General features: G+C 42.6%; 8 protein-coding genes and 4 long non-coding RNA genes across 30 annotated transcripts; 5 read left to right on the forward strand and 7 right to left on the reverse strand.

The window, feature by feature from the left end:
- Nucleotides 1-25134: 25134 nt before the first annotated feature.
- Nucleotides 25135-39876, reverse strand: LOC135299600 (uncharacterized). 2 transcript variants are annotated; one of them, XR_010361565.1, is made up of 5 exons: nucleotides 39745-39876; nucleotides 39519-39660; nucleotides 30096-38136; nucleotides 29545-29569; nucleotides 25135-29295 (listed from the first exon to the last, which is right to left on the reverse strand). It is a non-coding gene; the product is annotated as an uncharacterized LOC135299600 (long non-coding RNA). The 2 variants fall into 2 exon arrangements; XR_010361564.1 differs by having other exon boundaries at nucleotides 29545-38136.
- An 8650-nt stretch (nucleotides 39877-48526) lies between these two features.
- Nucleotides 48527-87556, forward strand: MXD4 (MAX dimerization protein 4). Of its 3 annotated transcripts, none has more exons than XM_064418891.1 (6): nucleotides 48527-48688; nucleotides 49210-49378; nucleotides 58513-58542; nucleotides 80566-80680; nucleotides 83689-83848; nucleotides 84733-87556. In XM_064418891.1, exons 1-6 carry the CDS (start codon nucleotides 48625-48627, stop codon nucleotides 84879-84881), a joined length of 687 nt encoding a protein of 228 aa, XP_064274961.1. In that variant the 5' UTR covers nucleotides 48527-48624; the 3' UTR covers nucleotides 84882-87556. The 3 variants fall into 3 exon arrangements, with proteins under 3 accessions (XP_064274961.1, XP_064274964.1, XP_064274963.1); XM_064418894.1 differs by having other exon boundaries at nucleotides 48529-48688; nucleotides 49282-49378; XM_064418893.1 differs by having other exon boundaries at nucleotides 48530-48688; nucleotides 49279-49378.
- A 2967-nt stretch (nucleotides 87557-90523) lies between these two features.
- LOC135299601 (uncharacterized) lies at nucleotides 90524-92633 on the reverse strand. The gene is made up of 2 exons (XR_010361566.1): nucleotides 92495-92633; nucleotides 90524-90740 (listed from the first exon to the last, which is right to left on the reverse strand). It is a non-coding gene; the product is annotated as an uncharacterized LOC135299601 (long non-coding RNA).
- Nucleotides 91971-92668, forward strand: LOC135299602 (uncharacterized). Its single transcript, XR_010361567.1, has 2 exons — nucleotides 91971-92206; nucleotides 92515-92668. It is a non-coding gene; the product is annotated as an uncharacterized LOC135299602 (long non-coding RNA).
- Nucleotides 92669-95238: 2570 nt separating this feature from the next.
- POLN (DNA polymerase nu) lies at nucleotides 95239-194264 on the forward strand. 10 transcript variants are annotated; one of them, XR_010361563.1, is made up of 28 exons: nucleotides 95239-95495; nucleotides 96406-96453; nucleotides 96584-96634; nucleotides 105597-105731; nucleotides 108663-108724; nucleotides 111886-112374; nucleotides 112676-112869; nucleotides 114662-114774; nucleotides 116644-116801; nucleotides 119345-119413; nucleotides 120740-120800; nucleotides 121011-121075; nucleotides 121847-121930; nucleotides 122327-122416; nucleotides 124439-124495; nucleotides 125344-125397; nucleotides 125617-125682; nucleotides 140559-140616; nucleotides 142018-142095; nucleotides 142520-142634; nucleotides 159798-159880; nucleotides 164039-164170; nucleotides 166976-167086; nucleotides 170753-170831; nucleotides 181548-181615; nucleotides 185840-185898; nucleotides 190135-190196; nucleotides 193103-193119. XR_010361563.1 is itself a non-coding variant. In XM_064418880.1 (27 exons), the coding sequence occupies exons 4-27, from the start codon at nucleotides 105611-105613 to the stop codon at nucleotides 193169-193171; spliced, it is 2538 nt and encodes an 845-aa protein (XP_064274950.1). In that variant the 5' UTR covers nucleotides 95240-95495; nucleotides 96406-96453; nucleotides 96584-96634; nucleotides 105597-105610; the 3' UTR covers nucleotides 193172-194264. The 10 variants fall into 10 exon arrangements, 9 of the variants coding, with proteins under 9 accessions (XP_064274955.1, XP_064274950.1, XP_064274956.1 ...); XM_064418880.1 differs by lacking the exon at nucleotides 185840-185898 and having other exon boundaries at nucleotides 95240-95495; nucleotides 193103-194264; XM_064418885.1 differs by lacking the exons at nucleotides 124439-124495; nucleotides 185840-185898 and having other exon boundaries at nucleotides 193103-194264.
- Nucleotides 96662-104071, forward strand: HAUS3 (HAUS augmin like complex subunit 3). Its single transcript, XM_064418890.1, has 4 exons — nucleotides 96662-98091; nucleotides 99122-99558; nucleotides 101150-101378; nucleotides 102706-104071. The coding sequence occupies exons 1-4, from the start codon at nucleotides 97177-97179 to the stop codon at nucleotides 102970-102972; spliced, it is 1848 nt and encodes a 615-aa protein (XP_064274960.1). The 5' UTR covers nucleotides 96662-97176; the 3' UTR covers nucleotides 102973-104071.
- Nucleotides 194265-210979: 16715 nt separating the features above from the next.
- On the reverse strand, nucleotides 210980-243690 carry NAT8L (N-acetyltransferase 8 like). Its single transcript, XM_064418896.1, has 3 exons — nucleotides 242969-243690; nucleotides 241632-241796; nucleotides 210980-218056 (listed from the first exon to the last, which is right to left on the reverse strand). Exons 1-3 carry the CDS (start codon nucleotides 243300-243302, stop codon nucleotides 217689-217691), a joined length of 867 nt encoding a protein of 288 aa, XP_064274966.1. The 5' UTR covers nucleotides 243303-243690; the 3' UTR covers nucleotides 210980-217688.
- LOC135299793 (collagen alpha-1(III) chain-like) lies at nucleotides 241688-242902 on the reverse strand. The gene is made up of 3 exons (XM_064419215.1): nucleotides 242769-242902; nucleotides 241931-242711; nucleotides 241688-241828 (listed from the first exon to the last, which is right to left on the reverse strand). Exons 1-2 carry the CDS (start codon nucleotides 242900-242902, stop codon nucleotides 241958-241960), a joined length of 888 nt encoding a protein of 295 aa, XP_064275285.1. The 3' UTR covers nucleotides 241688-241828; nucleotides 241931-241957.
- A 9271-nt stretch (nucleotides 243691-252961) lies between the features above and the next one.
- LOC135299604 (uncharacterized) lies at nucleotides 252962-312829 on the reverse strand. Of its 5 annotated transcripts, none has more exons than XR_010361571.1 (5): nucleotides 312080-312829; nucleotides 311548-311673; nucleotides 264263-264355; nucleotides 254671-254786; nucleotides 252962-253199 (listed from the first exon to the last, which is right to left on the reverse strand). It is a non-coding gene; the product is annotated as an uncharacterized LOC135299604 (long non-coding RNA). The 5 variants fall into 5 exon arrangements; XR_010361572.1 differs by having other exon boundaries at nucleotides 254671-254824; XR_010361570.1 differs by having other exon boundaries at nucleotides 254671-259333.
- Nucleotides 312830-336120: 23291 nt separating this feature from the next.
- On the reverse strand, nucleotides 336121-349530 carry LOC135299605 (NELL2-interacting cell ontogeny regulator 1-like). 2 transcript variants are annotated; one of them, XM_064418899.1, is made up of 4 exons: nucleotides 349376-349530; nucleotides 349042-349199; nucleotides 342157-342245; nucleotides 336121-338431 (listed from the first exon to the last, which is right to left on the reverse strand). In XM_064418899.1, exons 2-4 carry the CDS (start codon nucleotides 349172-349174, stop codon nucleotides 338417-338419), a joined length of 237 nt encoding a protein of 78 aa, XP_064274969.1. In that variant the 5' UTR covers nucleotides 349175-349199; nucleotides 349376-349530; the 3' UTR covers nucleotides 336121-338416. The 2 variants fall into 2 exon arrangements, with proteins under 2 accessions (XP_064274969.1, XP_064274968.1); XM_064418898.1 differs by having other exon boundaries at nucleotides 336121-338435.
- A 10237-nt stretch (nucleotides 349531-359767) lies between these two features.
- LOC135299606 (NELL2-interacting cell ontogeny regulator 1-like) lies at nucleotides 359768-368125 on the reverse strand. 2 transcript variants are annotated; one of them, XM_064418901.1, is made up of 4 exons: nucleotides 367998-368125; nucleotides 365565-365707; nucleotides 363783-363871; nucleotides 359768-360473 (listed from the first exon to the last, which is right to left on the reverse strand). In XM_064418901.1, exons 2-4 carry the CDS (start codon nucleotides 365686-365688, stop codon nucleotides 360402-360404), a joined length of 285 nt encoding a protein of 94 aa, XP_064274971.1. In that variant the 5' UTR covers nucleotides 365689-365707; nucleotides 367998-368125; the 3' UTR covers nucleotides 359768-360401. The 2 variants fall into 2 exon arrangements, with proteins under 2 accessions (XP_064274971.1, XP_064274970.1); XM_064418900.1 differs by lacking the exon at nucleotides 367998-368125 and adding an exon at nucleotides 367735-367896.
- Nucleotides 368126-392051: 23926 nt separating this feature from the next.
- NELFA (negative elongation factor complex member A) lies at nucleotides 392052-418771 on the forward strand. The gene is made up of 11 exons (XM_064418902.1): nucleotides 392052-392640; nucleotides 399640-399811; nucleotides 400887-401048; nucleotides 401940-402029; nucleotides 403884-404014; nucleotides 404188-404257; nucleotides 405076-405164; nucleotides 406233-406344; nucleotides 408515-408771; nucleotides 409766-409865; nucleotides 411338-418771. The coding sequence occupies exons 1-11, from the start codon at nucleotides 392389-392391 to the stop codon at nucleotides 411520-411522; spliced, it is 1620 nt and encodes a 539-aa protein (XP_064274972.1). The 5' UTR covers nucleotides 392052-392388; the 3' UTR covers nucleotides 411523-418771.
- Nucleotides 418772-425259: the final 6488 nt, after the last annotated feature.

Below are 425259 nucleotides of genomic sequence, written 5' to 3' on the forward strand. Positions count from 1 at the left end.
CCACTGTGCTCTCTGATTAAATCCTTAACCCCAGCGTGGCCTCTAGCATAGAGTCTCTGCTTAACTGTGGTGCAAAATTGACGTCTCCCAGCTGCAAAACGTGGCTGCATAAATGTCCTGCGGGAGCGGTCAGACATCTCTGGAGCTGCAGTCACCTCTCACAGGCGGCTTCCCTCTCTCCACCATGTAGGAAAACTGGGGTGCCTCCAGGTGGCAGCCCTGTCCACTCTAAACAGGGGTTTGTTTTTCCCTTGAGATTGTAAGGGAACATCGGTTGTGGAATTAACTTGAGATTCAGTCCACTTTAGCAGCACGGTGGCAGGACAATGCTGGATCTGCTAGTGACGATGCTCTTACTTTTGTACAATGATCCAGCACCTGCAGAAGTCATCCCAAACAAGAAGATGTGGGCTCTGAGCTCTGCCAGCCTATGGACAGAGTGAAGGATTGCAGGATTGATGCTGCAGCCTCCACAGCAGCCTTGGTCCTGCCCAGGACCAGGCTGGCAGGAAATACAGGGGCAGAAGGATGAGCACATGTCTTAGTGATTGCAGCACTCAATTGTCTGATTACAGGTCAGAGCCTGGAAATAGAACACAAAAAGGTAATTAGATAAACAACCCCTCCCACCAAGAAGTGTAGGGTTGATCCTGCAATGAAGTGACTGCTACTGGCAACAAAAAGCAGCCTTCTGGCACTGCTTTGGTAAGGTCCCCATAAACTTGTTTTTGTGCTTAAGAGCACCCAACAGCTGCTGGGAAGAGAGAGGTGGAAAGCTCAGGCTGCAGAAAGCTCTGCTCCATCAGCATTTACGTGGTCAGGCATCTACAGGCACCTTTTCAGTAACAAGTCAGAAATCTGTGGGTAGTGACTGAGAGGCTCCTTGCAAAATTTGAGCTTGATCCCTTTGTGGATCAAATCAACAACACCTTGAAGAGCTTCTTAAAGGGGTTTTAAATTGCATTAAGACATTTACAAGTTGACAGCAGTAGTGAAACTTGGGTGTTCCCAAAATCTGCAGTTGAGTTTCTATTCCCAAAAGAAGGATCAAAATCTAAATGTTTTGAGGATTTAGCTAGCTTATTGCTCACAGGTGCTTTATGGTATTCAGGAAAATGCCTTGCTTCCTGACCAGAAGTTAGACTTGTAGGCTGAGCATACAGAATTTGAATTTTCCTTTAATGCAGTGAAAAAGCAGCACAAAGCTGCTGTCTGAATTTGAGTTAGTCTAAGGATAGAAATTCCTTTTATTTATACTTTTAATTAAGGATGAGTTTTTGTTTCTGTCACAATGCACAGAATTATTTCTAAATCATATTTGAGACTTCCAGCAGAAGAGGTTAACTAATACTGTGAACTCATCCACCCAGGGGAGCTCTGCATTAATGTGGTATTTAAGTGGGGAGATCAAAGCTTTGATACCAAATGAAATGCTATTAACAGTTTCACACAAGCAAAAACCTTCAAGAAATTTCAGTGCAAGGTGTTGGCACTGAGGAATGACTGTGGATGGGAAGAAAAAGTGGCTCCATCCCAGTGCTGCATTTATTTGGTGGTCAAAGCAAGGGCTGACAGTAGCAAATTGCTCACAGATAGTTGTGGATGTTTTGGCCCTGGTCAAGGCTGTAATGACCACTCTGAGAAGCTGCAGGGCAGAGGCAGAGGCAGCTCTCTGCTAACCTGCACTATCTACTCCCAGCTTCACTGATGAAGACAAATGCTGAGGTGTCTTGCTGTGGTCTGATGTTTCAGCTTTCCAGCTTGCACAGTGAGCCTCCTGATTCTTTGCTCACGTTGTATCCCACTAAGTAGTTCAGGAAGTTACCCAGTGGCTTTTCCCCCCTCTTTTTAACCAGAAAGCAGCCCAATTCCTAATGCTCCTATCCAGACATGATTTCTTTTGTTGGTAGGGGAAGTAAAATTCTTTGACTAAATCAGGATTTGGTTGTCTTCCTTTCATCTCTTGTTGTTTTGCTAAAGAAACAAAACACACACTCCCCAAAAAACCACCTCACACCAACAGAAAAAAATAATTTAAAAACCTAAAAAAAACCCAACTGAAAAAAGACCTAAAAAAAAGTATTGAAGAGAGAGACTATAATTTTTCCAACTCTACATATCTATCTTGCAGTAATATTTTCCTAATTCCACAACTGCGAGCAAGTCAACAACTTATATGAGTGGGGTTAGACCACTAATTAAGCAAGAACTGTAGAAAATATTTAAGTGGGATCTACAGCATTGACCTGTCCTTTTTCAAATGCCAAGTTTATATACGTGACTGTGCATTTCAAATGGGTCAAGAGAGCTTGGTTGTAAGTACCCAACACATTGCTGTGAATTAATATTTAATCAAATGTACAACATAGGGCTGAATGTTAAAGCTTACCTTTGATTTTGACTTCTATGATTTTCTTGGGTTTCTAAACCCCTCTGAAAATACTTCAGTATTTCATAATAGTATTACTCATACGATATGTTTCTTAGCTGTGATTAAAGTTAAAGGATGTAAATCTACAAAGGGAAATCTAAGCAAGACCTCATCAGCATAAAGTATGTGGGAGACTAATTTAGTTACATCCCTATTAGTAATGACAAATCAAATTGTTCCTCTTTTTAAATCACTAATATAGCAAGGTTTTGCAACTCGGCACACAGCACGCACAATAAATCAGTTCAATCTGTACACAAACATTGAAGGCTGCCTTAAATCTAGGTTGATTTCTTATTCCAAACTCCTTCAGTGCAGTTCAGGTGAACCACCCTGGTTCCCTTAATACCTGAAAAGACAAAAAAAAAAAAAAAAAAAAAAGAGTTAATCTCTACCCCCATGTGCTGTATATCAAGCACTCAACATTTATAACCCTGCAGCTGATTGCTTAGCAACTGTCTTTGGGAGGAAGGACTCACCTGATGTGCCATCGGGAGCTCTTGTGTTGCAGGGAAGAGGCTGGATGAAATGAGGTCAGGCAGTGTAAGCTTACCCTGTGCTGAGTGGCGCTCGCTCCACTCTGTAATGAAATTAATCAAGGTCATTAATTTGATCCTTTTTTATTGTTATAATTTGAAACTGTAATTTGAGGTGGCTCAAAGAGGCGCAAGCATATCTGTAATTATACCTTTATAATTACACTTGTATTTTAAGGTAAACATTTTCATGTATTGCTGTGTATGCTAGAGAATATCGTTGTCACAACAGCGAACATGGACTGTAAATGGGATGGGGGGGATATTGAAACCCACCAGTTGTGTGCTGTTTAATTTGAGTTTAGGTGTTTCATGTATCTTAACATCTTAAGGTTAAGACTGAGCTTAAACCCCTATACAGGCCCAAAACCAACGGCTAATTGAAAGAGATACAGAAGAATTGCTGTTTAGTCACACTGTCCTTTAAAAATTGCAGAGCCAAGGCATGAAGATTGTCCTCATCTGACAAAGCTCGAGGAGTTCATGGTGGCTGAGGAAGCACATACCAGAGTCACCTCCAGCCTGATGGCAGTGACCAGCGAGGGACCCACTGCCAATCCTGCAGGTGATGGTCAGGAAAAATTGCATTGCTTGTTCTGTGTTTAACATCTCACTGGGTGAGACCACGGTGGGGTATGAGAGCACCTTTTGTCTGCACAGCCAATTTGGCTGCCTCTGTTCCCCCCAGGCTCTGCTCACCGGCTGTCTCCGTGGCATGCATATGAGCTCCCTCCTGTCTCTGCTCCGGAGCAAACCAACTGGTTTCTCCCAAGGAGAAACCTCGACACGACTGACAGAGCTTTTTTTCAGGGTTGAACAGAGAAGCCTGGCATAAGCTGGACCAGACTCTACCCTGGAGGTCTTCCAGCCATCCCAGGAGACCTCATGCCCATTTATCCTCCATGCTGTGCTCTAGAACCCAAAATGCCTTCAGATCCTGCTGAAAACCATCATGCTGGCAGGCTGCCACCCAGTCCTTTCACCACTTAGAGGATTTCAAATGAAAAAAAAAGTGCCCAATGCAATAATTATTGACCTGGGGTTTGTGGGGCTCTGCAGGCAGCTCAGAGGAAAGCCAGGCCAAGTGCTGCACAGCATGAAGGTAACCACTGCCCTTCAGAGAGCGCTGGTCCTTAGTGGTGTGGACACAAGCCAGCCCGTAGCAAAGAGCAATGGTTAATGGTGCCTCCCAGGCATTTTCCACAACGGCAGCAGACACGCAGCCTTTGCCAAGTAGCCAACACTCAGCATTTCCTTTCTTCTCCCTAAGACTATTTCTGGACCTTACAAACCTCTTCTTCCCCATGGCTCGATGCTCTGGCAGCAGAGTGGTGAGGAGTCCCTGGTGTGGCAAAAGTGGGTGACACACAAATGTGTGATGTACCAGGTCTGTGAGATCTCCAGAAACAGGATGAGCACACCAAGCATGGGGAGCCCAGAATGAGGGAATCACTGAGCCTGTGAAGGAACAAGAAAAATAGAGATATTTTTGGGAGAAAGCCCAGAAATTAATACCAACTCTATTCCACTCCTGAAGCATACAAGAAATCTGGCAATTTACATTAAATAGTCGAAAAGAAAAAGCTGTGATTTTTTTAGTGTAGTAAAAACTGAATTCACAGATTCAGTGAGAAAGGGGGAGTGAAAGGGTCCTTAGTTGTTTACTCAATGATAACCTTGGTGCAGCTACCACCAATACCTTGCATATCTGTCCTCCTCAGCAAACCAGTGGCAAAACTGGGAGCTTAACTCTTAAGGGCATTGCCCCAGGTTGTCTGCCTCATCTCTCAGCAAATAAACATTTTCCATTTCTTGTGTATATTTACTTCATAGTACATATATAATGTTTGTAACCAGACATCTGTCTATACTTGGCTTGTTCCCTTCTCCATTTAAACACACACCTGAGAAGAATCATGAAGCCAATCACCCATCTCAGCAGCAAAGGCATTTATAGAAAAACATTCCAGTACACCTCTGCAGAATGAATATGTGAACATAGATTTGTAAAAGATGAATGACAAAGGACCTGGCAGGCACTGCATGAATAAGCCATACAGAACCTCAAGACCCAGCTGTCAGGAGAGTGTGCTTTATTTTATCTTGCCACAATTTTTAGAAATTATGTGGTATTTTTGCAACCTTCGTTTGCCAGTTTTTCTGGAATTTTTGAGGTGGTTTTATACAAGACCACTACTGTAACAATGCTTTCTGATCTCCAGATAAAAAAAAAAACAACCCAAAACATTAGCTTCCTAAGGTTTTTCAATTTCAGTACCAAAACCCAATGGTCCTTCCTGAAATTTTTGGGTGTGAAAACTGTTTCAGGGCTGGGAGAGAGGGCCCATAAAACACTGTGCTCTTCATGCAAGTAGTTATTCCAGCAGGAGACCAATTAGGAGCTGGTTTCTCAAGTAGGGCATCAGATTTTTTAAAGCAATCCAGGAATACTCTGTTAAATTCAGCAAGTGTGACTCAGATGGGTACAAGTTCACTTTGACCACCTTGGTCTTTTTCACTTGCTGTGTTGTCTCAGAATCTTTTAGAGAAGGCAGTCCCTCTCCAAAGAATTTTGTAAATTTATAGAGCCAAGTGACAGGGAGCTGACTCAACTAAGTGAAGCTGGAAAGGCTGGACAAGCTTTTTATGTCTTGTTTCATAAGAATTTTGGGTTGACTGGGGTGATATCAGTGCCTTTGCTGGCATGATCTCCAAAATGAAACCCTGCAGTTTCCTGGTCACTCTTATACTTCTTCAGCATCCGTAGCAGAAACTCATCAGCTGCAGCCTTGGCTGTTTGAACAGAAGTCTCCCCTGTGCAGTCTGTTATTAAATTCTCTTATGTCTTTATTAGATATTAGATATTAGATGTGATGAAAGAAGGTGATATCTCCAGGGAAATCTTGCTTGAGGTGTGGGGATGGGATGTTAATGGACTGGGGAAGACAGAAAGTCTACAAGTGTAATGATCCTGTAATGTCCCCACATGAGTATGAACATCCAGATATCTTTTTTTCTTTTTTATTCCACAAACAAAAAGCACTTGAGATGTATATAAACAAGGTACTTAGCTCTTCCCTACTCAATATGTCTTGCTTCTGTTTTAAAGATGGCCTTGATGTCTTTTTGTTTTTATTATTATTTTTTCCATTCTGCAATCTGCATCCTTTTTATCTCACACATTGGTACAACAGATGAGTTCTCCTTTCCATGTGACAGTTTAATTTCAGAGAAAAATGGAAAAATCCTGCAGAATCAGAATTTTACCAACTTGTTGATCAAGTAGGAAAGGGAAGGATGGATGCAGATTGCAGGACTAAACCCTGAGAAACCAGTGTGTGGGTGCCAGGAACACATTGGAGGCCTGCCTGAGGTAGGATTGAAAAGAACATGGTTTGAATTATTTAAAAGCAGGTGCTTAAAAGTCCCCATGCCTCCTGGTGTGCCCTGCATGTGTGCACATGTCCTGCTCCTTCCTCCTTGCCAACGGGCATCTTGTGAGGGTCTGCAGACATATTTATGATACCAGCAGTATTCACAAAGGTCAGTTTTGTTACCAAAACCTTTCCTTGTTTCACTGTGGTTGCAGGCTCCCTCCATGCCAATGGAGATCCTGTAAGGCTCCCACCAGGTAGCTCCTCCCCTCCCAGCCCTCTGCTCTGGATCCCAAGAACACCATGGCCATGCTGCTTGGGCAAAGCAGCTGTACAACAGAGGGGCTGTTGATGTAGCCTTCTCCTCAGTGGATCCTTGCAGTTTGCAGTATGGCCTGGAAGGTGCCATTGGGATGGATATTAGACAACAACCCTTATTCTTAAAAGTCTGGGATGTATTTGAGAATTAAAATTAATTAAAACACCCTAGAAGTTTAACACTGTTTTTTCTTTTGTTAAATTTCAAGGGGACCAGAGGAGGTTAAAAAAAGAAATATTAAAGACCTGTTTAAAGTAATTTTTAGCTGTTAATTAATTGGAAGATTGTGGCTATACTAATCAGGAATGCATTCTGCCATGCAAATGCTGCAGCCTGCTGCAGGACATGCTCTGTCTTCTGACAGGAAAAAGGATCTTCCCTGCCGGTGAAAACCAAAGTTGTACTGGATGAGGACAACTGGTTCTGCAAGAGAAGCTCACGTGCTCCTGGATCCCAGCTTGCACCATCTTGTCACAGTTTCAGGTCTGGCTCAGTTTGCTCTTTGTAACAGGTTTCTCTTGTATCTCTCTGTCTCTATCTGTCTGGGTGGACGCAGTTGGACACCAGGCACCTCCCCCTTTTTTGGGAAAGCAAACTGAAGAGCAGTGTGCTCCCAGGATGTATCTGCATTGCAGCTGCATTATTAGCTGGCACTCAGGCTCCTCTGAGCTCAGGGGTCAGATGCAGCTGCACAAAAACCTGCATCTTTACGAGGAAGGTGTGTTGTTGTTGGCCAGCTGGGCTGTGTTTCTTGGATTGACTCAAAAATAGTTTTCTGCTTTAACAGACCTGAGTGGCTGATGATCTTAACATTTGCTCTAATTGCTGTCTAACTTCAGAGCTATTTTAATGTGTGTAGCAATGGTAGTCAGAAAGAAAATACCAGAATCTAAATAATTAAAAAGAAAAGAAAAAACAAAACAAAGCCTTTATGTTTACAAGGAGAGATTTCAGTATGTGCAGAGATTTTTAGGCTCTGGCTTTAAAACGGTGTAATCATAGAAACAACAACACTGGCCATCAGAGTAAGAGAGGTGGTGTCCTGCAAACCAGAATCACAGAGTGGTTTGGGTTGGAGGGAACCTTAAAGATCATCATGGGAAGGGATGCCACCTGCTAGCCTGGGCTGATCAAAGCCCCATCCAACCTGGCCTTGAACACTTCCAGCATCCAGAGCTTCTCTAGGATAGAAAGCAAGCAGACTGCAAAGTACTTTCTAATGGACTCCTTCATATGTTGAAGGAGACCTGTTTGTTAATCTCAGATAAATCTTAATTCAATTTTTATATTGTTATGGTTAATTATGATGACGATAAGGAACTGATGTAGGACTTCTGGAAACAGATACTGCTAGACCCTATAATATTTTATCTGTTTTGTCCCAAAAAGGAGAGTGAGCAGCTCTGATGAGGTGGCCACTGTTATAACCTAGCAGAGAACCATAAGAAGACATATTTTCATGGGCTGTCCAGGTTGCAGGTAAGATGATGACCAAAATCTAGGTAATATGTAACTAGAAATTTAAGATTTTTTGCCTTAAGGAAACCTGTATGCCCAGAAGATTTTCTGGGGAACCAAAGAAACCCAACTACAAAAAAATCATAGATGCTCCACAGTGACATAATTGTGTGACTTAGCAACAGGGTTCCCAGGCAATAAGGAATGCATCCAAGTGAACCCATGGTTTATTGTTGCAAACCCTGGCGTGGACAGAGAGAGACCCGTGCTTCTGCAAACAACTCTTTAGCACAGGCAGCTCAGCAAATCTTCTTGTCTTCTAGGAAATCACTTGTGTTACATCAAAACCCCTTCCTTTTTCTGCACACACAAGTCAAGGAGACCAGAGGGTGAGCAGGGCATTGCTGTCCATCAGAGCAGAGTGTGTGCCTGCTGGGGCTGAGCTGATGCTGCCCTTTGGGGAAGCAGAGGAGGTTGGGTTGATCTCAGCCTGGCTTACATGCTTATGCAATACAACATATGTGTATTCAAATCCCCTGTCCTCACACTCACAGTAAGGAATTTCTTCCTGATATCTGATTTAAACCTGCCCTCTGTCAGTCTGAAGCTACACCCCTTGTCTTGTCACTATATGCTCTAGTCAGAAGTCCCTTTCCAGCATTTCTGTAGGACCCCTTTGACAGACTTTTTAATGTCTTGGGATGTTTGTCATTATTTGCAAATTATTTTCACTGAGAAATGACTGAGGACCTCTGGATACAGTTACTCTCTAAAATCAATGACACTTTTGAGCCATCACCACCTCCATGCCAACTGTAACTCAGCTGTCCTGCAATGGATAAATAGAAACAGGAATTAAAATACCAGGATTGGGGGTTTCTTTTGCGTATTTTGGCTTATTTTTAGTTGTTTGGTTTTTTTTTTAATTCCCACTGTGAAGCTTTATGACTTTCTGTCTTTGAGTTTAAACTAATGCTAAGGGATTCATTTGGTGAATGGTGCTAAATATTTGTTCAGGATGGGAACCTCTGGCCTTACTTCAGCTGAAAGATTTTCTTCTGTGCACTCCTGACTGGCAGAGTTTTTCTCTCCCTTTGCAAAAAGCAGATTTTCATGCTGTTGTTTCAATGAGGCTTGAAGATTTTACACCCCTGGGGCCATTGTGTAGCTGCTGGAGCTTTGCTCCTCTGGCCAGCTTTCTTTGCTTAGAGGTTATTAATACTTTCTTCATTAGTAATTTAACATTGCAAAGTGAAAACTGCTTATACCAGCCATGGACTAACTGGAGGTAAGTTAGTGAATGCAAAACATAATCATGTCATGATGATGAGCAGGTAGCAAATGCCTGCTCTCTGCTCTCCCACAAGAAATTGCAGGCTGTACAGCTTTTTATCAGCCTGATTTATAAAGTATAAGGCCCCAAAGTCCTTCATCATTGCATTTTAAATCCTTTTTCAGGTGTTTCTTCCCTTTTTCTTTGTCATCCAACAGCTTCCCCTGATCTGGGTCTGTGAAAGTGTTAATAAGGTGGCATGTATAAAGGTGCCCAAGACTTTAGAGAGAACTCTTTTCATGCCCTTTAGATGCCAGCCTCATCCTGGGGGAAAACTCTTTTTTTCTGCTTCCTCTGGTCTTTGTTTACCCTTCATGGGTTCACCAAAACCCATGAGCTGGAGCCAGTGGGGATGGGCTCATACCCACAGCCCATCATCTGGCAGAGCCTCTCCCAAATCTGGGGGTGCAACAGGCCAGTGTGAGCAAGGGTTTGCAGCCCACCCCCTGTGCATCTGTTCTGGTAGATCTCCTTCAGTGCAATGTCTGCAACACCAGAGCAAGCACCCACAGCTTTCAGCAAAAGTGCCTCATTAAGCCTAAGAACACTAATTGCTCAGGCTGAGCCGAGAGGATAAAGCACCCTTTTGCTTGGGAATCATAGAAATGTTGCACTCTAGGGCTGTGCAAGCTGAGAACTGTGTAAACAGAACAGATAAATTATCCCCCAAGTTACAAACGGGCTCAGAAGTAAAGTTACAGCCAACCTTTGCATTAGTTGGGAACAGCTGCATGCAGCATAGCCTCCAAATTTCCATAGAAACTTGGATCAGCCATAGATTATCTTCGTTTTGTAAATGTTTTAATTATTATACATTACACTGTTGTGTGGGGATTGCAATAAGGCTACAGGGAAGCCACATTTTAAAAGCAGTTTCCCTAGACCATATTTTAAGAAAAGCAAAGCTAGGTTAGGATTAAGACTTATGATTTCTGATAGATTCGATTTTTTTTTTCTATGCTACTGCATGCACTCTTTTAAATAAATAAACTCCCACCGAGCTTGCTACTCCAGTGGGACTGGATTGAACTTCCCAGGCATGCATGAATTATAAAGTCAGATACGTGTTCCTGTGGAGAGAAGAATGACTTGCAGAAGGCACCTCGCGATGCACGTACTCTGCAGCGCTCAGTGGCAGTGAGCCCCGAGTGCGTGCGGCTGGATGGAGCCGGCCCCGCATGGCCCGCACGGACGTGTCGCTCCCTGCGTGTCGCAACCTCCGCGCTGTGGCCGAGGAGGAGCTGGCCCTGCAGATTGCACAAGGGGGTGACAGGATGTGGCTTCTGCGTGCCGATGTTTACAAGAGCAGGTGCCCAAGTGGCAGCGGAGTGCGGCGGCGGCGCTGGGCGCTGTGGTCGGATCAAAGGCTCTCCCACGGCCCGGCCCCCGGTGCGGCGGCAGCGCGGAGCTGTCCCGTGTCGGTGCCATCCCTCCCGTGCAGAGCTCCCTTGGCTCAGCTTGCCCGAGTGAGGATCCGTGCTGCGGGAGCGGCTGGTGCTGCATGCCACAGGTGTAGATTGGCTGTCCCAGAGTGTGGTCAAAGGGGTGACGCTGCCCTGCTCAGAGCCTGCCTGCAGCCCGCGGAGCGGAGCCCAGCACCGTGGGACCAGCAGTGCTCTGCGCTGCCAATGCTCTGCCCCTGCCAGGCTCCCCTCCCTGCCCTTTCCCTGCCTGTCTCCCTGAGATGCAACGCCTTAAGAACCAAACCTGCCCGTGTGCTCAGTGAAATGTCCCTTAAATAACAAATCTCTTAGGACAGAGTTTCTCAAGTCGCTCAGATGGGGTGAAGCTTTTTTTCCTATGGCAGGGAAAGGTTTGCTTGCCTTTCCATGTGCAGCAGGTGGGCAGAAGAGGAGCTGAGCACCAAACCTGTTGCTTCTTAGAGGTTTTGGGCCAGCCGTGTGGTTTTTTTCTGTGCTGTGTTTTGCTGTCCTGCACCAAAAGGAACAGAGATGCCAGTGGGTGGGGGAAGGTGCAGCCCAGTGCTCGCACGACATTCTTGCAAGGTTTAAGTCAATGGAAGGTATTTGCCCAAGCCCAGCAAACTGTGAATCAGAAAACAGCTCCTAACAAAACAGAAATCCTCTTTGCTCATGCTTTACTAGTCATCGATCGAGGCGCAGTGATGAAATACTCAGCCCTTCTCACCCTGATAAGTGCTTTATTTTTAGACTACCTTTAGCATTGCCTTAGCAGCTGGTCCTGCAGGCTGGGCTGTCGCCTCTGGCTCCTGATGCAGACCCTGCTGTTGGTGTGTGCTGGACTGTCACCAAGCCCTTCCAGCTCTTAATTTACACTCCAGGACAAATGTCACTGCAAAACATTTGCTTTGTTGTGCCTTCATCTCCTTCTCACCTTCTGCTGCCGTGCTACATCATGCCCTGACTGTTTGCAGGAAGAGTTTTCTGGTCAGCTCAGCAAAACACATCCTACGTCTTCACATTTCTCCAATTCCTTCCAGCAAACTGAATATTTTAGGGCACTTCAGGGTAATTTGTTGAGACAAGAAAATGCCTGTCAGGGTGCTGTTGTGTGCAGAGGCAGCCGCGTGTGCGGTGCCCTCCGGCTCTGCCTGTGGTGACAGAAACCAGCTGGCCACGTGTGCCTGGCTGACAAGGCTCTGGGGGAATGCCTGGGTGTCTGCTCTGGGTATCCCAGGAGATCCCAGCATGTCCAGGGCTCACATCAGCACAGGGGAACTGTTCCCCAAAGCTGCTGCCAGCATGAGCCGCCTTCTCCAGCTTCAAAAGTTTTAGGGGTTTTTGAGCAGAGGTGCAAGAACAACACCAGGGATGAGAAACAGGACCAGTGTTTTTTTCTGCTTGGAAATGCTGATGTGTTGGGGAAAGAATTCTCTTGAAGAACAGCTTTGAATTGGACAAAATTTAAATAAACTCAAATTGCTCCAGATTTTTCTATATTTTGGAATGTTTTGGTTCAATGTCTTTCAGTTTTATAGAAAAAGATAATTTACTGTTTTTAAAGGCCTACATCAGATTTCATAGACACCAAACACTTTGATCTACCTCATGTGAAGCAATTTTGGAATTGCAGTCTGTGACAAATTTATTACCTGCTTCGAAGTAGAACACAAATGCCAAAATTGCAGATTTTTTCCCATAAAACAAAAACCCCCACCCATATCCCTCACCAGCTCACCCACTCACTCATTCTGAGTGAAATATGTAGCTCAGTTCCCTGCAGAAACACAGAGCAGTATTTATGACCCAAGTGGTCCCTTTCGCCCTGTCTCAGCCTGCTGGGTTTTCAGGTGGGATTTCCTAGAGGTGTCAGGTTGACTGACCATGTGCTGGGCAGATGGTTTGCACCAGGGCAATAAATCAGAGGGGTTTGGGACTCAGCAGATTTCCTGTGCCTGCTCTTGGTGCAGCCCGTATCCACCTCCTGGCATTCCCTGATGGCATGGCAATCCCTGTTCATTTGCTGCTTCTTGATTTCTGCTGATGTTTAAGGGTGTTTTGTGGTCTGTGCCAGCCTGTGGAATTCCCTAAGCAGCAGAAAACAACCTCAAATCCACCCAGACAAACTTTCCCAATAGAAACAAAGGGATTTCTCTGGAGTGATACCTTAAAAGTGTTTAGTCACAGCATCTTCATTAAGCACAGGTGAGCAGAGCAACTCCACCTTGTAAAGCACTTTGGTTTTCTCCCAGGAGCTTTTCCCCCTTCCTCTGCTATAGCTGGCCTTCCTCCACCCTCTCTGCTGGTAATTAGATGTCAGACTACAAAGCTGCTGGCAGTCGGGCTCTCAGCTGCTTTGCTGCACACCCTGCACACTGGGAATTGTGCTCGTTGTTGTTGTTATTATTATTATTATTATTATTATTATTATTATTATTATTATTGCATCTAGAGGGCTCAGACATTGTGGCAGGCGTTTTGCAGACATGTAGGAAAATGTAAATCTTTTCCCCGCAGATGTGCAATCAGAACCAAGTTTCAACAAGCGAGAGGGATGGGCAGCCAAGCTGATCACCATTGGTCACCCTTTGAAGCATGGGATAAGGCTGATAAGTGCAAACATCTCCATAAAAAAAGTAGTTAAGTATTTGAAAATCCCAGGCCAGTTACAACTTTTATTTATTCCTTTCAGCTGTACTATTTTGAAAGGCTTTGAAGTCCTTGTTTGCTGAAGTCACTTGGGTAACCAAAGTCCCAGTGACTTTCATGGAGATGAGAACTCCTGGATTCCCCTTCATCTAAAGATTCCTGAATACAGCATCTAGGATCAACTGTTTTTGAGGTAAGATATTCAAGGGAGGAAGAGAGTGAGGGTGATGCATCTAAAAACACCCTCAAAACTTTCATCTCAAAATGTCCACTTATATGGCATTGTGACTTTTTTCAAGGATGATGCTGCTAAGTACTTTTTAACAGTAAAATGTGAGTTTATGTGACTCATTTAATGATTTTGATGCTTCAGATGTGTTAACATTTCAGCCTGGACAGGCCTATTCTCAGTTTCTGTGTTTTAAGGTATTTGGGGGGAAGACAGCCAGGTTTAGCTGTTCGTGCATGTCTGAGGACAATGTTCATTAACACAGCATCTTCAGTCAGCCACCATGTTGTGTCTCTGTGATTCTGCAACGCCACTGTGCCAGAAATACCTGTCAGTGTCCTGGGAGGATGACCACCCCACACAAGGTTGCAACTGAACAAGAACCAAGGTACTTCCTAAGCATGAGCTGTACTCTCTTACAGACATCAAAGTTAATGTGTGGACAGGCAAAAAACCCAAAAAACCCCAAAAACCCCAAAGAACAAAAAACCAAACAAAACCAAAAATATCTTTGGAAAAATCATCATTCAGGGTCTGCTTTGGATTTTCATTGTTCTTTTTTGATGGGGGGAATTCTTTGTGCATGTCCTCTTCAAGCAGTGGTGCCTGAGACCTGACAGTCAAAGATGCAATGCTGTAAAACCACAGAAAATGTAAAGAAATTAATCTCAGGACTGGGTATTTTTCAGGTGAACAAAAGTATGGCATGAGTGCTTTGTAGAACTGTAATTCTGAAAAAGCTAAACAGCTTTCATTCAGAGGCAGTAAATAAGAAGTTTTAACTTACTTTTTTTCATCAGTAAAGGGCTGGTGTGCCCCAAGGACAGCGAGACAAGGGGCCAGGAGCAGAGGGAGGAGCACTTGAAAATTTGGCTTCAGTAAACTGTTCCTTAAATTCAATGAGTCATGATTTTTTTTTCACTGCATGTGGCTCTCTGTGTATAAACTCCAGGCCAGCCAGAAAAATATCCCTCGGCCATTCGTGAGAGCTAGTAATGGTTTCCTAAGGATGAATTCCTCCTGAAAGATACCGTCTGCATTCCTTTGGAAGATGCCCTCCCACAGGCCCTCTTACAGTGCTGCACTAAAAATAGTGCTCAGAGCTTCGTTGCGACAGCTCCGTGTTGCAATTTTTATGGTTAGGTAGGTGAAGTCTCTTTAATTCAGCCAGCTCAATTCACTTAAATTTGCATGATAATGTGGTTAATTATCCATGTATTTCAAATGAATAATGATTTCACAAAAAGATAAGAACAGGGTCCTGGTTTTTCTTTCCCTGTGTTTTAAAAATGCGCATAGAGTTTGCATAATTAAAATGTATTTTCTCTGGAGTAGAAATTCATATCTATTGTAGGTTGAAGTGCAAGCTGCTCTGCATGCTGGGATGGCATCCTCCAGTGGGATCCATGTGCTGATGACACCTTCCAGCCAATCCACGTGCTAGGATGGAGTCAGTCAGCCACTCACTCAGCAGACCTGACTCACCATGGCTTGCTGCTACGTCAGTGCTGACCAAAGGAAGCTGCTGGGAATGTGACTCCAGCCTGGTTAATAATCACTGTAAAAGGCAGTGCAGAACCAGCTGCCACCCAGCTCCTCAATGGCTTTGCTGTGGGGTGGCAGCAGTGCTCGGGAAGCAGTCTGACCAGAGAGCAGCCCCTTCCTATTTATCTCTTAGATAAAGTGACTGGTGGCAAAGGGCATTTCCTCTTGGGCTGCTGCCGTCAGGAAACTTGGTTGGTCTTGCTGGCACTTTTAGTCCTTGACCGTTCCCTGTGATTTGTGCAGCTGCACATGTCAGGGAAGGCTGGAGTTCCTGGATGGAAGGGAGTGCCTGTGATGGGGATGGGGTGGGCAGCACCAGGTTACTGTGGATGTTCAGCTCTTGCATAACCACACACCCCTGGAACCCCTAGAGAGCCCCAAAATCCTTCCTGGCCCAAAGAACAATAATCACTGGGGATATTTTCCCACCCACTTTACCCTACATCTCTTTTTTCATGAATTAACTCAGTTTTTCAGAAAGTGTGAGGCATTCTGTCTCTTCTGGGTGAGAAAAGAAGCATATTTTTTCCATTTTAAGAAAGACCTCATATAAATGGGGTTCTTCCCCTGCTTTTCTGTTGTCTGGCTTGGTGTGAAGCCCTCTCCTTGTCCTTTCTCCAAAATACAGACAAGGTGGCCAAGGGCTGGGAAGCATTCCCTGTGCCTGTGTGGGAGGAGAGGGGTGCTTAGTTCAGATGCCAGGTAGTTGGTTAATTAGATTAATGACATTGGGGAACTGAAACTACAGCCTTTGAAAGGGAAAGGATCATCTCTGCTGCTCCCTTTACACTGTTGACTTCGTTTGCTCTTACAATAATGGTTACTCAGCTGGCATGTGGTCAGGGAAAAATATTTATTGGCCCTTCGAGAGGAGGAATCTCAACATGGTGGTAGAATGAGATTGTGAGGGGGGTCAAGATGCATCCCTTCCCCTGGCAGAGGGAAAGGATGCTCCCGCTGGGGCCTGAGCAGTGCACAGCACCCCCAATGCATCTGAGACATGTGACTCTCCAAGTCTGCTAGTGTTTGAACCACTGTTAATTAAAGCATTTTAATGAGGATGTTTTGAGAACTGTGCGTTAGTCTGTGCATGCCCTTCGTGAAATATTAAACATCTCTGCCCTTTCAGCAGCGTCCTCCTCCCCAGAAAGGTCTTCCTGCAAATGGATTTTGACACTCCTGATAATTTTGGAGCTAAGACACTCAGAGAAGTAGCCTTCTACAAAAATCTTAATATGATCTTTGATGTTGCAGTCAAAGGAGCACATGGCAGAAAATGTTTTGCTTGTTTCAGTTCGTCCCCTGGTTGTTTGTTGTTATTTTACCAGTTCATCCTCTGCTTGTTTGTTATTTATATTTCAGGCGCGACAACAAGCAGCTGATTAACTCATTAGGCACGAGCATCAAAGCACAGGGTGAGAGCACAGAATCTGCTCCTGTATCCTCCAGCCACTCCCCACAGCTTGGAGGGTTCTGCAGGGCCTGACTGAGGTACAAAAGCCATCTCAGCTACTCGTGGACAGCAGTGTGCCCTGTCTTTCTCAAGCTCCCCACACTGAGGGACTGTGGCTGTGCCAGAGCATTTCAGGCTCTATCCAAAGGGACAGCCCAAGCTCCAGATCATGTGTTCATCATCCAGCAGATAGAGGTAGCCTGACAGTGGGGAAAGTCCCCTGTGAACCACAGTCACGGGACAGTGAGGGAAAGTGCTGCCTGGTGCTGCTCCAGGCTGAAAGGCCACTTGGTGGACAGGTGAGACAGAGAGCACACACACAGATTTTGAATGCTGCTCCTAACTATCAAACTCACCAGAGTTGCAGGAGCAGAAACTGATAATGCTGACTTTCTCTTGCAGGTTCAGCTCAGGTGGAATTATGCCCGAGGCAGTAGTTTGCACCTGGGTGCTGCTGCCTTGGGTTGAAGGCTTACTAAAGCTTTTTCTCCCATAAGTGATGCTCTCTGCAACAGTGTGGCTGTCACACAGCCTTGAAAAGACCAGCAGTGTCCCAGATTTCACTGGTGGAAGGTAAGGTGATCTGTCTATTATCTGTGTACACCTGCAGCCCAACACAAGCAGAGGATTAGCAAATAGGTTGTTACAGTCTTACTTAAATGTTGCAGACCCAACTACCTGTCTGTGCAAGCCCTACAGATATGGCACAGGAGCACAGCAAGGCCATGGCCTCCCAGGAGCTCCCAGGAGCCTTCCTGTACAGGAGACATCCAAGAGATCATCAGTAGCTCCCTATCAGGTACCCAGTGTGTCTTTTTTTTCACATCTCCTTTCACTTGTACCCTGAGATCATGGCCTCCTGCCCACCCTCCACCTCCAACACACATCTCTGTTTTCACCCCACCAGTTTCTGCCTCCTCCTGGTTTCTACCCCTTGACTAAGTGCCTTGACCCCAGGTGTGTGAAGTAAATGGATCAAGCTGGCTCTGCCTGGGGGCTTCACCAATTCTTATTCTGGCTTTAAAGCCTCCTAAAACTTTTATCACCCTTTAGTGTTCAGCACCCCACCCACAACAATTGTGGTTCACCTGACCACCTTGACCTCCTCCTCTAAGGGAATCACCACAGTGCCATGAGGCTTGGCTGCAGTCTGACACCACCTTGCAGCTACACACACAGCAGGAGAACAGTCAGTATTTATTGGCAATACTGAGTTCAGGTCTGTTATGCATGGCACTGCCCCAAAGGGAAAAAATCAGATTTTGCACCTGCAGAGCTAAGAAAAGGGCTCATAGATTAGGTTCTTGTCCTCCTAGAGCACAATCTGTGCAATGGGGCTGCTCACACTGGCAACACTGTAGAATCAAAGCTGAACCTGGAAAATTATTCAGAAAATTGATGGGTCTGTAACATAACCAATGGCAAAATGAAGGAGAGGAGCCTGAAAGGATTAAAGTATTTTTACATGGCTCAATCTCCAGAATCCCAGCTCTGGCAGTGGTGCCACTGCTGTTCTCCCCTCTCTCCTGCAGCCCAACCAGACTGTGATTCATTTTGCACTGAGCAAAAACATCAAAAGCTGAGGCCCTTTGTTTTGCACATTTGCCACACAAACAATTTGCAAAGACCAGTGTGCACTTGCACACCCACCATGGGCTCTGTTAGCACCTGAAACTGTCTCCTGACAGGATGCTCCAGGAGTAAGGAGGCATAATCCCCAAATGAAGTCATGCAAGGAAATGGTTATGTTTTTTTCCTTTTACATAAGGAGCTGCCACAGAGCTGCTGAGAAATAGATATCCAACAGCCAGCCACAGGCAGTGTGAGATGACAGATACATGTTTAAATAATGTCTTTATTCCAGTTCAGCTGAAAAAATAATTATTGAATTTGGGTCTTAAGCCAAGAAGTACCTTTGTATCTGAGAGCTCATTGATTAAAACAACTTGTGCTTTCAGCTGGGTTCTAAGAGAGACATTACATTTCTCCTCACACAGAGTATGAAAATAATATCGGTATTTGGGAGGACAGAAGAATTTTGATAGTGACCTCAGTGTTTCTTTAGATTTGAAGAATTTCACCCAGCCTAGAGAAGCTTCTACTTTTAAACTCAGGGATTTCTGCTAAAACAGGAAGTCTCTCTTGCATTGTTACCCAGCAAAACGAGCTCTGGATTATATTTAGCTCCATTCATTCAGCACAATGAAAAGTCAAGACTCCAGCCAATTTCCTTAAGCAAGTTTATTAATAAGCACTAGTTGTTTGGTGGCTGGTCATTTCTAGGTGGCTGGGGGACATGACATGCAGCAAAACCTGCAAACCCTCCCTCCCTGCTCTGAGCAAGGTTCCTAGTGGAGTAGACAACTTGAAGCACTTTATAACCTGTGGTACCTGTGCAAGCCTGGCAGCCTGAACATTGTCCTAGGTACACTAGGTACACCTTCCAGTCCTGCCCTGGTCACTCTGGCTTGGCTCATGCTTCACTGCTCCTTCATCAAGGACAGTTGAGCAGCTTTGAAGCTTGAGCTAAATAACCTTTCAGGGGCTCCTGACTGCAGGCTTGAGGCAGCTGTGGGTGAGACCACCAACCACCATGGCTGCAGCTGCTGAGCTGGAGGAAACCAGGCTCACTGCAGGTACAGCAATCACAGCAAAGCTCCCAGACAGGGGAGCACGTGCTGCAGCCACACACAAGTCAGGAGCTTGGGCCAGCCCATAAATCCAGGCTTCATCCACTGCTTTCTCTGTATCTAAACACATATTGCTAGGGGTGTGTCCCTGCTGAGGGCTAGAAAACAAATTGAGGTGTTTTTAAACTTGACGAACTTCATGACCCTAAATTTTTAATCTGTGTTGTTTGCTCTCACTTGGTCTCAAAGTATCTGTCCTGTGTTTGGGGTGGGCTGAGCTCAAATAATCTCCTGCCTGTGCTCAGTTTAAATGATGTGACTTGAAGTTCAGGCTTGCCCTAGAGGAGTGAGGTCCTTACCATCACCTCCATTTGCAGTCATCAAGGGAGAGGTTTGGAGCTGAGGGTCCCTGTAACACTTCCAATTGTGGGATATACTTCCCTTGAGGTCTCAAGCAAAATTCAGGCTATATGGTGCCTTGGCTTTGCTTGGTCAGGAAAAACTAGTTGATTTCTTCCTGCTGTGGGTGCTGGTGGATGAATGGATGCAGGTGATCTCTGTGCTTCTGCAAAAGCAAAATACAGCAATCTGTGCCCATCTTCTCTAGGTCTAGAGCCATGGTAGGGTGCAGGGGATGAGAGGACCCAGGAAGCAGCATGTGTTAACCACAAACCATTGCTGTTGGGGGTCAAATATAGAGGTAGGAGCATTGCTGGTCTAACTTTTCCCTACAGACTGCAGATATCCATGTACAAGAAAACAATTTTCTGCTACTCTGGAGCTCAAATACCAGTCCTGGGAGGGTGGTGGCCAGCATGGTCATGGGTCCCTTTACTGAAACAGCTGAGCCAGTTGTTCCCTCAGTGCTCACCTTGCCTCTTTCAGTGCCCATCATGTCAGCAGTCATGGCACTGAGAATTCCCAAAGCTCAGCAGTTTGCACTTTTCTGCCTGCAAACTCTGGCATCACTGCAAAGCATGTGTTTCAAGCCAATCTGGAAGATTTCAGCCAAAAGGACTTAATTTTTCCTAAGGACAGTTGAGACTTTGTGCCATCAAAGCATGGCATCTTCAAAACAGGTACAAAGGAGGTAGGTAAGGCCACCTAAGCCAACTAAACCTATATTAGCAAGTTATAAAAGTAATAAAATGTTAAACCACAGAATTTCTTCAAATTCTAGCCATTTTTATGTGTATGGTTGGCAGTGCTCTGCTATTCCTGCCAAGCACTCAATTAGCACTTGAGTTAATAAGATGTTTTAATGGCTGTTAAATTAATCTCTGACATTAAACAGAAATCTCTGAAATTAAACTCTGACACTGCTTTCCAGTGTTTTCCAAAGGAAAGATATTCTTTCAAACCAGTTCCTATGTTATCGTTGCCACTAATTATTTGTGTTTATTCTCTTTACTGCGCTTATTTGATTTCATTTGAAATTAGATGCAGTGATAGGGGATGTGATTTGGTATTTTTCTCCAATGGGCTGAATAGATGAGGATTAGAGCTCCAGAGCTCTGAGAAAATGAGTCTTCATAAGCATTTGTTCAAATAGAAATCACAGGGCCTTTTTTAGGACAGGCACAGCCCCTTTGAATTGCTGTTCATCAGTGCTCTTGCAAGTTTGTTCACAGAAAGCTTTGCCAAAAAATTCAATTATTGCTAAGAGAGATGAAAACATGTACTAGCCCAGGAACACCTATAAAAATGTTTGGGTTGACCTGTGCCATGACTGCGTTTTTTTGGTGGTCTGACAGTCATTCAGGCACAAAAACACCCAATATTTTGGGGGTTAGCTTATCAGCCACTTAAAACAGCTAATGTACTATAAATAAAAGGGCAACATCAAGTAAAAGCAATAGGCAATATATCCCAAAAACCCAGAGGCTTAGAATTGTTTCATCCTGAAAAATTAAAAGAACAAAAGAAAACAATCTGTAGGCAGTTGACAGCTCTGCCCTGGCTGGAGCACTGAGAATGATGTTCTTCCAACCCAGCTGGGAGTGGGATTGGTGCTTGGTTGGGTTTTGTGGGTCTCAGTTTGTGATATCTCCCTGGCTTCATTCAAACTGATGCTTCTGCTGTGAGTGGAATAGCCTAGGGCTGGAGCTGTGCTGAGAGAAATGAAAAGCTTTCATAAAATTATGTCATGTGCTGAATGTGCCAGCCTGTCGTGTAATAATAGCTAAAACTTTGTGTAATTAAAACAAGTAGCTAGTTATGGTGTCTGACTGTGATCAAAGCTCTTTTGTCTGCTTTGGCAGTTGGCACATGTGAAAGATTTTGGCTTACATGGAAAATACTGTTGTGGTTTTTCTCTCAGTTTTAAATGGCAAGACGCAAACATCTTGGATTATCCCTGCACTGAAAGAAAACAGTAACGGGAAACACCAGAATGTGCATGACGTAAAATGTCTACGATTTCTGGCAGAAGCAGCTCCTGCACCCAGCCACGGTGCCTTCAGAATGCTTGACCCATTGCTGTGATGCAAATGGTCAAAAAATGTAATTTTATGTTTCTGCAGAGATGGGAGCAGAACTCTTGAGAACATTCCCAAATATCCTGCACTGCCTTTTAAAATAGGAGTTACTTTTGCATAACAAATATTTGTCTGAATTGTGACAAACCAGTTGCATCCCTTTCAAGGATTTTTTTTTCATTATTTGATTGTAGTTGTTCTGAGATATTTTATGGATAAAGGTATCTTTCAGTTCATGAGAGAAACCATCATTATTTTTTCCATATTCATGTCTGCTATATGCATTATAAAAAAAATTATCTTGATGAGTAAATCAAGTAAACTGGTTTTGCTCTCAAATTCCTCTTCATCTTGGAAAAAAACCCCAACCAAACAACCAAAGTAATCCAGAATTCCTTTTGCATTTCTGAAAATATCTACTACTGCTTAGGAAGTCTCTGGGAGGATAAATATAAAGTAGTTTTACAAAATCCAGATGTGAACTGATTGGTTGAAGAACATCAGCCAATAATAGACTGTTTAGACATTATATTAAGGAACAAAACATCATCTGAGGGATGTGTCCAGCAGAGTATTTCTGAGCATCTGGATTTTTTCATCTCTTCTGAGGTGCTGAGGTAGGTTTGGTGAAGATTTCTTTCTCCCACATCATGTGTGTGATTGTGTCTTTTTTGTGTTTCCTGTAGTTTCAAATTGTGTCCTGTGAACGCAGTGGGCCAAAGATTAATATTTCCTTAAATTCAGCTGTGTTTGATTGACAATTTGTGGATTGTCTTCTTATCTTGGTCATGGCTAAAAGAGTTGGTTCTACCTTCAGGTGTCACTCTGCAAGCAAGTGTGCCTAAACCCTGCTGCTTCTGACCTGAGATTTTTCCACTTTTGGATAAATTAATGCTTTTCAGATGTGACAAGAAATCGTCATTACTTCTTATTTGGGTATTTGGCCAATAAACTGATTTGCAGTAATCTTGTGCCACCTCTGCTTCAGCAGGCAGGACTTCACTGTGAAGGCTCAGAGTCCACCTCTTGAGGCTGTGTGGTCCTTGGAGCAGCTCACACTCCATGGCTGGTACTTTTGGACCAGACTGCAGAGCATGCAGGACCCACTACTGCCAAATCCTGCTGGCCTCTGTGAGGATCTCCAGCAGTTTGTATCTGCTGGAGGTGATGTCCTGTGTCAGACTGCACCTTCTCTGCTTGTAATCTTGGTTCCGTGCAGTACTGTCTACAGAATGACCCATTTTCATCTCCTCTTGGGTGTGTGACAATTGTTCTTCTGGTATATGAGGAGGAGATGCTTCACAAGCACAGAGAGCCACCCAGGATGCTCATGGGGGCATTTCAGCAGCACAAGAGCTGTGGTCAGTACAGAAACAAACCTTCAGCTCAAACATGCTGAACCACAGCACCATGCAGGCTGCAGGCAAAGGTGTCATTAACATATCCGGGGATGTTGCCTCCAGGTGACTGCAGACAGTATTACCATCATGTGCAATCACAGGCAATGTGCTGTGACATTCCCTCATCCCTGACTGGAAACTGTTGACCTATGGAGCTTTCCTATTAGATTAATTTATCCACAGCTCACCTTCAGTGAATGCTTTTAATTGACAACCTGACTGATATACCTCTCACGGAAGATGAACACTGACATCTTGCAGACTGGTTTTGTTTTTCAACTGCAGACATTTAGAAAGAAAAACATTTACTGCAGATGTCAGTGCAGAAGATTGGAGCCTGCTGTCCTCAAAAAGTTCATGTCAAAGGCTATGGCTGGACCTGTTTCTGCTCCTGTCCTTGGTCTGATTGCCTGAATGTGGCCACCTTGGTCCTATTACCAGGATTTCTGTGCCTGTTTCTAAGAGCTCTGTGGAATGCCACCTCCCTTTGCTGCCTTTCCTGTGCAGAGCTCTGGATCCAGGCTTGTCCCCAGCTCTCATGCCAGCCAGCTCTCACTGTTAGGACATGCTTATTCCTTTCTGCAAAGGAACTTTTCACCAGGAGCAGGGTTCAACAAAAAAACATCTACCTGGCCCTATGCACTTGACTTCTAGTTGGTGATCTCACATGCTAAGGGTAAAAGACTTTGGTCTCTGCTGTAGCTCAAGGTCCATGTGCAGCCTCAAATGGATGGAGCATTGGTATTTTTACATTCCTCCACCTGAGATCTCATAAATGGTGATGGATATTATCCCTCTGTCTCTATTACAGGCAAGAAGGAAGGCTCCCTCACAAAAATTCCCATCATACTGGATTGTTTGTCTACTCGTTGTGTGAATGTGCATGTTGAATATTCACATATCTCTAACCTTGTTTACCATAACCAGCCTCTTTTTGCATACATCAGGCTTCTGTGGAGTTCTCTTGAGTCCTCAGGGATTCATTCCACTTAATGATAAAACAAAAGATCTGCATTGCTGCTATTGTAGCTTCAAGTGTTTCTCAATACTGTATTGTCTCACACCAGGACATGGTTAAGTAGGATGGGAACTGTATTTCAAAATGGGCATGAGAAAACTAGATGTAATTTGCATGGCTGCACAAAGTACAGGAATCCGCTGTGTAGTCTGTCACTTTCTCAAGCTGAGAAACTCTAGAAGAGAAAAGTTCCCAGAAAACCAAAAGCTAAAACTATGCTGCTATTTTACACAATTTAAATTCTTATATAGAGTCAGGGTTATTCAGTTCTAGTGGGCAGGACTAGGGAGATGTCTCTTTTGTGATGGTAACTGGATTTTTTCAGATACTACTCTCTATATTCTTACTTTTCTTACTGGAGTGCAGCATGTACACTTTTTTCTGTTGGAGTTTGCCTGTGTATAAATGTAGAAATACATGACTACATACATATGTGTTTGTATGTACGTACACACACAAGGTCTGGGGGACCTGTCTGTGTCTGCACAAATTCTATTTGAATTCCAATGACTTCTTATATTAACTTTAACTTTCAGGGCTGATTAATGACTGTTTCACAGCAGAGGAATTATATCAGCTTTAACTCAAGGCATCAAGGACCATCAACACTGTCCTTAGAGCTCTTGGGGTTTCACATAACATTTCTACTTCAAAAGAAAATAACAGAAAGCTCCAAAACTGAAAGACATAAAGAGACAAGATCCTACTGCAGAAGACACAGACAGCACTCCAAAATTGAAAAAAAACCTCTTTCCAGAGCCAGAAGATTGTCTGGAGATGGGTGGGCCAGAGCTATGTGCTGTTTCTTGAAGGACACTGACCCAAACATCAAAGGACTCAAGAAGCACTAAGGGCTCTCAGAAAGGGTAAGACATTCAGGTATTTATTGTCTTTCAGAGGTGTTTTTATTATTTTCTGGACTTTCAGAGTATAAAACAAAGGTGGCTTTAGGACACTGCTCTGCAAAACCTTTGTGTATATTGATCCACCCCATGAGTTCCCAGGAGGGTGAAACTGGAGGAATCCTGATCTTGGAAAGGACATTGGCTCAGCTAGAGCTGCTGGTAACATCCACAGCCTGAGTTTAGATGGACCAGCAGTAAAGGACCCAGAAAGCAAAGGATTGCTGAAACAAGTTTAAACAAAACCAGATGTACAACATTAGAGGAATATATATTTAAATAAAAGCTTAATCTTTAAGCCTCTAGAGCATACTCCTCTGGCAGTCAGTGAACTGAATGCAATATAAAACCCCCAGGTAATACAAGAAACATGAACAATTCCTGCAGGGAGGGATCCTGAGGTGTTTTGCAAGTAAATGGATACAGAGAAGACTAATAATTATCAGTTTGCTGTGAACTGGGGTCTCATCCTCTGGAAATCCCTGTAGAGAAGAATGGAGTAGGATTCCCAGATGAACATGAAGTACTGCTGGTTTGATATTCCCTTCCTTCTGGGCATTAATAGTTTGGGAGTCTTCTACCAGCTTTTTCAGTAAATCCTTCCTCCACTACTCATGTAATTCAATCTCTCCTGCTCCTTAGCTGAGCATGGTCCTGCTTGCCTGCAAAATCACTGAGTCCTCAGGTTGGCTCAGCAGGCATTAGTTATACTTCAGGGATTTCTCTTTTGAAAGTTTGGATCAAAAGACATGTACTTTGCCCAGGTAATGGACAAATGATGGGTCAGTGGCACAAGTAGCTGTAATGAACGTGGCAGGTGCTGTGGTCTGTGCTAGCTCCTTTCAGAAAAAGCAGAGTAAGGAGGACTGGCCGTGTCCTTCCACCTCTGCCTTGCACAGCAGCTGCACTGTGGCATCTCTCCAGCTTCTGGCAAAACAACTCCCACCCGGACAATTGTGAATGTTTCATGTGGTTGGGGAGCACTGGAGAGACGGGCCAGAATTTCAGCCTGTTAAGCTAAACCCAACAAATAGGAAATTATCTGCATATAAATATAGTTTATGCTTTTCCACTTGAAAGGAAATCCCCTTATCAGCTCAGTCTCAGTTGAAAACAACTATGGATACTGTGGGCTGAGCCAAGAGCCCTTGCTGAGGGCCTTGGGTGGCCTGCCCTGGCAACTGAATCCATGGCTTTACAGCCCTTTGGGGAAGGAGTTTTCCCATACTTTGTAAAATAAGTTGCCAGAGAGAGCTGTTGAAGGGCAAAGTGGAGCATGGAAATAGCACATGGCTGTTCTGCTCAGCCTGATACTGGGAACTGATGCAAAAGGAGGGAAGGAGATGTGAAGTTCGAACAGATTTTTTTGGTTAAATGCCATTTTTTTTTCCCTTTTAAGTAGACTCCTATCCTGCTGCCACTGAAATCAATTAAAATGTTGCTATTAAATTTCAAGAAAGTAAGAATCATTACAAACTTCCTTGTTGTCTGAATCTTCAAATCTTAGTCCTTCCTCTGTTCTTCCTTTCAATGTATTTTTTTTGTTAAAATGCTCTTCAAGCTTATGAAATCCTGTACATTTGAATATATGTACAGGTGGGATAAAGCATTTTATTTATTTAAAAAACCCAAACTGAACAAATCCAAACTGAAGTTCTCTGCTGCAATAGTACAAAGCTGTCTTAAAAATCAAAACAAGCTAGCAACAAAACCTCTGAAACCATCCCAAGAAGTACAGGATGGCACGAAGCCCTGGTTCAGTGCTCAGAAATTCAGCAGAGCCACATACAGAAGTAATTCTCCATGTATTCATCAGGAACACAGCAACCCCTGAAAATTATCCTAAGTTACTGCCAGGGAATAAACATTTCTCCATGTTATCTGGTGGCCAGAAAAGTGGGTTTTTTACCCCAGAAGCGCAATGATGCGGCTGATAACAGATAATTTGGCAACACACACTAGTGGTCTCCATGTGTGTCTCATACATGGTGTGAAATGTAAATTTTCTCTGCAGCCAGCCTGATCCAAGGCATGGGAACAGCAAGTGGCACCTTTCACTGCTGGAGCTGTTCTGCCCTGCTGAACCACCTCCTCCCTGCAGGCTGCCCAGCAAAGGGCAGGACTCGCTCACAGAGTGCCCTGCAGCCCTGTCAGGGTGGTTTTTGTGAGCAGCTGTGGTGAGTCCCTCTCTTTTTCTGGCATGACTCGCACTCTTCATAGTGATCCCAAAGACCCCGCACTGGAGCAGTGCAGAGAAGGAGCAGTGACCAAATGGGACTGGAAGGAAAAATGAGCTGACAGCACGTTCAGAATTCCTTTCAGCCTCTGGAGGAGTTGTGAGCAGCAGCAATGGAGCCTTTCACAGAACAGGAGCTGGTTCCCAGCTTCCCAGGGGACTGCTTTGGGAGCCACGGCCCAGCAGCACCACCCACCTCAGGGAAGGATCTACCTCCTGGTAAGAACAAGATTTGCACGGCATTCTCAGCATCCCTGGTCCGTTTCAAATCCTCTGGTCCGGGAAAAGCGTTGCTCTCCCATCCTTATCCTGCCCCAACAATCAGAATTTGTTTTTCCCAGATGAAGCGGGGAGCATCCCACCGCATGAGCCCAAAGAAACAATTTTTATATATCTGTTTTCCACTGAAACAGCATCATCTTCCTGATGGCGTGGGGTCAGTTAAAGTTCTCAAGCTGTGCTGTGGAGGCTTTCTCCACAAAAGCGGGGGTGTTAACCATGGTGGCATGGCACAGCTCCAGCTCCGCTCTCCCGCTGCTCTGGCAGCCGGGGCAGCGCACCCCGCGCTGTTTAAACAGCTGCCTCGTTTCATCTGGGACGTGGCTGCCCTTCAGTCCTGGGAGAAGAGCTCATCTTCTGGATAGTTTGCATAACAATTAACATTTGTCAGCTGAGATCTGCCTGGTGAAAGATCACTATTTACAAGTGGGCGGGTGAGTCTTCGGAGGCTGCAATACTTCTTGAACCACAAAAAACGAAGCTGAGAGTGGGGAGCCTGAAGGTGGGCTGATTTCACACGGCAGGTTTAAGGAAGAGTTCCTTTTGCATTCAGCTCAGAGGTAGAAAAGCAGAGGCTGCCATGAAAGAGGGGATTCTTCAGCTCTTACAGATTTCATTCAGTTGTTCCAATGAAATAAATACATCCGCCTTAAACAATTGAAAGAGGTATTTACTGCCTGTGGTTTAACAACTGTACTAAGTCAAAGGGACCAGTCAACTAGAGCCTTATAATTCTTTTCTAAAGAGAGGATGAGAGAAAAGAATGAGACGACAATGCAGTATTTATAATAAAGATGAAATGAGTGGAACTCAATGGCGCCAGCAACCCTGGAGCTCCTGCTGCTTGGGCTAATGCATTTTGCATTAGCACGTCTGGATATCTGGCACTGGAAGGTCCTGCACATGCTTTTACAAAATAGCAGCATTCTTACAGCAGCAGCATTTCTTCCAAGCACCACCACTGACGGGTGCAGCTGGGATGGGCAGCCCCTGCAGCTGGGTGAATCAGCAGGAAGTTTTCAGGTGACTGAGACCTGTTTTCCACTTGCCTTCCTGCAGCCAGGTTGCTTTTTTACCTGCTCACTTTGCACGTTGCCAAGTGATTGCACCGTGACTCCCTGATGGAGCACACACTTGAGTGGATGTAAGGGCAGCTGTCCCTGCCCGGGAGCTGGGGGCTCACAAAGGCAGAATTCCTGACTTCTCAGGTTATACTGGGGGCTACTGGGCACACAGACATCATGTTGAACATACAAAATTACATCTGTAAGTAGGTTTGCTCTGCATAGGCTAAATAAATAACATCTGTGTTACAAGAACCCCCATGTGATCTCTATCCCATACTACTCCATTACTCCATCAGCTAATCTTGTATTTGCCTTGGAAGCAATACAAAATCCTCAAAGGAATTAATAGCCAGCAACTGCAGATCACCAGAGCAATTTATTTTTTGTTCTTTCCCCCAACAGACTGGAGAGATACGTGTCTCTGTTCTTACTGAAACCTGGATTTGAAAAGCTCTGTGTTGCCTCATCTTCTCATAACCTTGCAGAACAACAGCATTAGCAGTAATGAGCAAAGCACAGCAGCACCTCAGGACAAACTCTGGGACAAATAGAAAGACCACCTGGGTGTAATGTTGTAAGAAGCAGATAGCAAATGGTACCTTCTTATAACTAATACATTAGAAAGGATAAATTCAACACTTCAGGGTTTTCTTTAGGTTTTTGGCATATACAAATAATTTCTTGTTCTAAGAAATAAGTGTTACCAGAATGTATTCAATAATACTTAAAATATGGACCTTGGCTGCTTGTTTTTCTTTCTGTCTAAGCCTCTCTTACATGAACTTACCTTTGCACAGAAGCAGCACAGAAATCTGTGGGGAAAAGAAAAATAGTGCTAGAGGCTGCCAAAAAGTGTGGGAACAAGTCAGTGATGAGTGAGAAAGGCAGAAGGAAATACATTTATGAAGCTGTTGTCCTGATTTCTCTATGCTTGAATCCATCTAAGAACAGGACTTCTTCCAAAAATACAGCTACTCTCAGCCTTTGACCCCCAAGTACTGGAGCAGCAGGTCTGGGGTAGCAGCTATGAGCCCTGGAACCTTGATCCCAGCATGTGGTCATGGACAAATTACTTCTGCCTTAAATTTCCAGCAACACCTTTTGTTTCCAGTAGCAATTATTGGTGTTAAACACTACAAAATCTGCTCTTACTATCTTGACCTCCTATATGGAAAATACACTTCTGAGAGCCATGGGATGTTGTTCAGTTGCCACATCACAATGCCCAGAACTTTTCTGGCAGTGGTAAGTCCAAGCCAGGCTGCTTTTCACTGCCAACCTGCTCACACACCATGGTGACTTACCCAAACTGGAGGGTGAGAAGAAACCAACACTTACCTTTGTTTTAAGACAGCCCTGGTTAGAGTGTCTTGCAATGAGTTACTTAAACCAAGGCAGGCAGAGACTTTTGGAGAGGAGGATGGAAGCCCAACAGAAGCTGGAGGTGTGGAAGGTAATTAGGAAAAAGGCCTTTAAATACCACAGGTGGGCAATAGCTCAGCACCAGGAATAGAGATCCTGCTCTTGGTCTCCAGGGCAGGCAGAGGTCCCAGGCTGTGACTCCTCACAATTAGGCTGGTCAGGATATGGCTTGGATCTGGAGGTGAGGTCTGGACTGAGGTTTTGACTTGTTGCTATTCAGACGAGTTCCAGGAGGCAAATGTCTTATGCTGAGTAACCTCCTCAGGTTTGGAGTCTGAATTGGTGTCCATGAGGAATGTGAAGTATTTAGCAGCTCAGTCATTAGCTGCTTCCAGGAGGATGTGCTGCTGGCCTCGCTCCACAAGGTCCCTGGGGATGGGCTGAGCTTTAACTTTGCAAAGTGTTTTAGAGAAACACTGGACACTCTGGGGCTGCAGAAAGTGCAGTTGGGGCAGAGTCCTGCACTTCCTCATACAGAAAAGCCAAAATGGAAATTGAAGCTAAAGGAAGAAGCTCCTGGAGCCACTTGTGGGTTCTCAGGAAGCAGGAAAGCCCCTCATGTTCCTGCCCTCACACATCCTCAGCACTACTTTCTAAAGGGATGCATTTCAACATTTTTGTCAGGCATCAGTGCTTTTTTTACCGTCTCCTGCATTGCTACATCTTTTCCTTCTTTCCAGTGTAACCACTGTCTCAGAGAGTTTGAGCTGCTGCTCAGCCAGGACTGGAGAAATGGCCACAGAGACATACAGTTTGTGACAGGTAATTCTGATTTATGCCACTTGGTGCTATCACACAGGGCTTTGAAAACAACGTGTCCCAGTGCAGCCACATGTATTTTCCTGTCTGCTGCTCTGTGAAGCCTGGAACAGCTTAAGGCTTTGTATGTATCCTACTCTGCCTGCAGCAGAGTATCCTGCTAATGCTAAAAGGCATTTTGACAACCTGTATTCAGTATTCTCCTTCCTGCAGGGAATCTCAGCAGCAAAATTGTCAGAGTCACTCACAGGCTGAGTTGATATGTCTACAGACTGTGCTGAGGGAGTTGCATTTTCCCACCTCTGGTTTACTGGGGGAGCTGGGGCAGCTGGTTTTCCTTTCAGGTGGTGCCTGGAGCAGAGGCAACTGAGCTGGGAGTGAAATGCCTAAGATGTCACTTGCTGTTCCCTCAGCTTGAAGAACAGTAACTTATTGCTTTAGTAAAGAACCAGTCCAAAATAATGCCCTGGCCTTGTGATGGGAGAACTGGAATCCCAGTGGTATGATGGATCTGCACTGTCCCCAGAAATGGCCCATGTGGATCCCACCAGGGAATGGACATTGTGCAGGAAGAGACGTCTCAGAAATGCAGCTCCCTGGGAGATTACAGAATCACCCAAGACAGCATTTTGAAGATAGCCTGGAAGAGCAAGAATGGTGGGAACTCCTCATGGCCAAGATCCTGGGAATGGGGCAAAAAGAGGGGAAAGGATGGGTGCATGATGACTCCTGCAAGGAGACCCAGAGCGAGGCTTCTGCATCCCCCTGCTTGCTGCACAACATGGCTGTGAGCAGGTGTACCCCAGGGGCAGGGGAGGGCCACGCTGACTGCAGGCACTGCTGTGCTCTTGGGGCGTTGCCCACTCCATGAAGTGGCTTTGGCAAGGCAGCAGATGCCATGTCCTCAGTCCTGAGTGCAGAGGCAGGGACTCTGCCCTCCCGAGCACGCTGCACATGATGGCATCCAACCAGCAGGGCACACATCCAGCTGTGGATGGGTGCCAGCTGTGAGGGCAGCCCCAGGAGGGGGACTCCCTGCTTTGGGGTAGGTCACCATGTTACCTGATTTGTCTCTTTCTGTGGTTTTGATAGTTTTGCACATATTTCCATTGTGCTGTGCTTTGCTTTTGCAGTCACATGTCAAGAACAGTCAGGATACATAAAAACAGGAAAGATATTTAATCTTAGGGTCATGAGAATGACACTTGACTTAGCAGAGCTACTCATCCAGTTGCTTTTCTTCTAATATACTTGTTTTCTTTTTTGCAGTACTGACAGTGTTTCAAGCATCTGGATTTCAGCCACAGCTCCTGATATGAAGTTTTGGACAAGTGATGGGTCAAGGTACATCTTGAAGGGACTACGGTAAACTAACAAATTGTACCATCTCAGAAAAACTCAGGACTTGCTCTTGATATCTTTCCATCAATTTCTTCTTTTGTCTAGAAATACATCCTAGAGTCTCTTAGGCAAACTGGTGTGTTTTTGTTCATTGCACAATTTTCTTCAGCTGGTGAATAATAATTCCCCTATTGGATCAAATAATTAGAATAATGCAAATAGACCAAAATAACAGTTGCAAATTAAATTATGCCTAAGTACTTTACAATAAACAGATCAAGAAAAATACATTAATTTTAACACCTGAATTCTTTGTATAAGCAGAATCAAGAGGCAGAAGACCAGGAGGAATGTTAAAAGTTGCAATAACCCTAAATCCTGGGTCATGCAATTTGAGCTTTGCCATTGGAAAACTGTTGCATGTCGCACACACTGTGCTTTAAAAATGGAAGTCCCCAAACCTGGGCTGAACTTTGGTGCCTCTCCTTTAGAAATGCTTTCACTATCATTTACAGGGGGGAATCACCCTTGCACAGCTCTCCCCACTTTGGCAGCAGACCAAGCCAGCTTGCATCTGTCATGAACAGTGAGTGGCCCTGTCCCACCAAAATCCAAAAATGCCACTTGGCACCACATGGAGTTTTCCCAAAGTGGCATTGCAGGCAAGGAGCAGAACCCCCTTGTTTCAAACTCCTGAATTATCAGAAAACTTCTAGAGTTTCTCAGGCATTCACCACACCCCCACAATGTGTCCGGCTGAGTGAGAGCGCCTTGCGGCAGGATCGGGTTTTATCCGGCACCAGGTACGCTGATAACCCTCCCTAATCAGTCGCTGATCTCTGCGCGGTGAAAGCTCTGCCCCTGGTATTTCTGCTGAAGCTATTTTTAAATGACAGTGTGATGTTTTGTTTTCTTTCTCTCATTTGTCAATGAAGAACTGGCTGTGCTGTGTGTCTGGTCTGACAAGAAACTTCCAGTTATTTTTCAGCCCGTTCCAGCTGGGATGGAGGCAGGGCTGGAGAAAGTGCTGTCTGCAGGCAGGGTGAGCCCTCCAGGGAGCAGTGACCCTGCAGCCCTCTGCCTGTCAGGGTCCTCTGGGTCCAGCTGTGGGAAAAAAGCCTTCTAGGTTTCTTCTGACTCTGGTCCTGATGCTGCTTTAGGCTGGCTTTCACAATTAGGGCTATTTTATGTTTAGCTGAGTTGCTACTTCCATTAATGTTGGGGTTTTGTTTGATTTGGTTTTGTTTTTTTCTGTCATGTTAATTGGACTAGGTTTTCAAAGAATTAAGTTTTAACTTTAGGTTCTGAATGGCCTTAGAGCATGAGCACCTAAAAATTGAAAATTAAAACCAGTCATGTCCAAATGGTGTCAGTGCATGGACAATTCACATTTCATCTCATCAAATGGCCTTCCCAAATGGAGATGTAACAAGTTCCACCTCTTCATCCAAATACCTGGACATCACTGCACGTTTCACAAAGGGCTGCATGTTTCACACATAATTTCTCTCAAAAATGTATTATAGATTGGCAATATATAATACTTTCCATCCCTGTTGGTTTCTTCTGGATGAAGGAAATATAAAATACCTGCTGGAATTTTGCTGATTCCCAAGCATCCTTCAGCACTGCTGGATGGCAGTTGTTCCACAGCTGTATACCAAGGTTTTCTAACCCATAAAATTCAGACACAAATAGCTCACAGAAGATGAAACCCTACTAAGAAATACTGGTTGTCTATGAGTGTGTGACTATCAGATAAAAACATGCCTAATTAAGTCCTAGAAAATTACATTCACTGGTTTTGAGTCCTCTGTTTATACCTGGGCCCAAGATTTCTGTTTAATCCCAGGGATTCATAAGGATTCATTCTATCATCTTCCCTTACTTATGTTCAATATTGGTTCCCTACAGAGCTAATCCCACAGACTTCATCAAGATTACTGCTCAGGTAATTCATTCCAATCTAAGAAAAAGTGTTTTGACCCAGTTGAGACCAAGTTTTCGGAGGAGAGCCCGTCCCTGGGATCAGTCCTTGGGGCAGAACTACATCTTTACTAAAGGTTGCTGCCCTGATCCAGCAGATTCAGCAGTTGGGGCATGAGGGAGAATTCCATCCCTTCTTAATCTGAGCTATGCCAATTCCCACCAGTTACCAAAACTGGTTTTTACACTGCAGAGTCCAGTAGAACTGGACTGAAACCAGTATGCCTTTTTTTTTTTTTCCCACTGAGAATCTAACTGATACTCTGAAATCCTGAATTTTCTAGTTTGTAATACAAAAGCCATTGGGAAGACCAGATACAGCCTGACTGGTTAGATTTTAAAGATATGTTGGAACCTAATAATTTCTGCTGCTTTTAGTTAAGATCCCTGAGGCAATAATAACGGAAGCTGTAAAAATATGTCCCTTATTCATCGTGGCTTTACGTCAGAGGTTTACTGCTCTAATCATTAACTAGCCTGCTGCATTATCCATGAAAATTGCTTGGTAATATTTATGAAATGTGACCTTTGTTAATTCAATGTTACAAAGTGTTGGATTCATTCTGTTTGCAAGTGGAACAGATTTCCAAATCACTCTGCAATTAGTACAGTTTGATCTAACCAGCCTATCTCTGCATGGGGTAGGCTTCTACTGAAACAGCAGGATCACTGTCAGAAATGAAATGTGCTTTCCGTACGGCTGTGACACCTGCTTGCACTACATCATCTTTGGCAAAGGTAAGTGCTGAATGAATATTCACAATAAGGGAAAACAGTAACCAGACTTAGAAAGATTTTTGTTGTGAGAAATACCTCAGTTAACAAAAATAAAAATGTTCATGGCCAAAAATGATTGCTATGTGTAATAGTGTAAGGGGAAATAAAAAGAAAATGGGACAATGTTAGGCTGAAATGGGCATGATTACCCATTCCATGATAGATACAGATAAAGGAATTGCAAGAAACAACAGGAAGATTCAGGACCCTCATGGAGTCAAGATGCTTTGCTGCATGATTCTCTAATCCACTCCCAAGGCCACCATTAGGTGTGGACAATAACTCCTTCTCTACCTAAAAAGTCCACATTTCTGATCCTCCAATGCTACCATGAATTTCTGATTCTCACAGTCATACAGGACACCCTGCAATGCCTCAGCCTATGGGGTGTTTTGAAGGAACCAAATTTCACTGGAGCAACAAATGTGCCGGACAAGCACCACGCAGTGAAGCCATGTGGCACCACTCAGCAGCAGATCACCAGGAATGTGTAATATCTGCAGCATTAATGTCATATTCTTCCATTTCCCGAGCTCCACATGCTCAGTGTCCATTTTCAATACTTTCAATGCTTACTCCAGCTGGGACTGTCTCATGTGACAACCACACTGGGAACAAACTGAGCATGTCCCTGTCTGCATTAGTCCCCCGAGCTTGTCCACTAGTGATGTGCAAAATTAGGGCTTGGTTTGATAAGCCAAGTTAAGCTCTGATGAAATCTCTGTGCAGATGTGTAAAATATACCAGTCTGGCAGTGTGTTTTATTTTCCTCTAGCATGACAGCTGACTGTGCTTTCCTTTGCAGGAAATAAACATCCTTTTAGTTAAAGCAGGAGCTGGAGAGCCACAGAGACACCACCCTCATGTTCTCCTCTCAGTGTTGTGGAAACAGAAAGAGAGGTTGGGACAGGTTTGGGACAGGACAGGCAGCAGCTCCTCATCCAGGACAAGGTAGTACAGCTGCCCTGCAGACAGGCCAAAGCTTCTTAGGAGGAAGGTGCTCAGGTCCTCACAACAGTCCTGCCCTTCAAACTGGTGTTTTAACACATCTTTTCCTATATAGGAACGGTAACCATATTAACCTACAGGACCTGAGTAATTTGATGTCAAAGCAGCAGCACAGGCTGCAGAAAACGCCGCCCATGCTCTGCTGCAGTCAGTCCTCCAAGCCTGCACGCTGCCTGCAAGCCTGGCCAGCAGTGCTTGATGAACCTGCCCTCTTCCTTTGCCCTTGACAATGTGCCAGACAACAGAAGAGCTGCTAAGGAAACAAATGTTGCCTGTGAATGACATGGGTTTCTTGGCATCTGGCTGACAATTGTGGCACTCATGGCCAGAACTCACCAGAATCAGGGATTCCTGCTTCCTGTCACTCTGCTGTTTCCCAAGGAAAAAGAATACAGACATTGGAACAAGGAAATAGCAAGCGAGAAGCTAGAGACCTGTACAGGCTGTAATGATGTGGGAACTGGGGGAAAAGGGCTCTGTAAGTACTGGTACCATGGGCTGCAGCATTCCCTGCTAGCAGCAGTGGGCTCCAACAGGCTGCTCTCACCACCAGCCCACCTACCCTGCAGGTTCAGTTCTTTGGATGCCCTTCCCATTGCCCAAAATTGTTCCTGAATGTGGGAAAATTTGCAAAGGGTTAAATCATGTGGTCTGAAGCAACTGGCAAGAAGGAGAAGATTTGAGAGTGAACATGTGAAACCAGGGAGAAGGGGAACAAGCAGCTGCACTGATGGGATGAACTGAGCCTCTCCAGGTGTCCCAGGAACACAAACATGTGACAGCCAATGGACAGGCAGTGACTGTGGCACTCAGAAATCAGGGAGCAACAGCACAGGCATAGCTGCTCTCTGGCTTCTTGCTGGGGCTCCATTGCATGCACTTAGTGCATTTGCATGTCCCCATGTTGGTGCAGAATGGATGAAGTCCTGGTTATCCCACAGCTCTGAGGCAGGCACAGATCCAAGGAAAGAGGGAGGCTGGGAGAGAAGAAGTGGTCTGGCCAAAAACACATCTAGAAATCCCCAGGGTCCTGCTGGAGAGCAGTGCTAGAGCCAGGTTCCTCCCCACTGAGCTGAGCAAGTTCCTCTCTGCAACAATCAACGCAATGTTTTCTCTTCTCAGAATCATGGATTGCTCCATCAGACAAAAGATTTTCCTCCTGCTGGGTCCTTCCTCAAAGATGGGGCTCTCTTTACCATCCACCGCTGTTCTGTTTCAGCAAAAACATGTGAGTGTTCTGTGAGCACACCCCTCATCTTCGTAATGTTTATGACATCCCAGTGTGAAATCCCCATTTGGTTTCAGGTCTCCACTTTGCCTGTTTTTTTCCAACCATGTCAGCATTTTTTGAGCTTCTGAAAGTTTAGGAGTTTCTACGTTTTTGCATAATTAGGAAATTGAAAGATGTGGTTTATCTACTTGTTTCCTGTGAAACACAAAAGGCCGAGAGATTGGGGGAGTGTGTGGGTTGGGGTGGGGTGTGTAGATAAGACTCCTAGAGAGCACAAAAGTGAGTGTGCACTATGAGGAGAGATTTTCTGCTGAGCCCACTGGCATAAAGTGAGGACTGCAACCACATTTGTCTGTGGAAATTGACTTGTCTGTGCAAATGACTTCTGGGAAGTACCCCTCACTTCCAAGGTGGTGTGCTGCAGTTTGTTGTCACTGCAGCTCTCAGGCTGCAGAGCAGTAGCCATGGCAGTCCTCCTTTCTTGCCAAGGGGCGCTGCAGTGCTGGCCAAGCACCCTCTCCTCCAACATGTCACCAACATCAGTGACATTTTCTGCCACGCAAATTCTTTCCCACTTTGCAGTGTTTGCCCCAGAGGGGTTTGTTGACTAGGAGGTGCTTTGAGCAGCTTGCCAAGGAAGGGGCACGGCGTGTGAGGGATGGTCTGTCCATGAAGGCGTGGGCAGCACTGATGCAGAGTTTGGTGCTCCCCATCCAAGCTGCTCTTTCCCATCCTGTGTCAGCCCTGATGTGGGCTGGGACTGCTGGGCAGGGAGAGCAGGAGGAAGGCATGTTGTGATTCAGCAGTGCTTATTTTTACAACCAGCTTTCCATCTTCCAGAACAAGGCAAATTTCCTGTATGAAAATGTTTTCAGTTGAATATATCACAAAAAAGTAATAATAGATATTTCAAGATGTAAACAGTAGCTCTTCTCCTCTAGAAAAAAAAAAAAAAGGCAATTACAGCCTTTGCATGTTGTGTAGCTGTTTACTAACATGTAACATAACTCTAGGGATCAAAAGTGGGGGAAATAAACTGGATTAAAGGCTTTTTTTTAACTGAAAGTATTCTCCATAAAACTCATATGCTGAGAGGATGACTAATGTAACCAGTGTGTGTTTTGAAGCGTGTCATTAACACTTTTTATGCTTTCTGAACACACAAAGAGAAACCCCAGGAGAGAATTAATTTACAAATCTGATTAAGCATAGTGCCTAAGTGGCAAAAAGCATCATACAATAAATAGTAGACTCCACAGGTAAGCAAAGCTTTAAAAAATGAAACAAACATACTCTACAAAGAGCCCAGATGTGTGCATTTTGGATAGTTTAATGTGTGTTTGATTAGATGTCAAAGGTACAGACAATGAAAACAGAGGTCACACTGAGGTAATAGCACTGACCTCTTTTTCCTTCAGCCATCATACTGCCTGCCTAGTGGAAAACATGTGTCTGAATTTGGGAGGCAAAGGCAAGGATGCAAACAGAAGAATGAGACCAAAGATTGTCTACCTGATGTCTAAAAAACATTTATGGATACCTTTTGTGTGGTTGTGTCAGCCTTTGCTCATGCACAGCTATAGTGTGGTTTGTGTCAGTGTTGCAGAACTGAGCAGTACTATTGCTCAGCAATCAGAGGTTACCTCTCTTCAGGGACTTTCTGAGTTCACAGGATTGGGATGCTAATTCAAATACCTTGTAGCTGTAGATCATGGGTGTCTGCAAACTCCAGACAGATGGTTATTAGAAGTTAAAGCTTTAAGTCTCATCAGAGCACCTCTGATTATTGCACCTATCTTTTTAAATAGAAGAAAATACTACTAGTGATCTTCTCATCCCCTGGGTGACTGCCAATATATTTAGCACTGTTAAACAACCCTCAACCTTTCATTCAAAAACAGAGAGGTGACAGAGTGACTTGGTGTAAGTTAGACTTTCCCACATGAGGGAGTGAGTGGTGAAATGCACTGTCCCAATACTGCTGTATTGTTGGGTACAGGTCCCACCTTCCACCATCCTTAGCACACCTGAAAGAGTGAAAAAAGTAAAAATCCATCCCTGTGTACCCTGGTCTCAGTGGACAGGAGGACTATTTTGTGGTGAAAGCCCTGAACTGGATGTGAGATATACAAGTTATTACAGGTATCTCATTCCTCTAGTAATGAGATCCAGGGATTTTTTTGTGTTTCTACTTCCCTCTGCATAGGGAATGTTTATTCATAACAACTTTCTCATACCTTTATGTGTTTTCTCTGTGTTGACTGTAGGGTCTCCACATGAAGCAAAGCTCTCTTGGTGTGTGTAGATCATCTAGAGCAGTCTCCTGCAGATACCAAGAGACCAGCAACAATGAAGAAGAGGTGAAGAGCTGCCAGTGTCCTGAGAAGGCAGAAAAAGGAGAATCCATTAAGTAATACACTGAAACTTCTTTTCTGTGGGCTGATAAAACACATATTCACTTACACAATGCAGACGCTGTCAGAGAAGCAGGAAGTCATGTCCCTGGTGTTGAGACTGTGCTGTAACTGCAGGGAGTCCAACACCTTGGATGGGGCTCAGGCAGAGAATCTGTGTCACACCAAAGGAGAGGAATGGAAACAGCGTGAAACCATCAGCAACAAAGGAAAGTGAACAAAAACAGGACAGAAGGGATCAGAGACATAGAGCCAAGAACAAGGTAAAAAAAATAGACCTGTGGAAAGCTGGAAGGAAAATAAATAAACCAAACAAGTTAAATTCTCCATCCTGCCCCCCATTTTCTTCCATCTCACTAGCACCTTGTTACTGAAATTTTCTCTCAATGCTAGAATCAACACAAAGAACATGGCACTCTACATGACACTTGAAGGATAAACATCTGCCTGAGATTAAATCATAGAATCACAGAATATCCTGAGTTGAGAGGGGCCCACAAGGATCATCAAAGTCCAACTCCTGGGCCTGCACAGAACACTCCAAGAATCACACCATGGGCCTGAGAGAGTTGTCCAAATGCTTGTTGAGCTCTGTCAGGCTTGGTGCTGTGACCACTTTCTTAGGGAGCCTGTTCCAGTGCCCAACCACCCTCTGGATAAAGAACTTTTCCCTAATATCCAACCTAAACTTCCCTTGACAAAACTTCAGGCCGTTCTCTCAGGTCCTGTCACTATCACCACCAAAAAGAGATCAGTGTCTGCCCCTCCTCTGCCCCTCATAAGGAATTTGTATCTGCACTGAGGTCTCCCCTCAGTTCCCTCCAGGCTGGACAGACCAAGTGCCCTCAGCCTCTCCTCATACAGTTTCCCCTTGAGGCCCTTCACCATCTTTGTTGCCCTCCTTTGGATGCTCTGTAGTAGCTTTATATCCTGCTTATGTTGTGGCACCCAAAACTGCCCCCAGCCCTCGAGGTGAGGCTGCCCTAGAGCAGAGCAGAGCAGGACAATCCCCTCCCTGTCCCCAGTGGCAATGCTGGACCTGATTCCCCCAGGACACAGCTGGCCCTCCTGGCTGCCAGGGCACTGCTGGCTCATATCAATGTTTGCATTTTGCATATATCACATTTTACATTCACAGTGCTGTATGGGTCCTGTAAGGCTGGGCATAACCACTCCATGCTACAGCACCTTAGATTCTGCTCCACAAACACACAGTGCAGTTTAAGTGGTGCTTTTTTTGGCATGCAATGTTGCTTTCAGCAAGTTGTGCCTTTTGTGCAGGCCATTTCTTTTCCCCTCCATGATGTCAAAGAAGTTTTTTGGGATTGTTGAACAAAGATCTTCCCTTTGCTGAGATTCAGTGCCCCACGCAATGCCTCAAATCCAACACTCAGCTTGAAGGTTTAGCTGGGAAATATTACAGGGAAGCTGCACATAGGATCAGTAGCTCAGACCTATGCAGCCTTCCACCTGATTGCTAAAGAAAGTGATCACTAGATCAGTCCTATCCACAAAGCTGTAATTGAAGTCTGACAACATTTAGATATTTATTAGCATGACTGATTTCCCATTATCTAATTAATTGCAGATTTCACATTTTCACATTTCCTGCTTTGTCGTGTGTCAAATAGAGCAAATGGCAAAGTGATGGCACTGAATTTGTCTTTGTCCTGCACCTGGCATTTTCCCCCAAATTGTGGCAGAACTCCAACCAGACACTGTCAACAGTGGCCCAGGAAGTCTCTGGGTGCTCCATCCCCTGCCTTGGGGCTGGAGCCAAGCTGGAGGTGCCAAAGGCTCCCCAAGTATCCCAGCCCCATGCTCACTGTCCTCACCAACAGAACATTTTGCTGATACCCAACCTCCTTGTTGCAATTTAAATGCATTGCTTCTTCCTCTCTTGGTGCTGAAAGTCAATGATTTCCTGCTTGCAGTAGCTTTTTTTTTTGTTGCATAAGGAAGGGAGCTTGTTACAGTCATTCCACTTAAATCTTCACTCATATTCATACCAAGAAAAGAGTGGGAAATTGTCCTTGTTTTAGGTGGAGTAAGAGACTTCAAGACAGTGTGAAATCAAGCCCATAATTTTTCATTCTAAGCCATACGGTATAGATACCGCTCCTACAGAGTGCTCATCTAACATTGTTTCATTTCTCCATAGGAGTAATTAGCTGGCAATGAGAAAAATCATTTGATTAGGCCCACAAATGATTAGAGGCCAGTGCATAGCCTATTGAAATAAAGGAGAAGATACAAATTGATTTCAACATGTTTTGGGTCATCCCCAATCTTCCAAAGCAAATAGAGAGATAAGACAGCATCTGCTGAGTATTCACCTGCCAAGTCTTTGTGCTGATCTCTAATTTTAGGTCCTGCAGGCAAGTGTCCAGGTTATTTACCACCTGGGTTGTTTTGATCTTCTCTCAAATGTGTGTATTGATGGACGAGCTCTCTTATCTCCACCACGACAATACTGGCCCAACTATACCAGCAGCATGAGGCCCAGGATCAATACTGATTCCTCCCTCAATCAGCTGAACAGCATTTTATTTGCCTAATTATTAATATCTATTAAATGCCTGAACTGGAAAATCTTGACTAAGCAGTCTAAAATGATTGAGTTGGACATGCTGTAGAAATGCAGGGTATTACCATTACTGTGCAATATGGGATGTGCCTGCAATCTTCCCATCACAGATTCACTTGGTTCTATCACAGCTGATACAAATGATAGGATCCTATGGCAGCAGATTTGCATCAGCCACATTAGGTATGATTTTTTCCCTACTGGGAACAGAACTCAACAATTTCCATATATAATTGCTGCAGCCCTATTAATATGTTACAGATATCTGTCCTCTGATAAAACCTGTTCTCCCATATAGGTATGCACGCACTTGGTTCCTGGAGAATGGGTTTATGGAAAGACATCTCAGAGCTCTAATTGCCTTCTCATTTCATTAACTGATTCACCCAGATTAAAACTCAGTAGATTTTGCATGTCCAAGCACCCAGGTGAGAAATCTCCATGCTTAAATTTGTAAATATAACTTTTTCTTTCTTGGTTCCTCCTCTGTAATGAATATACTATAAATTAATGACTGCTCACTATTTTTTTGGTCTCCATAGGATGCATGAACTCATTCTTCCATATCCGGATGGATTTTCACACCAAAAACCAATACAAATTCCTTGGGGCTTCTTCCTGTAACTCAGAAGTCACGACTGACAGATACACAGGATGCAGGTACCTTGGGTAAGAAAATGTTATTTTTTTACATTCAGAGGATAGATGTAATTGAGACTGTGTTACCACTGCCTGATTTTATTTATAAAGCTCGCAGCTTCCTCCCTCCTTTAGTGAACATTCTGTTTGCTAAAGGCAGGCTGGTTTCAGCTCCATTTGGTAGCACAAATGCACACCCCTGCTCTGTTTCTCTGTCTGTCCTGGACTGCAGCAGGGTGCTAAGCATCAAGGCAGCTTAGAAGATGATCACAGTGAGGTAGAACATTCTTTTACTTCTATATGATGTGCTTGTGTCAAAGTCACCCAACAAGAAAGCCTGATTTTATCAGCTAAAGGAGAAATGTTTAATTTGCCAGCCCATTCAAGCAGTGACCTCAGGCAGATGCCCATATCCCCCAACAGCACTCGAACAAAGTGGGTCTGAGCCATGTTTTCTTCAAAGCTTTTCTGTACTGCACTAGTCTCTATATTTTGTGGAAGCTTAATGCAATACAAGTGTACACAAGGCCCCTTGTGGAAGATTAATGCAATGCAAAGCCTTTTTCCTACACCAAGGGAATGTAATAAGGCCATGACATCTCTGAGATTCAGATCTGAAATAACATAACAAATCCTTACTCTGCAGTATATCAATGCCATACAAGCCAGACTGGGCACTGGGACACCCAGCCACCCTCCCAACCCTTGTCCTGCCTTTGCTGAGTGGTACTGGCCAGGTTTTTTTCCCCATCTCATTTCTTTTTCGTCTTTTAAAATGAAAGCAGCAATAGCACTGCCTCCTGTAAAGCACTTCCAGCGTGGCAGTGTCAGAGGGAATTTTTGGGATGACGCTATTTAAAATTGCCAGGCACGGTTTAGACAGAGCAGGACGATGGAGTAAAGCAGTGTCTCTCAAGCTTTTCAACCTATGCTTCACTTCAATCAGTTCAGAATAATTTCATGCCTGCTGGCAGGAATGGCTGCAGGGCCTGGTGTCAGGGCACTGCTCGGGGAGCGCTGGCGGAGAGGGGCATGCGAGCTCCCTGCAGCCAAACTCTCAAGGACACCAACATACAAATGTTGTCTTTCATAATAACAGCAATTAACATGAAAAGAATGTTACAAGGGACTGGCATTCAGTTTGAAGTACTTTTTCTTTTTAGATTTGGCTTTCAAGCATGTGGGTACCACAGCAGTACATAAGCCTGTGCTAAATCCCAAGCAAAATCAGGAAAAATTCAATTGCTTTGGGAAAGCTGGTGGTTCAAACACTGCAGCAAACAACTGGTCAAGGCCAGGCAGCAAGGTGGATGAGAGAGCTTCACATAGAGAGCCCATCAAATGCATGGAAGCCACTCAGGTGCCCAGGAATCCACAGTATCCATACTATTTGTTGTTGTGATCCTTGGACCAAGCTCTTCTCCAAGCCAACGCCTGGGTGCAGCTGAAGGGGTATGACAGTAGAGGACCAACCCAGAAAGCTCATGGGGTGAGGTTGCACAGACATGACTCCTCACAGGACACAGTCCCTCAACACTGCAGCAGCAACTCATTAACCCTGACAGCCCACATATCTTCTTGTCATGTAACCTCAGCTTCAAGGTGTGAAAGGAGCTCTCTGATGGGCTGCTCCCATCTTCAGGCACTTTGAACTTAGAGAAACCACCCCAAACTTAAAGTAAACCACACATAAAATAAGGTGATGAGTAAAAGCCACATGTTGCTACACACCAGTAGCAGTCTAGATACAGGGCCAAGCAGATGCTGTGGCACCTGCCATTTGAGATCTGCTTTACTTGGCAGAGTAAACAGAATCAGTGTCTCAAACTGGGCTGGGGCACTGACAAAGTTGTTACTTTTGAAACTTCCTCCAAAAGTTCCACCTTCAACTTTCAGGTGTTTTGGTTTCTGTGTCCAGGAAACAGTTCATTATCTGAATCACAGGTAAGATGAGGAATAAATGGAATTTGAGATACTGAGTCAGGGAGATGAAACTTGTCAGTGCCAGCCCTGAGGGCAGATCCCCTCCTATGTGGGCAGATGAGTTAGTCTTTGCTAATTACTTAAACCTTGCAACACCCAAGAAAACAGAGGGATGGAGTCCAAGGCACAGTGAAGGGCTTATCTCTGGACAGCGGGATATAATGTAGTATGGAATTTTAAAAGATTAAAGAAAGAAACATGCAGGAGAGACAATGAGCCAAATCTGAAAAGCAGGGTAGGTCTAATTATGTCTTTAAGGCCATATGTGGGAAATAGTGAATGAAGTTTCTTGAGTCATTGATCATCAGCTTCAGATCTCTGCCCTCACCACAGCTAGGGGCAGTCAACAGCTCTGATGTCACTGATCTTACATGCCAAGTCATGCCACAAGACAGATTTTGGAAAAGAAAGACATTGTGACACTTAAAATAGTAAATATTACCATTCCAATCACCAAGTGCAGGTGGCAAAGAAACTGCGAAACAGCTCAGCTTTTAGGGTGTGGCTGCTGATAGCTCTCCCTTCTGCTTCTAAATACAAACTTTTTCAAACTTCACCATGAAGTGACAGCTACCCCTTATCACTGAAGGCCAGCTGTTCCTTTCGCACTCAGCTGTTCCTGCTGCTTGCTCATAGAAATGGAAGAAAGCTATTTAGAGACCCAAATCTGCAAAGCCTCCCAGCACACGTCTATCTTAGAGCCTGTCCTTCAGTTCTTAAAGCAATTTGGTTGATCTTCTTTCACACCCATTTTACACCTCTGAACCCACGATGACACCACCAAAACTAGTCCTTGTTCCCTGCCACAAATAAAATCAGATCCAGAATGATTCCTTCTAGGTATTTTAAAAGCTTTTGTGGTGCCTCCTGAGAAGGGCTCAGTTGAGTTCACCCCCAGGAGAAATATTTTTGATAAAACTTCTCAGCACTAACATGTTGTTGCTTTGTTGCTTCTTCAATGCAGCTCTGGGTAAATGTGTGTCAGTGGTTGTCAGGCATGAGCCAGCCCTGTCCTTCCCAAATGTGTGTGCATTTACCCTGGATTTCATCAGCAGGGGCTCTGAGAGTGTGTGGGGTTACATACACACTTACAGCTCCAGCAGACTAATGCAGGTCATGACTCCTGAGGCTGAGAGCCACCGTGATCAGAGACCAAGTGCCTTTTGTGATGGCACTGGCCCCTTTTTGCACAACACTTCCTCCTGCACCTAGTCCAGCTGGCTTCCTCACTTACCACAGCAGCCCTTCCATGCCTCCATGCTGGAGGCACAAGGCCCTGGAGAGTGCCAATATCAATGTGAAATTGTGCTCCATCTCCTTAAAACAACTGTCTTCCATACTTGTGTCCACATTTGAAAGCAGAGAGAGCAGTGGTTTTCACCTCAGGCGTGGTCAGGGGTGCTGAGCTGGGTATGGGGAGTGCAGGGTGAGGGTGGATTCAGCTCAGCAGTCGGATCAGCCCGGGCTCCAAGGAGTGTCTGGTGAGGGCAGGGTGCTCAGCTCGGGCTGTGTACCCTCCTGAAGCACAGTCTTGTGCAGTGGTTGTTATACCCCTGTGTTTCCAGAGCTTTTCTCCAGGTAAAATGGTGTGCTCACAGTGTGGAGGGGCAGAGCTTTTGGCATTCAGAGCCTCAGTAAATCCATACCTGAATCCTGGGCTTTCACACAAACACCTCATACCTGGCACATTCCTCTGCCTTTCTGATGTATGACTGATTGCACAGCATGTGTACAAAGCAGTTTAAGATAATTTACACTAACATACAAATATAGGTGTTCTGAAGGCCTGAGGTACTGCTGTGGATGCAGTGCAGGGCAATGATGCCTTAGCTGTGCATCTTTGCATCTTCCTCACTGAGTGCCCTACGCACGTGTCAGGCCAAGGGAGCTTTCTTTCCTGTGTGGACAAAGCAGACCTGTGCATGTGTGGTTTCATGCTGTTTCGTAACAGAAGGCAATGTCAAATTGTGTCTAAACCTACTTCCAGTTAACAGCAAAACTGCCACGAGGTTCAATGGCTTTACAGTAAAAACTGTACTGTCTCACCCACATGCAGCAGGATTTCAACAGTTCAAGCAGCAAGTGGAAAATGTTACAGCAATTTTTTTTTACCTGTGCAATCTATGCACTAAATTCCCTTTTGCCTTGTAATTTACAGTCCCTCAGACTTTTCCTAAACATATACAAAATTCTCTTAAACTACAATCACAATGCTGCTTTCTTCACTGCCTTGTATTTTCTCTTATCCCTGGTGCCTGGACCAAATGGCAGTAAAATGTGATCTGTGTTTCAGCAATGTTCAAGAGCCACGTTACACTTGTGCATCTGGGCCAACAAGACACACAATAATACAAGCTCAGGTGTAATGTATATGTGGCTTTACCACAATGCTGTAGAAACAGTAAACCATAATCCTTGTTTTAATCTGAACTGCTATTATCCTCTTAAAAGGAAACTCTGGATGACACCTTTTGCCAAGGAATGAGCACACAGGGACAACACTGCATCCATCCTATATGCTGGGCAGCTCTTACCTAAACAGTTCAATTAAAACCAATGGGTATTTGTGTGCCCAAGTGCCGTCCCGCAGGATGACTGATTACAGCCTGAATTCAGCACTTTTGGCCTGAAGATGCACCAACGTGTGATCACAGCACAGCTTAAAACATGCCTATTTTAAAACTACACTCGCTCGCGCTAAAACCAACCGGTTTTCGGCACCAGCTGTGCAGCAGCCACCCGAGATGAGGAGGCAGAGCCGGCAGAGCCGGCGGCGCGGCGGGGAAGGCGCGGAGCCCCGCACGGCTCCCGCGGCCAGCGGCGGCCCAGCGCCCGGCCAGGGCGGCAGCAGCTCCGGCCGCGCTCCTGACAGCTCCCCACCGTTTCTCTTTCTCAGCAGCTTAGGCCATTGTGCAGGGTTCAGTGATTCTCCCATTTTTACAGCGCCGCCGTCTCCCTCGCTCGCCTCAGCACCGCAAGGGGCCACGGATGCGCGTGCCGGGCACATTCGCACAGCCCCGCCGGCGTCCCGTTAGTATCGTCCTTTTCGTGGCCGTCCGTTTCCTGCCACACTGTCGCTGGCGGGCTCCGCCGCCCCGCTGTCCCTGTTCCCCGTTCCCTTTTCCCGTTTTCCCTCACGCTTGCCCCGCGCGCGCCCGCCCGGCGCGTCCCACCCGCGCGTGCGAGGGGGCGGAGCCTCCTGCGGGCCCGCCCTCCGCCTACCGCTTCCTCACGGCAACGCCACGCCCCCTCCCGCCCATTGGCTGCCCGCGCCTCTCTCCCCGCCTCCCGCCGCGCGGCACGCGCCTCCCGCCCCATTGGCCCCCTTCTCCGCCCTCATTTGCATGATGCCCCGCGCACCAATGGGAGGCTTCGGCCTTCTTAACATGCAAGGAAGCAGCCAATGAGCGGGCGAGGGGGCCGGGCCACCACGTGCTGTTGCTAAGCTTCGGCTTCTAAATTGTTACTACAGGGGCAGCCAATGAGCGCGGGCGGCGGGGATCTGTCAACATCCCCTGCCCGGACGGGGGGGGGCTCTGGCCGCCGATTGGCCCGGCCGCCTCCTTACGTCCCGCCCCCTGGCCGTGCGCCGCTCGCCATTGGCTGCGCGGGCTGCCCGTCCGCTGTGTGTCAAATGTAGGTTGAGCGAGGTGCCTTAAAACCGGGGGCTCGGGAGTCCCCGCGCGTGAACTCGGCGCGGGGGGCTCGGGACGGGCAGCCATGGAATTGAACTCCCTGTTAATCCTCCTGGAAGCGGCCGAGTACTTGGAGCGAAGAGACCGAGGTACAGGGCGCAGGCGGGCAGTCGGTCAGGCACCCGCAGGCGCTCCCAGCCGCTCTCGGCCTTTGTTGTGCGGCGGCCGGGCCGGGGCAGCGGCCCCGAGCCCGCACCTGCCCGGGGGGGACCCGGGCTGCGCCAGCGGCACCGCGCTGGGGGAGCATCGCTGCTCGGATCTTGGCCTTTTTTTAAATATCTACCCCCCCAAGCAAAGCAGAAGGGGGTTGTTTGTGCCGCCCAGGATGGGGACGGTGCGTGTGGCAGGATCCCTCTCGCCGCTCCGTGTGTGGCAGTCGGTGATTGTATGGCAGCTCCCCTCCCCCAGCGCAGCGTGACAAGGGTTTGCATGATCCGCCTCGTTTTTAATGTGCACTCCAATAATCCTCCTAATTTCGACACTTCGGGGTTGTTTCCCCCCCCCCCTTTGGTTTACCGAGTTATGGTTTTTTTTTTGTCTCTCTTCTTTAAGAGATGCCAGAATAAAATCCCAACAAATCAACCGGAAAAAATTCTGTTCTTTACCCTAGCGTTCCTGCAAAGGAGGAAAAAATTGCATGGAAAAAATATATTGCCACTAATGCTGACTTTGTCCCTAGAAGCAGAACATGGCTATGCATCAGTGTTACCCTTCGATAGTGACTATTCCAGAAAGAAAACAAAGGCAGGCACCATGGCCAGAAAATCCCAGAATAACAGGTAATAGACGCACCGCTTTTTCAGAATGAATCGTCAGCTTTTCCAATGTGTCTAGCTTATGTGCAGTGCATACATTTATGAAAAATAATAACTAATCCAGTGTCTCAGTTTTCCCCATCCCGGTAGTCGCCATTTTTCCCCTGGATGGGCTTGGCTCTGTTTTGATCTCTCATATAAACACTGCCACGCGTACACCATCTCCTTAGTACTCACTGCACTTCAGACCCATCCGCCCTCATCGCTCCTTCTGCTCCGCGCTCGCCGACAGCGCCTTTCGCTGCAGACCTAAACACCATAATCGCCACCCAGATTTCTCTTTGCATGGCACCTAATTTCCCCCCCGGCGTTCATTTATAACCCGCGGGCGGCGAGCCGGCCGCCTCCCCCGTGGCAGCCCGAGCCGATGCCGGCTCCGCTGGCGGCGGCGCGGGGCTCCGGGCCGGGAGCGTGTGCGGGGCGGCGGGGGGGACACTCCGCCCGCGCTCGGCCTCTCGGCGGGGTCAGAAGGTGCCGGGGCGAGCTCGCCCTGCCCGCGGGCTGTGCTGCAGCGCCGGCCCGCCAGCCCTTCCGCCCGCGGCCGCTCGGGCCGGCCGGGGAGCTGCGGGCTCGGGGTTGTTTGTCCCGCCTGTCGCCCGTCGGCCGCCGCGGGTCCGTGGCTGCCCCGCAGCCGCTACCTGCGCTGCGATGGCACGGGCCGAGCGCGGCTGTGCGCAGGCTCCGCAGCTTTGTTTGCCGCTCGGGCAGCGGCTGTGTACGTGCGGGAGGCTGCCTGTCTTACGGGGACGCTGCCGGCCCCGGCCCTGGGCTCTGCCTGCTCTGCTCCGCTCTTCCAGGGCTGCTCCGGACAGCACCGAGCACCGTGTCCTGCTGGGCCTGCAGCGATGCTCTGCACGGTCACGCTGGATGGTGGCTCCTGTAGAATAGCCTAAAATGAACTTGCTTTGCACGTGACTTGTTTTCCGAAGGAGCGGGGAGTCTCGGCGGGCCCGCTCCCGCTGCTCCAGCGGGCATCCTGCGGCCGGCTCGGCTGGTGCTGGGGAGGTGCCCGGCGGGCGGCCGGGAGCTGCTCGTGGGGCACCGGAGGTGCAAACCGAAATCAAAAGCTGACGAACTCCCTCCTTGAGCAAAGCCACGGGCTGCTGAGCGCCCTGGTGGTGCCTGCTGCGGCCGAGCAGTGTCTCCAAGATTATGGAGGGGGAGCAAATTGTGTCCCCATGCCCCTGCTCCGAGCACGGCAACCATTTTGGGGGCTGTTAATTGCAGTACTCCTACTTTGGTTTTAGTTTTAGTTGAATTCTTTGTCTCATCGTGGAGCATGAGAAGACAGTCAGCTCATTTTAAAAGAGAAAGTTATAAGGAGTGGGAGGAGTGTCTTGTGTCCTGAGACACTTTGCTCCTTGAGATTTTTAATTATTTTCATATAAAGTATGCTCACTGCCTTTAAAAAAATTCAAAACACATTTCATAAGTTTTCCAGCTGTAAATTGCCCCTTGAGTTGTACAGATTTCTTGTGTGTCTCCTGCATTCAAGAAATCTGTGTTACTTACAGAGCTATTATTCCATCGTTTCCGTTCTTAGGGCTCTTGTCATCCGCTGCAAAATAGTTATTTGTCTGAATTGTAAGCTGCTTTCAGGAGTTTTTAGGAGAGGATTTGTAATCTATCAAATACAGCAGAATTAAAAGATTTCTGGTTATAGATTTGCTAGTGTTATTGAAGTTGAGGCACACACATCCGCTTGCAGTTACCTTCCTGCAGGTTTGTATTTATTTACCTGTTTAGCGCGTTGTTCTGATTCTCACTCCGTAGCAGTGGCAACCTTGAATAATGCCACCCTGCAATGTGTACATTTACCCACACTTTCTTTTCTTCTGGCTGCAGTGATGAGATGAGGGATGGGTCGTCTGTGTGACAGGACAGGACAGTGCTTGTCAGGGAGTGGTTTCCAGCGCGGACACTGCGGGACAGTGGCTGGTTTGGTTCAGCACAGGTACCAGGCTTGCTGGCCTGTGTGGGAAGCAGAGGGACAGTGCTTTAATGCATCTCCCTGTTCCTTCAGGGACAGAGGGGCAGCAGCAGGGCCCTGTGGGTACCTCTGCATTGTCCTTACGGGCTTTATACCCATACCCAGCAATTGCTGCTCGTGTTTGCCTGCACGCTTAGGTTTGCGGGGGAGAAATTACCCCCACATTTAAATATGCAGGGCAGAATATATGATGTACACCAGCATCACTGTTTTATTATTATTTGGAGCTTAGAGGCTATAGGGGCCGAGCCCCAGACTAGAGTGGATTTTTGGAAACACAGTTAATTCTTCCTAAGCGACTCAAAGATTAACAGAGGGAGACGACTGGCCAAAGTTCAGAGGATCTGGAGTGGTCGTGGGTGATGTGAACCACCGAGCAAAGTGTTTGTCCATATTGTTCCACTTTAACCATTTTCCAGACTCGGTGGGTTTGGAGCAATAGATGCAGGGAGGCATCTGATTGCGTACAGGGGATTGCATACATGTCTGAAATTCATGCCTTATTATTTCATTGTTTTTCTGGATTAAAAATACATACTTAAGGTTGGAGGAGTAGGAAAGGAGCAGCTAACTGCACATTTCAGATCTGCAGGGGCATTGTTGTTTCCATTATCTATTTTTGTATCCTGCTGCTTGCAGCATCTGATCAGATTAAAAAGTGAGACACGTATATATGTACATACATTGTGCTTTTTTCATGCCTTATGAGGTATACATATAGAAAACCATGAAAAAAACATCTCCTTATTCTTGGAAAATCAGAAAAGAGGGGAGGAGGAGAAAAACTGTCAGATGTGAGGAAGCCTGGCATGCTGTACTCCTCTTTGTTCTGTGTTTCCCCCCCGTGTGCCTGCCTGTGGGGGGAAGAGCATACCCAGTGTGGCACAGGTGTGCTGGCCCAGGGCAGGGATGGGTTCCAGCTGCCCTGGGCTTCACCAAGGGCACTGATGGACCCTCCTTGCTCTGCTGAGGTGCTGCTGGTGTTCATGTAAGAAATGTAGGATGAGACCTCCGTCCCTTGTGGATGGCTGGCGAGGCCCAGACCCGCAGGAGCAGGGGCAGGAGGCTGCCAGCCCTTCGGACAGGATGCTCGGGTCTGGGCTGAAAGCTTGCTGGCCTCTCACTGCAATTGAGTGAGAAGTAATTTCGGCAGGTTTCGATTCGTGCAGGGAAAAATACCAGCAGAATTGCATTTAATTAACCAAAATCTGTAAGCTTTCTGTCCACTGTAGGAATTTAGCAGTTTTGCTTTGTCCACTGCTAGCTTTGAATCAAAATTGAAAGTGGTTGTTAGCAGTTTGTTGATAAACAATATTCTCGGTGTTATTGGTAGGAATCAGGCACAGATTTTAGCCATTTCTGTTTCACTTGCACATTAAAATGTCTTGATCTTACATGTTTTCTTCTCAGTTTCCTGTGATGTGCCCTTTCCCATGTCACACAAACCAGACTGCTTTGTTTTCTTTCTGGTTTTCTGTTCGTACCATGTCCTCAGCTGAGATTCAGACTTGTTTCCCCCCGGTAATTTTGACCAAAATCCTCTGGCAAGTGAAACTGGATTCTTGTTTTGCAAAGAGGACAGGAGATTAGAGAAAGCCACAATATTATCTTTTGGAGGGAGGTAAACCTAGGTCACATCTTGTTACAATAATACTTATCAGGTACTTGACTATAGTATAATAAATGTCTCCGCAGAGCAGTGGCTGTATGTAATTCCTAAAGCAGTGCCATGCAGTCTAATAATTCTTGTTAAGGTGTACTTAGAATTAAAAAAGGCATAAAACAAAGAGCTGGATTTATTGCTGTTGTACCTTGGAAATGTTAATAGCAAATATTCAAAAGTCAGGCTTGGTTTTTGCTCCAAAGAAACAGATAGGTGACACGTGTGCGATGTGCCGAGGAGGAATGCGACACAAATCTGAAATTTGGTGACGTTTGCTCACAAGGCAAAGCACTCTTACAGAGGAACATTCAATCCTGCAGATAACTGGGCTTTCTTCTGCCCTGGCTGCAGTGACACTCACCAGGTGTTGGGTACCCTGAGCTGTCTGTGGGTTTGAGGTGTGTGTCTGTCCGTGCACCAGGGAGCTCGGGCAGCTGCTTCGCCGTGAAAGGGTCAGAAATAAGGTAAAATGAAAAGCCAAATCTTAGTGTTAGATGCCAGTCTACTGAGGTCACAGTTAAATTTACTTTCAGAGAAAGGAATTGAATGTCGGTGATGCAGTGTGTTTGGCCTGTTAATTTAGGAGCTGGTTTATTGAAGGAGAGGGAGCAAAATAAATGCCGGGTTATAAATATATCTTCTGTGTTTATTAATTAATTAATATTTTTGCTCATATGTTATATAAATAGTCATGTACTTCGTGCTGTGTTCTGGCAAAGGGTTATATGCAGAAAAAGATGAAAGCTGCATTTGGATTTTCAAATAAAAACAGAGCCTAATGTCCAAATTCCTCTGTTGATGTTGGCTCATGGTGAGGGTGAACCTGTGGCCCGCAGAGCGAGCCCCTTGCTCTCTGCAGATGTTTTTCTGTGCCCACACTAAGCAGCTTAGGGATCGGGGCCTGATTTTTGTTTTATTTTTCCTTTTTTTTTTTTTTTTGTGAGAGGCCAAGAATAAAACACTGCAAAGCACACTGTGCAGACACAGCTCCTCTGAATTTTCACCTGGATTTCTGAATTTGATAGCTCTTTCTCAGTTTGCCTTCCTGAAGCTAGGACAGCAATTGATATTGCCACATTTGCTTTCAAAATAATGCATTTTAGTCCCAATATAACAGACTTCACCAATGGACCTGTCCCCCTGAGGAACTGCAGTAGGTCTGCAATGTTTGGGAGCTGCACTGCTTGTGCAGTTGAGGAAAACAAATTGCCACCGTATTAGAAGCACGTTCAGACCTGGCCACTGCAAACATGTGGCAGCACCAACTTGAATGTGATCCCAGAGCCAGAACTCTGCATCAAGGCTGTGCCAGCGTGCCTGGTTCCCAGATCCCAGCTGAATCTGCAAAACTGGTTAAATTTTGCTATGAGGAGAATGCAAAATTAATTTTTAGTGGATTAATTTGGTACAGGCTGTTTCTTTGACAGGCTGTAAGCAATGTGTCCAGTTTGAAACAAATGGGAAAAAACCCACAACCAGAAGCAATGAATAATAGGCAGAATGTGTGCTTATGTTCAGGTTTATATGTGTTTCGTGGAGTGAACTGTAATATTTTCAAGTGCATTCCACAGCAGGTTGGGGAATTTCCTGGAAGTGAATTTGGATCCTTTCAATGAAAAGCTGCACAGCAGTCGTATTCACACAAGACTGCAGGTGTAAGCTTTGTGCTTTTACACACCTGCACTTCTGGGAGTGGGAACAGGGTGCAGACTCTTGAGGTGTAGTACCTTGTAAAGCTTCCTGTTCTGTTTGTTCTTACTTTTTTGGCCTGGACAAAAGGTGAAGTGCTTGCAGTGTAGTTCCCATGGCTGCATGACCTGAGGTGGAGTTGCATGTTGCACATGGGCTGTATCACAGCCTGGCAGTCCTGCCTGCACCAGAAAGCCCTGGCACTGGTAAGGTGCTGCCACTGTTTCAAGCACTCTGTAAACTGCCCTGCTTTGCTCCCTGTAGTGCTCTAAAGTGCATTGGCAACTGGAAGTGTACTGGTGAGTCACGGTCTAGACCTGCTCCCATTAGCACAGGGCAGCATTGCCATACATCCCTGCTTTTGCCAGGAGCTGCTGGCTTCCTGCTGAGCAGATGCCCCTCTGGTGGGATGGATGGATGGATGGATGGATGGATGGATGGATGGATGGATGGATGGATGGATGAGTAGGGAAGCTGTCTGAATACTGAAACAGGCCGTGCATCCCGCACACAGTGAAGTCTCAATCTAGCCTGCGTGTGCCCAGATCCTGCTGGCTCACCCATAAACTGGCAGCAGTGGCAGTGGAGGAGCCCTTGCCTTTCTGTGTTAGTCTTGCCATCTCCGTTAGCACCTGTCCAAATTTCTTAGGTGTGTCTGCTGAATGTTGAACCAACCAAAAGCTGAAATCCAATACCTAGAATTCTTGTTTGAGGAAAGGAAGGTGATGGATGGGGATGGCTCTGGGGGTGTGCTGTGAGAAGTAGCACAGCATCTTGCAGACCAGTGGCTGCATTTGCTTGGTTCCTCCTTGTTCTTTCAAATCTTCTTTTGACAATTTCTTCACATGTAAAATTTATAGTCAGTGAACTGCTTGGCATTTGCTAAAGGGATATTAGAGCTGTCTCAGATCAACAGTGTAGTCTAAGCACCAGCGTCATTATTCCTTTCTTGTGAATCTCTGATTTTGCTGATTTTTTTGTTGTTAGCTTTTTCCCTTCATTTTTATCTGAACCTTTTTATCTTTTTTCCCCCCTCACTGCTACCCCCGACTTCCCCAAGCTTTTTCTGTAGATACAAACTCAGTGGAGTGAACCTTAGTTAAACACCAGAAGTCTTCCTTCTCTTGAAGCCATTTTTGAAAGGCTCCACAGACCATTTGCCTGCAAACCACAGTCATATATCTGTCTCTCTCTTATGAATACATATATACATATATCTTATTAGTTGTGACCTACATCTTATCTTTACTAAAGTAGTAAAAGACTCCATTTTGAAACAGGGTACTGGGTTGTGTAGAGTCCAGTTCTTAGGGTTTTTTCCCTCACTTTAGGTTGCATAAACAGCAGGAGATGGATATTCTTGCAATATACTGTGCTGTAGACATTGAAGGAAATAAAAACCAGTGTTTCAAGAGAGGTTCATCTCTTCTGAAAACAAGCCCAACCAAAGAAATCCCTGTCATGCTTTGTAATAGGGTATTTAACCTGCTCTGTAGATGCAGCAGTTCTCAGGTAAATGGACTCTTGGGTTTGGTTCCTGCCTAGAGTCTGATAGCTGGGGCATTAGTTGGCCCCTGACAGCTCCAGAAATGTGTGGCTGATGCCCACGTTTGCACACTGCAGGCATTGCTGAGGCTTTTGTGTCCCCAAGAGCTCTGCCAAGAGGCACATGGTCGCTGCTGCTGGCTTTGGCAGCTGGCACACCCACGGCTGTGTGCTCCAGAGCTGCCCTGGCAGGACATACCCCAGGAGGATGCCAGGGTCACATTCCATGTGCCACGGGTGCCCTGTAGCTGTGCTGTGTGCAGGAACCCCAGCTGCTCACAGCATCCTCTCAGCCCAGCAGAATACTCTGAATTTCTTGGCCAATGGTTCCCATTCTGTCCCTGTGTGTGCTCACCAGAGCTGCTGGGAGCTGGCAGCTCAGAATGGGCCAGTTGGAGTGATTGTGTTCACCTTTGTGTCTAATTGCCAGAACTGTCAAGGAGTTCTTGTCATAGAGGTGAATCCAGGCTGGCCTGTATTTCCTCTCTGGTTCCAAAGTTCCCTTTGACAGGCCTGTTGAGGGTGTTCGGGGACAATGGTTCCCCACTGAACTTCTTTTTTCCATGTGTTTTCATAAACATGGGTGGATTTAGCATGGTCGTTGTCAATTTTTGTGAACATTGGCTGTGGAGAAAGTCTGATCTTTGTGTAGAGAGTAGGAGTAGAATACAAAAACAAAATAATCTTAAGATAGCCAAATGACCAAACCCACCTTGCCCTATCAATGTAGCACAGAAAATGTGTTTAACTCCTGCAGTGTTGCTGCCTTGGTCAGGAGCACTTAAATGGCATTGTAGAAATATACACATTACTTGATCGTGGCTCACTTGATGCAACAAAAATACATAAAGAATTAATTGGCTTTTGAGAAAAAGATGCCAGGTAATGGTTGACATAGTTGATGTCTTGGTACCAACACTGAGATGCTTTCTGGTGAGAGTGGGTTAGCATCAGTGCTGAACCTTGTATGCATTTCAGTTTTACCTGCAGAGGGGCAGTTCACTTGGTTCCTTGCAGGATCAGGAGCTGGCCTGAGATCAGTTGGGTTTGTTCACTGGATGTTTCTTGTGTGAGCTTTGCTTTCTTTTTCCCTCCCTATGGCCGGAGTGATGTTCTGCCGTCGGTCCCACCCAGGAGCAGCTTCCAGCAGCTCGGTGTGTGCAGGGCAAGCAGGACAGCTCAGCACCAGGCAGCATTCCTGCAGGAGGGCTCCCTAACCCCCTGGGATGGCTCTGCTCCCTGGAGGGACTTGCCCTGCACCAAGACACCTCGCTCTGCACCCCGTGCCCAGCTGCAGGCTGGGGTTGCAGCAGGCTCCAGCAGAGCTGCTCTGACATAATCTGCCAGCCCTAAAAGCTGCCACCGCCTCTGCGTCTTTTGATCCTGACGTGCTGGGCATGTTTTCAGTGGGACAAAACTGAAAGTACGGAAAATTGCTGGTTCTGAAGAGGCAACAGTAACTTCATTTTAGGAATGTTTTTAATCTGAGCTGTGTAAATAAATAAAGTGAATATTTTTAGCTGAATCTCAGTTTAAAAAAAAATCCTCCAAGAATTCAGGGCTGCCTTCTAATGGCAAAGAATCCGAGGCATCAGTTGGAGAAGAAAAAAATCTTAAATCCAAGTAGATTTGAAAAGGATAAAATGCTGCTGTGGTCAGTACAGGGGCTATGATTTTTTTGGGTTTTATTTTCTCTTTGTAGACTGAGCAGAATTAAGAGGATTCCTCTTTTGTTGCGATTAAGATGTCAACAACAACAGCAGTGATTAGCTGCTGATTTTTCTTTCTGCTTTTCCATGGGCTTTGAAAACTGGCTTTTTGGGTGCTTTTGGCTCTTACCTGTTACAATTTAGATCTTCAAACACTTTCTGCCCCCTCATAATTTTTCTTCACCGATAAAAATCTTGTGGGCTGTTTTTATTACTAACCTGCTCAGTTTTTAATGTTCATTTCTGTCTCCAAATGTATAGAACACTAATAAATGCAAATATATTATAATTCCCCCCAAACCTACAGTTTACTCATGGAAATTAAGTTGATACCCTGAAGAATCTAAAAGTGAACCAATTTAAAAGAAAAGCTGTTTCATAATCCATGTTAAATACATATTTTAGAGAACTCTTTTGCAATTTATGCAGGTATTGGCTTTTAAATATTATGAATCTTGGTTTATTTATCCTTTTTCTAATATTTCTTTTCTCTTTTTAATAGGTCATCACACAACGAACTAGAAAAACATAGGTAAGTCTTGGAAAAAAGCTAATTAAAAGATGTATGGCTGACCTTTGAATTACTGTGTTTATTGAAGAACATTTTGTTGAAATTGTTTTGATTCTCACTGAATAATTTATTAAGATGGTTTTGGGTTTTTTTATCAACTAAAATCTAATAGTTATAGTATTATGTGGCTTTTTTTCCTCTGTTGTTTGGTATGCTCTTTTGGAAACATCCCTAATAGTTAGCTTTGGACTGATTGATGCTTTAACTGGTTAACCGAATTGTTACTAACAAAGAATCTGTTTACAGCTAGAGGTGTTAAATGCTGTAAGTACAAAGTATTTTTGTGATTAAGGTGAATGATTTTCGGGAACAATGTGTCACACAGGGTTATTTTACCTTTCTTTTAAAGTATGCCTAAAGTGCAGTGAATTTTCATTTTGCATGTACGTACCTAGAGATCCGTTTTTCCCCTCCGTCTCTTTCCTTGCGGGCGCGTGTCCTGTCCGGGGAGCCGAGCGTGAGCTGGGAACGGGAGCGGGCAGCTCCTGAGCCCAGCCTGCCGCCGGTGCATCGCCGGGAAAAGCCGGGCTTGGCCAGGACAAGCTTAGAACCTGCAGCTGCGCCTGGTGCGGAGCTGTGCTGTGCCCGTGCTCGGGCAGTGTTCGGTGTCTGTGTATGTGCCCCGTTCTGAGGGCAGTGTTCAGTGTATGTGTGTATGTGCCCCGTTCTGGGGGCAGTGTTCAGTGTGTGTGTATGTGCCCCGTTCTGAGGGCAGTGTTCGGTGTGTGTGTATGTGCCCCGTTCTGAGGGCAGTGTTCGGTGTGTGTGTGTGTGTGCCCCGTTCTGAGGGCAGTGTTCGGTGTGTGTGTGTGTGTGCCCCGTTCTGAGGGCAGTGTTCGGTGTGTGTGTGTGTGTGCCCCGTTCTGAGGGCAGTGTTCGGTGTGTGTGTATGTGCCCCGTTCTGAGGGCAGTGTTCAGTGTGTGTGTGTGTGTATGTGCCCTGTTCTGAGGGCAGTGTTCAGTGTGTGTGTGTGTGTATGTGCCCTGTTCTGAGGGCAGTGCTCACTTATGTGTGTGTATGTGCCCCGTTCTGAGGGCAGTGCTCACTTATGTGTGTGTATGTGCCCCGTTCTGAGGGCAGTGTTCGGTGTGTGTGTGTATGTGCCCCGTTCTGAGGGCAGTGTTCGGTGTGTGTGTGTATGTGCCCCGTTCTGAGGGCAGTGTTCAGCAGGTGTGTGTGTATGTGCCCCGTTCTGAGGGCAGTGTTCAGCAGGTGTGTGTGTATGTGCCCCGTTCTGAGGGCAGTGTTCAGTGTGTGTGTGTATGTGCCCCGTTCTGAGGGCAGTGTTCGGTGTGTGTGTATGTGCCCCGTTCTGAGGGCAGTGCTCACTTATGTGTGTGTATGTGCCCCGTTCTGAGGGCAGTGTTCGGTGTGTGTGTGTATGTGCCCCGTTCTGAGGGCAGTGTTCAGCAGGTGTGTGTGTATGTGCCCCGTTCTGAGGGCAGTGTTCAGTGTGTGTGTGTATGTGCCCCGTTCTGGGGGCAGTGCTCACTGTGTATGTGCCCCGTTCTGAGGGCAGTGTTCAGCAGGTGTGTGTGTATGTGCCCCGTTCTGAGGGCAGTGTTCGGTGTGTGTGTGTGTGCCCCGTTCTGAGGGCAGTGTTCGGTGTGTGTGTGTATGTGCCCCGTTCTGAGGGCAGTGTTCAGCGGGTGTGTATTTATTTTCCCCGTTCTGGGGGCAGTGTTTAGCGGGTGTGTATTTATTTTCCCCGTTCTGGGGGCAGTGTTCAGGGGGTGCAGTACCGTGTCGCGGTGTGCGGCGGTCCCCGGTCTGCAGGAGGGCTCCGGAGCTGCCCTGAGGGAGCACAGGCCGTGCGGGCTCTGCCTCTCGCTGCTGCTGTGGCACCCTCGCTGCGGGGCCGCTGCCTCTCACTCACCCTGCAGGCAGCAGGATAAACGCCCGCTCCGGTGGTTTTTGTTCTTTTTTTTGTGTAGCTTGCGGTCTTTCTGTTTTCCCGCATCCAGAGAAAGTGAAGGGGAGTGCGTGTGGATCTGATGTAAAGCTGTTTGCGTGCTCCTGAATTACGTGAAAGGTGGTTGATGGCACAGCAGGATACTCGTGGGGGGTTTTTGTGTGTTGTTCTGTGGCTGCAGTTATGTAGCAGCTAGACCATCACTTCCCTTGCATGCTTACATGCTTTCCTGTAGTTTAATTGTAATATGAGTAAACTACAGCTCTGCCTAATAGCCACGTGGTCATCCTAGAGATGAGAGGAGCTGGGGAAGGCTCAAGCTCACAAACACAGGCCTGGCCAGTGGAATGCAGTGCACTGGCTAAGGCAGGGACATTGGCAGGGCAGAAGTTCTGCTGACAGAGTCTTCAGGAAAATAACTGCATCTAAAATTCTGTCCTTCGGTCACACTTTCTTAAAAGAAAAGAAAAAAAAAATTGGTCCCAACTATGATTCTTTCTCATTCTCTTAAATTTCTTCCTCTCCTCCTGCTTCATCATTAAGAATTTTCTTTCATCTGCATATTCCTTTTCTTTTTCCTTCAGTTATTTTCCTCTTTTTCCTTTTGCTCTGCCTTAACATGTTTAAGCAGCACAGTAAATGAGGCACAGCAGCATTTGCAGCAGATGCAGGGCCAGAAGGAGAATCTATTAATTGTTCAATCACTGATCTCACTTTCAGTTCTGTGTTGTATCTTTGTAGTAGATGGACCATATAGTACTTGCCTTGCTACCTTTTCTTCTTTGCCATCTCAAGGTCAAAATAGGTAAACTGCACAGTATGTCTTGTGATTATACAACTAATGTTTCTAACTGCTGCTGCTTGCTGTGCCTCCTGCAGTTAAACTACACTTCAAGCCAGATTTTTATTATTCCTGGTGAGAACCTGCAAATTAGTGCAAGATCCTTGTATGTGCAAATGGGTGTTCACAAAAGCAGATGAGGTGTGTACAGTTCTAGCTGCCTGATGTATTGGTGTGAAGGACTCCTGCAATTTCTATTTTCTTCTTTTTAACAACCCCCTCCTCCAGCACTGTGGGTGTATGAGCAGATAATACCAATCATAGTGTTTCTCCCTGTGTTTAACTGAAATTACATTAAGATCTATGAAGTGTCTTGCACGGTTTAATGGAAGATTCACACAGTGCTGTGTCCCTGCAGCAGAGCCTGCCTTCCCCCTCCGGTGCAGCCCTGCCCTGCCAGCTGGGAAGCACTGGGTGTTGATTTTGGAGGTGTCCCCTTTCCAGGGCCAGCGCTTTGACTCAGCACTGCCATGATGCTGCTCTGGCAGGGCTCACCCGCTTATCTCACAGGAGCCTGGCGAGGAGGAGGAGGAGAGGAACGGCCGCGTGTCCTGCTCCGTGCCCAGTCCCTCACGTGGTGTCTGAGGGCAGGGAAATGGCTTCCTCATTTACACAGCCCCGAGTCCTGCGTCAGGGTGGCCAGAGATGCTGGTAACTGGAAAGCCACGGGAGCCATTCATGCGCAGGGTGCTGTTTTGGGTTCTGCACATCAGAGGTTTTATCTCCAGTTTTGGTGTCAGTGGGAACAGCAGTGGTTGACCTCTGTGTGTGCTGGCTTGGCCATTTGGCACTACCACTTCATTTTGTGTTTTGTACTGCTGGGTCTCTTTTCTGTGTGCTCTTGAGGGGGTGCTCAGAGGAAGGCAAAAGCAGAAATGTAATTCCAAGAAAAAAAAATTCATTATATGATAGAATTCAGATTACATTTATGGTAAAGTGTTTCTCAGCGATTCATACATGAAATTCCTTCTCTGCTTTAAGTCTCCCTAGAATATCCTGCTCAGAACTTTAGTGTGGGTTTGTTACAGGGAAACTGTAAGGACTCATCCCTCTAATGGCAGTCTTGTTTTGGTCCTGTGCATTTAAGGTGTGCATCTTGGAGCCATGAAACAGGAAATCCCTAAATAAAAAGCAGGAAGGCAAGAAATCTTCTATCCTAGGGACAGCTGAGGTCCCAGAAGATATTTTAATAATTACAGACAGGTTAGTCAGAGTGGCACTTGCATGTAACTAGTTCCTAGTGACAAATGTGTATATTCATGTAGGTATTTTTTGTTGTTTTCAGCCAGACCATTAGGCTGTAGGCTTTCACAGAGCAATATAAATAGTAAGTAAATTAGTAATCATTACTTTTTGCAAGGAAATTTTTAAATCGACCTGACAGCTGTGTAGAGGAATTCAGCTTTCATAGTCTAAAAAAACACCCAAGAATTCATGAGAGACATAAGCTTCTTTCGAAGACACAGCATAATCTCATTTATTTGCATCAGTTTATACTAGTTCTACATTAGAAGGTAAAAGCCAAGGTGTATCCTCCTGAAGATTGTGCTGAGATCTCCACACTGCTCTGTGAAGGCAGAAGAACCTGCCCTGGGCTGTCACCTGTGGTCTTCTCCCCAGCTTGTGCAAGGAAGAGACACCTCCTGTGAAAGCACATGGAGCCCTGACAGAGGATACTGGGATCAACCCATCAGACCTTCTTTGGTGCCATTCAGTCCTGCCTGGCCATGAGGAGCTCTGCTGCAGGAGGGGTTCAAGGTCTTGCCCTTTCCCTGGGAAAGTCTTTGGAAACAGCTCGTGGAACCTGATGATTTTAAAGAACAGCTTTTAAGAATTAGTGAGGAAATGAATAGGTGTACCTCAAAATCAGCAAGCCACGTGCTGCTGTCCCCAGACTGGCACCATATGAGCTGAAGAAGTGCTGTGTGACCCTGGTGTGGCTTGATCTAGGTCCCAGGTCCACAAAAGCTGATGAGCTGAGCCAGGTGGAGGTAAAAACCAGGCATTGCTGTTCAAGCTGAGACTGCTGCAGAGTTGGCCTGGATCAACTGAGTGAGACAGCCCTGGACTTTGAGAAGTACAAGAAGAGAGAATGGGGAATACATGAGACACAGTGATTTACAAAACCTTAAAGATGGAAAAAACCCCAAACCTTTCTTTCTTCCCAAAGGAGCTTAATGTATGTGTTGTGTAGAGTGCTGACTGGGGGAGGCTGAAAGTGTTCCCTTGTGCACAGAAGTTAACACTCATGCAAGTTTTGTGCAGTCCTTAAAGCTAAAATCTTGCCAGAACAAAGTTTCTGTATTGCATCATCATGTGCATGAATGGGTATCTCTACAGAAATACAGTCTTTGATATATTATTAGATTATATTTGATGTATATATATATATTGCTTTGAGCAATATATATTTTGATGGGAGCATTATTATGTACAACGTTAGCTGATACAGAAAACAGAGCAGGTGCCTGTGAAGTTAAGTCCTGATAGGTGGTTTTCTCATAGAGGAATTGCACGTTCAAGAGCACACTTACATTCATTGGTACAGCAGTTTCACCCACCAGAGCTGCTTGGTGTTTGAAGTTTATATAAGCTGAGAGAATGCGTAGATGGATGTCCTGAAATCTTCTCTGTGGCCCTTCATGTTAGTAAACTGTAGGGTTAATGAAAAGCATGTAATTGCCAGTTTGTGATACACTTGGAAGTTTTGAAACAGAACTGAAAGGTCATTGAAATAATAGCACACCAAAACAATGCTTAATGTTTGTTTTTATTATGGGCTGCCTTTTCAGAATCACAAATTGCCATTGTGGTTAGCAGTGCTGTGCAGCATAAAGCTGTAACTGCATTGATCCATCATGCCAGTGGTGCCACCACTAACTGAGGAAACCCCTGAACTGGTGCTGGAGGTAAAGCCCTTCCAGGGAAGGGTCACCCAGTGTCTCACTGCTCTGCTTCCATCAGGAATTTAACCCAGCCCTGGTTGCACATGGGTGCTCCTGGGTCCTGCTTCCTGCCAGCACAGCAGGAGGGGAGAAGCTTCCTCCTTTGGCCAGGTCACCTTCCTGAGCCAGCTCACTGTCACAGGCACACCCTGATGTGTCACAGGGAGAGGGTGGGATGGCTTCTCTGAGTGACAGTGTGAATTTACAGTGTTAATTTACAGTACAGAGCAGTTAGAGTTCACTTCTCTGTCAGTTTAATGTTTTTCATAAGCATCCAGTTTTGGCTGCTGTTTCCTGGAAAGTGCTGTGCTGGATGGGTCTTGCTGACCTGGGAAAGATCTCATTGTTATAATGGGTCTATAAAAATTGCTGCCATTTCTAGGATCTGTCCAGACTGTACATAAACCATTCAGATAATGTGGCTGCTGTGTTAGTGGTGGGAACCGCGTTGTCTTGCTAGTGGAATCTAACTTCTGTACTAGGTCTTTCTTCTGGTTTTCTTGTCAAGAAAATAACTTTCTTTTCACCATCTGGTTGGTTTGAAATGGTTTATTACAATCCCAGTGAATTGCAATAAACATACATTTTCACTCCTTAAGCAAGGTGATGTCTTAGGAGTGTCAATTTGACTTGTGAGCTGAAAGCCCCCCTGGTTTGGGATCTGCTCCCCCTCTCCAGCTTCTCTGAGGGTTCCAGCTGTAGTGAGCAGGTGACTGGTGTTGCCTCAGCCAGTGCAAGGCTGAAACTCAGCTTACAGTCCCCCCCAGGCATTGCCTCTTCCAGGCATAAAAAATCTCTGTAATAATTTTTTTTGCAGAGCGTGTTTAGCAAAGTCTGTAAAGAACTGGATTTGCAGAACTGAGATTTAATCCTGTGCTTTTGCTGAAGTGATCCATGCTTTGGAGTCTGACAGATCTGTGGAATTAAAGAAATTGGGAGGTTTAAAACTTTGTACTTAAATGCTGTTCTTTCCTCACTGTTGCCCTATCTCTGGGCAGTCAGCAACTGTCTGGAACTTTGGCTTGTCCTGCAGTACCTGCTGCCATTGCTGCAGTGGATACTTATACACTGAACTGCTGTCTTTTCAGTGCACAGAGCAGCTCACCTGATGATGCACTCCCAACAAATGTGTCTTCCTACCTACACTGCTGATTTGGAAAGGAGGAGTGTATTGAGTAGACAAAGCTTGAAAATTAATCTGCTCAGGAACTTATATTACAGGTATCAGAGATGTCCATATACTCATGCTTTGGACAAAGCTGCTATTTTGCAAAGAAAGATGGGACTAAAATACAGTTTGGACTCAATTATTATGTCCTTTTTCCTGCTGAAGTCAGCTTTGGACTGTGGAGCATGAGTGGAGTTCTGGGTCTGGGCTCCAGAAAGCTCTGTGCTTCCTGGCCAGCCAAGCAGCCAACAGGGAGCAGATGGGTGAGAAACCAAGTGCATGCATTTTTTTCCACTTGAATTTGTTCATCCCTCTCTTCAAACATAAGTCCATTGTGTGTCAGCCTCTAATGGGCTTTGTAGAAGGTGGTTTATGTTTTCAGCATCTGCTAATTGACCTGGCTAGTTCTGATCCAGCATGGCAGAGAGAGTGGGCAGGACTTGTATAAAGTAGAGATGGATGGGCCAGATTTTCTGGTACTTTCAGGACAGGTAGGTGCTCACTCCCTGCATACAGGGGAAGAGAGGCCTGATGGTGATTGCTTCCCGATTGGAGGACAAAAAAAATTAAGTTGAATTAGGTATTTTGAAAAAGAGGGTTTTTAAGCTTGCTTAGCTACATCTGGGCAAGTGAGCTGGAATTTGATTTTTGTTTTTTTAAAGGTATTTAGGCAGCTAATGGACTTCAAGAAGCTGGCCTCTGAAATGGTTCTTACATAATGCAATGGGAATCCTTGGCTGACTCCCAGCCAGTCAGGTCTGTGGAAGCCCACAGACCAATGTACAGAAGTGGTACCTGCTGTGGTTTGAAGAAGCAGCAGTGTGCCTGAAAGTCAGCAGTGCAGCTCCAGCTCTTTAAGGCAAGGTTGGCTCTGCACTCAGGCTTCACACCAGATCTGCAGGAGGCTGGCTTATTTTCTCCCAAGTATGTCACGAGCACTCCCGTCCCTGTGTCCCTGCTTGGAGCAGACAAAAAGGAATCAACCTCAGCTGGAGGAGGTGGGTGTGTTCTGTGAGTTGCTCCCTGCCTCCGTGCTGTATTGGCATCTGTAGCTCTATTTTTAGCACTCCTTTCCCTGGAGTGACTACCCCACTTGGGTGTTGGATGTACCATGGCCTGGTCCCAAATTGAAAATGTCTCTTTCTGAATGGAACGGTGTGTACTTCCCTGGTGTAGCTCGTGCTCCTTTTCCCTCGTGGTCTCTGTCAGCAGACACTTGTGCTTAGATTTACTGCACAGAATTCCTTTGCAGGTCAAGTAATTTTTAATCTGTGTTTTTTCCCCTTGGTACACTGGCAGACTGTGGGCCCAGCTCTGCCTCATGCCCAGGGAATTTCAGTAGGAGCTGTGTCTGCCTGCAGGCTAAAACCTGCATCACATCTGGGCAGCTGCAGAGGATGCAGAACAGGTTCCAGAAACTGTGCTGAGCATGAGCATTTAGACAGCAGATCATAAATGTGAAAAAGCATAATGCTGTTCCTTCACAGAAGTTAAACTTGGGCCTTTTTGGGAAAAACTAAACCAAAAACAACTTCCCCCCATCCCCTTCCTTGTGCATGGGATCCAGTTGAAAACAGACTCCTCTTGTCCTAAAGAACTGTGCATTCCACAAGAATGGAAAGATAGTCCTTCTACCCAGCCTTCCCTGGGTTTGGAAGGAGAGAATTGTTTTGGGACTTTGATAGAGTGTTGTCTTTTGAGATGGAAATATGTATTCTGAGCTATGTACACATCCTTCTAGGTCAGAGCAGAGTGACAGGACTTGTCAAAGGATGTCAATTGGCTAATATTATTGTTTAATGGTAGTTTATGTTGCACAAGCCTTTTTCTACACAAATTAGTGTGACTAATTTAGTAGCGCGTGGAGATTGGCACAGGCAACACAGCAGAGGTGTGGGCTTGGATGTATGTACATGAGGTCATGTTGCAATCTGACTTGAAAAACTAATAACTCTGGTTGCAGGCTACATGCCCTACATGAAGAAAGCCTTTATTCGGTTCTACCTTATTGCAACAAAGCAGATTTGTGTAACAGTCAAAGACTACATCTGAAGGTGGTAAAACGCCTGTAAAAGGCTGGAGTAGTGGTGGTGAGTCCTCTCCTCCCAGCTGCCTCCCTGGGATTGATGCCTAACAGATTTATCTGCTTTTCTTTCCTTGATGGTTCAATTTGGGTAACTAAATGAAGATACAAGGTGCTAAATAAGGGGCCTGCCTGGCATGTAATTGCTGCCAGGACTCAGCAGCTCCTATTGAAGTTAGGAATACCATCAGTGTTTGCAAATACCAGCTGCACAGACACTCTGTGTCTTACATAGCACATTAGCTGGTATTTACAAAACATAAAGGTAGCAAACCCTGTAATTCCCCAAGAAAGCTGACTTAATCCCGATTGGTAAGTGCTGTTGTGTTGACTGCTGCAATGAACAACATGGGTGGAGCAAATAATTTCTGCTAGGGAAATTTGGGAGCTTGTTGTGTATGTTTGCTAGAAGCAGTTATTGGGTGTAGGTGCTAAGAGGTGTTTTAAATAGACTGTTGGGTGTCTTGGTTCCCACTGCCTGACTTTACATACTCACATGGCAAGTGAGTCCAAACTTCTGGCGCTTCCTTCCATTGCCATGTAACCTCAGGACATTGCACTTAAGAAATCTGAGCTGAGTTTTGCAGGGAAGAAAGAAGGAGGGATGGGGGGCACAGTTTTGAAAGATGTTCCGTACCTTATCATCTCCAGATAGATAATTTTCAGGTTCTGCTCAACTGCACCTTAGCTGGCTCAGACACAACTAGTTTTGTACTGTTCAGTGGAAAGGGAAGTAGGTGGGAAATTAAATTATAAACAAGGCACTACTGGTGGTATGGCAAGCTATATCTGAACTTGGAGGCAGGACTGTCAGATATCTGCAAGTCTCCACTGTCCCTTGATGCCAGATTTTTTCTTTTTTTTGTTTTTTGGACAGAGGGGGTGGCAGCAGAAATAGGTGTTATTCAGCTTTTAATTCACCTGAAAGTAAAAGTACCCATTGCAGCCTTGGAAGTGACCATCTTTAATTACAGTCAGTGCATTTAATCCTGCCCCTAAATTTGTTTATACATACACCTCACTGTCTTCCATTCACCTCTAATTACAAGGTTTAAATGAGGGAGTTGGAGACATACAGCAAGACATTTGGGGACATGTATTCTTAATTACTTCAGTGTGATTTCTTCTCTTCCTTTGTTGTTCTCACTTGGGGTCTGAACCAGCCTTCAGCTGGCTGGAACAGGCACCCTGCTGTTGTCCCAGGGCACCTCAGCTGTCTCACTGGAACACCCCTCAAGTATCTGCACTTGTTGGTAAAAGCAACACCCACCACTTCCTTCCCCAATAAAGTCAATTCATTTGTGCATGCTCAAGCTGCCATCATTAGCTGCTCCCTCTAAGATGGCCATGAGGCTTTGGTAGGTGCATGTGCCGAGGAAGTAATAGCAGAAGCAAAAATGAAAGTAACACATAACACTAAATATCTCTTTCTGATAGTTTCCTGATCAGAGCTTAAAACTTCCTACCACTGTGAAGGAGCAAGTAATTGTTTAGGTGCTGAAGTGGAGACAGAGTTGCCTTAACTCTGATGGGTTTTAAAACTGTGGTGTAAATTGCTGTCTTTCTTCCAATGCCTTGTGCACTGGAAGCTGGAGTCCCTACAGCATTTGTCAGGCTGCTTAAACTGAATACTTGGTATTTGGATATCAAGGTACAATAGACAATAAAGCCTCAGTCACAGGTATCAGGTATTGCAAATATTAATGCTTCACACTCATTTAAGTTGATGCAGGAAAAGGCTGCTTAATCCTGGCTGTCTGCTATCCCTAGGCCTTGTGCTCAGTGTGTGACAGCAATGCATGTTTTTAATTTAGCTAAAATAATTCAACTTGACTTGCCTCTCCTTTAATTTGGCATCACACGGTGGTATTAAAAAAAAATAAATCTTGAACACATTTCTCCCCTCATTTGACATATGTACAAAATAACTAGGTCTATAGGGAGGTTTAAAATTAGGCAGAAAAAGCTCACTAGGCCCAGTAGTGTGCTCTCTTGGCTTAGTGCTGTGCTGCAGCTCAACTTCTCTAGGCTTATTTAAGCATTGTAGTCTCCCCCACACTTTTTTTTAAGATCCTTCCTGTTGGCAGCTGTCCTGAGACACGATGTTCTTGCTTAGCATTTTGATGTGGGGAAACAGTCTGATAATTAAAGCCGGTTTCAAGCCATGAGCTGATTTGTAAGCAGTGACTTGCTCTGGGGTGTCAGTCGATAAACGTGTAGCTCATGTGCACAGAGCTGAGCTGCACCTTGCTCCTGAAGCCCCACGTGAGAGGGACATGGAGCTCCCAGGAGCCACTTCTGGGGGGACAGACTGCATCCTCTCCAGCCACCTGGTGGTGGATGGTTAAGTTGTGAAAAATTATCACTGTCATCCTGTTCCCCTCTGTGTGTAAACCCAGTGCAAACCTGTTGTTGTTACACAGCTTTTCCTTGTTTAAATCAATGTCATTTTCTTTAACCCACTCTGCAGTCCTTGACAAACTCCTTACAAGAGTACTGTGACAGGTGGTGAAAGCCAACACACCTGCAGGTCTGCAGACTCACATCATGGCTTTGGATGTGCTGTGCAAATTTGCTTTGTGGTGCTCCACTGCCAGCAAAAGCCAAAGTTTTACTGCTGCACATCTTAACCCACTGCTGGTTCCATGGGCAGTGTGTGAATACGTGTGAGCCTCCATGTCACGTCAAGTGGGAATTACAACTGCTTGATCCTGTAATGGCATGATCTCGTGGCAGCACTTTCCTTATCTAATTGGGTCTGACACTCTTCTGAGGTAGCAGACAAACTTGAGTCTCCCTGCAGTGTAATCTAAGAAACTTGAGTGCCAGTAAGACAGATGGGTTTGAGAGGTCTAATTTAGGAGGACTACTAAATTGCAGTGTGCACATTTTAATGTGCAAAACAAATGGGTGGCTGGCTGAACAAAGTATTAAATAAGTTTATTAAAAGCATGGCTGACTAGATTTTTTGACTCTGTTTTCAGTATGTACAATGGTATTTCCATCATTCATGTATTTCTCTACCAGGCACTGGATTAGGTAGGTACTGTGTGATGCTGAGCTCGTGGTACCAGGTGACACCTCCCTCACTATTGCTTAAAAGTGTTAGAGAGGTAAATGCTAAAGACAATCAGTAGATAACAGGGCTAAAAATAGAAGACACCTGAAAAAGAAATTCCTTTTCTATAGCTCTAAGAATTGCTCCTATTTGTCTGACATTGACTTTGAAGGTTTAAAATATAGAAAACTGTTCTTTATAGATGAGCACAACCTAAAGGCTGAAATGCTAAAATATAGGTTGGAATCTCCTTTTTTTCCCCTTTTTGAAGAAGAAAAGAAGTCCATACAAGGGCAAAAACATACTGCAATGAGTTTCAGCTGTTTGCATAATGTTTGATTTCTGTTGCCTCAGATTCTTGCAAGGTCAGAGATTTATTGCCTATGGTCAAAGGATGTAGAATCTCATACATGTAAATTTATGATGGATACCATCCAGGAAAGACAAATGATATCCAGCTGCCATTACTTTTGCTTGTGATGCTTTTGAGAATCCCTGTATAGCTTGTAAATTCCTGTTGACATTTCCCATGAAGTACATCTCAGATTTCTGGGTGTTGCTGTTAGTTATTGCCGAGATCCAAGAACAATGAAGGGCTTTTAAACCTTTCATGGCTGCTCTTCAAATAAGAGCAGCTTAAGACAGTGGGATGGCTGAAGCTGTGAGGAGAAGCCTGCCTGCAGGGAGGAGTCTAGAAAAAACCAAGGAGAGGAGATGAGAGTGGTCAGATGATGGTCCTGCAGCTCTTAGTGCTGCAGAGGCTCAGGCTCTGGTTCCCCGGTGGGTCAGACAGGTACCAGTCAGAGCTGCTGGTGCTCCCTCTGCCCTGGAGTCCTTGCTGAGGTGGCCCTGCCTTGCCAAGTGCTGCTCTGAGCCCCTCCTGCGCCGCTCTGTGGGGACGTGGGCGCGCGTGCCCCGTCGTGTGACACGTCTCTGTCACACCTCGCGCGCTCCTGACAGCTCGTGCTCACTTCGCAGGCAGCAGAGCTCCGGTGGGAGAAGGCTGGGCAGCAGTACAGCAGCAGGCTCTGTGCCACAGGGCTTTTGTTTCTTCTGGTGGCCCATGTCAGGTGTGACTCTGGGACGCTCATCAGTCTGTGCTGCTGCTGGGTGGGTTCCTGAAGGGACAGCACTGGGCAGTCTGGAGGCACCAGCTGCTGAGGCTCTGCTCAGGGCTCTGGTGCTGCTGTTGTCCACGTTGCTTTGCAGGGTCATTCCAGCCCAAAGCAAGCCTTGGAAGCTGCTGTCGTAGCTGATGTCCCCGGCTTGTGGCAGCACATGGGTAACCACAGCTCACCTTCTGGTGGGAACCAGAGCATAAAGTGCATCAAAGTCTCCTTGTGGAAATTTGGAGAGATGAGGAGATGTTGATGTAGCCCCATGCTTGTAACTTAGGACAGGCAACTGTCACTGCATTCAGCAAGGAGCTACTGAGGGATGGGTAATGGTGGGAGAGAAAAAGGAGGTGACATGGGCAGCAAAGTCTGCCAGGTATTCCCTCTTGTAGGAGTCAGCAGGTTCCCTCTCACAGACCAGCTACTGCCTGTTCCCAGTTTGCATCCCAGCTAGCTTTCTGTGCACTGCTGCCAAGAGGCTTAACTGGCCAAAAATGCATGCATTTGTGGCACTGCAGATGCTTCCATTAACTAATGTGTACTGAAAGACGCAGGAGTAAGTTCTGGTTCCATGTATGTGTTCTAAAACAAGTGGCATCTTTTGGAAGGTGAAAAGGTAAAGGTCAAGTGGAGCCTGGACTCAGCTAGTGGGCTGAAGTGGCACTAAGGGAAAGTAAATAAAATGCACTGTAACTGCTGTAGTGTGCATTTAGATATAGTGTAAAAGAACCAAAATATTTTTCAGAGTGATAAAATGTGCAAAACATGGAAATCATAGGCTGTGTTAACAGGCAGCAGAGGTTTTCTTCTATTGCCTTAGCATTAGGAACTGACATTGCTGAGCAGTATTCGTGTGAAAACTTGCAGATAAGTCCAGAGCAGCACTGACTCTCTGAAAGCTTGTGATGGTAAGGGGCACTTGCAGCAGTTGTTATCCCATGTTTGGACACTTCCAAGGTGGCTGCTTTCAATTCAACAGAGCAGATGCACACAAGTATTCAGCATGCTGGAAATGCATATTGAGGATGAAACTCCAGTTAATATCACAGTAAATAAAGAGGGTGGTTGCAGGGCTGTTGCATTTAATTCACTAACAATCACTGCAATTAGGCACTTGCTGCTCTTTCTCCCTTTCAGTTTCCATGTGGACTTTACTGCTGAATTTAGTTGCAGAGGCCCTGTGAGGTGTTAGACACAGACAAAAAATGCCATGGATGAATCTCCACCAGTGGGCAAACTTCAGCATCTGTTTTTACCGTGAAAAAGACCCTCAGCTTCCTGGTGTTTGGTTTATCTTTCCTTGGATAATAAAAAGCCAAGAGGTTTGCTGTAAGAGCAAGACTGCATTTTCTGGGTTTGACTCCAAGGCACTCAGCTGTGAGCAAGCTTTTCACACATCTCGGAGCAATCTGCACACTGGGTGCCTTGCTATGGTACAGTGCTTTAATACTAAGAGGTTTTCTTTCCTTTTCACTAAAGCATATTTGTTGTGTAGTCAAAATAGATTGTGCAGCTCAAGTGTGAGTTAGAGCATCCTGTAGAAAAATAGAAGTATTTGAGATATCCTTTGAAGAGGAGAAAGTATTAAAAGTGTTTCTGAGTGAAATAAATCTGAAAGAAACAGGATTTTTTATTGCAGTGGAGGGTCGTTGTCTTCCATTATGTTTAATATTTTGCTGGAGATATGCTAAATACTGTCTGAATCATTAATAAATAGGTTTCTTTAGAACCATTTATCTGATTGAATTTCTGTGATTTCGTAAGCTGGAAGCTTATAAATAATCTCTTTAAATGCCTTTGTAAACAAATGTGTTTTAATTAGTACAGTCATCTTTGGTAGGTTACAAAAAGTCTTGTAGAGATGTAAATATGTAATTCCTGACACTTTAATAAAAGTGTTAGCTTAAAGAGGAGCAAGGCAAGTCTGCTTGAGTACCAGCTTCTAGTAAGCAGAGTTGGGTATATAATTACATGATTACCAACATTGCATATGTGGCCATGATATCCAGGACTACACAAAATAATATGAATATATTAAATTTTCATTAAAACAATTTGCAGCAAAATTCTGTTACCACTTTAGGGTGTGACTGTGCACAGAATAAAAAGAGCTGCAGCCCTTCAAAGATGTTGCCTTGTTGTGTCAAGCTCCAGTAAGAAGGGATTGAAGCTGGTATCAGGAGGCAGGCAGAGTTTCTCACCCTCGTTTTACCTTGGTGGCAGGTGAGCCCTGAAGTCACACTGGGGAAGTTTTTACTGCAACATTTCTGCATTTTTAAAAAACTTTGAAATAATGGTGTTTATGAGTAATGATGCTGTCAGTGTTCATCCTGACCCAGTGCATGTCATAAAGTATCCTGAGCTTCTCTTTGCTGATTCTGTCTAAAACTCGAGTGTTCCCTGTACGCAGGTATTTGCATTTCATAAATAAATCTGTGAAGAGTCTTCCTGTAAAAACACGACTGTCTTACAATTGCAGTTAGCTCACTTCTGTATTTTATGCTGAATTTCATGTATGGCAGGGAGATAAAATCACCTTGCTTTAAGGAGGGAGCACAACCGTTAGTTCACTGCTGGAGTCTGTGACCCAGAGTTGTGGTCTTGGGCCAGACTGTTTTAGTTCATAGTGTGTCTGGATAACATTTGACTCCAGAAGTTAATTTTTGGTGCAGAGATTCTTCTCTGACGTTACCCTATGCACATTATTAAGCCAGATTACACAGTCCTTATGCAACAATGAAAAATTTAGTAACTGCTCTATATTTAAACCTTTGTGTATTAACTTCATTGCACAGGATAGGTTTGAATGTGGAAAAAGAAGTGAAACATTAGAGAAGGAATCTGAAATGCTTAGGTAACTCTGTCCAGTTTGTAATAATGTGTCTTCTAGTTTAATTTCGAATATCTTTCTATTCTTTGAAGTGGAGGTTTAGTTTTGTTATGTTTGTACTGAATTTGTCTTGTGATAGGGTCTAATGCTGTCTGATTTTTGGACCAAAATGATTACAGTACAGAAGTGACACATTTTTAATTTTTATATCTATTTCAAATCTATTGGTTATTCTCACTGGTGTGGCTTGTATGAGTTTGATCTATAGTGTCCTTGTCTTTTCAGAAGAGCACCAAACAAATATATCTAGCAGTTGATTCGAGGGTATGCCAACCTCCTGTACAGAGAGCTGGTTTAGTGGAGTAAATTGGAACATCTGAAACACAGACACAGGTTCAGTCACACAAGTGTTTTTAGCACTAAGGTGCCCTACAGGAAGCACAGTTAGGGCCTGCTTGTGAGGCCAGCATTGTTTCATGCCTGCTTCAGTGGTGTGTGAGAGGTATAATGGACTGTGCATGTGGAAGCAGCATCGTGTATAACCCTGCCAACTGCTGCAGCCAGCATGAAGGGAAAATCATGGCATGCAGCATGGGAATACAGACATTTAGTGGCTTTTTGGCCATTTCCTAACCTTCCAGATCCTTCCTCCATCAGCTGGACATGCTGTGTATCTAAGATGCCAGTATGGCCAGGACAGGTCTATTGCCAGACTGCTAGGAGCAGGGAGCAGGTGTGGAGCAGACAGAACTGTTCTGGGATTCCCACAGGATGACAGGCTGCTGATAGAGTTGCTCCTTCCTTTCCACAGCCAGCTGTGGGTGAGCAGAGAATGGGTACATGTGAGAGTCATTCTTGTGCCCTGTGGGGGCAGTGAGACCTGGAGGATGTGCAAGGTGAGCACTTGTCATCAATTTGACTTCTCTGTAGTGAGCTTTATGCTCTTGCTCACAATTGTTCAGAAATAGATGAGCATGGCCCTTCTGACACTTTCAGCAAGTGACCTCTGGCAGTCAGGAACACGATGCCAGCAGTGGGAACTGTTTATCTTTGGATGCAGCTTCCAGGAAATGCCCACCCCGTGCTACCTACCATGAGCACGTGGAGGGCTGTTGGAAGCTTGTGTGCAGGGAGTGCCCAGCTGGGGTGGCAGGATGGACAGGCACACATCTCACAGGAACTCAGTAATGTCACCCTGCATCATGAGTGTCTGTGGCCATTTAATGTCACCAGGGCCTGGCTGAGGCATGCCACGCTGAGGACTGAGCAGCTCCTTTGGGATATGCACCTTGCCTTTGCAGCTGGCTTTGTGCAGCTCAGTGGCCTCTAAATAAAGCCTGTAGATTTATACTCGAATGGTTTAGGAAACACACCTTTGCTGCTGTCAGAAAACTGTGCTACTGCTGCTTGAGCAGCTCTCTGCTGTCTGGCTGGCTGCAGGCCATTTCTCTCTGCTGTGCTGGACCTGACAAAGCCCTGGAGAGCCCCTGTGGAAAGGCTGCAGTGGATCAGGCCACTCCACAACCTACCAGCAGTCTGCCAACCAGAGTGGCACAGGTTTAAGCCACACAGCTGGGCATGTGTTGCTGGTACATGAATGGGAGCAATCTCGTGAGTCAAATGCTGAGGGGTTACAGGCAATCTTGGGTTTACATGTTCATGGACATGGATGTGTGTCTGTGAATGTTTATGGCTCTGTCTGGGTTAATCTTTAAGAACCTCCAAGGATTGCCTTTCCGGGCAACCTATTCTGGTTGTTCACCACTGCCCCAATAAAAAATTTGTTTCCCAATGCCCACCCTCAACCTCTGAATCCCCTGCCATTGCCTTTAGTTGTATTATTTAGCCCTACAGAGAAGTATTTTGTTCCCATTGCAACCGCCTGTCAAGTAGTTGTAGGAATTTCTTGGAGTTGTTGCAGTTTCCTTGGAATGAAGATTATCCAGGGTGAACAATGGACTTTCTTGTTTCTTTCTTTTTTTTCTCTGCATCTTAGTATTCCATTTCTTGGTGTGCTGCTTGGATTTCCATCTGGGATTTCGTATATGCAGCAAAGCTTATTGACTATTATTTAATAGACTCATTTAACACAATTATGAAATTGATTAGGGTCAAAGATCTTAATATACCTTTGTATGGCAACCCTTTCTTTGAGAAGTGGTGAACCTGCCTTTTCACAGCCAAACACTTGAGCAAACTGAAGTGTCCAAGGACTAGAGTCAGTGAGTGGTCTTCCTGTGATGGTCTTCTGGTGGATGTCCTTGTTCTATAGGAAAAGCATTAATATCACCTTTTTGCTGCTTTTCCCTCCATGCTGTGGGCTCCAGTTCATTGTGCCATGGGCTCTGGAAGCCCTGCCTCTACTGCCCATCATGGCTTACGTGGATTCAAAACCAGTTTAAGGCAGTTCCTGCTGGTAGCCTTTGGGTCAGATGGCAGCAGGTGGCTTTGTCCTCTGCGTGAATGTGAGGAACCACCAGACAGCTGCTAGACATGGCCCCTGCCCTGGAATGCTGACCAGCCTGGGCTTATCAAGCATTAGAAAGCTGTAAAGCAGACTGAGAGGACCCTGCTGTGAACCTGCTTAGGGAGAAACACTGGGGTCTTGAACATCTGAAAGCCCTTTATCATCTGGCACAAAGGACAGGGTGATAAATCAGACACCCATGCACCTCTCCATATGTGGGGCTGCACCCAAAACAGAGAGCTGCAGGCTTGATTTGGATTTTGGGTGGCATTTTTTAGATCCCTGCCTTCCCAGATGAAATCAGTATCAGTGATGAGGGGGATATTTCTGTGCATCCCCCTGAGATGAGGAAATTGCCCTTTTCTGTCAGCTCTGGTGTCCAGGCCTGATACCACACTGGGGTTGGAAGCTGGAGCAGAGCATAATTACCCAACTTCAACCGTGTTTCATGCACAGAGACTGTTACCCTGTTGCTCTGACAGGCTGCTTTTTTTTTATTCCCTTTTTGTTATTTTTTTAGGTGGAATTTAAGGCGTGAGCTGCAAAACACAAAGCAGCTCTGGCTGTGATTACGTCTGTGAGTGCCTTTCCCTCCTCCTGTGGTCACAGGCAGCCGAGGAAAAGCAAAAGCTGTCAGGTCCCTGCAGAAAAAGAGAGAAATTAGTGCTGGCAGAGTCTGTACAAGACAACTTATCTGCTGTGAAGTTTGAGTCCCTTGTTCCTGCTGGTGTGATCTGTTAACGTAACATGCCTGAAATGTTTTCTTACATTCTTACAGTTTTTTCTAAGACATGCAGGATGAAAAACGTGGGGATATTTACTCCAGTACTAGAGCGGTTGTGGTGGGCTGGTTTTCTTTTTGTGCATTCACAATCTATGCTATTGATTATAATATACAAATTAGTCACATAAACATGTCTGCATTTATGTAAAGATCTATGTAAAGCTTATGCTTTAAAATCTGTAATGGATTCATAGGGGTTGAGTAATTAGATGAAACAAAAACTCCTTTTAAGAAAAAAAAAAGTGAAGTTAGAGGAGGTCTTTCAGCAAGTTTATTGCATTTACTGCTATCAGTATCAGCTGGTAGTACTGAAAAAGCCTTAAAGCAGTTTTGTTCATATTCAGCCCTTTTAATTCTTCTCACTGGTCACTTAAAAATACTCTTCTTAGATGCAGTCCCATGTTCTTTATGGCACTTCTGTAAAGTCCTGCCCTACTGGGCTGGCAGGTAACATAAAAGAGTTTGTGCTTTAAAAAGGCACACAGCCATGCCCCTGAACCTTGGGGATATTTCTGTGAACTCCCCAGTTGATGGCAAGGAAGTGCACTAAAGCCTTGCTTTCTTCTCCCTGTGGTAAGCAGACTTTCCTTAAATAGCAAGAGGTGGATAAGTTTAGTATGTAGTCTGGTTTCATTAGTGTTTTCCAGAATTAATACTAAATAAATCTCAATCAACAGTTCTGTATATTCCTTATCAGACTTCTAATGGCTCCAAGTATATTGCTCATTGCATTTCTAGGTGTTTACCTCTCTATTTACTGTTTAATACCATCTTTCTCCTCTCCCTTCCTGTATGCTCCTTCATCTTCACTCTCCACTTTCTTGTCATCAGTCCAAGCACAGTTGCATCCAGGTTGGGCTGAGTGAAACAGACTCATGTAGGTATGTTCAGAGGCCATTTAAAAAACAAGAAAATTATTTGAATTTAGTCCCTGACACAAGGTTTTGTATTTAAAATGCAACTCCCCCAGGTAGTTGTTAGAGATTACAGATGCAGAAATAAAAATTTGCTTTGTTAAGATTTTCTGTATAAATATCAGTAGTCCCTAATTTGGGTATTTCACTATTTTAAAGATTAATATCCCAGTTTAAGGTAGCAGCCTGGTGATCTGATTGGGCTATTTTTGTGAATACTTTGGTCAGCTTTGTTGGTGCTGTTTAAATAAAAGCATTTAGATGCTTAAGTTTAGAACCTTGTACTTAAAATCAAACCCCAGACCTAAACAAAAAATCTGTCATCAATCACATTTTTTACCAAAAATCCTTTTTCCCTAAGTGTCTTGAAGAAAAAAATTAAAATTTTATGGAAATGCTTTGTGGTTTCTTAGCTAGTACACTGCTGATTTATAGGCAGACAGAACTAAATGTGTGAGTATGTAGTCATTACTGTTCTGTATTAGTTCTGTTTTGCTTTGGGTTTTTTCACCATTAATTCTCAGGTTGTTTCCACATTGCACTAGTCATTCCAATTACAAATGCTTAATTTGTCATTTGGTGCATATTAAATCCTGCTGAAGAGTGTTTGTGCCCCAGAGTGTTTGTCCATTTCACACACTGATGCTGGACTGTGGTTCTGAGCTCATTGTTCAAAAGAAGGTTCGTTCCTGACCAGAAGTGTTGAATTCCCTGCAGTGTTTGTTTCCTTCATGTAGCATCGAGCAAATTTGAAAAAGATGATTATTCACCTCACACTTGGGATCTGCTTCAGTTCCTCTCATGGCTGTGAGGGCAGTGTGAGCTCCAGGTCATGGCTTTGCTCAGCCTGTCACAGGCTGGCAGAAAGGAGGATAGCAGTTACTCATGGAAGCACTTCCACATCCATTTCTCATTGCAGAACCGTGTGGATTCCTCTTCAAGGGCTGTGAATTAAAACCAGGAGAGATTTTCTTCAGGATGTAACTGCAGGAACACACTCCCATGCAGTTCTTTGGTTGGCCACTGCCTTGTTTTGGATAGGTCAAGCAACTCTTTCATGGACTGTTGTATTGCCAGCTGCTTTCTAGTTTGGAAAACATTTGCAGAAATAGTTCTTTCTTCATCCTCATTTTACTGATAGATACGGCAGTAGTACAGGAGAGGTTGTTGAGAGCAGCAATAGTGATACTTGCAAAGGAATAACAGAGAAAGCAGGAGCCTCTTGTTGAGGAATATCGCTGGAAATGTTTCTTCTTGTGTTTATAATAAACACAGTGCAGTGTGAGGAAGAATGTCTCCTTCTGGGAGGACTGTGGGTCAGTAGAAGGGAGGAGAAGGGCATCAGGACCTCCCTGTGGAGGAAACCGTGGCTGGAAACAGCTCTGAGCTGTGAAGAGCTGCCTGGATGCCCTTGGCTTGCATAGCTGGAGTGTCTCCTATTGCAGCAGGCAGGGATAGGAATGGGGAGAGGGGGATCAGGGTCTGCAGCTGCCCACAGCTCTGTCTGTGCCTGCAGAAATCACTGCTTTGGAGCAAAATCCCAGGTTGTTGGCCTTACCCAGCCACAGGTTGAGTGTGCAGCCTTGCCTGGATGTCTCAGATGTCTGAGCTTTTGGCTAAGATGGGACTGAGCAGGCTGAGCAAACTGCTCTGACATACAGGTATGAGCCTCCTGTCTGCGTGTGCCAAGCAGCGTTACTGCATTTCAAGTGACCTTTCGGTCTGTAACTTTGCCAAAGGGAGGGGAAAGGAAGCCACGGCTGACTCGAGTTCTGCACAGAGATCCTGCAAACAGATGGTGTTTGCATATAGGAGATTCTGTTCGGGTGCAACTCCACTACAACTCTTGGTTTTTAATGATTGCAGGCGGGCTAAACTCCGGCTATATTTGGAACAGCTAAAACAGCTTGTGCCTCTCGGGCCGGACAGCACCAGACACACCACTCTAAGTCTGTTGAAAAGAGCTAAGATGCATATCAAGGTAAAAATACTCATCCATGTTTTTATTTCTTTCAAGGGAGAATCTTCCAGAATGTGTATCCATAGAGAGAAAACAAATTTTTGCATAAAATCCATATCCATATGTCCAATCTTCTGGATTTGTTGGCCTTTATTACTTGCAGGGATTTCAGTCACAGTGTCAAAGTTTAGTGTTTTGCAGTTTAGCATCTCAGATATATAAAACAGTGGTTTTGTGATTTCTTAGTTGCTAACTAGTGTATTTAATGATTTACACTATAATTTTAAAATATCTGTAAAAGCTGTTCTTTGATTAATATATTTCTTTTTAAGAAACTAGCAAAGTAGCATTGTACTGCATTTGCTAAAATGTAAGAAGCCAGATCCATTAATGATGAAAAAAAGGAATAAAAAATATCATATCAGCCTTACCCCATCAACATTTTGTTGACCAGGTTTTCGTTTAAATGAAACAAAAAATTAATTTCAATCTCCTGTTAGTTGCTGCTCCCCTTGTTACAAGTTTAAAATGAAAAACAGCCTTAAATCTTACCTATGATCCAGCAGCAGTGCAGGTTCTACATTTGCACAGGTAATTCAAAGGAAATTATTCCTCAGGCCTTCTCTCTCCAAAGACACCTTCACTCCCATTTTCACTGTCATTGTTTTCAGGGAACAGGGTTATATGCAGAAATAAGACAAAGAGGTATTCAAATGTAGAAGTTAAAGAACAGGTTTCTGCTGCTGTGTCCAGGACTGTAATTACTCATCTGGCATTTTTTCAGTGTTACAGAGAAACAGGTCAAGAAAAGTGTCAGGCAAAATTGAACACTGCCAGTAATCTTGGAATATTTTGGAGAACATCTTGCTGATGCACAGCTCTAAGATTCACTGCTGTTACAGAAGTGGGTGTGATTTATATGAAGAAATAAAGATTAATTTAAGCAAAACCATTCTTATTAACAAGTTTACAGAGCTACTTTTTCAGCACTTCTAAGCACATTTACTCCAGCTGGGCAACCCCTGTTTTTACCATTGGAGATTTTGGCCTCTTGTTTATAATTCAGGCTAACATGCATGAAAGGCACTGCATGTGGTTTTTGTCTTGGGCTGCCCCCCTATGATGGGCTTATGCATACAAATTGAAAAAGTGTTTTTACAAGTGGCGAGTGTGAGAGATTAGCCCTGTAGTTACCATTTCAGCTGCTGATAAAAAAAGCTGGGAACAGATTCTTTCCAGATCTGCCTTGCACAGCACCAAGTACTCATCTTCTGAAAACCGAAGTTTAACTTTCTTTTTAAGGTTTTAACTGAACCTGCCCAAACTGGGTTAGCATTTAATTGCTGCCCTTTGCCAGGTCAGCTCCCTCCCCTGCCCTGCCAGAGCTTGCCCGTGCCTGGCTGGCATTTGGAACACAACCATTAGTTCTCAACTTTTCTCACACACACCCCCCCCCCCCCCCCCATATATTGAGATCTGCTCTGAAAGACTGGATGGTTTTGAGTCTCCTGGATATGAATCACTGAGTTCTTTCCTAAAATAGTTGTTAGAGTTCGGGATTGCAGCCAGGAAAATCCAGGAAAAGGAAGTCTGATCAATTGGGCACATTTGGTTTGTTGTGTACATGGATGTACCAGCCCCTTTTCCTATTCTAACATTGTGTATCCACCTATGATGATTATCTGCAGAGTGTATTGCCTGGGAGGGGGCTTAAAATGTGGCGGAAGAAGGTGGATTTCATTGAGTCAGGAAACTGCCCCATTCAAGGGTGTCAATTATTTTTTCAAACACTTTTATTTCAGGCTTGCATGGGAACAGCAAGATCTCTGAAAGGTTTTTGCTTGTTTTGCTGTGCACTGTCCCAGCCTGCTCTCCTCAGAAAACCAAGCCTAGGTTCATTCAGACGGCAGGGAGGAGACTTCAGCAGCTGCATTCACTCCCTGCACATCTCCTAAATCTCAGTGATCGTGTAAACACAGCTCACAGAGAAATCTGCTCACTCTTACGAGTGCTTTTACTGCTACAACCTGTAATTTACTGCATCAGATAGATAATTTTTTATAATAAAAGGTGTTTAGATTTGTGTATCCTTTATGCTTTTAATCCCATCATACTCTTACAAATTTTTCCCTAACTATGCAGTCAGTTTTTTTAAATGGCTAGCAGTGATTTGGAGAAGGGCTCAGTTCAAATACAAAAAGGCACTTTATTCCTGTTGCTGTATTTGGACCAACAGTGCAGCACATTTCACTGGGTGTGAAGCATTCTTTTTATTTGCAAAATTAATACCTGCTTTTATTCTGTCAGAGGGGAGATCTTAGGTAGATATGTGAAGGATCCTTTCACAGACTCTTTGCTGAGAAATTCTGAATTAATACCATTGACTTTGTAGATGATATCACAGAATTATTATACTTGCTCTGGAGAAGTTCAAGGAAAAAAAAAGAGAATAAAGAGGGTTGTTAGTAAATTGCTCCTTCTATATATAATTAATGCTGCTTATTGTTAATGAAGCTTTTTAAATGCTAAAATTTTCCATGGCCTGCAGTAGGAGGGATAACATTCAGAGGCTGATGATGGTTCCTTTATGGTGATAGGTGAAGTAAGAGGCTCATCTAAAGATGCATTATGTTCTCACTGAAACCTGAGCTGTGCTCGAGTTATCAAAGATGATGCTGATAAAATGATTTAAATATTCCCCACAACCAAGGCAACAATAATTTGGTCTTAGCCAATGAACGTCTGCCAGTGGCAAGAGATTCTCTTTTTTAAGAGAGGGTTTTTTTAAATTATAATTTTTTTCCCCTGTAACCATATATCTTACATTGAAACAAATTCAACCTGCTAAAATTGTACTGACCTCTACAGAATGCTAACTAAAAAAATTGAAATTTTAAATTTAATTTGAACTTTATATTAATTAATTAAAATTCTTAAATTGCTTTCAAATTACTGTTTACAACAAAACCTTAAGTTACTTATGCTTTATGGTACAAACTGTCAGCTCTCCGTGTTTCTCTCCCTTTAAGAAATTGGAAGAACAGGACCGAAAAGCTCTAAATATTAAAGAACAATTACAGCGGGAGCACCGCTACCTCAAGCGCAGATTGGAGCAGCTATCCGTGCAGGGCATGGAGAGAATCCGCACTGACAGCATGGGATCAACAATATCCACTGACTCTGAACAAGGTAACCGAGCCACAGGGGAGTGGGGAAACCAGCAAGTGCCATTTGGAACTGAAACCAAGCTTTCAACAAAACCCAGACAAAATTACAACATAATGCCATTTGAATAGTAAAAAATTAAGGCATCTTTTTCACATTCTTTGAAAAATGTTTTTTTTTCCTAATCAGTTTTGAAGCTGTTGATATTGTGTGTATTTTTAAAGCTGTTCATCCTGCATGTGTTTTTGCCAGTTTTTTTAACAATTACCATTTGATGTTTTGAATTTTTAGTTAAATTATTGGTAAGGCTGGCATAACGTTTTCTCGTGGAAAAGCAAATCTTATTTGGCTTAATTCATTTGCATGAGTAAATTATTTCCACATTATTTATTGTGAAATTTTAAAACATTTTCTGTGCAACGATCACCAAGGGTTCTCTGCATTTGATTCTCACTTAAGACAGTTTGTCAAGCTGGCTGTTGCCATTTCTTATTTTCCCATTTGGAGGATTTTCTGGGCAGAAGAGTCGGGGCCCTGGGGGGTTGAGTGGTCGGTCTTGGGGCACTTACCTGGGGACAGGTGGTCCCACCATGGGCAGCCAACACCTGCATGGTTGGAATTGCCATGGACAGTGCTGCAGTACAGCAGCCTCTGAGGGGCAGCTTGTTTCTAAATCAGTGTCTCTGTGCAGGTTGGAGCAATTCTGAGAAAGCATTTGTTATTATTGTCATGCAGTATATTTATGTGGCTGAGGAATGAAGGGATTTTAATTCTCAGGTGGACAAGACAATCCTTTCCTCAGGAATTACTGTGCCAGTTCTTATTTTTTTTTAATTATTGCAACTGAAGTGTGACACTGGCCCAGTTGCTAGAACTTTCTGAAAATGTGCCTTTTGTGTTTTCTTTAGAAGTAGACATTGAAGGAATGGAGTTTACTCCAGGTGAAATGGACAGTGTTGGAAGTGCCAGCGATGCTGAAGACCACTACAGTTTGCAGAGCGGTTCCAGTGACGGAGGGTACACACATTCCCGCAGACTGAATGCCAGGCTCTCATAGTGCCTGAGCGACCCGCTCGACTCAGGACCATCTGACTGAAGCACTTATATATGAATATTCCAGAGGTGTCAACTGCCACTCTTCCGGGAAACCCCAGCCACAATGCTCTGACATGGAGGTTTCTTACCCACGGTTCCCTGCACTCTAACCACAATATTAGATATTGTAAATCATGGGTTTGCTGCAGAGAACTGTGGTTAGGTACAGTTGTGACTTAAAGCTAGCTTGATGTAGCCATCCTGCAAATTAAAGGAAATAAATTATGTCGTTCCATTCAAGAAGTATTAAATTCAAACTGTTGGAAGCATGGTGTAAGGGAGTTTGACAGTTTATTTTGATTTTGCAGAAACCATTTTCAAACATGGAAGAATAAATGAAATCTACAATGTGTTAGTGATTCAGAGATACGAAAACCTAAAACTACTTTTTGTGGTATTTTTTCCTGAAAAAAACCCCAAACCCAAAACATTTTGAATGCTGTATAGTGGGCTCCATAGAGTAAATTCTTTCAGCAGTTGTTTTTTGGGTGAAGCAGGCAGATAAATCTTCAAATCTCAAATGGTCTTTAGAAAAGGTCATATTTACAAGTCACTACTGTACTTCAAAATGGGGGAAAAGCCAGCTCTAATAATGACTTCATGTGGGATGATTTCAACTTTCTTTTGCTTTTTGTATTCAGTATCCAACCAGCAGCAAATCATTCTATCCATGTTAACGGGAGCAGTAGAAAGCATCATGGCAGTTTAACCTGTTACCGTGGAATGGATGACATTTGAAGCATTTCAGTGGTTTTATGGGTTGTTGTTTCCATTTCTTTCTCTGAAGAATACAGAACTCAAGTGATCCAGTTTGTGATAGTTAATCTTTCCTTGCAAGGAAATGAAATCTCTGTTTGCTTGTATTTTTTTTTCTTCTCTTCTATTTACACATGTCAATACATTTTTATGGAAGGCATGGCTTAAAATTACAGTATTCAGCTAGAAGATAATTAATTTTTTTTCTTTTGCACACTATAATTGCATTTTCTATTCTTAAAAAAGTGCAAAAAAATTAAAATGTATGCTGTAAAACAGCAAAGTTTATTTAGTACTCATCAAGCTGTTCAGAACATATTTACCCAAATTGTAGCAATACTATGAAGATGTATTTTAATACAACTTCTGCTTAGTGAAGTCATTAGAGCTTGGCTTGCCGGGTAAGAAAAAAATGGACCAGTCTTTGCATTATCTGTTTAAAGAAGGTCTTTTAAAAAAATAAAAAAAAGAAGAAAAAAAAAGAAAAAAAATTGAAAAAAAAAAAAAAAAAGAAAAAAGCTATAAACACTTTTAGGGAAGTGATTTTAGCAAGTGTAGTCTATATTTCCTGTAAGAGATTTTGTATTATATTTTCCTAAATGTTCTCATTTACTTGTATAAGGAGGGGAATGGTACAGACCCAGACCAGAGTCTCAGGGACTCTTCACCTTTGTCATATTGTGCCTTGGTGACCATTTATGTATGCCTCTCCTTCTCATTGTTTAAAGGACAACTAAGCTTTGTTTCAAGACCCTCTGTTCAAATGGTCAGTTGTCCACCTTCTTACGGATGAAGCAGAGAGGTGTATTTATATCTTCACCCTCTCACAACTGATTCAGTGTGGCTTTAAGTAAAATCATGAAATTAGGTTTCGGTGCGAGGGTTAATTGTCTTTGTATGAGCCCTCCCTTGGATTCTTCAGCACCCAAATCTATTTTTTGTTAGCTTATAAAGTCAGGGTCTCTGTGAGACCAGCGCTCAGTGGCTTGGGAAACACAAACGTACTGTGTAAGGCTATGGGATGTCCAAGTGTGGTGCCATTTTTAGCATTCAGATACAAGACCTCATGACAGACTGACCATAATGATCAAAAGCAAAGGTTCAGTTGTTCTTTCAACATCTGACATACGTGTCCTCCCTTTGGCTCTTACAACACGGAGTAGAAATATGAATACATTTTGTGGCAGCTTACAGATCCTTGTTTGCACTCTCGCTTACTGCTTGGAACTTGCCAACAAGGAAACGTATACATTTAATTTACATAACCTAATGGATGGCCACCCCTACTTTGGCTCTGGGGAGGGGCCTAAGGTTATCAACTCTGGCAGCTGAATAAGAAAACAATTAACCTTTTCTGTGATGCAGGTTTTGGTATTACATTCTGTACACCTTGCATATTACTAAAATCCTCATTGTTGGGGAAAGCACACAGCAATATACTCATTGTGTGTAGCTGACAAGCAGCAGAAATTACTAGCTCCTTTGGTGCATATGTAACTAATTTCCAAATCATGGAAAAAAAAATAAGAGTTTACTTTAACACACGACTGTTAACAGGAAAAAAAAAAAACAAAAAAAAGAGGCTAGTATATTGTTGCTGTTCATTTATTATATAATGAACACATTCATGGATTGTAAAGTGTTTCCTTTCATGACAAGCAGCTCTTGCACAGAACCTCCTAATGAAAAGAGATTTGAAACTTACAGAAGGAAAAACAAGACTTTAAATTGAACATTATTGTACCTTAGGTCAACCTGAAATTTTCCTTTTAAAGATGAATGTGCTAACTTAATGAGTTCTTCCACGCTGGGTATCCATGGCTTTGTAGATCTTATATTTTCAATAAAAATTACTCGAATAATCTTGAGTGGAAATAAAAAGGGTTTATTTGTTTTTACTTTTTCAGTTGTTACAGCTGGGAGCTATTAACGCTGGTAAAGGAAAATGACACCATACTGCCTGTGTCATTCTCCCTGGAGCACAGCCCAATTTAAGGTGGAATTTTCAGGCACAGCCCCCGGACAGCAGCAGCCCCGTTAGAGGCGATGGCACAGCAGTTCCTAGGGTCAGGTTTGGGTGCTGGCCTGTCCCCCAGCAGAGCTGCAGTCACTGGGGACAGTCGGGGCTCTGATGTTTTTTCAGGTTCTGCTGCTGAGCAGCCAGCGCAGCACTGCCTGTGGCCACAGCATCTTGGGATGCAAACACTGTTATTTTTATTCTTTTTTCTCACCTGGACACTTGTGTGCGTGCCCTGTGTGTGTGCACGAGTGTACCTGTGCCCACATGGGACTGCAAAAAGCAAACTGTTTGCTGCAAGATTAAATCCTGCCACCACCTTGGCAGCTCTGCCGTGTTGTGACCACACTTACAGCAGGCGAGGAGGTGCTGCTGCTCAGTTCATCCATTTCCTCTGCAGTTAGCACACTGCAAAAGCAGTAGGGACAAGATTACAGGGCTGCTAGGTCTTTTTCTCTGTGGAAGGGGCTCTGGAGAGATGAAGTCATTGCAGAGTTCTTTTTCTGGAGACGCAGAGGTTTGGCCTGTTTCCTGGGGGAGAAGAAAGGAAGGGCTTTCCCTTGCAGCACGCAGGTGTCGGAGGATGCACGCCTCTGCATTGCTCCTGGATTGGTGCTTCCTCCAGCTCCTGCCTGCACTCTGGCATCACCAGAGGGAGGCACAAAACGCAAAAAACCCAGCCTAAAATTGTTTGTTCTTTCTGCGTGTTCTCCGCTGCAATTCAGAGGATGAATCCTTCACATCCTTCCTCTCTCTGCCCAGCTTGTGCCCTGCCAGGCCCATTGCAGCTGATTTATTTATCTGCTGCAAAGAGCAGGTTTGGCAGTAGAAGCTCTGCAACACATTATTAACCAGAGACTGGATCCTGTATTGTCTTCTGCAAAGAACAGACTTGGTTCAGAGTGAGTTTTAGCAGGTTAAAACAGAAATAAAAAAGCCTCCCAGAAATCCATGAGAAGGACAGTTTTCCATGTGCTGTTTATAGATGAGTTTCAATCCTAATTTATTAGTATAAGATTTAGAGTTGAAAAAAACAACGTAAAATCTAACACATCTAACTTGATCTAATTTACAGACTTCAATGGTGTTATATTTTTGACATGGATGAGTATGGGTTCGACTGTACCACGTGCATATAGTTATAGAAGTAGAAAAAAAGTTACCTGTTGATCTACAAATAAGTTACAGTGACAAATACCAGTGTTCTGGGCATCTGACTACACTTTGCATGACCCATTTCGGTGGGTGAACTTAAAATGCCAAAAGAGGAGAACTGGGCAACAGAAAGAGGTGAAGTTACAAGTGTGGGCTCTGCCTGCAAACCTGCTCTGGGTGGGTACTTCTGCTTTTCCTGGAGGTACTTAGAGCAGTCTCTCCTCCTGGACAAGTGATTATTTCACCATTTTGCTAACTTTTTGGCAGACAGGTAATTAGTGGTGAAATTTTTCATCCTTGCAGAGCAGCCATGTGGAAAGAAACACATTTTTGAAAAGAACCACATCATCACAGCTCTTAATTAAGTAATATTAATTTTATATATTTAATTTTATGATGCTGCTGATACAGGAATGTCTTCAAATTACTCTTTCATAAATCTGTTACATTTGTTTTTAAATGGTAGAGGGCATCAGTTGTGTGTGGTATGAGCCAGTAACAGTGCTGATATTTAATCCATTAACTTACACTTTCTAAAATTGATGGAAGAATAATTGAGACCCTTTAGGAACCTGTTAAGGAAGAGTTCTACTCCCTACAAATACTAATGGGGCAAACACATCAGAAATTAATTTTGCCAGCAATGAAATGAGCCAATTTGCTTAAGTGACTGTCTAAATGCACTGTTGTTAATTGGTAGCTGTAAAGAAAACATCCAGGTGCGTTCCGTAGCTACCCAGAATTAAAATGCAGGGGGGATATGAAACAGAAAAGACCATTTGGTCACCTTGGCTGTTCTCTCTGCGTGAAGTATTGTAAATAAGCCCAGGAAAGGATTCCTGGGGAGCATGGCCAGCCAGAGGCTTGCCTCTTGGGAAAGCAGAGTGAAGGTGCCAAGTTCAGAATTCCTTTCTTTCATTTTGCACGAGAGGCATAAACGGTGGTTACACAGGATTTGTGGCATTGGAAGGGTCTGTGCAGGATGGGTGTTTCAGATGAAATTTTGGTGCAGGTGAAGCACTGACTGAGAGCCTTCTGCTGCTTACTGGTGAAATTGTTACCTAAAGGTGTTAGTGAGTGGGTTCTGTGCCAGAGCCTCTGGGTCCCAGAGCCAAAGGAATGGTTCATAGTCTGTGAGATGCATTTTACTGTATTATACAGATCCATTTGTACACATGTACATGGCGCTTGCTACGTTCTGTAGCATTGTGTTGTATCATTATCTCGTCATAATATAAATACAAATTTTTATACCTTTTTGTTGTGTTACTCAGGTTTTTCTTAAACTTTCATCGCTTGTTTTTTGTGCATAGTGTTTCTTCTCTTCACAGTTCTTTACATATTGCAAATCTTTACATGTCAGCTTATTTCATGTCAGCTATTTCATAAGGACCTCACTGTGTTTTAGCAATTCAAATTAATAGCATGGTATGAAGGTTGGGGTGCTGCTTAGAGTTCTTTTACACACACTGGCCCATTGAAACCCCAACAGTCATTAATCTTATTTGTCTCTAACCATGGGTGCTGTATAAATTTCCACTATTACATTTCTGAAGACAAACTAACCTGTTTGCAAAGTGCAAATTGAAATGCATTAGTGTCTGTTCTAAGTAATTATACTTGAAATAATTTCAGCTCAGTACAAGACAGGGAAAAAAAAGCATTAAAAGACAGCCTACAAGTTCTGCATGTTTATTTTGTCAAATATGAAAGTCACATCACAAGTGATGTGCAGCCAGACAAAAACAATCATTTTAGCTGATGAGAGATGAGAGGAAGGAGGGAGCTTAAATCCTTCTGTAAATTACATTCTTTTCTCTCAGCTGCAGCGTGTGACATCCCCTAGTTTGTGTTTCAGTTTGTCATGCATGTTGGTTCTAAATACAGTGGTACCTTAAAAACACAGAAATAGTAGTTTCACATTGAAATCATGACCAGTAGCTAGTTGACACACTCATATTTTACTTGAATAAGCTGAGCTGCTGAATCAGTAAGATATTCATGTGCATAGCATAGTAAACTAATTTTTCTATCACAGTTTTCCTTGAAATTAACTTTATCACAAAATAAACATAAAATACAATATAGCACTTAATCACTTTTTTAAATTAATCTCCAACAGAAAAAAAAATAACTATAATAAGATTTTAGCAGTGCTGTACTTCATGACAGCACCAGTTTTCTCAGCACAAGAATTGCACTGGGTAAAAAAATTGTTATAGATGTGGTAGCACCATTTTTGTAAATCCTGTACAGTTTATGATCTGTACAGCTCTGTTTATGACATTTGTCATATCATACCATTTGTTTAAAAGAAAAATAAATTTCCTCATTTTGCTAATGATGGATGTTTCAAATTCAATACTAAACATCCAGAAGCCTGCCTTGCCTATCAGGATGAAAATTGGGGTTTTCAATCAAAACAGGGTCAGGAGAGCAGATGAACAATTTTCTAGGAAAAAGAACATATCCCTTTGTGCATTATATGTTTAAAGACATTAGGAGTAGCCCGAATGTGTAGGAGCTTCTTGTATATTTACAGTACTGAATCCAACAAAGCTGAAGGAAACTAATCACTCTGACCTGCTTTTCTGGGAATACAAGGTCTCAGAATGAAATCTGCCATTCCTCTGGAGAGAAGATCCATGCACTTGGCAAAGAAAGCAAGCTGGTGCCAAATTCTTGTCTTCTGACTTTGTTATAATAAAAGTTCACATGGCACTTTAAAAGTTGTGCTTAATCCAGAATACAATTTTGCTTAAAGCAATTAATTACATTTTAGGACAGGGTGTTTCCAAAGAATAATTGTTGTTCCAACAATCTGCAGCAGGGACCTTTGCAATCCTGCTGCTGAGAGCAGATGTGCAGCATGATTCAAAAGCAAAAAGCTGTACAGTTCACCAGCTAAAAGCCTATTTCCTTGCCTCCTCTGCGCTGATTTTTTTTTTCCCCAAAACCAAACCATAACCTAAACAAAACCCTAAAGCAATAACAAGCAAAGGGCGTTGAGTTTTTCATCTGACAGATGTATCCCAGTGGGAGGATTCAGAGGGGGCAGCTGAGTGCCTGTGTGGTGGCACTGCACTCCCTGGCTGTTTGTCACAGCCTCAGACAACAGCTAACCCAGAGCTCCTCTCTGAGGTGTCAGGCACAATGATGTCATATTTTGCAGTGGAACAAACAGAACACGGTATGGATGGAATACTGCAGAGCTTGCAGACATCCTTCCAGAAATGTTTATGCCTTAATCTGCTGGAATTCACCATAAAATGGCTTGTAAAGGCAATATGCTATCTAAGCAGCCTCTCCAGTTCTAGGAAACAGATGCAAAACAACTGCTCCTAGAATGGAAAAAAAGGGTAAGGTAAGCCTTAATTATGTTTTGACTGAACACAACAAAAAAAAAAAAAAAGAATCAGAGGAAAACAATCTTGACCCCAAAGGAGCTGCAAAAGCAAATACTGAAGCACATGGGTCTGAGGTTGGGTGGGGAAAGGGGCTGTTAGAAATTTTGATGATATGTTTGTAGAAGGCTGTTGTTTAATCTCTGCCCTAAGAGCTGATCAATGGTCTAACAGATGAAAATTTGTTTTTCTTCAGAGGCTTGTTCTTTGAAAATGAAAATTTTAAGTTCACAGTGTTCTGACCTAAAATATTTCAATTCTAGCCTGAATTCCTGTGCCAGCGGGGATTATGAGATCATGCTGTCTGTCAACTCCTCTTTCGTCCATCTGTTCCTCTCCTCCTTTTCTTGATAACTTCTGAACTTTCTGGCTAATTTTCACCAAATTTGACAAAGCAGAGATAGAATGGAGCCTGCAATTAATAATTCATGATGAAAACTTCCACAGAAATTCCATGTCTGGGTAGAATAAAAATAAATTATTTCCTGCACTGAGCATGGCCAAATTGAGCTCTTCCCAGTTTTCAAGAGGTGGCCACTGGCCAGCACGGACGTAGCTCCAAACCTGCTACAGAATGAGGTGAACAGATGGGACATGGGCTTTGGGAAAGGCCACAAAGGAGCTGGGACATCATAGCTGTGTGAATCTGGAAAGAGGGAGAGGAAGCAGTCACACAGGAAGGCACGAGTCACAGCAACCCAGGCAGACAATTTGATAGACAAAAGACAGGCAAACTTTTATCACATGTATTTTTGGACTTCATTGGCAGAGCTGCCTTTGGACAGCAGAATTTTAGGAATTTTTCTAGGTGTTTAAAATTTGCTTTTATGCAGGCATTTTTTTACATGGGTTACACAGATATTTATTAAAAAAAAAACCCAAACCCCCAAACCACAGCACTGTGAAGCACAAGTCTGCACAATACCGCTGTAGGAGAAGTTCATTTTGGTGCAAGTAGCTGAACTGAAACAGCAGGGCATTATGAAATAAGCTGGTGAATGCTTTTGTTCCTTCCCTGTTGGACAGACACAATGCACTCTATCTGCAAGATGATTTGAAAACTTCAGCCAGCCCAAATTGCAGCTGCAGATCAGACTGTAATCTGATGGGGAGGAATTCAACACTTCAGTTCTTTTTACCCATGAGAACTCACTGCCAGGTCAGGGTTTAGCCTAAAAATGTCTTGCACAGGCCACATTACACCAGAAACCAATATTCTGCACTTTGCAAGTGATACAGGTGCTGATTTTGATAAAAAAAAAGCCTAATGTGAGCTTGCCTTAGCTGTGCTAAGCTGCAAGGTTGCTCATTTCCCTGTGTTGGTTCACTTCAACAATTGCATTAAGTGAGATTAGAGAAGCTGCACATTTAGGACAAGTAGTGGGAGGGCTCAACCACCCACATACGGACTGGGTCAGTGCTTCATCAGGGTGAAATGTAGAGATAACATTTCTGGATACAATAAATTATTTATTTTTAGAATAACTGGCCCTATGAACCACAACAAAAAGAAATACCATTCTGAATTTAGTCTTCAGCAGAGCAGAGGATCTAATTCAAGATCCTCTATTAGTGGGTGAGCTGCTCAATAGTAGCAACCACAGTATAATTAAACTTAACACTAAGATGAATGCAAGACAAATAAAGCAAACAGATACTCAGTTTTAAGAAAATGACTTATGCAAAAATGGGGGAAAATGCCCAAAAAAACCCCTAAATGAGCAGTTCCAAATCAAGAAGCCTGCAAACATCCATAAGGCTTAAAAATACAATTCTAGAAGCCAAGGTAAAATGTCTGACATAAATAGAAAAACATGGCAGAAACCTCCCGCCACCTTGTATGACTCACTGGGAAATTTAAGGAGGCTATTGCAAGGCACATGGGGAAGCCCAGGAAAACATGGCATGCGAAATGTAAGGAGGAAGTGGAGATGGCTAAACTCGAGGAGGGGCTGACAAAGGATGCTCAGAGTGTCAGTGACAAGTTTGCATGGTGCTCGTTTGAGAACCAGCCTTTGCAATGCAGAGGTGCCGCAGTCTGTGGCGAGAGCTTTCTGGTACCTTCAGGGGCAGCAGCAAGAAAACAGGGAGCATTTCAAGGGAAGGCACTGGAAATGAGGATTCCATGGAAAACCTTGGCACACCCATGTCCTGAGGGCTCTGTGCAGTCTGGTCTCTGCAGCCTGAGCAAGGCACAGCGATGCTGTGAAAGGCACAGAGGAAGATGTTGGGAGCAATGAGGGAATGGAGCACTGGAACAATGCATGGAATGGAGCACTGGCTCTACAGAGGCCAAATTTTGGGACTCCAAAATTCTCCAAACTGGAGAGGACAAAGCTGAAGGAAAATGCTCTGGGGGGTTTGTAAATTGCCATGAATACCACGGGTAAGGTACATGCAGAGGTGGCAGTGACCAAATCCTGGAACGCTAGTACCAGGAATCATTTGAGGGGTTTTAGAGAGAACTACAAAACAATTAGGAAAGTGACTTTTCAAGCAGCACTTAATAAATGTTCTGGGATGTTGCCTTGTGAAGTTATGTGTCAGCATGCTCAAAAAGGCACCAAGCAGATCCAGGGCCATAAAGCCCATGAATTACCGAAAGGACTAAGCGGGGTGAAAACCAGCGACACTGGGCACGGATGCTGAAGTGCCGGCCGCCAGCCATGTCTGGGCTTCAAGGAAGCTGAAGGGCACAGCGGTCAAAGCTGGACGGCATCAATTGCGCTCAGGTCTGCCCCATCCTCCCCTTCTGGTGTGCGGGGCAGAGGAAAGGGCGAGCAAGGGCGGCAGGGAGCTGAAAGGACAGAGCGGAGCGGGGCTGAGGCACCGGACCAAGCGATCCCGCCCGGCCGGGAGCCCTGAGGGGAAGCGCGGCCCGGCCGCGGGAGCCCCGCCCACGTGACGTCACTGGCCGCGCGCGAGGAGGAACGCTGCGCGCGTGCGCGGAAGGCCCCCGAGGGCGGAGCGGGCGCGCGCGCAAGCGCGGTGGGGGGAGCGGGGCGGGAAAGGCGCGCGCGCGGCGGGCGGTTCGAGCTGCGCGCGCTCCCCTCAGCCTCCCCTCCGCCCTCCCGCTCCTTCCCCTCAGCCCTCCCTGGGGCTCCCTTCAGCCTTCCCTGGGGCTCCCTTCAGCCTCCCCGCTCCTTCCCCTCAGCCCTCCCTGGGGCTCCCTTCAGCCTTCCCGCCATTTCCCGCCTCGCTCCCCTCCCCTCGAGCCGCCGCTGCGGCGGAGCAGAGCTCTGGGGTGAGTATGGGGCGGTGCTGCGGGCTCGGGGCTCGCTCCCGGCGGGACGGGATCAGCCACCGCGCCCCCGCTCCCCTCAGACCTCTCGTCCCGGCCGGGTCCCTCTGTGGCTGGCGGCCGCGGCTGCCCCGGGGCGGGACGTGGCCCCTGAGGGTCCCGCTTGTGCGGCGGGGCCGGGCATGGCGGGGGCTCCCTCAGGGCTCCAGAGCTGCTCTTGGTGGTGTTTGATGGCAGTGGCAGTGCCGTGGTGGCCCGGCGTGTGTACATACACAGGGCTGTGTATGGGCCCATTATATCAGCAAGGTTCGAAGGGTCCTTTAGAGAGCATCCAGTCCAGCCCTGCTGCAGGGTCACATGGAGCAGGGTACCCGGGAATGCGTCCACGTTGTTTTGGAAGGTCTCCAGAGATGGAGATTTCACGACTTCTCCGGGCAGCCTGTTCCAGTGCCCTGCCACCCTCAGCGTAAAGGTGGAACTCATGTTAAAGTCAAACTTCTTGTGCTATACTTTATGGCCATTACTCCTTGTCAGTGTGCACCACTGAAAAGAGTGTGGCCCCATCCTCTTGGCGCTTATATTTATGTATTTTGAGGACAGCCCTTTTAAGCACGGAGGGCAGAGGAAGCTCGGAGCGGTGACACGAAGCTCGTGCAATATTCTGTGTCACCTGCAGTCTCTGAGCTAAGTCAGGACACACGGGGAGCTTTAGGGAAATGGCTTTACTTGGTTCAGTGCTCCAGGCAGGCAGAGTGGGGTTCTCAGGCGAAATGTATGTTTTCGAAACAAAATATTAAGTAATATTAAATAAAAAAAAAAAAGTCCTTTAGTGTTACCAGAGTATTGCAGACAAGGCTTCCTGACTGTTGATAACTTATCCTATATCCTTTGCTGTCTGTTACGCACACTTCAGGATCCCAGGGCTGCTAGGAAACAGAAAAGCAGCAAACTCCCTTTTCATGTAAGTTGTGACCGTTTTCACTAGAGTATTTTTACACTGGTTTTAATTTTAATTGTTTATAATCGATCAAAAATCTGCAGTTTTATGCTGAGGTATTTATATGTTAAAGTATTTCTCGTTCCATTTTCAGAGGAAACTTTAAAACAAAACTTTAGAAGACAAGATTCTGCTTGCTGTTGAGGTAAAAAAACCCTTATGGCCAAGATCTTGAAATGCAGCGTAACATCGCTGTAGTTTTGTTAACTGAAAACCCTGATCATTTTGGAAGTTTTAAAATAATTGTGGGTGGTTTTTTAATGAATATGCAGAAAATCATGTAAGTAAAATTACTTTTGCAGGCCAATGAATTGCACAATATTAACACCTGTTGCTTTTAAATTAATGGTACTATCCTGTTTCCATAATAAGTTTATATGACTTAAGGAAAAACATAGGTGCTTACAATGATCTGGGACGTAATTGATACAAAAATATGTCCTGATTTGATCAACAAAATATACTGAGATATCTGAAATTGTTTGAAGTCTTTGAATAGCCACTTTAATCCAAAACAGGGTTTTGGTTGTTTTTGTTTTGTGATCTGACACTTCCTTTTTCCTGCACAGACTCTTTTTATTAAAATACTGGATATTAATTTTAAATGGCCAAAAAATTAAAGCTGGAATAATACCCCAGACTTTTTCATGTGTTTGGATCTTTTCTGCTTACAAAAATATTTTCATCATGAGCTGTGGAAAGGATTTTGTGGAAACTCTTAAAAGAATTGGATATCCAGAGGCTGATGAGCTTAATGGAGAAGATTTTGACTGGATGTTTGAGTCTTCAGCAGACAAATCATTTTTGGAATGGTTTTGTGCAAACATAAATGGGCAGCGCATGGTATCTGAAGAAGAACTGCAAGATTTTGATAATCTTCCCCACCGTGGTAAGGCTGTTTTGGAAGGAAATGCACTGGATGAAGTTCTTAAAATCTTGGAGCCTGTGGCTTCAACAAACAGCAGCCAAGAGGAGGACAGGGAAGAGGTGAAGAAATTAGAGGATGAACTTCAAACTCTTCAGAACTTCAAAAACCTTCAAATTCATCGGCATAACAAACTTCAGCTCTTGGTAACTACAAACAGCCACTTGCTACAGACATTCCAAAGCAGAGAGGAAGAAGCACGGAAGGATTGGAAAGAAGGACTGGAAGTGTTTACTGCAGCAAATAATAAGCTTGACAATGAACTGCAGTCTCTTATAGCTGCAGTGAAGGAATTTGCCTCTTTTTTCACTGATTCAGATTCAGAGCAAGGGTCAGATGCACATTCATTGTTTTTTTCCCGAATTTCTTTGGACAGATATTTGTCTGTGGAAGAACACAACACTGCAGCACTTACATCACACTTAAAAAAGCTTTTGTATGGAGGTATTTCTAAATGTGCTGAAAATTCACGTGAAGGCAGCTTTCAACTTGAAGATTTAATCAAGCAAGTCCCTTTTGATGAGGCTAAGGAAGTCTGTGAAGAGAAGCAAGAGATAGCCAGGCTCCAGGCAGCGTACATTTGTGGTCAGAACCAGCTAATTCAGCTGCAGGCTGAAGAGGAGGGCATAAATTCAGCTATCAAGTGTGCAGAGAGCCTGCTGCAGGCCTTGGACAAGGTAAGGTAAAAGGGTGATGCAAGGTACTGGAGTTTTAGACAGACAAGTTCCACTGGATCTAGTGAAAGGAATTGCTGAGTTACTGTTTTTTCAGTTGTTTTTATGTAGTGAAGTTTCACTTTTATGAAGTTTTAGTCTTGCTTGCAAAACTGCTCTTGTGAAATATTTTCAGTTTCCATAGTTAGAAGTTCTTCAGCGTGGTAGAGTACCTTTAATTCTACTTTCCAGCATTACTGCCTTTAAAATCTTAGATTTTATAGCACCTTTCTAGTTCAGTTTAACTTTGAATTTTCAAATTAGAACTGGCTCTTTGTACAGTAAACGGAATCTTAGCTTTGGTTGCAATTCTGTGGTATCAGAGAGCCAATATGATAAAAGTATTCCAGTTTATATTGTATAGCATAAGCTTAAAAAGTTTTAGTTCACTCACTCTGGCAAGTCAAGTATTTGTACCAAATAAATGAATCTGGTGGTTGAAGCCCCAGAAGTCTTTCAACAAGTGAGTGACAGGTAGATGTGGTTAGTGGAATTTGTGAGGGAATCATGATGAAAGGAAAGGTATTTGCTTATGCCAGACGTGGAATAACTTGAGGCATCATGTCAGTCTGTGTGTTTTCATTTATGGATGACTAGTATATAGGACTTGATTGATTAGGGTAATTTGAAAAAGATTGATTCTGCCAGCAGTGTTGATATCTGACTAAATATAAAAAATTGTTTTCTTGTGAGGTTTCAGTTAGGCATGCTTGAAATTGGTGCTAGGTAAGATGCAGCTCTTTTATTTTTAACCCAATAAACTGTTTTGTGATCCTGTGATACAAATAAATTACCTTTTACTGGAATGTATTTATTATCTACTTTGTTCACCTGTATTTGCATTATTTTGTAAAATTCTGTAAAACTACTTGCGGAGTTTTCATTTAATTTTGTAGCTAAATGTCTAACATGAATCTTATATGAACTGAAGAAATGTTTGGGATGTGGCTTGGAGGAACTATGAAAAAATTCACAAATATTTTGTTTTATGCAGGGTATTGGACAACAGGAAAACATTGATGATCAAATATCTAGTTTAAGTGCTGAAATTTCAGCAATTAAACAAGACATAGCTCAGATAAATAATGAAGAGCTGCTTCCCCTTCTTAAGAAGAAAGCACAACTTCTGACTGCACCAGTGGTGAAAGAATACTTAGGTCACCAAATTGCTCGGCAGCACTGTTATGCTGCAATTCAAGATAAAATAGGCAGGCATTTGATAAGACAGAAAACATCATTTGAATTTATTCAGCTGGGCTGTGAAATGGAGATGAAGAAACACCAGGAGTTCGGCTGCCAGCTTGAGAATTTGGTGGAGTCTCTGAAACAAAGCACTGATGAGCTGCAGCAGAGACTACAGGTGATAGCTGAACAAACTGAGCAGGCAAAGCCAAGGAGCACTATTGGTCCAGAGGATGGTTTAGCTTGCAGGTAAGTATTGTAGTCACTGTTGGACTTTCTTTGAAGTAATACTGGGGAGATGAAGGCTCAGGCAAGGGAAGCCTTGCCTGCTGCCAAGTTCTTACTTGCTGTAGTTAATTAGAATTTTGAATTTTCAAGAGCTGAAGCTTTCAGGATGTGAAACTTGTTTCTTCCGTGTCCTTTGAAATTCTTTTCAGGTTTGCCTGAGGAAAAACTGTTCAATTATCAGTCTTTTTAATATTGCTGAAGCATTCCTAATTAATATCCATAACCTGAAGAATATTTAAACCCAAGCCTGTCTTATCTAGCACCTCCTGATACTCTAGAGGTATAGATGTTGGCAGCAGCGATTTCCCAGGCTGTGTGCACGGCCTCAGCTGAGCCCCCCAAACCCCCCGTGTGGTAGGAGAGAGGAATGACTCCTTCGGACTCTCTCATGGGTTCAGCTCATTTTTACTGCTTGATTTGCCGTCTGGTTTGAGTGTCCTGGCACCCATGTAGGAGGCTGGCTTTTCACCATCGAAATAATTAGGTCTCCTTAAAGTTCAGGTGATACAGTTAAGGATGTGTGCTGTGCTGCTCTTCAAAACTCAACCTTCTGATGAGATAAATTGTATAATTTCTAGGTGTGTTACTGTCAGACTTTTCCTGCTTCTTTAGAATGGTGCTTTAAATGAGTTTGATTTTTTAATAATTGGTAAGTGATAGCTGAGTATGGTTAGGCACGGTGAATAACTGGAAGAATTAGGAAGCATTAATTTTACTCCTATTGTGTGTTTGTGTCAGCTTGTCACATTTTTGTTCAGGTTTATTATAAAGTCTCCAAATCACTGAATGTTTCTGGCTACTTTTTTTTTTTAGGCAATTTGAAAGAATTAAAACCTTGTAGGGTTTGTAAACAGAAGACACTTGAAAGACATTCAGTTACTTCTGAAATGTAGCTCCTTCTCCTAATAAAGCCAGTCTGGTTTTATATTAGGGATCAGCTCCTGGAGATTTTGTTATGCAGAGGAGGTAGAACACTTGGACTATGTAATGTTGTCTATATCTTACTGGGCCATTCCTGGTGCAGTGTAAGGGCACAGTTTGCTGTAGTGTGTGTTGCTGTCTTTTGCATGACTTGTAAGTAATTGGAGAATTTCTTAGTGGTCTCTTCGTAGAGAGATAGAAAACAGGAAATACTTGAGTAAGCTTGAAAATGTTACAAAGATTGTTCTTATTTCTCATTGGCTGTTGAAGTCTGCTTTCATTCAGCACTTTAAAAAAATCCATTTTATTTTGCAGCTCTTGAAGTGTCAGGGAATAGTTGGCAAAAGCACACTGTCAACTTCTATTTGCATTCATTGTGTACTTACTGTTACTTTATTATTTCATTGCTGCTAATTTGATATTGAAATATTTTGGATTCCTATTAATCACTACTATATATAGATGGAATCCTGAAATCAGTGGGACATATAGCAGTGTTGTAAAAGTGCCCTCAGCAGAACTTACCTTACTCATCTTCTGACTTCTCAACACAGACATGTTCTCTTAACTAATGATGATAGAGTGCTTAGGGAAGTTAAAACATCTGTGTGTCTAACTTTGCTTGTCACAGGCTGTATCAGCTCCTGGAAGGAGGAAGTAAAAAACAACAATTGTTTAAAACATACAAAAACCTGGAGCAGATGGCTCAGAAGTTGAAGCAGGACTGTGCTGCAATGGAAGATCAGCTGGCAGCATCTGCCCAGGAGCAGTCTCTCCTGGTGTCCAGGCTGGAAGGGGATGTGGACGCCCTTCGTGCTGCTCTCTATTGTGGAACAAATCGGATCCAGCTCCGCAGTCCAGTGAGCCCTTCATGATTTTTTTTTAATTACTGCATTGTGTGCCATGTTCTTTTGCTGATAAAAGTATAGTGTGAAGGCTCTAGACATGCAAACTGTCCCCACTAATTAGCAACACATTTATTAACGTGATGATGACGGATGCTGAACATTTACATTGTTCTTGGCTAATGCTGGATTTTGTAAATTCTGGCAGGTGATAATTTTTTTGGTTTTGAGCAAACTGTTAAATCTAACTGAATTTCTTTCAAAGGCATGTGCAGACCTGTATTCCTGTAAGCTTGTGGTGTGGGAGATCCTTTGTCTGGGCAGGGTGTCACTGGAAAACTCATTTAAGTTGCTCTTCTTTAAATATGGGCTTTCTCCCCTGTTACCTCTAAGACCCCAGTAGTACAGTTTGGCCCCTTAAAAGCCTGGCCATGGGTGGGTCATTTGGACAAAATAAAAATACCCAAATTTTGAAGGACAGTTGTAGTAGGACAATCCTGCTACATAGCTCTCAGGTATTATGTTTAGAGCGTCTTTTAAATGGGAACAGGGTTTCTTAAATGCATCTTGTTATAGTTTTTAAATCATTGTAGATACCTCAAAAATGCATCAAGGGAAATTTTGTGTTATGTAATACTTCCTTGGTTAATTACATAAAAATATATTTAACATTCATCTGTCAGATGAATTTACAGCATATAGAACAGTTTTTATTTAAAAATGAGACTGTAATTGGAACAGTATGTATTTAGGGATTACATTTTTTAAATCAAGTACCTTCCTATTGTTTTAAGTTACTTCTTAAAATATGACATCTTTTCTACTGCTACTGTTTCTCAAGAAAAGTAATTCCTTTAATAAGGGAATAATGTGCAAGTAGATGATTAGTCTGTTTATACTGAACTATCACAAGAATGCCAGCTGGGAAAACTGTAGCTGGTATTTAATGATTTAATTGTAAAATTGATTTGGCTTTTTGTCGTGCTTTTTTTCTGCTTGTTTGTTCCCTTTTAAGGTTTGACTAGCAATGAAGACTTGTAATTGATGGAAAATGTAATTCATTCATATCTCTAGGTCAGGTTCAGATTCTTATGGTCTTAACTCATCTGGTCAATGAGTAAATGAAATTACATTGGCATCATACAGGATGAGTTCTGTTACATGGAGCTCAAAAATTACATACATTGAATGGAATCCCTTATTATCTTTGTTTGGTTTTTTGTGATTACTTTTTGATTACAAACAAATGGCTTCCCAAAGCAAAAAACCTTTCATATTTCTAGTTCAGCTAATATATTAACAATAGAAAAATAATAATTTTTTGTCTTTTATTTTTTGTTAGGAACTTACTGAGCAGTTTCACCAGCTGGAAGTGGATTTAGGTGTACTAAATAATCTCCTTAAGGATCTGGTTGCTGATCTGAAGTCGAAGAGAAGCTTTTTAGAGTCCAATAGGCTGCTTCAGATGGAAAGACAGTTGTATGTGTATTTTTTCAAAGATGAAGAGCAGTTGAAAGACATGGTGGAGAAGCTTGAAGAGCAGTCTCAGGCTAAAGCCAGTGGTCTGGAAGACAAGAATTGCACAACCAGTGGAGTTCTTAATGTCTAAACAGCAATGCACTCTTAAGAAAAGAAAATGTTAATGTAAACTGTCTATGAGTTTATGGAATAATAAGCATTAGCTTGTCAAGGCTGACACTTAGCTGTCACTGCAGTGAATCTTATCTGCCACTGTTACCAGCTGAGATTGTGTGCTGCTTTATGGCTGCTTCTGCCTGCTGAATTCAATCTCAGTTTTGTCAGAACTCTTGGATGTGAAGTAATTGTTGGTTATTTGAGAGATGATGTTCAGGCTGCTCTTCTGCTGGCCCGTGTGTTCATTTCTGCTGCACACAGCATGGCTTCAATAGGAACGTGTCACACCTTCAGTTAAGTCTTTTTGCATGCTAAGAACTTTTTGAACTGCAAAATAAATGTGGAGAAGGTATTCCAGATTTTGGAACAAGGATGTAATATACTCATAGTGAAGAGGAGAGATCTCAAAGGCAGCAGATACTCCATGATTGTTTCCCTTAAAGTTCTTCCAAGAAGACTTGATTTTGTTAGAAATGTGTTGGAATATGTACCAGAATCTGTTTTAACTACCAAGACCATCTGTTTTAAGACCATTCCTCTGTCTCTTAATTTAACTTAGGGCCTATCTTCTCCATTGAAACCAGTCTATACTTACTGTGGCTTGTCAATGAACGAGAATTTTAAATGGCTTTTGTACTTCTGAATTTGCCTTATAATTTGTAATGATAGGCATTTCAATTCAGAGTGCTGATGCTTTCATACTTGTGCTTTCATGTGCATTGTTAGCCCATTTATCAAATTTTTATATAGCTTCCTAATAATACACCAATGGAACCAAATGGGCTTTTATAGTATGATAACTTCCAGTCTTTTCCATTTTGATGGAATCAGCTGTGCTTGCTTTCAAGCACTGTACATATTGATGAAGGTTAGTATATTCTTTTAAATTCAGTAACAGTAGTCTTAAAACTATTTTGATGGCACACTTTTAACTTCTATGTGATTTTTATAACTTATTTTGAAATGTGTAATTTTTTTTAGCATACTTGGTTGGGTGTCTTTATGTCTGGATTTCATGCTGCTTAACTCTGTATTTTGTGTATTTTATTAAATGCCAAACTCTTATCAATCCAGTTCAGTGTGGTTAATATTTATGGTGAATCTGTGTGGGTTTTTCCAGGCCTGTTCTCAGGCATGGTGTCTTCTTTGTATTTAGTCTGATGGGTTCTCATTTTGATCTGCCCCTGGGGCTGTGGCTGCTGCTTCCCAGCCTGAGAAGTCAGGGAGCACTTTTTTACCCTGAGAAGGAAAGAAGTGTTGCTCTTAGGCATAGAAGTTAGGAGTTGAGTGCAGGGAAGGATTGTGCTTCTGACTGCTGGAATGTCAGGGAAAAGAAAGCCATTCCACCTCTCACCCTTTCCTTCACATGCTTGCTAATTGGAGCTAGATGGATATAGCCAGTGCTAATGCAGAGTGATGGGTGTTCCTCTGAATTAGATGCAAATATTTGCACTTTTAAGTATTAAAAGTTGCAATGTGCCTGTGGTCTTGAGCCAAGAAAAATATTTCTGTGTAGGCAGAGGAACTTTTTTTTGCTGATGGTTAAATTTGACAGTCTGCTCATGCACTGGATCTGGTGGGAGAAGACCAGAGTAACAGCACTCCAGCTACCCACTTGTATGGGAATAATTGAGTCAACAGCAGGTTTTGGTAGAGTGATTGGTTTGCACAGCTTGGATCCTTGAAGTATTTTTTAAAATGTTGGCTATTTCTCTTGTGTTTGTGTCAAGTTTTACATGTTCTGGTCTAACTGTTAAACAACAACAAGTTATCAGTGTGGACCCTGTTCCTTGTGATTCTCCAGAGTGTGTGATACCTAGGGATTCTCCCAAGCATTTTGTAGGTATTAGAGAATATGGACAGGTCAGCTGGAAAACCAGCTCCTTTTCAGAGAAAGAACATTTACAACAACAGTAGCTGGGGTCAAAGCTTGTAGAGATTATAAATATTGCTGCCCAGTTTCTAAAATTGACAAGCTATAGTAGCCATTTTAAAGTTACCAATATATAGGTATATATATTTGATATATATTTAATATATGTTTGCATCAATTATATAAAATTTAAGAAAATAGAGATCTTTTATGATAATTATTTTCTGAAACATCATCTAACTAATGGCTGTATATTGTGATAGTATTGCTTCTTTCTTTAATCCTGTGTTGCCTTAATTTTGGCAATTACTTGAAAGTTAATTATCTCTTCCCTGATAAAATCCAAGCCCTATAACAGTATGTGTATGTACATGTTAGATGCAGACTAGTTTAAAGATGCTGGGAGGGGGAAAATATCTGAGACATACATACTTCTTGTTTTATTTGTCAGATTTTGATTTCTTTTAGTACAAGTTATCTGCACTTAGGACTGCTGGTTTTTTAATTGGTGTATGAAAACTCTATTTCAAAGAAGTTTGTTTTTATAAATTATTACATCTTTATTTCCAATACAGTACTGATAGGCATGTCTGGGAGCAAATGTAATTTTCCATTGAGAGTGAATGGCTAAACATGTTCACTATATTTTGTCTTTAATTTCAACAGAATATAAGTGAGGATTACTCATGGCCCTGATTAATTCATAATTTGTGTTCTGTGTTTAGGTTTAACCTTAGAAATGGAGTGGTACATAGGAAGTGAGATTTCTAAAGTGCCTTTATCTAATATTGCTCAGAAGATTATGACAGCTTTGCAGTCTATTCCTGTAGAAGCTCAGACTAACAGAGAAAATAACCAGAGTGAGTAAAACGTAGCCTGTTTGTGTTTTTCTCTTGAAAAATTGAAACACAGTATCAAACCTCTAGTCTTTGTTTTTAAGTAGAGGAAAAAGAAAAGGTGAGACTTCAGGTTTACAGGTTTAGAAAAGGAATTAAACTGTTACTGTGACATTTGCTGGGACTTTTCCAATTCAATCATGTTGTGTGAGTGCAAGGAATGGTACCAACAATTTAATTTTTTCTCTTTCTGCTGTGTGGTACAGAATTATATGGGAATTTCAAACTGTTCCTTAAGTACTACAATGTTGTAAATTAGATGCACACATTAACTTGACTCTGGACCAGATATTTAAAGATCGCTGGAGGTACTAGCAACTTAACAGGAAACCTGTGAGCTCTCCAGACTCATGTCTGTCCTTAAAACACATACTCATTAGCAGTGTGCTCCTTGTGAAATTCTAGAGGGAAGAGTGAACAGAAGTCCCAGTGAAAGACCAAATTAGGTGATGTTACAAGTGCCTCAGCAGATCTAGAACATTGTGGACATGGGGAGGTGCAGGTTTTATTCTCAGTTCTGTGCAAGTCACAGTCAGTCAAACTGTGGCTCTGGAAAGAAGGAGGAAGTGAAGAGTTTTGCTTAATTTCAGTTGTCTGTTTTCTCCTGAAAACTAGATCCTGGAATATTATCTGATCAATGGGCTTTAAATCTAACAATTATTCCTGTGTACAGCGTGGTTTTTGCAGCCACTGTTGTATATCAATTATGGTTCAGGCTCCTCTTTCAGTGGAGTATTCAGTAGGATCAGTGGAGCCTGGTGGTGTAGCAGTGACAAAGGTTCATCTGTATCAGTATCACTGTGTAAATCAGTGATACACGTTTAAAGAAATGTGGGATAGTTAATTTTAAAATGTTACATTGTATATGGTACATCTGGGACCAAAACCCAGATGATTTTAAAGAAAATTCTATTTCTTTTTAGCCTCACTTTGATATTTTACTTCTCTTCCTACTTTGTCATTGCCTATACATGTATATACACATATAGCTTTAGTGTGTGTCTGTGAAAAGAAGTTTACCTCTCTTAAAACACCAAAAACAACTGCAAACCTCTGATGTTAGTTGGTCTGTTTCAGACTGCATTGAACTGTATTTTATAGATAGATTTTTAAATTTTTAATTCTACTTAATGGAAAAATGTTTGTCTTTAGAAGGTAAATATTGGGCTCAAATAGAACAAATATCTGCAATGTTGACCTAGTTGGTGAAATTCTATGGTTATCCTGGCAGTGGAGCTCCAATCTTTCCATCAAGTCTTGAGGAGCTGGAAGGCAGGGATGGGTTTCTGCTGCCATCTGGTGATACTTTGTCATAATTCAGAAACTGGAAGTTTCAGATCTCTTCAATTCCTATCATACTGATTGTTGTGTGCTGGAGGAGAGAATAATTCTCATCACCTTCTCTTGGGATTGGATTTGTCAAGGAAAAGTGTCCAGCTGTAAAACAATTAAAACCACTGAATGTAAACTCAGATACTCTCATTATTAATTTATTTTCTCATTGTTGCAGAAAGTGTTGAGAAAACAAAGTAAAATGTTTAACACTACAAACTGGCTGTTCTAACGGCTTAGGTTAGAAGTTTGAGCTGGATCAGTGTCTGATTCTACACTTAGACTAGCATGCATAAATAAGCTTATCTTATGTAGACAAAGGTCTTGATTTGCCTAGACAAGTGTTTTTAAGAGCAGTTCTAGTAAATTGAAATAGGTTACCTTATGCTTTGTTTGATGTTGGTCAACACCATTATTGTTTCAGAAAGTATCTTGCTGCTGGTAATGCAAATTCATAGCTGACAGCAGCAGTTCAGTGTTGTACTCAGTATGGGGGGACAAAACACAGACTCTGCCTGTGAGGTGCCTTTTGGCTGGGCAATAAGATAATTGAGACATAAAGGAATCCTAATTGCAGGCTCTGGAGAGACCTGCACTTGAGGGGAGTTCTCTTTTTCCCTGTTCCTCTTTCTGTGCCCACTGAGATAATTACTGCTAGCCTGTTAGCTCTGGCTCCTTCATTCCAGCCTTCACTTGCTTCTCTTCTTGGGACTTGTGGATAGTGTTAAGGCAGAAAAGAAACGTGTCCTGATGGTTTCACTTGCCATGGTGTGAATCTGAGGTGAATTTGCAAAGCCTTGGAGCTGCAGCATCTGTGCTTTCAGAGCCTGGGCTAAAGGTCTCTGCAGTTCAGTGGGGGCCCAGCTCCCAGCTGTGCTGTGCTCTGTCAGACCCAGCACTGGTGGCTGGGCTGCTTCTCGTGGGACTGTCACCTTATCTTCCTGTCTGTCCTGTCTGAAATCTCCTTGCTCTCTCTTACCTGGTTCCTACCTGCCTATTCTGTTGCAAGATGAACAATATAAAAAAATTATCCCCTGCAGGTGAAACACGGTCATGCTAAACTCAAATACAAATAATGCTTTATAGAACAAAGGTTTTATGGAATAGTGCTGCCAAATCCAAGAAAACAGTTAAGCTATGTAAAGTTTCTAGAGTTTGTATTTTTCTTTTTTTTTCCTTCGTGCTCATAACCCCAGCTTTACTATGAACAAAATTAGTTGTGTTTCCTTGAAAGAGGGAAATTCACATAATTAGAGAATTATAGTAATGCTTCCTCTGAATACCATGGAAAAGGTTTTTCTGCTTTGTAGTGAATTTTAAGTAATTTTTTGATTAGTGGTGACAGAACAGTCTTTTGCACATGCATATTTTGGAATGAGCAGGGTCCTTTTAAGCATGAATACTAACTTGGTACTAACTTGATAAATGGTTTTCGAGGGAAATTTTTTTACAATTCTTTCAGGTTTGATAAAAGTCTCAGTGATATAACCCTGTATGAAACCTAAGTTATATGGGCTGCTTGCAGATTAATTTGTATTGTAAATGGTTTCTTCTTTTTGAAAGGTACGGAGAAGACAAAGGAAAATAAACTACATGATAAGGATGCACATCTGAGAAATGAAAAGGCAAGCATTTTGTAAGATTGAAAACCACTAAAAGCAGTCTTTTTGTAGCAGGTTTGAAGTTATAGATTGGTTCTTTCATGGCAAGCTTTATTATGATACACTTTATACAGTCATAGTTCAGGTAACTTCCTCTGCCTTATTTTACACTTGGCCTATATTTATTTACCTGTGAGAGTCTGAGCCCAACTTCAGTTCCCTTTTCACAGGAGGTTGGTCTTTTATGACAGATGGATCAGAAATGAGGTTGCCTCATTCAGTCAGTCACCAGAGTTTAGAAGTGTTCTCAGGCTCCTGTTACTGAACAATCATAAAGTGAACTGATTTGTATGAAAAATTACTTTGTACTAGGGAGCCTAATTTTGGGTTTAATAATTTCTCTGAATTTGGTGTGGTGTGCATGTGAGTGAGAGCCAGTGCAAAGGTGGGAACAGGTAATTGTGGCAGCCCCAGCTCAGGCTTTGCTTGTAAAATCCATTCAGTTGATTGGTGAGTTGCAGATCCTGCAACTAATCCCAGCTGTAAATTTCACAGCCTTCCTTACTCTGACTCTGGTGCATGTTGCACACTTCAATTCCACTCAGGTTGCTCAGGGTGCAGAGAACTGATGCCTTGTGTGGCATGAGAGAGTTCCCTACAAATTACCCTGGCTCACAGGCACTCATGTAGCTGTGGGTGCACATGGATAGGAGTGGAACCCCTTTTTGTAGTCATGACACTCTAATTTTGACTCACTGCATCTAATGAGATCTTCCTACATTGACATAAATTCTGAAATTACATCCTGGGAGTCATTTTTTCTACTTGCAGCCATGTCATTATTTCTAATAGAAGGTCAGTTTTTCACGGAAGCTGCTGCTTCTGTGGTTAATTGTAATTCCAACTGTATTATTCTAATTTAATAATTAAATTCCTTTGTTCGTATTTTTTGAACCTTTAAAGGTTCAAAAGAATTGCTTATTCCTGGTTCTATAATTACTCGAGTGTACTATTTTAAATTCTGCTGTGTTAAATGATAAAACTATTTGCATTTTGTCTGGAGAATGCACTTGAGTGAATTAGTTGTCTTTCTATGGCTCTTAAACATTTGGCCCTTCTGTGTTAGGATTTTTCCCTTCTGGTAACTTTATAGTGCCCACCTTTGATTAGCATTGCCAAAGACCAATTAATTTGTCTTCATGTAGAACAGCCACTATTCATTTTGGTAGTAGCAGAAGCTGAATTAGCTTCCTTTGCCTGTTTACTTAGAACCTTGTAATTGTGCTTTTGTGTAGAGTTGATCCTGTGAAGTAAGATCTAAAACTGTCTTAAGCCATTTTCATCACCTGACTCTATAGTTCTGAGGTTTGGGAATATGGGAACTGGTTTGAGGAATATTGTAAAACCATAAAAAAGCCCCAAACTTACTGGCTTTGTCATTGTGGTTTGCTCAGTCAATACAGATGGGATGGAGGTGGACAGTAGCCTTTGATCAGTGAAAAAAGGAGGGAACCCTGCAGGACCTGGTGGTTCTGTTGAAGGGAGGAGGTCTCAGTTTTTGCAGTGGTAATGACAGCAGATGATCTGAATGAGACTGGGCTAGAAGAGACCAAAATACAGTAATTGTGAGAGACTTCAGCCACTTTCCAGTGGAGTTGATGAATATTAAGCTTATGCATGATGCTCCAGCTGAAAATTAGGACACAGCTGCTTTGTGGAACAGTTAGAGAACTCATGAGAAAAATTTTATTTGATTCTGTGTGAGATCAGGTCCAAAACCTTCCCTGCTGACAGGTGCTCTTACAGAGACTATAATCTTTTGGAAGCATTGAAAAATAGGTAAGACAGTAATGCTTAATTTTCAAAAAGAAAACTATATAAAATTTAAGAAGCTTTTAAAAGAAGTTATATGGAATTGCTCTCCAAGCCCAGAAAATTTGTAGGTAGTATAGGGATTCATTCAAAGCAGAATATTGATGATTTGAAATGAATACTAAATTGTGTCTGGGAAAAGTAGTATGGCTAAGAGACAGTATAAAGGAGACTACTAAAAAATGTCATCATGCAAAAATGTGAACTTAGCAGAATTTGTATTATTCTATACTTACCTCATTTGACTGAGTTAAATGAACTATACAATGGTGTAGTTTAAAATAACTTCGAGGAAAAGCTTGCAAATGCATCACTAATAGATATTTGTTTCAAATGCCTCAGGAGCAGAAAGCTTGCCAGCTTCTCTAAGGCCTAATGGTGACTGAGGCACAAAAAGTATTGAGGGAAGATGCAAATCTGCCTATCTGTAAATAGTTAAACACACATTTACCTTGGGGAATCTTGGAAGGGTCACTGCTTGCTTATAGTCATTGTTCATGAAATCAAGGCAGAGAATCTATTTCAGCTGAGCAGTTTGTAGAAGAAACTAGTAAAATAAATAGTAAGAAAGCACTAGGGCCAGTAGCATAGCAAGGAAATTTCTGAAGAAAGTGAGGGTGGAGGAATTCAAGCACTCCCATGCAGCATCTTGCTTAATGCTGTTTAGTAGCATGCTGCTGTAGAGGGACCCAGGGACTGGCTGGAGTAGGAAAAACTGTTCTGGGTGTAGTGGATTAAACAGAATAGAATGTAACATTTATTCATACAGCTCATAATACTTCCATGCAACTTTTTAATATATTTTTTATGTCTTGCAATCCTGTAAGTTGCTTGAAGGGATCCAGTTGATTCACATACTCGAGATTCCAAAGCAGTCATTAAAGTCTCTTGCCAAAAGTTCTGTAACAAATGAAGCTGTCATGAAAAGAGCTCTGAATGTTGAAGCTAAAGATGAAGGGTCTCTTCCCTCAGACAATATTATTCAGACAATAACACCCTTGCCACTGTGGAAGAGAGGTTACTGGACTAGATGCCTCTTACAGTTGTTAATTTGCCATTTTGGACTAATATTAGGTTAAAAAAGAAGTGGTTGTGGATGCAAATGCTATATGTCAACAAAATCTCTACTGATACATATTTGAATTTTGGTTTATGTAATGTGGTTTCCCTAAACTGGCTCTGTTTTGTTAATATCAACAGTTTTTAATAGAATTTTGCTTTCTTGAAAGCTTATCTAAACTAACTTAGTGCAATTTTTAGTTTCTCCTTATAAGTCAAATAGTTGGTTTGCTAAAAATTTTTGATTTTCTCAGGAGGATTGTGATTTCAGAATTGCCACATTAAAAACAACTGTCAGCCCTGAAAAAAGAACTGCTGGTCAGATAGTCAGGACAGTGCATATGGATAAAATACTTGGCTGTCAAGATACCAAAATACTGAGCTGTTACCAGGATTCAGGCTTCCCAGAATGGCAATATCAAGAAAGGAGTCTTTCAGTAGAAGAAAAAGCCCTGAAGGATGGGGAAAACAAAATAGTTATTCCTCTTAAAAGAAGGCAAAATGTGTCTACATCTTGTTCAGAGAAAACAAGAAGATTGCATTTAAATACCTGCATGTTCCTACCTGAAAGAAGACACAGCTGTACTCCTGGACAAATAAAGCCTTCTGGAAAGTATCCTTGTGATATCAGCAGTTTGGGATGTGAAGAAAAAAGGAAACTCCTTGCAACTATAGAAGAGGCAGCAGCTTTTATCACTACTATGATATTTCAAGATGGTTCTTCACAGCTGAACTCGGAGCAGGTTAGTGAAGGATGGGTTTTGTTTAGAGTCACAAACCCATGTTCATTGGCAACACTTTTGTGTATGACATACCAAAATGTACAGTTAGATTACATTTCATTTTCAAAACCAAGTAAAACTTAGAGAAAATGAAACCACTAGGATTTTTGTTTCAAGGCTGAAACACTTGCTCCTCTACTGTGTCAATGCAGTAACTGTAGTGTGCATAATAGGTTTCATATTGTAAAATACTTGGGAATTTTTCTTTATAGGATTGCAAAAAATCTGTCAGAGGAAATATTATTGTAATTATGCTTAACAGGACTCTACCTCCTCAGTAAAAGGAGTTGTTGTGCTGGTGAAGAATCAGACTGATCAGCCTTGTCCTCCAGGTCACACTTCAACTGGCTCTACTTGGAATGCTGCAAATGAAAATGATAAATTAATTTATTTAAAAACTGAACAGTCATCTCTCTGGGAACAGGAACAAGAACAAGCTCACAAGAAATTTTCTTGGTGAGAGCATGTAGGAAAAACCACTCTTTTGCTTTACATATGCTTTCAGCAGTAATGATGTTGGTTACTTAGCACTAATCTCCTTACATGTCAGGCTCGTTGAATTTCATTTTGGCTGTGTTAGTTCTGTATCAAGTCTGGGCTAATAAAAATCAAATAAGAACAGACTTTTCCTTTGGGCTCAGCATATCACTGGCTGCAGCCCTTTCAGAATTAGCTTGGGATTCTGGTAGGAGCTGTTTAATTCACCTGCAAATCCTTTATGAGCTGTTAAAGCTGGACAGAACCAAAGAATATGTTTTGTCCAGGTTTATATTTCTTGTATTTATCTTCCATTTCCTGAACTGCATTTCTTAACGAGTACATTTTGCATGGACATTACTGTATGGGCATTGCTATATGCACATTATTATAAACACCCTTTCTGAGCTTTGTTAATACTTTAAATCTTTTTAGCACAGGTTTTTTTAAATGGCTTTGGACATTCCAGATGAAGTTTTACTAATATTCAGTAATGATACAATATAATTTTGGAAGTAAAGGCTTTATGTATCTGCTTAATACTTAGTCCAATTTTTATTAAAATTTAGTATATGTTTTAAACTTCCAGTTATTATAACCAAAGTCCATTTTTATTCCTATTAACTTGAAAACCATATCCCAAAAAGGGAGAAATGAGAACTGAATCTGATTCCTAGATGTAATACTATAGCATGTTAAAACTCCATCAGAATATTTTATGACTTTCAGTAATTGCTGTCTTATTGTAAACTGCTGAATTTGGATTATTAAATTACAAAACATTAATTTCAAGATGTGGGACTTGGTTCTTAGTTTCATCTCTTCCACTGTTTGAAATTGTGGCTTGAAACAAGGCTTTGCTTGTCCAGCTGTAATATTGGGGTTACATGACAAGTACTTTAATAACATGTTGTTAGCTTGAATGTAGGTTGTTGTGCACTGAGAATAACATATCAGTAAAGCATATACATATGAACAGTAAAAATTTGGTAAGTTGATTAAGAGCATTAGCATTTAGATGAAACATATGGATAATTACTTATTGTAAGAATAGTGCAATTGTTTAAGAATGGATCTATAATGCATACAGCAATACCTGGTGACCTATGTGATTTCTAATGTGTCCAAATCCTTGGAGTTGTGGTCTCATACCATTAAAAATGCTTTATAAAAACGATTACTTTTCTATATTGCCCAAAATATAACTTACTAAAAAAAATGACACATAGTTGGTAAATCTATATACTAATATGTATGTTATTGTTCATATCTATTTAAAATATCCTGAATGAGGGAATTATAGACATTTTCAGGGGGTATGGAAATAAATGAAATGACAAAGATGAAGCATTTTGAATTTAAACAGCATAGGGCAGTTATGGCAATTTAGATTGTCTAGTGACTTTAAAATCAGTGTTTTGCTACATCAGTTTAGCCTCTATGATCTTATTTGGGTATATTGGAGTATTACAGGAGTTCCAGTTACTGTTTTGGATTAAGGTTGCACTTCAAGAGTTAAACAAGGATTTGTTTTCTTTATGTATATGTGATAAACCATATCTGCTAGGATGTTTTAATTTCTTCTAGAACATAGCTTTGAGGATTACTGAATTGAGAATTTAATATTCAAATGCAGTATTCTGTTCTTGTAGGAATAAGGAAATGTCTTGGGTTAACTGTTTAGTATTAGGTGCTAATTAAAAGAACAAAGTAAATAGATTGACTAAATCTCAGAGCAGTATATGTGTGTTAATGAGCTGCTTCTGTGCAGGCAAGTGTTGTTTCAAATGCTGCAGTGCAAAGTTCCAATAATTTGCTTCAATGCAAAAGATTTCCTGAGGACTCTACTTCAAATTTATGGTAATGAAATCAGCTGGAAACAAGGCAAGTATTGAACCTATGATCTCATCCTGTAATCTCTGTGCTATTGGTGTTTCTGTCAAAATCACTGAGTGCAGAAATAACTAAAGTAGTGGCTAAGTAATATAGTGAAAAACAGAGTTTAGAATCATACAAAAGAACACCTTTCTTGGAGGAGGTTGTGACCAGAGTCTTGGCATGTCAAGATAATGTATTCTTCTCAGAGTAGGAATTAAATCATTGACTTAAGGATAGCTTCCAGTGGAAACAAAAGCTCTCAACGCAATCCTGACTGTAGCTGAAAAGGTCAAACTATTTCATGTTTCACATTTTCTATGAAAAAAATTCCTCTGCTAAAAGGAAGGGCTAAAATAAATCCCAGAGATGCTCATAGTTGTCAGAATTAGGAATCACTTGAATGGGCCCATGTTGTTTTGATAGAAACAAGTAAGATTCTTCTCTCTGGATTTAAAAGCAATTGCTAGCAACAAGCATAAGATGTAAATATAATGTCTTTTTTGTTTTGGGTTTTTGGTTTTTTTTTTTTTTTTTTTTTTTAATTTGGTTCCATATATCAAATTGTTGAGGTATTAGGGCATGGGTTGGACTAGATGATTTTTAAGGTCTCTTTCAACCTAGTCATTCTGTGAAATGGCTGCTGAGTGAGTTACAAAAGTACACGTGACCTTTCAGGAAGGGCTGTCTCTATGGAGAATCATCAGCTTGTGTTCAGCATCTGAAAAGATTCAGTAAATCACAGTGAGGATCTGTACAAACACCAGCACTGGGAATGGGAAAGGTGGGAAAAGAAATGCCATAATGGGACTGGCAATAGTGACAGTTTAGAACTTGTACACACAGGAAGTACTTGATAGTACCTGATCCATGGGATTTGAATCTGAAGCTTCTAGTAACCAAAACATTTCTTGTTTATGCTTTTAAACTTGGAAATTTGATGCTTCCTCACACATTATTTCTGCTAGGAAAAACCAAACAAACAAAGCTCCAACAGAGCAAACAAAATCCCTAAAATTCTCTTTATAGTAGTCCTGTAGCTGTAACTTGCATTCTGGACATTAAAATTTGCTTCCAGGTAACTGAGTCTGCAAGGTCTGAGTGTGGTATGGAGCTCATGTAGGTCATGGTTTGAATTTACTTAGGGGTTACTGAAGAGGATACTTGGGTTTATCTTTGAATATATCACAAAGCAGTCTAGTTATTAGTTCCTCCTGTTCTTTGTAGAACTGCAGGACACAGGTTGAGATTGTAGTTCAAAGGAAAGTGAAACAGCACTGGGCTTGGCCCATCCTATCCATCTATGTGAACATGAGGCTGCAGTGTAAGCACATATGATGCTAAAGGACATAAGGTTCTGAGTTTTGGCCACAATACATTGTGCACCCATATGTGAATTCATATATACTTTCACAATCTTGGTCTGATTGCTAGGAAGTAAATCTCTCCCTGGTCCCCAATAGCAATATTGTGGCTATCAGTCAAGTTAACAACAAAATAAGGAAGCTGTACTAGAAGGAGACTCTCATAAAAAAAAACCTTGACATTTTTCAGTTCTAAGAAAGGAAGGTTTTTGCAATAAATCTAAGAAGCCAAATGTTTACTTATATTTGAAAACTTGAAAAAAATCAACCAACCAAAAAATTCCACCCCAACCTCACAAAACAACACTCTTCAAAAATGTGCAATACTACACTTCCTCCTGTATAGTCATGGTACTGACCATGTGTTACAGCTGTGAATTCAATGTTTAATATTTTTGTAGAGTAAATACTTGCCCTTTTATGTTGTCCATGTGCAGGAAAGATGGGCAAAACTTTAGAGCTGTTTTTCAGTATAGGAGGTAATTTAAGTGTTTTGAATAACTTGTTTTTGTAGTTGCCAATAGTGTCGTGTTAGATCCAAGGATTGCAGCATGGCTGATAAACCCCAGTGACACAGTTCCTTCCTTTGAGTGTTTAATACAGAAGTATTTTGAAAAGCCTTTTTCAAAGGGAGCAGAAAATACAGATACAGGCACTTTGAGAAACATATCTGTAAGTAGTTTGTTTTCAATTGTTTGGGTTAAAAAGGGAAGGAAATGATAATAGAATTGCTTGTGCTTAGAAAATATTGCAAAAGAAGATAGTGGATAGATTTTATGATGGAAAAAATTATTCTCTTAATGTGACATGTTGGAAATGGAAAGCAAGGGGAGAAGGGGAGGTTTTACTGCATCTACCAGGATGAGAGCTCATTCTCGAGAAACAGCTGTAAAATTTTCCTTTAAAACTGTAAAGTTCAGTAACAACAGGAATTAATATAGTCTTATATTTTTTCTCTTCACCTTCCTGCAAAATTATTTCCAACTCTCCCTTCCAAAATATCTAATGCTGTGTTTGTTCTCCAGTTCCTGTGCACTTGTAGCCTGTATTTAGTTGATTGTTATTAACAATTTTGCTAAATTTCACAGCTGGTACACACCACATCATAGGCTGAGAAACAGTAGGGAGTCAAATGTGAACCTCAAACATTTGTATGAAAAACCTGTGAATTTTAATTCTCAGTGTGAGAGAATGCATGATGAACTTTTTTTCCCTGTGCTATGGAAAGTTTCTTCCTGTATTGTGTCAAATGCCCTCTGTATTTCTATTGAAATGTATTTCCTGACTGTTATAAAATATTTGCATCTGTTTTGGGCTGTGGGGATCTACTGTGGACACATTAGCTTTCAGAGATTTTTTGAAGGATAAGATGATGTAGAACAACCTAAATAACGTGGTTTTTTCTGCCATTCACTTTTCAGAGGCCTTGCTCATTCAGACCAAATATTGTACCATGATTGTAGGACTTGTAGGATCCAAATCCACAGATATCAAGTGGGCTTGGAGCATACACAGGGGTTGGTTGTACTGGCACTTACCCATCAATGTAGACATTTCTGGCCAAACCAGAGGCAGTTTACTTGAAAGCATTGGCTGTAAACTGCAGTTGTTCAGAAGCTACTTCATTAATTATTAGTGTAGGAATAGACAAGCAAACAGACAGAAGTTATGTATGGTTCTTTTATGTGTGATGGCCTTGCTGTGAGTCAGCATCCTTAATCTTGTCTCTTCCCTTAGCCTGACTCAGTCTTTTGTTCCTCAGATATCACATCTGTTGTTAGTTATTTTTCAATTTTGTTATCCTGATTCCCAGCTCTGAGTTAAATATTGACATTTTATTTCCTTCCTGTCCTGCTTCAGGTCTAGTTTGTTTCCTTGCCACAGCCATCTCCAGTATCTTTATGCCTAATTGAGTGACTTGTTCACTCAATTCCTGGTTAATGTCTCCTTCTAACATCCTGTGACTATTCTCCCCCATTCCTTATTCCTGAATTTGTCACCTGCCCTCTCACACTTCCTTTTTGGCTTTTCTCTTTGCTTAGTGAGTCCCAGTTCTTCCTGTGTCTCCTGGTTCTTTGCCAGCTTTATCTCTTCAATCTTCTTGCTGTTTTTACTGGTAGATTCCTAACAGTTGTCTATACTGCCAGAGGGATCTGTGGTAAGTGATAAATCATCTTGTGCCTCACTACTTCGGTGAAGCTCCCTGTCTTGTGCTAGTCTTGTCCACCCACCACAGTACTTGGAATGACTGCTGGTTTGTTCTGTAGCCCACAGCTCACCCACACACCTCTAGCACAAGGATGTGCTGCTTGTCTGTATGTTTGGTGCTGTGCCAGAGTGGTCATGGTCCACACTCCCTGGAACATTTGCTGGAACAGGTGCTGAACATTATGCTGGTCTTGTCATCACTGCATTTACTGATGAGGAATTTTGGTGTCAGTTGAAGCCTGTCACTGGGCTCTCTCCCACCTCCAGGAAGGGATCAAGCAAGCTGTCTGTATTTCACAGACAGCTCGTTTGTTCCAGAACAGGCTGGTATGGACAAGGTTTCTTGGAGACAGGTTGGTGACTTTTCATTGCAGAATGGACTAGACTGTTTTAGAACAAGGATCATCACCAGTGGATCTGCATATTTCAGCTTTGAAGAGAGCCCTCTGCATCTTACCTTCCAGGCCTGCTGTTTCTCAGCCTTTATTAGTTTATTTTTAATGGTCCTGTTACTGGAGCTAACAATCTTTCTCAGAATTTGCATACATTTCAAATGGTATTCCAGCCAATTGAAGGAGGTGACCTGGTGTTGTGTGGAACACCTCTGGAACAGAAAGGAAAGAAATGAACAGTTCTGTCACAAAAGTGGCAGTACTTATATGAGAAAAAGAATGCAAGGAATTTTTCCTCATTTTACAAGTAGTAAGGGAACTCTGACTTCAGTGTCAAAGGCAGTTTATTGATACTATATTTCTCTGTACTTGATACAAAATGTAAATACAGGAACAGGCAAAATCTGGAATGTTCTTAATTAGTGCAATGTTCATGGTCTAGTGCTATGATTGTGGTTTGACAGAGATCTAACAGTGTTTCTAAAATGTTAACAGAAGGTATACAGAAAAGCACATTTTTACAATTTATACCTTTTAAAAAGATTTATTGCTAAAAAGATTTAGAGTATCGTTAGCAATAATGTTATTGATTTATTTTTGATTTATTTTTATCAGTATCAAAACTTAGGTGTGAACTTGGAGAAGCTTTATAACGTAATGATGGACCTTGCTAATGGCTTAAAGGTAAGACAAAAAGAATTTGCTCAGGAATAACTATGTAAGTATTGAATTAAATAAAGTTAATGATGTATTTCTCATTCAAATTAGAATAATAGAATGCTTCAGTCCTCAGTGGTTTACATTGGCAGTCAATATTTAAAACAAATTGCCCATCAAATTTGCCATTTTTTCTATAAGGAGATGGTGTCAAGGTTAATCTTTAGGAGAAACTTTTCCTCTGCTACATTTAACTAAATGAAGATTCTGAGAACAGGAAAAGTTCAGAATATTGACTTTTCTTTTAGTATTTTAAATCTATATATTACTGTTTAAAAAGTGTTAAAATAGGTAGAACATATAGCTATTTTTTTTCTATGCATTCCTTGCTTATGAAAACTCTCAGCATATCTTTTTTTCTAGTGTTAACCAAGCACTGGCCACATGCTGGGACAGGCAGCCCAGAGAGGTGGTGGCTGGCCCAGGCTTGTCAGTGTTTGACACAATTGGACTGTGCCCTTATCATATACTTCAAATTTTAGTCAGCCCTGAATTGACCAGGCAATGTGACTAGATAGTCATTGCAGGTCCCTTCCAAGTGAACTATTTTATTCTATTTTACCCCTTATTGCAGTTCAGAATGCATCTCAAGAAATCTGTTGGGGTGTTTGTGTTTTCTGCCTGTGATCCTATACCTGGGAAAGGGCCAGAATTTAGGGATACACCCAGGTTCTGGTAGAGGTTTCCCAGGGATTATCTTTGAAGTTGCTGGTAGCAGGTTAGGGCTTAGACCATGAGGTGATGGAGCCCTGCTAATGTGGATATCAGCAGTGTGGTGAACAAGCTGTGAAGGGAGGAAGCAGGGAAACACCAAAATCACGGAAAGATTGTGATTGAACCCACAAGAATTTTTAGATAAGTCAGGTTGCTTCAGTGGTTAGAAATACACAAGACTTTCTGTTCTCTGTAAGTAATTTGGGGACATGACCCTTTCAATTCTTATTTTCTCCCTAATGAAAAAAAGTTATGAATTATGAATGGTTGCTTAATTGTTCAAGTGAACAAAGGTAAAAGGATAACTGTGTCCTATTATAATGAAGCTTGCTTTAAAAACAAACTGTTTAGAAAAAAGATGTATGCATATTTCTCTATTAGCATTCTTGTACAAAATAGTTACTATTGCAAAATTCCTATTCCCCACAAAGAGAAGTGACAGCATTTAGAAACTATAATTTACACTAAGTAGTATTTCATGCCACAAACATGTGTTGTCTTGTAAAAAGGGAATATAAAGAAAGTGAAATACTGCTCACTGGGAAATACTGAAGAATGTATTTATAACTTACTTTACAGGCTCAAGGTTTGTGGAACTTATTTTGCACATTAGAGCTTCCACTTATCAAAATTCTGGCAGGTATGAAAAGTTCAGTTCAAAATAGGAATCGTCACTATTTTCACACAGCTGCTGACTGTGCTCGAGTGGAATGTAGTTCCTCTGAATGTGAAATGTTATCTTAGCCTCATAACAGCTGTGTGAGTTTGAGTTTCCATTTTACACTCTAAGAAAAATGTAAGATTGAAATAGTGAATTATAAATGTTCTTAACCTGAAATTGTATTTACAGTGATGGAAACACACAAAATATATGTGAACAAACAAGAACTGAAAAAAACATCAGAGATTCTAGGGGTAAATTTTGTATTTTTTTTCCTTAAAAATTATATAGCATAATCTTTGCTTTTACTGAGGATAACTGATTAAAAAGAGAAGGAACTTTTGTCACATTTTATGTAATAGTGTGGTGTTTTTATTATATTGTTATAAATAATTATATTTACATTTTAGGATACTTCCCTATTTATTTACACAAGTGAAAGACACATTTGAGTCATCAGCCTTGCCCCAGAACTGAAATTGCATTGCAAAAGGCACAAGTCCTTTTGGGTGATGTGTTGTAGAGTAAAAATGGTAATGACTCTTTCTGAACCTTCAGTTTTCAGTACCCATCTTCCTGAGGAGTGACAGACTTCTCACCCTCTTTTTGTGAACAATACACTCTTTAAATGAGTGTTCTTTGATAAAAATAGCTACAAGAGAATCCCATTTTGTAACAAAATTTGACTAGATAATCATACTGGTCTGACAGATTACTAATTTATCAGAATAATTTGCATAGCTGTGTTTCTCACAGATCTCTATAGGCTTCAGTAACCTAAATTCTTTAACCACAAATGTTGGTACCTCTTCCTACAATAAATCCCCTTCCCAGCTCATAAAACAATATAAATTAAGGAGTATATAAGCAATCAACTGAACCAAATGTTGATAGCTAGACATGATTACACAATATCAAGTACTCAATTTTAAATAAAGGTCCAATATTCTCATTAACCTTGTAAGCAGCAGATATTGAAGAAAATAATAGTGCAAGTAGGATAATTTTAATGTTGTAATTTATAGCTGCGGCTCAAAGAGCTTGAACAGGAGGCTCATGAGGCTGCTGGAGAACGATTCCTTTTGACCAGCAGTTGTCAGCTCCGAGAGGTATCACTTGTTCTACTATTTCTGCTCAGGGTGTATGTTCTATAGATTTATGGATACAGGAGAACTGTAAAGCACACATATCCTTATCACTTCTCACTTATTCTTTATTAATTATTTTCTGGTTTTAATGAAGGACATCTCAATTTTTAAAAAATATGATGTTGAATAATCTGTATTTATGTGTATGTACATAAATTATGCTCTTTTTTTTAGTAATTATGTCACTGCTTCAATAGCTCAAAAATAAAGATTTTCTGTGTTAGTTCTCTTTGCTACAGCATGCTCTATTTACCCTGTAACCTGTTTAAGCACCCAATAATGTTCCTTTCTATTCCAACACTTGAAACACTGAAATATTTATTGTATTTATATAAAATTGTATTTTTCTTGCTTTAGGTACTATTTGATAAGTTAAAGCTCCATACGCTGTGTGAGAAACTTCACAGGACTGAAATACAACAGCTCGTATCCACCTCAGAAGTTGTGGTGAGACAGGGAAAAGTTTTAAAAATAGAAGTTTTGCTAAATCATGCAGCTAAGTTATATTCCAGTGAAATCATGATTTTTCTAGATTTTTTTCTAATGTTTATGCTTTATTTTTGTATTGTACTATTTGTGCTACAGGTGCTTGTGCCAGAAAAGAAACTTGCACTCCATGGTGGGGAAAAACAAACCAGCTACTGAAGGTTTCCCCTGAGCCTCCTTTTCTCCAGGCTAAAAACCCCCAGCTCCTTCAGTTGTTCCTTATCAGACTTGTGCTCCAGACCCTTCTCCAGCTCTGTTGTGCTTCTCTGGACTTGCTCCAACACCTCAGTGTCCTTTTTGTAATGAAGGGTCCAAAACAGAACACATTACTCACTGCTGAGTACAGGGTGGCAGTCACTGCCCTGTCCTGCTGGCCACACCACTGCTGACCCAGGCCAGGTGCCATTGGCCTTCTTGGCCACCTGGGCACAGCTGGCTCCTGTTCAGCCACTCTCAACCAGCATCCCCAGGTCCTTTTCCACAGGGCCTTTGCAGCCACTGTGCCCCAGCCTGTGGCACTGCAGGGGTTGCTGTAACCCAGGGGCAGGAGCCAGCCTTGGCCTTGTTGAACCTCAGAGCCTTGGGCCCACTGATCCAGCCTGTCCAGATCCCTCTGTGGAGCCTTCCTGCCCTCCAGCAGATCAACTCTTCCATCCAGTTTAGTGTCACCTGCAAACTGGCTGAGGGTGCTCTTGATCCCCTTGTCAGATCATTAAAAAATCATTTTGTGAAGATAATAATAGCACTGGAGATTCTTTTTAGAAGAGAAGAAGCCTCTGTGCAGCTGCACCTGTTTCTGATTTGGTGCCACGATTGAATTGCTCTAGTTTATATAGGAGTTAAAGTGTACAACTAATTGCTGAACATGAACATCTTTGGGGAAGGTAGGAAGGTAATATTTATTTCTTAAGAAGGAAATTCCACTTTTCAGTTGGGTGTTTGAACTACCAAATATGATCTCCAGTAACCTCAACAGTATAACCATAAAACCCACTCGGTACTCAGGGAGAAGGAGGTTTTATAGATCAGACATGTAACCTTGGAGAGTGACAGAGAGCCTTGGGAAATGGGAGGCATCAGTGAAATAGAATTCATGTCACCTTTTTGTGGGAACATAGGATTTGTAGCTATAATCAAAGCAATGCTTTTATATAGTCCAGTATTCTCTTTCCAACAACTGCTGAGACTGGGTTATTTGGAGAAAAGGAGGATGAAACCTTCCAGGAGATAAATAAACAATTAATCTGAAGATGTTAGTTTCTCCCTGGTAGCAAGAAAAAACCCTTGTACATTAAGTACAAATTTTAGTACAGTTCCATCTGTTTTTCATCCTGGACTATTGTAGTTTCAGGTATTTTTTGTTGTACTTTTAAATATCCAGTCTCTATTTTAATAATTTAATTCTTTTTCTCAACAAAATTTTTGGCAGCTTCTAATCAGAGTAATCAGAAATATGCTTTATTTTATTGATTTTTAATTGGACAATCTGAATTTCTCTTGAAGTGTTCCTGGAACTTTTATTAAGGCATGAACAGGAGACATTCTCCTCTTGGATTGTGTGTATATAAACATGTATATGTACATATATGTATTATTTTATCTACTTCATCATGTTCTCTCTTGCATTGATGCTGTATAGCACAAAAAGCAAACAAAGGGCCACAAATAACACACACACATCATACCCCAGTGTTTTCAAAGCTGATGTGGAAAAGTTCTTATCCCTGTCAAAAAAAGACAAAAACTCTTTTTGTCCCTGTCTGGGACAGGGATGAAATGGGAAGGAGCAATCTCCAGCATTCCTAATGAAAGCTTCCTTGGGCCTGGGCTGGGATCACTTGAAGGACATCATCCTTCACCCAGTATTTTGTCCATTCAGCTTGTCAAGAAAATTTCTTCCTCCAAAATGTATTCTGTTAAAGTGTGTTTAATAGTAAAACTTCAAGAAAAGTATGTCAGTAATTCACATTCTTGATTTTCCAGCTAAATAAATTGCAAGACCTTCATCCTTTGCCTAAGATAATTTTAGAGTACCGCCAGGTGAGCTGGTATTTTTTCATGGAATGTAGTTGCATTGAAGAAAAATTTAGCAAGATAGAAAAATATTTATAGTTAAATAACTAAGATTGCTCTAGTGAAAGTTCATTCTAATACCAATTTGAAGTCAGTATTCTTAAGACATTTTAAATGTTAATGCTTCTAGTTGTTTTGCTCCATGTTAGATTTTAGCTAACAAGCAACTTGTGCAACGTTGCAAAGACAATTGGAAAACTTCACTGTTAAATGTGTGTAGTGCTATAAAGCATACCTAGGGCAAAATGTCTATTTTTTGAGTTCTGAAAAAATGCTTTGCATAAAGTGAAGGAGATAATTGTTTATGGGCAATTTTGGGATGACAAGCTTCCTGAAAATCCTAAATGATCTAGTTAGTCTGCTCCCACATTTAATCATTAGGTTTTCAGTGAATGAGCTTCCAAGAATTTTAAAAAATAAAAAAAAAAGTTTAAAAATGTGGGTTTATGTTTGGTTTTGATGTTGTTGTTGTTTTGTTTTGGTTTTTTTTTTAAATTTTTTTGTGGATTTTTTGTGTATGTGTGTGATTTTCATGTGATTTATTGACCTGGGGACATAAGATGTAAAATAATAAATTCCAATAATTCATGTAATAGTATCTGCAAAGCTCTGTCTTTAGGTTATAACCAAGCACTTACTTAACTTACAGGAGTGGGTTAAGCTGTCAGTGAGTATAAATCCATTATTTACTTGGATAAAACTGTCTTTAAAAAAGAAAAGTCTACAAAGATGGTCCATTTGGAAATTAGCATCTTTAATTTGAAAATCCCTTATTTTTATAAGTAAACATTTATCTTAAATTTTATGTGTTTTAGGTTCATAAGATGAAATCCACTTATGTGGATGGACTACGAACGTGCATGAAAAAGGTACAAATATATAAATCACTTGTAAAATCCTAAAAAGATGTGAAATGATTGCAGTGTTTACAGTTTAAAAACTTTTATACATGGAAAATTAAAAGTGTTTCTTTTATATTTTCTTGTATTTATTGCAGTGAATTTTTATTACTGATACTTATATTAAATAAGACATAGCTGTGCGTCTTCATTCTTTTTTTCTCTCTTTTTTACTTTACTTGATTACAGGGATTCATTTCCTCCACTTGGAATCAGACAGGAACTGTGACTGGCAGACTTTCAGCCAAACATCCTGTAAGTGAGCTTATTGGAGGATTTGCATTTTAATTGAAATGAAAAATGAATATTAGTTGTACAAAATATGTAATATTTTTAAGCCAGGAAATGTTTGTTTTCATGCAAGTCTAGCAGTTGCTGTATTGTATCTAAATGGTGGACAGAAAAAGCTTATTAAATGAGTATTTTACTGTAGGACATCTGTTCTTAGACATGTTTTGTGTTATCTGTGATCAGAATTAACGTAGTTACCCGAAGCAGAGGAGTACAAGTGTGAGCTATGCAGGTACCTTGGATACTTGCTTGTTATGAATTCTGGTGATCATGAAGCAGTCCTTGTAAAGCATCAGGAAAGTGGGTATTACAGAAAAAAAAAGAAGCACTCTTCTTCTGGAATTTAGCTTCAGGCCTCATGGCAGTAAAGGGCTCAGCTGGCAGTGCTGGTGCTATGGAAGTATTGCTTATATGGCTGTGACACTTGGGCTCTTTGTGCTTCCTCTCTTGTCTATAATGATCACCATGTACATGCCTGAAATGTGTTTTATTTGACTTTCTGGACTGCTACAGGTTTGGGTTACCTTCTTTTTTTCCTTTCCACAAAGTGGTCTTTCAAGGGTTTACTTGAATATATTCTATGATCCCATTTCCCTTGGTGCTTATGACACCCACAAACCTTTGGCTGTAGGTCAAAGGCCTTTGTGTTCCCCTCTCGTCCCAGCCCATGGCTCCATGAATGAGATTTGGTGTGGGACAAGATGGGGCTGCAGAGCTCCGGGGGCTCGAGGCATAGGTGAGAGAACAGCAGAAGAAAAGTGATGACTGTCTGTCTGGGGAAAGTTTCTGTTTGGTTGAACCATGGCCTTTTCTACCAAAGACCTGGCCTCTGGCCCTGTGGGTAACTGGGGACAGATGCAGAGCTGGGACTTGTCTCATAAAGGCTAGAGGAAATCTGTGAGGCTGTTGTCCTTTGTCCTGTGCCCCAAAGTGTTGTCAGTTCCTATCCATGCAGATTTGGGTACTGCTTATCTCTGTGCAGGACCCAACCTTAACCTTCACGAGCACAAATGGCATTAGGAGCTTTCTGCAGTCTTGGAGAAAGGCCATGGTCTTCCACAGCTCTTTGTGGGAGCAGAGATTTACCCTTAACAGTTGTGAGCACTTTGCATGGATGGGCTCATGTGGTTCCTGACAAATCCTGCCTGGAATGGTGACTTTAGAGTTCTGGCAGAAACCTGCCCTGGGGGGTTCTCACCCTCAACACACTTGGTTACTTCCTTAGCTTTTCTTTCACCTGTCTTCACAGTTCATGTTTTATTTGCATCTTCCTACCCTCATGGTACATATTTCCATACAATTTGTCATCAAACAATTTATAGGAAGTGCTTATGCTTTTTGCTGAGTAAAAATCAGTGTTTAGGATTCTGAATTAACAACAGAATGGGGAAGTGTTACTGCTGCTCTCATTTCTCATGCACCCAGATGGGAAAAAGTGAGAGGAAAAGATGATCATGAAGGTCACAGTTTGCTGAATCCTCTGATGGGAGAAACAGGCATTTCCAAGTCAGAGCTGAACAGACAGCTGTCTTGAAAAAATCGCATAAAACACAGAGTGACATTTGGCCCATCATAGTAAAAAGGACATGAAATCTATTTTTCTTAAAAGTTGTTTTTCTTCAAAATAATGCTGCTAAAGTAAGCATCTAGGGTTGCCTAAGGCTGGCTTTTCCTTCTAAGGAAAAACATTGGCATGGCTTTTTTTTTGTTTTAAATGTTTATAGAACTTATACCATCTGTTCCTGAATCATTTATTGATATAGAAGATATATTGCAGTGCCCAGTCACGTTGCTAAGTGTTAAAGGATTGGGAAGATTCTTGCTAGAAATCATAAATATTGGAGATATTTTTGTGGTTACTATGATATTATGTCAAATTTTAGCTGAATTTTTTGCTGAGGCAGTTTATTTTTAACTGTTTTAAAATGCTTTAGCAAGTCATTAAAGCAAAAGATAAGTGTGAATCAGATTCTGTGAGAATTCAAATGGAAAAACATGCCATATTCTGCAGTGCTTCTGAGACATGGGATTCCAAAGAAAGATTTCTTTGTGTTTTGTTTTGTAAAGGTAATGGATCTATCTGTCCTCTTTCCTTTAAGGCATTTAATGGAGTCCAGCAGGGATTTACTTCTAGGTTTGAGGGGAAATGACTAGACATTGGATACAGAGCAGAATTTCTTTTTCAGATAAACTCTGTCATTTTCTTTCAGACAGTTCCACATTTGATATATGGATGATGTATATTTTTGGCTTCATGTGGGTTTTTGTCAATAGATAAATTTATTCACATGAGTTTTTATGACTTTTGTGTTGTAACAACTTAGAGGGGGTTTCTTAGCAGCACTTTACTTCAGTGCCTCTCCATGTGTTCATCTATTTTAGTTTAACTGTACACTTCATTTCTTCTCATTTGGTTTCTTCCTCTACAAAATGTGTGCTGTATAAATAATGTGTTTTTCACAAATAACTGTTAATGTATTACTGCTAAACAGGGACACATTTGATCTTGCAGTCTCCTGTTATTGCATCATAGATGTCTATTTGCTACTTTTGGAAAACTTGGGTATCTGAAACCTAAGAGTAAATGTAAACCCTACAAATTATTTGATAATGTATCCATGTGCTAGCTTATTTTTTTATTGCTCTATGATGGATTGCTTGTGACTATTAGGGGAATTTAATTAGGTTTATTATTTGAATGTGTTATTTTCAAATAGTTTTTGTATAAATGTATTAGTCTTGTCTACATTAGGATGCGTTTTGATTATATTACTCATAGATAACTTTTCTCTTATATATATTTATAATGTTCATAAAAGCTTGTTTATGTTCTCCAAACCCACCTGGAAATATCTCCTTTCAGTCTCTCATGTTTTAAAGCAGAAATAAGTCAAGACAAAAGTGGAACAGCATAAATCCAATTAAGATTAAACCCCTTTCTGAATGAAAAGAGAAATCCTAACTTGAGCTATAAAGATTGCATAAAATTAGATGTTATAATTTGGTTTAAGATGTAAATTTCAGTGCTAGAATCAGATATTCTGTATTAAGGTTTCTTTCCTCCAGGCTTCTGCAGCAGAGAGAACTGAAATGCTGCTAATGAGTTTATGCTTCTCTACTTCAGAAGATGTTTTTATCATTAAATTGAAAAGCATAAAATGGTGGGCTTCAGGGAGCATTTCCTTCCTTTTAGTAACAAAAAGTTATGCTGAAGATAAATAAAAAAAAATTCACCTGCTTGGAGCAAGTGGGAAAAAACAAGAATTCCTGTTTCTCCTCAGGAAAAATGCTTTGACGGCTTGTCCAGAAAGGCAAAGAAATAAAATAATATAACCTATCAGTCAAAGAAACATGTTAGCCTGTAATTTGGAAATCAGGAATGTAATTTGAAAGAGAAACTAATTAGGACACATGAATGTTAACCTGCTTAAGGAAGGATCATAAATAACCTGAAATATTGCATATATCTCAATCTCTTCAACAGATATAAGATTTTCTGGTGATGAATGCACAATAGAGAATTGCATGCTTGTTTATTAGAAAATGAGTGTTGCAAGTAGTGTTTGGAATATGAATAATGAATTTACCCATCTGGTTTTCATTCTAAGAGGAGAGACAATCCCTTGAAGTAGAGGCCCCTCTGAGCAATTGCCATCCGAAATTAGTCTGTTCTCTCAATTAACTTAGCAAACCAATATTTCTGATTAGCCATAATGTATCCATGTTATTTCCCTTCTGGGCTGGTTTTTTAGAGTGAAAAATTTTCTAATTTTCTCTGAGATAAAATGGAAATGTCGTTTTGGTGTGGTTTTGGGATTCTGAACAGTATGGATGGGATGCTGCTTGTTTGTCTCCCTTTTGTAGCAGAATCCCAATAGGTTTTCCATTTTGGCATCCCCACATGTGCACTCCTAGCAGGGTGGTCTGACAGAATCGTGCTACCAAAGCTGTTGTGACAGCTCCAGGTTTCAGGCATTTTGTCCAAGGCCTTATTAAAGCTGCAGGCTGATGTGTGCTACTATAAATATTCTTTCTGGAAGTTTGATGTCTGTGGTCACAATTGGATTCTAGCAGAAACAGGGTGTTCTGCAAGGTGTTCCAATAGGGATGAGATTCTACACTGTCTTGTTTTATCCCTGCCCCTTTCTTTCACAGCCTTTAGAAGGTTTGGCAAAGGCTGGTGCATTGTGAGGAATCAGACGCCAAGTCTGGGAGCAGAGATATGCTTGCTTTTTTTTTTTTTTAACCCCCTCCCCAGAAATGAGCCAAGGCCTTGGCTGCTTTTGAAACTGCACTGCTAGGAATAAGATTTTTGTGAACTTGTTTCCATACACTGTCCAACGGAGATGATTATTCACTTAAAATGAACAAATGGTAGGGCCTTGCCTTTTCATTAATCTTGGAGTATGTTTTCTATTTTTTTTTAAAGTATGTTTATTGGAAAGCACTGGGGACAGAGACATGTCAGACACATTACAGGTTCATATAAAACATCTTGTCTAAAGCTTCTATAATGTCATCTAGGCTAACAAAATCAGTTTTTGGTAAGTATTCCCTAATGTGCGTTTTGCTTGTAACAAGGGTGGGTTGTCTTAACAGATATGAGAATGTGTCTGTGCTTTCTTGGGCCTTTGAATTAAAGCAATTTAAAGTTGTGTTTTCTAGTCAGTACAAACTCCTGTCACTCAGATGAGCTGTTATGCTGTTAGAGAAAGCCAGAGTGTGCCTGCTGATTGTTGTGGTTGATTGGTGTTCTCTGAGCATCTTTTGCATTCAGAACATATTTTCGTGCCATATTTCTTTTCAGTATGTTTATTCCAATACTCTTGAGTCATATGGTGGTTATTACTGCACTAATAGCACTAAAACATTATCTCATTTTGTGAGTAGAGTTATGATGTTTCTATAGTGTCTTTATAGTGTCTTATTGCTTAGGTTTGTTTTTTTAAAATAGATCTTAATGAAGGCTTCAAGAAACTATATTTACAGTATTGGAGACAGAAATTCTCCATTTCCTCTTACTCTTCACAGCTGAAGTTCTATGACAGGAAAATTGTACTTAGAAATGAGTGAATGGGCATGTTAACTTTGGTCCAATTACATTTTCAGGATGAAATTTTACACTACCTTAACATTGCAGTAGAAAGTTGTTAGGTATTTGTGTGACAAGTGTGGGTCACGTTGTAACACTCATAGCTGATGCTCCAGAGCATCATCAGGTTGGTTTATTACCCAAATGCAGAAACAAGGTTTGTTGTTTACTCTCTCAGCATCTGCACTACAGTGTCCTTTTCTATGAGATATGCACATCTTTGGCATTCTCTGTTGTAATGCTCCTGATTTGTGTAGATTCCTTTATCTCATGGTGAGTGGGTGTATCCAACACATGGACAACATTTTAGAGCATAATTTGGCTCAGTAAAGCTTGTAGGATCATCTGGGCTGTAATTCTTTAAAACAAGCACTTCAGTCCTGTCCTCATCTCTTCTGTTTGGGATTATCTTTGCATGTATAATTGTTCTGTGTGTTATTTAAAGAAAGGTAATGTGCAACTGGTATAAATCTGCTTCTTTGCAGTAACAGCATAAAAGATACTTGCATTTTGTTTATGCAGGATAAGGTAGTCTGTCATTATTTCTTCTACAAGCTAAACATGAGCACAGAAATAAGCAGAGCAATTAAAACTGGCTGCTCAAAAAGGAAAGATTCTATACAACTTGGGAAAATAGCAGCCAGAGTATTTTTAGCACATTATGAAATATTGACTATGGAGGCTGAAATTTCCTTCACTGTCTTTTAGTTTCTGGCAAAAGAAATTCTCAGAGAAGCTTAGATTTGTAGAAATGGGGAAAAGAATGTTCCTCTAAAATCTTCCTGTGCTTGAGAGTTGACAGTACTGCATCCTTCCACTTGTTTCTTTAAAATCAGAAGATAATATATTTCAATCCAGTATGTATGAATTAAATTGTCAGCACTTGAGCATTTACTGCTTTTGAGTGGGCATTGTTAAGGTTGTTGATTATATGCTGATTCATTTTATCCTTTAAATGGCCTTTGCCAGTGATCTTTTGGGAATGCTCCAGGTAAAAGCCAAAGCTATGATCATATTTTAGAAATTCATCTTGGAATACATCTACTGCTACTGCCAGATTATTTTTTCTCTGTAATATGATTGCAGCACAGAGCTAACAAGAATCAAAATTAGAATCATCCTTTCTAAAAACCATGTTTTGATTAATGTAGCTTTCCCTACCTTACAAATTCAAAGGTGTTTTAATGTAAAGTAATTATAGTAATGTCTATTACTGGAAATATTCTGTTACATGAGTTAATCTGTGCACTTTGGGGTGTTTCTTGGAATCTTATTAAGTCTGATTCCATGTAATCTGAGAATAGTTAAGAGCAATATTAGCATGGAGTTCAGCTTGTAAGAAACAATTAGTGTCATTCACTGATAGTCTGTCATAGTCATTGTTCTGCTGCTATTTATCTGTTCACATTTCAGCTCCTGTCTGGGCACTTCTCTTATGCCTGAGGTTGGCATGTGCAGCATCCCCTGATGTCCCCACTGGTCACAGTCACTGGACCTCTGTAAGCTCTCAAGAGTTTCATGGAGCCCATGTCCTGCTGAGGCAATTTTTACTGTCCTCATCCATAAGACATAAGGCTGGTGAATCTTGAGCGATGTGCACAAATACATATGTGATCCTTATATTAAATACCTCTGTGTCTATTTGTTTTTAAGTTTTCTGTTAAAACCTCTTGTCAATTGATTAAGATTTTAGAAATTCTGCCGGATTTTTTTTTTTTTTTTGTTTTCATATGAAGCACTCCATTAGAGTGAGTTTTAGATATACACTTTAAGGACTACTCAGATCTTGGAGACTTATGTTCTGACAGGACATTTAAAATAAAAATCTCAGACACACATATTATGTCTTGTCTTACAAGCTCTCAAAAGGGGGAAGTGTTACTATATTTCTCTGATGGCTGAATTCCCATTTGCAAGGACAAAATACAGTCTTAACTCAATCTCAGCACAGATTTCATTATGTTTTAACATAGCAAAAGTATTTAAATAGTTTATTTTGCTACGTACTGTTCTCCTACTGTACAATTTTCTTCCAATTTTTATCTAAGAAAAAATTAAAATATCTGAGAGGGCTGATAAGAGCAGAAATGAAGAATGATAAAAATGGTTTATAGGGAAAGATCAAAAATGAAGTAGATTGAAAGAGACTTGTCCTGGGTTGGACCAGTTTTCACACAGTAGTGACTTCCCAAAGCTTTGTCATTGACATTCCAAGGAAATTCAGGAAAATTATCTCAATAGCTCTACATTCCTATTATATTCATCTTTCTCTGCAGACAATTATTTTTATTTCTGTGTCAAAAAGAGGAAAATTTTCCAATTCTTTATTTCCTCAGCAACCTTTCATAAAGCCTTGGGAAACTTTGTGCAGAGTTTTGGATATGGATGTGCTCTCCCAGGTTGGGAACAACAATGGGAAAAAACCAGTGGTTTGTATAAGGGTTGCTGAAGAGGGACAGAATAGGACAGGGTCACCTTGCTGTCACCCCCGTGGCCTTGCTGTCCATAATTCTCCTGTCCCAGCATGATCATCCACTGGCTCTGGCTCCTGGGAACTTACAGTTAAGGACCACTTCTGCAAAGTCAGGAACAGTCCTTTCCCTGCTGGCAGCAAAGAGACATTACTTAGGTTTTCTTTAACTCCTTCAACCAGCCTCCTGTTCACAGCCTTTTGAGAGGAATTCCCTGCTAACATATGCTCAGTAACTTCCTCAGTATGTGGAACAATCTTGTTTGAGATGCTAAATTTTATCCTTTTCATAAAACAACTGTTGAATCTTTTCTTTGAACAGTAAATTCTCCAGCCTGGAAATCTTGTAAATTTTTGTGCAGTTAAGGTCTGGCATTTGTACCTTTGGACAATATTCCCTTGACACTGTTTCCTTTAAAGCTATAATATGCAGCTAATCTAAAACTGTACAATATTTACTATCTCCAGCTGCCACTCAAGGAGTTATCTCTATGCCTTAGCATTGGTTTTTTTCACTAAAACCAAGTTGTATCCCCTTGGGGTTCATTCCAGAGTTTGAGCTTTCCATATTAATGAATATTAGTGTAATAGAGCTGGTATTCTCTGTATAATTTTCTTTCAGGAAAATGAAATTAAATGAGTAATAAAATGTAGTCAGTTTGTATATGGGAAACAAGAGCAGTCTTTTTCTCTTGAAAGATACAAAGAGCTGTGTATATACAAACTTCCTTGCTTGCTGTGCAAAGGTGAAAATTTTTTACAGAAAACAGATTTTAATCAAATCAATGAGTGAATATTTTTTTCATTTTAAAAATAACTCATCAAAACCTATTTCATGTGCTGCTAAATCTTTATTTCCTGAGATCATTGCCAGGTCTAAATTTCAAGGAATATGGCAGAAAGATAATTAGTTGTAGGAAATCAAACACACTGTTCTTAGAACCTACTCTCTGAAGTAAGAAGTCATGATTTTTGGTTGCCCTTTTTTCCTTCCTTGTGTTCACATCTTTCAAAGCTTGTGGAATTGGATGAATAACTTCTACGTTTCCCACTTATCTGATGTCTAAAAAACCTTGATAATTCTTTGCTGCTGGTAAGGCAAGAGGGGAGTGCTTTACCTTGGATTGATTGTTCTCTGCTGAAAAGTGCAAACTAGTACCAAAAATTAAGGAATCCTTTTCCAGAAATCTGTATGGTTCTGTGGCTTTTGACAAGGAAAATAGATGTCCTTAATTTTCCACAAGCCACTAGATGGCGATTGCAGACAAGTCAAGATTTGCTAAGGAATGCATCTGCCCATCCATACCAGGCTGGCACTGCTATGGTGACTTTGTTAATTTTCCCGTTTTCTGTGTTTATTGAGATGCATGCCATATTTTACAATTAGATCTTCAGACTGTCTTGAAATTGTGTTTCATACAGAAGTCACACAAAATAGCTGTTTATTATTTATTCCTTTAGAGCTATAAATAAATGCTGCTGTGGGCAATAATTAAAAGTGGCAATTTTCCAAAAGTTTTTTTCAAATTATTTTTGCTGTGTAATTTCTCATGAGTGAGTTGCCTGCAATTTTGGACGTGCCAGATAAATTGAGTGAGTTTGATGTGAGTGGCCTCAGGACTCAGCCTTTTCATTCTGTATTGCAAAGATGCTCTTCTAGGCAGGATGCAGTTTTCCTTGCTAGTTCTCCAGTAGCTTTGGCCTTTAACAACAGAGCAAGTGAAGTATTGATGGTTAAGGAAGCAGTTCACTGAACCTGTGTTTAAATTTCTTCTCAAACTGATTAAATGAGATGTGAGAGCACAATTTATAACCAGCTGTGGTCCCATGTAGAACAACAAAAGACAAAGAAGAAAAAGGAGTGAGAAAATTTTCAAGAAGCAAATAAAGTGGAGGGAACAGTAAAGAATAAAAATATTTTTTTTTAAAAATAGCAATTAGAAATTATAAAAAGAAAGCAGTTAGTAATTTGGAGTGTAAAGCTCAAAGGAGTTGTTATCCACCTATCTATTAGCATTGTAAAGAAGTCTGGTCTTACAGACCAAAGTCTTACTTCTGCTTTAAAAGTATTACAGTGCTAGTCATCAAACAGATGCTGTGGATTTAAAAGCTTACTTTGTGTTTCATTGTGTAGAGCTGGGTTGGTGTTCAAAGAGAATAGTTGTGGCCTAATTATTCTAATAAACTTTCTGGAGAAGAAATTGCTAAGAGAAACCGCAGGAACTTTTGACTTGTAATGCTTCAGTTTTTGCTGGAGTGCTATATTTCATGACAGAAACTAGAATTTTGCTGCTCTGAACTTTTTTTCAAATGGAAAAGAAAATCTGTGTATTTCTCAAGTATGAGGAAATAATTGGTTTCCTGCAGCAACATCTATTAGAGCTGTTAAATCTTACAAGATCACAGTCCCAGTAAATTTTATTGTTTACAAGAAACACAATTGGCTTTTGCTATTTGTTGGCACTGGTAGCCACTATAAAACAATAATTAATTCCTTTATTTTGCTCTGGTGTTTGGCATTGTGCCTCACTAACAGCAGGTGGATTGGTGACCACATCAAAGGTTATGTTCCTGATAACTTTACCTGGTCCAACTCCTTCCTTCTAGCTGTTTGGTCTAACTCCTTGGCTATTTTTTAACTTCCCTTGTGACACATCCATCCTGTATTCATTTATGAATGAATATTCTTATCTTAGCAGTAAGTTTTGTCTCTGTTCTTATTTTTAAGTAAGGTCTTAGAACAGTGAGGGAATTAGTCAGAATCAAATGCCCACAGAATAGTCAGCAGCCACCTCTGTGCATTTGCATTTGTTTCAGTAACTACCTGTTACATTTCTTTGTTCCCCTCCCTGCAGTTTGTAGGGCTTCAGAATGACATATTCCATAAAGCTTTAGAAATGCAGATCTGGGTAATTATAGAATAATAAGCCATTTTCCAGCTTAAAAAAATAACTCTAACTTACAACTATTGAAGCCTTTGTGTACAGGCATGGATGTGTATTCTGAGAGTCACTGGGGTTGACTGAGGTTACTTGTTCAAAATAACAATTTATGCCAGTAATCATGTAAATGGGGAGGAAGAGAGATGTAGGGGTTAGCTGAATCCATATAAAAAACTGAAAGGGGAATCAGAATATAGGAAATATGAACAACAACCCTACTTGATGTAGAGTAAGAGATAATTAAAATGCACCACCAGCCTCTGTGATTATCCAATATATGTCTGTATACTGTAGTCCTTGGAAAGAACTGAAATAGTATACTGGTTTTAATCTAGGAAGGAATGAAAAGATCAGCAGCAAATGAAGATGTAGAATTTTGGATACAAAAAATAGAAAGCTCAGTGGAGTTTAACTGACTGAGAAGAACTCATAGAGCTGAGAAACTGTTTGTTTGATTTTGATTAGGTATTGTTTCATTGATAATTCTACTCTCCTTACATATAGTGATTTTCCTTATAGATTAGATCATCATTTTTTGAGGCTTGAAGCTGTGTTTGTGAGGCTTTAAGAGAGACCCCAAAATCCATCAGTTCTGAGCCTCCTTGCCAAGACTGCTGGAGATTGTCTATTGAGGATTTGAGTATCCCCAAGGGTAGAGCTTTCAGAACTTCTCTGGGCAGCCTGTTCCAGTGTTTGACCACTGACACAGCAGAAAAGTTCTTCTCCATTCAAGTGGAATTTTCTGTAATGGTTTCAGACTGTCACCTCTTGTCCTGTCATTGGACATCACTGAGAAGAACCTGGCTTCATCTTTACATGCTCCCATCAGGCATCCTGAGTAGAGGACAAGGATCAGTCTCCTGTCCTGCTGGTGATGCTCTTCCTGATGCAGCCCAGGATGCTGTTGGCCTTCCTGAGCACAAGGGCTCATTGCTGGCTCATGTTTAGCTTGTTCTTCACCATGACCCACAGGTCATGTTCTGCAGAGCAGCTTTTCAGACTGTGAACCCTATGGGACCCTCACTGCCCATTTCTCCACGTGCCTGAGGTCGCTCTGAATCACTTATCTGCCATGTCAAGCACTGCTCAGGGTTTTGGATTGCCTGTCAAGCACTGCTCAGGGTTTTGGATCACCTGCCATCTTGCTGAGGTTGCATCAGTCCTGTTATCCAGGTCATAGATGGGGGTTTTGGGCCTTATTTGCTCCAGCAGTGACTGACCTCGAGCTGGTCTTTGTGCCACTCACCAAAGCCCTTTGGACCTGCAGTTCAGCTGGGTTTCAGTCCACCTCACTGTCCACTTATCTACCTTGTACTTCAGCAGCTTCTCTGAGGCTTTTATGAGTGAGTGTTTTGAAAGCCTTGCTGGAGTCAAGGTAAACAACATCTGCTGCTGTCCCTGCATCCACAGAGCTGGTTACTGCATTGCACAAGGCTGCCCTTGGTTAAACATGATTTCCCCATTCTAAATCCATGGTGACTACCCCACATCATCTACTTGACTTTAATATGTTTGCAGATGTTTTCTAGGTTTATTTGTGCCATCATCTTCCTGGGAACTGAGGAGAAGCTCATTGGCCTGTAGTTTTCTGCATGTTTCTTCTTGTCCTTGTGGAAGATAAGAGTGACAGCTGCTTTCTTCAGAAATCTCCCCTGATCATCACAGCCTTTCAGACATACTGAATCTGGGATTTTGGCTTCATCTATCCTTCTATCAGCTGGAAGCTAATTTTGGATTACAGTGTTGTTTTTATATGTTTTTAATTTTTTAAAAAATAATGCTAGGATTTTCTTGTTAAATATCTACTAGAATAGCTTAATCTTTTTTTTTACCCTCACTCAGAAACAATGAAGAGAAGTATTATAATAGTTAACTTCCAGAACCAGCTTTTCCACCACACCTTTTCAAGCATTCCTTGTTGTCTGTTGGAACATGTTTTTTAAGAGAGGGCAATTTTGTTTTTCTGTAACTTCTAACAAGATGTGGATACCCTTTTCTAACAATAAGGGTAACATTCACATCTCAGATTGGATCTCTGAAGGTGTTTTCAGAAAGACTTGAAATGCACACCTAAGAGCAAAACTACAGGCTGTATTATGTAGTAGCCCAAAGTTGTGGTGATCATGTGCCCAAGCCACATTAATTTTCCACTTTTGATACAGTAAAACAGTCACCTGACTCAAGCAGAGAAAAACTTGATATTTGGAAGACTGTTGATGAGATTGTGTCCTTATTTCTCTATTCCTTTAAATATTTGGAGTAAATTAATCTCATAAAATTTGATCTAAATCTCAGGATACACTGGATAATCCACTGTAGATTCCTGTCTTTACTGGCTGTAGAGATTTTACACAGCTTGCTTAAACAAGCAAGTTGCCTAAAATTAATTAATCTAAATTTAGATGAGAGGGATGTGCTAAACTATTTCAATACCTTAAAGATGAACATTAAAACTCTCATGTTTCTTGAGTTACCTCTTTTCTGAAGATCTAGTCAAATGATGAGGTGTTAACTGATTTACAAGTGAAAAGACATTTTGCACTTGCAATTACTTACTGGTGCTTTCCAGAATTATTAATAACACTTTTAAAACTGAGTTGAAAGTAGACTTTGTTCATATGCTCTCAATGTAAACAAGATAGCAACGTAGTGATTGATATTTACATTGTTGATAGATTTTAAAATATTTTTTAAAATTCACTTTGTTCAGTATTTTGAAGTTAATGAAACAAGGAAAAATGTCAGTGAGAGTAACTATAAACGATTTTAACCTGTGCTGGAAATTACCTAAGTGCATGCCACAATGCCAGTGTAGAGCCAAATAAAAAAACCCCTCTCCATCCTTTGTTAGAATGTTTCTATAAGTCAGAATTAAAATGTATTTTTAATGTTTAAAATTAAGTTCCTGCATTCATTCATGTCCAGGTACATAATAAAGGAGTAAATGTTCTGAATTTCTGAGCATCTACTAGGTTCCATGGCCACTTGGACTGCATACTATCCATATGAATGAGCACTAGTTCTCCCCAGCTTGTTGTTAGTGGAAATCAGTAGTTGCCAATGGATGTGCTAATTTTGTGTACAGATTAAACAACCACTTGCTTCAAAAATAATTTTAAAATATGCATTACCATCAGCATTGCCACAACTGTGTTTTTAACTGTTTCAAAAGCTAAAGAATAAGATACTGCAGTTGGCAAGTGTTTCTTCTGGGTATTGATGGACCAAGAGCAGTGTTGCTAGTTTTTACCCGTTCTGTGAAAATATTCTGTATTTTGTGTGGTAGTTTCCTATCTCTCTCTGTAGGGTGCTGGGGCAGGTGTTCAACTTGAAGACATTTAATTGTAGATCTTTAAGGGTGGTACTAATACTAGGAATGGTACTGTTGTGGTTTGGGGGTTTTGTTCTTTTGCTTCTGCTTTAGATTTCAATAGCTTTTGCTGTCTGATTACATCCCTCTTAAGTTTAAAATAACAATTTTGAGTTGAAAATTGCATAGAACGTGATCATTCTGATTTGGAAATTATATAGCACTATTCCCACTCTCTGAACTTTCAGTATTGCATAATATTAGTATGTTCATCTAATTCCTGATCCATTTGCAAATTAATTACATGGAATGACAAAATCAGAGCTTGATACACATTCTCTTGTCATATGTTGCTTTTCTAGACAAAGAGGCATAATGACTCAAAATAACAAAAAGGAGTTCTCATGTGCATCTTTGATGCTTTACTGGAGGTGTATGAACCCAGATCTTGAAAAAAAAAAAAAAAAATCTGCTGCTGATCCTAGACCTGTGTGTTGGTTAATAAAATTATCTCTAGTTTTTAATCTGGACTGATGTGCTGTAGACGATGAACGGTTCCTTATTTATTTTATCATGCATTTCAAAAAAGTGGGAATAGATACTAGAAAAAAAATCCAAGAGGCTGAAGAACATTCAGTTCCTTTAGCCTGCAGGCAAGATTCACATGTGTTATTTTCTCAGAAGTAATGCAATATAACTAAAAGATACAGGTTAAAGCAAGAAGAAAATTATTTTTTATTGGATTACTAATTACCTTCTATGGTGCATCCAGAGATTAGGCTTTAAAATGGCCACAAGTGAGTAATTGTTCTTAGAATCTTCCAATTTTCATGGAAGAGTAAATATTCAAAAGTGTATACAGATGCAGAGTGTGAAGCTTCCTTTGGAAGGCAAAGTGATTAATCTCTCTTATTATATGGGGAAAACTTGTTGGCACTAGTATCACTAATGCTGGTAATAAACTGTTCCTGAACATATTTTCATAAATTTGCACTTACTAAGCATTTTTATTCTTCCTGTTTATAGAACATTCAAGGTATCTCTAAACATCCAGTTACAATTACAAAGAAACAGTACATAAAAGGTAAACTGTGTTTTTATTAAGATGAAAAGGCAGTTTTATCTAATTATTTTACTGTGTGGTATTATATCTTGAAGCAAGCTGATAGGTCCAGCTTTAAATATCAGATGATCAATGCTTTGTTATACATAGCATTTAAACCAATTACTTTTTCTGGTTGTTCCTGAAAAAAATATTTGGTGTTTCAGCACTGATTTAAATAGTTATAAGCTTTTAGATTTTTTTTGTTTCCCTCACTTTTTCCAAATGAAATTATGCATCTTAAATACCTTAAATATCCTAGGGATGATTTTGTGTGTGTTCAGCTCATAAGTCTTTGCCTGAGTCAATGTTTAAGCTGGGCCATTTTAATCATACTCACAACTAAACACCAATAGTTAGATGTGTTGTTTTTCATAACAGATGTGTTAAGGCAGATAGTTCAGAGAGAATCAAAGTGAAGTCTAGAAAAGCATGAACCAAAGCTGGGCAGTGCTGCTCAATGTTTCTCTGCTAAGGGCAAGCTTTGCCTTTTCACAGCTTTTCACTCCCTGTGTTGGAAATAATACAGGTCATTAAGCAGGAGGCTAGGGAAGATAATGTAAAATTTTGACAGCAGTTTTATTTTATCTACATGAGTCATTTTTATAAGTATTTTTTAAAAGTTGTTATTAAGAACTGTGTCAGCAGGGGCAGCATAAACCTGAGGTGCTGGGCATAACTGTAGCACATGAAACTTTCTGGAGATTTTGTTAATCATCTTATATGCTTCTCAAAAATGTATTTCTTAAATTTCTCCCATATCAAGACACATTTTTTTCCTATTTTCTTCACTTTTATGCTGACCAGATTCTGTTGCATTTCAAACCACCATCCCTCCCTACACTATGTCAAGTGATATTCCCTGGATGCATTCAGTTTCCAGTACCTTGTCTCAGTGTTTCATCATATTATTGGGGATTTCTGTCATTACAATTTGGATGCCTATGACTGCTGTATATTCTCAATATTATATTCCCCTACCATCTGTAACTCAGAATTTGGTTATTAACACATTGCTGCAGCATGTTAAAGATACAAAAATACACATTTTTACTTATCTTTGTAGACATTTCGTTATGAATGTATCCTTTATTAAGTGAGCTGTGACTAATGTTAGTTATTATATATATTTGGTAGCTTGTGTTTAGGAAAGGGTTTGGATTTGAGAAAGGAAGTGAGCAGTACTGCAAGGATGGTGGAGATAAAGTCGTACATGGCTGATATAGTGAAATAATTGTGATGCTGGCAGTTGGTGCTCTGCTAGTTTGCTTACACTGCCATTTCTCTGGTGTTAGCTGTGTATTTGGTATAAAACCTTCTATGGTTTGCAGCACAGTATTTTTGAATTGGTGTTTGGGATTTAAATGTGTATCTCCTCTCTAGGAAAAGAAGAGGACATAATAACTATTTCCCCAAGAACACTGTTTGTTTCAAAAAAAGGATGTACATTTTTAGCAGCAGGTAAGAGAGAGAGTGAATTACTCTTCTCATACATATTAATATTCACAGTTCTGTCATGTCTTTTTCCCCTCTCCTCTGGATGACATATTTTACAAGGCTGTCAAATCCCTTAGTAACAATTAATATTGTTATATGATGTGTGTTCCTTATTATGCTTTGGAAGTGGATGATGTTTTAGCCTTGTGAGTAGAAACAGTTAATAAGATTCATTGACACACGAAGATAATGAGGGATTGAGACACTTTGTGATCCATAGCTAGAATATAGCATCATCAGGATGAGTTTCTTATAGGCATCTGCCTTTTTTGAGAATGAAGAAATGATTGAATACTCCAGGCTTACATTTTAATTTGTGATAGTCTGGTTAAAATGCAGGTATGCCTTTATTTTAGAGCAATAGATGCATTTTAACACTGTTTTCTAGACTTTTCTCATATTGAGTTAAGGATCCTTGCTGACTTATCATCTGAGCCAGAACTTCTGAAACTGTTCCAAGAACCTGAAATCACTGATATCTTTTCTACACTGGCTTCTCAGTGGTAAGATTAAATGTTGAATATTTCAATAGTAATTAGACAAAATAGTAAGAATAACCTAAGCTATTGTATTACTGCATAATGATAACAAAATACAGTATTTTGTTACAATATCCATTGTTCATGCTATTTTAACACTATGAATTCCCTTCTGTCTTTCTGAGCCTTCTCTTCTCCACATATCAAAATGCTGCAATCCAACTGGCCAGTATAAGCCTTGTGGCTAAAGCTGATGCAATGATATGTTGTGAACAGTGGCTGCTAATAACGTCCTCTTTCTATTATTTTTACCAATTCTTTTAAAAAATCCAGAGCAGCACTTAGAGAGGTTGTCCATCTGAAAAAACAGAACAGCTTTTCTCAGTAAAAGTAAAAGCATTTTTGAAATTTACTTAGATATCCAATAGAAGTATTGGAATCAAATTACATCTATTTAAGAAACAGAGACTAGAGCTTATGGGATTTCTTTTCAACTAATAGGGTTTAGTGCTTCCATATTCTGGAATGATTTGGAAAAAGTGCTACCCCAATAATTTTTTAAAAAGCAGATTTTTAAATCTCCATATCTATATAATTATTTACTGATCTCTTCAGTATGCCAATTAAAATATGAACTATCAAAAAAAGAATATTAGTCATTTAGCTGTTGAAGGTATTTTATATTGTTGTGTATAGCATGGTGATGCCTAAAAACCTCATTAGAGACTGGGACTCTGTTGTACTCAAGAGTACAGTTACTGTTCATGTAAATATTATGTAATTTGCTTATTTTCTCTTTTTCTCCCCCTCTCTTTTATCTTTTCATCTCCATTTTAGTTGGAATATTGTTAGCTGAAAATGACACCAAAAATACCTATGATTGATTGAGCTCAATTCTCATCCTACAGTTTCTAAATTTTTGCAGGCATAGTCTTCCAAACATGGTATTTCCTACACACTTCCGTAGTTCACAGAGTCTTAGAATCCTGGAATGGTTTGGGTTGGAAGGGACCTTAAAGATCATCAGGTTCCAGTTCCCCTTCCATGGGCAGGGACACCTTCCTCTATCCCAGGTTGCTCCAAGCCTCATCCAGCGTGGCCTTGAACACATCCAGGGTTGGGATATGTTTGTTAATATGCTCTGAATTTGTACAAAGAAACAAAATGGAACTCACATTATATTTATTCTGCTACCAACAACTGAATCAGTGCTTGAGACATGTGCATTCTGGGAGAACAAAACTCCAGACCACAAACATTCCACTGAATATATCTATGGAAAGATCACCTTTCTTTTAGAGTTTCTTAGAAGCTTCTCTTGATACTGTAATCAATTCTTAGCTCTAACACGATATGGCTGGAACCTCATGATGGAGTTAAATCCTTATTTTAGTTTGATGATTTATTGGAAATGTATGCATGAAGATGAGTCAAATTTTGTCTCAGCTCTGGGCACTGCTCCAGAAATACCGTTCTATTCAGCAATCTCATGGCTCTTGGCAGCCGTCAAGCTCTTGCAGTTGCTTCACGGTAACTTTAAATTTAATGAAATATTACAGGCAAATATTTTTATCAAACAGAATTGTCATGGTGTGTCTCTACTCTCAAGCTTCAGTAAAGCTAATGTTTGGAAGAAACTTTCTATTGAATCTATTAGATGACTTATGAATCACAGAAACACAAAGGGCGTGTTTAATCTCATCTAACCTTGGACATCTGTCACATACTTGGAGAGATTCATTTGGCTGACTGCTGATATGCCCTGTGTAATAAGATCAGTTGCACAATAAAAGTGTTGAGTTCTCACCATTGAGAACAAAGTATGTCTGGGGTGGGCAGCTTAAATGTAGACATCTGCATTTGTTCTGACAAATTGAATTCCTCCTGTTGGGTCAGTTCCTACTGAACTCATCTTGGATTTTTGAATGCTGTCCTTTATTTCTTTGGCACTAAAGAGAAGATATAAAATTATAGGCTTCACAAATGCTTTCTCATTCTGGATATTTATTCATCTTTCATAGTCTGCTATTGATAAATAAAATCTTTAGAGCCAAAAATTAGTCAATTGACTTTATTGTAGTTGATTCTACTCACATTAGAATCAGTTATGAGAAGAGCAAAATAAACAACAAATCTTTTATCTCTTCTTGGTCGTCTGGTTTTCTCTGGGTCTTAATCCTTTAAAATCTGTGCAACTGATACACCAATGGGCATAGCAAATGTTTTGTTCTGTTTGAAGGAATTGTATGTTGTTACTATTTGTAAATCTTTCCTAACGTATTTTCTACAATTGGAAGAACCTTTACAAAAAAAACGCTTTTTCTCTACAAGATCTATAAAGAATGGATTAGTTTCTGAAGCTCCCTCTCCAAGGACAAAAAATTAGGTGAGTGTTAGTATCTAGTAGCATATCAGCTTCTGAATGCATGTCAGGTGGTATCTTTTAGCAGGTTTTCTTTATCTAAAAATCCTTAAACTGATAAATATTAAATCATAAATACAGAAGAATACATTACTGGATAGAAATCTGAGCCCCACTCCAGAGTCCAGCCAACTTTTGTATCAGTTTATTCACTTATTTTTTCTAAACTTCATGACTTCTTCACTGAAACATAACTCCATTCCTTAGCTGCCCTTCAGACTAAAGCCTTCAATCTGAAATCCAACCTTTTTTAAAACTTTCACAGGCTTTTTATAGCATTTGGCAGGAAATACACATGGGTGGGCAGTTTCTGCAAAGCGGTGAACTCTCTGAGTTCCTGATTAAATTAAGATCTCTCATGTATAAAAGCTTTCCTTTCATGATTTGGTTAGGTATTCTGTGCTGTGACTCAGCCTATCTCTGGTGCCTTAGAGATGCGTCTCTCTTGGAACCCTGTTGGATCCATGTTTCTGCTAAACATCATTCATATGGAATCTTTACCCTGGTCAGCAGAGCAGGTAGAGGTGTGTTAAGTGTGTGTCAGCCCACACTGTGTCTGTACATGGCAGTAAAGGGCTGAGTGGAGGTATTAACTTCCAAGCTAAAATTCAGTCATGTGTAACACACTACCCAAACCACCAACCCCAGTGAGAGGCAAGGCTCCTGCCAGGCTGGGCTGGGGTCTTGTGCTGCTCTGGTGAGCTTGCAGAGACAGCTCCTTTCAGGAGTAACTCAGCTCCAGCACTCTGTGCTTCCCTGCTCTGTGCTCAGCTGTTTGCTGGAGACACTGCTTGCTGTAGAGTGTTTTTGGAGTATTGCGTATTCCTTTTGGCAGAACTGTCTTGAACTGGCTATTCACCTAAAACTATCAGAAGCTGCAGTTAACTTCCACAGAACCACAGAATGGTTTGTGTTGGATGAGGCCTTTAAAGATTATCTAGTCCATTCCCTTGCTATGGGCAGGGACATCTTCCACTAGACCAGCTTGCTCATGTCTGCCTTGCACAGCCAATATATTTTGGTCATCTGACATAGTTACCCCAGCTAAAACTATGGTAGAGATTTTGATGCTCACTTGTATATGCTTAGTGCTCTTCCTCTTGTGCTGTGGTCATAGGGTATTACCAAAATTATCTTACAGGGAGTCCTCTGTTATGTCCTACAAAGAAAAAGCTTTAAAGGCAGGTCAACACCTGCTATTACAACACCAAGAGTGCATTAGTGACGCACTGAACACATGGCAAAGTTTCAAGGCTTGCCTAAACTTTTAAAAATTCATGATATAATGGATTCTAGCTACCTGCAAGTTCACCTTGTGTTATGTTGCCTTGATGGCCTGTGACAGTCATAATCCTTTTATATCCAAATCATCATCCCAGTGCTGAAGGTGACGAGAGCTGTCCTGGCAGCTGTCTGACCAGCCAAGAGACCCAACTGCTGTTAGGCATCCCAATGACAACAGACCTCAGCGTGAACTTTCTCTCACTGCTTTGACTTTTACAAAATAAATGAAAAATTAGTAATTGTGTTTAAAATGCTGTTGATGTGATATCTTAAAATCACTTTCAAAAATAGATGCTGAAAAATGAGTTTAGTCTTTTAGGTAGTCTGCACTTTGCAAAATTAAGTGATTCAGGGTGTAATGATTACCTGTCTCTTTCAAACTGTTCTATTTTACCCTTCCATCAGGGTTGTTCTTCCATCATAGTATATACTCATATTGACAACATTGAGTCAAAAACCAGAAAAAGTATCATGATTTAGCTAAGCATTTAAACACATCATAGTATAATGAGTTTCATATATGGGTTTCATCATGTCTGACTTCTGCCCACTTTCCTGCCTGAGTGCTTTTTTGAATTGGTATAGCACTGCTTCAGAGTATCTATGATTGGAGCATTCATCCATACTTAAAATATTTGGGTAAGTCCTTTCCTTTGTTTCTTTAGAATCTGTCTCAGACAACTGAAGATCCCCAGTAGTGATGAGGTTCCAGTAGAGCACCCTCTATTAAGGGTCCTGAGAGCAGCCTGGCCATACAAATGCAGCTCTGTTATTTATGGCTCTGAAAAAGCTTAGTCAATTTAAGCTTGAAGATGTTGTCACAGTGATCAACTATGTGATACAGATATTCCTAATAGCTGCAAAGTATATTTATGTTCCATGTTTTATGTTCTCAAGCCTGAAATAGAACACTGATGTGTCTGTCATAATTGGCCTAGCAGATTTATGAGACTATTTTGCCCTTTCTAAATTATAACTATGGACTAAGATGGTAAAACATGTAGACTCTATATCCTCACAAACCAAGAGACTCAGAGGAAAAGACCCTGTAAGTAGATTTGTTGCAAATGGATTTAAGTGAAAGTCCAATACTCCTATATCCAGAAATTTAGGAAAGGGAATACCCAGGTGATTTATAGTCTCTAGGGATAATACTAGCATATGAAATAAAGAACATTCTCTTGACCACATTATTTCTCTGAGATTTAATAATATTTCTAGATTGTTTGTATTGATTTACTGTTATCTTCTGATGGTAAATATACCTTTTCTTTAGATGATATTTGCTATTTGAGAAGGGGAGAAATTAACAAAGATATTTAGTAAGTTGTTACAGTATGATCTACTTGCAAGCATGAATTTATTACTGCTATAAACAGTGAATTTTTAATTGTGTGAGAGCAGAAAGATAATTATCCCTGTGCACAAATTTTCCCATGCAGTGATAAATTACCTGGGTATTTTCTGTCATATATTCTGTGCTATAGATTGTCTGTAGATCCAGTGTAATGATACCCAAGTTGCTCTATGCCTCAGAAAAATGCCTTTTATAGATAACATGGTTAAACAGCTGTACTCTAATTCTTTTTCAGTACAGAAATCAGAGAACACACAAGTTTGCCTGTATGTAGTGAGTTTTCCTTAAATTCTAAAAACTAAAAGAATAGGAGAGTAGAGAAATTTAAATAATCTCTATTGAAAATACTTATGTATAGTAGAGAAATAGCTCTGATACTGTTCAGTATAGAGATGTGGTATAATAATCTGATAACTGCTGCCATTCCAGTATGAAAATGGACATCCTCTTTAAAGTATCAATTTCTTGCTCTGAACTGTAATTTAACCTGTACATATTAAGTCCTGATGGTGAATTAAAGTAACAAGGTAGGTAGTGCATACTCTTTAAGGGTGATTTTTGCTCTGATTATACCAATGAAAGGATGATTTGTGGCAGTTCTGTGCAATGCTTACACTCATGGCAGTGTTTGAAAGAAGGCTGGAGAATTTGATAGTGGTCTAGTTGCTCCTGTTTCACACTGAGATCTGAGTTTTGTAAGATCCAAACCACAAAATACTCCCTTCTCTCTCATCTGTCATCTGTTCCCTCATATTCATGCTATTAGTGCTTTCTTTTGTGTGGTGATGGAGGGCAGCATGAATACCTGTGCTCCTTCCAGGTATTGAATTTACCTTCTAGTAAGTATTGGACATAATAATTGTTCACCAGAGTCTGTGGCTTTCAGAGCGTTTAAAAAAATGGCTCCAGAGAAGAGGACATATCTCATTATGTCTTTGTAGCCATAGCAGTTTATATCTAAAATAAAGAAGTGTGTAATTATCCTGGAATTCCAAGGGATTTATAAATTCTTTACCACCAATCATTTTGAAAAACATTTCTTTCCATTTTTATAGCATAGGCTTCGTTGGTTGATGCTTTTAAGACATGGAAGGATCTTTAGCTTATACTGTCCATGCCACAATCAGAGAACCTGAACACTTAATTTCAAATAACTTTGGGAACTGCAGACTTTATAAAATGTTCTGAACATGAAAGTCCATCTCTCCTCAGCTGAAATTTCTGTGGTATCATGGTGATATCTGTTCTGAACTATTTTGTTAGAGACTGACATGCTGGTTTTGGAAATTACTGAAGAAAAAGCCTAGAGAGAAGCAAAGCACAGAATTACTTGAAATTAGCATGTTGAAAGGAGAAAAGGCTTTTTGTTATGTTATTGGGCTGTCCTTTTTTTTTTTTTTTTTTAATAAGTTCAGCCATCCTTGAATGAAAAGATGACAGTGCAGGAAGGTTTGGTTTGTTCTTTGCAGAATGTCTTCCTGCAGGAAGTGTGGAACTGTATTTCTTTACCACCTGCAAAGCAGGGGGCTCACAGAGCTGATTATATCCAATGATGGCCCGGTGAACCAAATTGTTGCATACTGGCAGTTGGTCTGGTAGGAACTGTGACAAAATAGGGACTCTTGTTTTTCCAGCCTCTTGGCAATTCAGGATACTTCCTGACAATAGCTCTATCTGCTGATGCCCAGCTGAGTTCTGAAGAACACAGGAAATAAGCAGGGATATTTTGGATATTCCTGAAATTGATCAAAATAAGTCCTCATGGGCTGAATCATACAAAAAATAACTGGGTCTGTTTGAAAAAGATAAGGTCAAGTATGCACAAATGCTTGGTGGTAGGCTGACTAAATATATATACACCTGCCCATATCCATTTCATACGACTTTGTCTCAAATACATTCTTTGTATTAAATAGATTAAAGATTAATCCTCCACAAAATAGTATTTTTTCAGGTTAATTCATATAACTGTGTGGTATAGCAGATATGGAATTCAGTTAGGCTGCCTACTCAAATAGCAAGAGGAAAGGCCAGTTAATCAGGGATAAGTTAAATAGATTTCTGGGAAGTGAGCACCACATCTGCAGATGAATGATTTTTAAACAGATATGAATATTTGTCCTTCTATATTAATTTTATGAAAATATTATCAACAAGCTTGAACAGAGTCATTATTAATCAAGAGACATCACCTGTGTGTTTGTTAGGTGATTAAGGAATAATTAAATAATCATGCTTATCCAGGTGGATTTTTACTAAGGAAACGGGAAGAGCTTTAGCTCTCCTGTCCCCATTAGCAGACATAGAGTTACAAGAGGCAGCCACAGGGTTACACAGCTCCCTTCACCCCAAGCAGAGCTCTTTTAGTTTTTTCTTTGCCTAAATAGTGAGCTATTTAAGGTTTAAGGTTCTTAGAGCCCCATATTTGTCTCAAGATTTTTTAGATAATCCAGGCTATTTCATACACTTTCAATCTTCTAGGACGTGGGGTTTCTTGGGTTCATTTGTTTCTCCACTTTTTATGAACTTAATGTCAAGTCTGAAATGGATTCGCTTTAATTAATTTCACTTCATCCATTGTAAAATGGCAAAATCTTTGTTTTTGGAGTTGAAATAAAGAGACATTCCGTGCCACTGAGCACATACAAAATTTTGCAGTATTAAGACAAGTTAAAGTCATGTCTGCTCTTTACTGGGAGTATTTAGGGTTACTTCTAGAATCCTTTGAAGACAGTGGAGAAAAGTTTCCTGTGTGTGCATGGCAGCCCCCTTAAATAAGTGTAACTGAGCATCTCTGCTGAAGTCTCTCTTGAGAAGTGTGTGGCTGTTGTGATCCTTCAGCTCTGAAGTCTGCTTCTGTAACTCAGCCTCTATTGATTCACTGTAAATCAGGAGGTCCTAAACTCAGTGCTGCCTGCTAGGACACTCACCAAGGTTTAATATAACATTTCTTTTATTATCATTTACGTGGCTGGTTTTATAATCCTGTTACAATTTTTAGTTAGTTTTAAGGCTTCTACTTACTTTCCTTTGGTGAAACAGATTCTGAAGAAGCATTTTTTGCAGTATATATATAATGCCTATTCTGATCAATAGCTAAAATATCTCTCATCTTGTACCTTTATTTAGAGTGATACTGATAAAAAATGTGGAATCAGTAGTTTGTTTCTTATATGCTTTTAAGAGAGACAATTTCAGTTTGAAAATCAAGTCACATATTCCAGATTCATAAAGAGAAGTACCTGTACATAGAACACAGGTTCTATGTACAGGTACTTCTCGTTATGAATCTGGTATTTAATAACTTGTTTGGTAAAAAAGTTGTGAGTGAGGCTGTACCTCCTGCAGCTCCTGCAGCTGCTGTATGTGTTAAAAGGGGAAGATGTTCAGTTTGCCTTCTCAGTATCAGAATTTTGAAATGTTTTAAGCTCCAAGTTCAACACTTCATGGGTGTTGGTATGGAATATTTTAACAGTGTTGCTTTTGCAGCAAACAGATTTCTACGTGTTTTGAAAGCTCATTTACAATAGTTGATATTAATGAAATTTAACACTTGTCTTGCTTTGCACTCTGACAGTCTATATGACAACCTGTGGAAATTTCACCTTGTACTTTACACTGCCTTGTAGAAGTGCAGCTGTGGCTTTAGTTTAGACTGGCAGATAAAGCAGAGGGAATAAAGTCTTCAGAAAGCATAATGGTTTTTGCTTTTAGAAGCTTTAAATAAAACAGGCAGCTAACTAGAAGTTTAAGCAGACAGCTTAATTTTAGGTCACATTGGGAGCTTATTATTATTGCACATTAAATGCTTTCTTAGCCTTCTATACTAAATGAAAAATAAAGTTTTACAATTGCCACCACCACAACTAACACAGAAAGTAGAGAGAAAGCAAGCTCTAAGGAGGCTGGATAGTCCTCAGTTGTTTTGTGGTGTCTGATAACTTTGGCTTTGCTAATTTCATAGAAAGGTTTTGTTCTGTATGAAACTCTTATCTCCAAATAAGTCATGTCCTTCTAGAGTGACTTTGATAAAATGCTCTGTTTTATGAGCACACTCCAGAGCTCAGTAAAATATTTCCATTTATTTCATTTAACTCAACTTCAACTCTAGTGTCAAGCTAAATTTTGGTGAAATCAGGAATGTCACGGCAATTAATTCTTCACTTTTAGTTTTGCCTTTAGTTCAGTGTTGACCCAAGGCATAGTAGAAATTTAAGCTGAAAGAGGTGTTTATAGAGAAGATTGAAAACGATGGGATAGGAAGTTTCTTATCCCTCTCTGCAGAATTTGTTCAAGACCCTTACATATAGCATGACTGATTTCTTCCTATTTTGATTGCCCGGCCAAGATATTTCAAAGTCTGTCTCTTTTTTTTTTTCTGTACTGTGTGGATGCAATTTGATGTAATGTGACATCTCCTCTCTTTCTCTGACTATATTTCTTGAGCAAATTATACATTGTTGGAACAATATGATAGCTCTATGTTTTGTTCTGTGTAATATCTGAGATGGCATTATATCATTTTTTGATTATATGTTAAGAGCTCTGTTCTTTCACTATTCTGGTATTTATCTAAAGGCTGCTCTGAAGGTCCCTCTGTTTCTTTATGGGACTTTTAACAGGTCCAAGGTATGTAATTATTTGGTGCTCTGCTGCAGCTGCCTGTGTCATCTCCCAGAATCGCTGCTGTTCTGTGTTAGCTATTTGAAGCTGCTTGAAGAAAAGCTTGAAAAGTGATTTGTGATAAATAACGAACTCCAGGGGCATGAATATGCATTTGTTCCCTGTTGTTTTATACAAATGGCCTCTGAGAATTTTTATGCCATCCCAGTTTGCATAGACCTCTTAACCCATTAACATTTATTTGTTCTTTCAATGATGGTGCCCATCACTGTTGATGCTCACACCAGCACCTGATGTGGGGTGTTTGTTACCCTGACTTCCTTCTCTACTGTACTCAGAGACTTAGAGACCCTAAAACAAGACTGCCCTTGTGCTCAGAAATAAAAAAAGGACTATGGATATGTGAGGTGAAAGCCCTTTTTCTTTTTTTCCTATAGGAGTGAAGGAGAGGAAAGGTGAAGGTTGCAGGGTACCTATGTCAGTGTCAGGGACATTCTGCTCCAGCTGACATGTGTCCAGAATTGTGCATTTTTACAGAAAAACTGTCTAAGTAGCCTTTTTCTAATGAAGAGCACTGAAAATAAGTGCTATCTAATTTATCTCTTCAGTATCTGATACCTGAAACAGCAACATGCCAGTAAATATCTTAATAAAGATAATGGATCACTTCAGTCCCAAATTAATCTCTCAGCAAGTTGTTACTGATGGTAGCTATAATTTATGACATAACCTTGTTGCAATTGCTTTATCTGGTTCCCTGCTACTCTAAAATATAACAACAGAAGACTTCTGACCCTCATAGCAAACTGCAAAGTCATGTCTTTATCTTCTTTAAAATACATGAAAGTTGAATACCATGCTCTTTAAAAGGAGGTTGAGGACTAATTAAATAAATCTTCATGCACTGGATTATAGAGGCTGCTGAGACAAAATAAATTATTTTATGATTAGCTATTGGAAGAAGTTTTAAAATATGAAAGTGCTTCTGGATTCTTACAAAAGTGTTTTATAGGGGTTATAAAGATTTTCCTGGTGCTAAATACATATAAAATAAATTAAATCACGGTTTGGTAGGGTGGCATACCCAAAGGGAAAAGAGACAAAATGACAAAAATGTTTTAGAGTTGGATGACATCAAGCTGACAGCTGTAGTCTTTAATTCAAAGAACCTGAACACATATAAAAACTTTAAAAAAACTTCTTAACGAAATGAAACACAATGTTAAACTCCTGAAATGTGTGTTGTGACTCTCTCCCCTCTGACCCATGACTATCTGACCCCTATAATTATGTGGAAGACCCATGCCAGAGGTCCTCCAGCATGTGCAGTGACTACTGCAAGACAGCTCTGCTTCTCCTGATGTCAGGATGGGGTTAAATATACATGTATATAAATGTAATATTATGTATTGCCCCTCAGGTAAGGAGGAAGAGATGTCAGGGACCTGGTGTCCTGTGCTGTGAGGAGTTTCTTGGTGTTATTCTGTGAGCTTTTATCTCACTTACGCAAACCAGGTAATGATAAAATTGCAAATACAGGCATTTGACATAACCCTTGAATCAGACATGAGAAGTGTTTAGAAGTGACACAGATAAAAAAATACAACAAAAAGTTAGTATATACTTAGGTTACATCAGAAATGTTTGTCTTTCTGTCACTCTTGGCCTGCTGTTTCCCTTCTGGCAAGATGTTAGTCTGCATTTTCGTTGTTGTAGATGCTTTTTTCATAGAATCCTAGAATCCTACAATGGTCTGTTTTGGGAGGGACCTTGAAGACAACATAGTTCCACTCCCCTACCATGGACAGGGGACACCTTCACTAGGCCAGGATACTCAGAGCCCATCCAGCCTGGCTCTGAACACCTGCAGAAACAGGGAGTCCACAGCTTCGCTGTGGAGAGGTTTCTTTCCTATTTTTAGAAAAGTATCTTAACTGTATTTCCACTCTTCTGGGCAGTCTAGAAAAATTTAATTTTTCATCCTGCTGTCTCCATGCTCTTATGTGAAAGACAATCTCATTACTTTTTGTTTTGAACATAGTTGTGTAAATGCCTTATAGTTATGGAAAGCATAGAAACCATAAATTTTATATTTCTGTATGAAAGAAGATGGGCTAATTTTACACATCTTATGTCTAGCTCTTGATTGATACAACACAAAAGTAGTGATATGTTTTGATATGACAATGTCTTCAGGGAAACTGTTTCCCAGCCTCTTCCTTTTCTGTATTTTTGTAGCAGAGATTAGCCAGGCAAAAGTAATTCCAAGTTTGCTTCTGCATATTACCTTACAAATGTCTGAGACAAAGTATGCCTCAGCCTTGTCAGCATTTTCCATGACTCATGGAATAGCAGCTTTCAAAAAAATTGTTTATTCTTGCTCATTGCATTAGTAGTGGGTGAACTGGGTTACAGGTAACCAGTTTTTTTCTGTATGTCTTCAATACTCACATACATTGTTATATATATTCTGATTGGGTCAGATATAAGGTCTGCTAAACTGAAAAAATGAACTTTCAGAATTTACATGATCTACCCAGTGGTGATGCTGCTGTAAAACTGGGCTTTTCTAATTTTACTGATTACATAAATTGTCTGTACCTGTTTCATATCCCAACACAAAGTTCCAGGAGCAAACTTAGAGAATATAAAACTCTCATCTGCTCTTAAACAGCAACAGGTGATGGAAAATGAGATTTCTATAGTTCACTGATGAAAATATAAAAAACTGTAAGAGCCATCAGATGAACAAATGTGTACTCACTCATACATTGACTCATTTATTGGACATTAATGACCGCATATAAAATGAATTTAATGCCACTCCATCTCATTTCCCACATCAACAATTCACAGCTTGGGCTTGGATTAATTGGCAGATGCAAGAGAGCAGCCAAGGGTTTGTGGCTATTATGAGTGAGCATAGCTTGGCTGCAGTGTAATGCAGATCAAGGCAACACATGCCTGCCAGATATTGTGTTTGAGGAGTTTGTTCTGCCTTTTCCTGTGCAAAAACAGTTGGCTTCCGTCGCCACGCAGCGTTTCCCAGAAATTCTGGAATGTCTTATCGCATTCTTTTAAGACTGATTTCCTCCCATTTCTACCTGTTCTCAAGGTTTTATTTTGCCATTGCTCATACGTTATGCCCTGTGGCCTCTTTAATCTTAATGGTTTTTTTATGTGTTTATGTTGTGTGAGCTCATTTCTGTATACTAAAAGTCATGTTAGTTTTTTTTTTGTATTCTCTACAGGTAAAAATCAATCTATTGAGATGTCTACTCTGTATTAAATGTGTTATTCCAGTTTATAGTTCAACTTTTTTGGGGGTGTATAAAGAAAAGTGGTGTTCATATGTATTAAAGACTTAAGACTTAATTCAGTACAAAGTCTTTGAGAAGTCCATTAAACCCCATTAATAAATGAAAATGTACAGTGAATTTTTGAGAAATTACCATAATATTCAAAGTATTTTCTTTGAAAAAGAAATTATATATTCCTCCTTTTGTTTCATATCTTCACTGTGTTTCATAATTGTAATTTCACGTTAACCTTCTTCACTGATTGCTAGAAAATTTTTTCTCCATGTTTTTTACTCTTAGAATTAGGCAGCTATTCCCTTTTAGAGACACAGCCCAGTTCTTACTAGAGCTACCTTTTTAAAGACTTTGTGTATGTTTGTTAAATATTCTACAGTTTTTGGCTGCAAGTTGTTGCTGCCCTCAAGACCTTCCCAGGTTGTTTAGCTCTGCTAACTCCTTCCCAGGATACTGAGATTTGCCAACCTGAACATGTCTTCCAGCACTGAGAGCTGTTCTTTATTCTGCCTAAGAGATGTCTGTCAAATAAAGCACTATAAGGCAAAGTACTTGCGAATTAGTGCTAAAAAAAGTAAAGGACAAACAAATCAGAGATGTGGAAATAGCCTGAGACAAGTATGCAGGCAAGGACAGGAATGTGGAAGATGAAATACTGCACATCTGGAGATTTGAAGATGGTGAAAAAATACTGATTATGAACTTGAACTGTTCCCAGCATATTTGAGAGGGAGTAATGAGAAGGATGCAATAAAATAGAAAATACATGTTTCATGCTAGAACTAGTAACTGCATATTCATTTCCTGCAGGCCTTCAGGAATTTTTCTGTTTCTACAACAAAATCACAACAAATTATTTTCCCTCCTAAGCTTTTTTCTGTATCAATTTCTATAACATTGCATTAACAGTCTTCTTCTTTGTCCAGCTATACAGAGAGTGCTGGGTGAGCTAGACTCACAGCTCAGTGTCACTGCCCAGCAGCTAAGACTACTTTATAACCATTCACCTTCCTTTTTCAGATTCAAATCTATTTTAAAAAAACTGTATTTCCACTAAAGATCTATCTTACATATATCACACTTCAGCACTGAGTATTTCATGCCCTGGATGGCTTACTAAAAACTTCTTATGCAAGTAAGCAGCTCACAATGTCTTTTTATCAATATCATGGCTGTTCCATGATGTGTCCAAAGGCAAAATAAAGGTTTTATCATGAAATGGGTTCTCACAGTACCCATTAAAACAAATCAATTATCACAAACCTAAATTAGTTTGTAAAGGAAACAGGATAAAGCAGAAAGCCCACTGGGGATTTCTAACATGGCTGCTGCAGTTCTGAGAAACTGCACACCTCCCCTTTAATTTTATTGTTCAAAAGAATAAACAGCCTTTGCCTCAAACTGCAGGAATGCCTCTCTGAATTACAGAAGGAATCAAACACTCTAGTAGAAGCCAATAATTGTCAATACAAACAGAACAAAAGCATTTATTAGGAAAAAAATTAATAGTTATGATTAATGACTTCTGTTTGCTCAAGCAGTTTTGATTTATATGGCAATTTCATACCTTATAATTATGTATTCTTTTATGTGGTACATAAATTTGCAAATACTCAGAGTGGTAGATGTAATGCCTCTCTGTCCAGTGCTCACATTTCTCACTGGCATGCTTGGAGGTGTTGAGTGACCAGTTTGGTGGTAACATTATTTTGAAGGAAATATTTGAGATAAAGCCCTGAATTTTTAAATTTTTTCCATGTGTTTCATGACTAACCAGATCAGGAAATGCTAAGTGACTGTTGGATTGCCATGATTACATGATGCGTGTACATCTGCACCAATAACTGTGTTAGGCAAAGTTTTATTGTGAATGCTGACACTGCCAGTCATCATTACAGCAATGAGACTATTTCTGTTTTTTCCAGTCAGTCCTTCAAGCTGAAGTTTGGATAATGCAAAATCATAATCAAAGTTCTAGAAGCAGTTTTAATTGTGCACACAATCCAGTTCTGGTGACTTCTTTCACTGCTAAAACTTGTCTAGAACCACCTGTCCCTCCCAGCTAGTCTCGCCTTGTGTCTCCCTCAGTACCATGGTCTGGTGAATATCTATGTTCCCCTACAGGTCTCCACAATTCTTACCCACTGTGTCCTTTCTGTTGTAGTCCTTCTTTTCCAGAGAACTGAGCAGCTGATGTACCCACTGCCCCCCAGTTGTCTCCAGTCTCTGACTTCAGTAGATCTGCAAGTAAATTCTGCTGCTGTTCTCCCATTTCTTGCCTTGTCCAACCCTCTAGTTCAAATTATACAGTATTAGGAAAACAGTGTTACATTTTCTAGGGTTTCTCCAGTTTCAGCATTCCCCAGTCTTAGTGCTGTGTGTCAGAAGGTCCTCAGGTGATATTTGCTCTCACCAGATTCTATTTTCCCTTGGGATCTACGCTTTCTCAAGTGTCTGTGTAGTTCTCTGCCAGGTTCTTCAGGAAATTCCTGCAGTCTTTCTACTGGAGATTGTTTCAGGAAATCCTTAATGATGTCTAGTTTCCTAATTCTGCACTTATTAGCTCCTATTGCCACTTTGTCCTTGTATTCAGGTACAACTGGGAATCTCAACCTATTGTGTTCAAAAGATTCATGAACTTTTGACCTGCCACAGCTAAGAAAGTAAATTGTAAGAGTCTCAAACTAGCAGAATGATTAAGTGGGAACAGTCTTCATTACAGGTGGAAACTTTATTAAATTACTCTTGTTTCCCAACTAAACTGAGCAGTGAAAAGTTTTGTTTCATCTTTGAGCAGCTAGTAGCATTCAAAGGAACAATGTCACCTTCTGCAAAACCAAAGACTTTTTGTCCAATGAAGGCTGGAAATTATATTCAGTTTTATTTTTCCTCTTCAAAAGTCTATAGTGCTGTAGACTTGCTTAAATCTGATTTCATCCACTGTCTGCCTGTTTGTCATTCAGAATGCCTAATTATACCAGCACTGAGCATAGGCTTGGCTAAAATCAGTGTATGAGGTATGCAAGCAAAATCTGTGGCTCTGCTGATTTTCTAGAAGTTTCTATCTTAATAGTGGTGAAAGACTTTACTTGAAGAAGATTCAGAGAAATACACCATTTTCTAAAAGCTCCTCAGCTGAAACTTTCACAACAAATCATCTTTCATGACAAAAAAATTTTTTTGTAGCAAACCGTAGAAAACTTTGGTTTTAAAAATGCAACCAGACTCATGAAAAAAATTGGCAGTCTCATGGGGAGACTTTTTCCCAAATGATACAGATATCATCAAGTATCTCTGATAGCAATTAATCTCTGTGTTTCAAATACAATTTTTGTAGGTACTTCTTTTCAGAGAGTGAGTGTATGATTTTCCCGAACACCCTTCCATTTTAACCAAATTATCAATATTCTTCAGTGCTTTCAGTTATTAATAATTTCAGTATTCTTTCTGGAGCTGCATTTTGATAAGGAAAGCTATAGGTGGCACATACTTGATGATTGCAGAGTCATAGTTTTTCAGTTTTCACATTGCTAAATCCATTAGCATTTTTTGTAGGACTGTTTTATGTCAGTTGTGAGAGAATGGGAACTGGGAAGGAGGACACTTGTCTGGGAATAATCTGGATACACTCTTGAGTTCAGAATCAGCCACTGCTGCTGTTTTATGGAACCTTGCTATTGTGGAGCTCTGTATGGAGCAAGCAGTGCCTGCTTCTATCAGTCATTTCTTCAAAAAAGGTTGGATATTTCTGTTAGTAAAGCCCTGATAATAGTTTTATTTAAACAAGCTTTAGGTCGGACTTCTGCTTTGAGTCTCTAGACCCTCACATCTTAAAGAAATGCTGCTGCTGGAAATAATTCATTTTTCTAATGAGCCACTGTTAAATCCTCCTCAATCTGAAAAACTAGTAATATAGTAGTAGAATTTTTCCTAACCAAGAATTTAATTGAAAAGGAAAGAGGAAGATTAAAATTAAAATAAATAATTTAATTTACTATGGACTATCAGTATGAAAATTTGTAAATACATTGTGCATTCCTGGCTGACAACAAAAGCCCTTAAGTACATCTATTTATATCTTACAATTTAATGTTATTAAATTATTATTGACTTTAAATAAGTTTTCTGTGGGGATAACAACTTACTTTAACTGAAAATGTGTGATTTTTTTTTGTTTGTTTGTTTAGGAAAGGGATTCCAATTGAGCAAGTGAAACATGCTGATAGAGAGCAAGCAAAGCGTATTGTTTACTCTGTGGTTTATGGAGCAGGTAGGCCTTTTTAGAAAAAACCCAGCCACTGTAAGTTTATACTTTATTTATAATTTATATAAGTAGACTGAATTTCTAAAGGTGAGTAAAGGCTTGTCAGAGTATTGCATTTATATTTTTATCCAGTATTATTAAATTAATTATCTACTCAGTATAAAAATTATGAAATTAATGTAATTTCATTGTCATATACAAAGATTGTCTGATTTTGTATTTATTTACTGAACCATATATCTAATTTTGAGTGGACTTTGTATTCTCTCAGTATATATACAGAGATGAGAATAACTGCAATGAAATTTTAAAAACTCCAATATTGTTTTAAATCACATTTATAAAATCAGAGAATGGCAGAGATTGGAAGGGACCTCTGGAGGTCATCAGATCCAGCCCCCTGTTCAAGCAGGGCTGTTTGCCCAGGCCTGTGTCCAGATTTTCAATGTTTTCTGGGCAGGAGAAGGGGCTCTTCAAGGCTCCACAGCCTCCCTGGGCAACCTGTGCCAGTGCTCACTCACCCTCACAGTGTAAAAGTGTTCCCTTTCTTTGAATCTTAATGTTTGCTGCCATTTCTTCACAACTGCTGAAAACTTGCAAAAATCCGCTGTTACCATTCTGCCTAAGTCCTGACCAGGTCCTTGATAAGTCAAGATGTTCTTCACCCTTTCCAAAACTGCCTGCTATTTCTAAATGATGCCCCACACTCCTTATGCTTCATACATGCCTAGAGTTACCTTTCTAGGGAGATAGATGCATGCATATCATCAGCTTAGAAACTCTTGTGAATTGGTTTCAGTGAGCAGCTGACTAACTTTCCCTACAGAGGATGAGTTCTTGAAAAAGCCATTTAGAAAATGAGAGCCCTGGGCTGCAAGTTTTATGTAACTTGGAAACACTTAAAGCTACATCTTGTGTTTCTGGTTGTGAATGTGAAGTCATCTTTTGCACTAAGTCCTTGAACCAAAGGCAGAATCAGCCAGGGTATCCCATTTATCATTTATGGTATTCAGTTGGGAAGAAATGCATCAAATTCAGTTCTCCTGAATATCTATTTTATGTTTAGGGGGGTGTGTGTGTGTGTGTGTATGCATATGTGTGTGCATATATATATACACACACCCCCCTAAACATAAATGCATTTTTACATTAAGCTGTATTGCAATTTAAACCTCTGTGTTTAAAATTGATGTTAAAAAAGCCCAGTACTAGTACCCTACACTGTGAATTTAGACATGTCTGTGCTGTGACTGGAATCAAATCTTCCATTTCCCACCTGAATGGTTTCGTCACTGGGTTATTTTACAGAATGCCAGCATTATGACCCCTGCCCCTTGGTCCATGCAAATGGACACATTTCCTATCTCTTCCCTTTGCTGTGGGTGGAACAGGCAGATATCAGATGTAGTCAGAAGAATCACCACCAGCTTAATGCCCTGTAGTTCTGTACAGAGACAGAATGCCTCAGTTCCTGGGGCTCAGTGGAGCCTGTGTCTGTCTAAAATCTATGGAGAACTTTAATGTTTACATTTAAGCACAGTATTGGCACTCCCTCACTTGCTCTGAACCAGGCATTAAAGATTTCAGTGCAGCAGTGCTTGCTGTAAATGTCTCCATTTACTTGTTTGCTTTGTGTCCCTCTCTCAAACAAGGGCAGTTGAAGCATCTTAAAGATAATAGAAGTTTCCAGTTCATTAGAAGTGTGATCAGATCCTAATTAAGACATGAAATGATATCATTAAACCAGTTAGATGGAAACTGGGTTGACAAAAAGTAATTGTTAGATACCTGAAATTGATGGACTGAATTCCACCCACAGTTTGTCTCCCTTCAAAAGACAGCTCGCTTTTCATAAATGAGACATTTTTATACAACTGAAGAGTGTGAATAATACCTCTTTTGGAGTATTGATTTGGATTGAAAACTACAAAAACACTCCCTGGGGAGCTTGCCTGTATTATGCTTACAGGAGCTAATAAAAACCTTTCATGTAGTAAATAGTAATCTTTTTATTTTCTTTTTGTTTTGTAGTTTGTATGTTCTGTTTTCTTAGGTTACACTGGGTTCATGCTTTCAAGGTCTTTTCTTTAGTTCTGAAGGATAAGAGAGGAAAAAGAAGATTGGTTATTAGGAAAAAGTTTTCACCCAGAGGGGTGGTTGGGCCCTAGAATAGGCTCTCCAGGGCAGTGGTCCCAGCCCTAAGCCTGAGTTCAAGAAGCATTTGGACAACACTCTCAGGCACATGGTGTGACTTTTGGGGTGTCCTGTGCAGGGCCAGGAATTGATCCTTGTGGGTCCCTTCCTGCTCAGGACATTCTATAATGTCCTATGATTTTTGGTTGTTTGGAACAGTTCAATTCACCTGCTTCTCCCTTATTAATCTTGTAGATCTAAAACACAGGCAACTTAAACATCTGTAAAATAAGGAATTCCTTCTGTTCAATGGCAGTATGTTCAAGCCCTGCACTGACACAGAGGCTATCAGTGTTTGTTAATGTTACTTTCATTTTTGAAAGATGATAGTGAAGAATGGAGAACACTGAAACTCATAGGCTGCTGCTGATAATTACCCTGGCACACAACAATTAAGAAGAGTGCTCAGAGAAGGTTTAGTCCACTCCTGGGCTTTGCCTGGCATGGCCTGTGCTTCTGCACTGTGGAGCATAATCTGACACAATTACATGGCTGTTCATTCCCCTCTTTTTGATTCCAGGGAGCTGCATTTCCCTGGGAACTTTCAGACGTCCTTGCTAATATTGTGCTTTAATTTTCCTAGTATTTTATGCAATTGTTCTGTATAGTAATAGTTCTTTAAATGGATGACATGGACAAACTTAGATGTTACATTTCTCTAAGGAAGCTACAGTAGTCTCCTAGCTGTTAGCAACGTGTGCTTTATCAAATAGATTTTTCATTTGCTGACCCAGGAAGAAAACCCAAATTAATTAGATGTCAAAAAAAAAAGAGTACAGATCTATAATAGCTCAGCAAATGTCATCCTGGATGTCTGTGTGAATTTCTCCCTCTAGCACCTTGTCCAGACTGGTGTTCTTGCAGCTCAGTGCAGATCCTGGCGTGACTGAGAACAAAATGCTACAAGAATTGTTCTGAAATGCACATCAGCCTGACAGTGATGGCATTTAGATGGCTGAAATCCTCTCTCTTTTTAAAGTGCTAGACAATTTCTCTTGACAATCTTACCGTGACAGTGACTATTCTGTGCCTTTGGTGCCTTGAGATGTCTCCTCTCAGCTTATGTTCTTTGCAGACAGTGCTGGTTCTGTGTTGCTGTGCAGCTGACATAAATATATCTGTCTTTCAAACTTCATATGACTACTGTTGATGTATGTTTTATTTTTATTGGAACTGTTTGATTTATAAGTGGGTTTAAACTGTAGCTCTTAGTTTATATTTGAACACTCTAGAATATCTTCAAGTTTTTTTCCACATTTTCTTATAAATGCTCTTAGATCCAGCATAACTGATATTGTGCACCTATATCCTGTCCAAAAGCTATTATTCCTTTTTCCCTCTATTGGAACACTTTTGCTGTTTTTTTATTTTTCCATTTTTCTTGCTTTTTCCAACCTTTTTATCTCGAAACTTGGACCCCAATTTCTAATGGCATTGAGGAACCTAAGACTGTCTGAAATATGTGAGACCCAGACTCCAAACATCCTTTCTAAATTCAGGCTGAATTCTAAAGCTTCTAGCTAAACTCAAACACCTCCATCCTTTTTTAGATCTTCATTATATTTGCGTTTGTTAAAAGTTAATTTTAAATCTTAATCTGCTCTTCAAAGTTTGGAGATTGCAACACTGAACTAGTAAAATGATACTTAAAGCAACAGCATTTTTCTGTGAACAAAAGAGATTTCAACCATATTATAGGTATAAATTATAACTAGGAGTTTCTTAATTGCATACTTCTTATATACTTCTTACTAATTATATACTTAATCCAGTAACTTCAGTAAAACCTTCAAGCTCAGGGTTAAACATTTATTTTGCTGCAATATGATTTTAGTGTATCAGATCCATCCTCTTTCATAGAGGCAAGTAAAGTAACTAATTCCACTAATTGTGCATGAAAACAGTGCTATTGTATGCAGTGGTTTTCTGTTCTGCTTTATTGCATAATAGAGATAATTTCTGTACCACCAGGTAAAGAACGTCTCGCTGACTGCTTGGGAATTACTCCTGTTCAAGCCAGTCAGTTTATAGAGAGTTTTATGCAAAAATACAAGAAAGTACATGAATTTACAAAGAAAACCATTGAGCAGTGCCGGAATAAAGGTAATCCAAATCTGTGACCATATTTTGTTTACTGATCTGCACTGTGTGACAGTGGTGAAGACAAAGATTTGATACCCAAATTCAGACAGTTACAGGACAACAACAAAAAAAGAAAGGAATATCCTTTCTTGGTGAATCAGGTTTGGGATTTTTTTTCTTTTTTAGCCCTAAAAGGAGCTGGTTTAGTCTGCCTTTTCTCAGAAAGATACTAACAGAATAAGACATCTGTTCTCAGAATGAACCCCACTTAATGTCAAGTTACACTGCATCATTTTGACATATAATGTACTCCAACAGAAAAAAAGCCCAAGGAATTTTCTCCCTAATAAATTGGGTACATGGCTGCTGGACCGTGGAAGTTCAGTCAATTTACACAGCCAGTTTTTTTTAAATTTATTTTTTCTTTGCATCAATCAGAATTTATGTTCTTGAAGTTCAGGTGGTAGCTGTAGTGACAGATGTGTGCAGAGTGCTTCTGGAGCCAGCAGCTGCAAACTCTTCTTGCACCAAATTTGTTTTTAGTCTACATATTCATTTATATTTAGTGAATCCTAGGAGTGCAGTAATTTGAGAAGAGAAAACATAGCTGCTTGAAATATTGTCTTTTAAAAGCTAATTAGCAGAACTGTCAAAATTGAGTTCTTTTGTTTCTTAATAGGGCATGCAGTACTAAGACATTTTTTAGAAATAAATAGTAAATTTGCAATATAATATTACCCATCACTGTATGGGTGAGTGTCATGACAGAAACATATAATTCACGTCTAGTCATGAAAATTGGTAGTATTCATTTTTTGTAGTTTGTAGCCCTAAAAATCTACTGGAAGTATGAGCTGTCATTGTGTCATACATTTGCATTCCTTTGTTTATTTATATTGCTCAAGAAAAGTGAAGCTACTAAACATCCATTTTTAGCTGTAATTAAGCCAAACATAACATACCTAGTAAAATATTTTACATTTATTATATATTAATGATATATTTTAAATAACTCAGCATTCTTTTCTTTAAAGTGAATGAATTTCAATGGACAGATTTCTGTGCAAGAGAATCTGCTTTATGGGTTCACTAGACAGGAATGTCATGCCTAATGCTCTAAAGTCATCAAAGCACCCTTGTCTAATTACTTCTTACTGCTTCTTACACTTCTGCCTATCAACCATTTTTAACCATTAATAGTAGAAGAGCAATCTGATCAGGTTGTACAAGCTTTAGAAATCTGCAGCAGATCAATATTATTTAATATTTTTCTTGTTAATCCACCTTGGATTCTAACTTTTCAACAAATGCATTCCAACCTATTGAGCTCATTAGAAGGTAATTTTTTTTAACTTATCTGAAGTTCAAAGGTGAGCAGCACCCCCTGACAAATATTTTTTAAGTGTTATGAATGTCTGATACTCCATGTGGACATGAAAAGCATATAAATAATTATATTATGAGGAAGATATTTGTTAGTGTATATATCACTATACTGCTGTTGTTTTTATGAAATTATTGACACATTGAAAAGACCACATTAAGGCCTCATTCAGGCATGCATTTGCAGGTTAATCATTGACACCAGGCACCTTCTCTGAGGAGTCACACCTCACAGCAATCAGGATATTGCAGCACATCTGATTTTAACTAAGAATACAATGTTTCAAGAATTCCATCTTTAAATACTGTTCATCATGGAAAATGTTAGTTAAACTGGGGAGACTAATTTGCCAGAGAATACCCTAACTTCCAGATAGTTCAATTTCTTGTTTCAAAACAGGTCCTTTTGGTATCAAAAGTGCTCCTGGAAATGCACTACTTCACAGAAAACTGAATTAGTTAATCCTTTGCACACAAGCTTGGGTATGTGTTGTCCATAATAAGGTGATAACTTTTTGTTTGAAGAGGTCTCCTCACCACTTGTGCTTGCACAGCAGAGGAGATGAAACTATGTCAGTCTGAATTTCCATGGTATCTAACGATAACTCCTGGGTAGTCAAGGTGATCAGAAATATAAAGAAAATTTTTTTCAATATGTATTTTTAACATGGATGATTTTTTATTTTTCTTAAAATAAGAATAGAAGTTTATTTTTGAAGATAAGCTAGGTTTTGTGTGTGTTATTTTGACAAGAGGAACCTCACATTTCTTTTCCTATCTCAACTCCTCTCACTTGCCCTCCAAATAGGGTTTTTTTAGGAAAACACGTCATTGGGCCTAACATAAAGCTTTAACAGTGTTTTTATGTTTCTTTTAAACTAAAAATTCCCACCACACTAGGCAGTTTGGCTGTGAAAGGAACACAGAAACACTACATAAAGAAAATGGAAAAAAAAATATAACTTTTTTTGCCCAAAAAACCCTATTTTATATTTTTGGGAAATATTCATTACTGATTTAATTACTCTACAAATTGATTTTTCTTTACTATTCCCAAGTAAACTATTAATTGTGTGCAAAGCTCTAATTATGGCTGCTAATAGATAGCTAATTCTGCTAGGTATTTATAGTTTCATCTCCCACAGAGAGAGTTTGCCAGGTTTATCAGTAGACATGCCTAATAAAAATTTAACAGCCTTAAAGAACTAAAGTTTTCCTTGTATAACATGTACTAATTCTCTGAATTAAATAATACTTAAACCAAAAATACAATAAATGTTGACATTTTAAATAAACCCTGAGTATATTCAGTGAACAAAATATTAAATTGACTTAGGCAGCACATAATTACAAATATCTGTATTGTCCTCAAAAAGAATTTTTGAAATTTAATTTCAATGACTCTGTATCACATAACAGAAATTTTTGTTTAAATCCTGCAAGGTTACGTGGTTTCCATCATGGGACGCAAAAGGCCACTGGCCAATATCAACGCACAGGATTACAAGCTGCGCACTCAAGCAGAGAGGCAGGCTGTAAATTTTGTTGTTCAAGGTAAAGATCTGCCTCCCTACCTTCCTGTCCACCACCTGTCTCTGTCCCTGCTTGGCTTTATTGGGCAACAACTGATTATCTCAGAAGAATAAATATTACAGTAGTCTACTAGAGTAGGGATGAGTTTTCCTATGAAAAAGAAGTTAAAATTATATATTCCATCTACCTTGAAATTGCTAGTAAACAGAATAATATAATAATAATAATGATTATATTAATAATAGCAACAGTATAAATGTTCTAATACTCTACAGTGCTCTGTGATAGTTAAATGTAGGTATTGATGCAAACTGTGTATAGAGAGAATATTTAGAATTCTGTTCTTCAGATGCATTGAACACTTTCCTTTCTGGCTCTTATAATCTTTTACTCCAGAAGGGTTTCTGTGATTCTGTCTTTGATTTCTTACAGATTCCAGCTTTTATTTTGCCAGGTAGCTTTAGTTTCAGAAATACAGAATGTTACAATAATTGAGCATTGTTATTATTTGTTTTGAAATCCATCTCATTCTTTGCAGAAACTTCAAACTTAATTCTGTGGAGGGTATGAAAAATGGTGGGTTTTTTCCATAGAAAAAATATTTAACATATAGATTTGAAATATAAAAGTCAGCATTTCTGTGCTCATGTGTTAGTTAATCTGATGCAATAACATACTCTGTTTAAATCACTTAAATACAGAATTTAGCGACCCAAACTGAACTGTCAGCCCAAAACTGAGATCCCTCCTACCTTGATGTCCCTTAGATTAATTATTTTTTTGATTGGATGATGCTGACAGGGTTTTCCTTAAGTTATCCTGGAGGTGTACAATTTACAGGCAAGGAAAAAGTGCTCTCTAGACATGGTGATGGCATGCTCCTTCTAAAGTTATTTGAATTTTCCTTTTGAAAGTATCACTTTCCTCTCCAAACATTATTCATTTTAATGTTTCATTTTTAAAATGACTTAAGTATTTATGTCATGTTTGACAGTCTTTAAGTACTGTCTCTGCAAAGATACCTACAGGCCTAGAATTCTAATTTTAATTCTCACTCTGAGTCCTGCAGAGCACACAGTGTAGCACTGATAAAGGGACACAGCCCTCGGAGCAGCATTTGCTGTGTCCATCTGTCCCAAGGGCTGGAGCAGGGCTGTCACAGGACTGTCTATGGAGCACTCACTTCTCTGTACCTACAATAAGATTGTCAGATTGCACTGTCAGTTCAAGTGATACTGGAGGACAAATCTGATGAAAAATAATGTAATTGTTACTCAAAATGTAATATTAGGAGGTGTGGTGAAGCAAGAATTAAAAACTAGAGTATTCACTATTCCCAAATTTTATTTAAAAAATTCATTCTAGACTACCATAATGTTTAATTTTAAGATTTCAGTTATAAGATAATATTTGAAGTCTATAAAAACTTTCAAAATGAAAAACTTTTTATCACATTTAGGATACCAAACTGCATTTAGTATGTGTTTTATAGTTATACCTAATAGTCTAATTAATTTAAATAATTTACATTTTGATTATGGTAGCAGCAACTGATAGCAGAACGTTTCAGATGCATGACATTATTGAGAGGAATGTAGAATTGCAGCTTTGAATTATTACAGTTGGGTTTCTCACACTTCTTTCATAGTGTTTTTTTTCTTTCTTTAGTGTTTCCCAGTGCAATAGTTTTCACCAATGTACAGCATATTATTCTTCAGTTATTTTTCAGTTGTACCTATTACCATAGAGCAAACAGTGTGTTTTATCTTTATTTATTTATAATTATTTTCTTTTTTTAAAGGAAAATTATATTCTTTTAAAATAGGATACCTCTAAAAACCATATTTCAATAAAAATATTTTGAGAAGCCTTTCAAATTTTATTCCTCTACAACGTTTCATAAGTAATGTATCTAGAACATATCTTTTGTGATGGCCTAAATGCTCAATATAGTTTTATTCTCACAATCACTAAGAAGATATTTACCTTACCTTTGCTCCAGCAGCCTTTCTTACTTTTTATATCAGTTGTCCCTTTTTGTAATGTGTTGAGTAATTTGCCACATCATTTGAAGAGGGAAACAAGACAGGTGTTGGAAGCTAAAGCCACAGTCAGACATCGGCATCTCGGTCATCAGCTGAGGGTCTGCACTGGGTACAGTTAATGAGCAAAGCAGAGTCCCTGCAGGGGATCCAGAGGGGCAGTTTGTCACAGATGACTGTGGAGAAAGAAGAGATGTTAAGCCTTTGTCCTTGTTCTCTTAGATATTCTTCCTTAGCCAAAAGGCCCACTGTATCCTGGGGGACATCAGGCACAGCCTCGCTGGGCTGTCACTGTCCCACTCTGCTCTGCCCTGGTGTGGCTCCTTGGGGTGCCTCAACAGAGGAAGGACATCAAACTGTCAGAGTGTGTCCAGAGGAGAGTCACCAAGGGAGTGAAAGGTGTTGAGGACAAGACTGACAAGGAGCAGCTGAGGTCCCTTCTGTTGTTCAGCCTGGAGAAGAGGAGGCTGTGGAGTGACCTCATCACGATCTGCAGGTTCCTCAAAGGAGGCAGTGGAGGGGAAGGTGCTGAGCTCCTTTCTCCAGTGACAGCTGTAGGGCCTGTCACTACAGGGAATGGCATGAAGCTGTGTCTGGGAGTTTAGGTTGGATACTGAGAAAAGGCTCTTCACCCAGAGGGTGGCTGGGCACTGGAACAGGCTCTGCAGGGCAGTGCTCACAGCCCCAGGCCTGGCAGAGTTCAAGGAGTGTTTGGACAATGCTCTCAGTCATATGGTTCAGATTTAGAGTCCTGAAGGGAGCAGGGAGTTGGGGGGTTGGACTTGATGATCTCTATGGGTTTCTTCAAATTGGAGATTTCTGCAATTCTCTGATTACCTCTGCAGAGTACCCTTGTCACTTGGCTGTTCTCTGCCCCTATTCTGAAAGTTGAATCATTTGGAATAAAAAATGCAGAATTCATTGAGTTAAAGGGTTGTAAAAATGACCATGATCTAGGACATTTAGGATGTTTAATGGGACAAGGACAATTATGGCTTCCACTCTTTACTCAAAGGATTGTTTCTATATTTTATCAGATAAATCTTTTGTGTAAAATGTTTGGATCAGAACAAAGCCCTTCACCAAACTGCAGGCCTGGAGAATTATTCTGCCTCTTGATGACCAGAAATGTGTCATTTATTCTGTGCCATGACACTGTTTTATGCACCACTGCTCTTAACACTGTAATGTAATGAATATGCTTTACATATACATGGAAATATGAAAAAGTGTAAAATTAAGGCTTCAAATTGAAATGCAGCACTGAAACAATGTTCTGACCTTTTGTGACATTAAACTTTAATTGATTGATAGATAAATTTTAATTAAAGCTTAGAGATAGATAATTTCATACCATTTTATAGAAAGCAAATTTTCAACATATAATAACAATCGTGAATGACAAATTCACCTTTAATTAACACATGATTTCATATTGTTATTTTCTAGTTTTAATTAACATGTAATTACTTCCTCTGTTGTTTATTAATCTTATAATGATTCACATATTACATTCATTGGATCTGCTAGTTTTAAAAATTCTTATAATTCAGAATCTTCTGATATTTTTTGTCCCTATGCCATAGTTCCAAGAAGAACATTTTGTTTTTGCTTTAAATTAAAACCAGATCACTTTCTTTCATAGGCTCTGCAGCTGATCTTTGTAAAATGGCTATGGTGAAGATTTTTGCCTCTGTTGTCATTTCTCCAACTTTAACAGCCAGGTTAGTAATGAATGACTGCAAAACTGCTTGGTTTCAAAACAAAATTAGTTGAAATGAATGTGTTTCTGTAATTTTAAGCAGCTCTAGAACTACCATGTGTACCTCTGAGTCTTTTAACAAGCAAGGGCATGTGGAATGGTTTTATACATTCAAAGTTATATCTTTGTGCTTAAATGGTTGGATCTGTAAATGCATCCCAAGGTGTTGAAGTGCCCCAGGGTCATTTCAGCTCAGTCAGATCTAATTCAGTGGTAGTTCTGCACCTTTGAAATCAAGCCCACTGATCATATCCTTCCTTTATTTGAGTGTATTGTACAGTGGGAATTGAACATTCAATGGCCTGGGAAAAAAAACAGGAATCAGGAAACCAGTGCTCAAGCAAAATAAATGAACATTTTTTCATTCTTGTATAGATGGCTTTTCTTTAAAGAAAAGCGTGGTCATCATGATTCTCTTCTGTTGTGACTGCTCAGAGTTGGGTGGGAGATCACAGAATGTCCTCAAAGAATTTTATGCCAGTAGCAGAAATAATGAAGTGTACTTTTCCTGTGGAGAAGCTGGTCCAGACAGCCACTGAACATTATTATTTGCTGCAATAGAAAGAGACTTTGAAGTCAAACATGTAGAAAAAAACCCAAAATAAGTGGTTTCTCATCTTTGGTAATGCAAAGATTGTGTAGCAAACAATCCTGTAGAGCAGGAATTGGTGCAGAAGTTCAGACAAAAGCAGAGTGGTGCAAGTAGGGCAGAACATCAATGTTTCTGTTGTCATCTAGAAAGGATGATAACAATTTAGCTGTAGCAATCATGCATTGAGGACTTCTGTGGGTGTGTAGCTCAGTACAAAAATATAGGGTTTGTCCTTCTGAATGTACTTGGCAATTATGGGTATTATCTAATCCTACAAGTAATCTCTGTGTGTTAGTGTGTGTATCATTTACACACAGCAGTGTTGTCTTATCTGATCAAGGTTTGAAAATACAATTTCTAATTACAAATAAAAGTTCAATTTGTTGAAGTCAAAGTAGTCGGACTCATTCCTGTGCTAAAAATAAAACAACTTCTGAGTGGCTCTTAAATGTTCTTGCAACTTTTTAAGCAAAATACCATTGAACTGTTAAAAAAAAAATAAAGTGACCGACTAGTACAAATCTGAAAAGGGAAATTGTTCTTTGGTGGGGATCCTGCCTGCACTCAGGCAATGATACATTTGTGTATTAAATGTTGGATGATGCACTATCACATACTGCATTGTACACTTTCAGGCAGATTGTCTGCACTGATTATAATTCATTTTGCTACCTGAGTTGAATGAAGAGCCCAGAATCTGTCAGCTGTGGCATAGATGAAAATTTCTGTAGCAGTAGCAGGCATAATTGAGTTAGATGAGTGATAGAGGAGCAGCCAACAGCTTTTAGTGGAGGAGGCAAGTGGAGGTGGTGCAAGGGCAAAGAACATACTACATTCTGTAGTTCCTGCCTGGCACATGGATCTTTAGGTTCAGCAACTGCCTGTGTGTTGTAATTCTGAGAAAGCCAAAGTTTTTTGCTACTAATGTCATGTCTTATTAAGCTTGTGAACGTTTTTTTCTCTCAACAGAAAATTTTATTTGGGTTTTTCTTTCTTAAAATTACTTATTTTAAAGAAGTAATGTCACCAAATGGCTAAGGAGGAAACAGACATGGGGAAGTATTGCAGCTGTACATGTTGAAATTCCTGGTGTTGTGAAAGCATAGGGGAATGGCTACACCAGATAACAGAAAAATATCACTGCCTATCCTGCTTGTTCCTATCATAAATGTCACAACTGGGAAAGACCAACACTGCCAGGGCATTTAAAAAGGATAGACTGTATTAAACAGGGGTTTTGAACTTCTGCCAGCCATTAACAACTGGATGGCTTTGCTAGAGGAAAGTGTTTTAGTAGTCAATAATGGCTCCTTGCTGTAATATTTAGTAGGTACTTACAGACCAGGCTTGTCAGCAAAGCACAATCAATGCCTTTGTAAATTCTGTGAAAACTTCCCTGCTTGGACAGTGGCATTTGAAAACATGGGAAGGATCTTGCCAAAAGAATATTGGACTGAAACTTGAAATATTGTGTTTCTCCTTGTCTGCCAGGTGACATTCAGTTAGTTATTTTTTCAGTGGTCTGTTTCTTGATTTTCTTATCAGTCAGGTCAGGATCTAACATTCTTTATAAATCCATTTGAAAAATATTGTTGAAAGGAAGTGTGGACATAATTGGTGCTATTGTAACAGTGGGAATGTACAGTAGCTCTTCCAAAATGAGAAATATAATCAATCTCCTATTATCACTCCATCAGACCATATTCATTCCAAAGATAGCACACTACTATCTTTTCTTCTATCTTCATACCCCTGTAAGTATCTTTATTTCCCTTTTAGAATTTCTAATTTTGGAAACAGGGTTTTCACTTTGAACAGCATATCAAAGAGAAATATCATTTTTACATGCTTTAGAAGTGGTTATGAACATTTACCCTGAGAGACAGTATCCTCTTAAGCACAGCTAAGTTTTGGCTAACGCTCAATATTTTGTCTGCTTTACCTTAGAAATAAGGAAAAAAAAATTCTAAATAAGGTCTTACAGTTTTTAGTGTTAGTTTGCAGGTATGTTTGCAGTCTTCACTCTCAACACTGCATTCATTGTTCCTGTGTGGAGGCTGTTCAGCAGTGAGCAAGCTCTGACCCAATAGTGTGAAGCTTCATTTTTGTGTGACTAGCAGTCAGTAGATGTTTTGTTCTTGTTTGCACATATGATGCTGTATTTGGAAGTCAGGAAAAGGTGATCAAGTTACATTTTCATGATGCTTCATCAAAGAGGTGTTCTTGATGAAACAGTATATTCCACTGTGACTGATCAATTCTGTCAACTAACAATCTCATTTTTCGCTTTATGTTTCTTTATCTTCTAATTCAAATACTAGCCTAGCAGCTTATGCAGTTGACAATACAAGTCAATCAATTACCTGGAAGCAATTTTACAGAAATCAGGAAAAATAGTATTATATGTAATATATATGATACAGATCTAATATTAGTATGGGTTGACTACTGGCATCAGTGTTAATATCTCTGCATTTTGTGTGGTGCTGACAAATAATCAACATTTTTCAGACTTCTCCTGTATTACCTAGATCTTTCTTAAGATGTTCTGCTGCTCCTGGCCAAGTTGCTCACTGAAAATGTGCTGCTAGCATAAATTATTGAAGTCCCAGCTTTTACCCATCTGATGCAATCCACAGAACCTCCTCATGATATTTCCTGCAGGCAGATGATAGCAGGAAAACTTTTGAAATGAGATCAAGGCATACAGTAGCAGCTGAAAGAAAGATTTATGGAACTGATGAGAGTGCAAAGGTGAACTTCATAAACTCAGATGGACAGTTGTAGTTCTTTTCTGTGTTTGAAACATCACTGCAGTGAGGGTCACATGGAAACTTGGTGAGAAAGAAAGGTGCTGGCAAATTGTGGGTGGATTGCTGCCTGTAGCATTGCTTGTACATATTATCATTTTGTAAGCTGAAGAAGCACTGATGTTGCCCAAAGTCTACCTGGTATTACAAGGACTTCTCAGTAGCTCAACAATATGCACATGAATTTTAACAAGTCTACAGAAATACTGAGTGAATTAGTGTGACTCCACCAATTCTGCTTTTGCACGAAATTATTGTTCCTTCAGCACTGGACCTGTGCCACAAACACAGCTTTACTTCTCAGCATATCTGGAGCCCAGTTAAAGAGACAGGTTCAACCACAGGCCAAATATAAATGAGTAATCTGAAAAGGAGAAACCACCAGCAAATAAAAGCAAAGGGTTTATTTTCTTGGTTGGTCCCAGCTGCTTTTCAATAGCAGTGGATGTTGGAATTCTGTATGTCTTCCTCAAGGAACACCTTAATCAAGCTAATGATTTTCTGTGCTGGTGAGCTGTACATACAACTCACTTCTACAGATATCTAAATTAGTTAGAAACAGCTCTTATTGTCCCAGTAACAAGTATTGTTTTATGTGACCTGGATTTTTTTCAGATACGAGTCATGTGATAAATCACAAATTATTCCTTTCTTGAAAGTGGCTTTTAGTTTTAGTACAACACAAGAATCTAGCAGCATTTTTATAAAGTGTGTAGGGATTCAATAATTATTACTTTATAAACTGCTTATAATTTTTCAGATTCATACAAAAGGGCATATTAATAAACCCAACTTCCTGATTGCATCATAGTTCTAAACAAATTAATTAAGTAAGATTCTTAGTGTTGCTGCTGTGTGAGTTGATCTTTAATTCTGGACATAAGTCTTACATCCATTTATTTGTTTCTTCAGGAGTTAAAGAACTGTTTTTACTCTTCTCTCTTTCTTCTCTAGCAGCTAACCAGGATTTTCAAATAAATGCTTTTTGCTCTGGTATTCTGCCCACAATTCCCACTCAGTATGTACCCAAACTTCCTTAATGTACTAATTCTAGCAAGATGATTAACTTTTATCCTTAGCCTAATACTGGAGAAATTGAACTACAAGGAAAAGATAAGTTTTGGATTCTGCTTGAGAGGAGAATAAGATTTTTTGTTTCACAGACAAATGCTTTTGTTTCTGTAGCAGAAGGAAACTTCTGAGGTCACATTGCACTCTCCATAGCTGTTGTCTAATATGTAGCTCTTTGCCTCCCAAAGTAGCCAAATAACATTAAATTTCTATGCAAGCTGTAACTTAGAAAAATCATCACTTTCCTCAAGCAACCAAAGCAGTATTTTGCATGTATCCACAAGATGGTGAGCTGTTACCTGAACACTTCATGCTCAGTGAGCCAGAGCAAATCAGACTAATTTATTCTTTATAGAAAGAGCCAAGTACATTTAAAATGCTGAAATATCACAGCCAAAAGGGACATGCATGATTTAGCAGGTTTTTCACTATTTCTTTATGTAAGACATTCAACACAAATAAATATATTTCATTTATAAACCCTTTTGTAGGTCACCTTTTAGATTTGTATGTTTCCAAATATTTTGGATACATGCAAAAATTCTATTATCTTTAATTAGCCATCTGTTCAGTTTCCCACTCTTCATGATGTAGCTGCTGAGAAAACCCATTTCACAGGCTGGCTGAATTTTTATGGTTAAAATGTTAAAATAATTTGGTCTTTATCATGAAAACACTGAAAGAGATAGCTTAAAGTTAATGCAAGTAACATCCATTCAGACATGATGTATCCTAAGCTATAACTTTAATATTACAACATTAGGAATCCACATAAGTGCAGCCTCAAAAATTTTTTTAAAAAGGGAAAATTCTACAAAATATTACAATATGCTAATAATCTTCTTCATTACTTACACGACAACAGGCATTCTGTGCCTTGGAATCTGTGGGGAAACTGTGGCACAACTGCACAGCAGGTAGTGTTAGCAGTATCAGAAAATAAATAACTAGTGTTTCAGTAGAGGGAACGTGGATATTTCTAAGAGGAATTGGATCCAGCTTCCATCTGGTCCATCATCACTGAGTGTGGCCAGTAGCAGATGCTCCAGGAGGGAGGTGGAAGATTTGTAGAGAGTAGTCTGTCTGTCTGCAGATTTTCATCTTCCTCTACTTGTGGGGATGAGTTTAAGTTCTGAAACGTAAGATTTAAGTCTTCCCACAAAATCATTGTATGTCATCATTTCTAAATGTTCTTGAAATCCATGTGTTTGTTACATGAGCAGCCATTCTAGCTTTTTCTGGCAAAGTATTTCATTGCGCACCTTTTAAGTAATAAAATAATTTTTATTTTATTAAATATTATTTAAATATTTTATTAATATTATTTCTTTTATTATTTTATTATTTTCATGTGAATTAATTAAATATTGTTTTATTAAGTGTCAATTTTTCAAGTGATTAAATTATTTTCATTTAAAAAACATGAAACATATTTTCATTTGTTATTTGGTTTTGATGGATGATGTTATTGGGTTTTGGTTTTTTTCCATATTCCCCCATTTGTCTGATTTAAAAATACCTTACTGTTTTTATCTTTTTTTTTTCCTAAACACTTAGCAGTTTTTATGCTTTTTGGGTTTATTTTTAAACTTTTTACACATAGCTTTTAACTGTGTACTCCCATATCTGCCATTTTGAAGTCTCCCATTAGGCATTTATAGGTTTCAAATTCAAAACAAAAAATGTGGTGTCACTAGTTGGATTATTATTTTATTGATTGATTTGCTTATATCAAAAAAGGGGAAGAACATAGGATGAGAGATAAGGATATTAATATTTGGGATATAAAATCTGATACTTTGTATGACCTTCATTTCACTGGTCAGAAACGTAGTGCTTTTTTAAATAAGATTAAAACCTTGTGAGAATAGCAAATGAGAAATATTTAAAAATATTTTAGAAAGTATTTTAGAGAATATTTTAAACAAGTATTTTAAAGTTTTTATGCTACTAAGTGATCATTATTGCCCTATTTAAAGTGGTGTACTTTTAGTAACTCTTCAATGTTTATATTTTTATTGTTCTTATACAAATCCTTAACTACTAACATTGTTTTAAATTCTCAAGATGTATTATAGATTTTTCTTCATTAGAATTTTTTACTCCAACCATTAAGTTATGATGAATTTCAAATAATTAATCTTCTTCTCTCCTTCTCCAAAGACAATCTTTTTGTTTTAGGAAATCACTTGTTCAAATATGATTTAATTTTCAGACTATCTTCAAGTTAGAAATAAAATATGTAATTTCTTGTGGAAATTTTACACTGGAGTGCTCTGGTTCAGAATCAGACCTGTGACCTTGTCTTGCACCACTTTTTTTCTGAAGATGTAGGAGTGTCCAGCAGGAGCCATCTTAAACTTTAGTCCAGGCTCTCAGCTTGGCTCTTGGTCAGAATGAGGTGCCCTCGATTCCTTACAGAATTATAGCCTCTGTTTTGTTGGACAAGACCTTTAAGATCATTGAGTCCTGCTATGTTATGCATGATGATCAAACCCTCCTTTTTAAAGCTTTTCCTGTTGCCCAGTTTTAAACCTTATTTTAATTTATTTTCTGTTCAAATTCGTAAATCAGACAGCTTCAATGTAATAGAGAATCACAGAATCAGGCTGGAAAACACCTCTAAGGTCATTGAGTCCAGCTGTTAACCTGGCACTGCCAAGTCCACCACTAAAATGTTGGTGGTTTATATTTGATGTTATCTTTCTACGGACCAATCTGGAAAGCTAAACCATGTTGTGCTTTGGATGTGTTGTTAACAGCAGCAATAATTGCCCTGGTGATGCAAAAAATACATCACAAAAATGTACAGGGGGTTAATCTGTGTCTAACTTCAGATAGCTGTTTTGGGAGGTGGCACTGCCACAAAGCCACCACACAGGGCTGGGGTTTGCCAAGTGTGAGTTCAGAACATCTAGGTCAGAACCAGCCTCAGTCCCTTGTCTGTAGAAAAAGCATGAATTTAATTAGTTTGAGCATCTCTTGGCACATTAACAAGAGATTAACATCCTGAAGCTCTGCATGTCACTGTTAAAAACCTCCTTCTGATGAAGACTGCTATGACAATCTTGTCTTTCTTTTTTCCCCTCTCCTACCCTGGAGCCTGCAGCATGTCATGCCACAGTGCTCTTCCTTTGAGTTTAGACAGAAAGCTGTTTCCTTTAATGATAAAGAAAATACTATTGCTCACTAATAAGCTGTTTTGTTGAGGTCACTTCAATAGTGTAATTCTTTCTAGGTGTTTGAAATAGTCATGGGAAACCTTGCAATTCTGTACTCTAGAACAGAGGAGTCCAGACCTGGAATATATTGATTTCCATCAACAAACAAAATCCTCATTAGTTCTTTTATTAGACAACTGGCCTGGTACTATGGAATGATATACTCTAACAATATGACTTCATAAATAGAATATTATGAAAAGATCTATTGAGAACAGTTTAATTAGTTTTGGCATATGTAACTCATTAATATGATTATGATACAGTAGTAATAGCTGGGTGGATCCATTGGAGGCCTGAGAATTTATTCCCTGTGTTGCTTTATAGGAAACTGGAGGAATGATCAATGTAATGTTAAGAAAATTAAAAATACTTTATTTTTAAAATTCTATAGTGCAGCATAATAGTTTAAGATGTCTGGGCATAAAAAAGTGGTGTCAAAAACCATGTTCAGACTGGCAGTCACAGAAATATTTCTGCATTTGAAGGGTCAGGCTGTAGCACTATTTCTAGTTCCACACCATTGGCATGCTCAGATGCAAGTCATGTTTCTCAGTAAAGGAAATCATATGTGCACTCATCAAAAGTGATGCCTAATTTCTAGTCAGGCAAGAACATAGTTAATAAAATACTAGTTTCTAAATCAAAGGCATTCTTAACATCTGTAGAAATAAAAATATACTAGTGTCTGCCTGGTTTGCAGTTTCTGATCCAGTTGCCCATACCTTTTAGCACAGGATAATGAGAGGAGCTTGCTATTGCAATATTCCTTCAAAGTGAAGAGGATTCAATTAAGCTATTAAGCAAAGGTAGAGGGGCTTTTTCAAACTTCTTTCACTCAGGCTATGTAATGGCTAGGTGGGTGCATGCAGGGGAATGGTGAAAACTGTAAATTTTGAATGTACAAATTGCTTTGATTTTTTTCCTTTCATCTTTATTGATGTCAAATTGAATCCTTCCTTCTGTGGAACAGCACATTGCATGCAAGTGTTATTACTTAAGCAAGCTTGAAAAAATGCAGGTGGCCTTGTACTGTAAGACCAGAACTCATTATTTTCTGTGAAACATGTAAGAAAAAGAGATAAAACATCATCAAAAAATATCTGTCTTGTTTGATGAAGATTAAGGAGGAAATAGGGTATACTGTTTCATTATTGGCATCAGTCTGGGAAATCACATTTAGTGTTAATTAAATTTTCTGTAATATCTTTCATTTGCAAATAGAAGTGTATTAGAAATACTCATTTCTGAGATCTCAGAAATATTATTCCCATTTTCTAATTGAAGGCATTGGTTAGGAGAGCAGCAGAGGTAGACAGAGAGCCAGCAATGCCAACTTCTAGTTCTGTATTTGGCAAACAGAACATGGTCCTGAACTTCAAATTAATCACTAGATGTGTGAGATGGGGCAGATGCAACTCTGCAGCTCCGTGCAGCTCCTGAGTTCACTGGCAGTGCAGCTGGACTGATGGGCTGTGGTGTTCAGGATGATGTGGATGAGAAACAGAAATGTCCTTTAGCCATAATGGAGAGCTAAAGGAGCTGGGCTGCACTCAGTAGGTGAACTGGAGCATCTAGAGTTATATCAAATCCATTTTGCTGTCCAGCAAGAAAATTTCAGTTAATTTACATTGCTTCCACAGGTTTTTGGACATACATCAGGTAGAACTTAATTCTAGTCCAAACCTGCTCCTCCTGTTTTATTTCAGCATAGAGGTGAGGTGATCAGTTGTTACAATGCTGAGAGGTTTTGAAAATCCTATTCTTTCATTCCTAAATCCTGATAAATTTAGGATGAAGTTTTCATATATATTGTAAGTTCTTCTAAGAAAGGACTCTTCCTGACCAAATATTCAGAATATATGGTGCTTTAATCCTGACTGAAGGCATGAGACACTATTCTGAAACAAGCAATAATCTATTGTGTTTTTATTGCACTGGTTTAATAAATGCAATTATTTTCACTTATTCCATTGATTGACTGTTTATTCATCTTTAATATTCACTGTTCTGATTTGTACCTTTTGCCTGTCATTTCAATGGTTATCAGGATACTCTTGCTTTAATTAATTTACTTGAATTAGAAATTACAACTTTTCATGTAACTGTGTTCTCTTGCTATAGATGATCCTGATCTTTTCATCTATTTCTTTTTTGTGTCCTGTGTCCTAATTTCCTATTAAAAATATGTTAATCTGTTTCATTCTGCTTCTGACTGTGTTGTAAGTGACTAATAATTTAAGATCTATTATTAGAGCTCACCACACTGTTAGTCAATGTCACACTGTAATTTAAGGCAGTGTGAAACTATCTTAAGAAGCTGTGAAAAGTTATAAGTCATAACCATATAGATGTTTCAGCCATTTGTAAAGAATTATTTACTTGAATAACTGCTATTATTAAGAAAAGGTATTAAGAAAAGTCTACAAGTGACATTAAATTTAAATCTTGGAATCACAGCATGGTTAGGGTTGGAAGGGACCGTAAAGACCACCTTGTTCAACCCCCTGCCATGGGCAGGGACACCTTCCATGAGACCAGGCTGCTCCAAGCCCCATCCAGCCTGGCCTTGAGCACTGCCAGGGACGGGGCAGCCACAACTTCTCTGGGCAAGCAATTCTAGAGCCTCACCACTGTCATGAGGAAGAACTTCTTCTTTATATCCAATTCAAAAAAGGAAACTGTATTAACAAAACATAGTCTGTCTCCATAATTTCTTGCATTTTTCTGCAAATTATGTTGCTTTTAAGTAATATCTTGTCATGGCATCAAATCCCTGAATGACATTTTTAAGCTGGCAAGCACAATTTGGGTTTACAACCATGGCCTTCATGTTTCCAGAATATAGGGAGAGGCAGTTCTTAAGTCCATTAATGATTTTTAAATTTTCTTTGGATGTTTATTTTCACTTTAACTTATCCATGAATGGAAAGCACTGTTAAAGTATTTTTACATATATTATCTATGTCTCTGAAATTTTTCAGGTTAATTGCCCAGATCCATGATGAATTGTTGTTTGAAGTAGAAGATTCTCAAATCCAGGAATTCTCAGGTAAATACAATCTCTCTTGCTCTTTTCTTCCAACCCGTTTTTACTCTCTATATCCTGTGATTTCTCAGAGAATAAAGAACTAAAGTAGTGAGAAGAAGCACATTGATTCTCACAATTAAGAAAATGTGTACTAAGCAGATTTTTCTGAATGTTTTCCACCACTGGCTCTTATGTAGATAAAATGTTATATACTCATTTGGAATTCATTAGCATGGTTATTTGTATTTAGTTTTCTAATCAATATTTCATCATCCAGTGTGTGAATCCTATAAAAGTAAATAATATTTCCTCCAAGATTTTAGAAGGAAATAAACCACTTTGAAGTACTTTAGATTAAGGGCTGTTACATAAAGTATTCCATTCTTCATGTAAGATTATACCATACTGTAATTTCTAAGTTAGTTTACTGCTTTTTTATATTAAGAAACCTTTATGATGGCACTAAAGATTAAGGTTAGTAAAAGTTCATGCCTATGTTTCTATCCTCTCATCTGGCTTACTTCCAGACATTATTCCCTAAGCCAGAGCTTGTCTCAGCATCTGGTACAAATTTAGCAAGCAAGCAAGGGCACATAGCAGACTGTTGGGTCTCTAAATTGTAAATTTATTAGTAAATTGTGGAATTATTCCTGTACGAACCAAGTGTTTATTCACAAACGTTGGTCTAGTTTGAAGCTCAACAATATGTTTGGCTAAACCCATTAGCAAAATGTCACAAATGTTTTAAATGAACCAATACAAGAAATACCTTCCAATATAGGACAAGCATTTAATAAAAAATTAATTTTACCTTCTCATGCTGCATTCATTTGAACAGTGCAATTTGCTATATTAGTCTCATTTCATCACTGATCCCTCTTGTGAATATTAGTTCAAAATGAGAGCATTAAAACTCTATCTAATCTAAACAAAGTACCTGGGAAATACTTCAGCTCAGTATATTCAGGGCATTGTAATATATTAGCATTTCAGCTCTAAATACAGGAGTTAAAATCTAATTTAAAGTTAAAAAAAAACATTAGACAATTTATAGAAGATTGCAATATCTATTCAGAAAAGGTAATGTCTAAAAGTGACATAATCAGAGTTTCAGAGTTAGGAAGTATAGTGTATTGAAAGACATCTCTAGGACAGCATAGTAGGATTTTTATTATCTTATTTTGCATCAATTTGCATAAAGTATAGAGCTAATACTATACCCAAAAGATAAAAATGATTCATGGTTGATTATACATATAGAAAATCATAGATTCTGCCCCCACTGGGTCAAATTTAGATCTCCATTACCAGTCTGAATTTGTAAGAAATTCAGAAAAATCAATACTTTTCGAGTATAACAGAAAAAACCTCTACCTATCATATGAATAATAGTAATACATTATCCCACTATGGAAACATGATGACTGGAGGCTTTTTTCTGAAAATGCAAAAAGAGTGCAGTTGAAATACTCAAGTTTAGAGTGTGCACTGTGCAGTAATTAGTTTGCTGATCTCCAGGTCTAGCTGCAGGGTGCAGAACAAACATACCTGTAAATTCCTTCTTGTGCCTCAAAGTTATAATCCTATAATTGAAGTTGCTAAGATGACCTTTAGAAAATGGACCTGGGTATTCTAGAGGTGTGAGATACCTTGGAAATTGTCATTGCACTTAGCATAGGCTGCCAAACTTGAGTGTTCAAGATGGAAGTTTTGAAGATGGAGTTTTCAATTTGTTTCTACTTTGCCCTAAGAGTCAAAGAAAAAAAGAAAATTCTGCATTACAGCTGAAGCAAGTGCAACAAAGGGTGACAAAGGTGATGAAGGGACTGGAGCATCTGTTCTATGAAGGCAGGCTGAGAGACCTGGGACTGTTCAGCCTGGAGAAGAGAAGGCTCAGGGAATCCTACTAAACTATATTCTAAGGGAGTGGGCACAGAGCAAGTGCTGGTGCTCAGTGACAGGACCAGAAAACTGAAACACAAATGGTTCCCTCTGCAGGTCAGGGAACTCTGTTTTACTCTCAGGCACAAGTTGCCCTGAAAGGTTGTGGAGTCTCCATCCCTGGAGATGTAAAAAATCCGTCTGCACAAGGTCCTGAGCAACCAGGTTGAGGTGGGCCCTCTGAGCAGCAGGGCTGGACCAGGTAACCTCCAAAGGTTCCTTTCAACCTCCCTGACTGTGTTCTGCAAGTAGTTCTGCTCCTGGTAGAAGAACTAATCCAAGGTGTCTTAAAAGGCTCCAAAGCTGGCGATGCTTCAGTCATTAATGAGGATTTTGTTTGATCTGAATAGGCAGAGAAAGTGTGTATCAGCACAGGCATCTCAGTTCAGTCAGCAGGAGTGCTGAAGCACATCTCCCCATTGTCCCTGTCCATGGTGTGAATGGTTTCAGTTCACATCACACAGCAGCCTGAGAACAGTTGACCTAGATTCCTTTCAGATGAACCTAAATAGGAACACTCTTTTCTCCTAATATTTTCCAATTATTTCAGGAGCTGCTAAGTAAGGTAACGTTAGATATCTGAGCGTTAAACCAAAGAGGAGTCAGTAGGATGTGTGCTCCTAATTCACTTAAGCACTTTGAAGGTCCAAATACAGTTTTCATCTCTTTACCTAAAGTTCTCTCACCCTTTTTTAAAATCCTTACTCTTTTTGCTCTTATTTGCCAATATTCTTTAGCTGTCAGCTTTGCCCTTACATATCTAATGAGCTTTTGTCCATTCAGAAACTTTAAATTACAGAATCTGCTGACTTGCAGTTTCCAGCCTGCAGTTTAATGATCCAGAGAGAAATCTCAGTTGTACAGTCACAAAGCTCAGTAAAGGGAAAGACGTGGACTTGAAGCTAAAGAGCAGTGTTTGAGGGTTTTAATGGGTTACACTTCAGTGCCGTGTTATTCTCCTGCATTTAATGTGATCCAAGAAGTACTGGCCTACTATTCAGCATGTTTGCATTCTGATTCCAGTCATGCTTCTGATCTACTTTTTCAGGAAAGCAACAACAAATATATGTCCCCTTTTTCTTGTTTGTAGAATGAACATTAATCTTAAAAGATTTTTAAGATTTATAAATTAAGAACATAAAGGTACATAGTAGTATTTCATTAGATCATAATGCAGGATATAAGCCTTCTCAGCAGCATTTCCCTGATGGAAGAGTCTCTTTTGAATTGCTTCACAATATTAAAATGTCCTTTTGCTTCTTAGACTCTCTTGAATGGCAGCTGAAAATTGCCACAAGGAATTGTAGTATTGGCACTTTCTTTAGTCTTGTGTAGGACTTCATATGCTACACTAAGAATTTTCAGGACTTTACAATATACAGAAATACCATTTATAGTGCATCTAATAGTGCATAGATGATTTGGAACCTTTTGAATCTGATAAACAAGAGGACAAGCAAACAAGCAAAGAAGTGTTCTTTTTTTTCTGATCTCCTTCTGCACAAAGTACTGCCTGAGGTGGGTCATCTCAAGGTCTCATCTGTATTTTGGAAGAATACCTTCTTCAAAAAGAATCCATTGCCCACAGTTTTAAAGTACATATATGGCTCCCTCTGAATGGACAAGGCAGAATATCATTTATTTATAATAAGGTTTTGAGTGCCCAAGCTTTGACATACTTTGAAATACAATGAAGCACATACTGCTCTGAATGGTACAATTTTCATCAAAGATATGGCATATCATTTCCTTCAATTCTCTGTTTAGGGCAAAAACATGACAGCAAAAGAGCTTTTTAAAATCCTAATTTCCTATTAGAGGGTGCTTGGGAAGTTCAAACCAAAACATTTGGCAGGAATTCGTTTTGCTTGGGCAGAAGTCTCTCAGCTTTACCATCAATAATCTGCCTGGTTTCTGGCCAGCTTGCCTGTCTGGCTTCCTCACATCTTGAGCTCTCCAGCAGCCCAGGAAGCAGAGAGGCAGATGATGATGTTATGGGAATGCCAAAAACTGGGTTCTTGGATCTGAGAAGGCTCAGTGCCTCTGAGTCCTGAAATCTGTGTAATCAGGTAGACAGCCTGTCCCCAGATCAGACTGTGAGTCTGTGTAGAGACTCTGGAAGAGTATTTAGGAATGGCAGAACTCCATTTTTCATTTTGTGGGGCTGTTTGTGACACTGTGCTCTATACTGTGTTTGACTGCCCCTTTGGCCTTGGACTATGCTGAATGCATTACAGCTAAAAGGGGGAACACACTCTGTGGGGAAGAAAAACAATTTTTTTAATTTTTTTTTTTATGGTACAGGGATACCTGTAGTTACAACTGTAGAATCTGGCTTCTAATGTGTGTTCCATAAATAGCTGGTGAGTTTGAAAGGTGAACTTTGCCAGTGGCAATTACTGTGGCTTCTCCTATGCCTTTCTCTCTGCTTGATTGCATCCATTAGTGATAATTAAATGAAAGATATTTGGTACTTGAAATAACATCTTTTTGTAGAAATAGATGTATTCCAGTGCTTTGTGTTCAATATCACAGTGCATTAGAGTAATTTTTAAAGGTGTTTTTTTTAAGAATTCATTTATAATTATACACTATTGATAGAATTAAAGAATTTCTGCATCTGTTTGTATTTTTGATACATGTACAATGTAGAGTTTGAAACAATTTTTTCTAATACTTTACCAGGTATAAAATATTTCAGCTGAAGTACTTACCTTAAATTTAAGAACACTGAAATGACCAGTTAAAACAAACAAACAAACAAACCCCAAAAACCAAAACCAAATAACAAAAACACAACCAAAAAAACCCCCCAAAACAACAAAAATATAAATTAAACCTATTTATGTTGGTATTAAGATCACTTACCCAAAGAATAGTATCTTAGATTTTGTTTTAACATCTGCCAGTATGCATTTTTGGCTCACACACAGATTACATGAAATTTCATTTTATTCTGCTACAATTTTATGCTTGTTACTGAGGTAGCTGCATTAAAATATGCACATGTTCAAAAGGGGACTGCAGTAACAGAAGAACAAAAGAATGAACTGGTCATCACAAGTTAGTGACATTTTCTGTCCTCTGAGCTGCCTTTTTCTAACTTGAAAAACACTGGTGCATAAACTAAAGGTGCCTCTAGATAGCTTTCAATTTGCAAAAATCCCTGTTCCATAGATCATATGTCTGGCCAGCTTTGACATGTTTCTGGAGTCATAATTTCATAGGTGAGTGCACTTGAAAAATGTCTTCAGTTTGATAGGGACAAATAAGCTTTTGTTCCACAGCAGGCATGCGTGTCTTATCTTTGTTCCTATTCACAGCACTTTCAAGAAGCATATTTATTCTGGTCAGTATCAAGAAAATCTAATATATGTTTAAACATATGTTAAAATATGAGTTCCTCTATAATCTTTTAACTTTGCTGTCACCATTTTTTTTATACATAGTATTTTAGCATGCATACTTAGCACTTGCAAAGCATTTCAAGATGAGCATAATCAACAGTTCTCCTAATTGCTGACTATGGGTTTTGAGAGATAACTTGCAAAGATGGGGAGAACAGCATTTCACAGATGCCATTGCAGTACATGGCTGGCTGTAAAGGAACTTTTTAAAATTAATAATTTATATGCCCCAGATATACTAGATTCTTGACTGAACAGAAATAATCATTATCCCCAAAGTCTCTAGTCTAAATCTTAGAAAAGAAACAAGAAATTAAGAGTGGTACAGACAGATTTATTTAGACGCTGTGATTCTGTTTTTAAGTGACTACACTCTAAACTGTACAGGAGATAATGAATATATAGTTGTGTATGTCTGATTATTTATTGTGAGCCTTGAGAAAGAGGGAAATTTTCAAGGAGATTTGAGAAAATAGTGGGAGAATCAGATATTATGTACACGGGACTAAAGGGAACTTCTCCTGTGATTACATACCCCCATGCCATATGGTCTCTTTTATAAATTATCATCTTCATATGAAAAATTACTCCCACTAAGGACTATTCCAGAATTCTGTCTCTCTAAAATCTGGAACTTTAAATTTCCAGCCTAAATGTATTCAGCCACTATACCTATTTATTTTTGTGCAAAGACTGTAATGTATTTAAATTTGTCCTTCACTGTTTACAGTCTTAGCAGACCACTGAACAGGAATGGCAATCCAGCTGCTTTTTCCTGATATTTGCAAAGGAGTGGTTTCAAAAGGCTGAAATGCAGGCACAACAACTTCAGATTGCTTGAAATGAATGGCTTTACTAAACTCTGGGTAGAGAAAAGTCAGTGTGACATGAGAAAGAGAACAGGGAGCTGAACTGACAGAAAAAAAGGAAAGAAGAAAATGAAGCAAAACCATGGAGAGGTTTTTAATGGTTGTCAAAGTGAATGAGGAACCATTGGGTTTGTTCACTGATGTGGCCACTTTAATCTGTGCATTTTAAAATTAAGAGTATTTAAGAATGCAGCAGAATTCTGATTGTGCCAGATGCCTTAGAGCGAAAATGTGTGTGAACCAACAGAGAAAGCTGCTGCAGTCATTGCTGCCATCGTGAATCCCCTTTTGGGGATAACAGCTAAATGGGACAGAACTAGTCAATTCAGAGGTCTAGAGAACTTGGGGAAAACAGGTCTAACTCAGTGCACAGGCAGGCAGCAGCCTTTGTCATATCACTCACTTATTTCAGCCCAGGAAGGGATGCTGCTGACTCATGCTCCATCATTTACTGTCTGTTGGAACTCATTTTGTGAAGAAGACCTATTCCTCTCCTTGCCCAAATGCTCTACTGCTGTTTATTTATCTAACAACACAAGAAATGTTAAGCTGAACAGAGTTGAGTGTGCCCTTCATAAGTGTCTGGTGGGACACACAGGGCTGAGTGATTCTGCATAAAAGTGCAGAATTCAGGTGTTATCCTCTCAAAAGTTTTGTGTAGTCATAACTTGGAAAAAATGTTTACCCAGGACTGACTGGTAACACACTGAGCCTTCTGAAGGCATCCCACCTGGCTGGGGTGCCCCAGCATCTGCTGCATTGCTGACCTCCTGGAGCTGACAGCTTGTTGAAATTCAGAGTGGGCTTCTCAAGACAGAGGCAGTCCAACACTCCTCTATTAATAGCCATGTTGACTTGGACAGAATTACAAATGAGTAATTATTTAGGCCAGCACTTCTCCTTTCACAATCTGTGGATTGCAATGTTTGTTTCTGCGCTCAAAAAATGTTGCTCTGTCCCAAGGTGGACCATGAACTACCTCAAATCTAACATGAAGAAAGTTTACAGGTGTAGCTGTACATAGATGTGTCAAATGTCTTGGTTTCCTCAGCTCTGGCACTTGATCTGCTGATACTTTGAGTTACTGCATAGTTTGGACTTCATGGAAAAGCATATGACAGCTCATTAGCACACAAATTGAGTGAGGCAGCACGGTCTGAGCACTGCTCAGGCAGAGGCTGGTTATCCTCATCATTATTATCAATCCAGCCTCGGTGTCAGTGACACGACATGAAACATTACAGACTCTTCTTCATTGCTGGCATCATTAGAAAAGGTTTTGGCAGCAGCCAGAGCAACAACATCCACAGCTTCTTAGAGTTCCTGTCACTCCCTCGCCTCCAACCTCAGCTGCCAAAGAGCTGTGATGTGCAGCGAGGGGTAACTTCAAAGGAAGCTGCTCAGGAATCCTGTGGGTTTGCTGTGGCATTTCCAGCTCACATCACAGACCCTGCTCCTTCTCAGGCCTGTGAGGCCCATGGCCACATCCACTATTTAGTCACCCATCCTGTCAGAGCAGTGCAGGTTCTGGGGCCACCTGGTACTCCTGCTTCACTTCCACTAGCCAAAAATATCTTCCATTTAAAAAGATGTTGATCCTCTCCTTGATTTTTATTAGAACAGTATGTGTTGAAGCAGCAATCCTTGTCAAGCAAAACACTAATTAGCAGGACCAGTGATGGCAAGTCTGATCGCAGATAATTGTTTTGGAATAATTATAGATGCATTTGCACAGTAATAGTGAGTGTAGCGTTATGGCATGATGAGTTGTTAAGTTACATGAATTATACTGAAGTTTAATTGTTTCAAGTCCTGATAGCTCTACTACGCCACAGGGATGATTTTAAAAAAAAATTTGGTTCTGATCTTTTTACTTTGAAGAGTAAAATATTTTTAAAAGTTCAGATTCTTGTGGGCTTTTTTTCTAGCAGCTTTTTTTAAGTGAGTTTTATGGTTGCACAAGAAAATTAAAATATATAAAATGTCATCAAACAGGCAGTTATGAGTAGTGAAGTTGAAAACTGAGAACTCACACATGCTCTAACATACCTTTATATGAAATGTAGTGGTGCTATACTTCTTTATATATGGGATATATAAATTAAATAATTCTCTAAATTTTATCCTGAAATTCAATTTAAAAAAAGAAATTAAACTGTTCACAAGAGATAAAATATAACTTTAAAATAATCTGAAAAAGTTGTAAGTGGTAATTTTTTATACAGAAATGAAGATATGATGTAACAGAATATTACAGATATATATATATATAACAATTCTAACATGGAAAATAAAGCTGTAGGTTTTCAAATTTACCTTATAGCACTGGTAAAAAGAATAATGGAGTCCCTGCAGCAAACCACAGCCTTGGAAGTGCCACTGAAGGTAGGGACAATTTTGAATTTCCATTTCTTTCTCAGGCATGCTTAGCTTTGTACGTCATCGTCATTATTATATTAAGAATCTAGAAACAACTATTTTGCTTTTTACTTCAATCATTTCATTTTCGTATTTGCAGTAATTGCTTTTTCAAATAACTATAAAAGTTCCAAAGGAAAATAACTGAAAGAAAGTATACTCCCTTTTGGAAAGTGAGATTGTTGTAGCAATGCATGTGGTAATTTAAAAATCTATTTCATTCTTTGCCATGAAACTTCTGTTAGGTGTGGTAGAGTGAGAAATATGTCCCTTTAATATGTGCCTGGCTTTCTACATGTGCCAGGCATTTGTTACTGCAGAAAAAAATATTGCAAAAGATCTTTCTTCAGTAATTTTCACTTAGAAAATGGGTCTATTGAACATTTTTGTGGGGATGCCTAACACACAAAGCAAACAAAATCACTGGTCATTGCTGAAGATAGAGGACATCATCTACCACAGCAACATCTGTACAAAGTGAGGAGGTAACTACACAGATATCTATGTGTTGGACCTAATTGTAATTACATTAGAAAATAATTATGTTTTTCTCTCTTCAAAACTGGTACCTGTCACTGTAGCCTACTGCTCAGCTTTTGTTGCCTGGTAAAAGACTGAAGCTCCTGGGAATCCCTAAACTCCAGTGAGCAACAGCCCAAGGGTTTCCAGTGTCCTGACAAATGGAGTACTTGGTGTTGCCAGGTCACTCACTCAGCATCAATACTCATCAAGATTCAGGGACACAAACAGCTTTTTCTAATTAGTTCAGAAATGGTTGCAACATACAGACTTGCACTAATGGAAACAGTTGAAAAAGAAAACTACTTGATAATTTGTCTTGTATTTCTTCCTGCAGATCTTCTGTATCTATTGCAGCATTCCAGCCACTTTGTGAGACTTTCTTTGGAGGCCTTACAGTTATAAAACCCTTTATGTGTCCTTAGGGAACCCATCCTTCCCACAAAAACTGAGAAAGGATAATGAAGGGTATCCAAGATCTAAATTACTCTTACTGATTTCCCCCCTCACTGTTCACTTAACCTTTGTAAGATTTTACATTCCTGTTTGCTAAATATGGTCCAGTGAGACTTTTTGGCCACACTGGGATGATAAATCTCTTGCACTGATACTCCCAAGCTTTGCAAACTGCATTTCTGTAGGTTGCTTACATTGTACACCTGTGTTTGCCTTTCTTCTTTTGTTACAAATTCCTTGGGGGCAAAAAAAAAAAAAAAAAAAAAAGAAGCCAGAAGTGTTTTCCAAGGTATATTACATTTAAATATTTTTAATTACTGTATTACTTGCCTGGCATTGATGCTCCTATAAGGTTCTTAAAAATAATCAAATATGGTATTATTGGTGGCATATAAAGTGAATAGCAACACTAGAGTCCTTTCTGCATAGGAGAAGTTTAAGGAGACTTTTTGGTGTTTTTTCATAGGTAACAGCATTCATACTTTCTCTGAGGAAGTCATGGTCATGAAATAAATATAAGCACTGTAACAGGTTTCTAAGAAAGACAAGTGTTGACATGGTTACTGAGGGTGTTCCTAGTTGCAGGGCTAGAATATCATTTTAGTGTTACATTTTTCAGACTAACCATTAAGTGGCAGAAGGTTTCAATGTCCTGTGAACAAATGGGACATCCCTTGTTATTCACCTCTGTCTGAGGGGTTTTACTGTCACACACTGACAAATCCTTCTCAATGCATTAAGCAGGTGGCGTCAAGGTGTCATTCCCATGAGAACAGTAATTTTCCTTTAAACACCAGCTCTGCCTTAGTAGGTGAAAAGAAACACATTCTTAGACAATAAGTAGTTATCTGGGGCTTTCAAAGATTAGGATTTTTTAGTAGGCAGTAGAAGTATTTGGAGATACATATTTCATTACCTTTGTTTGGTCTCCTTTTCCTAAGCAAATGACTGTGGCAGTCCTGACATACTTCTGCTCGTGCAGCACGTTAGGCTGCCTCCATCATGGAGATACTTCACCTTCCTCTGAAGCCTCAAAAAGAGATCAATGACAGAGGCCAGATAGAAAACATAAAGTTTGATCTCAGAGAAGAAATTGAGAGTGATTTTTAAAAAAAAAGGCTGTTTTTTTTGTTCATGTTGTTTACCTTTCTATACAGTAGAAAAATGTCTTTTAGGATTAGAGATGTTGAAGATGAAAAGATTTTTGTGAAATGCTCCTGCTCTCCTTCAGCAGACTTCAACTAAATATGTATTATGTGCTCCCTTAATATAAATATTATTTCTTAATATGGAGACAAAATGTCACTAAAGTAGAGCACACGTATAGTCTTAATGGGGAGAGATCTCTTTTTCTTCTTTGAGGTGAAGGATGCTTTATCTTTGAAGTAGTTTTTTTTCCCCAAAATATAGTCCATGCTAATGAGGCAGCCTTCATGTCAACAAATCTACTGTGTACAAGAGCACCAGGAACTGCAAAACAAACTGAAATTAAACCAAAGCAACAATAAAAATACCCCAGCACTTGAAAAGTGGGGGGGGGGGGGGGGTGTAAAAAACCCTCTGTCTTTATGCATTGCTGACAGAGTTGCTGATGATAAACATCAAAACCATCATTTGTAGCTCTTTTAAAAGCATGAGATGAATTTTGCTTTAGTGTATTCATTGCAATTCAGTAACATGTATTTGCCATTTGAAAACTAAATGTTAGTTTAAATTGTTAAGGTATTTTTATCAGAATTGTAGCAATAATTGAGTATTAATACAAGTGAAGAACATTCCACACTGGATAGGCATGTAATCTGGAGCTGTATCACATCCAAAAGGAAAAGCAAAAAATAGTAATCTTGCTGTATGTGATGTGTTTATTTGTTTAAATTTTTATTTTTTTTCCCTGACAGGTTCCCTTGAAAGTGATTCTCACCACTGGGAAATCATGGGGGTGTATGACAGAATTGCAGGAGATGTAAAGCAGTCATTGGGGATGTTATTCAGTACCCAAACACCTCATTGGCCTGTGCTGATTCCTCACTGAATCACTAGGCAACAGCGCTGCTGGATCTTTCATAAGCACCTAATACTCTGCATGTGAATTTTTTTACTTCATTTTGTCTGTAGCCCTAGGCAACAGCAGTGAGATAAAACTGGTTTTTACCAGTTCATTGTGTTTCCTTTAGCCAAGGTATCCAGCAGGGAGCTGCTTTTGTTCACAGCTAAATTACTACATGTAAGAAATGAAACAAGACACTATTAACCCTTTGGGAGCACCACAAATATATTTGAGTTACACAGATGTTTAGACTTTAATGTTAAATATTTTCTGAAGTGTAGAAATACTTATAAGCTGGCAGTATTTGAACTGTGTCAGATGCTTAACTGTTGTGTTCAGCTTATTTTGTATTTTGTGAGTAGAATGTACTGCTTGGTGTTCGTCACATATTAACTGTCCCGTTCCTCAGACTTAGAAAAGGAGTTAATGAAATTAACTTTTGTCTAGAATTTTGGAGCAAAACAGGTAAACAAAACTAGAAGTTTAAGTGTATTAAAAATAAGGAGATTGTTGTCCATCCAATTAATTTCAAACTGAGTTTGCACCATAGCCTTAGCATACTTTAGACAAAGTATTACAGTTTTGCCTAATTTATTATTTTTATTACTGATACAATGATAAATATTGTTTAGATAAATTTTAAGATTCAGCCTGATCCTTTTTAGGATTCAGGCTTTTACTTCAATGTTTGGATTTTTTAGTAATAATTTGTTTTTCTGTAGAGTTTATTCTTCAAATGAGATTTGTTTCATAACATTACTGTTTTACGAATTCTGTCTCTATGCTTGTGGAATATGAAATTGTCCTTGAAGTCTACTAATTATTCAGAAGTAAAAGTCAAGCACAAAACTTTTAAGAGTTGTTCAGTATGTTTCAGCATTAGACATCAAATTATCGCAGTAATACAATTTAAATTCTAGAACTGTATGATTGTAAAGACTTTGCAGCATTTTTAATTTGCATAATTAATTAATTTTACTTTGCACTTAAAGCCATTAAACTATTAAACATTGTTTTCTTATGTTGCTTATTAATCATACATAACCTGTCAGCTGACGTGAGTCAGTAGTTTCTAAAAATTGATCCTTACCAAACTGGCATTGATCATGTAAGCAAAGTCAGAGCCTGCTGCACATTAACTGGGGTGGGCTTTTTGGCAGGGGGATCCAGCCTGCATGGCTGTGACACCGTGCCAGGTGCTGTGAGCAGGGTCCTGATCCCACCTCCCCAGCAGAGAGCAGCTTGCACAGGTTTCCTTCTGGTTTTTGCTATTTTCAAGCCCTCTGTGTTTGCAGTGGCATTGAATAAGTGTGAAATGTTCTGTCTCATCTCTTTCACTCCTCTTGAAGATCTACTGGTTTTGGGAGGCCTCTACTAACTAAGCCCTGTTTCTGTAACACTTCATTGCTAACCTTCCTACCATATGGAGGAAATAATAATTTTTGGTACATTCCCAGCTGATTTTCACCTTGTGCATTTTTCTTACGATGCATACATAACAATTAGATGGATAGTGTATTTTTTCAAGCCCCTTCAGCCTGACAACACCCAAAAACATGCTTAAGAACAAAAAGAACCTCAATCCACTTGTGTGAATTGACATCTGTTCAAATCTGAAGCTCCAGACCTGCAGAGGTCACCGTACAAATTTTCAAACACAGCCCTTCACAAATGACTGTCAGTCACAGTTCCCCAGACATGTGCACTTTGTGTAGGTTGTCATGCAAGAGGCAAAGTTAATATTTTATTCTCCTTGTGTCACAGTTTCTTCAGGGTTTTAAATTCCCAAAGAATCAGCTAACAGAAGGAAGAAGGCCAAGCAATAAAGCACCACTTTATCACACATGTCCAAGGGCTCATTCTGTGTGCACTGCTGGGAGGGCAAAAGGCAAACTGGCATAATTTTGGAGGATTATTGCTGACCAAGTCTTGAGACTTGGTGAAGTTTATGTCCCCTCATCTTGTAGGATACATACCATGAACTTGGGATAGCAGTGCTCCAAATTCTCCAAGTAAAGAAACTGAGAAGCTTTCTCCACTTGAGAAAGAGTGGTGTTTGCTATTCATTTCCCAGTGAGGTCCTCTGGACAAGGCATCAGTTTTAGCTCGCTTGTGTGCTGATCTATGTATAATTATAAAATCTGTGCAGTACAGTTTTTCCAAACCTTAGTTGAGGTCTGAATCTAAAGAGCCATTATAGGAAGCAAGGCCAGTCCTGACCACAGATTTCCTCCCAAATAAATATAGGTGAAAATATTCAGTATTTGATGACTGCCTTGAATTCCTTTGGGTGGCACAATAATTTCACACCACAGAACTCAAGACCCTTATTATAATAAATAACCACCTTGTCAGGTTATTTTGGTTCTGTATGAAAAGGACTTGAAAACATGGTTAGGCTTGAGCAAGAACAATCATAAGAGCACTTTTACATCTTTGAAGCTCTCAATTTGGTCTCTAAAATGATTCTGTTTTCCTCACAACCTACAAGGAGGCACTGGGAGAGAGAGAAAGAAAAGCTTCTATTTGAATTGTAGAACCCTACAAAAGTACTGATCAATAAGCATGGGAAATCACAAAATAAATGGGCAGGGGAAATAGATGGTTGTACTTAGTTCCAGATATCCTTTGTGAGAGGGAATTTTATTAATTGATTCTCTGAACACAGTAATAATATCCTTTTGAACTGATTTGTGTCTGGTTTAATTTCAGTCTTTGATGGCCTGAATCTTCCTTTAGTTCATCTGTAAATCTCTTTGTTTGCCATGTAAAGTAGCGAGGAAAGAGCCCTATTGGAAATACTTTAGCTCAGTGTCTGTGGGAAATGGAACAGCTCAGCTCTTTGCTGGTGTGTGCATGGGATGGCATGACCAATACTGCCCTGCTTGCAATCTTGTCATGTCCACATACAACTGTGGGACAGCAGGACTCTGATCTCCAGTGCCGGTCCAACTTGATAATGACCATAGCTCAAACATTGACCTCAGATTTTATGTGAGCAAAACATCTTAAACATGGGGAGGGAAAAAAAGTGTGAGTTTTTGGAAAGTAAGAGTAGATTAAGAGATTGAGTCTACTAGATCACCCAGGACATAGCTTTGTTCATGTTAATGATTAAGGAAAAACCTTTAAAAATAAACTAATTTCACTTTTTGGGAGTCAACAAAACCTATTCCTCTCATTTCTTGTTTAATCTGATTTGAAAAGGAGGCCAAAGAACAGGTTCAAGGTTGTATTATAGTTTATTGATATATTTTCTCAGTGGCCTGAAACATCTTTTCTTGCTTCACCATTAGAAGACCAGACTGGACAAATCTCTGAGTAGCCTCTGTTTGACCTCATAGCTCACCCTGCTTTGAGCAGGAGGTTGGACTGGAGACCTCCTGAGGTCCCATCCAACCTGAGTTTTGGTCCTGTGTCATTCCTCAGTTAGACAACAGCAATCACCTGGCTGGAAGACAAGCCAGAAAATCCCTTTAAACATTCTGCTGCACCACATTAAGGATATAGTGCCATTCCAGAAGAAGCCCCAGAAGTGTTTGGGGATTTGCCTTCCCACCTGTGTTGCCTCATTCTGTGCCAGCATTTACTATATTCCCTGGCTCAGAGGCTCACTTTTGGCTGGCATGCTTCCTTTTGGTATTAGCACATTGTCAGAAACATTCAGGGAGTGGAATGGAATCAGTTTTTTCTGCCATTCTGCAATGGTTTTAGTAGAGAGTGGGTCTCTGGGTTTAAAATAAGTTTCAATTGTGCCCTGTCTTTGCCTTGCTGGGAACCACCCCCAGCCTAATAATCAGCTCATCCCTTCTGGAGACAGCAGCCAGACTGCTGCCACTGGTCAGCTGGTTCTCTTGAGACATATTTGAAGTGCACTTATTCCACCTGTTCCTGGAAGTCCCTTTTTTGCTATCAAGCATGTTGTTATTATCTGCTCTAAGTCCAGGCAATTTTTTATGCTGTCTTTTTATGTTTTGAATTGTGGTGGTCCAGCTTCCAGCCAATGTTTGCACATTTTTTGTGCACTTTTCCATGTCACCTTCTCCATTCAAGGTTAATTAGTTGGACAATATTTAGCTCCTTTCTTCCTCAACTTTTGCTTCTTACACTGACAATTTTCCACTGCTAACCTTTCCTCCCACTCCTCATAGATACTATTTCTAGTAAAAATCTCACTATTAGTTGTCCACAAGTTTTAAAAAAAATTGCTTATAGTTTTACCTCTAATCTTTGTGCTCTCAGTTCATTCCTCTGCCATTTGGCAAGACATTTATGCATTTATGGCATATTGGAGACAGTTCTCTGGCTAACTATATTTTTACTGTAGTGGTTAATTTCATGATCAATTTTTCCAGGCTATCAGAAATTGACTGTAGAAATCCTCTCTGGTTCTCCCATTCCCTACATTTTTTGGCAGCTTCATCTGCTGTGCACACTGAATTTCTCACATCTAATTATTCCAAAGTGCCATGCATCAGATTACAATCCCATTTTCCAATTTGTGTGTTAAACAGAGTACTGTAGTTACAGGCTCCTGAGAATCAACCTCCATCCTCTCCACGAGTGGCTGCTGCCTGCTACACTGCCTTTCTCTACAGAATTGGCTGAGACAAAATTAAATATCTCCCTGGGTTACTTGGCCTCTTTGCGCTGATCCATTAGTCCACATCCAGCTGAGTCCAGAAATTAGTTAATTGCTGATTTATCCTGAATGTTTTATTGGTGTCTGGTTAGGTGAAGAAGACAAGTGTCCTCAGGACTTCTGCCAGACATTTTTTTCCCTCTCTTTTTAACTCTAAGCTATGCCCCAGAGCCTGTTCAGGCTGATGATTGACTCCAAACTGCATGTGAAAGACACCTATAAGAACTCCATTTCTTCACAATGAATAAATTCTGTAGCAGTTTGAAAGCTGAGCCACCCTACTTGCCTGCCAGCAATCCCCATCTCTGTTTATCTTCCCATTCATTCACTTGAACCATGATGTTAAATTAAATAAGCTTCCCAGGGAGGTTTTCCTTTAAATATAATGAGCTTTTGTAACATATGAGCTGGGAGAAGTCAACATCTTCCCTTGGGGCCTCTGTGGGTCTCAGATGAGGTTAAAAAAGTGTTGTAAATGTTGGGCTGTAGTCAAACTCTCTGGCTGCCTCTGATGCTATGGCTTATGATATATTTGATTTTTCTTCTGGAGCTGATTTGTTTTTAGTCCTTTCACTTCTTCTCATACTTGACCTAAAATTTAACCTTCTCCTGGCGTTATCCATATCCTTTAACACCTTCCATTCCCTGGATACCAGGTTAATAAAAACCTCTTTAATTCATCCTACACCTCCAGTCTGGGTAGACATTTACCATTGCACAACAAACCAAATATTTTTCTGCAAAGAATCGTATATTTCTTTGGGAACCTCTTGAATCCTGTTTATATTGCTTTTGTACAATTGAAATCTTGTTTTAAATCCTTCTGACCAACAGGGATTCTGGATTTTATAATTCAAAAGGATTTTAACACAATGGAATAGTAGTATAAGATGAATATAAAGGAGGGAGGATAAATGCAAAGCTTCACACAAAAGAAAAACCAGTTAGCTACTCAAATGTAGGCAACATATTTCCTAAAGTGTAGGGAACAGCTAGTTAGGTATCAATTTCAGGAGAGGACCTGGGGATGTGAAGGTGTTTGTAGAATGATCAGGAGTGGTATAAGCAATCCCTCCACTCACTTCAGCCCCAGCAAGGTCTCGCTTGAATGTCCTGCCCAGTTTTCAGAAGGGTGTTTCAGAAAATAGATGGAACAACAGGAATCCATAGGAGACCAACAGGAGTGATCAGAGCTATAGACAATATCACCTGCGAGGAAAGGCTGCAAGAATTTAAGCCAATTAACCTTGAGAAGACTGAGGAGAAATCTAAAAGGATTCATTCAGTAAGAGATGGGCTGACATAAAGGTGGCAGTGAACTGCTCCATAGGTCCCCTGGAGATTGAGAAGAGGGGCTTAAATTTCAGCAAGGTATAACAAGGGAAGATGTTAAGAAACTTTAAAAAGAATGCTAGCTATAACTGAACATTGAATAGAGCTTTCAGGAATTTATTACCATGCATTTCTAGAGCAGGATTGACAAATACACGTCACAATATACTTATGCTTCTTTGATCCTTCTTCAGTCCAGGGGCAGAGGCTGAGCAGCACACTGGGATCCTTTCCAACCCTCCAGCCTTCAGAGAATGCACATACAGAACAGAAAGGTGCCACTGGCTCTGCAATGACACCAGCAACTCAGACCCTGAGTTTGCATCCCAATGCCAAATGAGGGGGCTTCCAGTGCAATTTGTGTTATTGGTTCTGGGCAGACTCTGTACTGTGCAAGAGAAAACAAAGCTCCCTGCCATTCCCCTCTGTGAAGCTGGCCCTTGGGGACAGGAGTAGAAGGAACCAGCACAGATCCTGACCAGCCTCAGTTATTCAGTGAGTGTATTCCAACAGCAGAGGTGAAGCACTTTGCTTTTCTGCTGGTCATTCCCAGCCAGAATCCCACCTGGGCCAGCTCTGCAGTCTGCCTGGATGGCAGAGCCAGGTTCTTACTTGCCTCAGAGAAAGAGTCCATAATGGTGTTTTTTAATCACTGGAGTTTTACTGGTGTGGAGAAAACTGGGATTTTCTGATGTAGTCTCTCTCAACTAGTGCACATGGATTTTTCTTCATACTGAAACAAAATAGTTAAATTCTGACCTGCCCTGGGTCTTTAAAGGATCTTGATCTTTTGATCAAGCAAAAAATAGTAGTGTTCAAACTTTCCAGACTTTGTTGTTTTGCTATTTCCCCACACATTTTCCTACTTGCCAGTGTTCACACCAATTCCTTATGGATAACATGTTACAGGAGTGACTGCATCAATGTTGCTGAGGAAGCTTTACTGGGCCTGGCTCAGGCCTGGAGACAGGACTCTCCATGGTTCTTAAGGAGGCACCTTCAGCTGTGTGAATTGAAACTTGATACAGCTTTTATCTGTATCTTTGTAGGGCACTTGCTGCTCAGCTGGTTGAGGTTTTGATACATTTCCTTACCCAGGGTCATGCCTTTTATATGTGACATGTATATAACATTTACATAACTGTATGGTTGTTAAACACAGCAATTAGGGTACAAATTGGGGTCTTTTCTCTGAAACAACATACAAGATCAGTAAGTCATAAGACAGAAAACACTGTTCCCAAGCTGATTTGCAGACAGCTCCTTAAGACTGACCAAAGTTTGTATTCACCAGTCTTCCATGAGAAATTACTGGGTTTTTTCAATGTTGGGCAACACCTGATTTTTTTTAAATATTATTTCCATGTATCCTCATATGTTTAAGGTACACAGTTCTGACTTCAGAGGTGATTTTCCCTCTGCTTCAATTTTGAGGAAGACATGCCTCTGCAAGCTCAAATCACAAAGTGGGCATAAAGGTTCATAGTCCCAAATGCTCCTTCTGGTGCTTTTAGTGCAGCTCATCACTGTGAGGCATCTACAGGTTGATTTTCTCTGACTGAACACTCTCTTCAGAACTATTGCTGTCCGTTCATTTGGGAGCTTGGAAATAGCAAAACCACACATCTGTGACTTCCTCAAAGATAAGCATGAGCATGTATCCTTTGAGAGCCTCAGCACTAGACAGACATGATCAGGAGTGTGTTGGCTTTTGTGTAATAAGTGTGTAATAACCTTACCCTCGAGGTTGGCCAAAAGTGTGTTTGTCTATCCCAGCCCACCCCAGCACCACCCTCCATTTCCTGCTCACGTTCTTGGTGTGTCCATCCTTGCCATGCAGGGAGGTGACCTGCTGAGCTGGGCACTTCATCTTTGCTTATCTGCAAGTCCAGCTTGGGTCAAATGAACTTCTGACCCTTCTTTTCATCAGCTGCTAGCGTGAGGATTACTCAGCCTGACAGGAGTAGCAGGAGCTGGCAGACTGTTGGTGTCACACAGCATTTTTAGGACCAGGTATACACTCAGCACTCCACAAAATGCCTGAGAGCTGTCCCTTGTTTGCCAGTCCTCTGAATAACCAAGTAGCCCAGAAGTGATTGATTCTGCCCCTCTGGATTTTAAGTTCCACCTTCTGGGGTCCACTTCCTTGTGGCTGATATCCATGGCTTTTCATTCTAGCACTGAGGAGGCTGTTCCTTCCTTCAAAAGGCAGCCAGAGCAATGCCTGGCTGAGTCTGCTGCTCCTGTCCTTTTATCTACAAAGTGTAGGAAACCTTTCTCCCTGAAAGGCTTTCAACATCCACCACCCACAGGAATGCACAAATCACTAGATTACAGGATGTTCTGCTGAGGAGCTTTCTGTGCTCCCTCTTGGGGCTGGCCACTGCATTTGAACTCATCAATATTTGCCAAAAAAAAAAAAAAAAAAAAAAAGGCATGACTGCCCAGCCTCCAAGGTACTGCATCCCCCAGAAAAGCCTGGCCTCTGTCTCCAGTCTTCAATCCAGGTAATGCTTTCTGTTTCTAAATATGGCTTTGCCCATAGGTACATCCCAGTGAAATCCCTTCCTTCTGCCCTTGGGCTGGAAGGCTTTCCACTTTTTTCATCACTCCTGCATTATGGATCCTCCAAGTCCTCCTTCGTGCTCCACACTGGTGGTACAGAGCCAGGAATGTGCTTCCTTGTCCCTGCTTCCCCTCCATCATCTTCTGACTTGAGAGTGGGCATTTCAGCTATTTTTATGTGATGTCTTAGCCTTAAAACTCATTTCTAGATTCCTCATATTTCAGTTATTTCAATAGATTATCTTAGCAGCAGGTGTTATTCACTCCCCATCCCACTCTGCCTCCTGCTTTTTTTTGCTCATTGATACTTCTGTACCTAACAGTTGCCAATAACTTTTTTTTTTTTTTACTCCTTACTCCAAGGACATTCATTCTCAGCAACAGCAAAGTCTCTTTTTTTCACTTGTGGGTTTGTTTTTTTTTTTTATTTCCAAATCTGCCAGCTTAAAACATTGTCCTGTTTGTAGTTCATTTAAACACTTTAGTCATAGGGAGGAAACTGTGGAACTGAAATTCTTTTACTGCCTACATGAACCTCACATTGTAGGCTAAGTGTTTAATCTTCAGATACTTCCTTTTCCTGACTTGGAGAAATGGGGAAGTAAGGCATCAAATTGCTTGGTTCATAAAACCATTGGACTAAAAGTCAATTTTGAAAAAACTTCTTGATATGCAGTTGAAAAAATGTAGGTTCTATTCCCCAAAAAACTAGTGAAATGACAGAATTTAGCAGATAAAACTGAGCCTAAAGGAAACCTGCATGGAAAAGCCTCAATTCAGAAAGTATGGAGATGCTCTGAAGAAGCCTCTGTCTTTCTGCTCCCACAATTAAGGATCAGGAAAGTTTTGAACCTTTTGGTACTGATAACTGAACTTGGACACCACTGCAGGGATCCAAGATCTCAAGCCTGCTTTGTAATTTTAGCATCTGTGAGAGGTTTAGAGAAGGACCACAACTTGGAGCAGCCCTCCCAGTGTGCATCTTTAAATGCATCATGATTTCTTGCCTCAGGTTCTCTGAAATTTCATCTGAGCCATCTGTCCACCACTACTCCTCCAGACAACTTAGTGCTTACAGGCCAAGGCATTCCTCCTCACAGTGTGTGCTGGGATAGATCTCAAATTTTCCTCACAGAGAAATAAGGTTTTCAGATCAGTTCCTTTTGGAATGGTCAGTGGTGCTCTTATTCCCTCAGGCTGTGGCACAGGGCTGTGAAAACAGCCTCTGGCAGTGCTACCAGTCAGGACACAAGCATGGAACCATTACCAAGGCAGGCTGTATCAAACATTCTATGGGAAGTGTCTTATATGTCTATTTATTTCTGTTCTCCTCAGACTGACATGCTTTGTCTGTAAAGACTGATCTTGAGTCACCTGCACAGAACGTGGCCTTTGACAACCCCCCACAAAAGACTCCAGTGCCAGAGCCACACAGATTTTTCATCTCTCTGTAAACTAAATCAAACCAGCCCCTTTGAAGACCTGGCATTGTAATAATTGGGATGGTTTGTATGTAGGAGTCATAAATAGGTTTTATTAGGTTGAGCAGGATAGACAAAATGCTTGGCCTTTACAATTTAAATGTCTAACTTTGGTAGCACTCCCAGAAACAATAATTAAGCAGGAACAAAATGGCTTTCTTTAATTAAAACATTTTGCCAGGAAAATAACACTGCTAGGTACCTCACTTCCAAGAACTTCATGTCCCAATAAACTGACCAAGGGTTACTATATTGAATTTCAGCAAATGCCTCCCCACCCATGGCAGGAACTCTCTGTCAGTGCAGTTTGGGAGGCTCAGTGGTGCTGGAACAGCAGAGAGCACAGCGTGGGCTGCAGGAGCCCCTGGGGAAGGTGAGTGCTGCAGGGAAGCTGTGGGAAGCTCTGCTCCAACATGTCCCACAGAGTTACAGAGCCAGAGGAATTCCTTTGAAGTCCCACTCTGTGGGTATTCCTGAAGTCAAGAGGTGAAGAGGGGCAAAGGTACTGTGGCCATCTCTTAAAATGCTGCAATGGGCAGAGGTGACCCCGCCAGAAGTTGGGAGCTGCCTGCTGAGGATGCTCTGCACTGCAGCCACGTGGGCTCAGAGCATCTTGCTCAGAGCAAGAGCCACCAGTGAAAGTGGCTGGGACTTGTCAGCTCTGCAGCACAAAATCACACAGCCTTTATCACACATTAGCTATAGAATGGTCACCATGATATTTTTATGAAAAATCCTTTCAATAGGATTTTCTCCTGAGAAGCTGAGAAGCCTCAGAAAATAAATGCAAACAGTAACTGCATGATTGCCTTGGAATGTGGTCTGGAGATGGTTTGCCAACAGGTACATCTTTGATTGGTCTTACGTGGATTGTTTTTACTTGAGGACCAATCACAGCCAGCTGTGTCAGACTCTCTGTCACAAGTTTTTATTATTCTTTCCTTTCCTAGCCTTCTGATGAAATCCTTTTTTCTATTCTTTTTAGTATAGCTTTAGTATAGCATTTTTAATATAATATCACAATATAATAGATCAGCCTTCTAAGAAATATGAAGTCAGATTCATCTCTTCCCTCATCCTGGGTGCTGCGAGCACAATGACAACAGAATGAATGTAAAGATATTTGTGTGACACTCTTTAATTTAGTGGACAGGGAACAAAGAAACAAGCTTAAACATTGCTGCTTACCTCGACCTGGTGTTTCAGCACAGATTTTCCACAACCCCAGACATGACAGCAGGCAAAGCTCCCTGGGCAGCCACCTGAGTGCTTGGGGAATGAGCTCTACAGCCTCCAGTTCTGCTCACATCCAGGGAGTAGGAGGCTCTTGCACACCCATGGTAAAATAATTCTTCACTTTAAACACAAAACTCTTAAAAATCTTTTTCTGAGAGTGAGTTTTTGAGTACAGGACAAACTTAGATAAATCATTCTATACCTGCATGCTCACAGTGTATTAAGTTCACAGCTCTTACCCATCTGACACAGCCTTTTGTAGGGCCTGAGCTTCTGTGCTGTTTTCCCTTAAGACTTCTTTACATATGCAAAAAATACTGAAAATCTGTGTGGAAGCTCTGGTGACAAATCCTTTGAGACTCTGACATGACGAAGGAACAAGCCATCTCAATGAATAATTTTGCAGTTTATTAGCATAGTGAAGTGTTTTGATTACTTTTGCTTAAGTGAATGACAAAGGAACCCTTTTATCACATACCCTGCTCATTTCACTATTATTTGTCCTATTGAAAGCTATCTTCTTTTTTTTTTTTCAATTAGGCACAGGCATAGCAAATTCTTAGGACCAGAGGTGTTATGACACTGACATTAATTAAAAGGCTAGTATAGAAATAATAGATAATCATGTGATTAAGCTGTGTGTCTCAGATGTTCTTAATCTAGGAAAACAAACAATCCCAGAGGGGGAAAGAATATTTATATTTTAGCCTTTATAACTTGCAAGTTTTGAAGGTATCTGTGTGACTTGTTCACGTTTGCCATGCAAGCAGAGCATACAATAAATCTTAATGACTCAGCATGAGAGTAAGGGAAAAAACAACAATATTTCTTACCTCTCCAGCTGGGTAACTCTCCCAGAGCACTGCTCACGGCCTGGCTGGGCTCACCTCAAACCATCTAAACACAGGCTGTCTCAAATGATAGCAGATCCTCATGTTTAGCCAGCTGAATCATGTCCTTTGTGTTTCTAGAGGGCATTGCTGTCCATATCAAAATCTATTGTGTTTCTGTTAGAAGGAGTGTGAAAAAAACCCAGCATCTGCCTTCACTAAATGCACCATTTCTGCAAGTCACAGGGAGGGAATCTTGCCAGGCTGCCCAAAATCTCAAATACAGGCTTTAAACACTGCAATACAGCTGAAGCATGAAGGGGAATTGCAGTTCTCCTCACCATGGCCACACTGAAGGAGATGGTGTGTGATAATCCCAGGTGCATTAATTGACATTTAGGAGACTAATACTGCAATGATAAAAAGTTCAGATCTAGCATCAGTGAAAAACACCTCAGCCTTGTGAAAATTTAATAAGCTTTCATGGATATTTTCTGCAGTTTAGTGTACCCAAGTGCCAGCCATACAAGTTTTTCCTGTCTGGGAACCAAACTGAAAAGTTTTCACACTATTGTATTTGTAGAAACTGGCTACCAGGTTGACTTTTTTTCTAATTTCCATTCTTTTTTCCTTTTTTTTTTCTTTTATTTACCCACCCTTTTTTCAGCTTCCCACTTTTCCCAAGACACTGCTGTCCCATCTAACATTATCTGAAACCCAATCTGATAAGCAGAGCCACCTTTTTTCTTCTGTGCATTAACCCCTACAAAACTGAATGGGAATGAAGAATGGGACAGGTCAGCATAATTTTCCCTGTCATTTCATTAATTCCATTCACCACATTTAGCAATGCAAAAGGTGGAACTCCAGTTGGGTTCTTTCTTACAGTGGACTCAGTGGGAGAGCTGGGTCTATAATATTCATTCTTAAGGGGAAAAAAGGTATCTTCATTATAGAAGTACAGATATATATATATATATATATAAAGTATATATATATATTTGAGTTTTTAATGAATTGTCATGCATACAGGCTGATAATGATGTTTTAGACATCATTCTTGCATTAGAGAGCATTTTGAACAGAATGCCAATCTCTGCAATGTGAGGCAGAATCACAGTGTGTTTTTTCCCCTGTGGTCAACCCTGAAGTTATTTTAGGTGGTGTTTTTCTGGGTTTTCTGCCCTGAAATGGAAGGAAGGACTGTTCCTCTGCCGTGCCCTTGTGTCTGTGTATATCCACGAGGGGATGTGCCCACAGTGGCAGCTGCAGAGAGCCCTGCTGCCCCTGCACACCCCTGCATTTGAGAGGCATGGCACATGGATGGATGGATGGATGGATGGATGGATGGATGGATGGATGGATGGATGGATGGATGGATGGATGGATGGATGGATGGATGGATGGGTGGATGGATGGATGGGTGGGTGAATGGATGGATGGATGGATGGATGGATGGATGGATGGATGGATGGATGGATGGATGGATGGATGGATGGATGGAGGCTCCTGGGCTGGGGCCTCTCACCCACCTGCTGGGCTGGAGGAAAAATTCAGCTCTTTGTGCAGGTTTGACATTCAGTGTGAGGTCATTATTCAAGGTATGGTGTGGTTGTCAGAGCAAAGCAATCCAAACCCTGCAAACACCTCCTGGATTGCTCAGCTCCTCTATCCATGGGGGGAGGAAAAAAAAAGGTAAATCAGTATGTGAAGAGAGCATCCAATCCTAAATTCACTTCCTGGGGTGATCTTTTTGGGTTTCAAGGCTGGACCTCCCTTGTAATGACTCTCTTGTAATGACTCTCTTGTAATGACTCTCTAGCAGGTTTGAGACTCCTTGTGCTTTAAGAGCAGGAGAAGTTTGTCACTGTGGGACTGCCCATGCTTGGCAAAGGCCAAGAACAGCTCTTGTAACCATCTAGCCATCCCTCCCTCACTCTGGTGTTTTCACAACTCCCAGGGTGGGGGAAAGATCCATCCTTCCCACTTGGTGGGTCCTGCTCCAGTACTGAATCCTCTTTCCCTGGATGCTTTGCCCAAATATCTTCCTAGTGCAATTACTTGGAGGTTTTTTTAGTGACCACTGACATCTAGCATTTCTTTCTCTTCCTTAATATGCTCCTAAAGAAGTCACAACCTGTAAGACATAAGCATTTACTGTTTTGTCTTTTTTTCTTTACATTTCCACAATGGAAAAAGCACAAAAAATTAATCTTGGAAACCAATCTTGTCGTACAGATCAGTCTTTGCTGTTGAAAACAAGGTCTCTTCAGCTGAGAAGGATGTAGGAGCTTCTGTTCTTACAATTAAGTCCAGCAGCTCTAAACCAAAATGGCCTCTAAACAACAGAATTGAAAAACTGATGTTGATTTTTAATGGCTATTGTTCAGGGTTGCTGCAAGGTAAAATATGAGCGACAACATAAAACAAATAAAGAGGAGTGAAAGGTAATTCAGTTTGCTGTAGTGTTCCTTTCTTCCATTGCACTTCTCTCTCTGCAGAGAAACACAAAGCAACTCTTTATTCTTTTCCTATTCCATCAGTTTTTTCCTGTATAGGTTAAAAAACCTGAAGTAATTAGACTATAATATAAATACTGGTGGTGAGCAATTGATTTTCCCACTTCTCTCTGGTAGATGGAACCACAGTGCAGATAACCAGTGCAGCTGGACCACACTAATGACCACCTGAGTTTTTACAAGTAATTTGTCCTTACCACAGCATCAAACCTTTAATTTTTTAACAACCAGGAATATATTTCCCTGTTAAGTCTTTAGTCTTTGGTTGCTGGATGCAACCATTTACATTTAAAGCCCCAATGAATATCTGTTGAAAAATGATAATTTGTCCTTCTGCTTCCCTGAGTTCTCAGGTGCAATTAAGCTTCTCTACAGAGGCATCATGTTAGGATTTATCTCACCTTAGGTGTTTCTGGGATAGACATTTACTGCTGGGTAGTCTAGACATGTCTTGGACTGGTTATTACAGAGAGAAATGAGTGCTTTTTGGAGCATGATTCACCTGACCCTGCCTTTGATGTCCAGATGAGAAGATTCATCTTTCTACAATGCTCATTCCTCTTCTGTTATAACAGATATCAGGTGCTGAATTTACGTTATTGACTTTGCAAATGCAATCAAGCACAGAAAATAATGAAAACCTACCATGGAGAAATTAATAGGCTGATTTCCTGACAAATTCGACCAGTAGTGTTGTAAATAATTTCAATAAAAATGATCTTTGTGACAGGACACCCTCACCTTCACCCCCCTGAGGATTTCCTATCTATTAAAATGGAAGAGGGGGTAACTGTGGTACTTAATTTGTGTAACAGAGGCTGGTGGGGTGCTGTGAACCAGGGAGATGCTTGAGGGAGCCACGAGAGAAATGTCACAGAAAGTTCCGTGAAAGGCTTGGGAGATGAAGGAAACTTCAATCTGACTCCAGCACACCCTCAGGAGCAATCCCAGCAGGCTCGGGCAACAGCTGAGCAGAGGGGTCACCTGGAAAAAGGTGGGGATGGATGGATGGATGGATGGATGGATGGATGGATGGATGGATGGATGGATGGATGGATGGATGGATGGATGGATAGATGGATGAATAGATGGGTGATGGATGGATGATTGATGGATGGATGATGGAAGGGGATGAATGGATGGATGGTTGGAGGGAACAATGGATGGATGATGAATGGATGGATGAATGGATGGGATGATGAATGGATGGTGGGTGGATGGATGGATGGATGGATGGATGGATGGATGGATGGATGATGGATGGATGGATGGATGATGGATGATGGATGGATGATGGATGGATGGATGGATGGATGGATGGATGGATGGATGGATGGATGGTGGATGGATGGATGGATGAATGGATTCATGGATGGAGGGAGAGATGTAGATAGCTGGATAGGTAAGTAGACAGATGGAATATTTTGCAGCTGTTTGGCCAAGATAAAAACATTTTTGTGGGCTGGATGTTCTCAGCTGGTAGACCTGGGGTCCTCCTTGCTGGATTCCAGCCTCAGCCTTCTTCCTTTCCTTGGGAGAATGCCAAACCCCTGCTGGGAGGCCATGCTTATGGCAGAGGGGACAGCCTGGACTGGGCCTGTGCTGCTGCTTTGCTTTGGCTTTTTAGGAGGCATCAAGGTGTACATAGATGGTGGCTGTGCTGGAGCAACAGGAAAAGGGATCATGAGGTCCTGTCTCCTCCAGAGCATGAGATTTGTGTCTGGGAACACAGGGCATGGAGGAAAAGTCCTTGTCTCCATGAATTCTAATTTTTTAATCGGAAGAAATTCACCACGAAGGATGAAAGAGGACAGGACAGGGACATGTGGCCATGTGTGGCCATGTGTGGAGAGTTTGAACCCAATTAGCAGTTAATTGAGGTGCTTTAAGGCACACAGCACACCCACACTGCAGCAGCTCCTAAAACCAACTCAGCTCTTGTTGCCACTTCTCTGTTATTTCACTAAAGCAGTATTAAGGGTGGAGGTGTTTTTTTGGTTAGCTCTGATATAAAATATAGCTTGTGCACATGCATGATTTTACAGCTGTTCTGCCCCCAGGCCGAATCCCTGGGGATCAGAACACATTGCTATCAGTCCCAGGAGGTGTTTTGTGTTCACCTCCTCTGAGTGAGATATTGCTATCAGGGTCTGCACCTCTGGATGGGGCAGGGAAGTGACAGGGGCCAGAGGCACAGGGCAAAGGCATTAACTTTGTGCTCTCCCATCGCTGCCTGGCTGCTCAGCTAGATAACCCCCACATCCCAAAGCCCAGCTGCACTGCTGGAGGGATGATGGCCCTGGGGTGCTGCTGCAGGATCCAGGGCCAGGCTGCCAGGGCTGTGTTTCTGGGTAGGTGTCCCTCAGCTGCTGGCGGCCAGGGCACCCCTGCAGCATTCATAACTGCCAGCAAAAACTGATTTTCAGGAACAGACATCCCCAGAGGCTGTTTCAGCAGCAATCAGTTTATTTCAAGTGCCTCTCATTGTGCCTGGAGGCTGGAGCCCTGTTTGCCTCCCAAACGGGAGGTCAGCGATTCTTGGCCTCACAGAGGTGCTCCAGAGATGGTCAGAAATAGCCTTGTGCAGGTTTCACAGGCAAACAGTGGGGAACAGCCCTCTGATGCTGGTTTTGCCTAAGGTAATGCACAGGGGTAGGGAAGAAAAAGGGACCTGAGTGGCTTGGGGCACCCCCACCATGAAAGTATCCACCTCAATAATGCTCACCCCATCACCTTATGGCCTTGGTGGCAGAGAGTAGACACTGTGTGGTTTTGTTGTGCCCTCTGCTCCAGTGGCACATTCCTCAGGGCCACCTCTGATCTCAGGGGGGATTTGGGGTGAGTGCTCAGCCAGGCAGGGGGCTGGCAGCAGTCCTAGGCCTGGTGGCCAGGGCCAGGCAGGTCCCATGGCAGGGCTGATCCACAGTTACTGTGTGCAGCTTCTGGACATGGCAGAATGAGCTGGAACTGCATGGAAATACAATCTAAGGACAAGCATGAGGCTCCAAAAGATATCCCTGTTATCAACGGAAGCAGCAATGAGTGGTGCCTGCCCATCTGGAGCTGGGGAGCTGGAAAAGATGCAGGCACCATCTGCACATCAGTAACTTGACAGCAATACAGTTTAGGAAAAAACTGACATAAGTTTTAGATTTTATTCATTCGTACATTATTTACAGCAGTTGCTTTCATATTACAATTCTCTTTCATCTTTTCAGTTTTCACTTATAAAAAATTAACCAAATAAACCTTATATAACCAAATTTATCACAGCAGGTCTGGTTAATTTTCACAGTTACAGCGGCCATCAGGAACAGAACTTAAGTACCTACAAGTCGTTTGTCCAGAGCACCTGGCCTGCCCCTGCCTGAGGACACCCTGCTGTCCCTGCAGAGCTGGCTGGCTCCCGGGGCTGCGGAGGCTGCGGCTCAGGAGCCTCAAGCACACCAAGGGATGACTGGTACCCATCCTGGCACCTGCCACGCCTGGGGAACGGTTTGTGCTGCTGCCTCCATGGTCTGCAAGCAGCTTGCCAACAGAGCTGACTCCTGCTTCCCTCCACAGAAAATGGGAGCAATCGATTCTGCTTTCTGCCATTGCTGAGCCCCAGAAGTGCAGTAGCAGCGTGCTGGGGTACAAAACTGTGGCAATAAGTGTTTACCTTCCTCTGTGTGGCTCTGACAGCTCTTCCTTATGTCTGTCTCTCCCACCAGGAATGGTATTTGCAATAACTCACCCTTAACTGTGGTGAAAAGCCTGCACTGCATAAGGGCTCACAAAGACTCAGCTCTAGGACCCCACATGGGCAGGTTCTCTGCCAAGGTGACACCCAGTTCCAGAGACTGATGGCCTTCCCTAGCACTTCATCCTGCTCCCCAGGTGCAACAGCACCCCTCAGGAACACGCTGCTGCCAGCGTGCTCCTAACAGCATCACCTTCATTAACCACCTCCCTGGGCTCTCCCCCACGTGCTCTTTTGCTTTACAGTGGTAATTATTGCTGTTTTAGAATGTGTTCGTTTTTCTTTGAGGACTTGTAGCCACTTCCCGTTACAGAGTACAGTACATACTATGCTGAACATAGAAAACACAAGACTCATTTCACACTGGTCTTGTACAACGGTGAGGAGATGCAGAGTAAGAGGCTGTTTGGGGGAATCCAAGTTTCTTATTTAGGTGTGAGTGAGTAAGCCACTGCCTTAAACACGAGCAGTTCTGGGAAGCAATTTAGCCTGTTTGTTGGTTTGGTTTTTTTTAACTGACATTGGACATTTTCCAAATGCATACCACACATCTGCTTAACACTACCAAAAATATTATTTTTTTTCCTTTACTGCATTTGTCTCAAGAAGACTTTTGCTTTAATAAAATAACACAAGCACACAAACTGCTTAAAGCTAACTGCCCAGCACAATCATAAGTACAACTCACAAAGCAACTGATGCTTTGTTAAACCTAATTACATTTAAAAAAAATCAAATATACATATTACAAGGCAAAAGGATTAAGCTTTGGAGGAAAAGAAATTGAAAACAATATTAGCTGTAAGTTCATTACACTTACATAGGAGTAGCTGCTTCTGCATTCAAATGTGTTACTTGTAAATAAATTTACAGTTGCATTATGTCTTTGTTATGCTCTTGGTCTCACTAGGTCTGTCTTCTAATATTTAGATGTTAAAAGCATGTTCTCTCCCACAGGTGATCATTGTGCAATACACAGATAGCACTGAACAGTGATTTTAACTGTGATCAAACTATTTTGAGGGAGAAAAAAAAGAAAATTTTCCTTTTGCATTTTAAAGCTTATTTAACACTTAGCATTACTTAATTTTCTTTATGTGGTACAGTATATTCCACTGCAAGACTCCAGTTAGTGTCCAATTAAAATGCCTTTATTTAGAGTGCATACCAAGAGCATCACACCAGCACTAATGAAACACAGGCCCCAGCACACCCAAAGTGAGATTGTTAATTCAGAGTAACCAGAGCTGGTTCCTGCCTTTGTGTGTTTGGCAATTTGGAAGTCCCTGCAGTTTCTATCCTTTCTATCCATTTGCACCTCAGCCAGCAAATCTGGCAAATTAAAAGGCAGCAGACCTGCATCACATACGGGTGTGGATCAGTGAGCAGCAGCAAGGATTGGGACAGGGTTCTGCAAAGCCACAGTTCCCTTGGGGATTCTGACCACAGGACTTTCTGTTCTTCCAGCTGGCCACAGCAAGGACAGGGCCCAGGACACCCCTGGCACCAAAACTTTCTGCTCCTGCTGCAGCCCACCAGGCACATCCCAACCCCAAGAGCCACTGCTGACCCTTGGTCCTGCCTCCCCTCCCCAGGGACTCAAATTCTGGCATCATGACCTGAAGAATCATCCTCATTTCCCATGGGGAGGAACACAGGGATAAAACAACCCCAGGTCCCAGCCCCGGGGACAGATGTCCCAGGGTCATTTGTCCCCAGCATTTGCTGAAAGGCAATTCTGAAATGAGTCCTGCAGGCTGCACCCATGCACAGCACCAGGAAGCAGGATCACTTCTGGAGAAAGGTAAAGGCTTTCTCAGAGAGAGCATCTCACACAGGGATGGAGGGGAGGGAAAAGAACAGCTTCCCACTGATGGCAATGCCCTGGACTTCTCTGCATCTCCCAGCAGATACACAGTTGTCATTCCTAAGCATCCTGCAGGTGCTGTCTGCTTCACTGAGGGAAAACACAGCATGAATTCACAACAAATACAAATTTAAGGGTTTCAAGCCAGACTAGAAACCACTTTCTTCATTGGTTTGATTGCTTAGCATTATCAGCCTGGATCTGTTTAGGGGCCAAGCTTCCCAGAGAGCTTATTGCCAAATATGACATGTGCTTGAGATGCCAGTTTGCTCAGGATGGGCAGGGAGTTCCCATTCACTCCACAGGGAATGGCCCAGGCTGTGCTGGAGGGCTGGGGCAACCCCAAGGCTGTGGACCTCAGCCACAGTAATGCAAAATTTCCCTTCTTTCCTGTTGTTTTTTTTTTTTTTTTTTAGTTTTTGGATATGACACCTAGTGCTTTCCTCAGGGAGCAAGGGCTGTCCCAAGCCCCTCCAAGCAAAGGACACTTGAGCAGGGTCTCGTGCACAGGGATTAGCAAAAAAAGCCCCAGTCTAAGGAGAGAGCAACCGGGTGAGGAAAGGGCATCTCTGCAGGCAGCAGCCCACCCGCAGTGCACAGTAAGAGCAGCTGTGGGAATACTTTCACATGTCTAATACAGCTCCACCTAAATCAGAACTGGTCTTAACCACCACATTTACCAGCCTTGGGCTCAAACCCAAGACAGGCTCCACTCTTCCTCACACTCCTGCCAATGTTGTCCTTGGAAAGAGAAACCCCCAAAATCAAACAGGAAAATCCTCTCCCATCTCACACTGATGTGGGTCTCTATTGGAATCAAGACTCAAGGCCTGGCAGCAGTTCCAGACCACCACCTCTTCTGCTCAGGACCAATCCCACAACCACCTTGTGCTGCTCCTCACCCACCCAGCCACTGAGCTGGGATGGGGAGAGTCAGGAGAGGATGCTCAGGCCCAGAGAAAGGGCTGTGCTGATCTTTTCCAAGCACTTTGTTTAAACCAGGGCACCCTGAAAGGCTCAGAGCAGAGGGATGGATCTGCCAAAGGCAGCTCAAGCTCAACATGTCACCCTGCACTGTGGTCTGCCCACACTGCCCTGGCAGCAGGCGAGCCTGGCATGGTCAGAACTCAGCACCCCTGACCCCAGAGCCCTGCCTGAGCTGTGGCATTTAGGGAAACTTCCCATGAATGCAGACAGAACAACAGTATCATGTGGTGCTTTTAAGCCCAACCTTGGCAGCTCTGGGTGTGAGGGCAGCAACAACACAGGAGGTTGTGCACCCCTGTCCCACTGCTTCCACCAGGGATGCAGCTCTGGCAGCCTGTGCCATCTTCCAAGGAGAGCAAATCCCAGCCTGTTTGGCAGCCAGCCCTTTCCTTCAGAAACAAGCTGTCCTGGCTGGAGAGCTGGGAGCAACCAGATGGATTTCTTCCAAAAAGCCTGGTCACAAAGCAACTGGCAGAAGCATTAAGGGAATAAATTTTCTTGGCAGCCACCAGCCAAGTGGCAACAACTCAATCCTTATCAGTGCATTTCCGTGTGCTGGGGAGGAATGCAGACAGCACCCCCAAAGCCACACCTTCCCAAAGCACCTCTTCCCCAGCAAACTCAACAGGAATTACAATCAGATACTGTGATATCATCAGTTAAAGTTTACACGTTTTAGAAGAAAATACTGGTAAACCTGATGGTACTTCTGTGTCTGTGGGATCTGGTGGGATATTTTCCAGGTTTGGATTTTCTGACAGGATGTGGAGTTTTATTTCAAAGGCACAGGTATCAAATAAAACCAGCAACATTAGTTTAATTAAACAGCCTAATAAAAAAAGTTAATGTTCAATTTAGACTTTACATATTCCTCCCTATTAAGAGACTAGTTTTTGCTTTTTGTTTTTGTTTTTTTTTTACCCCTCTTGAAAGGTTTTAGTGCAGTAATTATATAGCAACAGAAAAATAAACTAAAAAAGGCACAAACTTTTGTGTTATTTCTTTCAACTTTTGCTAACGCTTCATATTTGTCTGTTTTACTTCGGTTAATAAATCACTGAATGCAGCAAGAAAATATTCTGCCGATTTCTGTACACTATACAAGAACCCCTACCAACAGTACATTATTTCAGCTTCAGGAGAAATGTACAGCATAGAAAGACTTTTAAAAATATAGTGCCCCATAGAGAAATTTTGTTAATTAAACTCAAGGTCTCTTGCTACAGTGTCCTTCACCATCCTCGTTGCCCCCTTATTGCTGGAACACACGCTGGGACTCTGCCCCTCCAACTCCTCACAGGCTGGACCGAGCCCAGGCCAGGCAATGAAAGGGCAGCTGGGACTGTGCCAAATGGCTCCTCCATCCCCAGTGCCTGGCCCATGGCCCTCGCAGGGATGGACTGAGCCCTCTGCTCTCCATCAGCTTTGCCAGCCACATCTCAGTGCTGGGAAAGCTTCTGGCTGGAGAGCAAAGGCAGCTCCTGGCAGGAGTGGGACAGACAGCACCCCATGTCCCAGGTCTGTGCTGTCTGTCCCCTCCTCTGCCCAGGGCTCCTGTCCTCTCCCCATACCCTAAAGCTCCTTCTGCAGCTCTCCTGCTGACTCTTCATTGTATTTGCAAGCGTGGTTAACACATACTCTACCCCTTCACCAACTTCATCCAGATGAGGCGGGGGGGTGTCCCCCCTCACCACACGCATAATACTTCATAAAATAATAATTGTTTTTCCCAGTAAATAAAGGGGTTTTCCCTTTAAATGTATTAGCAGAGCCAAACCCCTCTACCCACCTGAAATTAAGTGCAGCCAGAAATGGTTTTCTGTAATACCTCTGACACCACGCTTTAAAAATTAAAACCTACCAGTCTTCTTTTTCCCCAAGATGTAATTCATGCAAAGTTGCTATTTGTTTAAATAAGTTATAAAAGTTGATATCTCAGGCTAGAAGAAGCTGTAGTCTTGGTTATTCTTTAGTTGGCAGGCACTGTACATACATACCGGGTACAGACACATGCCGAATCTGCTTTGCATTGCTTTTTGCATTGTACAATTCACAAATCTGACATCATTAAAGCAGTTAATTACCTTTGATGGAAGGCTGCAGTGAGGCCATCTACATTTATCAAACAAGCAGCTGGTTAAGATAATAAGTACGCTCCCCCCACCCTGGTGCTCCCCAAAATGCTATTATCTGTCACACGTTGCTTCTCTGAAGTGGTGAGATTTGGTGCGCACATTAATGTGCAAATGTGTTGCCATAGGAACTGCAGCCTCCATTACGCCTCAACGACACCATTCAGCAAAAGCCAAAACTAAAAATAACAACAACAACAACAAAAAAATAACCCTTAAAAATCAGATGAAAACAAACAAAAAAAACCCCCGAAAGGCAGCAAAGAGAAAGTCCAACGCACATGCGGAGTCTGGCCCAGGACTGCAGGTTACGCGTGGCTACGGAACAGCGCAGGAGATACTTAGGTTTGATCTTAACTTCACACTATGGTACAATGGGGCTCAGTTCGGCCGGTCCGAGTCTGTGCTGGCTTAGGAAGGAGGGGGAGGTGGAGCGGAGTCGTGGTTACCGGATGCACCCGGGGTCTCTCAGACATTTGGCAGAATGAGGCACATCCAAAAAAAGTGCAACACCAGTGCCGTGGCGGCAGTGCGATGTGTTTGAGTGCGTGCACGCGCTTTCCTCTTCATGCATTGTAGCAAGCGGGTTGGGGCGGAGGGGCAGGGTGCACCCCCCACCTTGTCTCTGAAAACTATTAACCAGTAGATTACGGTAAGAGGAATGCATATTCTACTTACTGGTGCGTGAAATACTGAAAACTGCATTCAAGTAATATTTCTGCACTATTATGAATGCATCACTATGTTATCTTACACCTGGAAAAGGAGAGGACTATGTACACCGGAGCAGTTGTACTATTTTGCAGTAAGTTTCTGTGCTTTACAGAGGTACCTGGGAAGGAGAGGCCGCTGCTCCGCTCCGCCCCGCTGGGTTGCAGGACTCCCAGCACCACCACCTACAGCATGCGAGGAAGGGGCGCTGCTCGGCCGGCCCATCGAGCTGAACGGAGCAAACCAAAACGTGGCGTGAGGGTACAAAAACTCTAACCCAAAATTGGCAAATCAATGGTGATGAGAACTAGAAGGATAATTTATTATTTTTGAAGGGGGAGGAAGGGGGGAAAAAATACTTTTTTTTTTGTTTTGGTTGGTGGGGGGGTTTTTTTATTCTTCCCGCAGCTGCAGGCGGTAGCGGTGGTAGCGGACCTGGAAAAACATTCTCTCCAGTAAGGAGCGTGTCATCCCTGGCAGGGCATAATGTTCGACAACACCCACGTGCTTGAAGCCCAAGGACTCATAGAGCTTGTGGGCTGCCATCTTCACGGCCGTGGTTCCCAGCACGACAGAGGAGTAGTTGTTGAGCATGGCGAACTCCAGCACTTTGCGGCCCAGGGCCTTGGCGATCCCTTTGCCGCGGTAGTTGGAATCGACGGACATGCGGCGAAGCTCCACGGTGTTGTCCTCCTCGTTGCCCCGCGCTGCCACGATCCCCACCACGTTGCCGTCCAGGACGGCAACCCAGAAGCAGGAGCCTGTGGGAGATAAAGCAGCACATGTAGTCACCCCCGATGGACCAGTGCCCATTGCCAAACACATCTGGGAGCAGGGCCTGGGGTCCAAAACCACGTCATGTGGGGACTAATGACCTCCATAAATAAGGACCAAACACTCTTTTTCCCTGACAGCGTGAAGGAAATGTTGTTTTCCCAAGGAAAATGCACAGGGGCTACATCCTCCTGTCAGGGAGTCGTAGAAAATGACAAGGTCTCCCATGAGCCTCCTTTTCTCCAGCTTGAATAGCCCCAGCTCCCTCAGATGCTCCTCAAAGAACTTGTGCTCCAAACCCTTGACCAGCCTTGTTGCCCTTCTCTGGACATGCTCCAACATCTCAGCATCCTTCCTACGTTGAGGGGCCCAGGACTGGACACAGTACTCAAGGCATGTTGAGTTGCTTAATTATCACTCAAGAAAGCCACTATTCAATACAGCAGCCAACCACGGGCACTGAGAGGTCTCTTGCCCAGATGAAAAGCACTGACTTTCAGTGCTCTGGAGCAACATGTCTTCATCCAGAGGAAGAAGACCCCATGACAGGAGAAACCCCTGGTGCAGGCAATGGCCTTCTTCCCAGCTGCTAAGCAGAAGAGAACCTGACTTGGGCAGCAGCTCCATCTTCTGCACCAACCCTGCCAACTGCCCTAACCCAAATGCATGGCACATCTCTGTAAGACCAGAGTTAGGCAGCCCAGGGGGGAAAGGACCACCCCTCCTGAAAAACCAGGGGAAACATGAATAAGACAACTCAGTATACTTTGTCACTGGAGCAGAGCAAAGCATGGGGTGGTGGTGGGAGGTGCCTTTGCAACTGCTGTAGGAAAAATGCACCTTGTGACTCCATGAAGCCATCTGAAAGAGATGCGCCAGGTCTTCCTCACTTCCCTGGGCACAGCTCAGCTTCCAAGGAAAAGCTGGCTACAAATAAGAGGCAGGGAACCAGCCCAGGTTCACCTCAGTGCACTGGGCCCATCCTCACATTCAGAGGAATGTGCAGCTAGCTCCAGCAATGCTCACTCTGGTTTCCACTGTGAGCAAGTCATCATGCTGCTGCTATCTAGGTCAATAGCTAATTTTTAAAACACCAGGGCCCATCTTGACCCATTTATCATGAGCAGTGAAGATGTCTCTGCTCTGCTGCCGCACTGACAGCGCGACTTGTTCCCCAGCGCTCACTTGGATCTCAGAACGTGATTTATTCAGACACGACCCCAGACAAACACCTACAAGCACTGAAATCAGGCAGCCACCCTCCCTCGCATACAAATTGCAGGGTGGAGAGCTCACTGCTGGTTTTGAAGTGCTCATCACGTGGTGGCCGAGCCCAGCTCACTCCCCAGCCCATCCATCACACCTCTGGCCACAAGGCGAGCACACCAAACATGAGGTGATCCTCACACAGTGATCCTCACCCTACATGCATGGCTACCACTCCTATAGTGTAGTTACAAAAAGGAGGCTCAGGAATTTCCCCACGCTTGGGGAGCAGGGGTGAGATGCTTCCCTGGGGCAGCCCCCAGCAGTGCCATGAAGCAGCCATCAGCTGGTGTCCACTGGGCTGCAGACAGTGGCACAGTTGTCACATCCCCCTCATCCAGCCCCATCCACAGCAACTCCTCCTAGAGCTGCTTCTTCAGCAAGTCTGCCTCATTTCCCCTCAAAGCAGAGAAACAACCTAGGTTCCTCTTAACCTGAGGTTACACAATTGCTTCCACGACTGCTTCCCACTTTTATTCCTTATTTTCTCTTCTTAGCAAGCACCTCTTCTCTGTGCCCACCAAACCTGAGAGGCTGCTAAAGCTCGCTCAGCAACACTTCCCACATTTGTAAAATGGCACGTTTCTGGTACTTTGAGGTATTCTGAATATTTAAAACCCAAATTTGGACATACCCGCTACTGCAGAGCCACCAAACCCTTCACATTCCCAGCCCCTCTGACCACTCTCTCCATACTCCCACACCTGTCCATCCCAGCAGGGACTGGACCTGGTTGCAAGCAGCATGACAGCAAACCTGCATTCCTTGTCAGCTTTTACTTACAATTTTAAAGCTTAATTATAATGATTTTGAGTTCAACATGAAAAGAAATAGTATCTGGCACATGTCCCAGTGTGTTTTGTGCACACAACACTTATAATTAGCCACAGACAGGACGCATCTGCTCAAACAATGAGAGTTGTATTCACTCTCCTTTACACCAGTGCCATCAGTCCCCAAGACTTCTACCCTGCTGTCCTCCTCATGTCTGTGTCTGCTCCAAGGATCACCAGCAGCCAGTTCCTTCAGGTTACTAAAGACACCTCAAGGTCCCAAAGGTGGCTCCAAGCCCAGGAACAGCTTTCCTCCATGGGGATGTCAAATCCCTCCTCCAGGCAGCTGCATTCCATTCAGATGGGGACTCGGCCCTGAAAGCTGTCTTGGGATCACAGCACGTGCTGCTGACCCTGGGCTGGGACTTCCTCTCCTCTGGGAAAACCCTCCAGTTTCACAGCAAGAACGCTGAAGGTCCTCAGATTGCTTTTTACCCAGACTCAACTAGATGACCTCTAAAGGTCCTTTCCAGCCCAAACCATCCTATCCTATGATTCTACATTTTCCATTCTGCCAGCCAGCTGCAGCTCCTCACCATATCCCCTCTTCCAGCAGCACTTAACTCTCGAGCAGTGTGGAAGCAGCCTGGAAAAACCACCTTGCACTGCCACACTCCAGGGCTGGGAGAGGGTCTCCTCCTGGCCTTTTCTGGGCTGAGGATATTGACTCAGAGCACAGCTTGGTTTTGCACTTTTTCATACCTAGGATGAAACAAAACTAACTTCATCTCAGCTGTCAGTAACGAGCAACAGCCTTGTTTGCAGCGCTATTATTAGCAGGAGCTGACGTTTTACTCTCTCACATGCTATCTGAAAATAATCACTGCTGCAAAGATAAACACAGACCCTGACAGCTACAACTCTCCTGCCCTTCCAGATACTCATCTCATGGCAGCATCTCTGTCTTTGCCTTCACCCTCACCTGCCTCCACCTTCTGCCAACCCATCACTGTGGTCATCCAAAGCCCTTCCTGCTCACACCAGGATCTGTTCTTCATGGATGTCTTGCATTTAACCACAGCTGCCCTGGAACACCACTCTGAAGCACTGGAGGCACTTTCCAGAGGTCCTAGCTATTCCCAGCCAAACACCAAGCATTCCCTCTTGACTCCTTCTGGGCTGCCAAAAGTAAAAGTGAGGAGAAGCAGCCATGGAAAACGCACTACCACCTTCCTTAGCTCTCTCCACTTCCTCAGCTTGCTGCCTCACCACACAATCTTGACATCAGGAACTCACAGACAAAAGATACAATAAAGAAATAATTTTTTTTACCATGAAGGTGGTGAGACACTGGGACAGGCTGCCCAGAGAGGCTGTGGCTGCCCCATCCCTGGAAGTGTTCAAGGCCATGTTAGATGGGGCTCTGAGCAACCTGGTCTGGTGGAAGATGTCCCTGCCCATGAAAGGTCTCTTCCAACTCAAACCATATAATAAAAAAAACCCAACCACCGTGTGATGCACACATGTATGAAAAAAGGCACAAAATGGCTGTGATGTGCATGCCAAGGAATATGATTTCAGCTTGCTCACGCTTCACAGCAAGGTCAGATGTGGTTCCTCAGCTGATGGCACTCAGGGCCTGAAAGCACACAAGATGGCACTGTCTTTCTGCTCTAAAATTAAGAATGGTTCCCAGCTTTTGAAGACCAAAGAGGATATTCTCCTAATCCATCCATCCATCCATCTCTCACAGCACAGGGCTGCCCTCAAGAGTCCACACACCGCTGCTGACACCACATCCCAAGGATGTCCCCGCAGTGGTGGCACCACACTGGGCACATATCCTCCACTCCTGCCCAGGATGCCATGCAGCCCTCTGGCTGTGCCTGCAAGCCTCCTCTCCCACCCTCCTCCACTGTCATGAGCTGCACAGCTCTCCCCCACGCAGCCGACGAGGATGGATGGTGGGTGAAAATAAATTCATTTATTTTTGCTGCAAATTCTTCTACACCTTTTGATGAATAAAAGGACAGTGGGTGGATGGGTGGAAAGACTGGAGCCAAAAGCAATAGCAGAGTAGTGCTAGAAGGGAGGGGGCACAGGGACATCAGCCTTCCTCACCAGCATGAGTCCCACATGACTGACTATTGCAGGATCCAACAGCTTTCTTAAGCCCTCAGCATGCAGGGGCCACTACCCCAAGCCCCACAATTGTGGTGCTCTGAAAAGGTAAAGCTCTGTCGTCACATATTTTTCAAATACACTGTTTTCTAGAAAATTCTAGTATTCCCACAAGAGCAAGCAAAGCTTTGCTGCTCCAAAACTTGGGTGCTCCCTAGTGCCAGCACCTGCACACTGAGGAGTGAGGGCTGGGGCAGGTAAAACCTATCCCTGTTTTCCTTAGAGAGGGGGAGAGAACAGAGCAGCTCCAGGCCACCACTGGCTGCTGATGCTAATTTTGCATGGATGCATCCCGTGGGAAGGAGTTTTCCTTGGAAGCTCAGCACAGGGCAAGTATGGAAATCTTGCCCAGAGGCATGCCAGTCTTCTCTCTTTTTCTTCAGGGGTGGCACTGCTATCTATGTAGCCGAGCTCTCATTAATTCTTAGAGCCTTATGCATGGAACATAATTTCCAAACAGACATTCAACTTCTTAAGAAAATATCCCTTCAAGCAGAGACTGTGACTTTCAATTCTGCTTTGGCATGTCACAGCAACACAAATGTGAGCAATTCCCCTGCTGGCTCAAAGCTGTCACAGGTGACATTCAGAAGAGGGGACTGGCAGTTTCCATCACCACTGCTGGGAACCCACCAGGACAGCAGCAGCTCCTCTGCATCCTACAGCAGAGGCAGGAAAGCATCCTGCACAGGGCAAACCCCTCTCCTACATTTTTCCCCAGGCTGCTATGAAGGGGCAAAGGGAAGGAAAAAAAATCCAAATACCAAAAAGCTCAAAATAATTACTGTGCTTCCCATAGGACAGGGTCTGCAGTTACCTGTGTTCCATGCTCTCAATACATCTACCTAAAGGCTTGCCAAAAGTGACAGGCTTGCTCATCCCGAGATCCAAATGCTCCCTGACTCCTCCCTGTGACCCCTGACTGCAGCACAGCCTGGTGTGACACCACCACACAGCAACACCTGCACAGAGGAGGCACAACCTGCTGTCACTTCATGGCGCTTCGAGGACTTGCCCTTGCAGTCACTTGCTCAGCCTGCTGTGCCATCCTTTGGTGTGATTTTGGCCAGAGCAGCAGTTCTTTGTGCTAAGCAGGGGTGGTCCAAGCAGGGCAGTACAGAGGGAATCAGGACCCAGTGCAGAGCTGTTTTTACCTATTCACCTGTTAAAAAGCCCCAAAGTTCAGTGTCTGGGCTCTCCTCCTGCCAGCACTATTTACATACATCACTCTAAGAGACAAGCTGGACATGCCAGCAAGTGGACAGAGTCCCTAGCCCAAAGCTGGCTGTGTATTGCTGATATCACTTAAATTCCTGGTCTTTTATCCTGTCTGGGTCTTGAAGAAGGAGAAGAGGAACCATCCAGCACTCGAGGCAACACTCCCTCCTCCTTCCCCTTCATCCTTGGTGAAACACAGGGCAGAGCAGCCGAGTTACATCAGCATCAAGGGAGAAAGGAGGCTCTTCTGGGGACAGCTTGGCTGCTGGGATGTGAGTGCTGCCAGCAGGAGGGCACAGACATGGCACATCAGCTGCCACCCAGCCAGACACAGGCAGCCTGGGTGCAGGGACCAACCAAGGACAGCCAGCAGCTGTCCCTGTCACTGACTACAACTGCTCAGCTAGCCAGGATGGGGAGGGATTTATCTCTGTGTTCATGAGGCATGCCATTATCCTATCATCCCTCCTTACCTCCATCTTTCCCACCTGTTGAGTTTCTCTCCTTCCCAACTTTCTAGTTTCCCTTGGCTTCAAGCAGGGCTGCATGACAGCTCCCACAAGTTCTGCTAGTAACTCTACACTTGACTTCAGTTAAAAGGCATTCCTGGAGGGGTCCTACAAAATAATGACATTTTAGTGTAGTTTATGGCTATGAAAACTGGTTGAGATGCAAGAGATCCTGACTCCAGACACCCATGAGCATCCCTCTGCACCAGACAAGGCCCAGGTTTGGGGGAATAAAATATGTCAGGGACACAGGATTATTCATGCATGAAATGAGAAATGCTGTGGGACACCTTCCTCCCCATAAATAACCCCACATAATCTACCATTGCAGGACACATTGCCCTGTTATAAATAATTCCTGGCTGGAAGAGCACAGGGCAGTGCATCTATATGCCGAGGGTGAGTGACATTCCTTGATTCATGGAGCATCTGGGCAGCAAGGATGAGATCACCTACAAAGCATGAAAAAAGATGGATGGTTTGGTTCTAAGCAACCAGTTCATCTACTTCTCCATTTACCTTCTTTTCCATCCTTGCTAGCTTTCCCCTGTGCAGTTACAAAGGGCTGAAGGTACCTGCAACAACCCCAAAGCTCAGCCAAAGCCTCTGGAGCTGTAAGCAGCAGGGAATCAGTGGGATGACAGTGACATCCAGCATTCAGTCTGCAACACAGCCACAGGGCAGATCCATGGCCATTTGCTACCACAAACACTGTGACCCCAATCCAGCACAGCAGTGGGTCTCAAACTGCCCCAGGAGACAGGAGTTCGGAGTTGGCCTCTGAGCTGATAAACCTGAGCATGAAACGAGACAGGGTGATGGGGTTTTGGACTGCAGGCAACTGCTGCCCTAAGCACCAGTGCAAACCCCAAACCATACTTGCATTCAGAATGGTGTATGCTGTACCATGCCAGTGCTGATAAACCTGGAGCAGCAGCACATGCTGCAAAGATGATGGCCCCACTGCAGCTTTACCTGCACCTGGGGGTGGAAAGGGTGGTGGGGATGAAATTTAGAGTAATAGTGCGAAAATGTTCATCAGTGCCAGCTCCATGCTTTCTGATGGAGCTGGTGCAGCCTCATAAGCACCTAGCTACTTCAACACAGGCATTCCATTTCAGGGTGCCAAAGCCCCCAGAAAACCCCTAAGAAGTTGATGGCTAGCTATAGCTTACTTTCACTCTAACATTTTCACAGGAAAAAAAGAAAAACACATTCTGCAGCAAAAGGACTTCAGGAAATGGCCAGGTTTGGTCCTAAACAGCATCTCCTGCTGTCACTGCTGGGGACATAACCCAGCAGGCATTTCTAATCTTCTTAAACCTTTGCTTTAAACATCACCCTGTTCCTCTGAAGCACCTTTACAACAGCTCCTGCCCACGCACCTCACTGCCGGCAAAGCTTTGCGAGCACCCAGCCCGGATCAATGCAAGCTGTTAGTGGCCGTGCCCCATGTCAGCACTTCACTGGCTGATTTTACAAACAGGCTTATGTCCCCTGGGGCCCAGAGTGTCACCACGTGTGACAGCACCCGAGGGGGTGCTCAGCAAAGCCCCTGGAAGTGCTCAGCACAGTGCAGGAGCAGGCTTTTGATGAGACAGCTAGAAATCCATGCCGCAGATGGGATAAAGACAGCCCTTCCAGCACATTTCAGAGGCTGCTATATTAAGAAGTGTAACAGCAGGACTTTAAAATCTTCTATCAGGCTCTTTTTGCTGGCCATGCTGCACCTTGAAAAGCAAAGACTGTAACAAAGCCAGTGTATAACAACTGCTCAAGCAAAAGCTGCAGAAGCAGTTGTGGGGGATTAGAAGCAGCCCGGTTATCTGGACAGATGTAGCCTGGCCCATCGCTCTGCTCTCTGCTGCTGAAAAGGACAACACGACACAGAGAGAGCAGAGACAAAACCACAGAGGCAGCAACCAGGGTCTACCTGCTGCTGGGTCACCAGGGGGAAAGCACAGATTGAGAAACGAGGCAGCATCTGTGGTTTTGGCATGTGAGCAATTGTTATCGATAAGCAAGGAATTAAACAGCTTAAAGGAGCAGATAAAGAGGAGGAGATGTGATTTTGGCTAGGCATTGTCCTCTGGGCTCACTGGGTGATGAGTCCCAGTGCAATGGAGCTGGCTCAGCAGAACAGTCTGGTCTGCACGAATGGACAAATCAGAAAAAAGTATTTAAACTTTTCAGGCAGATGCTCCTTAGGCATGCAAAATACACACCAAGCCGATCAACTGCAGAGTCAGGCCTTAAGTAAGCCTGTGTTCTAGAATTTAGACAGATTTTTACTCAGAAGTTTTAGGCACAAAAGAAATCAAGCTCTCCTGCCTGCTTTGCTAACCTGGGTAGTGCCAGCTCTAAAAGACTGATGTGACAATTAGCTCCTTGTTAGTGAAATTAGTTTACAAGATCAAATGTGCTGCTGGTTGTGTTTTGAGCCAGCTCCTTAAAAGGACATTGTTAAGGCTTGGTCTCCATCTTCTACATCAATCTTTCACTACATGGCTTTATTGCTTTCAAAAGGTACTGAATTCGCCTTGCAGCAATTTTCACTTCCAAACATTGAACAAACTGGGAAATCAACAATTATTGGATGTTCTAGAATTCATTACTTGGTGGCTGACTTTTACTTTATATGCTTTACCGTAAAAAGGGACTGAGCAATAACCATTGAATGGCTTTCTTTAGCTTAGCAGTTGGCCAAGCCATAAATCAAACAGGGAAAATGGACAGAATCAATCTGATTTGTACCATCCATCACTACTTTTCTGGTCTAAATTTAGCCAAGACTCCCTTTATTCAACTGAAGTGCCAGTATCTACATAGGTATTGCACCAAATGCTTCACAGCAAAGGGAGAAACTAAGGTTCATTTACTTAAGGTTAAATAATAAACATAATTCTGAGCTGTACAAATACTTCCAGGAGGTTTTATGCTGCTGTGAGGTCAACAACCCCTGAGATGAGTCACTCTTCAGGAGAGCCCCTCTTCTGCAAAAGAACACAGCAAAAGCCTACAGAGCTCACTGCAAACAACTGCTTTCAGTCAGGAGAAACTTAGGTAAGATGAATTGCAGCCAAGATGGAAGTTCAAACTTAATACATGGCATAATGATGCATCAGGACAGAATAACTCAACTGTACATGCAAACTCTTTAAATCAGAGTCAAAAACAAGGCTGAGAGGTGCCTCCCCTAAAAGGTAAAAAAGGAAGCAGCTAAGAATATTTGCATATTTAAAAAGTGACAGACAAAAACCAAACAAAAAAAACCCACCCAGGAAAAGAAACCACAACAGACCAAGTCAAGTAAAGGGTATATATTCATATATATATTGGCATATATTCAACCAAGACATGCTGCACAGCATGTTTCAATGCTTCTGAGTATGATGTTAGCTCCCTTGCCACAATCTTGCTGCCCTCAGGAGTCTCTAAATGAGGACTTTCCTACCCCAGTAGCCAAGGAGTGACAATGACAAGGCAATATTTGTGGTGCAGAAACACTGACCAGGAAAGTCTCAGATCCCAGGGTAGCCCCTCTGCTTTCCTTCCCAGGACAAACTGGGGACTCACAGACAGGGATTTGCACTTCACCAAACCCTGCACAGCAAAGAGAAGCAAGCAGGACACTCTCCTAACACCCACAATAAATATGGCTCTGCTGCACTCAAAGCCTTTCCTTCTGCACATGACAGTGGCTTCACAAGAATCCTACCTTGTTGTTAACATAATGAATCAAACCTCCCTGACCTCTAGCTTTTTATAATCTATAGGAGTGAAACAGCAACCATAAGGGGTTATATCCTCTCTGAAACCACAGTGCAGAATTCACCACTCAATATTGAGGAAGACACTAGGAAAAAATAAGAGGTTCAGGGTGGAGATTTGGTAAAAAACTACAGGCTGAAGTCAGGTGGTAGATGGCTTGATCTCCCTAAGCCTATGGCAAGCAATAAATATTTCCTAGTTCCAGCACAACACCTTGAAATGGTGCTGCACACACAACCTTTCCAGAGCACAGGCATCCAATAAGGACACCAGTTATCATCAGCTGGGACAAACCCACCCTGTCACCAGCTGCCACAGCCAGACAAGCCCCTGAAGTCCATTACAATGGATTGGGAAGAGATCAAGAGGTAAGGAGTGAGCATGGCTTATTACCTCTGTCCTGCCCAGCTGCTCACCAAGGGCACTCATTTGGGCATTTCTCACTGGACCAACCCTGTCTGACCTGCATGAGCCCCCCAAACATCTGGGCAAACCTATTCCTCTAACCTCTGGGGAAGGAGCATGTGACTAAACAGGGAAACTGGGAAAGATAATCAAACTGGTAAAGAGAACGAGACTTGGGACAACCCATCAAGGCAGCATGTTGTCTCTGCAGAGGTGCTCATCCTATCATGGAGGGATGGGAAAGAAGCAAGTTCTATCTGCAGCATGCCTAGAAACAAGGCCTTTCCCTTGGAACGGGGTCTGATGTACTTCTGACATCCAAGGCTAGAGGAAGTAACAGGACTAATGCTACAGTTTGTAGCAAATCCAACTCCTGACCCATATAAATAAATGAATAAATAACTAGCAAACCTCTCTGGAAGCAAACATTCTGAGTATTCTCAATGTGCTTTTAGCAGCTTCACGCTTCTGACACAGGAGAACTTCCTAGAGCAATGACCCTCTCCCTGCAACACTCCAGTCATCCTATTTGGGAAGAGCAGGGAATGGGGCCCTTTCCCCACCACACCCTGAGGTGTTCCCTAGTCCTGCTGGGACTGGATCTGACCTACTGATAGCTGCAGGCACCTCCAGGTATCTGCACCTTCCCACATCTTCAACCCAACCCTCAGCCAGGTGGGTGGTGACTTCCATGACCGGGCAGAACCAGCAGACAGGGGTACCACTGCTTTCTCATCCCACTGTGTTTGTAAAGCCTGGTTTTGGGAGATGCTGAGCCCTCCTGAGATGGTATCTGAGGGTACTCAGCCCTTCTGAGGCAACTGGGACAGGCAGAACTGCCAGGGGCACTACTGCAATGAGAGCTCTCCTTGAAAATAAACACAGGCTGGTTTCCAGCAGGAGAAGGCAACCTACCATCCTTCAGGTACCACCTCCCCATGGCCATGCCACCACAGCTCCCACTGTCAGTGAACACCTTTCTGGCCTGCAGCCCTCTTCCTTCTCCAGCCTCCCTGTGAATATGTAACCCCTGGGGGCTGCCATATTCATCCCTCACTCAGCCAAACAAACCCTGGGGTGAGGCTGCTCCAGCGTGCCCCACCTGTGCATGCCAAGGCAAAGGGCTCCCCACTCTCTCTGCTGCTGGAGCCTCACACAGCAAGAAGGGCAAGCACTGCCTCAGGACTTCACCTCCTTCAGCCACGAGTCACAGAATCCTACAATGACTGGGGTTGGAAGGGACCTTAAAAATCATCTGGCTCCAATCCCCTGCCAAAGGAAGGAATATCTTTCAATGGAGCAGGGTGCAGACCCCAGAAAGACCTCCCAAGCAGCTGGGGCCTTCATCACCACACACTGCTCCAACCCTTAACTCTCAGCAAACCAGTAGCAATGCCCTATGTGAGGCCAGAGCCCTGCTGTGGTGCAGAAAAAGCACACACCTGGATGGCCACTCTTCTGAAAGTCAACATTTTTCTACATCCCTCTCCCAGCACATCAAAGCCAATGTGCCTTGGGTATAACTCCACTGAGCTCCACTAGTCCAGACCCAAACTAGCACATTTATTTAACGTGGCAGCACAAGAAAATTCCACATCCATAAATACATGAACATCTGTCAGGCTGGGCACAGACAATGGATGTGTTGTGGATCATGCATTAACAGAAAATGAAAATTACATGTGTAACTCTCTATATATCTAAAACTAAAAAGAAATTAAAAAAACTTTGCCACGCATTCAGACTACCATGCCACAACAATCAGGCCAAAAAAGTCCCTACAAAAGCCTAATCCATATCTCCTATGAGAACCACCTATCATCTTGTCACACCCCACACGCATGCGAACCCCAGCCTCAATACCAGTCACAGGAGCTGGGGATTGGAAAGACATCTGTGAAGTAAATTACTGGAGTGAGTAGGTAAGGGGCCATGTCTCGCTCCATCAGGAGGACACGTGGCAAATGAAGGGCAGGCTGCTCAGGGCTAGTGAAAGCAGACACCCTCGTGCCTGCCCCTCAGACTGAGGCTCATTCACAAAGGACCTGTGGAAAGGGGATCAGCTTACAAATACAAACTGCACTACAGCAACCAGAGCCAGAAGAGATGCAAACCCACACGAGACTGGATAGAACTGCAGTGTTTTGAGGATCTGTTGGATTGTCCCATCTACAAAGACAACACTAAACCTCCACAGGCAATGCCAGGACAGGGCAGAATGAATATATCCAAGGGCAGGTTCACAACTATAACCCCTTTTTCCAGTGCACCAGTATTCCCTAAAGCATCATAAATTCATCTTGCAGGCAGCTGATAGCACCTACAGCAAACCCAAGGTTTACCACCATTTATGTCACAGGTCCCCTGTAACTATCCAAAGAGCACTTGGACCCACACTGCCCCTAAGCACATGCTAAACTCCCAGCAAGAGACAAGGGATTTAAGCCCATGATTAAGTTCAAGCAAATGTTCCACTGAATCTTTAAGTCAAACTGTCCCAAGAGTTCAGTCTCAGTCAATGTGAGGGGTTATATGAAGATTTTTTTTTTAGAATTTCACTGAAATCCTCTTTAGCTATTTGAGTTATCCATGAAAAATGTTCCCACTTCTTGAAAATCCTTGCAGATGCTTTGATGTTCTTCAGGCTACTGATGGCTCAAAAAAAGTCCCGTTAAACCCTATGATGGCTTATTCCCAGACAAAAATCACTGTCCAAGAGGCACAGCTTGATGTTATCCTCTGAACACTGACAGCTTCTGAAACCCCACCAGACGTAAATTTTCAGAGACATTAAGTGAATCTAATTGACTTTACAAGCAGCAAAAGCTTGAAAAGGTGTTTTACAAATACCCATTTTAAACAGTTTGGATTAAAAAAAAATCTCTCATTAGCATCCCTCCTGTACAGTAACTTCTTCACTGCTTGCTTTCTCTCCTTTTTAACAAATCCCACATTAACGATGTAATTCCACCAAGGAGGACTTTATCAGGATGCTCACTGCTGCTCAGCAGCCAGGTATCTGCTGTGCTTTCACTGCTCTGCCTCTCACTAACCATCATCTGAATTAACACTTGGAAATGGCAGGTGCTCCAAACCAGGCTGTTTTCAAAAGCTTCTCTTTGCAGTTCTACTATTTAACATTATTTTAAATTGGAAGACTACAGATTTAGGTCTTCCCTGGATTCCCACTAGAAGTGTTACACAGTGTTTCTGATGCTGTTATCTAGATCCAGGGAGGATGAACAGATTTGGCACCTCCAAAAAAAGAACAAAAAACTCTGGTCTCAGAAAATGAAGTGGTTTGGTTTGGGTTTTTTTTTTTTCTTGCACACTCTGAATGCAATAAGGATTTTATATTTCTTGTTAAAATGGGAAGGATTAGGTTTTTAAGAAAAGTTACAGGGGAAAAGATGAGTGGATACATCTGGAAGTGATGTGGGTCAGATGCTCTGAAGAAGATGTAAGAAATGTTGTTGCTGGCAGTTCATTTGCCTTTAGGTAAAATGTTCTCCCCCACCAGTGACACGTGGGTTTGTGCACTGACACACTGTTTGCAGCTTAGCAGACACAATATCCTGTGCTGCTGACTTCTATTTATTTTCTCATCTTTGTTATTCTCAGTCTTCTACTAAAAGAAAGATACTTGCAAGTATTTACTTGCACTCACCATGCTAAATATCTGGACAAAGTAAGAAGAGAATACAACAAAATTAGGTAAAGGCACATAAATTGAAAAGTTTGATGGAAGGAAGGGGAAAATCAGAGATACAGAGGGATCCTGGCTAGGGGACCACCACCCATGGGAAATGCTAGAAGTGGTGAGTAAAACAAGAAATAGATTAGACCAAAAATCACTGGAGAATTCAACACAGGGATGGACAAGAGAGCTGAACAGAACTCAAAGGAATGAAAGTATTGCAGTTTGACCCAAGACTGGAAGTGTGGGATACAGAACTACTGTGCTAGGGGATGGAAGAGAGGTAAAAAAAAAAAAAAGGGAAAAAAACCTCAAGGAATCACTAATTATTTTCTGATACCTGTTAAAGTGAGTATTGAATGCAAGGTGCACTGAGGAGCTACTCGTGACCAGACAGCTGGTCCAGCACCCCCATTTCAATTAGCAGCACTAGCACAGAGCCCAAGAGTTGCAGCTGTAAAAAGCAAACAAACTTGCACTGCTGATGCTGGTGTCCAAGTCAGGATTCAGCACACTGGCAAGGGAGAGTGGGAGCAGTTGGTATGGCAATCACTGGTGATTGAGGGTAAATCTAGGCAAGCAGCTCACTCAAAAATGCAGTTTTTGTCAATGCCAAACAATTCACACATTTGTCCTGAAGCACCAAAGGTGGAAAATGAAAGGCAGAGGAAAGCCAGCCGGGCACAAGTCCTGCACAGAGCTCAGCCCCCAGCATTGCTGGCCAGGACACAGGCACTCAGCTCAGTCCTCCAAGGATCACAGGGCATGGATGCCCCAGCAGCCAGGACTTCAGAGATGGACCCCTCAACACCACTTCTTCAGCTACTGCACCGGTATAAAATACCTAATATGTATTCATATTCATATCTTCAAACAGGGCCTGGGATGCCTGAAATCCCAGCACTGACTCAGTATAGATTTAATGGTGCCATGCAAAGCAGGACCTGCCTGAGGGGTAACAACTTTACCATGTCATGGCTCTGGCATGGTCACCATTTCCTAGGTATACATTTGGGTCTGATCTCTGGTTCTTAAGGAAAGCTCTAACAGCCACCCATTCTGGTTTGGGCTGAAAAAAAGCATTACACCCCCCATTAAACAGAGATCCTTGCTTCATCATAGTGAAAAAACAGAGGGAGTAGTAAATCAGCTTACTTTGGACCAAAACTATCCTTCCTTTTACTTTCCAGTTCCTGAACTGAAAAATAATTTTCTCACAAAACCTCTGTTTTTTTAGTTTTGCCACTTTGATAAGCTCTAGAAACAACACATGAATTTTAAGTGACAAATATTACTTGCTAGTTACAATTTCAAGCAGGACACGCTGTGGTGGGACTAATACCTTGTGTTATTCCCTTAGCATTTACACTGTTGCAAATCCCATTTTAAATAACAAGATCTCATAGCCACTCAAAAATACAACTGTAATACATGCTTCCCATTACCAATTTTGAAACGTCTCCTTTCACTCCCAGAATCCAATTTTAAAGCAGAAGCCCAGCTTGGCACTAAGCCCTGGGAATCACAGGTCTGTGTTTTAGAACTATCCTGTAAGAAACAGATTTTTTTCTTTTTGAAAGAAACACTCTTTAAACAGTTATAGAAGACAATGAATGATACTGCACTGTGCTGTCATAAATTGTTAATTGATTGCTGGGGTCCAATGGGTCAATAGATGACTTCAAAGAATGGCTCAAAGCCATCTGTAACAGATACCACAGCTTGGACCTGGCTCTGACCAGACCACCTTAATCCTTAATAAAGGGCATGAGGCTGCTTAGCAATTGCATGTCCCCCCCTTACCAAAACACAAAAACAAAAAGAAAAAAAAAACAAAACAAAAAAACCCCCTCAACCCCCCTCTAAACCCTATTATTTGGTTACAAGGAATAAATTTGTCAAGAGAAACTAGGTAAGACATGCTGCTATTTTTGGATATTCTTTAAGACTCCTTTCATTAGCCACCTGTCAGGAAAACAAAAACGATGTCTCAGCTTTCTACAGAATGGAAAAAAAATAAAAGAGAGAAAGAAAATCTAAAAATACACTTTGAAGCTCCCTGTTTTGCTGATGCAGAAAGTAACAACAAAGGCTCATACATCCCTCAGCTCATCACAGAACCAGGTACCAGCAAAACACTCCAGGTCCCTCTTTTTGCTGTAGCCTGGAAGGGAGCAGAATCAAGTATGGATTATTGTAACAGATCCCCAGCAGTGCATTACCAAAATAAAGCCATGTGCTCTGCAATACACCAGCAAACAATGCTGTGAGCTCCTGGAGCCCCTGAGGGGCTCACGGCCACCCCAAAAGTCATTCCTATCCTGAGATATTAAATATAATCTGCCTGAATCAAGATCTAAGCCTACAGAAAGAATTTCAGAAATCCACTCTGAAATTTGGGGAGATTTTGAATACTTTGTCTTCTTGAATAATCAGGCCACGCATTTAAGACTTTTACATAAAACCAGGGTTTTTTCAATATATTTAGAGGTCTTCAAGTAGAGAACAATCCCCCATGGCAGTTTCTGAAGTATTAAGACCACTGGTGGTGCACACTGAGAGGCAACAACATGACCACACTCTTGGGTAATCCCAGGAGGCTGAATAGAATAAATAAACACAACAATGTGAGGATAAGATTTTTTAGTTCATGTTTCTACATCCAAAATTCAGTGTGAAGAGGGGCTCAAAGCTTTGTACCTTTAAAGCTCCTGCCACTAGTCAGATATCCAACACAGAGCCTAAATTTAGGCTATTATGAAATCTTAACCTGAAACACTTTTGGGCAATTGTTTTAAATCTTGGCCATTCCTAAGAAAGCAAGAGAAAGAAGAGCTGCCAAAACCCTTTATAAGAGTAATAAATTTGCATTTAAACTTGTGAAAAAAATTCTGGAGTCAGAACCCGTTTGGTTTATTCACTGAGACAGTCCTGAGAAATTGCATACAACCATGCCAGAAAACATTTAACACTGGAGAAAACATTAAAAAAAATTACTCAAAGCTAGGAAAAAAACCCAGAACACCTGATGTCCTTGCCTCCTTCATGCTCCTAAGTCCTAATGTGGCTTGTTTGCTAGTCTTGAGAAGTTAACTGTGCCTAAAAAACTACTGATGTTCAATTTACACAACTGGTTACCTCTTGCACTGAAGATTAATGACCAGCACTGGCATGTACTGAGGATCTTCAACACCTGCAGGCAGAGCTCAGGTTCAGCAGCATCACCTCCACCCAGTCATGGCTGCAACTCAAACCCTGCTCCACTGAGTGAGGGTCATGTCCATGAGGGACTGGCTACTTTTAGAGAGAATTCTTTAAAACATGGGGGGAGGGGGGAAGGTCATATTACTCTGCAAAATTTACTATAAAATCCATTTTAATCTAATTTTGACATGGGACTGTGCCAAATGTGTGGATCTAAAGGGAGAGCTATTTTTATGTTACCCACACTGAGTAATAGGTTTGTTGCATGTGTTCCTGCTCCTGTGGTAAATAAATAGGAAGGGGGGAAGGCTGCAGAGCAGCCTGCCCATAATCATGTTTATTCCACTGGCTGTGGATGACACAGCCCTGAATCCACAGATTCCCCTCATCAGGCAACTCCAATTTTCCTATGTGGAAAATTTGCCGAGAGCATTGCACTTCTCTGTACTACCTGAGCTCCCCAGAAGTGGGGAAAGAAAACAAAAAAGATTTTGTGAGGTAGAAAGACCCTGCAGGCCCTTCAGTGGGTTGAGTAGAGCTGGCCCAGGTGGCTCAGCACTGCAAGGGACCCAAGTTGTGTCACATCCCAATCTACCCCAGCTGTTATCAGCAGGGCAGCAGCACTGGGCTGGGGTTCTGCCTGGTGCTGGCTGCTGGGACCAGGACAGCCCCTGGCCAGCTCTGGGAATTCAGGTGGGGGGCAGAGCTGGTGCCAGCAGCGCTTTGCCTTGCTCACTGTGCCCATGCCCCACCCTGCAGGCTGGGGCTGCCTCCAGATGGAAAAGCCAAGGCTCCAGCACAGCAAAATGAGGCGGCCACGAGTGATGGAGTGTCAGAGGAGGTGGGTTTGGGAGGCAATCCCACTCTAAACACAGCTTACATTACTCAAATAAAACCAAAATATTTCAGCCCATTACAAATGCTGGACAAAGCATATCCCTAACACTTGGAAACATGAGTTGTTTTTCATCTTGCTTCCCAAAAAACTCTGCACCGAAGATGAGAGATGCCAAACCAGGCAGTTTCATGCTGCTAAGTTGTAGAAACCCAAAATCAACAGTAGAAACTGCTGAGCTGAAGAATGCCTGGCTGTCCCACTTGCAGGAGGTCAGCTTTGGAAATACTTTGACAAAATACTTCCCACTATGAAGCATATGAAAAGCCTATAATCCTAATCTTGTAGGATCTCTCTGCTACCTGGAAGCACTCTCATGGAGCTGCAGAGAGATGCCAGCAGTGATATGCTCACAGGACAGACTTTCCTCTGCTGAGGAGACCTAACCTCAGTTCCCAGCAGTGATAGGAAGCAGAGCTGGGAAACACCCAGGAGGAGATAAGGACACAGCCTCTCCCATGGGTTTCCCAGCCCCACACAGAACTCCTCACCACCCTACCCCACTGTGGGAAAGGCAAGCATGAAAACCCCAATACAGGACAGGCAGCTCAGGGGTTTGGCAGATACACGAGGTCAGGGCACTGCATCAGCCAGCAAGAAATGCTGCAGATAGGGATGCTTCAGATTCCAGCTGCCTCTTGGGCACCAGGAGTGGGGCAGGGCTGTCCAAAAACACATTCCTGCACTGGGAAGCAGCAGCCCTGAGCCCTCTCTGGCCTCAGGTAACTGAGCCGCTTCTTTGCAAAGCAAGAGCTGCTCTATTCTTCCCAAACAATGTTATCATTCGGCAGCTTCACTCCTGCTTATCTAGCAGCTTGAGCATTATCCAGAATGTGGAAGAACTGGGCTCTGTGGCTGCCCCTCTGCCCGGGGGCTCAGTGGGGAGAAATACCCTCCCCACCCCCTCTGCCTGTGTCTTTGCAAGGGTTTAGGCATGGCAGAGCAACCACAGCTCCAGGGCTGAGGATCTCCTCCCAGGGCAGACCCTGTATTTTCCCTGCACCCCAAAAATCACTGGTGCTCACCTCTGAGCCTCCCCAATGCTCAGCACTTATGGAGCAGAGGTAGCAGGAGCCACACGGATCACAAGCAGCTGTTCACCTTGCAAACACCGTGCCAGAGGGAAAAAACCCACTGCCAAATGGCCTGGTGCAGGACACAAATACTTGTTACCCACACAGACACCTCACTGCAGGTGTGGGAAACCTCAAAAGGTGGAGGCAGCAAACAGCACCTCACAACCCAGCTCTGGACCTGCCTCAACTGGTGTCCTTGTAGCAGAAGGACACGATCCCAGAACCTCTGCCAAGAAGGGCAGGACATGCCCCCTTTGGGCTCAGCTGAGCAAGGTGCCACCCAAGGGCAGCAGGAACTGCACCCTAATGAGCCATGCCCCTGCAGCCCCTCTTCCTCAGGGCCCGTTCTCCAGGGAGGCCGGGATATCCGTGCAGGCTCCTCCCGTGCCCTGTCACACTCAGGGGACAAAGGGCAGCAGGACAGGAGGGCTCTGCTCACCCTGGATGGAGGCAGGAGAGCAAAGCACCCGTTCCCTCCCTGTGTGAGGCAGCCAGGGGTGCCTGGCTGCCCACGGACCGGAGCCGTGCAGCTGCCGCAGGCCTCAGAGCGGGAGCCGGAGCTGCGCGGCTGCCACAGGCCCCAGCGCATGTGGCTGCTGTGACACCACCTGCAGCAGCACTGCAGCAGCACTGCAGCTCCAGCTGCTGCATCCCTGGGCCCCCAACACCCTCCAGGTGCTGCAGCCTCAGCCCCCCAGACTTCCCATCTGTGCTGCCTGTCCACCCTGCCCTGCAGCACCGGGCACTGCGATGCAGCAGCCACCAAGCTTGTCACCAGCTCCCAAAACCGACACAGGCCAGCTGCCACCACCACCACCAGGTCAGGTAGGCACACACCTCAGCAAACCCTGCCAGGACAGACAGCAGCAACTCTCTGGACAACCACAGAGACATGGAAATTCATAAATTCGTCAGCCAAAGCCCCAGCTGCCGTCCCTTTGGGGAGCAGCAGTTTTGCATGGGACACAAGGAGTCTTGGTTTCCGTAAGCTCTCCAGCTGAGAACTCAGCCTCACAAGAATCTCTCTAACACACCAACCACTGCAAAAAAACATACGACACAACCAACTGGGACAGAAGCTTGAAGAGAGACTGTAAAATTGATTAGTCATCAAAATCATCAGACCATAAAAGACGCTCCAGCTGTGCTCATCTTTTTTGTGTGGATAAATGCAAGAGGCAGGGATCTATTTAAAATTAATTCCTTTTTTTGGTTGGTTTTGGTTGGGGTTTTTTTCTGTTTACTAGAGCTTGTTACTCTGGTTGACAATTAAGCCCATTATCCAATTCCTTTCTTTTTCACCATTCCACCAGTCTTTTTTCATAGCCTTTGAAGAAGGAAAAAAAAGAAAGGTAAATTCCAATAAACGCTATTTTAAAATGAAAAATGCGAGTTTACAAAGAGCTCAGGAAGGTGTTTGAATCATGCAACCTTCTGTTTTAAGACCCCAGCACGCACTCAACACAAACAATTCCTTTCACATTGAAAGCAATTTCAAGTCACACCGCTCCAAGTTAAGCACTGGCCCAAATGTTCTGCCAGACCCTTGGCATAAGTGTAGAAGGGCAATAGAAAAAAAAGATTTGAATTTTGGCTAGTGTACTTCTGCAAAATCACTGTCAGCACATATTTTTCAGTTCATACAAAACCCAGCAGAGGAAAATTCAAACAATAACTAACATGGAGGTGAGAGGTTCAAAAAAACTGCAAAGAAAACCCTAATCTGGTGCAACTCATGGAATTGTTCAACACTAATCATTAACCTGGGTGCTCATGGTATCCCATGGCAGACTGGGTCCTTTTGGCTTGGTTATAGAACTGACCCACATGTCCTGTGGATGCTTTCACAACACCACCAAGAATGATCCATTTTAGTAGTTAAAATATCCCCTCACTGTAGATGCCTGCCTTACCAGAAGCTATTTGCTGTAGATACCCACTACAACAGTATCCCAGCTCTAGGCAGCACACAGAGCTGGCTGCAAACAGCAGGCTTTTGTGCCTGGGTATCTCGGAGTCCAGGGGCAAAAACCTCAGCAAAGCTGCAACCAACATCTTTATCCAAGACCTTAAGACCATGTCCCAGTTCTACCTTTGCATTCATCACCCTGAGAAACAGGAATTTATAACCTCACCACAAAAATGTTCCCTTCCTCTTTTTTTTCCGTGCTGAGGAAAAAAAAATATTGACGGAGGAAAACATGGATTCTCTAAAGCAGGAGCAGCAAGTTGCCTGGCCATGCTCCCAGGCCAAGCTGCAGTTATATCAGGTTGGGTTTAACTTCTCTAGTCAAGCTCTGGCCATCTCCAGCTTCTCTGGGACCCTGTACCCACACCACATCACTCTTCTCTTAACACCTCACTGAGAAAGGTCTCACAAACATCTCAGCTGCCACAATACAACGAGCCCTTCTCATTCCCTCTGCAGTAATTTCTGCCGGGGTGCTAATTTGTAAACTAGATAAATAAAAGACAAACTTGGGGCTTGAATTTGTTTTACCATTGTTCTGTCCTTGGGGTGGGAGAGGCAATGCCAGTGTGGCACATTGCTGCCTTCCTCTGGGTGTTCAGCCAGCCAGCCTTCAAAGTGCACAAAACTCTGGCATTTTCTAGGATGGCTGTGTTTATATTGCTGTCCTATAGGAAAAAAACCCAGCAACTGCATTTTTGGAGGAAACAGGAGCAAACCACTGGATTCATGCCTTGTGGCCAGCTACACCAAATAGCACCACATGGATTCATGGCACATGGATGGTGCTGGTTCCAACACACACACACACCTTTCTCCAGACCCCAAAACCTCCCTGGTCCCTTTATCCAACACCACTATCATCAAGAACCTTCAACAAGCACCAACAACACCATAAATCTGCTTTTTATGGCATGGCAGAAGCCTAATTACATGATTAAATTCTGTCAAAAATTAAAGCCCACACATTTGCTCTAAAATTGCAATTAGCTCTTTCAGGTAGCAAATAAAAGCAATGCTAACATTTCAAAGACATGTTGGCAACACAGCTGAACTAAATTACATTACTGACCCTAAACAAATTGAGGGCATTACTTGGAGTCCCTTTCTTTTATTTTCTGTGTCTGCTAGTGTTATAAATACAGGCACTGTGATCCCTCTCAACTGTGACCTGAGCATCAACAAGCTAAGCAGCTCACCTATTAACTCCATATCACACATTCTTATTCTACTGGAATCTTCTGCTGTTTTCTCCAGCATAATACTTTGCTGGGCCTCACTACAGAGGTGCAGAAATTATTTGCTATGAACTCTTATTTCTGTGATACCACCTTTAATGAAGATTGAGCTTTTTAATTACAAGTCACACATCACTTAATTTTTACAAAAACAAGCTCTGTAAATAAAACACACTGTGTGTAATATGGGAAAAGGTCTGTATAGGATACGCACTATGATGGGAAGGGAAAGCTAAATTAAGCTTCTTCACGATTTTCATAAGAGAAGCAACATTTTAGCAAAATGTAACATTGCATATTAGAAGTGAGGGAAGGCTTGTGGCTGTCACACTTCCTAGCAGTTCTCTAGAAGTGCCCAGGGAGAGGTTTGTCACACCTGGGGAACAGGAATGATACAGCAAAAACACGGTCACATGGAAAAACAACACAGTAGGTATCCAAGAACAGAGCAGGTACGCCAAGAAGATGGAACTCGGGTGGGATACCATCCTTGCCTTGCTTTTCCAGCTCACCACTAGCACCCTGTGACCACCAAAAGCAAAGCTCAAACCCCAACTGACTGCCCACGCATCCCCCTGCTCTTGTCCTCAATATGGATGCGTGCCCACAAAAAGGGAAATAGGACCTGACAGGTTCTAAAGACCCTTTTTTTTATGACTTAAGTTATCTTTTACAGCTTAATAAGGTAATATTATTAGATCTTGTCTTTTTAATTATATGCATATATGGAACAAAGGGATGAACCCATATTAGGGCAAGCTTTTGTGGCAGCAGCCCTTTACATACCCGATCCACACCTCTTCCAAAACACCTGCATTAAGGAATGTTCTTGAATGGCATGGGAAAATGGGCACAATAGCTAAAATCTGAGCATTTGGGCTAAAAGACCTTTCATCTCCCTCTTCTCCTGCAGTCAGAGCTAACACCAAATGCATGGAGAAAAAAAAAACCACCGAGCTGAGGATGTAAGGGCTGGGGTGGGCCCAGGCTGCAGGGAATAACCCACACCCTCCAGCCTCAGTGTCCCCAGGCACCCTCGGCCCAGTCCTGGGGTGGCTGTGGGACCCAGCAGTGTGGCACTCCAGGGGTGGACAGAGGCTGCCTGGGATGACTAGGCACTTGGGGGAGGGGGAGTAATGAAAAAAAAAAAAATTAAAGAAACCAAAATCAGCAAAAAAACCCCCAAACCAAACCAAAACCAGAGATGGCTTTGTGCCTGGTGTGGCTAAAGAGCTGCATTCTGGCGACTTTTGAGCTTGCTCAGTGCTGCTGACAGGAGGAAAAGGCGCCAGCAGCAGGGAGCAGCCATGTTCCCCAGCAGGCTGGGGGAGGAAGGCTCCCTCAGGGAATTCGTACTCACCTGGCGGTTTCATGTAATATTGCTCAATATCGGACATGTCCGTGTGCAGCGCACAATCGAGATAGTGCAGGATAACTTTTCTACTGAAGTAGTACCTCATGCCCATCAGAAAGATGGGCAAACAGCAGGTCAGCAGGAAGGACTTGGTCACAACAAAGCACATTACTATGGAGATAAGGAAGAGAAATAAACGACACCTGTCAGAAAAGAGAATTTAGTGTTGATTTCGGAATACAAACTCATTATAAAAATAAATCAATAAAACAAGCACAGTCAAAATATACATTTGCAGTACACACACGGTTCACGCTCTCGAGATTATCGTGTTAAGGGACGGCGTATCGCGACGAGATAACCCGGAGAAGTTTATGAGGTCCTGAAGGAGCCGGTGGGGAAGATGCCGCCGCGCCAGGGCCCACCGAGCCCCTCCGGAGCGGGGCCGTGGGGACCCCCAGAGCCCCGCGCCCCCGGCCCCTCCGCTGCCCCCGGCGAGGCCGGAACGCGGCCGGGCGGAGGAGCCGCGCTGCGGGCAGCGCTCCGCAGCCATGTGTTCGCCACTGCGGCAGCGCTATTTCCACCAGCACCGACTCCCCGGGCAGCCCCCCTGCCCCTTCCCATCCCGGGGGGCTTCTGCGGGTGTCTCTGAGCCGGCGGCTCTCTCCGGCACGGCCCAGAGCCACCGGCTGGCTCCCCCAGCTCCCGCCGGGGGTCCCCCCTCTAGCATGGGATCCCGTCCTCCCCGGTGCCTGGGGTGCGACCAGCCTGCAGCCACCGGGGGCAGGAGACCACCCAAAGCCCTCTCGGGGCGGGGAACGCGCATTATTAATTATTGGCACATGGCGGGGACACCTTGCAAGCGCTATTTTTAACTCGGGGAGGCGAGGTGACCCCGCGGCTCGGTGCGGCTGCAGGGGGACCCCCTCCCCACGCCGGGGGGGACATGGGGGCCGCTCGCTGGCGGGCCCGGCTGTCTCCAGGCAACGCCGGCACGCCGTGCCCCCCCTCGCCGGGCTGCGCGGGGGCGGCCGGGGCGCCCCGCTCCCCTCCGCGCACCGCCGAGCCCCGCAAGAACCAGAATGACTGATGTGCCCTCACCCCCGCCGCGACCTCCCCTTCACGGCTCCCCGCCCTCCGCACCCGCGCAGGGTCGCGCATCCCCGGCGGCGCAAGGCTCCCCGCCGGCCCCCGCCGCAGCGCTGCGGCTCCGCGGCCGCCCCGCACGCTGCTGCGGCGCTCCCGCGGTCCCCGGCGCCTCCCGCCTCTCCGACCATTTTGTGAGCACCCACAGCGGCGAATGAACCCGGCGCCCCCCTCCCCAAAAGGGAGCGGATACTCACCCGCCAGCAGCCCGTAGAGCAGCTGAGTGAGGGGCTGCTGCTTCAGCCCCCTGAACGCCGTGTTGGGGATTCGCTCCATGATCCCCTCGTAAAAGATGCGGCGCACCACCTCCTGCTCAGAGGGGTGGAATTCGCGGATATAGACATTGTCGCGCCTGGGGTCTTCTTTTGGTGGGGTGAGGGGAGGTGGGGGTGAGGGAGGGGAGCCCGCCAAAGAGGGCCACATCTGGGAGGAGGAAACAATGATCGTGTCTTTTTTAGATCCCGGGATTGATTCATGATCTTCCGCCACAATCTTGGTCTCACAAACCATCTTGGGAGACAGACAATGCATGCAAAAACCGGCCGCGGGGAGGGGGCGAGGAGAAAAACGGGAGGGGAGGTGTCAGAAAATTAACACAAAAATAAGATTTAAAAAAAAAAAAAAAAAAGGAAAAAGGGGAGGGGGAAGGAGCGGGGCGCGGAGCCGGCACGGAGACCCGCGGGCAGCGGGGCGCAGAGCAGCGCGGCCGGGCGGGACGAGAGGAAGGAGCCCCGCTGCATTTTGGAGAGGCATTTATAGGGCGGGGGGGCCGCGGGTCCCCGGGGTCCTAGAGCCCCCCGCATTGGCTGCGCGGGGTCGCCATGTGATCGGGGGGGCGGGACACCTCCCCCTTGCCCCCCCATCCCTGCACCGCCCCTTGCAAATTACTACGGCGCGGGGTTGCGCGGGGAGCCTGGGGCCGCGCATCCCTGCCCGCATACATCGGTGCACGCGGAAGAGGGTTGTTAATTTATTTTTTTATGCGTCTGTTCATCTACTGCGAACGCACTGTGTGCTCAGCAGATTTCTGGAGTAGTCCCTGCGGGGGCGCGGAGCTGCGCAGGGCGCTGCGGGAGCGCGGAGCCGCGGGGAGGGAGGGCCGGACGGAGAGCTCCGCACCGCGTCCCGGCGGGCTCCGCACCGCGTCCCGGCGGGCTGCGGCGCGGCTGCTCCGCCGCGAGTCCTTCCCCGCGGAGCGCTCTGCGCGGGCGGAACGGCCCGGGAGGTGCAGCCGCGCGGCCCCGGCTGGTCCCAAACCCAAGTAGTAAATGGCCCTCTCCATCCCTCAGCGCCCCCCCGGTCAGTAACTTTTCCGGCCGTGCCCACGCCACTGCGCGGTGCAGAGAGCGCTGCCGGCCCAGCCGCCTCCGCGCCCCTCCGCGGGGCGGTGAGAAGAGATGGAGGGGGAGGGGGGATGCGCAGGGAGGAGGACGGGCTCCTCCTCTTCGAAGGACCCGAAAAGCTTCGGCCTCTCCCGGTTGGAACCGGCCGGCATCTGCCCGAGGCATGCGCCGTGCGCGGCCGGTGCAGGGACGGGGTGGGCGGGGGATGCTGGGCGGGGAGACGGGAGGTCCGGAACCCCCCAGTCCCGTGAGGTGCATCCCCCGAGAGCTCCGTCTGCGCCTCCCCCTGCCCGGAGACAGCCCCCAGCCGTAGCAGCTGTGCCTGTCCTCAAACTTCACCTGTGCATCCCCCCGGGACTTGCAACTCCTGCGAGCCTCAGCCGTGCTTTCACCTGCAGGGTGCACCCATACGCCCCATGAAAGTTTCATCTGTGCCTCTTGCTCCGGTAAGGTGCTCCTGTGCACCCCCCGTGCAGTCATCTCTGTATCCCCCTGCCAGGTGCTCATGTCCCTGTGAGATGCACCCGTGCGCCCCCCCTACAAGTTTTGTCCCTGGGAGATGCAGTCTGCCGTCAGGGAGTGCGGCTGTGTCACTGGAGCTCTGCGGGATTTGCCTTCCTGGAGCTCACAGGCTATGCTTTGGTCCTCAGGAAGATGCAGTGACTGGATCTTGGCTTCAAGCTAAAGCTTTATTTCACTGTGATGATTTCATAGTGGTTTCATTGCTTCACTTTTCTATTAAAAATAGTTCAGGAGCATGAGAGAAGGGAGGGGGGAAGGTTTAGATAAGGACTTGGAAGACTTCCCACCCAGAGGAGCAGTGCCAGCACCCCACAGGCTTGCACAGCACTGGGCATCCCTGGTGAGAAGCTGCTCCTGGGGTGGCTGTGGGACCTGCTCATGGCCAGGCACTGCAGAGCTGCCAGGCTGCTTGGGCACCCACAGAGCTCCCCTTTCCAACGAGCATCGCCTGCAACTGCAGCCAGAGCGACCCCCAGCTCCCAGAGCCTCTGACTGTCTGCAATGGAGAGCAAAGTACAGGATTATAAAGGCATCGTGGCACAGGTACAGTAGTGGATGAGTTGGCCAAAAGTGCATCTCCTGCTCAAAAGTGGAGCCTCCTGTGGGAGGGAGGTCACCCCAGTGAGGAGAGGCAAGGCACATGGCACCCCTGCATCCCCCCTGACATCTCTCAGCAGGGAAGGAGCAGTTGGACTCCTGCACTTGGGAGATACCTGGCAGCCCCAAATTCACCAACACAAAGAGTCGGTGGATGGGGGAAAAAAGCTGAAAAATCAGGGCAGTGTTTGCCTTTGAATTCTGAAATCTTTGGGCCAAAGATAGGAGGTTGCTGTTTCAGAAATATAATTAAGATGCTTAGTTCCCATATGCCTGGGTTAAGCAGGCATTTATTTTTGTTTCATCCTTTCTAGTCAGATGTATTCCTTATTTATGAAATTACTACAGTAATAAAAACAACTCCTTCCTTAAAAAAAAAAAAACAACCTACTGCAGTTATGTAACAGCCAAGGGAGCTCCCAGTTCTGGGCTATGGACCTGAGTGTTTGCAGATGAGTTATCTTTGGAAAAGCACTAAATACTTGTTTACTATTTATGCTGCCACATTTGAGCATCTTATGAGCAGTAATGAATATCTCCTGTTCCCCCAAGATAAGGGGGTATCATCCTTGGCCACAGCAAGGGAACTGAGGCACAGAGGGACGCAGTGATTTGTGCACCATCACGTAGTGACTCAAGGCACAAAGCACTGGACCAAATTTCCTGAATCTTCCCTCACTGCCAAACTTTACCTTTATTATTACAAAGCCAGGATTCAGCTTTCTCTGTAAATGGGGGTGAAGGGGAGGTTCTGGGGGTGCTGCACAATGGGGAGGAGGGAAGGAGGAGCTGAAAGCTGTGACTGACTGAAGCAAATGTCAGTGAGAATGAAGGGCCTCTCTGAAACCCATTGCAAAAGCCAGTCAGGTTCACAGACGGCAGATTTGGGTCCCTGGAATGAAAAGGATATTGTTAACAGCAGCTTGCTGGCAAGGCAACTGCTCTGCCAGGAGCTTTTGGTCTTTAAGAACACAGTTGTCATCCCAAGTCACTGAGGATTTTACTCTTGAGTTTACTTCTGCTCCTTCAGGACCTGAGGGTAATCTCCCACATGCCATGACCGACTGCTGAACCTCACGGATAGAACTAATTTAATTAAGATGGACAGTTTAAAGTTTGAATGTCGTGCCAGTGCTCTCAGCAGCTCTCACTGCTCAGTGTAAACCAGGAGATTGTACAGATGTTTGATCCATTGGTACACTGGGGAAAAGAGACTGGAATAATGAGGGCAGGCTGTGTTACTCTGGGGGCTGAGGAGGTTTGAGTATTTCAGTAAGAAACCTGCTTTGCCTTCAGCAGGTCTGCTTTAGGCTGACTTTGCTTTGGATTAGCACATCAAACCAGTAAGCCTTGGAAATGCCATTATTTATCCTTCCCAAATCAGCAGCTCTCATCTTGGGTCAAAGGGAGTCACTCCCTCCCATGAGCCCTAGGAAACACCCAGCAAATGTAGAACAGAATTACCAATTCCCCTGCTGACAAGATCATGCCCTGCTCTTTGTCTGAAATTTTGGGTTTTCTGTGCAACCCTGGGCTTTGCATGACTTGAAACATCTTTCAGCCAGATTTTACTGTAGCTCGTGAAGCAGTGAGATCTGTGATTGCAGATTAGGGAAACATCTCAGGAAGAGCAGTCGGTCTCCCAAAGCACCTGTACCTAAGGGGTGGGGAACACCAAGGCAAACCTCTGTGATCTGCTGGACAAGGAGAGGCCCTGCTGCCTCTTCTGCAAAAGCTGCAAGCAGCCACAATCCTTTGCTCATTAGGGGCTGTATCTATCAACCTCAGCAATTAACTGGTTGACAGCAAAAGCTGCCCCAGGTTATATTAATGCAGTAATTCTGGAACAGCTCATCCAAGCAGGATGAGGCTGTCTGTCAGGGATGGCTCCCACCCTGTCCTTTGCAATGTCTCCATCAGTGAGCAGGGGAGAAGATATTCAGGTTTAAAGAACTTTTCAACTGTCTCCAGGTTCTCCTGCCTGGACCTTGGTAATTTCAGTTGTTTTTCCACGCTTGACCAAAGATGCCTGGAGCAGGCTGAGCACCCCCAGCACCTCTGGCTGTTTGGTAGCAGCAACCTCCAACCCTCCTGCTTTGCTGGACTGGGGAAAAAGTAAAAGCCTCTTTGTTGACTGCAGATGTGCATATGAATGTGAGGCATTTGCCTAATAAATATCTTCCCAAAGGGGGATTAATTAGCATCCCAAGGTTTTCTCATTGCACTCCCTCTGAGTGCAGCAGCTCTGCAGCACCTTCTCTTAGGGACGCTGGTTCCTGCTGGTGCTGCTGGCCCCTTTCCCACTGCACAGACCCCAGGGCTGAGGATTCACAAATCTCCTGCTCAGGAGCCAACACTGGCAGCAGCTCCCATGCTGTGTGAGTGTCTGGCAGTCCTGGTTTCCCCAGTCCTGCCATTCACTGTGACCCATCCCAGCAGTGATGAAGGCTCCCTCCTTCCCTGCGTGGCTGGGTGCTGTGAATAAGTCACTATAAAACCTGACATGCTGAATTATTTCCAACTGGTAAAAATCCATGAATTGGTAACCAGGGCCAGAGGTGGGATCTGCTGACACACACAGATCTCTGCTGGTGTTGGTGCTGGCTGGCTTTTGCTTTGGGCACAGCAAAGTGGGAAAACAGGCTGCTTTGGAGTCATGGAGCCTCACAACCCAAAGCGGATCTCAAATAGATCGAATGAATCATGTGCTAAAAGCAGTAGAGTTTATATATAAAAGAGAGTTAAGGGTGACTAGCTTAGCTGTGTAAGTCTCCCCGGGGGATCTCTGAAGATTAATCTCTTCCTACAACTTTTTTGGGCTGAAAGAATTTTGTGGGTTGTGAATTAAATACGAATGTTTCCCAAACAGTGTGCACGCCCACGGCTGGCTTTATCCTCTGTCAAATGGGGATTTTGGAACTTGCATGTACATTTAATGTACAATAACATCTATGGTGAAGAAACCCTGTTCTAGATCAAAGCAACATTAAAATCTGAGCTATGTAGCAATTACTTGGAGATTTATTGAAAGCATCTCGGTGCAGCCATCAAGAATCCTTTCAAACAAAGAAGTGTTCAAGGCCAGAGAGAATGGAGCTCTGAGCAACCTGGTCTAGTGGAAGGTGTCCTTGCCCATGGCAGGGGATTGGAACTGAATGATCTTTAGAGTCCTTTCCAATCCAAACCATTCCATGATTCTATAGAGATTTTAAGCATCTTCATTTAAGGAGTAGTATTTTCTGACACTGGCTATGAAGTCCCAGGGAGACAACATATCTTTCTTCCTTACGATATTTTTGCTGCAAGCTTAGATTTATTTTTTTTTTAAATGAAGGTTCAGTTTTCCCCCCAAATGTTACCAGAAAATTTCACTTCAATTAGCTGTAGGAGACAGAGCTGTGCAAGCAGACCAAGCTCTGTGATGAATGGGGGAGGCTGTTCAGGGGCTGTGCTGGGAACATGAGGCCATGAAGGATGGGACATGTGTCCTGAGCAAAGCTGAGAGCACGAGAGCTCTTGTGCACATGGGAATAGCACAGGTGGTGTGAGCCAGGAAATGCTCATTTCTTGGGGTTTTCAGTGCAGGACTTTGCACCTTCTTTGTAAATTAGCAGCACCACTTTGGAAAATCACCTTCCTCCACAGTCAGTTCCTTCTCTTGCTGTAAATAACCTCCAGCCACCTGAATTTTGGCTACCTGCTTGGGTCAGCAGGGTAGCACTATTACAAAATCTGCTGTATCATGAACTACTCTGTCAATGTGTATCCATCTTTGCTAAGGAAGAAGGGGAGAACATGAGGTTATTGACTGTACTTTTGACCAACAGCTATTTTGGTGGTGTTTTAAACAATGATTGTTTTAACTAATGATCACCAAAGTACAACTGTAGCTTTATGATTGGGCTTGGATGAGGAGCATCCTATTTACTCTCCTCATGGCAGACACTGCAGCCTGACAGCAGGCAGGGGGGAAGGAGTTTGAAAAGGACCAAGGGGAGGTTAAAAGGAAAACAGGAAGAAAATTGGAGCAGAGAAGGTATGAGGATATTCTGTAGCAAGGACAGGAAAATTAGATTTGAAACTAACCACGGGTAGAAAAACCTCTAAATACTGCTACTAAATGTCCTGGTTCAAGATGAGCTCTGCAATGATAAAGCAGGAAAAGATGTGGCAAGGTTACTTGAAGTTTTCTGGCAACATTTGAGAGTCAGTTCTGCTGCTCAGCAAAGTCACACTTTCAGCTTGGCCTGCAAGGCTGCCCTGCAACTGCTTGCAAGGTCCAGCAAATGCCCCAACTCCTCCAAAGCAGTGTGTGCGTAGCCTCAGGGGAGGCAATAGAGATCATCCCCTATATGGGTTGGGCTCATGTCAGAGCTGACTTTACACTGGTTTTTCCAGCACTTGATCCAGGCTGGGATTTTCCTTTCCTTTCATAATGCCTTTCAGCGAGGAGCTGAGGCAAATTTTCAGGTATTTCCAGTTTTCCTGCTCAGTGATGCCCCCAGGCCACACTGCCACAAGACACAGCCCACAGATCCCCTTCCCTCTGTACGTGGGGCAGGGGGACACTCACTCCAGATGACACAGGGACCTTGGTTCCTTCTGGAGAAGCAACATCTATCACAGAGAGAGGCATCTGACTGACCCTCCCTTCTCTGTCTGGGGGACTTCAAGTTCTTAAAAATCACACTTCCCACAGCTGCCCACAGATGCTTCTCTTCTCTACAGAGATCCAGGAGTCCAGCATCCTCCTCAGGGACAGTTTGAGCATGGGGACAGGTGTTGGGCATCATCAGTTTGGGTCCACAAAGAGGTTTTGGGGGAGGCCTGGGCAAACTCTGAGCTGGCCACAGACAGCAGTGCTCACATGTGCCCCCTGCAAAGGGCATTCTGGACATCTGCCCAAGGAAGGTTCCACCCCAAAATTCACTGGTGGGGCAGGAGGATAGACCTGCTGCAGCAGGGCACAGCCACACATCTGTTTCACACACTGGTTTCCAGTGTTAGATGCAGCCCTGCCTGGAGAATCAGGAGTCCCCATTTTCCTTGTATAGATGAAGCTAGAGCAGCATCAGCCTAGGCTCTGCTGAGAAGTCCAGTTTGGTTTTCTGTGTGTTCTGCTCTGATTTTGCTGCAGTGGGAAGGTGTGTCCTATTTCCTTTAAAAGTGAAGTCCTAAAAGCTTGTGAAGTTTGAAAAATCTGGTGGCATTTTCATAGTGGTGAGGTTGCTTTGTTGAATGCACTGGGCAAATTCAAAAAGCACAGTGTCTTCCCATGGCATCACAGTCCAGAGCCATGAGCATGGCCTGGCACCCTGCAGAAGCCAGGGCAGGGAAGATGCCATCCTGCCATTGTGGGTGAATAAAATTGGGCTGAAACACAGCCAAAGTGAGCCAGTTTGAGTCACCTGTGATCCTGCATCCTCAGTGTTGGCACTGAGCTGCTCCCTCTGTGTCAGACAGCTGCTGCTCCTGTCTGTTTGTCCAGCTGGGAAAGTGGGTGAGCACCTTCCTAGAATGAAACCACTGTGCAAACACACACTCATGCCATTATCCCGCAGCTCACAAATGAATTTGAACTTGGCTAAAAACAAAATCAGGGCAACTGATGCAGCAGGGGCCAGGGAAGCAATGATGGATTGCTGGAGCAATGATGGAGGGCTGGAGCTGCAGGGGCTGGATGACAGCAGCTGTCTCCAGAAAATAGCAACCTGTGACCCTGGGAAAAAAAAGGAGTGTTACTGTGAGAATACCAACATCACCCAGTCAATGGTGCTGGCCAGCCAGGGAAAGGAAGGAGGCTTTCATGACCCGAAGGTAGACAGCTTCATGCTGGTCTGGCACGAGGATGAATTCACTCCAAACTTGGGAAAGGTGCAGGAAGTTCCTTGGGAAACAGAGCCGGTGCAGCTCCAGCTGCCCAAGGTGCCTCCTGCGTGGGGAGCAGCCAGACGAGCTAATCTCTCCACGTTCGAGTGTTGCTCTTGGATTTTTACCCCACCGTGGAGCCTGAGGGAGCCCAAGGCTCCCCTTGGAGGGGAGCGGGGCAGCCCCAGGGGACAGGGCTGGCTGCTGTTCTGCTGGGAGCTGCGCTGTCCCGGCCGGGCTAAGGGAGGGCGAGCGGGGAAAGCGAACGCACGCAGACCTCCAGTGGCCCTCCCGAGAACTACACGGCACTGCCGCTGTCGCTGTCGCTGTCACCGCCACCCCAGGGACGGGCACCTCGCCTCAGGCGCCTCTTCTTCCCCCGGCCCTGCAAGTGAGTGAACAAGAGCTGATGTGCACGGTGAGGGGTCCTGTAGGAAAGCAAAGGGATATGGAAGAGTCACTCCTCTCCTCCCTGCTTCAGTGCATGCAACAACCTTACAGGCTCACCCTTCCATTAGACTGGTTTTGCAATAAACCATCTTTAATCATCCATCAGTCGACCCTGTCTACTCTGTATCCCCAGCAAGTGGCCAGTGCCTTAAGGTTATATGAATACGGTTGGCTGAGGCTGCAGGCTGTGCCTCAGGTCTCGGACAGTGCCCGTGCAGCAAAGCACTGTGTGACACTGCCCTGTGGCTGCCCTGGCTCCATCCCACTTTTGAGGCCCAGAGCCTGCAGCTTTTCTGGGAGGGCGCTCTCAGGAACAGGCCCCTGGAAATGCAGATAAACCTGCCCAGTGCTAATGCGGCTCTGGGACCTGGCATGGGTTCAGCTGCTTACAGCCCTGCTGCACCTTGGAAACACAGAACCTGAGAGCAGGTGAGACAGCCGGGGATTTCCTTTCCCATATTTGACCATATACTTTCATACAATGAGGGACCAGGGCTCGGGAATGCTCAGTGGGAAACACTGAAGGTTCAAAAAAGGTCTGCCCTACAGTGCATCACTGGGACAAGCAGCACACATAACCTCCCACCCACAGGAACGGGTGCAGTACAGAAACCCTTCCTTCCTTCCTTCCTTCCTTCCTTCCTTCCTTCCTTCCTTCCTTCCTTCCTTCCTTCCTTCCTTCCTTCCTTCCTTCCTTCCTTCCTTCCTTCCTTCCTTCCTTCCTTCCTTCCTTCCTTCCTTCCTTCCTTCCTTCCTTCCTTCCTTCCTTCCTTCCTTCCTTCCTTCCTTCCTTCCTTCCTTCCTTCCTTCCTTCCTTCCTTCCTTCCTTCCTTCCTTCCTTCCTTCCTTCCTTCCTTCCTTCCTTCCTTCCTTCCTTCCTTCCTTCCTTCCTTCCTTCCTTCCTTCCTTCCTTCCTTCCTTCCTTCCTTCCTTCCTTCCTTCCTTCCTTCCTTCCTTCCTTCCTTCCTTCCTTCCTTCCTTCCTTCCTTCCTTCCTTCCTTCCTTCCTTCCTTCCTTCCTTCCTTCCTTCCTTCCTTCCTTCCTTCCTTCCTTCCTTCCTTCCTTCCTTCCTTCCTTCCTTCCTTCCTTCCTTCCTTCCTTCCTTCCTTCCTTCCTTCCTTCCTTCCTTCCTTCCTTCCTTCCTTCCTTCCTTCCTTCCTTCCTTCCTTCCTTCCTTCCTTCCTTCCTTCCTTCCTTCCTTCCTTCCTTCCTTCCTTCCTTCCTTCCTTCCTTCCTTCCTTCCTTCCTTCCTTCCTTCCTTCCTTCCTTCCTTCCTTCCTTCCTTCCTTCCTTCCTTCCTTCCTTCCTTCCTTCCTTCCTTCCTTCCTTCCTTCCTTCCTTCCTCCCTCCCTCCCTCCCTCCCTCCCTCCCTCCCTCCCTCCCTCCCTCCCTCCCTCCCTCCCTCCCTCCCTCCCTCCCTCCCTCTTTTACTCCTTCCTTCTTTGAGATGCAAGGAGCTTTCCCATGGATATCCCTCCTCCTGGTGTTCTCATCCAGACAGGCACAAGGCTTGAACTCATCAGCTTTGTGTGATTTCATCAAAACCTTCTAACAACCACCAGTTCTTCATGTGCCTCCACTGTAAACACCTCCATAAGGAGTGGTTACTCATTTACAAGGTAGTGCTCTACGTGCCAGTCTGCTGCTCCTGTGAGAAAAAAAAATGTAGCAGTACAAACCCCGAGGGTTTGGTGATGGTTTCCTGGGTTTAACAATGACCAAGGAATTAGCTTTGAGGCTTTTTTCTTCTGTGATCCCTTTGTACCACATGACTGGTTTTACTTAGCCTAATTTCTTAGCCCCAGTCTCCTCCATGGCTTTTTCTGATTTTCCTGATGTCCATCACCTTCCTATCATGCCCTTTGCAAGAGGCACAATCATCTCAAAATTCAGGGCAAATGATTTAGATACCAATGAGGTATCTTGAGTGGCTACAACAAACAGGTTTTATACGGGGAAAATCAAGAGCTGTGCTGAACACAAAAGGGAAGATCAGAGGATTTGAGTTCAAGGCTTAGTGTCTAATTTCAGCATGTGTAAGTGAGGATTGAAGCTTGATAAGAAAAACCTCCTTCCTTGCTGTCCCCCATCCACCTGCTGGCGCTCCCTGGGGAGTGCTGCTGACTGCTTCAAAATTCAATTTCTGCACTGGCAGTGGCATGTTGGGCCTGGCAGTAATTGCTTTGTCAGACAACTCTCTGCTCATCACTGGCTGCCTGCTGGGGTGCCAGAGCAGCTGGGATGTGGTGCTGGGATAGTGCCATAAGTCACAGGGCTGCAAGAAGCCCCATGCTTTTGGGTCAGCATGCCCTGCACTCAGCCATGCACTCACTCCATGAGTGGCACACCAAGGCTTGGGGCTCAGTGCCTTGTGGTTGCTGAGAATTGGAGCCTTGAATCAGCAGCACTGAGCCAACAGCCCATCCCATCCCATCCCATCCCATCCCATCCCATCCCATCCCATCCCATCCCATCCCATCCCATCCCATCCCATCCCACCTCATCCCTGCTGTATCCTCCCACTGTAATCTGGGGTGGCCCTACCTAGTGGGAAAAACTTTTGAGGGTCCACAAGTTCCCTTGCTGCTGCTCACCCTCTGCTGTTCCCTGACTACCCTGTGCTATTTCCAGTACATCTCCAGAAAATAGCTCGCTCCCCCCGACACCACTGGCTCTCTACAGCAGGGAGCGAACTCAGCAATTTACCAGAGGGATTCTGATTCTTATTTTAGACTCCTATTCTAGCCTTCTTTTTCTTTCTAAATTTGTTAAGTTAATCCTTTTTTTACAGCTCTGGGAGCGAGGTGCAGCATCGCAGGGCCCCCAGAAAGATTTACTGGCTTCTCAGCCTCACTCCCTGCAACCTGCTTTCCTCACCTTGCCCCCATGAGCCCCCTGTAATTTGGACAATAAAAGATGCTCTGAGCTAAGCAGCTGCTTTTTATGACTATTATTATTTTTAAATCTGCAAACATCACCATCTCTTCAACTATATCAGAGAAGGTGAAATGGAAAATGTGGGGTTTGGGCATGCCTGATCCAGGATGGCAGCAATGTTGCTTGGGACTGAAAACTTCAGAGTCCTAATGTAAGTCAAAACTGCGGGTGATATCTGTTACCTTGCAATCTGCTCCATCTCTGTATCCCTCATTGCACACAGCCCTTCTCCAGACCACGCTTTGCCATGGGATCTGCCTTGTATCTGCCATGTGCCGAAACCTGGTCTCCAGAAAATCTGTGTGCAACATCTGTGGGTCAGCTCAGTTTCAGTGGCTGGGAAGAGGATGATTTGCTGTGGTCATGTGAGTCTCTTCTCAGTTGTTTCAGCACATCAACACGCTGGTACAACTGACCTAGATGACATCTGTTATTTCTGCAATGCCAGCTATGTATCATCTTGACTCATTTTCTATTAGATCCAGCTGTTCTGGCTGATATGCTATTGACCTTTTCATCTGGTTCAGCACTTGGCTACCAGGAGGTCACTGGATGCCACTTTGAAACAGGTTCAGTGCTTGCAGCTATTCTGCTGGGGTAAGGATGGATTTCATCCACCTGTTTCCAGTATGAGCACCTTAAAAGATCAGCTGGCCTTTGTTACCAGCACAAGGTCACTGCCTTACCTGCAGGCTTCAGGAAGCATCCATAAATCAGTCTAGCCCTGAAGTTTCAGTAAATTGTGTCATTTGGAATGTGCAGCCCAGCAGCTCATGCCCTCACTCTTGGGAGCTACAGGTTCACATCACAGCATGACCAGGTACTTACTTCAGCTTAGTTAGGTGGGAGGAGATGCCATAATGATGCATGTACTAAAATTACCTATTAAATATGTAGCAGCCCTGGGGGAAAGCATGGCCAGGGCTTGGGAAAGGGGGGAGGATAGAAAGACAGGGTGAGTGGCTGACCAATACACATAACTGCAATACAGTAGATGGGAAATAAGCAAAAAAAAAAGTTGGGATGTCATATTTCATAGAGTGACTTGCTCTTGTGGGCAGTGATTTCTCCAAGCAACTTTGTTTTTTTATTTTTGTTAATCTGTTTGCCCATGTTCAGCCTCTAAAACAGCATTTCTGGTTGAGATGAGGCCAGAGTTTATGAAGATTTCTTTCATCAAGTACAGCATGTTTCCATACTATTCTAGGGCAAAGTTAGTCTGATCTGTCATTAGAAACCTTTATAGATGAGGAGTCTGAAGCTTTCTTCAGTAACTTAATCTCTGTTTTTATTGTCTGGTGTTTAAATCTCCTTTTAGTTACTTGTCTAACTTGTGACACTTTTGCTGGATATTACACCAATTATCTGTTGTTCTCCTGGCAGGAGCTGAGGGACAGTGTCTGACCATCTCCAGCTCTACAGCAACCTTTTCCGTGTTGGATGATTATCCTCTTTTGGCATTTTAACTTCCTTTTCTAGACTAAACAAGCCAAGACCCATCTGAAACCTAGAGATTCATCTCCTTGTTGCCACCATTGTGATTTGCAGTGTGTGTCTGCCTTGGTTCCCAGTGGCATTGCCAGAGCCCCATTTCTTCAGGAGGCTTCTCAGGAAAGGACACAGCCTGTGTCTTTGGTTTTGAGCTTCCCGGTGGTTTTGGCTGCTTTGGTAGAAGGCCACCTGGGCCAGATGTCCCACACCTTCTGGGAAAAGGAGGACAGGAGAAGGACAAAAGGGAGGTCAGCCCCCAGATACCATATCCATACCATGGTGAGGTTTGGGCTCCTTATGGTTGGGTCTACACTGAAGCCTCCCTGGGTGTCCAGTGCTGAGGACAAGTTTTGAGAAGTTTCACTTCATTTCTGCTTTCAATAATTCCTTGCATGTCTCAGAGGCCCCAAGGGGAATGCACATCCTGCTCAGGGACTTCCCTCCATCACTTGTGGCAGGCATGAGGCTGTTTGGAGGCTGGAGGGACACACTGGGAACAGCACGTTTTGCTATCTCAGAGGGCTGATTGTAGGGAACAGCTGGTCCAGCCAGGAGAGAAGTGTGATAGCGAGATGCCAGATGAGTAAGGCTGAGCAGAGCTTGTCCCAACTTGCTTGTCCCTTCCAGCAGATCAAACCAAAACTGAGCTACCCCAGCAAGTCACTCAGATGAGAGCAAATGCAAGTCAGTGCCTTAATTTTAAAAACCAATTTTCCTCACAGAAAAGGACCAGTTTGATGGACCCAGCACCCTGCCTCCCTTGCGCCCTGCTCTGATCCTCAGAGACTCACAGGATATTTTACTGTACTGCTAATAATGCTCAGTTTTTTCTACCAGAAACAATTCTTGTTGTAATTTCTCATTGTAAATCCTTGTAAATGTCATGCTGGGTACTACTTCCTCTGGGGACATCCATGTCCTCAGCCCAGGGGCAGGTGGCCAATGCAGGGCATGTTCCAAGACTGCTGGTGCTTCTTACCCCAAGGCACTTTGCAATTTTTTTTCTCTCCTCCTGAGCCAGCCTTGGCTCATTGTGTGGGGGAGATCAGGTTGTCAGCCACTGAATTCTGCTGTTAGAATGTTGAGGTGTTGGGGTCCTGCAAGAGCTTTGGTCTGAGTTTAGAGGTCTTACATTAAACGTCCAGTTTAATCATGGTGCTTAATGTCAGGAAAGGGCTGAGATCCACCCACCACACCTGACTGCCTCAGCAGTGGGGAGAAGCTCTACAAGCAGGAGTATGAACACAGCCATGATCTCATTCTCCCAGTAATGTTTGGGTGGAGAATATTTTCTCCTTAAGCAGGTGAAGACAGTATAGAGTTCTTGCCTAAACAAAGGAAGGTGATGCCATTTCACAGCCTACCTGGTTTCCAGCTGCTCTGTATGGCGAGGAACCTGCCCCAGGCCCCCTGTCACAGCCACCACTGCCCTGCAGATGGTCCAGTGCCTGCAGAACACCCTCAATGGTGCTCTGTGCCTCTGCATGGGCAGCTGAATGGGGCCCATGTGTGCTCTGCTTTGCAACACCAGACCCTGATGCAGGTAGGCAGTGCCTGGTGGGGCCACTTGTACCCAGACTCCAAGATGTCATTGTTTGAGACTGGAGCAGCTCCAGTTGATCTGATTATTGACTGTTATTGTGACTGTTTGGGTTAAACAGGCAGCTGCACAACTGGGCTTTGGGTAGCCCTTGTTTTAGCTGCACACACTACAGCCTTCCCTGCAGAACAATGCCTGGCCCCCAAGCGTGTGCAGCCAGAGCTCGGTAGAGTGTGGTTTTCTCTCCCTGTGAAGTTTGTTAGGGTGTCAAAGAAAAGAATAATAAATCTGTTATGAGTTGCCATGAAAAGCCACAATCACCAAAGAGTTTTCCAGCTGTAAACCTGAAGAAAGATTCCAGTGTGTGCAACTGAAATGTTTCACTTCCATTTAAAGAATGCAGCAATTGCCTGTCACCCCACTCCAGCTGCAAAACAATATGTGTTCAGCAGTGTCAAGTGTGGTTCAAAAAATACTTTTCCAACTTGCAAAATTACTCAAAGCCAACTTTTTTTCCAGCAGAACACAATGTTTTTAGCTCATCTGATCAATTTTTAATTTTCCCATGAATCTTGTTAGCCCAGCAGCAATCCAATAAACTCCAAAGGGTAGCTAGGCTCTGCCATTTCTGTGAGCACTAGAGGAATAAATGTGGCATGTGGAGTGATTTATGCAAGTTCACTCGTGTTTCCCAGTTGTGGTTGCAGTTCCCCTGCAGTTTCAACACTCTTCAGGAATCTTCTTGCTTCTTGCCCTACTGCTGTGCTCGTGAATGGGCTGTCTGGGTCTCCCATCTGTGCTGCTGTCTCCCAGCCCACCCACACCAGATCAACCTGTCACTGTGATGAGTGTGGAAAAGGGAGCTGGGAGTGGGGCTAAGAAGTGTCTGTGTCAGCCCACCTGCCTGCCCAGCAGAGTCAGGCCAACGCCTCCACCAGCCTGCTCTGACTGTGGCAGCAAAAGGAGGAGACATCAGAGGAGGACAACAAGGCTGGGGGAACCAGAAGCACAGAGGAATTAGGAGCTAGTGGCATTTGGAAGTTTATTTCATAAAGATGTATTTCAGAGGGAGCATTTAACTTTGGTGCATGAGGAAAATGTCTGGTCAGGGAAAAAGACAGAGGCAGTAATTTTTGTTATTAGGCATCTGAAAGGATCATGGATTTCTGATGAGCTCTGAGACCTGCAGAGTTTCTCCTGGGTCTGGGATGTGAAGTCAAGCATGGAATAAAATCAGTTCCTGGGATGAGTTAATATTTAGCATTATTGAATGGTGAACGGGAGACGAAGCAGGGAGGAAGTCTGTGCATGGCAGTCAGGCCCTGTGTCCTGCCAGGCACAAGAGTCATGGTCCCAGATGGGGACAGGAACAGTGACTGAGCCAAGGCAGCTGGAGAGAAGGGATCCCAACCCTATCCCTGCAAGGGGAGAAATAAAGGTATTCCCACTGCTCCTTCAATCTCTAGTTGCTGTTGAGGATGTACTCAATGACTCAAGTTATCCTGCTTGCAGAGAATCCTCCTTAAAAAGAGGATTTCAGAGAATCCTTAAAAAAAAGAATCAAGTGAAGCTGAGATCCCAGCAGTACTTATAAGTTCCTCCTGAATGCTAAAGTCTTTGGGATGACAAATTCCCTGGAGTGCATCTCTAAAGCACGTAATGCATCACAGAATGCTTCTCCTCTGGGGTCTCTCTGACTGCAGCAGGAATGTGTAGTTCTGGCGTGGCCTCTTGGGACCTGGCAGGTCTGTGGGCTCCTCTCTCACACAGCTGCTGGCTGTTCCACAGAGCTCCTTGGGCAGGTTTGGCTTTGACTGAGGACACAGAGTCATAGAATGTTAAGTGGTTTCTTCCTAATGTCTAATCTAAACTTCCCCTCTTTCAATTTTAATCCATTACTCCTTGTCCTATCACTACAGTTTCTGATGGAAAGTCCCACTCTGGCTTCCCTGCAGGCCTTGTTCAGGTACTGGAAGGTTCCTATGAGATCTCCATGCAACCTCCTCTTCTCCAAGCTGAGCAGCCCCCAACTTTCTCAGCCTGTCTTTGCAGGAGAGCTGCTCCAGTCCTCTTATCAGCTTTGAATTCCCATGACCCAGATGCAAGACCTTGCACTTTGCTTTGTTGAACTTGAGGAGGTTTATACTGGCCCACCTCTCAAGCCAAGGTCCCCCATCACATCCCATGCTGGTGGGGGGATTGGGGATGGCCTCAAGGGTTAACAGCCACTGCCAGCTGTGGCTCTCCAGCAGGGACAGAGAGGGCCCAGGCACCCTGCCAGGAGGTAATGCTGCTTGAGCACTGCTGGCAAATACTTCAAACCCCTCAGCTAATTTCGGATCTTCTGCTTGTGACACTGAAAGCTGCTTTCCCATCTAGGAAAGTGCTCTTCCTTGGGACTAGGAAGAGAAGGGACTATTTATTAAAATGACATCAACAGTGACACATCTGTCTTTCTGAAAGCCCTGTCTGAGGTGGTTTCCTTCATGTGATAGGTTTCCTCCAAGGAGGCCCAAATATGCTACAGAAGATGCGTCACAAAACGCTGGAGACACGACGCAGGACAACCACTCCTCTTCTTCCAAGAGTCTGAGAGAATAAAAATGCTGAATATTAAAAGCAGAGAGAAAAAAATGGGCAAAGTCATGTTTACTTTTCCACATTGGCAAAGTTACATATAACTTTTTATCTACAATAAAAATAGCTATATCTATATCTATATTAACTACAACCTTTTCTTTAAGCCAGTTAAAAGAGAGTTTCAGCTGGATCAGACTTGGACCCTACATGTCAGTAGCAGAGCATCCTGCCTGCCTGTGAGGCCAAGTGCTTGTCTCCAACTGGAGATGCCATTTTTTTTTAGTTCTCCCTGGTTTAGGAGTTGCTGAGGAGCTCCTCAACCTAAGGAGAGCCACCCAGGCTCCCTTCAGTGCTCCCTTGTGGGGGCAAAGCCTCTTCTACTGCAGTAGGGGACTAAACAAGGAAACCAGTCTGGGGAGGCTGGATTCCCCACCTCTGGCCTGGGAAGGGTGATGGGAGTGGAGACCTTTAATCAGTGAGGGACTTCCCAGAGTATGGTGTTGACAGATGCCAGTAATGAGATCACAGAAGAGGCATCAGCATCAGATGACCTGATCAGTCTCTCTTTGTCCTGGACTTGTGTCTAACCCAGAGCCTTGTAATGCACTGGATTTGTGTTGACAGCACGAGATACACATGGCCTGTGACAACACTTGGCAAGGCTGAAACAGTGTCCCCTAGCCCTTGCCATGGTCTGTCTCCCACCTTCTCCAGTGACAACCATTGTGATGATCAAAACTGTTGGATTTAGGAAGTTTGGGCTCGGGATTGCTCCCTGTGTGTTGTCAGCTACATGGTGAAGTTTTACTCCTAGCTGCCTGGTTCCCCAAGGAAACAGATATGCGTGGTTGTAAGGACGTCACCATTATTACCATGACTCTTCTCAGGAAGCTCCAGGGTAATGCATTCATTCCCCTGCTTTGCTGTCCCTATATGTCACAGTGCCTTGCAGACTGGCCCTGCCTTAGATCCTGTAAATGTGGTGTCAGTGTCAGTACTGGGATTTCTGTATCTTAATCCCCACGTCTGAAACTTTCAGTCAAAACTGAGAACAGGAGAGGGATGAGGACTCCTTTCTGACCTTCTGGTTTTAGAGATGGGAGATTGCTTTGTGCAGGGACTGAGAGGGCAGTGAGGATCCTGCTGCACAGGAGCTGCTGGTGCCAGGACACCAGAGCAGGAAGAGTGAGTGCCACTGACTCCGAGAGCAATCCTGAGGATTTGGTATCACGTTGTCTCCATTCAGTGTCAATTACTTGGGACTTGGTGAAATTTAGACTCAGGACACGTTTCTTCCTCCACAATGGTTAAAAAACCCTCAGATCTATATGAATAAACCTGCTTATTTTCAGTCCAGAAAAAATAAGGAATGCCATGTACTTCCATACTGTGCTGCAGGTTTCCCTCATCACTCTGGGGACGTGCAATTGAAGATCGTGTCTCTTCTGGGCTAAAGGACACCAAGAAATTCTCAGTATCACTGTTGATCATCTGAACAGAGAAGCAGAAAGGGAACACAATGTCCATGCTGAAAGTACCCAATCCAGGCAAGAAAAATGCAGTGACACCCACAGCAACAAGACAAGCCTCTGGCACAGACAAACATCTCCTCAGTTTCCTATTTTGCCCTGGCAATGTCTGCTTGTTATAGCTGCAAAAGGCTGTAGGAGCATTGGGATGTGCCCTCCAGACCCTCCATGCCGGGGTCACACAGTAGCTGATGTTACTGCCACAGCCCAGTGTCCCACATGGCTTCCCAGAGTCTCCATCTGAGTGCTCTGACCCTAATAGCACAGATGTTCCCATACTCCATGGGTATGTCAGGATTTCTGGACATCTGCTTGCCTGGTAAGATTGGCTGCCCAGTCAGGCTGCCTGACATGTGTAAATTATGGACAAATGTGCTGCAATCTGCACATCCCACCATGGCTGAGACAGAGAGCACGTCCCCAGGAACACGGAGAGCTGGCTGCCCTCCCCTTGCTGTGACGTTTTGTGCACATGCAGCAAGTGCTGTCATTAGCTCTCACAGACCTTCCTTATAAATCCACTTCAGGCTTGCTGCAGAGTGGGAGTTTTCCTGTGGTTCACAAGTGCAGTTGGGATGTGAAGCTGCACGGGTTCGCACGCTGGCTCAAATGTTGGCACCAAGACTTAATGCACAGCTGTGGAGGAAGGGAGCAGAGAGGATGGGGAAAGGAACCAAGAATGGAAAAAGAGGTGCTTGTTTGTCAAAGAGGAGCATAGAGCCAGGAAAAAAAAAAAAAAAAAAAAAGAAATGCAGAAAAATTAGTGAGGAAAGAGGAAAGAGCAGGGAATGAAAGAAGGAGTTTTAGAAAATCAGGGGATGCATTTATTGTGCTGCAGGTGCCTGCCTACACCAGAGTAATGTTCAGCTGGTTCTCTTAGTCCTCTCAGAGAAAGAGAGCTGCCATCCCTCTAACTACAAACCACGTATGTGCAAATAAAACCCACAGCAGCTGAAACACCCTGAGATGAAACATAAGAGATTAAATTACAAGCTTATTGGGCTGAGATGCTTTCAGAGAAATGAAAGTTTTGGCAGGAGGCAATTTCTCCTGAGGAGATGGCCTTGTCAAACCCTCTTCTTCCCCTTCTCTATTAAGCAACCTTATTCCTGCTCTGCAGAAAAGGCTGTGCAATTTTTTTGGTCTGTTGGAGGTTTTCATCCTGGGCAGATCTCCAAAGGACTATGGGACCTTCTTCTGCCCATGCATTAAACCAGCATTGCCTGCTGCATTCCAAATGGGAATTTCTTTAGGTCTCCAATGCCAAAACACATTTCTAGTAACATGGTCAGGGACCTCCTGCCCTTCATTTAGTCTGGAAAAAGAGAGTGAGAGGAGAAATTCAGCAGTTTTTGTCCACATCCACAACTCCTTGATAGACAATGATAAAAGTGATGGGAACAAAACCTTCTCAGGAGCACAGGTCAGTAAGAGAGGGGAATGGGCAGTCTGCAGCTTGGGAAGGGACAGCAGGAAAAACATAATTTCATGAGAAACGTAGTGCAGCACTGAAACAGGTTGCAGAGAGAGAACTCAGCCTCTGTCTTCATAGGTTTTAAAAATCTGGGTAGCAAAGCCACATCTGACCAAATCTAGAGCTGTCAGTAGTCTGTCTTTGAGCAGGAGACTGGGCAAGAAGCCTCCAGAGCTCCCTTCCAACCACTGTGTCCACAACTCTAGGGGTATTTCTACTCAGGTTCAGCATTTAGTTATTTTAGCTTCTGAAACTCTCTTGCTATGATTATTTTCCTTTTAAAAAGACATCCTTAGATTGTAGCAGGTGATTGAATCTGATCCATCTTTGGTATATTACTAGAAAACCTTTTTAGTTGTTAAAACTACCCAATTTGTGTATTCTGAAGGCAGCTAGGAGCACAAGTTGGATTTGAAGTTGAGTATTATGCAGTTGGGCTTTTGGGTAGAGTATTTTATTTTAATTTAAGGGTGGTTTTCATTTTGTTAATAAAATATTCAGCCTTTAATGCCACATAGTCAAACAACAGCTGGAGAACCGATGGATTGGTGGTTCCAATTCTGCAAGTTCATTAGAAGACCCATAATATTTATCAGGTGCTGAAAGCTAACACATGATGTGTTAAATCTGTGACTTAAAATGAGGTTGATATATAATCCCTGAGACACCAGAGCATCAAGGTTAGATAAGGTTTCTCTGTGCTACACTTAAGAAAGCCAAATGAAAACAGTTGAGGTGAGTGAGATCAACAAAAATTATTTCATATGCTAGCAATTTACTTCTGACTCATACAATCTTCCTCTTTTGTTAGTCCCAAAATTAAATAGAAGAAAAGCTGTGTTTTTACGGAAAATAAAGCAGCACATTTTTTCTTTGGATGCTCTGAAGCTGAGCTGAGCAAAATCTGATTTACTCAGATTTAACCCTAACTCATATGGTTCCTGCAGGAATCCCACAGCAGTATTCTATTTTTTCAGGTGCAGAAGAGCTTGGGGTTTTTTTAGTTTTATTTTATGTGATTATTCACTCTGCTGACATTTAAGGAAATGATTGTTGGTTTCCCCATTGTGTATAAAACCTTTCCCCTTCCAGGAAATGTTACCTACTTTTTTCCTAATCCTTCACTGGCCAGGGTAAGTACACCATTATAGGTTTCATACCTTGTTTAATTCTTTCTTGGCTTCAAGAAGCTGTGGTATGCAAGTGAATTTCCAGTCTTTTAAATATTCTCCTTCAGATTAACCCTTTTGATTCTGTTAGAAAAATTTAAACAGAACATAATCAGAACAGTTTGTTTTTACAACTGTCAGAAAACTTCCTGTAAAAAATCCTACCAAAATTACAGGTATTTTGCAAAATCGATGACCTGCTGTACCCCTGGTCAGCAGCAGTGCTTCAGAAAGGCAAGGCAGCTGTACATGAATGTAGCTAAGTGCCAAAATTTAATAAAAAGCTGTCAAACTCTGACAAAAGGTGAAGGAACAAGGAGGTCACGTTGTAGAGGGCACTTCCCTGTGCTCTGGTGATAATAGATTTGCTCTTCTTCAGGGAATCAACCTGGAATGAGCAGTGACATTGCTGATTTGAACATCTTGCTTCCTTTCAATTAAGAGGGCATTACAATGTATTTATACTATATTATACTATATTATACTGTATTATACTATGTTGTCTCTTGTTGTCAGGTTTCTTGTTGTGGCAACTTTAAATGGTGTTTACACAACATCAGTGTTTCTTTGAGTCCTGAACAAGAGCTTTGGGATAAAATCATTGTCCTCAGCAAGCCCTTGGCTCTCTCCCAAGAAACACGTTTATGGTGTTTGTTTCCTAAGCAACCAAAATGGTTAACAAAAAGATGTCCAAAGACGGGGCTGGGGTTTCTGATCACTGCCTGAGGGGTTAAAGCTTTCTTCATGCAGCTGCCTCAGGAGAGGTAGCTGTCTTTGTAGGACTGTCATATATCCCTGTTGAAAGTGTTCCTTTGTGAACTTTTATCTGCTTGTTTATGAGCTGGGAATTGATTTCTTGATGACAGTATTTCTTCAGAGTCTTCAGTATATATAGCAAATCCCTCCAGAGTCTTTTGATGCCCCTAAGGATTACAGGTAGTGACTGAAAAATGTTATTGTTTTTCTCCTTTTTTAAAAACTTTTTTACTTCTGGGAATTGTGGGATGCCTCACAAAAGCCAGAGATTTCAGTATATGGTCTGCAACTCCTGCTATATTCATTGCAAGGTGACAGTACTACAGAAAGCAAAACTGTATATTTATTTGTAGTCAAAGTCCTTTTTAAAATTATTATAATATGTATATATTACAGGCAAGAGTAGATATAAAAAATAAATCAAGTAAAAAACCAAGGAAGCAAATGGTGAAATTTCCATTGTCTGCCCCAAGGACCCAGCAAGCTGCTGTCTAGATGCACTTACAATCTTGATATTTTTTTTTACAAAAGGAATAATTCTGTGCATGTATGACTGAACTCCCAGGAGGATGGATACAGGAAGCAATGCAGAAGAATCACAGCTGCAGGGGGAAAAGGAAATGGTCATGGCTCTCACAAGCAAAGAGAGACCTACCAAGAGTCTCTTATTGCCTATATTCTCTTCTGTCTGCCAGTTTCGTGGTGATAACAATATCAAGTGGAAACAGAAGTCCAGCCCTGATGATAATCCAGACAAAATGGCAGGTAAAAAGGAGAGTAAAAGCCAGAGTCATCAGTCAGTCATGCCCTGAGAGTTACTGAATGCACCCAGCTTGCTTTGAAGTGGTGCTGCTGTAGATTTGAGGGTTTTCAGCTTTTTTTAATAAACAACTTGCCAGTTGAAGCTTCCAAAGGCCCAGACAGAGACAGTACAAACATGCAGGAAGGGCAGCCTGTTCTGGGCTGGCTGAGGACTGGACACTGATGTGACCAGGATTAGTTCATGTGGGGTTGGGGACATTTCACCCGGGGCCCGCTTCAGTGGAAGCAGAGAAATGACAACAACAGTAAACGGGACATTTTCAGTGGGATGTCTACAGGGTGGCAGTAAAGGGCACACACTGCAGTGGTGAAATAGGGTACAGGATGGGCTCAGTAAGATTATGCAAAATGGCAAGTCACTGCAAACAGAAGCTTCTGAACAGAGAAAAGGGCCTGGTTTCTGCCAGCCCCACCAGTCACCCGCTGAGGCTGCACAATGGGAGGTGCCCTGCAGGCCTGGGAGCTGCTGCCCCACTCTGCAGAAGGGTTTGGAGGGAAGGCAAGGAGCCAGGGAGTGCCAAGTGTTGCTAAGACTGTATAGGAGCATAAGCAAGAAAATGGTGTAGTAAGGGACCTCTGGAGGTCTCCTGCCCAGCCTCAAGCTGCAAGTTGTGCACTCTGGCTCTGCAGAAATGCACACTTCCAGCTGTCTGTCCAGCACTGCCCAGATCTCCCCTTTGGTACCTGCCTATATAGCTGTTCCATGGGGCACACAACCACTAACTCATGGCCATCTTAAATGGTGCTGGGCCACATCCAAGCAGCCAAATCGTGCCTTTAGACTGGATACACAGCTGGCATGACAGGATACATACAAATCTGTTTCCAAGACTGGGGATCTGGAACAATCAATTTAGAGTTTGACATGAACCCCTAGAGACCAAAATAAGTCCATGATTTAAAATAAACTCTTGAGTGGCCTTTCCCTCCCAAAATGTGGTGAAGGAGCAAACAGCCAGACTGCCTCCAAGAAAAGCAGGTTCATATAAAAGCAGGTTCACATCCCTCCTGCAACTGGAATCCATTTGGCCAAGAAAACACAAAAATGATGATAGATGTGCCAACCAGCAAACCTGTGAGGCATAATTGTCCTTCTCTCATGTTCTTGTTTTACAACTTGAATCACTTGAAAGGGTTAAGAAAGCTGCAGAGCAGGGAGGACTCAGAGGGCTTTCAAAAGGCTTTTGATAAAGTCCAGCACAAGAGCCTATTGAGAAACTTGGCCAGGGGTGAAAGGTAAAGTCTTGTTGTGGATTAAAAACTGGAGAAGAGATAAGGAGCAAAGAGTAGGAACAAATGGGCAATTCTCAGCGTGGAAAGATTAATCATGGATAGCTGCAAGGACAGTATTGCAGACTGGTGCTGTGTTTACTTACCACTGCCCAGCCAGGAGCTAAAATGTTGGCTCAAAATGTTCAGGATAGCCAAGACTGGGAGATTTAATACAAACCCATGAGAAAATTAACTTAAGAGTCCAGTTCTGCCAGGAATTATTATCAACCAGCTTGTCTTAAGAGGTATGACAAGAGTAAAAAGGCAATATTGGTGTGAGGCAAAGAGGTGACAGAGACAGGAAAATACAGGCTAACACTGAGAAGGCAGAACAAACACTTATTAAACCATTGTCATGGAAAGCAAAATTAGTGCACCAGAATTAAAATGCTGAAAAAGTGAAAATAGGAAAAGGAAAGTTGTGAGAGTGTGACACGGCATTGCATTTGGATTAACTACGCTGCCACCCACATCACCTGATGCTCACCAGTGGATGGGAGCAAGGCAATACTGAGACCTTTAAGTGAATATGAACAGCCTACACAGCTGTGCATAAGTTACAAAAGCTCTCCATCCTCCTGCTCCCTGCTTAAATGAATAATCACTGTCTGGACTCAGAAGAGGTACTTGTAGTTTTCCTCTGGAAATCTCTCTCATTGGAGAAAAGTTTTGCAGCAGTAGTTGCTTTTTCTTTCATTGGGTAAAAATGGCAAGAAATTCAATTCAGCTTCCTGAACAGGGTTTTAAAAATGTACCTCATAAATTAGCAGCTAAAATTTCATGGTTGTCCTCATATCATACCTAATAAACCTTATTGTCTTCATTCCACATAGAATCACTGCAGTACAGAGGCACTGCTACAGTCAGTATTTACCTTGAAGGTGAGTTACTTTACTTAAATTAAACATGTTTATTTGGTGTGGAATGATACATCTGTAAGAGTATGTATCTTCCTTCTCTCAGCAGAGGGAGGTCTAGGTGAAAACTTGAGTTTAACTTTCTATTTTAAAATGTCAGAGCCTTTTGTTGAGTCCCTCCTCTAGTGTTTAGTGCCAGAGACAGAAATAGTTCCCAAAACTCCTGACTCCTGATGTTACACTCAAGTACAAGAGTCCATAAGTGTCCTGGAAGATGTCAAGTGGAGTTTGTTCTCGAAATGTTTTGGCCAGGCCAGAAAACATCATCTCAAGAACCACCCTTGGAAGGATGGAAAAAGGATGTGAAAATTCATATGGCCTGGTCCAACCCATCAGATGTAAAGGGAAGCTAAATAATCAAAAGCTGTTTGCTGCAATGACAGCTGAAGGGAATTTAACCTACATTTCCTGTACATATGATCTCTTTAGGATTCAGTGTTACACAATGCTGTCTCAGAAGTACATGGCATTTCTTCTGCCCTTCATTTAATTTTGTTTCTCCTCACTTCTGATTCTTTTGAAAGAGAATAAAGAAAAATGGACACAACAATTAAAAAGTAGATTGTGTCTGTGACACAATTGTTTGGAAATATCATGGATTCCCTTGATGACAGCATTGCAAGTTAATTAGGTGCACAAAGTCAGGTAATTAGGTGAGTGCAAAGAGGCAAAAGTTGAGAGCTTCCCTGCTATTAGAAATCTCAGACAAATTGCTTGCCCATAGGATCAGATGGGTTTCCTCACGTATTAAAGTCTTCCAGCAAATTGTGTTATGCAGGCTGCAGAAATTTGATAAATAGCAATGTCACTTATTCAGGTAGCATCAAAATGGTGTTCTGAAAATTGATCAAGTATTGACAAAGGAGCTTGGTTTCATTTCTGACACACACAACAGGAGTTTTCCTGTCATTTCTGTGTCCTAAGGGAATGGTGAAAATGGCCTCTGCAAACAGCTGAGATTTGCTTTGAAGTGGAGAGATGAGTTACTTAGGTTGGGTACAACCAACCACCAGAGGTTCCACTTTGTCAAAAACATCAGCAAGAGGGCTTTTTCTTAAACACAATCTCTGTCTGCTCTCTCCAAGATCAATTAGAAAACTATTGAATTTGCAGAGAATGAAATTAAAACAGAACCTAAGGCTGATGATCATGTCTTCTTCCTCCCCTGCCTTCACCTATTCTCCAATATATTCATATAGTACAGCTGAAAGTTGCAGCCTGGGGTCCACAGAGGCATCCCAGTGAGCAGGATTGACATCCATGAAACAGGCTGGTGAACTGGATCATCCAGAGGTGCAGCTAGAAAAGTTCAAACATAAGCTGAATATGAATGGCCACCACCATACACCGTCTCTCTTGTTCCTACCAGAAATTATTCAAGTGGCAAATTTAGTAACTCACTAACTAATGAGCTCAGGATGAGTAGCTGAAATCTGAGCTCACACCAACTAGCCCCAGGCACTGAACTGTGGTCCCAAGTTTGGAGTCTCACTCCTTGTCTCTGTTTATAGTCAAATAAGAGGTAGACACTGCCTCATAGTGACTGAATAACCAAAAGGAAATGTACCAGAAGGGTCCACCCCTCATCCAAAGCCAGGATAAAAGCAACTTAATGCATTCCTGACAGCTGGCTGTCAAACCTACACCTAAAACCCTTTAGTGATGGAGATTTCATCCTCAGATCTAAATTTTTTAGAAAACAAAGTGTTTTTCAAACATCTAGTCTTTCTCTTTGAGTTCAATCTAAGATTTCTTGCCCAACAGCTAGAAACAAAATCTTCAAGCCATGTAATTTGCTTAGCATGGGACCAGTCAGGTTGGGTTCACTAGACACAAACAGCTGATTTTTAAAAAAATATTATGCTTGCATATGAAAATCAGACTTTTTTATTTCCGATTGTTTTAGGCAGCAGCAAGAGTGGGGCTTCTGCAAGGGGCAGAGAGGAACCATTCACCAGGACAAGGTTGGTGAGAGAGAGAGAGAGAGAGAGAGAGAGAGACAGAGGTCCTGTTAGCAGCTCAGTGACCATCAGACATGGCACAAGGCAATGAGCTGGGTCTGAGGTGCTCTCAGGAATAATTGTTGTTGTAGTTACTACATGTTATTCAAGTATGAAAAAAATTGTATGCTTAGGAAAAGCACTTATATATTTCAAACTCTAGCAGTCACATTTTGCTTCCAAACTACAACCAATTAGTTCTAGAATGTCAGTTATGACTTTTGCATATTTCTGTATTTGACAAATAGGTTCAGATTTTTGAAAATGCTGGTTTTGTTCAGTGTTTGCACCTCAGCCTGAGTGTATGAGTCTCTGACAGAAAGCACCTTATCGTTCCTTAGCCAACAAAACAATTAATAGTAATGCACAAACAGAGAAAGAAATACAGAATATCTGAATGTCTTCCTTATGCATTGCATTTACTCGTTCTTCTTATACTCTATGTACATTTCAAAGCCAGCTTTCAGCTAAACTGCATCCATGCTTTTTGCCATGCCTGTAAGGAGGATGAGATGCAGCAGGTACAAGTTGATATGAGAGAGGTTCAGACCAGGAAAAAGGAGAAATTCTTTTGTCATGAGGACAGCAGAGGAACAGGTTGACCTCGTAGCCGGCCCTGCTTTGAGCAGAAGGTAGGACTAGAGACCTCCTGGGGTCCCTTTCAGACTGAATTATCTTCACTCTTGAGTGCATTCAACTCATCTAACAGAGACAACCCCTCTTCCACCATCTCTGTGTGATGGGCTCACCCTGTGAAGACCAGCAGGGTTTTTGGCCTTCTCCAGACTCCCAAAGACCTCCTTGGGAAATGAGAGCCAGAAGATATGACACTAGAAACTCTCAACAGCACTTTGCTGGGAATCTGCAGCTCCAATCCACCTTGGTACCTCCACAGGGAAACACTTTCAAAGCTACTGATTTTCATGACACATCTGGGAAGATGTGTATGTCTAATATATGTGGACTGAATTATGTTCTGGAGCTGCCTAGTTTCCTATTGAATAAATACAAAAAGGTAAATGACTATTTTAGGGAAAAGCAGCCTCTCCTCACAGGTTAGTTGAAGCACCAAACTCAACTGACTGCAAAGGGAAATTCAGTATTAGGTGTGTTGGATGTGAGCTCCCAGGCTGTGTCTACAACCTCACTGAGGCAGTGCCTACATCAGGCTGAGATCGACTGCTGCCATTCCAGGCAGGAGGATAATGTGAGAAGCAGTGAAGTACACAAACACAGGGTTGATGACCCTAGCAGGGTGCTGCACAGACTCACTTTGGTGCAGGAAACATCCAGGGAAATGGTTCCAACAAGAATGATGCAGAAACCTTTCTGAATCTCTCTACCAACACCACAAGTAGTGTTTGTAGAAATCTGTTGCTGCAGAAACAGGGACAAAATGAGCCTCCTGCTCTTTCTCAATAAACCCAGATCTCAGTAGGGCCATTTTGCATAGTGAACCAATTAATCAGCACAGGCACTAGATCAGACAAATAATTTCACTCCTGTGAGGAGCTGTCAGCACACTAGAATGATGAAACCAGCTAAGTATGTGTGGAACTAACTGGGAAAGAAAGTGATACATGACCAGAATATACTTTCCACTCAATAATGCCTGCCTGAATTTAGCCTCTCCATGCATGCTAAACTTCATGTCTGGAAAATACTTTGAGAGGAAGAGTAGACTGTCCAGGGCAAATTGAAATAGTCAGCACTCCTCTATGTGTGGCACCAGAACACCAAAACATCCAGTCATCCTTATGCCAGTCCCTCAGCTTTCAGGAATGATTGCTGAAAACCTCACCAGTTATTGTGCCATCTCAATTTTTCATTCTTGGGCAGAATAACAGTCACCAGGCTTGCAAAAAGAACCACCAGCAATTCTGGTGCAATTGTCAGAAAGGTGTAGAGCACGACACAGCAGAGAGACTCCTGTGCCTGTACTGTAGGACAGCCTCAGTACAAATGGATGGATGATGATTATCCATAATTTAATCACCCAAATGGCTTGAAAAGTCTGTCACTGGTCACCTGAACTGACTCTTTCCAAGGGGGAATTGCTCCATTAGAATATTTTCAGAGGAGGACATTTTGAGGTACTCATTTAATATCTTTAACAACTATTGCAACATAGTAACATTTGAACAATTTGTGTGGATGAAAGCATCCATAATTGTCATTTTGCAAGATGAAGTTGTTTCTTTGATTTTCTAACATCACTCAATTCACTCTCACAGGACCTATAGTATGACCCTATGATTACATTTTTTATTCTTTGATTTAGTGAATTCAATTCTTAGGAGCTTATCAGAAGCTTCATAGAATTCAGCATTTACCTTAAAGATCTTGCTTCCAGGGCAACTGATTACATAAGAAAGTCACATTTTATTCAAAAGAATAAGTTTCTAATCCTCTGGATTACAAGGAAATTTAAAACTCACATCTGAAGTATCCCAATGGCTTGTGAATGGTAAGATAAATTGGAAGAATGCTTCTTTCTGTATCTCATTATTTTGAAGTCAGTCTTAAAATGAAAGACTCTTGTAAATCTTGTAAAATGGCAATTATAGGTGATTTCCTCCACAGAAACTGCTCAGTGTCACACTGAGACAAGCTTTAGAGAAGTCTGATTCATGATTTTGGAATATTTTATTTGGTGCACCATAATTTGAAATCTGTAACCATGAACATTTTGGTTCTTGTGTCTCCCATATCAGATACCAAACATTTTATTTGAGAGTATGAAACCTTTAGCCTGTGCTTATGTTTATATTTCCCCCAGCCAGCTTCCTAAAGAGTAGACACAAATATTGCATAGATAGTGTAATTCCACCACATTAAAAAAAAAAAAAAACCAACAAAACAAAACAAAACAAAAAAAAAAAAAAAAAAAAAACAAAACAAAAAACCACCAAAACCATCATATTGATTACCTCTTTCAGTCAAAGGCATTACATGGCATCCTGCTTTGCATTGGATTTTGGTATTCTGCATTGGATTTTGGTATTCTGCATTGGATCACAAGAATTTCTAGTATTTTATGTTTTGCATCTTAGTTTTCTCTCTGTGGAGTCCCTCTCCACAAAATCTCATATCTGTATCCACAATGACTATCCTGTAAATTTGTGGGTTTGGTTGAGGGTACACTTAACATTCAGACTGCAATATATTTTTATCCAACAGCTACAGAACAGATATTAATAGAAGACAGAGATAACTTCTGTGAAGTGCATAGACCTTAGTTCCTGCTTTCTTTTGCAGACCGAAACCACAGTCTCTCAAACAGCATTTGCCTAAATGTGCTCTTTGTTGCCCGTGTGGATCTATGCTGCAAGTCCCAGAGCTTTCCCAGGGCAGTGCCACTGCTGGAAAACAGAGCACTCAGGCAGAATAAAGACTTTTTTCAGGTCTGCACTGGTGTTGATTCATGCAGCAGCTCCTGGGGTGTGCTCAGAGCCAGGTGAAGAGCCAGTGCAAGGGAAGGCCAGGATGGGGACTGTGTTTCAGCCAGTCTCATGCCTTGCAGGAGAGGTGTGGAGACCAACAGTGGCTCAGCAGCAGAGAAGGTGAACAACAGGACAAAAATGTTAGGCAGGATATGTATGTATGAAAAGGTAATACTAAAATACAAGAGCTGCATGCTCAGCACCTTCATAAGGTGGTGTTCAGCTCTCTTTGAAGGGCACAGAATGAGAGGCTGGCAGGCAAGGGCCACTGTCCTGCCAGAGCCTTGGGTTATCCTGTCCAGTGGCACAGGGTATGGGTATTCACCTCCTAAGGAAGCAGAGCGATGTTGGTGAAGACTGCCCAGTTAATTCCACCTCAGGTGTCCCCCAGATATGATCCCAAAAACTACACTTAGATGTAGAAGGTGTAAAAGATGCTTAGTCCCACACTGGGTGTCTCTCTGACCCTAACAGAGACCTTGGGCTGCTCCTGGAATAACAGACCCTATGTGAAAGCAGAATTTCTAGCATATGATAAATGGCCTCGATGTTCTCACTGGAAAATCATTTGTGGTTTGAAGTGTGCTGAACCTATAGCTGTCTGAAGCTTCTCACAAGCTGAAAATCCTTGGAAAATGGCAGTTCTGAAACAATGTGATGTGATGCTTGAAACTGAAATATCCTCCTTCGACTGCGAGCCGGCCTAGCAGATCTGATAGGCTTATGTTTCCAGATGCTGTTGAATAATAATTTTTAACATGCATATCTAGTTGTTTTTCCCAAAAACCTGCATGCAATCACAATTCCCTTTTCTTCTAAAGGTTATACAGAGTAGATGCAATAGAGAGCAGTATTTTTAATGTATATGCTAATTTAAATTGAGACTTAAATAATGCTATGACAAGCACCATAGAGTGAAAAATTGGTAAGTATTTTAAAATGAAAGTCCCAATTCATCAGGAACACTCATCAGTGGGATTATTTCCATACATGAAGTTTGGTATTCACTTAAGTACCTTTTTGGATCTGAGCCAGGGAATAATATTGATTTTGATGAGCTTTCCATTAATGACTCTAAAAGATTAAACACTTGGTTTTGGGGGTAATCACACAAGTAAACAAATTGTTTTGATTTTCTCTAAAATATCCCATTGGTCCCAAAGGCCAGCTGGTTCAAATTTACTCTTGGAGTAAATGCTTAGTTGCCATTAGATGTCTGTGAGGCAGGAGATGGCATTCTATAAATACTGTATGACCATGACCACAGCGGGGTGATGCTCATTCCTAAATTGGATCAAGTGAATGCTGATATGTGAAATATGTTCCCTGCTCTCTTTCCTGGCCTCTTCTCCCACTACCCTGGTTCTGCTCCCTCTGATTGCATCTCACCATGCCTTATACCCCTTAATGCCTGGCTAATTTTAGAATCAACATCATGCCAAAGGCATGGTGATAATCATATATGCATAGACAAAATATGTGAAGCCCTGTAGGTTGATAGTGTGCCATCTTCTATGGACATTTATAAGCCCCTTGGAAAGGCTCACTAAGGAAATGACATATGTTACTAATTAGTTGTGTTGCTAATAATAGTAATCTTTGGTTTACAGTGTTGGTTTCTTTAATCTGGAGCAGGTGAGAATCACCCGGGGTCCATGACCTCCACAGGGTTCATGAAGCAGTTTGAAATGTGTAGTAAAAACATAAGTTGGAACGTGAGTCACCTACAGACCCAAACAAATGCAGACTTTGGGGTACTTTTCTGTGAGAGCAGTATGCACACATTCAGTCATTGCTGCACCTTACTCTGACACTTGGGAGCAGAGAATGCCTGGGAAGAGTTGGGGCAGCATTGTCTGGAAAGCTTCCAACACTCTTCCAACACCCATGGGAATTATTCACCATGATGCTGGAGTAATCTGGATTGAAAAACAGCAACTGTTTAACCACAATTGAAACTATGTAGGATTAGAGGGAAAAAATAATTATCCAGACAAAATTATGTGTAATATTTTAAAATATGTTCTTCTTTGAATATGACTCTATTGATGCAAGAGGATACCTTAAAAATGGGATCCTAAGTCCCATTCTCCACGGGGTAACTTAGACATTCTTTGGGATAATCTTGTTAATGAACACACAAAATACCCTGGATATACACCAGCTGCCAGTATTCCAAGCTATGATTTTAAGTCTTCCACTAACATCACTTAGATTTCCTTCTAAAGCTTCTCTGACTGTTCTTTTTTAAATAACTGCTTTTCCTGCCTTTTCCAGCAGCTTTTGTGACTTACACCTCTAGTTATCTTCCTTATCCACTCAAATATCTGAAAAATGCCAAACTCCCTGCATTTAGATTCAATCTGGAGTCAAAGGCTTGCAACCATACAACACAACGCTATTTGATGACAGATGACTTTAGCTGTAGGGGTTGACTGCCCAAAGGCTGTATTAATTTGCTCCTTTTAAACAGAGCTTGGCCACTTCTTCCACCTGGCTTGAACAAATACTATATTCCTCATCTACAATGAAGCTTCATTCAACCATCACCAAAATAATAGGTTATTGTAGCCTTAACCAACCTAGTCATCTCACCTTGCTAATTGTAAGGTTCTTCTACTAGTTTCTATATTAAGTGTGCAGAAGAAGAAAAAAGAAATAGGACAAATATACTTTTATAATGAGATAGATAAAAATCAGAATGTCCTTGGCAGTGACTGCTCTGAGTTATATCCCTATGAAATAACAAGAGGACTGAAAAAGGAAAAGTGAGGTAGTAATAGATACTAAAGACATGGCAGCCAGCAAAGACTCAGATAGGTGAAGTAGGCATGGATCATGGCTGTGGGGAAGCAGCTTGGAAAATTCAGAGAAATCAGAATTATATCTTCAGAACTATACCTGGTGTGGCTACTCTGGTGAAGGCATTTGAACTCTCTCATTTGATGCCTGTAAATCATGCAAAATCTGCCTCATGGGACTTTTCATAGTTACAAAACTGTAATTTTAGCTCTGTGAATGAAAAGGCTTTAGAGACAAGGAACAAAGCCCTTGGTGGTTTGGTGCTAGGCTAATACCAACAAATGGGAGTGCTGCTGAGGGAATGCCATGGATGTGAGGGCACTCGTGATTGCAAGAAAATGTAAAACTGAACTTGTTTCTCTATGATTTGGTTAAAAGGACAGGCCTCTTTTGATAGATCACACTCATTTCCCATCTGTGTTTTGGACTCCCTCTAGCCTGAAGAAAGGAGGCAGCAGTGGGATTTCAAAACTCCCCCAAATTGCCAGATCCTCAGAATGGAACAGGGAGAAAATTTTCTCAATACTTCAGGGAACTTGAAAGGGTCTTAATGGACAGGAACACCTGGAGATGCCATAAAGCCTCTCTCTCCTGCAAACAATGCAAGATGGAGAAGAACTGGCAGAGAATCAGTGGCCAAGCCAGTGTTAGAAATCCAAGGGCTGTGACTGTAGCCACAAATCCTTCATCCAAAGAACAGACTGAAGGAAGAACACAAGCAGTTTTCCAAGAACTGGTCTGACTGCAGTAACTGTAAAACTTATACCCAAAAGCAGAGGGTGAAGTGAGGAAACAGCCAGCAATCATTTAATAGAAAATCAAAATATGGAGAATTGAATTAGTCAACTTATCAGAGATACAAAGGGAAGAATTATACTGAGAAATGATTAAGTGGCCAAAAGAAGGAGAGGCAATGACATGATCAGAACTGCTGGGATCTTTCTGACAGCTCAGAAACAAGTCCTTGGCAGTCAGTGATTTGTGTCCTGACCAGTAAAGAGGATAACAGCTGGTGTCTTCTACACACCAGCCATTCACACTTCAGTTATCTGCTTGTAGATACACAATTCACAAGTATCAAATGTAGCTGGAGGGAAAGGGAGGGGATCCTTATTCTAATACATGCTGGAGGCATTTTTCTGCCAAAACTAAACAGCCTTAGAATTTCTTAAAATTGCAGAAGTTAATCTCCTTACTCAAAGTGTTACATCTAATCCAGGAAATTGAGCATTAAACCTCATCTTGACAGTCTAAGAAGAACTGACCACAGAATTAATTTTAATGATGGCTTTGATACAAATGGTTATACTTAATTGGATTTCTTGTATACAGGCAAAATGAAACCCAGATGATTATTGTAGAGAACTGATACATATATTCAGTCCCTTAGAGAAATGTTTTACAAATGGAAACAGTGATAATCCATATAACTTGGAAAGAAGCATGTGAAAATATGATTGTTAGCTCAAGCTTTAAAGATTTGTCTTGAAAAGGTCAAAAAATATTCATAACCCTGCAGTAAAGAATCAGAACTTCTGAAAAACTTACTCAGAAGCAAAATCAAGTAATTTGTTCATTTTTGAATAAACACAATTTCAATTGACAATAGAAACAAAAGATAATTTTAAAAGTTTTGAGGAAAAGATTAAAAAAATCCACTCAGCATACACTAAAAGGGAGACAAACTGGCTAAACTAGACAATCTCAGAATTACAAGAATCACAATTAATGAAATAAATTTCTACCAAGGCTGTACAGGCTTGTTCCCATGCTATTATGTGTTTCTATTGCTCATTGGGTGGTGAGATGCTGGCACAGGTTACCCAGAGAAGCACCTCCACAGAGTGGAGGTATTGAGCAAACATCAAATTGGGTGGACAAGATGACTTTTACCATGACTGAATGCAAATACTGTATTTAGAGTGAGAGATTCTAAGAAATTTTCACAGCCCAAGACACAGTTTTCTGGAAAACTGACTTGGGAAAGCATTAAAAAGCAGCAGTAGCTGTTTAGCCAGCCATGGCCTATGGGTTGATGCAGTGATTAGAAAGGCAAATGGGACTGAATGTCCATGCCAGATGTCTCTTGCTTTGGTGTCCTCCCTTTTGGGGTCCAGAATCCAAAAAAGTGTCAATAATTTTGGGCAGGAATAGTTGACTCAGCATGTGGCTTTGAAAAACAATCATAAGAAAAACCATCTCTGTGACTTATGAAAAAAATGGAAGGTGACTGAGTTTTTTGATCACTGTCTAGCAGAAAGAAGTTTGACAGCAAAGGACTTCATTTTTATGGACAAAGGTGCAGGAGTCCAACTATGAGGAGCTGAGGGCAGTTAACTTCAGAGTAGAGGTTTCTACCAGTGATAGAAACTGGCAACTAGAATAGTTTATCAAAAAATGTGTTTCCTATTTCATTGTTTCTTGTCTTTAAAGTCTTTGGATCAAGAGAAAGGGTTTTTTTTTTTTTCCCAAGAAGGTAGTCTTGCTGGAACAGAACTCTGAGAAGGCTCACATCTCACCTTTGGGAAGGTGTTGGACTAGAAGACTAGGGTCACAAAGTTCTGGCCTTATGAGAAACCAATTTGGAGTCTGGACTTTAATCAAACACATTTTTGTATGCCCCTGTCTTGGAATCATCTTTATATTATTCCCTCAAATGTTCCCTGTAAAGAAATGTCTAAGAAGGAAAATTAATTTTGCATGTAAGCAGATATTGGTTTTGCTATGCTTAATCTAAATCCCAAATACATTCTTATTGGCTTTCCTGGGGTTTGGGAGATGTCAAGTGACCTTGTTTCATTGAGTCAGTTGCTCAGATTTAAACCAGGATTGCAAAATTAGTGATCAGCCTGTGCTGCCGAGTGTCTGGTTGCAGTTTGTGCCATATGTGCATTCCATTTCAAGGGGGCCTGTGAGAATTTTGAGGACATCTGTTAGCAGCACTGTCCCACAGGAATGCTCACAAGTCACTTGTGAAACAGCCCATTTTAATTCCGAAAATCCTCTGCTTTGTCTATGAAATAGGGGATTTTCTTTACAATTTTTCAGGGTTGAGTCTGCTGAATCCAACTGCACCAGCTTTGGCAGTCAATTCACAATCCAGTGTTTGGAGGAAAATAGTCCATCTTTTCTAGTCAAGATGTCCAATTTGCATTTTATTCATTTTTCATTTGTGCTGCCAGGTGTTCTAAGGCCTCGTGATATCTCTAGTCTCCCAAGCAGAATATTTTTAAAACAGGAAGTATTTGAAATTCATCATTAAAAGAGCTTGTCCACTTTTCACAAATCTCCTCTCATCTTGACAGACCAGATATTTCATAGGCTCAGGCTTGAGAACAGGATCTTGACAGGCTCAGGGAACTTATGCTTCCCTGTATTTTGAAATCACACAATTTCAGATCTCAGTGGAAATACTTGATGATTCCATACTTGACAATTACCTCTCACCACAACACTTGTCTCAAAGTGTGTTGCTATTGACAGCTCTTTAGTGCCCTCTCATGATGATTTGTGTTTGACAGCATAAAAGAGAATGTGCTCTTTTGGCTAACTCAAGCGTCATGGTTGATGTGCAAACCTTTGCACTCCTGCACCACAAGTGACCCTTTGTAATGAGATAAATACATTTAAAAACTACAGTCCTACCACTCATCTCCACCCCTGCCATGGGACCAGAGCCCAAGGCTCCTGTGCAATCCTGCTATTGCAAAAGAGAACTGACAACCCAGCTGGGCAGGGTTCTGTGCCTGTAAAGAGTATCATCTCCATTGCCCAAAACTCTCTAGGCTTTTGCAGGAGGCACAGAAATATAGGAGTGGTGCCCTAAGCCTGTGAATGCTGATAACAATACTTCCCTTGAGTTCATCAAGTTTAGTATTTTATCAATGACTCAGTCTTAAAAAAAAAAGAAAGTACCTTGTAAACTGACAGAGAGTGGGGAATTAATGGGGGAGGACTACAACAGAAATTGATGTGGCCTTACTCAATTTTACTATATGAGCCTAAGATTTGTTGAGACATGTGTGTGTGAGATTGAGCATTAGGTAAAATAAACCCAAACCTCTTCTTTAATCCACTTAATTTAAATATTTGTGAGAAGTCAGCTGGTGAGTGGTGTGTTTCAGAGCTCACTGATCTTCAGGGAAAATGAAAGTATCTTAAAAATATTAAGGTCCTTTTCTGGCTTGTCACTGTGCTGGTGCTGATGAGGTGCTGAGAATGCATCCATGGGTCTATTTAAAAACATTCATCAGAGGCATTTTATATTGAAAAATCAGACAGAGCTCTCAGCAAGCTCATCTAGTAGAAGATGTCCCTGCTTATTGCAGGGGAGTAGGATTACATGATCTTTAAAGGTCACTTCCAACCCAAAATATTTTATGATTCTATGATCTCTCTTTATATACTGTTGGTCAGTAAAATTGTATTTTAGACATGAAATGAGTTGTTTGGCCTAAAGAACTTGGGTAGTTACAGGGTTGGGATTTCTTTTTTTTTCAGCAAGAATACAAATTGACCTGTCAAAGCTCACAAATAAAAAACTTGGTGGAATCTGGCTACTCTTTCACAAAGATACAGTTTTCTCCTCTGCTTAATGGCTCAGGAAGCTTAGATTTCCTTCACAGGAAAAGTTTCCAAAGCAGTTTAGCTACTAAAATAATGTATTTATAACCAGGATGAAAGTAGTCATCTGTTTAATTACTGGCACTTCTCTGCCATTTTTTAATTTGCCAGTATCTCTGCATGAGAAGGAGATACTGTGAAAGGAATAAGAAAGTATGTCTGAACAGCAGAAGACTGTAAGAACTAGCAAGGTTAGCTGATAACAGAATCAGTACCTGAAAAACCCTTATTGTTTACCTACTATAAGCAAGACACTTTCTGAAAAAAGGCCTTTAGACACAAAACATGGTGTAGAGAAAAGTGTCTGGGAACAGGAGATGTGACATCTGCAGAATCCTTATCAAGAAATTGAACCTGATACACAACTCAAAGATGACTTAATGGGAAAATAAGCAATCTTGAATAAGGAGATACACATCTTGGAGGTTTTCCTATCCTTTTAAATTATGGCTCCTCTTCCTAAACAACAGCTCTCTTAATGCTTGGTTGTCAAGATCTTTCAGATGGAAGAAACACAAAAAAACCTCAGATGAAGGACCACTTTGCTGCTGATGGGGAATCATGCAATGTCCAGCACCACACAGAGAGCTCAAGGAATTGTAATGTTGACTGTGCTGCACAGCAGCTCAGAAGGGTAAGAGCTGAATCAGCCTGATCCTGCTATCCCACTGGGCTGCAACCCTTTATGGAATAATTGCACGTATGTCAATGGGATTGCAAGGAAGGTGAATTCTGCGTGGAGATTTTGACAGGGCAGTGGTTTCGAGAAAGGGCTGCAAGATGTATTTATTCCTAGAAGTGACAAAAACTAATTTAAACCAGGTTCGGTTACAAAGCAACTGAAAAGAAGGATTCAAAAACTGCTGTGCTGGCATTTTGTCTCTGCAGCACAGGTGTCACATAAACATGCAAGTAGCTGCTTAGTGGCACTGTTCTGTGTGGAGCATTTCCAAACCCCACTAAGCAGGAGACAGAGCAGACCCCAATGGTGGGACCCTTCTGACAGCCTTCAGCACATCCAGCATCTCTCAGCTCTGTCAGTTCTTTAATTCCTTATTAAAAATACTAAGCATCAGTCCTATTAAGAATATTGTAGGGGAAGGTTCATGTCATTCTTTGGCCTGTTGTAACTGATCCTTTTTTTCTCTTAGGCAATTTCTAGTCCGTGACAATATTTGGTCTCGTATACCAGGGTATTTTTTTCCCAGATTGCCTCCTGTGGAGGACTTTGTCCTGTCTCTTGGAAGTCTAAGAAAGTCACATCCACTCTTCTGGCAATGTATTAAAAAAACTAGTAGATTAGAGACAATTTCTCTTCAGTGAATCCAGACTGAGTCGTCCCCATTCTGTCATGTTCATCCAACTAGCTTCTGGTTTTGATTAGTTTCAGCCAATGCAGCTGGCACTGGAGAAGGGCTCGCTGGTCCCCCATCCTAGGATCAGCTCTTTCTAAAACACAGATATGACATAAATGAGAGGCAGCATATTTTTGTTAGCAACTCAGCTCCTCTTTCCTTAAATTCCTCCAGTTCTCCTGGGGTATATACCTTTCACTCCTAGCAGCTTGTGGCTCTTTAGCTTGTTCAACACCTCATGTTTTAACATCTCACTGTCTACAATTTGAGCCTGAAAAAATACATCTGGGGCCAATATTTCCCAGCATTCTCTGTGGTGCAGACTGATATTAATAAATCCTTTAACTCTGCTGTAAAGGTCTTTATGCTCCTAAATACTTCGTTGTTACCTTGCCGCTCTGGGGAGTCTCTCAGAGGCTTCTTGTTTCTGCTGTGGTGAAGCTTGACATTGTGGGCTGTCTGCTGCTCTGAGAGCACTGTTCCACAAGGCTTCCACATGCCTTTGGATACGTGCCTCCATAGGACTGCATCTCCATTTGCTGATCTTTGGCACTGAGGCACACTGCTGTCCTCACAGCATGCTGCTGAAATAGATACTCCTAAAATGCACAGTGCACGTGCAGAGCTGGAGCTCCTTAGAAGCCTGAACATGGCCAGGTCCTGCTCTAAAATGAATAAAGAAATCATTCAGATCCCCAGTCATGGCTTCTTTTGAGTGTTCAGTTACCACAAAAAGAAGTGCCAGTCTCACAGTGCTCATGTGCCAAGATGCCTGGTTTGAGGAAGTGCATTCTCTGGAGAAGATATTTCCTTTGAGTCAATAACACTGAGCCAAAAATTCCTTTCAAAATTGATCTTGAAATAAATGGTGCATTATTTCACAGGCTTCTGTCAGTTACAGCTGACAGTGAAGCATACCCAAAGGAAACAGCACCACCAGACTGAGCAAACTTGATGGTATCACTAAGCTCAGGAGCAGAGCTGGAGGGGTTCTTGCCCACCTTTTCTAAAGGAAAGTGGATGCAAACCATTCTTGCCATCCTGCAAATAATTTCTGTTCTAGCTTCCTTCTTTGTAGGTGCATATTTTCCCATCTGAAGCAGCAAACACTGATTTCAGCAGATGTTATGCAAAATAGAGAGGATGCAAAGTGTGGGTGTTTGTTCAGAAGAGGCAGTGTTTATCCCCCTCGGATGCTGAAGGTTTTATGCAGAGCAGCTGGCCTGGCCTCCCTGGGTGAGTGAGACAATAGATGTCTTATTCTTGTTACTCTGTCTCTCAGATAGGAATTTATTTGCCCTATGAATATCTTCAGAGTAGCTCTCCATGGCATGGCTCTCCCTGAGCTATCACAAGGTCAGGGAGCTTCAGAAGAAGCTCAGGCCATGAACCATGCACTCAGGAGAGATTAGATAACAATTAACAATGGTATTTATGAGGCCAAAACTGTATAGAATTGGAAGCAGAAGACCATAACAGAAGTGGAGAAAATGTCTTTGACTGCAGTCCAGACCATAGGTATTTTCCTGATCCGGCTTTCCCTTTCTAATTATTATAATTTTTTGTGTTTATATTGTTGCACCCACATACCATTAAGCTAAACCCTTCTTTCAGCATGTTGTTAGCCACTGGACAGGAATTGCTAACGAAGAGCTGCATCCTTGCTTAGACAGAGCAGGAAGCCATCATGGGGACAATAATTTCATGCTGATGTTAGAAGTTGTTTGTTTTCACACACTGTGCTGGGCTGATGGGCCAATGCTCGGTGTCATCTCAGGCATTCAGCTGCCCCAATACCAAGGCTGTGGTTGCCATATCCTTGCTTCAAAAACTCTTCTCAGAGGGATAAATTGGCAGATTATGGCATTTTCTCACCAAAGTTTTTCCTACCATCTACTCACTGGTTACTAGTTTTTCCCACAATCTAGTTACACAGTACTGAGATCCCTCAGCCCGGACCTTAGCACCCAGGGAGGGCCCTGCACTTCTCCATAGCCTCTGGATTTTTTTCTAAGAAAAAACCTGCTCTTGTCTTACTCTTTTCAGTGATTTTCTGTCCCTATTCAATCTGCAGAAGATGGGGCATGTGAATCTGCTGTAATTGCAATACTAGCCACAGAGACGTCACAGACTCACTGTGTCAGCCCGTGTCACGCTTCTATTGCTCTGCTTCATTTTCTGTGCCTTCAAATCCCTCATCTTCACACTTGTCACTTGAGACAGCAGGTAGGAGCATGCACAAATGTTTTTGTAAGCAAACACAGATCAGACTGAAATGTAATTGTGCAACCATTGTGACTTGTCTCTCTATTTTTCAGTGTCTGCACTTAAATGTGATTTGTGACGCTTGGTTTAGGTATACTCTTTTACATTGATTTAGCATGTCAGCCTTGTATTGATCCCACACTCAGGTCTTGTCATTTGTAGACAGTGCAGACTGTAAGCTTCTGTGACTATTTGAGGGCTGACATCCAAATCCTCTGTACATGTCACCATCCTCCACCTGTCATGCTCTTGTAATAATTTTCCTGGCTTATATCCTGTCCCAAAATGTGATTGACTGAAAATCAGCTTCAGTTGATTTTCTGTGTTTCCAGGTTTTCTCTTCTTGTGTCTTAAACGTGTTTACCAGTGTCATCCCTCCAGCTTGTATTGGCATATGAGGAAATCTGGAGGACTGGAAAATCAGCTGAACTACATCTTCCATTAATTTCCCTGGGCTTGTCCAGGCAATGCTGCATCATGGCAAAATTCTTATTTGTGTTTCAGCATCTTGTTTCAGATGATGACACACATAGCAGCTAGTAGGTAACCTTTGTTGCAATCATGAAACATGATGCTGCCACCATGCCACATCCTTGAAAATAACCTGGGCACACCAGCACTCCTCAGTCAGTGTGGATGGGTTTTGAGCCCAGTGTGTCAGACTGGAGCATTGTAGGGATACATGCTGGGAAGAGGGCCCCTTCCTGTGTAGGATCACAGAGTCAGAGAATGGCTGGTCTTGGGATGGACCACTGGATATCCTCTAGTCCAACCTGCCTGCTCAAGCAGGGCTCCTGAGGACATATCACCCACAATTGTGTCCAGGCAGCTTTAGAAGGTCTCCAGGGATGGAAACTCCACAGTGCCTCTGGGCAACCTGTTCCAGTACTTAGTCACCCTCACCCTCACAGTAAAGAAGTTCTTCCTCAAGTTCTGGAGGAACTTCCTGTGTTCCAGTTTCTGCCCATTGCCTTTTGTCCTATTGTTTGGAACCACCAAGAAGAACCTGGCTCCATCTTCTTGACACCCTCCCTTCAGATGCTTGTGGACATGGATAGGATCCTCTCTCAGTCATCTCTTCTCAAGGCTGAACAGGATTCCAGGATGAGCCATTCCATCACATCTTCAGTGACTGAAGTGAGGTATTTAGGACATCAGAATGAAATGGAATTAAATAAAATGAAATTAAATTAAACAGCATGTTGCCAATGCCATTTGGCATTATACTGGATTTAAATAATCTTTCTGGGGGAAAACCACATTTTGACTTTAAGTGAACTAAGAAGCAAACTAATTCTTTACATTTCAAGGCACCTTTCTGATTTATTCTATTCTGATCCATTGTTCTATTCAAATTTTCAAATCTCATTACTTCTTTAGCTTCTCTGACTGTTAAACCTTCCCTTTGCTTGTCATGCTTTTGTGCAATACAGGGGAGCTCAAAAGACCTGATTTAATTACATTTTAGAAGACCCACGTTGCAACCACAGAGCTTTCACCCTCACACAGCCCCTAGTCAACTCCCTGGTTGGAAATATTACCTTTCATGTCTACAATGTAGCTCTGTGAAGGAAAAAATGAAGCAAAAAACCCCTCTCTGCTAAGTGTAACAGTGTATATTGGTTGCTGCAATAATGATGAAGTTGTATTTTTATCTAATTAGCAGATTGATCCTCAGAACTGACCTTCAAAGATATACAAAGTTCAAACCCCCTTGCCCAGATACTGAGTTGAAGAAAAACAACACAAACCAAAGATTTATAAATCACTTTTCCTTTACTCACCAAACTCCTTTACCTCATCTGTGGGGTGAGAGGGCACAAGCACCTTCCACCTGACAAATGCAAGAGGGTTTACAGCAGGGATGGTGAATGTGCTACAACAGAGTGACCATCAGAGATAAGCTGAGATATGATCACTACCAGGGAGTTACGAGAGAGCTAGAAAAGAACTTTTCAAAAGGGCAGGTAGTGATAGGACAAGGGGGAATGGCTTTAAACTGAAAGGAAGGTTTAGATTGGGTATTAGGAAGAAATACTTTACTGTGAGGGTGGCCAGAACAGTTTCCCCAGAGAAGTTGCAGATACCCCATCCCTGGAATTGCTCAAGGCCAGCTTGGGTCGGGCTCTGAGAACCTGGTCTAGTGGAAGGTGTCCCTGCCCACAGCAGGAGGGTAGGAACAAAGTGATCTTTAAAATTCCTTCCAACTCAAACCATTCTGAGATTCTGTGATTCTCTGTGGGAAATGGTACAGGACCTTACATACACTTTTTTCATCCTTGGATCTAGCTCAGTTTTGTTCCACTGCAGAGACAATGTACAAAAGTACTTAAAATGCAATGGTGATGCAGATACCTGGCATTTGACTGAATTTTTTGTGTTGTTTGCTTCTGTACCAGAAAATTCACATCCCTTCCTAAATAAACATTCTTCTTCCAGTGTCTCCTTTGCTTTGCCATTCAGTATACAATGGTATTTATCCACATGCCTCTGCTCACCTTCTCCTGGCAGTCTAGCAGTGTGACTTAGCAGGTGACTTATTCCTGCAGCTTCCAGTCTCAGCCTCCCACAGTCCTGCCCAGGTGGAACTGACCAGCATTCAGGGAATTTCATTATTTTTCTTGGGGAAACAAAAGAGTAATAAAAAAAAAATGAAGAGCTACTAAGATTTTTTTTTCCTTTTTGCTGAAAGATATGTTTATTTAGCCACAAATTTTTCTATTAACACAGTAACCATTTAGTAAATCAGGCAAAAATAATGTTTTTGATAAAAGCATCCACAAAAGCAGTTCAAGATTCTTGCAAATCTTGGTATGCTTTGTATCTTCCCGAAAGGAAGAAAAATATGAAAATTTTCTCCTCTCTGAAATATTAATTTTTTCCAGCAGGTCTATTCTGCTGACAGCATAACTCCTTTGTTCCTGTTCAGTCCTACTTTCTCTGTGGCCAATGCAAAGATCTTCCCTTCCTCTCCTGTTGAGAGAGATCACAGTTGATTTGTTTTTAATCCAACAACTAATTACCTCAAAAATGAGGCTGTATAAGCACAGTCAATGGCACCATGAGGCATTTATATGTCTAAATAATGAGCTAAACAGCAATGCCCATGCTGTTTCCACTCCTCATCATCTCCTTAGCAGGGATTGCATCAAGAGCTTGCAGACATTATATGTCAAGACATTCACAATATGCCAGGATTTTGCCCCCCAGTTTATTCTTTGTAATTTCAACCTGACTGAAACATTTGCAGCTTGTCTGAAAGTCTAGCCAGGCACTCACTGCCAGGATGTGACTGGCCTTCAGCCACTGTCTTTCCTGAACTCCTGGATGCACAAACCCTCTTCACCTCTGTGCCACTGGCACTGTGGCCCTACAGCCAAAGCTGGCTGCAAAAACACAGGTTCACACAATATTTAGTGAGAATAATAAGAGCTGATGAGACCTTGTTTGTTCCTGTCCCTGCCTGTCGAGGGCAGGATTGTGATACCTCTGCCAGCCCCAGTGTGCTGCCAGTGGTGCCATGAGCAGATGCTGTGGAACCCTTCCCACTTCCAGCAGCCTTGGGTCAAGCTCAGACCTGGCTGCTTGCTGCATAAGCCTCAGTCTGTTTGCAGGATCTGTGCCCTCTTCATGTCCAACTGGTCTTGTGGAGGGCCTTCTGCACTGCCAATCCTCCCTCAGTGCCCACAGGGCCAGCTCTGAGCAAGACTTCCCCTTGTTCTGTGATTAACCTTCAGTGCTGGCTGTCTGCAGATGTGTTTAAGGTTTTCTGATGTGTAAACAGCAGACACATTTAGAACCTTTGCCTGACCCTCAGCTGCCCTGGATGAGAAGGGTGGGGATAGCACCACATCCCTGGGCACAAGGTCAAGGGAGAAGCTCTGCACATTCCTGATAAAGCTTCTTTGCTCCAACTACACAGTTCTGCCTTGGCATAATTGCTCTGCCCGCAGACCATATTACAATTTCTAACACTAAGAAACTCTGCCCCTGAGAGTACAGGAGGGTTGAAAAACCGTGGCTGTGAAATTAGGCAGCTTCTGCTTCTGTAGGGCCTCTGTGGGGCCCAAAAGTTCCTCAGGAGCTGCAGCATCCCGTGAACATCCTCACCTGGGAGCTGGTACCTCAGGCTGAGCAGTTTCCTAGGGCTGAAATTAGCAAATATACATTTTCCCCACAGTTATGACATCTCTTAGGTAATTTCAAGCTAAGAAATGTTCATGCAACTGTGCAGGACTTCACCTTAGCACAGATATGAAAACCATGGGACTTCAGTTGCAAGGTCTGACTGCAGTTAAGAGGGGAGCAGAAAGGTGCTGCTGACATCCAGGGAGAGAGTTAGGTCCTGGGGTTTTGTGCACATTGCAAAACCTCAGACACCAAGTGACAGTCTCACTGCTTAATAGGGGAAAGAGGACAATCCCTCTTAATAAATGACACACAAGTGTGATGATTCAGAAGGGCTAATTCCTCCAGACTAATAAAATTAAAAGCAAATTATAAGCAAACAGGAGGAAAGGCAACGACAGAAGGCTAATGGAAAGCAATAATTTTCCACATCAAAATAATCACATTCCCACAACCAATAAAGAAGACAACATTGGCTAAAATCCCTTCCAGTTTCTGTGGCAAAGTGAAGGCTCCAATCAGAAAGAGAAAAGCACCATATGACAGAGAAAGAGAGGGGAAGCAGATCAGAGCTGATAAAAATGCAAAGTTCTGAAGCCTAAAAAATTGGTATTGTGTGATAAAAATATCCAGGAAAAGAAGGACTTTTAAATAATATACCAAGAACAAAGACCTTCTTTCATTTGACCAGAGGATACAGATCCCATAATGCAGAAGGAAACAATGTCAGGAAGGTGATTCCTCCAGTCCCTTTTCCCAGCCAATCTCCAGGGGAGCTGGAAGGGAAGATGTGCTAGACTACTTCCACTTCTGTCATGCTGCAACACCACGTAGAAGAGCTTCCATCCTCTGGCTTTGCTGTACACATGAACCATGGAGGCTTCCTTTGCTCTGGGCCCTGCTGAACCTTTGCTGCTTTCACTTAGGCCAGCAGTGAACAAGAGACTTCACACAGAGGGGCACACATGGTTCCCTTGAGAGATGGGAGCTTGCCATTTACATCCTCTACAAGAAACCTGTTCTCCTTTGGGCACAGACAAGCTGAGGTCTTGCCTGTGTTTTTACAACATGGCATTTCTCTTGTTAGTCTGCCAAGGCCTTTTTCTACCAGCCACATTCTGACAGGCAGTGGGCAGTAGCTGTAAGACATGAGCAGCATTGAGACTTTCATCTGCACAGCTCTCTTTACATTATGTCCCACTCAGCCTCTCATTCACTTCCTGAAGGAGGCACTGCCCACTAACAAGCTCTCCACAGCTCTTCCCTCAAGGCTCTGCAGACAGTCAGTGACATGCCTGCAAAAATCCCCTCCCTAGGTGAAGGATACAGCAGCCACAGGGAATTTTTTATTTACAGGTTAGATGCATGAATTACCATGATAGTGCCATTCTCTGGTGGCCTTCAGCTGAGGGCCAAAGTCACCAGCCAGGTTTCCAGTGCTCATTTGTGGCCATTGCATCTCTCTCTTCCCTGGAGGCTGAGTCCAGTGCTGTACACATGCAGTGTACAGTGAGGTCAGGGTGGCCTCACACCTCCTCCTGCCCAGCAGGCCCCTGGTGCCCAAAGCCAGGCAGGTGGCCTGGCAGGTCCCTGCAGGGTGTGACACAGACATCCCAACAGCACCCAGCTCTGCCAGCACCCACACTAACCCTTCCAATTCCCACAGAAAGTCTGTTGCTGGTTTTGCTGGAAGTTTGGTTCAACTTTGTGCCATGTTCCTCCCTGCAACACACCAAATATCTCCTCTGTGAACAGTCAAGCTTGCCTCTATCTTTTTTTTTTCTCTCTCTTTGGAAGAGAGAAATGGCATCAGAAGCAGAGCTTTTCTCACCAGATCCATTGCTTATCTGCTCTGTGTAACAGACTGCTGGATATGGGATCAGCTTCTGATAATACATTAATAGATTTCCCACCCCACATCTGAAAGGTTCTTGGGATGACTCATCTGACTCCTTCTCTGATGCTGTGAGAGCAACTATAATATAAACCAGCTGTGTCCTAGTTTGGAAAAATATCCATCCATGTTGTTGAGGAATAACTGCGACTGGAAATACCTTAAAATAACTGAAGTAATCCATTTTATTTGTAGGCTGCAGCAAACTGCTGTTCCAGAATGGTCTGCACTTAGCAGGCACCACATTATCCTGTGAACAGGATTTATTGCTACAGATATAAAATACAGGGAAGCTGTTCTTAAAACATCTTCCTCCAAGGCATGTCTCTGCCTAAAACTATAGAAAATTCAAGATGTGTTGGGCACCACATTGGAAAGGTCTGAGGAAGGGAAACCAAGGAGGCTGAATCCAAAGTGCCATTAATGGTTGTTGGAAGCAAATTCCAGAAAGGGAAACTTTCAGTCTCTTTTCAGATGCATCAAAGAAAGCTGGAGATATGAACAAGGCTTTGTGTGCTCTTCCCTGCATTTTGGAAAGCAGGAACTCCTCCACCTGTCAACAGACTGAACTGTAATGGGGGTGCATCCATCCTGTGCCTCCTCCTGTCTGGCAACACACCACAGAACTGAAACAAAGCTGTTGGCCAAAGCTTCTCAGGGACATAGAGACACTCAAATGTCTGCAAGGTCAGAAAGCTGCTTGTTCACCTGCTGGCTGCTCCTGAAGAGTTTAGAATCACTTAAATAGGAGCTAAGACTGTGATGATTGATGGAAGAGCTGTCCCACATACAGGATCACAGGTGACCCGCCAGCCTTCCTCTTAAGCAAAAAAAAGACTTCCAGTGATTTCAATATTTAACAATTTCCAAGTACTTTGATGAATAAAATGTTTCTCACATGGTCTTAAAATTCTGAAAAGGATACTTGAAGTGAAAGGTCAAGCAATATTATAGAACCTGACAAGATGTCATGAGTGATGTTTTTTTTTTCCTGGTAGCAGAAGTCAAGTAAAGAGGGATATTTGCACTCTGCGTTCACAGGGCTGCTTCCACGTTTGCTGAAGAGAAACTGATGTAAGCTTATTCCATCCCTGCTCCTGAGACAGGAAACATCCAGAGGCAGAGATTGTAACTTAAACAACCTTTGCTGCACATGTCCATGGTGACATCCTCTGGGGTTACTTGTAGGAGAAACTCCAACAAAGCCTGGTCGAAAGAGTCTGCCCATGGCCAAGTTACTGATGACTTTGTATAGCTCCCTGCAGTGTTTGAGCAGACAAATTGCTGGAAATTCTGAGCCCAGAGACTCTCTTTTCCCTCTCCCCCAGTTTGAAAAGTCAGTATTTTCTGCTAAATAATTGTTTCTGTATAAATTAATGGAGGCAGTATGGTAAGTGAAGTATTTTGCAAAAGAGATAAGTGAGTCAAGAGCAAAGAAGTGTTTTCAATGTAATCTCTTTCATTGGCAGATGCTGCATCCATCCTACTGAGAGAGGCTGGAAGCTCATGGATGTGGAAACCTTTAGCACTGCTGCTCACCACTGACTGCTGGCAAAATTCACCACAGCACTTTCCTGTCAAGGACAGATACCTGACCCCACTGTCAAGCCTGGGTCCAAAGAAAGACCAAAGCTGAAAAGAGACCTTGCTTTTGCCCTTTGTGTACCTTAGCACAGGTATAAAAGAAATTCAGGTATTCAAGCTCCATCCAGGACTCCCCACATCATTCAGCCCCACCCACACTGCAGCAGACCAGCAGGCCTTGCAGGGCACAAGAGATACAACTGGCATCACAGTGTCTCTTTCTAACCAGTATCACTGGAAACAAGATTTACTGTTGCTTTCTGTTGTCCTACCATAAATTAAAAAAAAATAAAAAAATTATTTGCCAGAGGAGTCTAGAGGACAAAGATTTTTCATTTACATGAACATTTGGAGAGCTTTCAGAGCAAACACAAAATCCAATTTACTTCCAGTTTTTCAGCTACTAAAAAAAGCCCCCAAAACAAAACGAGATCTACCAAGGGCTGGCATCTGATGAAAGGAATTATAGCAGTCCTCAGTATAAGCAGAACAAGAGGCACTGCTCACCTTTGGATACAGAAATAACAGGCCAGACCAAGGCTTGCACTCAGACTTGCATTGTACCCATTGTGTAGGGATAAGGACTTGTTCTCTGCTGTATTTTGAGAGGTTAGAAATGCTCCTGGGCCTCCTGCATCAGGCTGGGCAGTGGCTGCTGCACAAATCTTGTCCTCCTGGTAAGTAATTTGCATGAACCAAAACAAAAGCCTTTTCAGAGGGATTTGATCTCATCAGTTTTCCTACCTGGTTCCATTTCAGATGGTCTTGTGACTTTGTCTACTCCTTTCTCTGTTCCATTTTCGGGTACACATGGGTGGTTTTTTTAATGATCTGTTGTCTGGTGCATTATTCTGAACTGTAGCCATCTAGATATCACATTTCCTTTTCTTAAACCTCTGGATACTGCTGACTGTTGCAGTTTTACAGAATTTTTTACATAATTTACAGTTTTTACAGAATTACTGTTTGTAATTACATCAGAAATATGTTGGTTCTTTGAACACATGTGAAAACCATGCCCTTCTCTGTGTGCCATTCACATAGCAATTAAAATTTTGCATTTTCCCCCAACTAGATTATGGCTGTCATTTCTTTATGCACAAAGCATCTTTTTTATTGCTATTGTTTCTGTAGGTGCCCCTTGCATATTAGGATCATGTTTTAATAACTGGACGAGAAAATTGCCAACCACCACAAAGATAGGAAAAGGTAGACAGAAAACTTGCAGAGATTAGGGGAGTTTTGGAAGGTTTCCAGAGCAAAGCTGGGAATGTGATCACTGGCAGAAGAGGTGACAAAGGTGAATGGTGAAGAGGAAGGTTGTTTTTCCCTTCGGGCTGCCTTCCTGTGTTGACTTTGACATGCACACTGGATGACTGAGGCCTGGCTGCTCCCTGTGCCTCTCTGAAATGCAGCAGTGTGGCAGCAGCTGCCCTGCTGCTCTGCCTGACTGCCTGCAGGGCAGACCCCAGGGCTGTGACTCCAGCTCTGAGTACACTGGAGAGCTGTATACATGGCCATAATATGAGCAAAGGCACCTCAGAGATGTGAGTGCTAGGAGGTGACAGTCCCTGGCCCTACAGTGTCCCCTGTTGCATTCTAGACACCTGTAGCACTGCAAAGGGGCCTGGTTTCCCCAGGTAGCCCCCAAGAGTGTGACTTGCAGTGGGAGTGTCTGGGGGACCCCACTGCAGGTGGGTACAGGATCTCAGCTTGCAAACAATCCATGTACCCTTTGCAGGGAGTAAACCATGATGCCAAAATGCTGCCCAGCACAAGCACTGAGCAGTAGGAAAGGCAAACTAAAGCATCCTCAGAGAGAACCCAGCCAGATGACAGCCATGGATATGCACTGTATCAAAAAATAACTCATTGTCATCCTGACTCTCCTCCTTGGCTAAAATTGTCTTTAATACACTGTTTGCAGAGTAACAATTAAAAAAATAATTTAAGAGGCATTAGCTGACTGATGGCTGCTGCTTATCCTACAGTATCCTGAGGACCAGACCCACAGGACTCAGGGCCAGTACCTGGGAGTCCAGCAGCCAAGAGATGCATTGGAAGTCACACACGTTTGCACCGTCTCCTAGTGACATGCCAGAGTGCAAATGCCAGAAACCCAACACAGCTCCTGAGAGGGAAATAATCACTGCTCTCCTCAGGGAAGGGAGAAACAGCAACTGTAATTCATGTAGAACAAATTCACCTTATCATCAGTTGTCACAGGAGAATCCCTAGGCACTGCTGAAGAAAATGGAGCTGGAGAGAGGCAAAAAGTCCAGCAAGAGCAGTCCAATGAGCTGAGAAGGGCATTCTTGTGATGTGGTGGGCAGAGGATTGAAGGCTTTGCTTATTTGAGCTGACGAGCTCAGCTGGTGGCTCACAGGGCCACTTCAAAAGGCACCTCTGCCTCTGCTGGGATGAGTGTTTGACAGGTTTGTAGCACAAGGACTCAAGTAACAAGCTAGATGTTAATTGAAATTATTCACTGGTGATAGGTGCATGGGTTTCCCGTGCTTTTACTTGGGTTTGCATGCAGTCATAAGATTTACAAGCTGTGAACATCTGCAGTTTGGCATTACATTTACAGCTACAGGAGGCTTTTCAGATTAACTTGTAAGATTAAGAATTTTCTGCTCACATATCTTCCTGGGGTTTAGGAAGGGAAGTGGGCAGCAGGGTGGAAGAAGTGCTCCTTTCCTGGACTGTTCACATTCCCACACATACAGCTCTCCACCCTGAGCAATCCCACCAACTTTGGAGAACCATTTTTATCACCCCAGAAGCTGAGGGATCTCCAAAGCTTACTGAAGCCCAGATGTCTCAAAAAACTTTGTGACTTATGTTCTCTTAGTGATCTGACAGCCTCACCTCAAACTAAGTCCATCCACCTGCTCCTGGAGTGGATGAAGTTGATTTTCCCCGGCTTCCATAACCACATGGACAAATATCCACAGTCCTACTGTTCATGGGAGATGGTGGCTAAGTTTGCCTCAGAATAAAGTGGTAAATTTGGCCTGTTTCTGAGCATCTCTCCAGGAGCAGAGGCAGCCCCTCAGGCTGTGATATTTTTCTTTCTTTGTAATGGCTTTTGGTCTGATAACATGAGCTAGCTCTGAAACATTGTGCTGGGAAAATTGATAACAATATCCTCTCTTCTTCTGAGCTGCTGCTGGAATTGTTCAGTGGTTGAAATAAGTCCTTTGATTATTGTTTCCTATTGCTTGACTGGTGTGATAAGGTATTTTGAAGTCAGTGGAGTAAACCAACTCATACCAGCTAATGGCGAGGCTTGCTATTGTTCTGGGATGATTTGCACCACGATAATTTCTGATGCATTTGGATGCAATATTTAATTAATTCTGGTGAATTATTTAAACACCAGTCAATTGCTGCTAACCTGAGATAAGGCTATTTGTATAATTTCAGTATAATCATCTTCTCCCCTGCATTAATTAACACATGACAGCATTACACTGACAGCTTCTTAACACTTCTCTAACATTTCTTCCAAAGCTCTCTCTCCCACTTCCCTGTGGACAATATGTCAATAAAACCCCCAAGTATTCTTTTTGAAAGCCCTTCATGTATCAGTGAAGTGTTTTGCTGGATGCAATGACACAGGCTCATACCAAGGCCAGTTGGTCCCTGTCAGGCTGAAAGACTGATGAAGAAGCCATGGGGTCTCACTAGCCTTCAAATTAATCCTGAGATCCAGAAGCCACACATCCTGCTAATAATGACAGGACTTGGGAGATGTGAAGAACCCAGGGCAAGGCCCCCACTGGGATGAGGAATTGCACAGGACAATTAGGCAATTGACTTTTTTGGGTACCATTGAAGTGGTCCATGCTCTGCTGTTGAAAGGACACCCTGTGTTTCATAGTGCTGGAAAACATTTTTCAGCCTGTGGGTTTGTTTCTCATCATCTTTGTCTCTGCCTCTATATTTCAGCAATAGCCTTTTCATGAATTATCAAAAGTATTACTGCACTTCCCAAACATCTCTGCAGTTGTTCCTCTGAATTCCTGAATATTTTCTCTGATATTTTCTGCAAAGGCTTCTGTGTTCTGTACAACACAGAGACCCACCTTCACATCATCAGGGAATGACACCTGGGTCCTCCTGACCTCACATTCTCCATCTCACGCCATCATACCAAACCTCAGATGTCCAAGTTAGCCCTGGCTATGTTCCCTCTATGGTCTCGGAGACTCCCCATGTGAAGTTATTTCATCACACTTGTCTCCTGCTACTTTAGGTACTTGTAACCAGCGTTAATCCAGGAAGAATCTGGGGTCCAAAATATATCCACAGGCTTAACTATTTGGTTTTTTATCTTGCTCTCCCCCATTTAATCATTAATTCACTGCTGCAGCTTACACAAACAACTCCCCAGAAATGACCCTTCTTATCCGCTACCACAAAAACAGAACCTGTCCTTAAATCATAACTCTGGCACCACAAAAATCTCCGCAATGTGATTTCAAAGAGGTGGATGCAGGCTTTGGAAGGAAAAAGTTGCTCACAACTCACTGCTCAGAAATATCTCACAATTGGCTGATGTAGCTTTGAACTGAGTCACCACAGCACGCTTGTGCCTGAAAGGAACAGCAGCTTCCTGAGCCTGGGCTGTGCAGAGGTTGTTCCTCCACCACCCCTTCACCCTGCAGTCCTCCCTCTGGCTGGCACACAATTTTCTGAGTCACTGGCGCTTGTGCATCTTGCCCTTGCACAGTGATTATCATTTCTCAAATCATCAGTAGTCCTTCCTCTCCTGCTGCCTCTGTGTCTTAAAATAGCCAATAGAGCTCTGCACCCTGTGGAGAGGATGACTTTGCTCTTAAACTGTCTCCGTGGCATGCAGGTAAAGAAACACAGTAACGAGTGTCTAAACAGGGCTTCCCACAATAACCTTTTCAGCTAACTGCATTTCTTTTTTTGGTTATTGAAGTGTGGTCTTTGATATATATCAATCTTTTACTAAGTTGGTTAAGAACAACCACAATCCTTACGATCTCCTGGACAATGACTTGGACAGATCCTTTCCCTGACCCCACCCCCTGAGCCACCAGGTATCCAGAGTTTCTGCAAAAATTAAGCACCAGTTGAAATTAGCTGCTTAAGTCTTGTCTAACTTGCACAGAAGAACACTAACAAGAAGATTTAAAAGACTAAAAAGTTTCAAAGGGAAACTTTTGTGCCTGGAAGTATTAATTCCACAAAGCAGAAAGCTTTGACTAGCTATTCCCTAAGCATCACTTCACAGAACAGCATTTCTGTTTACCCCAACTGGCTCATATTTTTGAACACAACACACCATAGCATTTTTCCCCTAGGATGGTAGTTCCTAAAATGCTAATACCTTTTAGCTGCAGGTCCCCCTACATTGCACCTCACTGGTGAATTAAATTATCTTGCAGGCTAGCAAATGTATTTGGAGTGCTTGAATATTAATCGTCAAAAATATTTTCACAGGGTTCTACAAACTAAATTAGTTAGAATACCCTCAGTATTCAGTGCGAAAAAAATAGTCTGTAACAGAGATCCACCCAACAAAGCTGTTGTGGGAAAAAAATAGACATGTATAAAGAATGTTTCTGATAGAGGAAAAAATAACAAAGTAGGTGAGTATCTGGGAAGTACAGCTTTGTTATTAAAACACTGGGCTGGGAGATGGATGTCTGCATCGTATTTCCAGCCTGCCACAGATTTCCCATATGACCGCGGACAAATTGCTTGCAGATTATTTCTGAAACTGGCCTGCAGTTTTTGGGTGACACTTTCTGAAGACTGACGCTTCCTCTTGGCTCCAGCAGCACCAATACTGCCTTTAATCCTGAACACCCGAGGCCAAGGCTGTATGAGCTTTGCCTGCACTGCTCTGAAAGATCAGCCCCCGGAGCGGGCTCTGTACCATGTGTCTGGTCTCCTGCCCAGCACAGCCCTCGTGTCCGAGCCCAGGCTGCTGGCTCACAGCCTGCTGGGCAGCTCTGCCAGCACGGTTCAGACATTCTCCTGCTCTGTCTGAACCTGCCAGAGCAGATCTGTTGGGTTTACTCCATGTTTAACTAGCCTGGTCTACCTGTCACTGCTGCGTGCCAAGGCTCAGAGCTCCAGCACGGCATCTCCCCAGCTCATACACAGGAAACAGCAGGGAGGCCTACATGGCTGTTTTGTAGGGAAAGACCTGAATTAGTGATTAGTGGTAATCCTAAACTGAAGTCATTCTGCCGTAAGCTTGGATCAAGCAGTTAGAAACAAAGGAAACAGTCATTGGTATCACAGAATAATTAAGGTTGGAAAAGGCCCCTATTATGATCAAATCCAACCACTAACCCAGCATTGCCAAGCCCACCATTAAACCATGTCCCTGAACACCACATCTACATTTATTTTGAGCACTTGTAGGGATGGTGATTATACTACCTCCCTGAGAAGCCTCTTCCAATGTTTGACCACTGTTTGAGCAAAGAATTTTTTAGAATATCCCATTTTAACCACTACTGGTGCAAATTAAGGCCTTTTCCTCTTGTCCTAATACTTGTTGCCTGGGAGAATAGGCTGACCCCTACCTGGCTACAGCCTCCTTTCAGGTAGTTGTAGAGAGTGATAAGGTCTTCCCTGAGCCTCCTTTTCTCCAGATAAAAGACCCCCAAGATCCCTCAGGTGCTCCTCATCAGACTTGTGCTCCAGACCCTCCCCCAGCTCTGTTCTCTTGTTATACTTCAACACCTCAGTGTCTTTCCACTGAACATTCCAATTTAAAAATGGTTTCCAACCTCAGTCTGTGCCTCGGTTCCCTCCCTGGTACAGGGGGTTTGCTCTCACTAATTAACTTGCAGGCTGTGATAACAAGTACTTGTGTTTCTGAAGTACCCAAACACCAAAGAGCTCCAGAGATGTGCCCAGGAGAAAGTGAGTAATGCTGTATTCAGAGCAGGGTTTAAATATGGATATTAAATAAGACACCAGACCCTTCTACAACAGTAAGGATAGAAGAGATTATTGATTAACTGCTCACTAATTGAGCATCATCCTTTCTGGCTACTAAATGAGCTGGAGGACTAGAGGAAACAATGTGTGCAACTATAATCTGTCTTCAAATGCATGTGCATGTAGGGGCCTGAATTAAGACTGCACAAACACTATTAGTGCCAACATTTCCTTAGCTGAATGCTAAGTTTTGACTGCTTTTATAACATACTTTCCCCTCTTCCAGTCTTGTACTTCACAGCATTATTTGGGCCAAAGGAAATGGAAATAGAACAGAGATAGTAAATGCTTCCTTCTATTCTCAAACAGCAATTCTCTTCCACTCTACATTGGTGGGAAACACAGATCTCACAACACAAGAGAATGGGGCCCTTGGCATCAACAATGGGAAGTCAAGAACTGGGGTGACCCAGAATCACAGTTCATAATTTGTGTTGGAACTTGACTGTGCCTTTGTTTTCCTATTTACACAATAACAATGCAGATTCAGTTTTCCTGAGGGATTTTCAAGGCTTCACCAATATTTGGTGGCACCATTCATAAAGAACCTGGGGAGAGCAGGTTTGCAGATTGCAGCAGAGTACCTGATGTCTTAGTCCTCAGGCAGTAGTAATTACCACTGATTGCCTGGTCACATTGCCTGCCAGAATATGAAAGAGCAGAACAAACTGTAGTGAGAGTATCCGGTTTTGCTACAAGTAGCAAAATCCCCCTTAGACAACACTCTTACATGCTGCCGTTGACCACAGCCAAGGAAGAAAAATAATGCACTGGTGTCAAATATTTATATATTGCAGCTCAAAAATACCCTCCAGGAAGAGCAGGAGAGAAAAGAAGTGAGAAGGCAACAACCTAAGACAGGAGGAGATCATTTATAAGAGATGGGCAGTTCATATATCTGTAGGAATGAATAGAGCCAGTGGAATGGTCCCTGTGACACAGCACAATAGTCTATTGTCTCGGTGTCGATAAATCAGCTTCTCACCCTGTGCTTTGAGAGCCATATGTTCATTATTAAACACTGTTCTGTTCAGAAGCTTCTCCCATGTCTGACAGAACCAATGCCAGCCAGCTCCAAGGTGGATGGAGGAGATAGGGAAAATCAGGAGTGTGGTTAAACCCAGAAAGAAGGATGGGAGGAAGGTGTCTTAAGATTTAGTTTTTATTTCTTATGCTACTCTTTGATAAAATAATAATTCTTCCCAAGTTGGGTCTGTTAGTCCCATGACACCAATGGGTGAGTGATATTTCCTGTCCATATCTCAACCCATAAACCTTTTGTTAGGATTTCTCTCCCCCATCCAGTTGAGGAGGGGGAGTGATAAAGTGGCTTTGATGGGAACTTGGCATCCAATGAGAGTCAACCAACAATGCCTTATTAGACAAGTCTGCACAATGAGGAGATCTCAGTTCTTGATTCAGTCAATAGGATCTCCTTCTTCTAGACAGCAGCAAGATCATCCTCACTTGCAGGTTCCTCTTTAGGGGAACCTTCTGTTGAGAGCCATACTCTGATGAACAAAGGAAGGTTATAAATTTCTTTACAAGAAGTTTTGTAATTTTAAGCACTTTCTTGCTTGAGTGCTGTGCAGCATCATAAAGATATAAACAGCTTTATGTACTACCAAACATGCAAAATGACTTAGACCCATCAAGAGCTGTTCCCCAAATGCAGGCTTTGCTCTCCACTACCTGTCTGTGAAACAGCTGCAGCGTACAAAGTGGTAAAGGGAGCTTTATCTGCATCTGGCCCAGCAGGCAGAGATTGGATCTGAACTTCCCAGAGGCCACTGGTGGCTGAAGATGTAGTGCTGTTTGAGAAGCTGGGCTGCTGATCATGGACAGCTTTTAAGATTTCCCTACCCCTGGGAAGGGTATTAGGCACCATGATCCTTCTCCCTTTAAGGTTACCAAGGTTAAAAATGCCCCTAAGAATCCTTCACTGAACCAAGCTAACCTGGGATATAAAACCAGTAAATCCAAGCAGTTTTAGGCACACATTTGTTTATCTTCAGTGCTTTACTCAGCTTAGGCAATGAGCAGAGAACATTTCATTTGTCTGAGCTCCAAGTCAGCTTTTTCCTCAACTGGCAGAGGGAAGGTGGTGTGTGCATTACAAGACACGATGTAAAACTCTGGTTAGAAGAGCCATGGCCAATAACCAAAAGGACAGTAATCACTTTTTGAGTAAGTACCAGTAAATACTGGCCACTTGCCCTTATAAAGGGCAAATATTTTGTCAGTGCCCTCTGTGGGAAAGAGCTGGAGGGTGAAAAGACAATACAAGAAAGCCCTCAAAAGATCCTGCAGTCATACCTGAGCACAGGTACTGTATGGCAGTACCTTCCACTGCTCCTAATTGATGTTTCAAAATATCCTGTGCTGGGGAGGAGGCAGCCTCCCCAGGCAATCTGCTGCAGTGTTCCTGTAGCCTTGTGTTGAAAAGTCAGGTGAGGATGTCAGATGTGCATTATCCCATCCCCAGAGACTGGCTTTCCCTCCTCCCTTTTGCAGCTCACTCTCTGGCATAGCTCAGGTTTGCTCAGTGGCTTGCTGGACTTGAAAGTTTCTTGTTCAGTGATCTATCTATCTCTTGCTAAGAAAGAAATTACTCTTTTCCTCTGACCCCTTGATTCTTCCTTCCCTCTGTCTTGGGCAGCAGGGCTGGATTCTGGTGGGATCACTGGTCTGGGAAAAATTCTGTCTGTGCTCCCAGGTATTCAAGGTATATTGCAGACCTGCCAGGCTCTTACTAAATGATAAGAGTTTAAAAAAAAAAAAAGTGTGCACAGAGGAAATATTAAAGCTTCAAAAGGAGGGGTATGAGCCAGTGGCAGGCATATGTCTCTCCTTGCTACGTCCTCATACCAAATAAGAGCCAAAATTCTCAAGCAAGCAGTACTTGGCTGAAGGTAAAAATTAAGAGAATGAAGTCTGGCCATGCAGAGTATCTGTGGCAGTCTATGAAAAAATGTGATTTACCAAGCAGAAGAATAGAAGACAAATTTCATGCTGCAGATAAGGACAGACTGAAACAAAATACTGTCTGGGTGCAGAGATTAGAAGCTCTGAAAATCTGATATTATTAAAGGAAGATGTTGCATTTGGGAGTAACAGTCTCATTTAAACATTAAAAATGAAAAAAAATTGGTTATAATATATGGTAGGGAATACATCCATCCTCCTAATGATAACAAGACAGATGATTTTCCCAAAACTCATGCCACTTTTGGCTGTAACTGAGGAGGAACTGGGGATTGCTCCAGAGCATATGGACCAAGGATTTGCTCCAATGCACATCCTCTTGTGAACATGCCACAGGCTATGATTAAGTGTCTAAAAGCATTTGTGAACAGAAAAATGATATGTGTCTGATGTGGCTGTGTCCTACTGCTTCTGCTTTGAAAAAGGATTTGCAAATAATCCCAGTGTTTCTAATGCTTCCCACTGTCTGCATGCAGCACATCACTTACATTTCCATCTCTTTGGAGCCCTTGTTTGTTCAAAGGCAAATGTGTGAGTCTGTGGGGATTTCCTTCCTTGTGTTGAATGGCATTTTTCATGGTACAGCATAACACCTGGATTAATTTGAAAGCAGTCACAGAGGGACATTCTAGGGATCCGAAGAAGAAAGGTCTCTATACCCAGAACAAACTGGAAGGTGCTGCCTCTGCTCTGGGCTCACATCCTACCTGACAGGTCTCCTGCCTAGCATACAGTCCTAGATGTGAGAGCAATGCCCAGCCATGACTACAAGGCTGGGAAGGAAAAGAGAGGAAAAACAACAAATCAGCCAAATGAAACAGGAAAGCATTTTTAATGCTTTTAGGAGCAGAACCACAGAGCAAATATCAGTTGTGAACTAAACCTCTCTCCTTCTGAAACTCAGAGCAGAACAGTGTGGCTGCCAAGCTACCAGGCCTCTCTCCAAGGCACTGCCAGGCTTTGGACACCTCAAGCCCCCTCAGCAGCTCAATTTTCCCTGGACAGGCTGTTCCTCCAGCTGCCCTAGTGCTGTGCTCCAAGCTGACTTCCATATTGTAAAGACTAAGCTTACCTCTAATTCTTCTTTGGAATCTGTCTTGCATATTTCCACTGTCCTCTCTGAGTGTGAAACCTCTTCAAATCCTGCACCTGGCAAGGTATTGCTGCCCCTCCCCACTAAAGTTCATGAACTGTGCTTCATACACTCCAGTGTTTTGGCATTTCCTATAGAAATTGGTCCCTGTGGGGCTGTTTTTGTCAGCATTTGCCTCTCTGCTTCTAACCTGCTGCTGAGCAGACACACACTCTGCAGGTTTAACAAGCCCTGAGAAAGCAAGAACTGACCCTGAACCCAGCTGTGCTGCTGAATGCCCTGGGCTTGAGGGGGTAGTCAGGGAATCATAGAATGGTTTGGGTTGAAAAGGACCTTACAGTTCACCTAGTTACAACCCTTCTGCCATGGACAGGGACAAAACCCACTAGATCAGGTTGTTCAGGGCTCCATCCAACCTGGCCTTGAAGATTTTCAGAGATGGTGAATGCTAGAAAGAAGAAGGAAGGTGGCTTCTCAGCTTGCTGAGGTTTGCCATGGCAAGGGAAATCCCTTGCTGCTGCCATATCCAGCCCTGTGCTCTTCCTTAGGGTTTGCCACAAGTACAGGGCTGGGACAGCTGGTGGGTTTCAGCCCTGGATGTATAAGGTTTTGCAGGTGGAAGGACTGGGAGAGGAGAGGCCACTCCTGGCTGGCCCAGGTTGGGGTAGTAATTGTCAAAGGCCATAGCAGGTGAAGTGTGGAACCTGGGAAATGTGCCTGAGTATGAGGAGCCGGTTTTCCTGAGCCATGTGCCAACTGTGTGCCTCATGGCAAAGCCTTCAGGCTCTGCTTTGCAGCACAGCAGGGAAAAACAGCAGAAGCCTGTGGTGAATCCCTTAAGAGCTGGGAAACACTGGTCTGTTTGCATTCAGTTAGCAAATGGTCAAGAAAAATTCTCTGAGGGAAGAAATTTTTCCCTGCTTTCTTCATTCACTCTCCTGCCTTTGCCTGTGTCCTGAGGACTGAGAAGCCCACCGGATGTCGTTCAGGGGTATAAGCTACACTTATCCTCAAAAAGTGACTTTTCACAACTATCATTAGGCTTGTACCTGCCAGAGACATCTTCCAGCACTGTTAAAAGATTCCCTTTCACATCTCTAAGGCAGTGTGGATCCAGAAAATACTGCTTCAATAATGTAGAAAAATTGGATCTCTAGAGACTGGCATATGCTCAAATGAGCTATATATGTGCAAATAATCACAGACACAACCCACAGACATAAAGATGGAAGGGAAACATCTCTAAATATCTAAGCACAGGTTTTTGGGATTTCCCTCTCAGGCAATGAAAAGATAGTGACAATTTTCCATCAGGCAGCCCAGAGGTTTTTTCTCTTTGAAACTCCTTGCAGGGTAACACTTTATTGGAACAAGGTAGGACAGAGATTTTCCACATGAAAAGGTCCACTGCAAAATTAGCATCCCCCGTTTGGAATTGGTAAGGAACTTTTTGAGAGTCCTCACAAATGTGCTTCTGCCTTCCAGCTATCTTAAAAATACTGGTGTTGCACTAGAGGCAGACTAAGGCAAATTCAGACTACGGCAAATCTAAAAGCTCAGGCAAGAAATTTGGATGCAAATGGGTTTTGTAATGACACCTCTTTATTGAACTGCACTGGTAATGGTATGGACAATCTATACCACAGCCCACACCCATGGCTGGCTTCTGAAGCACTGACATGAGCTGTTCTTGTAGTCTGAGACATTTTGAGAAGATGACTATGCAAAGGAAGCACAGGTCCAAGGGCAGAGCCCTGAGGGCCCTGAGCCTCCAGGCACAGTTCCAGGTGCTGGCACAGAGCAGTTACCTGGGCCAAATCAGGCTCTGCCATCTGCCACAGAGAGCTGCAGAGCTGAGCTGGAGGGCAAGGGAGGAAGAGACCAGAAGGACTTTCTTCTGCAGGCCCCAGGGACATCACATGAGCTGCAGAAACCATTAGAAGCCTTTTTTTTCAGGTATTTGAAAAGCAAAGTATTTTTGAGGGTCACAGGAAAACCAGGAAAAAGCATTGGAAGAAGCCCCTTGAAGTTACACTCCTCAGAAACAGCTCATCAAGGGGATGATACATTCATCAGGGTCCTTGCCCTCTAGAAAGAGGATGACAGCACCCACTTGTCTCAGAACAAACATTTCAGGGCAGCTGCAGATTTAGGCTTGTGCTCCGTTGCAAAGATGTACTTGCTACCCTCACAGCCGTCCTTTCTAGGGGAAACTCAGTTTCTACAGATATAATGATCCTTCTTTTGCTGGAAGGTCAGAACAGTTCCCAAGCACAGTGAGCTCTGCCAGCCAGATGACTTGTCTGCTACCCGAGGTGTGCCTGTGTGCAGGCTTCTGTTATTAAAAAGGAAAAGCAAAGCCCTACAAAGCTGTGATATGGTCAGACATTTCTGGAACTGATCCCTTCTGATATAAGCACAGCAGCCTTGCTCAGAGCAAGGTTACAGCTGGGTTTTGGGTTGGGGTAATTGCTGTGCAGGAGGAGGCTCTGTCTGAACCAAGGGCTGAGTGGCTGTGGCATTCCTGCATCAGGTACAGGAGATGCATCACTTGTGGTAAATTAGGTTGTTCCTGATTGCCAACATGGGACAAAATGCCTCCTCTAGTATGCTTGGTCCTCTGTTAGGACAGAAGTGTCTGGGAGCTGTGCCCATATGTTTCCCTGCCATATGGGATTTAGCTACACTGGTATAAAATAACTGTATACCCGGCTAATGTCTTCCATTCTGCCTTTTACAGTGGTTAAAGCAAGCAACTTCCATGCACAGGCAAGACTTGACTTTCTTTCCATGCTTGGAAGGTTTTATTCACAGTTCTGAAGGCCAGACATTTTATGCTTCTTTTTTTCCTTTGTTAAGTAAAAGACTGAATCTCAGAGAAGAACCTCAGTTGCTATAGAACTGCTCTGTGCATGGGGACATGAGAAAGAGAAACATTTCATGTTATGGATCAGCTAGGAATTATATGAGAGAATATTTTCCTGATTAAAACTGGTTTGTCTTGTCCCCACAGCTCCCAGTGGATGGCAGTTGACTGTGCATGGCATTTTTTTATTCATGAGCTAATACCAGAAACTGCCTCTGAGCAAGATCTAACATTGGGCACAGCCTCAAGGCACATGACAGTGTTCTTCCACCCACCCTGATTTTCTCAGTATAGCCATAACTCATGCATCCAGATCTGCAGCCAGAACTAAGACAGACCCAAATCTGGTTAGAATAAATCCAGCTGAGGGCTAGACCTAGTGGAAGGCATGAGGCTGGCCAGCTGCAGCTGGTGAGGTTCTGGTATTTCTTGTCACTAACAATTGTTATGCCCATCAGTTTGGACCAAATCCCTCCCCTTCCCTTTTGATTTTTGAGAATCTGCAGTGTCCACATTGGCTGCCACATCTTTGCTCTGAAACCTCACCAGGCTGAAAGAATGAGGCAAGAAACAGTATTTTTGACTGACTAGATTTCAACTACATTTCTGCTTTTTTGGGGGGGGACAAGAAAAATGAATTTTCTTCTGCTGGTCTTTCAGAGAGCTGGGCTGCCTGAAACCAGAGGGACATCTTGGATGAGGAAGGTTGGAAAAAGCACCACTGGAGCTGCCAGCACAGGTGAGCATGGCAGAGGGGACATGGTCCTGTGTGGTGGATGGTGGAGTTGAAATCACTAAATCACAAAATCAGAGAATCACAGAATGGGAAAGGTTGGAAAGGGAGCATGGATGGATCATCTGGTCCAACTGCCCTGCTCAGGCAAGGTCATCCCAGGACACATGGCACAGGATTGTGTCTTGATGGTTCTGGAATATTTCCAGTGAAGGAGACCCCACACCCTCTCTGTGCAGTCTGTTCCAGTGCTCAGACCAGTAAAGAAGTTCTTCCTCATATTCATGGAGTGGAACTTCCTGTGCATCAGTTTCTGCTCATTGCCTCTTATCCTGTTGCTCATAGAAGAGCCTGGCTCCACCCTCTTGGCATCCTCCCTTCAGATACTTACACATAAACGATGACAAGTAGGAGCAGCCAGCAGTGGAAAGGAAAAGTCAGAGAGAGCAGCAAGAAGAAAATGTCCAGCAGACTTGGCTAGGGAAGGAGTGACCCCTGAGTGGGTGGCTCTAGGAAAGGCCAGTGGGATTGGTGAGACATCCCTGTGTCACAGCCAGCCCTGGGATGGGTGGGGAAGCCTGGAAAGCTTCAGTTCTTTTGAGACAATAAAGTCAATTCACTGCTTGTCCTCTCCAGTAAGGGGCTGCTGTGTTGGAGCCAAAACTTTGTGTGAAGGAGCCTTAGGAGCAGGACTGGGGAACGTGCAGGCTGAAGGCAACTCAGGTATTTTTGATCTGGTGACTTCCAAAGGCACCATCCCTGTTGATTAGCTCCTTATTTGGTGAGAGCTTACAGGGTGAGCCCAGGATACTGTGATGTGTGAATGTGTTCACAAGTTTGTGCCTTCTGGATTATTATAGTTGCTTCCTGAAACAAAGTAGAATTAAGTGACAAATACAGAAGATCAGCTATTTCAGACACTGTTAAAACTTGCTCCCTGTTTATGTGTGGAGTCAATGGAGTTGTTTGTACTCAGGCCAGATTTAAAATGGCCTGCCAAGTCTAAACTGGCCAGTATAAGTAGAAATTCTGACAGCTCTTAAGGAAATTTAACCACATGATACCACAAAATCATAAAAGTCTTTTCAAAAGGGATGACTGCTGAAGAATAGCAACAGAAACAGCACAGCACTTACAAAATGTGCTGTCAGTCTCTCACAGAACTAGCCAGCAAAACTTTATAAAAGTCTGCTAATACAATGAAAGTAGACACAGAAGAAAGTTCAGAATACAGTGGACATGCTAAGTATAGAGGGGGGAAAAAGAGATGTTCCTAGACCACACTAGGTAGCTAAGCAACTAACCTACAGAATGTCAAGCTCAATTCCCCCCATATTCCTCAAGAAATGAAATGAACTCTTATAGCTGATACAAATCCTGAGTCACTGAGCAAAATCTCTGATAAAAAGAAGAGATGGAAAGAGAAAATAGCCATTAGCAAGTCTTGCATATGGAACTCAAACTCACACCTTATAATGAATCAGGGTAGGAGGAAAATCCATTGAAGAATACAGAGATGAACTCTAAAACAAATTGTGTCAAAGCCCAGGTGAATAAACTTGCAATTCATAAAACCAGGCTCCAGAGAAGACAGGAAAAGGACTATAAAAGCCCTTTTGGAAATGCAGATCAATACCTCAGGAGATTACTTAAAACAGTCAGTTTGTTTTGTTGTAGAAAGAGAGAAAAACAGTTATGAGAAATAATTGCATGTTTTCCTTATTACTTCAGACTCTGAGGTATCTTCTTCAAATGGCAGGTTTTAGCACATTTTTAGCATATTTTAGCATATTCCCTGCCAGAGCTCCTCTTCCTCAGAGCAAGCACTGACTGCAGTTCATCCTTTCTCAGTGTATCCCAGCACATGCAGGTTGTGTGTGAATCCAGCTGTTTGCCCCAAGGAGTGGGAAGAGCAGGACACAAGAGCAAGGCTGACTTACCATTTTCAAGGCTAAAATTTGGCAGTCTCAGCTAGAGCACTGACAGCATCTCCTGTGCTGACTAAAAGTGACACTGGCTGGAAATTTTTTCTTAAAAGATGCTGCTCTAGGCAGGTTTAAGCTATTACTTGCCATGCCATTGCACAGCTCTGCAGGAGGGTTTTGCAGGCAAACCAAGCTCATTTAAGGAGATGTGTGCATTGCACTACAGAGCCAGAGGAAAATTCTTGCCTCAACTTGAAGCAAGTATAGTATTACGTTCTTTGAGACCAGAAAATGTTCTGTTACGTCCAAAGAGATACTTAAAACGTGGCATTTTACTCAAAAATACAGACACAGTGAAGGTGAATTTTCAAAAGCAAAGCTCTGTAATTTCTCATTTATGTGATGACAACTTTGCGTTTACGTAACATTTCATGAAGAAGCCAAATTCCAGATGCATGAACACTTTGGCCAAACCACAAAAGCACAAAGGAGGTCAAAGATGTATCATTAACCACATTAAATATTCCAGGCCTAAGCCCCTGAATTTAATATTTCATGAGCAGTTAACAACCTATTTTATGAGGATCTGTAAAATACCTTCATTTCTATCCTGCTGCCAGTAGTGAATTCGTTAGCAAACTATGTCTACTCACTTTGGTTAATGTAAATAAGGACATAGATATGCTGGAAGCCAGGAAAATAATAGGCTCAGATTTATAGCTCCTGCCAGCTGGTGTGTACCTCTGATGGCTTTGCTTCCACTGTTGCCATTCAGCTCACAGGATGACACCCACACTTAGGCATCTACAGGTATACCAAAGTCCCCATTTCAGCCTGTGGAGATGTAATTTCCCTCTCAGCTGTCAGATGCCTTGAATGGTGCTTTGAACTCCACTCACCAGTGGAGCAGAGTTCCACTCATGTACCCCTGGACGCCAAATCAAGTTATCTTCACAGCCCCCACCTGAGGGTCTGATCACAGTATGAGGAACACAAGAGCAATCCTGGTGGGACAGATCTGTGCCTACTGCCCTCTCATTGCCATGGCCTCACTTCTAAAAGAAATGGGCATAACTCCTCCCAGCACAGGAAGGTGTTGTCCCTCTCTCTGGATCACAAATTTCCATCTCCCATCCTGTCCTCTTTCTCCACATACTCCTATCAATTACTTGAACAGCCTCTCCTGCCAGCTGTCACAGTCTTCTGGGTTTAGCATTATTTTTAACTCTTGTTTGCAGAGTTTACTGAGTGCCTGGGAAGATGCTTTTTCTAAAAATGACTCAGTGAGCAAGGTAGATCAGACCTTTTGCTGGAGCTAGTAAAGTATTAAATAAAATCTCCCGTGTGATTTGCAATCTCATGTTCAGTGATTACAATCAATTGCTAGACATGGCAGTACCAAAGTTCTGCCAGAGTGACTTTCTGCCTCTTTGTGGTAACCTGAAGAGAAATATTTTCTTCTTGGACAGAAATGCAGCACTTATTAAAGGTTTATACTACTCTGAGTTTCATTTTTCTCACTTTGCTTATCTTCTTGCCCTCAACTGGCCTGATGCTCCTTGAAAGTACCTGTTAGAGTCATCCTTTCCTTTCACAGGTTATACCCCTTCTAAGTGGTTTTTGAAGATGGGCCTTTTTCTCTAAAGGAGTGGGGTTTCTGCCACTTTTTTTCTTTTGATGGCACAATGACAGCTTTGCTCCCGGGTTCCTGGTCTGTTCTCACTCCCTGCATGCTCAGTGGCAGCAGTGAGCAGGATTACTGCTACTTCTTATCACCATCAAAGCTGCTTTTCTAGCTGTGAAGCAACAGAGGGGACAGGCAAGCAGAGGTAGTTACCAGTGGGGCACCTGCTCTTTCAATTAAAGTCATCTTTCCTTCAGATTTCTGGGTTGGCTAGAGAAAAGAAGGGGAAGAACCTGTGCAATGAAGCTCTATTTTTAAGCCCAGAGCACAGTGTAGTTCAACAACAAAATATGTGAGGACAGATTAAAAAAAAAAAAAAAGAAGAAAAAAAAAGAAAATACATAAAATCTACACTTTTTTCCATTTCTAATTTTTTTCTATTTCTACCCTTAAGGCTGTAAACAGAAATAAGGTGCAGGTTCCCAGATGACTGCTGTATCCTCTGCTACTGCTGATGAACAAACCCATGTGATCTAAGGAAGCATCCAGATACTTGCTCAGACTGTACAGTTGCTGGAGAAGCAGATCTTCAAAACTTGTCATGAGAAATATCTGTCAGACTGGTGGTGATATTAAGACAAAATTAATTGCATTTTACCTAAGGTATGTGAATTTCACAAGCTAGACCTGAGACCAAAATATTTTGATTCAAGGAGAAAACAATCCAAATATCAGGTGGCAAGGGTTGGTTTTGGAACACATTCATGTAAAGGGAAAAAGTGGGAGGAACTACTAAACTAGTAGTACTAGTAAACAAGGAAGTCCCTGAGTAAATTTTTTGAGGCATGGGGCTTGAGGCTGACAAAAGTTCAGCTGCAAAAATAATATCTCATTTCCACTAAAATATTCTGCATTTAAGACTCTTGGCTCATCCAAGGTCCACTGAAGCCAGCAAAAACACTCCTATCTTTTTCCATGTGTTTTAGGTCAGGAACTTTCTGAGGAAGATGTGTAACAAGTCCAGCACATTGAAAGCAACAGACACATTTCCGGCCCTGCAGAAAATCTAGCTAGGGAGGAAAAATAGGCAAGAAAATAGGGTATTTTTGGGATTTTTTTGCAACAGTATCTGACTATGGATTAATTTTTTTTCCCACTTAATAGTATTGGTCCCTTGTTCCCTTACCCCTTACCTCGCCACTGTGTATAATTGTCATTTGTTGTCTCTTGTCTCACTGTAAGCTCCTTTGGAGCAAGGACTGTCTTTCCATTCTGTTTTTGTTTGGATCCTGGCCTAAGGGTTCCCATCCAAGATGCTACTGCAATACCAAAAAAAAAGAAAAAAAAAAAAATCAATAAATAATGACAATATCTCTTGTAAAGACAGCAAGCAAAAGTGCCAGACTTTGCACAGGTTTTGGCTGGGTTGAACAGTCCCCATAATCCTCTTCTCTGCCCTTCTGTGCTGAACAGTGCCAAAGGACTCCACGACTTTGTCCCAGCCCTTGGTAAAATGCTGGTGGGGAATGCTGAGCCTTTTTGTCCACTCTTAGTGACAAGGGCAGAGCCAAAGGCACTCGGCATGTTTCAGAAGATACTCAGCCCCTTGCAGGATGTGGCCCTGATGCATTGCAACTCTATCATAATCAAGGAGGATGAAATCTGTTACCAAGTCACGGGTACTAAATCATCCCTGTAGTAAGAAGAATGGGAAATTATACACACCACACCCTGAAGCAGTTCATTTTGGGAGGGCTTATTCTGACAGCTTGCAGTTCTCCTGAACACTTTGCACAGATTTTGCGGACAGTGAAAACAACTGTCCTTCTGGCATGATCTGAAGCCAATTCATCAAAAAGTAACAAGTTTCCCATTACTGGCTCCCTGTCCTCCTTCTGTAGGCATTCTGCCATTCCAGTTGGGTATCCTGGCATCTTGTGCTGGAGCATCCAGTCTCTTCCCAGGAGCCGTCCGTGGGCTCCCGCTCCTCGCTCTGCAGTTCACGGTTGCCTGGACAACGTGTTAGAGCCCTGTGCCGGCACCAACATCCCCACACAAACACACACGAGGCTGTGCCACCGAGAGCACCTTCCGCGGCTCTGACAGCAAAGGCCCCAGACTGCTAATTAAAAATAGATCAGAAGAGAGAGAAGCCAGCAGGCTTCGAGCCTCATCTGAAATGTATGAAGCGAAGACTTTGGATGACATCAGGAAGCGCTGACTCAGTGATCCAGTCCCCAGGACTCTCACTAATGCGACAAGCACAGCCTAGAGATGAGGCTGGCTGTTAGGACTAATTAAGCTGACTCGCCGCAAAACGGCCACGAGATCAAAAATTCCATGTAAGGTCGATAATTGACGCCCGGCAAGCCTTTGTGGAGGGGATGCCCTTGCAGAAGGCAATTAAGGGCCGCGTTGGAAGCGAAACGCCGCCTAAGAGCAGGAAGCCATGCCCTCAGAGGCGTGAGGGAGGCTCGGCCCCGCGCGCGGCCCGGCCCGGGACCCGGCAGTACCGAGCGCTGCCGGCAGGCGGCGGGGCGGCCCCGGGCCGAGACGGGCGGGGCCCACAGAACCCGGGATCCCAAATCCCGGCCAGAGAATCCCAAAATCACTGCCACAGAATCCCAGAATCCCAAAATCACTGCCACAGAGCCACAGAACCCCGGGATCCCAAATCACGGCCAGAGAGTCACAGAACCCCGGGATCCCAAATCACGGCCAGAGAGTCACAGAACCCCGGGATCCCAAATCACGGCCAGAGAATCCCAAAATCACTGCCACAGAGCCACAGAACCCCGGGATCCCAAATCACGGCCAGAGAGTCACAGAACCACTGTCACAGAATCCCAGGATCCCAGAATCCCAAAATCACTGTCACAGAGTCACAGAATCCCAAAATCACAGTCACAGAGTCACAGAACCCCGGAACCCTGAAATCACTGTCACAGAATCCCAGAATCCCAGAATCCCAAAATCACTGTCACAGAGTCACAGAGCCCCGGGATCCCAAATCACGGCCAGAGAGTCACAGAACTGCGGGATCCCAAATCACGGTCAGAGAATCCCAAAATCGCTGCCACAGAGTCACAGAACCCTGAACCCTGAAATCACTGTCACAGAGTCACAGAATCCCAAAATCACTGTCACAGAGTCACAGAATCTCAAAATCCCAAAATCACTGTCACAGAGTCACAGAACCCCAGAATCCCAAATCACGGTCAGAGAATCCCAAAATCACTGTCACAGAATCCCAGAATCCCAGAATCCCAAAATCACTGTCACAGAATCCCAGAATCCCAAAATCACTGTCACAGAGTCACAGAATCCCAGAATCCCAAAATCACTGTCACAGAGTCACAGAATCCCAAAATCACTGTCACAGAGTCACAGAATCTCAAAATCCCAAAATCACAGTCACAGAGTCACAGAATCCCGGAATCCCAAAATCACTGTCACAGAGTCACAGAACCCCGGAACCCTGAAATCACAGTCACAGAGTCACAGAATCCCAAAATCACTGTCACAGAGTCACGGTCACAGAATCACAGAATCCTGGAATCTCAGAATTCCGGAATCACAGTCACAGAATCCCAAAACCACACAGTTACAGAATCCCAAAATCACAGTCACAGAATCCCACAATCCCAGAATCACAGAGACACAGAATCCCAGAGTCACAGAATTCCAGAATCACAGAATCCCAGAGTTACAGAATCACAGAGTCAGAACCCAGTCAAAGAATCCCAGAGTCCCAGAATCCCAGAGTCCCAGAATCACATAATCTCAGAGTCACAGGATCACTAGTTTGGAAGAGATTTCAAGATCATCGAGTCCAACCCAGCCCTAACATCTCAACTAGACCATGGTCTGAGGAATTATGGGTTGGCAACCGGGAGGGAGAGTGACAGGGACTCCTGGCCATGCAGGGACCCCGGCTTGCCCCTTAACCCTTACCTGTGGCCACCGAAAGCACTTCCCAGCCAGGTTTCTACAGCCCCACTTAAATATCCCAACAGGTAATGAAGGCAGATATTTCCATTCTAGTTTGATTTTCTCTTTATTTAAAGAATAAAAATCAATGAGTCAGGTCCATTTTTGATTCTCACTCATCTCACTTTCAGGCCCTTAATGCTGCATCCAAGCAGCAGGGCACTGATTTGAAAACATTTCCTTACTTTACTGTTAGCTGCAGAAATCATTGTGGTTATGAAATACTTTCCAATGTGAGCAACATTGTCCTTTCAGAGGCAAGCAGCAGAGCTGAAACACTGAAAATGGTTTCCCATATCAAAGGTGGCAACGAGGGGAGGGAAGTGACAAGCAAGGGTTGCAGGCTGACTGCACTGAGTACAAAGTGTGTCAAAAGAGAAGGCAGTTCAAAATGGATATTGATGCATAAGCTACAAGGTGCTCTTGAACCTCAGAGCTATAAGAGGCAGTGAAAAGGGCAAAGCCCCACTCAGAAAATACTTGGATTTAATTGTCTTTGTATTAGTGGTGTACTTGTGCTGGGAGCTTTAGAGACCCCATTACACTTTCTCAGGGATGAGAAAGGAATGGGAACCCTCATATTTAGGGAAGAGGGATGCTCAGAGGAGAAAGTGCTGCTCTCGCTGTTGCTCCATGTGCAGAATGTTTCTTTCATAACTGCAGGTAAAGCACTCAGAGCTCCAGCCACAGAAAAAATAAAACAGACCTCTCAATGACTTTGTGGATTTAAACTCTGAGGTCTCTGTGCTTTGATTTTCTAACTACAAAAAGAGACAAACAATGCAATTTGCCTGCTGGAAGCAGAAAAATATTGGCAGATAACATAGGGGCAGGGGACATACCTTCAAAGGAAGTCCACAAAGTAGGTTTATCCCCAGGGGGTTGATTTATCTGTCATCAGTCAGATAAGTAAAAGTGTTCTCAGTCTGACAAAATCCATCTTGTTCAGCAGGTGAGTGTTAACAGACCAACAGCTCTTTAGTTTTCCTGGATGGCACCAAAATCTCATGTTTTCCTTACTGAAAAGACTGAATTTCACTCCAGAAGCTGCTTGTCACCTGTGACCAGCTGCATCCACCACAGCACTCTCAGCAGTGAAAATTACAAATACCCTGACACAAAGACAGAAATCCACTTGGACCCAAGTATCTCTTTCTTCTTGTAGTCAGAGCAGCTCTTTTTCTCAGGACAGTGGCAGCTGGATCAGGTCTTACTACCAAGTTTATATTGCTTCTGCAAAATAGCCAGAGAATATTTTGGATGGAGCAATAACCCTGGGAACAATCTCTCATATTTACAAGTCAGAAGGAAACTTCCTATGTAAAAGCCCTGTGGGGTCAAAGGATGCCAACCTTTGCCATATGAGGGGGACAGCAAGTTTTATCCAGTATGAAACACTGGAAGTACTTTTTTCTCCCACACCACAGCTTCATTTACTCACTGCAGCTCACTCCTTCCTATGTCTCAGCAAGCTGTAATGTAAAAATCAAACCAACTCTGCTTAAAGTTTGCACTGAAAAGCATCTGAGTACCTTTGTGAAGGGAAAGGCTCTAAGCATCAACTGAGAAGCTCAACATCATTAACTGTCTCAGTTTACCTCCATATGCACAGAGCAGGAGAGAAAGGAAAACCACCTCTACTACATCCTACCCATGAGAATGGAGAGTCTCAGTGGATGCAGGGATATAAAGAAGGGTTTGAGTGCAAGCAACTGGCAGCACACACAAGTCAAGTTGTTTAAGGAAATAAAAAAGCGGGATGTGCTAAAAGCCAACCATTGTCTCTGCCTGGAGAGTCGCCCACTCTGCAGGCACTTACTGCTTCTGTCAGCTCTGAGGCTGAATTTAATATTTACACAGCTCTGGAGATGACCCTATCTGGATTTGTGTGACAAACAGCATGAATATAAAATCCTCCTTCTCCAGAGGCACCTGGTTGGAGCTCTATTTTTCTTGCCAAAACATCATTTTCTGCCTAATCTAAATGAACTTGGCCCATCAATGCAGCACAACATTCTTTGGAGCACCATCAGAGACTTTGAGACCTACATTAGCTGAGTATCCGGCAAGCTTCCAGTCCCCCTAAATATTTTCTAAGCACTCAGTTCCCTGAGGGAAGAGATTTAAGAAGAAATTGGCATGCAGCAAAACTACTTGTATTTGTTCTGCCACTGTCAGAGAAATGGCTGTGGGCTTCTTTTGGAAAACTGCAGGTTTCTGCTAACATTTTGACATTTATGCTGTTTTGTTTGTAGCTGACAGGGCCCAAAATGATGAAAAATCAATTCACCTGATCCCCAGCTGGGTGCTGAAGAGAGTTAGTGTCTCTGTACACTGCCATTTTAGCCTTGCCTGATGGCAGTCTGCCCTTGGGAACTGAAATCCCTGCCCAATCTCTCTCTCCTTTTCTGCAGTGTATTCTGTAGTGCACAGCTCATCCCCACTGCCATGAAAATGAGATCTTCTGGCATCCTCCCTTTTGGTATAATAGGCTGGGAATTTGCAGAGGATTCCTTAGTTGAACTTACAACACTGGTAAGACTGCCTGGCTCTGCAGCAGATATCCAGGTGGGGTCATGGAGACAGTGGTGAAAATCCCATGGAGTGGAAAGATGGCCAGAAGGGTAAGTGCCTCCAGGGTAAGCAGCCCCCAGACCCAGGAGAGATAAGAGATTGGTTGGCTCCATTTTCCTGCCATCTCCTTTGATCCATGCCCACCTCAGCTTTTGCCAAGGAGGATGAAGCCCTGCTGGAGATGCTGTGGTTCAGTGTCCTGTTCTACACACAGCATCTCCAGGTGAAAGGCAGAAACTGCAGGTTCTCTTAGGTTGGATTTGCAGTTATAGAATTTTCCTACATTTATTGGAGCAGCTGAAGCTCAGCAACACCACAGTGCAAACCCAGTGCAAACAGCCTGACCCAGACTTGTCCCTGCATCAGCCAATTCTCCTCTCATGGATGCTACTCTCAGTTTTGGCAGTGCTGTTTTAGGACATAAATCCATAGGACAGTCCTATGGATTTATCCCAATTGCCCCAGTCCTCTGTGGGGGAAGATTTTACCTTAGTGGTTACAGGCAGAACACCCAGCCCCACGGAAGTGCAGGTGCACTTTAGACAATTCACCAGTGGAGGAAAAAATCTGAATTTAGATGCTGGCATCATTGGGAATTCTTGACACACATTGAGCAGGCAAATAGAAGTAAAACAAATGCAGACTGAATATGTGTGAGGCTGTCTTGAGAACAACTCCTGTGACTCAACGTGATACCCTATCAGGCCATGTTTGCTCTGAGGTTACCAGCATAAAACCAAAAAGTGACACATTACTGTGGCTGGATGATAAAACACAGAATAGCTCAAAAAATCAGATTTTTTCATTTCAACCCAAGTTTTCTAACATCTGTAGAGGGATTCCTGTTGAGGCAGATGTGAGTATCTCCTGCTGCACAGATGTAACACAGAGAAGAGTTGGATTTTCCAAGGCTGTGCAAAAGTGCTGCTCAAGTGCCATGGTTAACAGTCCTTACAGGCTTATACCTCACTATAAAATGTGGCAGCCTTGTCAAGTATCTTATCTTAGCATAGGCTTTCCCCATAGGATCTTGCTCTAAGCATTTAGGATTGATTCTCTAACAGCCATAGAACAAAGACTGACTCTCCTCTTCAGGCTGCAAAACATGTTCTGGGGCTATTTAAGTGACCAGTGTTGGGGGTTAGTGTTGGGGAAATTCTTACAGATATTCCTCTGTCCCCCCCTTCCTGTACAGGGCATGAGTGGAGAGAGCATATTCTGGTTTCTCAATGTGGGTTTTAGGTTTAACACTGAATTACAAGAAGGTAAAATTGCCAACAGTGCACACCTCTGTTCACTGACTGATGATAGAAACAAAGAAAAAGAAATGTTATGAGCAAACCTTTTTCATAAAGTGCTTGTGTAACTTGTTTTGCAAAACAGCTTTTTTATGTTTCCATGCATGCTCAAGATTTACGCTGCCACGGTTTGGCTGTGTTAATCTTTAACTAGCCTACACAGACAGGCAGCTCTTGGAGGGAAGAGGACAGAAAATACAGCCATAAGGAAGGAAAAATGTGTAGGAGTTCAGTTTACAAACCAGTGAAACCAACCCATGGGCTATAAATCAGGATGAAGTGAATGTGTCTTGCTTCAAGAAGACCCCATGCATTGAAAAAATGAAGTCTGACTGAACTAATGAGACTGATTCAAACACAATGGAAAAGATATTTGGTGCTGGTGTGACAGCAGAGCATTGCCAGGAGCAGTCTTTGTTGGATCTGTTTTATTGCAGACATGCTCTTTTGATTCTTGGCATCACTGAGCCAGGGATGTTCACACTAAGAAGATGAACCCAAATCATCTTACATTTCTGGAGCTGTCTAAAGCTGGATACTTGGAGCCACCTCTGAAGCAAAGCAGCTGGTTTTTGTTTTTGCTTTAAATTATAGAGAGAAGAGAGAGTGTCTGTGCTGCACTGAGCCCTGTGCTTGGGTGTGCTAGCTTGCCATTCATGGCAGTTTTCAGCCATCAGGAGAAAGTGACACCTAATATTGTGTGGGCATGGCAGCTCAGAGGGGTCCTGGTGACCACAATGTGGATTGGTCCTGGTGATCCCTGTGGCATTCTGGTTGAGAATTTATGCTTTCAAGGAGGATGGCATGAAAATACAAGTAACACTCAGGCTGCTCAGAGATCACTCGTTATTGTAGGATGGATACTGCCATGCCATCAGAAGATTGTCAAGATTCAGTGACTGCCAAGTTTTGGCACTGTGTCATGCCCTCTGGACACGATTTTGTCCTATAAAGAGATGCAAAGTGACAGAAAAGTGAGATCTGCCCTACATTCAAAAGAGAGCTTGTAATTCAAGCAGCATATAGCAAGTCCTCAATATCAAACAGAATTTGTGCGTTGTACAGACAGATTTCCCAGACACTACCAGGCTGGTTTATTTGTGTACCACAGCTGTCAATAATGAAGTGCAGTTGCTGCACAACAGCACACACACTACAGGGTAAGTTCCAGAACTGTGGGGCAGGAATGGTGAGCTGAGATGTTTTCAGAGCTCTCATACCATTACAGGTGAGAATCATTTTAAGGCTCCCCTGAACATAAAGGTTTGGCAGATATAAGGAAGTGGGCTTTGCTTCTAGGTCATCATATGAGAAACAGCAGGGTGAAGTTTATTGAAACAAATACACATACAGCATTTGGATGATGCTGGTTTGTTTTTGTTTGTTTGTTTTGGGTTTTTTTTCTTTTTTTTTTTTCTAAATGTCCTCTTTTATTTTACACTATTATTAGGTAGTGGTTCTGCTGATTTTATCTTACTGTGATCCTTTGTCCCTAAGGCAGATCAATTTTCATTCCACTGAATACCTGGAGAAAGGGGAAAAGGTTTTATACAATGTCCTTTGTTCCTTTTATTTTCTTTCTTAGTTTTACGGAATTTTTCCACATCAAAAATACAGTGGTATTTTGTCTGTCTTTGTAATTGGAATTACACAATGTTAAGAACTGTATATTCACTTAGGTTTTAATTTTCAAATAAGCAGTTTCTTCAAGTGACAGGAGTTTAGATGTAACTTTGTTCTCACTGTATATCTGATGGTCCAGTCCCCAAAGGATGTTGAATTAATAGGCTTTGTTCTTTATATAATGAAAGCCAGAAGAAAATAATTACATGTAAAGATGTTTATGATTTGATATTCTGAGCTTTCTGAAGCTCTGAGTTTTTAAATTCCCAGTGAATTCAATGGAAATTGTAAATGTGAAAAACAGATCATTAACGTCTAGGGATGAGTTTATAGCTATTAAATAATTTTTCTTCTGGCTGATGATAAAATTAATGGGGGTTTGGATGTATTAATAAAGACATGAAAAACTTACTTGGAAAGATTGATTTCGAATGCTTTGACATTCCGCTTCTATCTTATTCCTAAAATGTCTTTGGCCCATGAGCACTACAGACAAGTAAATATTGTACGATTTTATTTACATTCCAGATTAATTTTAAAGGTCTGCAAGGATGAACTTGATGATGAAGACAGAGAGTTGGGACTATGATCACTTTTCAGTTCTCCTGTCAAACACTTGTGATGGATCTCCTCACATAAGTACCAGCACTTCCCCCACTGTCTGTGTTTCAGGAGGGAAATCAGCAGGTGGCTCAGAGGGCTGAGTGAAGGGGATGCCAAGGCCCATGCTGTGCTTATCTACTTATTGAAAACCAGCAGCTGATCACCTTAATCTACCCCCAAGACCTTACTTTGTCCAAATGACACGTGAGGGTGCAGGGGGTCACATTTTCTGCTTCTCAGGGGAGCACTGCTGCCCTTCCTTGTCCTGGCTGTCCCTGTCACGCGTGGGGACAGTCACTCATTCTGGTGACAGTGCAGAGAAGGGACAACCCCCTAACCCTGAGGGGCTGCTGACTGCAGCGGGGAGCTGCCTGGCTGGACACAACTCACTCTGAGTGATCACAACTCAGCTCCTCTGATCCACTGCACTTCTCCTGAGAGCTCAGGGCCAGGTCTGAGGAGCCATGCAGAGAGTGGTAATGGATCTGTTTGGATGATAATGAACCGTGGAGTGGATCTGACACTGCAAGGTAGAGGGCAGTTAAAGCCCTGAGGTAGTACAATTTTACTTGTCTCCCCTAACATCAGCACATCTGACACGAGCAAGGAGCAAAGCCACTGAATAAGAAAATGCCATCCTAACACCCCTTTTCAGGGTAAAACTGCCCTTTATCTCACCCAAACAAAAGCATGTGTAGTGTTTTTCACAGTCTACAAATGAGCATAATAGCTGCTGGCAGTGAATCTACTTTCATCATTATCAAGGACCTTGTGATTATGTGTGTTATTGCTTCCTGTTGAGATTGTTACAGTGAAAGCCATTTATGGAAAATTGAAATGAATAAATGCTTAAAAATCTAGTGTCATGTTTCACTGTTGTCTTCTAAGGAGAGAAATTTACCTATGTAGGGGAGAAAGCCAAGAGCCCTTGTAAGCAGGAACATCTATTTGCATGGAGTGTTTACATCTAACAAATGTGCTTTATCCTTGATAATTTACCCTGCTTGGGTCCAGGAGAGCTCAGACATTATTTAAGCATGGAGTGAGGAACAAACACTTCCACTGTGCTGGACTGAAGTGTGTGCACAAGTACAAGCCTGCCTGCAGGCTGTACTGACCCTTTGGCAGGCTTTGGCAGAGATTAGAAAAGTGCCAGCTGAACTAGAAAAAAATCATAGGAGTGTCTTTGGCCTTAACTAGTATGAGCTGGTATGGAGATGAGTGAGATGAAGGACCAGCCTTGATCACAGCAGATCCAACCTGCATCATGGAGCCTGGAAAAGGATCGTGTCCTCAGAAGATGCAATGCCACTGAAATTCATGTCAGTGTTAAAATTCCACAAGGAAGCCCTGAAAAATCAAGGAGGTCTTTATATTTACTTCTTGTTCATGATAAATCAGAAAATGCCTTATGGCATGACAGGAAATTCAAAGAGGGTCTTTCTAAAAGCAAACTAGAGATGCCAGAAAGTTAGAGAAACATTATTTTTATTTCTTCTATTTTTGACATCACTTATCTCATGGAGGATGATGCTAGTTACATGTTCTTTTTCCTTGAACCCTTGCATTACCAGTTCTAGCAGTGTTAGAAGGTTCTTCTGTGCTAAGCACACACCTGAGGTATTTTTGAGGAGCCTTTTCTCACAGTGCCACAGTTTCACTTTTCCATTTTCTCTGACCTTCCTGGCTTGGCTCATTGGGTTACTCAGGACAGCAGAGCCTGATCAGAGAAGGCAAGATGGCTGAGATGGCACCTGATGAGACTGCAGTGGTGCTGACTGGCTAGGGGAAACCATCCAGAAGATGCTTTTGGGGTGATTTTTAGCTCAGCCTTTTGTTGATGGAGTTTGGTGCCTGTGGGCACAGTTCCACAGCTCTGGCAGTGCCAGCAGGAAGTCTGAGGCCCAGCTCTGAGGGCAGGATGTGCACAGGGAGGTTCCATACCCCCACAAGCCTATCTAGTCTGTGCCTAACCTCTCCAGAAGGACTTTAGCTGCTGGCTTGTTCTGTAACGTGTGTCAACTTCAGTTATGCATCACAAGGTGTGCAATGGTCATCACACCTTCTTCTGCTCTGTAGCTTCTGTTCCTCTCTCCATATCCTGATATTGGGGAGAATTTGGTTTATCTGCCTTGTTGGGATTTTGGCAGTCTTGGTGTATGGCGACTGACACACCAGTTTATTTAGGCATGTTTAAATAAAAGATATCATGGTCATAACTGTAAAAAATACAAGGCCAGATACATGAGAGGGGCCATTTCCTAGTAAATCCAGCCCTCATTTGTGCTTATAGTTCAAAGATTTCTTCAGGCAAGTCTCAAGATAGAAGTTGTCAGTAGATAAAAGAAGGCTTATCTGCAGATTTAATTGCAGATAACAAAGTATGGGTAAAGTGAGTATTTTGCTACACAAAACCCAGTTAATATCTAGGAGATACCTCCAGCAGGACATGCTTTACCAGAACTGTCAACAGTGGTCAAAATGAAGAAAAAGTAAGAAAGAAAAAAAAAAAAAAAAAAAAAAAGAAAAAAAAAAAAAGAAGGCATGGTTAAGTCAGTGACAGAGAGATGACTCTGCAGAACTACAAATCAAAAGAAGACAGCATAAATATGTAACATTAACATCCACTTCCTAGAGCAGGCAGGATGGTAAAGGGCTCTGCTGGTAGCTGTGAGAGCTGCTGGTTGCCCTTGTACTCTGTTCTGCTGGGTGTGAGCACTTCTCCTGGCATTTAAACAGAGGAAACTGGCCTGTACTGGGGTTTGCAGCAGAGTGATTTTAGTATTATTACTGAAAACCAGAAGTTTTGGCTACCACCTGAAATCTGGCACCCCCTCCTACAGGTCACGGCAAATTGATAGGGCAGCTATTAACCCAAATTGCTTCCAAGAGAAACCAGGCAGGCATTAGAAAAAGGGAATCTGAGTTTCAGTCAACTGATTTGGAAGTGGGGCACATGGGAATTGCAGGTGTAATCTGGAGGCTGAGTTGGCTTCTAATAAGCCCAGAAGCTGTATCTGGGGGCCCTACATAAGTGAACACATCATGGTCCCCAGTGAACTATAATGGTGTTTTTAATGGAGACAGAAAATTTCTCTTTCCTGACAATTGCTACAGAAGAATGGGTATTTTTTGGCCTTTTTCTCTCTGCTGCTTTTATGCAAGAACTAGCTTCAACTCTAATTTTTCCATGAATAGATTTTGTGAGGCTGCAGGCTGACCCAAAAGCCCTCAGCACGCAGAAGAAAAATGTTAGTGCCAAGAGCTCTGCAATAGCCTGCGGCAGCCCAGCAGTGCACCGAGCAGCCAGAGTGTCAGAAGGGCAGTTTGGGAACCCATTGCTGCTCATCTCCACTGCCTAATTGGCAGAAAGCTCTGTAATTGCTACAAGTCAACAACACCAAGAGTTCAACACAGGAATCAAACAGGGGGGCGAGTTAAATGACTGTAGATAGCAGGTACATGCTTCTAGGAGAGCCAGAGGCTGAGCATCTCACAGCAAGTGAGCTGCAAAGCAAGTTCCTATCAACATGCACAGAATCTCCAGCTGGAAATGGGCTGACCTCACTGAAAGTGCTGATGAGCAGGGAGTTTGGCAGGTGTTGAACTCATGGCAGAGAAAGCAAGCCTTATGCAGCTGGGTTAAGAAGTAAGAAGCCTTTGCCTTCTTGTGTAAAGAATTTATGGACACGACTATCCCATGAGACCAGGCATAGCTCCTTCCTGCTTAAAGAGAAATGTACCTCTCCAACTCTGCTGTATTTCCATGTGCAGGGACCAGATTTTTAGCTAACCTCAGGTAAACCTTGAGAAATGGCACTCAGCGAAACATCCAGGGTTTATTCTCTTTGATTCATGTAACCCATCTAAATGGCCTTCTGCCCAGACTCTCACACGTCCCCTCTGCTGCATCATCTTGACTCCCACTCCTCTGCAGACTTATAGAAGAGCAAGCAAAACATGAGGGCAAAATTATTTCAAAGAAGCAGGGCCAGCCTGCCCTATAAATAATGCATACAGATCTTTTGTAGTGGTGAATTTTGCTTCTGAATCATCAGCTGTGTTATCTTTCCCATTCCTGTCTTCCGCTGCAGCCTTCCTGTAACCCTCCTAGAATTAAAGTAATGTAAACAGCAGATTTGAAGTGTGGTTTTTACTATGGGTTCAGCAACCCATTGAGGAGATCTTTCTACTCACTGACTTCACAGATGAGCAGAGCTCCTCATCCAGGGAACAGGAAGATGTGGAGCTGGTGCTCAAAGGTGGCAGTAGACAAAAGGCCTTGAATTATAACAGCGCTGCAGTGCTCAGTGAGAAAGGACATTAAATACATTTTTTGTAAAGCAGACATGACTGTATCCAAGACAAACCTGGCCTTGACCATCCATTTTACCACTTCAGGGGAAAAACTCCAAAGGTTTCAGATACCAGTGAGCCAGAAGTAGAGATTCAAAGACTAAGTCAGACGTTATCCTGTAAGCCAAAATCTACTCACAACTGATGGCTGACTTCAATATAACATGTTATATCAGTAGAGTGGTGTGTGAGCAATTGGCTGAGATACATGTTTGTGCAGCTTTCTTCCTTAAAACAAATGCAAGAGTTTGAGATTTGCAAATTAAAGAGCTATTGACCCAATAATCTGTTTGTTTTGCTTGAAGAGAGACAGATCCTGCTGAAAGTATCATTCCAGCCAGTAAAAAAAGAAAAAAAAAAAAAGTGATCACTCCAGGAGTTCAGGTGTGGGGCTGAATATTGTACTTCCATGTCTGAAAGGTTGCCAGGGTGAAAGAAATAAATGTCATAAGGACTGAACTGTGGCTCAGTGCATTTCTAATTATACCAAGCGTGCTAGTGGCTCTGAAGCAGGGAATAAATGCATGACACAGGCCCCCACATCCTCTGCAGGAAATCAAACAGATCCTAAAAGCAAAGGAGATAATACCATGAAAAAGAATGCCCTGCAAGCCTCCACCAGCTGAATTTCATTTATATAAAGATGCTTGCAGACCCAAAAGCACACAGATGTACTTACTGTCATACCCCCCTATCCTTCAGTTTGGCCTTGCTGGCTCTCTGAGGCTGAGTACTGAGACCCAACAATGCACTTGGCTTCCCAAATGTCCACAGAGGTCACTGCTGGCCAAAGGGACACACTTTTTTCTCTTCCTACCATTTATTCTTCTTTGAGAGGCTAAACCTGATTGTTGACCACACTTTCCTTAGAGGAACTGACACACCAGAATCTGAACTGAGCCCTGCAGTTGTGCCTGTAAGGCCTCATATTTTTGGATGCCAGTGTCATAAAATTAGTTCAATTCTCAGACAGCATTAGATGGAGTAGCTCTTAAAAGATGTGCATTTTCTTGCAATGGTAAGAAGCAGTGGGGAAGCACTGTAACTACCCAGCCTATGAGCACCTATAAAATGCTATCCCTCCCCACCATCAAGGGGAACAACTCCCTCTTCTAAAACTATAGAAGCTGGTTCCTTCTTTTTCTCAAGATGCTGCAAAGCTCAGGGACAGAGATGCAGAGGATTGCTGAGCTCCTCCTTTTCCTTTCTCTAGCTTTTGTACAACTAGTGTTGGCCATTCAGGGACAGGATGGGAGAACCCAGAGTGGTACTGACTGGCTGCTGTACCCTGGTAGAAGTCTGACAGAATCTGGAGTGTTCCCTTTCCTCCCCAACATCCCAGTGCTGGGAGCACTGGCAGCATGGGGGCAATGCACTGGTGATCTCTGTATCCTTTCTTTTCTACCTCCATGCCCCTGGATTTCAATATGTTCCAGGCTGCCCCTCTTGTGTGGGTGTCCCAGTTGAGCTGAAGCCTCTAAGGTAGCACCATTCATACACAAACAGTGTGGTTGATGAGTCATGCCCACTTAATGTCTTGAAGGACTGGACTCCACTTGTCCCACTGCTGCTGTTCTGTTCCCCAGCAACAGCACAGGTTCTCAGGAATTTCAATCAATTCCACTGCCTCCTGGAATTTTGTTCCCTGAACACCGAGCTCTGCCCATCTGTTCCAGGAGCAAGTGGGCACCTGGGTTACTTGGATGCACTTGCTTGCAGGGCATTCCTCCACTGGCATTTTTATTCCCCCTCAACCACAATGGATCATTAATGACCTTAACTTGGATCATTAGCTATTATTTATGCAGAAACTCAATAGAACATTTCCAACTTGAAAAATCATATTACTCAATGAAAATATAAGTTGTTGCTAAAGCTGAAAACATTGACCAAATTTTCTTTTTCAACTTCTTGATGCCCTTGCCAGCAAGCTGAGCAAACCTATGCCATTTTCTTTCTGCACTTCCATTTGTGTTTTCCAGTTCAGTCCTTACCACCACTGTTAGACTCTTCTTGTCCAGAAACAACAAAACCCAATAAAACCTAATTATTAGAACACTATTTAAGATAAGCTTCCCTTTCTAATGACATAAACCTTCCTTATCACATATAGCTGTGCTTTCCTCAGGCATTTTCTAGCAGTGACTCTTTCAGCAGAAAAGAATAAAGCTCCAAAGCACTGTGATTGAAAGCGTGCCAACCTTTATTGACAAGGAAGAGCCAAGGCTTTGGAGAACTGTGAAACAGAAGCCTACAGAGAAAGAGATACATTATGTATAAGAAGATATTCTAGAAAATAGCCAAAGGGAAAAATGAACCAGCCTTGAACAACTGTGACAGACTTCCAGCCTCAGCACTTACATTTCTGTTGAAATCTGATGACAAGAGCTGATCAAGAAGCTGAAATCAATGAAAGTAAAAGATTCACAGGTTCCACACAGTGATGAGCCTCTGTATAAAGTTAGATGACTCGGAGAGGTGAAAGATTTGGTTGCCTATTTTCCATTAGAAATTTGTAAGAATGGGGTTTTCAAACTCCCAGAGAGGCAAATTCTAACTTAAATGTAGTAAAAACTCAAGGGGCAGTGTGAAATTGCATCAAGCTAACAAATGCATGGAAATAAAATAATTGTCTGCAAGTGTTTCAGCCTGGTTGTCTACACAAATGTGGCAGCCAAAGAGACAGCAGGCACAGGAAGGACTCAGAGGTCCAAATGTACTCAAGACATTGACAAAACAAATCACTCTAAAACAAAAAGAAACCAGACTATGACTGACACCCAGATTTATATATTGACAGCCTCAAGTGCCTCTCACACAGTTCAAATTCTTGAATGATCTTGTATGTGCTTTATTGCGGGGCAGTCACTGGTATCTGTGCTTTGTCTGGAAGTTCCTAATATTTCAGATATCTGGTTCCACTAAGGAGCTTATTCCTTCACAGTTATCTTAAAACCATGGTGAGGGAATTGATTCATAATACAGTTAATCCATTTCAGAAGACCACTCCCAGCATCCCAAAACAGAGCCTAAAATGGCAATAGCCTAGTCATGCTTTTCCAGACGATAAAGAAAATAAATGGTTTATATTCCAGCTAAGCTGTGCAAATACCAACATTTTAACTTCCAGTGATACAAAGAGCACTTGTTTTCCAAGAAAATGTATCAGCTCTACACACTTAAATCCCACTGTGATTTGCCTAGACCCTTTTTCTCATCCCAATATTTTCAGTCCCTAGAAAAAGACCCTTGTAAGGACACCCTAAGGAATGCCCTCTGTCTATGAAATCTGGAGGGTGAGGAACCTGTTGATTTGTTCAACCCCTCTCCACAACTTTCCCAGCCCCAGTTTCCAACACTTCATGCCAGGTTTGACAGCAGTCAGCCTGAAGCCTTGCCCCTTCCCACTTCTCAGAGATTCCTGATGGATAGACCTGGGCTGCTAAGTATAGCAGCAACTGCTTATCTCTTCATTAAAATTAATCTATAAATGTTTCACCCCCAAAGCTCTTCAAGTTAAACCCCCGACTTGCTTTTCTAAATGTCTTTTTGAAATAATTGTCCTCAAAGAATGGGCTGGAGCCCTTCTGTTTCTTTCAATCTTTCCCAGCCATAGTGTCACTTTTTCACCAGGGCTTGTTATGAAGTCCCAAACAATTGTTCTGCAAATGCTGCTTCCAAAAATAGCACTTGGGTAGTTTGCACACTACATTTCCATCTGGAGGAGATCTTTTCTCTGCAGCTCCAAACACATGGATACATAATGGAAAATACTGCCATGGCTTGAATAATGGCTCCATTGAACAAAGAGCAAAACTCACTAAGCAATGAATCCCAAAGCATGCTGAGCCCTCGAGTCCCATTTTCCAAAGCTATTGAGCATGGCTGTATGTTGTTTTAAGCAAGCTGCTATTGTAGCACCTTGCAAGATTTATTGTTTGTACTCTGGTGGCATATATTGATTCCTGGGATGTGCAGAGCTGAAACAGTTGTTACAGGAAGAACCTCTAGAGCATTAGATCTGGAGCATTGTATCTTGGCTCACTGCTCCAGCCAGTTCATCCACTCAGCCTCTCTCCCTCTGCACATCTGTAGGTATCCTTACACATCTCTCCTGTCTTGCTTTCCAAGCAAAATTTCGCAAAACATCTCAAAATTGATTTGGTTTTGAGATCACACCTAGAGCCCTTGAGCCCACAGTCACTTCCTCGGGAAGTGTTTGAGGAGCCATCTGTGTGTGTGAGCCCAGTATCTGATTTGCCTAATGAGGCACATCAAACTCACCCAAATCTACATCAAAATGTAATGAATGGCATGATGTAGAAGCAACCTTTGATTCACCACAGTAAATTAATCAGTAGCTGAACTCTGAGGAAGTTGGTGGAGTCCTTTGACTGCAGGCTGCTGGGATCTTTGCAGTAGAGCTCTTCATGTTTTATCTACTGGAACAATGAAAGGCAACTCATTAAAAACCTCAACTCTCTGGAGTTATCAGATTTTCAGATTTAATACAATTTCTGCATGATTTCCTGCTGTAATTTCCAGCTAGCATGACTTGAAGCATGAAAATTGGCACAAAATTAAGAGAACCAATTTGGATGTATTAATTTCATTTTATGCTTTTTGTTTAAATACCATGATTTCTTCTTCTGGACTGCTGGGTTTGTCAGCCCAAATAGCCTGGAAGATTCTGTGGCTGACCATGAGGCTTTCACATTGTGGATCCCATGTAATTTCATCACAGTGGGAGTATTGAGGTAGCACAGTAGCAAACTGCATTTTAGATCTGCTTCTTCCTTGCAAACAAACAATACACCAGGATTATGCTGGGATCATCCCAAATCCCGCAGTATGGCTGTCTCAAGGTGAAGGGGTGTTTTTGAGCAATGAATGTCAGAAAGTACAAGGCTGAGGTTTTATTAAAGGCTGCTGGGAGCCAGGTCAGGGTAGAGGAACACCCTAAGGGGCCAAATGCCTCAGGCAAAACTAAATTTGGGGTCTCCATTCCTACAGAATATGAACCTTTTTCTCCATTAACACTTGGCTCATGGAAAGGAAGAGGTTTTTCTGTACCTTCTCTTTAGGAAGGATGGGCCCATGGGCAGTCCTAGTGCCCAAGTACAGCCTGCTGAACACCCTGGGAAGTGACAATTCCAGGGAAATGGTTCTGCCTCCCAGGCTCCATGTTCCAGGAGGACACTTTGCCAGGAGGATTGTTCCCCACACAGCCAGTCAGTGACCCAGGCAGAAGGACCTGGATGCTTTCTCCAGGCTGCCAGTGAGTGGCAGGAGTGTATGGGCATCCAAACGATCAACTGTGTGCCAGTCTCAGACAGAAAACCTCACCCTGGCTAACTGCAGACTGAATTTGAATTTAAAGTTCCTGTCCTGATGTACATGAGCCATCAGGTGACCTTAGACAAAAAAACTGTGGGTCTAAATGGGAACTGATTATAACAGGTTGCTTTGACTACGTGGGGTTAAAAGAGCTGGAACTTCACCCTGTTTGCAGAAGCTACCAGTGGTGGGTAGAGAATGAAGGGACACTGAACTGCTTTTGGTGTTGAAGAACTCTGAGACCAGCCTGACTCATCAATCCCAAAGTTAAACATTCTGAGGATGAGGAGAACAAGGTTTCCTGACAGAAACTGGCATCAGTGAGGACGCAGCAGGCAAATTACTGATATAGCAACCAACGAGTGATAGTACTGATAATTTATCTAAAGCTGCTGAGCTGACACAGCTGGCACACAAACATCTGACCAAGAGTCAATAATTTCATACTATAAAATCCCACCTTTAATGGCAAGGAGTTCCAACAAACCTTTTCTAAGAGCATTTGTGAGATTCTCCCACGGATGGGGATGCTCCTCAAGGCCAAGTGAAAGAGATTTGCCCACAGTTGTTGGTATGGGAGAGTAACATCCAGTCTCTACTTAATAATTATTTTACTGTCTTTAATATCATTGCTTCAATATTGCTTCATAAATTAATGCACTATGCTATTAACTATAATTGTCTATACTGCACAGTAAATAATTCTGATTAGGGTATTTTATTCTAATGACTATCATTAGAATCATCAATAAAATAAATAATTACTCCTATTAATATAAGTATATCGGGTTGCCATCCTTAATCCCACAGAACAAAGTTGTACAAAGATTCAATTGCATCTATAAAACCCTTTGACTAAATCTGGGACTGGGACTGGACCCAGCCACATCCATGCTCCTCTCTGAGAAGGAGTTTAGAAGGACAGGGAGTGCTTTCTGCACCTTGTGACTCCACAGGAGAGCTTCTCTAATGAACTTAGTCCAAAGCTTCTTCCTGCTCACAGCATTGATCTTGAGGAAACAATAAAAACACTTCTCACATGCCATGTGCAATTAAAGTTTTAAATGGACATGGTGTAAATCAGACCTCATGTCAAATGGAAAGGGGTTAAATGCATTTTCCCAAATTTATCATATTTGTCTTCCCAAACTTTTGCTGTGACTTTCTTTGTTTTGTTTTTTTTTTTTTTTTTCCCTCAAGTGTTGTACCTTTGCACTTGCTGTTAGAGAACTGACCAAGGTCCAACACTTAGTAAATCTAATTAATTCATTTACATCCAGATCCAGCTCAAACTACATCACAATGAAGTTGTTTGCTTCTGTTATATAACTGTATGTATGGGAAAGAGATGATTGTTTGCAGTGAAGAAGGTTTTAAATTTTGCCACTTCTCCTTGGCTTTTGTTGTGTGTTTTTTTGGCACAATAATGAAGTATTCTGCAGCCCTTACTATCCATTCTTCAGAATTGCTTCACAGATTCAAAATCACAATTATTCAATGCATTATTTGTATGGACTACTTTTCTTTTGCAGACAGTATACAGCAGTCTATTTAGAGAGAGGAGGTCAGGTTATGATGGGCCTTCCACATCACATCTTACCTCTGAACAGAAATTTATAACCTTCTCCTTTGTCCTCCTTTGTGAATGCTCACAAAATAACCTTGGTATTTCCTTTCTCTTGCACATCTTGGTATTGAAACTTGGTGATGTGATTGTTTGGGGGAAGGAAATATAAAAAGCACAGTTCAGGAAGAGGCATTAGAAATGTGGACCAGAGATTGAAAAAAAGTTTTTCATTAGTTTCCAAGTAGGAAAATCAGTGATTTGATAAATGGCTTAAATGTATAACCCTTATTTCTTTATTACCTGTATATATTACCCAAGTGTTAGCTAAACAGACAATAGTTAGACAGATAACCTTTTTTTTTTTGCATCTTTAATGCCAGAAATCAGACAGAGTTATGTTGTCTACTGATTTCACCTTAAAACAATTGTAACTTGAAGAATTTGCTGTATTCATACACAATAATGTTTGTCTTTAATACATCCACAATTGAGGCACAGTGGCTTACATTCTTCTTAGGGAAAGAATATTTTTCCTTTGATGAATTTGGAGGCCAGAGATGACAAAAGAAATATGGGCAGTACCTGAAAGCACTCAAGTGGCAAAGCTCTATCACAGCTCAAAAATTCCTGGCTTCCAAATTCCTCTTCAGGCTTGTACTGAACTGCTACTGATGAGCTTTACATGGTTTACAGTCTGCTATACATTCACCTCCCACACACACCTTGAGTAATGAGGTACAGGCACACTTTCTTAAGCAATTAAAAAGAATTAAACATCAGGGAAGATGGACTTATCATTATTGTATTTCTGTGGGAAAAAGAATTGTACATCCATAGTTTTACCTCTCCTTCTTCATTTATTTATATGTGTCACGGTTTGAATGAAATCTGATGTAAAGAGAATCTGTCCCCTTGAGATGTGTCATTCTGTCCCCATCTATAATGTACAAACTGGTAAAAGCAGGTTGGTGTTCCAACAGTTAGAAAAACCAGATATATTCAGGAATCTGTGCTGCAGGCACCATCTATCTTTAGTATCTTAATGCTTTCAAGTGATGAAATACCTTCTGCACCACTATAAAAAGGCTGGGCTTCTGTTTGCTATTTTACATGGTCAGTGCTTGAACTATGGATAATATTTGACCTTGAGCTCATGATCAGCTTGAGAAATACAATTCATAGGATCAAATTCCTTTAGCCCTCAGACCCCTGCTCTGTATTTCTAGGGATGGAGCACAGGAGCTTTGCTCTGTCCAGGAAAACCTTTTACAGCACTGTAAGGGAAGAGTAGGGGATACAAAAGGCAGCTGCTTTAGGCACAGAGAGGAAACAAAACACTCTGTTCTGTGAAACAGGATTGGGTCTACCCACGTGGTTTTCAGTGAGATGATGAAGATTCCCTTGTGGGCAAAAAAGGGTAAACTTCGAGCCACAGTGTTGAGAAAAGAGCTCTGATGATGTGGAGTCCAGAGCATGCATTGAGACAAATGCTCCATCGTTTACTGGAGACCCCTCTGAAAGGAGCACAGGAAAGATAATGATGGGTGCAGTGACATGGAGATTTAATAATGGACATTAATGAACACCATCAATGTGAATTCTTTTTTATCTGCTAGGGGCAGGGCTTTTTTATGTGCTAGGGACCCAGCCTGGGCAAGCAGATACCTGGGGTCCTCAGTGTATAAAGCTCCATCATGGGTGGCTGCTCTGTGCTGCCACTGGGCCTTTTGCTTTTTCTCTCCATCTTTGAGCTCAATGGCCAGCTGCAATGACATGATTCAAGGATCCAGTTGTCTCCCCTTTGCCACCCAGCTCAGGGGTGGAGGGAATGACACAGGTTTGAGGCAAGTGGATTCCTGCAAAGTCTACCATGTGCTGTGGTCTCTTCAAGAATCATGAGAATGATTAAGTGATTTTTTTAAGAGCCTCCTGGTGTTTTTCATTCCTCCCCTCTGGAATTCAGCAAGTTAATAACTTCAACTTGTTTCTAGCCACAAACATAGAAAACACAGCAAGAGCACAGAAGCTTGTACACATTGGACCAAAAGCCTCTCTGTTGGGGGATCCTTTTTCAGCAGTCAAAAATTATCATAAGCATACAGGGTAAAATTAATTCCATCCTCTGCCTATGTGGAGGTGCATGCTCTGAACAGAACTCCAAGGCCAGTTCAAGGCAGAAACAGAATCAGACATTGGAAAATCATGGTGACTTTTCAGAAGTTTAGCAGACCCATCTGCTTCATCCACTGCAGCCAGGAATTATTTATTCAAAATGTTTAATACAGCAAAAGTGAGGCTAAATATTTAAACGTGTTACACACACACACATGTATATATTTGCAATTGATATTAGTTTCCCACCTCTATTTAATATTTGCTGCAAAGAACACTCTTTAAGTGAGTGTTGCCTTTCTCCTTAGATGGCAAAAGCACATGCAAATTCATGTCCCCTTAATCTTTTAATCAGCAAGTACCAGTTTGCAAATGATGCTTCCGTGTCTTCCATATCTTCTTTGGGAACAAGTAGAGCACAGCCTCCCTGAGACTTCCCATCTTCTGCACAGCTTCAGCTGAGGAGCACAGGGGTTATTTGCAACCACCTCTTCCATCTGCATTTCATTGCACAGCTCTCAAAAGCAGGTTCTGGGAAGTTTGGAAATTCCACATGGAAATTTCACATGCTTGATGAGAGTGTGAGGAATGATCCCTTGTTTTGCTCCAAGGCACACAACATCTCTGGGCTCCCCTTTTCAAACCCTGGCTCCAACACCACTGTAACACTTTGCAGCACTGCCCTCAGCCCCTGCTTACCACGCTCAGCACGTCAATCCCTGGGAGGCTGCAGCTCTGGTTTCTCTGTCAGGAGCCCTGATTTGCCAGGAACTCAGCCAGGCTGCAAAGGGCAGGCTCTTTTCCCCTCCACACTTGCTCCCCTCTTCTCTCATGCCCTGAGTCCTGGCAAGGGAAGGACTGAGCAGAACATTGCTTTAGATAAGGGGGTCTATCTGCAAGCCAAGTGTGGCAAGGGCAAATTTCCTGCCTTGCACCAGTTCCAAAGGGAAAACATCCTTTATGCTTCTCTGCCTCTCAAAAGGCACAAGAGCCTCAGAGCCTTTCTGCTTTTAAATTACCTTTGAACTAAACTCTGAACTGAGCTGGGACTCCTGTTAGCCTGCTTCAGCTCAGCAAGTGCTTTGTCTCATCAGGGTGAGATCTGTGTGCACACCACTGCTACAGGAGGAGCTCTTGTCTTTGGCTTCCAGCCTGGGGCAGGTGCAGAGGAGGGCACAGAAACCACACGGTCACTCTTAAAGGAACTACTTCCACACTTTATTTCTCTGAAAGTGGGGAATGTGTGTCAGATGCTCAGATCACCCTAGGATTTACTGACAGACAGCTCTGGGTACAGAGACAAAACTAATTTCTAAATATGAGGTTTCCATCTGGAGAGGGTATTCCACAGGATTTTCAGAGTATTCCAGAGAGTCCACTCAGCAGCTAGATTCAGCTAGCAATAACACTACTGAGCTTTGATGTTACCTAACAGGATTCTACATAACAGGCAAGGTAAACTGTGTTTCCATTTCCAGAATGAAAGCCAGACATGCCTTCCTAGAGCTGTTCTGAGACTCAGTCCAAAACTACTGACTTAGAATACACACAGAATTACACCCAAAGAAGGCACTGGCTCAGGTATGAGGAGCTCTGGAGATGTGGGGATCATTACCAGGATTTCTGCCACCTTGCCTGCCCAGAAACAGCACCATACTAACATGATTATGCCATTTCTCTTCCAGGGAGCACTTGGCTATGAATTTCACAGGCTGCCACCTGGCATTCCACCCTGTGTACAAACACCATGTGCCCAGGGCTATCAGCAGCAGCACTGCACCAAGAGAAGAGAAGACACAGCTTGGCTTCAAAAGGTCACGAGAACTGCCTTGGCTCTGCAGCAAAAGAAGTTGTGGGTGGGAGAAAAAACTTTCTGCTTTAAGCACTCCTGCAATTAAATCCTTCTGCAAAATACAGGGTTTCTTCTAGTAAGTGGAGACTCAAGGGGTTCTGAATTTAAATTTACTTCCTGAGCAAAAATAAATTCAAACTATCTAGCTCCAATTTTTCTTCATGCCATCCTGCAATTATAAGGAACTTCATCAAAACTACCAAGTATAGAGTAAGGGGTCCTTAAAGAAACTCACAAAATCATTGCTGTACCTTTATTTCAAATAAGATTGAGTTGGATTTTCTATTTCATCAAATTAGAATATATTAATACATTTAGCCCAAATGCAAGGTCTTATTTTTGTATTAAAAATAGCATCTTTTCTCTGTGTATTTTCTGCCTAATTAATGAACAGACATTAATTAATGCATAAGCACCATCAATTTGTCAAATCAGAAACAAAGCACACAAATACTATAATGCATCTTGCCCTTTTATTGTGTTGTATTATAGACAAAGAGAAGTACAGATCACTCTGTTACAACCATAAAGTTGCAGTGTCACTCTGATCCCTTTGGGAGTCAGACAACATCCACTTGTCATTCATTCCACCTTTATATTGTAACAAGCAGCATATATCAAAACTCAACTGTGAGCAACCATTTTTCTAAATGAAAACATGAACAAAAAACCCCAATTCTTGTAACAGGACTTTGCAAGATTCTTTAGGGTACCAGCAGAATAAGCATGCACAATATCAATACCAAACCATAGATATGCTGCCCCCTGAAAAGGGGAGCTGTGCTGGAAAATTCACAGGTTCAGTGCTGGGGCTCCATCTCCTGCAAAAACCTGGCTCAAAAGCTGTGCATTACTTTGGTCCAAATATAAGTGGGAGTGAAGGAGCCAAAGGCTGATATTTTGCAAGGAAGCTGTGTTAATCCTGCTGTTTTCTTTGTACAATAAAATTTGGTCTATGAGGAAAACCTCTGCTGCTCTGTTGATGGTGCCACAGCGCAGCGTGATGCTACCAGAAGGGAGCTGCTGCTGTGTCATGCTGCTCCTCTTGTACACAAAACAGGTCCCAAGGACCTCTAAAGGGTTTGCTGGAATGCTACAGAGGACAAAACAGACTTCTCATTTGAAATGCAGGTGCAAGGAAGCTTTTCCTTGCTGAGAACCACACGCCTTTCTAACAACTTTGACAAAATATGTGGCACCATGCTCCTTTGTGTTACTGAGTAGGACTGCACATGGAATAATAACTTGGCAGTGGGTCATATTCCCTATTTCCCTGTGTTTGATGTTGTAGACAAAATGGGAAAGAAGCAGTTTGGAAACACACAGGTAGCTTCCATCCTAACTTACTGAGCAGGCTGAGAGCAAAATATCAAAAACACCAGCCTCTTATGGAAAGACAGACATATTGGAAAGAATTAGTAAAATGACTTTGAAAATTACTTTTTTGTTGATCCTGTTCCAATATTCTTGTTTGTATAAAAAATTTGGAGCCTAATTTTTGGGTATATAGATGCTTGAGCTGATACACAAATCTCTACTTTGGGGATGATGTTAAGCCAAATGAAAAATGTATTGTTATCAACAGGAACTTCCCACTGGGGCCATTTTCTGTTCTGCTTCCCAAAATAAAGGACAAAATGCAAAAAAAAAAAAAAGAGAAAGGATTTGTTATTCTCTTTTGAAGTGTAACAAGGCACAATCTTATTGTCTATTACTACTACTACTACTACACTGCTTAAATTGGTTTGTTCTCTCTTGTCTCTGCAGCAGAAATACAAATAACATCAGCACTGTAACCCACCCTGACAGAGTGCAGAGTCCATGCAAAAGCTAAGGACCATTTTGGTAGAATTTAAGTATTTATTAAGTATTATTATCCCAAAATACAGTTTACAAGAGACTCCTGGGCAGACAGGCATTGTGTAGGCTCTCTGCCAAAACTCTCTGCAGAGGCCACTCTGAGTGGTTCAATCCAGCATGTGATTTGCTTAATGAAAGACACTTCTGCAGAAGATTTTGGCAGATGCAATCAGTTCAACTGCCAGGCAGTATTCATGTGATTACAAATGTTACTGATCACATTAGATACTTAATAAATCTCTCCAAAATGATCACAGCTACTGTGTGGCTCTGAAGAAATCAAAATTGTGAGACAGATTACTGTGTTTGCTGTGCACTGGACTATTGATACAACTGGGGAACAAATCCTTTCCTTGGACTGCCAAGCAGTCAGTGATAACTATTAATTTTTAGATAATGCAAAGTCTGCTTGTTTGTAAATGTTTATCTATGCATCATGGCAAAGTAGTTTGCTTTTCATGTTATTCTTCTATAAATACATTAAAAAATTTGACTACACTGACTTTCACAGCTCTATGGCAATTCACATAAGCTAAGAGGTTGGCCTGGGAGTCCAAGGACAATTTTTGGCTTGAAATACCAAAAAAGCAGGATGCTGTTCTTGCATAAAACCCATAAGCAAGACTTTGGCACTGTTTCTTCTCTTGACATTTCAGAAGATGCAATATCACATAGACTTATGACAAACCACAACAAAGCAAAAATAATCTGAGATGTACCTGTTTTGATAAAAATGCTTTTCCTTATGGTGGGGCACAACTTGAACTCTGTATCTTCCTGTAATTTACTGAACAGTATTTTTAAAATGAATATATGTCCATTGGCCAAATCCCAGTGCTCATTTCAGTGTATTGCATGAAAGCAATCACACAGGCCTCTCTTTTCTGCTCTCAGGAGGAGGGTTTCTGTCTGGAAAAAAAAAAACAACCCCAAACAAAAATCCATTAAATCAAAGAACTGAATATATTGCTTTAAAAGAGCATATAATTAATTAGATCTAATCCCTCTGCACAGCTGTAGCCAAGGTGCTCTGCTGAGTGAAAAATCATAGTTCTTACTGCTGGTTTTCATCCAGAGAAAGTGAAACGAGTATATTCAGAACTGAGATGCAGGGAGAGCATTTTTGTGTTTGAATATGTTAATTTTCACAGTTAACTTCTAGGGAGGAGGCTGTCAAAATTATTAAAGTGTCCTTTATAAGCACTGCCACAGATTCCACTTTCAACTGCACTGCTCTTAATTCCTCCGTGGTGATTGATGGCTTCCTGTTGATGATGCCTTCAGTCCTGTACAATTTAATTGTACCAGACAGCAAGTGCTGAGGAGCCAGCTGTGCTCTCAGTTACTCTGCTGTTTCTCTAGAACAACTCTGAGTTGAATCCAGTTGTCAGTCTAACCCTGTTGTCTGAAACTCATAATCTTCCAAGGCAGATCTAGGTCTGAGTGTGTGGTTCCTATTTGAATCTGAGTTAAATTACTGGCAGTTGCTTTATTATCAGTACTTGAGCAAAAGCTTAAAAACTATTCCCAATATACATAATTTAAAATTACTTGCTGTTGTATTTGGAGGTCCTTAGTGGAAAAGCATTTTCAAGCTTTTTTTCTCTGTATACAGGAGGAAAAAATTATTTTAGATATTTAAAGATATTCAAGCATCATTTATTTAACTGTGATCAAATAAATATTTTGTGGATTCTTGTCACACTTTTGGAGAAACAAAGACTGAATCTTTTGCATGGCACCATCATTTCAGAAGCCAATTTCTCATGACACTCGAGATTGTTGGTGCAAGGAATTCACATCAGCAAGTGCAGTTGTGACTGAAGAGAAACTTCTTCCTCAGCAAATCTTGTGGTTTTCACCCTGTGGTCTGCGGTCCCTCAAGCAGTTTGCAGACTGGCTTTGAAGAGTTTCTCGAGGGGAGAAAAAATTAATTTAGTGGGCTTAAATTCACTGTGGATGAGTTTCCCATCTACACTGCAAAAACCCGTTAGAGGTTGAAACCCGCTTGCTAAGAAATTATCTCAGAGCTCTGTGAAACAACAAGGTCTTCAGCCTGCTGCTGTTCCTCTGTCCTGACACCTCCTGACACAGCAGACACAGCAAAGGGCTCATTAACCAAGGCACTTTCCAAAGGAGAAGCTGGGCACTCTGTGTGGGTCCTGTCCCCTCCTGCCTGGCCTGGGCAGCAGTGCCTCAGTCCCCCAGCAGTGCCCACTCTCTGTTATTCACTTCTTCTTCTCAGACTGCAAGATTCTGCAGGACAGGCTGTTTCAGAACAGCTTTCCCTCTCCTCCCCAGCCCTATATCCTCCTCAGCTCAAACTTTTGACATCCACCTTTGCGTTAAAGAGGGTTTGTTCACATTCCTTGCCTGCTTTCACTTATCAGCTTAGCGCAACAGCAGGCGCTGTTCAATGCTGCTCCCTGCTTGCACAATGAAACCCTGGATGAGTGAATGCTCCCATTGTGGGGAGCCCAGGAGAAATCATAGAATCATCTTAACATCAAACAGGCTTATTGGATTTCACAGTAATGCCAACAAGCTGTCACTGCTACCACAAACTCTGCCTGGGCGTCACTCTGGACTATTTACAGGCAGGAAGAGCAGCTCTGGGAGCATTCAGTTGCAAACTGAAAGACTGTGAAAGAGAGGTATCAATTACAAAAATTAATTATGGCCTTGATGGCATTGGCTTAGAAAGTCCCTGATATGCGGGAGCAATCCTGCATGGGCCTTGCCCTTGTAGCAACAATTTCCAAGACTCCGGAGTTAGTCAGTGAAGTTATGTGTGTGTCAAACTTGAGACATTATAGCTGGTCAGCATGAGGCAAGCATCAGCAGTGGTGTAAGGATATGGAAGCTCTACCTGTCAGAGTAGAGAAGGCCACAGGGGGCCTTTGTAGGGCCTTGGTTGCTGTATTTCACTTTAGTATCTCTGCATCACTCAATAATTTGTGTTTAACCAAAGCACCTCTGATAGGAAGCTCTTTGGAGTATCAATCCAAAGGCTGGGAAAGGTGTACAGTAATACAGCCTTTATTTACCAGTAGGGTTAAGCTCAGTTGTCTAAGGGTGGGTGATCTTACAAACAATGGTTCTGTTTGGTTTTGTGATGCACTTGATCTGCACTATGCCACTTGATCTGTAACACTGGGACCTGTCTCAGTCAGTGCCTTGGCATGTCAGGCCTGTGCAGGTCCTCACAGAAACAGAAATTCATCTTGTGGCACCCTGGCACAGCTCCTCCCTTTATATTCTGCCTCAGCTCTCCCAAGACATCACTGCTCTCTGGTGGGCTGCACCCTCAGTCCACCCTCCAGATAGAGCAGACATCACAGACACATCTGAAAACCTCTGTGGGTGGGATTAAGGAATTGTGCTGCCTCCATTGCATTCAAAAAAATCTTTAACTTCCCAGTAAAGCCTGTTGACAGCATAAGAACCAGCACAGCTGCAATTGCACCTGGTCTTGATGTGTCATGTGTAAGTACAAAACATTTCAGCTGACCCTAATCCAAACAAGTGGAACTCTGCTATGCACCAGAAGAGCCCAGCACAGCTGCTGGAGGTAAAGCCCCTCTACTGACACTTTACCACTTAAGAGTTATTTATTATTACTCAAGTGCATGGGAAACTTTTGGAATGTAACCCACACTCAGAACTTTGTCCTAATCAGTTTGCTATTGATAGCTCACGAAAGCTGAAGTCACTCCAACTTTATTGTGTAGGGCCTGACACGGCTGCCCAAGGTCACAAGAAACCAAAAGGCAAAGCTATAGAAATGCCTTACGGTTTGAGACACATAATTGACTTATGTCCCTTTGACTGGCTTTGCTGGGAATGACAATTTGAGCTGAGTGTGACTGTAGAGGAGCAGGGAGCCCTCTCACCTGCCAAGAGGGATGGCCCTGCTCAAAGGAAGGAGAGGTGGGGCAAGACATGCACAGAGGGGCTTTATTAGGGGAGAGAGACCTCCTGCCCCTTGCAAACTTCAGCAGCAGAACCACTGCGGAAATCCTACCCCAGCCAGTTTGCACATATTTACAAACCCACACGTGTCTGAATTAATACAATTGGGACATTTAACGCAACCTCATTTTGCTCACTGAGACCTCTGGGGACTGCCATGTGAAGTGGCAGAATCCCCTGTGCGCTGTGATAAATGCATGAAAAAATGTGCTTCTCCTTTTCCACAAAGCATCAGTCCATGAGCAAAGGGGGTGTGTGTGTGCTTCCCTCTCCTCTGCCAGCCCTGCCTGCCACCTTCTCTCTCTCCTGCTCATTTCTGCTCCTGCCCAGGGAATAGTCAGTCCACAGCTTGGAAGCAATGGTGTGAGGCAGAGAGTAAATTATCTGTCTTGTTTCCCTCTCCTTTGTACATCTTCTTTCCCTCTCCCTTTGGTGCAGGGACTGTCTGAGGTAATTCCTTAGGCTGTTATGCAAGAAGTCAGCCCAGATGATCATTACTGAACCTCTGCAGCCTGTGAAAAACGATCTGTGCTCGCTATAAACCCCTTTGCAGGGATGGCAGTGAGTCAGCAGAGATGTCACGTCTGCTGCAGCCAGACGGGCAGAGCTGGGGCCGGGCGAGGGAGGCTGAGGGAGAGCATTCCTGCAGGACACCTACCCGCGCGTCCAGGCCGAACGCCGTCTGCTTCAGGTCCTGCAAGGCCCGCTGCATGAACTCGAACGCGTGGCAGTCAACGCAGGGACGGCCTGCGGAGAGAGGCAGCAGGGGACATCGCTGTCACAGCAGGAAAGCCGGAATTTGGCAGCACAGAGGAGGAATACTTGCCAGGAGAAACCCCAGCTCTTACCAGGCACCCGCACCTGCGTGCGCGCAGAATCAGGGCTGCCCGTGTCTATCTTTGTGCAAGTGAGAGAGGATCGGCAAAAACCACAGAGTATTTTAGTGGGTGGGCTTTTCTAACCATGACCCAGACTGATTCTGCCTGCTGCTTCAGCCCCCAGCCTCTCCCCTTCGAAATGAAATCCTTACCCCTTCTCAGATACACTGAAAACAGCAGTTTGCAGTGGTTCAGGAACCAGACAGGTCTGTTTTTACAGGAGCTCTTACAGAGCAGCTTGGCAAGGGACAATGCCAGATCTGTATTTGGTTCCTTTCACCTGCTGCTGTATTTTTTCTCTGCCAGGAATGCAAAGCATCCCACTGGCTCTGCAGCTGCTGCCAGCGTGTGTGCACAGAGGGGCAGGGCAGGGAAAAGGCAGAGAGTGGAGGAGGAGGGGACTTGACAGATAAAATGGCTCACTTCTGAACCTGGGCATTTCTGCTCTGCCAGGATTCACCCTGACCAATCTCTGACAGTTTGAAGTGAATGATTTGTGAGTTTTCAGAAGAAGAAATTGCAGACACTGGAGGAGATGCAGGGGGAATGGGGAAAGATGACATTTCATCCTGATCACAGAGGCCCCACGGTGGGGGGAGTGCCGAAATCCTTGTCCTCATGCAGCCACCTGTGCTGCTCTAGCAAAGCAAAGAGGTGCCAAGCTGCTGCTGAGATGGCTGGAGCCAGGGACCTGCTGAGCAGCCCTGCAGCACCCATCTGTGCCCGGCACCCTGCTGCCAGCACTGCCTCTGACTTGTGCAGGGAGGAAGGCAGCAGCCAGAGTGCTTGCCAGTCCTCAGCAAGCCTCTGAGGGGTTTTGATCTACTCAGGAGTTTCTCTCCCACCTGTCCTTCTACATCTCCCCTCAGTGCAAGTGGCATCTCAGGGAGACCTGGGGATCAAGCTAGGGATTTAATTCCCAAGCTGTGAGGAGATGCAAAGTCCCCAGCTCTATCAGAACAGCCGTGCTCACAAAGACTCTGCCTCTCCAGGCACAGAAGTAGTGACAGGATGGTTTTGAGCACACTTTAAAGACACTCAACCTCCTCCTGCTTTCAGTATTGCAAGTAATTTAGTTGTTTCCACTTCAGAGCATGAAACAGAGCCCTTAGAAAGAACCTGCATGCTCAGACTGCTGTCAGCAGATCCATCATTCTCTCGGTGTCATGCCCTGCTCCCTCCCCTCGCTCTGGGCTGCTCAGAAACACCTTGCCCTGGCTCCACCTCGGGGAGGTGCTGCATGCACTGAAGTGCTGACAAACAACAAAGTGTTCTCAAAAGCAGAACCTGAAGAAGAAAAAAAAAATAAATCAGGTGATAAATCTCCTGCTTCTGCAGTGGGGAGAAAGCACTTTTGAGCAGAGCCATGCATTCCATAATCTGTCACTGCTTGTCACACAGGAAGTCTTCCCAGGGCTTTGTGAAAGCTGTGATGGGATGGTTGGGTGGGATCACTGACTGGTATTTATGACAGCCAAGTGCTTCTGTGTGGACAGGGAGGCACTAGTGGAATGGCACAACCATGCCAAGTGGTTATTTCACTTCTGCCAGTCCTGGGAAAGCGGCTTCCCTGGTATCAAAGCATTTTCTGCAGGAAAAGGCTGGTGGCACAGAGGACATCTGCCTGTGCGGCTCTGGATGTCCTGAATCAGCACCTGCAAAGCTCCTAACACAGCACTGCCCTCCAAAGTCAGAGAGCACATGCAGCCAGTTTCACCACAGAACAGGACATTCACTCTTAAATGTCGTTTTTGGGCTGTGCTCCATGGTGGAGGATCCTTCTCAGGCACTGCTGTCTGTGGGTCAGGCCAGCATCCCTGCCTGCTGGGAGCCAGTAGCCAACGGCAGATACTCAAGGAAGATACAAGAGTCAGTGTCTAGCAATGTTCTTCCAGCCTATCAGGAGGCTGGAGGATATCCTGTGTCTGGCTGGTGTTTCTACATCTGATAAGCCCTCCATGAATTTTTCTCACATTAATTTGCACTGTTGCTTCCTGAATCCACATAAACTTTTGTCATCTGCAGCATCCTGTGGCAATGAGTTCCACAGCTCAGCTATTCAATGAGTGAACAAAATACCATTCCTGTCTGCTCTGAAGTTGACATCTGCTGCTTTCATTTCCTGCCTCTAATTTTTGCAGTGGAAGAGACAGTTATTAAATAATCACCAACTTTGTCCCACTTATGACTTTGATGTTCTCCATCACTCTCTGCCTTGGTCTGCTTTCCAGAATGAAGAGCTGAGCTGTTAAGCTGACCTTTTCCTGTGGATTTGACCTCTCTTCATGCCCATAATATTTTCAACAAGGATATTTTCCCAGCAGAAATATGTCTAAGCATCTGTTTTACCAAACAAATCTAAATATGTGCTGTTGCCAATAGAAGCAATCCCACTGTGCTTTCTGTCCTTGGCTATGGCATCTCACTCTTCCACCTGCTCACAGCAGGAGGGACAATGCAGCTCCTCCATCAGCTGGAGCACTGACCTTTCTGCCCCCAGAGCAGATCCTGAATGCCCAGGTTCTGGGGCCAGGACAAGAAACAGTGCGAGGAGAGGAGGCCAGATTATGGAGAGGAGAAGGGCAGAGGCAGCACAGGCTTACATCAGGTTAAAGCAGTCATGAAACCAAATCTTAAATCACATCATAGCAAAGTATAGCAGAGTGCCATTAATTCCTTGCTGACAGCTGGAAACAGACTATCATTCATAGGGAGACTTAACAGGTCTGTGGATTAACATAATGAGAATTATCAAGAGCCAGCCATAACTCTTTAAATGGATCCTGTCAGCACAAAGACTGTATGTGTCTTTGTGTGTTTTGGGAGAAGTGGGGGAAGAGAAAAAATATATTTCTTGGCTTCTTGGTGAAGACCTGAGACTGAAAGCAGTGTGTAAGTATAATTTACTTTCCCTTGCGTACACTTTGTGTTTATTCTTTGTATTTCATGCACCTTGGCTAATGAAAACAGACTGACCAGCTTCTGGTCTTCAGATTCCATATTTTAGCTTTCACAGTGGGTGATCTGGGCTATAAATGCAGTGGGAGGTTGGGGAAATAACTTATTTTTTATAGTGGTTTGTAGAGAACTTTAAATAAAATAATCTGCGAGTATTAGTAGCACCACTTCAAACTTGAATAGTCTTTTGCATATGCTAAATGCTGTGAATAAAGTATAAGGACACAATTAATCATTGCTAATTAGAATTATGCATAAAGAGCTGTGCCTGGCTGTGTGACTGGCAGAGAGCAGGGGATGGTGCCCCGAGCCAGATCCCAGTGCCTCACACAGGACAGGATCTCTCTGCACTGCTGAAGAGAACTGTGACTCACTCTCATGCTCCTCTCCTGTGACTCCTGCACCTCCCACACTTGTACAGAGCACTGCTGCCCCTGCCCTGCTCATGATGCTGCAGGAGGGACACATTCCTCCCACCAGGTGGGAAAGAGACTGTGGGGTCCATGCAGGAATGCTCCTGCTAAGGGCATGCTGCCAGTGTCACGTCACACACCTGGGAACAGAGAAAAGCATCGGGCACTGTCGCTATAGGACACAAATTAAAACAATGCAGACACTGGAATCTCTAAGGTAAAAAGAAAGATGATTAATTTCTGACTCTAACATTTATAGATTTTCAAAAGTGACAGTGGATTGGAGGATGACAGTGTCACCTCTCCAATGACACTGGACAAACCAAGTCTATCAAATTTCTCCTCCTTCAGAAAAGAATGTAAACCAATTAATTTTTTACATAAAGTGCGTGAGAAAGTTCATTACAAGAATGTAAACACCAGAGGGCTTAGAAAAACTTAGAAGAACTAAGAAGAACAGGGTGACAGAGCACCACACTGCTCTGCCCTGCAGAAGGACACTAAATATGCTCCATGTCCATCTTACATCCTTGTTAAGAACATGCACTGGAGACCTCTCTGGGCCATCCAGGGTCTCTCAGCCAGCAGTTTGCCTGGGCTGACAGTAAGGCCATAAGTGCAGCAATAGGAAAAGTGTGTGCTGCAGAGGCAGTGCCCTGTGAAAGGGTCAGTGCCCACGAGGACCAGCTCCTGATGAGATGTAGCCAGTGGAGCATCAAGAGGGAAAGGATCCTGGAGTGTCTGTACTAGATCACACCAAAGTGAGTGCACTACCCAGTGCCCAGTCTCCCACAATCTGTATCTCTTGAGGAATATTGAAAGTCTGGGAGCATTCCCAAGCATTGAGAGCATGGGATAGCTCCACTCTGAAACAGTCAGCTCTGTCTTCCAGACAGAGAACTGGCCTCCTCTCATGGATACCAGTGTGCCAGGGTCCATCCTGGCAGGGTACTGGTACAGTCATGTCTCCATGCCAGGGTGCATCCCTGGGCACTGTTACACCTTCATGGCCAGCAATGGGTGCCTTGGAACAGCATGAGAACAGGGCAAGTCTGGAGGGATGCACTCCCAGAGACCCTCCCAGGTCTCAGGAATATGCTAAGGCAGCCCCTGAGCCAGAAGAAATGCCACTGTATCTAACAGCCCTTTCTAGGATTTTTTTTCCCTTGAATTTAACCAACTGGTTCTGCAATCTCATGCAAACATTTGGCATCCACCATGTCCTAAGGGAAGAGTTTCACAAGTTAACCACCAGGAAGAGCCCTGACAGGCAAAGGAGTGTCTGGAGCACTCAGCAGCTATGCAGCACTCTCCCAACAAGTGGCTGACAAGGATCATCAGGAGTTCCTCGTGGCTTTAAAACTCTGTCCCTGCAGCAGCCCAAAACAATTTACAATTCACTGATCAGCTGGCAGCCTTGCTCCTGGCCTGGTCTCAGACAGAAAGAGCATTATGCTTTTGTAGCAGTGCTCACAGCCTCTGCTCCTTGGGATGGGGCAGTGTCTCGGGGTAACACTGCCACAGAAACACTCTGACCTGCCCTTCATTCCATACTCTTACACCCAGGAGTAAGACAAGACAGGAATCTTCCTCAAAGGCTGTTCAAGGGACGTCACAAGGGACTGTGGAGGCTGTTCAAGGGACTCTAGCAATTCTGGCTAGAGGATGGTAATAAGATGGTAAAAAGACTCCGTGACACTGTAAGAAGGATAGGACAGACATTTTTGTGGGGCCAGTTGTGATAGATCAGGGGGTAATGTTTCTGAAATAAAAGAAGGTCAAATTAAACTGGTTAAGGAAGAAGTTTTTGCTGTGAAAGTGGTGAGGCACTGGCATGGGTTGCCCAGAGAGGTTATACATGCCCCATCCCAGGAAATGTTCAAGGTCAGGTTGGCCCTGAGCAACCTGATCAAGTTAAAGATGTCCCTGCCCATGGCAGGGGGTTGGACTAAATGAGCTCTAAAGGGCCCTTCCCACCTTTCTTTGGCTTTATAATTCTGTGAGACTTGGGTCAGAAACCCTGGTCAAGAGTTTTGTTCTACAGCTCAAATGGGAGTTTTCACTACACAAGTAGAACAAGAAATTCCTCTATACATTTTCCAAAATATGTTGACTTGCCTCTGCTAACACAGACACAAAGAGTATGTACAATTTATTTTCCAAGCCTGATTTTCTCTTTGAGGAGATAAAATGGACTGCTCATCACAAAACTTATTAATGAATTCCTAGGAAACAGACACACAAAATAGCAGTGAGATCTGGTTTAGAACAGTCCAAAACTTAGCCCTAATTAAAAAAAAAAGAAAAAAAAGAAGATAATGGAAAAAGAAAGAAATTCAACATCTAAGTCCCATTAGTTCCATCTAATGGAATTAATTGTGAATAAAATGCAGTGACAAAATCACACTTTATATTAAATATTTTGATAGTAATATAAAAAGATAGCTGTGATACAAAGTAAGCATGAATAAGTAGAGATTTGTTTATATGCAATTATCTTTCTTTGTTGTTTTTTTTTTCCCAAAGGACATTTTGCGTTTCTAATGAGTGGCTATTTCCCACTTGCTGTCACCAAAACACCCCGAGAACATTGACTCCATCCCCTAATAGCTTTGAACTATTGCCTCATTTTGGAGCTGAGAAAGTTTAGAGACTTACTGAAAACGACAGAGGAAGCTCATATAGAGCTGTGATCCAAATTCAAGAGCTCCCAGCTCTGTGATGTGCTCAAGCCAGTCTGTCATATTGATTTATTTTTTAGGTTTGCAGGGTTTCAGAAATTTATATTTGCTTTCCAAATGCACAGTTTGGGTAAACATCCCCTGTGTTGATTTGTAGTAGCTACAAGAAAGTTGAACTTGACCTGTTGTTCCAACCAAATACTAAAATAAGCAAGATGCAATGCCCCAGCAGAAATACACACAAATTTTCTTCTAACAATACTCAGATTAGTAAGGACATCATGGGTATTGTGGCAAATCTGTGTATATCAATTAAAACTATCTAGTGAAATGAAACTCCCAAGAAGCAGATCTAAAAGACCTACAAACAAAGAGCTTGAGCACAAGCTCAAATGAAAATTAAGAGTATGCAATTAGCATTTTTTTTTCCTAAATAACTACTAATCCTTTGCTCGCACGCTGTTTCCGTGACCGCTGTTTTCGCGTGCTTCGCTGGCATGGCACAAACTCATCATCAATCGGCCAACAGCAGGTTCCCCAGGAGCAGGGAGCCCGTGTGGCTGCTGGGGGCAGTGGAGGAGGGCAGGCAGGGCAGGGTGCAGCAGGTACCTACTTTCTGCAGGGATGGCACTCCCGGCGTCCTGGCCAGCGCCCACCAGCCTGGCGCTGAGCAGGCCGAGCACCGACAGCAGCAGCACTCCCACCCGCGCCTCGCTCCTCGCGGCCGGCAGCGCCATGCCTCTCATCAATAATTCAAGCCGTCTTCCCTGCCTGCAACGAGGAGAAGCAGTGAAAAGGCAGCAGTTTGCTCCCTGCAGGCTGCTCACAAAGAAGTGGGTGAGATGTGAGGAGCCCAGGCCCCGTGCGCGCACAAACCCACTCGCCCACGCCACTGCCGGTCACGCCGTGGGCCCAGGGTGCACCCCAAGGACCAGCTTGCCCAGTACCTGATCCTTCTCCTCTCCTGTGTGCCAGACCCTTGGAGCAGCTGTAGAGAGAGGCAAGGCTCCAGCAGCCACTCCGAGCATGCGCCCCTTCAGCATCCCCCCTTCCCTGATTGGGGTCATTGCCATGGAGATTTGCTATAGCAACACTGAAAAATTGGAGCTGCCAAGTGGAGAAGAAGATTTAAAGGGACCACAATGTGATGGGTGGTCACTGCTGCACTCCTCTGCTCCCAAAGGCCATGCCCTCTCCTTGGCAGACACTGGCTGCTGCCACCCACATAAGAGAGTCTTGGGCAATTTTTGTGCTTGTTGCTGTTATTCCCGAAGAGACTGTGCTGAAATACACAGCTCCCATCCCCTGCTTTAGCTGTAACTCACTTAAAGTGAGAGTTCATTCTGCTAGGCATCAAATGAGAGAAAAATTCAGAAGTTTGCTTGACTAAATGAAGTTGCAGGGCCTGCTGAAGGTACTCTGTACTTTGGAGAAGAATCCATTATGGTCTTTGTTTAACTACACTTGAAATGAAGCCTTGTGGACTACAGCACCCCTGGCACCTGGACCAACCACAAAAACGGATCCTACATAGCATCACCTTTGGGTACCATGATAAGAGCCCAGCCAAAACCTACACACTGCAAAAGTTTAAGGATGTTCTCTTCAAGCACAGCTTTTGGTCAGGGATCAGCCCTTATTTATTTATTTGCTTATTTATTTATTTCTTGTGTCCTGACAAAGTTAAAGCAGGAATTTTCCTGGACAGGGAATCTGTGTAAGCACCTGCCTGGAAGCAAGCGTTCAGACAGGGGAGGTGATACTTTTGGAAAAGAGAAAGAGATGCTCTAACACCTACCTGCTTGCCCCAGAGCGTGATTAAAGGCTCATTTTGCAACACAACTGTTCAATTAATGGCTTTGTTCTTCTCACAGAAGGACACTCCATCTCCTCTCACCAAGGAGAGGCTCCAGCCTTCCTGGCCTGTACAGAATAATCACCCTGCCAGGCTGTGGAGGTATCAGTCTTCCCAGACATAAACCTAGTTTATCCTTGATTTTCTTCAGCTGTAGAAACTCTCACCAGCACTGCCTTCTGCTTCTATTTCACTTGTTCCTGTGGCTTCTTCAGAATTACCTCTTACAGCCCTCCCTTCAATGCTTGTGCTTTTGGATTAGGTTAGTTTAAAAGTCCTCTCACAGGACCTTCTGGCAAAGTGGACATGCCTCTCCTGCAAGGGGGAATCCCAGAGTTATGGAAGCAATTCCTACAAGAATGACACACTGCCAAATTTTTAGCCCACAGTGCAACTGAAACTCAAATTCTCTCGTGTGGAAGGTCCAGCAGAAGGTCCCAGCCACTGGGATCTGGGTTAGTCTGGGCACGCATCTGCACCAAAATGTCTCCACTGGCTTTGTGAGAAGCTGAGACTTCTAATCCAAGCTCTGATGCTGGATGATGCCTGAAGTGAGGTTGTGTGAGATGGATCAGCTTTACATTGTTTGTCTCATCCCAGCCCTCCCAGGCCTGTTAAAGGAGCAGCTCCACAAGAGCCAGGATAGAAACAACATTATAGAGCTTGACTGTACACTCATCATGGGCTGGCCACACTGTCTAGCCATGATCTTCAGTTTTAAATAACATCAAATGGGAATTCTGGCACAAAATCCAAAATCCTCACACTTCCATTCACCCTGGCATATGAGTTTCTTACCCATACTCTCATTATGGTCTCATAACCCACTTTTCATACATGGATTTCAAGAAAGGGACAGGAAAGAATTACCTACAGGAATTACCTTTGATGAGGTAGAAAGCACTATTTGTTCTAATATTTTTTTAAGGTATCAATGTGTTCTTTTCTAAAGTTCTATCTACTGTGATATCTGCAGTAGGGCATTCTGTATCCACCACCAAAATGGGTACAAGGTGTTATTTCAGTGTTGCTTATACTACTAAGCCTAAAATTATGTAAATTTTTCCCCCCTCTTTTCAGTGCTAGCATAAACTAACCAGACATCACATTTACGGAGTCTGGCCAGTTTTTGTGTCAAATGCCAGGGTCTTTAAGAAACTTGGAAAAAGTTTCCAGCTCCTCCTGCTACCAGAACCATGTGGTCCAAGACGTGGCCCTCAATTCACAGAGAACAGGAGCCAGTCTGCATGGAAAAAATCCAGAAATCTGTGCTATTTTCTCACCTCCAACAAAGCTGAAGAGGAGAGACACATGAAAATATTTGCATGACTTGCTTAGCTATTACATTCACTATTGGGTATCACCATAGCTAAGGAATACCAATACTAAATTAACTTTGGAAGACAAGAAAATTCCAAGATATTCACAGAAGTCTATTTAGTGTCTGAAAAATATCATAGTGAATCCCAGAGGGCCGTCAGAAATATTTCTACTTAATTTTCTTTTTCTACAGAGAATACACACCTAATAATTGTTTGCTAAAAGAGAAAAAGAATTTCCTCCAAAGCAATCAGAATGATCAGGCATTTAAGGGGAAGATGAATAGTGAAGATAGACATCTGGTGGCTTCCTTGGAAAATTTCTTATTTATTCCTAAGTGTTACAGGTATTCAAAGTTACATCCTTGAAGTGGGGGAAGAAAATTTATATATCCAGTTAAAATGACCTACATTAAAGGCCTGAATTGAACATGTGTGCATAAATGGAAGATGCAGGCAAAGGTTCTGGTCTCAGAACTAACTCCATGGGCACACATGGCAAACAGGGCAGTTAATCCCAGCCTAATACAAAGTGTTACATCATTGCCCACTCACATGGTCATTGGCCCTTTGTTGGACTCAAACAGAAGAAAAAGCCACAGGCACAGAAGAATCTGTGTCTGGTCACCATTACCTGAAGGACAGAAGGGCAGGAGAATAACCCCAGGCATAAGCCCAGAGAGGCCAAGACACAAAACCAGACAAAAGCAGTATGAAACATGAAGAACAGCAAGAAAGCATCCTTTAAACGCAAGGGGAGTAAAATAAGGAAGACAAAACCCAAGGGAAGAGTTTATTCTCTGTTCAGCAGAAGGGGAAAGTTAATTAAGTTGATGCTTTGAAAAGTGGTACAGAACTAAACACCTCTTTTATCCACAAATGAAAACAAGGCGAGCAGAAGGCTCTCACAACTAATACCAGTGAACATGTTTTAGATAAAAACATTTAGCAGAAGTTTACTTTGGTTACTGATGCTTATAGGTTTGTGATAGTCCTTTTTCTATGTATTGATCTGCCTGGAGCTCTCTTTTGACTCAGGGCTATCACTAGACCCACTACAGGAGGTTGAAAGAAGAATCTAGAACAACCACCATGGGCAATTACTGCTGAGAGCTCAGGGAAGATGTGACTTATGCCAGTCTTGGAAAAGGGCAAGTGCAGTGGCTCTGTTTAAAATGAGGAAGAGAACTGGAAAAAAAAAAACAACACAAGCCAATTTACCATCCATCCCTGAGAATGTTTTAGAAGCAATAATCCCACCAGCATTTTGTAACTGTTTGAAAAACAAGAATGGAATTGCAAATAAGAGTTATTTGTCAAGAATCAAGTCAAACTAGTTTGGCATCCTTCTGTGACAGGGCAACAGGCCTTGCAGATAAGGAAAGCCAAATTGGATCAATTTCGGGGCTGTGTCACACAGCTCTGTCAGAAGCAAACTCAGGAAACCTCTGAGGCCAGCAAAACTGACTGGGTCACTGCTGGGAGTTAGCAGTGGGTCACTGTCCCCTTGGGAAGATGCATCACATCAGGACTGCAAAGACTCAGTTCAGGGGTTATTCAGCATTTCATTATGAATAAGCAAAATGGTTATTTAGGATGTAACATCAGCCTGGAGGTTATAAGCAATGCTGGGGAGAGGACTAAAATTCTAAACCAGGCAGACAAGCAAGAAAAAAGGATCTAAAAACCAATTGAACTTTTATAAAGATGAGAGCAAGGTGCTACACTTCATCAGGATTAATCAACAGCTCATATCTGGAATGGGGAATGGCCCATTAAGTGGCACTTCTATGGTGAAGCTAGGGAGTCACAAGCTGAAATTGGTTTATAATATTCTCTCCCCCAAAAAATACAATTATACTGGAACGTAAAAAAAGAAGTGCAAGAGCTTAGGCTGACTTCAGCACAAGGCCTGAGCTGCAGTGCTGTGTCTGGTTTGGTCACTGCAGTACTAGGAGCTGTCAGAGACACCACCAGCAGCAGAAATAACCACTTTTAAATGGCAGCCAGGAAGCACAACCAAAGCCCCTGGAAAACTTCATAATAATGGGGATGGCTCTGGGATGGATTTCCTGCAGAAGACAGGGGAATATTTAAGCCTGCAAGTTTAAATCAGACATCATTTGGGAATGGCATTGGGATAGTGGCCCTGCATAAAGACAAGGGAAGAACTGAGCAATTTCTTATTGATACTTTTCCCTGTCCTTTCTCTCCTAATTCTGTGATCAAAAATAATTTTGTTGTCCAGGCAGTCACTCCAGCTCTCTCTGTTGTAATTCCAGCACAAACACAGATATCCCTGGGAGAAATTCATTGCCCTTGTGCAGCATCTGAAATTCAGACTAATTATTTCTCCTCCCTCAGCTATCAGGGCAAAGGAAATGGTTTTTTTTCTCATTTAAACAAGCACGATGTCAGAACGTTCCCATTCTGGGGTGGGTCACTGATAAGGCAATTCAGAGACATTTGGCTGCAGGGCAGCTGGCAGGGCCCACAGTTTCTTCATCTGCCTTTAAACAAGTAAACCACAACCTTGCCAATGAATTGAGAGCTGAGAGGCTGGTGCACTATTTGACATTTTAGCCCATAAACAGAATAAATTCTATTCTCTTTTTTTATGACAGCCATCTCAATCCTGAGGAAGGACTGAAAATAAAATCACCTTATACTTACCTTGTCCCTCATGCTATGAGATAATGATTCACCTTTGCTTGATGGCTCAGGATTTTCTTTAAACACTAAGTCAGAGGTTTGGCAAAGGGAAAAATCTCCCTCGTGAAATGACCAATTTGTTCTTGGCATCATTTCTTGACAAGTTCCCTATCTTAGAGCTTCCTGGAAAACCCTTCAAGAGTCTGACCATAAGCTGAACCTTGGTCAGACTGTGAAGCTTTGAGACACTGAAGCTGTTCCAGCAAAGTCCACGTGACACTGCTAAACAGGGATGTGGCTGCAAACAGGGAGCATGATGGAAATTTAGCACTAAGATCCTTTAGTGCAGGAACAAGCTGACTCCAAGAGGCCTCTTTCACCACAGTGTAAGATGTGAGAAAGAACCAGGCTTGATCAGTTCTCCAAAAATCCACTGAAGCCAAGTATGACAAGCATCTTTAAACACTTTCAAGAGCTTAGAACACTTTCAATTATGCAGGAGGGGCTGTGTCAAGCTGTTGTGACATGAAGGTCAGTTCAGACTTTTCCAAGAAAAAGTAAGAACCACTGGTAAAATACCAGTTTTTCTAGTTTATTTATGAGGTTTGCATGGGACTAATGGAAATCCAGCAAAATTGTGCTGGACATGGGGTCAATTCACAGCATAGGCAAGGGTTGTGTGCTCTGAATGCCACTGGGGATGAAGCTGAGCTATTTGCCTTGCTACTGCCAATCTTATCCCTGTCTAGGAAGACATAGGCATGTCATTATTTACTTGCTTTACTTGTGTGTAAAAATCCTTTCCCGAATTTATGTGTTTGGGAAGAAAGTGTTGGTTGATATTTTAAGTGCTGGGATTTGGGCAGATTATTCCATGGCTACCAAAACCAGAGTGACTAAAGACAGGCAGTTCTCTGCACAGCCTGTGCTTACAGAAAGGGCAGGTGGGGAGAGCTCATTATTGTTTAGGAAAGCTATTGACTTCCTAGGACGTGGTTCAACCTTCCGTGTGTAAAACTGTACATAAAACAAATGTGCATCATACCACCTGTCAAAAGGCATTTAAACATTGTTCAGGTCCTGCTTCGGGGCAAGCCCAGATTGTGGAATTGTGCATCAGTTATATTTAGTGCTGCTGGCTGAAACCAGACACGGTTCACAGGCTGGATGCTGTGTTACAGTCCAGGATGAATGCAAGAGCTGCTTAGGCAAGAAGCCTTGTGTAACAAATTTAGTGCATGGATGAAGTTCTGCTCTTTAACCGAGGAAATAAAATAGCCCACAATGCCCAGAACTTTGAGACAAGTTTTAGCAAGGCAGGTGGCCTCCATGGAAGCCTGGAATTTAGGCAGTCACAGACATTGGTAACTGTGGGCTTTGTCCTGAAGTTTGTGTCTCTCCCCAGACCCCACATTAAAGTGAAAAGTTGCCAGGTGAAACTGCATGGTCATCTTGACAGGCTGCAGTCAAAAGATTAATAGATGCAACCTCACTAAACCTGTGGACTTTAAAGCCTATTGGAATTAATGCAAAGGAAGATGCTGTTTCATATGGTTCAATGCAGAAGCCACACAAAACAACAGATTTTGTTAATCTTGGTTGCCTAAATTAACTTAACAAAAGTTAGTGCAGATTTAGTATTAAAAGCTACTTTCTGTTAGCAGATCTGTCCATTAATTTGGACAAGATGAAACTCTCTTATAAAGAAAAGCTCTTACACTTTCTGTTTTGTAGAAAACTCCCATAGATGAATATCCTTATACACATCAAAATGTCATGTTATAAACACTTTTAGCACTTAAAGCTAGATAGAAGTTGTGTTTTTCTCTTTCTCTAACAATTCACACGGGTCCCTAACTGCACAAAAATCCCAGTGATGGGTCTCCTTCATTTGTCTCTCTGTGTTGCCCACATTTTCTACCTGTGTTGCTTTTGCATAGCCAAATACTTTATGGACTTTAGGAATAAAATATAATAATTGGGTAAAAAGAAAGTTCTAAAAGAAAAGCATCAATTCTTAGAAAACATCTAACAATGAGATGTAGCTTGGGGCTGAGGCTACCGTTCTGTTTGCCTGAGCATGAACATTAAGTGCAGCTATTAATGCACACAGAGAATATTCAGATCCCTCCACACCTAAACAAGAAACTGAACATTGTTCTCCCTTGAAATCTGCATCCTGCTTGCTCTGTGGAAGGGTCTAACTTGCATCACCAGCCAGCAGTCTTTCCAGCCGATTTGGACTCTCAAATAAAAGTGAAGAGATGAAGAATAATGGGAGGGTTGCCAGTCCTGCCCTATTTTCAGACTCTCTTGACAAAGAGAACAATCTATAGTTTTGTCACTTAAATTTTGCAGAAAGGTGCAGTGTCACTTACTGTGATTTAAACAGCAAAAGGTGCTCAAGGCTAATGGAGACAAGCTGATGTCTTAGCAGGCTTTCAGAAAGTTCATGGTTCAGAGCAGGAATCAAATGATGACAGCCCTGATTGTGAGGAAGGAAAAGTGTAGGCAGATCAATGTAAAAATAGATATCTGCAGATATTTGCATTTCTTTTATCATGGTATCCATGCCTGGAAGTCTTCTTCTTATGCTTTAAGTCACTTTTTAAACTTCAAGTGTTTAGAGGTGTTGAAAATATCATCTCTGCCACTTCCCAACTCTACAAAGCCACAGCTGGAGCAGCAAGATGGAGTTGGAAGGTTAAGGAATATCCACATGGAAATTAAACTGCAAACCCATAGAAATGAGTACTATGCTTAAAACTGGAGTAACAGGCCAAAATATTTCACATTGTGATTTTTATTTAATAAATTGACAATACCTAAAGGTATGATGACCCCTGGCAGTGCAATTGACATCATTTCTCTGGCCCAGACAGCTTTCAGTGCAGTCACAAAGCAAGAGGCACCATGTCATGTAGAACAGGGAATAGAACAGGACAAGGTGCGGAGTGAGAAGGATGCATGAGTGTTCTGATGACCCCATAATATTTGTGGGTAACAGTTTGGATATAACAGGAACTTTTTGGATTTTGAGGAGAAAAAATGCACATCTTGTAGGAGGCACAGCAGCAGATTTCCAGCAGCAGGAACACACAGCAGATCAAGAGCATCATCCTCATGTTTGCTCTGCCCCTGCCTCCAGCAGGTTTTGTCCAGTGCATCCCACTGCCTGTTTGCAAAGCAAAGAGCCATTCTCTGGCCAATATAAACTCCTGTCACCCTCTTCAGCCATCTCTTGATAAGACTGAAGGTTCCCAGTCTGTACACTGCCTCTGTTTGTCCTAGCTCCTTTGTCACAGTTTATATGGTTCTGCTGTATTCTTGTTCTCTATGCAAATGGTCTTGAGTCTTGCCACTCTGTCATACTAAACCTGATTTTACATATTGAAATTCTTCAAAAGTTTCTTTTCATTTGCCCAGAGCAGAATTGCTGGGTGCAATTCTCACACCTCCCTGCCAATGTTTTTTTCAGAACCGGTGGCATATTTGCTGCTCTCCTGTCATTTGGGTGGTTTTGAACAAGAATTATTACAGAACAGTAATTGAATGAAAAGGGAATAGGTAAGGTGAACTTTAAAAGAGCATGCAAAAATCTCCACTAGGAAAATCCTGCTTGCATTGGAGCTTCTGCAGACTGAAAGGAATCTTAAATTTTTCAGATTCTGAGGAAGAAAATGAGTAAGTTATTCCCTTTTCCCCATCTAGCCCCCTCCTGGCTGGGTCAACAGCCCAATTCTATCCTGTGTTTCACTTCCCCAGTTCCAACAAAGTGAATCATAAAGTAGAGGTGCAGCAAAACGACTGAAGGAATTCCAAATGGTCAGGTTTTCTTTTGTTCAAGCCAGTGTCTGGGCAATCACCAAGGGAAAAATTCATGAAGATCTATTGGTGTTTCCATCTGGCAAACATGACTGGGTTCTTGTCTACACCTGTAACAAGCCAGTGAGATTACACCAGCCTGGGGGACAGTCCACAGAATAATTCAGAATAATTCAGAATAATTCATCTGAAACTGAGCTGTTCTGGGACTTCCTCCAAGTTCTGCAATAGGAATGTTCATTTTCAGGTAAAAAGGGGTCCTTCCACACAATGTCTTCCCTGGGAATGAGATGCTGATGCGACTCACACCACAGGCACTCGCTCCATGGTAAATTGGTGTCACTCATTGCTCTGGCAGTGCTGCCAGCTGGACTAAAGGGGCTGCTGACCTGGGGAGTATCAGCCTCCACCTGCAGGGACTACAGAGTCACCAGATTGAGGGGCCTGGAGTGCCCTGAGAAATCCCTGGAATTAGAGGGAGGGCAGTGCCAGAATGGAAGAGAGAACAGAGGTTGAAAGGGAGATGAGAGAGAAGACAGGTCCAGAGCAAAGCAGGGGAACAAAGCCAAGCTAGAACAAGATGGGGACAAGCCAAGTGCAGCAAAAGCCAAGGAGCTCTGAAAAGCCATTGTGCTGCAGCCAGGACCAGCTGAAGCCCTCCAAAGGAGGCTTTGCTCCCAGAAATCCTGACGGTGCTCTGCCATGGATAAGGACTGCTGCCCCTTCCCACTCACTGGCTTTGCCAAGCAGCCTGAAATGAGCAGTGCCAGTGCTCCCATGCTGTGTGAATGGACTTCGTGAAAAACAGCACAGCTGCTCCTCGAGGGGATTTGGAAAAATAACATCAGAATCCTCTCTCCCCTTCACACTGGGCTTCTGTGCTGGCCTGTGTGCTGGTCACACACAGAAGGGCATGCTGTGCTTCTCAGTGTGCAGGGATTGGTTTTCCCAGCTCTGGGCAGGTTTGGGAAGCACGCAGGTCCCTGTGGTGCTCCCCCAGCTGCTGTTTCCCTACCTACAGCTGCAGTGGCAGAGCAGTAGTTGTGTTTCCTCTTTCATCCACTTCCAGCTAAGTCACACCAATTTATTTACACAAGCATGGCCACAGGCAGGAACTTTCTTCCAAATTCAGCTGAAGAGATTTTTACCTTCAGATGTCCCATCCCCTTCCCAAGCCAGGTCTCAGTGTTGGAATCATTTGAGACAGCTCCAAAGCACATCAGACAAACTCCAAGCACCACCTCACAGCACTCAGCCTATTTCAGACTTGTGAGTGGATGCAGTATCTTACAATAAAAGGGGAGAGGTGACGATGAAACAATCTCAGCTTTCAGGTACAAAGGTCTTTCTTCATGAGTGACACAGAAGGAGCAGTTTTCAAGGGCAGCTACAAGGGAAAACCAAAACATTTGGAGTTCAGTCCATCACAGGATGGACCAAATATGTGTGACCTAATCCCTGTGTTTCACTTGAAGCAAAAAAAGTCACAGTCTCATGAAGAAATTTCTTGGCATTGCACGGAGCTGTCCTCCAGTGTAATGCTGAGCAGTTGTAGGTGGCAGCATTTGGCACAGCTGGAACTGGCCAGGCTGCCCTGTCATACCCTGATTCTCCTTTTCACTCTGTCCATCTGACCTGCTAAAGTAAAACTACTCAGAAATTCACTAGGTTAAGAATGCCCAGGGAAGGAAAGGAAGAAACCAAACATTTTAATTAAACACTCTTCTGCAGGATAGCAGAAGGCTCAGCACTGAGATATAAACTGGTTTGGTCCAAGAACAGCAGATGTGTAGCTCCTCATGACACACACCCCATTACAGCTGACAGAACTACAACGTGCCTGGAGGTGGGCACAGCACAAACAAACAGAAAGGACTTCATCATCTTTAATACACAGGCAAAGCCTACAGAGACTACAGTGTCATGTCTCAATGTAACTGGGTAAGTTGCCACAGACTTATGTTCATATTAAAGACAAAAAACAGCTGCATGTGTCTCTAGGGCACTGTTCTCCAAAATTATCTTGGGGAGTTACACTTGGCAAATTTTGATTTAAAAATCAAAGCAGGTACATTTCCCCCCTCACCCTAATATCAAGTAACAGATTTACTGAATTGAGCCTTTACTGGCAATCCAGCAGATGTGAAAAGAGGGTACTTTTAAAAAAATATGCAGAACAGACAAATACATCAGACACAGGCCCCAGTCTCATCAGTACATTGGGACAAACATGCTTGCCACATGAACTCCATAAAGCTGTATTTTATACAGCTGCATTTTAAAAACTGTTGGACAGGTGAGTCTCCTCAGGGTCTCCAGGATTCAGTTCAGTAGATTGGCAGCTATGCAGTCACACAGATTTCTCTTTTCCACCTGAAGAAGCAGAGTTTCTGTCTGTAAGAGGGAGGAAGAACATAGTCAAAAAGCAAATGTCAGCATTGTAAAACTAATGAGTTCCCAAAGAAAAGTCCATTTTATTTTTATTCTCCAATTTGGAAGTAGTGGTATGAGGTCAGGGCACCTCACAAATACCACAAATCCCTCCTGGTGTAAACAGCTACCATAGATAGGCACAGAAAAAAGGCATTATGAACATACCAGCTCTAAATGCCAATCAAACCCATCTTGACCTGCCATTTCTGTATGAGATGGAGCTGCCATGTGTTTAAAGGCTGTGTTTAAAAGCTGTGTTATCCATTGACCCTCCTCAGCTAAAGGCACCTAGAGCAGAGCTGGACTGAAGCATCCTGCTCTGCACTTGCCTTCTTAGTGCAGGAAAAGCCATCTGCTGCTCAAGCTTCTTTTTTTTCCCCAGATGATAAATCACAGGAAAAAACCACAACCAAAAAACCACAACCCTATGGTTTTACATTAAATCAGGTATCACTTTTGATTGTTTCAGCTGCCCTGCAAAGCTGAAAAGATCTGATCAGACTTTGCTAATCATTGAAAAGACACTCAGTCACCACCTTCTCACCACCTCACTGACATCATTTGCCATGCTTTGAATAAGGGACGTTGACAGCATGCCAACATTTTTGCAGCTGAGCCCCAAGGCTGCTTACCATCTTATATATCTTTAATAACATTTTCAAGCCTTTCTTTTTATTTTCAGGGACACATCTAGCTCACTGTGCTTTAAACATTCTAAACAACCACAGAGAGTTTATAAAGCAATAAAGAGCAGTGGTTGTGGTGGGAGCAGCTCCCTCCCAGCAGCACAAGGCTCCTCTCCCCAGTTCAGGATCACATGTGGCACTTTGGCTGAGTGGTGAACCACAGATATTCCCAGAAAATACTGCCCAGAGTTAATTCTCACTGCCAAAACAACTACGCCAGCCTGCTCTGAGGGACCAGCAGCAACAAAAAAAACAGGAGAGAGGGGTAAACAGATGTGCTATGTGTAGAAATCAGCCTGTCAGAAGTGGTCTGTGACCCTTCTGATGCAGCCAGCCTGACAATTAGTGAGGGCCATCACACCAGGGTAGGTGACAAAAATCTTTTGGTACTGGAAAAGGAAGGAGGAAGTCTGTGGCTTCATGGAAAGGTCTGTGACCTCTGCTAGAGTCAGTTTACTTTGAGCCACCATGCAGACCAACCCAGGGCCAAATGAAGTGTGAAAGCTCTTGGGCAATATTCTTGTGCAATAAAATTATACACAGGCTTCCCCTGTACAGAACTGCAGGGTAAGATGTGCAGGAGGAATTAAATGAGAATTTCCTCTCCAAGCTTTTGGGAATCCCTCCCCCTCCAACACAGTTAGGAGCTGCTTAGTCATCATCTAACAATCTTGCCTGCAAACAAAGGAAATTAATATCTCCAGTGGGAATATTAACAAAGGGAATTGTATTTTCAGGGACAGGAATATTTACCCCATAAAGCAACAAAACAGACTAAAATAGTCAAATGTGAAATATGTGTGGCTGAAACCAGTGGTCCTAAAGCCCTTAGTTTGCATTAAATTGTGACACAGCTGAATAATAAAAGTAAGAATCAAAATACCCTAGAAGACAGTTCCAAGAAGACCTCAGCTATTAAATATTTCCATGTCTTTTAAGGATGTAGGCAGAATTCCTAGCTGAATGACTGGAATAGGCCTGTTCTAGTCATGGGGAACTGAAGGATTTCAATGTGAATTCAATTATTTAGATTTTAAAGTGATAAGGAGGTGATAGGTTTGTTTTTGTGGGAATATATCACATTTTCAGGCTTGCTGTCAAATCTACAACTGTGAAAGCCAATAATAGGCCATTCATCTCAACTGAGTTTTTTTCTATCCTCATGTTATCTATTTGGCTGTCTTTAATTTTCATTTTTTAAAAACTATTAAAACACAGTTGCTATCTTTGGGGTTCTTAATGCTACTCCTGCTTTGGATATCTGTGTTTTATAGTTTTTCTCCTGGTCTGCAAGCTGAAGGTTTAATGAAGGTCACCACTATAGCCAGATACCCAGAGAAAACTTTAAGAGATTTTGCATCAAGATGTAGAAATTCTGATGAAAAGTTCAAAGGTTTGTAGTAGGAAGAGGCGTGCTAAAACCACTTCACAGCACAATCTGAACATCTTGTTTGGGCTGCATAAAGTGCTCAGCACATTCATTAGCAAGATTTCTTCATGAAGCCCAAAATATATTTGACCTGTAATTATTGAACAGATTTTGTTTAGCTGTAAATGTGCTACACACCAATCTGGTTCTGCTGGAATGTTTGTTTATTTTTTTGTAGTGTGTCACAATTCAAGGCATCTTCCTTCATGCACTTTTATTTTCACTAAACATCAAGGACCCTGCTTGAAGTAACCTCAAACCATTCCTCAAAGACAACAGTTCACAGGCTTTGACCTGTGAACAACCTTGACCATAAATCAGAAAAGCAGAAAGGTTTCAGTGCCTTCTGTTGAACAATCTGTGCAGGAGTGTATCTCTAGCACTCAAAGGGTACACAGGAGGTGGGGACAAAGCCACCTTCCTGGGACAGCACCATCTGACTGCAGCTGGGACACAGGTGGGCACAGACTGCAGGCTGCTGCAGCAAGAGACACATCCAACATCCCCACAGAAGGGAGGTACCAGCCCTGGCAGATTCTGCACACTGACTGCAAGCCAGACGAGTTTCATTCCCTATGCTGCTCTACTTTGTGGCATTTTTCATCATTATGAAATCAGAGAAATGTAAAAACTCTCTATGGATCATGTTTCCTCCCTTAGTTTCTCCCCGGGGATAAAAGCAAATGCAGGGGAGTATTTTATTTTAGTAGGCTTTTTGGTTGAGCTGGCTCTTTCCTTTTGGGTTATAAATATAAATTATACTCTCACCTCTACTCCCCCCTGACATAAAAACAAAGGTGTGTGCTCAGCATTTGGAGTGAGAAAAGCAGCACTAATGGCTCTAATTTGGCAAGAGAAGGATAGTCAGTTCACACTTCCCTATACTTTCTATCAATACTTTGGGGTATTGATATATATTGATATATCAATTGATATATTGATATATCAATATCGATACTTTGGGGTACTGATACCCCAAAGCAGAAGAATTCCACAGATTATTGCATAGACAGGTGAAATGTAATGAACCAGCCTCACCTTAAAACACAGGACAGCACAGTTCACAGAGTGTGCAGAATCCACCACCTCACCTACTTTTATGCACCAAATTTTCTTTTATATTGGGGGAAAAAAAGACATTAAATGTTTCCTTACCCTTGTGTCTAGATTATATGCTGTCTTCTTCAAATCCTGCAGAGCTCTCTGCATGAACTCAAAGGCATGGCAATCAACACAGGGGCGGCCTAGGAGAGCATTCAGTAGAGAATCATGACTGTATGGCATGAAGAATTAACTAGAAGGAGCAAACAGTGATTTTGAGTATCAGGAAGAGCTACAGAAAAGAGTCCACAGGGTAAGTACTGATGCTGGCACTCCTGAACAACCCAGGTAATTTTAATTGGTTCACTGTGAAGGTTCGCCCAGTCTCTCAATTATAAAAGAATTACTTCAAATTTACATTAATATTTTTCTTCCTGCTACATTGCTGTTCCACATGCTCATTGTATGGAAACTTTAAACCCTTAACTTGAGCCTTTCATTTTGCTCCACTAACCCTGGGTACATTTTCAACCTTATATTCAGATTTTTCAGAATTTCTGTCTGAAAACATGAACCTGTTCCCTAGAAAAAACTTGTCTCCTAGTCTAACAAACGTGAGCTCTAAAAAGCAAACTAATAAAATAAAACCGACTACAATATCATAAAGGCAGACCACTTTGGCTTCTAACTTTGAATATCCACAGCTTTGCCCAAGCAAATGCCCTGTTATCAGCAGGCATTGCTGGTGGGCAGAACTGCTGCAATCTGGATTTATTGGGGTGTTTAAGGGAGTGTTCCCAGATTGAAACACTTAGACTGAAGGCCACAAGGCTTTCTTTGCTTTGTTCACCATGTAACACAGATCTGTGCCCTCACAGACAGCAGTACTGAGACAACAAATTCAGATAGGACCAAACACCCTGAGCTCATCAGGCTCTCCTGCTCACATTTCCCTGTGCCTGGCTGACAACCTCACCAGAAATACTGCACAAGAGAGAAATTCTCAGCCCAGCTTCAGTTTGCTCTTTGGGTTCTGCTGTGAATGAAAGGAGGAACTCCAGGCTAATGCTGGGGAATGCTGTGTCTGTGTCCTGTCTGTAAGCCCATTTTGGAAACACTGGGTGTTGGACTGCACGTGCCTCTGACACGCTGGACAATGAACTTCCAGCTCACAATCTGAGTGCTAACAGCAACCAGGAATTCTGCCTGCTGGACAAAGGGAGCCTGCCAAATTCTTTAACTGGCTAAGAAAAAAAAAAATATATATAAAACCCTCACATCAAACAGTATTAAAAACCTGCTCCATCATTGTTGTACCATCACCCAACTTCAGTGCTACTGTATTTGCTGGGCAAAAGGAGAGGATAGCAGTTTTTCACGTCAACAACTTGATGGAAGGACCTGTCCATTATGCTTATAAAGTAAAATAAACTCAACACAGATCAGCAAAGGAGAATTAGATGGTTGAAGGCCCCAATACTAGGTATTGACAAATGCTTTATTGGCATCTTCACTGTGATTTTTAAAATAAAAATTCATTACTTTAAAACAACAAGCATTCTCAAGAACAAAATATAATGAACAGACAATGTCAGTTGAAAAAGAACAAGTCTCAGTAATGCCTCTGAAAAGCAAACATGGTGATTGCTGGCATAGAAAAGGCTAACAAGGGACCAAAGATAAGGTGCAGAACAGTGGCAGATTTCAGCAAAAAAGCAAGAGACAAAGATAAGAGTGAAGAGCTTTGGATGCAGGAGCAAAACAGCACTGGTAAATGATCAGGCTGTGGTTTTAAAACAAAGTAGGCAAGATATATCCAAAACAGCTTGAATTATTTGGGCAAACCAGAGTCCTGCAACATGAGGCTGTAGGAGAAGACTGCAGGGTGGCACTTACTTTCAGCTGGTATGGCTGTTCCTGCTTCTTGGTCAGCTCTGACAGGCTCCGTGACAAGAAGTGCAACCACAAAAACCAAAGGAACTGTAAGGACAGCTCTCCTCAGAAGGCAGGGTGCCAGCATCTTGGGAATGGGTGCTTCTCTGCTTGTCAAGAGACATAAACAAGTTAGTGAGGAACACTAGAGATACACAAGGGTTCTGTCACAAAGAAGTTCATGTCCCTGATGGCTAAAGCATTGTCAGTCTTCCTCCGAAAGAAAACAAAACACCAGAAGATCTAGAGCATGGAGAAAAGTTCTCTGTACCTTTCCAGAGTGTACATAAAACTCAGCTGGGAGAGAACATCCCTACACTAGATAAGAAGTCCCTAGAGTGTCCTTGGTTTCATTTGAAGGCCAGGATGCCAGCAGCTTTGCCTGGTCTGTGACTTTTCTAACCACACAGTCACAGACATGAATTTGGAGAGCTGGTTCACAGTTATATTTTGAGATCAAAACTTCAGGAATTACAGAGAGAACCTGGAAACAAGGTCTTTGGCCTTTGTCTTGCTTTACTGCATCATCTTTTCAAAAGTAAAATAACTAAAGGTAATCACTAGCATTACAGTGCCCACTAATTATAAAAATGCCTTTATGAAAGTATTTGAAGGAAAATACTTTTGTTAAACCTCCACAAATTCATAGGTAGAATTTTTAATGGTAAATGTATCAAAACTCTGACCTTCTTTTTCCCCTCCTAATCTGGGTTTCAGGCCATTATTTGCAGCCATCCATTTGTTCCTGAGCACCACAGCCAGGCCACACCATGCCCAGACCTTGGTGCAACCTGGTCCAGCAACAGTTTTCCTTCACACAGAGGCAAGTTTTTTTGTAAATTTCAAATTAAGTATTTTCTTGACACAACAGGTGAACTGTTCAGAGCAAAAGGGACTGGCTCAAGTTGCAACTGCTGGTTAGAGGTCCCAATCCAAGCCTCAAGGACTCTGGCACACTGCTAGGGAGATCTTTAGCCAAGTTTACCTTTCATTCCTATACATCAAAATGGATGAAACAGACTAAAATAAGACTAAGTTATGGCAATACAATAAAATCCACATAAAAAATCTATTCAGCTAACTGTGGGAAAGCAGGACAACATCCTGCCTCTTTCTGATTTTCAAGTTGGTGCTTACTGAGCAAAAGATGTTGCATAAGAGCATTAGATCTGCATGTACTGAATGCAAGAGTACAGCACTCCCCAGAACAGATTGTATTTCACATTTAGAAAGGCAGTAGAGGGAGGCAGGAAAGGGAAGGGTTTTCCCCATTTTGCCACAAACCCAGAACAGAACAAGACTGCCCTTCAATATGTGCAATCCACTTTTCAGACACAGCTAAAGCGAAGCTGCAAACTCTGCACGAGCACTTGCAGCATGTGCACACCAGCAATTCACCCAGGGAAGGAGCAGCATTGTTCACATCCCCTCCCTGTGCACCTCAACCTAAACACAGGAGCAGGGAATGGTTCAGAAGCAAGAGATAAACCTGTACAAGTAGAGTCACAGATATACTTGAGCCCATGGTAACAAAAAGATAGGGTAATATAATTTCTATACCCTCATATTGGGCTTCCTGTCACACCCACTATTTAGATCTGATATGATCCCTTTTTTTTAATCTCTACAAACCCTAAAATAAAGAGATTAAATCACTACAAGTGGCTTGGGTTTTCTGTTTTAATTAATGGTGATCTGCAATCAAAACAAGTACAATCAAAAACATCAGTCTTTGCAATAAGATACAGCAGAGTGTCTCCAAGTAACAGTAAATTAGGACAACACCAGCCTCTTTTGGAAGCACCTGATGAAGTGCTACATAGGTTCAACAAAACAAAACAGACACACTGTTAAACTTTTTTTGGGGTACCTTACCCATCACCCACCCCAGAGTCAGCTCAGCTTTGTAGGTGAGCCCCACTGCAAAACAACTGCTCCTCTAGTGCAGCAATCGTCTTAAATCACGCCTAACTCCTGCCTCTTAGTTCTTGCATGGGAATTTGCAAGGAATAATCATGACAGGCTTCAAGGGTGGTCTCTCTCTGCAGTGCAGCTGGGAACAGAGACAGATCTGTGCACGGACTTCTATGAAAGAGAAAATCACCCCCTTTAACAAAGGAAAAAATATCAGTACCTGATCTTTCTCTTGTCTTTGTGATGGTTTCTTTGAAATGGCCGCTGCAAACTGCTAAGAGAACAAGTGCAGCATTTCTGAGCATGTGCACTGTCTCTTTTTAACCTTCTCTGAAAGAGGTTATTACTATGGGGAGATTTCTGCCATGGCAACAATGCAGAGCTCTGCAGCACGCAGCGCAGATTTAAAGAGGCACAGGCTGTGTAGCCCAGGTCTGGGGAAGGATGCTCTGCTCTGACATGCAGGATCCAGCAGTAACTCACCTGCTCTGGGTAAGGCTTTCAAAGCCAGGCCATTTGATTAATCTCTCTTGAAGTCTGCTGAGTGGTTTTCCTGAGGTCTGAGCAGCTGGATGGGGTGCCTGGTTCAAGCAAGTTGCTTCCCCAGAGCTTGAAAATCACCATGATGAACTACAGCTGCTTTTTTGGGAGATGAGGACAGAGCAGGGATTGCGCTCAGGAATTGCTCAGTGCACTGCCTGCCATTTGAATGGTTCTGAGTTATAGGGGGCATTGCCTGCTTTCCCAGATGTTTCTGCCAGGAGCAGCTGCAGCCAACAAAACTCTGAGTGGGAGCTTGAGCCCAAACTCAGAACCCCTCTTTTCCAGCCTGCACTTCCATCCCCCTTTCAGTGCCCTGTGAGCTGCACTCCAGGACAACACTGACTGCACTTGTTCTGCAGGCAATGATAAAGTGGAATGAAGATGATAAAAGAGATTTTGTCAAATCAAAGCTAAGTTCAGGGATTACATCACCCCCAAAAAACATATTTCCCATCACAAATTAGACACTAGCAGTGCTTTTTTCAGAGAGAATGATCCCAGCTGAGGGCAGGCACAACACTGAGGAGTGTGCACAGACCTTCAAAGGGACTGTGTACTGTGTTTGCTTTAGCTGGTTCAGAGGACACTCAATCTTCAATGATTTTGTGGTGAAAGTTGGGGGCATTCTGTGCCCAGGAAAGTCAGGCACACAACTTTTTTTTTTTTTTTTTTATGAGCAGAAACTCCTTCTCAGAATTACGACTGAATTGCTGGCTAACATTTTTCTTTTCAACTTGCTCTGTATAACCTGTCTCTCCTGTACAGCCCAAGAGAAATGGTTTGTTCCCATTAATTCTGGTAAGTAAGTAAGAAGTTAAAATCTCAGCTTGTTCAGTGTGTAACTATGCTGCTGCATGAAGTTACAGCATCTATGAGCAGAGTCAAGAGGGGATTAATTATAGTACTGCCATCCTTATACATCACCAAAACAGAAATCAGGGGAAAATAATTTTTAGAGACTGTTCTTTTGGGAAAACAAGATGTAGCATTGCAGAGATAACCTTTTGGCCTGATTTAGTATCTGCCTGTACATAAATTACAAATGCAAAACTTTATTCATGATCATTCTCTGCTCTCTAACCTCACACCTTGGCCTGTCTTCCTGATAAATAACATAGATATTCATATACAGACACATACACACACACCACCTGCCCCCCTCTCTATATATGCCTTTTGTTAGTCTAATCATTCCCAGTAAATGTTCTCCTGAATCCTGTGGTTTCTCTATCACAACAGTAACACCAAGCAGCCAGTCCTGGTACCTTGGGTGTTATCACTGATCCACTCTTCTAGACCCATGCAATGGGCTTCCAATTCCACTAAATAAACTTTTAAAAATCTGTTTCTGCCATTCGATGCTAAATTGCTTGCTCTTAGCATCCCATACCAAATATTGCAATGTTTCTTCTTTAGCCTTGTCTTAGATCTATTTATCCTTCAAGGAACAACTTCCATTTCAGTGTTTTAAACACATTTCCTCTTTATTTCCTTCTTTCCACTCTGCACTCTGTTAAGCACCAGTTTTTCTTTTCACTGAAGCTAAAATTTTCTCAAGTGGAAAATATCAGTTCACCAAGGAGGAGATCTTCCATATAGCAGGCAGACATTCTATTTCAGCACATTTTTCACAGAATGTCCTGAGTTGAAAGGGACCCCCAAGGATCACCCAGTCCAGCTCCTGGCCCTGCACAGCACCATCCCCAGGAGTCCCACCCTGTGCCCCAGAGCATTGTCCCAGCACTCCTGAGCTCTGCCAGGCTGTGCTGTGAGCACTGCCCTGGGGAGCCTGCTCAGTGCCCAGCCACCCTCTGGGGGAAGAACCTTTACCTGATATCCAACCTGAACCTCCCCTGGCACAGCTTCAGGCCATTCCTTGGGTCCTGTCAGTGTCACCAGAGAGCAGAGATCAGTGTCTGTCCCTCCTCTTCCCCTCACGAGGCAGCTGTATCTGCACTGAGGTCTCCTCTCTGTCCCCTCCGGGCTGAGCAGACCAAGTGCCCTCAGCCTCTCCTCACACGCTTCCCCTCAAGGCCCTTCACCACCCCTGTGCCCTCCTCTGGGCACTCTCTGATGGTTTAATGTTTTTCTTACATTGTGGCACCCAGAGCTGCCCCAGCACTGGAGGTGAGGCTGGCCCAGCCCCGAGCAGAGCGGGACAATCCCTCCCTTGCCCGGCTGGCCGCAGAGCGGGACAATCCCTCCCTTGCCCGGCTGGCCGTGCTGTCCCTGATGTCCCCAGGGCAGGGATGTCCCTCCTGGCTGCCAGGCCACACTGAAAAATTTTGAATTTTTGAAAGTTTTGAAATTTTTATTTGGAAAATGTTTTGAAAAAATATTATTTTGGCAGTTTTCAAATTTTGATAATTTCTGGCTTTCTGATTTAGAATTCTTTGGTTTTTGAAACGAAGCTTCACACAACAAAAATACATTGCATAGTCTGTTCATGGAATTGCAGAGTAGGAACAGCTCTCATGTTAAAGTTATTGAGGCACAACCCCAACAGAACACTATAAACCCAACAAAAACTTTCCTTCTCTTATATGCATGATGCACAAAGCACAGATCATAGAGAAGCTAGCTCAAGGACACCTGAAAACTGGAAGTACAGACCAGGACTGGAACTATACAGCACCTGCACAGCACCCTCAGTGGTGGTTTCACTGGTGTGCCCAAAGTTGCAGTGGTGCTCATGAGGCACCATGGGCTGAGTGTGAAAAGTGACATTTGTGTGAAAGCTGGAACAACTTGACTCCCCAGCTGCCCTTGGGGATCATTCATGAGGAAAGCAGGGAGAATTTATAGCTTCTTTTCTATAATGAAGTCAAACACAATGGATTTTTTTTTCAAAATCCCCAGCAGCTAAAAACCATCAAAGTACTGTTACTGAGATTTCATTTTTTCATCTTGATAGCACATGTCTTGATACTATAAATATTTCTGTGGGATTGGAAGAAAAGCTCGAGCCTTTACCTCTAAGCTTCTTCACTGCTTGGTCTCTCCTTGGCTCTTAAATCTAATATCCTGTCACTACAGAAAACTTTCTCCTTCACTAAAGAAAACAGATTCTGTCATTTCTCCTGCAGACACTTTTATGTTTTCTCATAGCCTGCCCCCTAAATCATGGCAAAAATCTCCCCACAAGGTACCATCTTGTCTTCTATCAACCACACTTTTATGCTTTACCTCTGCCATGAATCCCAGGAAGGAGAGCCGGGGGCTGACTCTGGCTGGGGCTGTGGATGCCATGCAAACGTGTTTGTCATACCCGTATGTCCCTGCCCACACCTCTGGCTGTCACCCCTGTCACCCCTGTGACCCTGGGCTGTGAGATCTCGAGGCAGGGACTGTGTTGCAAGGCTGGAGTGTTGATAGAGGGCTCCAGGCATATGTGATGTATAATAAAGTCAAACTACCTAAAGCTGGTCTCATTCTCCCACACTCTGATATATGAGCTATTCACACAGCAAGCTTTCTTTTCCTTCCAATGTAAAGCTCTTGGGATGTGTCAGAGTGACCAAACTGAGCAGCAAAGCCTGCCTTTGTTCCCTGAACAGGTCTCACCTATCTCGGTAGCAGCAAATAATTGCAATTGTTCCTCCTTCCATTTTCCCCACCAGTAATTTTAGGAACAATTTCCTTGTCACTAAATCCAAATCCCACAGTCCCTATCTGTCACAGTATGGATTGCCTGAAGTCATTCTAGGATCCAAAAATCTTGAGTTTCAGCACAGCCCTAAGGCTGGGCTCACGTCCAAGTCTGACTTTCCCACACAGATCTTAGGGAGACCTGCACTGTCAGAACCACTTACTGCTTTTTGGATGAGATGCTAAATTGGGGTCTTATCTTACTGCATCTCCCTGGGAGCTGAGAAGCATCTAAAAATCCCATGGCAATATTCAGGAAGGGTTATCATTACCTTGACATCCTTGGCTTGCACTCTCCCTGTGCACCCTCCTGCACACACATCTCTGGGGAATAAAGCTGTGCAGGAGCTATTTCAGGGTACATAAGAGTTGCAACTTTAACTTGCTTGCAAATTCCACAGGGATGTCTTGAGTACTCTGCAGCAATTAAATATGCAGACACTTGAATGGGCTTTAAACTAGAGGGGAACAAATCTCTTACTTCCCAAATTTCCCAGTCTGGAACCTGGGAAATTTGTTCCCAGGTTCAGAGTCCAGGGGCCTCTTCTAACACTGGAGAGATCCCTCAGCTGACAAACAGTTTCCTTGCAAAGGCTGTTTGGAGAAAGACAAATTGAGGAAACTAAAGAAAGTGAGATTGCTAAAACTGGAAGTTTTTTTATTACCTATTTTTCCTTCAAAAAGGTGTTTATTATCCAAAGTCTGCATCAGGGCTCTCAAACTACAGAAATCAGAAGACCCACATTCAGAGGCCTCCAGATCCATTCTCTGCTTTATGAATCAGCCCTTTTCAGGCAGGAGACTAATTCAGCATGATTTTTATGACATCAATACCTGGATCTCATTGAGAATCAATAATTCTGACATTATAATCTCTATGATTTAATACCTTAAAGATGGATGTACGTTCACACATTTGTGTTTGAAAACTGCATCTCTAATTTGAATTCATGTTTACAAGGTATTTGCAAGCTGATGGATGTAGTTTCTCCTTTATGCATTTTTTTCTCCTTTCTAGAATGACAGTGCTAGAAATTGCAAGTACTATCCTGATGTTGCACTAGCTGTGACTGCACAGTTTTCAGCTAAAAGCTTTCTCATGTCTGCCCTTAAAATACCTTGTAAATTAATTTCTCATTTGTAATCCTGGGATGTTTTTAGACTGAGTCTAAAGGCAAATAGGCAATTAAAATTTCATAAGTATCATTATAGTAGCCATAATCTTGGCTGAAATCCAGGAAAACAGACCAGAACCACCACTGTTAAAAGCATGGCTGGTTGGAGTCTAAGTAACTGAATCAAGAACCAGCAATCAGAGCTGGGACAGATTCCCATCCTTTGGAAGTCCAGAATTTGATCTAGGCAAGGATCAAGTTCTAAAACACATTCAATAACAGATTACAATCCCCAAATCCTCAGACTCATCTGGCTGTCATTCTGGAGGGATACACAGTTGTTGTATTTGCAGGGACCCTTGTGGCAGGGAGGAATGATGAATCTGATTCCGTGTTCTCAGAAGGCTAATTTATTATTTTATGATACTATATTATATTAAAGAATACTATACTATACTAAAGAATACAGAAAGGATACTTACAGAATGCTAAAAAGATAATAATGAAAACTTGTGACTCTTTCCAGAGTCTGGACACAGCTTGGCAGAGTGGCCAAAGAAAGAAAACAACTCACAGCAGAATCCAATGAAACAATCACCTGTGGGTAAACAATCTCCAAACACATTCCAAAGGAGCAAAACACAGGAGAAGCAAATGAGATAAGAATTGTTTTCCTTTTTCTCTGAGGCTTCTCAGCTTCCCAGGAGAAAATCCTGGGTGAAGGGATTTTTCAGAGAATGTGAATGCCACACACAGTGACCACCAGGGCAGGATGGGTTACAAGTTCCTTGGAGAACTTCTGTCCTGGTTTAGGGCAATTTTGGGAGAAATTCTAACTGTTGGCAAAAAAATGTAGGTCTGCAACCCTCAAAACAACAGATTATGTTGAGATTATGAAGAATCCTATGGCAGTCTTTTTTACTAAACTACATTTTGTAGTAGTCAACCTGTGTTAGTGCTCCCAATGCTGTCCAAATGGCCTGCAGGGCACATCCCACACAGGAGCTGATGCCCTCCTGTGCTCTGACCTCCATTCTCAGCTCCTTAGCAATGTGTCCTTTCATTCCTGTCACCCAGGGAAGTATCTCAGCTTTCTTCCACACTCATGCTCTGAGTTTTACTAATATTGGGTTTCACTGCAGGTGGTTGTAACCCACATGAGTGTATGCAGAACGAGTTGCACTTAAATATCTCATGCCCCAGCAGTATCAAACTCATTTGACAGAACACAATCCTGCAGCTCTGAGATTATGCAAAATGTGCTTTAAGAGAGCTGAGGACAAATCAATCTTGTTCAGGACATTTGTCTGCATGAGTAGCTTCAGAAGAAATATGGTGAATGCAGAGTCTGACCAGAATTAGAAAATGCTGCAAAATCTTCCTCTCAATAAAAGCCTTTCAATACTTGGCAACCTCCCGGGAGGCTGAAATTTTCCACTGAAATGTTTCTTTTTCTCTTGAATTTCTCATCTTCACATCTGCCCACTTAAAAAACAACAGAAGTCCCTACCATGGGAAAAAAAAAAAAAAAAAAAAAAAAAAAAAGAAAGAAAGAAAAAAGTATATCTTAAGGAGTTGAGGATGCAGAAGGGAAACAAACAAATATGCCATGGTGAGAGGTGTATTAAAAAACTCTAAAACAGATGGCATTTCAGTACTTGAAGGGAGTTTGCAAGAAAGGAGGGGACAAAATTTTTAGCAGGGCCTGCTGTGATAGGACAAGGGGTAATGGTTTAAAACTAAAAAAGGGTAGATTTCACTTAGATATAAGGAAGAAAAATTTCTACGTGGATGGTGAAACACTGGGAAAAGTTAACCAAGGAGGTGGCACATGCCTCATCCCTGGAAACATTCAAGGTCAGGTTGGACAGAGCTCTGAGCAGACTGATCTAGTGGAAATGTCCCTGCTCATCGCAGGGGGTTTGCCCTTTCTAAAGGTATCTTTCAACCCCTTAATTCTGTGATCCCATGAACTATAAAATCTTGCTCACTTTGTCATGTCCCATTACCACGATTTCTGTGGTTTACTGGTTTTAGAAATTTAGACCTTGGCAAATCAAGACAAAGGTGATTTTTCACTGCTGTGGTGGAACCCAGAGCTGTCAGGACACTGTAAGCAGCTCTGATAGGTGAGTCTGCCTGCCAAAGCAGCCAAACACCTCTTCCAAAATTCAGCACTGCCTGCGTGGGAGTTGGACAGGAGCTTATACAATTTTAATAGTTTGAAACAGTGCTTATGCTTGAAATCAGGAATGGGTTATTTACAGTGCAGCCAAATTTTCAAGGTGAGGAGGAAGAGCACTCACAGAAGATATTTTACCAGGTGCTCAGAGATGTGCTGTTGAGAGAAAAGGAAAGCAGTGTCTTTTCTTTTCTTACCCTCTGCTCCTTTCATAAACTGCTCTTGTCTCTTAGATAACTTCTGCTGCAATTACTCATTCTCTCTAGCTTTTAGTTCTTTGTCCCCATTTGACATCTTTTGTCTCTCAGCCTCTGTTATTCTCCAATGCTCAGCTGGAGTGTTTGAACACTGACCCATGTTTGGGCACTCAGCTCTCTGAGTGCATTTTACCAGCCCTCCAAAGAAATAGTTGCTTCTGCACATCTCCCCTGCCTTATCCCTCTGCCAAAATGCTGCTGTTCTGTAGAAAGGTGGCTGGAAGAAGCACATTAGCTCTTTATCCCCTTCAGTCTGGCACAGTGGACCACAGAGTGTGCTGTAAAGGGCACTGGAGTGTCACTGAATGACCCCTCCCTTGTCCCACCTGCCAGCAGCAGCATCATCAGCTCAGCTGCCTCCTGCTCCCAGCACAGCTACAGCCAAACAGACTGAGCTGAATGTAGAACAAAGGCAGACTCCTGCTCTTAAAAGTCACACAAGCACCCTGAGAACTCCAAACACGCCTGGGAACTTCTCAAAATACTGAGCTGGTGAGTGGCACGGGTTCCCTGAGATCAGTAGTTCAGTGTGGGTGCTGGGCCTGTGCTGAGTCAGTGTGGAGCAGCTCTTTGGGTGCAGCAAGGCACAAACATGCATTTTTTAAAAGAAGAATGTTATAGGCAGGGGAGGGCTGAGAAAATAAGCTGCCCAATCCATCTCCCAAAAAATAACAGCTGGCTCCAAGGTGAACAGGAGGCTGTACAAGTGCTGGAAAGGCCCTCTCTAGAGGTTCTCCATCTTTTTCACACTGAATTCCATCTTGCCTTTTCTAGAACTTTCCATTTAATTTTAGGGATATGGAAAAGAAAAGCCAGTAACCACCTGGCTATTTCTCTTCATTTCTTCCGGGTGAGGAGTCTGCAATAGGGAAAACCATCCTGTCCCCAGGAATGTGAGCACCCCACAGTACCCTCCCACATTTTTTTAGGTGCTGTTTGAATTTGTGATAATGCACAAGCTACTTCTCATGTCCACATCCCAAAAATGGAAAGAACAAGGGAGAGCTCTTGGGTGTATAAATATTTTTCTCTTGCCAAGGAATTTTCTCTGGGCCAGCACCTGCATTTTTATCCCTGACAGCAGCGTCCTCTCCTCAGAAAACAGGTATCTTTAACTTCATTTCCCACTATGTTCTGGAAATTGCATCAGGAGGAAGAAAAAGGAGATTATGTGAGAGTCAAAAGACTAAATTTTTCAAAGCATAAATTCCTGCCATGTCTGTGCTAACAGTGCACTTGTGATAAGCTGATGTTGCTAACATGGGCAGCCACCTCACCAGAATTACTGACCCTGAATCACTGTGGGGCAGTGGGTTCACATCCAGGGAATGGGGCTGCCATATTAGGAGATTTTTTTAATAAGAAACTCTAAATAAATAGTTTCTCCAGATTAAAAAAAAAAATATTCTCGTGGATTTGTATCACGTTTACAATACAGTTGAGGCAAAGAAAGATTTTCTAGTAACATTGATGAAGTATCCTTTTGACAAAGAGGTACCAAGTCTTTCTAGAGTGTTTTAAAAAGCATGCACTATACAGGCAGACAAATGTGGCTGCAGCATCCTGGGCTGCTAAAGCTGAATTACAACTTTTATTGTGATCCTCACTTAACCTCTCCAATTGCTATTTTTTTTCATACACTGTCCTGGAACAGAAATTAATTCAGAGAAAGCTCATGAAACAGAATTTATGTACTGGTGTGAGAACAAAACAAGCCTACCATTCCCTGTTGGTTCCAGTGGGTTTTTTGAGCCTGAAATGCTCCCACTTGGCTCAGCTGCTTTTGTATTTAAACTTGAATGGTTTTGAGTCAAAACCAAAGAACATCTGTTTGGCAGTTTTAAAGCCAGAAGTATTTAACATTTTTCCCTTGATGTGCACAATTTGATTCACTGCCCTGTTGCACTGATGCTACTGGAGGGGCTTTATGCCTGGTTTAGAAGACAGATTGGTGGTGTGGGACACCCACGGCAGCCAACAGTGCTGCTGGGCTGCAGCAGAGCCAGGAGCCACAGCCCCTCACAGAGGCACTTGTGAGGCTGTCAGCTCCTGGCTTAAACTGAGTTCTGAGCTCAGCAAGAGCTGCTGCCTTCCAGAGAGGCCAAGAGCCTCCCATCAGCCAGCCAGCTGTGGGACCTTCCATGGGAGGCAGGATTGCCTGGCTCCAGACAGGTCTCCCTTCTGAGGAGAGAACAATTATTCAGTTCCAGACCAGCAGTATTGCCCTCCTTATCCTGAACCTCAGGAATGCGTCTCCTCATTATTCTCCTCATTCCCCTCACTTAGATCTCCCAAACTGCTTTTCTGCTCCAGGTCTGCTAAAAAACCAAAACCAACCAAACAAACAAAAAATTAAAGCGTGTGCATATTCTGGAATTTTAAAATTCTGAGAGAGAAGAAAATATTGCTGTTTTGCTATCAATTATTTTATTAGTTGGACTGTTTCTACTTAGTCGACTATTTTATTTGAGAAAATGTCAGATGTATGTTTTTTAAAGGCTGTAATTAAGCGCAGTCAGGAGTCGTTAGATTATTCAAAAAGCCTGCTGCTTCTCATTAACTAATAGCAACTACCAAAACAAGTGGATTCTTATAGACCAGGTGTAGATATAAATGTAAAAGTATATTGGAGAGCAGAGGCACATACGGTACTTAGACATCCCATCTTCATGCTATTCAATGCCCTAATTGGCAATTAATTTCTTCCAAGATGGAGTTGAAAATTGCCACTTTCCAAACACTGAAATTGCCAGAGGATTAAACTCTCACCTTTTCCATAAGAATGGCCTTTGAAAATTGATTATGCCATGAGTTACCTTTTATCTTGAGATCAGCTGTTTAAATTTGATGGAGGCTGCACCTTTTTTTGCTAGCATTTTCTATCTAGGTGAAAAAGAGGCTGGATATTGTGGTAGGGGATGTTTCTCAACCCATGAATTACAGCCCTTCTAACCAGTGTTAAATTGCAAATGTCACTGGAGAAAGGCAGAAGGGTATAAATGCAGCAGAAATGGTAACTTTCCAGAATAAAGAAATAAAGAAAATACCATTTGAACACCCCATATTCTGAGACAGACAAATGTTAAAAAAATATGTTTATTGTACCAGCAAAAATAAAAGCCATAAGAAAATGTTTGGACACTATTCATGTCACACCATACTATGTTGACATTTCCATTTGACATGCAGACTTTTCAGTTTTGATCATATCTGTGAACTACAGATGTTTTTAAAATAAAGGATAGAGGAAAATAGATTCCCATTCAAAACAGAACCTGTGCTGAATGTATATTCCAGGTCTAGAAAGGACTGAGATTTACAGTCATACAGACAATTTTCCATCTGTGCTAACAATAAGGGAGAGAGAGAACACAATGAGGTGCTCTCTGTTCTTTATCTTTCAAGCTGGTTTTGAAACCTCCAAACAGAAATAATTCCTCTGTTTCTAGAGACCAGCTGTTCAACAAGAGGTGGGAAACGAAGGGAGCAATGGACAAGCAGCTTTGAAATCTGCTCATATTGGCATGGATGAATTTTATTAACATATCACCTGGCTGACAGCATGTAAAATATAAGACAATTCACAGAGGATTTCCCCACCTGTGCATGTCTAAGTTCATACAAGAATATTAATGATACTATCCTTTTTCTGTCTCTCTGATGATAGACATAAAACCAAGTGTGGCTGGTGGGAGGCATCCCTGCTCTGAGTAACAGACTTGCAGTGGCTGGGGCTCACCACAGAATCACAGAATGGGCTGGGCTGGAAGAGACCTCAGAGATGATTTAGTTCCAACCTCCCTGCCATGGACAGGGACAATGTGTGCCACTTTTTGTTGGTTATCATCTCTTTCCAGAGCCAATGCTGACATTGTGGAAAGGTGGCAGAACTGAGGATGATTAAATAGGAAGTGCAAGTTCCAGGCACTCTCCAGCCAGGAGCAGCTGTCACACAGCAGCCAACAGCAAGAATTACTGCACATCAAACCACCCAGCCAGTGCTGTGCTGCTGAGGAGCACCTGGATACAACAACCACACCAAAATCCACCAGCCTCCCTCACAGGCATCTCTACTTATGACAGAGCCAGACTACTGCCTGGAAATCCTCCTTCAGATGTGCTTTTACGTGGCCACATTGCTAAGTTTGTTTTAGTACTTTGCATTCATGTGCTGGGCTAACACCACATAAAACTTTCATATAAGCATTGTTATTCCTCTTCTACTCTTAGGAGGGAGAAAGTGATATTTGGAGAGCTTTCTTAGTTAAATGAATGAAGTTTCTGTGTCAGAGACATCAGGGCAAAAACCATCTTCCATTTGGAGGAATGACCCTTAACTTCTGCAAGAGTTGTGTCCTCAGCCTGTGAGCTACTCCCCAAAATGCATCTACCCTGGCAGTTATCACTGAGAAAAAGGAGCCCTTGTTCTCAGCCACCTCTGCATCTGCATCTTGCTTGTCAGCACCAGCTCCCACATCATTCTCCTCAAACCCCATCCAGCTCTGATCTCTAGTCATGGACGGCAAGGACAGGAGAACAGTGCCACGTGGGATTGCTGCTTGCCACAAGCCACACTTGCCAGCTGCAGCAACCTGGTGAACTAAGTGAGTCATAGAACTTCAAAAAAAGCTTCTGGCCTCAAACTGAATGGCTGCTGAGGCTTGTACTCATGGGATTTTCTCTTATAGGCATCTACAGAGTTGGAGATTGAAAGTGACCTTAAAGTTTTCTGTAATTACCAAAAATTTTCTTATCCTTCCGGCACACCTGTTCTTCAGCTGGGGCTAACAGAAGTTCTAAATCCTCTCAAGCTGAAGGGCTTTTTTTACCCTGGTGGTAAAAAGCTCCCCAGTGCCTCAGGCACTGTTAACTCTACCCAACACCCCAGAGAGTGTCACCCACAGTTCTCAGGCCACAGAGCAGCAGGGAAATAATGACTGAGACCTGGATTCTAAGCATGGGAAACCAGTGCAGAGAGCAGGAATGAGTCTGACATGCACGTGGATGTTTGAGATGCTGAGGACACACACGGCAGTGCTCTGTAGCAGCTGTGTTTCCTGAGCACTTGGGGCATTGTGCCAAGTACACAGCACCCCTGTAGATCTGAGAGCAGCTTGTGTTTCAGAATGCTTTCCTCCACCTCCAGATCACTTTGCCAGCCAAATGGGAAATGGGTGTCTCTGGGCATCTGTCCAGAAGCCTCTGAACTGATGCCTTCATGCAGCAAAACTCAGTAGGTACATTCATGTATTTTTCACCTTGGTATTTGCACTACATGAAGTATTTGCCTCACCTTTGCTCACCTTTGGATGCCCACTGGCGTTCTGTGTACTTACCAAAGCAGGAAGTGTCTAAGTAGGAACAAAACTGAGTTAAAGTCTGACACAGCAAAAGTATCTGGCACATTATCTGCCTCAGGCTTTTTAACAATCATTAATGTTAACAAAAGTGTTAAGCTCTATAGGTAGATGTCCCTTCTGAAGTTACACCACTGAGCTGAAATTTAACCCTTTTTCCCATTTCCAAAAGTCAATCAGGCTGTCATTGAAACAATGGGATAAAATCATCAGACCTTGATCTATTCCTGCTTCTATTTAAAGGTGATAAAGAGTTGATTTTACGTAAGATCTCATCAGTGTTCCTGAGTCAGCATGATTGTTCTGGACTTCCTGGCATTCCGACAAACTGAGCAAGTAAGGTTGTTCAGGAGCTTAGAGCTGGTGTGGATGGAGAGGGAAAGGAGACAATATGCTGCCACCTTTTGGTTACAGAAATGAGAACAGGTATGATCTGGGCAGATCTCTCAAGTGGAAATTAAGACATCAATGCTTATCTTCTGTAATAAAACAGCCTGAAAGGCCAGATGCTGCAAGATGCATCCCTTCATGTTCTAAACTGTTGCTATAAGCTTAGCTCACCTGTTTCACATTTTTTCAGTCTTGCTCAAATTAATTAATAATTATCATGCAATAATTAATAATTTATCTAATTTAAAACAAAGTTTTGAGTTCTCTCACCTAAAACTAACCCTTTGCATCACTAAACTGATTTGAGGAATATAGCTGCAAGAAACAGAAGGTACAAGATCTCATGAATTAGTAGCTTGTAAAAGTAAGTGACTGCATGTCATGGCTTCTGACACTTTCATTATTAGGTTTGTCATCAGTACTTTACAAATTCAGCCTTAACTGTTTGAATGAGATTTTCTGTGCTGGCTGACTGCTGAGGACCTGAAGGGTATTTTGTTTGCTTGTTTATTAAAAGATTGGTTCAGCTGTTTATGAAAATAAAAGACTGCAGAATGGCCATCTTAATAAAAGGAATGCAAGGCTGCTCTGTTAAAATGTTTGTGCACCTCCTAGTTTGATGCAGAGCCTCAAACTTTAACAGGGAAACTGTACCAGGGATGCTTCTCACTGCTCCCATGAGTCACTGTACAAATTTGGGCCAAGTGATGAGCCTGTGACAGCCTCAGTTTAAGAATGTTCTGTAAAAACTTATGGGAGCTTGTGAGTTCAAGTCCATGAATGTTCCAGGACTTTCTGCTCCCGTGAGCCAGGGGCTCTTTACATTTACTGCATGTACAGATGCACTGAGCACTCTGCATCCTCATGCACAAAAATCCATCAAACACTTGACTTCTTCTTTCTCAGTGCTGGCACTGAGCTCTCAATCTCTCCTCCTGCCATAAGGGGAATGTGAAGGGGGGTCCTGTCTGCCTGTACTGCAGAAGGAACAGGAACTCCCAAAGCTGTGTTGGTAGGGCTGTAGTGCCCACCTGGAGCAGCTGCAGCCACTCAAGCAGAGCAGAGCTGTGCAGCAGAGCCAGACCTGGCCCTGCTGCCACCCCAGGCCGTTGTTACACTTCACTCATGGCTGCTCATGCAACATGTCCCTGTCCCAGCAGAGCTGTAATGCACTGATGGTGCCACCCTACCCTGTCTGCTGCACACACCCCACTGTTCTGCTGCACCTTCAGGAGTTCCAGGCTCATCTTGAGGAGTTCCAGGCTCTCCTGCCATTTGGAAGAGTACCCAGAGGGCTACAGACATGAGAAAACCACTAGGAATTATCTTGTTTTTGCACTCATCACCCACAGACAGTCCCAGCAAAGGCACTCAGCAGCTTCCAGACACTCACATACAGAGAGCAAGAAGCAGAAGCAGACCCACCAGAAGGCTGTTGATAGGAATTTAAAGGCAAAACAATCCCTCCCCTATGTGTTATCACTTCTTCAAGGGGTTTAGCTCCACCACACATCAGGAAAAGGATGAGAACTGATTTTATCTTGCTCTTTTTAAGGGGGGAAGTGGTGCAATGAATAGCAGTGCTTAATCTCTCAGGGTGAGGGGCATCCTGTTATCTTTCACAGGTCAGGATCACATTCCCATCTGGGCCAGTGGTGGGAAACAGCAAGACACATCCTTCCAGAGCTAAATGAGGCCTCCTTTTCCTACCAGCAAATTCCCCTAAGCCTCTTGGCAACCAGAATTCCTCCGCTCCATCTCAGCACTTGTCTTCCACACACCCCATGAGCTGTTTTTAACCCATCTTTCAAATAAAGGGGTTTTTATACATTTAACCTACATGTGCACAGAGACACACTGAAGCCACATCAGTGTAGAGGCAGAGGAATACCAGGACCATTAAACCTGCAGAAATATTTGCAAGAATGGTCTTTTTTTAACTCTTTTTTTTCTCTTTTTTTTTTTTTTTTCTTTTTTCTCCCTCTACCATTTTTCCATCATGCTTAGGGAAGCACATCTAGCTTGTTGGCACAGAGCTGTATATAGCAACTCAGTGAACAGAATGGACCATGGTATGGAGATGAGTCAGGACTGTGTGATGAATCAGATCTTGTCCAGAGAATGTTGCAGACAGTGAACACTATGACTGCAGGAGGAAAAAAAAAAAGTGGTTCCAAGTTAAGGCATTTGTATGCAGCTCAGAAGGACTGGATTCTATTTTTATCCTTCTCACAGACTACTGAATTAGCCACTTAAAAACCTATTTTTCATGGCTGGACATGAACTGGGTAGAGGGTTTTGCTGAAAGCCTAAATTCTAATCTTGTGCTTTTATGGCTAAAAATGTAGCTGCAATATAATGTAATTAGCTGTAATGCTATTTTCTCCTTAATTTATGAGGATATTATCAAAATACACTGAATTCTGTTTGTGAAGCTCTCAGCTCCTACCCTGTTGTGTATCACTGAAAAATGCATAACAAAACTGGTAGCTCTGCCTTCAGAGCAGAATTTGAACAGCAAATAGTAAGGCATGGAGACCCCTATCAAGCATCAAAAAGAACAAAAAATTTAAGAATGGCTCATTAAGTGGCTACTGTCCTCTCTGGCCACTAATGAGCTCCTGTCATTAATGACTGCCTTGCAATCAAATATAACACAGAAGGCAAATCAAAGTTCTGAAAACAACACAAATCCTGGCAATTTTTAAACTGCAGAATGTTTGACTTTGCAGCCTTAAAAGCTTTTATGTTATTTTTGTCACCCTATGACACAGCTCAGTGCCAGTGAGTCTATTTGTGAGATTGCTCCCTGTTTATTGCCTCCCTACTATGCCTGACCTGCTAATGATGGTCTCTTAAGTAAGATCTGAAGATACTTTAAGAAATAATATGAAAAATTTATATAATTACTTTTTTCAAAACATTTACTGATTTTTTTAAAAATTATTATTAAGGATTTTATTTTTTCTCATTTTCTCTTTCTTCTTTTGCTCTTTTCACTCCCACCCCCATCAGCTGGAAAAGCTAAGTCCATGATGTTGCCTTTGAAAAGGGCATTAAGAGCTGTAGATCAAAAGCTCTTCTGTGTAAGTGTCAATTCAATCCATTCCAGAACATTTTCCTACAAGCTACTTCACATCACCCAACACTTAAAAATGGATTAACGCACTAAGCTGGATTTAAACATCCTGCTCATTAACACAACTGTAAATTGGGACAAGTGCAACATTATTTTTATCTCCAGCTTTCTCCTCGTTGGTTTGCCCAGTTTATCTCTCTCTTTCAGAAGAGTTAAATTCCAGAGGGTGGTGAGGCACTGGGAGAGTTTTCCAGGGAATTTGGGGATGTTTGTCCCTGGCAGTGTTCAAGGCCAGGCTGGGTGGGGCTCTGAGCACCCTGGTCTAGTGGAAGGCTGCCCATGGCAGTGGGTTGGAACAGGATGATCTGGAATGTCCCTTCCAACCCAAACCATTCCATCATTCTGTGATTCTTCAAGGAGAAAAATGTCCAGTAAAAAACACCAATGAGGTGCTGGAGAATTGAATTAAAGACCTGCCTCATCTAGTTTTGTTTCCTGGCCCTAAGCAGGATAGAATTTCATCTACCCTAGCCCTTTGCTGCCTCTGTTAAACAGGGTAACACATGCACAAATCTCATTAAATGGTGAGAATCATTTTTAGCAGGGATTGAGCCAATACCATCCACTGGCAAGCAGAACCACACCAAAGGATACCAACAGTACTTGTAAACCAAATTTAAGCATCAGAAGCTCCCTGTAAATGTGTTCATCAGGATATCACCTCAGTTACTAGAATACAACAAAAGTCTTGCTGAAATCATAATAATAACTCTTTTTGAAAGAAAGATAATTCTCAGCACATCATACTAATCTGAGTTAACTTACTGGTTCTATAATGGATATGCAATATCAGTTTGTTCTGAGAGTAGCAATGTCTCAATAATTCATGAACAATCACATACAAATATTCTAAGTCTGTCAGCAAAAGCTGCAACTTTGTAATTTATTAGTTCAGTTCTGGAGGAAATCCAACCATGCTGGAGAAAATCTGTGCTGGAAAAGAGAGTTTGGAAGGAGAGGTAATATGTTTTATTAGATGAAATCAGACTAAATACAAGGAGTGTAAGCCTGCAAGATTGTTTATTTTTCCAATTATATATGATAAAATATAATTATGTTTTGCCATAAGCCTGACCTTTCCTATAGATTACAGAAGTATTACTTTAAAAGTAAAGCATTTGCAAGAAAGACTTGTACAATAAAGCCAATAAAGCTTAAGATAACTTACAAGTGAGAAAATATTGAAAGATTTATAATAATTTACATTGTTCTCTATCTAGCTCTGAAGTTGTGAAGTAAGCTAGTAATCTTCCCCTGCTTATTTGGATTGTTCTCATAGCAATGAAAAGAGCAAAAATAAAACACTTTTAAGTGTTATTTCCAAAACAAAAATAGGTGGAGAGAATTTGCTGGCATAAAAACCTTGAAAAGCTTTCAGTTTATTTTATCTTTAAGGGACTATAGTTCAAGTTCATAGTATCCCTTAAATGATGACAGATGTTTTGATTTCAGCCAGATTCCTCAGATATATTTATCTTGTCATGGTATTTGGACATGTCTGCATTTTTTTCCCTACTGTAATCTGTGTTTTTCCAAAAAAGACTCAACTTCTCATAGCAGAATCTGAACTAACACCAGAGATCTTAACTGTCAGGCACTAACTGGTATTTATGGTTTAGTCAGACAAGCTGGAGAGCTGGGTGAATTTTTTAAATTTTTTTATTAATGATTTACATCAAATTTTGTGTGTGAGAGATAGAGAAAGAGAGAAAGAATTACTTGACTTTATGCATGGAACTGAAGCAAATACTGTCTTAAGGAATGTCTCTTTTAATTATAAGAGTAAGAAATACATCCGCAGTAACTCTGGAAAGCTCACTGGGTCAGGAGCTACCACTCAAAGCAGGAAATTTTGTCTGTGAGAGTTATCAACTTCTAAATTTGAGTACTTCTATCTTGTGTTGGCCAGGATTCAGAGCAGGCAGAGACAGGCTGGGAAATCCAAGTTCTCTACTGACTCACAGAGTTTTAGGCCCAGATACCTACATCTCTCAAATCCCACCTGGAACATCCAGCTGTATCACACATGGAGCATCTCAAATGGTGGAAAAGGGCACGTGTAACACAATTCTAGATACTGTAATTCCTACCCAGATTATTTTAATATGTCCTTTCTGTGATGGCTGGGCTTTTAAACTCTCATCAAGTGTTCAGTGTGGGACCTATGACAAAAAAAACCAACAAAAACAAAAACAAAACAAAAAACCCTCAGTTATATTCTACTTTAATTTATACAATGACACCAAAAAATGGGTTTTTTTGAGAAAGGAAGGGCTGGGCAGCCAGTCTGTCAGATGGTTTAAAACTGGCTGGAAGGCCAGGCTCAGGGAATGGCTGACGTGCAGCCAGTGAAGAACAGTGTGTGTGAGATGATGACACAGAGTGCACCCCGAGCACATTTATGGATGCCAGATTAAGGAGTGCTGACATGAGGACTGGCAGAACTCAATCTAGAGAGATCTTGATAAATTTCAGGACTAGGCCAAGAAACAGCTCAGGCTTGATGGAAAACCCAGGCATGAGGACAGGGGGGAACTGGCTGAGCATCAGCCCAGCAGAAGGACCAAGGAATCAGGCCATTGCTGGGCTGAGCACAAGCCCATTTAGGCCAACTGTGCATTCTCACTGCAAATAATGCAAACTGCACCCTGGACTCCATCAAGAGGTGTGGCAAGGAAAGTATTAAATATCATTAAAACAGAGAAATGAGGAGCAAAAAAATTGTTACAGAGGCTGAAAATTCCACTTTAATTCAAAGTTCATCCGCTTTGCAAAGAAAGAAGAGAAGAAGCTGTTCATAAAAATAGGTGTAGTCTAGCTGGGAAATTAGAAGATAGCAATCCTTGCCAGAGCAGTGAGTTTCTGGAATACTCTTCTGCCTTCAGCAGCAGGATAAAACAGTCAAGCCAGTTGCAACATGGAGTTTAATAGCTTATAAAAAGACTGATGTAGTAACATGGCACATGACAGCAAGTGGTCATGTAGGACATCTCATCCAGTCCTACATTCCTGAATTTCACGTGCAAGAAGAGTGATAAAAAATTAAATAAGGTGAAGAATAGTTTCTGAAACATAATAATGAGGAAGAGAAAAAAAGGAAAGAAACTTATAGGTGTTGGCAAACAAAGTCCTGGGGCTTACGAAGAGGGAAGCATTCTTCCTTGAAAACTTCATGACTTCCTTGTGGAAGATCAGAGCATTGTCTCAACGTGCCCTGATGTCACAACCTTTAATACCCCTCATTTCACAGCACAATTCCACTGTGACAGCTGCTGAAAGCATTATGCCTCCAGCAAAATAACAACAGGATGTTTTATCCACTGTATGCCACGAGATGTCAAGTAACAGATGATCCAATGCAAGGCCTTTCTACCACTTGGCCATATCATCATAAGCAGAGACAATTTGAAGCAGAGTGCATGGGCAAATATGTGACTTTAAAACAACAAATTTATTTGTGTGCAACACTTTGTGTTTTAGGTCCTAGGGGCTTTTCAAAACCTCTAGTGGTCTTTAATTTCTCACATTGTTAGGTCTGATTAATGGTATTTGGACTGCTCATAGTGATGGTGTTCTTATTTATTAGAAGTCATTGAGAAGTTAGTTGAGCTCTGCATTCGTAGTTTCATGTTTAAAATAACAATTTTAAATCTTCCTTTTGTTACATTAATCTATTAAAAATCTTACTAAAATCAAGAGTAAAAGGAAGACAATGGAAGAGGTGGCAAAGGCAACCAAACAGATCTGTTTCCAAAGAGATGGGACAGATGGGACTTCCTTCAGGGATGGGACCCCTCAGGTAGGTGTGCTGCTCTACAGAGACCTCAATGAAATGGTTTCATCACTGCTGGCCTTCAGTTCAGGCCCCATCAGCCACACATCAGAGCCCAGAGCAGGAGTGTATCAAGTTAAACTGCTCTAGAGCAAGACAAAAGGGAAATTACTGTCTGGAGTTCAGCCTCTTCCTCTTCATGGGCCATTTTCATCATAGGTCTTAAGTCACTACATCACTTTGAAGTTTATTTGAGAGGGAAAATAATCACAAAATCATGTGACTGAAGTTGCAAGAGGGTATGACAGCAATAAGCATAATCCCGGGCACAGGCAGCTGGATGGAGCACCACTGAAATAATTACTGCCCATCATGCCGTGCCAATTCACAGGACAAGACATACCAGCACATTTTTCATGGCTTTTATCTTTATTTATCTTTATTTCTTCCAGAGGCTTTGCCTGCCAGGGAAGGGAGATGGCTGTGTCACAGCTGACACAGGAGGTTCCACAAGGAAGCTTTGTCTTGGACTTGAGGAAGTCAGATAATCTGGTTTTATTTGAGTAAATTCTCAGCCCATGTGTCCTTTCAGATCACATTGCTACAGCAGTCTTAAAATGGGTCAAATAAAACTCCCACACAAAATGATGCACCCACACAATTGCATTAACCCATAATAAGCACCATTTACAAACTGAATTACCATAAAAATGTATAATGTATTTACAGGTCTTCAAATTGACATTAAATACCATTTTATAAAGTCAACCACTACTTAAAGACAATTAACTGTGTACCTTAGACCCACTGAGAAATTGGGTTAGTTACCATAAAGGATATTAGACTTGTACTACTACCAGTTACCCCATTAGTGCCCCTGACAGCTCTAAATGCTTAACCCCACAGAAAACTTACATGCCAGCCTGATATCAAAGGATGAAATTTATCTTGTTTTTCTGCTTTCAAAACCTAGGAAACTGCACTTTAAAAGCCTGTGGAAAAGATGTGGTATTTAGAACTCAAGATACACACACGAAAGTTCACAGAAAAGCTGTTATTCAGTCCTGATGGCAATGCTGGGGGAGCAGGAGGATAAATTGTGTGATAATACACAATCTACTGCTCTCTCTGCCTTCCTGGGCTGGCCCCTGTGAGCACAGCATGAACCACAGCCCAAAGCCCTGCTGGCTCAGACACTGCCATGCTTGCCACTGCAGGACGAGGTGCCAATGGTGCCAAGGCTGTGTTTGCTGCACATGCCTCAGCACTTCCTAAGAAACAGTAAAGCAGCTTCTTGTTCACTGAGAGATCAGTGCCAACACCAAACTGAAACCCCTGCCTAGGAGGGTACCTGATGCTGTGCTGCTTTCCTTGACCCAGGATAACTCCAGGCTCTGCCCCTGAATGTCCTGCTCGGTACAAACAATTATCCAGAATCTGGCAGGGAACCCAGCACCCTGCTCTGGGTAGTGCAGCACTAGATAGATAATATTTCAACAGGTAACAAGCTAAAACTGCAGGTTGGGAAAGTCATGGAGCACTGGTTTTGGTGTGAGAAAAAGTTGCACCTTTCTTAAAACAATTATAAAGCAGATTCAAAGAAATGAACCCTTGCCTGTGTCTGGCTCTTATTTCAATACTCTCATGACTGGGTGGGTGAATCCAGGGTGTCCCCCTGGTCAATTTTGTAGCACGCTCCAACTCTTCTCAACAATTTCATATTCAACATCTCCTCCTTTGAAATAGGGACCTGCAACGTACAGGAAAGAAACATCTGCAGACAGTTATCTGTGCAATGCAACATCTTGAGGGATATAAAGCATTCCAGAGAAATCAAGTATGCCCTTTCCAGCTCCAGAAATCCTTGAGGAATGAGCCTTTTTATATTTGCCATATGACACTGAAAATCACTACCCAAGCTAAACAAAATTTAGGTTAAAAGAATAATAATAAAGCACTTTATTCCAACAGAGGGACAAGTATCTGGCAGGACAAAAGCTCTTACAGTGGGCTGGCACTTTGTCTTAATCTCCAGGGCGTCTGATGGCTCCTCAGTTAAGAGCCAGAGGGACAAATCTGCAGGTGATAGGGCTGGAGCCAAACTGACTATGCAAATCCTCACATTCCAGATACACATCACAGAACAGGCTCCCTTCTCAAGTCACACTTAGATAAAAGCACAGAAGTCACAGCAGCTCGGACTAGATGGCCATGCAGCTCAGTGCCCTAACACTGACAGTGTTAAAAAATAGATACTTCAAGGAAAGCACTGGAACAGAGTGTGTGTAAGAACCTTCCTCAGCTTCCATCAGCCTGCAGCGTGGCTCTCCTGAGAAAGGCAGCACCAAATCCCACCATCACTTTAGGGGAACAGAGCCATCCTTTTGAAGGACAGCCAGTCCAGCCACCTGAACTGGTGGGGTTTGTGCCACCTCGCAGAACCAGGCGAACTCTGTTACAGCTACTGCTTGAAGACAACCAGCTGTACAAAGTGTTCTGATTTACCTCTCCCAACACAGCTTTAAAAGGAGTTGGTTACTTTTCTGCACAATTAGAAGATGAGAACATCACTAGTCTTGCCTGCCTAATTAGGTTTTTTTACACTATCTCATGGATTTTACCCGATAGATAAGCATGTACCAAAGACTTACCAATACTGGTGCCTACCTTGAACAGCTATAATTAATTAATGGGGAGCAAAGGTTACCAGTGATAATTACACGTGGATTATATGACTAAACTACTGCAATTCCTTTACAGCTATTTTTAAACCTTTTGCTTTAATTAACTTCCTATTCTGTTTCCAATTTAGTAATTTATCTCGGTGTCTTAGTTACAATGTATTCCTTTTTCTGTACAAAGTAACAGATAAATAGTTACTTGTGGATAAGTAATTCCCCCCCAGCTACATACTGAACTCCCATACTGAGACAGAAATTCTGGATATTTTTGTGCTACACAAATTGCCTCAACTCTGATTTTGCTGTTCTAAAATATCAGCTCGCTGCATACAAAAGGTCTGTCTTAAATCAGATTTGAGTACAAATTGTTTGATGGTACCAAAAAAATGCATGATTAGGTATGGCAGAAAAAAAACAAAACCACAATGTACTAATATATAATTTATTCACACAGAAACTCTTTGCCTCAAAATACTTCCACACTGACAGAAGTCATAGGACCCAAGAGCTGCAGACACTCTGCATTTTGGATATCAGTAACATGAACAAAATAAAAGACTCCATGATGCCATATTTGGATTTAATAGTAAAGAAAAACATTTTCACTGAAGGGTAGTTAAGCATTGGAATAGGCTGCCCAGGGAAGCGGTGGAATCACCATTCAGGAGCTGTTCAAAAGACCTGGAGATGTGGCATTTGGTGGCAGGGTTTAGTGGTGGCATAGACGGTGCAGATTTGATGTTTGGACTTCGTGATCTTCGAGATCTTTTCTGGCCTGAAGGATTCTGTGATTCTATATCGAGGAAATATAGAGCACCTCGGCAACAACTGCTCTGCTCTCACAGAAAAATCAGGTTGTAAACGTCTTTGAAAGGCAGAATGTTGTAAAGAAAACGTTTTCATTCAAAAACGTAGGAGAAAGAGATCAGCAGAATCTGCTCAGCACTCCTACAACTCCTGTACTTCAATTTCAGAGAGGCGCTAAAACGAACCGTTTATGCTGCGCTTGAAAGCCCCTTGAATCTTCCGGAGTTTAGGCAATTGATGTATTTTTTCACATTTAAATAACAACGAGCCGAATCGCTAGGGAACACGAGCGTACACGCTGCGGGCTCCTGCGGGCCCAGCGCCGCCATGGCCGAGGAGCCAGCCCCGGGGAAAGCCATGGAGGAGACGCTCGGCCCCCGTCAGAGGCGGCGCCGCGCCCGGGCTCTCCGCCTCGCCCGAGCTGCTCTGGGCGGGCACGGCTGGCAGCTCCCCGGAGAGCCGCGGCTTTGGCTCAAAGCATTTTAAGGCGGCATTAGCGGCAGGGAGCGGCGCTGGGGGGAACACGGGCCGCCAAGGGGGCTTGGGGCTGTGAGGGAAGCAGACGTGGTGCTCCGGAAAGCGCCGCGCCGGGGCCGACCCACCTCGGGCAGGAAGCCCTGCCTCCAGCCCCGCCGCGGCTCGGCGGCCCGCTCGCTGCCCTCCTCCCGTTTCTGCCCTGGAGAGTCAGGGCGGACTGTGAGGGACAATGAGTTGGGGCTGAGAGAGGAGCTTCTCTACAGTGAAGCGCCGCCATCTTGTAGTACGGACGAAAAGCTGTGGCGGGCGCCATTTTGCACTTGGCCGAGAGATGAGAAGCGCCTTACTGCATTTCCCCTCCTGGGCGCCGCCATTTTAGGTTACGGCATCGCCTCCGCCTTCCCAAGCGCAATCTCATTGGGCGCCGCCATTTTGGCTTACGAACAAGACGGCGACCCGCAGGGGTCCTCACCCCCTCCCTTCCTCCCTTTAGGTGCCTTCATAAAATGCCCGTCGAGAATCCCCTCTTTTTTCGCTCCGCTCCCAAGATGGCGTCGATGCGGGAGAGCGACACCGGCCTGTGGCTGCACAACAAGCTGGGCTCCACGGACGAGCTGTGGGCGCCGCCGAGCATCGCCTCGCTGCTCACGGCCTCGGTCATCGACAACATCCGTCTCTGTTTCCACGGCCTTTCCTCGGCCGTCAAGCTCAAGCTGCTCCTGGGGATGCTGCACCTGCCCCGCCGGGCGGTGGATGAGGTGAGAGCCGGCTGGGCGTCGCAGCCAAGCGGGGCGCGCGTGTGTGTGAGGGGGAGAGGTCGGAGATGGCGTGAGGGGAGAAAGGGGGGCAGTGCCAGCACCACCTCCCCCGCCCGCCTGCCCTTTTATTTTCCACACGGGGGCTGCGGGGAGGGGGGACCCGCGGGGCGAAGCCGAGCGGCCGCAGCCCCTCAGGGCAGGGGCGTGTGGAAGGGCTGGTCCGCACAGCCCTCCCCCTCACAGCCTTCCTCGGACAGGCAGGAGTAAGTGGAGAAGGTCTCCCGGCTCGTCCTCGGTGTGAGGAAAAGCGCCGAGATTCCCCGCGATAAGGGAGCGAGTGGAGCGGGAGCTCTGCTGCTGCTCCTCCTCTTCCTGCTCTTCGCGGATTCCCTGGTTGGCAGTAGCCTTTTGAAAGCAGTTTGGACGTGAAACCCATTGTGTGGCCCACGGGGACTCATTGTAGGGCTGTGTTTTGGGTGCCTTTTAGAGAAGAGGGCTTTTCTGAGGCGGTGGTTGTGCGACGGCCAGGGGAGAGGCAGGATTGTTTAGGAGCGGCCGTGTGTGTGTGCTCAGCTTCCTCCGCTCCTCCCTTAGTGCTGGCAGCTGTGTAGGTGTCACAAGTCGAGCATCTCGGCTTTAGGGAGGACAGCAGCAAGTGCTGAAACTTTGGGAGTGGAAGATCTGGGGTCTGCATTGAGCAGTGCTTTTCCCCACCCTCCTGCAGTCAGGTCTTGATTGGGGAAAATTGCCACGCTTTTTGTTTGTCACTCTTTACCTTTCTGGGAACAGCTGGTCCTTTCCTCTGTTGTCCTACCCCAGCTAATAAACTCGAGTCTGAGCTGGCTCTGCAGGCTTTTTCACTCGGCCCTGGCCCATACCTGGCTTATTTTACCCGTAGGCAGCTGGAGATGTTTGGGGCAATAGCTGGAGAATGGCTGGAAATATTAGGTTTCTTCAACCAGAGTGGAGGAATTCCTCTCCCGCTTCCATTATGTACAGTAGCATTTCCTGGTAACGATCGTGGAAGTGGTGTGGAGTTAGTTTTCACCTTCCTGTGTAGAGTACCCTCAGCTGTGCTTTCACCAGTCTTTCTTGGCCAAGACAGCTGCTTCTTAAGCTTAATATACATATATACCAGGCAGGGTGTGGTATGTAACTTGGATTGTTGTGTGCTCAACTTTGTGCACTTCTAGGCTGAAAATGGGCAAGCATCTTCTTTAAGAAATAATTTCGTGTATGTCTTGCCATATGCTATTTAATGTTTGTCTTGCCATGTGCATCTGTATGAATCTTCACTGTGTTACACTGGTGTCACTTAAAAAAAAAATCTAGTTCAGCTTGTTTATGCTGATTTTTAAAACATGATATTTATGTTTAGTGCCTGTCCAGTGAACAAGCTGTCATCCTTGTGTGTGATAAATGTTCTGGACAAACAAAACAATCTAGGCCAGAAAGGGGGATGGGAGCTCGTGTGAACTTGTGAGTTTGCAAAATTCTTGTGACCTTAGTGTGAAAATCCAAGTAGCCTGGAATAAATTAGTATTGCAGTGTTTAGAAAAATCAGTGGTTGTTTTCGATGGAAAAGAGCTTCAAAGAGCTTAAGGACCTTCACAAATAGCACTCATAGCAACTCTTTGAGGGAGCAGCGTTCAAACAAACTGAAATAATTTCTTGAAATGCTTCAAGTGTGTACAGTGAGTTTTAAATGTTTTAAACCAAACCCGAGGAGGAGCTGCCAGCAGCTTTCCTGGATCTGTGCTTGTGTTAGCTGTGCAGATAAACTGTATGTAGAGAAAAGCCATTGACTGTGTACTTAAAGTGATCAGTTGTGTTCCAAACGTAAAGCTCTTGTTACTTCTGTAACAAAATGCTGTGGGATTTTTCAGTTTGGTAGAGTTCATGAATTCAAAAAGTTTAATCTCTTATTGTAAACTGATGATGCTTGATTGAGATCTACCATTAGCAAATTTAATTATTTCAGGATTTTTTTTTTTTCCTTAAAATGGGAGGAGGGCCTTAAAAAAAAGGTCAAAAATAGAAAAACTCCTGAGGCAGAAACACTTAACATTGCTAGTAGGCCTACTAAATTCATTACAGATTGGTAAAAATAGCTGATGTAACCAAACTGCTGACAGAAAGAGCTGTTGTCTTATCAGATGCTCCTCATTTGTGGTTAGTTTGCTATGATACTTCTATTTGTGCAGATTTGTCACCTAACTTACTATCAAAAATTCGATGTTTTAATTGGCATAGAGCCCCTTGCACACAATATCCAGAAAATAGATAAATATGTCTGTGTGCAGAATGGCTGTGCACATCTCTGCAGCAGCCTCTGCTTCTGTGTTGGGGAGTGCTGGAAATGGTGCCTTCCTGCCAGCTCTAGCTGCCTGGAAGTGAATTTCTCACTTGGAAATCACCCCCATGTCTGAAAATGATTAAACTTAACTATGAGAGTGCTTAATTATTCTCCTTGGCAAGTCATTTGTCTTTCCCATGCCATGTGCCAGTCTGCATCGATGATGTGCGAGAAGCACCGAGCTGGCATTTGGAAGCTTCATTGTATTGGAAAATGTATTACATCAGCTTTGTAAAGCTTTGGGAATCTCAATAGCAGCTGCAGGATATGTTACACGTTAAAAGATATTCCCCTCTCTAGGTAACAGAGTCAACTGAGTTATTTTCTCTTCAAAATAATTATTTTTTCTGTTTTCTGTATAGTAGCATTTTCATGAGAGCTTAGAATAGCACAGAAACCATTTGGGAGCAGACATTTGAGTAAAAAGCAATATGGGAATCAAGGAAACTGGTGGTATTTGGTTTAGAAGGGATTTAATTTCTCTTGGTCCTTTCTAAATCTCTGTGAAAGCTTCAGTCTACACAAGTGAATCTTCAGTGAGCCCTCTTGAAGGCTCAGCCCTTCACTTGAGTGAATTTATCCTCATATGTAATATCTTTCCATTTTCATAATGTTTTCATTCAACACTCCAAATACTATATAGATATAAGTGACTTAATCCTCATAATACTCTTGTGGGACAGGTAATAAAACTAATTTTTTATCATGCTGTGAACCTCATTACTGCATGTTTGTTCCTGCTGACTAATAAGAATAATTGGCTTTCATTTTCATTTTAAATTGTGTCTTGTAGGTAGTTATCAAAAATTCCTTTCCCACTGTAATTCTCTGGGAAGAACTTACAAATCTTGAATCTTAAGGCTTTCCATCTGCTAATTTTTTTCTAGATAATTGCACTTATTTGAAATGGTGCCTAAAGCTCAGCGTAGTGCTGACCAGAGTTTCAGTTGTGAATTTGGCAGAACTGTTATTTCTGTTCATTTTGCATATTATATTCTTGTTAACCTGATTCACAACGGCAAGTGCAAGCTTTCTTTTTGTCCCAGTGTTTATTTGTTCAGGGTTAGGCTGTGATGTTACAGCCAAGTCTGGAACGAGGGCTGTGCTTCTGTGCTCTCTGAACTGTCTTGAGAGGAGGATCCCTCTCCCAGCAGGGACCTGCCTGTTTATAGAGTAGAAATCCAAACTGGTTTTGTGCTGGTTTATGTGCACCAGGAGCCATCTCTGCAGGGAAGTGGGGATTGTGGAGTGTGGGTGCAAAGGAGAAAGGGGACATGACACTTGCATTTCCCTCTGTAGTGAGAGCACACAGACTGCTGGGCACCTTTCTGGCCTGCACTTAGAGTTCATCATTATTCTGTGGTGTAAAATGGTGTATTTTAATCCAAGAGTTCTCTTGGCCACTTCAGCTCTTTTTCATGATTAAAGTGCAAGCCACATACAATAGTGGTATTGACCCATCCTGGGTCTGTATTGTGTAAATATTAATACTGTGTTTTCAATCCAATGCTTTTAGTTTAATGAAAATATTCTATAATGATAATGCAGCTACCTATTAAATACCATTTTTTCCTATAACCTCAGAAAGATTAAAGCTTCATTTGGTTTTTTAGCCAACTGTTGATACAGTTGTCTGAAATTATTATCATACACGTTAATTTAAGCACAATAGAAAGCAAATAACTGTGAAATATTTGCAAGTAGTCACCTTGGAGTTGTCACCTTGTGTGTTACTTGTAACACTTCCTTTTAAATACCTTCCCACAGTCCTGTTTGTCCTTCCTGCACAGCCATTATTAATCTGCCTGTGTTCCCAGACTTTTCCCATCCTGCCTGATCCCTGCTTGCTAGATGTTTCCAGTCATGGCCTGTGCTTTTTCTTGTGTGCTAGCAAGCTGATAAAAATACTTAAGATCGTTAAGTTTTAGATGAGAAAGACACTGGAACATGTTACATCACATCTTGACATTCATGCTTAACAAGATGCTGGTTGGAGCTGATGGGAGTCTTAATGACCCAGTGTTGCAATCATAGGCAATTAAGAATTAGGGATTATGGCTGTGCCCTGTAAAGTAACAGGAAAACTGCATGTAGCATTCCCTGATGAGTTGCATTTCATGCATTCTCAAACCATAAATGTTTCTTTTCAGCTGCCAGTTGAACAGTGAGGTGGGAAAATGTATTTAAATTGCCATTTGAAGACAAATCTGAGTCAAAACTTGAATCCAGGCTTGTTAAATGCAAAGCCATATTCAGGCAAGGTCTCTGGTTGGCTCACAGCCTTTGTTAGTGTGCTTTGCTTCCTCATGTGTGGTGGTGACTGTTATTTCACCATGTTCTTTCTGTCATGAGGCCTTGTGATAATGTTATTTGCCCCGTGCAAGGCAAACAGATTGTTTCTGGGCTCCTTTCTTGAAGGAAGCAAAAGCTTGTTAAGCAGTGGGTTTTGGCATAAATAGGCTGCCTGAACTTTAAGCCTGAGAGCAGAGGGGATGCAACATGCCCAGACCACAGTTCTACAGGAACTTTCACAGTATAGGCATGTAGCTCTGTGAATTTTTGGTACAAATAGGAGTTTTGTGAAGTAGCTATGAAAGGTAAATTGTGAGGATGCAAGAGACAATTTTCCCCTGACTTTGCTTTGATGAAGGAAATTACATTCTGTACACTTACCTGCATTAGTGGAATCCACAGAAAAGCTTGTAAAAGCTATGAATTCATCAGCTCTTCTGGGATGTTTCATGTGTTTTGTGTAAATCAGTACCTTGATTCCTTTAGGCTAGATGAAAGAACAAAAGGCTTTGCTTTGATAGTGTTTACAGTCATCCTCATCCACTGCAGAAGTGACTTTTGTTAAGGAGTTTAGGGTTGGAATAGAGATGTAGCTGAGTGTGTGAAGGTTCTGGTGGGGTTTATGTGTGCAGGGGGGTTAATTTTACTGAGGAGTAAATGAGCAATGGAGAACCCCAGAAATTGATTCTTTCCACTGGGTAAGAGCTGGTTAAATGTTTAATGTGTGGTTTGACAGCACATTAAACAGTGTGTGCTCCTGGTTATGTGCTCAGTTTAATCCAAAGCAAATCAATGGCACTGCTAAGATGGGAGCTGGCCCATGTAGTGTCTTCTTCCTGCTCCCCTTTGTGGTTCTGGTGTTTGTGTGACTGCAGTCAGTCACTCTAAGGAGCTGGTTGAGCTTAAAGCTCCAGAGGTGCTCATTTTGGGTCAGATGGACTGATGCAGTTTGGTTCACAAGCACATAATGTGTGAGCCCTAAAACATGCAGGGGGTAAAGGACAAACTGGCTCTGGAGTGGACTTGTAAACCCTTCCAAAGTGAGAGGGCAATAACATTGTGCAGATGAAAGGACTTGAGAAATGTCAATGTTTGTTTGCCTCTGAGCTTTAAAAGTGGATGGGAGAGGAATGGGGAGCAGAAATTTAACTTTTATTTCTTTTATTTGGAGTTGTATGCATAGAGTAAGTTTGTTTTATTAAACCTTTTCATAGAAGAGTGCTTTAAATAACGGGAAAGAAACAGCATGAAGGTGAAGATGGGTGTCTTGCTGTGTTCAGAAACATGACTGTAACTAAGCTATATGTGCCACAATGGGTGGTGAAAAAGCAAAATTCATGTATTTGCTTATACTTGCTTGTACATTCTTCAGTGTTAATACAATGCAGATAGAGTAAACACAACTACTACAATAAACTACTTTATGTGATTTTACTGTTGTGTTTTGTGGCCTGTTAGACACACAGAATAACTCAAACATGTTAGTTCACTGAAGCTAGTGCTGTCACACTTACGTGAAAATGTACTTAGAAAAAAAGAAAATTCAGTCTTTGGGGGTTTATCCTTACTTGTGAATGAAGTAAACCCCTGATAGTAGTAACCTTGATTTTCATGTTATAGTGCCAACAGATATGTTGGTCAGTAATTTAAAAAATACTGTTACAACGAAACTTAAAATTTACTGAATATATTTTTTTGCATTTTTCAAAATAGAAAAATAACTTTTTTTCTGACTATAGAAACATTGGGTAGATAGAAAATCTTGGTGCTCGTGGCATGTTAAGAGGGCTATGTTTACTTCCCATAATACATAATTTTTGTAAAATAATACAGTATTGATTAGGTTATTTTGGTCTCAACTTAAGTTGTATTTTGAGGACAGTTATGGTGCAGATACAATCTGTCTGTGTAATTATGCTGTAGGCTGGCAAGGGGCACATCTTCATTTAGATGCCTGTTCTAAATAACTTGCATTGTATTTGCATATTCCCATCACTGAATAGAAGGGGTGGGTCCACAGGGAGGGAGTGTGAATGTAAAACAGGAGGAGAGACAGTAATGTAAAAATTTGGCTGCTGCTTTTGAAAATGCCCAGTCCTAAACCAAGTTTTGAGCTGCCAAAAGCTCAAAACAAACTTGGGTTAGATTGGCTGAAAGCAGTTTAAAAAAATACCTTGGTTCATTCTCTGCTTGGTTCTAGAGTTAATGTATAACTGTGTGGAAACAGTCTCTCTCTTCCCTCCCCCCGTAGTAAAACATTGTGCATGTTTGTATCTTTTTAAAATAAATCCAACTATAACCTGTTTTAAACTGTTTCCAATTGGTTGATTTTCTTTTTCTTTTTTTGTTAGATGAAAGGGGCACTGACTGAAATTATCCAGCTCGCTACCTTGGATTCAGACCCCTGGGTCTTAATGGTAGCTGATATTTTAAAATCCTTTCCAGATACTGGCTCCCTTAACCTTGATCTTGAAGAACAGAATCCCAATGTTCAAGATATTTTAGGAGAGCTTAGAGAGAAAGGTAAGCCATCTCTGTTGGTGAAAATTGCAGGAATGTGGTGTCTTTTTTTAGGAATAACCTGTCATTTCACAGGCAGCCTTGCTGTCTTAAAGTAGAGATACAAGAACAAGCACTGTCTTGTCTCTGAACTACCACAGTTCATGACCTGGAATGTTACTGGACTGGGAACTGTGGTATTTGAGGAATGGTAGCTTCTTAAATTATCTTTTCACATATCATCACAATTTAATGTCAGTTATTGCCCGGAGTGTGAAGGGCAGCACAAAAGTTGTGTGGATGCATTAATATCACAGCCTGTGCTGCAGCTTAGTCAGTAAAGGCTTTTTCTGTGTTGCTCTGTCTCCCATTTGTGGTACCCAAGACAACAGCAAGTCTGTCTTGTGTGGAAGCACCACCTCTGTCCTGGGCAGGGGCTGCCTGTGCTGGAAGTGTCTGGAGGGAGGCTGATCTCGGGAAGAGTTGTGCTGCTGATGGCCAAGCAGCCACAGATTGCCCAGCAGCTGAAAATGTGGGGTCAGGCACTTGCACAGCTGCTGCTTCAAACAGTAAATGGTGATGCAAAGCTACTCCTACTCCAGTGGGTTTATTTTAGCACATTGTCTAGAAAAAGCCCTCGGGCATCCATGGACAGACACAATCTCGGGGCTGGAGATTGCAGCAGAACAATAATTAAATGACTTGGAGGTGGAAACACTTTGTTTTCTTCCTACAAACAATCATTTGTCTGTCCACATTTGTGATTTGGATTTTCTTTCAACAGTTTGGTTTTCATGTGTAATTTTTAAGGAACCTGAGAATTCTTTTTTTTTTTTTTTTGACAATAGCAGCATATTTAAGATAAATATAATTTGACTAGGTATAATTAAAATGGAAGCTTTTATGAAGCTAATGGGAAAAACAAACATGCTAATAACTGGTTATACATTGTGTAATTATTGGAACTAAATTACTCTTGGTGTTTATACAAGTAATCTAAAATTTAAAACCACCTGTACAGTCTAGTTGAAAAATGTTTTGTCATTAGCTGTCAAAGAGGTGCTAATACCCCTGTGTACTGTGTTAACTCTTTGTGCAGTAAGTGAATGTGAAACTTCAGCTATGTTGCCGTTGGAATGCCAATACTTAAACAAAAATGCCTTGACAACACTAGCTGGGCCACTTACTCCCCCAGTGAAACATTTCCAGCTGAAAAGGAAACCTAAAAGTGCCACTCTCAGAGCTGAACTCTTGCAGAAGTGTAAGTAGTATTAAGATTGTGTACAAATTAAATGTGAAGGGACAATTTATGCTCATTATATTCAGTCTTATTCTCCAGAATTGTGATACACATGAAAATGTTCTATTACAAGAGCTTTCCTGGATGAGGATGTGGAAAAGCAGGTGCAAGTCATTCCAGCCAGGATTGCATTAAAATGCTGATATTGACTGAAATGCTGTTCACATTTCAAGGCACACAAAAAGCTGTAGCTTCCTTAAGCACAGATTGGTCCTCTCCTGGGTATATGTAACAGCCAGTTGGGAAGACCTCTGAGGATACCTTTGGTTACAGCTCCTGAAGCAAAAGTAAAATGAGGACAGTTTTATTTTGCCATGTGCTTTTGGAGCAGAGAGCAAGGGCTGCTAATTAATGTTTTCTTTCACTCAGTGTGGCTGTATAGGGTGTAAAAAACAAGAGAGTTTTCTCTTAACAAAAGGCAACACGTGTACATGTATGTATTGGTTGCTGAATCTTAAAATAGTTTGCTGCAGCTGCTGTTCTGTTGTAGCAGCTTGCTGCTTTCTTGCATGTAACTTGAGTTGGTCTGGTTAAATACAAATTTTGTAACTTTCCATAATGTGTCATATAACTTTTAAAAATTATTTCAATTTCTACTGAGTAAGTTGCCTTTTCTGGTAATTTCTTTTAGCTTAGGCCACCTTATCCATTGCAGAGTCATCCTGATTTCACATTTTCTCCAAATACTGTGTTTACTTCACATAAACGACCTGGGTTTTAATTAAAATACAGTCCTTTCTTTGTTGGTATTGCTATCTCTATGTATTACTTAATAACATTGCATGTAAGAAGCATTGTGTTATATATTTTCAGCACAGGTTCTGCAATAACTAAAGGCATTTTTCCTTTTAGCAACAGAAACTGCGCAGCAGCTCAAGAAGACTGCAGGAGTGCCTTTCCATGCCAAAGGCAGGGGACTGGTCAAGAAGATAGATACAACAAGTATGGCTCACTTTCATCAGTTCTCAGAAAGAAAACCTGATAAAGTAGCCTTGATGAAGAATAGAATTGCCATCTGTTTTTTACAAAAGCTTAAATATTTTTTGAAGCAAAGGATTTCTCCCTTTCTGCCTCCCTCTCTCCTGATATTTAAATATTTCTGACATGTCTTGTCAGATAGAACAACAGTGTGTGGGGTTTTTCAAATGGCAAGTATATCTGCCATGCTTCTAAAGTGTATGCAGCTAGATCATGCCTATAGACTGTGATAGGAATTTAATTTGCATCACTCCAGGAATAACTCCTGACTAAGCCATGTTGCTCCAAAAGAGAGCAGAGTGGATCACAGTAGTCTGCTGTGCTCTTTGAAATGCTGTGAAGTAGACTGAAACTGTCTTGTATTTGTATAATTCTGTCTGGAGAAAGAAGAGGGGATGGTGTGTTCTCTGCAGCCAAGGCTGAGCAGTGAATTCTACATGGCAAACCTGTGGAATGATCCTTCAGCTTTGTATCAATGCATTCAGCTGTTTGCTGAAGTTCCTGAACTGCTTGAATCTTTCAAGTAAAGTGTGAGAAGAGGGTTTAAAATTAGTTACATACTCTTAAGTCACTGCACAGGAATAACATTCCTGGCCACCAGTGATGCTGAGGTGTGAACCTTTGAGTGATTTCTTAGTGTTGTGGCTGGAAGTACTATGAAATACTTTGAAGTACTTTGTGTCAATGCTATTTAAGACATGGCTTTGAGTGCTGACGTTTGGCCTCGTGTTCAAGCAGGAAATGCAAAAGGTCTAGTTGTAATTTGAACTAAAAACTTTCCATTTTAGAAAAGGACTGTTAGTTCTTGGCATTCTGTGTTGCTGTTGAATTACTAAAGCCAGTTCTTAGAACCTGTCCTTTAGAGCCAGTTGGCCTCTAGAAAAGGAGTTGGGGACCTGCTGAGGTTTGCTCTGCTGAAAGATACTCACATGGGTCAGAGCACTGTCCTATGGTGCAAACATTTTCAGTACAACACTTAGAGGAATACAGAGTCTGTAAGCTCAAACTGAAGTTCTCTGTTCATCTTCTACTTACAGAGCATGATGAGGTTGTCAGGAAGCTCAAAGACCTGATAGATCTGTATATGAATCCCATATCTTTTAGTAGTTAAGATTACTGTGTTTAGTGGTAGCATTAAGTGTGAGGTAGAGGGGCAGTTTTATAGAGTTGGGAGGAAACAGATGCTTACAGGTGTAGCTGATGCTGCTGAGCATTGAGACAGCAGCTGTTCTGTTTGCACTGCAGACCCAGGCTGGTCCTCCTTGTGCAAACAGCAGCTCTAGATTTTCACACCCCTGTGTCAGGCAGTGACTTACCTTTGCAGTACATCATGAGCCCTTAGCCCTGCAGAAGCTGGGCTAAGATTTTTGGTTACATACCATTTTATCAAGTAATTTGATTGTGAAAATCAAAGAGCAACTTTGTCAATAATTGGATTCAAAAGATTTATATCCTATACTGTTTTACATGTTCAGAGTTTGTTTTGCAAGCAAGGCAAGCTGCTGTTTGTATAGGAAAAGCAGACTTTGTTAGCAGTGCACCTGTTTGATTACTTCATGTAGAATGGGATTGCAAGCATTGGTCAGAGTTTGGCCCTTATTCCCTTTTTGAAAAGTAAAACCTAGTCTGACCTTTGAGAGACATGTAGTGTTATAGCAAATTCCACATTATAATATTAATGTTTATAATAAACTTTTTAATTTAAAGGGCAAGTAGTATGTGCATTTAGAAGGGGAGGAGCTGAAGAACTCATTACAGCATTTTCCATAACCAGTTAAACACATATTTCAGTTGTTGCTTTTTTTGCTCTTCCCTAAGCACCACTCAAAGGGATACCAAAACAAGCTCCCTTCAGGAGTACTTCAGCTCCCAGTGTTTTTAGTCCTTCTGGAAACAGAACTCCTATTCCTCCTTCCAGAACACCTTTGCGCAAAGAAAGAGGGGTAAAGGTAGGTACACTCCTTGTTTTTCTGCTCAGGTCTCTTCTCTCACCTAAAGTGAATTTCTGCTGCTGCTTTGAATCAATATATTAAAGGAAAAAAAAAAACCCTGAGGATGATATTTAGGGAAACTACATGCATTTAACAATGATTATTAAGTTCTCTGTGGTCTTTCTTTTTAGCTTTTAGATATCTCTGAGCTGGATATGGTAGGTGCTGGCCGTGAAGCAAAGAGAAGAAGAAAGACATTAGGTTGGTACAGCATTCTGCTTACACAGGCTGTCAGTACACCTGCAAACAGGATCAAAATTTGTAGTACCATTTCTTCTTAATTTGCTAAAGATTAGCCTGAGCTAAACTTTAAAACATTAGGGGATGTGATACCAACCAGCCCAAATAGGTTTTAAAGGAGGATTTTCACTTGTTTCAGTGCTCCTACTCGTGCTGCCTTGGCCTAGGTAATCTAACTCAGTCATGTGAAAGGATTGAGCTAATCAGTTGTGCTTTGGGCAGCCCATAGGTGTGTGAGTGGCTTCAGTACTGGAATTTTTGAGTTATTTTCATCTGCTCACTTCTACTGGCTGTATGGCCAGGTAAAAGTAGTTTTGAAAAAAATTGTAGCACTGTTCAAAATTTTTACTGAGAGATCTTAGCAAGTGAATGATATCTGATGCACTGCTTTTAAAGCAAGTTACAGGGTTGTGCCCTACTTAACCATGTCAAGAAGATATATTATGCAGCATATTTGTCCTAAAACAACTTTTTTGTATTTGTCACCAAAAAGAATACCACTTCAGAACAAAACCATAATTGCAATTAAAATGTTGCTTGGGCTTTCATGTTTTCTGGTATCAGATTACTCTGTTACTGTATCCTGTACATTGTTGTTCAGTTCATTGTTTGGTTCATTATAAAACTGTGTTTGGAGATTACTGTATCTACTTCAGCAAATACCTCTTCAAGCATGTTTTAGCATACTTTGAGAAATGAATTTTTATATTTTTGTTTAAAAAGTATATTCAGTATTTCTGAAAAAATTGTTTGGACTCACTTGTGTTTTTATACAATAGATACGGAAGTTGTGGAAAAGCAAGCCAAAGAAGAAACAGTAGTAGAAAATGCTACCCCAGATTATGCTGCTGGCCTTGTGTCTACACAGGTAAAACCAAGCAAAATCAATCAAACAAAACCAACCAGTCAAAAAAAAAAGGAAAAATAATATTGACATGTGCTATTCTAAACCACTTAAACACTGTAATGGTATTTTACTCACTTGTTGAAACATTTAAAAATTTTTACTTCTTTTTTTCAAAATTTTGTTATAATTTTCACCAAAGAAAAAGCAAACCTGTTGTAGAAGTCATTCAGTCAGGAAGAGGAAGAACCTGTCATGTGTAGGCCTTTTTCCTCCTATTTCAGATACAGCATATTAGAAACTCTGGTGCAGCTTTGTTTCCTCAGTCAGGATCTACAAGAATGTTGTGTCCTGCCCTTGCTTTTGAGTGAGAAACTGTCTGTTGGGCATGTGTGACAAGCCAAGGCCAACATACAGGCAGAGTCAGGAGTGAAGGTCATTGCCTCTCTTCTGCAGAGTGCTAAGAGAATCTTTGTTTTAGCAAGTTCCACATTTTACAGAATGTCCGTGTTTAATACAATCGGGCTGCCTCAAACGATTCATCTGTTAGACTTATTCCCCCTGAAACTTCTTTCCTCTCTCACCCCCTTATGTTCAAAGGCTGTATGCAGTATCACGTATAATGAAGTACAAAATGAGCCTTTTTCTGCAGCCTCATCATCCTAGATGGCATCAGTCATGTTGGTGTTGCCTGCCTGTTTCAGTGGGAATGAAGTTTTTGCCTGTGCTCTTACTGCTGCCTTCTGCTTGCCTGTGCCCCAGAGGCCTTTGTGTTCTCCTGGGTGATAGCCTAGTAGACCTTATGCCCATGGATGATCATGGTTCTCCTTGCTAGTGGTGAAGAGCATGCTTCCTCTGGAACATCACTTAGTCCTAGAGTGCAATTCTTCATAAAGTGCCATCAGCAGAATTTCTGATGTTTGAAGTACAAAGTCAGTGTTGAACAGGTTGTTAGGTAAGACTCCTAACAGAGGGGTTTGCACTTAAGTTCCCAAAAGAAATATCTTAGTAAAACTAATGTTGAAGTTGTATTTAAAAACAGCCCATGAATACTTGCAGTGTGGCTTTAATACTTTCTTTTCTGTCCTGTAGAAACTTGGCTCGTTGAACAATGAGCCTGCACTACCTTCTACAAGTTATTTACCTGCTACCCCCAGTGTGGTGCCGTCTTCCTCCTATATCCCGAGCTCTGAAACACAGCCAGGTAACAGACACTTCTTTGCTCTTGGGATCTGATAACTGCAACTCTGTACAGTTTTACTGTCTGGCTGCTCTTTTATTTACAAACTGCTGTCCCTCAGCTTCAGTGAAACTCCACCTTAGCAATATAAAATCCATTGCAAGACTCCAGCCTTTGAGTTTGGGGAAACCAGACATATCATTTAACCTAAGTAAAGAAAATAATTGTTGGCCCTAAATTTTTAGGGTGACTGCTAGGTAAGTCAAGTAAGTGAAACAATTTCCTGATTTTTTTATTCTTACACAGTAATAGAAAATCCAGCCTTTGTAATCCCTAAAGAGTAATCAGTATAAGTCTGAAGTATATATTCCATGCACACACATACTTGCACATACAAAACAGTTGCTTTCAGAAATCAGTTTTTATTTCTAGAGGCAAGTACATATTATCTTTCACACAGTTTGGGATTAAGCCATCCATTTTTCTTCTACCTTTGTATAACAAAGATAATAGCTGACCTACTGATTATTTTGAAAAGTGCTGTTATTTTCAATTCTAGAAAAATGCCAATAGTAAAAAATAGTTTGTACAAGTCCTTTTTTCCTACAGTTTTATTTTAACCAGCTTGATTTTATTTTTCCTTCCCTGCTGTGTGTGAAGTCTTTAAAGGAATGCATCAGTTTGTGCTAACAGATGTGCATGGCTGGGATTCATTGCTAGACTTGCCCATTAACAGAGACCCAACATTTCAGTTTAATATATTATTTTTTACTTGTGAGTGTGGCATTTTGGGCACTATAGAAAACTGCATAGATGCAAGACCCAGTCATTTCATTTGGCCTCAAAACAGTTCAGAATCTCTCTGAAGGTCTATGCACATCTTTCTCTGGCAGAAAATTGGCATCTCCAGAAGGAATGCAGCCAAGAGCACAGCAGTGTGTCAGCAGCTGTAGTACTATTTTCCAGAGTGTTGGCATTGTGTTCAGCAGCAGGAGATGTCTAGTTTAAAATTCTCTATTCTGTACTCTTTCCTTTAGGAGTATTAAGCTTTTCTTAGGGAACAGGAGCATGAAACTGTTTTCTTGATATAAGATGCACACAGAAGATCCACAGATTTGGCCTCTTATAATCTGAGGTTGCATAATTAAGACATTTCTTTATGAAAGTCAATTATTCTGACAAGAGACAAACTCAGTAATGGAACTTGTACAAGAATAAGGAATAACTCATAGTTGCAAATGTTTATCCTCTCAATTGTTCCACATCTACTGAAAAATAGTATTGCTAAAACCATTGGCATGTCTGTGCCAAGGTGGAGAACCATAGAAATCTCATTTCCTAAAATCTTCCCTAAGGTGCATCAGTGTATCTGTGATCCATATCTGCCTGTAGTCTTCTGTGAGCCCAGGGTGAACAGGTCAGCTTAAAGCTCATGAGGTTTGTGAAGGCTGCTTGAGCAGCTGTGCCTGTGTCCAAGAGCTGCAAAAGAAGGTAGTTAGAGTGTCCACTGGGTGATTACCACTGGCTGGACAGATGGTAGCTTGTGTGGTCAAGCTGCTGTGATTTCATGAGTTGCCTCCAACTGCAGCCCGGTTTGGAATAGTATAACTTCCTTATTGCAGGTGAATGGATCAGCTTTGAGAAAGAACAGTTAAGCCTTGTGGGGTTTTAACTTCTAGCAGTTAGTGTTTAAATAATGAGTGATTTGTGAAGACTGTGTTTAATTATGACATCTGTTAAAGTATATTTATATTTTCAGTATCTTAATGGCACTTCCTTTGAAAGCTGCTGCTACATTAGGTAAAAACTGATAAAATAATTTTTGACTTGCTTGTTGTAATAGTACAGCAACAATCCTGGTAGGATCAGAGTACAGTTATTAGAGCTATATAAACTGAAAAGTAAGTATTGCAGTTTCAGTTTAATAAATTGGGTATTGATTAAACATCAAATTTGATGCTAAATATAGCGTATCCATATGGAACAGCTAGTTACTCTGTCTAATGATTTCTAAAGATATTTGAGTGGAAAGAGCATTAGCTCTTAGCTTTTTCATATGGATATTAGATGGCATATTGAATCGTGGTGCTAAAATGGAATCATCAGAGATTTTAGCTTTCTTTGAGGGTCGCTGGTGCTGCTAATCCCTATTTGTGGATAATAATGTTTTAACTATCCTGACTGGCTTTTGCAGCTGGCTCTGCACGAGAGGCCTTGCAGGCCAACAGACAGACAGAAGAGCCTGCAGCTCCAAATGCTACTACAACTCTTCCTGCACAGTTCAAACAAAGAACACCCATGTACAACAGCAACTCTAATCCCCCTGCAGCTACACCTACCTCACCCCTGACACCCACCACACCTCCTGCCATCTCCCCTGCGGCACAGGCACCACAAGTGGCCCCCCAAACTCAGCAACAGCCACCACCGAAGAAAAGCCTCTCTCTCACAGTAAGTAAAAGCAGATTCTTTTTGACTGATGGTTTTGATGTGGGTTGGATCTCGTTTATATGTTGGCATTTCTTGGCCTTTGGATTATGGAGTGGTTGATGCTGCTTTTTTAATAACCAAAGATTACAAAAATACTTTATGGTTTAGCATTGCTGTCTTAATGTTATTCACAACATTTTTAGTTGTGCGGTGTTAATGCTGTTTGTTATGTAAAATAATGTATTGCTCATTATAAAGAATTTTGGGAGAAAGGTGTATTTCCAGCAGAAATTTCCCAGCAAATTACACATAAAATAAATTGCTTTAAATTGTCCTGACATAGCTGTAGTAGGAGAAAATATATAAATAGATTATTTTAAGGTAAAAGATTTTATTTCTGATCCACCTCACCCCTCTTACACATTTTTCAAAGCCTGAGAGTGGGGATATATCTTGAAGCTTCCTATTCCTGGTGCATATGTACCTGGTTTGGTATGTATTATGTGCATGCTTGGAGTTCAATTCAAGATGCAAATGATCAGAAGACTTTGCTAAGCACACCTGTAAGCCTGGCTTGCAAGATCTGAATTTTAGCAAGCTGGGTGACTTCTTTTCAGTACCTCTATTGCATTTATTAAAGGAAAAGAAATCCTCTGAAATTATTGTAAGCCTGGGTTTGTTGGATTGTATAGAAAGCATTGGATTATTTTCTTTTTTTCCCTAATGTCATAAAGGACACAAAATTGATAACATAAATTAAGCCTCTCACATGTTTTTGTAACTGTTTGAAGGTGGGATTGCTTTTTTCAATGTCCAGAGTTCAGTTGTCACTGCTGTGCATGTTGGGTGTAAGTTGTTGCAGAGGGGAAGCCTGAGGTTAGGATGCCTTTTTTGTTAACTTTTTGTAGGTCCTACAAACTTTTGCCTTAGGCTTTTATGCTCATCTGTGGGTATTAATGTGCTCCCTGTTGGCAGAGTTTTTCTCAACTGAATTGACATTTATTGTTTGTTACAGAGGGAGCAAATGTATGCTGCACAGGAAATGTTCAAGACTGCAAACAAAGTTACAAGGCCAGAAAAGGCTCTTATACTTGGATTCATGGCAGGATCCAGAGGCATGTATTGATATTAATTGAGCTTGCTTCTGAATACACAAATCTGAAATACATCCCAGCATTTCTAATTGTGCTTATGAGTGTGCATTGCTTTAGCTTTGTCTGTATGTGTTGGAGTCTTTGCTTTACACTGGACTCTACATACATATAATTCATGAATTATAGTTCTAACTACCTGGAAATGGGTCTTTAGGATTCATTTCCACTAAGTCAACTGGTCTGTCAGAAAAGCTGCTGACCACAATATAACTGAGCTCACTGTAGAATCAGGGCTTAGGGTTGGAGAGAAGCAAGGCAGCTGGTAAGCTGTGAACAAAGTGGTTGGGTGCTGCTGGTCTGCCTAGAGGACCAGTGAATATAAATTCTTTTGTGGCCAGTTGATGTACCAGTTGGCTAGTACAGAACCTATTTGCTAATTCCTTGCTTTAGAAACTGGTAACTGTTATCTCAGAGACTTTAGCTAACAAATGGTGCTGTGAATCACAGGGAGATAAGCTGTCTCATAGCTGGATCCTGTTATGTATTGGCCTTGATAGATCAAAGCTGTTTTACCTAGAAGATTATTGGATGTAAGATGAGAAGGGGCTTAAGAGTCCTTAAGTGAACTCCAGCATCTGCACTAGCTCTGGTTTCTAATTTGGCATTTGGGGGCTCTTACCATCTGAGTCCTGCAGCCTGAGTGTGGCTCATGCATTTGAAGTAATGCAATACACTGGTGACAGTGACCAGAGCAGAGTTACTGGGGTGATCCCTGAGCTTTAAGTTTGGTGCATCTTGCATTAATTACAATGCTACTTCAAATTGCACTAGGAGGCTGTGCTTTAATATCTACACAGCTTTTTCTAACACAAGGTAAAATATTATTTTGGAAATGTGTGTGATATAGGTTCACATATACATATATAGTAAAGTAAATATTAATATGAATTCCTTTAGTCAGTACCTTCTGAAAGTTGGATAAATGACTGCTAGCTGATACTCTTGAGCATCATTCCAGTACCTTGAAGTATAACATTTAAAATTTCTACTAGGCATGGACCTGAGTCTTGAACAAGCAGTTTCAGTGAAGTTTTTTGGGCTTCCTTAACAGCTAAAAATTCTAGAGGCGTTTAACTACAAAATGTCTCCCAAATAAAGTAACTCTGGTAGTTCAAGTTTAGCAACTCCATTTAAATATAATAATCTCTTCTGACTCTTGAGGTAGAGAAAAATGACACTGGCGGGCTTTACTCTCTTTTATTGTTCTTCCAATTATGTTAGCCTTGAGCTTTGTCTTTTGGGGTCTGGTTTTGTTGTTTTTAAAACTTGGTCTCGGGACTATGGAGGGAGGAAAATCTTAGTCTGTGGTTTGCTCAGCTTTGGGTTTGAGAGTTGTTGTTTGTGTTGTTGGGGTTTTTCTAAGCATAAGAACCTCCTATCTTGTCTAATATACTGTTGAAATGTATAACGTGTTTCTCTCCTTGTTTCTGCAGAGAATCCTTGCCAAGAGCAAGGTGACATCATCCAAATTAAACTTAGTGAACACACAGAAGATTTACCAAAGGCAGATGGCACGGGCAGCACCACTATGTTGGTTGACACAGTCTTTGAAATGAACTATGCTACTGGTGAATGGACCAGATTCAAGAAGTACAAACCTATAACTAATGTTTCCTAAGAGATGCAGCAGCAGCAGACTGGACCAAATCAAGTTTAGAGTCAACCAGCTCATAGAGTATGTCAACTGTACAAAATGGCATTCATGTGTACATTTCTTATTACCCTCCAGAGTAGAAGCTGTGCTCTTCAACCAAACTGAGCTCAGTGAACACTGAAGTGTTTGATGGTGTCAAACTCAATTAATTTTTTTATTAATCTTGGGAGAGGGAAAGATGATCTTGGGGGAGGGGGGAGACATTGTTGGTGTGTTTTTGTTCAGGATGCTGAAAAAGGAGATCACAGCTGAAAGGTTACAGATGGAAGCAGTTTACTGCAAAGTACCAGAAGAAAAGACTACTGCGCAGTCACTCACGGTTTACTGTTAACTGAGGGCACAGATCTTTATCATAAAAACATTTTCTTTGGCAACATAAGTTCTGTCGTAAGAATGGATGTTTGAGGAGCCACAGGTCGGTACTTGATAATTTTGTATTTCAGCTGCAGTATAACTATTGCAGATGGTAGATGGCAGTGTCTAAAGGTACCCACTGGATGTTTAGCTTATTTATGCTTGGGTCATAGGATGAAATTGAGCAGCTTTGTTTTAGCAGTGGGAACAAGGTGACACGGACCCCCTTATGCATCCAAAGGAGATCACTTGATTGTAGAAATCAGCCCCTTTTTATATCTTTCAATCTCAACCTGACATAACTGAAACCAAAAAGAACAGAAAGAAGGCACCCATTGGCTGGCTCAGCTGCAGTGCTGCTGTCCACGTGTCCTATCATCCAGTCAGCTTCCTGCTTGTACACTGTCCACGTGTTTCTCCAATCACACTCACTTCCAACTGTCCCTCAGGTGCTCTCTCCTCACTCCTGACTGCTTCCCACCCCTCAGCTGATTTCCACCCCTCCAGCCTGCAGCTGTGCCTTTCCCATGGGACCTTCTGGGAAGCATAAGCCTTAACCACTTCAATAATCATTATCCCATATCCTACATCTCCCCCGCCTTTTTTATTAAGCAATGAAGACCTACTAGGAAAAACCTAAGCAATTCCTAAGACTTTAGTAAGACTGACAATAATAATAATAACTATTACAACTTCTCAAAAACTGTAACCGAGGCTTCTCTGTTGTGAGTAGTAACACTTAACAGGAATGTAATTCAATTTTGAATGAAATTAACAGGTGAAGCTCACAACTGCCTATATGCTTTGCTATTACCCAAGGTCTGCCAAGGAGCCTTCTTTCACAATGAGGACTTGGAAGGCCTTTCCCAGACAAGGCTTCCATGTTTACCTAAAAGGAAAGTGGTCTAGCTTTTGCAAAGCTAAATCAGTGAGTCATTTATTTGTACAGAACACCTGGCTTTGATAGCATACTTTTCCTTGCCAGTCAAGGCCATAGCTTGGCCAGAGCTAAGACCTAGACTGGGAAGGCTTTCCTGTCATAGCCTTAAAAGAATCTTCAGTAATAACACACAGAACAATCGGTTTTGTCATAAATAACTTGTAAATAACTATAACTATGTACATGTATAAACAACTCCTTTGAAAGTACCATTTCTCTTTTTGTCACAAACAAACCAATTCAAAACTATCAAAGGAAACATCTCTTTGTTTCAGTGAAACCTGCAGCCTCCGGGCAGGTTTGCTCCTCTGAGGAGGCAAGGTCCTGGTGGCTAGCAGCAGCAACGCTGGGGCTTGCTGTAAAGGTGGCATGGCAGCACCCATGCTGTGGCCCTGTGCCCCAGAAGAGTGCAGCCTGGCCCCTTGGCTGCTTCTGCTGCTGGTGGCCCTGTGCCCTGACTGCTGCTTCTGGGTGGATGTACAAGACAAGTGTTCTGGTGACAGCCACTGGGCTGGCTGTGCTGTTGTTTCTGGGCCACGCTTCGTGCATGACATTGCTGTACTTGGCAGACTGGCAGTCCCTGATGGCCACAGGCCCCCTGCAGCAAGGTGAGCAGTGTCAATGCGGCCGCCAGGCCTGCCCTGACCCCCACCCAGCCGGGACCCCCTGGAAATGTGTCCAAAACCTGGAAGTGTGCAGCTCAAGCCACTGCCAGAGTTAGTATTATGAGCAGGAGTTCCCACATTTTGGCATGCTCTGACCATATGTGCTGTATCACAAGTACATGGGTTATGGACAGTGAGCGGTGCTTTTCTGCAGTCTTTGTTCACATTTGTGATTGCAAGCTGCTGCAGCAGTGTACCTCTGGCCTCATTATTGCTGACTTGCCCGGAGAGTGTGGCATGCAGTCTGTCCAGGAACTGCACAAAATACTCTGCTGGACCCTGTAAAATCTTAGCAAAAGACATACTAGAATTGATAGCCATGCCTGGGAGTCGCTGCAGGGCTAGGTGAGTGATGGTATCACACAGATCACGCGGGTAACCTGCCTGCGCTGCAGGGACTGCAAGGGACCCTCTCTGCTCAGCTGTGCAATGGCAACTGGTGCATTTCTGTCCTGCAGCACTTCTGCCTGGGCTGTACACAGCTCTCAGTAATCAGCCAGACTGCAAACTGCATCATTTTCCTTGTGCTTTTTCAGTCATGGGGTGTGAGGACATACACAGTACTGAGAGACTCAAGGTAGCTTAGGGCATGATGGGAGGGTACACTGCTTTCTTTTACAAGCACCTGCAGGTCTTTAGCTCAGGGTCCGCTGTGTGTTTTGGTGCATGTATTGCTGGGCAGGCCCAAATGACCACCAAGTTGCCCTCCTTCATGGTGGCTTCCCAGCATTGTTGCCAGCGCTGGACTACTGCATCGCCATCTTGGGCAGGAAGTGAGTCTGCCACCTGCTCACGATGTGGGAATTCTGCTCCAAGGGGGCCAGCCACACAGGGATTTTTATCGGGGTAAGGCAGTTCCCTGGGGCTTGGGTTGGTCTCAGGATAAGGGAATTCAGCAGGGTTTGGGTCCATCTTGGAGTCATATATGGGTTCTGGTGGCACTGAGGGTTTGGGGGAATTAACTTCTGAAGCCACGTAATGGCTGACATTTGCATGACTTCCTTTAATGGCTGCCATGATTGTCCCCCATGTAGCAAGGTGCCTGCAAGCTTCAGCATTGCTGTCCCTAGTGATATCAAAAAGTCTCTGCCCTATTGCTTGCCAGGTTTCTGATCAGAGGGGCCCACTAAAGGGAAAATCTTTAGCTTGATTAGACACCCAGTCCAGCAGGGTGCTTAGTTTCACATCAGCCATTTTAATAGATTGCTGGTGTAGGAGCTGCCTGACCTAGCCTAAGCTCCTGCTTTGTTCCCCTGATATTCCACCTCCCATACTTTCTCCCACTGGTCTCCCCATCCTTCCGGTGAGGTGCACACACTTTAAATTCCCAAGTTCCTTCCTGAACTTTTCCTGGATCCTGCCTGGCCGGTTCCTTGACCTAGTGGGAGCCGCTACCGAAGCATGAGCCACCTTTATGGGTCCCTGTTTGGGCCAGTCAGCAGTGGGGGCAAAGCGACACGGACCCCTTATGCATCCGAAGGAGATCACTTTATTGTAAAAACTGATCCCCTTTATACCTTTAATCTCAGCCTGACAGAACTGAAACCAAACTGAGACCTACCAGACCAGAAAGAAGGCACCCATTGGCTGGCTCAGCTGCTGTCCACGTGTCCTATCACAATCTCACTCCCAGCTTTCCCCAGTGACTCTCCTCACTCCTGGCTGCCTCCCACCCCTCAGCCTGCAGCCGTGCCTTTCCCATGGGGCCTTCTGGGAGCATAAGCCTTAACCACTTTAGTTACCCCATAGCCTACATCTTGTTAACTCTCCATATTGTCAGTGTACACGCCCAGCATGAGGTAATCTTTGTTTGGCGTTATTTGAGATAGACAGAAACTGAGAATCATAACTTTCTGAAGGAAAAAACTCATCAAAATTATAAAAGTAACTGTGGCTTGTCGCTGCCTGGATGTGATAATTTCTTGCCATAGGAGTCTTGGGGTAGAAGTTGGTCTATGGCTCTTGCATGACAAGCCCTTTGCACAGCATAACTTACCTGGAGGAAGGGAAACCACTACATCTCAAAACCAACTGGAGCTTAATTTAAAAATGGCCCTAGAAATGGTTGAGACACATCTGAGTAGAAGTAGTTTTGTTGTTTTGAGGCACTATTAATGTATGTTTGGTTGAGCAGTCAAAAGCTGCTTGATTGCCAAACCCTGACCCAAAAAGTTTTTAATGACTGTAGCTGTTGTTCTTACCAGTGTAGTTTTATCAGTTTAATTGCTAATGTGACCACAATCATACTGGCATATAAATGTGCCTTGTACTTGTCCCTTGCTAGAAGAAGCACATTTTTATCTTTACAGCTGTGTTGATACCACTGGTGTAATCTGGCTTTAATGCTGCAAGCAAAGCTGGCATTTACTGAGAGGATTTATGTACATTAGTCAGGGTTCCTTCTTGGGACACTTAGCTTCATCATTTGAAGGAGTCTTGAATTCAGTGTCTGCTTTCTGCCCGTACTTGTGTGTGGAGCTGTGCTTGGCTGGGAATGCTGCTTAGATGGAAGAAATACAAAGATGAGTAGCAGAGTGGTGATGTGTTGAGGAGGTACCTTGGGCTGACTTAAAGATTCATGTTGAAGTGAAACTTTTAGGACTAAATGAGACTTTTTTTTTTTGTTCCTCTTTTCTGAAAAAAAAGCAGACCAAATCCCATAGTACACTTGTATACTAATAAAGACATTTAGGTATTTGATTAGAATCTTTTTTTATTGGGGAATTTTTTATTGCATTTTAATCTTTGTTTTTCAATCAAACTACCCAACACGACAGGGCAACTATAAATAATATTTTAAAAAATGCCCTGTATTCTACAGTGTTTTAAGGTGTGACCAAAAGTGTAGATTTGTTAACTTTATTTAAGCAAATACACAGAATGTTCTGGCTCCTGTAACAGGCAGGGTATTTGATGGTAACTGCTGCTGTTACAGAGTGTTGTGCATGTTTTAGTGTGAAAGTTGCTCACATGTAACTGTCACATCAGGGCTGTCCTCCCCAGAATTACCCATTTCAGAAACAATGTAGATTGCAATTTTGATTCCAACTTTTCTTTTTAAACAGCTTGACAAGTGAGGGTGAGTAGTGAGTTTTAGTTTTTAGGAGTTTACTAGAATGTGTTATGGTTATAACTTATTTGGTTTTAGAGTGTTACACAGTGAGGGCTAATGGTAGGATATGAAAGTATTCATCTTTTAGAAGAAAGGTTTAAAGAAAAGTGACATTCCTTTTGTTGTCTGCATTCAGATTTTGAAGTTCCCTTGTGATGAGCAGTTTTCTGTACATGTGTATACGTCTGTCTTAACTGTTCCTGCTTGCTGGATGAGCTGCAAATATCAGATACAGTTGTTAAGAATGAGCATTTAGAAAACTGGCTGGCTTGAGGGGCATGTACTGTCATTGTAAACTGTTGATGCAAGACCTGTGCTGTTCAGTCGTGGTCTGGAGCTGCTTGTGGTGGCTCTTTTGGCTTGCTTGAGGTTAATGGTGGTCCCTCACTACACTCTCTGGGGCCACAGAAGCCTGCATTTCAGACCTGTGCTTTGGGTGGAGATGGCTGTCCCTCTGCTCTCCAAGAAGCCCTTCTAGAATCAGTGGAGTCCTTTGAGTGCTGTAGTATGCAGGAAGCTTAACCATGCTGCTGTTTGTAATTGCTGCAAAATGCAGTTGGCCTGTTTGTCTAAAGTCAGTCATAGGCAATGAATGGAAATTTTAAGTAGAATTATAGTATATTTTAAATTCTGTAAATTCATTAGGATGAGACAATATAACACTGCAAAATTAATTTTTTTTAAGTCACTCTCTGACCCTCAATACCAGGGGATTACTTCAACTTGATCTGTGAATCTATAAAGTGTTTAAATGCCTAAAGAAGGGAAAGTTTCTGGAACATTGTTAAAGTGATACAGTGAGAAGGACAACTACATGGAGTTCTTTGGAGTGAATTAAATCATCAAATCTGTCTTTTGAAAGTAGGAATGATGCCAGACAAATCAGAAAGGGAAACTTCAATATTGAAATTCCAATATATTGGAGTTGTTACATACAGAACAAAATCTGACCTTGGAACTTGACATTTTTTGTCTTGAATACTCAGTCACTTGGATGTGGAGTTATTCAGTGAGGCTCAGTGTGTGCTGTCAGGTTAAGGTGTAAGGTTAAACAAAAGCATTTCTTTACTCTAGAATGACTTGCAGATTTACTGTGTTGACCAGAGAAGTAATTCAGAGTTTTCTTAAAGCTTTGCTTTTCTGCTTTCCTCATGCCTTTATCCAAGCATGAAGTTTTAGGAAATAGCAAGCCCAAGCTTCAGAACTTTGGGCTTGAGCTGCACTTCATCAAGGGGAATGTCCCAGCCTCTCTTGCCCTTGCTTGTAGAGAAGCTCCTCTCTGTGCAAGCCTAGGCACGATATGAATTAGGGTCTTTGATTTGAGTGTGAAATACTGCAGAAAGAAGCAGTGAAAGTGGCTTGTGATTTCCCAGTTCCTGTCCAGACTTTGTTTTTAGGGGAGAAAGAGCACATTCATCTTACCCAGGGTTCTTCAACAATTTGTGCTATAGTGAAGTGCCAGGTTTCTGAAGGTTCCATTTTCTTTCATGTGTGCTGTGAGGACCAGAAAGAGTGAAATGAGTGTAATGAAGAAAGGGAGCCCAACAAGGATGCTGAGATCACAGATTCCATCTTTCTGTTCATTCTTTTGCTACTCTGATGCTTTGTAGTTATCTCCATACAAACCATCTAGGCTTAGTACAGTTAACACTCTAGTATTGGGCTGGTATTTTGTGGGTTAACCTGATTTTCAGTGCTGGCTTTGCCATTTAATCTTTCAGTTCAATGCCATAGGATCCTGGATACAGTGGGGAGGAGCCTTTGGTAGTTGCTTGATATCTCCATGTGGAATTGGTCACTTCTCTCACTAAGTTGTGTCAAAGTGCAGACCACTTGTCTAGATTAAAGAATCTTGAGACTTTGACATCATGCAGTTTAAGAGTTAATCACATTTTCATAGTAAGGTCTGACTGGAAAAAAAGACTAAAAAATGTTAAGCCAGAGCCCTCTGGGAATCTGGTGCCTTTAACAAAAACTGTCATTTTGTAAAATGTCACATCTATAGCATAGCCCGTATGTTTTCTATTGGTTTTTGTTTGGTTTTTTTTTTGTACAGATGTAAATTCAAAATATTCTGTCTTTGGGTACGTATTTTCAGTGTAATACAGTATGTATAATAAAAAATTTAGATTTTCTAAGGAAGTGGACTGGTGCTCTTCTTAATAACCAAGTTATTCATTGTGCTAACAGTGGTACCACCAGCCTGAGACCAAACAGCCAAATTGCCTGATATTGTGTATATTTCAGATTTGTGGCATTTTTTTTTGTAGGTGCATTTCAGAGTTAGCAGTTCAAAGCTGACAAGTGCTGGTTTTGCGGGTTTAGGATATTTGTGAGTAGATTTACTGCAATACCTGCTCTTGGCTCTGTGTGTGGGTTCACTGAAAGCTGGGGAGCCCTGGGTGTCTGCAGTGTGTGGGTGTGCCTGTGCTGAGATCTGATGGTGTGAGGAACATCTGCCATGCCCAGCTTCTGGGGATGGGGTATGGAAGTGTGAAATAAACCCTGCTCTTCAACGCTGCCTTTATCTGAATTGGGGCAATGGTGGCTTCTCTCAGTTTGAGTGCTGCAGAAGGTGAGTGTGTTTTGGGATTGGTGGTTTTCAGTGTGGGGTTTGTTGTGGGTGTTGTCTACCCTTTTGTTTTCATGCTCATGTACTGTTCCTAGGGTCTGGTTCTGTGAAAAGCACGAAGGTTTGTCTTAGTGTTATGTGAGATGTGTGGCTGGCCTTATCCCAGTTTCCCTGTGTGCAGCTGTATGAAATGGCTCTGTTCCATTTGCCTGTGCTGGGGCCGTGCCAGACATAGTCAGAAGTTTTTCTTTTCTGTGTCAAGTCGACCTTATCAAATAGCCAGGAAGGGAATTCTGTTCCAGGTCAGCTGCTGTGGTAGAATGCTTGGGACAAAAGCTTTAGGAGAGGCTGGCATGCACACTTCCTTTGTTATTTCATAGGGGACTTGCTCTCTGAGATTTCCTGGTGCCCTGACCCTGATTCACTCCACATGAACAGGGATGTGCCAGTTCAGCTGCCTGCTGAGGCTGGCCTGGGCAGAACCAGAACCAGACCCAGCTGTTTTTAGCAATCTGTGCCACTGGACACTGGAGAGGCTTAGCTGGTACAGGGCTGCAGGGGATTTAATGTTTAGGATGTTGCTCTAGTGCTAACTCTTAACACTGGTGTGGACCAAACACTGACCTCTTCCAGACCTGGGCAAACCTGATGCTGTCCTGTGTTCTGAGCGCCTTTAGACAGAGCTGGGACATCTTGGACCACACTCCTCTCCCTGCCACATGGGTGTGTGTAGGCTCTCCTGAGAGCGGGAAAGGGAAAATGAGGCAAGAAGCACAACCTGCCTGTTCTAAAGTAAATGAGGTGACTGTTTCCAGAACCTGCTGTGTTTCAAGACACTTGCATTGTACCATCCCTGGAATTGCTCAAGGCCAGGTTGGATGGGGCTTGGAGCAACCTGGTCTAGTGGAAGGTGTCCCTGCCCATGGCAGGGGGGTTGGAACTCAATGATCTTTAAAGTCCCTTTCAGCTGAAAACATTCTGGGATTCTGTGACCTTTTCCTGAGGAACTTAGGGAGATTTCTTTATTTGGCTTTCAGAATGTGGTGCCTGTGTATTTGTTTTTATAATATACTTATTCCTTCCTGGTAAAAACTTAATGAAAACAGAAAGAAATTGGTTTCTCTGAATGGTTGATTGAACCCCTCACTAGCACGTAAGCTTGGCTCTAGTGCCTGCCCCATCATTTGGTGTCACTGAAGTTCATAGTCTCTCTCCTTTTTCATTTTCATCTTTCAATTAAAATAATTTTTTTAATTGGCTGTTTCCTGATATAGGAGAGCTGGCAAGACAAGCTGGTCTTGTGCTAAAGTTTTGTGATCATCTGCATTGATCCAGAGCTGTTGGCCAGTGGGACCAAGCTGTGCTTGGATGGAAGGTGTTTCCTCCTTCCCTCCCCCAAATGCTGCAGGCATGACCAGCACAGGAACGCCCCCTGCACTTGTTCTGCCTAAAGCACCAGCTGGGTTTGCCCTGCATCCTCAAACTGACTGACACAGCAGACACACTGGTCCATTTCAGACCACCTTTTTAACTCAGGGGGGGACTAAATAAGAATTTAATGTTCTGTGCTGCTTGTGAGAAAAGAAACTTCCAGCCTCTGTATATGATTATGGCTGGCTAGCCATCAGATCCCTGCTGCAGTACACACCTTTCCTTTGGCTAGCTCTACTCTTTTATTATTATTCCTTCTGAACTCAGACACACAGAAGAAACACATTTTTTTTACGAAAAGGTGAGGTGTGAGGGGTTTGTTTCAGAGTGACTGTAATAACTTTTATTTTTTACTTCAATTCCCAATTCCTCCAGCTCCCTTTTGTGGGTTTCGTTATTCCACCTCCACACCAGCCACCGCTGCCGGAGGTTTCTGCGGGGGCACTTTGGGAAGAGCCGCTCCCAAGGGCTGCTTTTGGGCGAGGCGGTTTTGGTGGCGGTGTCCCTGCCCAGCGCTGTGGTGCCATCGCGTGGCCGTTCCCGTTCGTCCAGAGCACAAAACCCTGCGTGCTCCTCTGGGAACAGTGGTGATGCCTTTTTAAATATTTTTTCTATTTTTTTCCCTTTTTTTTATTTTTTTTTCCCCCCTCACCTCTGTAGGAGTGTCTTGGCTCCCCCTTGGGCACAAAGCTGTTGACTGCTTGTTGGACCTGTGTCCCTAAAGCCTGGACACCTGTTCTGTGGGAGTCAGTGGATATAACCTTGCACCTAAAAGAGGGGTCTGGATTCACTGTTGCTTCCCAGCACATCCCGTGGGGTGGTGCATCCCAGGGGGGTCAGAAGTGCTTCTGCTTTTTTGTCTGTGGAGGATCAAGTGATACCTGGTACCTACACACAGCCAAGTTTGGGTATGAATCACAACATATAATGCTTGAAGAAAAGTCTTTTCCAAGAAAAAGCCCCTGTCAGAATCCAGCTTGCAGTTTGCCTGAATATGTTGCTCTTCCCCAGCAACAGCAGCAGCTCAGCCCTCCCAGTTTCTAGCTCAGCAGCACTGCCAAAGGGCCACAGTCCTGTGAAATGGCTGCATGCAGCACACCGAGCATCCCCATTCTTCCTGGAGTCATGGGAACAGGACAGCTTTGCTGCACCTTGCCTGCCCTGGAGCACGACAGTCATTTCCCACTCAAACAGGTGTCTGCTAAGCCTAGGACACCAACAGTGCAGTGGAGTGGTGGATAACCATGGAAGAGCCTAAGAATACAAGGATAAAATTATCTGAGCCCAGAGGAGGGACTGTAAGGGCCTTGGAGGCCTGGAGCATCTCTGCTATGAGGACAGGCTGAGAGAATTGGGGTTTTTTAGCCTGGAGAAGGGAAGGCTCCAGGGAGACTTTACAGCACCTTCTGCTATCTCAAGGGGCTATAAAAGAACTGGAGAGAGGGACACAAGAACACGTGGTGATAGGACAAGGGGGGGATGGCTTTGAACTGAAAAGGAACAGGTTTAGATTAGTTATTAGGAAAAAAAATCTTAATTGTGAGGATGTGGGACACTGGAAGTGCTTGCCCAAAGAACCTGTGGCTTCATCGTCCCTGGAAGTGTTCAAGGTCAGATTGGATCAGTCTTGAAGCAGCCTGGTCTAGTAGAGGTGTCCCTATCCATGGCAGGGGGGTTGAAAGGAGATGATATTTAGCAGTACCTTTCAAGCCAAACCACTCTGCTCTCCTCTGCTTGTAGTTAATACCATCCTGACCTTAAGGAGTCACCTGGTGCCCTACCATTTTCAGGCTGATGGATGTGACAATCAGCTGCCAGCTCACACGTTCCTCTCCTTTGCACTGTCCCCACTGCAGGTGGGACCTCACCTGGGCATTTTCACCCCACAGCACTTAGTCACATCCCAGCTGACAAAAGCTGAGGCAGTGGTAGGTCACAGGTGACACTGTGAAGAAGGCTGGGGTTTGAGAGTCTTCCTGATCAGTGTTTCTTATTCAGCAGGCAGCTCTGCTTGTAAACAGAGCACTTGGATATCTAACACCCAGGTGACTGGCAGGCAGTTAATGCAGAGCCCTGTGGTGGTCCTTGGCTTTGTAAAGCCTGAGAAGCTCAGAAATCCAAGTCTGCCCTCAGCAGATGAAACCTCTAATGGCACATCCTTTGCTTGCTCAGCTGGGATGGATCAGGAGAGCCTTGGACAAGTCCTGTCCTTTCCAGGCTGGGCAAGGCCAGGGAGCTGCCACAAACTGCTGGAGTGTTTGCACAGGATGCTGCGTTCTTGGGAGAGCATCATTGTTCCTGTAAACTCTGAGGGTGGAGGGCACTGTCTGGTTTGTCTGGGGACACAAGGTCTGCCAACTGTGGAAGAGCAACAGAACTGACAAGATCAGGGCCCTGTGCCAGCCTAGGACATTGCTTTTGATAAACCATGACACTGCTTTTTATTCTCGGTGAACCAACTAGCAAAAGTATTTAATCTCAATGGAGACAGGCCCAGGCAGCTCAGGAGTTTATGAATTTGTCTGTATGTATTTTTCTGCCCTGAAGTGACATTAGATTTTCCCCATCAGAAATGTATTTCCAGCTTGCCCAGCTGCTAAAATGGTTGAGAGGAAAGCAGCCTGTCTCATCTCTCACCGGGGCTCTGAGGGCACAGGAATGGCTTTAATGCACAATTTCCCTTTCTCTTCCATGTTAGGCTGAAACTGACAGTGAAAGTGCTGCCACATCCACTTCTGAACTGGTTTTCCAGTGTGTTCATGAGTGTTGTAGCTGCTCAGCAATGTGTGACTTGGTTCTGGGACTGAGGGTGTCCCCACTAGCCAGGGGGTACAGCTTGTGGGATGGGATGGAGGGGTCTGGTCTGCTGCCAGCTTCCCTTCTCTGTGCACTGTAAAACACTGCCTGGGGGATTGCTGGCAGTGTTTTACAGTGCACAGAGCTGCTCCATCCTCAAATACCGCTCCTGCAGAAGTTGTCTCTCACTGCAGAGCCTCAGCCCACTGAGAGTGGATGGCCCTGCACAGCTCTGGGTGGAACTGGTTCTCTACACAGACTGACATCAAACATCCTGTGCAAAGGCTTGTGCAGCCTGCAAAGCCAAGCAGAGCCGGGTCACTCTGAGAGCTCTCCTGCCTGCAGAAAAGGGGCAGCACCCAACCCAGCCCTGCCTTGTCCAGAGCCACTGGGCAGCGTCTCTGAGGGGCTGCCAGGGCTCAGTCCTTGAGCCTGATGTCTTGCTTGTGGCAGTCATCAGTTCAGGTTAAGGTTCTGTCTGACAGTGTTGGAGCAGCTGGTCACAGTCTGACCTGCACCCACCTATAGCATAAACAGGCACCCCTGGAGCAGGGAACAATTGGCATCTGACTCCATTGATTCAGAATGCTGATCAACTGCTTTATTAAAACTATACTATATTACATTAATATACTATATTATAACTATACTAAAGAGATACTATAGTATACTATACAAAAGATACTAAAGAAAAACCCGCGACTGTCTAAGACTTCGAGCCAATTGGCCAAGAAACAAAACAATCCTCAGCAGAATCCAACTGACAAATCACTTCAGGTAAACAATCTTCCTAGCACATTCCACATGTGCAAAAACAACAGGAGCAGCAAGTAGGATAAGAATTGTTTTCTCTTCTTCTCTCTGTGCTTCTCCAGGAAAAACCCTGAGAGAGAATGAGGTCTCTCTCTGTTCAGAGAATGCAAATGCCACACCCACCCAAAGTGGGTGGAGGAGGCTGCCCTGTCTCTGTGCTCCTACCATGAAGCAGGATGGTTAGGCAGACTGTCACAGGAGAACAAGAAAGTGTCCCTGGCCCCAAACTGACCCCACCTGGGCCACTGTGAGGAAAGCCAGAGGGTTTGTGTCAGAGCAGGCTGCTTTTGGCTCATCATGTTGGGCCCTGTTGAGGATCCTGGAGCACAAGGGACACGAGCAGTGTGTGGCAGTCTCACTGAATGTGTAGCTGTGGGGCTGCGTGTGGAGCATCCACAATCCTGCATGAGTAGCCCTCTGTCCCCTCAATTTGGGGAAAGAGGTGACATGTGAGATGTGGCATTCAGCTGAATGCTAAAGGAAATCCTCTCACAGCAGAGGCTTGGCAATGCTGACTGCTGAACAGTAGGGGCAGAGGGAAAGGGGGATATTTCAAAGCAGGGCTGCAAGGTGAGGAACTCATGGGGACATCTGTGTCCTCAGGTGGCCCAGCAGGCAGTACAGACACTGGAACACACGGAAAATGGGGTGAGGCCCCATTAAACTTAATGCTCTCACCTCAAAATCATTGTCATCATCAGGATCTACGAGCTTGATCCTGATAACAACTTGATGCATCAAGCTGGACACCATGGGGCAATGGGGGAGGGAGGGGGAGTGAAATGTTGGTTGGGAAAGCTCTGTGCTCCCCAGAGGCTGAGTTCTTCTTACAGCATGGTTGGCCCCAGTTAAAATGGGAAGTCTTCTGGGGCTGTTTTTCTTGTTTCTCTTCTCTCAGGAAATCCCGTGGGTCTAAAATATGAAATCCTCTTACTTGACGAGGTCACGGGGGGCTGGCCCGCAGCCAGGCTGGGTTCCCATGCTGCTCTGCCCGTTCCTTCCCATCAGTTCCCTCAGA

This window comes from Passer domesticus, chromosome 4 (genome assembly GCF_036417665.1).
Source record: "Passer domesticus isolate bPasDom1 chromosome 4, bPasDom1.hap1, whole genome shotgun sequence".
In the NCBI taxonomy this organism is placed as follows: Eukaryota; Metazoa; Chordata; class Aves; order Passeriformes; family Passeridae; genus Passer; species Passer domesticus.

What these genes read in the sequence shown, in the direction of transcription:
- MXD4 (XM_064418891.1), top strand. Translation starts at nt 48,625, where the DNA reads ATGGAATTGAACTCCCTGTTAATCCTCCTGGAAGCGGCCGAGTACTTG. An exon ending in AGAAAATCCCAGAATAACAG is followed by an intron (nt 49,379 to 58,512) that starts GTAATAGACGCA and finishes TCTTTTTAATAG; the next exon opens with GTCATCACACAACGAACTAG. An exon ending in AACGAACTAGAAAAACATAG is followed by an intron (nt 58,543 to 80,565) that starts GTAAGTCTTGGA and finishes TAATGATTGCAG; the next exon opens with GCGGGCTAAACTCCGGCTAT.
- HAUS3 (XM_064418890.1), top strand. Translation starts at nt 97,177, where the DNA reads ATGAGCTGTGGAAAGGATTTTGTGGAAACTCTTAAAAGAATTGGATAT. An exon ending in TGCTGCAGGCCTTGGACAAG is followed by an intron (nt 98,092 to 99,121) that starts GTAAGGTAAAAG and finishes TGTTTTATGCAG; the next exon opens with GGTATTGGACAACAGGAAAA. An exon ending in GAGGATGGTTTAGCTTGCAG is followed by an intron (nt 99,559 to 101,149) that starts GTAAGTATTGTA and finishes TGCTTGTCACAG; the next exon opens with GCTGTATCAGCTCCTGGAAG.
- POLN (XM_064418880.1), top strand. Translation starts at nt 105,611, where the DNA reads ATGGAGTGGTACATAGGAAGTGAGATTTCTAAAGTGCCTTTATCTAAT. An exon ending in TATCCACCTCAGAAGTTGTG is followed by an intron (nt 122,417 to 124,438) that starts GTGAGACAGGGA and finishes TTGATTTTCCAG; the next exon opens with CTAAATAAATTGCAAGACCT. An exon ending in TCTCCAACTTTAACAGCCAG is followed by an intron (nt 170,832 to 181,547) that starts GTTAGTAATGAA and finishes GAAATTTTTCAG; the next exon opens with GTTAATTGCCCAGATCCATG.
- LOC135299793 (XM_064419215.1), bottom strand. Translation starts at nt 242,902, where the DNA reads ATGGTCGGAGAGGCGGGAGGCGCCGGGGACCGCGGGAGCGCCGCAGCA. An exon ending in GGATGCGCGACCCTGCGCGG is followed by an intron (nt 242,712 to 242,768) that starts GTGCGGAGGGCG and finishes AGGGCACATCAG; the next exon opens with TCATTCTGGTTCTTGCGGGG.
- NAT8L (XM_064418896.1), bottom strand. Translation starts at nt 243,302, where the DNA reads ATGCATTGTCTGTCTCCCAAGATGGTTTGTGAGACCAAGATTGTGGCG. An exon ending in GCTCTACGGGCTGCTGGCGG is followed by an intron (nt 241,797 to 242,968) that starts GTGAGTATCCGC and finishes TTATCTCCATAG; the next exon opens with TAATGTGCTTTGTTGTGACC. An exon ending in ATATTACATGAAACCGCCAG is followed by an intron (nt 218,057 to 241,631) that starts GTGAGTACGAAT and finishes TATCTCCCACAG; the next exon opens with GCTCCTGCTTCTGGGTTGCC.
- LOC135299605 (XM_064418898.1), bottom strand. Translation starts at nt 349,174, where the DNA reads ATGAGAGGCATGGCGCTGCCGGCCGCGAGGAGCGAGGCGCGGGTGGGA. An exon ending in GAGTGCCATCCCTGCAGAAA is followed by an intron (nt 342,246 to 349,041) that starts GTAGGTACCTGC and finishes CTCTCTCCGCAG; the next exon opens with GCCGTCCCTGCGTTGACTGC. An exon ending in CGTTCGGCCTGGACGCGCGG is followed by an intron (nt 338,436 to 342,156) that starts GTAGGTGTCCTG and finishes TTTTTTTTCCAG; the next exon opens with ACAGAAACCCTCCTCCTGAG.
- LOC135299606 (XM_064418901.1), bottom strand. Translation starts at nt 365,688, where the DNA reads ATGCTGGCACCCTGCCTTCTGAGGAGAGCTGTCCTTACAGTTCCTTTG. An exon ending in AACAGCCATACCAGCTGAAA is followed by an intron (nt 363,872 to 365,564) that starts GTAAGTGCCACC and finishes ATGCTCTCCTAG; the next exon opens with GCCGCCCCTGTGTTGATTGC. An exon ending in CATATAATCTAGACACAAGG is followed by an intron (nt 360,474 to 363,782) that starts GTAAGGAAACAT and finishes TCCCTCTTACAG; the next exon opens with ACAGAAACTCTGCTTCTTCA.
- NELFA (XM_064418902.1), top strand. Translation starts at nt 392,389, where the DNA reads ATGCCCGTCGAGAATCCCCTCTTTTTTCGCTCCGCTCCCAAGATGGCG. An exon ending in CAAGAAGATAGATACAACAA is followed by an intron (nt 402,030 to 403,883) that starts GTATGGCTCACT and finishes CTCTTCCCTAAG; the next exon opens with CACCACTCAAAGGGATACCA. An exon ending in GAGAAGAAGAAAGACATTAG is followed by an intron (nt 404,258 to 405,075) that starts GTTGGTACAGCA and finishes TTTATACAATAG; the next exon opens with ATACGGAAGTTGTGGAAAAG.